The sequence below is a fragment of the Meriones unguiculatus genome, assembly GCF_030254825.1.
Source record: "Meriones unguiculatus strain TT.TT164.6M chromosome 13 unlocalized genomic scaffold, Bangor_MerUng_6.1 Chr13_unordered_Scaffold_40, whole genome shotgun sequence".
Classification (NCBI taxonomy): Eukaryota; Metazoa; Chordata; class Mammalia; order Rodentia; family Muridae; genus Meriones; species Meriones unguiculatus.
Genome location: NW_026843649.1, coordinates 4203179 through 4729373, shown reverse-complemented (window position 1 = coordinate 4729373; position 526195 = coordinate 4203179). Strand labels below are relative to the sequence as shown.

Sequence of the window (526195 nt, the reverse complement as noted above, 5' to 3'; positions counted from 1 at the left end):
AATCTCTCATAACTTAGGCAGATAGTATTGAAGATACATAGATATCATTCTCTTGTATATCTCAGAGCATACCTCTTTGACATGATAACTGTGTTTCTTTGGGGTAATGGTATTGACTATTTCTAACAGGAGTAGTTGTCATGAAGGAACTGTTAAGAATTAGTTCACATGTTCTAGAGAAATCAAGACTGAACACTTCTCGAAACCACTAGTCTATCAAGAGAATAATAACAGTCATTTAAAAATACCTTCACAGTGGAGCCTGGAATAGAGAAACTCTCATTGAGCATGAAATTATTTTTTTCTTTGCTGGTGCTAACCAAAAATGGCTACAGCAGTCTGTATACAAACCACTGAAGTGTAAACATTCTGTAGTAGTCAGAGGGAGAAACCACAGTGATGTCAACATTCCAAGGCTTAGGCCATAACAGACAAAGTGACACATGCATTTCATTTCCTTCAAACTTTTGACTTTAAATCACTCTTTTGGATCAATTTTTGAAACATATTTATGGAAGAAATAACATTTTCACAACCTTGTGTGTGTGTGTATAATAGATATATGATATAGATGATAAATGGATGATAGATGTTAGAGAGAAGGATAGCTTACTGTAAAAATATGTGTGCAACAATAGGAGGAATACTTGTATAAAACATCGTGAAAGGCTAGGGTCAAATAGAAGGGGAGTAGGACATTGCCTATCAGAAGACTAGGGGAGGGGCTTAGGGGCAGAAGAGGGAAGGAGGGTGTGATCGGATAGATATGAGGGATGGGGACACAGACACAGTACAATTTGAATAAATTGTAATACATGATAATAAACAATAATGTAAAAAAAGCATAGTGAAATTTATATTCATCTCCAAAGATTATGAATTCCTAATTCTTTTAAACTGTTAAAGGTCCATGTGAAAATAAAAGAACAACAAGGCAAGAATTCTAGAAAAACCAGAGTGTGTAATCTTGACTGCTTAGAAGGACAGAAATGCCCCAGGTGAGGCTTACTTCTCAACCATTATTAACTACTCATACAATGCCTTTGAGTCCTTTAACAATGCCTTCAAAAGCTTCAAAGCTCATTATCACAAGTAAACAGTGAACAGGTCATACAACTTGCTAAGAAAGAAAGAGAGGAGACTAGGCCACCAGTCTGCAATTAACTTTTTTTTCCAGTAAAGCCGCATTTTCCCAAGGTGTTACCTGATTAGTACATGTAGCTGAAAAGGAATGACAAGGATTTGAAAGTCTTTAGCAGTGATTCCCTAGACTTCAACACTAAAACACAGTGTTTACAGCTTTCTGAAAGCTAATTCTGGCGGACATGATACCTATTTCTACTAATTTTACTTACAGAATACAGAGAAAAATTATTCCATTTTTTGGAAATACTGAATATTAGATTAAGTTCTGTGCTTTCCTTCCCTAAGGTAGAATGTAAACCTCATGAAACTAAAACCTGCTTTACTTATGGAACTTTATTCCCTGTTTTTCTATGGTTTAACCATTGTCCTGGTTTGTTTCTCTGTTGCTGTGATAAACACTGATCAGAGCAACTTTGGAAAGGGTTTATCTGGTTTATAATCCATCGAGGGAAGACATGGCAAAAACTCAAAGCAGGGACTGAGGCAGAAACCATGAAGGAACAATACTCATTGGCTTGCTCAATTACCTTTTTTATACAGCCCAGGCCCACCTGCAGGAATGGTACCATCCACCTGCAGGTGGTACTTCCACAATGGACTGTGCCCTCCTACATCAATTAGCAATTGCCCCCATGGCAATCTGATGGAAGCCAAATTTTATTTAAGGTTCTTTCCTCTCACGTGAGTCAACCCGACAGTTTGAGTTAGCCATTATAACAGTCTTTGGCTATAGAAAAAAAAAAAAACAAGGCTGGGCATGTAGCTCAGTCTGGTAGGGAAGTAAGAGGGGGGAAGGAAAGAGAGGGAGCAAGAGAAGGAGCGGAAAGAGAGAAAAAATTGCGTTTTCAAGGTACAGTCCCTAGTACAGGGAAAAAAGAAGGGAAGAAGGGAGGAAAAGAAGAAAGAAAAGTAAATAACAAGGCAAACCAAGGCCTCCTAATACTCCCCAACACCCAGGATTGAGAATTGAACCTGGGGCCTCACTAGGCAGCTGCTTCACTATACTGAGCTTTGACCACAGACATTTTTCTACATTTTATTTTTTGTTTGAGATTAAGTTTCCCATTCAGGCCTTGAACTCATTCTGTAACTCACAAAAGCCTTGGACTTGGTATCTTCCAGCATCTGTCCCCCAAATAGCTGGGATTATAGACATGTACCACCAGGCTGAACAAAGAAATTGTTTTTATAAAAAAATGAAAAATATTTAAACAAAGAAAACCACATGAAGAGAGGACAAAATTAGAATTATGGTGCCATAAATGGTAGAACAATGGGGACCACCAGAAACTAGAAGAGATGAATATTCTTCCCTAGAAGCCCTCAAAGGCAGTTACCTCCTGACAAGTAAATTTCAGAGAAACCCCCCAAAATTATGCAAGAATAACCACCTGTTGTCTTAAGCCTCCACATTTGTGATACTTTGTTATAGCAGCCCCTATGCTGGAAAACTAACTTTTAACTAGTATGTAAAATATCATTAAGAAACAGATTTAATCCTGATGGTGATGGCCAACACCTCTAGTTCCAGAATTTGAGAGGCAGAAGCCAGCAGATCTGAGTTATGGGAAAACCAAGACTACACAGAGAAACCCTATTTCAAAAATTTAAAATATAAAAAGTGAAAATAAAATAAACTGAGAGAGGAAGATAAAATGTTTTTAAAAAATAAAGATTTGAAGTTGGGCATCTTGGCACCTATAATTCCAGCAACTCAGGGAGGCAGAGGCGGGTGGATCTTTATAATTTCCAAGCCATCCTGGTCTACAAAATGAGTCCAGCATATCCAAGCTACAAAGACCAACCCTGTCTCAAAAAATATGTCCTTTGTATTTTCCTCTTAAAATGTAATGTTTGCAAGTACTGGTGGCAACTTCCTATTGAGTTAAAGGTAAGACTAGGCTGCGGAAATTCTGTCTCAAAAGTAAAAAGGAAGGAAGGAAGGAAGGAAGGAAGGAAGGAAGGAAGGAAGGAAAGAAAGAAGGAAGGAAGGAAAGTAGGAAGGTTGAAAGGAAGGAAGAAAGGAAGGAAGGTAAAAAGCCAGACCATACTAGTACATGCAGCTGGTCTTTTTAAGTTTTAATAAAACACATTCAAAGTTTTCCAAACATATGTTCATACCTATCACAATGAGATTTCTCACATGGGGGGTGTTTAAGCAGCTAACCTCAATTCTTATCATTCCTTCTACCAATATTCTGCAATTTGGTTAGTAAAAACAGGAATCAAATAAGAAAAGTCAGAGTTAAAAATGATCCTTTATGCCAAGCAGTGATGGCACACACCTTTAATCCTGGCCGTGCTCTGGAGGCAGAGACAGGCAGATCTCTGGGTTTGAGAACATTCTTGATTTACAGAGGAAGTTCCAGGATAGTCAGAGCTACGTGGAGAAACCCTATCTTGGGAAAACAAACAAACAAACAAACAAACAACAACCAAAAACTGAAAGAAAAAAAGGAAAAAAAACCTGTATAAATTCTCAGAAGAGTACATAATTCATTAGAGTGAACTTGAAGTTCATGATTTGCTGTTCAATGATGGAGTTAAATACTCACAAGTAAAAATGGGAGACCACAGGAAGGAGGGAGACTTTACAGTCTTCTCTTATCTGTGCATTGCATATAAGTAGATCATCTGTACATTCAACCACAAAGTTCTTCAATAACTGCTTCTCTCAATGATGCCCTCAATTAGTTGCACATGACACTGAAAAACATTCCTTCACTATCTATGTCCCTGGATCCTGATAACCTATCCTGTCACCTTATACCTTTTTTGCCAGCATGAAACTGAAAACTCAGATTTACAGTGCTTTAAACATATAATGTTATTATTTATCATGTTAAAAATAAAGAAAAACAAAACACAGAGCAGCTATCTAGATCTGCTATGCCAACCCTACTGTCAGTCATTAGTTATCCAGGTTCTTTCTAGCTCTTTGCTCTGTTACTCTTACCCAAGATGGCTGCTACATCTCCAGTCCATTGCTTGCTTGCTTGGATTGGGTTTCTCTGTGTAGGTTTCATGGCTGTCCTGGAACTACTTCTATAGACCAGGATGGCCATTAATGCAGAGATCCAAATGCCTCTGCCTTGCCTCCCAAATTCTGGGATTAAAGATAAGCCACCACCTCCCAGCCAATCTCCAGTCTCAGCTAAAGAAAGGCTAGGAGGGAATACACACCATTATCTCCTTAAAACACTTTTGAAACATTATATTCATCATTCTATTTATATTCAACTAATGTAGACATAGTCACATGATTATATCTATTAAAAATTTAAAAAGCACTGGAGTTGACTCAGTGATTAAGAGTACTGACTGCTTATCAAGTGGTGCAAGTCTTTAATCCCAGTGCTTTTGAGGCAAAGGCAGGTGGATCTCTGTGAGTCTGAGGAAGAGTTCCAGAACAGCCTGGACTACACACCCAGAGTCCATGTCTTGATGACTCCTTCTCTCCCCCACAAAAAAAAGGAAAAAAGAAATATAAAGAATTTGTTTTAATTTGAAAACAATCTCTTCTATACAGCCATGTAACTAGACAAGTATTATGGCTCATCTCATCTAAAAGAAAAATAATATCTATTAGGGAGAGCTGAATATCTCTTCCAAGTTCACAAAATGCATTTGCTGATCCTCTTCTTTCACCCCTAAGCAATGGAGTACCCTAAAGCCTGGGCCTTCATCATTTATTCATATCTTTGCTATGCTTGTAGACAGGAGACCAGCATAACTGTCATCTGAGAGGCTTCATCCAGGAAATAATGGAAACAGTTTCACAGACCCCCAGTCAAACAAACATTGGGCAGAACTCTGGGAATCTTGTGGAAGAGATAGAGGAAGGATTGAGAGAGCTGGAGAGGCAGGAAACCACAAGAAGACCTACATAGCCAGCTCACATGGGACCATGGGGCCTCATAGAAACTGAACCACCAACAAAAGAACATGCCTGGACTAGCCCTAGGCCTCTTACACATATGAAACTGATGGGCTGCTTGTCCTCAAGACAGTCCCCTAGCAGCTAGAGCAGGAGCTGTCTTCGACTTGGACTCTGTTGCCTCCCTTTGGATCCCATTTCCCTAGCAGGGCTGCCTTGTCTTGCCACAGTGAAAGAGGAGGTACTTAATCCTGATATAACTTGATGTGCCTGGGTGGGTTGGTTGGGGGAGGTACAGGGAAAGTGTTTGGGAGGTTGGGACTGGCAAGAGATGAGGGAGAAGGGTTGTGAGTGGGCTGTAAAATGAACAAATTAATAAATTAAGGAAGAAAGAAAAAATATAACTGACCCATAGTCATCAAAGTAACAAGATCATGAAAAAGATGAGGGAACTGTTCCATATTGAAAGACTAAAGAGATAAAAAACAATGCAACACTTAAATATACCAACTTCTTTCAACATTTCTGTGAGTAATAACATAGTAAAAAAAACCCAAATTAATTGGAATACTATATCAGCATGAATTTCCTTTTAATAACTGCACTGTCATTATGTAGGACAACGTTCTTGTTTGTATAAAATTGACACTAAACCACTCAGAGTGACAGGGCATAAGGTCAGCAGCTTCCTCTCAAAAATATCGAAAGTAAAACAGCAATTAACTGTACATACTTGGAACTTTTTTCAAGTTTGTTATTGTTTCAAAATTGTTGTGGGGAAAGCTGGGCATGGTCTTTAACACCAGCACTTGGGAAGCCAAGGAAGGCAGATCTCTGTAGGTTCAAGGCCAGCCTGATCTACATAGGGAATTTCAGTACAGCCAGGACTCTATAGAGGGAATATGTCTGACAAAAAAAAAGAAAGAAAAAGAAAACAAAACAAAATTAAATAAAATTGTTGTAGGATGAAGAAAAATGTAACTGAAAACTGAACAAGATTAAAAACAAAACTGATTCTCCACACTAGCAGTCTGGGTAAGTCTATGTCTGTAAGAGACTGACATAGGTCATTTCGGTGAAATGACATGACATTTTGGAGCAGCAAGATTTTCTAAATACAGCACAATGTCAATGTCTTTTTTAGTGTGTGTGTGTGTGTGTGTGTGTTTATGATGCAGGTGAAGCATAGGGAACACGTAGGAAGGTTAGAAGACAACTCTGTGCACTCATTTCTTGCCTTCCACCTTTTCATAAATTCAGGGATCGAACTCAGGTCTCCAGGCTTGCCCAGCAAGAGCCTTTATCTGCTGAGCCATCTCACCGACCTGCAAGCAATTCTCTTAAGTGACCTCAATTAGGCAGTAGTGAGAAAAAAATGTGAAGGATCCCTTCTCTTAAACAAATACTTAGGGATGAATAAATAATAAAAAGTGATGAGAAAAACATTAGTACCCTAGTGCTACCAATGGCTAACAATCAGCAAAACACAACCTAAGCACCTCCGGAAACAAGGGGCTGCAGGGCTGGTAGCTAAAATTCCTTGCAAGTGTAAAACTGGATTAAACCTGAAATGAAAGAGCTTTCCCAGCTCTACAAACAGCAATGTATATACCAAACTATGCCATAAGAAGAATTCTCTGATGAAATAAAGATAATAATCAAATCACTTGAAAGCTAAGTGAGAGAGAGCACCAGCAGTGGTTGGATGTCTGTCTTTTATTTAAGAAGCATCATTTCATTCTGGAACGCCGGCACATACATTCTGAAACAATGTTGCGAGAAATGTGCAAGGCTCCTGTCGCCTTTTCCAGTACATTCATTAGACTGGGATGTCCAAGCTCCCCCACCCCACCCCACCCCACGCAGCACTGGACTCTCTGCATGTCCTTTCCTGGCGAACTGGCCCCAGCGTTACTCTTCAGTGTGCTCCTTCCCTCCCAACCCCAGCGGCAAGAGGGCGCGGTCCCGGGTAACAGCAGCCTCCACAGAAGCTCTTCGCAGAACACCCGCAGGCTCTCCCGACCCGCCCAGCCCGCCAGCCCCTGGATGCAAAGCTGAAGCCTCGCCCCGTGACCGCCATCCCGCGGGTCCCTCACAGACGGCCACCGCCAGGCAAGCTCAACTGTTGGGCGATGGCGGACACCCGTGGACCCGCCGCTTCTCCACCGCGGGACCCAACCCTCTTGCCTCCCCGCCTCCCAGTCACGACGCCCCGCTCCGCAGAGGCTACTGGATGGCAGAGGCGGATCACGGGAAGAACGGAGGCGGAGCCCTGGACGGAGACGGGGGAGGAGCCCGGGAACAACGGGAGGCGGAGCCCTTGCTGGTAAAGGCGGAGCCCGGGGAAGGACGGAGACATAGCCCGGGGTCGGGGACGGAACCGAGGAGGGCAGAGGCGGAGCCTGGTAGGGCGGGGGCGGAGCCCGGGAGACAGAGGCGGAGCCCAGGGCGGGGTGGGGGTAGAGCCCTGGGATGGAGGGAGGAGCCCAGGGCGGAGGCGGAGCCTGAGGTGGAGGCGGAGCCCAGGCGGCGCCCGCCCCACACCCTTACCTGGCTTCTCCAGGTCTCAGCCTACCACATTGAAGTCGTCCACTAGCAAAGCCCGGACCGCCGCCACCGCGCCTGGGAAGAGGGTTCCCGTCGCCGCCCTCGCCGCCGCCGCCCACCAGGCCTGGGAGGAGCTCAGCGTTTTCCTTCAGCGTCTGTAGCAACGGCGCTTCCGTCACGCTTGACAATGGAAGCGCGCACTGCGCCTGCCCTGCGCCTGCCCTGCGCCTCGCGCCCGCCCCTCCCCCGCCCCACCCGAGAGGGCTCGGCCTTCAGGTTCCTCCGTGGCCACTGGGACCCGAGGCTTGGGAAGTGGGCGGCCGGGCGCATTCTTGCCACCAAGGCCGAGCTCTTAGAAGCCGGGCCTCTGCTTCAACGCCCTCCTTCCCTATTCTTTATTTTCTTGTATCAGGGGTCTTTCCTTCCGCCTTCTCTCTCCCTTTTGCAGTGGGGGGAGAAGGGCATGGAGGGGTGCGGGGTCACTGGAAAGTTTGCTCTTTTCTGCTGCCTGCTTGCCACTGGCAGCAGGGAGGAGATTCTCTCGCCCTCGGCTGGAAGCTTGGAATTTGCATCGCCCAGACTTTCTGGCTGCACGTTTTTTGTTTATGTTGTGCAGATGGGAATTTTAGAAACAAGCCACCGAGCTGGCGGGGGAGGAAAAGACTTGTGCAATCTTCAGAGGCACATATGGTTTCTGGGATACCTGGGCTGGGGGCGGTTAGCTTGGGCTTTCCTCTGAGTGCCCAAGAGAGTTGGGTTCCACCTAAGAACAGGGCATCCCAGGGATCCTCCTGAAATGGTCCTGTCGCTCCCCAGGGAACCCTGCCCACCTGAATTTCACTGCTTTTTTGTTTCAAAGCTCTGGTAGCTGAAACAGGTATTAACTTCCAAGTTGCTCTATTGCAAAAGTGCAATCAGATAAATTCATGGGGCTCTTTGTCCAGTCTAGAGATTATCCTAGTCGATTGAGTTTATTTTTTATTTCTTTTTTTATTTTTTAAATTTTCATTAGTTACAATTTATTCACTTTGTATCCCCCCTGTAGCTCCCTCCCTCCTCCTCTCCCAATCCCACTCACCCTCTCCCTTCTCCACCCATGCCCCTCTGCCAGTCCACTGATAGGGGTGGTTTTCCTCCCCTTCATTCTGATCCTAGTCTATCAGGTCTCATAAGGACTGGCTGCACTGTCTTCCTCAGTGGCCTGGTAAGGCTGCTCCCTAAAGGGGAGGTGATCAAAGCAGGCCAGTCAGTTCATGTCAGAGACATGCAAAATCCATACACATAAAATAAACAATCTTTTTATACTTGGAATAAATTTATATATCATAAAAGTAGATATACACTCCATTGGCATTTAATATATCTCACCATTGGACAATGAATACAGCTGTCTTGTTTCAAACCATTTTCATCACCCACCCAAAATCCATTAAATATACACTACCATTTCTCTCTCTAGGCCCTGGCCATAACCACTCACTTTCTGATTCTATGGGTTTGCCTGTTTCCTATAACTTGAATTAATCTTGTCTGGAATATTGTTTCCTAGGTTTTGGGTTTTTGCTTTTGGGTTGGTTGGTTGGTTGATATTTTGAGCGAGGGTTTCTCTGTGTAGCCTTGGATGTCCTGGAACTCTCTTTGTAGACAAGGCTGGCCTTGAACTCACAAAGATCTGCCTACCTCAACCCCCTGAGTGCTGGGATTAAATGTGTGAGCCATCACACCACCACCTGGCTTTTTTCCTAGTTTTATCCATGCTCTATCATTAGTGCTGCCTTGTACTATATCAGAGCATCAGTACTGCATTCTCCCTTACTGTTGAATAACCCTCTTCTCTATGTACAAATCAGGCCTTGCTTATCCACTGGTGATTTAGAGCATAGAGCATTGTTTCTGTCTAGCGCCATGACCATGTATAGAAAATATGTGAGTGGGGCTAAAGAGATATCTCAGTGGTTAAGAGTACTGGTTGCTCATTCAGAGGTCCTGAGTTCAATTCCCAGCACCCACATGGTAGCTCATAACCATCTGTACTGAGATCTGATGCCCTCTTCTGCCATGCAAGTGTACATACAGATAGAGCACTCACATACATAAAATGAATAAATCTTAAAAGAAAAAAAAAGTGCCTGAGTACCAGTTTGCAATTCTCTTGGTATATCCTTGAGAGTAGCACTAATGGACAGTAGTAAATTACATATGGTAATGATTTTACCTACCAACACTGAACAAGAATTCTAACTTTAGTTCTATCTTTATATCTTTGTCAACAGTTGTTTCCTTGGTTGTTTTTCTAAAATATTATAGATATCTTAAGAGGTATAGATTACTTTTTGTTTGTTTGGGGTTTTGTTGTTTTGCTTTACTTTTTAGCTTGTTTTAAAAAAAGGGGGGTTTTCTCTGTGTAGCCCTGGCTGTCCTAAAACTCACTCTGTAGACAAGGCTGGCCTCATACTCAGAGATCTATCTGCCTTGTACTCCTGAGTGAGTGCTGGGATTAAGAGTGTGCCACCACTGCCTGGCCCAATAAGTGTGAATTATTAATTTATGCTGTTGCTCTTAAGACAGGGTCTCACTAGAGACCCAACTAACCTGTGACCTAGTTTACTCTTGTACTCTGGATCCTCCAGCCTAATTTTTACCCCCAATACTGAGGTTAACAGCATGGAATTAACCACCAGGCCTAGCTGAGTAGATGTCTTACTGTCCTCCTGATTTGTATTTCTTTAATGACTCATGGTGTTCAGCATATTTTCCTCTGTATGACTGCCATTTCTAAATCTTCCTTGAAGAAATATCTATTCTAGTCCTCTGCCTAACTACACCTTTACCACACCCTGCTGAGGTGTCTAACCCTTGGCTTCCCCCATGCTAGGGAAGCTCTGTTCTACTGAGCCATACCCCTAGCCCAGCCCTGTTTGTTTTTGTTATTCTAAAAACTAGACTTCTGTCAAATAAAAACTCTGCAGACTTTCTTTCTGTAGACTGTCATGTTATCTTCTTGATATTACCCTTTGGTTCAAAAAAGTATTTTACTTTGATGAAGTCCAAAGTTTTATTGGTTTTCTATGATTTTTGTGTCATATTTAAAAATTAATTATTGAATTTAACATCATGAAAGTTCACTACTATGTAACCTTTGCACACTTATAGCTCTTATATTTTGGCCTTTGATCCATTTTGGGTTGACTTTGTAATGATAGGGTTCTCATTTTATCTTTTTTAAAAGATCTATGTTTATTTTGTGTGTGTATAACTCTTTGTGTGTGCATATGTATGTGTGTGCATGTGATGACCAAAAGACAGTGTCAGAGACCCCAGATCTAGAGGGAGAGACAACTGTGAGCATCCAGCATGGATGCTAGGAACTGAACTTAGTTCTTTGGATGAGAATCAAGTTCTCTTAACCACTAAGCCATCTCCCCAGCCCCCATTTACTCTTTAAATGCATATTGTTTAAATTCTCTTTGAAAATATTGACATTAACCTGAGGTAATCATTGTTCATCCTACTAATACTGAACTACATTCCCAACTTGCAAGTTTATTTTAATTTCTTTCTTTTTCTTTATCGAAGTTGTTTTCCAACCCTAGAATTGAGCACTACCTTCTTGACTATGTTTATTCTATTAAGGTGTTAGATAGACTAGTGGACATTTAAATGGCTGTTTTGTAAATGAAGTTTTCCCATGACATAAGGTAAAGGCCTAAAAGTACTGTGTGTTTCTATCTATGCATGAACACATTAACATCCACTGAAGATATACTTTGGTTTCTCACCTAACAACTGCCAGGCTGCTGAAACTGATAAGCCTGGACAGGACAGCCTGATTGATGAGGCTGGCTAAAGGCCATCCCACCCCCTAAGTACCATCCCACCCCCTAAGTACCATCATCTTTCACTAACAAGGGAGAGAACAATCCAAGTCCAGATTTGTTTTGCTGAGGGTTGGGAGCCTCAAGTGATGAAGCTATGCAAGAGAGAAGACAGCCTTTCTTGCCTTACAAGACAAGATGAAGCTGATTCCTAGTGTGTTGGGGATTTCTCACCCTGATACTCCCCGAGTGGACTGTGGTGGGGTAAGTGGTTTCATTGTACAGTCATTGCCAATGCTTGCTGGGGTTAGCCACTACAGTTTTGGCAGGCAGTCTGAGAGTTGGATTTGATCATATTTCCTGCAGCCACAACCAGGGCTCCTTCAGATTTCTTCTCCCAACCCGTAACTTAGGAGACTGAGAGATGTGGAAATTTCCCTGATGACTGCCATATCTGAAAACACGCAGTTGCCTAAGCAAAAATCTCAATGACTGCTACCCTCGATACTGGCCTTTCACTCAAGCCCACATTCGTCTTTCAGTCCTGTTGCTCCTACTTCCCACATGTCCATTTCACACTCACATCATTGTCATTTCCCATCTTGATAGTTTATAATACCTTCCTTACACTTTTCCCTCTTCATTGGTTCCATGAAAAAATGGCATTTTATAAATGTAAAAAAAAAATGGTATTTTATATGTAAAACTTATTTTTTTAAAATCAGGTTTTACTTATCTCAGGCTAGCCTCAAATATTCCAAGCACATTAAGATGATGTTGAACTTCTGATGCCCCTGACTGCACCTCCTTATTGGGATTACAGGTGTGTACAAAACATGAGGTTTCATGGATGCAAGGCAAGCACTTTAACAACTGATCTATGTTCCAAGTCCTTATATAGAAAACCTAAAGACAAAAAGCAAGATATTGACCCAGTCTTAAAATTAAGTCTGTAAGCCTGGAGCAGTGGCACACATCTGTGAGCCCACACTCAGAGAAGCAGAGGCAGGTGGGTGGCAGTGAGTTCAGGGCCAGCCTGGTCGACACAGAAAAGCCCTATTTTGAGAAAAAAAAAAGTTAGTGTACCAAGCACACATTTTCAGTTTGAACTATGTTTGGAGTGCAGGAAAGAGAAATCCAGAGATGGCTGACAGACTGTGTCTTAGGCCATGGTGTCTTGACATTTTTTTTTCGAAGTATCTGGGACTGCAGTGGTCACAGTGGTACTGAGAGGCTTTGCAGGCTGTTCTTATATAGATTGAATATTTGGTACACAGGCCTTGGCTACATAATTTGCAGAGTCCAGTGCAAAACAAAAGTGAAGGATCCCTTGTTCAAAAGTTAAAGATTTCAAAAGCTTTAGCAGAGCATTAGAACAAAGGTGGGCTCCTCTGAGTGCAGATCCCTAGTACCTGAATAGGGTGTGTTTCCACAAAGCTGACTCTGTTGGTGCAGTCTGTGTGCATGCTGGAGTAGAGAGGGGGTGTGGTTGCTGGGAATTGAGCTCAGGACCTTTAGAAAAGTAGCTAGTGTTTTTAACCTCTGAGCCATCTCTTCGGCCAATTTTTTTTTCTTTTTTTGATTTTGATTTTTATGTCTATGAGTTCTCTACATGCATATACACCTGCATGCCAGAAGAGGGCATTAGATCCCTGTATAGGTGGTTATGAACCACAATGTGGTTGCCAGGAATTGAACTCAGGTCCTCTGGAAGGACAGCCAGTTCTATTAGCCTCCAAGTCATCTCTCCAGCCCCAATATTCTGCTTTGGTTGTTTGGTATTTTGGAGATAACAACGAAACCTAGAACCACCTTGTGCATGCTTAGCACATGATTTACCACTGAGCTATATACCCCAGCCTCAAAACAATCTCTAGTTGTTCTAGTCTTGTCATTATTGTTGAGATGATCTCACTACATAGCCCAAGTTCACCATCCTTCTGCCCCAACCTCCTGAAAGCCAGGATTACAGAAGTGTACCATTACACCTAACACTCAAAACTATTGTTTCTAAAATGTGTGTGTGTGTGTGTGTGTGTGTGTGTGCATATTTTCAGCTTTTAGGAACTTTATTTTCCTTCTACCTTTTCTGTTTGCACAGGTTTCTGCAGAGGAACTCAGGACCACTCAGGGGTTGGCTCCAACCCAATCAGTGGCCTATGCTGTGGGAGCTGTTCAACAGTCCTCAGTGTCTGGCTGGACACTCCAGTCTTCAGTAGGGAACTTCAGGATGGGTACAGAGGGCACCTGCATACCCTCAGACCAGTCTGCCACCTCGGGATGAGCGACAGTGAACTCAGGAGCTGGCACAGTCCATTCACCCTGGAATTCCTCCTTGGTCACGGCCTTCTCAGCAGCAGCCTGCTATTCTTTCTCAGTCTCCTCTGGGTATATGTAGAAGTAAAGATCAAGCATAACCTCCCATGACTGCTCACAGGAGATAGTGCCATGCATGAGGAGTACTTCCTCGGCCAGCATCCACCACTGAGTGAACTTCCTTGTTACGTGGATGGCAATGTCCACATAGTGCAGAGAATCTGTCTTGCACTGAGCAATGGTAGGCAGGTTGACCTAAGCAGCCTCTGGGGAGGGCTGCTTTCAGCCCTGAGATCAGTTACCACTAGAAGCCATGGCTCCCTGAAGCTGCTTGCATCTGGTTAGTGAAGATCCCAGGTGTGAAGGGGGCAGCAATTGGAGTGGCTACAGTGGCAGCTGCAAACTTCAGCACAGCTTGCTCACCAGTGTTCCTGGAGGCGATGACACTGACATCAGCAAGGTTCTCAATGGCAACAGTAGTCTGAGCTGCAAGCAACAGGTCCTCTTCAGATTTATGATGTAGATACCATCACTCTTCCTTTTGTAGATGCATTGCTCCATCTGAAAGTCAAGGTTGGTGCCACATAACTGGGTTCCTATGGCAAGGAATTTGAGGACATCCTCCTCCTTCATCTGCAGGACATCAAGGGCTCAGAACATTGTGTAAGTTTCCCCTTTAAGTTATGCTGGGAATTGAGAACAAGACCACATGGACCCATCCCCAGGCAGTGCATAAAAGTGTGTGTATGTTTAAATTTTTTTAATCTCACTATTAATTTTATAGAACAAAAAGATCCTTGAGATAAGTGTACACCAAATCAATTCTATCCTATTTTCAAACCACTTGTCTTAGTTATTTTTCTATCACTATGCTAAGATATCATGACCAAAGCAGTTTATAGAAGAAACAGTTGTTTGGGTACTTAGAGTTTCAGATGGTAAGTCCATGAATATCATGGCAGAGACCATGGTGGCAGAAAGTAATGGCAGGCAGAGCACCAGGGCAAACAGTGATTAAGAGCTTACATCCTGATCTATAAGTATGAGGCAAAGAGCTAATTGAGAATGGTGTGGGATTTTAAAACTTCAAAGCCCACCCACAGTGACACAACTCTTCAACCAGATCACACTTACTAATGTTTCCAAAATTGTTCCACCAACGGGGGACCAGATTTTCAAACATATGAGATAGTAGGGGTCATTTTCATTCAAAGAACTACACTCCTCAATAGCTTCCTATGGAGACAGGAATTAAGATAAAAATTTTAATGTCCCAAAGCATCTCAGGCACTCAGATTCTTGTATTGTTTTGTTGTTGCTGCTGCTGTTTTGTTTTTGAGACTGAGTTTCATATAGTCCAGGTTGACCTTCATTCCTGACCTTCCTGATGCTCCATTTACAGGCATGTGTCACCACACTTGTTTTATGATCGTTTTTGTTTTGTTTTGTTTTGTTTGTTTGTTTGGTTGGTTGGTTGGTTGTCATTTTGCTTTGCTTTTCAAGACAGGATTTCCCTATGTAGCTTTGCCTGACTGGACTAGCTCTGTTGACCAGGGTGGCCTCAAAATCACTGAGATCCAGTGTGTGCCACCACACCTGCTGACCTCTTTTTTTTGAGAGGGTATTTTTATGTAGATGAGTGATAAGATTATTTTACTTGTATGTATAGAAGTGTACCACATGTGTGTCTTATTTCCCAGGAGGCCATATGGCATCAAATTCCCTGTAACAGGAGCTACTGAAGATTGTGAACCACCATGGACATGCTAGGAACTCTGCAAAAAAAAAGTAGAGAATGTTTTGCTTTGTTCTAAGATTTATTATGTATATAATGTTGTGTTTTCATATACACCTGCATGCCAGAAGAGGGCAACAATTTTCATTATAGATGGTTGTGAGCCACCATGTGATTGTTGGGAATTGAACTCATGACAAAAAGCAGCCAGTCCTCTTAACATCTGAGCCATCCCTCCAGCCCCCACAGAAAGTATTTTTCATCACTAAACCATCTCCTCAGCTTCCTCTTTAGTCTTTGTTATTTCTTGTTGGGAACTGCTGTTTTACCAGCTGCTTTGATATTTAAGTCTCAGCAGAAAGACTGCTTTTTCCAGGCCTTCACTGGAGTTAGTGAAGAATTTCCAAGTCTAGCTTCTTTTCTTTGAGACAGCATGTAGGATACCTTGTCAAAATCACACCTCTTGTTTCACCTACTTGTGAATTTAACTCATTACACTAAAGTGCTTTTACTCTGTCTTAAGAGGAGTCTGATATAAAGCAAGGCATCTAGCTTCCACTAGAGCCTCTCGGAAAGGTTCCATGTGTTGTCTGTTGGTTTATCAATTTCAGTCCTCACTCCAGACTCAAGAACAATTCAACTCTACTGGCGGGCTCTGGCAATTACTATTATTATTATTGTTGTTAATATTATTTTTACTTTCTTCCCATTTATATTCCAAACAAATTCACTTTCTTTCATTTCCCCTATGGAACTAAAATATTCTCAACTCTGGACCTTTGAATACGTATGTTCTTTATCCCTTCTGGGGTGTTAGATCCCTCTTGCTTTTCTTTAGGTTTCATAGTGGATTTTATAGTGATGTATACATTTCTTTGCATGGTCTATAGGTTTGTTTATGGTGGATTACCCCACAAGGGTGTAAGCTTTTAGAGAAAGAATGGTGCTTTCATGAATCATTTTCTGTGTGTTCAGGACTTAGCACAGTACTGGGTACCTAATTCACAAACAATAACTCTCTGTAGAAGGACAAATAACCTTTTAAGTAGTAAATGCCTTGAACAAAGTTTTCGTAATCTGATAGTAATACAGAATTCCCACCTAAAGGATGGGAGCATGTAGCATTTTATTTATTAATGCCAGCCATTGTGCCGACTGTAATAAACTTCTCCTGAAGTCTTTTTATCTTGTTCTGTTACTGCTGTTACTAAGACATCCTCCTCTATGCCTGTTGCCTTCTCTGTGTTCTCTTTCATTTGTCCCATAACAAGTTACTTCCTTTAAGCTTTAGTGAGATTTAGCATCTGGCTTTATCGTATGCAAAGACTATCTGTATCTACTTGTTTTGCACAGAAGCTAGGAATGCAGCTCAGAGAGAGAACATTTGCTTCACATATACAAGGTAAAGAAGGAGGAAGAAGAGGAGGAGAAAGAAAAGGAACAGGAGATGCAAAGCATTGCTTCTCTTTATGCAGATGCTCTGCCTTAAATACAGGGATTAACTGTCTTCTTGTATCTGCCTTCCAAACAAGATAGAAATTCCAGATACAGCAATAGTGCTACTTATTTGGTGTTAGTTTTTAACCTGGTCCCTCTCCTGACATTCACTGAATACCTGCTTTATACATAGTTGGTTTTATAAACATATTCATTTTCTGGGAAGAATGTATGTTTTCATTAGGTTTTATAAGAAAATGTCCAGGCTTTTGCATCCTGCCATACTTATCCCCAGAAGACCATATCTATAAAGCTGATTGTGTCCTCTCTAAATCATTTGATGTTATGACTTCAGGATGCATTTTGAACCTTGTTTTCAAGAGCATGCTGTAAACCAGCCCTAAGCTTTAGAGGCATTAAAAAAAATTTTCATCATAAAATGTCCTGTCTGAAAAGAGCATCTGAGATCATTGTACAATGAACTCAGTAACTTTCATTTTAGTCACTAACATTATTAGTACTGTTTGTTGTTTATCATTACTTTTCTAGAGACCCAAGTATGATGACCCTGGTGTAAGGGACTGTGCACACACTGTTAACTAAGAAAATAAAACCACACATTCAAAACAAGCAAAACCTTCAAATATTAACAAGAATTAGGTTTATATTTAGGGCCCAAAAATAATTCAGTTGAAATGTGAGGAAGACATTGAAACACCATTATTCAGCAAGGTTTTAAAGTATATATATGATGAAAGGATGTACATATAAACACAACTTAAGAATTCTTGGGCATACACACAAAATGTCGAACTTAATTAAGCAGGGTTATTTTCCTTTCTGTTTTCATGCCAGGAAATTTTTGAACATGTTCCTCCCCTCCCCTCCTGACAGCAGGGGTCCCTTTGGCAATGCTTTCACATAATTGCATCTTTTCAAGAGCAATGTTTGTAAATTCACACTGAGCAAGGAAGAAAGTTGTCAAGAGGCAGAGCATAAGGATCAGGAATTCAAGGTCATCTTATAGCTGTTTAGTTTCAGGCCAGGCTGGGCTACAGGGGATCCTAACCAAATAACAATAACAGTAATAACCACAATATGTTTTGGCTAAGAGCATATTTGACGATTATTGTTCCAAGTCAGAGCTAACCTCAGGTCACCAACTTTCCTCAGAGAGGAAGCAAGGAAACAACGAGGTCCAGCTCAACAGGATTTTCTGCATACATACCCCTCTCCAACCAAGCCTTCTGACCCAAGCATGTGGAAATGTGTGCTCCCACTAGAGACCAGAGTTGCCTCAGCTTGTAGTTCTGGGTGTGTGGGGCAGGCAAAGTCACCGTGGAGCACAACTGTTTGGTCACTGGCCCACTGAGACCATCACAAGCAAACAAAACCACAAAAGAACAACACAAGAAAATATGTACTGGGTACAATGCACACAAAGAGAATGGAAGAAGAAGAAAATACCAAAACTCAGAACAGTGGCCTGTCTCTCTATGGGCCCTCTATCCTGTTCCATTCGTGGTGGCCTGCCCTGAAATCAGGATCCACCCAACTACACCAGAGTTTGGAATGGCAAGCATTCAGCCAGACCAGAGACTGGAGTAGCAACTCCAGTATCTGTTGATCTTTACCAGATCTGAGACCCAGAGCAGTAGCCAAGCTATGCCAGACCAGAGACCAGAGACCAGTGGCAGAGGTGCCAAGCCTGGGGCTCTGCATACCACATACATCCCTTGGCACCTCCTTACCACTGTCACTTAGCCTTTGGAGCATGGCTCAAGGCTCCTTGAAATGGGAAATAATAGAATTTAGGGAGATTCTGTCCCATGTCCTCAGTCAGGCCCAATAACAAAACCAGGCAGTGACAGACAAGACAGTCAAACAAAAAGACAAAACAGCCAGATCCCACTGCTTGTGCAGTAGAAAAATAAACAGAGCCACACAATAGATCCCACCACTCCTGCAGTGGAAAAACTGAAAGTAGGAAATCAGCAAATCTGTGCTGCAGGAGCTAGCTGCCTTGTCCTTATCCAATGATCCAGAGATCACAGAAAACTGAGTTCTCTACCACCCTTTACAGATAGGGGCACATTCATGCCCTCTGAGATCCAGAGATCACAGAAAACTGGGTGTTCAACTCTCCTTACAGATGCACCCCTTCAAGGGGGATCTGGACTGTCTTCCAGGCCCCGTGTGGCTCACAGCTCTCCAGAGCATCAGCTCTAACCTTTCTGACCACATAGATTACAGATTTTGCCTCAAGGCTTGAAAACAGAAACTACGGAAACACAGAGGCAGATGCAAACAGACATGGGCAGAGTGCTCAGTTAACAGGCTGGTGTTCAGCTTCATGTGCCAGTGGTGCTTGGGGCTCTTGGGAATCCTGTATGAGTACCCAAATGTTATGCCCAGATATTAGGGTCCCCAAAGATCATCAGGAGCTGGATGACATATGCAAGAGCAGAGAGCTTTATAGGGGCTTAAGCCCAGTCCCTCCATGATCACCAACACAGCAGACCAGAGAGGAAAGCCCTGAGCAGTTGCATGGCAGGGTTTTGATTGGAGTCTGAAGAAGGAACAGGAAGTTCCAGTTTAACAGTTACAGGATTGGGTGACCTTCAGTGAGGGCAAACTTTTTACAAAGTGATTGGCTAGCTAACATAACTAACACTGAGTGAGGTAGCTATAGGTCTCAGGAATGTTAGTTAATTTCTGTGCCATGGAATGTTCTAATACAAGGTTGGTGGGCTGCTCAGCACAAATATCCCAACTTGAGATAAGATACTTTCACATTCTTGTAGTTATCCTCAGACTGTTCCTTGGGTAGGGAATCTTATGACCTTATTTCTGGAATTGGTGACCCATCACCTAGTTCGTGGTGACCTTGTGGAGGGGCCACTAGTTTGGTGACCTTTAGGTAACCAGTTTTATTCCTAATTCATGGTTACCTTTGGAGGTGTCAGGTCTGGTTCTCTCAATTCTAATGATGCATTTGAATTTTGTGGGGGTTGTAAATGGTATGTCCTGTGTCAGAGAGCACTCCAATATTAAGCTGTGATATAGAAGATTAGAACTGATGATGTAAAGTATTTACTATTGCTTAGAAATGAGTGACACCAGTTAGAATTTAGATGAGGGAAGACTGCCTGTAAAACACTCCACAGATAAGTAGTATGCTAACCAGGCCTGTTAGAGATTAGGATCCCGGGATACATGTTCGCTCACCAGGATTATCTAGAAATGTGGCAGGATGAGGTTTTTAATTTGTAATTTTCCAACGTGTATTTATTAATTCATGAATGTGAATGAAAACATACCAGATTGGTGGGTGTACAATTTGGGTCAGGTAGCTTGATCCAGTGAATATTGAATTTCAAATTAAGGGACTGTCCTATGCCTGTATGTACAATCCTCATTGACATAGATCTGTCAGTTCAAATTTGAGACACAGGCTAGTGGATAAAGCTGTGTCTGTCAGGTTACCGGTCTCAGCAGCTAATATTGGACACAGGGGAAACATTAAACAGTATCTTATTAATGGCTTTCCCTCTACCACAGAATGGCCTGTGTTTTTCAAAGTCTGTATGCCTATGTGTTTTTTTCAACTAAGAGCTTAAGAGCACTGGCTGCTCTTCCAGAAGTCATGAGTTCAATTCCCACCAAGCACATGGTGGCTCACAACCATCTATAATGAGATATGGTGCCCTCTTTTGGTGTACAGGTGTGCATGCATGCAGAACATTGTATACATAATAATAAATAAATAAATACTTAGAACAGTCAGTTGGTTGGTATTATTAAATTTTTTGTTGATGCATCATTTTCCTAGTCTCTTATTAGTTAATATTCTCTGATAATCCCCAGTCATTAAAAATTTCATTCCTTTTTCTCTAGTACTTTGATATTTGTTTTTGTTTAAAGCAATGTATCCTGTAGATCACTTGTTATATAGTTTACAGTTTATTTCAACACTGAATGCTACCTCTACTGCCCAGTGCCTAGAACACAGTCTTGCAAGTCTTTTCAGGTGGGCCCTGACTTGTCTCTGTGAAGTAAAAGAGACCAGTGAATGAGTGTCCACTGACAGCCCTGGTTTTCCTGGTTTTTTTGTTTGTTTGGGTTTTTTTTTGTTTTTTTTTTTTGAAGATGGGACTTGTGTGAGAATTGAGTTCACTGACCTACTTTGAAGCTGGTTACAACACAAAAAGGAGGGAAGATGGTAATGAGTCAGGTAATCAATTTCAGACAGTCAGTAAAAGTGAAAACTGGATGTTTGAGGGGATTCATACACAATGAAATCAAGAATATGTATTAAGAGCTGAGATTGTTTTTGGAAAGCAAATTTTGATAGTTGAACTAGTTAAAACAATACAGAAGATCTGGAGAAACTGCTGTGGTACTGCCTAACAGGAATGTTTCCCCCATTTGAAATTGCAAAACCAGAGAGAAAAGGTGAGTAACAATTGATGTGCACTAATATATACCTGAAGTCCTCAAAGAATATTGGACCATAACGCCATTTTCAACTTTTAAAAATAATTTTTAAGATTATAATGAAATTGTTTCAACCTACTCATTCCTCTCTACTCTTAGGTCTCAAATGCTGAGATGAATGGTTGAGGAGCCTACTTACCAAATCAAAGCAGACCTTGCTGTCAGGTCCTCCCAGCATCCCTCAGTCCTTACCTGTTACAAGGTATGGGTGTCAAACACAGATCTCTAGCCCAGGAGTGGAGCTGCCCTCCTCCCAGCTGTCCTTCCTTATGTATTCTAATTGTTTTAGTTACCTGGTCATTTTCATTTATCATTTATCCTTCTAGACCTTTGTTCTGGCTCTCCACTTCCCTCTCTCCTCTCGTCTCACATAGCTCAGGGTCATGACAACTCTAAACTGTCCCAGATTTTCCTGTGTCTGACTATGTTCTCTTGTCTATCTATAATAAACTCTCTACTCCAACATTTCTAGGTACAGCCATATCCTTTTTGTTTTATTTCTCATTTTCATTGAGCTCCCATTAACCACTCCTTGCTCTCAAATTCATGGCCATTTGTTTCTTTAATGGTTGTTACTCTTTGGCTTTGACTGAAGTTTCGATGAAGGACTTCCCAACTATGAGGTAGAGGTGATTGCACTGGACACTGAGTGTGTAATGGAATGTGCAACATAAATGGCTTGTATCTGGGAGGATGAGCAGGTGCCCTGGTACAGTGGAAGATTGTATTTTAAAACATTTCGAAGATGAGGATGTTGCAGGATAATTGATCCCAGGGTGATACCTGAGATTGTGAACTGTAAAAACCCGTGCTTTGTTTGGTGTGGGTGAGCCCTAACACAAACCTTAATTCCAAGAACTTACAATTTATTTTAAACAGGTGATTATGGTATGGTTCCATCAGCCCTAGAACATGCCTTTAATTCAAAAGCTCTCTGTGCACAGGATTTAATAATGTTAATTCTAGGTCAAGAGGCAAAGCAAGAAACCAGCTGACAGGTATTAAAGAGTAAATGGAACTTTCAGCTGAAATCTACTTAAGACAGAGTGTAAAAGTGGAAGGAGTTTTAGCTTTGTAGATTTTGGGCTTTTTGAGCTTTGAGCTAGAAGCCTTTGGCCTTGGGTTCCTTTCGCCTATCGCCCCCAGAGCTGTCATCTGAACTGGTGAGCTTTTGGAGCTTTTTCCTCTTAGAGGTGAGGTGAGTAGCAGAATCAGATGGGTGCTTTCTTTGCCTTTTCTGCGCTAGCAGGTTTTAAAATCGAATAATTGGGATTTTCATTCTTTTAGAACAAAGCTAGGGCTCTGTGTACCCATAGGGGTTAGGGCAAAGCTAGAATGCCTCTGTTATCTGCATCATTTGATCTTTGATCCACTGGTAGAGGGGCTACTACTTTCCTGAGACTCAGCTTTATTGTTCAAGCTAATGAGGGACTCTGGGCAGGCATAGCAGTCAGGGGCAATAGTGGGAGGTAGTTGATGGGTTTGTTCTGGGATTTTCCTCTGATGTAACTCTAAAGAGCTGTGAGTGAGACCAGAGGCCATGTCATGCTGAGTGTGGGGCCATTGTCCCCAGGCCAGGAAGACAAGGCTGCTGAGCTCTCACAGCCTGATCTGCTTTGAAAGAGATGGACTGTGGTTCAGACTGTGGTTCAGGCTGTGGTTCTGTTGGTCTCCATGTGGTGATCTCGGCAGAGACCCTTGGCCTTCAACCCTTGCTGAGTGTTTATTGACCAGAGAAGTAAGGATTTTGTGACCTGAGCAGTAGAAAGTTGTGGTGCTTATAATTTGACTACCTAGTGTGCACACACAGGCATTGGTATTGCAGTGGACAAATTGGAAAACTGAAGGTCTCATTTCTAGAAATAATGAACGTTGTATTCCACATACAGTTTTGTGTAACAAATTTTACAAATCATTTGAAACTGGAAGAAAAGAGGTGGTGGTGGTCATCTTTCAGCAATACTTGATTACGTTTTGTTGTTGTTGTTGTTGTTTTTTATCTTTCAACTACCACTAGTCACAATGGTGTAATTTAGGGAAATTCAATTCGAGGGTACAAAAGGAATTTCTGAGATGCAGAATTTTGTCAGGTGTGCCTGGTTTTAAATAAATGGATAGGGCAGATTCCACTTGTGACCTAATTCATGCAGCAGGAAACAGATACTAAATTATTCTCCAACATTTTCTTTTTGTGTGTGAGTGTCCAAAAGGGCTGGGCTGTGCCTGAACCCACAAGGGGACATGAGGGACTGCAAGCCATAGCCCATCTTTATGATCACCTTCATTATCCAAAAGACTTCCAGAGCAAAAGGACTCTCTGTAAAGGAGGTTATTAGTAGCTGGAGGGTCAGAAATATAAGAGTTTAGGTATCACTTTGTGTTTGTGTTATAACAGTTGGGAAATCTGTGTTTATTTAATTTGTATTAATTAGAAAATCAAAGGTATCTCTGGTCCAGTGCACATTTTTCATGTTAGATTTTCCTTACATCTTTTCATGTAAACTTGAATATATTTTAGGCTTATGTTTTTGGTTTTTTCTCCCACCCCCTCATTCTTTCACAAACACTGTACACATTCTTGATTATTGAAGTTTGTGGTAAGAACAGAAGTCACATCATGCCAGAAAATTATGAGATTCATGACAATAGACTCATCCTTTATTTTTCTGTTTTCCTCTGTTTCTTACCAGGTGGCTTTTCTGATATGAGATAGAGATTTTGGATTGTCCTTTAGCAATCACATAAAGACAATTTGCAGTTATGTCTGTAGAAGGCAGAAGAGATAACATGAAGGTGAGTGATACCAGTTGGCCAGTTTACTCCTTCTCTTTTGACATATTCTTTGGGTGATCTGTCATTTTCTTCAGAAATTTCATGTGTCCAATGGTCTCCATATTCTTTAGTTGGATGATTTTATTCTCCTGAAAAGATTAAATCAAAACCCTGCCCCATCCCTAATTCTGGGGTGAGGGTTGTGCCTTTTTAGGGATGTTATATCTTTTATATGGCAAAATGTTATTTTGGAAATAGAAAAAGTATAATATCTCAATTAAAGTTAAAAAAATCTTTGAAAGTTTGCAAATATACCTTAAAGTGTATTTATTTCTAGATAATAACGGGCATTCACTTTGATTTTCAGCCTGCCTTTTACAAGCAGCTTTTAAATAAAATCACTGTAAATCCTATGTACCTGCCTCTGCCTCCCAGGCCATATGTAAAAGGCATGTGCCTCCCAAATGCTGGGATTAAGGCTGTAAACCACCAACACCCTGTCATTGTAACTCCTGAATTTAGAAAACTACCAATTAATAGATAACTGCTTGTCTCTGCTGGGATTAAATGCATGGTCTATCACCACGCTGCTCAAATATGTTATATTCACTCCAAATTATTCCAACTCAAACAAGTTTATACCTTTCAATTTACTTAAAACATTTTAAACCTCTTACCTGTTTTTAATATGAAACAACAAAAGTATCCTTTTTTATTTAAGAAAAAAAAAACTTTAGTCTTTATTAAGTTAGTTTGGACTGAATGACCACACTGTCTGATGAACAGTTACCTCTGCTTAGTCAGGAGATCTCTACTATTCAAATCTAATCATTATCAATTTTGATAGGATCTACCATTTTTTTTTCCTGTGGAAACATTCAGTTTTACCAGTGAAGACACCGTTCAATAGTTTTTCAGTGTCTACTCCTTTTGGTTATGCTTACTTTCTTTGTTCTAGAGTATTTATGTGCGGTGTTAAGTTGCTAGTAAGAGATCTCTGATTTTTTTTTTCAGAATGTAAAAAATAGTGCTATGGCCTGTCTTCTGGTCAACACTTCCATTGTACTGTGAGTTTTGATATGTTGTGTATTCATTTCATTGACTTCTAGAAAGTCTTTAATTTCTTTATATCAGTCTTGATCCATTTTTTTATTCAGTAGAGAGTTGTTCAATTCCCATGAGTTTGTAAGCTTTCTACTGTTTTTATTATCGATGATGTGCTGCTTTAAACCATAGTGGTCTGATAGGATGCAGGAGGTTATTTCTAGTTTCTTATATCTTTTGATACTTCCACTGTTCAAGTATTTCATCAATTTTGGAGAACAGTATATGAGTTTCTGAGAAGAGGGAATAATCTTTTTGTTTGGGTGGAATGTTCTGTAAACATTATTTGGGTATATTTAGTTTTTGATGTTAGTTAGCTGGAATATTTCTCTGTTCAGTTTGGGCTGGAGGACCTGTCTTTTGTGTGAGTGGTGTACTGAAGTCTTCCCCTATCCGTTTATCAGGGCCAGGATGTGATGCAAGCTGCAGAAGTTTTTCTTTTATAAATTGGGTGCTCTTATGTTTGGGGCATAGATGTTAAGTATTGAAATGTTATCTTGCTGGATATCTTTGAATATGTATTGTACTTTGCCATCTTTTGATTAGTTTTTGTTTGAAGTCTGTTTTGTTAGATATTAAAATTGTTATACCAGCTTGATACTTCAGTCCATTAATTTGGAATATCTTTTTCCAACCCTTTACCTTCAGATACTGTCTATGATTGATGTGAAGCTGTTTTGGTTGTATTTAGAAGAAGGATGAATTCTGTTTTATTATCCATTTTGTGAGCCTGTGTCTTCTTATTGGTGAATTTTGGTTAAAGGTATTAAGAGATATCAACAAACAGTGATTGTAAATCCTGGTATTTTGGTAGTGGTGTTAGTTGATTTAGCACCCTGTGTTGGGCTACATTTACAGATACATGTTTAAATTTGACCTTATCATGAAGCATCTTATTTTCTCCATTTGCTGTTGAAAGTCTCTCGGCATGCTTAATAATTTGTGTTGGCTTCTGTAATTTATTAAGAGTCAGAAGCACACTGTCTAAGCCCTTCACCTTCTAGTATCTTTACTGAGAATACAAGATTAATTTTAAAGATCTGCCTTTATTTATTTCTTGGTTGTTTTTTGTTTGTCTATTTGATTGGTTGGTTAGTGTGGTCTGTTTTATTTTATTTTATTTTCTGTTGAAGCTTTTCCTATTCTTTCCTTGTGTTGTGTGTATAGAGTTTTGATTATTCTGTGGTAAGAGGAATTTCTTTTCTGGTCCAGTCTCTTTGGTGTTTTGTATGCTTCTTTTGCCTTGATAGACATTTAGGTTAAGAAATTTTTTCTTGTATGATTTTGTTGAAAATATCGTGTGGACCTTTGATCTCATCCTTCTTCTGCTAATCTGATCATTAGCATGTTTTATCTTTTCATAATGTCCCAAAGTTCCTGGATGTTTTGTGGTAGGAAACTTTTAGATTTAACATTTTCTTTGACACACGTAGCTATTTCATCTTTCTTTCTGTTTGTTTGTTTTTTTGTTTTGTTTTGTTTTGTTTTTTACTATTGTTTTATTTTCTTTTCAGACAGGTTTGCTTTTTATAGGCTTTGCCTATGCTAAGCTCCCAAAATGATGGACTATGATCTGACAGTACAAAACTAATTCATGAGCTGACATGCTTTTGTTTAGGGGATTTAGTCCCAGCAACAAAGTGACAAATTAGAACAAAAAAAAATATATGCAAAGACTGACTTCACTGCTGGACTGAACCTTGGAATGTTCTCTTTTTATGGAAAACATCATGATTTAAGATGTCAAAAGCATTAGGAAGGTGTATACAGAGCTTCATCAGCTATTCTGGTAGGACCTAGAAAATCAGAGTGTTGAGAATTATGCAGACAGAGGAAGTCCATATCATAGGATCTCAGTGAACAATAGACTCCATGGAAAATTAAGCTAGAAGTCACTTGTGTGATATTTTAGCTGCAAATCATACTTACTCTGTGCATGCCTTGAGAAATTGAGTAAGGCAGAATACAAAAATAATGGGTTAGATTTCTTACTTGGAATACTAAATCCGTTGAATGGTGATTTTTAGTGAGACATTCAGGACCACAGTGAAAGAAAGAGACAAGTGGAGCAGAAATAAATGTAAAGTTTTGGTTTGTTGAGAAAAGTATCACTAGGTAGTTTCAAATGGCAGTCACGTGCTGTAACAGAGACAGTAATTTTCAAGATTATCAACATCAAAGAAAAGGTCCTAGCTCTGGATTTGAAGCCTAAGATGGTGTCCATACAGTAATACTCCCAACTGCTAATTCTTCTGTTAATGGAGGAAGTAGACAAAGTGCTTCCCAGTGCCAGGAAGAAACTTCTTATAAAACCTGCTCCAAAAGTGGTCCAAGTGTGGCATGGTCTATCCCTATTTGCCCATCCCAACTTAGTATCCAACTTGACAGGCTCACCCACGTTGTGCTGGTTCTAGAAACAAGAAAGATGCAAAATTTAAGGTAATATATTCTTTCTTTGTAGCTTTAGTTCAGCACTGTGCCAGCCATCTGTGTTTGACATAGTCAGATCCCCAGTAAAGATATTGTAAAAGTTCATTGCATGAAGTTGTGAGGGTGAATCCTCAGTTGCATCTTGACACTACAAGATGTTGAGATATCTAAGTTATGAGACACCTCCCATAGAATGCTGCCTTTTGGGAGTGGAAGTAACCAAACTTGGAGATGTAAGAGATTTTGCAGGGATAGGACCATCTAAGCCTTTTGAATCAGCAACAGGATTTGATGTTTTCCTTACTGATCTTCTTTCCTTGGTCCAGTCTCCCCTCACTATATACACATCCCTCCATACTGGAATGAAAATGGGTATTCTGTGCATCTATGTTGGAATGATGTAACTTGTTTCTGATGTTACAAGATGTGTCACTGAAGAGATTTTCTTCTGTGTCACAGAGACTTTGCACATTTGAACAGTATATGAGCTATTGCAGAATTTTAGGATCATTGAAGTTAGACTACATTTTCATCATGGGATGACAATAAGCCCATAGTGAATTTGGTCATAACTTATTTGATTGAATCAAACAAGCTCCCAGAGAAGATAATGTTTCTGTTTTTGACATTGAAGAAAAAGTTTCTATGTAGCTGTGGCTGTCCTGAAAGTTGGTATGTAGACCAGGCAGGTTTTGAACTTACAAGTCTAACTTCAGTCGAGTGTTGGGCTTAAATTTAGTCCAACATGCCTGGCATGAACATCATCATCATTGGCCGCTGATCCTGGAATGTAGGGTCAGGTGTATGACATCTTTCCTACTTGTTCTGTTTTTTAACTTTATTTATTTATTTATTTATTCACATTTAATTCATTTTTAATTTAAAATTGTTTCTTAATAATTTATTCTGACATGTACTTGGCTTAATGATCACCTCCTCCCCGAGGGTGCAGCCTTGTGAGGCCAAAGAGAAAGGTGATGCAGCCATCCTTGATGAGATGTGATAAGCTAGTATCAGACAGAAGGGGAAGAGTTTCTCCCCTATCAGAAGACTAAGGAAAGGGCATGGGGAGGGGAGAAGGAGGGTGGATGGGATAGGGAGGATATGAGGTAGGGAGCTACAGAAGGGATACAAAGTGAATAAATTATAATAAATAAATAAATAGCATTTAAAAATAATTTATCCACTTAACATCCCAGTTGCAACTCCTTCCTTGTCTCTTCCTGGTCTCACCCTTCTTTCCTCTTCCCCCCTTATCTCATTTCCTATTTCTCCGATGGTAGGAGCCCTCCTATCAATTCTCACTAGGACTGCCTGTATCCCCTTCCTTTGTGGCATGCAATGACCCTCCACCATAGGGAAGTGATCAAAGAGCAGGCAACAGAGTCCATGTGAGAGACAAATGATCCCACATGGAGACTGAGCTGCCTATAAGCTACATCTGAGCAGGAGTCTGGGTCCTCTTCATGAATGGTCTTTGGTTGGTGCATCAGTCTCTGCAGATCCCCTGGGCCCAGATTCATTTGCCTTGTTGGTCTTCTATGGACCTCCTGTCATCTTTGGGTCTTTCTATCCCCCCCGCTCTTTCCTATGACTCCCTGTGCTCTGCCCAAAGTTTGGCTGTGAGTGTGAGCATCTGCTTCAATCCTCTGCTGGGTAGAATCTTTCAGAGGACATGTATGTTAGGCTCTCATCCTGTTCTCGCTCCTCAGTCACTTCTGGTGTCGATTCTATTTGCCCTTTTAAATGAGAAATGAGCATCATCCATAGGGTCCTTTTTTTATTTAGATTCTTTAGGTCTGGATTGTCGTATGTTTATCCTGTATTATGGCTATTATCTACTTATAAATGAGTATATACCATGCATGTCTTTCTTCTTCTGGGTTATGTCACTTACCATGATCATTTCTAGTTCCATCCACTTGCCTGAAAATTTCATGGTTTCCTTTAAAAAAAAATACCTGAGTAGCATTCCATTGTGTAAATGTACCACAATTTCTGTAACCATTGTTTTATTGAGAGACATGTATTCTGGATATAATGAATATAGAGGTTATGAACATAGTCGAAAAAATATCTTTGTTGAATGGTGGAGCATCTTTTTGATATATGCCCAGGAATGGTAGAGCTGGGTCTTGAAGTAACACTATTTCCAATTGTATGAGAAAGCATCAGATTGATTTCTAAAGTTGTTGTATAAGTTTGCACTCCTACCAGCAATAGAGAAGTGTTCCTCTTTCTCCACATTCTCACTAGCACGTGCTGTCACTTCAAGTTTTGATCTTAGCCATTATGGGTTTAAGATGGAAAGTCAGAATCATTTTGATTTGCATTTCCATGATGACTACAGATATTGAGCATTTATTTAAGTGTTTTTCCATCATTTGATATTCCTCTGTGGAGAATTATCTGTTTAGTTCTGTACCCCAGTTATAAAGTGGATTATTTGGATTGTTGGAGTTTAATTTCTTGAGCTCTTTATATATTTTGTTTATTAGCCCTCTCTGTTGTATGTACGGTTGGTGAAGATCTTTTCTCAGACTGTAGGCTGTTGTTTTGTTCTGTTGACAGAGTTCTTTGCTTCATAGAAGCTTTTTGTTTCATGAGATCCTATTCATTAATTCTTGATCTTAGAGCAAGTTTTCTTGGTGTTCTGTTGAGGAAGTTACCTTCTATGCCAATGAGATCGAGAATCTTTCCCACTTTTTTTTTCTAACAGATTTAGTGTATCTGGTTTTATGTTGAGGTCTTTGAAAAACTTGGACTGCAGTTTAGTGCAGGGTGATAAATATGGATCTATTTTCATTTTTCCACATGTAAACTTCAGGTTAGACCAGCACTGTTTGTTGAAGATGCTGTCCTTTTTCCATTGCATGGTTTTGGCTTCTTTGTCAAAAATCAAGTGGCCATTGGTGTGTGGGTTTATTTATGGGTCTTCATTTCAATTCCATTGATCCACTGATTGTTTTTATTACAGTACTATGCAATTTTTATTACTATTGATTTATAATAGAGCTTGAGATGAAGAATGGTGATACCTACTGAAGATCTCCTATTGTACAGGATTGTTTTAGCTATTCTGGCTTTTTTATTTTTCCATATGAAGCTGAGGATTGTTCTTTCAAGTTCTTTAATGAATTGTGTTGATATTTTGATGGGATTATCATTGAATCTGTAGATTGTTTTTGTTACGATGGCAATTTTTACTATGTTGATCCTACTGATCCATGAGCATGAGAGATATTTCTATGTTTATTAGCCCTCTCTGTTGTATGTACGGTTGGTGAAGATCTTTTCTCAGACTGTAGGCTGTTGTTTTGTTCTGTTGACAGAGTTCTTTGCTTCATAGAAGCTTTTTCAATTTCTGGTATCTTTTTCAATTTCTTTCTTCAGAGGCTTGAAGTTTTTGTTTTTTTTTTTTGTTGTTGTTGTTGTTGTTCATATAGGTTTTTTACTGGCTTGTTGAAGATAACACCAAAATACATTATGTTTTGTTTTTTGTTTTTTGTTTTTTGTTTTACTGGCTATTGTGAAGTGTGTTATTTTCCTAATTTTTTTCAGTCCATTTGTCTTTTGCATACAGGAGTGTATTTTTTTGAGTTTTCTTTTTCTTTTTTAGTTAACTTTATATCCAGCCACTTTGCTGAAGTGTTTTTCAACTGTAGGAGTTCCCTACAGTAGAATTTTGGGGATCATTTTTGTTTACTGTCATATCATCTGTGAATCAAGGTAGTTTGACTTCTTCCTTATCAATTTGTATCCCCTTAATCTCCTTTCGTTGTCTTATTGCCCTAGATAGGACTTCGAGTACTGTATTGAAGAGATTTGGAGAGAGTGTGTAGCCTTGTCTTGTCCCCAAGTCCAGTGGAATTGACTCAACATTCTTTTCATTTAGTTTGGCATTAGCTATATACTATTATGTATATATTTTGTATATTCTGTATATATTCTGTATACTATCTTCACTATTTTTAGATATGTGCCTTTGTCCCTGGTCTCTCCAAGACTTTAAACAAGAATAACTGTTGTATATTGTCAAATGCTTTTTCAGCATCTAAGAAAATGGTCCTTTTTTTCAATTTGTTTTTATGGTGGATTACATTGGTGGATTCCATATACTTAACCACCCCTGCATGCCTGGGATGAAGCCTACTTGGTCATGGTGGATGATATCTTTAATATGTTCTTGGAATTTGTTTGCAAGTATTTTATTGAGTATTTTTACATCATTGTTCATAAAAGAGATTGGTCTGAAGTTCTCTTTCTTTTTGGGGATATTTGAGGATTTATCATTGTGACTGTGGTCTCACAAAAGGAATTTGGTCATGTTGCTTCCATTTCTATTTTGTGAAATAATTTGGAGAATATCAGTATTTGCTCTTCTTTGAAGGTCTTGTAGAATTCTGCTCTGAAATCATCTGGCCCTTGGCTATTTTTGGTTGGGAGTATTTTGGTGGCTGCCTCTATTGCCTTAGGCACTATAAGATTATTTAATATCTTTACCTGATGTTGATTCAACTGTGGTAAGTGGAATCTAAAGAGAATTGTATATTTCATTTAGATTTTCAAATTTTGGGGCATATAGGCTTTTGACATAAAAGTTAATGGTTCTTTGGATTTCCTCAGTGTCTGTTATATCTTTTTCTTTCAGACTTTGTTGATTTGGATAGTGTCTTTCTGCCATTTACTTAGTTTGGCTAAGAATTTGTCTATGTTTTTTATTTTCTCAAAGAACTAGCTCTTGGTTTCGTTGATTCCTTGAATTATTATCTTTTTTTCTCATTTATTGATATCAGCCCTGAGTTTGGTTTTTCCTAGGGGTCTAGTCTTGATGGGTGTGTCTGCTTCTTTTTTTCTAGTTCTTTCAGGTATACCATTAAGTTGCTTGTATGGGATGTCTCCAATAGCTTATGATGGCCTTTGTTGCTATTCAAACTCCTCTTTGGACTGCTTTCATTGCATCCCATATGAAGTTGAGAAATCTTCTATCGAGGTTTGTAAAGTATTCTGTTGGTATTTTGATGGAAATTGCATTGAATCTGTAGATTGCTTTTGGTAAGATGTCCATTTTTACTATGTTAACGCTGCCAAGCCATGAGTATCGGAGATAGATCCATATTCTGATATCTTCTTCTAATTCTTTCTTCAGAGACTTGAAGTTTGTTTTTTTTTTCATACAAGTCTTTGACTTGCTTGGATATGGTCACACCAAGGTACTTTATGTCCTTTGTGGCTATTATGAAGGGTGTTGTTTCCCTAATTTCTTTCTTAGCCCTATTATCTTTCAAATACAGGGAGGCTATTGATTTTTTTTAGTTAATTTTGTATCCAGCCACTTTGCTGATGGTGTTTATCATCTGTAGGAGTTCCCTGGTAGAAGTTTTGGAGTTACTCAGGTATATTATCCTATCATCTGCAAATAGTGATACTTTGTCTTCTTCCTTTCCAATTTGTATCCTTTTGCTCTCCTTTAATTTTCTTCTTGTTCTAGCAAGGACTTCAAGAACTATGTTGAAGAGATATGGAGAGAGTGGGCAGCCTTGCCTTGTCCCTGAATTCAGTGGGATTGTTTTAAGTTTCTCTCCATTTAGCTTGATGTTGGCTACAGGCTTGCTGTATATTACTTTTACTATGTTTAGGTATGTGCCTTGTATCCCTGATCTCTCCAATAGTTCAAACATGAATGGATGCTGGATTTTTTCAAATGCTTTTTCAGCATCTAGGGAGATTATCATGTGTTTTTATTTCTTTCAGTTTTTTAATATTGTGGATCACATTGATGGATTTTTGTATAGAGAACCACCCCTGCTTACCTGGCATTAAGCCTAAATGGTCATAGTTGATGATATATTTGATGTGTTCTTTTATTGGGTTTGCAAAGTATTTTGTTGAGTATTTTTGCATCAATGTTCATAAGGGAGATAGGCCTGAAATTCTCTTTCTTTGTTGGGTCTTTATGAGGTTTAGGTTACAAGGTGACTGTGGCTTCAATGAATGAGTTTCGTAGTGTTCCTTCTGTTCCTATTTTGTGGAATAAATTGAAGATAGCTGTAGTTACCTCTTCTTTGAAGGTGTGGTAGAATTCTGCACTGAAACCATCTGGTCCTGAGCTTTTTGTGGATTGGAGTCTTCAGGAATGCTATTTCCTTAGTGGATAAAGGACTATTTTATTGATTTACCTGCTCTTGATTCAGCTTTGGTAAGTGTAATTGATTAAGAAAATTGTCCATTTCATTTAGATTTTCAAATTTTGTGGCATATAGACTTTTGAAGTAAGTCCTAACGATTGTTTGGATTTCCTTAATGTCTTTTGTTTTGTCCCATTTTCATTTCTGATTTTTTTAATTTGGATAATCTCTCTCTGCCTTTTAGTTAGTTTGGCTAAGGGTTTGTCTATCTTGTTAATTTTCTCAAATAACCAGCTCTTAGTTTCATTGATTCTTTGAAATTTTTTATTTGTTTCTAATTTATTGATTACAGTCCTGAGTTTGATTATTTCCAGTTGTCTATTCTTTTTTGGTGTGTCTGCTTCTTTTTTTCTAGGGCCTTTAGATGAGCTATTAAGTTGATTGTGTGTGATGTTACAAATTTATTCTTGAAGGCACTTAGTGCTATGAACTTTCCTCTTAGCACTGCTTTCATTGTCTCCCATAAGTTTGGTTTTGTTGTGTCTTCATTTCCATTGAATTCTAGGAAGACTTTAATTTCTTTCTTTATTTCTTCCCAGACCCAGCTGTCATTTCATAGTGAGTTGTTCAGTTTCCATGTGAGTGTAGGCTTTTTGCTATTTCTGTTGTTGTTGAGGTCCAGCTTTAGTCCATGGTAATTAGATATGTTGCAAGGCATTATTTCAATCTTATATCTGTTGAGACTCACTTTGTGACCAATGATATGGTCTATTTTGGAGAAGGTTCCATGAGGTGCTGAGAAGAAGGTAAATTCTTTTGTCTTTGAGTGTAAGATTCTCTAGATATCTGTTAGGTCCATTTGATACATGACCTCTATTAGAGATATTGTTTCTTTGTTTAATTTCTGTTGTTTAGCTGTCCTTTGTTGAGAGTGGGGTGATGAATTCTCCCAGTAGTAATGTATGGGGATTTGTGTACAGTTTAGGGTTTACTAATGTTTCTTTTACAAAAGTGGGTACCTTTGTATTGGGGGCATAGATGTTCAGAATTTTTATTTCTTCTTGGTGGAATTTTCCTTTGATGAGTATGGAATTATCTTCCTCATGTCTTTTGATTAATTTTGGTTGAAAAGCTATTTTATTAGATATTAGAATGGCTACTCCAGCATGTTTCTTGGGTGGGTCCATTTGCTTGGACCCTCCTTCCAGCTTTTTACTCTCAGGTAATGTCTATCTTTGTGACTTAGATGTGTTTCTTGTATGCAACAGATTGTTGGGTCTTGTTTAAGTATCCATTCTGTTAGTCTGTGTCTTTATTGGAGAGATAAGTCCATTGATGTTGAGGGAAATTAATGACCAGTGGCTGTTAATTCCTTTTATTTTGATGTTGCTTTTGGTAGTGTGTTTGTGTGCTTGGTTACTTTTATTTTTGCTGTAATGACATTATTTCTTTCCTGTGTTTTCCTGAATGTAGTTAGCTTTCCTGGGTTGTAGGTTTCCTTCTAGGAGCTTTTGTACCTCTGGATTTGTGGGTAGGTATTGTTTAAATTTGTTTTTGTCATTAAATATCTTGTTTGCTCCATCTACGATGACTGAGACTTTTGGGGGGTATAGTAGCCTGGGTGGACATCTATGTTCTTTTAGGGTCTGCATGACATCTGTTCAGGCCCTTCTGGATTTCATAGTTTCTGTTGATTCTGATGGGTTTGCCATTATATGTTACTTGGCCTTTTTCCCTTGCAGCTTTTACTATTTTTTTTTTTGTTCTGTATACTTACTGTTTATTATATGGTGGGAGAATTTTCTTTTCTGATCCAATTTATTGGGTGTTCTGTAGGCCTCTTGTATTCGTATAGACCTCTCTTTTAAATTGGTAAAATTTCTTCTATGATTTTGCTGAAAATATTTTCTGGGCCTTGGAGGAAGGAAACTCTTTTTCCTCTATTCCTATTATTCTTAGGTTTTGCCTTTTCATGTTGTCTTGGATTTCTTGGATGGTCAGGAATTTTGTAGATTTAACATTTTCTTTGATGGATACATTGATTTCTTCCATTGTGTCTTCTACACCTGAGATTCTTTCTTCCATCTCTCATATTCTATTGGCTATGCTTACCTGTGTAGTTCCTGTTTTCTTCCCTAAGTTCTTTCTCTCCACAATTTCCTCAATTTGTGTTTTCTTTAATTTTTCCAATTCTATTATCAGATCTTGAACCATTTTATTGATTTCCTTCACCTGTCTGACTATATTTTCCTTCAATTCCTTCAGCTGTTTGAAAAATCCTCTGTTTCTTTAATTTCTTTCAGTCATTTAAGTATTTCCTCTCTAAAGAAAGGCCACAATTTGTTTGGCTGCAACTTCCTGTATTTCTTTAAGGATGGCCATAATCTGTTTGACTTTGTCTTCTTCTATTTTTTTGCAGATGGCAATAATCTGTTTGAATTTATCTTCATCTAGGTCTTTACGCAGTTTATTTTTTCCTCTATTTTCCTGTTCATAAGCACAGATGGAAGGTCATCTTCTTGAATTTAATTTATGCTGGGGTATCCATGGCTGCTTGCTCCTGGATAACTGGGTTCTAGGGTTGCCATATTGCTCTGTCTTTTGTTGGTTGAGCTTTTATGCTGTCCTCTACCCACTGGGCTATCTTAGGTGTTGGGTGTTAGTTTCTGGTACTTTCTGGAATCCTGTAGTGTGTCAAATCCCCTTGGTAAGAATATGATTTTTCCCAAAGGAGGCCTCCTCAGCTTTCTGGGTACTGTCACTGAATGGCAGGTGTTTTTCAGGAATTGCCACATCTCACCTCAGGCATACAGACCTGAGTGGTAATTGTGGTCTTTGTTAATAAAGGGGGCTGTCCTCTCACCCAGAGAATTCCTGGAGACAGCTGCCCTGCTTCTGGGTTTCTTGCTGTAAATTTAGTGGGCTGCTGCTGTAAATTGGGTGCCCCATGGTTTGTTCAGTTTAGTTAGGGATAACTGGTTTTCCCTTGGAGCAGTATCTGGGGGTTGATCTCAGGGAACCCAGGCTTCTGTAGGTCTAAGTTTGGAGCTCTGTGCCCCAGTACCCAAGTGGTAATCAGTGTGGCAGGTGTGCACCACTCTCATGATCAGGAGGCTAGAGTCTGGAGCCTGTGTATAACCAGGAACTTTTCTAGAGCTAGGTGTCCTGAGGTAGGGCCAGATATTTCCTCCACCTTTGGATTTTCTCTCAACAGAAAGACCCAGTCTGTACTGTTGGGGAGGGGGCGTGTGGAGTGAGTAGGCACTTGCTTGCGAGTGGTGGCTCCAAGCTGGTGACTGGACAGGAACCTGAGAACTTTTTCTGAGAACATTCTCATATGTGTGATGTTAGTGGTGGGGGGATTCAGCTGAGTACTCTAAGCTTGGACCTGCTGTTTCCCTCCCTGTGGGGTTTTCTCCCAAAAGGGAAACTGAGCCTCTAGTGTCCTGGGGCACACAGTTCTGTCTGTGATGGAGAGTTAGTTGTAGAGTTGGCGGTTGAAGCCCCACTCAGGGCTGGCTGCTTTGTGCCTGCAAATCTGCAGGACCTTTTTCAGGGATAGACTGGTTGACCTGAGGTCAGCCCTACTTGCTTCCTTCCCTGTGGGGTTTTCTCAAGACTGGGACTTCCAGTTTCTTGTGCCCTGGGGTGCACAGTTCAGCCTGGGAAGGTGATCAGGACATGCAAGAGTGTGCTTCTGGTCTAATGACCCAGTGACTGTGTGACCTGGGGTTTCTTCTGGGTTCTTGCTGGATAACCTGAGAATAGACCCCACTTATTCCCACTACGTGGAGTTTCCTCTCACCTGGGAAACACAATTGCTGTTGTTTTAGGGTCCAGAGTTCAGCCTCTTAGTCACTGTACCAACATTGCTGCCCTGCTCCTCAGACAGTGTCATCCCAGCACCACCATCTTGGATTACCCCCTTTCTCATCTCTTTCAATTAATTTTTGTTGAAAGTCTGTTTTATTAGATATTAGAATGGTTACTCCTGCTTGCTTCTTGGGTCTATTTGCTTGAAATCCTTATTCCTGCCACAACAGCCCAGGAAATTTTCAGGATTTAGCTGGGCACTCTGAGGTTGAACCCAAATGTTTTTTTCTCATAATTGTGTTTCTTATCACCTGGTAAACATGGGCAGTGGTGTTTGGGGGCCAACAGTTCCAACTATTTGTCACTGTGTAGTCTCTGCTACCCCACTGATCAGACACAGTGTGCAATCAGTCCTGCCATCTGGGATCTGTTTTTAATTTTTACTGAATATGAGTATTCTGATTGTATGCATGAATATGAACCTCTTGTGTGCCTGATCCTCACAGTAGTACGAAGATGTGTTCAGAACTCATGAACTTATAGCAATTGGTAGTAGTGGGTCCCAGTTAAACACTGACAATTGAGCCCAATTATTTGCAAGAGCAGCAAGAGCTCCTCACTGCTGAGTCATCTCTCCTGCCTTATGTTGCTTACTTATGATCATCATTTACATTGCTAATATTTTCATTTTTCTATTTTTAGCTGTTTAAGCATGCATTCCCTTTTAGCAAGATCTTATTAAAGTTGCAGTTTAAGCTAGGGCAGTGCAGATTTCTGGAAAATGAATACAACTGGAGTGAATGTATAATTCCTTGTAGAAGCTTCTGGAAAGACCTCTCAGTTCTTTCAATCTTTTGTGTTTGTTTGATTGACTTTTAGGGGAGTCTCTGACTTACTATATAGGTCTGGCTGTCCTGGAACTCTTTGCATAGATCATGCTGGCATCCAATTCAATAAGATACACCTGCCTCTACCTCCTGAGTGATGGAATTTAAGGCATGACAGAATACACCCAGCTTGTCCATCATTTTTTGTCGTTAGTAACTGTTCATAAATTTCTCTGATGTGTACTTAGTACTGTCCATCTCTTAATTTCTCTCTGTGTGTCTCAGTCTCTCTCTTTCTATTTCACTCTCTTCTCTGTTTGTCTTTGTCCACATTAATTGGCATGTCTACTCCAAAGCTATATCCTATTCAAAAAGTTCAGATATGACACAGTTAAACCTCGTTATTCAGTTTTCTTCTAAAGTGACTTAGTGATAACATTAACACTTCTTTTTTAATAGAAAAGTTTTATTATTTATTTTTTTTAAACTGTAGACTGTACATGATTTAGAAGGGAGAATATACAAAACAATGATCAAAGAATAATCATGCTTCTATGCCTTTTCTTTTGTCTGGTCACTCAGAAATATGATGTTATCAGGTATGATTATTGTTGCTTGCCACTCACATTATTTTTATCCATCTATTCACTATAGTCCACTTTCCCTTCCACGAATATATGAGCCCCCATTTTCATATACTGATATGCCACATCTCTGATCACTGGTCAGAACATGATATTCAGTGCCATGTTGTCTTTTGACTGACGTCACCTATCTGTTCACCGTACCCTGATAGCCACATCTCATTTGTTGTTAGATAAAATATCATGAATGTGTTTTTTCCTACCCCCTGTCTCATGACAGGGTCCTGACCTACTCGCCCAAGTAACTGAAGATGATTCATAGATCACTCAAGAACCCAACTAATGTCTATTACATATTCATGCCTTATAAACTAATGAAAATCCTTTAACACAGGTTTCCAAAGCACACCTTTGGTTTTCCTTACAATCTAACCTTTAGGCTTTTTCTTTTCTCCTCCTTCACTTTTTGCACAGCACCCAACTGTCTAACACTAGCACTTCAGTGTCAGAAAATAAATAGAAGAAGCACTAGAATTATATGATTATATTTTCAATGAACCATAAATTTATATTGTTGCCACTCTTTCTTTTGTACAAATGTATGGCATATTTTAGAATTCGGTAACCTTCAATGATGTGTATGTGAAATTCAGCCAAGAAGAGTGGGCTTTGCTGGAACCTTCCCAGAAGCAACTCTACAAAGATGTGATGCTAGAGACCTGTGAAAACCTCACTGCTATAGGTAAGACTGCAATTTTTCTTTCACTTTTAAAATAAAGAGACAAATCTTACTTTGTTATTGATCCTCTTCTGTAATTCCAATTGAGAATGAGGAGGAATGCGGTGAATAAATCAGGCATGGTTCTAAGGGTCACAGAAGATAGTGATTTAAGTTTACCTTAATAATAACATGATATTTCCAATAATATATATTTTCTCGTACTATATTTTAGGCTACAATTGGGATGACCATAATATTGAAGAACATTTTCAAAGTTCTACAAGTAATAAAAGGTAACTTTATGTGCATGTTGATACAGATATAAATCTTAAATTTTAATGTGTCCTGGAAGTTTGGTGTTTTTTGTTTGTTTGTTTATTGGCTGCTTTTTATTTTCTGTTTTTGAAAAAGATTTTTTTTCTGGGTATCTGTGAATTTCTTAGACTTGCTTGTTAGACCAGCCTGACCTCAAAATCACACAGATCTGCCTGCTTCTACCTCCACAAGTGCTGGGATTGAAGGCATGTACCAGCACACATGGCTGTGTCCTGGAAGTTTTAAAGAAAAGCAACAGTGTAAAAACAGCACTGCTTTACGTGTACTGATGATCATTAAAATCTCATAATTCCATGTACTTCAATGTCAGGTATCTGATTTGTGTTTACAAGGCACTCCCCTAAGATAGAAGAAAAAAAATAATATTGTAACAAAAATACCATTTGAATCATATGGACATTACAGCTACTGACTTGAACTGCCAATCTGTTTAGTCTCATTCTATCTACTCAGATATTGTAAGAGGTATACACACTGAATTGGTGATCAGTATGTGTCCAAAACCTTCTAATAAGCAAAAAAATTATAGTAGAACCAGTGTTACTCATTTTCGTGCAGTAACATTGTAAAGTTTAGTGAAAAGAGCAGCTTATGAGAATCAAGAATTTTGTTGTGGAGAAACCTTAATCCCTATATGACATGTCTATGATGAACAAAAAACAAACTGTGTTAATTCAATGTGGGAATCTTTATTATTTTTGTAAATTAAACTGGTATATCATATGTCAAAATTATTCTAAGACACATGAGCATAGGGATATTGAAAGAAGCAGTGTCCCTGTCTTTCTCCAAGAACAATTGATTTGGTAGTAGTCCCCACTGTGAGTAAATTTTCTGAATGTGATAAATGGTTACTGTTAATTGGTTTTGCAACTTCACTGAGAATTTATCAGCAAACTCATATTGCTGAAAATACCTATGAATAAGAGGAATTTGGAACTTCTGCTTGTCCTGGCTCACTTTGTAAATGAAGTATCATTCATACAGTACAAACATTTGTGAATGGGATTGCTGTGGTAAAACTCTGAATTCTTATAATACTCTTCATATATAGGAGAAAACCTCTTATAGAAAAATGATGCTATAAAAGTGATCCACATAACAAATTCTCTTACCATCACAGGAATCTTCAAAAATACCCGTAATGAAGGAGAATACCGTGAATGTAAATAAAGTGATAAAACTTTAAAATTTGATTCTTCTTTACCATTAGACAAAATTATGAAATTAATTCATATAGATAAATATATTTATTAGTGTAATGAAATGACAGTTGTAAATCTTTTACATGTGCCAATTTTCTTTGCAGGCATGAAAGCAGTCATACTGGAGAGAAACCCTTTAAATGCACTCTATGTGGGAAAACCTTCCCCTATATCACTGTTCTTATATGGCATAAACGAACACACACTGGAGAGAAGCCTTACAAATGTAATCAATGTGGTAAAGCCTTTGCAAAAAGCAGTCAGCTCATACGGCATAAAAGAACACATACTGGAGAGAAACCTTATGAATGTAACCAGTGTGGTAAAGCCTTTGCACAAAACAGTCATCTCATAAGCCATAAAAGAACACACACTGGAGAAAAACCTTATGAATGTAATGAGTGTGGCAAAGCCTTTGCAGAAAACAGTACTCTCTTAAGCCATAAAAGAACACACACTGGAGAGAAACCTTATGAATGTAATGAGTGTGGCAAAGCCTTTGCAGAAAACAGTACTCTCTTAAACCATAAAAGAACACACACTGGAGAGAAACCATACGAATGTAACCAGTGTGGTAAAGCCTTTGCACAAAACAGTCATCTCATAAGACATAAAAGAACACACATTGGAGAGAAACCTTATGAATGTAACCAGTGTGGTAAAGCCTTTGCACAAAACAGTACTCTCTTAAGCCATAAAAGAACACACACTGGAGAGAAACCTTATGAATGTAACCAGTGTGGTAAAGCCTTTGCAAAAAACAGTCATCTCATAAGCCATAAAAGAACACACACTGGAGAGAAACCTTATGAATGTAACCAGTGTGGTAAAGCCTTTGCACAAAACAGTGCTCTCATAAGCCATAAAAGAACACACACTGGAGAGAAACCTTATGAATGTAACCACTGTGGTAAAGCCTTTGCACAAAACAGTACTCTCTTAAGCCATAAAAGAAGACACACTGGAGAGAAACCTTTTGAATGTAACCAGTGTGGTAAAGCCTTTGTAGAAAATAGTTAACTCATACGGCATAAAAGAACACATACTGGAAAGAAACCTTATACGTATACTCAACATGATAAAGCCCTTGCACAGCAGAGTAGTCTCCAAAAACATGAAAAAACACACAGTGGAGAGAAGCCTGATGAGGGCAATTAGTGTGATAAAGCCTTTGTATGTAACAGTCATCTCCTAAGACAACGATACATTCAAGAGGGAAACCATATGAATACAACTATGTGGTAAAGCCATTGCACATAACTAATACATAAAAGAACACATACTGGAAAGATGTCTGACTGTAACCAATGAGAAAAAAAAAACTTTTGGACTTCAGAATAATCTCCACACTCATGAAAGAAATCCTAATGGACAGAAAGCCTGTGAGTGTTTTTAACATGGTGAAACCATTCCACATTTGTATAAACTTCATCATCATGAAAGGATTCATAATGGAGGAAAAACTTATGAATGTGTTAAAATGGTGAGCCCTTGCACAAATCTAGAGTCGTCATTATCATAAAAGTATCCTTACTGGAGAGGAATTCTGTGAGTAGAAGCAATGTGGAAAAGCCTTTGTGTACTTTGGTCCACTGAGATCCAACAAAACTGTAAAACTAGCTCAATGGAAATGACCTCAATTTTCTGAAGGGGAAAGGGAATAAGGGCAATAGGAATGGAGGGTAGTCATGGGGCAGAGAAGGGAGGGGGATTACAATTGGAATTTAAAGTAAATAAACTTATTTTTAAAAAGAATACAATGAACGGTGAATATCAATTACATGCAACAGTATTATATAATAAGATGTTTAGGGAAGACTTATTGATAATCCTGATTCTCAACATTTACTGTTTTCAATTGCCTTACTTTACACAAGAAACTTTTATTCCAGTGGATGAATATGTAGGGAATGGTGAACTAACACCAGCTAGGAAGTTCTCTGAGAGTATCACAATTGTGGTAGCCTGTAGCAGTTTCTTTGTGTACACATACCTATTGTTCCAGGGGTTCTATTGAAAACCATCACAACCCAGACTGAATTTTGAGATGTGAGGGAGGAGGCTTTCTCTTCTATGTATGACCCTGCTGCTGGCCTAGTTGTATAACTATGGCAAGGGTGAGTTTTCTCTGCCTGACATCATCTGGAGACTGTCTTTAGACATAGATGCCACCCACCAAATTTGATACATGGCCTTTGACACAGATCCCTGAAAACTCTCCCCTCCCTTCAAATATAGGATAATTAGGTTCCATGTTCTTGTTCATATTATAGGAATGTGCTTTTTAGTGCAAATCAAGCATCCTTGAAGTGCCCAGTTTTAAACAATTATCTACACCTATCCTTAGAGTATCCCAGTCACTCCCCAAGGGGTACATACCCTCTGTTTTCTAGAATTAAAGTTAAACTTACTTTCTGATGTGGTTCCCAGAGTGTTCTGATCACTGTTATGCTTGTGGGTCTTCCAAGCCTTATACCTCATCTTCTGCCCCTCATGCCTTTCTGGGTTGGTGGGAAACAGCCATCCAGACAGCAAGAGAATCATATTCTCTGAAATGCTTGTGATAAAATGTTTCAGACTTCATATCATTTCAAATTTCACGTTTCTGGATGTGAGATGGTAAATCAAAGAGTGTCTTGGGGTCGGATTCTTTAAAATGAATTATACCTAGTGTTTATTTCACAGTAAGGTTGAAGGCAATCGTCATGGTATAAAATCTTCTGAGGTGAGTACAGTGGCTAATGGAGAAGAAATAAGAGCAGAAATTTTATTTCCCTGTTTTTAAAGGGATGGGTGGATAAGGTATGTGTGGATGACAAAGGAGGGGAACTCCATTTTTCAATGGACTAGGGAAAGTGGTTGGGGAGAAGAAGGAGGGAGGATGGGACCAATAGGAGTTGAGGGAGTAAGCTTCAATCAGCATATATAATGAATAAATTTTGAAAAATAAAAACAATTAATAAAATAAAAAATAGTAAGAAAAACAAAACAAGAGAGCAAAAATTTGAGTCAGTTTGAGTAACCACCCTCCCTCAAAGAAATAAAAGAAGATATATGGAAAGAAAAGAAAAACAGAATCTTTGTCTTTGCCACCTTTCTTCCCTGTGGGCTCACTTGATAATCATTATCCAATGGAGACCATGCTTCTCTCTCTGAAGTTTATGTTACCATAGAAGTAGGATTCAAACCTGGAAGTAATGGCAGAGGTTCCTAGTTAACATACCAAATCAAACCTACCTGCCATTTGCTCCCAGTAATCCTTCAGTCCTTCCATGTTATCTGGTCCTCCAGGCTAGTACAGCCCATGCAATACCCTGAATTCTCCTTCCCAAGGCCTGAGCTAACCTCATCTCCCCCCTTATCCATCTATAGGCAAACTATTTTGGCTACCTGTCCCTGTCAAGAGCCATGCAGGAGCAACAGCAAAACAGCTGTAGAACTCATGGAATGTGGCTCCCCTGTTAGGATAGTCACAATGAGTTTGTCGTGGAGAAGCATAATCCCAAGAACTGATTTTCCTGAGGACTTTGTGTTCTTATGTAGCATGTCTCTGCTCATTGCCCTTATGATGCCCATATTCCTCATAACATGAGTTGTATGACAACTCTAAGGAGGCTTCTAGCCCATCACTCGGCAATATCACTGGCATTTAAAATTAACAATTCTTGATCTCTTTTCACATGTTTACTGGAGCAGATTAATGAATTAACCAGTGCCCTTGAAAGGAGTCATAGATATAGATTGTTAGCAATGACTATTATAATTAGAAAGAATTTGGAAAAATAGATTGTTTAACAAGGACAGGGAAGATGTTTTTGCTAATGGCTCTGATGTAAAAAATCTTAGAGAACAATTTAAAGTTAAGAAAAGTACACTGTTAATAGGAAAGCCAGGGATATTTTAAGGTTGATGAGCAGAAACAATAGCCCAAGGCAGCATTGGCTGTCTGAGCACCCTAAAGCTGGGTCTGAAACTGAGATACCATGTGATTCACCTATACTTGTATTTTTTCCCATCAGCTTATTGATATAATTTAATAAAAATGATTAATGAGTAGATGCACAGCCCTTTAAGATTTAAAGTACAGGTGTCAGTTCCATGCCATTTTTTATTACTGTTGCGCTTTAGTACTACTTGAGATCTCGGATGAAGATACCTCCATAAAATCTTTTATTGTACAGGCATTTTTTTAAATAAATTCTAGGTTTTTTGTTTTTCCATATGAATCTGAGAATTGTTCTTTCAAATTCTGTAATGAGTTGTGCTGGTATTTTGATTGGAATTGCATTGACTCTTTAGATTTCTTTTGGTAGAGTGGCCATTTTTACTATGTTAATCATACCAATCCTGGAGAATGGGAGATCTTCTGATGTCTTTCTTGAAGTTCTTTTTTTTTTTTTCATACAAGTCATTCACTTGCTTGATTAGAATCACACCAAGATACTTTATGTTATTTGTGCCTTTTGTGAAAGGGTTTTGTTTCCCTAACTTCCTTCTGAGCCCATTTGTCTTCTGTATGCAGGAGGGCTTCACTTTTTTTTTTAATTTAATTTTGTATCCAGTCATTTTGCTGAAGTTGTTTATCAGCTGTAGGAGTACCCTGGTTGAATTTTTGGTGTTATTCATGTCTACTATCACATCATCTACAACACAAGCTGGACTGGATGTGGAGAAAAATGAACCCTCCTCCATTGCTGGTGGGAATATAAACTTGTACAACCACTATGGAAATCAATCTGGTGCTTTCTCAGAAAATTATGAACAGTGCTCCTAGAATATTCAGTTATACCAACCCTGGGCATATATTCAGAAGATTATCAACCATACAACAAGGACATTTACTCAACTATACTCATAACAGCTTTATTGACAATAGCCAGAATCTGGAAACAACTTAGATGTCCCCAAACAGACGAATAGACACAGAAATTGTGGCACATTTATACAATGCAATAGTATTCAGCAATTAAAAACAAGGAAATCGGCAGGCAAATGGATGCAACTAGAAAAGACCACTCTCTCTGAGTGAGGTATCCAGAAGCAGAAAGACACTTATGGTATATACTCACTTATATGTGCATATTAGTCATATAATATAGGATTAAAATACTAAAATCTATAGTCATAAAGGATATAAACAACAGGAAGAACCCTTGGGAAGATGCTTAATCCTAATTTAGAAGGGAAAACAGGATAGACATCAGTAATGGGAGGAGACAGGGAACAGGGCAGGAACCTACCACAGAGAACCTCTGAAAGAATCTACCTAGCAGGGTATTGAAGCAGATGGTTAGACTCATAGCCAAACTTTGGGCAGAGAGCACGGAATAATATGGAAGATTCAGGAGATAGAAAGACCTGGATGGGAGAGGCCCTCCACAAGGAGGCCAATTGAGCCAAAAAATATGGGCCCTGGGAGTCCTGTTCCAACCAAGGACCATGCATGAAGAACATCTAGAACCCCTGCTCAGATGTAGCTCATAAGTATCTCAGTTTTTATGTGAGTTCCCTATTAAGGGTAACAGCAGCTGTCTCTGACATGAACTCAGGGACAGGCTCCTTGATAAGCTACTCCTGGAAGGTGCAGCCTTGCCAGGCCACAGAGGAAGATGCAGCCATTCTTGGTAAGACTTGATAAGATAGGCTAGGATAAGATAGTAGGAAAGGAGGACTTCCCTTGTCAGTGGACTAGGAGAGGGGCATAGGGGTAGAAGAGGGAGGTTTGTTGTAACTGGTGGAAGATCATGGAGGGGCTTACAGCCAGAAAACAAAGTGAATAAATTGTAATAATCAATAAAAAAGAAAAAAAATGAGTTTTTTTTCCTGAAATGGTTGGACTTAGGCAACTGTCTCTTAAAAACAAATAGAAAGAATAGTACTTCATCGCTTCACATTTTCCTTTTTCCTGTAATACTATATAAAATAAATACCCTTGATAAAATTCAGTGGTTTTTGTTATATATTCCTAGTATTATAATATTGTAAAATATTTTACAAATCAAATTTTGGATGTTAAGTGTGTAAAAATAGTTTATGAAAAAGTGGCTTGAAATTTCAAAAGAGCAAAGAATGATTACTCAAAACTCAGGAGGGTGAAAATGGAAGGAAAATTGATGGAAGATTAAATGATATATAAATAAATTAATATCTCTTACACATTAATTATAACATTTTGGTTATTGAGATTTAAAGATAGACACAGAATATTTCTCAAGTAAACAATGTAAGCTATTATTAATAGCTCTTATGCATGCACCCTGAAGTATTTCTTTATATTATTCTTTTTGTCACTGAAATGTGTCCTTTGAGAAGTCATGCCACTACATCCTGATGTTCAGGCTCTAATACTGACCATTCAATTCTTATCTCAGGGTACTGACTGCCTATAGCCCAATTAGGAGTGAAGTCAGACAATGTTTGATTTCTGTGTTTAGCTCAAGTCATAACTTTTGATGATACATTTTGAGTTCATCCACAATTTCAAAGTAAAATGATTGACTTTCTTGAAATATTAAATGTTCTCTCTCGCTCTCTCTCACACACACATACACACACGCACACACATGCATGATACATGTAATAGCAGTTATTGGCACCCCAAGACTTGAAATTGAAAAAGCCAAAAGAGGTATATATTAGAGATTTTGTAGGGAGGACAGAGAAACGAGAAATAATGTGATTACATTAAAAAATCTCAAAAAACAAAAGTACAAGTTTTCCACGAATAAAAAAAATTGAATAATATTATATTTTGCACTCGTGATTCAGGACAATCATTTCCATTCTATCTTAGCACATGGTAAGCTTTGCTTCAGTAAACATGAGTGTAGATGTGTGCTGGACCAGCCCAAGTCATCTGTTTCATATGGATAATGGTGGAACTCCTCATTCAGTGTGTACAGTAATACTCCCTTTTAAATTGACTCAAGAATTTTAGGTATTTTTTGTGCGTGAACTGTATAAAATAAAGTTCCCCTAAACTTCTTTTTTGGTCCACTTTCTTCTCCTGTCTCCTTTCATCCTTTTACACAGAGATGCTGTCCAACCTGGATGATAAAGAGTGTTCCATAGATGCAGAAGAATGGACATTGTTGTATAGTCCATTCTGTTAGTTCCTGTCTTTCTATTGGAGAATTGAACACCCAAGTTGAGAGTTTTCAATTAGCAATGTTTATTATTTCCATTTATTTTGTAGTTATGGTGTGAGGTTTTTGCCTCCTGATTTGATGCTTGGGATTATTCATTCTTTGTGTTGTCTTGGGTGTGGTTAACACTTTAGATTGGAGTGTTCCATTGATTGGCTTCTGTAGTGAAGTTTTACAGAGATACTGCTCATATTTGGTTTTATTATGCAATATATCTTTATTCATCATTTATTATTGAAAGTTTACTGGATGTAGGAATAAGGGTTCCTTAAAGATTCTATATAATGTGTCTCAGCCATTCTAGGTTTAGAATCTCTCTTGAGAGATTAGGAGTTACTCTAAAGAGCCTGAATTTATATGCAACTTAGTATTTTCAACTTGCAACTTTTAATATCCCTTCTTTGTTTAATATACTTTTCTTTACATTTAATGTTTTGATTTTATGTACTGAGCACAATTTATTTTCTGGTAAACTTTAATTGTTGTTCTATATACTTTTTGTACTTTCATAGGCTACTCCTTCTTCATTAGGTTAAGGATACATTCTTCTATTATTTTCCTGAAAATATTTTCTAGAATTTTGATGTGAGTTTTGTCTTCTTTTTATATTTTTATTATTCATAAATTACTTTTTTGCACTTTTTAGAATTGCTGGATCTTTTGTGCATAGCTATTTAACCTTTCTTTTGACACTCTTTTTCTTCTTATTTTTCTTCTTCTTCTTCATCTTCATCTTCTCATCCTTCTCCTCCTCCTGCTTCTCTTCTTTCTCAAACTCCTCCTTCTTTTTTTTTTCTTTCTCTTCATCGTCCTCCTTCTCCTCCTCCTTTTTTTTCTTTTAAAAATAGTCATTTTACTTATATATTCATCCGGATTAAAGTCTTCTGTTCCTGTAATCATGGCAACTCTTTCCCATCTCCCCTTCTATCCTGTCTAAATTCACCCTCATATTAAAAAAGGAGGGATATAATGTATAACAAGAAAATAAAATAGCAAAAAGACAAAAGCAAACACATCTGAGTAGGAAAAAAAAAAGAAAAAGAGCCCAAGATGGGAAATGATGTAGACTTGCTCAAACATGCAGGAATCTCACAAAATATTAAACTTGAAACAATGGTATACACACAGAGGACATGTAGCTTTAAAAATAGAAAAGATCTTCAGCAAATTAAAATGAGAACTATGATAAAAATTTTTAAATGAATGTCAGAATTCTAGGACATGAGAATCCAAACTTGCCAGTGAGGGAAATTTTTGGCCATCTACCTATTAGAATGTACTCTTAAAAATACAATTAAGAATAGTCCCTTGGATACAATGAGTATACCTTGGAGAAAACTACATTTTCATTTGCAAGCACTTATCAATTAGAGATAGGGCTAGGGACAGAACACTAAAGGCCTTGTGCATGCTGCCTCAGTCTCTCACAGTTCATCTATTCTTCAGTCGTCTTAATTTATGGTGATTTGTTCTTTGATATCCTCTTTCTTTTCTGGCTCTTACACTCTTCTGGCTGAATTACTAAAGAGCCTGAAGGGCATATTCTGAGATCTCTCACTGACTGTCTATTTTCTCTATGGGTCTCTGCATTTGTCTCCATCAGATTCAGGATGACACTTTTTTGATGATGGCTGAACAAGATACTGGTCTATGAGTATAGCAGAATGGTGTCAATGGTCATTTTATTACTTTTAGTAGAATGTAGTATTTGCTTTTCCCCAGATCCTTGGGGTGTGTAATTTCTTTTTCTTGATCAATAAACCAGTGTCAGGTGTGGATTGCATCATGTGAAGTGGGCCTTAAGTCAAACTATAGATTAGTATTTACTCCTACAACTCTTGCACTAATATGTCTTACAGGTAGAGCATTGTTATAGTTCAAAAATTTGGTAGCTGGGTTAGTGTTTATATTTCTCCTCTTGTAGTTGCAGAGCACATCACATATTAAAGTTGCTAGAATGTAAGTGTGAAGGTTCTATGTAAGCACAAGCTCTACCTATCAATGTTCCATGTAAGTGTAAGTGTTGTCTCCAGCAAGAGGGCATTGCAGTCAATTTGTGAAGAGCAGCCTATAGTCTTGGCAAAAGCCTGTATAGTTTTGGCATTACAATCACACTACTTTAGCCAATACCTCAGTTAAATATTACCAGTACTGGATGCTTTACTTAGTGACAAGGGATTTCCAATCCCCATCCGGAAAGGCAAAGAGGATGGACATCAGAAGAAGAAAACAGGAAACAACCTAGGAACCTACCACAGAGGGCCTCTGAAAGCCTCTGCCCTTCAGACTATCAAAGCAGATGCTGAGCCTGATGGGCAACTGTTGGGCAGAGGGAATGGAATTTTAGGTAAGAACTGGGAAATAGTAAGAGCTGGAGAGGACAGAGTCTCCACAAGGAGAGCAACAGAACAAGAAAATTTGAACACAGGGAACTTCCCAGAGACTCATACTCCAACCAAGGACTATTCATGGAGATAACCCAGAACCCCTGCACAGATGTAGCCCAGGGCAGTTCAGAGTCCAATTGGGTTACATAGTAATGGGAAGAGGGACTGCCTCTGACATAATCTGATTGGCCTGCTCTTTTATCACCTCCCTCTGGGGGGGAGCAGCCTTACCAGGCCATAGTAGAGGACAATGCAGCCACTTTTGATGTGAACTGACAGACTAAGATCAGAAAGGAGAGGAGAACCTCCCCTATTAGTGGACTTGGGGAGTGGCATGCAAGCAGAGGGAGGAGGGAGGGTGGGATTGGGAGGGGAGGAGGGAGGGGCTTATGGGGGGATGCAGAATGAATAAAGTGTAATTGATGAAAAAACAAAAAAAAAGAGATTTCCAGTTGGGACTTTCTTCTTGTGTGGTAATTTCATTTATGTTGGCTTCTTATATGTATATATTTTAGAACACTTCAATTGCATTAGGTTTCCACTGTACCAAACAAATGACCCTTAATTTTACCTGTCTTTCCTCATGTTACCTTTTCATTGCCCTCTTCCTTTCCCAATCCCTGAAATTCTATCTTTTTAGCTCACCTTCCATTTGTACCAAGTATTTTATTTCCCTTTCCTATGGAGAAATCTCTGCCTCCCCTACCCTCCAGTTCTTAATCTGTATGATCCCCTGCAGTATTATGTTAGTTGTTTGCATATCATACATCTTGAAACTAATATATATGTAAAGCAAATACATACCCTATTTCTCTTTTGGGGTCTGGGTTCTCTCACTCTCAGTTACCTGCAAATGTGTTTACCTTTATGTTTCATGATAGTCTTGCAAAATCTACCCCTGTGCTTCCTCAAGAAGAAAATCAGAACAACATACTCTTAAAAAGGCAAACAAAGTTTGTAGTGCTGGGAGAGTTTATAGCATTTAAGATTAAATACCTCATACTTCCGTATCCTCAGGTGATTACTTGGCATATAAGATTAGGAGTTACATATGATATGCCCCCCAATGACTAGATGGAGCTGTAAATGAATGGCTGGAGACATCTTCACCTTAAACTAGGAACTATAATGATGGACAAAGAATGTTTTGTAAAAACGATTTTAAAAGTGAGGTATTATGACCTCCTTTTCCTAGAAATATCAGCAATCACAGTATCAGTGTGGTGTTGTATGACCAAAATAATGAAAGAATACTTAGATTCAGCACATAAATAAATTCTATGAAGATATGACGTATAGACATTGCATTAAGCCAGAAATTTAATAATAACTGTTGCTGCTTTGGTCTAAATTGTTTTTCTTGAGGCAGTCCATTAAAATTTTATAATATACTTCTTGGGACAAAGCAATATGTCCAAGCCTGCTTAAAGATTTTTTATCTATTGCCATTGAATCTGAGAATGCTTCCAACCTGAGAATGGGCTTCCAGGCTGTAGCAAACATGCCTCCAGATTCTCAAAAGTGTCAGGTTATGGGATTGATGAAGAAAAATGATAGTAAAAGATAAGGTTTATCAATGATGACTAAATTTATGACCAAGAGACAGTTAAAACACCTGTCTGGGGACAAAAAGGATATCATCTATGTTTTAGAACAATGTAAATTTACCTTTTATTATTGAAATCTGTCTAAATAAAGAAGTACTCTGACTGCCAGTCAGTCAAGACTCTAAGTTTCTTTGGACAACCATATGTGACTTATTTCTGCCCCACCTTATCCTTCCCTTCCTATCAACTGCTGGGGTTTGTCCCCAGTCTTTCACCACACTCGTTCTTTTCTTTCACAGTAGGGTGAATACTCACAACTGAAGATCTAGAGCTATATGCTTCAGAGTAGATAGGACATGTGATATCTGTTTTCTGGATCTGAGTTACCTAAATCAATATCGTTATTTACATTTCTATCTACTTATGTGCATACCATTTCACTTATCTATATCAGGCGAAGGATATTTAGTTGTTCTCATATTGTACCTATTGTGAACAGAATAGCAATGAGTATGGTTGAGAACATATTTTTGAAGGAATATGTTGAGTCCATTATGCATGTGTCAAGGAGAGTTATAAGTGGTCCATACAGTAGATTTATTTTCATCATTTTGAGAATTCTGCACACTGATTTCCACTGTGGTTGTACAATTTTGCAAGCTCCCTTTGCCAGAGATCCAGGTTTTGCCTTTCCAACAGAAGATGTCAACTGTCAACTTAATTACTGTTTCCTCCAGAAAAAATAAAATAAGGGAAAAATATATAGTACCTGTATTATTTATCACAATTATTACTATGTAATTAAAATTTGAATATTTATATTGAACACAAATTAAAAAGTAACATACATAACTTACTAAAATGTGTTTTCAGAAGTAGTTTCTACTCTGAAATAGAGTGTATCTATATGGCATTGCTTAAATAAAGAGCTCTTTTAGTTATGGTTAGATATACAGCTTATATAAAATTGCTAAAAGTAGGGGTAAGAAATTTCATTTGAAGAATAAAGGGATTTTATTATAGACCAGGTATTGGATTTAATGATGCGTGAGTCATGTTGCTCCAAAAAGATCCCCAAAACGACAGCTGTGCTGAAAGATAAGCACAGAGCCATGCAGGCCAGGGCCAAGCCCAGAGGATTCTCAAAGGACAGGAAGGTCACTGCCATGGGCAGGCAGTGTTTTCTCTCAAGGTTTGGGTACTCTTGAATTCAGCAAGGGATACATTCCTGCTAATCTGTGGGGAGAAAGTAAATCAACATCTCATCTCCTACAAGTCACTCCATGTTCAGTTCATGGAAAGATTTCCAATGATATTGTATGCATCCTATCACATTCTCTTTTACTATAGTGCCAAGAAGGACACTAAACATACATTATTTGTCTTTGTCATTTGAGGTATTGATTGCCTAAGTTTTTTTTCTAGCTAGATCTATGATTAAAGATGGTGAGTATTTTTTGTGTGTGTTTCTCAATAAATTGTGTCTTATTTATGCTTCATTCTGTCACCCATGTTTATCATTAATTTTTACAATATATTCGCCTTGTATCCCAATTGTAGCCCCCTCCCTCATCTACTCTATGTCCCACTATTCCTCCCCCCTCCTCCCCTATCCTTCTCCTGTAGTCCTCTGATAGGGAAGGTCCTATCAGTCCCTAGCCTATCAGTTTCCATTAAGACTCCCTGCATCCTCTTCATCTGTGGGCTTACTAGTTGTCCACACCAGTGAGAAGTGATCAGGAAGCAGGCAACTGAGTTCAGAGACCATCTCTTCTCCCCTTACTAGGAATCCCATATGGAGACTGAAGTGTTTATGGGCTACATCTGAGCAGGAGTTCTAAGTCCTCTCATGCTCTTTGGTTGATGCATCAGTCTCTGCAGGGCCCCAGGACCCAGATTATTTTGTCTTTGTTGGTCTCCTTGAGTAACTCCTGTCCCCTTTAGGTCCTTCTATCTCCCACTTCTTCAATAAGACATTTTGTGCTCTATACAAAATTTTGCTGTGGGTCTCTGCATCTGCTTCAATCACCTCTTGAGTGGAGTCACTTAGTGTTCATCCATGGAAGGCTCCTATCCTGTTCTCTCTTTTCTATGGTTTCTGGCATCTATCCTGTTTTCTTTTCTGAATGAGAATTAAGCATCTTCCCTATGTTTCTCCCTGTACTTTAGCTTTTTAAAGTCTGTAGATTTTAGTACGTGAAATCTATATTGTATGGGTAATATCCACTTGTAAGTGAATATATACCATACATGTATTTCTGCTTCTGGGATACATCACTCAGGGTGATCTTTTTTAGGTCCATCCATTTGCCTGCAAATTTCATGATTTTCTTGTTTTTAATACCTCAGTATTATTTTCTTGTGTAAATCTACCTCAATTTCTGTATCCATTCCCCCATTGAGGGACATCTAGTTTGATTCCAGCTACTGGCTATTATGAATAAAGCTGTTATAGTCATAGTTGAGCAAATGCCCTTGTTGTATGTTTGAGCATCTTTCTGATATATGTCTAGGAGGTGTTTAGCTGGGTCTTGGGGTAGCAGTATTCCCAGTTTTCTGAGAAAGTGCCAGACTGATTTCCAAAGTGGTTATACAAGTTTACATTCTACCAGCAATGGAGGAGGGTTCTCCTTTCTGCACATCTTCTCCAGCATGAGTTGTCCCTTGAGATTTTTATCTTAGTCATTCTGATGGGTGAGAGGTGGAGTCTCAGAGTTGTTTTGATTTTCATTTCTCAGATTTTTAAGGATGTTGAGCATTTTACAGTGTTTCTACACCATTCAGTATTTCTCTGTTGAGAATTTCTGTTTAGCCTTGAACCATATTTTAAATTGGATTATTTGATTTGTTGGGTTATTTATATATTCTGGATATTAGCCTTCTGTCAGATGTAGAGTTGGTGAAGATCCTTTCCCAGTCTGTAAGCCATCCTTTTGTTCTGCTGACAGTGTCCTTTGCTTTACGGAAGATTTTCAGTTTCATGAGGTCCCATTTATTGATTGTTGATCTTTGAGCCTGTGCTGCTGGTGTTCTGTTCAAGAAGTTGTCTCCTGTGCAAATGTGTTCAAGCCTCTTCCTCAATTTTTTTTAATAACAGATTAAGAATGTTAGTTTTATGTTGAGGTATCTGATCCACAAGGAATTTACTTTTGTGCAGGGTGATAAGTATGGATCTATTTGTATGTGTGGATATCCAGTTAGACAAGCACCATTGGTTGAAGATGTTCTTTTTTCCATTGAATGGTTTTGGCTTCTTTGTAAAAAATCAGGCGTTGTAGGTGTGTGGGTTTATTTCTGGGTCTTTGATTCAATTCCACAGATCCACCAGTATGTTTCTATGCCAATACCACATCGTTTTTACTGTTTTTCTGTAGTACAGCTTGAGATCCAGGATGGAGATACCTCCAGAAGTTTTTTATTGTACTGAATTCTTTTAACTATTCTGGCTTTTTTTGTGTTTTTTATGTAATGTTGAGAATTGTTCTTTCAAGGTCTGTAAAGAATTGTGTTGGTATTTTGATGGGAATTGCATTGAATCTCTACATTTCTTTTGGTAGAATGGCCATTTTGCTGTTTTTTTCTTACTGGTCAATGAGTATGGGAGATCATTCCATCTTATGATATCTTCTTCAATTTCTTTCTTCAAAGACTTGAAGTTTTTTTATACAGATTTTGCACTTGCTTGGTTAGTCACACCAGTGCACTTTATGCTATTTGTAGCTATTGCAAGGTTGTTTTTTCCCTAATTTCTTTCTCAGCCCTCTTGTCTTTTCTATACAAGAGGGCTTCAGATATTTTTTAGCATCTTTGTATACAGCCACTTTGCTGAAGGTGTTTATCAGCTGTAGTAGTTCTCTGGTAGAATTTTTAGGGTCACTCATGTATACTGTCATATCATTTGTGAATAGTGATACTTTGACTTTTTCCTTTCTGCTTTGTATCCCCTTGATTTCCTTTAGTTGTTTTACTGCTCTAGCTAGAACTTCCAGTACTATGTTGAAGAGAAAGGAGAGAGTGAGCAAAGTTGACTTGTCTCTGATTTCAGTGGGATTGATTTAAATTGCTTTCCATTTAGTTTGCTATAGGCTTGTTGTATATTATCTTTGCTGTGTTTAGGCATGTGCCTTTTATCTCTGATATCTCCAAAACTTTAAATATTAATGGAACTTGGATTTTATTAAATGCCTTTCAGCATCTATTGAGATGATTTTGTGGTTTTTGTTTCTCAGTTTGTTTAAGTGGTGGATTACACTGATGGATTTCTGTATATTGTACCTCCCCTGCATGCCTAGAATGAAGCCTACTTGGTCAGGATAGGTGAGATATTTGATGTTTTCTTGGATTCATTTTGCGAGTATTTTATTGAGTATTTTTGTTTCAATATTCATAAGAGAGATTGGTTTGAAATTATCTTTTTTAGTGTATCCCCGCCTTTTAGTTAGCCTTTGTGAGGTTTAGGTATCAAGGTGAATGTGGCCTCATAGAATGAGTTTGGTAATGTTCCTTATTTTTCTGTTTTGTGAAATAGTTTGAAGAGTATTGGTGTTACCTCTTCTTTGAAGGTCTAGTAAAATTCTTCGCTGAAACCATCAAGCTCTGGGCTTTGTTTGGCAGGGAGAATTTGATGATTGCTTCTATTTCATTAGGGCATATAGGTCTATTAATTTAGTTACCTGATCCAGATTCAATTTTGATAAGTGGAATCTAGCAAGAAAATATTCCATTTCATTTAGATTTTCAAATTTTGTGGCATATAGACTTTTAAGGTAAAACCTAATGATTTTTGAATTTCCTCAGTGTCTGTAATTATACCTCCTTTTATTTTCTGATTTTGCTGATTTGTATAGTGTCCCCCTGTGTTTTAGTTAGTTATGCTAAAGGTTTCTCTATCTTTGTCATTTTCTCCAAGAACCAGCTCTTGCTTTTGTTTATTTTTTGAATTGCTTTCTTTGTTTCTAATTTATTGATTTCTGCCCTAAGTTTGATTATTTCTAGCCATATACTCCTCTTGTGTATGTCTGCTTCCTTTTGACTAGGTCTTTCAAGTGTGCTGTTTTGTTGATTTGAGATGCTTCAGATTTCTTTATGAAGTCACTTAGTTCTATGAACTTTCCTCTTAGAATTACTTTCATTATGTCTCATTAGTTTGGGTGAGTTGTGCCTTCATTTTTGTTAAATTCTAGAAAGTCTAATTAGTTTATTTCTTCATAATCCAGCTGTCATTGATTAGAGTTCAGTTTCTGCCACCGACCGGCCCGGGAGGTCAGGGCAGATTCCGACTCAGGGTCCTTGGAAGATCTCAGGAGGGAAGGATTCGGCACGACAGACAACACAGACTCAGTGAGTTCTTATGCTGCTGCAAAACTTTACTGTTTCAGTAGTCAATTTATACAGTCAGAAAAAAACATTAAGAGGAATTTGTAAGAGTGCCAAGATAGGTGGCCACGTAGTACTGATAGTCATCAAACGTAACTTCTAAGAAAAAGACCATAAAAAGATCAAAAATTCAACTAAAAAAGGCTGACATTATCATAACAAGCGTGATCAATCAACCTTGCTTAACCCCTGATTAGGACCACAGCGGGACAAGTTCCAGAGCGTTAGGCTCAGTATAGACATTCTTATGCTAATCTTGCCTTTGATTCCGAACGTTCTCAAAATGTTCTTTTCAGGCTTCATAACTTTTATAAACATCTGCCTCTGCTTTCCATCCCCTGTTCCTTTTACGCCATGTACTATCATAAGGTTCACTAACTGCATCAGCTACTTGGAACAGAGTACGTTCCTATCCTGGGAAGATAAAGCAAAGCTAAATTTAGTGATAAACTAGAATTATTTTGCAACTGATTACTTGAAAATATTATCAGAATTGTTACATATAGCATTTCTAAGAGTTGATTCAAACCCAGTCTCAATGAATTGAATTTCCTCTATTGAGACATAATTTCTGGGAAAGCAGGGCTTTCAAAGATGCCCCCATTTCTTCCCAAGAAGTGTGTGCAATCGCTATGAGACAAAGCAGAAATTCAAAAGTGAAACCAAGCCATCCGAGTTACCCCAGCCATTTCCTCATCCCAGGAGGCCCGAGTCTTCGCCTAAACAAATGTCCAGGCTTCAGAGCCTTATCCATCCCCTTGGAGAACTTCATGCTCCTACAGGTTTCACCAAGCTGTCACAGGGCTGTTGCAGCCTGCGCAGCTGGCGAGACGGACGTGGCAAGTTTCCATGCATATGCAGGCTATTTACTATTTTTTTGTTATTATTGAGGTCTAGTTTTAGACCATGTTGTTTTAATATGATACAAGATATTATATTGTTATAATATTCTTTTGTTGGAATGTATACAATTTACCCTTGCTCATTCAAAAGCTTGTTTTTCTCCTCCATTGTCTGGTTTAAATCCAGATACTGCATTGTGATGCTTTTTATAAGCATCACCTGTCTCAACTTTGCATAAACATGCCACCATTTGTTCTTTATATTGTCAATCAAAACAACCAGCCCCAATACTGAGTAATGGAGAGGATAAGGTGAGACATTATGATCCAGAGTTGGAGGAAGAAGAAGGAGACAGGAGAGGAAAGGAGGAGAATCTGCAGAGGGCTTGGCACCTCATGCAGAAATTAACTGGAACTAAAATATCACAAAAAGCAAGTATGATGGGTGAATCTGAATTGTAGGAAACTCTGCAGACTTGGAGGTTTAGAATGGAGAAATTTTGGCCAGCATTGTGCTCTAGGTTAATTAAATAAATCCTAGTCTCTGTGTGGTGATTTGGTTATACAGCTGTTTAGGAATAACCACTGCTTAACTAAAAGATTTATCAATAGTAAATATTAATCTACAATAAATGGCATCCAACTAATCTAGTATCCACACACTTTAAATCCTACTTTAATATAATTTGGTGGGGGAGAGGAATAACCTCTCAGCGATACAACCCAAACTTTAAACCTAAAAACTCCCAGATAAATTACTGGCTCTTTAAGAGAGACTCTTAAACATGCCTCAGAGCAAAAGACAGCCTACTTTGGGCAGAACTGAGACTGAACAAAACTGGCTGCCACTATATTCTAACAGGATGAGAGAAACATTAATACAGACTTCTTTGAGCTTGGCAGATAATCTCTTCTATGGTTTTAAGACAGAAATAAAGGAAAGTTTAGAAATTATGACTATGGTTACATTCATATTCCTCAATTTAACTTTAATAATTGATTTAGCCTTTTATGTCTTCTCAAAGGCAAAGGCATTAGAAAAGATACTGGAACAACACAAAGAACATGTAGAACAATGTGAAGAAAAAAATGAAGGTTGGAAACAGGACATAAAACAAGAGACATAAAAACTTATAGAACATGATAAATAACAGGAAAAGATGGCAGAGGATTTAGAAAAGATACTGGAAAACACAAACAATTAGAACACTACAAAGAAAAATTAAAAGTTAGAAGGGAGGCATAAAACAAGAGATTGAAGAGATTATTAAACAAAACAAACAACAGAGAGATAGGTGTGAAATATGGGTACAGACTTTAAAAAAAGAGTTTAGAATACTAAGTAAAGAAAATACTCAGGCAGAGGCAAATATAATAATAAAGAAAGCCAAACAAAGGTGGTTAGAAAACAAACGTTAGCTTATCCAGTCAGTGTACAACAGAGACCAGCAGATGATGATCACCCACAGAATTACCATGAGGCTGAATGGCACCCTGTGAAGTAAGAAAATTTAAAGAAAGTGTCACCAATTTTGGAATGCATTCACCATTTGTAAAACAAATGCTGACTTCCTGGCCAATCAGTAGAGTAATCCCAAAGGATTGGGAGGATATGGCAAAGGCAATAAAAGAACCTGAGCCATATTTATAATCACTATCATGGTGAAGAGAAGAGGCTAGAGAGATAGCATACAAAAATAGAGCCAGGGCTGTTTGTGTTTCTAAGCAACAGCTGCTTGGTGATGGCCAATAGGCTGACACAGAGATACAAGCTGTATATAATGAAGAAACCATAGAATTATGTCACCTAGCCGCCTTAAATACCTGGGACAAGGTTGAGGAATCAGGAAAAAGGCTTGAGCCATTTTCTCGGGTCATACAAGCTCAAAGTGAAGCATTCATTAATGTTTTGCAAAGATTGACTTCAGCTGGGGATACGAATATATCAGACCCACTAGCTAGAAAAGCTTTTGAAAATGCAAATATTTTGAATGCAAAGAAGTAATACAGCCATTAAAAGCAGAGTGTGCACAAATAGATGAATGGGTTATAAATAGGATTGACATCAGACCTCAATCACCAAATTTGGCCTTGATAGGAGAAGCTACCCCTAAAGACATTGGGAAATGTCTTAATTTTGATGGGCAAGGTTGCTGCAAATGGAATTACCAGGAAAAACAAAATAATTCAAAAAGGGAGCCTATACGTCCTAGAATATGCAGAAGATGTGGCAAGGGTTGACATCGGATAAGTGAATATAGAGCACAGATAAATGGGGTAATTCTTTATCAAAAAATGCCTGAAGGGGCCTTTCTCAGGCCCCAATATAGGACAGGGATACTCCTCCACAAGAAAGATAAACACCACTGCTCTGGGAATAAACATTAAAAACTTCAACAGTGAGGTCAGGGTAGGTTTTATAGGTAAATAAAAAAAAAAAACAGGAAGGGAAGGGAACAAAAAAGCAAATATATTGGCAAACCTCTATAAATGATCATAGGGCAAAGTTAAAGATAATTTTAAATAGTATTGAAATTGAAGGTGTGGTGGATACTGGGACTGATGTCACAATTATTACTTGTAAATCCTGGCCTCCAAATTGGCCACTTCAGGAGGTGGATATTCAATTCCAAGGAGTTGGGACTTTATGTAAAGTGAAACAAAGTGTTAGATGGTTTAAATGTACAGAACCAGAAGGTCAAATAAGAAAACTAAGACCATATGTGGCTGAGATAGCCATAAACTTATGGAGAAGAGATGTGTTACAACAATGGAAGACCCAGATTAACATCCCCCCACGTTATGAGACAAAAAACAGGTAATACTCCTGATAAAGAAGCTAAAATTATTTTAAAATGCCATCAAAAACAGTTTCAGACTGTCCAGGCTGTCCATAAACAAAATACAGCAGAGGCCATTTTTTCAACTGCCTGTTGGAAAGCCACTGCTGATAAAATTCCCACAGCCTTACCACTAAGGTGGTTGGAAAACCAACCTATTTGGATTGAACAATGATCTATGAGTAAAGAAAAATTACTGGCACTAGAACAGCTAGTCCTGGAACAACTGGAGGCTCAACATATAGAGGAGTCCAACAGCCCTTGTAATTCTCCGGTATTTGTCATAAAAAAGAAATCTGACAAATGGAGGATGTTAACAGATCTCAGAGCCATTAACAAATTATTCCGGCAATGGGGTCATTACAATTGGGAATCCCATTGCCTTCCGTGTTACCTAAACAATGGCCTATTATAGTGATTGATTTAAAGGATTGCTTTTTCACAATTTCTTTACATGAACATGATAGGGAAAGGTTTGCTTTCTCAGCACCCACTTTTAATAGAAGCTGTCCAATAAAGAGATATCACTCGAGGGTCTTACCACAGGGGATGTTGAACAGTCCTACTTTGTGCCAATATTTTGTACAACAGCTGTTAGAGATAATTCATAAGCAGTTTCCCCAATCCATAATTTACCACTATATGGATGATATCTTATTAGCTGATTCAGATAGAAAAACATTAGAAAACATTTTTGATGAAATAAATAGAACTTTGCCTTGTTGGGGTTTAGAGATTGCTCCCAAAAAAGTACAAAGAGGAGATTCTATTAATTACCAAGGATACAAAATAGGTCTATAGAAAACTCAACCACAAAAAGTACAAATTAGAAGAACCCAATTAAAAACTCTCAATGATTTTCAAAAATTGCTGTGAGATATTAACTGGCTATAGTCTACATTTGATTTAATTACTCAAGAGCTAAATAACTTATTTCAAAATTTACAGGATGATAAGGACTTTAAAAGTCCAAGAACATTATCAAATGAAGATGAAAGTGAATTGGCTCTGGTAGAAAGGAAATTACAAGATGCATATATAGATCATATTGATCCAAAAAGGGCCTGTATTTTGGTTATCTTTTTTTCCACTCATTCACCCACAGGAATTCTTATGCAGAAGGAGGACGGTCTTAGAATGGATATTTTTGGCACACAAACAAAATAAAAACTTAAAAACTGAATCTTTATGATTCAGTTCAAAAATCAAAATTATACACAATTCTCTTGGTGTTATCAAATTTTCAAGAATTTCTTAATATAGTCACTGACTCACAATATGCAGAAAGAGTTTTTCTCCATGTAGAAACTGATGATCTAATTCAGGATAATTTGGATTTAACGTCACTGTTTCTTCAATTACAACGAGTAATCAGAAATAGAAATAATACACTGTATATAACATAGATCAGATCTGATATGGGTCCACAAGGCCCTCTAGCATAAGACAATGATGAAATTGATCAACTATTGATAGGAAGCGTGTTAGAGGCCTCAGAATTTCATTAAAACACCATGTTAACAGCAAAGGTTTCAAAAGAGAGTTTTCTATCACTTGGCAACAAGCCAAAGAAATTGTGTGAAAATGTCCCACTTGTTCATTATATAACTAAACTTCACTAACTGCAGGAAGTAACCCTATTGGTAAATAAAGAAATGAAATTTGGCAAATCACGTGTTTTATTTTATAGAGTTTGGTAAACTGAAATATGTGCACCATACTATAGACACATGCTCAGGGTTCTAATGAGCAAAAGCCATAAGTTCTGAGAAGGTTGATTCAATTATTATGTATTTATTAGAGGTGATGGAAGTCATGGTTATTCCTACACAAATTAAGACTGATAATAATACATTATATGTCTCTAATAAAATGGAAAGTTTTTTTTTTTTACATATTTTAAGATAAAACATGTAACAGGTATACCTCACAATTCTGCCAGTCAAGCACTCATTGAAAACTCGAATCGTACTTTAAGGGACATGCTTAACAGAGAAGGTTATTACCCGCCCCTGGAGATAGATTACATAATGATTTATTGACCTTAAATATCTTAAATGTTAATGAACAGCAATCATCAGCTGCACAGAGACACTGGGTTATAGAAAAAAACTGCTGAATTATTTCAGCCTATATATTTCAAAGATACCCTAACTTCACAATGGACAGTAGGGAATGTGTTACACTGGGGAAGAGGTTTTGCATATGTTCATAGAGGAGAAGAGAAATTATAGGTTCCTTCAAAACTAATAAAAATGAGATATCACAGAGGAAGACCACCTGAAGACCTTGGCCACACACAAGAAGAGAGAAATCAAGAAGACCAAACAGAACAGGTAATATAATTTCATAATCCCTTCACATGGGAACAACTCGAAAACTGACTGAGACATAAAAAAAAAGTCTCTAACCAGAACTTCAGCAGTACATGGCCAATAAATCCTTGGCTATAATATCCTTAAAATCTATTATGCCATTCTTTTAATTGACATTGATGAAATTGGTTCACAGTTTAATTTTATTCTGAACATCTCATACATTTATAATTTTATTACTGTGTAATGCTTGTGAGAAATTATATGTTTTCAGAACAAAAGGAGTGAATACTGGAGATGCTGGACCAAACCTGACAGAATCCTCCTTCCAGCATGCTGAGACATTGACACATCTGTTTCAGTATCTTGCATGTTCCAGAATTCTGCTTGTTCCTGCCTCAACTGCTTCAATTACTGTTTCTCATCATGACCTGTTCCCAAGAGAGCTTTGAAGAAAGCTGCAAATCTTAATTGGTCCCACATTTTAGACTGTTCTAAACAGGACTTTTATTAACTCTTATTATTTTCTCAACATTTAAAGACTGGACCACAAATATTGCTTGCTTAATTAAACATTTTTCCAATTTTCTTTGGGTCCCCAACAGGATTTTTGCATGTCCAAAATGTCATCTAGAAGAAATCAATGAGAATGATGTCCTATTTTCCTTAAGGGGGATTGGGTGTTGTTTTTTTTTTTTTTCTTTTCTTTTCTTTTTTTTTCCTGTGGCTACAAGTGTTTATTGTCATTGGGAGATGTTTATAAATTACTAATGTTCTTATTCAGAGTAAAACTGTTATGCCCAGTTTGGGAACCCCAAAAGACCAGGGATACACTCTGCTGTAAATATATGAGGTTTTTAAAATTGTATATGTGTTCGGACATGGGACACAAACTTCCTGTGGACACAGGAAAGTAATGTAGCCCTGAGATATAGGGATGCAATGTTTTTATGGGGCAAAACTGCAAGCAGGGACTTACGTGCTTTGGCATTATGTGATTGGGTAAGGGAAATTGACTTTTGAAATGATTGGTCCACTTTAGGCACCAAGACTACACACAGTTCTGGCCTGGTCCTATGGGCCAGTTTCCTAGCAACTGTATAATTAGTGGGCAGGAAAGAAGGCAGTAAGGCTAATTTGTCCCCTCAGGGCATTAAGGCTAGTTCTTCCCCGAAGGAGCTGGACATGTTTCCAACTAACTAGCCTTTATTCATGCTTCTTCTTTAAACTTTAAAACAATACCCACTGATTTTTAAGTCTTTGGTCTCTCCAATCCACTAAGAATTCATGTAATTGAGATTTTAAAAATGAAATAAAATAAAATTTCAAATCTTTCTTCTACCTGCTATTTTTCCCATAAACTCCACTTCCATGTGAAAGAAACCTGCCTATGTGCCAGCAGGCCTGGCTCTGATTTTTTTTATTTCAATCTTATTATTATTAACATTATTAGTATTAATTTGGGTTTTTGAGACAGGTTTTCTCTGTGTAGCCCTGGCTGTCCAGGCCTCTTTGTATACCAGGGTGGCCTCAAACTCACAGTCATACTCACAGACATCTACCTGCCTCTGCCTCCCAAGTGCTGGGATTAAAGTTGTGTGCACTGTGCTTGACAGGACTTTCTTATAGCCTGGTTGAAGTCATACTTTATGACTTAGGACATGTCTAGACAAGTGAGTGTGAAGAGCTGGCAGGGGTGCAAAACCTTGCTTTTGGAGAGAAGGTTTCTCTTGTGGCCTTGCATGTCCTGAACTCATGTTGCAAACCCAGCAGCCTCTGCTTGCCCCACTGAGGGTCACAGGCATGTGACACCACACCTGGTTTTTTGTTATATTCCTTAAAAATGATTTATAATCTCTGTCTACTTTCCCGAGGCAAGGCCTGTTTTGAGTTGGAGAGTCAGGACTCACTAAAAGAAAGGGTACCAAGGACCCCAGAATTCCTTTTTCATTGAGGAGGGACTGGCTGGGCCCTGGCTGAACAGGAGAATTAAACTGGACACATTTAAACTGTGATTATGTAAATTTATAGCTGGGGCTGTGTGTGCAATAAACTAGTTTTACTTACTAATGGAAGGGTGTGCTTCCCCCCCATCTTAGGAAGTGTAATTCTCATCTGATTGTTTTTATATGTATGAGTGTTTTGTCTGCATGGGTAGGTGTGCCTGTGTATCAGATGGAGGTGAAGGTGTGTGAAGAGGGCAGAAGAGGAAGCTAAATTCCCTGGAACTGGACTTACAGATGGGGGTAGACACCAGGTGCAAAACAGATCTGGTCCTTGGCAAGAACAAGTACTCTTAACCCCTGAATCATCTCTGTAGCCCCTGAACTATAAAAGGCATCCATGAACTCATCCTCAGTGTTGTGGCATATTGGTAGAAATCCTCTCACAATATTGACCATAAGTCTAGAAGGAGGTCACTGAAATTTCTGGGATCCTGCGATGCTCTTCAAGCAGCATGATCTTGCCCCCGGTGGTATGGTGGTTAGTAAGGAAAGTGGCCAACACACTGCAGAACACCACCATGCTGGGTGTCAGAAGCCTGGCTTCTGTAAATATGTAAAGCTCTAGCCAGTAAAGTGATAGTGGACACTCCTCAGTGATGGGGCAGCTGGGTATCCCAGGATACAGTAGAAAGCAGGAGTTGTGTCCTTGTTGAATATGACAATTGCCATGGCCCGAGAGCATAGATTTGGGTCACTTCAAATTCCATGTTCCAATGTGGAGGGAGTCCCATGAAATATTTATAATATCAGAACAGCCATAAATGCTCTTCAGTTAGACCTTAGAAAAGTTGGTTATGGCAAAGCATAGAAAACTCAGCTATGAGACTCCAATGCCATCAGGTGAAATTCTTAACTTGGGCTTGCCAGACCCTTGTGTTCTAGTTAGCACCACCCTACAGGTATTCATCAGTCCTAGGATACTAGGTCCAATAAAGAGGCTGGCAAGGAATGGCTAATCGGGGCCGAAGAGGGCCAAGACAAATTGTTATTAGGCTCTGGACACACCGTCTCCACCTCACTCCAGTTCTGATTGGTCGGTCAGATCTGTCCACATGTTTCCTCTGTGGGAATTCTCATTCCTATGATGAGGTAGGTGTTCAGGTTCAGGGTTTGCAAATCTGTCAACGTGGGAGAGACATTCCCACCGAACTCCACAGGCAACAAGTCAAATCCAAGAGCAAATGAGAAGGACAGACAGGCGACTGATACCAGAAACCGCCTCAGTGTTCCTGAATTATAGGAATATCCACACACACACACATAGCAATATTCGCAGTCTGTCTCTATCTTTCTGTCTACCTTTCTTTCTCTCTCAAACATATACACCCCAAATGAATCATTAACAGAGCCTCAGAGTGGATTGCTGGGTGATACAGATGACTGTGCTGTGGTGGCCAATAAAGAATAAATAGTAGAGGAAGCAGTAGCAGCAGATAATGAAGGGATGGCTTAGAATTCTGGGATTGCCCTTGACAATGGCCAGGAAAGGCTTAGTACTTCACAAATTTATTTAAACTACAGCAGTGATAGCAAAGAAGCACAGAGATGCGCCAAACCCTAGACCAGAAAACCCTAAATGGCAGGCCATATCATTAGTTTGGGGAGGTGGATTTATGTTACGGCACACACTTTCGTATTTCATAAAGAGGAAATTGTCAGGCTCCAATCTTCCAGAAATCAATAAAATGGTTGAAGTGCCTAATGTTATTAATAAAAAGAGCAAAGAAAAAACATGAGGGAAACATGGGTGCAGAGATACAGATATTCACTCACACAGAAATACCATGAAAGCATGAAACCAGAAGCCACAGGCATACAAAAGAAGTGAATACATATTGTAGCCTTGACAACCCACAAACATGCCCTTGAATATTTCTGTTGCCATCTGTTGCCGCTCATGGGGCTAACCGATTAGTCTGTTTTTTTGGCCCTTTGGAGAAAACTATCTTTAAAATTTATTATTATTATTATTATTATTATTATTATTATTATTATTATTTAAAGAGGTAGTGAGTGTTATTTTTGGAGGGAGGGGATTTTTTTTGAAAATATATTATTTGTAGAGTATTCTGCCTGCATACCAGAAAAAAGGTGCCAGATCTCTCTATAGATGGTTGTGAGCAACCACATGGGTGCTGGAAATAGAACTCAGGACCTTTGGAAGAGAGGCCTGTGCTCTTAAGCTCTGTGACATCTCTCCAGTCCCCTCATTTATTATTATTTTATTATTTAATATTTATTGATTCATTTTACATCCCTGTCATAGACCCTTCCCTCCTCTCCTCCTGGTTCTACTCTCCCTGTTTCCCCTATCACCCCTCACCTGGCTCCTCAGAGAAGGGGATCATCCCCCTCCCCTGTGTCCACCCACCCATGCCACAAAATCAAGTCGCATCAGGACTCAGTGCATCCTCCTCCCCTGTGGCATCGCAAAGTAGCCCCGACAGGAGAATGTGATAGAAAAGCTAGCTTGTGGGTCAGGGTGCATTCATATGTGTGTTGGTCCTGCTGTGTTTACAAGACCTTGTTACCCTCATGCCCTTCACCCCCTCTGTCACTTACACTCTGCACACAGAGTTCCTTGAGCCCTTAGGGGAATTGCTGGAGACATCTCATTTAGGGTGAAATGGTCTAAGGCCCCTCACTGTCTGCAAATCAACTGGATATGGGTCTCTGTATTTGTTCCCATCTGCTGCAGGAAGAAGTTTTCTATGATGGCTGAGCAAGGCACCGATCTCTGAGTACGGGTGCTCCTTTAGCACAACTATAGCATTTACATTTCTCTGATGTCCCTGGCCTGTGTAGACTCAGGCTCCTGGCCACCCAAGCCAGGTTGGATCAAGGTTCCTTTTCATGGAGTGGGCCTCCTGAAGTTCAACCAGATATTAATTGGTCACTTGCATGAAATTTGTGTCACAAGCACATCATCAAATCTTGTAGGCAGGTTACCATTGGAGACTGAAGGGTATATGGCTGGGTTGGTATGTACTTTCCTCTTTTGGTGGCCTGTGGTGAATGCTAAGGGTAACACGAGCACCCGCAAGCATGCATGTCATGTCTTCAATGTCTTATGTATTGTTGAAAAAGCAGGCACTTGAGAATAACTATAAAGTTATGCTCCAAGAATCTGACACTTGGTGGAAATTAAACTTTCAGGAGTTAGCATGGCTCCTCTTCATTTTCCTAGTTCCTCCTGTATCATATTATTTTCAGGTATTTGAGACCGAACAAAAAACATCTTTTCAGGCTGGAAATGGACTGTAGTTTTTAGGTTAGATAGCAGTAGCATAAAATTTGGTCAGTGGTGAACTATACTTATCTGTGTGCATTATTGAAAATATCTAGATGCAACATGTTTATATTCATGAATGGACTTACATGTATTATAGGGATTTTATGTAGATAATTCACAGTATGATTGCTTAAAACTCTTTCAAAAATTTACTGTTATTTCACCCACTTCCTTTTTTTATATTTATCCTCCTTCATAATTAGAGTACCTCCACTGGTTTATTTCAATCGGATCAAATGTATCTGCCATTGTATTGCTTACCCACCATGCCTTCTTGTTTCTATATTCCATGATGAATACTCACAAATCAACATTTGGAGCTAGATGCCCCAGAGTAGAGAATGAAATATATTTGTCTTCTGGATACGGGTTACTTAAATTATGTTTTTTTTTTTTACTTACATCTATTTATATGTATGATATTTATCATGATAAACATATTTATGAGTTTCCATTTCTACCTATTGTGAACAGAATAGCAATGAAGGTGACTGAACAAGTATTTGTAGAGTGGGATGTCGAGTCATTTTTACGTATGTCAAGGAAAAGAGAGCAGAGTCAGGCAGCAGATTTATAATTTCTGTTTGGAAAATTCTCTACTCTGATTTCTGGAATGGCTCAACTGTTTAAAAGACACACCACCAACCCCTTTCCAGAAATTGATTTTCATGCTTGGTCTATAAAAGAATCTCAGATATCACCCAAAGCCCTGTATACTCTCTAAAATAACAAAGAAAACAAGTATTTGTTCATGTACTGTTTATCTCAATTACTTTCATGTAACTACATTTTGAATATGTATATTTTCCAAAAATTAATAAATAACATGCATAACTTACTAAAATGTGTTTTCAGCAGCAGCTTTTATTCTAAAATAGAATGTGACTGTTCGACAAAGTGAGGGGCTCTTATGTTTGTTTAAATATACATTTAAGAAAAAGTTACTTAAAAGTGGGTAAATAATTTAATTTTAGTATACTAATGGGTTTTATTAGAAAAAAGAAAACTAATACATCAAAATGATCATTTTTTATTTGCTATTTTTTGTTTTTAATAAATCTCAAAGAGTTTTTATCAGGTCTTAAGATAATAATGTAGCACTTAGGGAAGAAGATGCACCCCAGCAGCCCTGCACTAGAGGCCAATATGGAGAAGACCTCCACAGCCACGACGGCTTTGCCCTTGGTGCTCTGGTAGACAGGGATGAAGATGACCCAGACACTGAGGAAGACCAGCATGCTGAATGTCAGGAACTTGGCCTCATTGAATGTGTCAGGCAGGTTCCTTACCAGGAAAGCCACAGTGAAGCTGCCTAAAGCCAGGGTCCCTAAGTAAGCCAGCACACAATAGAAAGCAGTAACTGAGCCCTTGTTGCATAAAATGATGACATGAGCATGTTCAGAGTGTTCATCTGAGTCAATGTAGGGAGGCGAGATTCCCAGCCAGACTCCAGAAAGAATAAGTTGGATCAGGACACAGATGGGAATGACAGTATTATAGGCGCCTGAGACAAACAACCTTCTCATTGTTCTTCCTGGCTTCATGACCCTAAAAGCCAGAATTACAGTAATAGTTTTTGCCAAAACAGTGGAAAGAGCCAAGGTGAACACAAGTGCAAATGTTATTTGTTGCAGTATGCAGGAGACTGTGTTTGGGCGTCCAATGAAGAAAAAGGAGCAGAAGAAGCAGAGGAGGATGGAGGTGAGCAGGATGTAGCTGAGAGTCCGATTATTGGCCTTAACAATGGCTGATTCTTGGTGTTTGAGAAAGATCCCAAGAACTGCAATTGTGCTGATAGAGAAGCACAGAGCTGTGCAGGCCAGAGCAATGCCCAGAGGATCCTCAAAGGAAAGGAAGGTCACTGCCTTGGGCAGGCAGTGGTTTCTCTCAGGGTTTGGGTACTCTTGACTTGGGCAAGGGATGCACTCCTGCTGATCTGTGTGGAGAAATTGGATCAACATTTCACCTTATATAAATATCTATTCATTGCACATTTAATTCATTAAAGTGCTTTCGAATGATGTGTGTACCCTGGTATATTCTGCATCCTGTTTACTGCCAAGGACACGAACTCTTTACAATTTGCATTTCTATTGTTTATCTTGTTTAATTAACAATAAGATTTCTGCTCAACAGCTTATCACTGTTTCTTTGGGGCACTGAAAACTATTTTATTTATATTCAGATAAAGTAATACTGTTAAGTATGCCTTCAAATGATTTTTTTACACTTTGAGTTTCTAAATACGTGTACTTTGTGTTTTGATGACATCAATGTATAAAAATGCACTTCCTTGTTTCCATCATCATGGGTTCTTCTCATTTTTCTTGTTATTCACTGTTTCAGTGGATATTTGTTATCCCACTCCTATAATTTTTCTAAGGTAACATGGGAATAATTTAGGTCCCACCTCCATGACCTATGGAACAGTTTCTGATTTGGCAATAAATATACAACACTTGCATCAACAAACTCCCGATATAATCTCAGACCAATCTTTACCTATCTCAGCTGTGGAAGTTGCAAATAAATTTCTATAGTCTTTGATATCCTTTGATTCAGGAGAGGACTCTTTGATTTTCATTATTAAGTCCAGAATAATCCTGGGAATTGTTCTAATTTTCACTCTTGTTCTTACAGTAATATTCTTAAGACTAAAAAATGACCTACATGTCATAAATACCATAAATCTACAAAATGTTAAATCAGAAAGGGAGAATGACAAAGCCATATTCACTGAAATTGTTGAGAGTCATGAAGCCGGTACAGTTATTGGTGCTATTCCAGCAAAGCTGAGCAGATTGTTACAATCATTGTTCTTCTATTTTTAACTTCTGTTTTTTTTTTGTGTGTGTGTGTGTGTTTGTGTGTTTTGCATTACTGGGGTATTTCTGCACTAAGATTCAATTTCTGTTTTTTTTTCTACAGAGAAATTATGTCTGAGTCATTTTTTAAATTAGGCATTTTAAATTAATTATAGTTTCTTCACTTTGTATCTTAGCTGTAGCACCCTTGCTCATTCCCTCCACACCTTCCCATGCTCATCTCCTCCCATGCCCCTCTCCAAGTCTTCTGATAGGGAGGTCCTCCTCCCCTTCCCACTGACCCTAGCCTATCAGTTCTCATCAGGACTGGCTGCAGTGTAAGGGGACCAGGGACTCCCTATGACATAAACTCAGTGGCTGGCTCTTTGATCACCTCCCCTTAACAGGGAGCAGCCTTACCAGGCCATAGAGGAAGACAGTGCAGCCAGCCCTAATGAGACCTGAGCCTTATGATAATACTAAACTTACCTTTATCTATCCACTGTTTTAAAATCTTTGTGACCTGGAGATTGTTAAGCAGAGTTAAGCAGAGAGAGAGTTGAGGCCATTATTTCAGGAGTTTTTTGGGGTATATGCCCCTAAACAGTATATTGGTGCAGGGTAAACAGAGGCAATGTGACTACCCTGAGAGGCCTGGAGATTCATGTATAGGTTTAAGATCCTTTATTATAAGCTTAGAGCTCCTGGAAAATGTAGTTTAAAGATGGAAGGTCACAGAGGGTACACTCCTGACAGAATAAAACTTAGTAAATAAGATAGTTTGACTTAAATAAACTTTTTCTAGTTTGTAGCATAGATGGTGATACATATAGTAAAGGGAGCTATTTATTTGTATTTGCTGTGCCTAAAAAGACCAGTTAAAGTATTTTCTGTTTCTCTGGACTGCACTCATACTGCAAACAATCCCAGCCTAAAAGCACACTTTCACATATTAAATGTGTTTTCTTTGAAGGAGACATTCTTTAGATTATTTAAAGAGTTATAGGGCTAATAATGATAATCAAATATGTTCTGTGTGTACTTTTTAAATTGTAACTGAGCTTTTATTCCTGCATAATAAAAAAAATCAAACACCCATTCTATACCACTTGTATAATCATTAATCTGTGTTCGCACTGTGAAACTTGTATAAACAAGAAGAGTCTTGTCAACAATAAGTCAGAGACAAAGAAAGGTCTGAATTTTAGACGTCAGCTGCTAGATTACCCTGACCACTTGAGCTGACTAACTTCCTCTCATCGCTGACCCCTCATCTGCTCTCTGGAGCACCCTGTAGGCAAAGACCTCTCTTTTCCATGCTCAGAATTGCCCCACAGAAACGCTCCTGGCACAAGCTCACAGAGAATGAACTCCCAACAATAGAGCATGCATGGGACAGATATGGGATCTCTGCACATACATAACAGTTGTGAAGCTTGGTCCTTATGGGGACACATAACAGAAAGACCAAAGCTGTCTCTGACTCTTTTTCTCCTAATTTTACTGCCTTGTGTAGTCTCAATAACAGAAGTTCTGCTGAATCTTATTTCAACTTTATATGCCAAGGCTGATTGATATCCATAGGGGACTTCTTTTTTTTTTAAAAAAAAAAGGGAAGAGGGTTCCACATTAGGTTGGTAGGTGAGGTGAGAGGGAGGGTCTGAGAGGTGTGAGCAGATGCTGTGATAGTACACAAATTAATTAATAATATAATAAAAAGAAATAATAACATTGTAATGGAAATGAGTGAAACAGAAACAAAGAAAACAATACATACAATTAACCAAAGGAAGAGCTGTCTCTTTCTGAAGATAAAGAAAATTGACAAACCTATATATCAAGTGAATTAAGGAAAAAATTGAGTACTTAAATTAAAGGAAATTACAGAAAAAAAACATTACTACAGAATTCAATGAAATTCAGACTATTCTAAGGAAATATTTTTAAAACATACTATATTCTAGTCAGCTTAAAAATGGTCATGAGATGGATGTTTTAGATTTAGTCAAGCAACCATTATTCAAAGATATATTCAACAATAATTCAGCAACCTAAATAGAACTAAACAGACCCAAGTGTAAATTCAAAAGATCAGAAAAGGCTCCCACCCAAAAAAGAAAATGATGAAAGATCAAAACAAGGAGACTCCAATATGGTGGAGACCAGTGTGCACCATATCTGAGGGGCAGAGATTCAGAGATTCTGAGACCAGTGTATGGACAGGTGGCTAGATCCAGAGCATCAAATTTGCTGCTTCCTTTTCTAGACAGGTCGTCCAGAAAATGGAGTTGATCTGATCCAGGCTCTCTGTGGCCATCTCACGGAGTCAGGAGTAGCAAAATTTGGGCCACCTGCCCCTTCACATATTCCAGTGAGTTTGGATCCCCATATCCAGGGACAGTTTGCTCTAGCAGCCAGAATTCAGATTCCTCCTGCTCCCTGTAGAGCAGCTTCAGGATTTCTTGGAGAGCATCCAAGCCACCAAGCCACTGTACTACTGGTCATCCTGTGGACATGAGGTGAGCAATAAAATTACAGGGATCCCAGATCCAAGAAGAAAAATCTCAGAGGAATCTGAGTACAGGGAGCACCATTTGGGGCAGGCCTGCAAGTGGCAGCCCAGCTTTATTCTGAGGAATCCAGGGATGCCACTTGAGGCACCTGCACCTTGATAATGATGAGCACCAGTACCTGCACCCCAAAATTCATGGTTCCATTGCATGCACACACTTGTCTTCAATTCACCAGTCCCTACATGTTTATGTGTCCATATGCTGCCATGTGCTTTGCCCTTCAAGGTGCTGGCATCTGAACTGCCAGTATCCATTCTTGAGCCACTGCATATTTGACATCTTCCTGAATACTACTCTAAACTCCAAAGACAGGAAGATCCAGTCTTTGCTGCAGTTTCCAAGAAGAAACAGGTAAGGCTACAGACAACCAGATGGCTAAAGGCCAGCATAGAAATGCAGTCAACAAAAACTGGGACATCCTGGCTCCACCAGAACCCACCCCCAAGAGCAATGAATATTCTAATACAGCTGAAACACAGAAAAAGCACATTAAATATATGTTTATGCAGTTATTAGAGACATATAAAAAGGAAAAGAACAAATGTTTCAAAGAAATACAGGGCAAACAAAGAGAGGCCATCAAAGACAAGAAACCACAATTAAACAGGTGAAGGAAATTATTAAAATTATTCAATTCTTGAAAACAGAATTTGAATCAATAAGGAAACAAACAAAAACCCTGGAGATGGACTATGTAGAGAATAGATCAAGTACCACAGAGATAAGCATCATCCACAAAATATAAGAAATGAAGGAGAGAATCTCAGGCATTGAAGATACAATTGAAGAAACTGATCTATCTCTCAAAGAAAACATACAATCAGAAAAGTTCAAGGACTCCATGAAAATGTGAAACCTAAGAAAAATAGGAATAGACTAAATAGATGATTCCAGGCTCCAAGGTACAGAATATATTTTTAATAAAATCGTAGAAAAAAATTTCTCCAACCTTAAGAAAGAGATAACCTTAAACATACAAGAGGCTTACAGTACACTAAATAGACTAGAACAGAAAATTTTCTTGCCATAAAATAATCAAAGCAATTAATCTACACAACGAAGAAAAGTATGTCAAAAGCACGAACGAAAAAGATCAAGTGACATATAAAGGCAGACTTATCAGAATCACACCTGACTTTCCAACAGAGGCTATGAAACTCAGAAGGGCCTGGGGGATGTCATGTAGATGCGAAGAGACCACAGATGCCAGAGCAGGCTACTGTACTCAGCAAAATTACAATCAACAGAGATGGAGGAATCAAGATATTCCATGACAAAACTAAATTAAACCAATGTCTGCACTATCCCTGACCTTGAGAAGCTACTAGAAGGAAAACTCCAACCCAATGAGATCAACTACACCCACAAAACACATGATATAGATAACTTCAGAACAAAAATAAAAAGAAAACAAACACACTATCAACAATAACACCACAATAAATGGAGCTCATATTCATTGGTGACTAGTATCTCTCAACATCAATGGAATCAGCAATCTAATAAAAAGACACATGCTAACAGAATAGTTATGGAAACAAGATCCAACATTCTGCTGCATACAATAAACACACTTCAGCCCAAAAGATAGACGCTACCTTGGAGTAAAGTGCTAGAAAAAGGTTTTCCAATCAAATGGACCCAAGGAGCAAGTGGCAGTATAATCTTAATATCTAATAAAAAGTCTTCCTACCAAAATTAATCAAAAGAGAAGTGAAGGATACTTCATTCTCATTACAGAAAAATCCACCATGAGGACAACAATATCTTGAACAACTATGCCCCAAATAGAAGGGCACCTGAATTTTGTAAAAGAACCATTATTAAAACTTCAACCACACATCAGTCACAACACAGTAATAATGGTAAAGTTCATTACCTCACTCTCACCAAGTGACAGATCATTGTCACAGAAGCTAAAGAGTGAAGTAATGAAGCTTACATAGGTCATGAATCAAATACCTAATAAAAGTCCTCAAATATTTTCACCCAGGCACTAATATGCCTTCTTCTCTGCAAATCAAGGAACTTTCTCCAAAATTGAACATAAATTCAGGCAAAAAGCAAGTCTTAACGCATACAATAAGACTGAAATAATCCCTTGGATCCAATTACACAACCATGTTCTAAATTTGTACTTCAACAATGACAGAAAAAGCAAAATGCCTACTCATACACATGGGACCTAAACAACTCTACTCAATGACAGGTGTCATGGAAGAAATAAAGAAAGTATTTAAAGATTTCCTAGAATTCAATAAAAATTAAAGCACAACATGCCCAAACTTATGGGACACAATGAAAGCAGTGCTAAGAGAAAAATTCATAGCACTAAGTGCCTTCGTATAGGAATTTGAGACATCTCTTACAAGCAATCTAATGACACAACTGAAAGACCTAGAATAAAACAAGATGTAGACAGGGCCAAGAGGAGTAGAGGTCTGGAAATAATAAAAATCAGTGCTGAAATCAACATACTATAAATGAAATGATTCAATGAATCAACAAAACCAAGAGCTGGTTCTTTGAGAATATCAAACAAAGAGACAACCTCTTAGCCAAAGTAACTAAAAGGCAGAAAGACACTATCCAAATGAACAAAATAAAAAAGGAAAAGAATGATAGAAGTACAGAAATCGAAGGAATCATTAGGTCTTACTTCAAAAGTGTATACATCGCAAAAATTTAATATCTATATAAAATGGACAATTTTTGTGATAGATTCTACTTACCAAAGTTAAACCAAGATCAGGTAAATAAAACATCCTATCTTCCATAAGGAAAGAAAGGAAGTCATCAAAAGTCCCCATCCAAAATACCCAGGGCCAAATGGTTTCAGCTCAGAATTTGATCAGACCTTCAAATAAGAGTAAATACCAATACTCTTCAAACTATCCCACAAAAAGAAACAGAAGGAACATTAACAAATTGATTCTATGAAGATGCAGTCACATCACAGTCAAGACCCAAGAAAGACATGAACTTTAGACCAATTTCCCAAATGAACACTGACACAAAAACCTCAGTAAAATACTTGCAAACTAAGTACAAGAACACATAAAAGATATCATCCACCACTGTCCCATAAGCTTTATCCCAGGTATGCAGGAGTGGTCCAGTCTATAGAAATCCATCAATTTAATCCACCACATAAACAAACAGAAGGGTAAGAATTCCATGATCATGTCCATAGAAGCCAAAAATCCAACACCTGTTCATGTATAAAATTTTGGAGAGATCAGGGACACAGATCACATACCTAAACATAGTAAAGTCAATATACAGCAACCCTACAGAAAACATTAACCTAAACAGAGAGAAACTCAAATCAATCCCAATTGAGGACTTCTATTAGGTATTTGATTCATGACCTATGTAAGCTTCATTATTTCACTGAAATCAGGGACAAGGTAAGGCTGCCTGCTCACTCCATATCTTTTTAACATAGGGATTGAAGTCATGTGTCACTCTGCAAGGAATTTAACCCATGATAGCTTTAGAACTTAGAATTAATTTTCATCATTTGATCATTTGCAATAATACATAAAAAATTCTGCTTGTATTATGGTTGTCTAAGGATTGGCCTTTTTAATATAATAAATAGTTGATTCTCGTCATTATATTAATGTATTTTCCTTCTGACTTTTTATTTTCTTGTAAAAATTTTCATTTTAAAAATAATATAATTACCTCACTATGCTTCTTCTTTTTCATTTCTCTAAATGTTCTCCTGGACCCACCTTATATTTATTCACTCTCAAATACATAGCCTCTTTTCTTATTAAATATGTTTGTGTCTTTGTGTGTGTGTTTGTATATAACAATGCAACCTGCTCATTCCATATGATGTTACTTATATACGTTATCACACAGTTGACCACAACACTAAACAGGCAGCCATGTTTTCATTTACAAAGACTTGCTTTTTTTCTATTGTTGATACTGAAAATGACAACTGTGTTGTAAATGCAGTTCAGTTTCTTGTACATTCAGAAACAATCAGACGTAGTTTTCCTGGAGTTACTTTGAGGCAAGAATCATTAGGCTTGTTAAACACAGAAATACAAATAGATCCTGGACAACTGGAGATCTCATATTTAATGGGGAACACTGCAAGAGCTGGTACACTGCAAGAGCTAAGATGGCACTTCCATGCACCAAAAGGCAGGTTTTTAAAAGTAGCGAGCATATGCCACATTAGCATGAGAATTGCTACTCTAAACTTCACACATTATGTGGCTTCCGCAATGATTAATAATGGATTAAGGGATGAATGTTAGAGACATAGGGAACAGCACTACATTATGACACCAAAGTCACTTCTTAACTTTCCCCCTCTGCATTCCCAAACATTTTGAGTAAAAGTATTATTTTTCTACCTGTCTGGTTGGAAATGTGCTGCTCTGGACAAAATGCACAAGAAAAACAGCAGACCGGTCTGTCTTTTTGTAGAACTTTCCAGAATCCTGGACCACAGCTCTGTGTACATACAGATTGAGGAGTCTGAAAGCAACACAGAAAAACTGGTCATGATATTGAACATCAGTTTAAAATAGTTTAGGCTAAATACACATAACCTATGAAAATTGTATTTGTTTATGAGGAACTCTGAGGTTTTAATGTGGGAATGTAGAATGGAGATTTAAACTTACTATGCTTTTCAATACTAAATGTTCAACATCCCTTTATATGACCAAACCATGACTCACTACTGCCTAGCCTGTGTGAAATGTATAGAGCATCATCATATTCTCTTCTGTGATGCAGCCAGCCAGAACTCATTTTATTGTATGAATTTTGGAACAGTTGGTTTTTAAGACAAGAATCCAATCACACTTGCCTGCAGGCACATTTGTTTCTACCTTTATATTTCCAGTCTTGTAGTAACACCCATGCACTCTGATTCAGTTGCAAAAGGAAGTTTAATTTTCTCATGAAAATGGTTTTGCCATTGGTGAATTATAATCTGTTACTGTGACTTTTACCCTTGACTCCCAATGTTAGTGATTGTTCTTTGCCTTTCTTTTCAAACGTTAGTGTAGTCATCAAATGGGATTTCAGCAGTTGCATTCTTAGATAATCACATAACTAATAAAATTCTAATGCAATTTTAGTTTGTTATATATTAGAAATTTTGTAGGACAGGAAATATTTCTATCTTAGACCTCTTTTCTGCCTTGGTTTGGATTCAGTTTCTGTCTAATATGTACATATTAACAGAAATGTGTTTCTGGATAACTGGATCAGCTGTTAAGAGTGCATACAACTCTTGCACTGAAATATGAGTTCAGTAACTGACACACATTTTGGGCAGCTCATATGCATTGTTTACAGAAATGTCTTGTGTCCAAATCCATAATTTATTGTTTATGCTACCTCACAACATTGTGGAATTATTGATATGCTTGAACATAAGTTGTGTGAATGGAAGAATGCTTGAGCATCAGCTAACCTGTATAATTAACATATGTGAAAATTTCATAAGTTTGTGTGCATGTGTATGTTTACATATAGAAACACTCATACATGCCACTATATCACCATGATCTCTCAATTATTCATTCACTGCATTATGAACAAACACAAACATTCAATTCATCTAATTCTAGCTAAGGAATTAACTGACCTTATGTGTGCATTTGTATGTGTATTTATGTATACATACATATATGTAATTCTGAAATATTGGTTCATTTCTGATTTAAAGTAATCAAACAGAACTAAAGAGATGTTTTAGTATTTAACATGCTTGCCACATAAGCAGAAAAATGTGAATTTGATCATGATGAAAGGATGGAAGACAAGATGGGTGCAGAAAAATGGGCCTGTAATCCAAACTTTATGATCATGAAGACAGAGAGAGAACCTAGGTAATGCTGGCCACTGAGTTCAGCAAAATCCAAAAGTAAGGGTTTCACACGGATAAAAATAAAGTTGACATTAACTGAAGAAGATAACCACAGTTTACTGTGGACTTAAGAAGCACATGTGCTCGGGTGTATGAACACCCACAAACAAGCTCACAGTCACAATAGAGCTAAGAATTAAAATTTCACAATTATTTTAAAAGTTCAAAGAATCATTATACAATCATTTTTTATAATTCTTTACAAATAATTCCCTTCATATTAAATATTGAAAAATTTTCAGACCTGTTTATAGTTGCTTGGCCATTGAATCAGAACTTCATTGATGAAAAAGCCTTGATCTTGTGCACTCTTGAAGACAAACTCTCCCACTTTAAGTAATAGTGCATTTTGAAAACTATATGCAATAAAGTTTTGTATATCATACATTTCCCTAATATTCTTGTTCTCTTCAAAGCTTATTTCATCTCCAGCAGGATTTATAAATTTAATTTTCCTCAGAAATGGATGAAGCTGAAGAGAGACATCATATGACATGAGTGGCCCACACAGATTACTGGCTGACTTTAAAGAAAATTTCATTTTTCCTCTCTCTAACATGGCTTTCTTTTTGAAAGTGCTTAGTTTGCTTATTTGTCTTCCCAGTTGTTTAGTGACATTAAAATCATTCCCCATAGAAATAGCGCAAGAGATACTGAATACCAGCAGAACTATTTTCTATGAGATGCAAGATAGTATAGTGTGTATCATGTCCTTAGTTGAAAAAAGGTCCTGTGTCTTTCTCCAGGACCAGAAAATAATATTTCCATTTAGAAGATGTAGGTTTGAAGAGGATCCAAAATGGCGGCACCCAGTGGACATGGTTACTAAGGATGTGACTGTAGTGACTTCACAGCAAGTGAAAGGTCGTGCTGTGGACTTGAAAATGCCAGTGTCTATGCTTCACATCTGTATAGAAGATACTAGAAGAAAAACCTCAACCAAAGGAAATAAACAACACCCAGAGAAACACAGAAAATATGTAACACCGCTGCTGCAAAACCAAAAGAACAGAAACACAAAAACTTGCTGCAATCATAAAAATCAAAATAACAGGCACTAGCAATCATTAATCATTAGTATCACTCAACATCTATGGACACGGTTTCTCATTTAAAAAAAAAACACAGACTAATACAGTGGATGCATAAACAGGACTTATCAATCTGTTGCATACAAAAATCTTAAAAACAAAGGAGGACATTACCTCAGAAGGAAGGGATGTAAATAGGTTTTTCAAGGAAACTGACCCAAGGAGCAAGTTGAAAGAAGCCATCCTAATATCTAATAAAATGATCTTTTAACTGGATGTATTCAAAACAGATATGAGAGGACACATATCATAGCAAAAGGACACATATGATAGAAAAAAATCCACCAAGATGATGTCTCAATTTTGAATATTTTGCTCCAAATACAAGGGCACCTACATTTGTAAAAGTAACATTACTGAAGCTTAAATTATACAGTAATACAGCCAGAGTAATAGAGGGAGACTTCAAAACCCTACATCCACCAAAGGACAGGTCATGAAGACAGAAAATAGAGAAACAATTAAACTAACATATGCATGGATCAAATAGATTTAACAGACATCTACAGAATTTTCACCCAGACAAAAAGAATATACCTTCTTTTCAGCACCTTACAGAAGCTTCTCCAAAATTGCCCATTGACTTTGACAGAGAGTGAGCCTCAAAAAGTACAATAAAGTTGAAATAACCTTTTTGTCATATCAGACCACCATGGATTAAAGCTAGATATCAATAACAATGGAAACAAGAGAAAACCTAAAAAAAATCTCATGGAAACTGAACAACTCAGTGACCACTGAGTTAGGGAAGAAATAAATTAAAGATTTTTGGGAATTCAATGAAAATGAAGGGGCAACATGTCTAAACTTCTGGGACACAATGAAAGCAGTGCTAAAGAGAATTTTCATAACATTAAGTGCCTTCCTAAAAATAATTAAGGAATTCTCACAGTAGCAACTTAAAAATATCTGTAAAAGCTCTAGGACAGAAGTAAACACACCCAAGATGAATTGACAGCATGAAATAATCAAACTCATGGATGAAATCAGTATCATAGTAAAAATGGAAACAATATAAAGAATCAGAGAAACCAAGAGCTGTTTCTCTTGAGAACATCAACAAGATAGACATACCTCTAAACAAACTAACAAAAAGTCAGAGAGACTGCATCCAAATAAACAAAATCAGAAATGAAAAGGGGGAATAACTCCAAAGAATCATTAGATATTATTTCAAAAGCCTGATTTCTGAAAGTTTCAAAAATTTAAAGGAAATGGAAAAATTTCCTGATAGGTTTCACTTACCAAAGTTAAATCAAGATCAGGTAAGCAGATTAAAGAGTCCTATAAACCCTAAGAAAATAGAAGCAGTTATCAGAAGTCTACCAACCAACCAAAAAAAAATCCCAGAACCAGATGGTTTTAGCATGGAATACTACCAGACTTTCAAAGAGGAGCTCACACCAATACTTCAGAAACTATTGTACAAAATGAAACAGAAGGAACATTGCCAAACACTTCCTATGAATCTACAGTCACACTGGTACCTAAACCACACAAGGACCCAACAAAGAAAGAAAAGTTCAAACCCATTTCCTGTATGGACTTTAATGCAAAAATACTCAAAAAGTTACTGGTAAAACCAGTCCAAGACCACATAAAATACATCATCCACTATGATCAAAAAAGCATCATCGCAGGGATGCAGGGATGGTTCAACATATTTAAATCCATCACTGTAATTCACTGAAAGAAAAAAATTAAATAAACATGTTCATCTCATTAGATGCAAAAAAAAAAAAGCCTTTGATAAAATCGTGCACCACTTCATGATAAAAGCCCTGTAAAGATCAGGAATACAAGGCCCTACATAAACATAATAAAGGTAATATACAACAAGCTGATAGCCAAAATAAAATTAAAGGGGAGAAACTCAAAGCAATTACACTAAAGTCAAGGAAAATACAAAGCTGCCCGCTCTCTTCATAGCTTTTCAGTGTAGTACTTTAAGTTCCAGCTAGAGCAATAAGACAACTAAAAAAGATCAAGGGGTCCAAACTGGAAAGGAAGAAGTCAAAATATCCCTATTCACAGAAGATACACTAGTATAATATATAAGTGACCCACAAAATTTTACCAGAGATATTCTAAAGTTGATAAACCCCTTCAGTAAACTGGATGCTATAAAATTAACTCATAAACTCAGTATTCTGCTTGACTATAAATGATAAATTGGCTGATAACAAAATTATGGAAACAACATCTTTCACAAAAGCCAGAAATAATATAATATATCTTGGTATAACTGCCCAAGCAGCAGAAAGACCTCTATGACAAGAAGTTCACATCTCTGAAAAAAGAAACTGAAAAAGATATCAGAATATGGAAAGATTGCCCATACTCATGGACCAGTAGAATTAACATAGTAAAAATGGCCATCCTATTACAATCAATCTACAGATTCAATGCAATTACTACCAAAATACCAACCAAAATATTCACAGTCCTTGAAAGAACAATTCTCAATTTCATATTGAACACCAAAAGAAAAACAGAAACGACAACAACAAAAACACAATTGCTAAAACTTTTTTGTATAATAAAAGAACTTCTGGAGGTATTTCTATCCTGATCAAGTTGTACTACAGAGCAATAGTAAAAAAAAAAATCTTATGGGACAAAATGAAAACAGTGCTAAGAGGAAGTTCATAGAACAAAGTGCTGCCAGAAAGAAGTTTGAGACATCTCATACAACTTAATGACACATATAAAATCCCTTGGGAAAAAAAAAGCAGACATACCCAAGAGGAGTAGATGATTAGAAGTAATCAAATTCAGAGCTATAATTAATGAATTAGAAACAAAGAAAACAATTCAAAGAATCAATGAGACCCAGAGCTGGTTCTTTGAGAAAATCAACAAGATAGACAAACCCTTAGGCAAACTAACTAAAAGGCAAAGAGAAACAATCCAAATCAGCAAAATCAGAAATGATAAAGGGGACATAATGACAGGTACTGAGGAAATCCAAACAATCATTATGTCTATTCCAAAAGCCTATATGCCAAATTATTTGAAAATCTAAATGAAATAGTCAATTTTCTTGATAGATTCCATTTACCAAAATTAAATCAAGATTGTGTAAATAAATTAAATAGTCCTATATGCCCCAAAGAAATAGAAGCAGTGCCAAAAGTATCCCTTACAAAAAAGCCCAGGGCCAGAGGGTTTCGGTGCAGAATTTTACATACCTTAAAAAGAGCTAACTCTAGTTTTGTGCAGGGTGATAAGTATGGATCTATTTTAATTTTTCTACATTTAGATATCCAGTTAGACCAGCACCATTTGTTGAAGATGCTATATTTTTCTCATTGTATGGTTTTGGCATCTTTGTCAAAGATCAGGTGGCCATAAGTGGGTGGGTTTATTTCTGCATCTTCTATTCGGTTCCATTGATCCACCACTCTGTTATAATGGCAGTACCATGCAGTTTTTATTACTGTTGCTCTATAGTACAGCTTGAGATCAGAGATGGAGATACCTCCAGAAGATCTTTTATTGTAGAGGATTGTTTTAGCAATTCTGGGTTTCTCGATAGAGGAATATCGAATGGCAGAGAAACACTTAAAGAAATGCTCAACCTCATTAGCCATCAGGGAAATGCAAATTAAAAGGATGATAAGATTTCACCTTACAACCAACAGAATGGCTAAGATCAAAAACTCAAGAGACAACACATGCTGGAGAGGTTGTGGAGAAAGGGGAACCCTCCTCCAATGCTGGTGGGAATGTAAACTTGTACAACGACTCTGGAAAGCAATCTGGCGCTTTCTCAAACAACTAGGAATAGTGCTTCCTCAAGATCCATCTATACTACTCCTAAGCATATACCCAAAAGTGTCTAAAGTACACAATAAGGACATATGCTCAACCATGTTTGTAGCAGCCTTATTTGTAATAGCCAGAATCTGGAAACAGCCCAATTGCCCCTCAGTGGAGGAATGTATGCACAAATTGTGGTATATCTACACAATGGAATATTAATCAACAATAAAAAAAGCAAGGAAATCATGAAATTTGCAGGTAAACAGTGGGATCTGGAAAAGATCATCCTGAGTGAGCTATCCCAGAAGCAGAAAGATGCACACAGTATATACTCACTCATATAGACATATAATATAGGATAAACCTACTAAAATCTGTACACCTATAGAAACTAATCAAGAGGCAGGAAGCTTGCTAAAAAGCTCAATCCCTATCCAGAAAAGCAAAGAGGATGGACATCAGAAGAAGGAGAAAACAGGGAACAAGTCAGGAGCCTGACACAGAGGACCTCTGAAAGGCTCTGCCCTGCAGACTATCATTGTAGATGAGATTTATGGGCAACCTTTGGGCAGAGTGCAGGGAATCTTATGAAAGAAGTGGAGAACAGTAAGATCTGGAGAGGACAGAAACTCCACAAAGAGAGCACAGAACCAAAAATTCTCAACTCAGGGATCTTTCCTGAGACTGATACTCCAACCAAGGACTATGCATGGAGATAACCTAAGAACCCTGCACAGATGTAGCCCATGACAGTTCAGTATCCAAGTGGGTTCCATTGTAATAGGAAGAGGGACTTTCTCTGACATGAACTGATTGGCCTGCTCTTTAATTACCTCTCCCTGAGTGGGAAGCAGCATTAACAGGCCACAGAAGAAGATAATGCAGCCACTCCTGATGAGACCTAATTGACTACGATCAGAAGGAAAGAAAAGAACACCTCTCCTATCAGTGGACTTGGGGAGGGGCATGCATGGAAAAGAAAGAGGAAGGGAAAGTTTGGGAGAGGAGGAGGTGGGAACTACAGGGGGGATACAAAGTAAATAAAGTGTAATTAATAAAAAAATAAAAAAATTAGTAAAAAAGAGCTAACTCCGATTCTCTTCAAAGCATTCCACAAAATAGAATCAGAATGAACATTACCAAACTCATTCTAAGCCACAGTCACCTTTACACCTAAACCTCACAAAGACCCAACAAAAAAGAGTTCAGACCTATCTCTCTTATGAACATGATCATCTTCTTAGATGCCAAAAAAGCATTTGACAAAATCCAGTACTCATTCATGTTTAACTAAGTCTTGGAGAAATCAGGGATACAAGGCCCATCCCTAAACATAGTAAAGACAAAATACAGCAAGCCTATAGCCAACATCAAACTAAATGTAGAGAAACATAAACCCTTTTCCATTTTAACTTATATTTTTAATTATAAGATGAAATGTTTTATTGACGACCACAGCAAATTACTTACTAATAATGTAAGATTCTAAGCTTCCCCTGCTTATGAGTGAGGCTTACCTGCCATGATAGAAGCCAGTCTGTGTTTCTGTCTTCTTTAGATCCTGTTTCAGTTTTGCTCAATAGCATTTTATGGAGGGCATGGGCCACTGCAGATACTGCACTCCATATGGAATAGCTTGGCTCAGAAATAGTCATCATATCATTTATTTTATCCTTAGTCTTTAGGGAAATATTCACTGGACAGGGTTTATAATTTCCACATTGCGAAGTAGGTGAACAATTAAAACTGTCAATCCAGAATTTAGAGAAGTAAATATCTCCTGGGAAATGGGAGGGTGTAAGGGCCTCAAGAAAGTGCTTGAAGCCAGGGATAGTTCTCTTCTTTAAAAATGAGAAGCTTCCGCTGAATAAGTTTATCATAATATGCTTTCCATTTATTATAGACTCTAAGTATGTCGAGTGTGGCTTTGCCAAGATCCACGCCTTCTTTCTGGTTACAAAGATACTAACGTCTACACAGAAGAACAGCAAGTCATCGATATCACCATAGAATAAATTCACATTTACTCGAGCATGTTGTTTCAAATTTTGCAAACCATAATCAGAATTTCCATTTTCATTCAAATTATCTGGGAGTTTTACTGTAAAAGCCACACAGATATCTTCTTTTACCATCTTTACTTTCAGGTCAGAGAGAAACTCCCTTCCTCTCTGATCATCAGAAACAATGATCCCCACCCACTTCCAGCCAAAGTGGAGCAATAAAGAGATCAGCCCTTGGGCTAGACCTCTGTCTTCAGTAGACATTTGATAAAGGGATGTGAACGTATCTTTGTCACTAAGCATGGAATCAAATGGTCCATATGTGACCTGAAGAAGCAAAAAAAAAAAATGTGATTCTGAGTTTCAGGTATTTGGAATCATCACCCTTAGGAGGAAGTGACTTCATAATTCAAATATGAGGGTTAAAGGACTGAATTTTTTTAAGGAGGATGTCTTCTGTGAGATTACATTGTCCCTAAATGTGGCTGAAGCAGCCAAGAAGAAAGTAATAAGCTGTTTACTGGCTTTGAAAGACATGATAGATCTCTCTTGTTGCAATAACAATGCAAAAGAGTATCTGATATAGAGAAAACTGCATAAAGCATTAACAGTTACTTTCTAGTCACATAACACCATATTTCAGAGAACCTTCACCTTTAGGAAAGCAAATATGGAAAGAGACTACAAAGTTTTTAGAAATTCAGTTTCCTAAGTTAAAATGATTCAAGTTGTGATGACCTGGGGCCTCATTGCCAGGGTTTATTGTATCATCCCTCTTGATAGATTTGATAGAGACAAAACTCAGAAATGTAAATTATTGTCTTTATTTTTTATTGCATTAGGTTAAAATACACTTATGAATTGTTTAACTGAGTGATAACAATGAACATTACCATGTGGGTTTTTTAATCTTGATTATTGCTGATTCTTGTGCTCACCAAGTATTTTCTGTTTGTAGTAATACCTGCTGATAGATGCATTTCTTCAGTGTAGCCTGGCAATAGTCAATTGTGATGATATAGCTAAGTGGATGGTATCTGTGGGTGCTATTCTTAGATCCACTTTCCTGAATAAGATAATTAATTCCTTGAAAGATTTTCATATTTGATGGCATTAAACATTGTTCCAAACTCAGTTACATGTCCTGGACTTTCTTTTTCCATACGTCAGGTATTGACAACCATAGGAATTTTGAGATGTTTATATGCTAGATTGGGGAGTTAGGTACATTTGCTATAGAATTTGACTTATTATCAAATGCAGACTGAGCATCCACAGTACATCATCCATTGTTTGGAGATAGAATCATGGATACTACTAAGTGATCTTCTCAGAAACTCCCAGAATTTACTGTTCATGCTTTTTACCAAACACTGCCATCTGTTAACTATTAACATATCAAAGTAATTCGTCCACTGCTCTTAGAAATCTGCCTACACTAAACATAATCCACTTCTCTGTTTTCTTTTGTTTGTTCTGTTATTGTTCTTTTGTTGGTTTGTTTGTTTCGGTCAGATCTAAGATGTGATTGTGCATAAAATATGTTTCTAACTTACTTGTGGGACATTGTAGAGCTCTGAAAGTGTTGCAATTGAAGCAGAAAATTCTGGCTTGTTTCCTGAAATGATTCCTAGAGCTTTGTGTTGAGTGTTGCACTTGTAGTTAGGGATATAATCATTCCTTCCAGACAGCCACATCAGAAGGCCCTCCAAGGTTATTTTGTTAGAAATAAAAGCATTATAGATGTGGAAACCCAAGATTATATTGGGAAGCAGGTTTGAGTCCTTATTGATCTCTTCGATGGCAAAGTATAAGGTCAGCAAATATTGATAGTTTCTCCATTTCGATCTAAACCAGAGGAACAGAATGATGGGTATTGTCAGTACATTTTTCTCAAAAAGTCTATCAAATACAGGAACCTAGAGGCCATAGCCTTTGCTTTTCTTTCTTTTTTTGATTTAATGACTTTATTAATTTGAAAATCAGTATTCTAAAGGGGAGGAGGGCAGGACTACAATCTAAGTAAGAAGCCAGAGGATCATAATTCTAGATGTTGAGTCTATAAAGAATAACAGTGCATAATAAACTGGGACACACACACACACACACACACACAATGTAAACTAAGCCCCCCAAAGGTTCACAGAAATACAGGCTATGACAAAAATTATATGCTACTGAGAAACAGAAACATTAAAGACAAACACTAGAGAGGGTCAGCCTTTCAGAATATGCTAGGTTATGTTGCAAAAACAGCTTCTCAAGTTGCAGAGGCTTAAAGCAATGGTAGGTTGGAACTGATAGAGGAGGCTGTTCCTCCTCCCTCTCCTCCTTCCTTCCTTCCTTCCTTTTCTCTCCCCTCTTTCTTTTCTTTTGATAGTGAATCACTATCTACCACAGGCTGTTTTTGATTTCTCCATCCTTCAGCCTCTGCTTCCTAAGTGTTAAGATTACAACATGTGGGCCACAAAACCTGGCTTTGCAGGTTTTGACTTTTCTTGTGACATGTAAATCTTGTGTGCATAAGCTCATGACAACCCAGGAACATCATCGAACGGCTCCTAAACTCTCAGAAGTTTAATTGTTTCTAATATTTTTTGGTGTACATTGTGTACATAAAATATCACTTGTTTGTATCCTATGAGTACTGTATTCATAGGTGCTTATGATGTTTCAGCTCATGGAAGCACTAAAGGAATATTAGTAAGAGCTTCATAACCTTTTCTTTTGTAATGATTCAATTTCATACTCACTTATTAAAAATTCTAACAAGTTTATATGCATTCCTAGTGTTAAAGTGTCTCTGTGAGGTATAGACAGATGCCCGGCCATCTATCTATAGATACACCACTTTCAAAAAAAGCTAGCATCAGTTCTCAGTGCCCACAGGGTGGCCTTGAAAACATATTTAGCTCCAGTTCATAAGATTCCTTCTGGCATCTCTGGGCACCAGGGATACCTGTGGTATTCACATATATATAAGAAAGTGAGCTCTTGAGTACATGAAATAATATTAAATAAGCATGTGCAAAATAGTGTTCTTGGGTTTGAAAAATGATTGATATGTTATGACTAGTTGTTGCTATTTTGGAGGACCCTGGTTCAAGTCACAGTAGCCAGCTTTAGGTTCCAATAGTGTGGAACACCAGTTCTAGGGGATCCATGTCCTCCACTGTCCTCTGAAGGGACCATGCACACAAGTGGTACACACACAAACATGTAGGCAAAACACTCATAAACATAATGTAAATTTTAATAAATCTTTACAAAAATTCAAAAAAGTAGTATAAAAGTAGTAAAGGAAATGTGTTTCTCTAGGCTTGCAGATTAAATGAATTAGTAGAGTTTCCTACTCAGTGAGGAAATATGTATTGAAGTTTGAAGAAGGTACCTTTCAGCAAAGGACCATCCTAATCCCAAAATTGATGTTCAAATGAACATATGTACCAATTATGGCATCAAGTGAAAAACAGGAATATGAAAAAGCCTAATGAATCTTGCACAGTATCATAAATAACCAGCAACCTAACTCAGAGTTTCTCAGAGAGATCAAGTGGTAGATGAATACTTCAGAAAGTAAAGAGACAAACAACAGAAAAGAAGACAGAGCCAAGCATTGACTTCAACTGGTCATTGAGACAAGAATCAGCAGTCTCCATCAGAACTTGGATGAGGGATAGAATAAACAGCTGTACACAAAAAAAGACTGAGTGCCATAAAAGACAAATCATAAGACAAAATTGAGATTGTGAGGAGGAGAAAGACAGATAGAAAGGTTGCTAGTTAAAATCATAAAACCTCCAATCAAATCAAAGAACACTGAGTTTTCAGCAGAGCTAACTAAACAGAGGACAGAATATGGGCATGAATGACATGAATTTCAGAACACTCCATTACAATATCAGTGATAAATAAAAAGTTATAAGTATGACCACAGTGTCTAAAGTCTGAGGTACTTTAAAGATACTAAAGCCAGAACATGTGAAACCGGAGATTCTAACATTCGTACCGAGGACATAGGCATATTCAAGTTCACTTTAACAGAAACTCTCCAAGTCTCTGGAAAGAAACAGATATTCAAACATAAGACATTTAGATGGCCAGATAGACCTGAGAAGAATGGAAACTTAACTTGACATATTACAGCCAGTGTGTTAAAAATATGTAAGTCTCACCATGGAATCACACTATGGAGCAGACACAAAAGTTTTTCTTTTTTCTATCCCTGATGTCTTTCTGACCTGGTACACAACAAAGAGAAGTGGAGATGTTTGCAGAGGCACAATGAAGGAGAAAAAAATGTGAATCTGTTTTTCACCTTGTTCTGTATCTAGTTCATTATTCTCAATGGAATTACATGTGTTAAGCAGGTCATATACTATCTTTTAACCAGAACGACCAAGTACTCACAGGTCAAACTTCCATAGTAGAGTTGGTTTTCTGTCAAAAAGGATCTGGAGGTATTGGGATAGATCAAGTGGGATGGAAATGGGGATAAATGTAGCGAGGTTAACATCTGCCTCCATGTAGGTGTTGGTCTCTCCTTTATAACCACAAGTGAACAGAGGCAACTCCATTGATGTATACACAGGTTGCAGGAGGAGGCTGAGGCAAAGCAAAGGAAGGGACATGTCAGGCTCTTCACTACACAGAGACAGACCCCTGCATCAAGGTGGATCAGGCTCAGACTTAACAATGTCAGAGAAGACTTTGAATGCTACAGCTTCTTCCTACTGTTGCTTCAGGCTCTCAGTCTGTGCACACCCAATGGTTCTCATGATGGGCCAGCACACACACTGCAGCAAAGTCCAGACATCTGAGGGTCACAGTACTGAGATATTCCTGTCACTGTAGCCAGACTTGCTCTGAATTTGCTGTCTTTTTATTGTTCTATTTTCCTCTCATCCATGTACTCTTGGAATCCTGTAGCCCTGGGGCTCTGCACCTGGTTTTTCTATGTGGGTGAAAAACATGTTTGGTTCTTTCTTTCTTCCACAAGCTGTATGATTTCATCATGGTCCACAGTGACTTTGGAGAACACCATAGTCTGAGACAAAATTGTAAGTCATCAAAAAACAGCTTGTTTGTTTTGGATTGCTACTGTGAGAGGTAGTTTGAACATTTGAATTCTCCTAGTAAAGAAAGCAGGGGCAGTCAGGCTTTGATCATATTGCTGGCTCTTTGATCACTTTCACCAGTCAAGGTGGCAAAACTAGGCTACATCGAAAGTGGATCCAGTTTCAATGAGACCTGATAGGCTACAGTAAGATAGTAGTAGAGGAGTGGATTAGATAGATTAGATCCATCTATCAGTGGATTAGAGGAAGGACATGGGGTGGGAGGAGCTGGAGAGGGAGAGATTCCAATTATACTTGTGAACATGAAAGTAAAAATTGGTGACCCAGCCTTATGCAGGACACCAAGGTTCAGGGTTCTCAACTCAGCTTTTGCATTCAGATCTCCTCCTGGACATCTGGCACCAAATTCAGAATTATACAAGACCAAAAGAGGGGGCAAGCTGCTCATAGTCAATTTAAGTCATAACAGGTAACACATTTATGACTTGTGTACTTAGTTTAGATTACCAGCCACTTTCCTCTTTACGTTCTTTCCTGATTAAAAGACAAACATGAACCACCTGAAGAATCAGGATATTAGTAAGTTTTGGAGCCTGTGAATATGAACTCAGTTTTGAACCTGGCAGAAGGCTTGAGATGGCTGGACTCAGTCAACTGTCCTATAACAACAATCAAAAAGAAAAATATTTCATCTCTGTACTTTTTTCTAATTTACTGTAATACTATTTATCATAATTACTATTGATATTCTTTCATGGTATTATTAGATATTATTGTTATAATATGATATAAACAATATAATGCAAATCAAATTGTTATATCTACCTTAGGTAAAATTCATTCATTAAAACACTGCCATGAAATGTCAAAAGAGCTAAAACTGCAAGAGGCATTGAAGGTAGGAAAGTGAAAAAAATGATGTAATGTTAATTCTTATATATAAACAAACAAACAAAATAACTAATGTCTCCTATGTATAATCTTACAAAATTTTGGTTACTGACATTTTTAAAATATATATACAGATTACACACACACAAACACACAAACCTATCTGTCTATCTATCTATCTATCTAGATATCTATAAATATACCTATATAGTGAAATTTCTATGTAGGCACCAGCTTAATTTCTCTGTTTTCAGTGAGTTGTATAAGTGCTGTATTCAGCGATAGAGACTTCCAGTTAATTTATGGAAAGAAAATTATAATTTTGACAAAAGTGTGCCTTCTTTGGGCATTCAAATAAGACTCCTTTGGCCACCACCTCAAGTAAATATAGCCCAGTCTTCATTTAATGACAAGTGACATCCTGTTGGGACTCTCTCATATCATTTCATTTGGATCACCTTCAAATATGTATATATTTTTGGAAGCTTCTACTGTATTACGTTACTACAGTAACATTCAAATGACATTTCATTTTCGCTGTTTTTCTTCATATTACTTTACTTAATGTCCTCTTTCTTCCCCACTTCCAACCGATTCTCCTTTATAAGTCCATCTTCCATCAATAAATAACTATTTTATTGCCCTATCCTAGGGAGATCTAGTTACTTGTTCTCAAACACTCATCATTTACTTTGTGTGTATCCTACTTGGTTTTATATACTGTAGGTTGCTTATCATTCACTTTACAAGTAATATTAACATGTAAGTAGATACATGCCATATTTGTATTTTTGACCTGTGTTACTATACTCAGACTGACTTTTTTCTAGTTTACCTGTAGATATGCATTTACTTTCAAATTTCATAATTTACTTTATAAAATGACTGAGTAATATCTTGTTGTGTAAATATCTACACTTTATTTATCTATTCTTCTGTTGATGGACATCTGGGTTATATCAAATTTCTGGAAATGTTGGTTATACATGTTTACACAAATATCTCCATTTTAAGATGAAACATTCTTGGGATATATGTCCAGGAATGATAGAGCTGGTTCTTGAGGCAGAGAAATTCCCATCTTGCTGAGGAACAGCCATAAGAATGTCCTTAATAGTTAAACATGTTTGTACTCCTACTAGCAATGTCTGAATATTCTTAGCCATTGTGACTCTCTTTAGACTATATCTCAAACCAATTTTGGTTTCTATTTCCCTGATGACTATGGATCTTGAACATATTTTTAAATGTTTCTCAGCCATTTGAATTTCTTTTTTTAAAGAATTCTCTATTTAGAACTGTATATCTGTATTCTTTTGATTATATAGTTTCTTGATATTTAATTTTTTTACTTATTAATACATTTGAGAATTAGCTTTATTTCAGTGTGTAGTTGGTAAAAGTATTTTAGCTTTCTGTATGCAGCTACATTGTCAGAATGATGGTGTCCTTTGTCATATAGAAAACTTTCAGTTTTCTGCTGTATTTTTGAGGATTGTTTATCTTTATGTCTGGGCAAGGGCTAGGAAGATCTCCACTGCTCATAGATAACTAGGATTAATAGACTAAATCTCTCCATCCTAAGAAAGACAATCAACACATTCAGTGTAATTCCTATCAAAATTTCAGACAATTCTTGTCAGATGATGAAATGACAATTTTTAGCTTCAAACAAACCATGACAGCTAAAACAACCCTAAATAAGAACTGGGAGAGGGATCACCCATCCAAAGATTAAATTGAACTGCAAAACTACAGTAGTTTATAACAACAAGGTATTGGCATAGTTAACAAACACTTTGGTCAATGATGACATCGAACATCCAGGCAGAAATCCACGTACCTATGAACACCCAAAATTTTTAAATTAATAAATCTTAAAATAAACACTGAGAAAATGAAAGCATATTCAAAATATTGTGGTGCTAAACCTGTATGTATGCATGTAAAATAATTCAAGTAGATCCCTATTTATCACTCTGCACAAAACTCAAAATTAGATTGAAGACCTCAGTAAAATTAAGAGTACCTGATGGATGAGAAGTTAAGGAATAGCCTTGAACTCACTTGCTGAGAAAAAAAAAGACTTGCTAAACACAGGTGCATTTGTTCTAATCCTGATAGAGTAGTTTTCATGTTTTAGACTGTGTTGGTGAGGCTTATTATTTGAATTTTTGCTTGACCTTTTCAGTTTGTTTTTAATTTCTAGGTCTATCTCAGTTTTTTATTTTATTAATTTTCTAATACGATGTCTTCAACTGCCTTCAGCATTTTATTTCACTGTTTGTGTTCATAGCCATCATTGAGAATTAATCCATATCCTCTGTAAGATCCTTGATTTATTTATGTTTTGAGGTCATTGTGTTGGTATGTGGCTATATTGAATTTCTCATGGTCTGCTCTGGTAGGGTTGTTGTGATTTGGTGTCTTGATTGTTAATGATTTTGGTTTCTTACTGGTGTCTAGGTATCTGGGTTTGAGATGATTGTGATTCTAGCTTTTGCTCTCTGGACTTGTTAATTTTAGGTTTGTGATGTTGAATTTCTTCACTTCTGTTCCCCTCTCTGGATCTTAGGAAACTGTGCTGGCTGTGTATTGTCTTGTAGAGAGTATTTTTGATTATGTGTCTTGATAGGTCATTAGGGATACTAGACAAAGACTGTTTTTAGGTGTTGATGATTACACTAAAAATAATGTTGAATAATGATAGACATTACCTCAGACTAAAGGGCTGGAAAAAGTTTTCCAATCAAACAAACCCAAGAAGCAAGATGGAGTGGCCATTTTGTATCTCATAAAACAGACTTTCAAACAAAAGTAATTAAAAGAGGACACTTCATACTCATCAAAGGAAAAATCCACTCCAACAACCACTCAATTATGAACATCTATGACCCAAATGCAAGGTCATCCTCATTCATAAAATAAATATTACAAAAGCTTAGATCACACATTGAATCCTGCATATGAATAGCAAGAAAATTCAATACCCACTTTCTCCAAGAGACAGTTTATCAAGACAGAGACTAAATAAGGAGATAAAGAAACTAACAGACATTTTGAATCAAATGGGCCTAACAGATATCTACAGAACACTTCTCTGCAGCTCATGGAACCGTCTCCAAAACTGACCATATATTTAGTCATAAAGCAAGCCTCAGCAGATATAAGAAAATCAAAATAACCCCCTAAATCTTATCAGACAACCGTGGATCAAAGTTGGATTTCAACAACAAGAAAAAGAACAGAATGTCTAAAAACTCTTGGAAACTGAACAACCACTGGGTCCACCACTGGGTCAGGGAAGAAACAAAAAAGAAACTAAATACTTTCTAGTTGTCAATGAAAATGAAGGTGCAACATCCCCCAACTTATAGGACACAAAGAAAGTGATGCTAAGAGAAAAGCTCTTAGTATTTTTAGAAAATAAAGTGCTTACCTAAAACAATTGGAGAGATCCCATACTAGTAATTTAGCAGCACACTTGAAAGGTCTCAAACAGAAGGAAGCAAACACAGAAATTAGGAGTAGATGACAGGAAATATTCAAACTCAGGGCTGAAATTACTAAATTGGAAACAAAGAGACTGATACAAAGAATCCACAAAACCAACAACTGGTTCTTGAAGAAAATCAACAAGATAGACAAACACTTATCCAAACTAACTGCAAAGCAACGGAATACTACCCAGCCATTAAAAATAAAGCAATTATGAAATTTGCAGGGAAATGGATGGAACTGGAAAAGATCATCTTGCATAAGGAAATGCAAACCCAGAATGACACACATGGTGTGTAGTCACTTACATGTGGATTTTAGCCACATCATACAGGATAAGTATACTGAGGCACAGACCCATTGGAGATAAGCAACATAGAGGATCCAAGGGAGGCTATATAAATCTCACTTGGTTGTAGAATCAGCATGGACACAAGCAGTGGTTGAAGAGAGGGAACAAAGCAAGAGAGGGGGTGTAGAGAGTTAAGAAAGTAGAGATCAAAAATGGGGAGAGAGGACAGAAGGCTTTTAGAGAAATGGCCTGATCGTGTGGTATCTCTGTGACAAGCTGGAGATCTAACTCAGAGCAAACTCCTATGAGGATATGAGGTAAATTCAAGCAGAGACTCCTAAAAGCAGAGGCCATAGAGACTGAAGAGCACACCCTCTAACTAGAGTAGTCTCCTAGCACAGGGAGGGAAATCAACACACCCTCAATAAATTCAATCCCAAATTTACCCTGCCTTCAAGATGTGTAGGGAAAATGATAGAGCAGTTAGATCTGAGAGTGAAGGAATACCCAACCAATGCCTGACCCAAATAAATACCCACACTATGGGATAGGGCCCACCTCCGTTACTATAAATGATACTCTGCTAAGGTTCCTGACAGGAGCCTGTGAGATGTCCTCTGAGAGACTCTATGTAGTAGTGTCTCAAAACATATCTTGAAACTCATAGGTCAACATATGACAATGAGTAGGAAGTCTTGTGGAAAAGTGATAAAAAGTCTTGTGGAGGAAAGAGATAAGGACCTGGAGGTGACAGGAGCTCCACAGGAAGACCAACAGAGCCAACCAACCATGCCCCAGGGATGCTAGCTGAGACTGATGCATCAGCCAAGATCCATGCAGCAACTGCACCTAGGCTCCTACTAAGATGTAGCAGATAGGAAGTTTAGGAATTTTGTGAGTCCTCTAGTAAGGAAAGTGAGGTCTGCATTGAACGCTGACTAACTTGACAGCGTTTTGATCACTTTCCTCTGGTGGGACTTCCTTGCCAGACTAAAGTGAAGAGGACAAGGTATTTCCTAATACAAATTGATGAACTGGGTTGTATGGGAAAGGGGGTTTCCCTTTACTGAGGAACAAGCAATGGTAGAAGTATCGGGGAGAAAGGTAGGAAAGGTGAGACTGAGAGGGGAGGAGGGATGGGGCTACAATCATGATGTAAAGTTAATGAAAAATAAACTTAAAAACAGAAGGAATATAGGAACAATAGGAAAAATGGTAGATTATTGAATCTATTCTTATAGATGTTTGGATACTGACACCAAAATTAAGCTCATAATTGGTTACATTGTTATATATCATTTGTATAATGATACAAAATTAAGGTTATGTTTTGAGCTTTCTGTGAACAGCATTTGACAAAGTTAACCATAGGTCAAGAGGCAGGCCTAAAACAAGCTGACAGAGATTAAAGAGCAGGAGGGATTTTTAGTTGAGGTGTATTAAAGACAGTTTGGAGAAGAAGAAAGGGGTTATCTTAAACTCTGGCTTTAGCTTTAGCTTATGTTTCAGCCCTTAGCTCCCTGGTTTTGGGGACTTTGACCTAGCAAGCCTTCAGCCTCTAGTTTTTTGGCCTTTTCGTCCTGGGTGTTTGTTGACCTAGTGAACCTATTGGGATTTTTTTTTTCCATCTGGACCTGAGCTGAGAAGTAATGTCAGCTGGGTGCTTTCTCTTCTTCTCTGAGTTAGAATGTTTTCACTACAGCATATGGTCCCTGACTCTTTATTGGTAAAATTGAATGTTTGGGATTTTCATTTTTGTTTATAACATTTGCCATTCAAAACATTCACCCAACATTCTACCTGAACTGTTACAACATAAAAAATTCATCCGATCATGGTAATTCTGGGAGAAAAAAAAGGTTTATATTTAAAAGATAATGTCATGTTCACCTGCTATGACTAGATCATGAGATGCCCCCCCCCCCAAGAGACCACCAGGAATACAAGTGTGATGCAAACACACAAGGGTTTTTATTCAAGCTTGAGATTAAGCCATCAATCATCTCTGACACAGTAATTCAGAAAGAGAGTCCAGAGCCTAGAGAGGGTAGAGTTTTTAAGGAAAACCATAAGCAGGGAATTCCAAGCCTTGGCATTACACAGTTGGGTAAGAAGTTTGTAGGTAGACTGAGGTAGATTGACCTTTAAGCTGATTGTTTTCGGCCAGTTGGCCAATCCTTAAGGAGGAAACAGGTGATTGAAAAAGGAATTTTGACCTGGCAATGCCCTGAACTATGTTTGTACTTTTTTTTCACTGGTTGGCTCCAGGTGCGGGGGCCTAATTATTCTTGCCAAGTTCATCCTGTGGGCCTACTTGCTGTTCCCAAGTTTCCCCTGGCATTTTTCACTTGCCAGTTTCCTTCTGTAAGTATTTTTATTTGCTAAGATCTTTGTGGGAGAACTTGGGTAACCTAAAGGTCAGGGACATTCAAAATGGTTTCTGAAAAACAAGATAGTGTTAGTTCTGCCCTTGCTCTCTCACCTATTGTATTTCAGTTGGTGTAGACATTTAAAGATTTGTGTAGTTGTGTTAAAGGAGGGTCTCTTGTAGCCAGGTTGAAGTCAGAGTATAGAATTGAGGCTAACCTTGAATCTCTGATCTTCTGGCCTCTGCCTCTCAGATACTGAGATCACAGGAAGGGACCAACATACATAGTATATGTGGTGCTAGAGATGAAAACCAGGGCTTTCTATATGCCAGACAAATCCTATACTAACTTAAATTCATCCGCAGGCCTACAACATGTTGTTTAAAGAACACAGTTAAGTCCATAAGAGAGCTTTCAGGCTGTTTCCTGGGGAATGGGTTTCCAGCTTGAGTCAGTTTAGTGGGAGTCACATGTCTCCACAGGGAAAATGCAAAGTTTTTTCTCCCTTGAGTGAGTGACCAGAAGTGCTGTGAGAACAAAAACAAAAATATAAAAGAAAGGAACCTGATAGGTACAGGTATGGAGGAGAAGAAAGTTATTGTAGATGTGGGGAAGAATGCAGACAGAGCAGGGCAGGGACACCTGGAAGAATTCAAAGTGAACGTGACCCTGGGCCATGTGAATAAAAATAAAAAATAAAAATAAAAAATAAAGGAATGACTGGGGTAGTTTTCCAGTTCAGCAGGCCTCTGTCCTCAGCTCCATCCACAGCCCCCAGAAATGATTAAAGCAGTGGCCTTCCGTTATTAGAAGTTATTTGTTTACATACCAGGGTGCTATTTTTTGAGACAGATTCTCGGAATGGACTTGACTTACCTGACATACTTTCTAGAAAAGGCAGGCCTTGACCTCACATAGATCAACCTCCTACTTCTAGATAGAGTACTCGTATTACAGGCATGTGTCAACCTGCTAGGCTCTGATTTTTTGTTTTAATTTAATTTAATTTAAGTTAAGTTAAGTTAATGTGTGTGGGAGGTTGTTTTGTTTTGTTTTGTTTTTTGAGACGTGGTGTCTCTGTGCATCATTGCCAATCCAGGAATATCACTGTAAATCACGCTAACCTTGAATTTATAGAGATTCACCTTCATCAGCCTCTCAAGTGCTGAGAATAAGGATCTGTGCTACCATGCCTGACATGACTTTCTAATAGCTTAGTTGAAGTCACAGTATGTGATTTCAGACATATCTAGACATGTGGGTATGAAAGCCCTTGTTTTATTCAGCAAGGTTTCTCTCTGTAGTCTTGCATACCCTGGACTTGCTTTATAGACCAGGGTGATGTTTAACTCACACAAAACAGCATAGTTGTGCCTCCTGGAGATCTGGGATTATAGACATGTACAACCGTGCCTGGCTCAGATTTTATATATGTATGATTAAAACAGTATTTATTAAATATATATTAATTACATTATGTATTTATTAAATATTTTATATAAATATATTAAAATATAGATTGAATAAATATATATTTACATACAGGTTAAACTATATTTATATACATTAATGATTTGGTATTTTTGAGACAGTGTTTCTCCTTTTACCCGTCGCTGTCTTAGACAAGATGTGTAGAATAACCTGATCTTGTACTGACAGACACTGGCCTGCTGCTGCCTGCCAGAGTGCTGGTCCTAAAGGCCTGTGCCACCAAACCTGGCTCAGATTTTTGTTTGAATCTTATTTTTTGTTTTGCTTTGTTTTGAATAGCGGGTTTCTCTGTGTAGGCCTGTCTGTCCTGGACTCTCTTTGTCAACCAGGCTGACATTGAACTCACAGAGATCAGCCTGTGTCTGATTCTCATGTGCCTGGATTAAAGGCTTGTGCAATCACGTCTGGCAAGACCTTAGACTGTTATGAATTTTTGGAGGAGCGTTCCTTATATACCAAACTTTTTATAAGATTTATGAGTGGGTGAATGAGGGGACCTCTGATTATATTACCTGTGTGTGCATGTGTGTTTGTGCATGCACAGACATTAAATCAGACATCGCTGACATCCTCACAGTCCTTTTTGATCAGGGCTTTTGGTCTCCTTATTAAATTTTATTTTATTTTTTTAGAAAAGTATCTCTTAGCCTTCTTGTGTGTAAGAGGGAGTCAGATGCACTGGAACTGGATTCACAGACAGTGGTAGGTGTTGTGGATTGAACCTAGGTCCATTTGGAGCAGCAGGCACCGCCTTAACGACTGAGCGATCACTCCAGCAGTTCATCATGTAATTTTAAAAATGGAGCATTAATCAATGTCACACAAAATCGCTACAATTCATCTGATAGTGGGATTTTGGGGTGAAAAAAGCTCAGAGACCACTTGCCACTGCCTGCAGGAATGCTAAGACGACGGGGTGTGCCACCACACCCAGCTCTTTAAAAATACATTTAAAAGAGATTTATTACCTGTGTCTGACTCCCAATGACATAATCAAAGGGGCAGAGACCCAAAGACCCTTCATAAGCTACTGGCACTGAAATTAGCAGCAACCCCTTCTCCAGCTCCCAGGGACTGGACATTTTTTACTGTAGCAGGAGCAGGAGCAGCTCCTGTGTGTGGAGTTCTGGGTCAGGGGGCGGGGCAATGACGTCACAAAGCTCCTGGACAACCGTGATCCCACAAACACTATGGCTTGTCTGGGAGATTCGCAGACACCGGGACCACAGGACAGGCTGTATGGGCTCTGAGGACGACGATGTGCCACAGACCAGCAAAGGTGTGAGGAGTCAACAGGTGCCTACTTCCGGACTCCTCGTTAGTGAACGCTGGCACGTGGTGCTGGGAACCGTACAAGGGGAATTCTGGGATTTGTAGGCGGGACCCGAGCCATAAGTCATGCTGTAGCCAAGGAGAGACGTAGAGGCGTGACTGTAAGCAATCAGTATGCCACCTGGACACCTTTTTTGTAGTTCTCAGGTATAATCCCAGAAGTCCTTGCTCGGAAGCCATGTTTGTAGTTCTTAGGCAGGTGGCCCTCTGCCACAATGCATCTTGGGACTGTAGGTACTTTGCTGAGTTGGGAGCGCTCCAATTTCAGAAACAAAGGGATAAAAGTCCCCCGTGACTAGAAGCTTTGTGTTTAAATTTCAGTAGTGGGGGCCAGGGAGATGGCTGGAAGTGGGAGGTGGGGAAGGAGGGTGACCCCAAGCCTCCACGCCCGGAAGTCTTCGCTCTCTTCAGGGCGGATATGGAATCGAAGCCAGAAGGGGCGGGACTTCCGTGATAGGTGCGCCAATATCGCGAACCGCATTCCCAGGTTAGCATCCTTCCTCTCCCAAACTGTTTGAAAGAGTTGGACATCACGAGCCTGCTGTCCATTCGCCAGCTTGTGCCTGGGGCAGAACTGTAGGCAGGGGAATGGCGGGAAGAGAGGGGCACAGCTCTCCCGCTCCCATCATGCCTGCATGCATCTTGGGGGAAATGGGTGTACGCCGCCCTTCCCCACGTCCCCCCTCTCCCGCCAAACTCGGGGTCAGGTTGTGCACGACCTAGTATAGGATGTTCTGGCGCCCTCTGCTAGCCTCTGGATGCATGATCAGGCAGGAAACTATAAATAATGTTTAGGGTGCTGGGGGCTGAGTAGGTAAGGTGCTCTGTGTTTAGTGGTTATAGTGTTGGGGACTTAGTTCATAAGGCTCTAGCCACATCTGCTGGCCTGAAGGCATACACGCATGGGCAAATAGAAAAAGCAAGAAGTGGAGGAGGAAGAAGAGGAAAGGAAGGAAGGAAAGAAAGATATCTGATGTTTGTTGTTGTTGTTGTTTTTATAGAAAAACACCCAGCTAATTAAAACGTGGTACTATTTGGTGTTTATTTGTTGAACTTAAACCAACATACACAGGTAAATGTTCATGTATTCTGTAGTGATATAAATAATTTTTCTGCATGGTGAATAGAATATTTTCAGCTAGAAGTTGTGGAACATGGCAAAGCAATACATTATATTTACACATTGTATCAAATAAGAATGATTTGATGAACTTGTTCAGAGGAAGCTTCTCATATTCAAAACAAGAACCATCCCTCTCTTAAAGCATTTTCTCAAGGCACTAACACCCTCCCAGTACACAGGATATTCTTCCATAAATTCTGGATTGACAATTTTGATTGCTCACTTTGTGCTTTCCTATGTGGAAATCATATACCATACCCAGTAAAAGGGAACAAGAAGGAAAATGGAAGGGAAAGAAAGTGAAGGAAAGGGAAAGGGAAGGGATAGGAAAAGGGAAAATGAATGGAAGGGAATGGGGAAGGCAAAGGGAAGGAAAGGGAAAGGAAAGAAAAGGGAAAGGGAAGAGAATGGGAATGGAAAGGATGGGAAAGAGAAGGGAAGAAAAAAGGAAAATGATGGGAAAAGGAAGGGAAGAAAAAGAAAAAGGAAGGGAAGGGAAAAAGGAATGGAAGGGATGGGAAAGTGGAAGGAAGGGAAGTGAAAGAGAAGGGGAAGGGGAATGGAAAGCATGGGAAGGGGAAGGAAGGGAAGGGAAAGTGGAACAGAAGGGATTGGAAAGGGAAGGAATGGAAGGGGAGGGAAGGGATGGTAAAGGAAAGAGAAGAGAAATGGAAGGGAAAAGAAATGGAAGGGAAGGAAAGAGAAAGGGAAGGGAGGGGAAGGGATCGGAATGGGAAAGGAAAAGGAAGGAAAAAGAAAAAAAGGAAATGAGGGGAAGGGAGAGGAAAATGGATGGGATGGAAAAGGGAAGTGAAAGGTATGGGAAAGGGAAGGGGAGGGGAGGGGAGGGGTGGGAAAGGAAAGGGAAGGAAAGGAACAGCAATGATTATAGCTCTGTGGTAGTGTACATGCTTAGCATGGGTGAGGCACTCAGTTCAATAATCAACACTGAAGGGAAAAGGGAGCAATGCAAGGGTAAAATTATACAACATGGGTTAATCTCAGTGTATGAATCAAAGTGGGAAATAAGCCAAACATTTTTTTAAATATCTGATTCTATTTATATGCCACTCTACAAACAACAAAATCATACAGACAGAAGGCAGATCTTCAACCAGGAGAACACAAGGACAGAACAGACTGCAAAAGAGCATAAGAGGACTTTTGTTTTGTTTTGTTTTGTTTTGTTTTTCAAGACAGAACTTCTCTGTGTATCCTTGGTTATCTTGGGATCTCTTTTTAGACCAGCCTGGCCTAGAACTCACAAAGATTTGACTGCAGATGCCTCTCTGAGTGCTGGGATTACAGGCATGAACCACCATGCCCTGCTTTATAAGAGTACTTTTTATAGGGAAGAAAATGTACAGTATCTTGGTTCTGGCAGTGATTATACTAGTGCATATAATTGCTTAAAACCACTGAACTGTTTGCCTAATTTTTCTCACAAAGATTATGCTTGAATAAACCACATAAATTACACAAAATATAACAGTAAATAGTAAACATTTCACACTTTAGATTATAATTTATGCAACAGTCTGAGTTTCATTTAAAAAACAAAAGGAAAGAAAGAAATCTTCCCTTTGTTCATGTGGTCAGAGAATTGCCAAAGCCAAACACATTGTATCAGAAACTGTGGGTCAAAGTTGAAGGAACAAAGTGGCCTTGAGCATTAAGATGGAAAGGGAGTGAGGGTGAAGATGCCTAAGTGCGAGGTCAGAGCATGAGCAGAAAGATAAGTGGTGTCCACAGAATCCATCATAAGCACAAGCACATCAGAGCACAATCAAGTTGGGCAGACCCTGTGTGGTGGCATCCTAACATGGGCTTTTAGATCCAACAGGGCTGGAAATGAGGGAGCAGGATGTGAAAAGAAGAAATAGCCTCAGTAGGGAGAGAAAACAATTCACTATAAACAACAGCAAAATATAAATGAGGTGTGTGTGTGTGTGTGTGTGTGTGTGCAAAGCCTGAATTCTAACTGAGAAGACCATTACAACATGGAATATGCAAATGCTAGATTTCTAGGCTGAAGCAGAAGTACTGAATTAGTTCACAGTTTTCAATGTACAGAAATAGAAATTTAAATATATGTGAAAATATGGATAAATATATCCTCTAGGTCCATTCATGAAGAATACTTGTAACTCAATATTGTAAATCAACAGTAATAAAGATGCTAGCTGGGAGAAATTAGCCTCCACTGAGAGAAAACATGTGTTCCCTAGAGGCATAGTTGATTACAGGGCCACATTTGCTTATTCTGTAAGGATCCCCATGTCAGGCTCTCTACAAAGGAGAAGAAATGTGTGTGTATATGTATGCCAGAAATACCTTAGGTTGAAAAGTAGTGCTACCTCAAGATCCACCTATACCACTTCTAGGCATATATCCAAAAGGTGCTCAAGTATACAACAAGGACATTTGTTCAATCATGTTTGTAGCAGCTTTATTTATAATAGCCAGAAGCTGGAAACAACCCAGATGGCCCTCAATGGAGGAATGGATAAGAAACTGAGGTATATTTACACAAAGGGATATTACTTAGCAATTAAAACAAGAAAATCATGAAATTTGTGGGCAAATGGTGGGGACTGGAAAAGATCATCCTGAGTGAGGTATCCCAGAAGCAGAAAGATATACAGGGTATATACTCACTCATAAGTGGATATTAGACATATAATATAAGATAAATATACTAAAATCTGCACAACTAAATAAACATATGAAGGAGGAGGCCTCTGGCTAAGATGCTGAATCCTCATTCAGAAAGGCAAAGAGATGAACATCAGAAGAGGGAGAAAACAGGGAACAGGTCAGAAGCCTACCACAGAAGGAATCTGAAAGGCTCTACCCTGCAGGTTATCAGAGAAGATGTTGAGTCTTATACCCAAATTTTGGGCAGAGTGCAGGAAACTTCATGAAACAAGTAGGAAATAATAAGACCTGGGGAGGACAGGAGCTCCACAAGGAGAAAAACAGAACAAAAAAATCTGGGCACAGGGGTCTTTTCTGAGACTGATACTCCAACCAAGGACCCATGATGGAGATAAACTTGAACCCCTACACAGATGTTGCCCATGGCAGTTCAGTGTCCAAGTGTTTTCCATTGTAACAGGAACAGGACTGTCTCTGACATGAACAGATTGGCCTACTCTTTGATCATTTCCCCCGGAGGGGGAAGCAACCTTACTAGGCCATAGAGGAAGACAGTGAAGCTATTCCTGATGAGACCTGATAGACTATGATCATAGGGAGGGAGAGGAGGACATCACCTATCAGTGGACTTGGGGAGGGATATGTGTGGAAAAGAGGGAGGGAGGATGGGAGTGGGAGAGGAGGACGGAGGGGCCATGGGGGGATACAAAGTGAATAAAGTGTAATTAATAAAAATTAAGAGAAGAAAATTGAAAGAAAAAAAAGACACAGAATCCAGATATATAAGCTCTCATTGGTCAAATGACAAAACAATTTAAACATCAAAATGATCTGCATATCTATATCTTCCCAAAATTTCTATGTTGAAGTTCTAAGACCCAAAGAAACAGTGCTGCATGAGATCTTTGGGAGGTACTCAGGTCTTGGAGGTGAAGTCCTTCTAAGTAGGCTCATTACCTTATTGAAGAGATACTATTAAATCATGTGACCCTTTAGAACACTGAGTTTAAACTGAGAAAAGGACTGTAGACAAGCATGCCCACAACTAGACCATATAATTCAAATTTAGACTTTCCAGAGTTCAAAAATATGAAAAGTAAAGCCTTTGTTTATAAATCATTTGTCACTTAGCTCCAGCAGACTAAAACAAACAATAACAGTGTAGTCCACTACGGAAGGCACATAAATCATGAATCCATACTGATGTAAGTGTATGGCAAATGCATTAACATTCTGATGAGGACCAAGACACAGAGTGTCAAGATACTCATGGGGGTGCAGGGAGTGCAGAGTGTGTAGTAGAAAAGCCTGGAAAACACTGATTACAAGTAATTAAAGTAAAATATGTACCACCTGATAGGACACAGTGTGTGCCACTGTTGTGATACCCTTGTCCAAGTTTATGCATTGATTCATGAGAACACAGAGAGCTTAGAGAGAGTCCACAAAAATAACCAACCTGAGATATTATCCATATAGTACAGGATAACCATGGTACAACCCACAGACCTAAATAAACTAAGTAACATGGAGGGTAGAAGAGAGGATACTTGAATCCCACTAAGAAGGGGACAGACATGGGAAGTGGAGGGAGAGGAAGTGGGTTGGAGAGGGGGTGAAGAGAGGAACAGGACAGGGGATCAGGTGTGCGGAAAGTGAGGATGGGGGTGAGAGGGCTAGGGAGAAGGGAAATTGGTGTTGGGACATCTCTGAGACAAGATGAAGACTTGGAACTTTGGAGGTAACTGGTAAGATATGGGGGTGACCCCAGCAGAGACTCCTAGCAGCAGGGATATTGAGACTGAAGTGGACACATCTTGTAGCCAGTGGAGGGAGGGGGGCATCAACCAAATCACAAAACCCTCAACCCAAATTTGTCACCTACAAGACATGCAGGAATAAAAGATGGAACAGAGATTAAGGAAATGGCCAACCAATGACTGGCACAACTTGAGACCCAAACCATGGGAAAGACTCAACTTCTGACACTATTAATAATACTATGATATGCTTGTAGACAAAGGTACTAGCATAACTATCATCTGAGAGGCTTCATCCAACAGATAATGGAAACAGTTGCAAAGACCCACCGCCAAACAAACATTAGGCAGAATTTGGAGAGTCTTGTGGAAGAGTTAGAGGAAAGATTTAGGGAGCTGGGAAGGGGGTAGTACACCATAAGACTTACATAGCCAGCTCACCTGGGACCATGGGGCCTCATAGAGACTGAACCATCAACAAAAGAACATGCCTGGACTATTCCTAGGACCCCTCCACATATGAAATTGATGGGCTGTTTGTCCTCAAGTGGGTCCCCTAACAACTTAATCAGGGGCTGTCTCTGACTTGGGCTCCTATCTCTGCGGCCTCCCTCTGGATCCCATTTTCCTAGCAGGGCTGCCTTGTCTTGCCTCAGTAAAAGAGGAGGTACTTAATACTGATGTAACTTGATGTGTCAGGGTGGGTTGGTTGGGGGCTATCTGGGGAAAATGGGTGAGTGAGATGAGGGCGGGACTGGGAGGAGAGGAGGGAGTGGGGTTGTGAGTGGGATATAAAATGAACAAATAAATAAATTAATGAAGAAAAATATAATTGACCCACAGTCATAAAAAGTGACAGGATCATGAAAAAGATGATGGAACTATTCCATATTGAAAGAGACTAAAGAGATAAGGAAACAATGCAACACTTAAATGTACCAACTTCCTCGACGATTATGTGAGTAATAACATAGTCAACACAACCCAAATTAAATGTAATACTGTGTCAGCGTGAATTACCAAATTTGATAAGTGCACTGTCATTATGTAAGACAAAGTTTTTGTTTGTATAAAATCAACACTAAACCATTCTGAGTGACAGGGCATAAGTTCAGCAGCTTCCTCTCAAAATATGCAAAGTAAAACATCAATTAGCTGTACATACTTGGAATTATCTTCAAGTTTGTTATTGTTTCAAAATTGTTGTGGGGAAGCTGCGGTTAGTCTTTAACTCCAGCACTTGGAAGGCAGAGGAAGGCAGATCTCTGTAGGTTCAAGGCCAGCCTGGTCTACATAGGGAAGCCCAGGACAACCAGGTCTCTGTAGAGAAAATTTGTTTCAAAAAACTAAACTAAATAAAATTGTTGTAAGGAGAACAATGTAACTGAAAACTGAACAAGACTTAAAACAAAGTTGATTCTCCACACTGTCAATCTGGGTAAGACTGTGTCTGTAAGAGACTAAAAAGTGAAATGACATGACATTTTGGAGCAGCAAGAAGATTCTCTAAATACAGCCCACAGTCTTCTTTTTTTATTGTGTGTGTGGGGGGGAGTGTTCATGATGTGGGTAAAGGATGAATACTAGTGAACACAGGGGAAGGTCAGATGACAACTCTTTGCAATCATTTTTGCCTTCCACCTTTTCAGGAATTCAGGGTTCAAACTCAGGTCTCCAGGCTTGCCCAGCAAGAGCCTTTATCTGCTGAGCCATCTCACCAACCTGCAAGCGATTCTCTTGAGTGACCTCAATTAGGCAGTAGTGAGAAAAAATGTGAATGATTCCTTCTCTTAAACAAATTCGTAGGGATAAATAAACAATAAAAAGAGATGAGTAGAACATCAGTACTCTAGTGCTACCAACAACCAACAATCAGCAAAACAACCTAAGCACCTCCTGAGACAAGGGGCTACAGGGCTGGTAGCTAAAATTCCTTGCAAGTGTAAAACTGGAATTACCATGAAATAAAAGAGCTTTCCCAGCTCTACAGTAACCTTGTTATTACATCCTGATTATCTACACATAGCACCCCAAAGAAATACAAGTAGGAAAATAAGCCCGCATGAACCCTGTATACTCCTGGTTGAGCAAGTCCATCAAAGTATAAACAGCAGTGTATCTGCCAAACTGTGCCTTAAGATGAATTCTCTGATCAAATCACGTGAAAGCTAAGTGAGATAGACCACCTGCAGTGGTAGGCTGGCTGTCTTTACTTAAGAAGAGTCATTCCATTCTGGAATGCTGGCACATATGTCCTAAAACAATAGTCCTAGAAATGTTTCAAGGTGCAAGGATCCTGTGGCCTTTCCAAGCAGCAAGTGTTCATTCCACTGGGATGTCCAAACTACCCCACCTCACCCGCCCCAGGCCAGGCAGGAGGCAACACGGGACTCTCTGCACTTCCTTTCCGGGAGGACTGGCCCCAGTATCACTCTTCCTCAGGATGTAGGGCACATGTGCATCCCTAGGAACTCCACACAGTGTGCTCCCGCCTTCCCAACTCCTGCGGCCTGAGGGCGCAGTCCCAGGTACCAGCAGCCTCCACAGAAGCTCTTGGCAGAACCTGGGCAGGCTCTCCCAACCAGCCCAACCCGCCAGCCTCCAATTGCACAGCCCCAGCATCACCCCGCGACTGCCATCCTGCGGGTCCCTCACACACGCCCACAGCCAGCCAGGAACAACCGCTCCACGATGGCCAACACCCGTGGACCTGCCCCTCCTCCATCGCGGGAGCCAACGCTCTCCCCTCCCCAACTCCCAGCCTCAATGCCTACCCCAGCACCACCTAGCCCACTGGATGGCTGCTGGGGGCGGAGGCGGAGCCCAGAGGCAGAGGCGGGGGAGGAGCCCAGCCGGGGGGCGGAGCCCGGGGGCGGAGGCGGAGCCCAGGCTGCGCCCGCCCCACACACGCTTACCTGGCTTCTCCTGGTCTCAGCCTACCACAATGAGCTGTGTCATGACCGCCGCCACCGCGCCCGGGAAGCAGGTTCCCGTCCCGCCCTCTACGAGCTCAGCGTCTGTAGCCATAGCAATGGCGCTTGCATCATTCTTGACAATGGAGGCGCGCAGTGCGCCTGCGCCGCGCCTCGGGCAAGCCCCTCCCCGCCCCACCCAAGTAGGTTCTGCATTCTTGGTTGGGGTGCTTTGAGGCCTGAATTTTACTATTAATTTTACGGGACAAAAGGATCTTTGAGATAAGTGTACCTCCAAGCATATCTCTCCTGTTTTCAAACCCCTTGCCTTAGTTACTTTTCTATCACTGTGCTAAGATATCATGACCAAGGCTGCTTACCTAAAGTACCTACAATTGGTTGGGTACCTAGAGTTTCAGAGGGTAAGTCCATGACCATCATGGAAAGGACCATAGTGGCAAAGAAAAATGGCAGGCAGAGAACCAGAGAGAACAGTGGCTGTGAGCCTACATCCTGATCTATAAGTATGAGGCAAAGAGCTGAGAATGGTGTGGGATTTTAAAACCTCAAAGGCCACCCACAGTGACACACCTCTTCAACAAGAGCATACTTGCTAATTTTTCTAAAACAGTTCCATCAACTGGGGACCATATTTTCAAACATATCATTCAAACAACTACACTCCTCAATAGCGTCCTATGTAGCCAGGAATTAAGATAAAAAATTTCAATGTCCAAAAGCATCCCAGACACTCAGATTCTTGTGCTCTTTTGTTGTTGCTGCTGCTGTTTTGTTTTTGAGACAGAGTTTCTTATAGTCCAGGTTGACCTTCATTCCTGACCTTCCTGATGCTCCATTTACAGGCATGTGTCAACACACTTGCTTTATGATCTTGTTTATTTTTGTATTGTTTTGCTTTGTTTTGTTGTTGTTGTTGTTGTTTTGCTTTTCAAGACAGTTTTTTCCTGTGTAGCTTTAGTTCATCTGGACTCGCTCTGTAGACAAGGATGGCCTCAAACACACAGAGATCCAGTGTGTGCCACTAAGCCAGCTGACCTGTTTTTTTTTTTGATGGGGTATTTTTCTCTTTTGCATAGATAAGTGGTAAGAGTATTTTCCTTGTATGAACATAAGTGTATCACATGTGTGCCGTATATCCCAGGAGGTCATATGACATCAAATTCCCTAAAACAGGAACTACAGAAGATTGACAGCCACCATGGACATGCTAGGAACTCAGAAAAAAAAGCAGAGAATGTTTTGTTTTGTTTTAAGATTTATTATTTATTATGTATACAATGTTGTGTTTGCATATATACCTGCATGCCAGAAGAGGGTACTATATTTCATTATAGATGGTTGTGATCCACCATGTGATTGCTGGGAATTGAACTCAGGACCACTGGAAGAGCAGCCAGTGCTCTTAACCTCTGAACCATCTCTGCAGCCCCACAGAAAGTATTTTTCATCACTAGGCCATCCCTTCAGCCCCTCTGGCTTCCTCCTTAATCATCATCATTATTATTGTTCTTTTCTTCTTCCCTAGTATAGTCCAAACAAATTCACCTTCTTTCATTTCCCCTACTGAACTATAATGTTCTCACCATTAGGCCTTTGAATATGTATATGCTTTATCCCTTTGGGGGTGTTAGGTACCTATTGCTTTTCTTTAGGTTTAATAGTGTAATTTATAGTGATATACACATTTCTATGCATGGTCTATAGGTTTGTTTATGGTGAATTACCCCACCAGAATCTAAGCTTATAGAGAAAGAATGATGTTTCCATGAATCATTTTTGTGGGTTCAGGACTTAGGACAGCATTGGGTACCTAATTCACTAATTATCTCAGGAAGGAAAAATGTCCTTTTACAGAGTAAATGCCTTGAACAAAGTCTTCATAATCTGATAATACTACAGAATTCCCACCTAGAGGATGGGAGCATATAGCATTTTATTTCTTAATGCCAGCCATTGTGCTGCCTGTAATAAACTTCTCCTGAAGTCTTTTTATCCTGTTCTGTTACTGCTGTTAATAGGATAGCCTCTTCCATGCCTGTTGCCTTCTCTTTCATTTATCCCATAACAAGTTACTTCCGTTAAGCTTTAGTGAGGTTTAGCAACTGGCTTTATTATATCTAAGACTACCTGTATCTTCCAGTTTTGTACAGAAGCTAAGAATACAGCTCAGAGGTAGAACATTTGCTTCACATATAGGAGGTAAGGAAGGAGGAGGAAGGGGAGGAGAAAAAAAGGAACAGGAGAAGCAAAGCATTGCTTTTCTCTATACAGATGCCCTGCCTTAAATACAGGGATTAACAGTCTTCCTGTTTCTGATTTCTAAACAAGATAGAAATTTCAGATACAGCAACAGTGCCACTTATTTGGTGTTAGTTTTTAACCTCGTCACTCTCCTGACATTCACTCTGTAAGTGCTTTACATGTAGTTGGTTTTATGTACATGTTCATTTTCTGGGAAGAATCTATATTTTCATTAGGTTTTTTGAGAGATCAGGTCCTCAGAAAATGTCCTGGGCTTTGCATCCTACCATACTTATCCCTAGAAGACCATATCTGGAAAGCTGATTATGTCCTCTTTGTACATCATTTAAAAATAATTCAGTTGAAATGTGAGGAAGACATTGAAACACCATTATTCAGCAAGCTTTTAGAGTATATACGTGTGTGTGTGTGTGTGTGTGTGTGTGTGTGTGTGTGTGTGTAAATAAGATGAAAGGATGCATGCATAAACACAACTTAAAGAATTCTTGGGCACACACACAAAAGTTGGAACATCATTAAGCAGGATTTTTTCCTTTCTGTTTTCTTGTCAGGGAGATTTTGAATATGTTCCTTCCCTCCCCTCCCCTTCATTTCCTATTTCCTTCCTTGTTCAATGTGAATTTACAAACATTGCACTTGAATGGATGCAATTCTGTGAAACCATTGCCCAAAGGCCCCCTGCTGCCTCACTTCTAGACCTTGAACACAAAATGCATTCTAGCTTTTTTTTTTTTCTTGCCCTGGTGATTTTTCTGGAGGGGTGAAGGATAGACACCCAGACATGGTGAATTTCTCATCTATCCCTCCCTCCTACCCAGGTTTATTTCCTTTAGCACTTTGGGGAGCACACTGACAGAGGTTCCACACCCATGCAAACCACAATCATACCTGTGCTTTCTAAGATTTTCTAACAAAATTCTTCTAGTTACCAGACTGAGACCTTGCCTAAAAGAGAGTTGGCTTGGTTCTCAAGCAACAATCTCATAAGTGCAGCCAGGCTAATAAGTCATGTGCCAAGGTGCTCAGGTGGGTAATCTTGACACAGTGCCAGTACATTGGCACAGATTCAGGAGCTCAGTGGAGCCAAGCCTTCTCCTTTTGGGTTCAGTCCACTTCCTAGTTGAAGACACCTATGGCTCAAAAAGAAGTTTAAAGGATTAAGCATGTAGCTCAGTTGATAAGTGGTAGAGCAGAAAGATCAGAAATTCAAGGTCATCTTATAGCTGTTGAGTTTCTGGCCAGGATGGGCTACAGGGGACCCTAACCAAATAATAATAGTAATAACCACAATAGATTTCTGCTAAGAGCATATTTGGCATTCATTGTTCCAAGCCAGAGCTAACCACAGGTCACCGACTTTCCTCAGAGAAGAAGCAGGAGGCAATAAGTTCCAGCCCAGCAGGATTTGCTGCACACAGAACCCTCTGCAACTGAGGCTTTCCAGGCAAGTGGAAATGTGTGCTCCTACTGCTGACCAGAGGTGCCCCAGCTTGTAGCACTAGGAGCATGGGGAAGGCAAAATCACCATGGAGCACTGAGACCATCAAATCAAACAAAACCACAAAAGAACAACACAAGAAAAAATGTACTGGGTACAATGCATGCAAAGAGAATGGAAGAAGAAGAAAATACCAAAACTCAGAACAGTGGCCTGTCTCTCTATGGGCCCTCTATCCTTCTCCATTATTGGTGGCCTACCAAGAAATCAGGATCCACCCAACTACACCAGAGTTTGGAACAGTGACCTTCATTTAGCCAGACCAGAGAATGGAGCAGCAACATATCTGTTGATCTCTACCAGACCAGAGACCAAAGCACCAGCCAAACTCTGCCAGACCAGAGACCACAGCAGCAACAAATCTCTGCAAGATCAGAGTCCAGAGCAGGGGACACGCTCTGCCAGACCTAAGGCCAGAGTAGTGGCTAAGCTCTGCCAGACCAGAGACCAGAGAACATTGGCAGAGGTGCCAAGCCTGGGGCTCCACATACTGTATCCATCCTTTGGCACCTCCTTGCCACTCTCATGGGAGCCTGTGGAGCATAGCTCAAGCTTCCCTGAAATGGGAAAGAATCAAGTCTAGAGGGATAGAAGGATTCTGTCCCATGTCCTCAGTCAGTCTCAGAGACAAAAAATGGCAACAAGGGACAAAACAGTTAAACAAGACACAAACAGCTAGATCCCATTGCTTGTGCAGCAGAAAAATACACAGAGCTAGACAGCAGATTCCACCATTCCTGCAGTGGAAAAAAATGAAAGTAGGATATCAGAGAATCTCTGCTACAGGAGATACCTGCATTGTCCTTGTCCAACGATCCAGAGATCACAGAAAACTGGGTACTCTACCACCCTTTACAGATAGGGGCACATTCATCCTCTCTGAGGTCCAGAGATCACAGAAAACTCAGTACTCAATTACCTTTACAAATTTGCCTCTCTGAGGGGGGTCTGGAAAGTCTTCCAGGCCCCCTCTGCCCCACAGCTGTCCAAAGCATCAGCTCTAACCTTTCTGACCACACAGATTACACATTTTGCCTCGAGTCTTGAAAAAAGAAACTACAGAAACACAGAGCCAGACACAGAGAGATACTGACAGAGTGCTCACTTACTGGCTGTTGTTCAGCTCCATGTGCTGGGGGTGCTTGGGAGACTTGGGAATCCAATATGAGAACCCATATGTTATGGCCAGCACTTAGGGTCACCAAAGATCATCAGGAGCTGGACCATATATGCAAGAGCAAAGAGTTTTATTTGGGCTTAAGCTGGGTCTCTCCATCATTACCAACACAATGGATCAGAGAGGAGAGCCCTGAGCAGCTGCATGGCAGGGTTTTGATTGGGGTCTGAGGAAGGACCAGGAAGTTGTAGTTTAACAGTTAAAGGATTGGGTGACATTCAGCAAGGGCAAGCTTTTTATCAAGTGATTGGCTAGCTAACATAACTCTAGGCCTCAGGAATGTTAGGTATTTTCTGTGTCATTGAATCTTCTACAAGGTTGGTAGGGTGCTCAGCACAATTGTTCCACTTTAAGATACTTTTCCATCCTTGTGGTTATCCTCAGACTGTTCCTTGGGTAGGGAATCTTATGACATGGCCCAATTCCTGGTGATCTTGGGGTAGAGTCACTAGTCTGGTGACCTTTAGGTGACCTTTTTTAGTCCTAGTTCCTGGTGATCTTTGGGGGTGTCAGGTAGGTTCTCTAAGTTCTAAAAGATCCATTTGGATTTTGTGGGGGTTGTAAATGATATGTCCTGTGTCAGAAAGCACTCCAATATCAAGCTATGATATAGAAGAGTAGAACTGATGATGTAAAGGATTTACTATTGCTGAGAAACTAGAATTTAGCCGAGGGAAAACTGCCTGTAAAACACTACACAAATAAGTAGTATGATAACCAGGCCTGTTAGAGATTAGGATCGGAGGATGCACATGTTTGCTGACCAGGATTATCTAGAAATGTGGCAGGATGAGTTCTTTTAATTTGTAATTTTCCAACGTGTATTTATTAATTCATGAATGTGAATGAAAACAGACCAGATTGGTGGGTGTACAATTTGGGTCAGGTAGCTTGATCCAGTGAATATTGAATTTCAAATTAATGGACTTTCCTATGCCCATATGTACAATCCTCATTGAAATAGTTCTGTCAGTTCAAATTTGAGCCACAGGCTAGTGGATAAAGCTGTGTCTGTCAGGTTACAGGTCTCAGCAGCTAATATTGTACACAGGGACAACATTAAACAGTATCTTATTAATGGCTTTCACTCTACAAGAGATTGACCTGTGTTTTTCAAAGTCAGTATGCTATGTGTATTTTTCAACTAAGAGGTTAAGATCACTGGCTGCTCTTTCAGAGATCACAAGTTTAATTCCCAACAACCACATGGTGGCTCACAACATCTATATGAAATCTGGTGCTCTCTTCTGGCGTGCAAGTGTACATGCATGCAGAACACTGTATACATAATAAATAAATAAATAAATAAATAAATAAATAAATAAGTCAGTTGTTGGTATTACTAAATTTTATTTTGTTGATGAATCACTGCTCTAGTCTATTAGTTAATATTCTCTGATAATCCCCAGTCATTAAGAATTTCATTCCTTTTTCTTTAGTGCTTTGATTTTTGTTTTTGTTTAAAGCAATGTCTCCTGTAGATCAGCCTTTCACATGTTATGTAGTTTACACTTTATTTGAACACTGAATGCTACCTCTACAGCCCAGTGCCTAGAATATAATCCTCCAACTCTTTTCAGGTGGGCCCTGACTGGTTAGTGTGAAGTAAAAGAGATCAGTGAATGAGTGTCCACTGACTTCCCTGGGTTTTGTTTGTTTGTTTGTTTGGAGCTGGGTGATTACAAATAAAGCGAGACCTGTGTAAGAATTGAGCTCACTGAGCTACTTTGAAGCTGGTGTTGTCACAACACAGAAAGGGAGGGGAAGAGGGAAGATGGCAATGATAATGGTAATCAATTTTAGATGGTCAGTAAATGTGAAAAGTGTATACTTAGGGCTGGGAGTTATACACAAAGAGAATCAAGAATATGGATTAGTTGCTGAACTTGTTTCTGGAAAGCAAATTTTTACAGTTACACTAGTTCAAACACACAGAAGATCTGGACAAAGTGGGGTGGTAGTGCCTAGCAGGAATGCTTTCCCCTCCCCCCATTTGAAAATGCACAACCTGAGAGAGAAAAGGTGTGAGTAATATTTTGTGTGCTCTAATACATACTTGAATTCCCTGAAGAATATTGGACCATAAAGCCATTTTCAACTTTTAAAAATAATTTTTAAGATTATAATGAAATCGTTTCAACTTTCTCATTCCTCTCTACTCTTACATCTCAAAAGATGGGATAAATCCTTAAAGTGGCTACTTAACAATCAAAGCAGATTTGGCTGTCAGGTTCTCCCAGCATCCCTCAGTCCTTACCTGTTACAAGGTATGGGTGTCAAACAGAGTTCTCTAGCCCAGGAGTTAAGCTGCCCTCCTCCCAGCTGTCCTCCCTTATGTATTCTAACCGTTTTGGTTACCTGGTCTTTTTCATTTATCATTTATCCTCCTGGCCCTTTGTTCTGGCTCTCTACTTCCCTCTGTCCTCTCTTCTCACATAGCTCAGGGTCATGTCAACTCTAGACTGTCCCACATTTCCCTGTGTCTATCTATAATAAACTTTCTACTCCAACATACCTAGGAACAGCCACATCCTTTTTGTTTTATATCTCATTTTCGATGAGCTTAACTACTCCTTGATTCGAATTCATGGTCGTTTGTTTCTTTAATGGTTGTTACTGTTTGTCTTTGACTGAAGTTTCGATGAAGGACTTCCCAACTATGAGGTAGAGATGAATGCACTGGACACTGAGTGTGTAACATAAATTACCTGTATCATGGAAAATGAACAGGTGCCCTGGGAGAGTGGAAGACTGTATTTTAAATTATTTCCAAAATGAGGGTGTTGCAGGATTTGATCCCAGTGTGATTCCTTAGATTGTGAACTGTAAAAACCTGGGCTTTGTTTGGTATGGTTGAGCCCTAACACAAATCTTAATTCCAAGAACTTTCCATTTATTCTAAACAGGTGATTATGGTATGAATCCGTCAGCCCTGGAACATACCTTTAATTCAAAAGCTCCCTGTGCATAGGATTAAATAATGTTAACCCTAGGTCAAGAGGCAAAGCAAGAAGCCAGCTGACAGGGATTAAAGAGTAAGTGGAAATTTCAGCTGAAATGTATTTAAGACAGAGTGTAAAAGTGGAAGGAGTTTTAGCTTGGTAGCTATGGGGCTTTTTGAGCTTTGAGCTAGAACGCCTTTGGTGTTGGATTAGTTTGGCCTATCCCCCCTGAGCTGTCATCTGAACTGGTGAGCTTTTGGAGCTTTTTCCTCTTAGATGTGAGGTGAGTAGCAGGGTCAGATGGATGCTTTATCTGACTTTCTGAACTACCAGGTTTTCTCCCCAGTACCTAGCTCCTGGGTCTGTATTGGTAAACTCAAACAATTGGGATTTTCATTTTTTTATAACAACACTAGGGTTCTGTGAGCCCCTAGGGGTTGGGGCAAAGCTAGAATACCTCTGCTATCTGCATCAGTTGATCTTTTATACACTGGTAGAAGAGCTACTACTGTCCTGAGACTCAGCTGTATTGTCCAAGCTAATGAGAGAGTCTGCATGGGACTAGCAGTAAGGACCAACAGTGGGAGGTAGCTTATGGGTTTGTTCTGGGATTGTACTCTGATGTAGCTGTAGGGAGCTGTGAATGAGACCAGAGCCCATGCCATGGTGAGTGAGGGGCCATTGTTCCCAGGCCAGGCAGAGCAGGTCTGCTAAGCTATCACGGCCTATTCTGCTTTGACCGAGATGGGCTGTGTTTCAGACTCTGATTCTGTTGTTTTCCATGTGGTGACTTCAGCAGAGATCCTTGTCCTCTTACCCTTCTTGAGTGTTGACTGTTCAAGGAGGAGGGGACCCTGTGGCTTGGGCAGTAGAAAGTTGTGGTGCTTATAGTATCACTATCTAGTGTGCACACCCAGGCATTGCTTTTGCTGTGCATTAGATAGATAGATTGGAAAACTGAAAGTCTCATTTCTAGAAATGCCTCATGTTATATTCCACACATGGTTTTGTGTAACAAATTTTATAAATAGTTTTGAAAGTGGTAAAAAAAAAAGTGGTGGTGGTCATCTTAAGCAATACTTGCTTATTTTTTTTTAAATTTATTTTTTACCTTTCAACTATCAATGAACACACTGGTGTAATTCAGGAAAATTGAATTCTTGGGTTCAAAAGGATTTTCTGAGGTGCAAAATTTTGTCCGTGTCAGGTGTGCCTGGTTTTAGATAAGTGAATAGGGCAGATTCCACATCTTGTGACATAATCCACACAGCAGGAAACATTAAATTATTCTCCAACTTTGTTTTGGGTGTGAGTGTTGGCAAGGGCAGAGATGTGCCTGAACCCACAAGGCGACATGAGGGACTGAAAGCCATAGCTCATCTTTTTTATCACCTCCACTTTCTAAGAGACATCCAGAACAAAAGGACTCTCTGGAAAGGACATTAGGAGTAGCTGCAAAGTCAAAAATATAACAGTTTTGGTGTACTTTGAGTTTGTCTTGTAGGAGTTGTGAAATCTGTGTTTATTTAATTTGTATTAAATTTAAAAAAATCAAAGGTATCTCTGATCCAGTGTACATTTTTCATGTTAGAGTTTCTTTAGGTTTTTTCATGTAAAATTGGCTATATTTTAGGCTTATGTTTTTGGCTTTTTTCTCCCACAAATACTGAACATATTCTTGATTGTTGAAGTTTGTGGGGAGTACAGAAGTCACATCATGCCAGAAGATTTATGAGATTAGTGGCAATAGAGTCTTCATTTATTTTTCTGTTTTCCTCTATTTCTTACCAGGTGGCTTTTCTGATATTAGAGTTAGAGATTTTGGATTGTCCTTTAGCAAGCACATAAAGACAATTTGCACTTATGTCTGTAAAAGGCCGAAGAGACAACATTAAGGTGAGTGATACCACTTGACCAGTTACTCCTTTTCTTTGGGCATATTCTTTTGGTGACATATTCTGTCCTTTTTCTTCAGAAGTTTCATGTGGTGGTCCAGTGGTATCCATATTATTTAGTTGGATGTTTTTATTCTCCTGAAAAGATTACATCAAAACCCTGCCCCATACCCATTTTTTATTTAAGAAGAAATCACTAGTCTTTATAAGTTTGTTTGGACTCAATGACCAAGGTCTCTGATGAAGAGTTACCTCTGCTTATTCAGAAGATCTCTACTATTCAAATCTTATCATTATCAATTTTGATAGGATCCACCTTTCTTTTCCTGTTAAAACATTCGGTTTTACCAGTGAAGACACAGTTCAGTAGTTTCTCACTGTCTACTCCTTTTAGTTATGTTTACTTCTTTTTTTCTAGAGTATTTAGGTGTGCTGTTAAGTTGCTACTAAGAGATCTTTCTGATTATTTTTTTCTGAATGTACTTAGTGCTATGAACTGTCTTCTGTTCAACATTTACATTGTGTACTATAAGTTTTGATATGCTGTGTATTCATTTCATTTACTTCTAGAAAGTCTTTAATTTCTTTATTTCAGTTTTGATCCATTTTTTTATTCAGTAGAGAGTTGTTGAATTTCTATGAGTTCGTAAGCTTTCTATTGTTTTTGTTATTGGTGATGTGCTGCTTTAAACCTTAGTGGTCTGATAGGATGCAGGAGGTTATTGCAAATTTCTTATATTTTTTGAGACTTCCACTGTTCAAGTATATCATCAATTTTGGAGAGCAATATATGATTTGCTGAGAAGAAGGAACAATCTTTTGTGCTTGGGTAGATGTTCTGTAAATATTATTTGGGTATATTTAGATTTTTGATGTTAGCTGGAGCATTTCTCTGTTCAGTTTGGTCAGGAGGAACTGTCCATTGGTGAGAGTGATATATTGAAGTCTTTCCCTATCAGTTTATGAGGGCCAGGATGTGATGCAAGCACTGCAGAAGTGTTTCTTTTATAACTTAGGTGCTCTTAGGTTGGGAGCATACATGTTAAGTATTGAAATGTTATATTGCTGGATTTTTTTAATACATCATGTCCTTTGCCATCTTTTGATTAGGTTTTTGAAAGCTGTTTCATTGGATATTAAAATTGATATACAAGCTTGATACTCCAGTCCACTTATTTAGAATATCTTTTTCCAAACCTTTACCTTGAGATAATGTCTATCTTGATGTGAAGCTGTGTTTTTTTGTATTTAGAAAAAGGGTGGATTCTATTTTATCATCCATTTTGTGAGTCTGTGTTTTTTTATTGGTGAATTTGGGTTAATGTTATTAAGAGATATCATTGAACAGTGATTGTTATTTTGGTGGTGGTGGTGGTTTTAGCACCTTGAGTGGGGCTGTATTTATAGATACATATTATTTAAAATTGACCTTTTTATGGAACATCTTATTTTCCCCATTTGGTGATTGAAAGTTTCTGGGCATAGTTAGTAATTTGTGTTGGCTTCTGTAGTTTTTTAGAGTCAGAAGCACTGTGTCTAAGCCCTTCAACTTCTAGCATTTTTACTGAGAATACAGGATTAATTCCAATAGATCTGCCTTTTTTTTGGTTGGTTTTTGTTTGTTTTGGTTTGTCTGATTGGTTGGTTAGTTTGGTTTCTTTGTTTGTTTTTAGTTGCAGCTTTTCATATTCTTTCTTCATTCTGTATATTTAGAGTTTTGATTATTCTCTGGTAAGAGGACTTTCTTTTCTGGTCCAGTGTCTTTGATATTTTGTATGCTTCGTGTGCCTTGATAGACATCTTCTTCTTTAGGTTAAGAAATTTTTCTTGTATGATTTTGTTGAAAATGTCTTCTGGACCTTTGATCTCATCCTTTTTCTAATCTGATTATCAGCATGTTGTGTGTTGTCATACTGTCCCGTAAATCCTGAATGTTCCCTGAAAGTTTGTATGTAGACAGGCTGGTTTTGAACTTACAGCTCTAACTCCACTCAAGTGTTGGGCTTAAATGTAGGCCAACATGCCTGGCATCAACATCACCATCATTGGCTGCTGAGCATGGAATATACGGATTTAGGTATTTATTTTGTTTTGTTTTGTATATGTAAGCATAGGTTATTGTGTTGATCTTCATCAACATCTTGCATTTGAAATATTGGCAGGGAGTATATTTAATTTCTTAGGATGGCATTTATTCATTGACACTAACACTATCTGAGCTTTCTGAGACATTGAATTGTGGGTTTGTGACGCTCTTCTTACCTGTTGTATTTTTTTATTTTATTCGTTTGTTTTATTCACATTTAATTTATTTTTAATTTAAATTTGTTTTTTTTAATTTATTCTCTGACATGAACTTGAGCCTTTGATTACCTCCTCCTAAGTGTTGCAGCCTTGCAATGCCACAGAGGAAGATGATGCAGCTATCCTTGATGAGACCTGATAAGCTAAAAGGGAAGGAGTTCCTCCTCAATTAGAAGACTAGAGAAAGGGAATAGGGGCAGAAGAAGGAGGGTGGGTGGGACTGAGAGGATATGAGGGAGGGGCTACAGCAAGGATACAAAGTGAACACATTGTAATAAATAAATAAATTAAATTAAAAATAATTTATTCACTTAACATCCCAATTGTAATCCTCTCTCTCGTCTCTTCCTAGTCTCACCCTCCATTCTTCTTTCTCCTTTATGCCATTTCCAATATCTCAGATACAGGGAGCCCTCCTCTCCTACCATCTGAACCCAGCCTATCAAGTCTCACTAGGATTGCCTGCATCCTCATCCTCAGTGGCATAGCAATGCCCCCTCCACCAAGGGGAAGTGATCAAATAGCAGACAACAGAGTCCATGTCAGAGCAGGCACCTTCTCCCCTTACTACGGATAGAACATGGAGACTGAGCTTCCTATCAGCTACATCTGAGCAGCGGTCTAGGTCCTCTTCATGAATGGTCTTTGGTGGGTGCATCAATCTCTCCAAGTCCCCATGGGCCCAGATTTGTTGTCCTTGTTGGTCTTCTTATGGAGGTCCTGCCAGCTCTGGGTCTTTCTATATTCTATCCTCCCACTCTTTCCTATGATTCCCTGTGCTCTACCCAAAGTTTGGCTGTGAATCTTAGCATCTGCTTCGATCCCCTCCTGGGCAGAGTCTTTCGGAGGATATGTTTGTTAGGCTCTCATTCTCTTCCCTCTCCTCAGTCACTTCTGGTGTCGATTCTATTTGCCCTTTTGAATAAGACTTGACCATCTTCCATAGGGTACTCCTTTTTATTTAGCTCCTTTAGGTCTGTAGATTGTAGTATGTTTATCCTATATTATGGCCATTACCATTTACAAGTGAGTATATACCATGCATGTCTTTCTGGTTTTGGAATAACTCACTTAGGATGATCATTTTTAGTTCCATCTACTTGCCTGAAAATTTTATAATTTCCTTGTTTTTTTAAAATACCCGAGGTGCATTCCATTGTGTGAATGTACCACAATTTCTGTAAAACAATGGTTTGGTTGAGAGATGTGTAGTTTGTTTCTCTGTTATTGCCATTATGAATATAGATGCTATGAACACAGTTGAGCAAATATTTTTGTTGAATGGTGGAGCATCTTTTTGATATATTCCCAGGAATGGTAGAGCTGGGTCTTGAAGTAACACTATTTTCAATGTCTGAGAAAGCATCAGATTCATTTCTAAAGTGGTTGTATAAGTTTGCACTCCCACCAGCAATGGAGGAGTATTCTTCTTTCTCCACATTCTCATTAGCTTGCTGTCACTTCACGTTTTGACCTTAGCCATGATGGGTTTAAGATGGAATGTCATTTGCATTTCCATGATGACTACAGATATTGAGCATTTAATGTCCACCATTTGATATTCCTCTGTGGAGAAATCTCTGTATAGTTCTGTACCCCAGTTTTAAATTGGATTATTTGGATTGTTGGAGTTTAATTTCTTGAGCTCTTTATAAATATTGTTTATTAGCTCTTCCTGTTGTATGTAGGGTTGGTGGAGATCTTTTGTCAGGCTGTAGGCAGTCATCTTGTTCTACTGACAGAGTTCTTTGCTTCATAAAAGCTTTTTTCTTTCATGAGATCCTATTTGTTAATTCTTCATCTTCGAGCCAGTGTTCTTGGTGTTCTGTTAAGGAAGTTACCTTCTATGCCAATGAGATCAAGCTCTTTCCCAATTTTTCTTCTAACAGATTTAGTGTATCTGGTTTTATGTTGAGGTCTTTAGAACAACTTGGACTGTAGTTTGATGCAGGGTGATAAATATGGATCTATTTTCATTTTTCTACATGTAGACATCCAGTTAGACCAGCACCATTTGTTGAAGATGCTGTCATTTTTCCATTGCATGCTTTTGGCTTCTTTGTCAAAAATCAAGTGGCCATAGGTGTGTGGGTTCACTTATGGGTCTTCACTTCAATTCCATTCATCCACCATTCTGTTTTTATCACAGTACTGTGCAGTTTTTATTACTATTGTTTTATAGTAGAGCTTGAGATCAGGGAAGGTGATACCTAATGAAGATCTGTCTTTGAACATGATTGTTTTAGCTATTCTGGCTTTTTATTTTTCCATATGAAGCTGGGAATAATTTTTTCAAATTCCTTAAGAATTATATTGATATTTTGATGGGAATATCATTGAATCTGTAGATTGTTTTTGTTACGATGACAATTTTTACTATGTTGATCCTACTGATCCTTAAGCATGAGAGATATTTCTATCTTCTGGTATCTTTTTCAATTTCTTTTTTGGGTTTTTTGTTGTTGTTGTTGTTCATATAGGTTTTTTACTGGCTTGTTGAAGATAACACCAAAATACATTATGGTTTTTTTTTTTTTTTTTTTTTTTTTTTTTTTTTTTTTTTTTTTTTACTGGCTATTGTGAAGTGTGTTATTTTCCTAATTTTTTTCAGTCCATTTGTCCTTTGCATACAGGAGTGTATTTTTTTGAGTTTTCTTTTTCGTTTTTAGTTAACTTTATATCCAGCCACTTTGCTGAAGTGTTTTTCAACTGTAGGAGTTCCCTACAGTAGAATATTGGGGGTCATTTTTGTTTACTGTCATATCATCTGTGAATCAAGATACTTTGACTTCTTTCTTATCAATTTGTATCCCCTTAATCTCCTTTAGTTGTCTTATTGCCCTAGATAGGACTTCGAGTACTGTATTGAAGAGATTTGGAGAGAGTGTGTAGCCTTGTCTTGTCCCCAAGTCCAGTGGAATTGACTTAACATTTTTTTCATTTAGTTTGATGTTAGCTATATACTATTCTGTATATTCTGTATATATTCTGTATACTATCTTTACTATTTTTAGATATGTGCCTTTGTCCCTGGTCTCTCTAAGACTTTAAACAAGAATAACTGTTGGATATTGTCAAATGCTTTTTCAGCATCTAAGAAAATGGTCTTTTTTTTTCAATTTGTTTATACAGTGGATTACATTGATGGATTCCATATACTTAACCACCCTTGCTTGCCTGGGATGAAGCCTACTTGGTCATGGTGGATGACATCTTTGATATGTACTTGGATTTGGTTTGCAAGTATTTTATAGAGTATTTTTACATCATTGTTCATAAAAGAGATTGGTCTGAAGTTCTCTTTCTTTTTGGGGATCTTTGAGGATTTATCAAGGTGACTGTGGTCTCACCAAAGGAATTTGGTCATGTTGCATCTATTTCTATTTTGTGAAATAATTTGGAGAATATCAGTATTCGCTCTTCTTTGAAGGTCTTGTAGAATTCTGCTCTGAAATCATCTGACCCTTGGATTTTTTTTGGTTGGGAGTATTTTGATGGCTGCCTCTATTGCCTTATTCACTATAAGGCTATTTAATATCTTTACCTGATGTTGATTCAACTTTGCTAAGTGGATTTTAAAGAGAATTGTATATTTCATTTAGATTTTCAAATTTTGGAGCATATAGGCTTTTGACATAAAAGGTAATGGTTCTTTGGATTTTCTCAGTGTATATTATATCTTTTTCTTTCAGACTTTGTTGATTTGGATAGTGTCTTTCCGCCATTTACTTAGTTTGGCTAAGAATTTGTCTGTGTTTTTTATTTTCTCAAAGAACTAGCTCTTGGTTTCGTTGATTCTTTGAATTATTATCTTTGTTTCTAATTTATTGATATCAGGCCTGAGTTTGTTTTTTCCTAGTGGTCTACTCTTGCTGGGTGTGTCTGCTTCTTTTTTCTTAGGTCTTTCAGGTATGCCATTAAGTTGCTTGTATGGGATGCCTCCATTAGCTTATGATGGCCTTTGTTGGTATTCAAACTCCTCTTCGGACTGCTTTCATTGCATCCCATATGAAGTTGAGAAATCTTCTATCAAGGTTTGTAAAATATTCTGTTGGTATTTTGATGGAAATTTCATTGAATCTGTACATTACTTTTGGTAAGATGTCCATTTTTACTATGTTAACCCTGCCAAGCCATGAGTATCGGAGATAGTTCCATATTCTGATATCTTCTTCTAATTCTTTCTTCAGAGACTTGAAGTTTTTTTTATACAAGTCTTTGACTTGCTTGGATATGGTCACACCAAGGTACTTTATGTCCTTTGTGGCTATTGTGAACGGTGTTGTTTCACAAATTTCTTTCTCAGCCCTTTTATCTTTTGTATACAGGAGGGCTACTGATTTTTTTTTTTGAGATAATTTTGTATCCAGCCACTTTGCTGATGGTGTTTATCATCTGTAGGAGTTCCCTGGTAGAAGTTTTGGAGTTACTCAAGTATACTATCATATAATCTGCAAATAGTGATACTTTGACTTCTTCCTTACCAATTTGTATCCTTTTGGTCTCCTTTAATTTTCTTCTTGTTCTAGCAAGGACTTCAAGAACTATGTTGAAGAGATATGGAGAGAGTGGGCAGCCTTGCCTTGTCCCTGAATTCAGTGGGATTGCTTTAAGTTTCTTTCTGTTTACTTGATGTTGGCTACAGGCTTGCTGTATATGTTTAGGTATGTGCCTTGTATCCCTGATCTCTCCAATAGTTTAAACATGAATGGATGCTGGATTTTTTCAAATGCTTTTTCAGCATCTAAGGAGATTATCATGTTTTTTTCTTTCAATTTTTTAATATTGTGGATCACATTAATGGATTTCCGTTTGTTGAACCACCCCTGCATACCTGGCATGAAGCCTACATCGTCATAGTGGATGATATATTTGATGTGTTCTTGTATTGGGTTTGCAAAGTATTTTGTTGTGTATTTTTGCATCAATGTTCATAAGGGAGATTGGCCTGAAATTCTCTTTCTTTGTTGCGTCTTTGTGAGGTTTAGGTTACAAAGTGACTGTGGCTTCAATGAATGAGTTTCGTAGTGTTCCTTCTGTTCCTATTTTGTGGAATAAATTGAAGATAGCTGGAGTTACCTCTTCTTTGAAGGTGTGGTAGAATTCTGCACTGAAACCATCTGGTCCTGAGCTTTTTGTGGATTGGAGTCTTTTGAGGAATGCTATTTCCTTAGTGGATAAAGGACTATTTTATTGATTCAGCTTTGGTAAGTGTAATTGATTAAGAAAATTGTCTATTTCATTTAGATTTTCAAATTTTATGGCATATAGACTTTTGAAGTAAGTCCTAACGATTGTTTGGATTTCCTTAGTGTCTTTTGTTTTGTCCCATTTTCATTTCTGATTTTGTTAATTTGGACAATCTCTCTCTGCCTTTTAGTTAGTTTAGCTAAGGGTTTGTCTATCTTGTTAATTTTCTCAAAGAACCAGGTCTTGGTTTCATTGATTCTTTGAAATGTTTTATTTATTTCTAATTTATTGATTTCAGTCCTGAGTTTGATTATTTCCAGGTGTCTCTTCTTTTTCGGTGTGTCTGCTTCTTTTTTTCTAGGGCCATTAGATGGGCTATTAGGTTGATTGTGTGAGATGTTACAAATTTCTTCTTGAAGGCACTTAGTGCTATGAACTTTCCTCTTAGCACTGCTTTCATTGTCTCCCATAAGTTTGGTTGTGTTGTGTCTTCGAATTCTAGGAAGACTTTAAGTTCTTTCTTTATTTCTTCCCTGACCCAGCTGTCATTTAGTAGTGAGTTGTTTAGTTTCCATGTGAGTGTAGGCTTTTTGCTATTTCTGTTGTTGTTGAGGTCCATCTTTAGTCCATGGTAATTAGATAGGATACAAGGCATTATTTCAATCTTCTTATATCTGTTGAGATTCACTTTGTGACCAACGACATGGTCTATTTTGGAGAAGGTTCCATGAGGTGCTGAGAAGAAGGTAAATTCTTTTGTCTTTGAGTGTAAGATTCTGTAGATATCTGTTAGGTCCATTTGATACATGACCTCTATTAGAGATATTGTTTCTTTGTTTAATTTCTGTTGTTTACTTGTCCTTTGTTGAGAGTGGGGTGTTGAAGTTTCCCAGTAGTAATGTATGGGGATTTGTGTGCGGTTTAGGTTTTATTGATCTTTCTTTTACAAACGTGGGTATCTTTGTATTTGGAGCATAGATGTTCAGAATTATGATTTCTTCTTGGCGGAATTTTCCTTTGATGAGTAGGAAATGACCTTCCTCATGTCTTTTGATTAATTTTGGTTGAAAATCTACTTTATTAGATATTAAAATGGCTACTCCTGCATGTTTCTTGGCTCCATTTGCTTGGAACCTTCCACCTTTCTATTTTGTGACTTAGATGTGTTTCTTGTATGCAACAGATTGTTGGGTCTTGTTTACATATCCATTCTGTAAGTCTGTGTCTTTATTGGAGTGTTAAGTCCATTGATGTTGAGGGAAATTAATGACCAGTGGCTGTTAGTTCCTTTTATTTTGATGTTGCTTGTGGTAGTGTGTTTGTGTGCTTGGTTACTTTTAGTTTTGCTCTAGTGACATTATTTCTTTCCTGTGTTTTCCTGAATGTAGTTAGCTTTCCTGGGTTGTAGTTTTCCTTCTAGGAGCTTCTGTACCCCTGGATTTGTGGGTAGGTGTTGTTTAAATTTGTTTTTGTCATTAAATATCTTGTTTGCTCCATCTATGATGACTGAGATTTTGCTGGGTATAGTAGCCTGGGTGGTCATCTGTGTTCTCTTAGGGTCTTCATGATATCTGTTCAGGCCCTTCTGGCTTTCATAGTCTCTGATGAAAAGTCAGGTGTGATTCTTATGGGTTTGCCATTATATGTTAAGTTGGCCTTTTTCCTTTGCAGCTTTTAGTATTTTTTCTTTGTTCTGTATACTTACTGTTTATTATGTGGTGGGAGGATTTTCTATTCTGGTCTAATTTATTGGGTGTTCTGTAGACCTCTTGTATTCTTATAGACCTCTCTTTTAAGTTGGGGAAATTTTCTTCTATGATTTTGTTGAAAATATTTTGTGGGCCTTGGAGGAGGGAATCTTCTTTTTCCTCTATTCCTATTATTTTTAGGTTTTGCTTTTCATGTTGTCTTGGATTTCTTGGATGGTCTGTGTCAGGAATTTTTTAGATTTAACATTTTCTTTGATAGCTACATCTATTTCTTCCATTGTGTCTTCCACACCTAAGATTCTTTCTTCCATCTCTTGTAGTCTATTTCTTATGCTTACCTCTGTAGTTCCTCTTTTCCTCTCTAAGTTCTTTCTCTCCACAGTTTCCTCCACTTGTGTTTTCTTTATTTTTTTTCCAATTCTCTTATCAGATCTTGAGCCATTTTATTGATTTCCTTCACTTCTCTGACTGTATTTTCCTTCAATTCTGTCAGCTGTTTGTTCGAACAATCCTCTGTTTCATTAATATCTTTTCGTGATTTAAGTATTTCCTCTCTAAAGGCCACAAATTGTTTGGCTGCAACTTCCTGTATTTCTTTAAGGATGGCCATAATCTGTTTGACTTTATCTTCCTCCATTTCTTTGCAAATGGCAATAATCTGTTTGACTTTATCTTCATCTAGGTCTTTACGCAGTTTATTTTTTTTCCTCTATTATCCTGTTCATAAGCACAGATGTAAGGTCATCTTCTTGAATTTCATTTACCCTGGTGTGTCCAGGGCTGCTTGCCCCGAATAACTGGGTTCTGGAGATGCCATATTGCTTTGTCTTTTTGAGCTTTTACACTTGCCTCTACCCTTTTGGCTATCTTAGGTGTTGGGTGTTAGTTTCTGGTGCTTCCTGGAATCCTGTGGTGGGGATAATCCCCTTGGCAGGAAGATGATTTTTCCTGAAGGAGGCCTCCTCAGCTTTTGGGATACAGTCACTGAATAGCAGGTATTTTTCAGGAATTGCCAAAACTCACCACAGGCATAGAGACCTGAGCGGTAATTGTGGTCTTTGTTAGTCAAGGGGGCTCTCCTCTCAGCCAGAGAAGTCCTGGAGACAGCTGTCCTGCTTCTGGCTTTCTTGCTGTAAAGTTAGTAAGCTGCAGCTGCAACCTGGGCACCCCATGGTTTGGTCTGCTTAGTTAGGGATAACTGGTCGTCCCTTGGAGCAGTATCTGGGGTTGATCTTGGGGATCCCAGGCTTCTGTATGTCTGAGGTTAGAGCTCTGTGCCCCAGTACCCAAGCAGTAATCCATGGCAGCTTGGCACTGCTCTCCCATGTGCAGCAGGAGGCTAGAGTCTGGAGCCTGTGAATAACCAGAAACTTTTCCAGAGCTAGGTGTCCTGAGGTAGGGCCAGATGTTTTCCCCACCTTTGGGTTTTCTCCCAACATGAAGACCTAATCTGTGGTTTTTGACATGGTGTGTAGAATGGGTAGGCACTTGCCAGATGGCTACCAAGCTGGTGACTGGGAAAGAACCTGCGAACATTTCCAAGAATGTTCCCATTTGTGGTGGTGGTAGTGTGTGTGGGGGGGGAGTTGGCTGAGTGCTCTAAGCTGGGACCTGCTTTTTCCCTGTCTGTGGGTTTTTCTCCAGACAGGGAAACCTATCCTCTAGTGTCCTGGGGCACACAGTTCTGTCTGTGATGGAGAATAGGGCATGCCGGTCTAGTGACTGGAGGCCCACTCAAGGCTGGCAGCTGTGCACCCACCAGTCTGCAGGATCTTTTCCAGGGATAGACTGGGTGACCTGAGGTCAGTCCCACTTTCTTCTTCCCTGTTTTTTTTTTTTTTTTTGACACTTGGCTCCCAGTCTCTGGTGCCCTGGAGCACACAGTTTGGCCTGGGAAGGTGATCAGGACACACAAGTGTATCCTGAGCCTGGAATATTTTCCGGGTTCTCACTGAGTGACCTGAGAGTGGAACTGAGTGATCCCCACACCATGGAGTTTCCTCTCACCTGGGAAACACGATTGCTGTTGTTTTAGGGCCCAGAATTCAGTCTTTTAGTTGCTGTACCAATATTGCTGTCCTGTTCCTGTCCTGTTCCTGTTCTGTTCCTGTCCTGTTCCTCCTGGCAATGCCATCTTGGATTCCCTCTTTATCATCCCTTTCAATTAATTTTGGTTGAAAGTCTGTTTTATTAGATATTAGAATAGCTACTCCTGCTTGCTTCATGGGTCCATTTGCTTGAAAACCTTATTCCTGCTGCAACATCCAAGAAATTTTCCCAGAGATTAGTGGGGTTCTCTGAGGTTGGACCCAATTGTTTCCCTCATCATTGGTTTTCTTCTTACCTAGGAAACACAGTCAGTGGTGTTTGGGGGCCCACAGATCCAACTATTGGTCACTGTGCAGTCTCTGCTACCCATCTTATCAGAACAGTGTGAAATCAGTCCAGCCATCTGGGATCTATTTTTAGTTTTTACTGAATATAAGTATTTTGATTGTATGCATGAATATGCATCTCTTCTGTGCCTAATCCTCACAGTAGTCTGAAGATGTCTTCAGAACTCATGAACTTATAGCAATTGAAAGTAGCGGGTCCCAGGTAAACACTAACAATTGAGCCCAATTATTTGCAAGAGCAGTAAGAGCTCCTTACTGCTGAGCCATCTCTCCTATCTTATGTGGCTCTTTTATGATCATCATTTACACTGCTAATATTTTTGTCTTCTATTTTTACCTGTTTAAACATGCATTCCCTTTTAGTAAGATATCATTGCAGTTGCAGTTTAAGCTGGGGCAGTACAGATTTCTGGAAAATAAATATACAATAGGAGTGAATGTATAACTCCTTGTAGAAGCTTCAGTAAAGACCTCTGAGTTCTTTCAATATTTTGTGTTTGTTTGATTGACTTTTAGGGGAGGCTCTGTCTTAATATATAGGTCTGGCTGTCCTAGAACTCTTTGAATAGATAATGCTGACATCCAGTTCAATAAGATACACCTGCATCTGCCTCCTGAGTGATGGAATTGAAGGCATGACAGAATACACCCAGCTTGTCCACCATTTTTTGTAGTTAGTAACTGTTAATAAATTTCTCTGATTTGTACTTAGTATTGTTCATCTGTTAATTTCTCTCTCTGTGTGTCTCTCTCTCTATGTCTCTGTCTCTCTATTTCACACTCTTCTCTCTGTTTGTCTTTGTCCACATTAATTGCCATGTCTATTCCAAAGCTATATCCTCTTCAAAAAGTTTAGATATGATACAGTTAAAACTTGTTATTCTGTTTTCTTCTAAAATGACTTAGTGATAACATTAACACTTCTTTTTTAATAGAAAAGTTTTAATCTTTATTTTTAATCTATAGACTACATTATTTAGTAAGGAGGATATACAAAACAATGATCAAAGAATAATCACGTGTTCTATTCCTTTTCTTTTGTCTGGTCACTCAGAAATATGATGTTATTGGCTATGATTGTTGTTGCTTGCCACTCACATTATTTTTATCCATGTATTCACTGTAGTCCACTTTCCCTTCCACAATTATATGAGCCCCCTCTTCACATACTGATATGCCACATCCCTGAGCCCTGGTCAAAACATAATATTCAGTACCATGTTGTCTTTTGACTGATGTTACCCATCTGTTCAGTTTCCCCTGATCAATACATCTCATTTATTGCTATATAAAATATCATGACTGTGTTTTGTCCTTCCACTTGTCTCATGACAGAGTCCTGACCTACTCACCCAAGTAACTGAAGATGATTCATAGATTGCTCAAGAACCCAACTAATGGCTACTTTATATTAATGTCTTACCAACTGATGAAACACAGGTTTTTGAAGCATGCCTTTTTTTTCAATCTAACCCTTAGGCTTTTTCATCTCCCCTACTGCACATCACGCACAGCACCCAACTATATAACAGTCACACTTCTGTGTCAGAAAATAAATTGAAGAAGCAGTAGAATTATATGATTATATTGACAATGAAGTAAAAATTTATATTGTTGCCACTGTTTCTGTTGTACAAATGTATGGCATATTTTAGAATTCAGTGACCTTCAATGATGTGCATGTGAAATTCAGCCAAGAAGAGTGGGCCTTGCTGGAACCTTCCCAGAAGCAACTCTACAAAGATGTGATGCTAGAGACCTGTGAAAACCTCACTGCTATAGGTAAGACTGCAATTTTTCTTTCACTTTTAAAATAAAGAGACAACTCTTACTTTGTTATTGATCCTCTTCTGTTATTCCAATTGAGAATGAGGAGGAATGAGGTAAATAAATCAGGCATGGTTCTAAGGATCACAGATCATAGTGATTTAAGTTTTGCCTTAATAATAACATGATATTTCCAATAATATATATTTTCTCATACTATATTTTAGGCTACAATTGGGATGACCATGATATTGAAGAACATTTTCAAAGTTCTACAAGTAATAAAAGGTAACTTTATGTGCATGTTGACACAGATGTAAATCTTAAATTTTAATGTGTCCTGGAAGTTTGGTGTTTTTTGTTTGTTTGTTTGTTTGTTTGTTTATTGGCTGCTTTTTATTTTCTGTTTTTGAAATATAATTTTTTCTGGGTATCTGTGATTTTCTTAGACTTACTTGTTAGACCAGCCTGACCTCAAAATCACAGAGATATGCCTGCTTCTGCCTCCACAAGTGCTGGGATTGAAGGCATGTTCCAGCACACATGGCTGTGTCCTGGAAGTTTTAAAGAAAAGCAACAGTGTAAAAACAGCACTACTTTAAGTGTACTGATGATCATTAAAATCTCATAATTCCATGTACTTCAATGTCAGGTATCTGATTTGTGTTTACAAGGCACTCCCCTAAGATAGAAGAAAATAAAATAATGTTGTAACAAAAATAACATTTGAATCATATGGACATTACAGCTACTGACTTGAACTGCCAATCTGTTTAGTCTCATTCTGTCTATTCAGATATTGTAAGAGGTATACACACTGAATTGGTGATCAGTATGTGTCCAAAACCTTCTAATAAGCAAAAGTTTCATAGTAGACCCAGTGCTACTCATTTTCGTGCAGTAACATTGTAAAGTTTAGTGAAAGGAGCAGCTTATGAGAATCAAGAATATTGTTGTGGAGAAATCTTAATCCCTATATGACATGTCTATGATGAACAAAAAACAAAATGTTTTAATTCAATGTGGGAATCTTTATTATTTTTGTAAATTAAACTGGTATATCATATGTCAAAATGATTCTAAGACACAGGAACATAGGGTTATTGAAAGAAGCAGTGTCCCTGTCTTTCTCCAAGAACAATTGATTTGGTAGTAGTCCCCACTGTGAGTAAATTTTCTGAATGTGATAAATGGTTACTGTTAATTGGTTTTGCAACTTCACTGAGAATTCATTAGCAAACACATATTGCTGAAAATATCTATGAATACTAGGAATTTGGAACTTCTGCTTGTCTTGGCTCACATTGTAAATGAAGTATCATTCATACAGTACAAAAATTTGTGAATGGGATTGCTGTGGTAAAACTCTGAATTCTTACAATACTCTTCATATATAGGAGAAAACCTCATATAGAAAAAATGATGCTATAAAAGTGATCCACATAACAAATGCTCTTACCATCACAGGGATCTTCAAAAATACCCATAATGAAGGTGAATACCGTGAAAGTAAATAAAGTGATAAAACTTTAAAATTTGATTCTTCTTTACCATTAGACCAAATTAGGATATTAATTCATATAGATAAATATATTTATTAGTGTAATGAAATCACTGTGGTAAATCTTTCACATGTGTCAATTTTCTTTGCAGGCATGAATATAGTCATACTGGAGAGAAACCCTTTAAATGCACTGTATGTCGTAAAGCCTTCCCGTATACAACTTTTCTCATACGGCATAAAAGAACACACACTGGAGAGAAACCTTACGAATGTAACCAGTGTGGTAAAGCCTTTGCAGAAAAGAATAATCTCATACGGCATAAAAGAACACACACTGGAGAGAAACCTTATGAATGTAACCAGTGTGGTAAAACCTTTGCAGAAAAGAATAATCTCATATGGCATAAAAGAACACACACTGGAGAGAAACCTTATGAATGTAACCAGTGTGGTAAAGCCTTTGCAGAAAACAGTACTCTATTAAGCCACAAAAGAACACACAGTGGAGAGAAACCTTATGAATGTAACCAGTGCGGTAAAGCCTTTGCACAAAACAGTGCTCTCATAAGCCATAAAAGAACACACACTGGAGAGAAACCTTATGAATGTAACCAGTGTGGTAAAGCCTTTGCACAAAACAGTGCTCTCATAAGCCATAAAAGAACACACACTGGAGAGAAACCTTATGAATGTAACCAGTGTGGTAAAGCCTTTGCACAAACCAGTACTCTCTTAAGCCATAAAAGAAAACACACTGGAAAGAAACCTTATACGTATACTCAACATGATAAAGCCCTTGCACAACAGAGTAGTCTCCAAAAACATGAAAAAACACACAGTGGAGAGAAGCCTGGTGAGGGTAATTAGTGTGATAAATTCTTTGCATGTAACAATCATCTCCTAAGACAACAACACATTCTGGAGGGAAACCATATGAATATAATTATGTGGCAAAGCCTTTGCATATAACATCTCTTAATACATAAAAGAACACATACTGGAAAGAAGCTGTCTCACTGCATCCAATGTGAATAAACTTTTGCACTTCAGAATCATCTTCAAACTCATGAAAGATATCCTAATGGACAGAAAGCCTATGAGTCCTTTTAACATGGTGAAACCATTCTATATTTGTACAATCTTCATCATCATGAAAGGATTCATACTTGAGAGAACTTATGAATATGTTAAAATAGTGAGGCCTTGCACAAATCTAGAGTCGTCATCATCATCATAAAATTATCCTTACTGGAGAGGAATTCTGTGACTATAAGCAAGGTGGAAAGCCCTTTGTGTACTTTGGTCCACTGAGATGCAACAGAAGTGTAAAACTAGCTCATTGGAAATGACCTCACTTTTCTGAAGGGGAAAGGGAATAGAGGCAATAAGAATGGAGGGTAGTAATGGGGGAGTGAAAGGGGGGAGACTTAAATTGGAATGTAAAGTAAATAAACTCATTTTTTAAAAGAATACAATGGATAGTGAATATGAATTACACGCAACAGTATTATATGATAAGGTGTTTATGGAAGACTTATTGATAATCCTGATTCTCAACATTTAGTGTTTTCTTTTTTTTTCCTACTCCATCATTTATTTTTCCATAATATGTAAGAACAAAGCATCGAGAGCATGATAAAGTGGGGAGCAGAGAGTGTTTTAATCATCACCTCTTGAAGGATGGAGTACATTTAGATAGTTTCAAGGTTGAGGGCCATTACCTCCCTACACAGATGTGAAGGGGTTGCTCGACTCCCTACCCTTCCCTCTTTTTCAGCACCCCTGGGGCAAGCTGTGAAACTCATGGTGTTCCCCTGAGAAAGGTATTGCATGCCTTCTTCTGCCATTGTGCAATCACAAAGGACAGGACACAGAACTTATCATACTATAGCATATCTTAGGGAACAAAAATACATTACAAGGAACAAAAATCAGACTTAATTGCCGCACTTTACACAAGAAACTGTTAGTTCAGTGGATGAATATGTAGGAAATGAACTTTCACCAGCCAGGAAGTTCTCTGAGAGTATCACAAGATTGGTAGCCTGTAGAAGTTTCTTTGTGCACATCTACCTATTGTTCCAGGGGTACTATTGAAAAAAATCACTTTTTTTTCTATGTATGACTGCTTCTGGCCTAGATGGGTAACCATGTCAAGGGTGTGTTTTCTCTGCCTGACTTCATCTGGAGAGTATCTTTAGACATGGAAACCACCAATCAAATTTGATAGATGGCCTTTGACACAGATCCCTGATAACTCTCCCCTCCCTTCAAATATAGGATAATTTGGTTCTGTGTTCTTGTTCTTCTTATTCATATAATAGGAATGTGCTGTTTAATGCAAATCTAGCATTCTTGAATTTCCTAGTATTAAACAATTATCTACACCTATGCTTGGAACATCCCTGGTACTCCCCAAGGGATACAAGCCACTGTGTTCTGTTTTCTGGAATTAAAGTTGAACTTACTTTCTGAAGTGGTTCCCAGAGTGGCTAACCAATGTTATGCTTGTGAGCTTTCCAAGCTTTATACTACTCATCTTCTGCCCCTCATGCCTTCCTGGGCTGGTGGGAAACAGCCATCCAGGTAGCAAGAGAATCACATTCTCTGAAATGCCTGTGATAAAATATTTCAGACTGCATAGCATTTCAAATTTCACATGTTTCTGGATTTGAGATGGTCAATCAAACAGTATCTTGGGGTGGGACTCATTAAAATGAGTTATACTTAGTGTTTAGTTCAAGGTAAGGTTGCAGGCAAGCTTCATGGTATGAAATCTTCTAAGGTGAGTACAGTGGCCCATGGAAAATAAATACAAGCAGAAATTTTATTTTTCTGTTTTTAATAGCTGAGTATTGTTCTGATAATGTAAGGGTGAATGGCAGGCGAGAGGAACTCTCCTTTTGAGTAGTCTATGGGAAGGGGATGGGGGAAGGTGGAGGGAGGGACCAGTAGGAGTTGAGGAAGTGACCTTCAATCAGCATATATAATGAATAAATTGTGAATAAATTGTGAAAAATAAAAACAATTGATAAAATAAAATATAGTAAAGAAAACAAAGCAAAACAGCAAAAATTTGAGTCTAGTTTGGGTAACTGCCCTCCCTCAAAGAAAAGAAAGAAGATATATAGAAAGAAAAGAAAAACAGAATCTTTGTCTTTGTCACCTTTCTTCTCTATGAGCTCAGTTGAAGATCATTATGCAATGGAGACCATGATTCTCTCTCTGAAGTTTATGTTACCATAGAAGTAGGATTCAAACCTGAAACTAATGGCAGAGTTTCCTAGTTAACATATCAAATCAAACCCACCTGCCATTTTCTCTCAGAAATCCTTCAGTCCTTCCATGTTATCTGGCCATCCAGGCTAGTACAGCCCATGCATTACCCTGAATTCTCCTTCCCAGGTCCTGAGATAACCTTACCCCCCCACACACATATAGGCAAACTATTTTGGCTACCTGGTTCTGTCAAGCGCCATGCAGGAGCAACAGCAGAACAGCTGTAGAACTCATGGAATGTGGCTCCCCTGTTAGCATAATCATGATGAGTTTGTCTTGGAGAAGCATAATCCCAAAAACTGATTTTCCAGATGAATTTGTGTTCTTATGTAGCATATCTCTGCTTGTTGCCCTTATGATGTCCATAATCCTTATAACATGAGTTGTATGAAAACTTTAAGAAGGCTTCTAGCTCTTCACTGGGAAATATCACTGACATTTAAAATTAACAATGCTTGATCTCTTTTCACATGTTAACTGGAGCAGATTAATGAATTAACCACTGTCCTTGAAATGAGCCATAGATATAGATTGTTAGCAATGACCATTATACTTAGAAACAATTTGGAAAAATAGATTGTTTCACAAGGTCAGGGAAGATGTTTGGCTCTGATGTAAAAAATCTTAGAGAACAATTTAAAGTTAAGAAAAGTACACTATTAATAGTAAATCCAGGGATATTTTAAGGTTGATGAGCTGAAACAATAGCCCAAGGTAGCATTGGCCGTCTGGGCACCCGCAAACTAGGTCTAAACCTGAGACAGCAGTTGATTCCCTTATATTTGTTTTTCCCCTCAGCTTCTTGATATGATTTAATAAAAATGATTAATGAGTAGATGCACACCCCTTTAAGATTTAAAGTACAGGTGCCAGTACCATGCCATTTTTTATTACTGTTGCCCTATAGTACTACTTGAGATTGTGGATGAAGATACCTCCAGAAAATATTTATTGTGCAGGCATTTTTTTTTAAATCAATTCTGGGTTTTTTGTTTTTCCATATGAAACTGAGAATTGTTCTTTGGAGGTCTGTAATGAGTTGTGCTGGTGTTTTGATTGGAATTGCATTGAGTCTTTTGATTTCTTTTGGTAGAGTGGCCATTTTTACTATGTTAATCCTACCAATTCTGGAGTATGGGAGATTTTCTGATATCTTCCTTGAAGTTCTTTTTTTTCATACAAGTCGTTCACTGGCTTGATTAGAGTCACACCAATGTACTTTATATTATCTCTGGCTTCTGTAAAGGGGTTTTGTTTCCCTAATTTCTTTCTGAGCTCATTTGTCTTCTGTATACAGGAGGGCTTCAGATTTTTTTAAATTTAATTTTGTATCCAGTCATTTTGCTAAAGTTGTTTATCAGCTGTAGGAGTTCCCTGGTTGAATTTTTAGGGTTATTCATGTATACTATCACATTATCTGCAACACAAGCTGGACTGGATATGGAGAAAAGGGAACGCTTCTCCATTGCTGGTGGGAATGTAAACTTGTACAACCACTTTGGAAATCAATCTGGTGCTTTCTCAGAAAACTATGAATAGTACTACTAGAATATTCAGTTATACCAACTCTGGGCATATATTCAGAAGATTATCAAACAAACAACAGGGACATTTGTTCAACTGTACTCATAACAGCTTTACTGATAATAGCCAGAATCTGGAAACAACTTAGATGTCCCCAAACCGAGGAATAGACATAGAAATTGTGGCACATTTATACAATGCAATACTATTTAGCAATTAAAAACAAGGAAATCAGCAGGCAAATGGATTGAACTAGAAAAGATCACTCTGAGTGAGGTATCCAGAAGCAGAAAGACACTCATGGTATATCCTCACTTATATGTGGGAATTAGTCAAATAATGTAGGATTAAAATACTAAAATTTATAGTCCTAAAGCAACAGGAAGAACCCTAGGGAAGATGATTAATCCTCGTTTAGAAAGGCAAATGGGATAGACATCAGTAATGGGAGAAGACAGGGAACAGGGCACGAACCAACCACAGAGGGCCTCTGAAAGAATCTACCTAGCAGGGTACTGAAGCAGATGGTTAGCCACAAAGCCAAACTTTGGGCAGAGAGCATGGAATAATATGGAAGATTCAGGAGATAGAAAGACCTGGATGAGAGAGGCCCTCCACAAGGAGGCCAATTGAGCCAAAAAATATGGGCCCAGGGGGTCCTTTTCCAACCAAGGACCATGCATGAAGAACACCTAGAACCCCTGCTCAGATGTAGCTCATAAGTATCTCGGTTTCCATGTGAGTTCCCTATTAAGGGTAACAGCAGCTGTCTCTGACATGAACTCAGTGGCAGGCTCCTTGATAACCTACTCCTGGAAGGTGCAGCCTTGCCAGGCCACAGAGGAAGATGCAGCCATTCTTGGTAAGACTTGATAAGATAGGCTAGGATAAGACGGTAGGGAAGTAGGACTTCCCCTATCAGTGGACTAGGAGAGGGGCATAGGGGTAGAAGAGGGAGGTAGGTTGTAATTGATGGAAGATGAGGGAAGGTCTTACAGCCAGAAAACAAAGTGAATAAATTGTAATAATCAATAAAAAAGAAAAAAATAAGTTTTTTTTTCCTGAAATGGCTGCACTCAGGCAACTGTCTCTTAAAAACAACTAGAAAGAATAGTATTTCACCTCTTCACATTTTCCTTTTTCCTGTATATAATAAATACCCTTGATAAAATTCAGTGGTTTGTTATATATTCCTAGTATTATAATATTATAAAATATTTTACAAATCAAATTTTGATATATTAAGTGTGTAAAAATAGTTTATGAAAAAGTGGCTTGAATTTTCAAAAGAGCAAAGAATGTTTACTCAAAACTCAGGAGGGTGAAAATGGAAGGAAAATTGATGGAAGAATAAATAATATATAAATAAATATTTCTTACACAGTAATTATAACATTTTGATTATTGAGATTTAAAAAAATATATACAGAATATTTCTCAAGTAAACAATGTAAGGTATTAGTAATAGCTCTTATGCATGTACCCTGAGATATTTCTTTAAATTATTCCTCTTGTCACTTAAATGTGTTCTTTGACAAGTCATGCCACTACACCCTGATGTTCAGGCTCTAATACTGACTTTTCAGTTCTTATTTCAGTGTACTGACTTCTTTTAGCCCAATTAGGACTGAAGTCATACAATGTTTGATTTCTGCGTCTAGCTAAGGTCACAATTTTTGATGATACATTTTTAGTTCATCCACAATTTCAAAGTAAAATGATTGCCTTTCTTAAAATGTTAAATGTTCTCTCTCACACACATGCACACACACACACATAATGCATGATACATGTAATAGTAGTTATTGGAAACACAAGACTTGAAATTGAAAGAACCAAAAGAGGGCTGTATGGGAGATTTTGTATGTGGGGAACAGAGAAATGAGAAAAAAAAATGTGATTATATTAAAATCTCGAAAAACAAATGTACATGTTTTCTATGAATAAAAAAATTGAATAATATAATATTTTGCACTGATGTGATTCAGGACAATCAGGTGTATTCTATCTTAGCACACAGTCAGCTGTGTTTCAGTAAACATGAGTATATATGTGTGCTGGACCTGCCCAAGTCATCTGTTGTTTTTATGTGGATAATGGTAGAACTCCTCATTCAGTGTGTACAGTATATATTCTCTTTTAAATTGACTCAAGAATTTTAGGTATTTTGTGTGTGTGAACTGTATAAAATAAAGCGCCCCTAAACTTCTTTCTTGGTCCACTTTCTTCTACAGTCTCCTTCCATCCTTTTACACAAAAATGCTATCTAATGTGGATGGTACAGAGTGTTCCGTAGATGCAGCAGAAGAATGGACATTTTTTGTCTAGTCCATTCTGTTAGTTCCTGTCTTTCTATTGGAGAATTGAACATTCAAGTTGAGAGTTTTCAATGAACAATGTTTATTATTTCCCTTTATTTTGTAGTTATGGTGTGGGGAGTTTACTTCTTTATATTTGATGCTTGGGATTATTCACTTTTTGTCTGTTATTGGGTGTGGTTAACATTTTTAGATAGGAGTTTTGCTTTGATTGGCTTCTGTAGTGAAGGAGTTTTACAGAGATATTGCTCATATTTGGTTTAATTGTGCAATATATTTTTATTCACCATTTATTATTGAAAGTATACTGGATATAGTAATAAGGATCCCTTAAAGATTATATACAATTTGTCTCAGCCATTCTAGGTTTAGAATTTTTCTTGAGAGATCAGGAGTTACTCTAATGAGCCTGAATTTATATGCAACTTAGTCTTTTCAACTTGCAACTTGTAATATACCTTCTTTGTTTAATATAATTTTCTTTACATTTAGGGTTTTGATTTTATATGCTGAGCACAATTTCTTTTCTGGTATGCTTTGTTGTTTTCTATACTTTTTGTACTTTTATAGGCTACCCCGTCTTCATTAGGTTAAGGATATATTCTATTATTTTGCTGAAAATATTTCAGGGATTTTGATGTGAGTTTTGTCTTCTTCCTCTATTTCTATTATTCATAAATTATTTTTTTGCACTTTTTAGATATTCTGGATCTTTTGTGCATGGCTATTTAACATTTCTTTTGATGCAATTATCCAGTTGTTGTTGTTTCTTTATTCTTGTTGTTCATAATCATCTTCAACTTCATCTCTTCGTCCTCCTCCTGCTTTTCTTCTTGCTCCTCCTCCTCCTTTTTTTCTTTTCAAAATAGTCACTTTACTCATATATTCACCCTGATTAAAGTTTTCCCTTCCTCTAATCCTGGCAATTCTTTCCCATCTCCCCTTCTATCCTGTTTAAATTTACCCTCATATAAAACAAGAAGGGCTATAATGTATAATAAGAAAGTAAAATAGAGAAAATACAAAAACAATCACATCTTATTATAAAAGACCAACAAAAGAAAAAGAGCTCAAGGGGGGAAAATATGTAGACTTGTTCACACATGCAGAAATTTCATAAAATATTAAACATGAAACAGTAGTACACACAGAGGGTCCATGTAGCTTTAAAACTAGGAAAAAACTCTTCAGCAAATTAAAATGAGAAATGTGATAAAATTTTTAAAATGCATACCAGAATTACAGGACATGGAAATCCAAACGTGCCAGTGAGTGAAATTTTTGGCCATCTACCTTTTGGAATGTATGCTTAAAAGTACAATTAAGTGTAGTTCATTGGATAAAATGAGTGCACCTTGGAGAAAACTACATTTTCATTTGCAAGCACTTATCAATTAGAGATAGGGCTAGGGATAACATTAAATTCCTTTTGCATGCTGCCTCAGTCTCTCACAGCTTATATATTCTTCAGTCCTCTTAATTTATAATGCTTTCTTCTTTGATATCCTCTATCCTTTCTGGCTCTTATACTCTTCTGGCTGAATTACTGAAGAGTCTGAAGGGCATATTCTGAGGTCTCTCACTGACTGTCTATTTTCTCTATGGGTCTCTGAATTTGTCTCCATCAGATGCAGGATGACTTTTTTTTTATGATGGCTGAACAAGATACTGGTCTATGAGTATAGCAGAATGGTGTCAATGGTCATTTTATTACTTTTAGTAGAATGCAGTATTTGCTTTTCCCCCAGAACCATGGTCTGTGTAATTTCTTTTTCTTGATCAATAAACCAGTGTCAGGTATGGATTCCATCATGTGAAGTGGGCCTTAAGTCAAACTATAGATTGGTTATTTACTCCTACAACTCTTGCACTAATATGTCTTACAGGTAGGAAACTGTCATAGTTCAAAAGTTTGGTAGCTGGCTTAGTGTTTGTATTTCTCCTCTTGTAGTTGCAGTGTACTTCTCATATCAAAGTTGCTAGAATGTAAGTGTGAAGGTTCTATGTAAGCACAAGCTCTATTTATCTATGTTCCATGTAAGTGTAAGTGTTATCTCCAGCAAAAGGGCACTGCAGTCAATTTGTGGAGAGCAGCCTATAGTCTTGGCAAAAGCCTATATTGTTTTGGCATTACAATCACACTACTTTGGCCAATACCTCAGTTAAATATAGACTATTACCAGTACTGGATGCTTTACTTAGTGACAAGAGATTTCCAGTTGGGACTTTCTTCTCTGGTGATTTCATTTATATTGGCTCTTAATATGAACATGATTTAAAATGTTTCTATTGCATTAGGTTTCCACTGTACCAAACAAATGACCCTTAATTTTACCTGTCTTTCCTCATGTTACCTTTTCATTGCCCTCTTCCTTTCCCAATATCCTTCAATTCTATCTTTTTAGCCCACCTTCCATTTGTTCCAAGTATTTTATTTCCCTTTCCTATGGAGAAATCTCTGCCTCCCCTAACCTCCAGTTTTTAATTTGTATGTATCCCCTGTGGTATTATGTCCAGTTGCTTGCATATCATACATCTTGCAACTAATATATATGTAAAAGCAAATACATACCCTATTTGTCTTTGGGGGTCTAGGTTCTCTCACTCTCAGTTACCTGCAAAGGTGCATTTACCTTCATGTTTCATGATTTGATTTTTTAAATGTCTGAGTAATGTTTTATTATGTAAATGCACTAGTACTATAACAAAAATAGTACTATGACAGAAAAACAGTTAAAATCTTCACAAATGATGCTGACCAAACTAGATGTCTATATGTAGAAACATGGAAATTGATGCTTATTTTCACTCAAAAGTCACCTCCAAGTGGATTAAAACCTCACAAAAGTTTATATACACTTAAAGTCTTGAAGTCAGCACAGATATTTGACAAAGATCAAGCATATCTGAGTTGCATGTTACAATAGCCTTCATACTATCTTTCAGCCTTGGTCTTGATCTCCACTTGCTACATGCTTAGAGGGCTTTCAATACATGTACAACCTGGGGCCATTGGAGCAATGGGAATTTTTTTCATGAATCATTTATGCCTTCACCCTGGAGTACTGCTTCTTAGCTTCTCCAGAAAAATCCTGAGCATACTGCTCCTCTCATATTTAGGGGAAATATCAATTATCTGGCCCTACATAAATGTCTTTCTCATAAAAATGTCAGAAAACTCCTTATGAGACTTTAGCTTCAAGATAGTCTTGCAAAATCTACCCCTGTGTTTCCTCAAAAAGAAAATAATCAGAACATACTCTTAAAAAGGCAAACAAAGTTTCTAGAGCCAGGAGAGTTGATAGTATTTGAGATTAAATACCTTGTACTGCTGTATCCTCAGATGAATACTTGGCATATAAGATTAGGAGTTACATATGGTATGCCCTCAATGATTAGATAAAGATGTAAATGAATGACTGGAGACATCTTCACCTTACACTAGGGTCTGTAATGATGGACAAAGAATGTTTTATAAAAATGATTTTTAAAGTGAGGTATTAGGACCTCCTTTTCCTAGAAATATCAGCTTTTACATTATCACTGTGATGTTGTATGACCAAAATAATGAAAGAATACTTAGATTTAGCACATAAGTAAATTCTACAAAGATATGAGATATAGACAATGCATTATGCCAGGAATTTAATAACAACTGTTGCTGCTTTGGCTTAAATTGTTTTTCTTGAGGCTGTCCATTAAAATATGATAATATACTAATTGGGACAAAGCAATATGCCCAGGCTGGCTTGAAGATTTTCTACCTATTGCCATTGAATCTGAGAATGCGTCCAACCTGAGAATGGGGTTTCAGGCTGTGGCAAATATGCCTCCATATTCTCAAAAATGTCAGGTTATGGCATTGATGAAGAAAAATGATAGTAAAAAGATAAGGTTTATCAATGATGACTAAATTTATGACAGATAAAACACCTGTCTGGAGACAAAAAGGATATAATCTATGTTTTAGAAGAATGTGAATCTATCTTTTATTATTGAAATCTGTCTAAATAAAGAAGTACTCTGACTGCCAGTCCATCAAGACTTTAAGTTTCTTTGGACAACCATGTCTGACTCGTTTCTGCACCAACTTATTCTTCTCTCCCTCAACTGCTGGGGCTGATCCCCAGTCTTTTGCCACACTCTTTCTATTCTTTCACAGTAGGGTGAATAATCACAACTGAAGATCTAGAACTATATTCTTCAGAGTAGATAGGACATGTGATATCTGTTTTCTGGATTTGAGTTACCTAAATCAATATCGTCATTTATATTTCTATCTACTAATGTGCATACCATTTCACTTATCTATATCAGTTGAAGGATATTTAAGTGTTCTCATTTTGTACCTATTGTGAACAGAATAGCAATGAGTATGGTTGAGAAAATATTTTTGAAGGAGTATATTGAGTCCATTGTGCATAAGTCAATGAAAGTCATAAGTGGTTCATATGGTAGATTTATTTTCATCATTTTGAGAATTCTGAACACTGATTTCTGCTATGGATGTACAATTTTGCAAGCTCCCTTTGCCATAGGTCCAGGTTTTTGTCTGTCCAACAGAAGATGTTAACTGTCAACCTAATTCCTGTTTTCTCCAGAAAAAAAAAATACTAAGGAAAAATATATAGTACCTGTGTTATTTATCACAATTACTATTATGTAATTAAAATTTGAATACTTATATTGTCCACAAATTAAAAAGTAACATGTATAACTTACTAAAATGTGTTTTCAGAAGTAGTTTATATTCTGAAATAGAGTGTATCTATATAACATTGCTTAAATGAAGGGCTCTTTTAGTTATGGTTAGATATACATTTTATATAAACTTACTAAAATTAAGGGTAAATAATTTCATTTGAAGACACTAAGGTATTTTATTATAGTCCAGTTATTGGACTTAATGATGGGTAGGTCATGGTGCTTGAGAAAGATCCCCAAAACTATAGCTGTGCTGACAGATAAACACAAAGCCATGCAGGCCAGGACCAAACCCAGAGGATCCTCAAATGACAGGAAGGTCACTGCCATGGGCAGGCACTTGTTTCTCTCAAGGTTTGGGTACTCTTGAATTCAGCAAGGGATACACTCCTGCTGATCTGTGGGGAGAAAGTAAATCAACATCTCAACTCCTACAAGTCACTCCATGTTCAGTGCATGAAGAAAGATTTCCAATGATACTGTGTGCATCCTATCACATTCTCTTTTACTATAGTACCAAGAAGGACACTAAACATACATTATTTGTCATTTGAGGTAATGGTTGCCTAAGGTTTTTTTTCTAGCTAGATCTATGATTAAAGATGTGAGTATTTTTTGTGTTTTTCTCAGTCAATTGTGTTATTTATGCTTTATTCTGTCACCCTTGTTTATCATTAATTTTTACAATTTATTCACTTTGTATCCCAATTGTAGCCCCCTCTCTCTTCTCCTCTAGGTCCCAGCATCCCTCCCTACTTCTCTCCTATCCTTCTCCTGTAGTCCTCTGATAGGGAAGGTCCTATCAGACCCTGTCCTATCAGGTTCCTTTAAGACTCCCTGTATCCTATTCATCTGTAGGTTGACTAGGTGGTCCCACCAGGGAGAAGTGATCAAGAAGCAGGCAGCCAAGTTCAGAGACTGTCTCTTCTCCCCTTACTAGGGATCCCATAGGGACACTGAGCTGTCTATGTGCTACATCTGAGCAGGGGGTCTAATTCCTCTCATGCTCTTTGGTTGATGCATGAGTCTATGCAGGGCCCCAGGACCCAGATTTTTTTTTTGTCGGTCTCCTTGCGTGACTCCTGTCCCCTTTAGGTCCTTCTATCTCCCACTTCTTCAATAAGACATTTTGTGCTCTATACAAAATTTTGCTGTGGGTCTCTGTATCTGCTTCAATCACCTCTTGAGTGGAGTCACTTAGTGTTCATCTGTGAAAGGCTCCTATCCTGTTCTCTCTCTTCTATGCGTTCTGGCATCTATCCTGTTTTCTTTTCTGAATGAGAATTAAGCATCTTCCCTATGTTTCTCTGTTTCTCCTTGTACTTTAGGTTTTTAAGGTCTGTAGAATTTAGTATGTCCAATCTATATTGTATGGGTAATAATCACTTGTAAATGAATATATACCATACATGTATTTCTGCTTCTGAGATATATCACTCAGGGTGATTTTTTTTAGTTCCATCCATTTGCCTGCAAATTTCATGATTTTCTTGTTTTTAATATCTGAGTAGTATTTCCTTGTGTAAATGTACCACAATTTCTGTATCCATTCCCCCATTGAGGGACATCTAGTTTGATTCCAGATTCTGGCTATTATGAATAAAGCTGTTATTGTCATAGTTGAGCAAATGTCCTTGTTGTATGGTTGAGCATCTTTCTGATATATGCCTAGGAGTTTTTTAGCTGAGTCTTGGGGTTAGCAGTATTCCCAGTTTTCTGAAAAAGCACCAGACTGATTTCCGAAGCAGCTGTACAAGTTTAGATTTTCACCAGCAATGGAGGAGGGTTCTCCTTTCTGCACATCTTCTCCAGCATGAGTTGTCCCTTGAGTTTTTTCTCTTAGTCATTCTGTTGGGTGAGAGGTGGAGTCTCAGAGTCGTTTTGATTTTCATTTCTCAGATTTTTAAGGATGTTGAGCATTTTAAGTGTTTCTACACCATTCAATATTTCTCTGTTGAGAATTTCTGTTTAGCCTTGAATCATATTTTAAATTGGATTATTTGATTTGTTGGGTTATTTATATATTCTGGATATTAGCCTTCTGTCAGATGTAGAGTTGGTAAAGATCCTTTCCCAGTCTGTAAGCCATCCTTTTGTTCTGCTGACAGTGTCCTTTGCTTTAGGGAAGATTTTCAGTTTCATGAGATCCCATTTATTGATTGTTGATCTTTGAGCCTGTGCTGCTGGTGTTCTGTTCAAGAAGTTGTCTCCTGTGCAAATATGTTCAAGCCTCTTCCTCAATTTTTTTAATAACAGATTAAGAATGTTAGTTTTATGTTGAGGTATCTGATCCACAAGGAATTTACTTTTGTGCAGGGTGATAAGTATGGATCTATTTGTATGTGTGGACATCCAGTTAGACAAGCACCATTGGTTGAAGATGTTCTTTTTTCCATTGAATGGTTTTGGCTTCTTTGTCAAAAATCAGGCATTGTAGGTGTGTGGGTTTATTTCTGGGTCTTTGATTCAATTCCACAGATCCACCAGTATGTTTCTATGCCAGTACCACACCGTTTTTACTGTTTTTCTGTAGTACAGCTTGAGATCCAGGATGGAGATACCTCCAGAAGTTTTTTATTGTACTGAATTCTTTTAACTATTCTGGATTTTTTGTGTTTTTTATGTAATGTTGAGAATTGTTATTTCAAGGTCTGTAAAGAATTGTGTTGGTATTTTGATGGGAATTGCATTGAATCTCTACATTTCTTTTGGTAGAATGGCCATTTTGCTGTTTTTTCTTACTGGTCAATGAGTATGGGAGATCATTCCATCTTATGATATCTTCTTCAATTTCTTTCTTCAAAGACTTGAAGTTTTTTTATACAGATTTTGCACTTGCTTGGTTAGAGTGACACCAGTGCACTTTATGCTATTTGTAGCTATTGCAAGGTTGTTTTTTTTCCCTAATTTCTTTCTCAGCCCTCTTGTCTTTTCTATACAAGAGGGCTTCAGATATTTTTTAGCATCTTTGTATACAGCCACTTTGCTGAAGGTGTTTATCAGCTGTAGTACTTCTCTGGTAGAATTTTTAGGGTCACTCATGTATACTGTCATATCATTTGTGAATAGTGATACTTTGACTTTTTCCCTTCTGCTTTGTATCCCCTTGATTTCCTTTAGTTGTTTTACTGCTCTAGCTAGAACTTCCAGTACTATGTTGAAGAGAAAGGAGAGAGTGAGCAAAGTTGGCTTGTCTCTGATTTCAGTGGGATTGATTTAAATTGCTTTCCATTTAGTTTGCTATAGGCTTGTTGTATATTATCTTTGCTGTGTTTAGGCATGTGCCTTTTATCTCTGATATCTCCAAAACTTTAAATATTAATGGAACTTGGATTTTATTAAATGCCTTTCAGCATCTATTGAGATGATTTTGTGGTTTTTGTTTCTCAGTTTGTTTAAGTCGTGGATTACACTGATGGATTTCTGTAGATTGTACCTCCCCTGCATGCCTAGAATGAAGCCTACTTGGTCAGGATAGGTGAGATATTTGATGTTTTCTTGGATTCATTTTGCGAGTATTTTATTGAGTATTTTTGTTTCAATATTCATAAGAGAGATTGGTTTGAAATTATCTTTTTTAGTGTATCCCTGCCTTTTAGTTAGCCTTTGTGAGGTTTAGGTATCAAGGTGAATGTGGCCTCATAGAATGAGTTTGGTAATGTTCCTTATTTTTCTGTTTTGTGAAATAGTTTGAAGAGTATTGGTGTTACCTCTTCTTTGAAGGTCTAGTAAAATTCTGCGCTGAAACCATCAGGCTCTGGGCTTTGTTTGGCAGGGAGAATTTGATGATTGCTTCTATTTCATTAGGGCATATAGGTCTATTAATTTAGTTACCTGATCCAGATTCAACTTTGATAAGTGGAATCTAGCAAGAAAATATTCCATTTCATTTAGATTTTCAAATTTTGTGGCATATAGACTTTTAAGGTAAAACCTAATGATTTTTGAATTTCCTCAGTGTCTGTAATTATACCTCCTTTTATTTTCTGATTTTGCTGATTTGTATAGTGTCCCCCTGTGTTTTAGTTAGTTATGCTAAAGGTTTCTCTATCTTTGTCATTTTCTCCAAGAACAAGCTCTTGCTTTTGTTTATTTTTTGAATTGCTTTCTTTGTTTCTAATTTATTGATTTCTGCCCTAAGTTTGATTATTTCTAGCCATATACTCCTCTTGTGTATGTCTGCTTCCTTTTGACTAGGTCTTTCAAGTGTGCTGTTATGTTGATTTGAGATGCTTCAGATTTCTTTATGAAGTCACTTAGTTCTATGAACTTTCCTCTTAGAATTACTTTCATTATGTCTCATTAGTTTGGGTGAGTTGTGCCTTCATTTTTGTTAAATTCTAGAAAGTCTAATTAGTTTATTTTTTCCATAATCCAGCTGTCATTGAGTAGAGTTCACTTTCCATGCATATGCAGGCTGTTTACTATTTTTGTTACTATTAAGGTCTATCTTTAGACCATGTTTTTCTAATATGATACAAGGGATTATATTGGTATAATGTTTTTTTTGGATGTATACAATTTACCCTTGTTCATTCAAATGCTGATTTCTCTATTCCACTGCCTGGTTTCAATGCAAATATTGCATTGTGATGCTTTTTCTAAGCATCGCCTGTCTCAAGTTTGCATAAACATGCCACCATTTGTTCTCTATATTGTCAATTAAAACAACCAGCCCCAATACTGAATAATGGAGAGGATAAGGTGAGACATCCTGGTCCAGAGTGGGAGGAAGAGAAAGGAGACAGGAGAGGAGAGGAGGAGAATCTGCAGGAGAGGGCTTGGCACCACATGCAGAAATTAACTGGAACTAAAATATCACAAAAAGCAAGTATGATGGGTGAATCTGAATCCTAGGAATCTCTGTGGGCTTGGAGGTTTAGGATGGAGTAACTGTTAGCCAACATTGTGCTCTAGGTTAATTAATTAAATCCTAGTCTCTGTGTGGTGATTTGGTTATACAGCTGTTTAGGAATAACCACTGCTTAACCAAAAGATTTATCTATAGTAAATATTAATAATCTACAACAAATGGCACTCAACTAATCTAAGTATCCACACCCTTTAAATCCTACTTTAATTTAATTTGGTGGGGGAGAGGAATAAGCTCTCAGTGATACAACCCAAACTTTAAACCTAAAAACTCCCAGATAAATTACTGGCTCTTTAAAAGAGACTCTTAAACATGCCTCAGAGCAAAAGACAGCCTACTGTGGGCAGACCTGAGACTGAACAAAACTGGTTGCAACTACAGTCTAACAGGATGAGAGATAAAACAGACTTCTTTGAGCTTGGCTGATAATCTCTTCTACAGTTTTAAGACAGAAATAAAGGAAAGTTTAGAAATTATGACCATGGTTACATTCATATTCCTCAATTTAACTTTAAAAATTGATTTAGCCTTTTATGTGTTCTCAAAGGCAAAGGCTTTCGAAAAGATACTGGAACAACACAAAGAACAAGTAGAACAATATGAAGAAAAAAATGAAGGTTGGAAACAGGACATAAAACGAGATACAAAAACTTACAGAACATGATAAACAACAGGAAAAGAGGGCAGAGGTTTTAGAAGATATACTGGAAAACACAAAGAACAAGTAGAACAATATAAAGAAAAAATTAAAAGTTAGAAGCAAGGCATAAAACAAGACATTCCAGAGATTATTGAACAAAACAAAAAATAGAGAGATGGGTGTAAAATATGGGTACAGACCTTAAAAAAAGAGTTTAGAATACTAAGTAATACTCAGGCAGACGCAAAAGATAATAATATAGAAAGCCAAACAAAGTTGGTTAGAAAACAAATGTTAGCTTATCCAGTCAGTGTACAACAGAGACCAGCAGATGATTACCCACAGGATTACCATGAGGCTGAATGGCACCCTGTGGAAGTGCTAGACCTGAGAAAGTTTAAAGAGAGTGTCACCAATTTTGGAATGCATTCACCATTTGTTAAACAAATGCTGACTTCCTGGCCAATCAGTATAGTAATCCCAAAGGACTGGGAGGATATGGCAAAGACAATAAAAGAACCTGAGCCATATTTACAATGGCTATCATGGTGAAGAGAAGAGGCTAGAGAGATAGCATACAAAATAGAGCCAGGGCTGTTGGTATTTTTAAGGAATGGCTGCTTGGTGATGGCCAATAGGCTCACACAGAGATACAAGCTGTATATAATGAAGAAACCTTAGTATTATGTCACCTAGCAGCCTTAAATACCTGGGACAAGGTTGAGGGATCAGGAAAAAGGCTTGAGCCATTCTCTCAGGTCATACAAGCTCCAAGTGAAACATTCACTAATGTTTTGCAAAGCTGGGGATACAAGTATATCAGATCCACTAGCTAGAAAAGCACTAATAGAACCTTTAGCTTTTGAAAATGCAAAGATTTTGATTGTAAAGAGGTAATACGGCCATTAAAAGCAAGGTGTGCACAAATAGACGAATGTGTTATAAATAGGATTGACATCAGACCTCAATTTGACCTTGATAGGAGAAGCTACCCCTAAAAACATTGGGAAATGTCTTAATTTTGATGAGCAAGGTTGCTGCAAATGGAGTTACCAGGAAAAACAAAATAATTCAAAAAGGGAGCCTATACGTCCTAGAATATGCAGAAGATGTGCAAGGGTTGACATCGGATAAGTGAATATAGAGCACAGATAAATGGGGTAATTCTTTATCAAAAAATGCCTGAAGGGGCCTGTCTCAAGCCCCAATACAGGACAGGGATACTCCTCCACAAGAAAGATAAACACCACTGCTCTGGGAATAAACATTAAAAATTTCAACAGTGAGGCCAGGGTAGGTTTTATAGGTAAATAAATAAAAAAAAAGGAAGGGAAGGGAACAAAAAAGCAAATATATTGGCAAACCTCTATAAATGATCATAGGGCAAAGTTAAAGATAATTTTAAATAGTATTGAAATTGAATGTGTGGTGGATACTGGGACTGATGTCACAATTATTACTTGTAAATCCTGGCCTCCAAATTGGCCACTTCAGGAGGTGGATATTCAATTCCAAGGAGTTGGGACTTTATCTAAAGTGAAACAAAGTGTTAGATGGTTTAAATGTACAGAACCAGAAGGTCAAATAAGAAAACTAAGACCATATGTGGCTGAGATAGCCATAAACTTATGGAGAAGAGATGTGTTACAATAATGGAAGACCCACATTAACATCCCCCCATGTTATGAGGCAAAAAACAGGTAATACTCCTGATAAAGAAGCTAAAATTATTTTAAAATGCCATCAAAAACAGTTTCAGACTGTCCAGGCTGTCCATAAACAAAATACAGCAGAGGCCATTTTTTCAACTGCCTGTTGGAAAGCCACTGCTGATAAAATTCCCACAGCCTTACCACTAAGGTGGTTGGAAAACCAACCTATTTGTATTGAACAATGGTCTATGAGTAAAGAAAAATTACTGGCACTAGAACAGCTAGTCCTGGAACAACTGGAGGCTCAGCATATAGAGGAGTCCAACAACCCTTGGAATTCTCTGGTATTTGTCATCAAGAAGAAATCTGGCAAATGGAAGATGTTAACAGATCTCAGAGCCATTAACAAAATTATTCCAGCAATGGGGTCATTACAATCCGGAATCCCATTGCCTTCCGTGTTACCTAAACAATGGCCTATTATAGTGATTGATATAAAGGATTGCTTTTTCACAATTCCTTTACATGAGTATGATAGGGAAAGGTTTGCTTTCTCAGGACCCACTTTGAATAGAAGCTGTCCAATAAAGAGATACCACTCGAGGGTCTTACCACAAGGGATGTTGAACAGTCCTACTTTGTGCCAATATTTTGTACAACAACTGTTGGAGGTAATTTGTAAGCAGTTTCCTCAATGAATAATTTACCACTATATGGATGATATCTTATTGGCTGATTCAGATAGAAAAACATTAGAAAATATATTTGATGAAATAAATAGAACTTTGCCTTGTTGGGGTTTAGAGATTGCGCCCGAAAAAGTACAAAGAGGAGATTCTATTAATTACCTAGGATACAAAATAGGTCTACAAAAAAACTCAACAACTTGGAAGAACCCAATTAAAAACTCTCAATGATTTTCAAAAAATTACTGTAAGATATTAACTGGCTATAGCCTACATTTTGTTTAGCTACTCAAAGCTAAATAACTTATTTTAAACCTTATATGATGATAAGGACTTTAAATGTCCAAGAACGTTATCAACTGAAGATGAAAATGAATTGGCTCTGGTAGAAAGGAAATTACAAGATGCATATATAGACCATATTGATCCAAAGACGGCCTATATTTTGGTTATCTTGCTTTTCACTCATTCTCCCACAGGAATTCTAATGCATAAGGTGGACTGTGTCTTAGAATGGGGTATTTTTGGTACACAAGCAAAATAAAAAAAATTAAAAATCGATATAGAAAAGTTCCTGAATTACTCTTAAAAGGAAAAATGAGACTTCATCAGTTGGCTGGAATAGATCCAGCTGGAATTGTGGTGACCTTTCCCAATGCTGAGATTGTATCATTGTGGGCAGTGAACGGATATTGGCAAAGAGCTTGTTGTGAGTTTTTCGGAGAAATCAGCAACAGATACCCCAAAATCAAGTCACTTCAGTTTATAAAAAGAAACAATTGGATTCTTCCTCATATAATAAAAGGAACTCCAATTTTTGGAGCTCCCATATTTTATACGGATGCCAATAAATCAAAAATGGCAGGTTCTAAGTCAGAAAATCTGAGTAAAGTGATGGAGAGTGCTTATGATTCAGTTCAAAAATCAGAATTATATGCAATTCTCTTGGTGTCATCAAATTTTCAAGAATTTCTTAGTATAGTCACTGACTCTCAATATGCAGAAATTATTGTTCTACATATAGAAACTTCTGATCTAATTCAGGCTTATTTGGACTTAACTTCACTGTTTCTTCAATTACACCGAGTAATAAGAAATAAAAATAATACATTGTATATAACATAGATCAGATCTGATATGCATCCACCAGGCACTCTAGCACAGGCAATGATGAAATTGATCAACTATTGACAGGAAGTTTGTTTGAGGCCTCAGAATTTCATTTTAAAAACAGTATGTTAACAGCAAAGGTTTAAAAAGAGAGTTTTCTATCACTTGGCAACAAGCCAAAGAAATTGTGCGAAAATGTCCCACTTGTTCTTTATATAATTAAACTCCACTACCTGCAGGAAGTAACCCAAATGGTAAACAAAGAAATGAAATTTAGCAAATCATGTGTTTTATTTTATAGAGTTTGGTAAACTGAAATATGTGCACCATACTATAGACACATATTCAGGGTTCCAATGAACAAAAGCCACAAGTTCTTTTTTCTTTTTTCAATGCAGTTTATTCAGGAACCTTGAACAATCATCTGACCCTGGGAAAAGCCAGCCCACAGGTTAAATATCCTCTGGGTAGCCAACCTCAGCATGCCACGTGGGCAATGAAGATAGGTTCACATACATGGAAGCAAGCCAGATCCTCAGCCTTAGCCAAATGCAGAGTTGTTTGTGACAGAGAGCACTCACCATCGGGAAGGTGGAAGGCGGAAACCAGCTCCATCTTTCAGGCGAAGCCACAAGTTCTAAGAAGGCTGATTTAGTTATTACAAATTTATTAGAAGTTCTGGAAGTTATGGTTATGCCTACACAAATCAAGTCTGATAATGTTACAGCATATGTCTTTAATAAAATGGAAAGATTTTCTTACATATTATAAGCTAAAACATGTAACAGGTATTCCGCAGAATCCTGCCAGTCAAGCAGTCATTGAAAAATTGAATCATACTTTAAGGGACATGCTTAACAAACAGAGAGGGGTTTTAACCCCCCCCCCCACGAGATAGATTACATAATGCTTTTTTGACCTTAAATTTCTTAAATGTTAATGAACAACAAACAACAGCTGCACAAAGACACTGGGTTATAGAAAAAAAATTGCTGAATTATTTCAGCCTATATATTTCAAAGATACCCTAACTTCACAATGAACAGTAGGGGATGTATTACATACTGGGGAAGAGGTTTTTCATATGTTCATACAGGAGAAGAGAAATTGTGGGTTCCTTCAAAACAAATAAAAATCAGATATCACAGAGGAAGACCACCCGAAAACCTTGGTCACACACAAGAAGAAAGAAATTAAGAATACCAAACAAAACAGGCAATATAAATTGATAATCGCTTCACATAATTCTAAAGCTGACTGAGACATAAAAAATGTCTCTAGCCAGAACTTCAGCAGTACATGACCAATAAATCCTTGGCTATAATATCCTCAATTTTTATTATGTCATTCTTTTAATTGGCATTGATAAAATTGGTTTACAGTTTAATTTCATTCTGAACATCTCATACATTTATAATTTTAGAACTGTATAATGCTTGTGAGAAATTATATGTTTGCAGAACAAAAGGAGTGAATACTGGAGATGCTGGACCAAACCTGACAGAATTTTTCTTCCAGCATGCTGAGATATTGACACATCTGTTTGTATCTTGCATGTTCCAGAATTGTGCTTGTTCCTGCCTCAACAACTTCAATTGCTGTTTCTCATCACTGCCTGCTCCCAAGAGAGCTTTGAAGAAAGCTACAAATCTTAATTGGTCCAGCATTTTAAACTGTTCTAAACAGGACTTTTATTATTTTCTCAACATTCAAAGACTGGACCACAAATATTGCTTACTTAATTAAACATTTTTCCAATTTTCTTTGGGCCCCCAACAGGATTTCTGCATGTCCAAAATGTCAGCTAGAAGAAATCAATGAGAATGATGTCATATTTTCCTTAAGGGGGATTGGGTAGGTTTTTGGTTGTTTTCTGTGGCTACAAGTGTTTATTGTCATTGGGAGATGTTTATAAATTACTAATGGTATTATTCAGAGTGAAACTGTTATGCCATTTTGGGAAACCCAAAAGACCTAGGATACACTCTGCTGTAAATACATGAGGTTTTTAAAATTGTATACGTGTTCAGACATGGGACACAAACTTCCTGTGGACACAGGACAGGAATGTAGCCCTGAGATCTAGGGAAGCAAGGTTTTTATGGGGCAAAACTGCAAGCAGGGACTTACATGCTTTGGCTTTACATGATTGTGTAATGGAAACTCAGTTTGAAATGATTGGTTACTTTGGGCATCAAGACCACAAACAGTTCTGGCCTGGTCCTATGGGCCAGTTTCCTAGCAACTGTATAATTAGTGGGCAGGAAAGAATGCAGTAAGGTTAATTTGTCCCCTTAAGGCTAGTTCTTCCCCAAAGGAGGCTGGACATGTTTCCAACTAACTAGGCTTTATTCATGCTTATGCTTTAAACTTTAAAACAATACCCACTGATTTTAAGTCTTTGCTCTCTCAAATCCACTAAGAATTAATGTAATTGAGATTTTAAAAATGAAATAAAATGAAGTTTCAAATCTTTCTTCCATCTGCTATTTTTCCCATAAACTCTACTGTGTGCCTTCCTTGGGAAAGGAACCTGTTTCTGACAATGTGCCAGCAGGCCTGGCTCTGATTTTTTTTTATTTCAATCTTATTATTATTATCATTATTATTATTAATTTGGGTTTTTGAGACAGGTTTTCTCTGTGTAGCCCTGGCTTTCCAGGCCTCATTGTATACCAGGCTGGCCTCGAACTCCCAGACATACTCACAGACATCTACCTGCCTCTGCCTCCCGAGTGTTGGGATTAAAGGTGTGTGCACTGTGCTTGGCAGGACTTTCTTATAGCCTGGTTGAAGTCATACTTTATGACTTAGGACATGTGAGTGTGAAGAGCTGGCAGGGGTGCAAACCCTTCCTTTTGGAGAGAGGGTTTCTCTTGTGGCCTTGCATGTCCTGAACTCGTTTTGCAAACCCAGATGGCCTGGAACTCACACCAGCCTCTGCTTGCCCCACTGACAGCCACAGGCATGCGACACCACACCTGGCTTCTTGTTATAGTCTTTAAGAATGATTTATAATCTCTGTCTGCCTTCCTGGGACCAGCTCTGTTTTGACTGGGAGAGTTTGCAATCACTAAAAGAAAGGGGGGCAGGGACCCCAGGATTCCTTCTGCAGTGAGCAGGGACTGGCTGGGCCCTGGCTGAGCAGGGAATTTAAACTGGACACATTTAAACTGGGAATACATAAATTTAAGCTGGGGCTGTGTGTGCAATAAACTAGCTTTACTTACTAATGGACCCTTGTGCTTTTTTCCCTTCTTCTAAGAAGTGTAAATCCCATCTATTTGTTTATTTTTACACGTATGACTGTTTTGCCTGCATGGATAGGTGTGCCTGTGTACCAGGTGGATGCCTGGTGCCTGAAGAGGCAGCATTGACAACCCACAAGTATACCTTTGAGTTTTTCTTTTGCCATCTATTGCTTCTCATGGGACCTACACATTAGTCTGGTTTGTTGCCTCAATGAGAGTCCCTTGGAGAAAAATAAGTTTTTCATTTATTATCATTGTTATTATTATTGTTATTATTATTATTAAATAGGGAATGAGTGTTCTTTTTGGAGGGATGGACACTTTATTTGTGATTCATAGTGTAGTTCTCTTTATTATGGAAGATTTTTTTATTATTTGTACACTATTCTGTCTGTATGCCAGAGGAGGGCACCAGGTCTCACGATAGATTGATATGACCATGTGGGTGCTGGGAATTGAGCTCAGAAACTCTGGAAGAGCAGCCTGTGATCTTAAACTCTGTGCTATCTCTCCTGCCCCCTTATTTCTTATTTTTATTTTTAAAATTTTTATTTATTCATTTTACATCCCTGTCTTAGACCTCCCCTTCTTCTCCTTCTCCTTCCAGTCATACCCTCCCTTTTTTTCCACTATCATCCCTCACCTGGCTCTTCAGAAAAGAGGATCACCCTGCCTCTCCTGTGCATACCCACCCACCCCAGCATATCAAGTGGCATCAGGACGGAACACATACTCTTTGCCTGTTGAGGCAACCCCAACAGGGGAAAGTGAAAGAAAAGATAGCTTGTGGGTCAGGGTGCATTCATATGTGTGTTGGTCCTGCTGTGTTTACAAGGCCTTGTTACCCTTGTGTCCTTCATCCACTCTGGCGCTTACACTCTGCACACAGAGTTTCTTGAGCCCTTAGGGGCTTAGGGTTTCTTGCAGACATCTCATTTAGGGTGGAATGGTCCAAGGCTTCTCACTGTTTGCATATCAACTGGATGTGGGTCTCTGTATTTATTCCCATCTCCTGCAGGAGAAATTTCCAATGATGGCCTAGCAAGGCACTAATCTGTGAGTATGGCTGTGCTCCTTTAGCACAACTGTAGCATTTAGATTTCTCTTATGTCCTTGGCCTCTGTAGACTCAGGTTCCTGGCCAATCAAGCAGTATTGGATCAAGGTTCCTTCTCATGGAGTGGGCCTCCTGAAACCCAACTAGATATTAGTTGGTCTCTTCTGTGACCTTTATACCACAAGTGCACCAGAAAATCTTGTAGGCAGGTCACTGTTGGAGAGTGAAGGGTGTATGGCTGGGTTGGTGTGTACTTTTCTCTTCTGGTGGCATGCAGCGTATGTTCCTGTATCGCAAACAGCAGTCTATAAGGGTGAAGGTTCTCGGTAGGGGCCAGCTGGGATTCGCTGTGTCCAATGACTTGTGAAGGTGTTGTCCTCAGCAACAGAATCTTACCATCAGGTTGGGGAGAGCACTGGAGGATGGACACAGGTGGGGGGCCCCAGGCCCTGCTTTGATCTAGCACAGAGACCTCCTGCGTACCGACTCCACAGGACTCTGGGAAGCCTGCTCTCAAGACACGCCCTTGTCTGTTCTTATTAAATTGAAATAAATACATAGTATTAAATGAAAACATCATATAGATAAAGCTAGTTATTAAGTGACACGTGTGCTCCACCAGAGGGCACCAGATTCCTTGACAGATGGTTGGAGCGCCACCGTGTGGTCCCTGGGATGGAACCTGGCACCTTGATAAGAGAGGGATTTTCTGTGTCTGATGGCTGTTGCGATGACAAAGGTCGGCTTTTTTTTTTTTAAGATTCATCCATCCATGTATTCATTCATCCATTCATTCATTCTGCTTGTGCACCAGAAGAGGGCACCAGATCCCATTACAGCTGGCTGTGAGCCACCATGTGGTTGCTGGGAATTGAACTCAGGAACTCTAGAAGAGCAGCCAGCGTTGTTAACCTCTGAGCCATCTCTCCTGCCTCCAGTTATTTTTTAATATTTAAAAGACATTTATTTTCCCTGTGAGCGCGTTTCTGCCTTCCCAAGACTAGTCCTCCTTTGACTGGGCGACTCAAAATTAATTTTAAAAAGGGGGAGGGACCTCAGGATCCCTTCTCCAGGGACCAGGGACCAGCTGGACTTCCTCTGATCAGGAGAATTCAAAGCGCTCATTTTTCCTGCACACAAGTGCAGCAGCCCTGTGTGTTTACTTCCGGTACCAGGGGGCGGGGCGATGGCATCACAAATTGGCTCCGAAAGGCTCCTGAACCTGAAGACTGCGAGGGCACAGGGCAAGGACATTGACAGAACACCAGGGACCAGGGAAAACACTGTGCGCTTTGTGACGACGGGGAAAGCGCTTCCGGGGGATACTTCTGGGTCCTGACAGAGCTCTAGGCTAAGTAGGGAGGAGGAGGATAGCTTGTGAGGGTGTAATGCGATAAATACAGCATTCTGGGAATTGTATTTTTGCGTCTGCAACTCGGCAAAGCGACGATATAGTGAGACCTGGCTATGTTACTACAAACAATCCCAGAAGTCCTTGCTCTGAGACAGTTCTCACTGAGGCTCCCAGCAGGCACAATGCACTCTGGGATTATTTGCAGTTCCCTGGCTATGGAGTGCTTGGCTTTAAGAATTTCCGTGTCTGGGACAATTCATCATGAATTCAGTAAGGATGTTCACAATCGTACAAGATAAAACAGATAATTTTTTTTTTTTTTGTCTATGAGACACCTATAATACAATGTGAGTGGCTGGAAGTGGAGCTGAAATGCGGTAGATAGATTTAAGATTGATTTAAAGCCTGGACAGCTCCTAAGAGGGTGGATGGGGTATTGGAGCTTTTGGACAGGACTGTGCTGGATGTTAAGTGGAACGCGAGCACCCACAAGCATACATGCCATGTCTTCAATGTGTTATGTACTGTTGAAAAAGCAGGCGCTTGAGGACAACTATAAGTTTATATTCCAAGAAGCTGGCAGTTGGCGTAAATTCAAAGTTCAAGAGTTAGCACAGCACCTCTTCATTTTCCTAGTTCCTCATTCTGCATCCTGTTATTTTCAGGTATTTCAGACCGAACAAACAGCATCTTTTCAGGCTGAAAATGGACTGTAGTTTTCAGTTCAGATAGGTAGTAGCATATGATTCTTGAGGATTCTCTTAGAAAACCCTTCCCAGTAACTCAAAAGTTGACTTCTCATGCCTGGTGTTGGAGTTTTTGTTAGATGGAGGGACAATTGTCATCACAGATGGCAAAATTTCATTTAAACTAAATTTTAGTTTTATACAATAGCTTACATGGATTATACATATCTTAGATAGTTACTAATATTATTCCATATTACTTTTTTCAGACATCCTTACCTTACCATCTTCCCTTTTGTATTTCTTTCTGTCTTACCTCCGAAATTATTATACCCCCTTCAAGTTTTTCCCATTTCCTCTTTCAAATCTCTATACCTTTCTACTTCCTTCTGCCCCCACACACTTCCATTCTCACCTTGGAAATGGTCACTATTTCATTCTTGGTTTTTTAATTACTGCCGGATATAGACTCACATATGAGTACACACATATTCCGTTTAAAGCTGGGAAACTTAGAAGAGAGAATATGTGGAATTTGTCTTTCTGTGTTTGGATTACCTCATATAACATGATTTTTTTTTCTAGTTCCATCTATCTACCTGCAAGTTTTATGTTTGCATACTACTCAATAGTGATACATTTTAAAATCATGACCTAAAGAGCTTATATTTAATTCATTTTTAAGGTTATTTAATAATTACATCATTTTGTGCCTTCTCTTTTCTTCCCTCCAAACCTTCCCACAGACCTCTCCTATTTCTCTTTCAAATTCATCTTCTTTTTTCAAATTTGTATTATGCTCTTAATATAAGTTGCTCAGTTTAATAATGTTACTTCCATGCATGTTTTCAGGGTTGATTGCTTGGTATTGGATAACTAAATGATTTTATGCTCTTTCCTGGAAAGATTTTTTTTCTCATACTCTCAGCATTTATTAGTTCCCTGCAGATTTTTGTGTAGGATTAAGGACAATGGTTTCTTCCTAGACCACTTTTGCATGTCTATTAGCATTTTCAATTTTTAGTTCGTTTTTATACAGGTGTATTGGTAAGCCTTTTTTTCTTTATTTTTTTTTTATATTGGTCCATCTTATGGGTGTAGCTTCTGGTATTATTAGGAGACACATTACCAGACCATACTCTGATCCTCTGCCATATATATATATATATATATATATATATATATATATATATATATATTTACCTCCTGTTATGCATGATCACTGAGTCTTAGATCTGGGAATTGTTTTGTAGATGTATCAGATGTGACTGTTCTCCAGAATTCTGCCTTGTGATTGGTTGTGGTTTTCAGTCATGATTGTGGTTCAAGGAAAAGCTTCCTTGGTCAGTGGTGAACTATACTTATCTATGTGCATTATTAAAAGCATTTAGGTTGCTACATGTTTATATTCATGCACGTACTTACATGTATTATAAGGATTTATGTAGATAATTCACAGTATGATTGCTTAAAACTCTTTAAAAAATTTACTGTTATTTTACCTACTTCCTTCTTTTATATTTATCCTGTAAAAGACCTGGGGTCTTACAGCTCAGGAGTTCAAGATCGCACTCTTCTCAGGAATTCCCACAGACCACAACTCAATGCAAAAGCAAGAGCATTTTTTTTTTATTTCAATCACGATAGGGTCACCCCTCAAAAGGCAGGAGATGGCCCCAAGCATGCAAAGCACCGGGTTTTTATACTTAAAAATCTGGCCACTTTTGCTCTATACATTGATTGGTCAGCAAGAATAGCATGAAGATAGTTTACGCCTAGTTGTTTGCAGTTTTTGGCCATTTGTGAGTTTTCTCAAAACAACTCACCCTGCCCTTCAAGAGCTACCTGCCTTTGGCTTCAATTCAAGGCTATCTCAGAGCAGTTCATCCTGCCATTTGAGACCTATGTGCCTCTGGCTTTAATTCAAGAATGGGAATGGTCACAGCTGTTTTTCTTTTACAGTTGTTTTCATTCTCGGGTGAGCTCTCATCCCCCTTTTCTTTGTGCTCCAATTTTAACCCTAAAATTGTGGATCAATCTCAGAGAGAGATCGATACTGCCTCTGGAGCATCAGGACCTGAACCACACTTACACATTCCCTGACAAAGGCCAGTAATTGGTTAACAATACAGGGTAATATTGTGACAAGGAGCAAAAGGGTAGCAAAAGGTCCCAGTAAGAGAAGCACATAGGGGAGCCTACCATTAAACCCATTCCAAAAAGGATATTCTATTAATTCTCATCTTCTGTTTTCAAGATCTTTTTTTTAATCTTTCCTTTAACAATGCCTGATTTATTAGTGTAAAAAACGGCATTTCTCCTGTGGGGCTAAGCAGATTCCTCCTTTTTCAACCGTAAGGAGGTCTAATCCCCTCTGGGTCTGGAGAACTACTTCTGCTAAGGAATTGAGCTGGTCTTGGAGGTCATTGATGGTGCTCGAAAGCAATTGTACATCATTAATTAACTATTGGGACAGTTTGTTGTATTTATATAATAAAACACCCAAGCCAGCTGACCCAGCGCCTATGGAAGCACTCAGCCCAGTTCCCACTAACAGAGGAATGAACTGAATGGCTCTCTTCATTCTTCCAGCCATTAAGTCAAAGGTGGTGACTAGGACTGGCTCATCCCCTGGAATGATGCTAAGATCAGGGAGTTGCCTGTACACAGGTCCCAGTCCAATCTGTGGGCAAGAATGTATAGGCTTTATTATTCCTGCATAAGAAAACAGTGTTATTGTCAGGGCAGAGAGCTGTGGAGATGTCAATTGCTGAATCACAAATGGCAAAGGTAGCATCCCCTACAGGTAGAGCTGAGCTATCATTTTTGTAGGGTTTTGTCAAACAAGTAACATTTTGCTTGAAGAGAGGCTGCACTCTCAGAGAGGGTGCTGAGTGTCAGGACCCCTCAGCAGTGGAATAAGTGGCGTTGGGGGGGAGCTCCAGAGGAACAGGCTGCCCTTGTCAGAGGCGGAGCCAGAAGTCACTTGCAAGCGAAGGGTTGGTGTCATTTAGGAGGCTATGAGTGGCAGTAATAACATCTACAGTCTGGGGGTCTAAAATAAAGTTTCCTCTACTATCAGGAAGAACCAGAGGGTGGTAATTGAGGGACGAGTATTCTTTTTTCTATTAACTCTTCAATGCATTGTTTAACCTGTTCTTGTCTGGCCTGATCCTGCACCCCTCCTCCATCTGAGAGGTGAATGGGAGGTACCTTTCTTCAGCGTACAGGCTTTCCTACCATCCCAGAACAAGGGGCTTGGAGTAATTAAGATCCATGGACTCCTGTTGGCATACTGTGGAAACAATCGTCTATCCTCATCTCCTCCCTGACTTGGTTCAATATGGCAGTGAAATAGGTGATGTTATCTTTTCCAGTACATTGTTGCACAACCCTATAGCAACTGCTATGCACAACCTGTTGATAGGTATCACAAGGGCAAGGCACGGGGCACCCATTTACATAAGGAATCATCTTAGGCTTAGTTACACAATGCCATTCTAAACTTGGGGTACTCCCTGAAGGTTGTAGGGCTCTATATGCCCATGTATCGCCAAACTCAACTTGAGCATAGGCCTTGTTGGGGCTCCAAATCTTACCAATAAGTAAGGCTCTGCCATTCATCACACCACCCTTGCAATCACAGGGTTTACCATACATTGCTTCCAGGGCCTTGTGAGCCTGGTGAGGATCACCAAAACTCCAATTGAGTAAAAACAGCACCACCCAGAGGTACCATTGTCTGTCCACTTTACTGGTCAAAGAGTTCATTGTCCCTGATGAGTTTCAGTTTTAACAGGTTGCTGGAGGCTTGGACTTTCCAGGTGTCAGAAGGTTTATGAAGAGCAGGCTTGACATATGACCCATGGATCCAAGCTGCAATGCTCTCTACTTTGACGGCTGTTGGGGTGTTGAGCAGGACACAATAAGGAACCTTCCAACGAGGTTCCAAATTCTGGCTGCGGTGTCATAACAAGTACACCATCTCTCCAACCTAGAACTAATGGGGGACCTCCAAGGACCTGGGCGCATATGCACTACCAACCTTGCTCCAAATCTCTTTCTGAATAAGTTGCAGTCCTTTTCACCTGGACAACAAGTCAGAGTTACCACTAATTATGTCAATGGGGTCCCCAAGAAGAGTCAGGGTAGCAGGAACCCCATATAGTAGTTCAAAGGGAGTTAAACCTAGTATGGAGGGAGTACTTCTGACTCTAAAGAGGGCCAAGGGAAGGATCACTGCCCAGTCACCATCAGTCTTCATGGTCAATTTAGTGAGAGTCTCTTTGAGAGTTCTATTCATTCTCTCTACCTGTCCTGAACTTTGAAGTCTATAAGCACAATGTAACTTCTAATCAAGTCCCAGAAACCTGACCACCTCCTGGTTTACCTGAACAACAAAGGTTGGCCCATTGTTTGACCCAATTACCTTTGGAATACCAAACCGAGGAAAAATGTCTTCCAGAATCTTTTTGGCCATGACCAGGGAGGTTTCTTTCTTTGTGGGAAAAGCTTCCACCCATCCTGAGAAAGTGTACACAAAAACCAGGAGATATTTATTGCCATCTCTAGATGGTCTACTTTCAGTGAAATCCACTTCCCAATGCATTCCAGGTCTAGTTCCTTGTCACTGGCCAGCAGTGACACCTGAATACCACCTGAGAGAGGGCTGGGAAAGAGAGAGAGAGACAGGGTGACACAGAGAAGGACACTGAGTCTACATGCTGATCCAAGTGTCAGTTTAATGGATGTCAGGTTAACACTTAAGTAGGCCAAAAAGTACAAGCAGTTTCTCCTGTAGGAGCTTTACATGGTCAAAACATAGGAGAGCTCACTCAAGGTTACACAGCGCCTGCTGTCTGGTTACTATGGTTGCACACAGTTTCGCAGGGTCAGAGCTGTTTGCTGTAGGACCACCAAGGTCAGTTTATAAGAAACTGGACTTTGGAAAATAGCCAAAGCCAAGAGGCCAGATTCCACTGTTCAGATGCCATTAACTCCAAATTTGCCATATACTCCAAAAAGGCTGCCACAGTTCCTCTCAGCTGCTTCCCTGGAAGCAGCTCTGGAAACTCTTACCTATGTTTACCTACTGGCAAGGTTCACATGCCCTAGTCACTGTCTCAGTCAGGGTGGTGAGGTTTAGTATTCAGTACTGGGATGGGTAGGCAATTTCAGCTAAATTCTTTGCCCGCAAGTGAGTCCACTTACGCATCTGAGTAATTAATCTCTCAGCGTCTTCCTGTGGTAGAATGATCTTACCTTTAGAGTCAATCCATGCCCCCACATAGGTGTCAAATATCCCCTGTGTTTTACCATATTAACTTTAAGTCACTTTCTGAGTAGTTTAGTCATTCTTCTCTGGGCAGTTCAGCAGTTAGTACCACTAGGACAGTTCCTCTAGCAGCTGCTTTAGCCTCCTGATCGGCCATGTTATTCCCCTTTCCTGCCTCAGAAATCCCCTTCTGATGTCCCAGACAATGAATAATGCTTACCTTTTCCAGCAGCAACAAGGCATTGAGCAAAGTCAGAATCTCATTTTTATTTTTTATCTCTACCAGCTGATGTTAGCAGAAATCTCTGCTGATAGATGGCCCCATGTACATGGGCTGTTGGTAAGGCGAACCAACTATCAGTGTAGATGTTTATCTTTTTAACCTTTTCCAGTGTTAATGCCTGGATTAAAGCAATCAATTCAGCTCGCTGAACAGATGTGCCCTCCGGCAACGCCTGGGCCCATATTACCTGATGTCCATCTACCACCACTGCCTCTGCCTTTCTCTTCCCGTTCTACAAAAAACTGCTCCCATCCTTATAGTGTGTCACCTCAGCATCAGGAAGAGGTTGATCTTTCAAGGCCTTTAGCCATCCCTGTTCCTCTGCTAGAACCTGTAAGCAATCATGCTCCAGGGGCTGGATTTCTGGATCTGGCAATCAGGTGGCAGGGTTTAGCCCTGTAGCCGGGGCAAAGGTGACTCTATCATTATTCAAGAGCAAGGCCTGGTAATGTGTCTTGCTGGCATTCATGAGCCAGAAATCAGGTGGCTGCCTTAAGACACTCTCAAGGGCATGAGGAGCACAGATGATGAGGTCCTGTCCCAGAGTCAGTTTGTCTGCATGTTTTACTAGTGCCGCCACTGCTGCTATTATTTACAGGCAGGTTGGCCATCTTGCCACTACTCAATCAAGTGTTTTGGATAGATAGGCTACTGGTCTCTTCCAGGGTCCAATTTTCTGTGTTAGCATCCCATTGGCCATTCCCTGATTCTCATACACATAGAGATGGAAGGGTTTGGTTACATCAGGGAGTCCCAATGCTGGGGCCAATATTAAGGCTTGTTTGTTATTACCAAATGCAGCTTGTTCATCCTTTCCCCAGATGAAAGAGTCACTACCCTTTGTAAGGGCATGCAGAAGGGCTGCCATGTTGGCAAATCCCGGGATCCACAGCCGGCAAAACCCCGCTGTACCTAAAATTTCCCTCAGTTGTTCAGTAGTCTGTAGAGGGGGAATATGAAATACAGTCTTTTTTCTAGCCTCCGACGGCCATCTCTTTCCCTCTTTTAATATATATCCCAGATAACTGACCTGTTTCCTGCAGAGATGGGTCTTTTTCTCTGTAGCTGAGCTTACCCATCTCTTGCAACAGCTGGTCGGTGGCCTCAAAACAGGTTTCTTTACAATTTGCAGCTAATAGAATGTCATCCACATATTGGAGAAGAGTAACCTGTGGATTGGTGGCCCGGAGGTGTGCCAGGTCCCAAAGAAGGGTTTCATCTTCCTTTTGGGACAATTCTTGATCCAGTGTCCTTTCTCCTTGCAATAGGCACACTGATCCTTAGACAGAGGGCCCTCTGATTTCCAGGATCTCTCTCCCTATCATTATGACTACACTGCGGTGGCCAGGATCTTAGTCAACTTTCTGTCTTGCCTCTTATCCTTTCTCTTTCTCTTGCTTCCTGCTCTTTCTGCTTTCTTTCCTCTTTCTCTTCTTCCATCTCCCAGCTGTAGAAAACCTTTTCTGCTACCTGCACTAAATCCTTAAAGAACTTGTCCTGTAAACCCTCTATTTTCTGGAGTTTTCTACAAATATCTCTGGCTGACTGGTCTATAAAGGTAATAGTCACCATTGGTTTATGCTCATCTATGATAGGGTCATAGGGCGTAAACTGACAGTATGCCTCTATCAGCCATTCCAGAAAGGCTGCAGGAGATTCATGCAGCCCCTGAACCATCTCTCTTACCTTCATCAAATCAGTGGGATTTCAAGCAGCCCCATGGAAACCCGCAATTAGAGTCTGACGGTAGACCTCCAGTCATTCCCTACCTCCAGATGTGTTGTAATTCCCGTTCAGTGGGTGAGGGGAAAGCCATCATCAATCTCATTAGGGAGGATAGAAGGCCTCCTGTCCATTCCAGGCACAGTCTTTCTCTTCCCAAGGAGGACCCGTCTCGTTCCTCAGTAGTTAAGAGGGCCTGCAAGTGTTTCTGGCAATCATCCCAAGTGGGCTGGTGAATAGGACAGATTCAAACAAATATGTGCCTTTTATCTCACCTCCAAGAAATGATAGTCACCGCCTGTCCCATAATAAAGTCGTCCATCAAGAAAGTCAAAGAAGCAACAATGATAGAGACAAAGAAAACAAGAAAGGCAGTTACACAAGGACACCCTTACGGGTGGTACTACAGAATTCTGATTGAGAGGCTGCCTCATGGCGGCTGTCTCTGAAGAGAAACAGATGGGAGGAAAACCATCCCGGAACTAGCCTCCCAAATGGAATCTGGAAGGTCCTCCAGTTCCCAGGCAACCGATATTCTGACAAGTTTGTCTATCGCAGGGAATGAGCAGATGACCAAAAATGTCTAGATAGGTGACTAAAGAGAAACAGTGGTATACCAAAAATCAGACTAACCTGTTCTGAGCTCACTTCTGAGCCCAGCCAGCTGAGTGTTAAGGAAGGGCACACTGTTTTCCGGGCAACGCACCAAAATGGAAGACCTAGAGTCTCACTTCTCAGGAGCTCAGGATCTCGCCCTTCACAGGAAAACTCACAGACCACAATTCAATGCAATAGCAAAAGGTTTTATTGCTGTTGAGATAGGGTCGCACCTACAAAGACAGGACATGACCCTGAACATACAAAACAGGATTTTTATGCATGAAAATCAGATCACTTTTGCTCTACACTTTACAGCTGGTTGTTCCTCAGAACAGTTCACCCTGCCCTTCAAGAGCTATCTGCACCTGGCTTCAATTCAAATAATAACAGTTGTTTTTCTCATTCCCAGGTGGTCCCTCATTTGTTCTGATGATGAAATCACTGAATAATGTCATGTTGCAGTGTTAAGGGTGCAGGGATCTGTTTAGGAGCCTGTGCAAAACAACAGCCTCATTCACTAAGGTAATTCAAGGCCCTGGAGAAGACTGTTCACCAACTTCATACAGAGATTGGATTCAGCTCTAAAGAGGGTAGTACCGGACTGACACCAGATAAGCACTGATGTCATTCTTGGCGCATGATACTGCAAATACCACATGTAGGAGAGCATTTAGAGCATGAAAAGGAGGAGCAGCCCCAAGAGAAGATTGATTAAGAGAGACAACTGCTATTGACTCTCAGGAACATCATGCCGACCTCACAGGACAAGCTACAGCTAGAGTTCCCAGTTCTCAAAACACCTGGTGTGCTATTTTGGGTGAATCCAGGAATTTACCAAAAGAACTGTGAGGTTAAAATCTCTAGAATGCAAAATAGGAGGTGTGTTAACACAGAGGCAAGTTGTGCCTTTACTCACAGAAGCAGATTTTGGCTCCAAGGGAATTCAAAGGTTCCCGGGGTTTCATGGCAGCTGTGGCAAGGGAAAGCACAGGTCTAGGGATTACTGCTCTGAGAGGGACAAACAGGCTAACCTCTTGCCATCAGGAAACCAACAGAGGGGCCTGTCAGGCTTAGGCCCCTCATGCAACAATACGAGCTGTCTCCCATCACGCAGCCATGAGGTACTAGGCAGGTAGGAAAATCTCAACTGAGCGCAGCTTTGCATCTGGCTGCATATAAACCTCTGACCCTAAGCACAAGGGTTCTATGTCACAAAGGAAATACAGCTGTTTATGGACCTGTGTATTCAGGGATGCTAAAGAGGATCTCTGGAAGAAGCAGAATAACTTCTACAGGATCTATTGTACACCCAGGTACTGTAGATGGGGACTGCAAGGAAGAAGTTAAAATCATGGTGCATGTAAAACACGAGATGCAAAAATAAGGCAGGGGTAGAATTGATCAGTTGTTACTGTTCTCCTCCATCTAGGGCAAAGCCGAACCCTTAGGAAGGATAGGCACATTTGGCAGTACGGGAAATTGTGTGTTCTGGAAAGCAGTGTCTAATGATCAGAGATCCAAATTAATGGCAGCAACAAGTGGTGTTCATTGAAATGCAGGAGATGACTTCAGTATCCTCTCCCAAAAGTCTTGGGATCCACAATGTGTGCTTCTGAAGGTTCATATACAGTTTCTAGGAATCTGTAAAATTTCTCCAGTAGGACAAAGTGTATGGGGGATTAAATAGGTGGAACCAGAGGGTCCAAGAGGGAAGTTGACACCTTCTGTAGCCTGCCACTGAAGGAGAAATTCAGAAATAATTCCAGGAGTCTTTCTGCAGGATAAGTCTCCTCTCTGCCCAAATGCTTATACTTGCAGTTTCCTAACCATATTTAGATTGTTGAAATCATACACCGGGAGACTGAAGCTGAAAGGAACTTAAGGCAGAAGCACACGCAGAATGCAAGATCTGTTCTAGCCACGTTCCTCCTTGAGCATCAGCCAGAGCTGAATGAATGACTTCGTTAAAGTAGGCAAAGACTGCTCCTGGCTTCTGCCCCTTCTCCTTGCCTGATCATCAGAAGCCGTGCCTTAGACTCTCCCCTCAAACTCCTTGTGGGCCAACACAGGTGCGTACTGTGAGCTAAGCAGTGGAATTTGGGTAGAACACAAGACCACCTGTATCTGGAAAGGGTGCTTTAGGGTGGGATATGGGAAAATTCGCAGGAGGAAGGAAGGGTTTCACAGTTTGGAAGCAGAAGGGCGTTCCACGGTTTAGCCTGTAATTGGAAGCCTCGAGGGAGTGGGTGGTGCCTAGGTCGGTATTTAAGGGTGAGCAGCGGACCCCTTTACGCATTTGCCATAGCCTGCACTGTCCTGGGTGTTGTTCTGAGTACACACTGGAGAGGAAGAACCCCTGTCAAAGTGTCCTCGGCAGGATGGAAGATCAGGCAGATGTGAGTGGCTGCAGTAAGACAAAGACATCCTTGCGTCTAAAAACTGTTTGGCAGGCTAAGCAGAAGGAGGTCTTGCTCTCAGTTTTCGCCAAGACACCTTAACCGAGCTTCAGGACCAGGCAGGAACTGGCCAGGGAATTTGGGGTTCCAGAGTCCTGCATCTGCATGTGGTTTCAAAACTGCAGAAATAAGACTGGCGTGTCGAGGAAGACCTCAAAACAGACCACCGCAGGCTCCAGCCTTGAAGCCTCCCAACAGCCTCCTGAAAAGCTTGTCGCCAGGGTACAACAAGCAAGAGGCCCGCCCTCAGAACGGAGAAGGCCTCGAACGCGGCTTAGTCCAGCGCAGATCAGCATGCTAGTGCAAGCTTTTGAGATCTCTCCATCCCCAGACTATGCCACGAGGGTGCAACTGGCCCTGAGCACAGGTTTGCCTGAGGACACCGTCCACATATGGTTCCAGAACAGAAAGGCCAGGCAGAAAGGCCGCGCTGGAGGCAGCACAGCTAAAGGTGAGGACCTGCCTGCCTCTCCTGGCCCGGAAAGGGCTCCTGGAGCATCGTGTTGCATTGAGCAGGAGGCTTCCCGCGACAGCTTGTTGACATCGGGTTCTGCAGGAGGCCAGTGTGCAGAAGCGTTGATGTCAAGACCCGAACTCACCTTCTCCACAGAGGCCTACCCAGAACCCAGCAACTCCTGCCCTGCACAGCTTTTCCTGGATCAACTGCTGAGTACAGCGGAAGTCAAGGAACAGGTACCAGCTGCTCTGGACCCAGATGACCCATGAGAGCAGATCGAACCAACACTTGAGGCTCCTCTCACGGAAGAAGAATATCAGTCTCTGTTGTATGATATTTGACCCCATTGGTAACCCCTAGAATTGGGACTGTAAAACTCTGTTGCTTGGACCCTCACCTGACCATTGTCTCAGAGACTCCAGCCAGAAATGAGCTTGGACAGATGCTCAGGCTTGCACCTATGAAAGGTGCAGAGCTCTAGCGATCCTGAGTAAGTGTTGGGAAAAAGATGGAAGGCCCTGGAGGTGCGAGGAACCTCACAAGAAGACCAACAGAAACAGGTGACCCAGACCCCAGGGGGCTTGCAGAAACTGAGCCATCAAATAAGGAGCATGCTTGGTCTGGACCTAAGGACCCTGCACACACGTAGCAGGTGGGAGGTGAATCTTTGGTCTTAATGTGGGTTGCCCTATGAGGGAGGTGTTGTGGAGTGGCACAGCGGCGGTGGAAAGTTGTTTCTAGCCTGGACTTTGTTGTTTCTAACCTGGACGGTTTTTGAAGGACAGTTATATCATGTTAGCTTCAATTATGATGAGTATAAATATGTAATTTGTCTGTTATTGTACTCTGCATCATTAAATTACTTTTAGGCATTACTATGACCTGGTTATTGTTTTCATTTGGAAGTTAATGTAAAGAGGAGATATGATTATCTTTCAAGCTGAAAAGAGGTGTGACCATGAGTCTTGGTTTTTAACTTGACTGCATGTGGAATTAAGCAAAACACCTAAATTAAGGACACAATTGTGAAGTACTCTTCCTTATTTGAAGTAGTCTTCTCTACTTCTCTTCTGGATCTATAAGGCTGAAAAACACACCTTTAATCCATATCTTCATACTGCAAAACCAACCACTCACCTTTGCCTCATCTTCTACTGGAAACCTATACAAGGACATGGAAGAAGGAATGTTTTACTCTTTGCCTGTTCTTTTTCGCTTTGGTAGCAAGTCTATTTCTTCATTGACTATAGAACCTTCTTCTTGAGGATTTCAGTGTATTTGAAGGTGAGTTGCACCAACCAGCCTCATGGACCAAGCCACTGATAGATTCCTTGATTTTCCATTTTTAGCCATCCACTGTTGAATTAATTGACTCACAGATTGTAAATCATTCTCATAAATCCTTTCCTATAAAGAGAGAGTTAGAGGGAAAATAAACTATGCGTATAATTATCTTTCACATAGAACTACCAAATTTTCTGCTTTTAATAATGTTATGTAATTCATTCAGGAATCACTTAAACAACAGTAATTTTCATATGAGGAGTTATAGAAAAAATATTCATCACCATGCAAAATCAAAATGCTACATAACTTTTTGGGTATATTGATGGACTAGGAATTAATTTTTTTGATGCAGTTATATTCTAAAATATCGTAATTGAATTACAAGTATTTTAATTTTTTGCAGCATTTATATATAGTTTATTTTTACCTCAAATTAGTCCCTTCTTTGTCTTAATTCCCTCAACACACATTAAAGTGTGTTCATTTTTCATTTTCATAGGTTACAGAGATTCTATTTTATATGGGGATGACATCATGAAAATTAACTGTTCTATGCATGACACTGCTAATACCAAAACATCATTCAAATAATAAGTAGACCTATCAGAATCACACTAGAATTCTCAGCAGAGATTATGAAAGCCAGAAGGGCTTGGATGGATATCATGCAGACACTAAGAGACCACTGATGCCAACCCAGACTACTATACCCAGTATATATGCAGCCATCCAGCCCTACAGAAGATACTAGAAGGAAAACCCCAACCCATTAATATTAAATACACTCCAGAAAACACATTGTGGCCCACACCATGAGGGGAAGTCCATGCCTGACACTGCCTGGATGACCATGAACCAGAGTCAAGATAACCTAGAGACACACGATATCTGTAAACATGACAGGCAAAAAAATGTCAATGAAAGATACTCCGCTATAATCATATATGAGTGCCTAGCCCAGTTGTCATCAGAGAGACATCACCCGGCATCTGATGGGAGCAGATGCAGAGAACCACAGCCAAACACAATTATGTATCTAGGGGAACGCCACAAATGATGGACTATGTATTGTAGGAATCAGAGATATCAAGGACAGAACAAGAACATGGCTCACTAAGTCAACTGGGCTCATAGGGGATCACAGAGACTGAAAGAAAAAGGCAAACATTCTATGAGTCTTGTGAGCTAGGTTGTCTGCATACATCTTTGATGTTGCTGAGGGACTTCCAACAATGAGTGTGTGTGTGTGTGTCCGTGGGTGACTCTGACTCTTTTTCCTGCTCTAGCTACACTTTCCTCATGTATTGCTTTGACCAACTCTGATGTGAGGGATTGTTCCTAGTCTTATTGTAACTTGTTATGCCAACAGAATTTTTTTCATTGAAAATAAAGAAGCAGTGGATCTGAAGGAGAGGTGAGTTGGGCAGAGTAGAGGTGGATAGATTGTGGGTAGGAGGAATGGAGGAACAGGAAACTGCAGTTGGGATGTAGTGCATGAAGGAAGAACAAAAAATAAAATGCTAAAACAAAATAAACTATCAGCAGCTAGGGCTGTTGGTGAGTACCTGCAGTGCTAGCACTCAGGAAGTTAAAGGTAGGTGGGTCTCTGTGAGCACAGAGAGCACAGGCTGTTCTACAAACAGAGTCCAGGACAGCCAAAATTATTCAGAAAAATCCTGTCTTCAAACAAACAAAAAACTGTCAGCATTTTGTGTTTCATCTTTAGGAACTTTGTTTTATGTCCTACTTTTTTTAATTTTTTATTTTTTAATATGAGATACAGTTTCTTAACTTTGTATCCTAGCTGTAGCCCAGTCCCTCATTTCGTCCCTTTCCCACCCACCCTCTCATCTCCTCCCTACCCCTTTCCAAGTCCACTGATAGGGAAGGGCCTCCTCCTGTTCCAACTGACCATAGCTTATCAGGTATCATCAGGACTGGCTGTAATGTCCTCCTCTGTGGCCTAGCAAGTCTCATCCTCCCTTGGGAGGGGGGAGGTCAAAGAGCCAGCCATTGAGTTCATGTCCAAAATAGTCCCTGTTGCACTTAGTATGGTACCCACTTAGATACAGAGCTGACATGGATATATTTGAGCAGGGGTGCTAGGTTACATGCATACATGGTCCTTGGGTAGAGATACAGTCTCATAGAAGACCCCTGTGCCCTGATATATTTGGTTCTTGTGGAGTTCCTTTCCTTTCCAGGTCACACAAACAACCCCTTCTTTCATATGATTCTCTGTGCTCTGCCCAAGGTTTGGTTATGAGTCTCAGCATCTGCTTTGATACACTGCTAGGTAGAGTCTTTCACAGGGCCTCTGTGGTAGGCTTCTGTCCTGTTTCTTGTTTTCTCCTATGTCCATCCCATTTGTTTTTTTAAGTGAGGATTGATCATCTTAACCCAGGTCCTCTTTCTTGTTTGTCATCTTTAGGTGTACAGATTTTAGTATGTTTTTCCTATGTTATAGGTCTAGCATCCACTTAAAAGTGAGTGTATACCATGTATGTCTTTCTGCTTCTGGGATACCTTACTCAGGATGATCTTTTCTAGATTTTTTTTTGTTTCTTTATGTTTATATCTCATGATTTCTTTGAATGGACTAGATAAAAACCTGTCTGTTGCACAGCTGGTAAATAGGTTTCCCATTTTATAAGCTGCTTCACCACCTAAAGAATGGATAGCAAAAGCATTTTAGTCTCCTGTTGTTAGACCTGGAGTCTCACTGCTCAGGAGCTCAGGATTGTGCACTTCCCAGGAACACTCAGAGACCACAACTCAATGCAAAATCAAGAGTTTTATTCCAATTGTGATAGGGTCGCCCCTCCAAAGACAGGAGATGACCCTGAACATGCAAAGCACAGGGTTTTTATACCTGAAATTCAAACCACTTTTGCTGTATCCATTGATTGGTCAGCAAGAATAGTATGATAGTGTACAGCTGATTGTAGATAGTGTACAGCTGGTTGTAGGTCGTGTACAGCTGGTTGTAGATAGTTTTTCTCAGAACAGTTGACCCTTCCCTTCAAGAGTTATCTACACATGACTTTTCAATTCAAATAATCACAGTTGTTTTTCTCATGCTGAGGTTGTCCCTCACCCCCCCTTTTTTCCTCAATTGTAACCCTAAAATTGTGGATCAACGTCAGGGAGAGGTTGATACTATCTCTGGAGCATCAGGAACTGAACTGCACTTATAAGTTCCCTGACAAAGGCGAGTTCTGGTCGGAGAGTTTATTGTCCTTGATGAGTTTCAGTTTTAGCAGGTTGTTGGAGGCTTGGACTTTCCAGGTGTTGCAGGTTGATGAAGGGCAGGCTTTACATGTCACAGGTGGACCTGAGCTGTGATGCCCTCTACTTTGACATCAGTTGGGGTGTTGAGCAGGAGGTAATAAGGACCCTTCCACCCAGGTTCCAGATTTTGGCTGCAGTGTCATGACACATATACCAGATCTCCAACCTGGGATTGATGGGGCACCTCCAAGGACTCAGGTGCATATGCACTGCCATCCTTGCTTCAAATCTCTTTCTGAATAATTTGCAGTCCTTTTAGCATGGACAATAAGTCAGAGTAACCACTACTGATGTCAAGGGGGTCCCCAAGAAGAGTCAGGGGAGCAGGAACCCCATATCATAGTTTGAATGGAGTCAGGCCTTGTACAGAGGGAGTATTTCTGACTCTAAAGAGGGCCAAGGGAAGGAGCACCACCCAGTCACTGCCAGTCATCACTGTCAATTTGGTGAGATTCTCTTTTAACAGTCTATTCATTCTCTCTACCTGTCCTGAACTTTGGGGTCTATAAGCACAATGTAACTTAGAGTCAAGCCCCAGAAACCTGGCCACCTCCTGGCTTACCTGAGCAACGAAGGCTGGCCCATTGTCTGACACAATTACTTTTAGAATACCTTACTGTGGAAAAAATGTCTTCCAGAATCTTTTTGGCCATGACCAGGGTTGTTTCTTTCTTTGTGGAAAAAGCTTCTTTCCATCTTGAGAAAGTGTCCACAAAAACCAGGAGATATTTATTGTCGTACCTGGCTGGTTTAATTTCACTGAAATCCACTTCCCAATGCATTCTGGGTCTAGTTCCTCTCAGCTGCTTCCCTGGGCTCTGGAAATTCTTACCTATGTTTACCCTCTGGCAAGGTTCACATGCCCTAGTCACTCTCTCATTCAGGATGGTGAGTTTTAGTATTTGGTACTGGGATTCGTGGGCAACTTCAGCCAATTTCTTTGCCCTCAAGTGAGTCCATTTATACATCTGAGTTATTAATCTCTCAGTGTCTTCCTGGGGTAGAATAATCTTACCTTTGGAGTTAATCCATGCCCCCAAGTCAGTGTCAAATATCTCCTGTTGTTGCCATATTAACTTTAAGTCACTTTCTGAGTAGTTTAGTCATTCTTCTCTGGGCAGTTCAGCAGTTAGTACCACCAGGACAGAGTTTCCTCTAGCAGCTGTTTTAGCCTCTTGATCAGCCATGTTATTCCCCTTTGCTGCCCTGGAAGTTCCCTTCTGATGTCCAGGGAAATGAATAAAGCTTCGCTTGGCAGGCAGCAACAAGGCATTGAGCAAAGCCAGAATCTCGTTTTTATTTTTTATCTCTTTACCAGCTGATGTTAGCAGGCCTCTCTGATGATAGATGGTCCCTTGCACATGGGCTGTTGCGAAGGTGTACTGACTATCAGAGTAGATGTTTCTTTTTACCCTTTCCCAGAGTTAATGCCTGTGTTAAAGCAACCAATTCAGCTCGCTGAGCAGAAGTGCCCTTCAGTAACGCCTGGACCCATATTAACTTATGTCCATCTATTACTGCTGCCATTGCCTTTCTTTTCCCATTCTCCCAAAACTGCTCCCATCCATATAGTATGTCATCTCACAGTAGGGCAGAGGCTGATCTTTCATGTCCTTTCGCCATCCCTGTTCCTCTGCTAGAACCTGGATTTGTGGATCTGGCAATAAGGTGGCAGGGTTTAGCCCTGTAGCCGGGGCAAAGGTGACTCTATCATCATTCAAAAGCAAGGCTTGGTAATGTGTCATGCGGGCATTCATGAGCCAGCAATCAGGTGGCTGCCTTATGACACTCTCAAGGGCATGAGGAGCACAGATGGTGAGGTCCTGTCCCAGAGTCAGTTTGTCTGCATGTTATACTAGTGCCGCCACTGCTTCTATTATTTCCAGGCAGGTTGGCCATCTTGCCACTAGTGAATCAAGTGTTTTGGATAGATAGGCTACCGGTCTCTTCCAGGGTCCAATTTTCTGTGTTAGCACCCCATTGACCATTCCCTGATTCTCAGCCACATAGAGATGGAAGGGTTTGGTTACATCAGGGAGTCCCAATGCAGGAGCCAATATTAAGGCTTGTTTGATATTATCAAATGCAGCTTGTTCATCCTTTCCCCAGATGAAAGAGTCATTGCCCTTTGTAAGGGCATGCAGAAGGGCTACCATCTTGGCAAATCCCGGAATCCACAGCCAGCAAAACCCTGCTGTACCGAAAATTTCCCTCAGTTGTTCAGTAGTCCCTGGAGGGGGAATGTGAAATACAGTCTCTTTTCTAGCCTCCGAAGGCCATCTCTTTCCCGCTTTTAATATATATCCCAGGTAACTGACCTGCAGGATGGGAGTTTTTCGCTGTAGCTGAGCTCACCCATCTCTTGCAACAGCTGGTCGGTGGCGTCAAAACAACTTTCTTTACAATCTGCTGCTAATAGTATATCATCCACATATTGGAGATGAGTTACCTGGGGATTGGTAGCCTGGAGGTGCGCCAGGTTTAAGTGTAGGGCTTCATCTTCCATTTGGGACAATCCTGGATCCAATGTCCTTTCTCCTTGCAATAGGCACACTGATCCTTAGACAGAGGGCCCCTCCGATTTCCAGGAACTCTCTCCCTATCATTATGACTGCACTGTGGTGGCCAGGATCTTAGTCAACTTTCTGTCTTGCCTCTTATCCTTTCTCTTTCTCTCACTTCCTGCTCATTTTGCTTTCTTTCCTCTTTCTCTTCTTTCATCTCCCGGCTGTAAAAAACCTTTTCTGCTACCTGCACTAAATCCTTTAATGACTTTTCCTGTAAACACTCTATTTTCTGGAGTTTTCTACAAATATCTCTGGCTGACTGGTCTATAAAGATTATAGTCACCATTGCCTTATACTCATCTGAGGTAGGGTCATAAGGTGTATACCAGCTATATGCCTCCATCAGCCATTGAAGAAAGGCTGTGGGAGATTCATCTGGCTCCTGAACCATCTCTCTTACCTTCATCAAAATGGTGGGCTTTTGAGCGGCCCCATGGACACATGATAGTAGAGTCTGGCGGTAGACCTGCAGGTATTCCCTACATCTGGATACGTTGTAATCCCAGTTGGGGTGGGTGAGGGGAAAGCCATCATCAATCTCATTAGGGAGGATGGAAGGCCTCCTGTCCATTCCTGGCACAGTCTTTCTTGTCTAAAGGAGGACCCGTCTCCTTCCTCACTAGTCAAAAGGGCCTGCAAGAGTAGCTGGCAATCATCCCAAGTGGGCTGGTGTGAGAATAGCACATATTCAAAGAAATATGTGCCTTGTATCTCACCTCCAAGACATGATAGTCACAGCCTGTCCTATAATAAAGTCATCCATCAAGAAAGTCAAAGAAGCAACAATGATAGAGACAAAAAGAACAAGACGGGCAATTTGACAAGGACACCCTTTTGGGTGGTACCACAGAATTCTGATTGAGAGGCTGCCTCACGGCAGCTGTCTCTGAAGAGAAACAGATGGGAGGAAGACCATGCAGGACCTAGCCTCCCCAAATGGAATCCGGAATGTCCTCCAGTTCCCAGTCAATCGATATTCTGACAAATATGTCTATCGCAGTGACTGAGCAGACGACCAAAAAGGTCCAGTTAGGTGACTAAAGAGAAACAGTGGTATACCAGAAATCAGACTAACCTGTTCCGAGCTCGACCTCTGAGCCCAGTCTGTTGAGGGTTAAGGAAGGGCACGCTGTTTTCTGGGCAACGCACCAAAATGTAAGACCTGGAGTCTCACTGCTCAGGAGCTCAGGATTGCGCCCTTCACAGGAACAATCACAGACCACATCTCAATGCAATAGCAAAAGGTTTTATTGCTGTCGAGATAGGTCGCACCTCCAAAGACAGGACATGACCCTGAACATGCAAAGCACAGGGTTTTTATGCCTGAAAATCAGATCACTTTTGCTCTATACTTTACAGCTGGTTGTTTCTCAGAACAGTTCACCCTGCCCTTCAAGAGCTATCAGCACCTGGTTTCAATTCAAATTATCACAGTTGTTTTTTTTTTTTTTCATTCCCAGGTGGTCCCTCATTTGTTCTGATGATGAAGTCACTGAATAATGTCATGTTGCAGTGTTAAGGGTGCAGGGATCTGTTTAGGAGCCTGTGCAAAACAACTGCCTCATTCAGTAAGGTAATTCAAGGCCCTGGAGAAGACTGTTCACCAACTTCATACAGAGATTGGGTTCAGCTCTAAAGAAGGCAGTAACAGACTGACACCAGATAAACACTGATGCAATTATTGGCACATGATATTGCAAATACCACATGTAGGAGAGCATTTAGAGCATGAAAAGGAGGAGCGGCCCCAAGAGATGAATGATTAAGAGAGACAACTGCTATTGGCTCTCAGGAGCATCATGCCGACCTCACAGGACAAGCTACAGCTAGAGTTCCCAGTTCTCAAAACACCTGGTGTGCTATTTTGGGTGAATCCAGGCATTTACCAAAAAAAAAAACTGTGAGGTTAAAATCTCTAGAACCCAAAATAGGAGGTGTGTTAACACAGAGGCAAGTGGTCCCTTTACTCACAGAAGGGAACAAGCAGATTCTGGCTCCAAGGGAATGCAAAGGTTCCCGGGGTTTCATGGCAGCTGTGGCAAAGGAAAGCACTGTACTAGGGATCACTGCCCAAGAGGGACATACAGGCTAACCTCTTGCCATCAGGAAACCAACAGAGGGGCCTGTCAGGCTTAGGCCCCTCATGCAACAATACGAGCTGTCTCCCATCACGCAGCCATGAGGTACTAGGCAGGTAGGAAAATATCAACTGAGGATTTTAGACTTGATACACACCACTGCATGCAGCAGCACAGCTTTGCATCTGGCTGCAGATAAACCTCTAACCCTATCCACAAGGCTTCTATGTTACAAAGGAAATACAGCTGTTTATGGACCTGTGTATTCAGGGATGGTAAAGCGGATCTCTGGAAGAAGCAGAATAACTTCTACAGTATCTATTGTACACCCAGGTACTGTTGATGGGGACTGCAAGGAAAAAGTTAAAATTATGGCACATGTAAAACATGAGATGCAAAAATAAGGCAGGGTTAGAATTTCTCAGCTGTTACTGTTCTCCTCCATCTAGGGCAAAGCCGCACCCTTAGGAAGGACAGGCACATTTGGCAGTACCGGAAATTGTGTGTTCTGGAAAACAGTGCCTAATGATCAGAGATCCAAATTAATGGCAGCAACAAATGTTGTTCCTTGAAATGAAGGAAATGACTTCAGTATCCTCTCCCAAAAGTCTTGGGATCCACAATGTGTGCTTCTGAAGGTTCATACAGTTTCTAGGAATCTGTAAAATTTCTCCAGTAGGACAAAGTGTATGGTGGATTAAATAGGTGGAACCAGAGGAATTGCCACACCCACGCCAGTGTCGCCATAGTAGCATAAGCTACAGGGCGGGGGATATGATTTCCTCGGAAATAATGCCCCCTGCAAGGTCCCTGGCAAACTCATCCCACTTGGAAAAGAGACGTGTTCTGAGATTTCTACGCTTCTTCAGTTGTGGCTCTGGGGCTAAAATAATAAATTCTTTGATCTTTCCCTGTGATACCTGAAACAGCACAATTAACTTTATAAAGAAATTTATTATTAGTAGATTGTTAAAGGCTTTAATAAAAATAAGTTTAAGAAAAGTAATGAATTAAATTTAGTATTAATAGGCATTAAGGATAGTAAAATAATAATAGGCTCCTTCTTAAGAAATAGTAGCATGAGAGGTGCAGCTGGCGGGAGTTTCCCCCTCCCTTCAGTGCCTTGTTCCTAGAGAAGATCATAAATCTTGGGCAGGACATATGGGAGGAGGGTTAACAAAGATGTAGTTAGATTTTGATATAGAGAAGGAACTTTGGCAGGCATCTGATTTAGCTCCTGACTTTCCTCTTCATTGGTTAGCAATAATAAAACTATATTTGAGGTTTCTTTTCCTTTGTTTGCTCTGATCAAAAAGTTTCTAGGCCAAGATTATTTGTGGGTACTGCTTTATGTTTAATTGCATTTTGAGTTAAAATGTAAACTTTGTATTCTTGGTGAAAGTCTGAATGTTCTGGAAAATATGCCAATTTTAAGGTGCCTTTTGTGAAATCATTATAAAAATACTAGCTTGATTTCAGTAAAGTTGCAGCAGAGTCAAAACCATCAAGGTGTCTCTGTCAATTCTTTGCCGAAACCGTGTCTTCCTGTCTAAAGCCTTGTTCTCCCGCGGAAGACAGGAGCCCGACTGGGCCGGTCCGTGGCAGGGAACCAAGAGGGAACTTGACACCTTCTGTGGCCTGCCACTGAAAGAGAAATTCAGAAATAATTCCAGGAGTCTTTCTGCAGGATAAGTCTACTCTTTGCCCAAATGCTTAGACTTGCAGGGTCCTAACCATATTTAGATTGTTGAAATCATACACCGGGTGACTGGAGCTCAAAGGAACTTAAGGCAGACGGCACACGCAGAGTGCAAGATCTGTTCTAGCCACGTTCCTCCTTGAGCATCAGCCAGAGCTGAATGAATGACCTTGTGAAAGTAGGCAAAGACTGCTCCTGGCATATGCCTCTTCTCCTTGCCTGATCATCAGAAGCCGTGCCTTAGACTCTCCCCTCAAACTCCTTGTGGGCCAACACAGGTGCGTACTGTGAGCTAAGCAGTGGAATTTGGGTAGAACACAAGGCCAACTGTTTCTGGAAAGGCTGCTTTAGGGTGGGATATGGGAAAATTCGCAAGAGGAAGGAAAGGTTTCACAGTTTGGAAGCAGAAGAGCGTTCCACGGTTTGGCCTGTAATTGGAGGCCTCGAGGGAGTGGGTGGGGCTTCAGGTCGGTATTTAAGGGTGAGCAGCGGACTAATTTACGCATTTGCCATAGTCTGCACTTTCCTGGGTGTTGTTCTGAGTACACACTGGAGAGGAAGAACTCCTGTCAAAGTGTCTTCAGCAGGATGGAAGATCAGGCAGATGTGGGTGGCTGCAGCACGGCAAAGACATCCCGGCGTCAAAAGACTGTTTGGCAGGCCAAGCAGAAGGAGGTCTTGCTCTCAGTTTTCGCCAAGACACCTTACCCGAGCTTCAGGACCAGGCAGGAACTGGCCAGGGAATTCGGAGTTCCAGAGTCCTCCATCCGCGTGTGGTTTCAAAACCGCAGAAATAGAACTGGCATGTCGAGGAAGACCTCAAAGCAGACCACCGCAGGCTCCAGCCATGAAGCCTCCCAACAGCCTCCTGAAAAGCTTGTCGCCAGGGTACAACAAGCAAGAGGCCCGCCCTCAGAACGGAGAAGGCCTCGAACGCGGCTTAGTCCAGCGCAGATCAGCATGCTAGTGCAAGCTTTTGAGATCTCTCCATCCCCAGACTATGCCACGAGGGTGCAACTGGCCCTGAGCACAGGTTTGCCTGAGGACACCGTCCACATATGGTTCCAGAACAGAAAGGCCAGGCAGAAAGGCCGCGCTGGAGGCAGCACAGCTAAAGGTGAGGACCTGCCTGCCTCTCCTGGCCCGGAAAGGGCTCCTGGAGCATCGTGTTGCATTGAGCAGGAGGCTTCCCACGACAGCTTGTTGACATCGGGTTCTGCAGGAGGCCAGTGTGCAGAAGCGTTGATGTCAAGACCCCAACTCACCTTCTTCACAGAGGCCTACCCAGAATCCAGCAACTCCTGCCCTGTCCAGCTCTTCCTGGAGCAACTGGCGAGAACAGTGGAAGAGGAACAGGGACCAGCCGCTCTGGACCCAGATGTACCATGGGAGCAGATCGAACCAACACTCGAGGCTCCTCTCACAGAAGAAGAATATCAGGCTCTGTTGGACGATATTTGACCACATTGAGAACGCCCAGAATTGGGACTGTAAAACCCGGTTGCCTGGACCCTAACCTGACCATTGTCTCAGAGACTCCAGCCAGAAATAAGCTTGGACAGATGCTCAGACTTGCACCTAAGAAAGGTGCAGAGCTCTAGCGATCCTGAGTAAGTGTTGGGGAAAAGATGGAAGGCCCTGGAGGTGCGAGGAACCTCACAAGAAGACCAACAGAAACAGCTGCCCCAGCCCCCAGGGGGCTTGCAGAGACTGAGCCATCAAATAAGGAGCATGCTTGGTCTGGACCTAGGGACCCTATATACACATAGCAGGTGGGAGGTGAATCCTTGTGCTTAATGTGGGTTGCCCTATGAGGGAGGTGTTGTGGAGTGGCCCAGCGGCGGTGGAGAGTTGTTTCTAACCTGGACTTTGTTGTTTCTAACCTGGACGGTTTTGAAGGACAGTTATATAATGTTAGCTTCAGTTATTATCAAGATAAATATGTAATTTGTCTGCTGTTGTACTCTGCGTCATTAAATTATTTTTAGGCATTACTATGACCTGTTATTCTTTTCATTTGGAAGTTAATGTAAAGAGGAGATATGATTATCTTTCAAGCTGAAAAGAGGTGTGATCATGACTCTTGGTTTTTAACTTGACTGCATATGGAATTAAGCAAAACACCCAAATTAAGGACACAATTGTAAAGTACTCTTGCTTGTTTGAAATAGTCTTCTCTACTTCTCTTCTGGATCTATAAAGCTGAAAAATATAACTTTAATCCATATCTTCATACTGCAAAACCAACCACTCATCTTTGCCTCATCTTCTACTGGAAACCTATACAAGGACATGGAAGAAGGAATGTTTTACTCTTTGCCTGTTCTTTTTCGCTTTGGGAGCAAGTCTATTTCTTCATTGACTATAGAACCTTCTTCTTGAGGAGTTCTGTGTATATGAAGGTGAGTTGAGCCAACCAGCCTCATGGACTAAGCCACTGATAGATTCCTCGATTTTCCATTTTTAGGCATCCACTGTTGAATTAATTGACTCACAGATTGTAAATCATTTTCATAAATCCTTTCCTATAAAGAGAGAGTTAGAGGGAAACATAAACTATGCATATAATTATCTTTCACATAGAACTACCAAATTTTCTGCTTTTAATAATGTTATGTAATTCATTCAGAAATCACTTAAACAACAGTACTTTTCATATGAGGAGTTATAGAAAAATATTCATCATCATGCAAAGGCAAAATGCTACCTACATTTTTGAGTATATTGATGGCATAGGAATTAAATTTTTTGATGCAGTTATATTCTAAAATATCATAATTGAATTACAAGTATTTTAATTTTTTGCAGCATTTATATATAGTTTATTTTTACCTCAAATTAGTCCCTTCTTCGTCTTAATTCACTCAACACACATTATAGTGTGTTCATTTTTTATTTTCTCAGGTTACAGAGATTCTATTTTATATGGGGATGACACCATGAAAATTAACTGTTCTATGCATGACACTGCTAATACCAAAATAGCATTCAAATAATGAGTAGACCTATCCGAATCACACTAGAATTCTCAGCAGAGACTATGAAAGCCAGAAGGGCTTGGATGGATATCATGCAGACACGAAGAGACCACCGATGCCAACCCAGACTACTATACCCAGTATATATGCAGCCATCCAGCCCTACAGAAGATACTAGAAGGAAAACCCCAACCCAATAATGTGAAATACACTCCAGAAAACACATTGAGGCCCACACCATGAGGGGAAGTCCATGCCTGACACTGCCTGGATGACCATGAACCAGAGTCAAGATAACCTAGAGACACACGATATCTGTAAACATGACAGACAAAAAGTGACAATGAAAGATACTATGCTATAATCATTGATGAGTGCCTAGCCCAGTTGTCATCAGAGAGACATCACGAGGCATCTCATGGGAACAGATGCAGAGACCCTTATCCAAACACAATGATGTATCCAGGGGAACCCCACAAATGAGGGAATATGTATTGTAGGAACCAGAGATATTAAGGACACAACAAGCACATGGCCCACTGAGTCAACTGAGTTCATAGGGGATCAGAGACTGAAGGACAAAAACATAAACATTCTATGAGTCTTGTGAGCTAGGTTGTTGGCATACACCTTATGATTATTATCCTGATTTCGCTGAGGGACTTCCAACAGTGAGAATGGGGGTGTCTCTGACTCTTTTTCCTGCTTTAGCTACACTTTCTCTCCTCATGTATTGCTTTGACCAACTCTGATGTGAGGGATTGTTCCTAGTTTTATTATAACTTGCTATGCCATCACATTTTTTTTTCATTGAAAATAAAATAAATGGAAAAAAAGCAGTGGATGAAGGAGAGGTGAGCTGGGCAGAGTTGGGCAGAGTAGTGGTGGATAGATTGTGTCTGGGAGGAGTGGAGGAAGAGGAAACTGCAGTTCAGATGTAGTGCATGAAACAACAACAAAAATAAAATGCTAAAACTAAATAAACTGTCAGCAGCTAGCTGACAGTTGGTGAGCGCCTGCATTCCTAGCACTCAGGAAGTTAAAGGTAGGTGGATCTCTGTGCGTTCAAGCACAGGTTGTTCTATAAAGAGAGCCTGGGACAGGAAAATTGTTCAGAAAAAAATTCTGTTTTCAAAGAAACAAAAAACTGTCAGCATTTTGTGTTTCATCTTTAGGAACTTTGTTTTATGTTCCACTTTTTTACTTTTTATTTTTTTAATATTAGATACAGTTTATTAACTTTGTATCCAAGCTGTAGACCAGTCCCCTCATTCCCTCCCTTTCCTACCCTCCTTCCCTCATCTACTACCTACACCTTTCCAAGTCTACTGATAGGCGAGGGCTTCTGCCTGTTCCAACTGACCCTAGATTATCAGGCATCATCAGGTTTGCTGCAATGTCCTCCTCTGTGGCCTAGCAAATCTGATCCTGCCTTGTGAGGGGGGAAGTCAAAGAGCCAGCCATTGAGTTCATGTCTGTAATAGTCCCTGTTCCACTTAGTATGGTACCCACTTGGAGACAGAGCTAACATGGACTATATTTGAGCAGGGGTGCTAGGTTCTATGCGTACATTGTCCTTGGTTGGAGATACAGTCTCATAAAAGACCCCTGTGCCCTGATATATTTGGTCCTTGTGGAGTTCCTGCCCTCTCCAGGTCACACTAACTCCCCCTTTTTTTATATGATTCCCTGTGCTCTGCCCAAGGTTTGGTTATGAGTCTCAGCACCTGCTTTGATATACTACTAGGTAGAGTCTTTCCCAGGTCCTCTGTGGTAGGCTAGGGTCCTGTTTCTTGTTTTCTCCTATGTCCATCCCATTTGTCTTTCTACGTGAGGATTGATCATCTTAACCCAGGTCCTCTTTCTTGTTTATCTTTTTGTTTATCTTCTTATAGATTTTAGTATGTTTATCCTATATTATAGGTCTAGCCTCCACTTAAAATCGAGTATATACCGTGTATGTCTTTCTGCTTCTGAGATACCTCACTCAGGATGATCTTTTCTAGATTGTTTGTTTGTTTGTTTCTTCATGTTTACATTTTATGACTTCTTTGAATGGTCTAGATATAAACCTGTCTGTTGCATAGCTGGAACAGTGGTTTCCCATTTTATAAGCTGCTTCACCACCTAAAGAATGGATGGCAAAAGCGTTTTAGTTTCATGTTGTTAGACCTGGAGTCTCACTGCTCAGGAGCTCAGGATTGTGCACTTCCCAGGAACACTCATAGACCACAACTTGAGGCAAAAGCAAGAGTTTTATTCCAATTTCTATAGGGTCCCCCTACAAAGACAGGAGACAGCCCTAAATATGCAAAGGACAGGGTTTTATACCTGAAATTGAAACCACTTTTGCTCTATACATTGATTGTTCAGCAAGAATAGCATGAAGATAGTTTACACCTGGTTTTAGGTAGTATACAGCTGGTTATAGATAGTTTACAGGTGGTTGTAGATAGTTGTTCTCAGAACAGTTGACCCTTTCCTTCAAGAGTTATCTACACCTGACTTCAATTCAAATAATCACTGTTGTTTTTCTCATTCCCAGGTGGTCTCTCACCCCCCCCCTTTTTTGCCTCAATTTTAACCCTAAAATTGTGGATCAACCTCATGGAGAGGTTGATACTCTTTCTGGAGCATCAGGACCTGAACTGCACTTATACTTTCCCAGAAAAAGGGGAGTTCTTGTCTGAGAGTTTATTGTCCCTGATGAGTTTCAGTTTAAGTCGGTAGCTGGAGGCTTGGAGTTTCCAGGTGTTGCAGGTTGATGAAAAGCCGGCTTAACATGTGACACGTGGATTCAAGCTATGATGCCCTCTATTTTGACGGCAGTTGGCATGGTGAGGAAGATGTAATAAGGACCCTTCAACTGAGGTTCCAGATTCTGGCTGCCATGTCACTGCACATATACCAGATCTTCAACGTGGAACTGATGGGGCACCTAAAAGGACCCAGGCACATATGCACTGCCAACCTTGCTCCAAATTTCTTTCTGAATAAGCTGCAATTCTTTCAGCCTGTACAAGTCAGATTTACCACTAGTTTTATCAAGGGGGTACCCAAGAAGAGTCAGGGAACAGAAACCCATATAGTAGTTCGAAGGGTGTTAAACCTATATGGAGAGAGTATTTCTGACCCTAAAGAGGGCCAAGGGAAGGAGCACTGCCCTGTCACCGCCAGTCTCCATGTTCAACTTGGTGAGAATCTCTTTGAGAGTTCTATTCGTTCTCTCTAAATGTCCTGAACTTTGGGGTCTATAAGCACAATGTAACTTACAGTCAAGCCCCAGAAACCTGGCCACCTCCTGGCTTAACTGAGCAATGAAGGTTGACCCATTGTCTGACCCAATTACCTTTGGAATACCAAACCGAGGAAAAATGTCTTCCAGAATCTTTTTGGCCATGACCAGGGAGGTTTCTTTCTTTGTGGGAAAAGCTTCCACCCATCCTAAGAAAGTGTCTACAAAAACCAGGAGATATTTATTGCTGTACCTGCATGGTTTACTTTCAGTGAAATCCACTTCCCAATGCATTCCAGGTCTAGTTCCTTGTCACTGGCCAGCAGTGACAGCTGAATACCACCTGAGAGAGGGCTGGGAGAAAGAGAGAGACAGGGTGACACAGAGAAGGACACCAAGTCTACATGCTTATCCAGGTGTTGATTTAATGGACGTCAGGTTAACACTTAAGTAGGCAGAAAAGTACAAGCAGTTTCTCATGTAGGAGCTTTACTTGGTCAGAACATAGGAGAGCTCACTCAAGGTTACACAGAGCCTGCTGTCTGGTTACTATGGTTGCACACAGTTTCTCAGGGTCAGAGCAGTCTGCTGTAGGACCACCAAGGTCAGTTTATAAGAAACTGGACTTTGGAAAATAGCCAAAGCCAATAGGCAGCGTTCCACTGCTCAGAGGCCATTAACTCAAAATTTGCCATATACTCCAAAAAGGCTGCCACAGTTCCTCTCAGCCACTTCCCTGGGCTCTGGAAATTCTTACCTATGTTTACACTCTGGCAAGGTTCACACGCCCTAGTCTCTCACTCACTCAAGGGGGTGAGGTTTAGTATTAGGGACTGGGGTTGGTGGACAACTTAGGCAATTTCTTTGCCTTCAAGTGAATCCATTTATACATCTGAGTTATTAATCTCTCAGCATCTTCCTGGGGTAGAATGATCTTACCTTTGGAGTAAATCCATGCCCCCACGTCGGTGTCAAATATCCCCTTTTTTTTTTTTTGTTTTTTTTTTTGTTTTGTTTTGTTTTTTTTTTTGCCATATTAACTTTAAGTCACTTTCTGAGTAGTTTAGTCATTCTTCTCTGGGCAGTTCAGCAGTTAGTACCACCAGGACAGAGTTTCCTCTAGCAGCTGCTTTAGCCTCCCGATTGGCCATGTTATCCCCCTTTGCTGCCCTGGAAGTCCCCTTCTGCTGTCCCGGGAAATGAATAATGCTTACCTTGTCGGGCAGCAACAGGGCATTGACCAAAGCCAGAATCTCATTTTTTATTTTTTATCTCTTTACCGGCTGATGTTAGCAGGCCTCTCTGCTGATAGATGGCCCCATGTACATGGGCTGTTGGTAAGGTGAACCAACTATCAGTGTAGATGTTTGTCTTTTTACCCTTTTCCAGAGTTAATGCTTGGATTAAAACAATCGATTCAGCTCCCTGAACAGATGTGCCCTCCGGCAACGCCTGGGCCCAGAATACCTTATGTCCATTTACCACCACTGCCTCTGCCTTTCTCTTTCCGTTCTACAAAAAACTGCTCCCATCCATATAGTATGTCACCTCCGCATCAGGAATTGGTTGCTCTTTCAAGTCCTTTCGCCATCCCTGTTCCTTTGCTAGAACCTGCAAATCATGCTCCATGGTCTGGATTTCTGGATCCTACAATAAGGTGGCAGGGTTTAGCTCCATAGCCAGGGCAAGGGTGACTCTACCTTTATTCAATAGCAAAGCCTGGTATTATGTCATACAGGTGTTCGTGAGCCAGCGATCAGTTGGCTGCCTTATGACACTCTCAGGGGCAAGACGAGCATAGATGGTGAGGTCCTGTCCCACAGTCAGTTTGTCTGCATCGTTTACTAGTGCCGCCACTGCTGCTATTATTCACAGGCAGGTTGGCCATCCTGCCACTGCTGAATCAAGGTTTTTGGATAGATAGGCTACTAGTCTCTTCCAGGGTCCAATTTACTGTGTTAGCATCTGTTGGCCATTCCCTGATTCTCGGCCACATAGAGATGGAAGGTTTTGGTCACAATCTGAGTACCAAAGCTGGGGCAGACATTAAGGCTTGTTTGATATTATCAAATGCAGCTTGTTCATCCTTTCCCCAGATGCAAGAATCAATGCCCTTTGTAAGGGGATACAGAGGGGCTGCCATCTTGGCAAATACTTCTTTACTTAAAATTTCCCTCAGTTGTTCAGTAGTCCATGAAGGGGGAATATAAAATACAGTCTCTTTTCTAGCCTCCGATAGCCACCTCTTAACTGACCTGTTTCCTGCAGAGATGAGCATTTTTCGCCGACAGTCTATAGCCAAGGTCACCCAGCTCTTGCAACAGCTGATCTGTGGATTCAAGTAAGGTTTCTTTATAATCTGCAGCTAATAGTATATGATCCACATATCAGAAAAGAGTTACCTGGGGATTGGTGGCCCAGAAGTGTGCCAGGTCCCGGTGTAGGGCTTCAATTTTCTTTTGGGACAATTCTTGATCCAGTGTCCTTTCTCCTTGCAATAGGCATACTATTCCTTAGACAGAGGGCCCCTCTGATTTCCAGGAACTCTCTCCCTATCATTATGACTGCACTACAGTGGCCAGGATCTTAGTCAACTTTCTGTCTTGCCTCTTTTCCTTTCTCTTTCTCTCACTTCCTGCTCTTTCTGCTTTCTTTCCTCTTTCTCTTCTTCCATCTCCCAGCTGTCTAAAACCTTTTCTGCCACCTGCACTAAATCCTTCAACGACTTGTCCTGTAAACCCTTTATTTTCTGGAGCTTTCTACAAATATCTCTGGCTGACTGGTCTATAAAGATTATAGTCACCATTGGCTTACACTCATCTGAGGTAGGGTCATAGGTTGTAAACCAGCTGTATGCCTCCATCAGACATTCAAGAAAGGCTGTGGGAGATTGCCTTCTACACGCACAAAGTGTATGGTGGACTAAATAGGTGGAACCAGAGGGTCCAAGAGTGAAGTTGACACCTTCTGTAGTCTGCCACTGAAGGAGAAATTCAGAAATAATTCCAGGAGTCTTTCTGCAGGATAAGTCTACTCTTTGCCCAAATGCTTAGACTTGCAGGGTCCTAACCATATTTAGATTGTTGAAATCATACACCGGGTGACTGGAGCTCAAAGGAACTTAAGGCAGACGGCACACGCAGAGTGCAAGATCTGTTCTAGCCACTTTCCTCCTTGAGCATCAGCCAGAGCTGAATGAATGACCTTGTTAAAGTACGCAAAGACTGCTCCTGGCTTATGCCTCTTCTCCTTGCCTGATCATCAGAAGCCGAGCCTTAGACTCTCCCCTCAAACTCCTTGTGGGCCAACACAGGTGCGTACTGTGAGCTAAGCAGTGGAATTTGGGTAGAACACAAGGCCAACTGTTTCTGGAAAGGCTGCTTTAGGGTGGGATAAGGGAAAATTCGCAAGAGGAAGGAAGGGTTTCACAGTTTGGAAGCAGAAGAGCATTCCACGGTTTGGCCTGTAATTGGAGGCCTCGAGGGAGTGGGTGGGGCTTCAGGTCGGTATTTAAGGGTGAGCAGCGGACTAATTTACGCATTTGCCATAGTCTGCACTTTCCTGGGTGTTGTTCTGAGTACACACTGGAGAGGAAGAACTCCTGTCAAAGTGTCTTCAGCAGGATGGAAGATCAGGCAGATGTGGGTGGCTGCAGCACGGCAAAGACATCCCGGCGTCAAAAGACTGTTTGGCAGGCCAAGCAGAAGGAGGTCTTGCTCTCAGTTTTCGCCAAGACACCTTACCCGAGCTTCAGGACCAGGCAGGAACTGGCCAGGGAATTCGGAGTTCCAGAGTCCTCCATCCGCGTGTGGTTTCAAAACCGCAGAAATAGAACTGGCATGTCGAGGAAGACCTCAAAGCAGACCACCGCAGGCTCCAGCCATGAAGCCTCCCAACAGCCTCCTGAAAAGCTTGTCGCCAGGGTACAACAAGCAAGAGGCCCGCCCTCAGAACGGAGAAGGCCTCGAACGCGGCTTAGTCCAGCGCAGATCAGCATGCTAGTGCAAGCTTTTGAGATCTCTCCATCCCCAGACTATGCCACGAGGGTGCAACTGGCCCTGAGCACAGGTTTGCCTGAGGACACCGTCCACATATGGTTCCAGAACAGAAAGGCCAGGCAGAAAGGCCGCGCTGGAGGCAGCACAGCTAAAGGTGAGGACCTGCCTGCCTCTCCTGGCCCGGAAAGGGCTCCTGGAGCATCGTGTTGCATTGAGCAGGAGGCTTCCCGCGACAGCTTGTTGACATCGGGTTCTGCAGGAGGCCAGTGTGCAGAAGCGTTGATGTCAAGACCCGAACTCACCTTCTTCACAGAGGCCTACCCAGAATCCAGCAACTCCTGCCCTGTCCAGCTCTTCCTGGAGCAACTGGCGAGAACAGTGGAAGAGAAACAGGGACCAGCCGCTCTGGACCCAGATGTACCATGGGAGCAGATCGAACCAACACTCGAGGCTCCTCTCACAGAAGAAGAATATCAGGCTCTGTTGGACGATATTTGACCACATTGAGAACGCCCAGAATTGGGACTGTAAAACCCGGTTGCCTGGACCCTAACCTGACCATTGTCTCAGAGACTCCAGCCAGAAATAAGCTTGGACAGATGCTCAGACTTGCACCTAAGAAAGGTGCAGAGCTCTAGCGATCCTGAGTAAGTGTTGGGGAAAAGATGGAAGGCCCTGGAGGTGCGAGGAACCTCACAAGAAGACCAACAGAAACAGCTGCCCCAGCCCCCAGGGGGCTTGCAGAGACTGAGCCATCAAATAAGGAGCATGCTTGGTCTGGACCTAGGGACCCTATATACACATAGCAGGTGGGAGGTGAATCCTTGTGCTTAATGTGGGTTGCCCTATGAGGGAGGTGTTGTGGAGTGGCCCAGCGGCGGTGGAGAGTTGTTTCTAACCTGGACTTTGTTGTTTCTAACCTGGACGGTTTTGAAGGACAGTTATATAATGTTAGCTTCAGTTATTATCAAGATAAATATGTAATTTGTCTGCTGTTGTACTCTGCGTCATTAAATTATTTTTAGGCATTACTATGACCTGTTATTCTTTTCATTTGGAAGTTAATGTAAAGAGGAGATATGATTATCTTTCAAGCTGAAAAGAGGTGTGATCATGACTCTTGGTTTTTAACTTGACTGCATATGGAATTAAGCAAAACACCCAAATTAAGGACACAATTGTAAAGTACTCTTGCTTGTTTGAAATAGTCTTCTCTACTTCTCTTCTGGATCTATAAAGCTGAAAAATATAACTTTAATCCATATCTTCATACTGCAAAACCAACCACTCATCTTTGCCTCATCTTCTACTGGAAACCTATACAAGGACATGGAAGAAGGAATGTTTTACTCTTTGCCTGTTCTTTTTCGCTTTGGGAGCAAGTCTATTTCTTCATTGACTATAGAACCTTCTTCTTGAGGAGTTCTGTGTATATGAAGGTGAGTTGAGCCAACCAGCCTCATGGACTAAGCCACTGATAGATTCCTCGATTTTCCATTTTTAGGCATCCACTGTTGAATTAATTGACTCACAGATTGTAAATCATTTTCATAAATCCTTTCCTATAAAGAGAGAGTTAGAGGGAAACATAAACTATGCATATAATTATCTTTCACATAGAACTACCAAATTTTCTGCTTTTAATAATGTTATGTAATTCATTCAGAAATCACTTAAACAACAGTACTTTTCATATGAGGAGTTATAGAAAAATATTCATCATCATGCAAAGGCAAAATGCTACCTACATTTTTGGGTATATTGATGGCATAGGAATTAAATTTTTTGATGCAGTTATATTCTAAAATATCATAATTGAATTACAAGTATTTTAATTTTTTGCAGCATTTATATATAGTTTATTTTTACCTCAAATTAGTCCCTTCTTCGTCTTAATTCACTCAACACACATTATAGTGTGTTCATTTTTTATTTTCTCAGGTTACAGAGATTCTATTTTATATGGGGATGACACCATGAAAATTAACTGTTCTATGCATGACACTGCTAATACCAAAATAGCATTCAAATAATGAGTAGACCTATCCGAATCACACTAGAATTCTCAGCAGAGACTATGAAAGCCAGAAGGGCTTGGATGGATATCATGCAGACACGAAGAGACCACCGATGCCAACCCAGACTACTATACCCAGTATATATGCAGCCATCCAGCCCTACAGAAGATACTAGAAGGAAAACCCCAACCCAATAATGTGAAATACACTCCAGAAAACACATTGAGGCCCACACCATGAGGGGAAGTCCATGCCTGACACTGCCTGGATGACCATGAACCAGAGTCAAGATAACCTAGAGACACACGATATCTGTAAACATGACAGACAAAAAGTGACAATGAAAGATACTATGCTATAATCATTGATGAGTGCCTAGCCCAGTTGTCATCAGAGAGACATCACGAGGCATCTCATGGGAACAGATGCAGAGACCCTTATCCAAACACAATGATGTATCCAGGGGAACCCCACAAATGAGGGAATATGTATTGTAGGAACCAGAGATATTAAGGACACAACAAGCACATGGCCCACTGAGTCAACTGAGTTCATAGGGGATCAGAGACTGAAGGACAAAAACATAAACATTCTATGAGTCTTGTGAGCTAGGTTGTTGGCATACACCTTATGATTATTATCCTGATTTCGCTGAGGGACTTCCAACAGTGAGAATGGGGGTGTCTCTGACTCTTTTTCCTGCTTTAGCTACACTTTCTCTCCTCATGTATTGCTTTGACCAACTCTGATGTGAGGGATTGTTCCTAGTTTTATTATAACTTGCTATGCCATCACATTTTTTTTTCATTGAAAATAAAATAAATGGAAAAAAAGCAGTGGATGAAGGAGAGGTGAGCTGGGCAGAGTTGGGCAGAGTAGTGGTGGATAGATTGTGTCTGGGAGGAGTGGAGGAAGAGGAAACTGCAGTTCAGATGTAGTGCATGAAACAACAACAAAAATAAAATGCTAAAACTAAATAAACTGTCAGCAGCTAGGGCTGTTGGTGAGCGCCTGCATTCCTAGCACTCAGGAAGTTAAAGGTAGGTGGATCTCTGTGCGTTCAAGCACAGGTTGTTCTATAAAGAGAGCCTGGGACAGGAAAATTGTTCAGAAAAAAATTCTGTTTTCAAAGAAACAAAAAACTGTCAGCATTTTGTGTTTCATCTTTAGGAACTTTGTTTTATGTTCCACTTTTTTACTTTTTATTTTTTTAATATTAGATACAGTTTATTAACTTTGTATCCAAGCTGTAGACCAGTCCCCTCATTCCCTCCCTTTCCTACCCTCCTTCCCTCATCTACTACCTACACCTTTCCAAGTCTACTGATAGGCGAGGGCTTCTGCCTGTTCCAACTGACCCTAGATTATCAGGCATCATCAGGTTTGCTGCAATGTCCTCCTCTGTGGCCTAGCAAATCTGATCCTGCCTTGTGAGGGGGGAAGTCAAAGAGCCAGCCATTGAGTTCATGTCTGTAATAGTCCCTGTTCCACTTAGTATGGTACCCACTTGGAGACAGAGCTAACATGGACTATATTTGAGAAGGGGTGCTAGGTTCTATGCATACATTGTCCTTGGTTGGAGATACAGTCTCATAAAAGACCCCTGTGCCCTGATATATTTGGTCCTTGTGGAGTTCCTGCCCTCTCCAGGTCACACTAACTCCCCCTTTTTTTATATGATTCCCTGTGCTCTGCCCAAGGTTTGGTTATGAGTCTCAGCACCTGCTTTGATATACTACTAGGTAGAGTCTTTCCCAGGTCCTCTGTGGTAGGCTAGGGTCCTGTTTCTTGTTTTCTCCTATGTCCATCCCATTTGTCTTTCTACGTGAGGATTGATCATCTTAACCCAGGTCCTCTTTCTTGTTTATCTTTTTGTTTATCTTCTTATAGATTTTAGTATGTTTATCCTATATTATAGGTCTAGCCTCCACTTAAAATCGAGTATATACCGTGTATGTCTTTCTGCTTCTGAGATACCTCACTCAGGATGATCTTTTCTAGATTGTTTGTTTGTTTGTTTCTTCATGTTTACATTTTATGACTTCTTTGAATGGTCTAGATATAAACCTGTCTGTTGCATAGCTGGAACAGTGGTTTCCCATTTTATAAGCTGCTTCACCACCTAAAGAATGGATGGCAAAAGCGTTTTAGTTTCATGTTGTTAGACCTGGAGTCTCACTGCTCAGGAGCTCAGGATTGTGCACTTCCCAGGAACACTCATAGACCACAACTTGAGGCAAAAGCAAGAGTTTTATTCCAATTTCTATAGGGTCCCCCTACAAAGACAGGAGACAGCCCTAAATATGCAAAGGACAGGGTTTTATACCTGAAATTGAAACCACTTTTGCTCTATACATTGATTGTTCAGCAAGAATAGCATGAAGATAGTTTACACCTGGTTTTAGGTAGTATACAGCTTGTTGTAGATAGTTTACAGGTGGTTGTAGATAGTTGTTCTCAGAACAGTTGACCCTTTCCTTCAAGAGTTATCTACACCTGACTTCAATTCAAATAATCACTGTTGTTTTTCTCATTCCCAGGTGGTCTCTCACCCCCCCCCTTTTTTGCCTCAATTTTAACCCTAAAATTGTGGATCAACCTCATGGAGAGGTTGATACTCTTTCTGGAGCATCAGGACCTGAACTGCACTTATACTTTCCCAGAAAAAGGGGAGTTCTTGTCTGAGAGTTTATTGTCCCTGATGAGTTTCAGTTTCAGCCGGTAGCTGGAGGCTTGGAGTTTCCAGGTGTTGCAGGTTGATGAAAAGCCGGCTTAACATGTGACACGTGGATTCAAGCTATGATGCCCTCTATTTTGACGGCAGTTGGCGTGGTGAGGAAGATGTAATAAGGACCCTTCAACTGAGGTTCCAGATTCTGGCTGCCATGTCACTGCACATATACCAGATCTTCAACGTGGAACTGATGGGGCACCTAAAAGGACCCAGGCACATATGCACTGCCAACCTTGCTCCAAATTTCTTTCTGAATAAGCTGCAATTCTTTCAGCCTGTACAAGTCAGATTTACCACTAGTTTTATCAAGGGGGTACCCAAGAAGAGTCAGGGAACAGAAACCCATATAGTAGTTCGAAGGGTGTTAAACCTATATGGAGAGAGTATTTCTGACCCTAAAGAGGGCCAAGGGAAGGAGCACTGCCCTGTCACCGCCAGTCTCCATGTTCAACTTGGTGAGAATCTCTTTGAGAGTTCTATTCGTTCTCTCTAAATGTCCTGAACTTTGGGGTCTATAAGCACAATGTAACTTACAGTCAAGCCCCAGAAACCTGGCCACCTCCTGGCTTAACTGAGCAATGAAGGTTGACCCATTGTCTGACCCAATTACCTTTGGAATACCAAACCGAGGAAAAATGTCTTCCAGAATCTTTTTGGCCATGACCAGGGAGGTTTCTTTCTTTGTGGGAAAAGCTTCCACCCATCCTGAGAAAGTGTCTACAAAAACCAGGAGATATTTATTGCTGTACCTGGATGGTTTACTTTCAGTGAAATCCACTTCCCAATGCATTCCAGGTCTAGTTCCTTGTCACTGGCCAGCAGTGACAGCTGAATACCACCTGAGAGAGGGCTGGGAGAAAGAGAGAGACAGGGTGACACAGAGAAGGACACCAAGTCTACATGCTTATCCAGGTGTTGATTTAATGGACGTCAGGTTAACACTTAAGTAGGCAGAAAAGTACAAGCAGTTTCTCATGTAGGAGCTTTACTTGGTCAGAACATAGGAGAGCTCACTCAAGGTTACACAGAGCCTGCTGTCTGGTTACTATGGTTGCACACAGTTTCTCAGGGTCAGAGCAGTCTGCTGTAGGACCACCAAGGTCAGTTTATAAGAAACTGGACTTTGGAAAATAGCCAAAGCCAATAGGCAGCGTTCCACTGCTCAGAGGCCATTAACTCAAAATTTGCCATATACTCCAAAAAGGCTGCCACAGTTCCTCTCAGCCACTTCCCTGGGCTCTGGAAATTCTTACCTATGTTTACACTCTGGCAAGGTTCACACGCCCTAGTCACTCACTCACTCAAGGGGGTGAGGTTTAGTATTAGGGACTGGGATTGGCGGACAACTTAGGCAATTTCTTTGCCTTCAAGTGAATCCATTTATACATCTGAGTTATTAATCTCTCAGCATCTTCCTGGGGTAGAATGATCTTACCTTTGGAGTTAATCCATGCCCCCACGTCGGTGTAAAATATCCCCTTTTTTTTTTTTTTTTGTTTGTTTGTTTGTTTGTTTTTTTTTTTGCCATATTAACTTTAAGTCACTTTCTGAGTAGTTTAGTCATTCTTCTCTGGACAGTTCAGCAGTTAGTACCACCAGGACAGAGTTTCCTCTAGCAGCTGCTTTAGCCTCCCGATTGGCCATGTTATCCCCCTTTGCTGCCCTGGAAGTCCCCTTCTGCTGTCCCGGGAAATGAATAATGCTTACCTTGTCGGGCAGCAACAGGGCATTGACCAAAGCCAGAATCTCATTTTTTATTTTTTATCTCTTTACCGGCTGATGTTAGCAGGCCTCTCTGCTGATAGATGGCCCCATGTACATGGGCTGTTGGTAAGGTGAACCAACTATCAGTGTAGATGTTTGTCTTTTTACCCTTTTCCAGAGTTAATGCTTGGATTAAAACAATCAATTCAGCTCCCTGAACAGATGTGCCCTCCGGCAACGCCTGGGCCCAGAATACCTTATGTCCATTTACCACCACTGCCTCTGCCTTTCTCTTTCCGTTCTACAAAAAACTGCTCCCATCCATATAGTATGTCACCTCCGCATCAGGAATTGGTTGCTCTTTCAAGTCCTTTCGCCATCCCTGTTCCTTTGCTAGAACCTGCAAATCATGCTCCATGGTCTGGATTTCTGGATCCTACAATAAGGTGGCAGGGTTTAGCTCCATAGCCAGGGCAAGGGTGACTCTACCTTTATTCAATAGCAAAGCCTGGTATTATGTCATACAGGTGTTCGTGAGCCAGCGATCAGTTGGCTGCCTTATGACACTCTCAGGGGCAAGACGAGCATAGATGGTGAGGTCCTGTCCCACAGTCAGTTTGTCTGCATCGTTTACTAGTGCCGCCACTGCTGCTATTATTCACAGGCAGGTTGGCCATCCTGCCACTGCTGAATCAAGGTTTTTGGATAGATAGGCTACTAGTCTCTTCCAGGGTCCAATTTACTGTGTTAGCATCTGTTGGCCATTCCCTGATTCTCGGCCACATAGAGATGGAAGGTTTTGGTCACAATCTGAGTACCAAAGCTGGGGCAGACATTAAGGCTTGTTTGATATTATCAAATGCAGCTTGTTCATCCTTTCCCCAGATGCAAGAATCAATGCCCTTTGTAAGGGGATACAGAGGGGCTGCCATCTTGGCAAATACTTCTTTACTTAAAATTTCCCTCAGTTGTTCAGTAGTCCATGAAGGGGGAATATAAAATACAGTCTCTTTTCTAGCCTCCGATAGCCACCTCTTAACTGACCTGTTTCCTGCAGAGATGAGCATTTTTCGCCGACAGTCTATAGCCAAGGTCACCCAGCTCTTGCAACAGCTGATCTGTGGATTCAAGTAAGGTTTCTTTATAATCTGCAGCTAATAGTATATGATCCACATATCAGAAAAGAGTTACCTGGGGATTGGTGGCCCAGAAGTGTGCCAGGTCCCGGTGTAGGGCTTCAATTTTCTTTTGGGACAATTCTTGATCCAGTGTCCTTTCTCCTTGCAATAGGCATACTATTCCTTAGACAGAGGGCCCCTCTGATTTCCAGGAACTCTCTCCCTATCATTATGACTGCACTACAGTGGCCAGGATCTTAGTCAACTTTCTGTCTTGCCTCTTTTCCTTTCTCTTTCTCTCACTTCCTGCTCTTTCTGCTTTCTTTCCTCTTTCTCTTCTTCCATCTCCCAGCTGTCTAAAACCTTTTCTGCCACCTGCACTAAATCCTTCAACGACTTGTCCTGTAAACCCTTTATTTTCTGGAGCTTTCTACAAATATCTCTGGCTGACTGGTCTATAAAGATTATAGTCACCATTGGCTTACACTCATCTGAGGTAGGGTCATAGGTTGTAAACCAGCTGTATGCCTCCATCAGACATTCAAGAAAGGCTGTGGGAGATTGCCTTCTACACGCACAAAGTGTATGGTGGACTAAATAGGTGGAACCAGAGGGTCCAAGAGTGAAGTTGACACCTTCTGTAGTCTGCCACTGAAGGAGAAATTCAGAAATAATTCCAGGAGTCTTTCTGCAGGATAAGTCTACTCTTTGCCCAAATGCTTAGACTTGCAGGGTCCTAACCATATTTAGATTGTTGAAATCATACACCGGGTGACTGGAGCTCAAAGGAACTTAAGGCAGACGGCACACGCAGAGTGCAAGATCTGTTCTAGCCACTTTCCTCCTTGAGCATCAGCCAGAGCTGAATGAATGACCTTGTTAAAGTACGCAAAGACTGCTCCTGGCTTATGCCTCTTCTCCTTGCCTGATCATCAGAAGCCGAGCCTTAGACTCTCCCCTCAAACTCCTTGTGGGCCAACACAGGTGCGTACTGTGAGCTAAGCAGTGGAATTTGGGTAGAACACAAGGCCAACTGTTTCTGGAAAGGCTGCTTTAGGGTGGGATAAGGGAAAATTCGCAAGAGGAAGGAAGGGTTTCACAGTTTGGAAGCAGAAGAGCATTCCACGGTTTGGCCTGTAATTGGAGGCCTCGAGGGAGTGGGTGGGGCTTCAGGTCGGTATTTAAGGGTGAGCAGCGGACTAATTTACGCATTTGCCATAGTCTGCACTTTCCTGGGTGTTGTTCTGAGTACACACTGGAGAGGAAGAACTCCTGTCAAAGTGTCTTCAGCAGGATGGAAGATCAGGCAGATGTGGGTGGCTGCAGCACGGCAAAGACATCCCGGCGTCAAAAGACTGTTTGGCAGGCCAAGCAGAAGGAGGTCTTGCTCTCAGTTTTCGCCAAGACACCTTACCCGAGCTTCAGGACCAGGCAGGAACTGGCCAGGGAATTCGGAGTTCCAGAGTCCTCCATCCGCGTGTGGTTTCAAAACCGCAGAAATAGAACTGGCATGTCGAGGAAGACCTCAAAGCAGACCACCGCAGGCTCCAGCCATGAAGCCTCCCAACAGCCTCCTGAAAAGCTTGTCGCCAGGGTACAACAAGCAAGAGGCCCGCCCTCAGAACGGAGAAGGCCTCGAACGCGGCTTAGTCCAGCGCAGATCAGCATGCTAGTGCAAGCTTTTGAGATCTCTCCATCCCCAGACTATGCCACGAGGGTGCAACTGGCCCTGAGCACAGGTTTGCCTGAGGACACCGTCCACATATGGTTCCAGAACAGAAAGGCCAGGCAGAAAGGCCGCGCTGGAGGCAGCACAGCTAAAGGTGAGGACCTGCCTGCCTCTCCTGGCCCGGAAAGGGCTCCTGGAGCATCGTGTTGCATTGAGCAGGAGGCTTCCCGCGACAGCTTGTTGACATCGGGTTCTGCAGGAGGCCAGTGTGCAGAAGCGTTGATGTCAAGACCCGAACTCACCTTCTTCACAGAGGCCTACCCAGAATCCAGCAACTCCTGCCCTGTCCAGCTCTTCCTGGAGCAACTGGCGAGAACAGTGGAAGAGAAACAGGGACCAGCCGCTCTGGACCCAGATGTACCATGGGAGCAGATCGAACCAACACTCGAGGCTCCTCTCACAGAAGAAGAATATCAGGCTCTGTTGGACGATATTTGACCACATTGAGAACGCCCAGAATTGGGACTGTAAAACCCGGTTGCCTGGACCCTAACCTGACCATTGTCTCAGAGACTCCAGCCAGAAATAAGCTTGGACAGATGCTCAGACTTGCACCTAAGAAAGGTGCAGAGCTCTAGCGATCCTGAGTAAGTGTTGGGGAAAAGATGGAAGGCCCTGGAGGTGCGAGGAACCTCACAAGAAGACCAACAGAAACAGCTGCCCCAGCCCCCAGGGGGCTTGCAGAGACTGAGCCATCAAATAAGGAGCATGCTTGGTCTGGACCTAGGGACCCTATATACACATAGCAGGTGGGAGGTGAATCCTTGTGCTTAATGTGGGTTGCCCTATGAGGGAGGTGTTGTGGAGTGGCCCAGCGGCGGTGGAGAGTTGTTTCTAACCTGGACTTTGTTGTTTCTAACCTGGACGGTTTTGAAGGACAGTTATATAATGTTAGCTTCAGTTATTATCAAGATAAATATGTAATTTGTCTGCTGTTGTACTCTGCGTCATTAAATTATTTTTAGGCATTACTATGACCTGTTATTCTTTTCATTTGGAAGTTAATGTAAAGAGGAGATATGATTATCTTTCAAGCTGAAAAGAGGTGTGATCATGACTCTTGGTTTTTAACTTGACTGCATATGGAATTAAGCAAAACACCCAAATTAAGGACACAATTGTAAAGTACTCTTGCTTGTTTGAAATAGTCTTCTCTACTTCTCTTCTGGATCTATAAAGCTGAAAAATATAACTTTAATCCATATCTTCATACTGCAAAACCAACCACTCATCTTTGCCTCATCTTCTACTGGAAACCTATACAAGGACATGGAAGAAGGAATGTTTTACTCTTTGCCTGTTCTTTTTCGCTTTGGGAGCAAGTCTATTTCTTCATTGACTATAGAACCTTCTTCTTGAGGAGTTCTGTGTATATGAAGGTGAGTTGAGCCAACCAGCCTCATGGACTAAGCCACTGATAGATTCCTCGATTTTCCATTTTTAGGCATCCACTGTTGAATTAATTGACTCACAGATTGTAAATCATTTTCATAAATCCTTTCCTATAAAGAGAGAGTTAGAGGGAAACATAAACTATGCATATAATTATCTTTCACATAGAACTACCAAATTTTCTGCTTTTAATAATGTTATGTAATTCATTCAGAAATCACTTAAACAACAGTACTTTTCATATGAGGAGTTATAGAAAAATATTCATCATCATGCAAAGGCAAAATGCTACCTACATTTTTGGGTATATTGATGGCATAGGAATTAAATTTTTTGATGCAGTTATATTCTAAAATATCATAATTGAATTACAAGTATTTTAATTTTTTGCAGCATTTATATATAGTTTATTTTTACCTCAAATTAGTCCCTTCTTCGTCTTAATTCACTCAACACACATTATAGTGTGTTCATTTTTTATTTTCTCAGGTTACAGAGATTCTATTTTATATGGGGATGACACCATGAAAATTAACTGTTCTATGCATGACACTGCTAATACCAAAATAGCATTCAAATAATGAGTAGACCTATCCGAATCACACTAGAATTCTCAGCAGAGACTATGAAAGCCAGAAGGGCTTGGATGGATATCATGCAGACACGAAGAGACCACCGATGCCAACCCAGACTACTATACCCAGTATATATGCAGCCATCCAGCCCTACAGAAGATACTAGAAGGAAAACCCCAACCCAATAATGTGAAATACACTCCAGAAAACACATTGAGGCCCACACCATGAGGGGAAGTCCATGCCTGACACTGCCTGGATGACCATGAACCAGAGTCAAGATAACCTAGAGACACACGATATCTGTAAACATGACAGACAAAAAGTGACAATGAAAGATACTATGCTATAATCATTGATGAGTGCCTAGCCCAGTTGTCATCAGAGAGACATCACGAGGCATCTCATGGGAACAGATGCAGAGACCCTTATCCAAACACAATGATGTATCCAGGGGAACCCCACAAATGAGGGAATATGTATTGTAGGAACCAGAGATATTAAGGACACAACAAGCACATGGCCCACTGAGTCAACTGAGTTCATAGGGGATCAGAGACTGAAGGACAAAAACATAAACATTCTATGAGTCTTGTGAGCTAGGTTGTTGGCATACACCTTATGATTATTATCCTGATTTCGCTGAGGGACTTCCAACAGTGAGAATGGGGGTGTCTCTGACTCTTTTTCCTGCTTTAGCTACACTTTCTCTCCTCATGTATTGCTTTGACCAACTCTGATGTGAGGGATTGTTCCTAGTTTTATTATAACTTGCTATGCCATCACATTTTTTTTTCATTGAAAATAAAATAAATGGAAAAAAAGCAGTGGATGAAGGAGAGGTGAGCTGGGCAGAGTTGGGCAGAGTAGTGGTGGATAGATTGTGTCTGGGAGGAGTGGAGGAAGAGGAAACTGCAGTTCAGATGTAGTGCATGAAACAACAACAAAAATAAAATGCTAAAACTAAATAAACTGTCAGCAGCTAGGGCTGTTGGTGAGCGCCTGCATTCCTAGCACTCAGGAAGTTAAAGGTAGGTGGATCTCTGTGCGTTCAAGCACAGGTTGTTCTATAAAGAGAGCCTGGGACAGGAAAATTGTTCAGAAAAAAATTCTGTTTTCAAAGAAACAAAAAACTGTCAGCATTTTGTGTTTCATCTTTAGGAACTTTGTTTTATGTTCCACTTTTTTACTTTTTATTTTTTTAATATTAGATACAGTTTATTAACTTTGTATCCAAGCTGTAGACCAGTCCCCTCATTCCCTCCCTTTCCTACCCTCCTTCCCTCATCTACTACCTACACCTTTCCAAGTCTACTGATAGGCGAGGGCTTCTGCCTGTTCCAACTGACCCTAGATTATCAGGCATCATCAGGTTTGCTGCAATGTCCTCCTCTGTGGCCTAGCAAATCTGATCCTGCCTTGTGAGGGGGGAAGTCAAAGAGCCAGCCATTGAGTTCATGTCTGTAATAGTCCCTGTTCCACTTAGTATGGTACCCACTTGGAGACAGAGCTAACATGGACTATATTTGAGAAGGGGTGCTAGGTTCTATGCATACATTGTCCTTGGTTGGAGATACAGTCTCATAAAAGACCCCTGTGCCCTGATATATTTGGTCCTTGTGGAGTTCCTGCCCTCTCCAGGTCACACTAACTCCCCCTTTTTTTATATGATTCCCTGTGCTCTGCCCAAGGTTTGGTTATGAGTCTCAGCACCTGCTTTGATATACTACTAGGTAGAGTCTTTCCCAGGTCCTCTGTGGTAGGCTAGGGTCCTGTTTCTTGTTTTCTCCTATGTCCATCCCATTTGTCTTTCTACGTGAGGATTGATCATCTTAACCCAGGTCCTCTTTCTTGTTTATCTTTTTGTTTATCTTCTTATAGATTTTAGTATGTTTATCCTATATTATAGGTCTAGCCTCCACTTAAAATCGAGTATATACCGTGTATGTCTTTCTGCTTCTGAGATACCTCACTCAGGATGATCTTTTCTAGATTGTTTGTTTGTTTGTTTCTTCATGTTTACATTTTATGACTTCTTTGAATGGTCTAGATATAAACCTGTCTGTTGCATAGCTGGAACAGTGGTTTCCCATTTTATAAGCTGCTTCACCACCTAAAGAATGGATGGCAAAAGCGTTTTAGTTTCATGTTGTTAGACCTGGAGTCTCACTGCTCAGGAGCTCAGGATTGTGCACTTCCCAGGAACACTCATAGACCACAACTTGAGGCAAAAGCAAGAGTTTTATTCCAATTTCTATAGGGTCCCCCTACAAAGACAGGAGACAGCCCTAAATATGCAAAGGACAGGGTTTTATACCTGAAATTGAAACCACTTTTGCTCTATACATTGATTGTTCAGCAAGAATAGCATGAAGATAGTTTACACCTGGTTTTAGGTAGTATACAGCTTGTTGTAGATAGTTTACAGGTGGTTGTAGATAGTTGTTCTCAGAACAGTTGACCCTTTCCTTCAAGAGTTATCTACACCTGACTTCAATTCAAATAATCACTGTTGTTTTTCTCATTCCCAGGTGGTCTCTCACCCCCCCCCTTTTTTGCCTCAATTTTAACCCTAAAATTGTGGATCAACCTCATGGAGAGGTTGATACTCTTTCTGGAGCATCAGGACCTGAACTGCACTTATACTTTCCCAGAAAAAGGGGAGTTCTTGTCTGAGAGTTTATTGTCCCTGATGAGTTTCAGTTTCAGCCGGTAGCTGGAGGCTTGGAGTTTCCAGGTGTTGCAGGTTGATGAAAAGCCGGCTTAACATGTGACACGTGGATTCAAGCTATGATGCCCTCTATTTTGACGGCAGTTGGCGTGGTGAGGAAGATGTAATAAGGACCCTTCAACTGAGGTTCCAGATTCTGGCTGCCATGTCACTGCACATATACCAGATCTTCAACGTGGAACTGATGGGGCACCTAAAAGGACCCAGGCACATATGCACTGCCAACCTTGCTCCAAATTTCTTTCTGAATAAGCTGCAATTCTTTCAGCCTGTACAAGTCAGATTTACCACTAGTTTTATCAAGGGGGTACCCAAGAAGAGTCAGGGAACAGAAACCCATATAGTAGTTCGAAGGGTGTTAAACCTATATGGAGAGAGTATTTCTGACCCTAAAGAGGGCCAAGGGAAGGAGCACTGCCCTGTCACCGCCAGTCTCCATGTTCAACTTGGTGAGAATCTCTTTGAGAGTTCTATTCGTTCTCTCTAAATGTCCTGAACTTTGGGGTCTATAAGCACAATGTAACTTACAGTCAAGCCCCAGAAACCTGGCCACCTCCTGGCTTAACTGAGCAATGAAGGTTGACCCATTGTCTGACCCAATTACCTTTGGAATACCAAACCGAGGAAAAATGTCTTCCAGAATCTTTTTGGCCATGACCAGGGAGGTTTCTTTCTTTGTGGGAAAAGCTTCCACCCATCCTGAGAAAGTGTCTACAAAAACCAGGAGATATTTATTGCTGTACCTGGATGGTTTACTTTCAGTGAAATCCACTTCCCAATGCATTCCAGGTCTAGTTCCTTGTCACTGGCCAGCAGTGACAGCTGAATACCACCTGAGAGAGGGCTGGGAGAAAGAGAGAGACAGGGTGACACAGAGAAGGACACCAAGTCTACATGCTTATCCAGGTGTTGATTTAATGGACGTCAGGTTAACACTTAAGTAGGCAGAAAAGTACAAGCAGTTTCTCATGTAGGAGCTTTACTTGGTCAGAACATAGGAGAGCTCACTCAAGGTTACACAGAGCCTGCTGTCTGGTTACTATGGTTGCACACAGTTTCTCAGGGTCAGAGCAGTCTGCTGTAGGACCACCAAGGTCAGTTTATAAGAAACTGGACTTTGGAAAATAGCCAAAGCCAATAGGCAGCGTTCCACTGCTCAGAGGCCATTAACTCAAAATTTGCCATATACTCCAAAAAGGCTGCCACAGTTCCTCTCAGCCACTTCCCTGGGCTCTGGAAATTCTTACCTATGTTTACACTCTGGCAAGGTTCACACGCCCTAGTCACTCACTCACTCAAGGGGGTGAGGTTTAGTATTAGGGACTGGGATTGGCGGACAACTTAGGCAATTTCTTTGCCTTCAAGTGAATCCATTTATACATCTGAGTTATTAATCTCTCAGCATCTTCCTGGGGTAGAATGATCTTACCTTTGGAGTTAATCCATGCCCCCACGTCGGTGTAAAATATCCCCTTTTTTTTTTTTTTTGTTTGTTTGTTTGTTTGTTTTTTTTTTTGCCATATTAACTTTAAGTCACTTTCTGAGTAGTTTAGTCATTCTTCTCTGGACAGTTCAGCAGTTAGTACCACCAGGACAGAGTTTCCTCTAGCAGCTGCTTTAGCCTCCCGATTGGCCATGTTATCCCCCTTTGCTGCCCTGGAAGTCCCCTTCTGCTGTCCCGGGAAATGAATAATGCTTACCTTGTCGGGCAGCAACAGGGCATTGACCAAAGCCAGAATCTCATTTTTTATTTTTTATCTCTTTACCGGCTGATGTTAGCAGGCCTCTCTGCTGATAGATGGCCCCATGTACATGGGCTGTTGGTAAGGTGAACCAACTATCAGTGTAGATGTTTGTCTTTTTACCCTTTTCCAGAGTTAATGCTTGGATTAAAACAATCAATTCAGCTCCCTGAACAGATGTGCCCTCCGGCAACGCCTGGGCCCAGAATACCTTATGTCCATTTACCACCACTGCCTCTGCCTTTCTCTTTCCGTTCTACAAAAAACTGCTCCCATCCATATAGTATGTCACCTCCGCATCAGGAATTGGTTGCTCTTTCAAGTCCTTTCGCCATCCCTGTTCCTTTGCTAGAACCTGCAAATCATGCTCCATGGTCTGGATTTCTGGATCCTACAATAAGGTGGCAGGGTTTAGCTCCATAGCCAGGGCAAGGGTGACTCTACCTTTATTCAATAGCAAAGCCTGGTATTATGTCATACAGGTGTTCGTGAGCCAGCGATCAGTTGGCTGCCTTATGACACTCTCAGGGGCAAGACGAGCATAGATGGTGAGGTCCTGTCCCACAGTCAGTTTGTCTGCATCGTTTACTAGTGCCGCCACTGCTGCTATTATTCACAGGCAGGTTGGCCATCCTGCCACTGCTGAATCAAGGTTTTTGGATAGATAGGCTACTAGTCTCTTCCAGGGTCCAATTTACTGTGTTAGCATCTGTTGGCCATTCCCTGATTCTCGGCCACATAGAGATGGAAGGTTTTGGTCACAATCTGAGTACCAAAGCTGGGGCAGACATTAAGGCTTGTTTGATATTATCAAATGCAGCTTGTTCATCCTTTCCCCAGATGCAAGAATCAATGCCCTTTGTAAGGGGATACAGAGGGGCTGCCATCTTGGCAAATACTTCTTTACTTAAAATTTCCCTCAGTTGTTCAGTAGTCCATGAAGGGGGAATATAAAATACAGTCTCTTTTCTAGCCTCCGATAGCCACCTCTTAACTGACCTGTTTCCTGCAGAGATGAGCATTTTTCGCCGACAGTCTATAGCCAAGGTCACCCAGCTCTTGCAACAGCTGATCTGTGGATTCAAGTAAGGTTTCTTTATAATCTGCAGCTAATAGTATATGATCCACATATCAGAAAAGAGTTACCTGGGGATTGGTGGCCCAGAAGTGTGCCAGGTCCCGGTGTAGGGCTTCAATTTTCTTTTGGGACAATTCTTGATCCAGTGTCCTTTCTCCTTGCAATAGGCATACTATTCCTTAGACAGAGGGCCCCTCTGATTTCCAGGAACTCTCTCCCTATCATTATGACTGCACTACAGTGGCCAGGATCTTAGTCAACTTTCTGTCTTGCCTCTTTTCCTTTCTCTTTCTCTCACTTCCTGCTCTTTCTGCTTTCTTTCCTCTTTCTCTTCTTCCATCTCCCAGCTGTCTAAAACCTTTTCTGCCACCTGCACTAAATCCTTCAACGACTTGTCCTGTAAACCCTTTATTTTCTGGAGCTTTCTACAAATATCTCTGGCTGACTGGTCTATAAAGATTATAGTCACCATTGGCTTACACTCATCTGAGGTAGGGTCATAGGTTGTAAACCAGCTGTATGCCTCCATCAGACATTCAAGAAAGGCTGTGGGAGATTGCCTTCTACACGCACAAAGTGTATGGTGGACTAAATAGGTGGAACCAGAGGGTCCAAGAGTGAAGTTGACACCTTCTGTAGTCTGCCACTGAAGGAGAAATTCAGAAATAATTCCAGGAGTCTTTCTGCAGGATAAGTCTACTCTTTGCCCAAATGCTTAGACTTGCAGGGTCCTAACCATATTTAGATTGTTGAAATCATACACCGGGTGACTGGAGCTCAAAGGAACTTAAGGCAGACGGCACACGCAGAGTGCAAGATCTGTTCTAGCCACTTTCCTCCTTGAGCATCAGCCAGAGCTGAATGAATGACCTTGTTAAAGTACGCAAAGACTGCTCCTGGCTTATGCCTCTTCTCCTTGCCTGATCATCAGAAGCCGAGCCTTAGACTCTCCCCTCAAACTCCTTGTGGGCCAACACAGGTGCGTACTGTGAGCTAAGCAGTGGAATTTGGGTAGAACACAAGGCCAACTGTTTCTGGAAAGGCTGCTTTAGGGTGGGATAAGGGAAAATTCGCAAGAGGAAGGAAGGGTTTCACAGTTTGGAAGCAGAAGAGCATTCCACGGTTTGGCCTGTAATTGGAGGCCTCGAGGGAGTGGGTGGGGCTTCAGGTCGGTATTTAAGGGTGAGCAGCGGACTAATTTACGCATTTGCCATAGTCTGCACTTTCCTGGGTGTTGTTCTGAGTACACACTGGAGAGGAAGAACTCCTGTCAAAGTGTCTTCAGCAGGATGGAAGATCAGGCAGATGTGGGTGGCTGCAGCACGGCAAAGACATCCCGGCGTCAAAAGACTGTTTGGCAGGCCAAGCAGAAGGAGGTCTTGCTCTCAGTTTTCGCCAAGACACCTTACCCGAGCTTCAGGACCAGGCAGGAACTGGCCAGGGAATTCGGAGTTCCAGAGTCCTCCATCCGCGTGTGGTTTCAAAACCGCAGAAATAGAACTGGCATGTCGAGGAAGACCTCAAAGCAGACCACCGCAGGCTCCAGCCATGAAGCCTCCCAACAGCCTCCTGAAAAGCTTGTCGCCAGGGTACAACAAGCAAGAGGCCCGCCCTCAGAACGGAGAAGGCCTCGAACGCGGCTTAGTCCAGCGCAGATCAGCATGCTAGTGCAAGCTTTTGAGATCTCTCCATCCCCAGACTATGCCACGAGGGTGCAACTGGCCCTGAGCACAGGTTTGCCTGAGGACACCGTCCACATATGGTTCCAGAACAGAAAGGCCAGGCAGAAAGGCCGCGCTGGAGGCAGCACAGCTAAAGGTGAGGACCTGCCTGCCTCTCCTGGCCCGGAAAGGGCTCCTGGAGCATCGTGTTGCATTGAGCAGGAGGCTTCCCGCGACAGCTTGTTGACATCGGGTTCTGCAGGAGGCCAGTGTGCAGAAGCGTTGATGTCAAGACCCGAACTCACCTTCTTCACAGAGGCCTACCCAGAATCCAGCAACTCCTGCCCTGTCCAGCTCTTCCTGGAGCAACTGGCGAGAACAGTGGAAGAGGAACAGGGACCAGCCGCTCTGGACCCAGATGTACCATGGGAGCAGATCGAACCAACACTCGAGGCTCCTCTCACAGAAGAAGAATATCAGGCTCTGTTGGACGATATTTGACCACATTGAGAACGCCCAGAATTGGGACTGTAAAACCCGGTTGCCTGGACCCTAACCTGACCATTGTCTCAGAGACTCCAGCCAGAAATAAGCTTGGACAGATGCTCAGACTTGCACCTAAGAAAGGTGCAGAGCTCTAGCGATCCTGAGTAAGTGTTGGGGAAAAGATGGAAGGCCCTGGAGGTGCGAGGAACCTCACAAGAAGACCAACAGAAACAGCTGCCCCAGCCCCCAGGGGGATTGCAGAGACTGAGCCATCAAATAAGGAGCATGCTTGGTCTGTACCTAGGGACCCTATATACACATAGCAGGTGGGAGGTGAATCCTTGTGCTTAATGTGGGTTGCCCTATGAGGGAGGTGTTGTGGAGTGGCCCAGCGGTGGTGGAGAGTTGTTTCTAACCTGGACTTTGTTGTTTCTAACCTGGACGGTTTTGAAGGACAGTTATATAATGTTAGCTTCAGTTATTATCAAGATAAATATGTAATTTGTCTGCTGTTGTACTCTGCGTCATTAAATTATTTTTAGGCATTACTATGACCTGTTATTCTTTTCATTTGGAAGTTAATGTAAAGAGGAGATATGATTATCTTTCAAGCTGAAAAGAGGTGTGATCATGACTCTTGGTTTTTAACTTGACTGCATATGGAATTAAGCAAAACACCCAAATTAAGGACACAATTGTAAAGTACTCTTGCTTGTTTGAAATAGTCTTCTCTACTTCTCTTCTGGATCTATAAAGCTGAAAAATATAACTTTAATCCATATCTTTATACTGCAAAACCAACCACTCATCTTTGCCTCATCTTCTACTGGAAACCTATACAAGGACATGGAAGAAGGAATGTTTTACTCTTTGCCTGTTCTTTTTCGCTTTGGGAGCAAGTCTATTTCTTCATTGACTATAGAACCTTCTTCTTGAGGAGTTCTGTGTATATGAAGGTGAGTTGAGCCAACCAGCCTCATGGACTAAGCCACTGATAGATTCCTCGATTTTCCATTTTTAGGCATCCACTGTTGAATTAATTGACTCACAGATTGTAAATCATTTTCATAAATCCTTTCCTATAAAGAGAGAGTTAGAGGGAAACATAAACTATGCATATAATTATCTTTCACATAGAACTACCAAATTTTCTGCTTTTAATAATGTTATGTAATTCATTCAGAAATCACTTAAACAACAGTACTTTTCATATGAGGAGTTATAGAAAAATATTCATCATCATGCAAAGGCAAAATGCTACCTACATTTTTGGGTATATTGATGGCATAGGAATTAAATTTTTTGATGCAGTTATATTCTAAAATATCATAATTGAATTACAAGTATTTTAATTTTTTGCAGCATTTATATATAGTTTATTTTTACCTCAAATTAGTCCCATCTTCGTCTTAATTCACTCAACACACATTATAGTGTGTTCATTTTTTATTTTCTCAGGTTACAGAGATTCTATTTTATATGGGGATGACACCATGAAAATTAACTGTTCTATGCATGACACTGCTAATACCAAAATAGCATTCAAATAATGAGTAGACCTATCCGAATCACACTAGAATTCTCAGCAGAGACTATGAAAGCCAGAAGGGCTTGGATGGATATCATGCAGACACGAAGAGACCACCGATGCCAACCCAGACTACTATACCCAGTATATATGCAGCCATCCAGCCCTACAGAAGATACTAGAAGGAAAACCCCAACCCAATAATGTGAAATACACTCCAGAAAACACATTGAGGCCCACACCATGAGGGGAAGTCCATGCCTGACACTGCCTGGATGACCATGAACCAGAGTCAAGATAACCTAGAGACACACGATATCTGTAAACATGACAGACAAAAAGTGACAATGAAAGATACTATGCTATAATCATTGATGAGTGCCTAGCCCAGTTGTCATCAGAGAGACATCACGAGGCATCTCATGGGAACAGATGCAGAGACCCTTATCCAAACACAATGATGTATCCAGGGGAACCCCACAAATGAGGGAATATGTATTGTAGGAACCAGAGATATTAAGGACACAACAAGCACATGGCCTACTGAGTCAACTGAGTTCATAGGGGATCAGAGACTGAAGGACAAAAACATAAACATTCTATGAGTCTTGTGAGCTAGGTTGTTGGCATACACCTTATGATTATTATCCTGATTTCGCTGAGGGACTTCCAACAGTGAGAATGGGGGTGTCTCTGACTCTTTTTCCTGCTTTAGCTACACTTTCTCTCCTCATGTATTGCTTTGACCAACTCTGATGTGAGGGATTGTTCCTAGTTTTATTATAACTTGCTATGCCATCACATTTTTTTTTCATTGAAAATAAAATAAATGGAAAAAAAACAGTGGATGAAGGAGAGGTGAGCTGGGCAGAGTTGGGCAGAGTAGTGGTGGATAGATTGTGTCTGGGAGGAGTGGAGGAAGAGGAAACTGCAGTTCAGATGTAGTGCATGAAACAACAACAAAAATAAAATGCTAAAACTAAATAAACTGTCAGCACCTAGGGCTGTTGGTGAGCGCCTGCATTCCTAGCACTCAGGAAGTTAAAGGTAGGTGGATCTCTGTGCGTTCAAGCACAGGTTGTTCTATAAAGAGAGCCTGGGACAGGAAAATTGTTCAGAAAAAAAATTCTGTTTTCAAAGAAACAAAAAACTGTCAGCATTTTGTGTTTCATCTTTAGGAACTTTGTTTTATGTTCCACTTTTTTACTTTTTATTTTTTTTAATATTAGATACAGTTTATTAACTTTGTATCCAAGCTGTAGACCAGTCCCCTCATTCCCTCCCTTTCCTACCCTCCTTCCCTCATCTACTACCTACACCTTTCCAAGTCTACTGATAGGCGAGGGCTTCTGCCTGTTCCAACTGACCCTAGATTATCAGGCATCATCAGGTTTGCTGCAATGTCCTCCTCTGTGGCCTAGCAAATCTGATCCTGCCTTGTGAGGGGGGAAGTCAAAGAGCCAGCCATTGAGTTCATGTCTGTAATAGTCCCTGTTCCACTTAGTATGGTACCCACTTGGAGACAGAGCTAACATGGACTATATTTGAGCAGGGGTGCTAGGTTCTATGCGTACATTGTCCTTGGTTGGAGATACAGTCTCATAAAAGACCCCTGTGCCCTGATATATTTGGTCCTTGTGGAGTTCCTGCCCTCTCCAGGTCACACTAACTCCCCCTTTTTTTATATGATTCCCTGTGCTCTGCCCAAGGTTTGGTTATGAGTCTCAGCACCTGCTTTGATATACTACTAGGTAGAGTCTTTCCCAGGTCCTCTGTGGTAGGCTAGGGTCCTGTTTCTTGTTTTCTCCTATGTCCATCCCATTTGTCTTTCTACGTGAGGATTGATCATCTTATCCCAGGTCCTCTTTCTTGTTTATCTTTTTATAGATTTTAGTATGTTTATCCTATATTATAGGTCTAGCCTCCACTTAAAATCGAGTATATACCGTGTATGTCTTTCTGCTTCTGAGATACCTCACTCAGGATGATCTTTTCTAGATTGTTTGTTTGTTTGTTTCTTCATGTTTACATTTTATGACTTCTTTGAATGGTCTAGATATAAACCTGTCTGTTGCATAGCTGGAACAGTGGTTTCCCATTTTATAAGCTGCTTCACCACCTAAAGAATGGATGGCAAAAGCGTTTTAGTTTCATGTTGTTAGACCTGGAGTCTCACTGCTCAGGAGCTCAGGATTGTGCACTTCCCAGGAACACTCATAGACCACAACTTGAGGCAAAAGCAAGAGTTTTATTCCAATTTCTATAGGGTCCCCCTACAAAGACAGGAGACAGCCCTAAATATGCAAAGGACAGGGTTTTATACCTGAAATTGAAACCACTTTTGTTCTATACATTGATTGTTCAGCAAGAATAGCATGAAGATAGTTTACACCTGGTTTTAGGTAGTATACAGCTGGTTGTAGATAGTTTACAGGTGGTTGTAGATAGTTGTTCTCAGAACAGTTGACCCTTTCCTTCAAGAGTTATCTACACCTGACTTCAATTCAAATAATCACTGTTGTTTTTCTCATTCCCAGGTGGTCTCTCACCCCCCCCCTTTTTTGCCTCAATTTTAACCCTAAAATTGTGGATCCACCTCATGGAGAGGTTGATACTCTTTCTGGAGCATCAGGACCTGAACTGCACTTATACTTTCCCAGAAAAAGGGGAGTTCTTGTCTGAGAGTTTATTGTCCCTGATGAGTTTCAGTTTCAGCCGGTAGCTGGAGGCTTGGAGTTTCCAGGTGTTGCAGGTTGATGAAAAGCCGGCTTAACATGTGACACGTGGATTCAAGCTATGATGCCCTCTATTTTGACGGCAGTTGGCGTGGTGAGGAAGATGTAATAAGGACCCTTCAACTGAGGTTCCAGATTCTGGCTGCCATGTCACTGCACATATACCAGATCTTCAACGTGGAACTGATGGGGCACCTAAAAGGACCCAGGCACATATGCACTGCCAACCTTGCTCCAAATTTCTTTCTGAATAAGCTGCAATTCTTTCAGCCTGTACAAGTCAGATTTACCACTAGTTTTATCAAGGGGGTACCCAAGAAGAGTCAGGGAACAGAAACCCATATAGTAGTTCGAAGGGTGTTAAACCTATATGGAGAGAGTATTTCTGATCCTAAAGAGGGCCAAGGGAAGGAGCACTGCCCTGTCACCGCCAGTCTCCATGTTCAACTTGGTGAGAATCTCTTTGAGAGTTCTATTCGTTCTCTCTAAATGTCCTGAACTTTGGGGTCTATAAGCACAATGTAACTTACAGTCAAGCCCCAGAAACCTGGCCACCTCCTGGCTTAACTGAGCAATGAAGGTTGACCCATTGTCTGACTCAATTACCTTTGGAATACCAAACCGAGGAAAAATGTCTTCCAGAATCTTTTTGGCCATGACCAGGGAGGTTTCTTTCTTTGTGGGAAAAGCTTCCACCCATCCTGAGAAAGTGTCTACAAAAACCAGGAGATATTTATTGCTGTACCTGGGTGGTTTACTTTCAGTGAAATCCACTTCCCAATGCATTCCAGGTCTAGTTCCTTGTCACTGGCCAGCAGTGACAGCTGAATACCACCTGAGAGAGGGCTGGGAGAAAGAGAGAGACAGGGTGACACAGAGAAGGACACCAAGTCTACATGCTTATCCAGGTGTTGATTTAATGGACGTCAGGTTAACACTTAAGTAGGCAGAAAAGTACAAGCAGTTTCTCATGTAGGAGCTTTACTTGGTCAGAACATAGGAGAGCTCACTCAAGGTTACACAGAGCCTGCTGTCTGGTTACTATGGTTGCACACAGTTTCTCAGGGTCAGAGCAGTCTGCTGTAGGACCACCAAGGTCAGTTTATAAGAAACTGGACTTTGGAAAATAGCCAAAGCCAATAGGCAGCGTTCCACTGCTCAGAGGCCATTAACTCAAAATTTGCCATATACTCCAAAAAGGCTGCCACAGTTCCTCTCAGCCACTTCCCTGGGCTGTGGAAATTCTTACCTATGTTTACACTCTGGCAAGGTTCACACGCCCTAGTCACTCACTCACTCAAGGGGGTGAGGTTTAGTATTAGGGACTGGGGTTGGTGGACAACTTAGGCAATTTCTTTGCCTTCAAGTGAATCCATTTATACATCTGAGTTATTAATCTCTCAGCATCTTCCTGGGGTAGAATGATCTTACCTTTGGAGTAAATCCATGCCCCCACGTCGGTGTCAAATATCCCCTTTTTTTTTTTTTTTGTTTTTTTTTTGTTTTGTTTTGTTTTTTTTTTTGCCATATTAACTTTAAGTCACTTTCTGAGTAGTTTAGTCATTCTTCTCTGGGCAGTTCAGCAGTTAGTACCACTAGGACAGAGTTTCCTCTAGCAGCTGCTTTAGCCTCCCGATTGGCCATGTTATCCCCCTTTGCTGCCCTGGAAGTCCCCTTCTGCTGTCCCGGGAAATGAATAATGCTTACCTTGTCGGGCAGCAACAGGGCATTGACCAAAGCCAGAATCTCATTTTTTATTTTTTATCTCTTTACCGGCTGATGTTAGCAGGCCTCTCTGCTGATAGATGGCCCCATGTACATGGGCTGTTGGTAAGGTGAACCAACTATCAGTGTAGATGTTTGTCTTTTTACCCTTTTCCAGAGTTAATGCTTGGATTAAAACAATCGATTCAGCTCCCTGAACAGATGTGCCCTCCGGCAACGCCTGGGCCCAGAATACCTTATGTCCATTTACCACCACTGCCTCTGCCTTTCTCTTTCCGTTCTACAAAAAACTGCTCCCATCCATATAGTATGCCACCTCCGCATCAGGAATTGGTTGCTCTTTCAAGTCCTTTCGCCATCCCTGTTCCTTTGCTAGAACCTGCAAATCATGCTCCATGGTCTGGATTTCTGGATCCTACAATAAGGTGGCAGGGTTTAGCTCCATAGCCAGGGCAAGGGTGACTCTACCTTTATTCAATAGCAAAGCCTGGTATTATGTCATACAGGTGTTCTGAGCCAGCGATCAGTTGGCTGCCTTATGACACTCTCAGGGGCAAGACGAGCATAGATGGTGAGGTCCTGTCCCACAGTCAGTTTGTCTGCATCGTTTACTAGTGCCGCCACTGCTGCTATTATTCACAGGCAGGTTGGCCATCCTGCCACTGCTGAATCAAGGTTTTTGGATAGATAGGCTACTAGTCTCTTCCAGGGTCCAATTTACTGTGTTAGCATCTGTTGGCCATTCCCTGATTCTCGGCCACATAGAGATGGAAGGTTTTGGTCGCAATCTGAGTACCAAAGCTGGGGCAGACATTAAGGCTTGTTTGATATTATCAGATGCAGCTTGTTCATCCTTTCCCCAGATGCAAGAATCAATGCCCTTTGTAAGGGGATACAGAGGGGCTGCCATCTTGGCAAATACTTCTTTACTTAAAATTTCCCTCAGTTGTTCAGTAGTCCATGAAGGGGGAATATAAAATACAGTCTCTTTTCTAGCCTCCGATAGCCACCTCTTAACTGACCTGTTTCCTGCAGAGATGAGCATTTTTCGCCGACAGTCTATAGCCAAGGTCACCCAGCTCTTGCAACAGCTGATCTGTGGATTCAAGTAAGGTTTCTTTATAATCTGCAGCTAATAGTATATGATCCACATATCAGAAAAGAGTTACCTGGGGATTGGTGGCCCAGAAGTGTGCCAGGTCCCGGTGTAGGGCTTCAATTTTCTTTTGGGACAATTCTTGATCCAGTGTCCTTTCTCCTTGCAATAGGCATACTATTCCTTAGACAGAGGACCCCTCTGATTTCCAGGAACTCTCTCCCTATCATTATGACTGCACTACAGTGGCCAGGATCTTAGTCAACTTTCTGTCTTGCCTCTTTTCCTTTCTCTTTCTCTCACTTCCTGCTCTTTCTGCTTTCTTTCCTCTTTCTCTTCTTCCATCTCCCAGCTGTCTAAAACCTTTTCTGCCACCTGCACTAAATCCTTCAACGACTTGTCCTGTAAACCCTTTATTTTCTGGAGCTTTCTACAAATATCTCTGGCTGACTGGTCTATAAAGATTATAGTCACCATTGGCTTACACTCATCTGAGGTAGGGTCATAGGTTGTAAACCAGCTGTATGCCTCCATCAGACATTCAAGAAAGGCTGTGGGAGATTGCCTTCTACACGCACAAAGTGTATGGTGGACTAAATAGGTGGAACCAGAGGGTCCAAGAGTGAAGTTGACACCTTCTGTAGTCTGCCACTGAAGGAGAAATTCAGAAATAATTCCAGGAGTCTTTCTGCAGGATAAGTCTACTCTTTGCCCAAATGCTTAGACTTGCAGGGTCCTAACCATATTTAGATTGTTGAAATCATACACCGGGTGACTGGAGCTCAAAGGAACTTAAGGCAGACGGCACACGCAGAGTGCAAGATCTGTTCTAGCCACTTTCCTCCTTGAGCATCAGCCAGAGCTGAATGAATGACCTTGTTAAAGTACGCAAAGACTGCTCCTGGCTTATGCCTCTTCTCCTTGCCTGATCATCAGAAGCTGAGCCTTAGACTCTCCCCTCAAACTCCTTGTGGGCCAACACAGGTGCGTACTGTGAGCTAAGCAGTGGAATTTGGGTAGAACACAAGGCCAACTGTTTCTGGAAAGGCTGCTTTAGGGTGGGATATGGGAAAATTCGCAAGAGGAAGGAAGGGTTTCACAGTTTGGAAGCAGAAGAGCGTTCCACGGTTTGGCCTGTAATTGGAGGCCTCGAGGGAGTGGGTGGGGCTTCAGGTCGGTATTTAAGGGTGAGCAGCGGACTAATTTACGCATTTGCCATAGTCTGCACTTTCCTGGGTGTTGTTCTGAGTACACACTGGAGAGGAAGAACTCCTGTCAAAGTGTCTTCAGCAGGATGGAAGATCAGGCAGATGTGGGTGGCTGCAGCACGGCAAAGACATCCCGGCGTCAAAAGACTGTTTGGCAGGCCAAGCAGAAGGAGGTCTTGCTCTCAGTTTTCGCCAAGACACCTTACCCGAGCTTCAGGACCAGGCAGGAACTGGCCAGGGAATTCGGAGTTCCAGAGTCCTCCATCCGCGTGTGGTTTCAAAACCGCAGAAATAGAACTGGCATGTCGAGGAAGACCTCAAAGCAGACCACCGCAGGCTCCAGCCATGAAGCCTCCCAACAGCCTCCTGAAAAGCTTGTCGCCAGGGTACAACAAGCAAGAGGCCCGCCCTCAGAACGGAGAAGGCCTCGAACGCGGCTTAGTCCAGCGCAGATCAGCATGCTAGTGCAAGCTTTTGAGATCTCTCCATCCCCAGACTATGCCACGAGGGTGCAACTGGCCCTGAGCACAGGTTTGCCTGAGGACACCGTCCACATATGGTTCCAGAACAGAAAGGCCAGGCAGAAAGGCCGCGCTGGAGGCAGCACAGCTAAAGGTGAGGACCTGCCTGCCTCTCCTGGCCCGGAAAGGGCTCCTGGAGCATCGTGTTGCATTGAGCAGGAGGCTTCCCGCGACAGCTTGTTGACATCGGGTTCTGCAGGAGGCCAGTGTGCAGAAGCGTTGATGTCAAGACCCGAACTCACCTTCTTCACAGAGGCCTACCCAGAATCCAGCAACTCCTGCCCTGTCCAGCTCTTCCTGGAGCAACTGGCGAGAACAGTGGAAGAGGAACAGGGACCAGCCGCTCTGGACCCAGATGTACCATGGGAGCAGATCGAACCAACACTCGAGGCTCCTCTCACAGAAGAAGAATATCAGGCTCTGTTGGACGATATTTGACCACATTGAGAACGCCCAGAATTGGGACTGTAAAACCCGGTTGCCTGGACCCTAACCTGACCATTGTCTCAGAGACTCCAGCCAGAAATAAGCTTGGACAGATGCTCAGACTTGCACCTAAGAAAGGTGCAGAGCTCTAGCGATCCTGAGTAAGTGTTGGGGAAAAGATGGAAGGCCCTGGAGGTGCGAGGAACCTCACAAGAAGACCAACAGAAACAGCTGCCCCAGCCCCCAGGGGGCTTGCAGAGACTGAGCCATCAAATAAGGAGCATGCTTGGTCTGGACCTAGGGACCCTATATACACATAGCAGGTGGGAGGTGAATCCTTGTGCTTAATGTGGGTTGCCCTATGAGGGAGGTGTTGTGGAGTGGCCCAGCGGTGGTGGAGAGTTGTTTCTAACCTGGACTTTGTTGTTTCTAACCTGGACGGTTTTGAAGGACAGTTATATAATGTTAGCTTCAGTTATTATCAAGATAAATATGTAATTTGTCTGCTGTTGTACTCTGCGTCATTAAATTATTTTTAGGCATTACTATGACCTGTTATTCTTTTCATTTGGAAGTTAATGTAAAGAGGAGATATGATTATCTTTCAAGCTGAAAAGAGGTGTGATCATGACTCTTGGTTTTTAACTTGACTGCATATGGAATTAAGCAAAACACCCAAATTAAGGACACAATTGTAAAGTACTCTTGCTTGTTTGAAATAGTCTTCTCTACTTCTCTTCTGGATCTGTAAAGCTGAAAAATATAACTTTAATCCATATCTTCATACTGCAAAACCAACCACTCATCTTTGCCTCATCTTCTACTGGAAACCTATACAAGGACATGGAAGAAGGAATGTTTTACTCTTTGCCTGTTCTTTTTCGCTTTGGGAGCAAGTCTATTTCTTCATTGACTATAGAACCTTCTTCTTGAGGAGTTCTGTGTATATGAAGGTGAGTTGAGCCAACCAGCCTCATGGACTAAGCCACTGATAGATTCCTCGATTTTCCATTTTTAGGCATCCACTGTTGAATTAATTGACTCACAGATTGTAAATCATTTTCATAAATCCTTTCCTATAAAGAGAGAGTTAGAGGGAAACATAAACTATGCATATAATTATCTTTCACATAGAACTACCAAATTTTCTGCTTTTAATAATGTTATGTAATTCATTCAGAAATCACTTAAACAACAGTACTTTTCATATGAGGAGTTATAGAAAAATATTCATCATCATGCAAAGGCAAAATGCTACCTACATTTTTGGGTATATTGATGGCATAGGAATTAAATTTTTTGATGCAGTTATATTCTAAAATATCATAATTGAATTACAAGTATTTTAATTTTTTGCAGCATTTATATATAGTTTATTTTTACCTCAAATTAGTCCCTTCTTCGTCTTAATTCACTCAACACACATTATAGTGTGTTCATTTTTTATTTTCTCAGGTTACAGAGATTCTATTTTATATGGGGATGACACCATGAAAATTAACTGTTCTATGCATGACACTGCTAATACCAAAATAGCATTCAAATAATGAGTAGACCTATCTGAATCACACTAGAATTCTCAGCAGAGACTATGAAAGCCAGAAGGGCTTGGATGGATATCATGCAGACACGAAGAGACCACCGATGCCAACCCAGACTACTATACCCAGTATATATGCAGCCATCCAGCCCTACAGAAGATACTAGAAGGAAAACCCCAACCCAATAATGTGAAATACACTCCAGAAAACACATTGAGGCCCACACCATGAGGGGAAGTCCATGCCTGACACTGCCTGGATGACCATGAACCAGAGTCAAGATAACCTAGAGACACACGATATCTGTAAACATGACAGACAAAAAGTGACAATGAAAGATACTATGCTATAATCATTGATGAGTGCCTAGCCCAGTTGTCATCAGAGAGACATCACGAGGCATCTCATGGGAACAGATGCAGAGACCCTTATCCAAACACAATGATGTATCCAGGGGAACCCCACAAATGAGGGAATATGTATTGTAGGAACCAGAGATATTAAGGACACAACAAGCACATGGCCTACTGAGTCAACTGAGTTCATAGGGGATCAGAGACTGAAGGACAAAAACATAAACATTCTATGAGTCTTGTGAGCTAGGTTGTTGGCATACACCTTATGATTATTATCCTGATTTCGCTGAGGGACTTCCAACAGTGAGAATGGGGGTGTCTCTGACTCTTTTTCCTGCTTTAGCTACACTTTCTCTCCTCATGTATTGCTTTGACCAACTCTGATGTGAGGGATTGTTCCTAGTTTTATTATAACTTGCTATGCCATCACATTTTTTTTTTCATTGAAAATAAAATAAATGGAAAAAAAACAGTGGATGAAGGAGAGGTGAGCTGGGCAGAGTTGGGCAGAGTAGTGGTGGATAGATTGTGTCTGGGAGGAGTGGAGGAAGAGGAAACTGCAGTTCAGATGTAGTGCATGAAACAACAACAAAAATAAAATGCTAAAACTAAATAAACTGTCAGCACCTAGGGCTGTTGGTGAGCGCCTGCATTCCTAGCACTCAGGAAGTTAAAGGTAGGTGGATCTCTGTGCGTTCAAGCACAGGTTGTTCTATAAAGAGAGCCTGGGACAGGAAAATTGTTCAGAAAAAAAATTCTGTTTTCAAAGAAACAAAAAACTGTCAGCATTTTGTGTTTCATCTTTAGGAACTTTGTTTTATGTTCCACTTTTTTACTTTTTATTTTTTTTAATATTAGATACAGTTTATTAACTTTGTATCCAAGCTGTAGACCAGTCCCCTCATTCCCTCCCTTTCCTACCCTCCTTCCCTCATCTACTACCTACACCTTTCCAAGTCTACTGATAGGCGAGGGCTTCTGCCTGTTCCAACTGACCCTAGATTATCAGGCATCATCAGGTTTGCTGCAATGTCCTCCTCTGTGGCCTAGCAAATCTGATCCTGCCTTGTGAGGGGGGAAGTCAAAGAGCCAGCCATTGAGTTCATGTCTGTAATAGTCCCTGTTCCACTTAGTATGGTACCCACTTGGAGACAGAGCTAACATGGACTATATTTGAGCAGGGGTGCTAGGTTCTATGCGTACATTGTCCTTGGTTGGAGATACAGTCTCATAAAAGACCCCTGTGCCCTGATATATTTGGTCCTTGTGGAGTTCCTGCCCTCTCCAGGTCACACTAACTCCCCCTTTTTTTATATGATTCCCTGTGCTCTGCCCAAGGTTTGGTTATGAGTCTCAGCACCTGCTTTGATATACTACTAGGTAGAGTCTTTCCCAGGTCCTCTGTGGTAGGCTAGGGTCCTGTTTCTTGTTTTCTCCTATGTCCATCCCATTTGTCTTTCTACGTGAGGATTGATCATCTTATCCCAGGTCCTCTTTCTTGTTTATCTTTTTATAGATTTTAGTATGTTTATCCTATATTATAGGTCTAGCCTCCACTTAAAATCGAGTATATACCGTGTATGTCTTTCTGCTTCTGAGATACCTCACTCAGGATGATCTTTTCTAGATTGTTTGTTTGTTTGTTTCTTCATGTTTACATTTTATGACTTCTTTGAATGGTCTAGATATAAACCTGTCTGTTGCATAGCTGGAACAGTGGTTTCCCATTTTATAAGCTGCTTCACCACCTAAAGAATGGATGGCAAAAGCGTTTTAGTTTCATGTTGTTAGACCTGGAGTCTCACTGCTCAGGAGCTCAGGATTGTGCACTTCCCAGGAACACTCATAGACCACAACTTGAGGCAAAAGCAAGAGTTTTATTCCAATTTCTATAGGGTCCCCCTACAAAGACAGGAGACAGCCCTAAATATGCAAAGGACAGGGTTTTATACCTGAAATTGAAACCACTTTTGCTCTATACATTGATTGTTCAGCAAGAATAGCATGAAGATAGTTTACACCTGGTTTTAGGTAGTATACAGCTGGTTGTAGATAGTTTACAGGTGGTTGTAGATAGTTGTTCTCAGAACAGTTGACCCTGTCCTTCAAGAGTTATCTACACCTGACTTCAATTCAAATAATCACTGTTGTTTTTCTCATTCCCAGGTGGTCTCTCACCCCCCCCCTTTTTTGCCTCAATTTTAACCCTAAAATTGTGGATCAACCTCATGGAGAGGTTGATACTCTTTCTGGAGCATCAGGACCTGAACTGCACTTATACTTTCCCAGAAAAAGGGGAGTTCTTGTCTGAGAGTTTATTGTCCCTGATGAGTTTCAGTTTCAGCCGGTAGCTGGAGGCTTGGAGTTTCCAGGTGTTGCAGGTTGATGAAAAGCCGGCTTAACATGTGACACGTGGATTCAAGCTATGATGCCCTCTATTTTGACGGCAGTTGGCGTGGTGAGGAAGATGTAATAAGGACCCTTCAACTGAGGTTCCAGATTCTGGCTGCCATGTCACTGCACATATACCAGATCTTCAACGTGGAACTGATGGGGCACCTAAAAGGACCCAGGCACATATGCACTGCCAACCTTGCTCCAAATTTCTTTCTGAATAAGCTGCAATTCTTTCAGCCTGTACAAGTCAGATTTACCACTAGTTTTATCAAGGGGGTACCCAAGAAGAGTCAGGGAACAGAAACCCATATAGTAGTTCGAAGGGTGTTAAACCTATATGGAGAGAGTATTTCTGATCCTAAAGAGGGCCAAGGGAAGGAGCACTGCCCTGTCACCGCCAGTCTCCATGTTCAACTTGGTGAGAATCTCTTTGAGAGTTCTATTCGTTCTCTCTAAATGTCCTGAACTTTGGGGTCTATAAGCACAATGTAACTTACAGTCAAGCCCCAGAAACCTGGCCACCTCCTGGCTTAACTGAGCAATGAAGGTTGACCCATTGTCTGACTCAATTACCTTTGGAATACCAAACCGAGGAAAAATGTCTTCCAGAATCTTTTTGGCCATGACCAGGGAGGTTTCTTTCTTTGTGGGAAAAGCTTCCACCCATCCTGAGAAAGTGTCTACAAAAACCAGGAGATATTTATTGCTGTACCTGGGTGGTTTACTTTCAGTGAAATCCACTTCCCAATGCATTCCAGGTCTAGTTCCTTGTCACTGGCCAGCAGTGACAGCTGAATACCACCTGAGAGAGGGCTGGGAGAAAGAGAGAGACAGGGTGACACAGAGAAGGACACCAAGTCTACATGCTTATCCAGGTGTTGATTTAATGGACGTCAGGTTAACACTTAAGTAGGCAGAAAAGTACAAGCAGTTTCTCATGTAGGAGCTTTACTTGGTCAGAACATAGGAGAGCTCACTCAAGGTTACACAGAGCCTGCTGTCTGGTTACTATGGTTGCACACAGTTTCTCAGGGTCAGAGCAGTCTGCTGTAGGACCACCAAGGTCAGTTTATAAGAAACTGGACTTTGGAAAATAGCCAAAGCCAATAGGCAGCGTTCCACTGCTCAGAGGCCATTAACTCAAAATTTGCCATATACTCCAAAAAGGCTGCCACAGTTCCTCTCAGCCACTTCCCTGGGCTCTGGAAATTCTTACCTATGTTTACACTCTGGCAAGGTTCACACGCCCTAGTCACTCACTCACTCAAGGGGGTGAGGTTTAGTATTAGGGACTGGGGTTGGTGGACAACTTAGGCAATTTCTTTGCCTTCAAGTGAATCCATTTATACATCTGAGTTATTAATCTCTCAGCATCTTCCTGAGGTAGAATGATCTTACCTTTGGAGTAAATCCATGCCCCCACGTCGGTGTCAAATATCCCCTTTTGTTTTTTTTTTGTTTTTTTTTTGTTTTGTTTTGTTTTTTTTTTTTTTGCCATATTAACTTTAAGTCACTTTCTGAGTAGTTTAGTCATTCTTCTCTGGGCAGTTCAGCAGTTAGTACCACCAGGACAGAGTTTCCTCTAGCAGCTGCTTTAGCCTCCCGATTGGCCATGTTATCCCCCTTTGCTGCCCTGGAAGTCCCCTTCTGCTGTCCCGGGAAATGAATAATGCTTACCTTGTCGGGCAGCAACAGGGCATTGACCAAAGCCAGAATCTCATTTTTTATTTTTTATCTCTTTACCGGCTGATGTTAGCAGGCCTCTCTGCTGATAGATGGCCCCATGTACATGGGCTGTTGGTAAGGTGAACCAACTATCAGTGTAGATGTTTGTCTTTTTACCCTTTTCCAGAGTTAATGCTTGGATTAAAACAATCGATTCAGCTCCCTGAACAGATGTGCCCTCCGGCAACGCCTGGGCCCAGAATACCTTATGTCCATTTACCACCACTGCCTCTGCCTTTCTCTTTCCGTTCTACAAAAAACTGCTCCCATCCATATAGTATGCCACCTCCGCATCAGGAATTGGTTGCTCTTTCAAGTCCTTTCGCCATCCCTGTTCCTTTGCTAGAACCTGCAAATCATGCTCCATGGTCTGGATTTCTGGATCCTACAATAAGGTGGCAGGGTTTAGCTCCATAGCCAGGGCAAGGGTGACTCTACCTTTATTCAATAGCAAAGCCTGGTATTATGTCATACAGGTGTTCGTGAGCCAGCGATCAGTTGGCTGCCTTATGACACTCTCAGGGGCAAGACGAGCATAGATGGTGAGGTCCTGTCCCACAGTCAGTTTGTCTGCATCGTTTACTAGTGCCGCCACTGCTGCTATTATTCACAGGCAGGTTGGCCATCCTGCCACTGCTGAATCAAGGTTTTTGGATAGATAGGCTACTAGTCTCTTCCAGGGTCCAATTTACTGTGTTAGCATCTGTTGGCCATTCCCTGATTCTCGGCCACATAGAGATGGAAGGTTTTGGTCACAATCTGAGTACCAAAGCTGGGGCAGACATTAAGGCTTGTTTGATATTATCAAATGCAGCTTGTTCATCCTTTCCCCAGATGCAAGAATCAATGCCCTTTGTAAGGGGATACAGAGGGGCTGCCATCTTGGCAAATACTTCTTTACTTAAAATTTCCCTCAGTTGTTCAGTAGTCCATGAAGGGGGAATATAAAATACAGTCTCTTTTCTAGCCTCCGATAGCCACCTCTTAACTGACCTGTTTCCTGCAGAGATGAGCATTTTTCGCCGACAGTCTATAGCCAAGGTCACCCAGCTCTTGCAACAGCTGATCTGTGGATTCAAGTAAGGTTTCTTTATAATCTGCAGCTAATAGTATATGATCCACATATCAGAAAAGAGTTACCTGGGGATTGGTGGCCCAGAAGTGTGCCAGGTCCCGGTGTAGGGCTTCAATTTTCTTTTGGGACAATTCTTGATCCAGTGTCCTTTCTCCTTGCAATAGGCATACTATTCCTTAGACAGAGGGCCCCTCTGATTTCCAGGAACTCTCTCCCTATCATTATGACTGCACTACAGTGGCCAGGATCTTAGTCAACTTTCTGTCTTGCCTCTTTTCCTTTCTCTTTCTCTCACTTCCTGCTCTTTCTGCTTTCTTTCCTCTTTCTCTTCTTCCATCTCCCAGCTGTCTAAAACCTTTTCTGCCACCTGCACTAAATCCTTCAACGACTTGTCCTGTAAACCCTTTATTTTCTGGAGCTTTCTACAAATATCTCTGGCTGACTGGTCTATAAAGATTATAGTCACCATTGGCTTACACTCATCTGAGGTAGGGTCATAGGTTGTAAACCAGCTGTATGCCTCCATCAGACATTCAAGAAAGGCTGTGGGAGATTGCCTTCTACACGCACAAAGTGTATGGTGGACTAAATAGGTGGAACCAGAGGGTCCAAGAGTGAAGTTGACACCTTCTGTAGTCTGCCACTGAAGGAGAAATTCAGAAATAATTCCAGGAGTCTTTCTGCAGGATAAGTCTACTCTTTGCCCAAATGCTTAGACTTGCAGGGTCCTAACCATATTTAGATTGTTGAAATCATACACCGGGTGACTGGAGCTCAAAGGAACTTAAGGCAGACGGCACACGCAGAGTGCAAGATCTGTTCTAGCCACTTTCCTCCTTGAGCATCAGCCAGAGCTGAATGAATGACCTTGTTAAAGTACGCAAAGACTGCTCCTGGCTTATGCCTCTTCTCCTTGCCTGATCATCAGAAGCCGAGCCTTAGACTCTCCCCTCAAACTCCTTGTGGGCCAACACAGGTGCGTACTGTGAGCTAAGCAGTGGAATTTGGGTAGAACACAAGGCCAACTGTTTCTGGAAAGGCTGCTTTAGGGTGGGATATGGGAAAATTCGCAAGAGGAAGGAAGGGTTTCACAGTTTGGAAGCAGAAGAGCGTTCCACGGTTTGGCCTGTAATTGGAGGCCTCGAGGGAGTGGGTGGGGCTTCAGGTCGGTATTTAAGGGTGAGCAGCGGACTAATTTACGCATTTGCCATAGTCTGCACTTTCCTGGGTGTTGTTCTGAGTACACACTGGAGAGGAAGAACTCCTGTCAAAGTGTCTTCAGCAGGATGGAAGATCAGGCAGATGTGGGTGGCTGCAGCACGGCAAAGACATCCCGGCGTCAAAAGACTGTTTGGCAGGCCAAGCAGAAGGAGGTCTTGCTCTCAGTTTTCGCCAAGACACCTTACCCGAGCTTCAGGACCAGGCAGGAACTGGCCAGGGAATTCGGAGTTCCAGAGTCCTCCATCCGCGTGTGGTTTCAAAACCGCAGAAATAGAACTGGCATGTCGAGGAAGACCTCAAAGCAGACCACCGCAGGCTCCAGCCATGAAGCCTCCCAACAGCCTCCTGAAAAGCTTGTCGCCAGGGTACAACAAGCAAGAGGCCCGCCCTCAGAACGGAGAAGGCCTCGAACGCGGCTTAGTCCAGCGCAGATCAGCATGCTAGTGCAAGCTTTTGAGATCTCTCCATCCCCAGACTATGCCACGAGGGTGCAACTGGCCCTGAGCACAGGTTTGCCTGAGGACACCGTCCACATATGGTTCCAGAACAGAAAGGCCAGGCAGAAAGGCCGCGCTGGAGGCAGCACAGCTAAAGGTGAGGACCTGCCTGCCTCTCCTGGCCCGGAAAGGGCTCCTGGAGCATCGTGTTGCATTGAGCAGGAGGCTTCCCGCGACAGCTTGTTGACATCGGGTTCTGCAGGAGGCCAGTGTGCAGAAGCGTTGATGTCAAGACCCGAACTCACCTTCTTCACAGAGGCCTACCCAGAATCCAGCAACTCCTGCCCTGTCCAGCTCTTCCTGGAGCAACTGGCGAGAACAGTGGAAGAGGAACAGGGACCAGCCGCTCTGGACCCAGATGTACCATGGGAGCAGATCGAACCAACACTCGAGGCTCCTCTCACAGAAGAAGAATATCAGGCTCTGTTGGACGATATTTGACCACATTGAGAACGCCCAGAATTGGGACTGTAAAACCCGGTTGCCTGGACCCTAACCTGACCATTGTCTCAGAGACTCCAGCCAGAAATAAGCTTGGACAGATGCTCAGACTTGCACCTAAGAAAGGTGCAGAGCTCTAGCGATCCTGAGTAAGTGTTGGGGAAAAGATGGAAGGCCCTGGAGGTGCGAGGAACCTCACAAGAAGACCAACAGAAACAGCTGCCCCAGCCCCCAGGGGGCTTGCAGAGACTGAGCCATCAAATAAGGAGCATGCTTGGTCTGGACCTAGGGACCCTATATACACATAGCAGGTGGGAGGTGAATCCTTGTGCTTAATGTGGGTTGCCCTATGAGGGAGGTGTTGTGGAGTGGCCCAGCGGCGGTGGAGAGTTGTTTCTAACCTGGACTTTGTTGTTTCTAACCTGGACGGTTTTGAAGGACAGTTATATAATGTTAGCTTCAGTTATTATCAAGATAAATATGTAATTTGTCTGCTGTTGTACTCTGCGTCATTAAATTATTTTTAGGCATTACTATGACCTGTTATTCTTTTCATTTGGAAGTTAATGTAAAGAGGAGATATGATTATCTTTCAAGCTGAAAAGAGGTGTGATCATGACTCTTGGTTTTTAACTTGACTGCATATGGAATTAAGCAAAACACCCAAATTAAGGACACAATTGTAAAGTACTCTTGCTTGTTTGAAATAGTCTTCTCTACTTCTCTTCTGGATCTATAAAGCTGAAAAATATAACTTTAATCCATATCTTCATACTGCAAAACCAACCACTCATCTTTGCCTCATCTTCTACTGGAAACCTATACAAGGATATGGAAGAAGGAATGTTTTACTCTTTGCCTGTTCTTTTTCGCTTTGGGAGCAAGTCTATTTCTTCATTGACTATAGAACCTTCTTCTTGAGGAGTTCTGTGTATATGAAGGTGAGTTGAGCCAACCAGCCTCATGGACTAAGCCACTGATAGATTCCTCGATTTTCCATTTTTAGGCATCCACTGTTGAATTAATTGACTCACAGATTGTAAATCATTTTCATAAATCCTTTCCTATAAAGAGAGAGTTAGAGGGAAACATAAACTATGCATATAATTATCTTTCACATAGAACTACCAAATTTTCTGCTTTTAATAATGTTATGTAATTCATTCAGAAATCACTTAAACAACAGTACTTTTCATATGAGGAGTTATAGAAAAATATTCATCATCATGCAAAGGCAAAATGCTACCTACATTTTTGGGTATATTGATGGCATAGGAATTAAATTTTTTGATGCAGTTATATTCTAAAATATCATAATTGAATTACAAGTAATTTAATTTTTTGCAGCATTTATATATAGTTTATTTTTACCTCAAATTAGTCCCTTCTTCGTCTTAATTCACTCAACACACATTATAGTGTGTTCATTTTTTATTTTCTCAGGTTACAGAGATTCTATTTTATATGGGGATGACACCATGAAAATTAACTGTTCTATGCATGACACTGCTAATACCAAAATAGCATTCAAATAATGAGTAGACCTATCCGATTCACACTAGAATTCTCAGCAGAGACTATGAAAGCCAGAAGGGCTTGGATGGATATCATGCAGACACGAAGAGACCACCGATGCCAACCCAGACTACTATACCCAGTATATATGCAGCCATCCAGCCCTACAGAAGATACTAGAAGGAAAACCCCAACCCAATAATGTGAAATACACTCCAGAAAACACATTGAGGCCCACACCATGAGGGGAAGTCCATGCCTGACACTGCCTGGATGACCATGAACCAGAGTCAAGATAACCTAGAGACACACGATATCTGTAAACATGACAGACAAAAAGTGACAATGAAAGATACTATGCTATAATCATTGATGAGTGCCTAGCCCAGTTGTCATCAGAGAGACATCACGAGGCATCTCATGGGAACAGATGCAGAGACCCTTATCCAAACACAATGATGTATCCAGGGGAACCCCACAAATGAGGGAATATGTATTGTAGGAACCAGAGATATTAAGGACACAACAAGCACATGGCCCACTGAGTCAACTGAGTTCATAGGGGATCAGAGACTGAAGGACAAAAACATAAACATTCTATGAGTCTTGTGAGCTAGGTTGTTGGCATACACCTTATGATTATTATCCTGATTTCGCTGAGGGACTTCCAACAGTGAGAATGGGGGTGTCTCTGACTCTTTTTCCTGCTTTAGCTACACTTTCTCTCCTCATGTATTGCTTTGACCAACTCTGATGTGAGGGATTGTTCCTAGTTTTATTATAACTTGCTATGCCATCACATTTTTTTTTTCATTGAAAATAAAATAAATGGAAAAAAAACAGTGGATGAAGGAGAGGTGAGCTGGGCAGAGTTGGGCAGAGTAGTGGTGGATAGATTGTGTCTGGGAGGAGTGGAGGAAGAGGAAACTGCAGTTCAGATGTAGTGCATGAAACAACAACAAAAATAAAATGCTAAAACTAAATAAACTGTCAGCACCTAGGGCTGTTGGTGAGCGCCTGCATTCCTAGCACTCAGGAAGTTAAAGGTAGGTGGATCTCTGTGCGTTCAAGCACAGGTTGTTCTATAAAGAGAGCCTGGGACAGGAAAATTGTTCAGAAAAAAAATTCTGTTTTCAAAGAAACAAAAAACTGTCAGCATTTTGTGTTTCATCTTTAGGAACTTTGTTTTATGTTCCACTTTTTTACTTTTTATTTTTTTAATATTAGATACAGTTTATTAACTTTGTATCCAAGCTGTAGACCAGTCCCCTCATTCCCTCCCTTTCCTACCCTCCTTCCCTCATCTACTACCTACACCTTTCCAAGTCTACTGATAGGCGAGGGCTTCTGCCTGTTCCAACTGACCCTAGATTATCAGGCATCATCAGGTTTGCTGCAATGTCCTCCTCTGTGGCCTAGCAAATCTGATCCTGCCTTGTGAGGGGGGAAGTCAAAGAGCCAGCCATTGAGTTCATGTCTGTAATAGTCCCTGTTCCACTTAGTATGGTACCCACTTGGAGACAGAGCTAACATGGACTATATTTGAGCAGGGGTGCTAGGTTCTATGCGTACATTGTCCTTGGTTGGAGATACAGTCTCATAAAAGACCCCTGTGCCCTGATATATTTGGTCCTTGTGGAGTTCCTGCCCTCTCCAGGTCACACTAACTCCCCCTTTTTTTATATGATTCCCTGTGCTCTGCCCAAGGTTTGGTTATGAGTCTCAGCACCTGCTTTGATATACTACTAGGTAGAGTCTTTCCCAGGTCCTCTGTGGTAGGCTAGGGTCCTGTTTCTTGTTTTCTCCTATGTCCATCCCATTTGTCTTTCTACATGAGGATTGATCATCTTATCCCAGGTCCTCTTTCTTGTTTATCTTTTTGTTTATCTTCTTATAGATTTTAGTATGTTTATCCTATATTATAGGTCTAGCCTCCACTTAAAATCGAGTATATACCGTGTATGTCTTTCTGCTTCTGAGATACCTCACTCAGGATGATCTTTTCTAGATTGTTTGTTTGTTTGTTTCTTCATGTTTACATTTTATGACTTCTTTGAATGGTCTAGATATAAACCTGTCTGTTGCATAGCTGGAACAGTGGTTTCCCATTTTATAAGCTGCTTCACCACCTAAAGAATGGATGGCAAAAGCGTTTTAGTTTCATGTTGTTAGACCTGGAGTCTCACTGCTCAGGAGCTCAGGATTGTGCACTTCCCAGGAACACTCATAGACCACAACTTGAGGCAAAAGCAAGAGTTTTATTCCAATTTCTATAGGGTCCCTCTACAAAGACAGGAGACAGCCCTAAATATGCAAAGGACAGGGTTTTATACCTGAAATTGAAACCACTTTTGCTCTATACATTGATTGTTCAGCAAGAATAGCATGAAGATAGTTTACACCTGGTTTTAGGTAGTATACAGCTGGTTATAGATAGTTTACAGGTGGTTGTAGATAGTTGTTCTCAGAACAGTTGACCCTTTCCTTCAAGAGTTATCTACACCTGACTTCAATTCAAATAATCACTGTTGTTTTTCTCATTCCCAGGTGGTCTCTCACCCCCCCCCTCTTTTTTGCCTCAATTTTAACCCTAAAATTGTGGATCAACCTCATGGAGAGGTTGATACTCTTTCTGGAGCATCAGGACCTGAACTGCACTTATACTTTCCCAGAAAAAGGGGAGTTCTTGTCTGAGAGTTTATTGTCCCTGATGAGTTTCAGTTTCAGCCGGTAGCTGGAGGCTTGGAGTTTCCAGGTGTTGCAGGTTGATGAAAAGCCGGCTTAACATGTGACACGTGGATTCAAGCTATGATGCCCTCTATTTTGACGGCAGTTGGCGTGGTGAGGAAGATGTAATAAGGACCCTTCAACTGAGGTTCCAGATTCTGGCTGCCATGTCACTGCACATATACCAGATCTTCAACGTGGAACTGATGGGGCACCTAAAAGGACCCAGGCACATATGCACTGCCAACCTTGCTCCAAATTTCTTTCTGAATAAGCTGCAATTCTTTCAGCCTGTACAAGTCAGATTTACCACTAGTTTTATCAAGGGGGTACCCAAGAAGAGTCAGGGAACAGAAACCCATATAGTAGTTCGAAGGGTGTTAAACCTATATGGAGAGAGTATTTCTGACCCTAAAGAGGGCCAAGGGAAGGAGCACTGCCCTGTCACCGCCAGTCTCCATGTTCAACTTGGTGAGAATCTCTTTGAGAGTTCTATTCGTTTTCTCTAAATGTCCTGAACTTTGGGGTCTATAAGCACAATGTAACTTACAGTCAAGCCCCAGAAACCTGGCCACCTCCTGGCTTAACTGAGCAATGAAGGTTGACCCATTGTCTGACCCAATTACCTTTGGAATACCAAACCGAGGAAAAATGTCTTCCAGAATCTTTTTGGCCATGACCAGGGAGGTTTCTTTCTTTGTGGGAAAAGCTTCCACCCATCCTTAGAAAGTGTCTACAAAAACCAGGAGATATTTATTGCTGTACCTGGATGGTTTACTTTCAGTGAAATCCACTTCCCAATGCATTCCAGGTCTAGTTCCTTGTCACTGGCCAGCAGTGACAGCTGAATACCACCTGAGAGAGGGCTGGGAGAAAGAGAGAGACAGGGTGACACAGAGAAGGACACCAAGTCTACATGCTTATCCAGGTGTTGATTTAATGGACGTCAGGTTAACACTTAAGTAGGCAGAAAAGTACAAGCAGTTTCTCATGTAGGAGCTTTACTTGGTCAGAACATAGGAGAGCTCACTCAAGGTTACACAGAGCCTGCTGTCTGGTTACTATGGTTGCACACAGTTTCTCAGGGTCAGAGCAGTCTGCTGTAGGACCACCAAGGTCAGTTTATAAGAAACTGGACTTTGGAAAATAGCCAAAGCCAATAGGCAGCGTTCCACTGCTCAGAGGCCATTAACTCAAAATTTGCCATATACTCCAAAAAGGCTGCCACAGTTCCTCTCAGCCACTTCCCTGGGCTCTGGAAATTCTTACCTATGTTTACACTCTGGCAAGGTTCACACGCCCTAGTCACTCACTCACTCAAGGGGATGAGGTTTAGTATTAGGGACTGGGATGGGCGGACAACTTAGGCAATTTCTTTGCCTTCAAGTGAATCCATTTATACATCTGAGTTATTAATCTCTCAGCATCTTCCTGGGGTAGAATGATCTTACCTTTGGAGTTAATCCATGCCCCCACGTCGGTGTAAAATATCCCCTTTTGTTTTTTTTTTTTTTTGTTTGTTTGTTTTTTTTTTTTTTTGCCATATTAACTTTAAGTCACTTTCTGAGTAGTTTAGTCATTCTTCTCTGGGCAGTTCAGCAGTTAGTACCACCAGGACAGAGTTTCCTCTAGCAGCTGCTTTAGCCTCCCGATTGGCCATGTTATCCACCTTTGCTGCCCTGGAAGTCCCCTTCTGCTGTCCCGGGAAATGAATAATGCTTACCTTGTCGGGCAGCAACAGGGCATTGACCAAAGCCAGAATCTCATTTTTTATTTTTTATCTCTTTACCGGCTGATGTTAGCAGGCCTCTCTGCTGATAGATGGCCCCATGTACATGGGCTGTTGGTAAGGTGAACCAACTATCAGTGTAGATGTTTGTCTTTTTACCCTTTTCCAGAGTTAATGCTTGGATTAAAACAATCGATTCAGCTCCCTGAACAGATGTGCCCTCCGGCAACGCCTGGGCCCAGAATACCTTATGTCCATTTACCACCACTGCCTCTGCCTTTCTCTTTCCGTTCTACAAAAAACTGCTCCCATCCATATAGTATGCCACCTCCGCATCAGGAATTGGTTGCTCTTTCAAGTCCTTTCGCCATCCCTGTTCCTTTGCTAGAACCTGCAAATCATGCTCCATGGTCTGGATTTCTGGATCCTACAATAAGGTGGCAGGGTTTAGCTCCATAGCCAGGGCAAGGGTGACTCTACCTTTATTCAATAGCAAAGCCTGGTATTATGTCATACAGGTGTTCTGAGCCAGCGATCAGTTGGCTGCCTTATGACACTCTCAGGGGCAAGACGAGCATAGATGGTGAGGTCCTGTCCCACAGTCAGTTTGTCTGCATCGTTTACTAGTGCCGCCACTGCTGCTATTATTCACAGGCAGGTTGGCCATCCTGCCACTGCTGAATCAAGGTTTTTGGATAGATAGGCTACTAGTCTCTTCCAGGGTCCAATTTACTGTGTTAGCATCTGTTGGCCATTCCCTGATTCTCGGCCACATAGAGATGGAAGGTTTTGGTCACAATCTGAGTACCAAAGCTGGGGCAGACATTAAGGCTTGTTTGATATTATCAAATGCAGCTTGTTCATCCTTTCCCCAGATGCAAGAATCAATGCCCTTTGTAAGGGGATACAGAGGGGCTGCCATCTTGGCAAATACTTCTTTACTTAAAATTTCCCTCAGTTGTTCAGTAGTCCATGAAGGGGGAATATAAAATACAGTCTCTTTTCTAGCCTCCGATAGCCACCTCTTAACTGACCTGTTTCCTGCAGAGATGAGCATTTTTCGCCGACAGTCTATAGCCAAGGTCACCCAGCTCTTGCAACAGCTGATCTGTGGATTCAAGTAAGGTTTCTTTATAATCTGCAGCTAATAGTATATGGTCCACATATCAGAAAAGAGTTACCTGGGGATTGGTGGCCCAGAAGTGTGCCAGGTCCCGGTGTAGGGCTTCAATTTTCTTTTGGGACAATTCTTGATCCAGTGTCCTTTCTCCTTGCAATAGGCATACTATTCCTTAGACAGAGGGCCCCTCTGATTTCCAGGAACTCTCTCCCTATCATTATGACTGCACTACAGTGGCCAGGATCTTAGTCAACTTTCTGTCTTGCCTCTTTTCCTTTCTCTTTCTCTCACTTCCTGCTCTTTCTGCTTTCTTTCCTCTTTCTCTTCTTCCATCTCCCAGCTGTCTAAAACCTTTTCTGCCACCTGCACTAAATCCTTCAACGACTTGTCCTGTAAACCCTTTATTTTCTGGAGCTTTCTACAAATATCTCTGGCTGACTGGTCTATAAAGATTATAGTCACCATTGGCTTACACTCATCTGAGGTAGGGTCATAGGTTGTAAACCAGCTGTATGCCTCCATCAGACATTCAAGAAAGGCTGTGGGAGATTGCCTTCTACACGCACAAAGTGTATGGTGGACTAAATAGGTGGAACCAGAGGGTCCAAGAGTGAAGTTGACACCTTCTGTAGTCTGCCACTGAAGGAGAAATTCAGAAATAATTCCAGGAGTCTTTCTGCAGGATAAGTCTACTCTTTGCCCAAATGCTTAGACTTGCAGGGTCCTAACCATATTTAGATTGTTGAAATCATACACCGGGTGACTGGAGCTCAAAGGAACTTAAGGCAGACGGCACACGCAGAGTGCAAGATCTGTTCTAGCCACTTTCCTCCTTGAGCATCAGCCAGAGCTGAATGAATGACCTTGTTAAAGTACGCAAAGACTGCTCCTGGCTTATGCCTCTTCTCCTTGCCTGATCATCAGAAGCCGAGCCTTAGACTCTCCCCTCAAACTCCTTGTGGGCCAACACAGGTGCGTACTGTGAGCTAAGCAGTGGAATTTGGGTAGAACACAAGGCCAACTGTTTCTGGAAAGGCTGCTTTAGGGTGGGATATGGGAAAATTCGCAAGAGGAAGGAAGGGTTTCACAGTTTGGAAGCAGAAGAGCGTTCCACGGTTTGGCCTGTAATTGGAGGCCTCGAGGGAGTGGGTGGGGCTTCAGGTCGGTATTTAAGGGTGAGCAGCGGACTAATTTACGCATTTGCCATAGTCTGCACTTTCCTGGGTGTTGTTCTGAGTACACACTGGAGAGGAAGAACTCCTGTCAAAGTGTCTTCAGCAGGATGGAAGATCAGGCAGATGTGGGTGGCTGCAGCACGGCAAAGACATCCCGGCGTCAAAAGACTGTTTGGCAGGCCAAGCAGAAGGAGGTCTTGCTCTCAGTTTTCGCCAAGACACCTTACCCGAGCTTCAGGACCAGGCAGGAACTGGCCAGGGAATTCGGAGTTCCAGAGTCGTCCATCCGCGTGTGGTTTCAAAACCGCAGAAACAGAACTGGCATGTCGAGGAAGACCTCAAAGCAGACCACCGCAGGCTCCAGCCATGAAGCCTCCCAACAGCCTCCTGAAAAGCTTGTCGCCAGGGTACAACAAGCAAGAGGCCCGCCCTCAGAACGGAGAAGGCCTCGAACGCGGCTTAGTCCAGCGCAGATCAGCATGCTAGTGCAAGCTTTTGAGATCTCTCCATCCCCAGACTATGCCACGAGGGTGCAACTGGCCCTGAGCACAGGTTTGCCTGAGGACACCGTCCACATATGGTTCCAGAACAGAAAGGCCAGGCAGAAAGGCCGCGCTGGAGGCAGCACAGCTAAAGGTGAGGACCTGCCTGCCTCTCCTGGCCCGGAAAGGGCTCCTGGAGCATCGTGTTGCATTGAGCAGGAGGCTTCCCGCGACAGCTTGTTGACATCGGGTTCTGCAGGAGGCCAGTGTGCAGAAGCGTTGATGTCAAGACCCGAACTCACCTTCTTCACAGAGGCCTACCCAGAATCCAGCAACTCCTGCCCTGTCCAGCTCTTCCTGGAGCAACTGGCGAGAACAGTGGAAGAGGAACAGGGACCAGCCGCTCTGGACCCAGATGTACCATGGGAGCAGATCGAACCAACACTCGAGGCTCCTCTCACAGAAGAAGAATATCAGGCTCTGTTGGACGATATTTGACCACATTGAGAACGCCCAGAATTGGGACTGTAAAACCCGGTTGCCTGGACCCTAACCTGACCATTGTCTCAGAGACTCCAGCCAGAAATAAGCTTGGACAGATGCTCAGACTTGCACCTAAGAAAGGTGCAGAGCTCTAGCGATCCTGAGTAAGTGTTGGGGAAAAGATGGAAGGCCCTGGAGGTGCGAGGAACCTCACAAGAAGACCAACAGAAACAGCTGCCCCAGCCCCCAGGGGGCTTGCAGAGACTGAGCCATCAAATAAGGAGCATGCTTGGTCTGGACCTAGGGACCCTATATACACATAGCAGGTGGGAGGTGAATCCTTGTGCTTAATGTGGGTTGCCCTATGAGGGAGGTGTTGTGGAGTGGCCCAGCGGCGGTGGAGAGTTGTTTCTAACCTGGACTTTGTTGTTTCTAACCTGGACGGTTTTGAAGGACAGTTATATAATGTTAGCTTCAGTTATTATCAAGATAAATATGTAATTTGTCTGCTGTTGTACTCTGCGTCATTAAATTATTTTTAGGCATTACTATGACCTGTTATTCTTTTCATTTGGAAGTTAATGTAAAGAGGAGATATGATTATCTTTCAAGCTGAAAAGAGGTGTGATCATGACTCTTGGTTTTTAACTTGACTGCATATGGAATTAAGCAAAACACCCAAATTAAGGACACAATTGTAAAGTACTCTTGCTTGTTTGAAATAGTCTTCTCTACTTCTCTTCTGGATCTATAAAGCTGAAAAATATAACTTTAATCCATATCTTCATACTGCAAAACCAACCACTCATCTTTGCCTCATCTTCTACTGGAAACCTATACAAGGACATGGAAGAAGGAATGTTTTACTCTTTGCCTGTTCTTTTTCGCTTTGGGAGCAAGTCTACTTCTTCATTGACTATAGAACCTTCTTCTTGAGGAGTTCTGTGTATATGAAGGTGAGTTGAGCCAACCAGCCTCATGGACTAAGCCACTGATAGATTCCTCGATTTTCCATTTTTAGGCATCCACTGTTGAATTAATTGACTCACAGATTGTAAATCATTTTCATAAATCCTTTCCTATAAAGAGAGAGTTAGAGGGAAACATAAACTATGCATATAATTATCTTTCACATAGAACTACCAAATTTTCTGCTTTTAATAATGTTATGTAATTCATTCAGAAATCACTTAAACAACAGTACTTTTCATATGAGGAGTTATAGAAAAATATTCATCATCATGCAAAGGCAAAATGCTACCTACATTTTTGGGTATATTGATGGCATAGGAATTAAATTTTTTGATGCAGTTATATTCTAAAATATCATAATTGAATTACAAGTATTTTAATTTTTTGCAGCATTTATATATAGTTTATTTTTACCTCAAATTAGTCCTTTCTTCGTCTTAATTCACTCAACACACATTATAGTGTGTTCATTTTTTATTTTCTCAGGTTACAGAGATTCTATTTTATATGTGGATGACACCATGAAAATTAACTGTTCTATGCATGACACTGCTAATACCAAAATAGCATTCAAATAATGAGTAGACCTATCCGAATCACACTAGAATTCTCAGCAGAGACTATGAAAGCCAGAAGGGCTTGGATGGATATCATGCAGACACGAAGAGACCACCGATGCCAACCCAGACTACTATACCCAGTATATATGCAGCCATCCAGCCCTACAGAAGATACTAGAAGGAAAACCCCAACCCAATAATGTGAAATACACTCCAGAAAACACATTGAGGCCCACACCATGAGGGGAAGTCCATGCCTGACACTGCCTGGATGACCATGAACCAGAGTCAAGATAACCTAGAGACACACGATATCTGTAAACATGACAGACAAAAAGTGACAATGAAAGATACTATGCTATAATCATTGATGAGTGCCTAGCCCAGTTGTCATCAGAGAGACATCACGAGGCATCTCATGGGAACAGATGCAGAGACCCTTATCCAAACACAATGATGTATCCAGGGGAACCCCACAAATGAGGGAATATGTATTGTAGGAACCAGAGATATTAAGGACACAACAAGCACATGGCCCACTGAGTCAACTGAGTTCATAGGGGATCAGAGACTGAAGGACAAAAACATAAACATTCTATGAGTCTTGTGAGCTAGGTTGTTGGCATACACCTTATGATTATTATCCTGATTTCGCTGAGGGACTTCCAACAGTGAGAATGGGGGTGTCTCTGACTCTTTTTCCTGCTTTAGCTACACTTTCTCTCCTCATGTATTGCTTTGACCAACTCTGATGTGAGGGATTGTTCCTAGTTTTATTATAACTTGCTATGCCATCACATTTTTTTTTCATTGAAAATAAAATAAATGGAAAAAAAGCAGTGGATGAAGGAGAGGTGAGCTGGGCAGAGTTGGGCAGAGTAGTGGTGGATAGATTGTGTCTGGGAGGAGTGGAGGAAGAGGAAACTGCAGTTCAGATGTAGTGCATGAAACAACAACAAAAATAAAATGCTAAAACTAAATAAACTGTCAGCACCTAGGGCTGTTGGTGAGCGCCTGCATTCCTAGCACTCAGGAAGTTAAAGGTAGGTGGATCTCTGTGCGTTCAAGCACAGGTTGTTCTATAAAGAGAGCCTGGGACAGGAAAATTGTTCAGAAAAAAAATTCTGTTTTCAAAGAAACAAAAAATTGTCAGCATTTTGTGTTTCATCTTTAGGAACTTTGTTTTATGTTCCACTTTTTTACTTTTTATTTTTTTAATATTAGATACAGTTTATTAACTTTGTATCCAAGCTGTAGACCAGTCCCCTCATTCCCTCCCTTTCCTACCCTCCTTCCCTCATCTACTACCTACACCTTTCCAAGTCTACTGATAGGCGAGGGCTTCTGCCTGTTCCAACTGACCCTAGATTATCAGGCATCATCAGGTTTGCTGCAATGTCCTCCTCTGTGGCCTAGCAAATCTGATCCTGCCTTGTGAGGGGGGAAGTCAAAGAGCCAGCCATTGAGTTCATGTCTGTAATAGTCCCTGTTCCACTTAGTATGGTACCCACTTGGAGACAGAGCTAACATGGACTATATTTGAGCAGGGGTGCTAGGTTCTATGCGTACATTGTCCTTGGTTGGAGATACAGTCTCATAAAAGACCCCTGTGCCCTGATATATTTGGTCCTTGTGGAGTTCCTGCCCTCTCCAGGTCACACTAACTCCCCCTTTTTTTATATGATTCCCTGTGCTCTGCCCAAGGTTTGGTTATGAGTCTCAGCACCTGCTTTGATATACTACTAGGTAGAGTCTTTCCCAGGTCCTCTGTGGTAGGCTAGGGTCCTGTTTCTTGTTTTCTCCTATGTCCATCCCATTTGTCTTTCTACATGAGGATTGATCATCTTATCCCAGGTCCTCTTTCTTGTTTATCTTTTTGTTTATCTTCTTATAGATTTTAGTATGTTTATCCTATATTATAGGTCTAGCCTCCACTTAAAATCGAGTATATACCGTGTATGTCTTTCTGCTTCTGAGATACCTCACTCAGGATGATCTTTTCTAGATTGTTTGTTTGTTTGTTTCTTCATGTTTACATTTTATGACTTCTTTGAATGGTCTAGATATAAACCTGTCTGTTGCATAGCTGGAACAGTGGTTTCCCATTTTATAAGCTGCTTCACCACCTAAAGAATGGATGGCAAAAGCGTTTTAGTTTCATGTTGTTAGACCTGGAGTCTCACTGCTCAGGAGCTCAGGATTGTGCACTTCCCAGGAACACTCATAGACCACAACTTGAGGCAAAAGCAAGAGTTTTATTCCAATTTCTATAGGGTCCCTCTACAAAGACAGGAGACAGCCCTAAATATGCAAAGGACAGGGTTTTATACCTGAAATTGAAACCACTTTTGCTCTATACATTGATTGTTCAGCAAGAATAGCATGAAGATAGTTTACACCTGGTTTTAGGTAGTATACAGCTGGTTATAGATAATTTACAGGTGGTTGTAGATAGTTGTTCTCAGAGCAGTTGACCCTTTCCTTCAAGAGTTATCTACACCTGACTTCAATTCAAATAATCACTGTTGTTTTTCTCATTCCCAGGTGGTCTCTCACCCCCCCCTTTTTTGCCTCAATTTTAACCCTAAAATTGTGGATCAACCTCATGGAGAGGTTGATACTCTTTCTGGAGCATCAGGACCTGAACTGCACTTATACTTTCCCAGAAAAAGGGGAGTTCTTGTCTGAGAGTTTATTGTCCCTGATGAGTTTCAGTTTCAGCCGGTAGCTGGAGGCTTGGAGTTTCCAGGTGTTGCAGGTTGATGAAAAGCCGGCTTAACATGTGACAGGTGGATTCAAGCTATGATGCCCTCTATTTTGACGGCAGTTGGCGTGGTGAGGAAGATGTAATAAGGACCCTTCAACTGAGGTTCCAGATTCTGGCTGCCATGTCACTGCACATATACCAGATCTTCAACGTGGAACTGATGGGGCACCTAAAAGGACCCAGGCACATATGCACTGCCAACCTTGCTCCAAATTTCTTTCTGAATAAGCTGCAATTCTTTCAGCCTGTACAAGTCAGATTTACCACTAGTTTTATCAAGGGGGTACCCAAGAAGAGTCAGGGAACAGAAACCCATATAGTAGTTCGAAGGGTGTTAAACCTATATGGAGAGAGTATTTCTGACCCTAAAGAGGGCCAAGGGAAGGAGCACCGCCTTGTCGCCGCCAGTCTCCATGTTCAACTTGGTGAGAATCTCTTTGAGAGTTCTATTCGTTCTCTCTAAATGTCCTGAACTTTGGGGTCTATAAGCACAATGTAACTTACAGTCAAGCCCCAGAAACCTGGCCACCTCCTGGCTTAACTGAGCAATGAAGGTTGACCCATTGTCTGACCCAATTACCTTTGGAATACCAAACCGAGGAAAAATGTCTTCCAGAATCTTTTTGGCCATGACCAGGGAGGTTTCTTTCTTTGTGGGAAAAGCTTCCACCCATCCTGAGAAAGTGTCTACAAAAACCAGGAGATATTTATTGCTGTACCTGGGTGGTTTACTTTCAGTGAAATCCACTTCCCAATGCATTCCAGGTCTAGTTCCTTGTCACTGGCCAGCAGTGACAGCTGAATACCACCTGAGAGAGGGCTGGGAGAAAGAGAGAGACAGGGTGACACAGAGAAGGACACCAAGTCTACATGCTTATCCAGGTGTTGATTTAATGGACGTCAGGTTAACACTTAAGTAGGCAGAAAAGTACAAGCAGTTTCTCATGTAGGAGCTTTACTTGGTCAGAACATAGGAGAGCTCACTCAAGGTTACACAGAGCCTGCTGTCTGGTTACTATGGTTGCACACAGTTTCTCAGGGTCAGAGCAGTCTGCTGTAGGACCACCAAGGTCAGTTTATAAGAAACTGGACTTTGGAAAATAGCCAAAGCCAATAGGCAGCGTTCCACTGCTCAGAGGCCATTAACTCAAAATTTGCCATATACTCCAAAAAGGCTGCCACAGTTCCTCTCAGCCACTTCCCTGGGCTCTGGAAATTCTTACCTATGTTTACACTCTGGCAAGGTTCACACGCCCTAGTCACTCACTCACTCAAGGGGGTGAGGTTTAGTATTAGGGACTGGGATTGGCGGACAACTTCAGCCAATTTCTTTGCCTTCAAGTGAATCCATTTATACATCTGAGTTATTAATCTCTCAGCATCTTCCTGGGGTAGAATGATCTTACCTTTGGAGTTAATCCATGCCCCCACGTCGGTGTCAAATATCCCCTTTTGTTTTTTTTTTTTTTTTTTTTTTTTTTTGCCATATTAACTTTAAGTCACTTTCTGAGTAGTTTAGTCATTCTTCTCTGGGCAGTTCAGCAGTTAGTACCACCAGGACAGAGTTTCCTCTAGCAGCTGCTTTAGCCTCCCGATTGGCCATGTTATCCCCCTTTGCTGCCCTGGAAGTCCCCTTCTGCTGTCCCGGGAAATGAATAATGCTTACCTTGTCGGGCAGCAACAGGGCATTGACCAAAGCCAGAATCTCATTTTTTATTTTTTATCTCTTTACCGGCTGATGTTAGCAGGCCTCTCTGCTGATAGATGGCCCCATGTACATGGGCTGTTGGTAAGTGAACCAACTATCAGTGTAGATGTTTGTCTTTTTACCCTTTTCCAGAGTTAATGCTTGGATTAAAACAATCGATTCAGCTCCCTGAACAGATGTGCCCTCCGGCAACGCCTGGGCCCAGAATACCTTATGTCCATTTACCACCACTGCCTCTGCCTTTCTCTTTCCGTTCTACAAAAAACTGCTCCCATCCATATAGTATGTCACCTCCGCATGAGGAATTGGTTGCTCTTTCAAGTCCTTTCGCCATCTCTGTTCCTTTGCTAGAACCTGCAAATCATGCTCCATGGTCTGGATTTCTGGATCCTACAATAAGGTGGCAGGGTTTAGCTCCATAGCCAGGGCAAGGGTGACTCTACCTTTATTAAATAGCAAAGCCTGGTATTATGTCATACAGGTGTTCGTGAGCCAGCGATCAGTTGGCTGCCTTATGACACTCTCAGGGGCAAGACGAGCATAGATGGTGAGGTCCTGTCCCACAGTCAGTTTGTCTGCATCGTTTACTAGTGCCGCCACTGCTGCTATTATTCACAGGCAGGTTGGCCATCCTGCCGCTGCTGAATCAAGGTTTTTGGATAGATAGGCTACTAGTCTCTTCCAGGGTCCAATTTACTGTGTTAGCATCTGTTGGCCATTCCCTGATTCTCGGCCACATAGAGATGGAAGGTTTTGGTCACAATCTGAGTACCAAAGCTGGGGCAGACATTAAGGCTTGTTTGATATTATCAAATGCAGCTTGTTCATCCTTTCCCCAGATGCAAGAATCAATGCCCTTTGTAAGGGGATACAGAGGGGCTGCCATCTTGGCAAATACTTCTTTACTTAAAATTTCCCTCAGTTGTTCAGTAGTCCATGAAGGGGGAATATAAAATACAGTCTCTTTTCTAGCCTCCGATAGCCACCTCTTAACTGACCTGTTTCCTGCAGAGATGAGCATTTTTCGCCGACAGTCTATAGCCAAGGTCACCCAGCTCTTGCAACAGCTGATCTGTGGATTCAAGTAAGGTTTCTTTATAATCTGCAGCTAATAGTATATGATCCACATATCAGAAAAGAGTTACCTGGGGGTTGGTGGCCCAGAAGTGTGCCAGGTCCCGGTGTAGGGCTTCAATTTTCTTTTGGGACAATTCTTGATCCAGTGTCCTTTCTCCTTGCAATAGGCATACTATTCCTTAGACAGAGGGCCCCTCTGATTTCCAGGAACTCTCTCCCTATCATTATGACTGCACTACAGTGGCCAGGATCTTAGTCAACTTTCTGTCTTGCCTCTTTTCCTTTCTCTTTCTCTCTCTTCCTGCTCTTTCTGCTTTCTTTCCTCTTTCTCTTCTTCCATATCCCAGCTGTCTAAAACCTTTTCTGCCACCTGCACTAAATCCTTCAACGACTTGTCCTGTAAACCCTTTATTTTCTGGAGCTTTCTACAAATATCTCTGTCTGACTGGTCTATAAAGATTATAGTCACCATTGGCTTACACTCATCTGAGGTAGGGTCATAGGTTGTAAACCAGCTGTATGCCTCCATCAGACATTCAAGAAAGGCTGTGGGAGATTGCCTTCTACACGCACAAAGTGTATGGTGGATTAAATAGGTGGAACCAGAGGGTCCAAGAGTGAAGTTGACACCTTCTGTAGTCTGCCACTGAAGGAGAAATTCAGAAATAATTCCAGGAGTCTTTCTGCAGGATAAGTCTACTCTTTGCCCAAATGCTTAGACTTGCAGGGTCCTAACCATATTTAGATTGTTGAAATCATACACCGGGTGACTGGAGCTCAAAGGAACTTAAGGCAGATGGCACACGCAGAGTGCAAGATCTGTTCTAGCCACGTTCCTCCTTGAGCATCAGCCAGAGCTGAATGAATGACCTTGTTAAAGTACGCAAAGACTGCTCCTGGCTTATGCCTCTTCTCCTTGCCTGATCATCAGAAGCCGTGCCTTAGACTCTCCCCTCAAACTCCTTGTGGGCCAACACAGGTGCGTACTGTGAGCTAAGCAGTGGAATTTGGGTAGAACACAAGGCCAACTGTTTCTGGAAAGGCTGCTTTAGGGTGGGATATGGGAAAATTCGCAAGAGGAAGGAAGGGTTTCACAGTTTGGAAGCAGAAGAGCGTTCCACGGTTTGGCCTGTAATTGGAGGCCTCGAGGGAGTGGGTGGGGCTTCAGGTCGGTATTTAAGGGTGAGCAGCGGACTAATTTACGCATTTGCCATAGTCTGCACTTTCCTGGGTGTTGTTCTGAGTACACACTGGAGAGGAAGAACTCCTGTCAAAGTGTCTTCAGCAGGATGGAAGATCAGGCAGATGTGGGTGGCTGCAGCACGGCAAAGACATCCCGGCGTCAAAAGACTGTTTGGCAGGCCAAGCAGAAGGAGGTCTTGCTCTCAGTTTTCGCCAAGACACCTTACCCGAGCTTCAGGACCAGGCAGGAACTGGCCAGGGAATTCGGAGTTCCAGAGTCCTCCATCCGCGTGTGGTTTCAAAACCGCAGAAATAGAACTGGCATGTCGAGGAAGACCTCAAAGCAGACCACCGCAGGCTCCAGCCATGAAGCCTCCCAACAGCCTCCTGAAAAGCTTGTCGCCAGGGTACAACAAGCAAGAGGCCCGCCCTCAGAACGGAGAAGGCCTCGAACGCGGCTTAGTCCAGCGCAGATCAGCATGCTAGTGCAAGCTTTTGAGATCTCTCCATCCCCAGACTATGCCACGAGGGTGCAACTGGCCCTGAGCACAGGTTTGCCTGAGGACACCGTCCACATATGGTTCCAGAACAGAAAGGCCAGGCAGAAAGGCCGCGCTGGAGGCAGCACAGCTAAAGGTGAGGACCTGCCTGCCTCTCCTGGCCCGGAAAGGGCTCCTGGAGCATCGTGTTGCATTGAGCAGGAGGCTTCCCGCGACAGCTTGTTGACATCGGGTTCTGCAGGAGGCCAGTGTGCAGAAGCGTTGATGTCAAGACCCGAACTCACCTTCTTCACAGAGGCCTACCCAGAATCCAGCAACTCCTGCCCTGTCCAGCTCTTCCTGGAGCAACTGGCGAGAACAGTGGAAGAGGAACAGGGACCAGCCGCTCTGGACCCAGATGTACCATGGGAGCAGATCGAACCAACACTCGAGGCTCCTCTCACAGAAGAAGAATATCAGGCTCTGTTGGACGATATTTGACCACATTGAGAACGCCCAGAATTGGGACTGTAAAACCCGGTTGCCTGGACCCTAACCTGACCATTGTCTCAGAGACTCCAGCCAGAAATAAGCTTGGACAGATGCTCAGACTTGCACCTAAGAAAGGTGCAGAGCTCTAGCGATCCTGAGTAAGTGTTGGGGAAAAGATGGAAGGCCCTGGAGGTGCGAGGAACCTCACAAGAAGACCAACAGAAACAGCTGCCCCAGCCCCCAGGGGGATTGCAGAGACTGAGCCATCAAATAAGGAGCATGCTTGGTCTGTACCTAGGGACCCTATATACACATAGCAGGTGGGAGGTGAATCCTTGTGCTTAATGTGGGTTGCCCTATGAGGGAGGTGTTGTGGAGTGGCCCAGCGGTGGTGGAGAGTTGTTTCTAACCTGGACTTTGTTGTTTCTAACCTGGACGGTTTTGAAGGACAGTTATATAATGTTAGCTTCAGTTATTATCAAGATAAATATGTAATTTGTCTGCTGTTGTACTCTGCGTCATTAAATTATTTTTAGGCATTACTATGACCTGTTATTCTTTTCATTTGGAAGTTAATGTAAAGAGGAGATATGATTATCTTTCAAGCTGAAAAGAGGTGTGATCATGACTCTTGGTTTTTAACTTGACTGCATATGGAATTAAGCAAAACACCCAAATTAAGGACACAATTGTAAAGTACTCTTGCTTGTTTGAAATAGTCTTCTCTACTTCTCTTCTGGATCTATAAAGCTGAAAAATATAACTTTAATCCATATCTTCATACTGCAAAACCAACCACTCATCTTTGCCTCATCTTCTACTGGAAACCTATACAAGGACATGGAAGAAGGAATGTTTTACTCTTTGCCTGTTCTTTTTCGCTTTGGGAGCAAGTCTATTTCTTCATTCACTATAGAACCTTCTTCTTGAGGAGTTCTGTGTATATGAAGGTGAGTTGAGCCAACCAGCCTCATGGACTAAGCCACTGATAGATTCCTCGATTTTCCATTTTTAGGCATCCACTGTTGAATTAATTGACTCACAGATTGTAAATCATTTTCATAAATCCTTTCCTATAAAGAGAGAGTTAGAGGGAAACATAAACTATGCATATAATTATCTTTCACATAGAACTACCAAATTTTCTGCTTTTAATAATGTTATGTAATTCATTCAGAAATCACTTAAACAACAGTACTTTTCATATGAGGAGTTATAGAAAAATATTCATCATCATGCAAAGGCAAAATGCTACCTACATTTTTGGGTATATTGATGGCATAGGAATTAAATTTTTTGATGCAGTTATATTCTAAAATATCATAATTGAATTACAAGTATTTTAATTTTTTGCAGCATTTATATATAGTTTATTTTTACCTCAAATTAGTCCCTTCTTCGTCTTAATTCACTCAACACACATTATAGTGTGTTCATTTTTTATTTTCTCAGGTTACAGAGATTCTATTTTATATGGGGATGACACCATGAAAATTAACTGTTCTATGCATGACACTGCTAATACCAAAATAGCATTCAAATAATGAGTAGACCTATCCGAATCACACTAGAATTCTCAGCAGAGACTATGAAAGCCAGAAGGGCTTGGATGGATATCATGCAGACACGAAGAGACCACCGATGCCAACCCAGACTACTATACCCAGTATATATGCAGCCATCCAGCCCTACAGAAGATACTAGAAGGAAAACCCCAACCCAATAATGTGAAATACACTCCAGAAAACACATTGAGGCCCACACCATGAGGGGAAGTCCATGCCTGACACTGCCTGGATGACCATGAACCAGAGTCAAGATAACCTAGAGACACACGATATCTGTAAACATGACAGACAAAAAGTGACAATGAAAGATACTATGCTATAATCATTGATGAGTGCCTAGCCCAGTTGTCATCAGAGAGACATCACGAGGCATCTCATGGGAACAGATGCAGAGACCCTTATCCAAACACAATGATGTATCCAGGGGAACCCCACAAATGAGGGAATATGTATTGTAGGAACCAGAGATATTAAGGACACAACAAGCACATGGCCCACTGAGTCAACTGAGTTCATAGGGGATCAGAGACTGAAGGACAAAAACATAAACATTCTATGAGTCTTGTGAGCTAGGTTGTTGGCATACACCTTATGATTATTATCCTGATTTCGCTGAGGGACTTCCAACAGTGAGAATGGGGGTGTCTCTGACTCTTTTTCCTGCTTTAGCTACACTTTCTCTCCTCATGTATTGCTTTGACCAACTCTGATGTGAGGGATTGTTCCTAGTTTTATTATAACTTGCTATGCCATCACATTTTTTTTTCATTGAAAATAAAATAAATGGAAAAAAAGCAGTGGATGAAGGAGAGGTGAGCTGGGCAGAGTTGGGCAGAGTAGTGGTGGATAGATTGTGTCTGGGAGGAGTGGAGGAAGAGGAAACTGCAGTTCAGATGTAGTGCATGAAACAACAACAAAAATAAAATGCTAAAACTAAATAAACTGTCAGCACCTAGGGCTGTTGGTGAGCGCCTGCATTCCTAGCACTCAGGAAGTTAAAGGTAGGTGGATCTCTGTGCGTTCAAGCACAGGTTGTTCTATAAAGAGAGCCTGGGACAGGAAAATTGTTCAGAAAAAAAATTCTGTTTTCAAAGAAACAAAAAACTGTCAGCATTTTGTGTTTCATCTTTAGGAACTTTGTTTTATGTTCCACTTTTTTACTTTTTATTTTTTTAATATTAGATACAGTTTATTAACTTTGTATCCAAGCTGTAGACCAGTCCCCTCATTCCCTCCCTTTCCTACCCTCCTTCCCTCATCTACTACCTACACCTTTCCAAGTCTACTGATAGGCGAGGGCTTCTGCCTGTTCCAACTGACCCTAGATTATCAGGCATCATCAGGTTTGCTGCAATGTCCTCCTCTGTGACCTAGCAAATCTGATCCTGCCTTGTGAGGGGGGAAGTCAAAGAGCCAGCCATTGAGTTCATGTCTGTAATAGTCCCTGTTCCACTTAGTATGGTACCCACTTGGAGACAGAGCTAACATGGACTATATTTGAGCAGGGGTGCTAGGTTCTATGCGTACATTGTCCTTGGTTGGAGATACAGTCTCATAAAAGACCCCTGTGCCCTGATATATTTGGTCCTTGTGGAGTTCCTGCCCTCTCCAGGTCACACTAACTCCCCCTTTTTTTATATGATTCCCTGTGCTCTGCCCAAGGTTTGGTTATGAGTCTCAGCACCTGCTTTGATATACTACTAGGTAGAGTCTTTCCCAGGTCCTCTGTGGTAGGCTAGGGTCCTGTTTCTTGTTTTCTCCTATGTCCATCCCATTTGTCTTTCTACGTGAGGATTGATCATCTTAACCCAGGTCCTCTTTCTTGTTTATCTTTTTATAGATTTTAGTATGTTTATCCTATATTATAGGTCTAGCCTCCACTTAAAATCGAGTATATACCGTGTATGTCTTTCTGCTTCTGAGATACCTCACTCAGGATGATCTTTTCTAGATTGTTTGTTTGTTTGTTTCTTCATGTTTACATTTTATGACTTCTTTGAATGGTCTAGATATAAACCTGTCTGTTGCATAGCTGGAACAGTGGTTTCCCATTTTATAAGCTGCTTCACCACCTAAAGAATGGATGGCAAAAGCGTTTTAGTTTCATGTTGTTAGACCTGGAGTCTCACTGCTCAGGAGCTCAGGATTGTGCACTTCCCAGGAACACTCATAGACCACAACTTGAGGCAAAAGCAAGAGTTTTATTCCAATTTCTATAGGGTCCCCCTACAAAGACAGGAGACAACCCTAAATATGCAAAGGACAGGGTTTTATACCTGAAATTGAAACCACTTTTGCTCTATACATTGATTGTTCAGCAAGAATAGCATGAAGATAGTTTACACCTGGTTTTAGGTAGTATACAGCTGGTTGTAGATAGTTTACAGGTGGTTGTAGATAGTTGTTCTCAGAACAGTTGACCCTTTCCTTCAAGAGTTATCTACACCTGACTTCAATTCAAATAATCACTGTTGTTTTTCTCATTCCCAGGTAGTCTCTCACCCCCCCTTTTTTGCCTCAATTTTAACCCTAAAATTGTGGATCAACCTCATGGAGAGGTTGATACTCTTTCTGGAGCATCAGGACCTGAACTGCACTTATACTTTCCCAGAAAAGGGGGAGTTCTTGTCTGAGAGTTTATTGTCTCTGATGAGTTTCAGTTTCAGCCGGTAGCTGGAGGCTTGGAGTTTCCAGGTGTTGCAGGTTGATGAAAAGCCAGCTTAACATGTGACACGTGGATTCAAGCTATGATGCCCTCTATTTTGATGGCAGTTGGCGTGGTGAGGAAGATGTAATAAGGACCCTTCAACTGAGGTTCCAGATTCTGGCTGCCATGTCAAGGCACATATACCAGATCTTCAACGTGGAACTGACGGGGCACCTAAAAGGACCCAGGAACATATGCACTGCCAACCTTGCTCCAAATTTCTTTCTGAATAAGCTGCAATTCTTTCAGCCTGTACAAGTCAGATTTACCACTAGTTTTATCAAGGGGGTACCCAAGAAGAGTCAGGGAACAGAAACCCATATAGTAGTTCGAAGGGTGTTAAACCTATATGGAGAGAGTATTTCTGACCCTAAAGAGGGCCAAGGGAAGGAGCACCGCCTTGTCACCGCCAGTCTCCATGTTCAATTTGGTGAGAATCTCTTTGAGAGTTCTATTCATTCTCTCTAAATGTCCTGAACTTTGGGGTCTATAAGCACAATGTAACTTACAGTCAAGCCCCAGAAACCTGGCCACCTCCTGGCTTAACTGAGCAATGAAGGTTGACCCATTGTCTGACCAATTACCTTTGGATTATCAAACCGAGGAAAAATGTCTTCCAGAATCTTTTTGGCCATGACCAGGGAGGTTTCTTTCTTTGTGAGAAAAGCTTCCACCCATCCTGAGAAAGTGTCTACAAAAACCAGGAGATATTTATTGCTGTACCTGGATGGTTTACTTTCAGTGAAATCCACTTCCCAATGCATTCCAGGTCTAGTTCCTTGTCACTGGCCAGCAGTGACAGCTGAATACCACCTGAGAGAGGGCTGGGAGAAAGAGAGAGACAGGGTGACACAGAGAAGGACACCAAGTCTACATGCTTATCCAGGTGTTGATTTAATGGACGTCAGGTTAACACTTAAGTAGGCAGAAAAGTACAAGCAGTTTCTCATGTAGGAGCTTTACTTGGTCAGAACATAGGAGAGCTCACTCAAGGTTACACAGAGCCTGCTGTCTGGTTACTATGGTTGCACAGTTTCTCAGGGTCAGAGCAGTCTGCTGTAGGACCACCAAGGTCAGTTTATAAGAAACTGGACTTTGGAAAATAGCCAAAGCCAATAGGCAGCGTTCCACTGCTCAGAGGCCATTAACTCAAAATTTGCCATATACTCCAAAAAGGCTGCCACAGTTCCTCTCAGCCACTTCCCTGGGCTCTGGAAATTCTTACCTATGTTTACACTCTGGCAAGGTTCACACGCCCTAGTCACTCACTCACTCAAGGGTGTGAGGTTTAATATTAGGGACTGGGATTGGCGGACAACTTCAGCCAATTTCTTTGCCTTCAAGTGAATCCATTTATACATCTGAGTTATTAATCTCTCAGCATCTTCCTGGGGTAGAATGATCTTACTTTTGGAGTTAATCCATGCCCCCACGTCGGTGTCAAATATCCCCCCTTTTTTTTTTTTGCCATATTAACTTTAAGTCACTTTCTGAGTAGTTTAGTCATTCTTCTCTGGGCAGTTCAGCAGTTAGTACCACCAGGACAGAGTTTCCTCTAGCAGCTGCTTTAGCCTCCCGATTGGCCATGTTATCCCCCTTTGCTGCCCTGGAAGTCCCCTTCTGCTGTCCCGGGAAATGAATAATGCTTACCTTGTCGGGCAGCAACAGGGCATTGACCAAAGCCAGAATCTCATTTTTTATTTTTTATCTCTTTACCGGCTGATGTTAGCAGGCCTCTCTGCTGATAGATGGCCCCATGTACATGGGCTATTGTTAAGGTGAACCAACTATCAGTGTAGATGTTTGTCTTTTTACCCTTTTCCAGAGTTAATGCTTGGATTAAAACAATCAATTCAGCTCCCTGAACAAATGTGCCCTCCGGCAACGCCTGGGCCCAGAATACCTTATGTCCATTTACCACCACTGCCTCTGCCTTTCTCTTTCCGTTCTACAAAAAACTGCTCCCATCCATATAGTATGTCACCTCCGCATCAGGAATTGGTTGCTCTTTCAAGTCCTTTCTCCATCCCTGTTCCTTTGCTAGAACCTGCAAATCATGCTCCATGGTCTGGATTTCTGGATCCTACAATAAGGTGGCAGGGTTTAGCTCCATAGCCAGGGCAAGGGTGACTCTACCTTTATTCAATAGCAAAGCCTGGTATTATGTCATACAGGTGTTCGTGAGCCAGCGATCAGTTGGCTGCCTTATGACACTCTCAGGGGCAAGACGAGCATAGATGGTGAGGTCCTGTCCCACAGTCAGTTTGTCTGCATCGTTTATTAGTGCCGCCACTGCTGCTATTATTCACAGGCAGGTTGGCCATCCTGCCGCTGCTGAATCAAGCTTTTTGGATAGATAGGCTACTAGTCTCTTCCAGGGTCCAATTTACTGTGTTAGCATCTGTTGGCCATTCCCTGATTCTCGGCCACATAGAGATGGAAGGTTTTGGTCACAATCTGAGTACCAAAGCTGGGGCAGACATTAAGGCTTGTTTGATATTATCAAATGCAGCTTGTTCATCCTTTCCCCAGATGCAAGAATCAATGCCCTTTGTAAGGGGATACAGAGGGGCTGCCATCTTGGCAAATACTTCTTTACTTAAAATTTCCCTCAGTTGTTCAGTAGTCCATGAAGGGGGAATATAAAATACAGTCTCTTTTCTAGCCTCGGATAGCCACCTCTTAACTGACCTGTTTCCTGCAGAGATGAGCATTTTTCGCCGACAGTCTATAGCCAAGGTCACCCAGCTCTTGCAACAGCTGATCTGTGGCTTCAAGTAAGGTTTCTTTATAATCTGCAGCTAATAGTATATGATCCACATATCAGAAAAGAGTTACCTGGGGATTGGTGGCCCAGAAGTGTGCCAGGTCCCGGTGTAGGGCTTCAATTTTCTTTTGGGACAATTCTTGATCCAGTGTCCTTTCTCCTTGCAATAGGCATACTATTCCTTAGACAGAGGGCCCCTCTGATTTCCAGGAACTCTCTCCCTGTCATTATGACTGCACTACAGTGGCCAGGATCTTAGTCAACTTTCTGTCTTGCCTCTTTTCCTTTCTCTTTCTCTCACTTCCTGCTCTTTCTGCTTTCTTTCCTCTTTCTCTTCTTCCATATCCCAGCTGTCTAAAACCTTTTCTGCCACCTGCACTAAATCCTTCAACGACTTGTCCTGTAAACCCTTTATTTTCTGGAGCTTTCTACAAATATCTCTGGCTGACTGGTCTATAAAGATTATAGTCACCATTGGCTTACACTCATCTGAGGTAGGGTCATAGGTTGTAAACCAGCTGTATGCCTCCATCAGACATTCAAGAAAGGCTGTGGGAGATTGCCTTCTACACGCACAAAGTGTATGGTGGATTAAATAGGTGGAACCAGAGGGTCCAAGAGTGAAGTTGACACCTTCTGTAGTCTGCCACTGAAGGAGAAATTCAGAAATAATTCCAGGAGTCTTTCTGCAGGATAAGTCTACTCTTTGCCCAAATGCTTAGACTTGCAGGGTCCTAACCATATTTAGATTGTTGAAATCATACACCGGGTGACTGGAGCTCAAAGGAACTTAAGGCAGACGGCACACGCAGAGTGCAAGATCTGTTCTAGCCACGTTCCTCCTTGAGCATCAGCCAGAGCTGAATGAATGACCTTGTTAAAGTAGGCAAAGACTGCTCCTGGCTTATGCCTCTTCTCCTTGCCTGATCATCAGAAGCCGTGCCTTAGACTCTCCCCTCAAACTCCTTGTGGGCCAACACAGGTGCGTACTGTGAGCTAAGCAGTGGAATTTGGGTAGAACACAAGGCCAACTGTTTCTGGAAAGGCTGCTTTAGGGTGGGATATGGGAAAATTCGCAAGAGGAAGGAAGGGTTTCACAGTTTGGAAGCAGAAGAGCGTTCCACGGTTTGGCCTGTAATTGGAGGCCTCGAGGGAGTGGGTGGGGCTTCAGGTCGGTATTTAAGGGTGAGCAGCGGACTAATTTACGCATTTGCCATAGTCTGCACTTTCCTGGGTGTTGTTCTGAGTACACACTGGAGAGGAAGAACTCCTGTCAAAGTGTCTTCAGCAGGATGGAAGATCAGGCAGATGTGGGTGGCTGCAGCACGGCAAAGACATCCCGGCGTCAAAAGACTGTTTGGCAGGCCAAGCAGAAGGAGGTCTTGCTCTCAGTTTTCGCCAAGACACCTTACCCGAGCTTCAGGACCAGGCAGGAACTGGCCAGGGAATTCGGAGTTCCAGAGTCGTCCATCCGCGTGTGGTTTCAAAACCGCAGAAACAGAACTGGCATGTCGAGGAAGACCTCAAAGCAGACCACCGCAGGCTCCAGCCATGAAGCCTCCCAACAGCCTCCTGAAAAGCTTGTCGCCAGGGTACAACAAGCAAGAGGCCCGCCCTCAGAACGGAGAAGGCCTCGAACGCGGCTTAGTCCAGCGCAGATCAGCATGCTAGTGCAAGCTTTTGAGATCTCTCCATCCCCAGACTATGCCACGAGGGTGCAACTGGCCCTGAGCACAGGTTTGCCTGAGGACACCGTCCACATATGGTTCCAGAACAGAAAGGCCAGGCAGAAAGGCCGCGCTGGAGGCAGCACAGCTAAAGGTGAGGACCTGCCTGCCTCTCCTGGCCCGGAAAGGGCTCCTGGAGCATCGTGTTGCATTGAGCAGGAGGCTTCCCGCGACAGCTTGTTGACATCGGGTTCTGCAGGAGGCCAGTGTGCAGAAGCGTTGATGTCAAGACCCGAACTCACCTTCTTCACAGAGGCCTACCCAGAATCCAGCAACTCCTGCCCTGTCCAGCTCTTCCTGGAGCAACTGGCGAGAACAGTGGAAGAGGAACAGGGACCAGCCGCTCTGGACCCAGATGTACCATGGGAGCAGATCGAACCAACACTCGAGGCTCCTCTCACAGAAGAAGAATATCAGGCTCTGTTGGACGATATTTGACCACATTGAGAACGCCCAGAATTGGGACTGTAAAACCCGGTTGCCTGGACCCTAACCTGACCATTGTCTCAGAGACTCCAGCCAGAAATAAGCTTGGACAGATGCTCAGACTTGCACCTAAGAAAGGTGCAGAGCTCTAGCGATCCTGAGTAAGTGTTGGGGAAAAGATGGAAGGCCCTGGAGGTGCGAGGAACCTCACAAGAAGACCAACAGAAACAGCTGCCCCAGCCCCCAGGGGGCTTGCAGAGACTGAGCCATCAAATAAGGAGCATGCTTGGTCTGGACCTAGGGACCCTACATACACCTAGCAGGTGGGAGGTGAATCCTTGTGCTTAATGTGGGTTGCCCTATGAGGGAGGTGTTGTGGAGTGGCCCAGCGGCGGTGGAGAGTTGTTTCTAACCTGGACTTTGTTGTTTCTAACCTGGACGGTTTTGAAGGACAGTTATATAATGTTAGCTTCAGTTATTATCAAGATAAATATGTAATTTGTCTGCTGTTGTACTCTGCGTCATTAAATTATTTTTAGGCATTACTATGACCTGTTATTCTTTTCATTTGGAAGTTAATGTAAAGAGGAGATATGATTATCTTTCAAGCTGAAAAGAGGTGTGATCATGACTCTTGGTTTTTAACTTGACTGCATATGGAATTAAGCAAAACACCCAAATTAAGGACACAATTGTAAAGTACTCTTGCTTGTTTGAAATAGTCTTCTCTACTTCTCTTCTGGATCTATAAAGCTGAAAAATATAACTTTAATCCATATCTTCATACTGCAAAACCAACCACTCATCTTTGCCTCATCTTCTACTGGAAACCTATACAAGGACATGGAAGAAGGAATGTTTTACTCTTTGCCTGTTCTTTTTCGCTTTGGTAGCAAGTCTATTTCTTCATTGACTATAGAACCTTCTTCTTGAGGAGTTCTGTGTATATGAAGGTGAGTTGAGCCAACCAGTCTCATGGACTAAGCCACTGATAGATTCCTCGATTTTCCATTTTTAGGCATCCACTGTTGAATTAATTGACTCACAGATTGTAAATCATTTTCATAAATCCTTTCCTATAAAGAGAGAGTTAGAGGGAAACATAAACTATGCATATAATTATCTTTCACATAGAACTACCAAATTTTCTGCTTTTAATAATGTTATGTAATTCATTCAGAAATCACTTAAACAACAGTACTTTTCATATGAGGAGTTATAGAAAAATATTCATCATCATGCAAAGGCAAAATGCTACATACATTTTTGGGTATATTGATGGCATAGGAATTAAATTTTTGATGCAGTTATATTCTAAAATATCATAATTGAATTACAAGTATTTTAATTTTTTGCAGCATTTATATATAGTTTATTTTTACCTCAAATTAGTCCCTTCTTCGTCTTAATTCACTCAACACACATTATAGTGTGTTCATTTTTTATTTTCTCAGGTTACAGAGATTCTATTTTATATGGGGATGACACCATGAAAATTAACTGTTCTATGCATGACACTGCTAATACCAAAATTGCATTCAAATAAAGAGTAGACCTATCCGAATCACACTAGAATTCTCAGCAGAGACTACGAAAGCCAGAAGGGCTTGGATGGATATCATGCAGACACGAAGAGACCACCGATGCCAACCCAGACTACTAAACCCAGGATATGTGCAGCCATCCAGCCCTACAGAAGATACTTGAAGGAAAACCCCAACCCAATAATGTGAAATACACTCCAGAAAACACATTGAGGCCCACACCATGAGGGGAAGTCCATGCCTGACACTGCCTGGATGACCATGAACCAGAGTCAAGATAACCTAGAGACACACGATATCTGTAAACATGACAGACAAAAAATGACAATGAAAGATACTATGCTATAATCATTGATGAGTGCCTAGCCCAGTTGTCATCAGAGAGACATCACGAGGCATCTCATGGGAACAGATGCAGAGACCCTTATCCAAACACAATGATGTATCCAGGGGAACCCCACAAATGAGGGAATATGTATTGTAGGAACCAGAGATATTAAGGACGCAACAAGCACATGGCCCACTGAGTCAACTGAGTTCATAGGGGATCAGAGACTGAAGGACAAAAACATAAACATTCTATGAGTCTTGTGAGCTAGGTTGTTGGCATACACCTTATGATTATTATCCTGATTTCGCTGAGGGACTTCCAACAGTGAGAATGGGTGTGTCTCTGACTCTTTTTCCTGCTTTAGCTACACTTTCTCTCCTCATGTATTGCTTTGACCAACTCTGATGTGAGGGATTGTTCCTAGTTTTATTATAACTTGCTATGCCATCACATTTTTTTTTTCATTGAAAATAAAATAAATGGAAAAAAAGCAGTGGATGAAGGAGAGGTGAGCTGGGCAGAGTTGGGCAGAGTAGTGGTGGATAGATTGTGTCTGGGAGGAGTGGAGGAAGAGGAAACTGCAGTTCAGATGTAGTGCATGAAACAACAACAAAAATAAAATGCTAAAACTAAATAAACTGTCAGCACCTAGGGCTGTTGGTGAGCGCCTGCATTCCTAGCACTCAGGAAGTTAAAGGTAGGTGGATCTCTCTGCGTTCAAGCACAGGTTGTTCTATAAAGAGAGCCTGGGACAGGAAAATTGTTCAGAAAAAAAATTCTGTTTTCAAAGAAACAAAAAACTGTCAGCATTTTGTGTTTCATCTTTAGGAACTTTGTTTTATGTTCCACTTTTTTACTTTTTATTTTTTTAATATTAGATACAGTTTATTAACTTTGTATCCAAGCTGTAGACCAGTCCCCTCATTCCCTCCCTTTCCTACCCTCCTTCCCTCATCTACTACCTACACCTTTCCAAGTCTACTGATAGGTGAGGGCTTCTGCCTGTTCCAACTGACCCTAGATTATCAGGCATCATCAGGTTTGCTGCAATGTCCTCCTCTGTGACCTAGCAAATCTGATCCTGCCTTGTGAGGGGGGAAGTCAAAGAGCCAGCCATTGAGTTCATGTCTGTAATAGTCCCTGTTCCACTTAGTATGGTACCCACTTGGAGACAGAGCTAACATGGACTATATTTGAGCAGGGGTGCTAGGTTCTATGCGTACATTGTCCTTGGTTGGAGATACAGTCTCATAAAAGACCCCTGTGCCCTGATATATTTGGTCCTTGTGGAGTTCCTGCCCTCTCCAGGTCACACTAACTCCCCCTTTTTTTATATGATTCCCTGTGCTCTGCCCAAGGTTTGGTTATGAGTCTCAGCACCTGCTTTGATATACTACTAGGTAGAGTCTTTCCCAGGTCCTCTGTGGTAGGCTAGGGTCCTGTTTCTTGTTTTCTCCTATGTCCATCCCATTTGTCTTTCTAGGTGAGGATTGATCATCTTAACCCAGGTCCTCTTTCTTGTTTATCTTTTTATAGATTTTAGTATGTTTATCCTATATTATAGGTCTAGCCTCCACTTAAAATCGAGTATATACCGTGTATGTCTTTCTGCTTCTGAGATACCTCACTCAGGATGATCTTTTCTAGATTGTTTGTTTGTTTGTTTCTTCATGTTTACATTTTATGACTTCTTTGAATGGTCTAGATATAAACCTGTCTGTTGCATAGCTGGAACAGTGGTTTCCCATTTTATAAGCTGCTTCACCACCTAAAGAATGGATGGCAAAAGCGTTTTAGTTTCATGTTGTTAGACCTGGAGTCTCACTGCTCAGGAGCTCAGGATTGTGCACTTCCCAGGAACACTCATAGACCACAACTTGAGGCAAAAGCAAGAGTTTTATTCCAATTTCTATAGGGTCCCCCTACAAAGACAGGAGACAGCCCTAAATATGCAAAGGACAGGGTTTTATACCTGAAATTGAAACCACTTTTGCTCTATACATTGATTGTTCAGCAAGAATAGCATGAAGATAGTTTACACCTGGTTTTAGGTAGTATACAGCTGGTTGTAGATAGTTTACAGGTGGTTGTAGATAGTTGTTCTCAGAACAGTTGACCCTTTCCTTCAAGAGTTATCTACACCTGACTTCAATTCAAATAATCACTGTTGTTTTTCTCATTCCCAGGTGGTCTCTCACCCCCCCTTTTTTGCCTCAATTTTAACCCTAAAATTGTGGATCAACCTCATGGAGAGGTTGATACTCTTTCTGGAGCATCAGGACCTGAACTGCACTTATACTTTCCCAGAAAAAGGGGAGTTCTTGTCTGAGAGTTTATTGTCCCTGATGAGTTTCAGTTTCAGCCGGTAGCTGGAGGCTTGGAGTTTCCAGGTGTTGCAGGTTGATGAAAAGCCAGCTTAACATGTGACACGTGGATTCAAGCTATGATGCCCTCTATTTTGATGGCAGTTGGCGTGGTGAGGAAGATGTAATAAGGACCCTTCAACTGAGGTTCCAGATTCTGGCTGCCATGTCACTGCACATATACCAGATCTTCAACGTGGAACTGATGGGGCACCTAAAAGGACCCAGGAACATATGCACTGCCAACCTTGCTCCAAATTTTTTTCTGAATAAGCTGCAATTCTTTCAGCCTGTACAAGTCAGATTTACCACTAGTTTTATCAAGGGGGTACCCAAGAAGAGTCAGGGAACAGAAACCCATATAGTAGTTCGAAGGGTGTTAAACCTATATGGAGAGAGTATTTCTGACCCTAAAGAGGGCCAAGGGAAGGAGCACCGCCTTGTCACCGCCAGTCTCCATGTTCAATTTGGTGAGAATCTCTTTGAGAGTTCTATTCATTCTCTCTAAATGTCCTGAACTTTGGGGTCTATAAGCACAATGTAACTTACAGTCAAGCCCCAGAAACCTGGCCACCTCCTGGCTTAACTGAGCAATGAAGGTTGACCCATTGTCTGACCAATTACCTTTGGAATATCAAACCGAGGAAAAATGTCTTCCAGAATCTTTTTGGCCATGACCAGGGAGGTTTCTTTCTTTGTGAGAAAAGCTTCCACCCATCCTGAGAAAGTGTCTACAAAAACCAGGAGATATTTATTGCTGTACCTGGATGGTTTACTTTCAGTGAAATCCACTTCCCAATGCATTCCAGGTCTAGTTCCTTGTCACTGGCCAGCAGTGACAGCTGAATACCACCTGAGAGAGGGCTGGGAGAAAGAGAGAGACAGGGTGACACAGAGAAGGACACCAAGTCTACATGCTTATCCAGGTGTTGATTTAATGGACGTCAGGTTAACACTTAAGTAGGCAGAAAAGTACAAGCAGTTTCTCATGTAGGAGCTTTACTTGGTCAGAACATAGGAGAGCTCACTCAAGGTTACACAGAGCCTGCTGTCTGGTTACTATGGTTGCACACAGTTTCTCAGGGTCAGAGCAGTCTGCTGTAGGACCACCAAGGTCAGTTTATAAGAAACTGGACTTTGGAAAATAGCCAAAGCCAATAGGCAGCGTTCCACTGCTCAGAGGCCATTAACTCAAAATTTGCCATATACTCCAAAAAGGCTGCCACAGTTCCTCTCAGCCACTTCCCTGGGCTCTGGAAATTCTTACCTATGTTTACACTCTGGCAAGGTTCACACGCCCTAGTCACTCACTCACTCAAGGGGGTGAGGTTTAGTATTAGGGACTGGGATTGGCGGACAACTTCAGCCAATTTCTTTGCCTTCAAGTGAATCCATTTATACATCTGAGTTATTAATCTCTCAGCATCTTTCTGGGGTAGAATGATCTTACCTTTGGAGTTAATCCATGCCCCCACGTCGGTGTCAAATATCCCCTTTTTTTTTTTTTGCCATATTAACTTTAAGTCACTTTCTGAGTAGTTTAGTCATTCTTCTCTGGGCAGTTCAGCAGTTAGTACCACCAGGACAGAGTTTCCTCTAGCAGCTGCTTTAGCCTCCCGATTGGCCATGTTATCCCCCTTTGCTGCCCTGGAAGTCCCCTTCTGCTGTCCCGGGAAATGAATAATGCTTACCTTGTCGGGCAGCAACAGGGCATTGACCAAAGCCAGAATCTCATTTTTTATTTTTTATCTCTTTACCGGCTGATGTTAGCAGGCCTCTCTGCTGATAGATGGCCCCATGTACATGGGCTATTGGTAAGGTGAACCAACTATCAGTGTAGATGTTTGTCTTTTTACCCTTTTCCAGAGTTAATGCTTGGATTAAAACAATCAATTCAGCTCCCTGAACAGATGTGCCCTCCGGCAACGCCTGGGCCCAGAATACCTTATGTCCATTTACCACCACTGCCTCTGCCTTTCTCTTTCCGTTCTACAAAAAACTGCTCCCATTCATATAGTATGTCACCTCCGCATCAGGAATTGGTTGCTCTTTCAAGTCCTTTCGCCATCCCTGTTCCTTTGCTAGAACCTGCAAATCATGCTCCATGGTCTGGATTTCTGGATCCTACAATAAGGTGGCAGGGTTTAGCTCCATAGCCAGGGCAAGGGTGACTCTACCTTTATTCAATAGCAAAGCCTGGTATTATGTCATACAGGTGTTCGTGAGCCAGCGATCAGTTGGCTGCCTTATGACACTCTCAGGGGCAAGACGAGCATAGATGGTAAGGTCCTGTCCCACAGTCAGTTTGTCTGCATCGTTTACGAGTGCCGCCACTGCTGCTATTATTCACAGGCAGGTTGGCCATCCTGCCGCTGCTGAATCAAGCTTTTTGGATAGATAGGCTACTAGTCTCTTCCAGGTTCCAATTTACTGTGTTAGCATCTTTTGGCCATTCCCTGATTCTCGGCCACATAGAGATGGAAGGTTTTGGTCACAATCTGAGTACCAAAGCTGGGGCAGACATTAAGGCTTGTTTGATATTATCAAATGCAGCTTGTTCATCCTTTCCCCAGATGCAAGAATCAATGCCCTTTGTAAGGGGATACAGAGGGGCTGCCATCTTGGCAAATACTTCTTTACTTAAAATTTCCCTCAGTTGTTCAGTAGTCCATGAAGGGGGAATATAAAATACAGTCTCTTTTCTAGCCTCCGATAGCCACCTCTTAACTGACCTGTTTCCTGCAGAGATGAGCATTTTTTGCCGACAGTCTATAGCCAAGGTCACCCAGCTCTTGCAACAGCTGATCTGTGGATTCAAGTAAGGTTTCTTTATAATCTGCAGCTAATAGTATATGATCCACATATCAGAAAAGAGTTACCTGGGGATTGGTGGCCCAGAAGTGTGCCAGGTCCCGGTGTAGGGCTTCAATTTTCTTTTGGGACAATTCTTGATCCAGTGTCCTTTCTCCTTGCAATAGGCATACTATTCCTTAGACAGAGGGCCCCTCTGATTTCCAGGAACTCTCTCCCTATCATTATGACTGCACTACAGTGGCCAGGATCTTAGTCAACTTTCTGTCTTGCCTCTTTTCCTTTCTCTTTCTCTCACTTCCTGCTCTTTCTGCTTTCTTTCCTCTTTCTCTTCTTCCATATCCCAGCTGTCTAAAACCTTTTCTGCCACCTGCACTAAATCCTTCAACGACTTGTCCTGTAAACCCTTTATTTTCTGGAGCTTTCTACAAATATCTCTGGCTGACTGGTCTATAAAGATTATAGTCACCATTGGCTTACACTCATCTGAGGTAGGGTCATAGGTTGTAAACCAGCTGTATGCCTCCATCAGACATTCAAGAAAGGCTGTGGGAGATTGCCTTCTACACGCACAAAGTGTATGGTGGATTAAATAGGTGGAACCAGAGGGTCCAAGAGTGAAGTTGACACCTTCTGTAGTCTGCCACTGAAGGAGAAATTCAGAAATAATTCCAGGAGTCTTTCTGCAGGATAAGTCTACTCTTTGCCCAAATGCTTAGACTTGCAGGGTCCTAACCATATTTAGATTGTTGAAATCATACACCGGGTGACTGGAGCTCAAAGGAACTTAAGGCAGACGGCACACGCAGAGTGCAAGATCTGTTCTAGCCACGTTCCTCCTTGAGCATCAGCCAGAGCTGAATGAATGACCTTGTGAAAGTAGGCAAAGACTGCTCCTGGCTTATGCCTCTTCTCCTTGCCTGATCATCAGAAGCCGTGCCTTAGACTCTCCCCTCAAACTCCTTGTGGGCCAACACAGGTGCGTACTGTGAGCTAAGCAGTGGAATTTGGGTAGAACACAAGGCCAACTGTTTCTGGAAAGGCTGCTTTAGGGTGGGATATGGGAAAATTCGCAAGAGGAAGGAAGGGTTTCACAGTTTGGAAGCAGAAGAGCGTTCCACGGTTTGGCCTGTAATTGGAGGCCTCGAGGGAGTGGGTGGGGCTTCAGGTCGGTATTTAAGGGTGAGCAGCGGACACTTTACGCATTTGCCATAGTCTGCACTTTCCTGGGTGTTGTTCTGAGTACACACTGGAGAGGAAGAACTCCTGTCAAAGTGTCTTCAGCAGGATGGAAGATCAGGCAGATGTGGGTGGCTGCAGCACGGCAAAGACATCCTGGCGTCAAAAGACTGTTTGGCAGGCCAAGCAGAAGGAGGTCTTGCTCTCAGTTTTCGCCAAGACACCTTACCCGAGCTTCAGGACCAGGCAGGAACTGGCCAGGGAATTCGGAGTTCCAGAGTCCTCCATCCGCGTGTGGTTTCAAAACCGCAGAAACAGAACTGGCATGTCGAGGAAGACCTCAAAGCAGACCACCGCAGGCTCCAGCCATGAAGCCTCCCAACAGCCTCCTGAAAAGCTTGTCGCCAGGGTACAACAAGCAAGAGGCCCGCCCTCAGAACGGAGAAGGCCTCGAACGCGGCTTAGTCCAGCGCAGATCAGCATGCTAGTGCAAGGTTTTGAGATCTCTCCATCCCCAGACTATGCCACGAGGGTACAACTGGCCCTGAGCACAGGTTTGCCTGAGGACACCGTCCACATATGGTTCCAGAACAGAAAGGCCAGGCAGAAAGGCCGCGCTGGAGGCAGCACAGCTAAAGGTGAGGACCTGCCTGCCTCTCCTGGCCCGGAAAGGGCTCCTGGAGCATCGTGTTGCATTGAGCAGGAGGCTTCCCGCGACAGCTTGTTGACATCGGGTTCTGCAGGAGGCCAGTGTGCAGAAGCGTTGATGTCAAGACCCGAACTCACCTTCTTCACAGAGGCCTACCCAGAATCCAGCAACTCCTGCCCTGTCCAGCTCTTCCTGGAGCAACTGGCGAGAACAGTGGAAGAGGAACAGGGACCAGCCGCTCTGGACCCAGATGTACCATGGGAGCAGATCGAACCAACACTCGAGGCTCCTCTCACAGAAGAAGAATATCAGGCTCTGTTGGACGATATTTGACCACATTGAGAACGCCCAGAATTGGGACTGTAAAACCCGGTTGCCTGGACCCTAACCTGACCATTGTCTCAGAGACTCCAGCCAGAAATAAGCTTGGACAGATGCTCAGACTTGCACCTAAGAAAGGTGCAGAGCTCTAGCGATCCTGAGTAAGTGTTGGGGAAAAGATGGAAGGCCCTGGAGGTGCGAGGAACCTCACAAGAAGACCAACAGAAACAGCTGCCCCAGCCCCCAGGGGGCTTGCAGAGACTGAGCCATCAAATAAGGAGCATGCTTGGTCTGGACCTAGGGACCCTACATACACCTAGCAGGTTGGAGGTGAATCCTTGTGCTTAATGTGGGTTGCCCTATGAGGGAGGTGTTGTGGAGTGGCCCAGCGGCGGTGGAGAGTTGTTTCTAACCTGGACTTTGTTGTTTCTAACCTGGACGGTTTTGAAGGACAGTTATATAATGTTAGCTTCAGTTATTATCAAGATAAATATGTAATTTGTCTGCTGTTGTACTCTGCGTCATTAAATTATTTTTATGCATTACTATGACCTGTTATTCTTTTCATTTGGAAGTTAATGTAAAGAGGAGATATGATTATCTTTCAAGCTGAAAAGAGGTGTGATCATAACTCTTGGTTTTTAACTTGACTGCATATGGAATTAAGCAAAACACCCAAATTAAGGACACAATTGTAAAGTACTCTTGCTTGTTTGAAATAGTCTTCTCTACTTCTCTTCTGGATCTATAAAGCTGAAAAATATAACTTTAATCCATATCTTCATACTGCAAAACCAACCACTCATCTTTGCCTCATCTTCTACTGGAAACCTATACAAGGACATGGAAGAAGGAATGTTTTACTCTTTGCCTGTTCTTTTTTCGCTTTGGTAGCAAGTCTATTTCTTCATTGACTATAGAACCTTCTTCTTGAGGAGTTCTGTGTATATGAAGGTGAGTTGAGCCAACCAGTCTCATGGACTAAGCCACTGATAGATTCCTCGATTTTCCATTTTTAGGCATCCACTGTTGAATTAATTGACTCACAGATTGTAAATCATTTTCAGAAATCCTTTCCTATAAAGAGAGAGTTAGAGGGAAACATAAACTATGCATATAATTATCTTTCACATAGAACTACCAAATTTTCTGCTTTTAATAATGTTATGTAATTCATTCAGAAATCACTTAAACAACAGTACTTTTCATATGAGGAGTTATAGAAAAATATTCATCATCATGCAAAGGCAAAATGCTACCTACATTTTTGGGTATATTGATGGCATAGGAATTAAATTTTTTGATGCAGTTATATTCTAAAATATCATAATTGAATTACAAGTATTTTAATTTTTTGCAGCATTTATATATAGTTTATTTTTACCTCAAATTAGTCCCTTCTTCGTCTTAATTCACTCAACACACATTATAGTGTGTTCATTTTTTATTTTCTCAGGTTACAGAGATTCTATTTTATATGGGGATGACACCATGAAAATTAACTGTTCTATGCATGACACTGCTAATACCAAAATAGCATTCAAATAAAGAGTAGACCTATCCGAATCACACTAGAATTCTCAGCAGAGACTATGAAAGCCAGAAGGGCTTGGATGGATATCATGCAGACACGAAGAGACCACCGATGCCAACCCAGACTACTATACCCAGGATATGTGCAGCCATCCAGCCCTACAGAAGATACTTGAAGGAAAACCCCAACCCAATAATGTGAAATACACTCCAGAAAACACATTGAGGCCCAACCATGAGGGGAAGTCCATGCCTGACACTGCCTGGATGACCATGAACCAGAGTCAAGATAACCTAGAGATACACGATATCTGTAAACATGACAGACAAAAAATGACAATGAAAGATACTATGCTATAATCATTGATGAGTGCCTAGCCCAGTTGTCATCAGAGAGACATCACGAGGCATCTCATGGGAACAGATGCAGAGACCCTTATCCAAACACAATGATGTATCCAGGGGAACCCCACAAATGAGGGAATATGTATTGTAGGAACCAGAGATATTAAGGACACAACAAGCACATGGCCCACTGAGTCAACTGAGTTCATAGGGGATCAGAGACTGAAGGACAAAAACATAAACATTCTATGAGTCTTGTGAGCTAGGTTGTTGGCATACACCTTATGATTATTATCCTGATTTCGCTGAGGGACTTCCAACAGTGAGAATGGGGGTGTCTCTGACTCTTTTTCCTGCTTTAGCTACACTTTCTCTCCTCATGTATTGCTTTGACCAACTCTGATGTGAGGGATTGTTCCTAGTTTTATTATAACTTGCTATGTCATCACATTTTTTTTTCATTGAAAATAAAATAAATGGAAAAAAAGCAGTGGATGAAGGAGAGGTGAGCTGGGCAGAGTTGGGCAGAGTAGTGGTGGATAGATTGTGTCTGGGAGGAGTGGAGGAAGAGGAAACTGAAGTTCAGATGTAGTGCATGAAACAACAACAAAAATAAAATGCTAAAACTAAATAAACTGTCAGCACCTAGGGCTGTTGGTGAGCGCCTGCATTTCTAGCACTCAGGAAGTTAAAGGTAGGTGGATCTCTGTGCGTTCAAGCACAGGTTGTTCTATAAAGAGAGCCTGGGACAGGAAAATTGTTCAGAAAAAAAATTCTGTTTTCAAAGAAACAAAAAACTGTCAGCATTTTGTGTTTCATCTTTAGGAACTTTGTTTTATGTTCCACTTTTTTACTTTTTATTTTTTTAATATTAGATACAGTTTATTAACTTTGTATCCAAGCTGTAGACCAGTCCCCTCATTCCCTCCCTTTCCTACCCTCCTTCCCTCATCTACTACCTACACCTTTCCAAGTCTACTGATAGGCGAGGGCTTCTGCCTGTTCCAACTGACCCTAGATTATCAGGCATCATCAGGTTTGCTGCAATGTCCTCCTCTGTGGCCTAGCAAATCTAATCCTGCCTTGTGAGGGGGGAAGTCAAAGAGCCAGCCATTGAGTTCATGTCTGTAATAGTCCCTGTTCCACTTAGTATGGTACCCACTTGGAGACAGAGCTAACATGGACTATATTTGAGCAGGGGTGCTAGGTTCTATGCGTACATTGTCCTTGGTTGGAGATACAGTCTCATAAAAGACCCCTGTGCCCTGATATATTTGGTCCTTGTGGAGTTCCTGCCCTCTCCAGGTCACACTAACTCCCCCTTTTTTTATATGATTCCCTGTGCTCTGCCCAAGGTTTGGTTATGAGTCTCAGCACCTGCTTTGATATACTACTAGGTAGAGTCTTTCCCAGGTCCTCTGTGGTAGGCTAGGGTCCTGTTTCTTGTTTTCTCCTATGGCCATCCCATTTGTCTTTCTACGTGAGGATTGATCATCTTAACCCAGGTCCTCTTTCTTGTTTATCTTTTTGTTTATCTTCTTATAGATTTTAGTATGTTTATCCTATATTATAGGTCTAGCCTCCACTTAAAATCGAGTATATACCGTGTATGTCTTTCTGCTTCTGAGATACCTCACTCAGGATGATCTTTTCTAGATTGTTTGTTTGTTTGTTTCTTCATGTTTACATTTTATGACTTCTTTGAATGGTCTAGATATAAACCTGTCTGTTGCATAGCTGGAACAGTGGTTTCCCAATTTATAAGCTGCTTCACCACCTAAAGAATGGATGGCAAAAGCGTTTTAGTTTCATGTTGTTAGACCTGGAGTCTCACTGCTCAGGAGCTCAGGATTGTGCACTTCCCAGGAACACTCATAGACCACAACTTGAGGCAAAAGCAAGAGTTTTATTCCAATTTCTATAGGGTCCCCCTACAAAGACAGGAGACAGCCCTAAATATGCAAAGGACAGGGTTTTATACCTGAAATTGAAACCACTTTTGCTCTATACATTGATTGTTCAGCAAGAATAGCATGAAGATAGTTTACACCTGGTTTTAGGTAGTATACAGCTGGTTGTAGATAGTTTACAGGTGGTTGTAGATAGTTGTTCTCAGAACAGTTGACCCTTTCCTTCAAGAGTTATCTACACCTGACTTCAATTCAAATAATCACTGTTGTTTTTCTCATTCCCAGGTGGTCTCTCACCCCCCCTTTTTTGCCTCAATTTTAACCCTAAAATTGTGGATCAACCTCATGGAGAGGTTGATACTCTTTCTGGAGCATCAGGACCTGAACTGCACTTATACTTTCCCAGAAAAAGGGGAGTTCTTGTCTGAGAGTTTATTGTCCCTGATGAGTTTCAGTTTCAGCCGGTAGCTGGAGGCTTGGAGTTTCCAGGTGTTGCAGGTTGATGAAAAGCCGGCTTAACATGTGACACGTGGATTCAAGCTATGATGCCCTCTATTTTGACGGCAGTTGGCGTGGTGAGGAAGATGTAATAAGGACCCTTCAACTGAGGTTCCAGATTCTGGCTGCCATGTCACTGCACATATACCAGATCTTCAACGTGGAACTGATGGGGCACCTAAAAGGACCCAGGCACATATGCACTGCCAACCTTGCTCCAAATTTCTTTCTGAATAAGCTGCAATTCTTTCAGCCTGTACAAGTCAGATTTACCACTAGTTTTATCAAGGGGGTACCCAAGAAGAGTCAGGGAACAGAAACCCATATAGTAGTTCGAAGGGTGTTAAACCTATATGGAGAGAGTATTTCTGACCCTAAAGAGGGCCAAGGGAAGGAGCACCGCCTTGTCACCGCCAGTCTCCATGTTCAATTTGGTGAGAATCTCTTTGAGAGTTCTATTCATTCTCTCTAAATGTCCTGAACTTTGGGGTCTATAAGCACAATGTAACTTACAGTCAAGCCCCAGAAACCTGGCCACCTCCTGGCTTAACTGAGCAATGAAGGTTGACCCATTGTCTGACCCAATTACCTTTGGAATACCAAACCGAGGAAAAATGTCTTACAGAATCTTTTTGGCCATGACCAGGGAGGTTTCTTTCTTTGTGGGAAAAGCTTCCACCCATCCTGAGAAAGTGTCTACAAAAACCAGGAGATATTTATTGCTGTACCTGGATGGTTTACTTTCAGTGAAATCCACTTCCCAATGCATTCCAGGTCTAGTTTCTTGTCACTGGCCAGCAGTGACAGCTGAATACCACCTGAGAGAGGGCTGGGAGAAAGAGAGAGACAGGGTGACACAGAGAAGGACACCAAGTCTACATGCTTATCCAGGTGTTGATTTAATGGACGTCAGGTTAACACTTAAGTAGGCAGAAAAGTACAAGCAGTTTCTCATGTAGGAGCTTTACTTGGTCAGAACATAGGAGAGCTCACTCAAGGTTACACAGAGCCTGCTGTCTGGTTACTATGGTTGCACACTGTTTCTCAGGGTCAGAGCAGTCTGCTGTAGGACCACCAAGGTCAGTTTATAAGAACCTGGACTTTGGAAAATAGCCAAAGCCAATAGGCAGCGTTCCACTGCTCAGAGGCCATTAACTCAAAATTTGCCATATACTCTAAAAAGGCTGCCACAGTTCCTCTCAGCCACTTCCCTGGGCTCTGGAAATTCTTACCTATGTTTACACTCTGGCAAGGTTCACACGCCCTAGTCACTCACTCACTCAAGGGGGTGAGGTTTAGTATTAGGGACTGGGATTGGCGGACAACTTCAGCCAATTTCTTTGCCTTCAAGTGAATCCATTTATACATCTGAGTTATTAATCTCTCAGCATCTTCCTGGGGTAGAATGATCTTACCTTTGGAGTTAATCCATGCCCCCACGTCGGTGTCAAATATCCCCCTTTTTTTTTTTTTTTTTTTTTTTTTTTTTTTGCCATATTAACTTTAAGTCACTTTCTGAGTAGTTTAGTCATTCTTCTCTGGGCAGTTCAGCAGTTAGTACCACCAGGACAGAGTTTCCTCTAGCAGCTGCTTTAGCCTCCCGATTGGCCATGTTATCCCCCTTTGCTGCCCTGGAAGTCCCCTTCTCCTGTCCCGGGAAATGAATAATGCTTACCTTGTCGGGCAGCAACAGGGCATTGACCAAAGCCAGAATCTCATTTTTTATTTTTTATCTCTTTACCGGCTGATGTTAGCAGGCCTCTCTGCTGATAGATGGCCCCATGTACATGGGCTGTTGGTAAGGTGAACCAACTATCAGGGTAGATGTTTGTCTTTTTACCCTTTTCCAGAGTTAATGCTTGGATTAAAACAATCAATTCAGCTCCATGAACAGATGTGCCCTCCGGCAACGCCTGGGCCCAGAATACCTTATGTCCATTTACCACCACTGCCTCTGCCTTTCTCTTTCCGTTCTACAAAAAACTGCTCCCATCCATATAGTATGTCACCTCCGCATCAGGAATTGGTTGCTCTTTCAAGTCCTTTCGCCATCCCTGTTCCTTTGCTAGAACCTGCAAATCATGCTCCATGGTCTGGATTTCTGGATCCTACAATAAGGTGGCAGGGTTTAGCTCCATAGCCAGGGCAAGGGTGACTCTACCTTTATTCAATAGCAAAGCCTGGTATTATGTCATACAGGTGTTCGTGAGCCAGCGATCAGTTGGCTGCCTTATGACACTCTCAGGGGCAAGACGAGCATAGATGGTGAGGTCCTGTCCCACAGTCAGTTTGTCTGCATCGTTTACGAGTGCCGCCACTGCTGCTATTATTCACAGGCAGGATGGCCATCCTGCCGCTGCTGAATCAAGCTTTTTGGATAGATAGGCTACTAGTCTCTTCCAGGGTCCAATTTACTGTGTTAGCATCTGTTGGCCATTCCCTGATTCTCGGCCACATAGAGATGGAAGGTTTTGGTCACAATCTGAGTACCAAAGCTGGGGCAGACATTAAGGCTTGTTTGATATTATCAGATGCAGCTTGTTCATCCTTTCCCCAGATGCAAGAATCAATGCCCTTTGTAAGGGGATACAGAGGGGCTGCCATCTTGGCAAATACTTCTTTACTTAAAATTTCCCTCAGTTGTTCAGTAGTCCATGAAGGGGGAATATAAAATACAGTCTCTTTTCTAGCCTCCGATAGCCACCTCTTAACTGACCTGTTTCCTGCAGAGATGAGCATTTTTTGCCGACAGTCTACAGCCAAGGTCACCCAGCTCTTGCAACAGCTGATCTGTGGATTCAAGTAAGGTTTCTTTATAATCTGCAGCTAATAGTATATGATCCACATATCAGAAAAGAGTTACCTGGGGATTGGTGGCCCAGAAGTGTGCCAGGTCCCGGTGTAGGGCTTCAATTTTCTTTTGGGACAATTCTTGATCCAGTGTCCTTTCTCCTTGCAATAGGCATACTATTCCTTAGACAGAGGGCCCCTCTGATTTCCAGGAACTCTCTCCCTATCATTATGACTGCACTACAGTGGCCAGGATCTTAGTCAACTTTCTGTCTTGCCTCTTTTCCTTTCTCTTTCTCTCACTTCCTGCTCTTTCTGCTTTCTTTCCTCTTTCTCTTCTTCCATATCCCAGCTGTCTAAAACCTTTTCTGCCACCTGCACTAAATCCTTCAACGACTTGTCCTGTAAACCCTTTATTTTCTGGAGCTTTCTACAAATATCTCTGGCTGACTGGTCTATAAAGATTATAGTCACCATTGGCTTACACTCATCTGAGGTAGGGTCATAGGTTGTAAACCAGCTGTATGCCTCCATCAGACATTCAAGAAAGGCTGTGGGAGATTGCCTTCTACACGCACAAAGTGTATGGTGGATTAAATAGGTGGAACCAGAGGGTCCAAGAGTGAAGTTGACACCTTCTGTAGTCTGCCACTGAAGGAGAAATTCAGAAATAATTCCAGGAGTCTTTCTGCAGGATAAGTCTACTCTTTGCCCAAATGCTTAGACTTGCAGGGTCCTAACCATATTTAGATTGTTGAAATCATACACCGGGTGACTGGAGCTCAAAGGAACTTAAGGCAGACGGCACACGCAGAGTGCAAGATCTGTTCTAGCCACGTTCCTCCTTGAGCATCAGCCAGAGCTGAATGAATGACCTTGTGAAAGTAGGCAAAGACTGCTCCTGGCTTATGCCTCTTCTCCTTGCCTGATCATCAGAAGCCGTGCCTTAGACTCTCCCCTCAAACTCCTTGTGGGCCAACACAGGTGCGTACTGTGAGCTAAGCAGTGGAATTTGGGTAGAACACAAGGCCAACTGTTTCTGGAAAGGCTGCTTTAGGGTGGGATATGGGAAAATTCGCAAGAGGAAGGAAGGGTTTCACAGTTTGGAAGCAGAAGAGCGTTCCACGGTTTGGCCTGTAATTGGAGGCCTCGAGGGAGTGGGTGGGGCTTCAGGTCGGTATTTAAGGGTGAGCAGCGGACACTTTACGCATTTGCCATAGTCTGCACTTTCCTGGGTGTTGTTCTGAGTACACACTGGAGAGGAAGAACTCCTGTCAAAGTGTCTTCAGCAGGATGGAAGATCAGGCAGATGTGGGTGGCTGCAGCACGGCAAAGACATCCCGGCGTCAAAAGACTGTTTGGCAGGCCAAGCAGAAGGAGGTCTTGCTCTCAGTTTTCGCCAAGACACCTTACCCGAGCTTCAGGACCAGGCAGGAACTGGCCAGGGAATTCGGAGTTCCAGAGTCGTCCATCCGCGTGTGGTTTCAAAACCGCAGAAACAGAACTGGCATGTCGAGGAAGACCTCAAAGCAGACCACCGCAGGCTCCAGCCATGAAGCCTCCCAACAGCCTCCTGAAAAGCTTGTCGCCAGGGTACAACAAGCAAGAGGCCCGCCCTCAGAACGGAGAAGGCCTCGAACGCGGCTTAGTCCAGCGCAGATCAGCATGCTAGTGCAAGCTTTTGAGATCTCTCCATCCCCAGACTATGCCACGAGGGTGCAACTGGCCCTGAGCACAGGTTTGCCTGAGGACACCGTCCACATATGGTTCCAGAACAGAAAGGCCAGGCAGAAAGGCCGCGCTGGAGGCAGCACAGCTAAAGGTGAGGACCTGCCTGCCTCTCCTGGCCCGGAAAGGGCTCCTGGAGCATCGTGTTGCATTGAGCAGGAGGCTTCCCGCGACAGCTTGTTGACATCGGGTTCTGCAGGAGGCCAGTGTGCAGAAGCGTTGATGTCAAGACCCGAACTCACCTTCTTCACAGAGGCCTACCCAGAATCCAGCAACTCCTGCCCTGTCCAGCTCTTCCTGGAGCAACTGGCGAGAACAGTGGAAGAGGAACAGGGACCAGCCGCTCTGGACCCAGATGTACCATGGGAGCAGATCGAACCAACACTCGAGGCTCCTCTCACAGAAGAAGAATATCAGGCTCTGTTGGACGATATTTGACCACATTGAGAACGCCCAGAATTGGGACTGTAAAACCCGGTTGCCTGGACCCTAACCTGACCATTGTCTCAGAGACTCCAGCCAGAAATAAGCTTGGACAGATGCTCAGACTTGCACCTAAGAAAGGTGCAGAGCTCTAGCGATCCTGAGTAAGTGTTGGGGAAAAGATGGAAGGCCCTGGAGGTGCGAGGAACCTCACAAGAAGACCAACAGAAACAGCTGCCCCAGCCCCCAGGGGGCTTGCAGAGACTGAGCCATCAAATAAGGAGCATGCTCGGTCTGGACCTAGGGACCCTACATACACCTAGCAGGTGGGAGGTGAATCCTTGTGCTTAATGTGGGTTGCCCTATGAGGGAGGTGTTGTGGAGTGGCCCAGCGGCGGTGGAGAGTTGTTTCTAACCTGGACTTTGTTGTTTCTAACCTGGACGGTTTTGAAGGACAGTTATATAATGTTAGCTTCAGTTATTATCAAGATAAATATGTAATTTGTCTGCTGTTGTACTCTGCGTCATTAAATTATTTTTAGGCATTACTATGACCTGTTATTCTTTTCATTTGGAAGTTAATGTAAAGAGGAGATATGATTATCTTTCAAGCTGAAAAGAGGTGTGATCATGACTCTTGGTTTTTAACTTGACTGCATATGGAATTAAGCAAAACACCCAAATTAAGGACACAATTGTAAAGTACTCTTGCTTGTTTGAAATAGTCTTCTCTACTTCTCTTCTGGATCTATAAAGCTGAAAAATATAACTTTAATCCATATCTTCATACTGCAAAACCAACCACTCATCTTTGCCTCATCTTCTACTGGAAACCTATACAAGGACATGGAAGAAGGAATGTTTTACTCTTTGCCTGTTCTTTTTTCGCTTTGGTAGCAAGTCTATTTCTTCATTGACTATAGAACCTTCTTCTTGAGGAGTTCTGTGTATATGAAGGTGAGTTGAGCCAACCAGTCTCATGGACTAAGCCACTGATAGATTCCTCGATTTTCCATTTTTAGGCATCCACTGTTGAATTAATTGACTCACAGATTGTAAATCATTTTCATAAATCCTTTCCTATAAAGAGAGAGTTAGAGGGAAACATATACTATGCATATAATTATCTTTCACATAGAACTACCAAATTTTCTGCTTTTAATAATGTTATGTAATTCATTCAGAAATCACTTAAACAACAGTACTTTTCATATGAGGAGTTATAGAAAAATATTCATCATCATGCAAAGGCAAAATGCTACATACATTTTTGGGTATATTGATGGCATAGGAATTAAATTTTTTGATGCAGTTATATTCTAAAATATCATAATTGAATTACAAGTATTTTAATTTTTTCCAGCATTTATATATAGTTTATTTTTACCTCAAATTAGTCCCTTCTTCGTCTTAATTCACTCAACACACATTATAGTGTGTTCATTTTTTATTTTCTCAGGTTACAGAGATTCTATTTTATATGGGGATGACACCATGAAAATTAACTGTTCTATGCATGACACTGCTAATACCAAAATAGCATTCAAATAATGAGTAGACCTATCCGAATCACACTAGAATTCTCAGCAGAGACTATGAAAGCCAGAAGGGCTTGGATGGATATCATGCAGACACGAAGAGACCACCGATGCCAACCCAGACTACTATACCCAGTATATATGCAGCCATCCAGCCTACAGAAGATACTAGAAGGAAAACCCCAACCCAATAATGTGAAATACACTCCAGAAAACACATTGAGGCCCACACCATGAGGGGAAGTCCATGCCTGACACTGCCTGGATGACCATGAACCAGAGTCAAGATAACCTAGAGACACACGATATCTGTAAACATGACAGACAAAAAGTGACAATGAAAGATACTATGCTATAATCATTGATGAGTGCCTAGCCAAGTTGTCATCAGAGAGACATCACGAGGCATCTCATGGGAACAGATGCAGAGACCCTTATCCAAACACAATGATGTATCCAGGGGAACCCCACAAATGAGGGAATATGTATTGTAGGAACCAGAGATATTAAGGACACAACAAGCACATGGCCCACTGAGTCAACTGAGTTCATAGGGGATCAGAGACTGAAGGACAAAAACATAAACATTCTATGAGTCTTGTGAGCTAGGTTGTTGGCATACACCTTATGATTATTATCCTGATTTCCCTGAGGGACTTCCAACAGTGAGAATGGGGGTGTCTCTGACTCTTTTTCCTGCTTTAGCTACACTTTCTCTCCTCATGTATTGCTTTGACCAACTCTGATGTGAGGGATTGTTCCTAGTTTTATTATAACTTGCTATGCCATCACATTTTTTTTTCATTGAAAATAAAATAAATGGAAAAAAAGCAGTGGATGAAGGAGAGGTGAGCTGGGCAGAGTTGGGCAGAGTAGTGGTGGATAGATTGTGTCTGGGAGGAGTGGAGGAAGAGGAAACTGCAGTTCAGATGTAGTGCATGAAACAACAACAAAAATAAAATGCTAAAACTAAATAAACTGTCAGCACCTAGGGCTGTTGGTGAGCGCCTGCATTCCTAGCACTCAGGAAGTTAAAGGTAGGTGGATCTCTGTGCGTTCAAGCACAGGTTGTTCTATAAAGAGAGCCTGGGACAGGAAAATTGTTCAGAAAAAAAATTCTGTTTTCAAAGAAACAAAAAACTGTCAGCATTTTGTGTTTCATCTTTAGGAACTTTGTTTTATGTTCCACTTTTTTACTTTTTATTTTTTTAATATTAGATACAGTTTATTAACTTTGTATCCAAGCTGTAGACCAGTCCCCTCATTCCCTCCCTTTCCTACCCTCCTTCCCTCATCTACTACCTACACCTTTCCAAGTCTACTGATAGGCGAGGGCTTCTGTCTGTTCCAACTGACCCTAGATTATCAGGAATCATCAGGTTTGCTGCAATGTCCTCCTCTGTGGCCTAGCAAATCTGATCCTGCCTTGTGAGGGGGGAAGTCAAAGAGCCAGCCATTGAGTTCATGTCTGTAATAGTCCCTGTTCCACTTAGTATGGTACCCACTTGGAGACAGAGCTAACATGGACTATATTTGAGCAGGGGTGCTAGGTTCTATGCGTACATTGTCCTTGGTTGGAGATACAGTCTCATAAAAAACCCCTGTGCCCTGATATATTTGGTCCTTGTGGAGTTCCTGCCCTCTCCAGGTCACACTAACTCCCCCTTTTTTTATATGATTCCCTTTGCTCTGCCCAAGGTTTGGTTATGAGTCTCAGCACCTGCTTTGATATACTACTAGGTAGAGTCTTTCCCAGGTCCTCTGTGGTAGGCTAGGGTCCTGTTTCTTGTTTTCTCCTATGTCCATCCCATTTGTCTTTCTACGTGAGGATTGATCATCTTAACCCAGGTCCTCTTTCTTGTTTATCTTTTTGTTTATCTTCTTATAGATTTTAGAATGTTTATCCTATATTATAGGTCTAGCCTCCACTTAAAATCGAGTATATACCGTGTATGTCTTTCTGCTTCTGAGATACCTCACTCAGGATGATCTTTTCTAGATTGTTTGTTTGTTTGTTTCTTCATGTTTACATTTTATGACTTCTTTGAATGGTCTAGATATAAACCTGTCTGTTGCATAGCTGGAACAGTGGTTTCCCATTTTATAAGCTGCTTCACCACCTAAGGAATGGATGGCAAAAGCGTTTTAGTTTCATGTTGTTAGACCTGGAGTCTCACTGCTCAGGAGCTCAGGATTGTGCACTTCCCAGGAACACTCATAGACCACAACTTGAGGCAAAAGCAAGAGTTTTATTCCAATTTCTATAGGGTCCCCCTACAAAGACAGGAGACAGCCCTAAATATGCAAAGGACAGGGTTTTATACCTGAAATTGAAACCACTTTTGCTCTATACATTGATTGTTCAGCAAGAATAGCATGAAGATAGTTTACACCTGGTTTTAGGTAGTATACAGCTGGTTGTAGATAGTTTACAGGTGGTTGTAGATAGTTGTTCTCAGAACAGTTGACCCTTTCCTTCAAGAGTTATCTACACCTGACTTCAATTCAAATAATCACTGTTGTTTTTCTCATTCCCAGGTGGTCTCTCACCCCCCCTTTTTTGCCTCAATTTTAACCCTAAAATTGTGGATCAACCTCATGGAGAGGTTGATACTCTTTCTGGAGCATCAGGACCTGAACTGCACTTATACTTTCCCAGAAAAAGGGGAGTTCTTGTCTGAGAGTTTATTGTCCCTGATGAGTTTCAGTTTCAGCCGGTAGCTGGAGGCTTGGAGTTTCCAGGTGTTGCAGGTTGATGAAAAGCCGGCTTAACATGTGACACGTGGATTCAAGCTATGATGCCCTCTATTTTGACGGCAGTTGGCGTGGTGAGGAAGATGTAATAAGGACCCTTCAACTGAGGTTCCAGATTCTGGCTGCCATGTCACTGCACATATACCAGATCTTCAACGTGGAACTGATGGGGCACCTAAAAGGACCCAGGCACATATGCACTGCCAACCTTGCTCCAAATTTCTTTCTGAATAAGCTGCAATTCTTTCAGCCTGTACAAGTCAGATTTACCACTAGTTTTATCAAGGGGGTACCCAAGAAGAGTCAGGGAACAGAAACCCATATAGTAGTTCGAAGGGTGTTAAACCTATATGGAGAGAGTATTTCTGACCCTAAAGAGGGCCAAGGGAAGGAGCACCGCCTTGTCACTGCCAGTCTCCATGTTCAATTTGGTGAGAATCTCTTTGAGAGTTCTATTCATTCTCTCTAAATGTCCTGAACTTTGGGGTCTATAAGCACAATGTAACTTACAGTCAAGCCCCAGAAACCTGGCCACCTCCTGGCTTAACTGAGCAATGAAGGTTGACCCATTGTCTGACCCAATTACCTTTGGAATACCAAACCGAGGAAAAATGTCTTCCAGAATCTTTTTGGCCATGACCAGGGAGGTTTCTTTCTTTGTGGGAAAAGCTTCCACCCATCCTGAGAAAGTGTCTACAAAAACCAGGAGATATTTATTGCTGTACCTGGATGGTTTACTTTCAGTGAAATCCACTTCCCAATGCATTCCAGGTCTAGTTCCTTGTCACTGGCCAGCAGTGACAGCTGAATACCACCTGAGAGAGGGCTGGGAGAAAGAGAGAGACAGGGTGACACAGAGAAGGACACCAAGTCTACATGCTTATCCAGGTGTTGATTTAATGGACGTCAGGTTAACACTTAAGTAGGCAGAAAAGTACAAGCAGTTTCTCATGTAGGAGCTTTACTTGGTCAGAACATAGGAGAGCTCACTCAAGGTTACACAGAGCCTGCTGTCTGGTTACTATGGTTGCACACAGTTTCTCAGGGTCAGAGCAGTCTGCTGTAGGACCACCAAGGTCAGTTTATAAGAAACTGGACTTTGGAAAATAGCCAAAGCCAATAGGCAGCGTTCCACTGCTCAGAGGCCATTAACTCAAAATTTGCCATATACTCTAAAAAGGCTGCCACAGTTCCTCTCAGCCACTTCCCTGGGCTCTGGAAATTCTTACCTATGTTTACACTCTGGCAAGGTTCACACGCCCTAGTCACTCACTCACTCAAGGGGGTGAGGTTTAGTATTAGGGACTGGGATTGGCGGACAACTTCAGCCAATTTCTTTGCCTTCAAGTGAATCCATTTATACATCTGAGTTATTAATCTCTCGGCATCTTCCTGGGGTAGAATGATCTTACCTTTGGAGTTAATCCATGCCCCCACGTCGGTGTCAAATATCCCCCTTTTTTTTTTTTTTTTTGCCATATTAACTTTAAGTCACTTTCTGAGTAGTTTAGTCATTCTTCTCTGGGCAGTTCAGCAGTTAGTAACACCAGGACAGAGTTTCCTCTAGCAGCTGCTTTAGCCTCCCGATTGGCCATGTTATCCCCCTTTGCTGCCCTGGAAGTCCCCTTCTCCTGTCCCGGGAAATGAATAATGCTTACCTTGTCGGGCAGCAACAGGGCATTGACCAAAGCCAGAATCTCATTTTTTATTTTTTATCTCTTTACCGGCTGATGTTAGCAGGCCTCTCTGCTGATAGATGGCCCCATGTACATGGGCTGTTGGTAAGGTGAACCAACTATCAGGGTAGATGTTTGTCTTTTTACCCTTTTCCAGAGTTAATGCTTGGATTAAAACAATCAATTCAGCTCCCTGAACAGATGTGCCCTCCGGCAACGCCTGGGCCCAGAATACCTTATGTCCATTTACCACCACTGCCTCTGCCTTTCTCTTTCCGTTCTACAAAAAACTGCTCCCATCCATATAGTATGTCACCTCCGCATCAGGAATTGGTTGCTCTTTCAAGTCCTTTCGCCATCCCTGTTCCTTTGCTAGAACCTGCAAATCATGCTCCATGGTCTGGATTTCTGGATCCTACAATAAGGTGGCAGGGTTTAGCTCCATAGCCAGGGCAAGGGTGACTCTACCTTTATTCAATAGCAAAGCCTGGTATTATGTCATACAGGTGTTCGTGAGCCAGCGATCAGTTGGCTGCCTTATGACACTCTCAGGGGCAAGACGAGCATATATGGTGAGGTCCTGTCCCACAGTCAGTTTGTCTGCATCGTTTACTAGTGCCGCCACTGCTGCTATTATTCACAGGCAGGATGGCCATCCTGCCGCTGCTGAATCAAGCTTTTTGGATAGATAGGCTACTAGTCTCTTCCAGGGTCCAATTTACTGTGTTAGCATCTGTTGGCCATTCCCTGATTCTCGGCCACATAGAGATGGAAGGTTTTGGTCACAATCTGAGTACCAAAGCTGGGGCAGACATTAAGGCTTGTTTGATATTATCAGATGCAGCTTGTTCATCCTTTCCCCAGATGCAAGAATCAATGCCCTTTGTAAGGGGATACAGAGGGGCTGCCATCTTGGCAAATACTTCTTTACTTAAAATTTCCCTCAGTTGTTCAGTAGTCCATGAAGGGGGAATATAAAATACAGTCTCTTTTCTAGCCTCCGATAGCCACCTCTTAACTGACCTGTTTCCTGCAGAGATGAGCATTTTTCGCCGACAGTCTACAGCCAAGGTCACCCAGCTCTTGCAACAGCTGATCTGTGGATTCAAGTAAGGTTTCTTTATAATCTGCAGCTAATAGTATATGATCCACATATCAGAAAAGAGTTACCTGGGGATTGGTGGCCCAGAAGTGTGCCAGGTCCCGGTGTAGGGCTTCAATTTTCTTTTGGGACAATTCTTGATCCAGTGTCCTTTCTCCTTGCAATAGGCATACTATTCCTTAGACAGAGGGCCCCTCTGATTTCCAGGAACTCTCTCCCTATCATTATGACTGCACTACAGTGGCCAGGATCTTAGTCAACTTTCTGTCTTGCCTCTTTTCCTTTCTCTTTCTCTCACTTCCTGCTCTTTCTGCTTTCTTTCCTCTTTCTCTTCTTCCATATCCCAGCTGTCTAAAACCTTTTCTGCCACCTGCACTAAATCCTTCAACGACTTGTCCTGTAAACCCTTTATTTTCTGGAGCTTTCTACAAATATCTCTGGCTGACTGGTCTATAAAGATTATAGTCACCATTGGCTTACACTCATCTGAGGTAGGGTCATAGGTTGTAAACCAGCTGTATGCCTCCATCAGACATTCAAGAAAGGCTGTGGGAGATTGCCTTCTACACGCACAAAGTGTATGGTGGATTAAATAGGTGGAACCAGAGGGTCCAAGAGTGAAGTTGACACCTTCTGTAGTCTGCCACTGAAGGAGAAATTCAGAAATAATTCCAGGAGTCTTTCTGCAGGATAAGTCTACTCTTTGCCCAAATGCTTAGACTTGCAGGGTCCTAACCATATTTAGATTGTTGAAATCATACACCGGGTGACTGGAGCTCAAAGGAACTTAAGGCAGACGGCACACGCAGAGTGCAAGATCTGTTCTAGCCACGTTCCTCCTTGAGCATCAGCCAGAGCTGAATGAATGACCTTGTGAAAGTAGGCAAAGACTGCTCCTGGCTTATGCCTCTTCTCCTTGCCTGATCATCAGAAGCCGTGCCTTAGACTCTCCCCTCAAACTCCTTGTGGGCCAACACAGGTGCGTACTGTGAGCTAAGCAGTGGAATTTGGGTAGAACACAAGGCCAACTGTTTCTGGAAAGGCTGCTTTAGGGTGGGATATGGGAAAATTCGCAAGAGGAAGGAAGGGTTTCACAGTTTGGAAGCAGAAGAGCGTTCCACGGTTTGGCCTGTAATTGGAGGCCTCGAGGGAGTGGGTGGGGCTTCAGGTCGGTATTTAAGGGTGAGCAGCGGACACTTTACGCATTTGCCATAGTCTGCACTTTCCTGGGTGTTGTTCTGAGTACACACTGGAGAGGAAGAACTCCTGTCAAAGTGTCTTCAGCAGGATGGAAGATCAGGCAGATGTGGGTGGCTGCAGCACGGCAAAGACATCCCGGCGTCAAAAGACTGTTTGGCAGGCCAAGCAGAAGGAGGTCTTGCTCTCAGTTTTCGCCAAGACACCTTACCCGAGCTTCAGGACCAGGCAGGAACTGGCCAGGGAATTCGGAGTTCCAGAGTCCTCCATCCGCGTGTGGTTTCAAAACCGCAGAAACAGAACTGGCATGTCGAGGAAGACCTCAAAGCAGACCACCGCAGGCTCCAGCCATGAAGCCTCCCAACAGCCTCCTGAAAAGCTTGTCGCCAGGGTACAACAAGCAAGAGGCCCGTCCTCAGAACGGAGAAGGCCTCGAACGCGGCTTAGTCCAGCGCAGATCAGCGTGCTAGTGCAAGCTTTTGAGATCTCTCCATCCCCAGACTATGCCACGAGGGTGCAACTGGCCCTGAGCACAGGTTTGCCTGAGGACACCGTCCACATATGGTTCCAGAACAGAAAGGCCAGGCAGAAAGGCCGCGCTGGAGGCAGCACAGCTAAAGGTGAGGACCTGCCTGCCTCTCCTGGCCCGGAAAGGGCTCCTGGAGCATCGTGTTGCATTGAGCAGGAGGCTTCCCGCGACAGCTTGTTGACATCGGGTTCTGCAGGAGGCCAGTGTGCAGAAGCGTTGATGTCAAGACCCGAACTCACCTTCTTCACAGAGGCCTACCCAGAATCCAGCAACTCCTGCCCTGTCCAGCTCTTCCTGGAGCAACTGGCGAGAACAGTGGAAGAGGAACAGGGACCAGCCGCTCTGGACCCAGATGTACCATGGGAGCAGATCGAACCAACACTCGAGGCTCCTCTCACAGAAGAAGAATATCAGGCTCTGTTGGACGATATTTGACCACATTGAGAACGCCCAGAATTGGGACTGTAAAACCCGGTTGCCTGGACCCTAACCTGACCATTGTCTCAGAGACTCCAGCCAGAAATAAGCTTGGACAGATGCTCAGACTTGCACCTAAGAAAGGTGCAGAGCTCTAGCGATCCTGAGTAAGTGTTGGGGAAAAGATGGAAGGCCCTGGAGGTGCGAGGAACCTCACAAGAAGACCAACAGAAACAGCTGCCCCAGCCCCCAGGGGGCTTGCAGAGACTGAGCCATCAAATAAGGAGCATGCTCGGTCTGGACCTAGGGATCCTACATACACCTAGCAGGTGGGAGGTGAATCCTTGTGCTTAATGTGGGTTGCCCTATGAGGGAGGTGTTGTGGAGTGGCCCAGCGGCGGTGGAGAGTTGTTTCTAACCTGGACTTTGTTGTTTCTAACCTGGACGGTTTTGAAGGACAGTTATATAATGTTAGCTTCAGTTATTATCAAGATAAATATGTAATTTGTCTGCTGTTGTACTCTGCGTCATTAAATTATTTTTAGGCATTACTATGACCTGTTATTCTTTTCATTTGGAAGTTAATGTAAAGAGGAGATATGATTATCTTTCAAGATGAAAAGAGGTGTGATCATGACTCTTGGTTTTTAACTTGACTGCATATGGAATTAAGCAAAACACCCAAATTAAGGACACAATTGTAAAGTACTCTTGCTTGTTTGAAATAGTCTTCTCTACTTCTCTTCTGGATCTATAAAGCTGAAAAATATAACTTTAATCCATATCTTCATACTGCAAAACCAACCACTCATCTTTGCCTCATCTTCTACTGGAAACCTATACAAGGACATGGAAGAAGGAATGTTTTACTCTTTGCCTGTTCTTTTTCGCTTTGGGAGCAAGTCTATTTCTTCATTGACTATAGAACCTTCTTCTCGAGGAGTTCTGTGTATATGAAGGTGAGTTGAGCCAACCAGCCTCATGGACTAAGCCACTGATAGATTCCTCGATTTTCCATTTTTAGGCATCCACTGTTGAATTAATTGACTCACAGATTGTAAATCATTTTCATAAATCCTTTCCTATAAAGAGAGAGTTAGAGGGAACATAAACTATGCATATAATTATCTTTCACATAGAACTACCAAATTTTCTGCTTTTAATAATGTTATGTAATTCATTCAGAAATCACTTAAACAACAGTACTTTTCACATGAGGAGTTATAGAAAAATATTCATCATCATGCAAAGGCAAAATGCTACATACATTTTTGGGTATATTGATGGCATAGGAATTAAATTTTTTGATGCAGTTATATTCTAAAATATCATAATTGAATTACAAGTATTTTAATTTTTGGCAGCATTTATATATAGTTTATTTTTACCTCAAATTAGTCCCTTCTTCGTCTTAATTCACTCAACACACATTATAGTGTGTTCATTTTTTATTTTCTCAGGTTACAGAGATTCTATTTTATATGGGGATGACACCATGAAAATTAACTGTTCTATGCATGACACTGCTAATACCAAAATAGCATTCAAATAATGAGTAGACCTATCCGAATCACACTAGAATTCTCAGCAGAGACTATGAAAGCCAGAAGGGCTTGGATGGATATCATGCAGACACGAAGAGACCACCGATGCCAACCCAGACTACTATACCCAGTATATATGCAGCCATCCAGCCCTACAGAAGATACTAGAAGGAAAACCCCAACCCAATAATGTGAAATACACTCCAGAAAACACATTGAGGCCCACACCATGAGGGGAAGTCCATGCCTGACACTGCCTGGATGACTTTGAACCAGAGTCAAGATAACCTAGAGACACACGATATCTGTAAACATGACAGACAAAAAATGACAATGAAAGATACTATGCTATAATCATTGATGAGTGCCTAGCCCAGTTGTCATCAGAGAGACATCACGAGGCATCTCATGGGAACAGATGCAGAGACCCTTATCCAAACACAATGATGTATCCAGGGGAACCCCACAAATGAGGGAATATGTATTGTAGGAACCAAAGATATTAAGGACACAATAAGCACATGGCCCACTGAGTCAACTGAGTTCATAGGGGATCAGAGACTGAAGGACAAAAACATAAACATTCTATGAGTCTTGTGAGCTAGGTTGTTGGCATACACCTTATGATTATTATCCTGATTTCGCTGAGGGACTTCCAACAGTGAGAATGGGGGTGTCTCTGACTCTTTTTCCTGCTTTAGCTACACTTTCTCTCCTCATGTATTGCTTTGACCAACTCTGATGTGAGGGATTATTCCTAGTTTTATTATAACTTGCTATGCCATCACATTTTTTTTCATTGAAAATAAAATAAATGGAAAAGAAGCAGTGGATGAAGGAGAGGTGAGCTGGGCAGAGTTGGGCAGAGTAGTGGTGGATAGATTGTGTCTGGGAGGAGTGGAGGAAGAGGAAACTGCAGTTCAGATGTAGTGCATGAAACAACAACAAAAATAAAATACTAAAACTAAATAAACTGTCAGCACCTAGGGCTGTTGGTGAGCGCCTGCATTCCTAGCACTCAGGAAGTTAAAGGTAGGTGGATCTCTGTGCGTTCAAGCACAGGTTGTTCTATAAAGAGAGCCTGGGACAGGAAAATTGTTCAGAAAAAAAATTCTGTTTTCAAAGAAACAAAAAACTGTCAGCATTTTGTGTTTCATCTTTAGGAACTTTGTTTTATGTTCCACTTTTTTACTTTTTATTTTTTTAATATTAGATACAGTTTATTAACTTTGTATCCAAGCTGTAGACCAGTCCCCTCATTCCCTCCCTTTCCTACCCTCCTTCCCTCATCTACTACCTACACCTTTCCAAGTCTACTGATAGGCGAGGGCTTCTGCCTGTTCCAACTGACCCTAGATTATCAGGCATCATCAGGTTTGCTGCAATGTCCTCCTCTGTGACCTAGCAAATCTGATCCTGCCTTGTGAGGGGGGAAGTCAAAGAGCCAGCCATTGAGTTCATGTCTGTAATAGTCCCTGTTACACTTAGTATGGTACCCACTTGGAGACAGAGCTAACATGGACTATATTTGAGCAGGGGTGCTAGGTTCTATGCGTACATTGTCCTTGGTTGGAGATACAGTCTCATAAAAGACCCCTGTGCCCTGATATATTTGGTCCTTGTGGAGTTCCTGCCCTCTCCAGGTCACAGTAACTCCCCCTTTTTTTATATGATTCCCTTTGCTCTGCCCAAGGTTTGGTTATGAGTCTCAGCACCTGCTTTGATATACTACTAGGTAGAGTCTTTCCCAGGTCCTCTGTGGTAGGCTAGGGTCCTGTTTCTTGTTTTCTCCTATGTCCATCCCATTTGTCTTTCTACGTGAGGATTGATCATCTTAACCCAGGTCCTCTTTCTTGTTTATCTTTTTGTTTATCTTCTTATAGATTTTAGAATGTTTATCCTATATTATAGGTCTAGCCTCCACTTAAAATCGAGTATATACCGTGTATGTCTTTCTGCTTCTGAGATACCTCACTCAGGATGATCTTTTCTAGATTGTTTGTTTGTTTGTTTCTTCATGTTTACATTTTATGACTTCTTTGAATGGTCTAGATATAAACCTGTCTGTTGCATAGCTGGAACAGTGGTTTCCCATTTTATAAGCTGCTTCACCACCTAAGGAATGGATGGCAAAAGCGTTTTAGTTTCATGTTGTTAGACCTGGAGTCTCACTGCTCAGGAGCTCAGGATTGTGCACTTCCCAGGAACACTCATAGACCACAACTTGAGGCAAAAGCAAGAGTTTTATTCCAATTTCTATAGGGTCCCCCTACAAAGACAGGAGACAGCCCTAAATATGCAAAGGACAGGGTTTTATACCTGAAATTGAAGCCACTTTTGCTCTATACATTGATTGTTCAGCAAGAATAGCATGAAGATAGTTTACACCTGGTTTTAGGTAGTATACAGCTGGTTGTAGATAGTTTACAGGTGGTTGTAGATAGTTGTTCTCAGAACAGTTGACCCTTTCCTTCAAGAGTTATCTACACCTGACTTCAATTCAAATAATCACTGTTGTTTTTCTCATTCCCAGGTGGTCTCTCACCCCCCCTTTTTGCCTCAATTTTAACCCTAAAATTGTGGATCAACCTCATGGAGAGGTTGATACTCTTTCTGGAGCATCAGGACCTGAACTGCACTTATACTTTCCCAGAAAAAGGGGAGTTCTTGTCTGAGAGTTTATTGTCCCTGATGAGTTTCAGTTTCAGCCGGTAGCTGGAGGCTTGGAGTTTCCAGGTGTTGCAGGTTGATGAAAAGCCGGCTTAACATGTGACACGTGGATTCAAGCTATGATGCCCTCTATTTTGACGGCAGTTGGCGTGGTGAGGAAGATGTAATAAGGACCCTTCAACTGAGGTTCCAGATTCTGGCTGCCATGTCACTGCACATATACCAGATCTTCAACGTGGAACTGATGGGGCACCTAAAAGGACCCAGGAACATATGCACTGCCAACCTTGCTCCAAATTTCTTTCTGAATAAGCTGCAATTCTTTCAGCCTGTACAAGTCAGATTTACCACTAGTTTTATCAAGGGGGTACCCAAGAAGAGTCAGGGAACAGAAACCCATATAGTAGTTCGAAGGGTGTTAAACCTATATGGAGAGAGTATTTCTGACCCTAAAGAGGGCCAAGGGAAGGAGCACCGCCTTGTCACCGCCAGTCTCCATGTTCAATTTGGTGAGAATCTCTTTGAGAGTTCTATTCATTCTCTCTAAATGTCCTGAACTTTGGGGTCTATAAGCACAATGTAACTTACAGTCAAGCCCCAGAAACCTGGCCACCTCCTGGCTTAACTGAGCAATGAAGGTTGACCCATTGTCTGACCAATTACCTTTGGAATATCAAACCGAGGAAAAATGTCTTCCAGAATCTTTTTGGCCATGACCAGGGAGGTTTCTTTCTTTGTGGGAAAAGCTTCCACCCATCCTGAGAAAGTGTCTACAAAAACCAGGAGATATTTTTTGCTGTACCTGGATGGTTTACTTTCAGTGAAATCCACTTCCCAATGCATTCCAGGTCTAGTTCCTTGTCACTGGCCAGCAGTGACAGCTGAATACCACCTGAGAGAGGGCTGGGAGAAAGAGAGAGACAGGGTGACACAGAGAAGGACACCAAGTCTACATGCTTATCCAGGTGTTGATTTAATGGACGTCAGGTTAACACTTAAGTAGGCAGAAAAGTACAAGCAGTTTCTCATGTAGGAGCTTTACTTGGTCAGAACATAGGAGAGCTCACTCAAGGTTACACAGAGCCTGCTGTCTGGTTACTATGGTTGCACACAGTTTCTCAGGGTCAGAGCAGTCTGCTGTAGGACCACCAAGGTCAGTTTATAAGAAACTGGACTTTGGAAAATAGCCAAAGCCAATAGGCAGCGTTCCACTGCTCAGAGGCCATTAACTCAAAATTTGCCATATACTCTAAAAATTCTGCCACAGTTCCTCTCAGCCACTTCCCTGGGCTCTGGAAATTCTTACCTATGTTTACACTCTGGCAAGGTTCACACGCCCTAGTCACTCACTCACTCAAGGGGGTGAGGTTTAGTATTACGGACTGGGATTGGCGGACAACTTCAGCCAATTTCTTTGCCTTCAAGTGAATCCATTTATACATCTGAGTTATTAATCTCTCAGCATCTTCCTGGGGTAGAATGATCTTACCTTTGGAGTTAATCCATGCCCCCACGTCGGTGTCAAATATCCCCCTTTTTTTTTTTTTTTTGCCATATTAACTTTAAGTCACTTTCTGAGTAGTTTAGTCATTCTTCTCTGGGCAGTTCAGCAGTTAGTACCACCAGGACAGAGTTTCCTCTAGCAGCTGCTTTAGCCTCCCGATTGGCCATGTTATCCCCCTTTGCTACCCTGGAAGTCCCCTTCTCCTGTCCCGGGAAATGAATAATGCTTACCTTGTCGGGCAGCAACAGGGCATTGACCAAAGCCAGAATCTCATTTTTTATTTTTTATCTCTTTACCGGCTGATGTTAGCAGGCCTCTCTGCTGATAGATGGCCCCATGTACATGGGCTGTTGGTAAGGTGAACCAACTATCAGGGTAGATGTTTGTCTTTTTACCCTTTTCCAGAGTTAATGCTTGGATTAAAACAATCAATTCAGCTCCATGAACAGATGTGCCCTCCGGCAACGCCTGGGCCCAGAATACCTTATGTCCATTTACCACCACTGCCTCTGCCTTTCTCTTTCCGTTCTACAAAAAACTGCTCCCATCCATATAGTATGTCACCTCCGCATCAGGAATTGGTTGCTCTTTCAAGTCCTTTCGCCATCCCTGTTCCTTTGCTAGAACCTGCAAATCATGCTCCATGGTCTGGATTTCTGGATCCTACAATAAGGTGGCAGGGTTTAGCTCCATAGCCAGGGCAAGGGTGACTCTACCTTTATTCAATAGCAAAGCCTGGTATTATGTCATACAGGTGTTCGTGAGCCAGCGATCAGTTGGCTGCCTTATGACACTCTCAGGGGCAAGACGAGCATAGATGGTGAGGTCCTGTCCCACAGTCAGTTTGTCTGCATCGTTTACTAGTGCCGCCACTGCTGCTATTACTCACAGGCAGGTTGGCCATCCTGCCGCTGCTGAATCAAGCTTTTTGGATAGATAGGCTACTAGTCTCTTCCATGGTCCAATTTACTGTGTTAGCATCTGTTGGCCATTCCCTGATTCTCGGCCACATAGAGATGGAAGGTTTTGGTCACAATCTGAGTACCAAAGCTGGGGCAGACATTAAGGCTTGTTTGATATTATCAAATGCAGCTTGTTCATCCTTTCCCCAGATGCAAGAATCAATGCCCTTTGTAAGGGGATACAGAGGGGCTGCCATCTTGGCAAATACTTCTTTACTTAAAATTTCCCTCAGTTGTTCAGTAGTCCATGAAGGGGGAATATAAAATACAGTCTCTTTTCTAGCCTCCGATAGCCACCTCTTAACTGACCTGTTTCCTGCAGAGATGAGCATTTTTCGCCGACAGTCTATAGCCAAGGTCACCCAGCTCTTGCAACAGCTGATCTGTGGCTTCAAGTAAGGTTTCTTTATAATCTGCAGCTAATAGTATATGATCCACATATCAGAAAAGAGTTACCTGGGGATTGGTGGCCCAGAAGTGTGCCAGGTCCCGGTGTAGGGCTTCAATTTTCTTTTGGGACAATTCTTGATCCAGTGTCCTTTCTCCTTGCAATAGGCATACTATTCCTTAGACAGAGGGCCCCTCTGATTTCCAGGAACTCTCTCCCTATCATTATGACTGCACTACAGTGGCCAGGATCTTAGTCAACTTTCTGTCTTGCCTCTTTTCCTTTCTCTTTCTCTCACTTCCTGCTCTTTCTGCTTTCTTTCCTCTTTCTCTTCTTCCATATCCCAGCTGTCTAAAACCTTTTCTGCCACCTGCACTAAATCCTTCAACGACTTGTCCTGTAAACCCTTTATTTTCTGGAGCTTTCTACAAATATCTCTGGCTGACTGGTCTATAAAGATTATAGTCACCATTGGCTTACACTCATCTGAGGTAGGGTCATAGGTTGTAAACCAGCTGTATGCCTCCATCAGACATTCAAGAAAGGCTGTGGGAGATTGCCTTCTACACGCACAAAGTGTATGGTGGATTAAATAGGTGGAACCAGAGGGTCCAAGAGTGAAGTTGACACCTTCTGTAGTCTGCCACTGAAGGAGAAATTCAGAAATAATTCCAGGAGTCTTTCTGCAGGATAAGTCTACTCTTTGCCCAAATGCTTAGACTTGCAGGGTCCTAACCATATTTAGATTGTTGAAATCATACACCGGGTGACTGGAGCTCAAAGGAACTTAAGGCAGACGGCACACGCAGAGTGCAAGATCTGTTCTAGCCACGTTCCTCCTTGAGCATCAGCCAGAGCTGAATGAATGACCTTGTGAAAGTAGGCAAAGACTGCTCCTGGCTTATGCCTCTTCTCCTTGCCTGATCATCAGAAGCCGTGCCTTAGACTCTCCCCTCAAACTCCTTGTGGGCCAACACAGGTGCGTACTGTGAGCTAAGCAGTGGAATTTGGGTAGAACACAAGGCCAACTGTTTCTGGAAAGGCTGCTTTAGGGTGGGATATGGGAAAATTCGCAAGAGGAAGGAAGGGTTTCACAGTTTGGAAGCAGAAGAGCGTTCCACGGTTTGGCCTGTAATTGGAGGCCTCGAGGGAGTGGGTGGGGCTTCAGGTCGGTATTTAAGGGTGAGCAGCGGACACTTTACGCATTTGCCATAGTCTGCACTTTCCTGGGTGTTGTTCTGAGTACACACTGGAGAGGAAGAACTCCTGTCAAAGTGTCTTCAGCAGGATGGAAGATCAGGCAGATGTGGGTGGCTGCAGCACGGCAAAGACATCCCGGCGTCAAAAGACTGTTTGGCAGGCCAAGCAGAAGGAGGTCTTGCTCTCAGTTTTCGCCAAGACACCTTACCCGAGCTTCAGGACCAGGCAGGAACTGGCCAGGGAATTCGGAGTTCCAGAGTCCTCCATCCGCGTGTGGTTTCAAAACCGCAGAAACAGAACTGGCATGTCGAGGAAGACCTCAAAGCAGACCACCGCAGGCTCCAGCCATGAAGCCTCCCAACAGCCTCCTGAAAAGCTTGTCGCCAGGGTACAACAAGCAAGAGGCCCGCCCTCAGAACGGAGAAGGCCTCGAACGCGGCTTAGTCCAGCGCAGATCAGCATGCTAGTGCAAGCTTTTGAGATCTCTCCATCCCCAGACTATGCCACGAGGGTGCAACTGGCCCTGAGCACAGGTTTGCCTGAGGACACCGTCCACATATGGTTCCAGAACAGAAAGGCCAGGCAGAAAGGCCGCGCTGGAGGCAGCACAGCTAAAGGTGAGGACCTGCCTGCCTCTCCTGGCCCGGAAAGGGCTCCTGGAGCATCGTGTTGCATTGAGCAGGAGGCTTCCCGCGACAGCTTGTTGACATCGGGTTCTGCAGGAGGCCAGTGTGCAGAAGCGTTGATGTCAAGACCCGAACTCACCTTCTTCACAGAGGCCTACCCAGAATCCAGCAACTCCTGCCCTGTCCAGCTCTTCCTGGAGCAACTGGCGAGAACAGTGGAAGAGGAACAGGGACCAGCCGCTCTGGACCCAGATGTACCATGGGAGCAGATCGAACCAACACTCGAGGCTCCTCTCACAGAAGAAGAATATCAGGCTCTGTTGGACGATATTTGACCACATTGAGAACGCCCAGAATTGGGACTGTAAAACCCGGTTGCCTGGACCCTAACCTGACCATTGTCTCAGAGACTCCAGCCAGAAATAAGCTTGGACAGATGCTCAGACTTGCACCTAAGAAAGGTGCAGAGCTCTAGCGATCCTGAGTAAGTGTTGGGGAAAAGATGGAAGGCCCTGGAGGTGCGAGGAACCTCACAAGAAGACCAACAGAAACAGCTGCCCCAGCCCCCAGGGGGCTTGCAGAGACTGAGCCATCAAATAAGGAGCATGCTTGGTCTGGACCTAGGGACCCTACATACACCTAGCAGGTGGGAGGTGAATCCTTGTGCTTAATGTGGGTTGCCCTATGAGGGAGGTGTTGTGGAGTGGCCCAGCGGCGGTGGAGAGTTTTTTCTAACCTGGACTTTGTTGTTTCTAACCTGGACTTTTTTGAAGGACAGTAATATAATGTTAGCTTCAGTTATTATCAAGATAAATATGTAATTTGTCTGCTGTTGTACTCTGCGTCATTAAATTATTTTTAGGCATTACTATGACCTGTTATTCTTTTCATTTGGAAGTTAATGTAAAGAGGAGATATGATTATCTTTCAAGATGAAAAGAGGTGTGATCATGACTCTTGGTTTTTAACTTGACTGCATATGGAATTAAGCAAAACACCCAAATTAAGGACACAATTGTAAAGTACTCTTGCTTGTTTGAAATAGTCTTCTCTACTTCTCTTCTGGATCTATAAAGCTGAAAAATATAACTTTAATCCATATCTTCATACTGCAAAACCAACCACTCATCTTTGCCTCATCTTCTACTGGAAACCTATACAAGGACATGGAAGAAGGAATGTTTTACTCTTTGCCTGTTCTTTTTCGCTTTGGGAGCAAGTCTATTTCTTCATTGACTATAGAACCTTCTTCTTGAGGAGTTCTGTGTATATGAAGGTGAGTTGAGCCAACCAGCCTCATGGACTAAGCCACTGATAGATTCCTCGATTTTCCATTTTTAGGCATCCACTGTTGAATTAATTGACTCACAGATTGTAAATCATTTTCATAAATCCTTTCCTATAAAGAGAGAGTTAGAGGGAAACATAAACTATGCATATAATTATCTTTCACATAGAACTACCAAATTTTCTGCTTTTAATAATGTTATGTAATTCATTCAGAAATCACTTAAACAACAGTACTTTTCATATGAGGAGTTATAGAAAAATATTCATCATCATGCAAAGGCAAAATGCTACATACATTTTTGGGTATATTGATGGCATAGGAATTAAATTTTTTGATGCAGTTATATTCTAAAATATCATAATTGAATTACAAATATTTTAATTTTTTGCAGCATTTATATATAGTTTATTTTTACCTCAAATTAGTCCCTTCTTCGTCTTAATTCACTCAACACACATTATAGTGTGTTCATTTTTTATTTTCTCAGGTTACAGAGATTCTATTTTATATGGGGATGACACCATGAAAATTAACTGTTCTATGCATGACACTGCTAATACCAAAATAGCATTCAAATAATGAGTAGACCTATCCGAATCACACTAGAATTCTCAGCAGAGACTATGAAAGCCAGAAGGGCTTGGATGGATATCATGCAGACACGAAGAGACCACCGATGCCAACCCAGACTACTATACCCAGTATATATGCAGCCATCCAGCCCTACAGAAGATACTAGAAGGAAAACCCCAACCCAATAATGTGAAATACACTCCAGAAAACACATTGAGGCCCACACCATGAGGGGAAGTCCATGCCTGACACTGCCTGGATGACCATGAACCAGAGTCAAGATAACCTAGAGACACACGATATCTGTAAACATGACAGACAAAAAGTGACAATGAAAGATACTATGCTATAATCATTGATGAGTGCCTAGCCCAGTTGTCATCAGAGAGACATCACGAGGCATCTCATGGGAACAGATGCAGAGACCCTTATCCAAACACAATGATGTATCCAGGGGAACCCCACAAATGAGGGAATATGTATTGTAGGAACCAGAGATATTAAGGACACAACAAGCACATGGCCCACTGAGTCAACTGAGTTCATAGGGGATCAGAGACTGAAGGACAAAAACATAAACATTCTATGAGTCTTGTGAGCTAGGTTGTTGGCATACACCTTATGATTATTATCCTGATTTCGCTGAGGGACTTCCAACAGTGAGAATGGGGGTGTCTCTGACTCTTTTTCCTGCTTTAGCTACACTTTCTCTCCTCATGTATTGCTTTGACCAACTCTGATGTGAGGGATTGTTCCTAGTTTTATTATAACTTGCTATGCCATCACATTTTTTTTTTCATTGAAAATAAAATAAATGGAAAAAAGCAGTGGATGAAGGAGAGGTGAGCTGGGCAGAGTTGGGCAGAGTAGTGGTGGATAGATTGTGTCTGGGAGGAGTGGAGGAAGAGGAAACTGCAGTTCAGATGTAGTGCATGAAACAACAACAAAAATAAAATGCTAAAACTAAATAAACTGTCAGCAGCTAGGGCTGTTGGTGAGCGCCTGCATTCCTAGCACTCAGGAAGTTAAAGGTAGGTGGATCTCTGTGCGTTCAAGCACAGGTTGTTCTATAAAGAGAGCCTGGGACAGGAAAATTGTTCAGAAAAAAAATTCTGTTTTCAAAGAAACAAAAAACTGTCAGCATTTTGTGTTTCATCTTTAGGAACTTTGTTTTATGTTCCACTTTTTTACTTTTTATTTTTTTAATATTAGATACAGTTTATTAACTTTGTATCCAAACTGTAGACCAGGCCCCTCATTCCCTCCCTTTCCTACCCTCCTTCCCTCATCTACTACCTACACCTTTCCAAGTCTACTGATAGGCGAGGGCTTCTGCCTGTTCCAACTGACCCTAGATTATCAGGCATCATCAGGTTTGCTGCAATGTCCTCCTCTGTGACCTAGCCAATCTGATCCTGCCTTGTGAGGGGGGAAGTCAAAGAGCCAGCCATTGAGTTCATGTCTGTAATAGTCCCTGTTCCACTTAGTATGGTACCCACTTGGAGACAGAGCTAACATGGACTATATTTGAGCAGGGGTGCTAGGTTCTATGCGTACATTGTCCTTGGTTGGAGATACAGTCTCATAAAAGACCCCTGTGCCCTGATATATTTGGTCCTTGTGGAGTTCCTGCCCTCTCCAGGTCACACTAACTCCCCCTTTTTTTATATGATTCCCTGTGCTCTGCCCAAGGTTTGGTTATGAGTCTCAGCACCTGCTTTGATATACTACTAGGTAGAGTCTTTCCCAGGTCCTCTGTGGTAGGCTAGGGTCCTGTTTCTTGTTTTCTCCTATGTCCATCCCATTTGTCTTTCTACGTGAGGATTGATCATCTTAACCCAGGTCCTCTTTCTTGTTTATCTTTTTGTTTATCTTCTTATAGATTTTAGTATGTTTATCCTATATTATAGGTCTAGCCTCCACTTAAAATCGAGTATATACCGTGTATGTCTTTCTGCTTCTGAGATACCTCACTCAGGATGATCTTTTCTAGATTGTTTGTTTGTTTGTTTCTTCATGTTTACATTTTATGACTTCTTTGAATGGTCTAGATATAAACCTGTCTGTTGCATAGCTGGAACAGTGGTTTCCCATTTTATAAGCTGCTTCACCACCTAAAGAATGGATGGCAAAAGCGTTTTAGTTTCATGTTGTTAGACCTGGAGTCTCACTGCTCAGGAGCTCAGGATTGTGCACTTCCCAGGAACACTCATAGACCACAACTTGAGGCAAAAGCAAGAGTTTTATTCCAATTTCTATAGGGTCCCCCTACAAAGACAGGAGACAGCCCTAAATATGCAAAGGACAGGGTTTTATACCTGAAATTGAAACCACTTTTGCTCTATACATTGATTGTTCAGCAAGAATAGCATGAAGATAGTTTACACCTGGTTTTAGGTAGTATACAGCTGGTTGTAGATAGTTTACAGTTGGTTGTAGATAGTTGTTCTCAGAACAGTTGACCCTTTCCTTCAAGAGTTATCTACACCTGACTTCAATTCAAATAATCACTGTTGTTTTTCTCATTCCCAGGTGGTCTCTCACCCCCCCTTTTTTGCCTCAATTTTAACCCTAAAATTGTGGATCAACCTCATGGAGAGGTTGATACTCTTTCTGGAGCATCAGGACCTGAACTGCACTTATACTTTCCCAGAAAAAGGGGAGTTCTTGTCTGAGAGTTTATTGTCCCTGATGAGTTTCAGTTTCAGCCGGTAGCTGGAGGCTTGGAGTTTCCAGGTGTTGCAGGTTGATGAAAAGCCGGCTTAACATGTGGCACGTGGATTCAAGCTATGATGCCCTCTATTTTGATGGCAGTTGGCGTGGTGAGGAAGATGTAATAAGGACCCTTCAACTGAGGTTCCAGATTCTGGCTGCCATGTCACTGCACATATACCAGATCTTCAACGTGGAACTGATGGGGCACCTAAAAGGACCCAGGCACATATGCACTGCCAACCTTGCTCCAAATTTCTTTCTGAATAAGCTGCAATTCTTTCAGCCTGTACAAGCAGATTTACCACTAGTTTTATCAAGGGGGTACCCAAGAAGAGTCAGGGAACAGAATCCCATATAGTAGTTCGAAGGGTGTTAAACCTATATGGAGAGAGTATTTCTGACCCTAAAGAGGGCCAAGGGAAGGAGCACCGCCTTGTCACCGCCAGTCTCCATGTTCAATTTGGTGAGAATCTCTTTGAGAGTTCTATTCATTCTCTCTAAATGTCCTGAACTTTGGGGTCTATAAGCACAATGTAACTTACAGTCAAGCCCCAGAAACCTGGCCACCTCCTGGCTTAACTGAGCAATGAAGGTTGACCCATTGTCTGACCCAATTACCTTTGGAATACCAAACCGAGGAAAAATGTCTTCCAGAATCTTTTTGGCCATGACCAGGGAGGTTTCTTTCTTTGTGGGAAAAGCTTCCACCCATCCTGAGAAAGTGTCTACAAAAACCAGGAGATATTTATTGCTGTACCTGGATGGTTTACTTTCAGTGAAATCCACTTCCCAATGCATTCCAGGTCTAGTTCCTTGTCACTGGCCAGCAGTGACAGCTGAATACCACCTGAGAGAGGGCTGGGAGAAAGAGAGAGACAGGGTGACACAGAGAAGGACACCAAGTCTACATGCTTATCCAGGTGTTGATTTAATGGACGTCAGGTTAACACTTAAGTAGGCAGAAAAGTACAAGCAGTTTCTCATGTAGGAGCTTTACTTGGTCAGAACATAGGAGAGCTCACTCAAGGTTACACAGAGCCTGCTGTCTGGTTACTATGGTTGCACACAGTTTCTCAGGGTCAGAGCAGTCTGCTGTAGGACCACCAAGGTCAGTTTATAAGAAACTGGACTTTGGAAAATAGCCAAAGCCAATAGGCAGCGTTCCACTGCTCAGAGGCCATTAACTCAAAATTTGCCATATACTCCAAAAAGGCTGCCACAGTTCCTCTCAGCCACTTCCCTGGGCTCTGGAAATTCTTACCTATGTTTACACTCTGGCAAGGTTCACACGCCCTAGTCACTCACTCACTCAAGGGGGTGAGGTTTAGTATTACGGACTGGGATTGGCGGACAACTTCAGCCAATTTCTTTGCCTTCAAGTGAATCCATTTATACATCTGAGTTATTAATCTCTCAGCATCTTCCTGGGGTAGAATGATCTTACCTTTGGAGTTAATCCATGCCCCCACGTCGGTGTCAAATATCCCCCTTTTTTTTTTTTTGCCATATTAACTTTAAGTCACTTTCTGAGTAGTTTAGTCATTCTTCTCTGGGCAGTTCAGCAGTTAGTACCACCAGGACAGAGTTTCCTCTAGCAGCTGCTTTAGCCTCCCGATTGGCCATGTTATCCCCCTTTGCTGCCCTGGAAGTCCCCTTCTGCTGTCCCGGGAAATGAATAATGCTTACCTTGTCGGGCAGCAACAGGGCATTGACCAAAGCCAGAATCTCATTTTTTATTTTTTATCTCTTTACCGGCTGATGTTAGCAGGCCTCTCTGCTGATAGATGGCCCCATGTACATGGGCTGTTGGTAAGGTGAACCAACTATCAGTGTAGATGTTTGTCTTTTTACCCTTTTCCAGAGTTAATGCTTGGATTAAAACAATCAATTCAGCTCCCTGAACAGATGTGCCCTCCGGCAACGCCTGGGCCCAGAATACCTTATGTCCATTTACCACCACTGCCTCTGCCTTTCTCTTTCTGTTCTACAAAAAACTGCTCCCATCCATATAGTATGTCACCTCCGCATCAGGAATTGGTTGCTCTTTCAAGTCCTTTCGCCATCCCTGTTCCTTTGCTAGAACCTGCAAATCATGCTCCATGGTCTGGATTTCTGGATCCTACAATAAGGTGGCAGGGTTTAGCTCCATAGCCAGGGCAAGGGTGACTCTACCTTTATTCAATAGCAAAGCCTGGTATTATGTCATACAGGTGTTCGTGAGCCAGCGATCAGTTGGCTGCCTTATGACACTCTCAGGGGCAAGACGAGCATAGATGGTGAGGTCCTGTCCCACAGTCAGTTTGTCTGCATCGTTTACGAGTGCCGCCACTGCTGCTATTATTCACAGGCAGGTTGGCCATCCTGCCGCTGCTGAATCAAGCTTTTTGGATAGATAGGCTACTAGTCTCTTCCATGGTCCAATTTACTGTGTTAGCATCTGTTGGCCATTCCCTGATTCTCGGCCACATAGAGATGGAAGGTTTTGGTCACAATCTGAGTACCAAAGCTGGGGCAGACATTAAGGCTTGTTTGATATTATCAAATGCAGCTTGTTCATCCTTTCCCCAGATGCAAGAATCAATGCCCTTTGTAAGGGGATACAGAGGGGCTGCCATCTTGGCAAATACTTCTTTACTTAAAATTTCCCTCAGTTGTTCAGTAGTCCATGAAGGGGGAATATAAAATACAGTCTCTTTTCTAGCCTCCGATAGCCACCTCTTAACTGACCTGTTTCCTGCAGAGATGAGCATTTTTCGCCGACAGTCTATAGCCAAGGTCACCCAGCTCTTGCAACAGCTGATCTGTGGCTTCAAGTAAGGTTTCTTTATAATCTGCAGCTAATAGTATATGATCCACATATCAGAAAAGAGTTACCTGGGGATTGGTGGCCCAGAAGTGTGCCAGGTCCCGGTGTAGGGCTTCAATTTTCTTTTGGGACAATTCTTGATCCAGTGTCCTTTCTCCTTGCAATAGGCATACTATTCCTTAGACAGAGGGCCCCTCTGATTTCCAGGAACTCTCTCCCTATCATTATGACTGCACTACAGTGGCCAGGATCTTAGTCAACTTTCTGTCTTGCCTCTTTTCCTTTCTCTTTCTCTCACTTCCTGCTCTTTCTGCTTTCTTTCCTCTTTCTCTTCTTCCATATCCCAGCTGTCTAAAACCTTTTCTGCCACCTGCACTAAATCCTTCAACGACTTGTCCTGTAAACCCTTTATTTTCTGGAGCTTTCTACAAATATCTCTGGCTGACTGGTCTATAAAGATTATAGTCACCATTGGCTTACACTCATCTGAGGTAGGGTCATAGGTTGTAAACCAGCTGTATGCCTCCATCAGACATTCAAGAAAGGCTGTGGGAGATTGCCTTCTACACGCACAAAGTGTATGGTGGATTAAATAGGTGGAACCAGAGGGTCCAAGAGTGAAGTTGACACCTTCTGTAGTCTGCCACTGAAGGAGAAATTCAGAAATAATTCCAGGAGTCTTTCTGCAGGATAAGTCTACTCTTTGCCCAAATGCTTAGACTTGCAGGGTCCTAACCATATTTAGATTGTTGAAATCATACACCGGGTGACTGGAGCTCAAAGGAACTTAAGGCAGACGGCACACGCAGAGTGCAAGATCTGTTCTAGCCACGTTCCTCCTTGAGCATCAGCCAGAGCTGAATGAATGACCTTGTGAAAGTAGGCAAAGACTGCTCCTGGCTTATGCCTCTTCTCCTTGCCTGATCATCAGAAGCCGTGCCTTAGACTCTCCCCTCAAACTCCTTGTGGGCCAACACAGGTGCGTACTGTGAGCTAAGCAGTGGAATTTGGGTAGAACACAAGGCCAACTGTTTCTGGAAAGGCTGCTTTAGGGTGGGATATGGGAAAATTCGCAAGAGGAAGGAAGGGTTTCACAGTTTGGAAGCAGAAGAGCGTTCCACGGTTTGGCCTGTAATTGGAGGCCTCGAGGGAGTGGGTGGGGCTTCAGGTCGGTATTTAAGGGTGAGCAGCGGACACTTTACGCATTTGCCATAGTCTGCACTTTCCTGGGTGTTGTTCTGAGTACACACTGGAGAGGAAGAACTCCTGTCAAAGTGTCTTCAGCAGGATGGAAGATCAGGCAGATGTGGGTGGCTGCAGCACGGCAAAGACATCCCGGCGTCAAAAGACTGTTTGGCAGGCCAAGCAGAAGGAGGTCTTGCTCTCAGTTTTCGCCAAGACACCTTACCCGAGCTTCAGGACCAGGCAGGAACTGGCCAGGGAATTCGGAGTTCCAGAGTCCTCCATCCGCGTGTGGTTTCAAAACCGCAGAAACAGAACTGGCATGTCGAGGAAGACCTCAAAGCAGACCACCGCAGGCTCCAGCCATGAAGCCTCCCAACAGCCTCCTGAAAAGCTTGTCGCCAGGGTACAACAAGCAAGAGGCCCGTCCTCAGAACGGAGAAGGCCTCGAACGCGGCTTAGTCCAGCGCAGATCAGCATGCTAGTGCAAGCTTTTGAGATCTCTCCATCCCCAGACTATGCCACGAGGGTGCAACTGGCCCTGAGCACAGGTTTGCCTGAGGACACCGTCCACATATGGTTCCAGAACAGAAAGGCCAGGCAGAAAGGCCGCGCTGGAGGCAGCACAGCTAAAGGTGAGGACCTGCCTGCCTCTCCTGGCCCGGAAAGGGCTCCTGGAGCATCGTGTTGCATTGAGCAGGAGGCTTCCCGCGACAGCTTGTTGACATCGGGTTCTGCAGGAGGCCAGTGTGCAGAAGCGTTGATGTCAAGACCCGAACTCACCTTCTTCACAGAGGCCTACCCAGAATCCAGCAACTCCTGCCCTGTCCAGCTCTTCCTGGAGCAACTGGCGAGAACAGTGGAAGAGGAACAGGGACCAGCCGCTCTGGACCCAGATGTACCATGGGAGCAGATCGAACCAACACTCGAGGCTCCTCTCACAGAAGAAGAATATCAGGCTCTGTTGGACGATATTTGACCACATTGAGAACGCCCAGAATTGGGACTGTAAAACCCGGTTGCCTGGACCCTAACCTGACCATTGTCTCAGAGACTCCAGCCAGAAATAAGCTTGGACAGATGCTCAGACTTGCACCTAAGAAAGGTGCAGAGCTCTAGCGATCCTGAGTAAGTGTTGGGGAAAAGATGGAAGGTCCTGGAGGGGCGAGGAACCTCATAAGAATACCAACAGAAACAGCTGCCCCAGCCCCCAGGGGGCTTGCAGAGACTGAGCCATCAAATAAGGAGCATGCTTGGTCTGGACCTAGGGACCCTACATACACCTAGCAGGTGGGAGGTGAATCCTTGTGCTTAATGTGGGTTGCCCTATGAGGGAGGTGTTGTGGAGTGGCCCAGCGGCGGTGGAGAGTTGTTTCTAACCTGGACTTTGTTGTTTCTAACCTGGACGGTTTTGAAGGACAGTAATATAATGTTAGCTTCAGTTATTATCAAGATAAATATGTAATTTGTCTGCTGTTGTACTCTGCGTCATTAAATTATTTTTAGGCATTACTATGACCTGTTATTCTTTTCATTTGGAAGTTAATGTAAAGAGGAGATATGATTATCTTTCAAGATGAAAAGAGGTGTGATCATGACTCTTGGTTTTTAACTTGACTGCATATGGAATTAAGCAAAACACCCAAATTAAGGACACAATTGTAAAGTACTCTTGCTTGTTTGAAATAGTCTTCTCTACTTCTCTTCTGGATCTATAAAGCTGAAAAATATAACTTTAATCCATATCTTCATACTGCAAAACCAACCACTCATCTTTGCCTCATCTTCTACTGGAAACCTATACAAGGACATGGAAGAAGGAATGTTTTACTCTTTGCCTGTTCTTTTTCGCTTTGGGAGCAAGTCTATTTCTTCATTGACTATAGAACCTTCTTCTTGAGGAGTTCTGTGTATATGAAGGTGAGTTGAGCCAACCAGCCTCATGGACTAAGCCACTGATAGATTCCTCGATTTTCCATTTTTAGGCATCCAATGTTGAATTAATTGACTCACAGATTGTAAATCATTTTCATAAATCCTTTCCTATAAAGAGAGAGTTAGAGGGAACATAAACTATGCATATAATTATCTTTCACATAGAACTACCAAATTTTCTGCTTTTAATAATGTTATGTAATTCATTCAGAAATCACTTAAACAACAGTACTTTTCATATGAGGAGTTATAGAAAAATATTCATCATCATGCAAAGGCAAAATGCTACCTACATTTTTGGGTATATTGATGGCATAGGAATTAAATTTTTTGATGCAGTTATATTCTAAAATATCATAATTGAATTACAAGTATTTTAATTTTTTGCAGCATTTATATATAGTTTATTTTTACCTCAAATTAGTCCCTTCTTTGTCTTAATTCACTCAACACACATTATAGTGTGTTCATTTTTTATTTTCTCAGGTTACAGAGATTCTATTTTATATGGGGATGACACCATGAAAATTAACTGTTTTCTGCATGACACTGCTAATACCAAAATAGCATTCAAATGATGAGTAGACCTATCCGAATCACACTATAATTCTCAGCAGAGACTATGAAAGCCAGAAGGGCTTGGATGGATATCATGCAGACACGAAGAGACCACCGATGCCAACCCAGACTACTATACCCAGTATATATGTAGCCATCCAGCCCTACAGAAGACACTAGAAGGAAAACCCCAACCCAATAATGTGAAATACACTCCAGAAAACACATTGAGGCCCACACCATGAGGGGAAGTCCATGCCTGACACTGCCTGGATGACCATGAACCAGAGTCAAGATAACCTAGAGACACACGATATCTGTAAACATGACAGACAAAAAGTGACAATGAAAGATACTATGCTATAATCATTGATGAGTGCCTAGCCCAGTTGTCATCAGAGAGACATCACGAGGCATCTCATGGGAACAGATGCAGAGACCCTTATCCAAACACAATGATGTATCCAGGGGAACCCCACAAATGAGGGAATATGTATTGTAGGAACCAGAGATATTAAGGACACAACAAGCACATGGCCCACTGAGTCAACTGAGTTCATAGGGGATCAGAGACTGAAGGACAAAAACATAAACATTCTATGAGTCTTGTGAGCTAGGTTGTTGGCATACACCTTATGATTATTATCCTGATTTCGCTGAGGGACTTCCAACAGTGAGAATGGGGGTGTCTCTGACTCTTTTTCCTGCTTTAGCTACACTTTCTCTCCTCATGTATTGCTTTGACCAACTCTGATGTGAGGGATTGTTCCTAGTTTTATTATAACTTGCAATGCCATCACATTTTTTTTTCATTGAAAATAAAATAAATGGAAAAAAAGCAGTGGATGAAGGAGAGGTGAGCTGGGCAGAGTTGGGCAGAGTAGTGGTGGATAGATTGTGTCTGGGAGGAGTGGAGGAAGAGGAAACTGCAGTTCAGATGTAGTGCATGAAACAACAACAAAAATAAAATGCTAAAACTAAATAAACTGTCAGCACCTAGGGCTGTTGGTGAGCGCCTGCATTCCTAGCACTCAGGAAGTTAAAGGTAGGTGGATCTCTGTGCGTTCAAGCACAGGTTGTTCTATAAAGAGAGCCTGGGACAGGAAAATTGTTCAGAAAAAAAATTCTGTTTTCAAAGAAACAAAAAACTGTCAGCATTTTGTGTTTCATCTTTAGGAAATTTGTTATATGTCCCACTTTTTTATTTTTATTTTTTAATATTAGATACAGTTTATTAACTTTGTATCCCAGCTGTATCCCAGTCCCTCATTCCCTCCCTATCCTACCCTCCTTCCCTCATCTCTTTCCTACCCCTTTCTAAGTCCACTGATAGGGGAGGGCCTCCTCCTATTCCAACTGACCCTAGCTTATCAGGTATCATCAGGACTAGCTGAAATATCCTCCTCTGTGGCCTAGCAGTCTGATTCTCTCTTGGGAGGGGGGAGTTCAAAGAGTGAGCCACTGAATTCATGTCTAAAATAGTCCCTGTTCCACTTAGTATGGTACCCACTTGGATACAGAGCTCACATGGACTACATTTGAGCAGGGGTGGTAGGTTATATGCATACAAGGTCCTTGGTTGGAGAAACAGTCTCATAAAAGACCCCTGTGCTGATATATTTGGTCCTTGTATAGTTCCTGTCCTCTCCAGGTCACACTAACTCTCCCTTCTTTCATATGATTCCCTGTGCTCTGCCCAAGGTTTGGATATGAGTCTCAGCATCTGCTTTGATACACTGCTAGGTAGAGTCTTTCATTGGTCCTCTGGAGCAGGCTTCTGTCCTGTTTCTTGTTTTTGCCTATATCCATCCCATTGGTCTTTCTAAGTGAGGATTGATCATCTTACCTAGGTCCTCTTTCTCATTTATCTTCTTTAGGTGTACAGATTTTAGTTTGTTTATCCTATCTTATAGGTCTAGCATCCACTTGAAAGTGAGTGTATACCGTGTATATCTTTCTGCTTCTGGGACACCTCACTGAGGATTATCTTTCTGGATTGTTTTTTTTTTTTTTGTTCATGTTTACATTTTATGACTTCTTTGAATGGTCTAGAATTGAACCTGTCTGTTGTATAGCTTGTAAAGAGGTTTCCCATTTTATAAGCTGCTCCACCACCTAAAGAATGGATTGCAAAAGCATTTTAGTTTCATGTTGTAAGAACTGGAGTCTCACTGCTCAAGAGCTCAGGATTGTGCCCTTCCCAGGAACACTCATAGACCACAACTTGAGGCAAAAGCAAGCGTTTTATTTCAATTTCTATAGGGTCCCCCCTCCAAAGACAGGAGACAGCCCTAAATATGCAAAGGACAGGGTTTTATACCTGAAATTGAAACCACTTTTGCTCTATACATTGATTGTTCAGCAAGAATAGCATGAAGATAGTTTACACCTGGTTTTAGGTAGTATACAGCTGGTTGTAGATAGTTTACAGGTGGTTGTAGATAGTTTACAGGTGGTTGTAGATAGTTGTTCTCAAAACAGTTGACCCTTTCCTTCAAGAGTTATCTACACCTGACTTCAATTCAAATAATCACTGTTGTTTTTCTCATTCCCAGGTGGTCTCTCACACCCCCCCTTTTTGCCTCAATTTTAACCCTAAAATTGTAGATCAACCTCATGGAGAGGTTGATACTCTTTCTGGAGCATCAGGACCTGAACTTCACTTATACTTTCCCTGACAAAGGGGTGTTCTGGTCTGAGAGTTTATTGTCCCTGATGAGTTTCAGTTTTAGTGGGTTGCTGTAGGCTTGGACTTTCCAGGTGTTGCAGGTTGATGAAGAGCAGGCTTAACGTGTGACACATGGACCCAAGCTGTGATGCTCTCTACTTTGGCAGTTGGGGTGGTGAGCAGGATGTAATAAGGACCCTTCAACTGAGGTTCCAGATTCTGGCTGCCATGTCACTGCACATATACCAGATCTCCCACCTGGAACTGATGGGGCACCTCCAAGGACCTGGGCGCATATGCACTGTCAACCTTGCTCCATATTTCTTTCTGCATAAGCTGCAGTCCTTTTAGCCTGGACAAGTCAGAGTTACCACTAGTTATGTCAAGAGGGTCCCCAAGAAGAGTCAAGGTAGGAGAGCAGGAACCCCATATAGTAATTCAAAGGAAGTTAAGCCTAGTAGGGAGTGAGTATTTCTGACTCTAAAGAGGGCCAAGGGATGAAGCACCACCCAGTCACCCCCAGTCTCCATTGTCAATTTTGTGAGAGTCTCTTTTAGAGTTCTATTTATTCTCTCTACTTGTCCTGAGATTTGGGGTCTATAAGCATGATGTAACTTCCAATCAAGTCCCAGAAATCTGGCCACCTCCTGGTTCACCTGAGCAAGGAAGGCTGGCCCATTGTCTGACCCAATTAGCTTTGGAATACCTTACTGAGGAAAAATGTCTTCCAGAATCTTTTGGTCACGACCATTGTGGTTTCTTTCTTTGTGGGAAAATCTTCCACCCATCCTGAAAAAGTGTCCACAAAAACCAGGAGATATTTATTGTCATACCTGTCTGGTTTAATTTCAGTGAAATCCACCTCCCAATGCATTCTGGGTCTACTTCCTCTTAGCCGCTTTCCTGGGCTCTGGAAATTCTTACCTGTGTTTACTCTCTGGCAGGGTTCACATGTCCTAGTCACTCTCTCAGTTAGGATGGTGAGGTTTAGTATTCGGTACGCGTATTGGAGGGCAACTTCAGCCAATTTCTTTGCCCCCAAGTAAGTCCACTTATGCATCTGAGTTATCAATCTCTCAGCATCTTCCTGGGGTAGAATGATCTTACCTTTAAAGTCAATCCATGCCCCCACATTGGTGTTAAATATCCCATTTTTGCCATATTAACTTTAAGTCAGTTTCTGAGCAGTTTAGTCATTCTTCTCTGGGCAATTCAGCTGTTAATACCACTGGGGCAGAGTTTCCTCTAGCAGCTACTTTAGCCTCCTGATCGGCCATGTTATTCCCCTTTGGTGCCCTGGAAGTCTCGACCTTCTGCTGTCCTAGGAATTGAATAATGCTTACCTTGTTGGGCAGCAACAGTGCATTGAGCAAAGTCAGAATCTTGTTTTTATTTTTTATCTCTTTTTATTTTTTATCTCTTTACCAGCTGATGTTTGCAGGCCTCTCTGATGATAGATGGCCCCGTGCACATGGGCTGTTTATGAGGCGTACTGACTATCAGTGTAGATGTTTATCTTTTTACCCTTTTCCAGAGTTAAATCCTGGGTTAAAGCAATCAATTCAGCCTGCTGAACAGAAGTGCCCTCTGGCAATGCCTGGGCCCATATTACCTTATGTCCATCTACCACCACTGCCTCTGCCTTTCTCTTCCATTCTCAAAAAAAACTGCTCCTATCCATATAGTATGTCACCTCAGCTTTATGAAGAGGGTGATCTTTCAAGTCCTTGCACCATCCCTGTTCCTTTGCTAGAACGTGCAAACAATCATGCTCCAGGGGCTGGATTTCTAGATCCGTAAATAAGGTGGCAGGGTTTAGCTCCATAGCCAGTTCAAAGGTGACTCTATCATTATTCAAGTGCAAAGCCTGGTAAGGTGTCATGCAAGTGTTCGTGAGCCAGCAATCAGGTGGCTGCCTTATGACACTCTCAGGGGCATGAGGAGCATAGATGGTGAGGTCCTGTCATAGAGTCAGTTTGTCTGCATCTTTTACTAGTGCCACTACTACTGCTATTATTCGAAGGCAGGTTGGCCATCTTGCCACTACTGAATCAAGCGTTTTGGATAGATAGGCTACTGGTCTCTTCCAGGGTCCAATTATCTGTGTTAGCAACTCCTTGGCCATTCCCTGTTTCTCAGCCACATAAAGATGGAAAGGTTTGGTTACATCAGGGAGTCCCAATGCTAGGGCCGACATTAAGGCTTGTTTGATATTATCGAATGTGGCTTGTTCATCCTTTCCCCAGATGAAAGTCTTTGCCCTTTGTAAGGGCATACAAATGGGCTGCCATCTTGGCAAATCCTGCAATCCACAGCTGGCAAAACCCTGCTGTACCTAAAATTTCCCTCATTTGTTTAGTAGTCCGTGGAGGGGGAATATGAAATACAGTCTCTTTTCTAGCCTCTGATAGCCATTTCTTTTCCTCTCTTAATATATATCCCTGATAACTGACCTGTTTCCTGCAGAGCTGGGCCTTTATTGCTGATGCTCTATATCCAAGGTCACCCAGCTCTTGTAACAGCTAGTTGGTGGCTTTAAGGCAGGTTTCTTTACAATTTGCAGCTAATAGAATGTCATCCACATATTGGGGAAAAGTTACCTGGGGATTGGTGGCCCGGAAGTGTGCCAGGTCCAAGTGTAGGGCTTCATCAAATATAGTAGAAGAATTTTTAAACCTTGAGGAAGTTGAGTCCATGTAAGCTCACCTGAGTCCCCTGAGTCTGGGTCTTTCCATTCAAAAGCAAAAATGTCTTGCCTGGTAGGGCTGAGTTGGAGACAAAAAAAAAATAAAATGTGTCCTTAAGGTCCAGGACCATATACCAAACCCTGTCAGGGGGAGGGGAACTCAACAGGTTATATGTGTTGGGTGCGGTAGGGTGTAAGTCCATGACCTGTTTGTTAACTTCCCTCAAGTCCTGTAGGGGTCAATAGTCATTGCATCCAGGCTTCTGAATTGGCAGCAATAGAGTATTCCAGGCAGAATAGCCCCTTCTGAGAACCCCTAGATCAAGGAACCTCTGTTTGTGAGGGTGGATCCTCACGGGTTATCTTAGACATTGGATATTGTTACACCGTGATTGGGGTAGCCTGAGGCTTCAGCTCTATCAGAACTGGAGCTGTTTCTCTGCTTTTCCTAGGCCATCTGTTTCAGCCCATGCCTGGGGAATCTCTGTAGCCACCAGTCAATGTCTTTTTCTGGACTTACCACCTTTTCAGAAAGGCGGCATTCATCTTCCAGTTGAATTGTCAGTACATGAATGGGATCTCCTTTATTGTCTGTCAAATGTGGGCCATCTGGTCTAAAATGGATATGGGCTCCTATCTTAGTTAGAATATCTCGCCCTAACAGCGGGTATGGGCATTCAGGGAGAACTAAGAATGAGTGGTATACCCGGTCCACTCCAACGTCCACCATTCTTCGGGTAGTCCATGAGTATTGTTTACATCCAGTGGCTCCTTGGACCGATGATTTCTTCTTTTTTAGCTTCAAAATCTTGTAACAGAACAGAATGCTGGAAGCCAGTGTCCACCAAGAAGTCGACTGGCTTCCCGTCCATCTTAAGGGTTACCCTGGGCTCTGGGTAAGGGGTCAAACTCTTTACCCCCCTAATCACTGTCATCATCCAGGGTTAGGACCTGGGTCTCCAGGGCTTGGGCATTCGGTTTTTCTGGCTTTTTCGTCCTTTTAGGACAATCCTTGATCCAATGTCCTTTCTCCTTGCAATATGCACACTGATCCTTAGACAGAGGGCCTCCTGGAGTCTGGAGGGTCTTAATCTTGACAGCAAGGATTTTGTCAAGGTGAAGGGTGCCCTCGTGTGGCCATTCAACCTGAAAAGTAGGCCACTCTGAGGAACAGAAAGTTTGCCATTTTCCCTTTTTAACTTCAACTGAAATGTTATGTGCCCTATATCTCACCTCTGAGAAATGATCAAGGGTGAGGGATAAGGGTGTAGTCACAGTTTGTCCCATAATAAAGTCGTCTGTCAAGAAAGTCAAAGAGGAAACACAGATAGAGACAAAGAGAACGAGACAGACAATTAGACAAGGACGCCCTTGAGGGTGGTACCACAGAACTCTGATTGAAAGGCTGCCTGGCGGCAGCCATCTCTAACAGGAAATAGATGGGAGGAGGAGCGTCCCAATCCTAGCCTCCCAAACCGGAGCGTCCTCCAGTTCCCAGTCAAGTGATAGTCTGATACGTCTGTCTATCACAATGAATGATCAGATGACTAAAAAAAGGTCTAGATAGGCGCCTAAACAGAAACAGATTGGTAAGACAGAAACAAGCAAAGCAAAACAGAAATTAGACTAACCTGTTTTGAGCTCAACCTCCGAACTCAGTCTGATGAGGGTTGGGGAAGGGGCACGCCCTTTCCTGGTCAAACGCACCAAAAATGTAAGGCCTGGGGTCTCACAGCTCAGGAGTTCAAGATTGCGCCCTTCCCAGAAATCCCCACAGACCACGACTCCATGCAAAAGCAAGAGTTTTTTGTTTGTTTGTTTGTTTGTTTTTTGTTTTTCCAATCGTGATACGGTCACCCCTCCAAAGACAGGAGATGACCCCAAGCATGCAAAGCACAGGATTTTTATATTTAAAAATCTGGCCACTTTTGCTCTATACATTGATTGGTCAGCAAGAATAGCATGAAGATAGTTTACAGCTAGTTGTTTGCAGTTTTTGGCCATTTGTGAGTTTTCTCAAAACAATTCACCCTGCCGTTATTTTTTAAAACCTATCTCAGAGCAGTTCATCCTGCCTTTTGAGAGCTACGTGGCTCTGGCTTTAATTCAAAGATGGGAATAGTCACAGCTGTTTTTTATTTTACAGTTGTTTGCATTCTCAGGTGGTCTCTCAGATGGAGATGAAGAGAGAGAGAGAAGGAGACAGCAGGACATGATAGTGGAAGAGAGAGAAGGGGGCACCCCAACAGAGAAGGGGGAGAGCGCAAGAAGGCAATAGCAAGAAGGCGAGAGGCCAAGAGAGAGACAAAGTGGGCAGGCAGATCCTTTTAAGGAGCAAAGTAACCACACCTGCCCTCCCTGGCAGTCAACACGTAATGACATCACAGGTTGCTAGGAAAGCCAGAAACAGGTGCCTAAATACTAAGAGTTGGCATAGGCCTTTAATCCCAGTACTCTGCCAGGCAGAAGCAGGCCAGTCTCTGTGAGTTCAAGGTCAGGCTGGTCTACAGATCTAGTCCAAGATAGCCAAGGCTAAAAGGAGAAACCCTCTCTCAAAATACCAAAATATTCATATGTATAATTAATATATTCTCACTAAATATAGTAATATAAACCAATATATTTAATAAATATGTTATATATTAATATATACATTTTGTTTTAATCATATGTATATGTTTCAATTTATGTTTTAATCATATAGATATATTATTGAAATAAAAAATCTGAGCCAGGCTTTGTGGCACATATCTCTAATCCTGTCTCTCTAGGAGACACAAGCATGCTGCTGTGTAAGTTCAGTGTCACCCTGGTCTACAAAGCAAGTCCAGGACATGCATGGCTAGAGAGAAACATTGTCTAAAAAAACAGGCTAGATGTGTGGCTAGATATATCTGAAATCACATAGTGTGACAAGGCTATAAGAAAGTCTTACGAGGCATGGTGACACACATCCATAGTCCCAGCACTTGAGAGGCAGATGAAGGTAGGTCTCTGTGAGTTCAAGGTCAGCCTGGTTTACAAAGAGAGTCCTGGATTGACAATGATGCACTGAGATACCATGTCGCAAAAATAAAACATTAAATTAAATTAAAAAAATCAAAGCCTGGATTGTTGGCAAATGCCTCTAATACTAGCACTATGACTGGCAGAAGGAAATGGATCTGTGTTAGTTTAAGGCCTGCCTGGTCTAGAAAGTATGACAGGACAGTCAAGGCTATACAGAAAATCTCTTTCTCAAAAAACAATATCCTGGGATGTAAACAAAAAAACCTTCTAGTATCTGAAGGTTGTTTCTTTTTTTTAACTTTTAAAAAATTTATGTTTTTGTAAATTACAGTTTATTCACATTGTATCAATGCTGTGGCTCCATCCTTCATCCCCTCCTTTATTCAACCTCCTAACTTCCTCCTATTTCTGTCCTAAAGTCCACTGATATGGGAGGTCCTCCTCCACTTTCATCTGACCCTAGCCTATGAGATCTCATCAGAACTGGCTGCATTGTCCTCTACTGTGGCCTGCTCCCCCATCAAGGGGAGGTGACCAAAGAGCCAGACACTGAGTTCATATCAAAGACAGTTCCTGTTCCCATTACTAGGAAACTCACTTGGAGACTGAGCTGCCATGGAATATATCTGGGCAGGAGTTGAAGAGGTTCAAGGTTATCTCCATGCATGGTCTTTGGTTGGAGTATCAGTCCCAATGCTCTCCTTGTGGAACTCCTGCCCCCTCAAAAGTCTTCCTTAGTCATCAGGGAAATACAAATCAAAATGAACCCAGGATATCACATTACACCTATCCAAACAGAAAAGATCGAAAACTCAAGTGACAACACATGCTGGAGAGGATGTGTGAAAAGGGGAACACTCCTCCATGTCTGGTCGTGATGTAAACTTGTACAACCACTTTGGAAATCAATGTGGTAATTTCTCAGAAAATTAGGAATAGTGCTACCTCCAGATCCAGCTATACCACTCCTAGGTATATATCCAAAATTTGATCAAGTGTACAACAAGGACATTTGCTGGACCATGTTTGTAGCTGCTTTATTTGTAATAGCCAGAAGCTGGAAACAACCCAGGTCCCACTCCATTGAGGAATGGATATAGGAATTGTGGTACTTTTACACATGGGAATACTACTAAGCATTTAAAAATAAGGAAATCATGAAACTGGCAGGCAAATGGTGGGATCTAGAAAAGATCATCCTGAGTGAGGTATCCCAAAAGCAGAAAGACACACAGGGTATTTACTCACTCATAAGTGGGTATTAGACATATAATACAGGATAAACATACTAAAATCTGTACTCCCTAAGAATCTACTAAAAAAAAATTTTTAATCTGTTTTTCATCATAGCCTTGGAGGAAGTAAATTATTTACCATGTTCACTTATAACGTAAAGGAGGAAGTCACCAATTGTGGTTGTGTTCTATATTTTGAAACATTGGAGTAGGTATTGAAGTTTGATGTATGTGTATCAAATCCAATCACAGAAGTTTATTAGGTAAATCTGTTATTCTTTCTGTGGCTGCTGTTGATCTAATGCATTTCCACTTGCTGATAGGTATTTTTCTGCTGAAAAGTATAGAATGGGATTCCCATCATCTATGTGATCCATTGCTTATTTATACCATGTGGTATGTGATCATGCTTTTCAATGAAGGGCCTCTGAGAAAGCATGGTGCTTTTGTTTTTCATTTTCACAAATTCCTTTAAGATGTTTGTTTTCAAGCCTGATTTGGATGTCAGTAATTAGGCAAAGCTGCATTTGAAGTCTTGATTCTCATGTCAGCTTTCTGAGTACACGTCCAAGGGTGGAAGATGTTCCCCCAATGTGTTCTATTTTTACCAACATTAATGTTAAAATGCTTAATAGTGTATATGTATGTATGTATATATGCATAAATATATATGAATATATATATATATACACACATATATATGTTATTTGAAGTTCCATTCTTATGTTCCCATTAGTTACTACATGACACATAATGTTGAAGTACTGCCTTCTGAGAGAATTATCTAGAGGTGCTGAATAATGTAACAGCAATGATATTTATTTCAAAACAGCATGTTGTGTGTGTATGTGTAATCTGACTATGGGTTCTTAGGCCATGACAAATGTATGAAGACTTGGTGACAGCTTTGTGGGGTTTATTTTAGTCATTGTTATATGTTCAAAGTCATGTTGCCAGTTTTGCTTACCACAGACATTCCCCACTGAGTTCATTGATACTCAAATAAACTTAATTGAAATATTACATCAGTAAAACATTGTCTTCTATCCAGATTATAAACCTATTGTCCTATAAGGATGGAAGAACATGAAATAATAATAATAATAATAATAATAATAATAATAATAATAATAATAATAATAATAATAAATGCTATGTACAAAGTAAAATGATATAATGCTGTCATTTTTTTTGGAATGTGTTAGTTCATTCTTAGGAGTAAAGACTTATTCATAAAACTGTCTCAGATCTACAAGTGAATGTCAGAGAGTTGTCTCAGTGGGAATACTTGGTTGTTTCTAAGCCTGATGATTTGAGCTCAATTTCTGGGTAGCCAATATTACTCCTATATAATTTTTCTAATATTTCTATACTTGGGCCTTTGTATGTACAAATTCACACACCAGCACATACATAAATCATTTTTAAACCTAAATAAGGGCCAGTTCTTTCACTGGTCAAAAGACTCTTTGGGTTTCATGTTGAAAACTCATATATGGGATGTAAACAGATAGTAAACAGCAATAAGTTGTCCTCTCATGGCACATACATACTCAAACATTTTTCAATGGATGAAATTAAAGCAAAGGAGAAAACCCACTTACTGACATCAGAAATGATTTTGCAATTGTAAATAAATGTAGAATTTGAAGACTTATTACTGTTCATTAAAAGAAAAAAAATGTTACCTGTGTACATCTTATTTTATCCATTCATTCCTTGATTCAAGAATAAGTCATTAAAAATATCTTAGCTTTGCTCAGAGATGCATCCCTGTCATCGTAGACCTGGGAGTCCATGGAAACCTAATCTTTCTGAGATTATGGTCAGCTTGGTCCACACAATTAGCTCTCTTTTGTGTTTGTTCATTCATTTATTTGTTTGTTTTTTAGACAAAATTTCCTTGTGTAGTCTTGGCTGTCCTATATCTACTTTGTAGACCTGGCTGGCCTCAAATTCAAGTCTCTTCTTCCCTGAGTGCTGGGATTACAGGTGTGTGCCACCATGCCCAGCTCCAAAACTGAGTTCTAAAACAGGCATGGCTATGTAGAAATATCATGTATTTAAATGATCCCCCAAAATGTACTTTGTATCTCAAATTATAGGGTTTTTTTTCCCCTCAGGGATAGTGTCCACAGAGCTGGGTCCTGGTACTGTTCCTGGTCCTGGTCCTGGTCCTGGTCCTCAGAGCCTAGCTCTTGGCCCAGCTGTGGCCCCAAAATTCTGCTGTCAAGCACTGGCCCTGTTGGGCTTTTTTTTCTGGGGCTCAATCTATCCCAGTAGACCCCCTGCGCACCAACTACACACCTGGCAGCATCTTCTATAGATGGATGCACATGCCCAACTCGCAGGAAACTCTCAACAAAAACAGGCTCCATAACCCTTGGCTAAGCCACCCACTGTGGGCCGATGGGGAGGCCCCATCTCTGAATACATCACTTAAGTTGAGTAAGCAACACGTTTTAAATAATAATAATATGAAACCAACAACAATAACACAAGAGTGAAAAACAGCAATTTAAAAATATACAAAATTAAGGGAATCTTTTCTCTAAGGGGAGAAGGCGCTGGATGCAGCTCAGCCGGCAATTGTACGAACTATATGTCTACCTCGGGCAGCGGGGACAGGGGAATGGGTGCCCCCAAGTGCACTACAGTGGAGAGAAACAGTAGCTCATCCGCCAAGTCCACAAGGGCCTGTGTGTCCTCTGATGCTAAAGCCAGAGGTTGCACTGGTCCAGCTTCTGGCAAGACTGGGGATCCTGCAGCCATGGGATCCAGGATCTCAGCATCCTCTTTGGGCTTAGCATCTGCCTCCAAAACCAGGCTCCGTTTCTCCTGTACCACCAAGGTGTCTTGCATGGACAGCTCTGCAGTTGAGGCCCCAAGTAGCCCCGGATCTGGGCAAAGAAAGGGGTGAGCCGTCATCTGGGATAAGGGAGCAGCCTGAAGGCACGCAGAATGGGGTGAGCTAACCCAAGATGGCCTCTCCATGCCAGGGAAGGCACAGTCCCCTCTCCTACCCGCAGGACAGTCGATTTGACAGTCTTCCTCCTCTGCTTCCTTGGCCAGAGCTTCAGGACACTTCCCCTGTGGGACACGGGGTTGGAATCAGCTGCTACCTCACTAGGCGCCTCCCTCGGGTCCTCATCCTCCTCCTAATTCTCCTCCTCCTTCTCAGGCTTAAGCTTATCTAGGGCTTATCCATTGCCCGGAGGATCTCCCCAGATTGGCAGTCCGACTCTGCAGTGGGCACATGGATCCTTGCATAGTCCAGCAGCCGTCTCACGATGGCCAGGTCCGGGGGCCCAGAGAAATCCTGGGGGAATTTCTGCAGCCACTGGGACAAGAACGAGAAGATGGCACTGTGGGTGAGAGCAGGGCAAAGGGACACTGTGTCGGGAGTCTGGCCTCTCTTTGGAACTGCGGGGGGGCATTGGTATCCCCCAGGGCCTTTCCTTTTTTGTCTCTCCCTCTGCTGCTCAAAACCTAGGAGCCCAGTGGGAAACCTCTATCCTCTACCAGCAGGTTAGGTCGTGAGGACAGTCCCTAGGTAGAGAACCCCAAAGGTGAGGCTCCTGGCCAAAATTGGCCCTCCACCCTGGCCTTAAACGCCCCTTCCTGCTCACCTCCCCCTCCACCCCAAGCCTACTCATGTCTTTGTCTGCTTTTCCGCCTGAAGGATCTATACCTGTGACAGTTCATGGGGGTGATACCCCTACTGCCCCATGTCCCCAAGCCACCCAGACATCTAGAAGGAACTATTAGAATCTTCCCAGGGATGGGTGTGGGGGTGCTAGGGGCTCCATCCATAACAAACAGTGCAAATGGGGTCCAGAAACCTTTACACAAACGGGGAAAGGTCGCTCAGGGCATGAGAAATGGTGGTGTGTGAGATTCCCTGGGGAAGGTGAATGGCACCTGTGAGAGCCCCACCCTGCCACAATCACCCATGTTTGGCCATGTCACTTTAAGGGGTCTGGCCTGGGACTCAGGCTGCTGGGACTCACACGTCCGGTTCTGTGAGGGCACAGGGCACTGGCCCTGGGAAACAGCAGGAGAAGATCTGAGAGCTGGCTAGATCCCTGGTGGAACCACTCTCCTGCCTTTTCAGCATCAGGTCCAGAACCAACCAGATGGTGGCAATCTTTGGATAAAGGGCCAGAAGGTGGGCAAATAGGGAATCATCTGCTTCACATAGTCCATGTGATCATTGCTGAGCATGAGGATGCCATGAAGGAAGGCTCACTACCTTTCGCTATGAGGAAGGACCAGGGCAGGAGGGAGGCTTTAAGTGTGCAAACCCCGAGGGGCACCAATGACCAATTTCCCTACACCTAAGCGGGAAGCAGGCATGAAAAGCGTTCCTCAGTGTCCCAACAGGAACACTCTTCCAGGCTGCGATCGCGGTGGATGGGGGGTGGGGTGGACCAGAAAGCTTCCCTGCTGCAGGACGGCCCTGGTTACCTTGGTCTCCCAGTGGGGAACAGGCCAGAAATGTGTCAGGGAGCGCACCACATGTCTCCAGCAGCGGCACAGGCGACCACCGCTGTCTTCTCTGAGACCTGAGCCCGTGGAGGTCTGGAAGCAGAAGAGACTCATCTCTCCAGCTCCTCTGGACCGGCTGGTCTGTCCAGGCTGCTGTTGCTGCTGCTGGCCTCCCGTTACCTGGCAACCAGGGTTCCGAGTTCCATCCAGAACCGGGCTGAGGAAGCATGGTCACTTCCTGGAGTCACCCTGCCAGAGCCTCCAGTTCATGGGTTCTCCCTGGAGGCCACCAGCCCTGCAGGCTCTGCTGATTAAACAAACCATCAACAGTTCCAGAGAGAAATGATGGAGAAGTTGCCTCCCGTCACCACTAGAGGGCATAGAGTCACATGAGAGGGTGCAAGGATGAAAAAAACAGCAGCAGCAGAGAGGGATGGCTACCATCCTTCTTTAATCTTTTTATTATTATTATTATCATCATCATCATCATCATCATCATCATCATCATCATCATCATTCCATTCTTCTTCCCTAGTATACTGAAAACAAATTCACCTTCTTTCATTTCACCTACTGAACTAAAATGTTCTCATCTCTCAGCCTTTGAATATGTATGTTCTTTATCTTTTCTGGGGTGTTAGGTACCTCTTGCTTTCCTTTAGGTTTCATAGTGGAATTTATAGTGATGTATACATTTCTATGCATGGTCTATGGGTTTGTTTATGGTGGATTACCCCACAAGACTGTAAGCTTATAGAGAAAGTGGTGTTTACATCAATCATTTTTGTGTGTTCAGGACTTAGCAGAGTATTGGGTACCTAATTCACAATAACTCTCTGTGAAAGGACAAATAACCTTTTAAAAAGTAAATTCCTTTAACAAAGTCTTCATAATCTGATAGTAAAACAGAATTCTCACCTAAAGGATGGGAGCATGTAGCATTTTATTTGTTAATGCCAGCCATTGTGCCATCTGTAAAAAATTTTTCCTGGAGTCTTTTTATCTTGTTCTGTTACTGCTGTTACTAGGACACCCTACTCTATGCCTGTTGCCTTCTCTGTGTTCTCTTTAATTTATCCCATAACAAGTTACTTCCTTTAAGCTTTAGTGAGATTTAGCATCTGGCTTCATTATATCCAAAGATTATCTGTTTCTGCCTGTTTTGTACAGAAGGCAGGAATACAACTAAGAGGTAGAACATTTGCTTCATATATAGGAGGTAAGGAAGGAGGAGGAAGGGGAGAAGAAAAAAAGAACAGGAGAATTGAAACATTGCTTTTCTTTATGCAGATGCACTTCCTTCAATACAGGAGTTAACAGTCTTCTTGTCTCTGCATTCCAAATAAGGTAGAAATTCCAGATACAGCAACAGTGATACTTATTTGGTGTTAGTTTTTAACCTGGTCCTTCTCCTGACGTTTACCTGCTTTATATGTATTTGGTTTTATGTATATGTTCATTTTCTGGGATGAATCAATTTTTTCATTAGGTTTTATGAGAAGTCATATTCTCAGAAAGTGTCCTGAGCTTTGAATCCTACCATACTTATCCCTAGGAGCCCATATCTGCAAAGGTGATTATGTCCTCTCTGTACATCATTTGATGTTATGACTTCAGGATTCATCTTGAACCTTGTTTTCAAGAGAATGTTGTAAACAAGCCTTAAGCTTAGCAGGCATTTTGTGCCTCATGAAAAAAATTTCATCATAAAATGTCCTGTCTGAAAAGAGCATCTGAGATCATTGTACAATGCACTCAGTTATTTTCATTTTAGTCATTAACATTATTAGTACTATTTAATGTTTTTCATTACTTTGTTAGAGACACAAATATGATGATCCTGGTGTAAGGGACTGTGTACACACTGTTAACTAAGAAAATAAAACCACACATTCAAAACAAGTAAAACCTCCAAATATTGATAAGAATTAGGTTTAGATTTAGTGCCCAAAAATAATTCAGTTGAAATGTGGGAAAAACATTGAAACACCATTATTCAGCAAGCATTTAGAGTATATATGTAAATATGATGAAAGGAATGTACACATAAACACAACTTAAAAATTCTTGGCACATGGTATATACTCACTCATATAGACATATAATATAGGATAAACCTACTAAAATCTGTACATCTAAAGAAACTAATCAAGAGGGAGGATCCTGACTAAAACGCTCAATCCCTATTCTGTAAGGCAAAGAGGATGGACATCAGAAGAAGAAGAAAACAGGAAACAAGTTCGGAACCTGCCACAGAGGCCCTCTAAAAGGCTCTGCCCTGCAGACTATCAAAGCAGATGCTGAGACTTATGGCCAAGTGTTGGGCAGAGTACATGGAATCTTATGAAAGAAGTGGGAAATAGTAAGATCTGGAGAGGACAGAAACTCCACAAGGAGAGCAACAGAATGAGAAAATTTGAACACCAGGGTCTTTCCAGAGACTCATACTCCAACCAAGTACCATGCATGGAGATAACCTAGAACCCCTGCATAGATGTAGCCCATGACAGTTAGTGTCCAAGTGGGTTACATAGTAATGGGAAGAGGGACTGCCTGTAACATAAACTGATTGGCCTGCTCTTTGATCTCAGGCCACAGAGGAAGACAATGTAGCCACTCCTCATGAGACCTAACAGACTAAGATCAGAAGGAAGGAAAGGGAGACCTCCCCTATCAGTGGACTTGGGGAGGATCATTCATGAAGAAAGGGAAAAGTAGGTGGGGTTAGGAGGGGAGGAAGGAGGGGCTTATGGGGGGATACAAAGTGAATAAAGTGTAATTAATAAAAGTTTAAAAAATTAAAAAAATATTTAACACAAATAATTAAATAAATAATGATAAAAAAATTCTTGGGCACACATACAAAAAGTGGGACTTCATTAAGATTTTTTTTTCTTTTCGTTTTCTTGACAGGAAAAGTTTGAACATGTTTCTCCCCTGTCCTCCTTTTTATTCTCCTCCCTCCCCTTCCCTTCCCTGCCTTCCTTGCTCAGTGTGAATTTACAAACATTGCACTTGAATTGGATGTAGTTCTTCAAAAGCATTGCCAAAAGGACCCCTGCAGCCTCACTTCTAAACCTTGAACCTCAAATGCATTCTAGCTATTTTTTTTCTTGCATTGGTGATTAATTAAAGCAACTCATTTTCTGGGGGGTAGGGGTAGATACCCAGACATGGTGAATTCCTCATCTACTCCTCCCCATTCCCCATGCTTACAACCTTTAGCACTTTGGGGAGCACATTGACAGAGGTTCCCCACTTATTCAAACCACAATCATACATGTGCTTTCTAAGATTTTCTAATAAAATTCTTTTAGTTGCCAGTATGAGACCTTAACTAAAAAAGAATTGTTTTCATTCTCAGGTGACAATCTCATAAGTACAGCCATGATAATAAGTGACATATCAAGATGCTCAGGTGGGTATTCTGTGTACAGTGCCAGTACACAGGCTCAGACCCAGGAACTCAGTGGAGCCAAGCCTTCCCTATTTGAGTTTGGTTCACTTCCTTGTTGAAGCCACCTATGGCTAAAAAAAAGAAGTTTGTGGGATTGGGAGTGTACCTCACTTGATACGAGGTGGAGCAGAAGGATCAGAAATTCAAGGTCATCTTATAGCTGTTTAGTTTAAGGCCGGGCTGGGCTACAGGGGACCCTAACCAAATAATAATAATAGTAATAACTACAATACCTTTCAACTAAGAGCATTATTTGGTGGTCATTGTTCCAAGCTAGAGCTAACCTCAGGTCACCGAACTTCCTCATAGAGATAGCAAGGAGGCAACAAGGTCAAGCCCAGAAAGACTATCTGCACACAGACCCCTCTCCAACCGAGCCTTCCTAGCCAAATATGTGGAAATATGTGTTTCCACTGATGACCAGAGGTGCCCCAGCTTGTAGTGTTGGGAGCATGGGGAAGGCAAAGTCACATTGGAGCACAGCTGTTTGATCACCAGCCCACTGAGACCATCACAAGCAAACAAAATCACAAAAGTACAACAAAGGAAAAAAAATGTACTGGGTATAATGCACTCGAAGAGAATGGAAGAAAAAATACCAAAAACTCAGAACAGTGGCCTGTCTCTCTATGGGCCCTCTATCCTATTCCATTAGTGGTGACCTACCCCCAAATCAGGCTCCATCCAACTACACCCGAGTTTGGAATGATGACCTGCATTCAGCCAGACCAGAGAATGGAGCAGCAACATATTTGTTGATCTCTGTCTACCAGACCAGAGCCCAAAGCACCAGCCAAACTCTGCCAGACCAGAGACCACAGCAGCAGCAAATTTCTGCCAGATCAGAGGCCAGAGCAGGGGACACACTCTGCCAGACCCGAGGCCAGAGTAGTGGATAAGATCTGCCAGACCAGAGACCAGAGAATATTGGCAGAGGTGCCAATCCTGGGCTCCACATACTGTATCAATCCCTTGCCACATTCTTGCCACTCTCACTGGAGACTGTGAAGCATGGCTCAAGCCTCCTGAAATGGGAAAAAATCAGGTCTAGGGGGATAGAAGGATTTTGTCCCATGTCCTCAGTCAGTCCCAGAGACAAAAAATGACAGCGAGAGTCAAAACAGTTAAACAAGACACAGACTAGATCCCATTGCTTGTGCAGCAGAAAAATACACAGAGCCAGACAGCAGATCCCACCACTCCTGCAGTGGAAAAGGAAAGTAGGATATCAGTGAATCTCTGCTGCAGGAGCTACCTGCATTATCCTTGTCCAAAGATCCAGAGATCAAAGAAAACTCGGTGCTCAACTCCCTTTACAGATGTGCCCTTTTGGGGGGGGTCTGGAAGACTTTCCAGACCCCCTGTGGCCCACAGCTGTCCAGAGCATCAGCTCTAACCTTTCTGATGACACATATTACACATTTTGCCTTGTCCCCAAAAAACAAACTAGAGAAACACCGAGAAAGACACAGACAGATACAGACAGAGTGCTCATTTACTGGCTGTTGTTCAGCCCCATGTGCCTGGGGTGCTTGGGAGACTTGGGGATCCAATATAAGAACCCATATGTTATGGCCAGATCTTAGGGTGACCAAAGATCATCAGGAGCCAGACCACATATGCAAGAGCAAAGAGTTTTATTTGGGCTTATGCTGGGTCTCTCCATTTTTACACACACAGTGGATCAGAGAGAGCCCTGAGCAGGTGCATGGCAGGGTTTTGATTGGGGTTTTAGGAAGTACCAGGAAGTTCTGGTTTAATAGTTACAGGATTGGTTTACATTCAGCAAGGGCAAGCTTTCTACAAAGTGATTGGCTAGCTAACATAACTAACATTGAGGGAGCTATCTCTAGGCCTCAGGAATGTTGGGTATTTTCTTTGTCACTGAAGGTTCTACTACAAAGTTGGTAGACTGCTCAGCACAAATGCCCCACTTTGAGATAAGATACCTTCCCATTCTTGTTATCCTCAGGCTGTTCCTTGGGTAAGGAATCTTACGACCTTGTATTTGGAATTGGTGACCCATGGTCCAATTCCTGGTGGCTTTATAATAGAGTCACAATTCTGGTGAAATTTAAGTGCCCTTTTTTAGGCCTAGTTCCTGGTGACCTTTGAAGATGTCTCTCCATTCTAAAAGATCCATTTGGATTTTGTGGGGGTTATAAATTATATGTCCTGTGTCAGAGAGCACTCAAATATTAAGCTGTGATATAGAAGAGTAGAACTGATGATGTAAAGGATTTACTATCGCTGAGAAACTAGTGGTACCAGTTAGAATTTAGCTGAGGGAAGACTGCCTGTAAAACACTCCACAGATAAGCAGTATGCTAACCAGACCTGTTAGAGATTAGGATCCCGGGATACACATGTTTGCTCACCAGGATTGTGTAGAAATGTGTCAGGGTTATGTCTTTTTAATTTGTAAATTCCCAATGTGTATTTATTAATTCATGAATGCAAATGAAAGCAGACAAGATTGGTGGGTGTACAATTTGGGTCAGGTATCTTGCTCCAGTAAATATTGAATTTCAAATTAAGGGACTGTCCTATGCCCATATGTACAATCCTCATTGACACAGTTCTGTCAGTTCAAATTTGAGACACAGGCTATGGGCTTAAGCTGTGTCTGTCAGGTTACAGGTCTCAGCAGCTAATATTGTACACAGGGATAACATCAAACAGTATCTTATTAATGGCTTTCCCTCTACAAGAGAATGGCCTGTGTTTTTCAAAGTCAGTATGCTATGTGTTTTTTTTTTTCAACTCTGAGTTTAAGAGCACTGGCTGCTCTTCCAGAGGTCAGGAGTTCAATTCCCACCAACCACATGGTGGCTTACAACATCTATAATGAGATATGGTGCTCTTTTCTGGCATGCAAGTGTAGATGCATGCAGAACACTGTATCAATTATAAATAAATATATGAATAAATAAATAAATAAATAAGTCAGTTGTTGGTATTATTAAATTTTATTTTGTTGATGCATTACTGCTCTAGTCTCTTATTAGATAATATTCTTTGATAATCCAGTCATTAAGAATTTCATTCCTTTTCCCCTAGTGCTTTGATATTTGTTTTTGTTAAAGCAATGTCTCCTGTAGATCAGCCTTTCACATGCTATGTAGTTTACACTTTATTGGAACACTGAATGCTGCCCCTACTGCCTAGTGCCTAGAACATAGTCCTGCAGCTCTTTTTAGGTGGGCCCTGACTAGTGAGTGTGAAGTAAAATAGAACAGTGAATTAATGTCCCCTGAAGACCCTAAATTTTTAGAGGTGGGCAATTACAAATAAAGAGGGACCTGTGTAAGAATTGAGTTCACTAACCTACTTTGAAGCTGGTGTAGTCACAACACAGAAAGGGAGGGGGAGAAGGGAAGATGGTAATGAGTCATGTAATCAATTTTAGATGGTCAATAAAAGTGAAAACTGTACATTTGGGGGGAGTCATACACAAAGGGAATCAAGAATATGGATTAGTTGCTGAGCTTGTTTCTGGGAAGCAAATTTCTATAGTTGCATGAGTTCAAACAAAACAGAAGTTCTGGATAAACTGCTGTGGTAGTGACTAACAGGGATGTTTCCCCTCCCCACATTTGAAAGTGCACAACCTGAGAAAAAAAGTTGTGAGTAATACTTGGTGTTCTCTAATACATATTCAAAGTCTCTGAAGAATATTGGACCATAAGGCCATTTTCAACTTTTAAAAATAATTTTAAGTTTATAATGAAATCATTTCAACCTTTTCATTCCTCTCTGCTCTTACATCTCAAATGCTGGGATGAATCTTTAAAGAGGCTACTTAACAATCAAAGCAGACCTGGCTGTCAGGTTCTCCCAGCATCCCTCAATCTTTTCCTGTTACAAGGTATGGGTGTCATACACAGATCTCTACCTCAGAAGTTGAGCTGCCCTCCTCCCAGCTCTCATTCCTTATGTATTCCAACCATTTTGGTTACCTGGTCTTTTTCATTTATCATTTACCTTCCCACCCTTTTCATCTGGCTCTCGACTTCCATCTCTCTTCTCCTCTCACATGGCTCAAGTTCATGTCAATCCTAGACTGTCCCAGATGTTCCTGTGCCTGACTATGTTCTCTCATATATCTATAATAAACTTTCTATTCCAACATTCCTAGGTACAGCCATATCCTTTTTGTTTTATTTCTCATTTTCATTGAGCTCCCATTACCTACTCCTTTCTTTCAAATTCATGGCCATTTGTTTCTTTAATGGTTGTTACTATTTGGCTTTGACTAAAGTTTGGCTGAAGGACTTCCCAAATATGAGGTAGAGGTGACTGCGTTGGACACTGATCATGTAATGGAATGTGCAACATAAATGACCTGTATCTTGGAAGATGAGCAGGTGCCCTGGGAAAGTAGAAGATTGTATTTTAAAACATTTCCAAGATGAGGATGTTGCAGGATATTTGATCCCAGTGTGATCCCATAGATTGTGAACTGTAAAAACCTGTGCTTTTTTGGTATGGTTGAGCCCTAACACAAACCTTAATTCCAAGAACTTTCTGTTTATTCTAAACAGGTGATTATGGTATGGTTCCGTCAGCCCTGGAACATACCTTTAATTCAAAAGCTCTCTGTGCACAGGATTTAATAATGTTAACCCTAGATCAAGAGGCAAAGCAAGAAGCCAACTGACAGGGATTAAAGAGTAAGTGGAACTTTCAGCTGAAATGTATTTAAGAAAGAGTGTAAAAGTGGAAGGAGTTTTAGCATAGTAGATTTTGGGCTTTTTGAGCTTTGAGCTAGAAAGCCTTTGGCCTTGGGTTCCTTTGGCCTATCCACCCTGATGTGTCATCTGAACTGGTAAGCTTTTGGGGCTTTTTACTCTTGGAGTTGAGGTGAGTAGGATGGTCAGATGGGTGCTTTCTCTGCCTCTCTGCACTGGAAGGTTTTAAAATAGAATAATTGGGATTTTCATTCTTTTATAACAACATTAGCATTCTGTGTGCCCATAGGGGTTAGGGCAAAGCTAGAATGCCTCTGCTATCAGCATCATTTGATCTTTGATCCACTGGTAGAGGAGCTACTACTGTCCTAAGACTCAGCTGTATTGTTCAAGCTAATGAGGGATTCTGGGTAGGCCTAGCAGTCAGGAGCAATAGTGGGAGGTAATTTATGGGTTTGTTTTGGGATTTTCCTCTGATGTAGCTCTAAAGAGCTGTGAGTGAGACCAGAGGCCACGTCATGCTGAGTGTGGGGCCATTGTCCCCAGGCCAGGAATAGCAGGATCCTGAGCTATCACAGCCTGATCTGCTTTGAATGAGATGGACTGTGGTTCAGGCTGTGGTTCTGTTGGTCTCCATGTGGTGATCTTGACAGAGACCCTTGGCCTCTGACCCTTCCTGAGTGTTGATTGTCCAGAGAAGTGAGGACTTTGCCGCCTGGGCAGTAGAAAGTTGTGGTGCTTATAATATCACTATCTAGTGTACACACCCAAGCGTTGGTTTTGCAGTGGACAGATTGGAAAAATGAAGGTCTCATTTCTAGAAATGATTAATGTTGTATTCCACATAGAGATTTGCATAACAAATTTTACAACTCGTTTTGAAACTGGAAGAAAAGAAGGGGTGGTGGTCATCTTTCAGCAATACTTGATTACATTTTTTTTTTAACCTTTCAACTACCACCAGTCACAATGGCATGATTTAGGGAAATTCAATTCCAGGATACAAAAGGAATTTCTGAGATGCAGAATTTTGTCAGGTGTGCCTGGTTTTAAATAAGTGGATAGGAAAGATTCCACATATTGTGACATAAATCATGCAGCAGCAAACATAAACTAAATTATTCTCCATCATTTTTTGTGTGTGAGTGTCTGCAAGGGCTGGGCTGTGCCTGAACCCACAAGGGGACATGAGGGACTGCAAGCCATAGCCCAGCTTATGATCACCTCCATTTTTTAAGAGACTTCTAAAGCAAAAGGACTCTCTGTAAAGGAGGTTAGTAGTAGCTGGAGGGTCAGGAAAATAAAACTGTTTAGGTGTCACTTTGAGTTTGTCTTCTAGCAGTTGTGAAATCTGTTTATTTAATTTGTATTATTAGAAAATCAAAGGTATCTCTGGTCCTATGCAAATTTTTCATGCTAGAAGTTACTTATGTCTTTTCATGTTAGCTTGGCTATATTTTAGGCTTATTTTTTGGCTTTTTTTCTCACCCCCTTATTCTTTCACAAACACTGTACACATTCTTGATTATTGAAGTTTGTAGTAAGTACAAAAGTCACATCATGCCAGAAGATTATGAGATTCATGGCAATGGAATCATCCCTTATTTTTCTGTTTTCCTCTGTTTCTTACCAGGTGGCTTTTCTGATATGAGATAGAGATTTTGGATTGTTCTTTAGCAATCACATAAAGACAATTTGCACTTATGTCTGTAGAAGACAGAAGAGATAACATGAAGGTGAGTGATACCAGTTGGCCAGTTTACTCCTTCTCTTTTGACATTTTTTTTGTGATCTGTCATTTTCTTCAGAAGTTTCATGTGTCCAGTGGTCTCCATATTCTTTAGTTGGATGATTTTATTCTCCTGAAAAGATTAAATCAAAACCCTGCCCCATCCCTAATTCTGGGGTGAGGGTTGTAGCTTTTTAGGCATGTTATATCTTTTATAGAGCAAAATGTTTTTTTCGAAATAGAAAAAGTATAATATCTCAATTAAAGTTAAAAAAAATATTTGAAAGTTTCCAAATATACCTTAAAGTGTATTTATTTCTAGATAATAAAGTATATTCACTTTGATTTTCAGTCTGCCTTTTACAAGCAGCTTTTAAATAAAATCACTATAAATCCAATGTGCCTGCCTCTGCCTCCCAGGTGGTATGAAAAGGCACGTGCCTCCCAAATGCTGGGATTAAGGCTATGAACCACCAACACCCTGTCATTGTAACTCCTGAATTTAGAAAACAACTAATTAATATAGAACTGCTTGTCTCTTCTGGGATTAAATGCATGGTCTATCACCATGCTGCTCAGATATGTTATATTCACTCCAAATTATTCCAACTCAAAAAGTTTATACCTTAGAATTTACTTAAAACTTTTTAAAGCTCTTAACTGTTTTTAATATGAAACAACAAAAGTATCTTTTTGATTTAAAAAAAAAAAACTTCAGTCTTTATTAAGTTAGTTTGGAGTGAATGACCACACTGTCTGATGAAAAGTTACCTCTGCTTATTCAGGAGATCTCCACTATTAAAATCTAATCATTATCAATTTTGTTAGGATCCTCCTTTCTTTTCCTGTGGTAACATTCGTTTTTACCAGTGAAGACATAGTTCAGTAATTTCTCACTGTCTACTCCTTTTACTTTTGTTTACTTCATTTTTTTTCTAGAGTATTTAGGTGTGCTGTTAAGCTGCTACTAAGAGATCTTTCTGATTATTTTTTCTGAATGTACTTAGTGGTACTGAATGTACAGAACTGTCTTCTGGTCAACAATTCCATTGTGTACTATGACTTTTGATATCTTATGTATTCATTTCATCGACTTTTAGAAAGTCTTTAATTTCTTTCTTTATTTCAGTTTTGATCCAATTTTTATTTAATAGAGTGTTGTTCAATTTTTATGAGTTTGTAAGCTTTCTATTGTTTTTGTTATTGGTGATGTGCTGCTTTAAACCTTAGTGGTCTGATAGGATGCAGGAGGTTATTGAAAGTTTCTTATATCTTTTGAGACTTCCACAGTTCAAGTATATCATCAATTTTGGAGATATGTGTTGCTGAGAAGAGAGAACAATCTTTTTGTTTGGGTGGATGTTCTGTAAACATCATTTGGGTAGTGTTTTGATGTTGGTTATCTGGACCATTTCTCTGTTCAGTTTGGTCAGGAGGACCTGTCCATTGGTGAGAGTGATATATTGAAGTCTTCCCCTATCGGTTTATGAGGGCCAGGATGTGATGCCAGCTGCAGAAGTGTTTCTTTTATAACTTGGGTGCTATTAGGTTAGGGGCATTGATGTTAAGTATTGAAATGTTATATTGCTGGATGTTTTTTTAATATGTCATGTCTTTTGCCATCTTTTGATTAGTTGTTTTTGAAGTCTGTTTTGTTGGATATTAAAATTGCTTTACAAGCTTGATACTCTAATTCATTTATTTGGAATATCTTTTCCAACCCTTTACCTTGAGATAATGTCTATCTTGATGTGAAGCTGTGTTTGATGCATTTAGAAGAAGGGTGGATTCTGTTTTATCATCCATTTTGTGAGCCTGTGTCTTTTTATTGGTGAATTTGGGTCAATGGTATTAAGAGATATCAACAAACAGTGATTGTAAATCCTGGTATTTTGGTGGTGGTGGTGGTGGTGGTTTTAGCACCCTGTGTTGGGCTATATTTATAGATACATATTGTTTAAATTTGACCTTATCATGAAACATCTTATTTTTCTTCATTTGCTGATTGAAACTTTCTGGGCATGGTTAGTAATTTGTCTTGGCTTCTGTAGTTTTTTAGAGTCAGAAGCACTCTGTCTAAGCCGTTCAACTTCTAGCATTTTTACTGAGAATACAGGATTAATTCCAATAGATCTGCCTTTTTTTTTTTTTTGGTTGGTTTTTGTGGGTTTTTTTTTTTTTTTGGTTTGTCTGGTTGATTAGTTTGGTTTGTTTTTGTTTTTGTTTTCAGTTGCAGCTTTTCATATTCTTTCTTTGTTCTGCATGTTTTGTATTTTGATTATTCTGTGCTGAGAGGACTTTCTTTTCTGGTCCAGTCTCTTTGGTGTTTTGTATGCTTCTTGTGCCTTCATAGACATCTTCTTTAGGTTAAGAAATTTTTCTTGTATGATTTTGTTGAAAATATCTTCTGGAACTTTGATCTCATCCTTCTTCTTCTAATCTGATTATCAGCATGTTTTGTGTTATCATAATGTCCCAGAGTTCCTGGATGTTTCCTGAAAGTTTGTATGTAGACCAGGCTGGTTTTGAACTTAAAAGCTCTAACTCCAGTCAAGTGTTGGGCTTAAATCTAGGCCAAGATGCCTGGCATCAACATCACCATCATTGGCTACTGAGCATGGAATATAGAGTTTTAGGTATTTATTTTCTTTTGTTTTGTATATGTAAGCATAGGTTGTTGTGTTGATATTCATCAACATCTTGCATTTGAAATTTGGCAGGGAGTATATTTAATTTCTTAGGATGCCCTTTATTCATGACACTAACACTATCTGAGCTTTCCGAGTCATTGAATTGTAGGTGTGTGATGCTCTTCTTACCAGTTGTATTTTTTTTAATTTTGTTTGTTTTATTCACATTTAATTTATTTTTAATTTAAATTTATTTTTTGTTTTTATTTATTCTCTGACATGAACTTGAGTGTTTGATCACCTCCTCCTGGGTGGTGCAACCTTGCAAGGCCACAGAGGAAGATGATGCAGCCATCCTTGATGAGACCTGATAATCTAGAAGGGAAGGAATCCCTCCCCAATTAGGAGACTAGAGAAAGGGCATAGGAGCAGAAGGAGGGTGGGTGGGACTGGGAGGAGATGAGGGAGGGGGCTATGGCAAGGATACAAAGTGAACACATTGTAATAAATAAATTAATTAAATTAAAAAAATAATTTATCCACTTAACATCCCAATTGTAATCTTCTCCTTTGACTCTTCCTTGTCTCACCCTCCATTTATTTTTGTCCTTATCCCACTTCCTATATCTCAGATACAGGGAACCCTCCTCTCCGACCATCTGAACCCAGCCTATCAAGTCTCACTAGGACTTCCTGCATCCTCTTCCTCTGTGGCATAGCAATGCCCCTCCACCAAGGGGAAATGATCAAATAGCACACAACAGAGTCCATGTCAAAGCCAGCACCTTCTCCCCTTACTATGGATCAAACATGGAGACTGAGCTGCCTATCAGCTACATCTGAGCAGGGGTCTGTTTCCTCTTCATGAATGGTCTTTGGTGAGTCCATCAATCTCTGCAAGTCCCCATGGGCCCAGATTTGTTGTCCTTGTTGGTCTTCTTATGGAGGTCCTGCCAGCTCTGGGTCTTTCTACATTCTATCCTCTCACTCTTTCCTATGATTCCCTGTGCTCTACCCAAAGTTTGGCTGTGAATCTTAGTATCTGTTTTGAACCCCTGCTGGGCGTCTTTCGGAGGATATATATGTTAGGCTCTCATCCTCTTCCCTCTCCTCAGTCACTTCTGGTGTCGATTTTATTTGCACTTTTGCATAAGAATTAAGCATCCTCCATAGGGTCCTCCTTTTTATTTAGCTCCTTTATGTCTATAGATTGTAGTATGTTTATCCTATATTATGGCCATTATCCATTTACAAATGAGTATATACCATGCATGTCTTTCTGGTTTTGGAATAACTCACTTAGGATGATCATTTCTAGTTCCATCTACTTGCCTGAAAATTTTATAGTTTCCTTTTTTTTTTTTTTAATACCCGAGGTGCATTCCATTGTGTAAATGCACCACAATTTCTCTAAAACAATGGTTTGGTTGAGAGACATATAGTTTGTTTCCCTATTATGGCTATTATGAATATAGATGTTATGAACACAGTTGAGCAAATATCTTTGTTGAATGGTGGAGCATCTTTTTGATATATGCCCAGAAATGGTATAGCTGGGTCTTGAAGTAACACTATTTCTAATTGTCTGAGAAAGTATGAGATTCATTTCTAAAGCGGTTGTATAAGTTTTCACTCCCATAGCAATGGAGGAGTGTTCCTTTCTTCACATTCTCACTAACTTGCTGTCACTTCAGGTTTTGACCTTAGCTATGATGGGTTTAAGATGGAATGTCATTTGCATTTCCATGATGACTACACATATTGTGCATTTAATGTCCACCATTTGATATTCCTCTGTGGAGAAATCTTTGTATAGTTCTGTACCCCAGTTTTAAATTGGATTATTTGGATTATTTGAGTTTAATTTCTTCAGCTCTTTATATATATTGTTTATTAGCTCTTTCAGTGGTATGTAGGGTTGGTGAAGATCTTTTGCCAGGCTGTAGGCTGTCATTTTGTTCTATTGACAGAGTTCTTTGCTTCATAGAAGCTTTTTGTTTTATGAGATCCTATTCATTAATTCCTGATTTTAGAGCAAGTGTTTTTTTGTGTTCTGTTGAGGAAGTTACCTTCTATGCCAATGAGATTGAAGATCTTTCCCACTTTTTTATCTAACAGATTTAGTGTATCTGGTTTTATGTTGATGTCTTTGAACAACTTGGACTGCAGTTTAGTGCAGGGTGATCTATATGGATCTATTTTCATTTTTCCACATGTAAACTTCCAGTTAGACCAGTACCATTTGCATGATTTTGGTTTCTTTGTCAAAAATCAAGTGGCCATAGGTATGTGGGTTTATTTATCGGTCTTCACTTCAATTCCATTGATCCACTGATTGTTTTTAATTCAGTACCATGTAGTTTTTATTACTATTGATTTATAATAGAGCTTGAGATGAAGAATGGTGATACCTACTGAAGATCTAGTATTGTACAGGATTGTTTTAGCTATTCTGGCTTTTTTTATTTTTCCATATGAACCTGAGAATTTTTTTAAATTCCTTAAGGAATTATGTTCATATTTTGATGGGCATATCATTGAATCTGTAGATTGTTTTTTCGTACAATGGCAATTTTTACTATGTTGATCCTACTGATCCATGAGCATGAGAGATATTTCTATTTTCTGGTATCTTTTTCAATTTCTTTCTTCAGAGACTTGAAGTTTTTTTTTTTTTTTTTTCCATATAGGTTTTTCACTGGCTTGTTGAGGCTAACATAAAGATATATTATGTTATTTTTTTCCTGGCTATTGTGAAGGGTGTTATTTTCCTAATTCTTTCTCGGTCCAATTATCTTTTGTATACAGGAGTGCTACTAATTTTTTTTTTTTAGTTCACTTTATATCCAGCTACTTTGCTGAAGTGTTTTTCAACTGTAGGCATTTCCTACAGTAGAATTTTTGGGGTCATTTTTGTATACTGTCATATCATCTGTGAATAGTGATATTTGACTTCTTCCTTATCAATTTGTGTCCCCTAGATCTCTGTTAGTTGTCTTATTGCCCTAGATAGGACTTTGAGTACTGTATTGAAGAGATTTGGAGAGAGTGTGTAGCCTTGTCTTGTCCTTGAGTCCAGTAGAATTGATTTAACCTTCTTTTCATTTAGTTTGATGTTAGCTATAGGATTTCTGTATACTGTCTTTACTATTTTTAAATATGTGCCTTTGTCTCTGGTCTCTCCAGGACTGTAAACAAGAATAATTGTTGTATATTGTCAAATGCTTTTTCAGCATCTAAGAAACTGGTCCTGTGTTGTTCTGTTTTTTGTTTTGTTTTTTGTTTTTTTTTCAATTTGTTTATATGGTGGATTACATTGATGGATTCCATGTACTTAACTACCCCTGCATGCCTGGGACGAAGATTACTTGGTTATGGTGGATGATATCTTTGATATATTCTTGGATTTGATTTGCGAGTATTTTTACATCATTGCTCATAAAAGAGATTGGTCTGAAATTCTCTTTCTTTTTGGGGATCTTTGAGGATTTATCAAGGTGACTGTGGTCTTAAAAAAGGAATTTGTTCATATTGCATACGTTTCTATTTTGTGGAATAATTTGGAGAATATCAGTATTCACTCTTCTTTGAAGGTCTTGTAGAATTCTGCTCTGAAATGATCTGGCCCTTGGAATTTTTTGGTTGGGAGTATTTTAGTGGCTGCCTCTATTGTCTTAAGCACTATAAGACTATTTAATATTTTTACCTGATGTTGATTCAATTTTGGTAAGTGGACTCTAAAGAGAATTGTATATTTCATTTAGATTTTCAAATTTTGTGGCATACAGGCTTTTGACATAAGAGTTAATGGTTCTTTGGATTGTCTCAGTGTCTGTTAGATCTTTCTTTCAGACTTTGTGGATTTGGATAGCATCTTTCTGCCATTTACTTAATTTGGCTAAGAGTTTGTCTGTGTTTTTTATTTTCTCAAAGAACTACCTCTTGGTTTCTTCGATTCTTTGAATTATTATCTTTGTTTCTAATTCATTGATTTCAGTCCTGAGTTTGGTTTTTCCTAGTGATCTACTCCTGCTGGGTGTGCCTGCTTCTTTTTTCCTAGGGCTTTTAGGTGTGCCATTAAGTTGCTTGTATGGGATGTCTCTAATAGCTTACGAAGGCCTTTAGTGCTATTAAAACTCCTCTAAGGACTGCTTTCACTGCATCCCATATGAAGTTGAGAAATCTTCTATCAAGGTCTGCAAAGTATTCTGTTGGTATTTTGATGGAAATTGCATTGAATCTGTTGATTGCTTTTGGTAAGATGTCCAATTTTACTATGTTAATCCTGCCAAACTATGAACATGGAAGATAGTTCCATCTTCTGAAATCTTCTAATTCTTTCTTCAGAGACTTGAATTTTTTTTCATACAAGTCTTTGACTTGCTTGGTTATGGTCACACCAAGATACTTTATGTCCTTTGTGGCTATTGTGAAGGGTGTTGGTTCCCTAAATTCTTTCTCAGCCCTTTTGTCTTTTGTATACAGGAGGGCTACTGACTTTTTTGAGTTAATTTTGTATCCAGCCCCTTTGCCAAAGGTGTTTATCACCTGTAGGAGTTCTCTGGTAAAATTTTTGGAGTTACTCCAGTATACTATCATATCATCTGCAAATAGTGATACTTTGACTTCTTCCTTTCCAATTTGTATCCTTTTGATTTCCTTTAATTATCTTATTGCTCTAGCAAGGACTTCAAGAACTATGTTGAAGAGATATGGAGAGAATAGGCAGCCTTACCTTGTCCCTGATTTCAGTGGGATTGATTTACGTTTCTCTCCATTTAGCTTGATATTGGCTATAGGCTTGCTGTATATTGTCTTTACTATGTTTAGGTATGTGTCTTGTATCCCTGATCTCTCCAATAGTTTAAACATGAATGGATGCTGGATTTTTTCAAATGCTTTTTCAGCATCTAAGGAGATTATCATGTGTTTTTTTCTTTCAATTTTTTAATATGGTAGATCACATTGATGGATTTTTGTATATTGAACCACCCCGGCATACCTGGCATGAAGCCTATATGGTCATAGTGGATGATATATTTGATGTGTTCTTGTATTGGGTTTTCAAAGTATTTTGTTGAGTATTTTTGCATCAATGTTTATAAGGGAGATTGGCCTGAAATTATCTTTCATGGTTGTGTCTTTGTGAGGTTTAGGTTACAAGGTGACTGTGGCTTCAGTGAATGAGTTTGGTAGTGTTCCTTTTGTTTCTATTTTGTGGAATAGATTGAAGAGAGCTGGAGTTCCCTCTTCTTTGAAGGTCTGGTAGAATTATTCACTGAAACCATCTGGCCCTGAGCTTTTTGTGGATTGGAAACTTTTGATGAATGCTTCTATTTCCTTAGTGGATACAGAAATATTTTATTGATTTACCTGGTCTTGATTCAGCCTTGGTAAGTTGAATCAACCAAGAAAATTGTCCATTTCATTTAGATTTCCAAATTGTGTGGCATAAAGACTTTTGAAGTAAGTCCTAAGGATTGTTTGGATTTCCTTAGTGTCTTTTGTTTTATCCTCGTTTTCATTTCTGATTTTGTTAATTTGGATAATCTCTCTCTGCCTTTTAGTTTGTTTGGCTAAGGGTGTGTCTATCTTGTTGATTTTCTCAAAGAACCAGCTCTTGGTTTCATTGATTCTTTTAAATGTTTTATTTGTTTCTAATTTATTGATTTCAGCCCTGAGTTTGATTATTCTACTCCTTTTTGGTGTGTCTGCTTCTTTTTTCTAGGGATTTTAGGTGAGCCAATAAGTTGATTGTATGAGGTGTTATAAATTTCTTTTTGAAGGCACTTAGTGCTATGAACTTTCGTATTAGCACTGCTTTAATTGTGTCCCAGAAGTTTTGTTATGTTGTGTCTTCATTTCCATTGAATTCTAGGAAGACTTTAATTTCTTTATTTATTTCTTCCCTGACCCAGCTGTCATTTAGTAGTGAGTTCTTCACTTTCCATGTGTATGTAGGCTTTTTGCTATTTCTGTTGTTGTTGAGGTCCAGGTTTAGACCATGGTAATTAGATAGTATAGAAGGGATTATTTCAATCTTCTTGTATAGGTCGAGGCTCACTTTGTGACCAATGATATGGTCTATTTTGGAGAAGGTTCCATGAGGTGCAGAGGAGGTAAATTCTTTTGTGTTTGGGTGTAAGGTTCTGTAGATGTTTGTTAGGTATATTTGATTCATGACCTCTATTAGAGATATTGTTTTTTTTAATTTCTGTTTTCTTGACCTGTCCTTTGTTGAGAGTGTGGTGTTGACATCTCCCACTAGTAATGTATGGGGATCTGTGTGTGGTTTAGGTTTTATTAATGTTTCTTTTACAAACGTGGGTACCTTGTATATGGGGCATAGATGTTTAGAATTGCAAATTTTTCCTGGCACAATTTTCCTTTGATGAGTTTAAAATGACCTTCTTCATGTCCTTTGATTGATTTTGGTTGAAAATATATTTTATTAGATATTAGAATGGCTACTCCTGCATGTTTCTTAGGGTCCATTTGCTTGGACCCTTCTAGCTCTTTACTCTCAGGTAATGTCTATCTCTGTGATTTAGATGTGTTTCTTGTATGCAACAGATAGTTGGGTCTTGTTTATGTATCCATTCTGTTAGTCTGTGTCTTTATTGGAGAGTTAAGTCCATTGATGTTGAGGGAAATTAGTGACAAGTGGCTGTTAGTTCCTTTTATTTTAATGTTGCTTGTGGTAGTGTGTTTGTGTGCTTGGTTACATTTAGTTTTGTGGTAGTGACATTATTTATTTTCTGTGTTTTCCTGAATGTAGTTAACTTTCCTGGGTTGTAGTTTTCCTTCTAGGAGCTTCTGTACCTCTGGATTTATGGTTAGGTATTGTTTAAATTTGCTTTTGTCATTAAATATCTTGTTTGCTCCATCTATGATGACTGAGATTTTTGCTGGGTATTGTAGCCTGGGCAGACATCTATGTTCTCTTAGGGTCTGCATGATATCTGTTCAGGCCCTTCTGGCTTTCATAGTCTCTGTAGATAAGTCAGGTGTGATTCTGTTAGGTTTGCCATTATATGTTACTTGGCCTTTTTCCCTTGCAGTTTTTAGTAGATTTTCTTTGTTCTGTATACTTACTGTTTATTATATGGTGGGAGAATTTTCTTTTCTGGTCTAATTTATTTGGTATTCTGTAGGCTTCTTGTATTCTTATACACCTCTCTTTTTAGTTGGGGAAATTTTCTGCTATGATTTTCTTGTATTTTTTTAATTGTTTGTTATTATTAGTTACATTTTATTAATGCAGTATCCCAGCTGTATCCCACTACCTTATTCCCTCCCAATCCCACCCTTCCTCCCTCAACTTCTCCCTGCCCCTTTCCAAGTCCATGGATTGGGGAGGACCTCCTCCCATTTCATCTGTCCCTGTTTTTTTCTGGTATCTTCAGGGCTGGATGTGAAGTCTTCCTCTGTGGCCTAGCAGAACTGCTGCTCCCTTGTGGGGTGGGGAGTCAAAGAGCCTGCCATTGAGTTCCTGTCAGAGATAGTCCCTGTTCCTCTTACTATGGCAAACCAATTGGTTATTGAGCTACCACGAGCTTCGTCTGAGTAAAGGTTCTAGGTTATATCCATACATGGTATTTGGTTGGAGAAACAGTTTCAGAAAAAAAAAAACCCTGTGCCCAGATATATTTGGTCCTTGTGGGGCTCCTATCCTTTCCCTGTCATACTAACTCTCCTTTTGCTGAAGGTTTGGTTATGAGTCTTAGTATCTGTTTTGAAATGCTACTTGGTAGGGTCTTTCAGATGCCTTCTGCGGTAGACTCCTGCCATATGTCCAATGCACATCTCAGTTGTCTTTCTAAGTGAGGATTGATATCTTACCTCATGTCTGCTTTCTTGTTTATCTCCTTTAGGTGTATAGACGTCATTATGTTTATTATATCTTGTAGGTCTATATATGCGAGTATATACCATGTTTGTCTTTCTCCTTCTAGGGTACTTCACTCAGAATGATCTTTTCTAGATCCCACCATTTTCCTGCAAATTTCATAATTTCCTCATTTTTTATTGCTGAGTAGTATTCCATTGTGTAAAAATACCACAATTTCTGTATCCATTCCTTCGATGATGGACATCTGGGTTGTTTCCAGGTTCTGGCTATTACAAATGAAGCTGCTACAAACATGGTTGAGCAAATGTCCTTATTGTGTACTTGAGCAAAATTTTGGTATATACATAGCAGTGGTATAGCTGTGTCTTGAGGAAGCGTTATTCCTAATTGTCTGAGTAAGCGCCAGATTGACTTCCAAAGTGGTTGTCCCAGTTCACATTCCTACCAGCAGTGGAGGAGGGTTCCCTTTTCTCCACAACCTCTCCAGCATGTGTTGTCAATTGAGTTTTTCATCTTGGCCATTCTGATGGGTGTAAGGTGATATCTCAGGGTCATTTTGATTTGCATTTCCCTAATAGCTAATGAGGTTGAGTATTTCTTTAACTGTTTCTCTGCCATTTGATATTCCTCTATCAAGAATTCTCTGTTTAGCTCTGTTCCCCATTTTTCAATTGGATTATTTGTTTTGTTGCTTTTCAGCTTCTTTAGTTCTTTATATATACTGGATATTAGCCCTCTGTCAGATATAGGGTTGGTGATGATTCTTTCCAACCTGTAGGCAGTTGTTTTGTTTGGATGATGGTGTCCTTTGCTTTACAGAAGCTTTTCAGCTTCATGAGGTCCCATTTATTGATTGTTACTCTTAGAGCCTGTGCTGTTGGTGTTCTGTTCAGGAAGTTGTCTCCTGTATCAATGAGTTCTAGGCTGTTCCCCACTTTTTTTTCTAACAAATTTAGAGTATCTGGTTTAATGTTGAGGTCTTTGATCCACTTGGACCTTAGTTTTGTGCACAATGATAAATATGAATCCACTTTCATTTTCCTGCATGTAGACATCCAGTTGGACCAGCACCATTTGTTGAAGATGCTGTCTTTTTTCCATTGACTGGATTTGGCTGCTTTGTCAAAAATCAAGTATTCATAGGTGTGTGGGTTTATTTCTGGATCTTCTATTCAGTTACATTGATCCTCCTTTCTGTTTCTGTGCCAATACCATGCAATTTTTATTACTATTGCTCTGTAGTACAACTTGAGATAGGGGATGGAGATACCTCCAGATGATCTGTTGTTGTACAGGATCGTTTTGGAGATTTTGGGTTTTTTGTTTCTCCATATGAAGCTGAGAATCTTTTTTTCAAGGTCTGTAAAGAATTGAGTTGGTATTTTGATGGGAATTGCATTGAATCTGTAGATTGCTTTTGGCAGGATGGCCATTTTCACAATGTTTATCCTACCAATCCATGAGCATGGGAGATCTTTCCATTTTCTGACATCTTCAATTTCTTTCTTCAGAGACTTGAAGTTTTTCTCAAACAGGTCTTTCCCTTGTTTGGTTAGTGTAACCCCAAAGTATTTTATGTGGTTAGTAGCTATTGTGAAGGGTGTTGTTTCCCTTATTTCTTTATCAGCCCTTTTGTCTTTGGTATACAGGAGGGCTTCTGATTTTTTGAGTTGATTTTGCATCCTACCACTTTGCTGAAGGTGTTTATCAGCTGGAAGATTTCTCTGGTTGTTCTATGATTTTACTGAAAATATTTTCTGGCCCTTGGAGGAGGAAATCTTCTTTTTTCTCTATCCCTATTATTCTTAGGTTTTGCCTTTTCATATTGTCTTGGATTTCTTGGATGGTCTGTGTCAGGAATTTTTTAGATTTAACATTTTCTTTGATGGATACATCGATTTCTTCCATTGTGTCTTCCACACCTGAGATTCTTTCTTCCATCTCTCATAATCTATTGGTTATGCTTACCTCTGTAGTTCCTGTTTTCTTCCCTAAGTTCTTTCTTTCCACAGTTTCCTCCATTTGTGTTTTCTTTAATTTTTCCAATTGTATCTTCAGATCTTGAGCTGTTTTGTTGATTTCCTTCACCTGTCTGAATGTATTTTCCTTCAGTTCCTTCAGCTGTTTGTTTGAACAATCTTTTGTTTCTTTAATTTCTTTCACTGATTTAAGTATTTCTTCTGTAAAGGCCACAAATTGTTTGGATGCAACTTCCTGTATTTCTTTACGTTTGGCTGTAATCTGTTTGTCTTTATCTTCTTCCATTTCTTTGCAGATGGCCATAATCTGTTTGACTTTATCTTCCTCTAGTTCTTTACACATTTTATTTGTTTCCTCTATTATCCTCTTCTTAAGCATAGATATAAGGTCATCTTCTTCAATTTCATTTATGCTGGGGTATCCAGGGCTACTTCCCCATGGATAACTGGGTTCTGGAGACTCCATATTGCTCTGCCCTTTTTGAATTGAGCTTTTACACTTGCATCTACCCATTTGGCTATCTTAGATGTTGACTGTTAGTTTCTGGTGCTTCCTCAAATCTTGTGGTGGGGAGAATCCCCTTGGCAGGAAGATGATTTTTCCCAAAGGAGCCCTCCTTAGATTTTTAGGTATGGTCACTGAATGGCAGGTATTTTTCAGGAATTGCCACAGCTCATCTCAGGCATACACACCTGAGTAGTAATTGTGGCCTTTGTTAGTAAATGGGGCTATCCTCTCACCCAGAGAAGTTCTGGAGACAGCTGCCCTGCTGCTGGATTTCTTGATGTAAATTTAGTGAGGTGCTGCTGTAACCTGAGTGCCCCGTGGTTTGGTCAGTTTAGTTAGGGATAACTGATTGTCCCTTGGAGCAGTATCTGGGGGTTGATCTCAGGGAACCCATGCTTCTGGAGGTCTGATATTGGGGCTCTCTGCCCCAGTATCCAAGTGGTAATCAGTGGCACATGAGCACGACTCTCATGTGTGCAGCAGGAGGCTAGAGTCTGGAGCCTGTGGATAACCAGAAACTTTTCTGGAGCTAGGTGTCCTGAGGTAGGGCCAGATATTTCCCCAACTTTGGGTTTTCTCCCAACAGGAAGACTCAGTCTGTGGTGTTTGACGTGGCATGTAGAATGCATAGGCAATTGCCAATGATGGTCCAAGCAGGTGACTGGGAAAGGAGCTGAGAACTTTTCCAAGAATGTTTCAATGTATGGTAGTTGTAGTGTGTGTGTGGGGGGAGTTGGCTGAGTTCTCTAATCTTGGACCTGCTGTTTCCCTGCCTGTGGGGTTTTCTCCAGACAGGGAAACCCATCCTCTAGTGTCCTGGGGCACACAGTTCTGTGATGGAGAGTAGGGCATGCAGGGCTAGCAGCTGGAGGCACACTTAGACATGACAGCTGTGCACGCACTGGTCTGCAGGACCTTTCCAGAGATAGACTGGGTGACCTGAGGTCAGTCCTGCTTTCTTCTTCCCTGTTTCTTTTCTAGACTGGGGCTCCCAGTCTCTGGTGCCCTGGAGAACATAATTTACTCTGGAAAGGTTATCAGGACACAAAGGTGTATCCTGCAACCCGGGATATCTTCTGGGTTCTCGCTGAGTGACCTGAGAGTGGACCTGACTGACACCCACACCGTGGAGTTTCCTCTCACCTGGGAAACAGAATCACTGTTGCTTTAGGGCCCAGAGATCAGTCTTTTAGTTGCTGTACCAACATTGCTGTCCTACTCCTCAGACCCAATGTCCTCCTGGCACCGCCATCTTAAATTCCCCCCTTCTTCATCCCTTTCAATTAATTTTGGTTGAAAGTCTATTTTATTAGATATTAGAATATCTACTCCTGCTTGCTTCTTGGGTTCATTTGCTTGAAAACCTTATTCCTGCTGCAACATCCCAGGGACTTTCCCAGAGAATAGCTGGGTGCTCTGAGGTTGGACCCGATTGTTTCCCTCATCATTGGTTTTCTTACATTTGAAACACAGTCAGTTGGGACCCACAGATCCAACTATTGGACGCCATGCAGTCTCTGCTACCCAGCTTATCAGACACAGTATGCAATCAGCCCAACCATCTGGGATCTATATTTTTAATTTTTACTGAATATGAGTATTTTGATTGTATGCATGAATATGCACCTCTTGTGTGCCTAATCCTCACAGTAGTCTGAAGATGTCTTCAGAACTCATGAACTTATAGCAATTGATAGTAGTTGGTCCCAGGTAATCACTGACAATTGAGCCCAATTATTTGAAAGAGCAGCAAGAACTCCTCACTGCTGAGCCATCTGTCCTGTTTTATGTTGCTTATTTATGATCAGCATTTACATTGTTAATATTTTCATCTTTCTATTTTTAGCTGTTTAAACATGCATTCCCTTTTAGTAAGATATCATTGAAGTTACAGTTTAAGTTGGGACAGTGCAGATTTCTGGAGAATAAATATACAACAGGAGTGAATGTATAATTCCTTGTAGAAGTTTCAGTAAAGACCTCTGAGTTCTTTCAATATTTTGTGTTTGTTTGATTGACTTTAAGAGGAGGCTCTGTCTTACTATATAGGTCTGGCTGTTCTAGAACTCTTTGAATAGATAATGCTGACATCCAGTTCAATAAGATACACCTGTGTCTGCCTCCTGAGTGATGGAATTGAAGGCATGGCAGAATACACCCCGCTTGTCCACCATTTTTTGTAGTTAGTAACTGTTAATAAATTTCTCTGATCTGTACTTAGTATTGTTCATCTGTTAATTTCTCTCTCTCTGTGTCTCTGTCTCTATGTCTCTGTCTCTCTATTTCACACTCTTCTCTCTGTTTGTCTTTGTCCACATTAATTGCCATGTCTATTCCAAAGCTATATCCTCTTCAAAAAGTTCAGATATGATACAGTTAAAACTTGTTATTCCGTTTTCTTCTAAAATGACTTAGTGATAACATTAACACTTCTTTTTTAATAGAAAAGTTTTAATCTTTATTTTTAATCTATAGGCTACATTATTTAGTAAGGAGGATATACAAAACAATAATCAAAGAATAATCATGTGTTCTATTCCTTTTCTTTTGTCTGGTCACTCAGAAATATGGTGTTATTGGCTATGATTATTGTTGCTTGCCACTCACATTATTTTTATCCATGTATTCACTGTAGTCCACTTTCCCTTCCACAAATATATGAGCCCCCCTCTTCACATACTGATATGCCACATCCCTGAGAACTGGTCAAAACATAATATTCAGTACCATGTTGTCTTTTGACTGATGTTACCCATCTGTTCAGTGTCCCCTGATGAACACATCTCATTTGTTGCTATATAAAATATCATGACTGTGTTTTGTCCTTCCACTTGTATCATGACAGGGTCATGAAATACTCACGCAAGTAACTGAAGATGATTCATAGATTGCTCAAGATCCCAACTAATGGCTAATTTATATTCATGTCTTACAAACTGATGAAACACAGGTTTTTGAAGCACACCTTTGGTTTTTTTTTTCAATCTAACCTTTTGGCTTTTTCATCTCCCCTACTTCACATCACACACAGCACCCAACTGTATAACATTCGCACTTCTGTGTCAGAAAATAAATTGCAGAAGCAGTAGAATTATATGATTATATTGACAATGACGTATAAATTATATTGTTGCCACTGTTTCTGTTGTACAAATGTATGGCATATTTTAGAATTCGGTGACCTTCAATGATGTGCATGTGAAATTCAGCCAAGAAGAGTGGGCCTTGCTGGAACCTTCCCAGAAGCAACTCTACAAAGATGTGATGCTAGAGACCTGTGAAAACCTCACTGCTATAGGTAAAACTGCAATTTTTCTTTCACTTTTAAAATAAAGAGACGGCTTTTACTTTGTTATTGATCCTCTTCTGTAATTCCAATTGAGAATGAGGAGGAATGAGGTAAATAAATCAGGCATGGTTCTCAGGGTCACAGAAGATAGTGATTTAAGTTTTGCCTTAATAATAACATGATATTTCCAATAATATATATTTTCTCGTACTATATTTTAGGCTACAATTGGGATGACCATAATATTGAAGAACAGTTTCAAAGTTCTACAAGTAATAAAAGGTAACTTTATGTGCATGTTGACACAGATATAAATCTTAAATTTTAATGTCCTGGAAGTCTGGTGTTTTTTGTTTTTTTGTTTGTTTGTTTGTTTATTGGCTGCTTTTTATTTTCTGTTTTTGAAATAGATTTGTTTCTGGGTATCTGTGACTTTCTTAGACTTGCTTGTTAGACCAGCCTGACCTCAAAATCACACAGATCTGCCTGCTTCTGCCTCCACAAGTGCTGGAATTGAAGGCATGTACCAGCACACATGGCTGTGTCCTGGAAGTTTTAAAGAAAAGCAACAGTGTAAAAACAGCACTGCTTTAAGTGTACTGATGATCATTAAAATCTCATAATTCCATGTACTTCAATGTCAGGTATCTGATTTGTGTTTACAAGACACTCCCCTAAGATAGAAGAAAATAAAATAATATTGTAACAAAAATACCATTTGAATCGTATGGACATTACAGCTACTGACTTGAACTGCCAATCTGTTTATTCTCATTCTATCTACTCGGATATTGTAAGAGGTATAAACACTGAATTGGTGATCAGTATGTGTCCAAAACCTTCTAATAAGCAAAAAAAATCATAGTAGAACCAGTGTTACTCATTTTCATGCAGTAACATTGTAAAGTTTAGTGAAAGGAACAGCTTATGAGAATCAAGAATATTGTTGTGGAGAAACCTTAATCCCTATATGACATGTCTATGATGAACAAAAAAAAACAAACTGTGTTAATTCAATGTGGGAATCTTTATTATTTTTGTAAATTAAACTGGTATATCATATGTTTCTAAGACACATGAGCATAGGGATATTGAAAGAAACAGTGTCCCTCTCTTTCTCCAAGAACAATTGATTTGGTAGTAGTCCCCACTGTGAGTAATTTTTCTGAATGTGATAAATGGTTACTGTTAATTTGTTTTGCAACTTCACTGAGAATTCATCAGCAAACTCATATTGCTGAAAATTCCTATGAATACTAGGATTTTGGAAATTCTGCTTGTCTTAGCTTACTTTGTAAATGAAGTAGCATGCATACAGTACAAAAATTTGTGAATGGAATTGCTGTGGTAAAACTCTGAATACTTACAATATTCTTCATATATAGGAGAAAATCTCTTATAGAAAAATGATGCTATAAAAGTGATCCACATAACAAATGCTCTTACCACCACAGGGATCTTCAAAAATACCCATAATGAAGGGGAATACCATGAATGTAAATAAAGTGATAAAACTTTAAAATGTTATTCTTCTTTACCATTAGATCAAATTATGAAATTAACTCAATGACTGGCTCTTTGGTCTCCCTAACCCCGAAGGGAGGAGCAGTCCTGTTAGGCCACAGAGGAGGGCTTTGCAGCCAGTACTGAAGATACCTGATGAAACAGGATCAGATGAATGGGGAGGAGGTCACCCCTATCAGTGGACTTGGAAAGGGGCACGGTGGAGATGAGGGAGGGAGGGAGGGACTGGGAGGGAATGAGGGATCGGGACACGGCTGGGATACAGAGTTAATAAAATGTAACTGATAAAAAAAATAAAAAAAATAAAAAAAGAAACTCATGAAAAAAAAGAAATTAATTCATATAGATAAATATATTTATTAGTGTAATGAAATGACTGGGGTAAATCTTTCACATGTGCCAATTTTCTTTGCAGGCATGAAAGCAGTCATACTGGAGAGAAACCCTTTAAATGCACTCTATGTGGTAAAGCCTTCCCCTATATCACTGTTCTCCTATGGCATAAAAGAACACATACTGGAGAGAAACCTCATGAATGTAACCAGTGTGGTAAAGGCTTTGCAGAAAACAGTCATCTCTTAAGCCATAAAAGAACACACACTGGAGAGAAACCTTATGAATGTAACCAGTGTGGCAAAGCCTTTGCACAAAACAGTCATCTCATAAGCCATAAAAGAACACACACTGGAGAGAAACCTTATGAATGTAACCAGTGTAGTAAAGCCTTTGCACAAAACAGTACTCTGTTAAGCCATAAAAGAACACACACTGGAGAGAAACCTTATGAATGTAACCAGTGTGGTAAAGCCTTTGCACAAAACAGTACTCTCTTAAGCCATAAAAGAACACACACTGGAGAGAAACCTTATGAATGTAACCAGTGTGGTAAAGCCTTTGCAGAAAGCAGTCATCTCTTAAGCCATAAAAGAACACACACTGGAGAGAAACCTTATGAATGTAATGAGTGTGGCAAAGCCTTTGCAGGAAACAGTACTCTCTTACGCCATAAAAGAACACACACTGAAGTGAAACCTTATGAATGTAACCAGTGTGGCAAAGCCTATGCACGAAACAGTACTCTCTTAAGCCATAAAAGAACACACACTGGAGAGAAACCTTATGAATGTAACCAGTGTAGTAAAGCCTTTGCACAAAACAGTACTCTGTTAAGCCATAAAAGAACACACACTGGAGAGAAACCTTATGAATGTAACCAGTGTGGTAAAGCCTTTGCACAAAACAGTACTCTCTTAAGCCATAAAAGAACACACACTGGAGAGAAACCTTATGAATGTAACCAGTGTGGTAAAGCCTTTGCAGAAAACAGTCATCTCTTAAGCCATAAAAGAACACACACTGGAGAGAAACCTTATGAATGTAATGAGTGTGGCAAAGCCTTTGCAGGAAACAGTACTCTCTTACGCCATAAAAGAACACACACTGGAGAGAAACCTTATGAATGTAACCAGTGTGGTAAAGCCTTTGCACAAAACAGTAATCTCATAAGACATAAAAGAACGCATACTGGAAAGAAACTTTATGAATATACCCAACGTGATAAAGCCTTTGCACAGCAGAGTAGTCTCCGAAAACAGGAAAAGACACACAGTGAAGAGAAGCCTGGTGAGGGTAATTAGTGTGATAAAGCCTTTGCATGTAACAATCATCTCCTAAGACAACAACACATTCTGGAGGGAAACTATATGAATATAACTATGTGGCAAAGCCTTTGCACATAACATCTCCTAATACATAAAATAACACTTACTGGAAAAATGTCTGACTGTAACCAATGTGAAAAAACTTTTGGACTTCAGAATAATCTCCACACTCATGAAAGAAATCCTAATGGACCAAAAGCCTGTGAGTGCTTTTTACATGGTGAAACCATTCCACATTTGTATAATCTTCATCATCATGAAAGGATTCATAATGGAGGAAAACCTTATGAATATATTAAAATTGTGAGGCCTTGCACAAATCTAGAGTCATCATCATAATAAAAGTATCCTTACTGGAGAGGAATTCTGTGACTATAAGCAATGTGGAAATGCCTTTGTGTACTTTGGTCCACTGAGATCCAACAGAACTGTAAAACTAGCTCAATGGAAATGACCTCCCTTTTCTAAAGTGGAAAGGGAATAGGGTTGGAATAGGAATGGAGGGTAGTACTGGGGCAGAGAAGGGAGGGGGACTACGATTGGAATTTAAAGTAAATAAACTTATTTTTAAAAAGAATACAATGAATGGTGAATATCAATTACATGAAAAAGCATTATAAAATGTGTTTAGGGAAGACTTTTTGATAAAACTGATTCTCAACATTTACTATTTTCAATTGTCTCACTTTTGACAAGAAAAGTTTAGTCCAATGTGTGAATATGTAGGGAATGGTGAACTAACACTAGCTAGGAAGTTCTCTGAGAGTAACACAACAGTGGTAGCCTGTAGAAGTTTCTTTGTGTACACATACTTATTGTTCCAGGGGTTCTATTGAAAACCATCACAACCCAGACTGAATTTTGAGATGTGAGGGAGGAGGCTTTCTCTTCCATGTATGACCCTGCTGCTGGCCTAGTTGTGTAACCTTGGCAAGGATGAGTTTTCTGTGCCTGACTTCAACTGGGGAGTGTCTTTAGACATAGATGCAACTAGCCAAATTTGATAGATGGCCTTTGACACAGATCCCTGATAACTCTTCTCTCCCTTCAAATATAGGATAATTAGGTTCTGTGTTCTTGTTCATATGATAAGAATGTGCTGTTTAATGAAAATCAAACATCCTTGAAGTGCCTAGTTTTAAACAATTATCTACACCTATCCTTGGAGCATCCCAGTCACTACCCAAGGCGTAGATAGCCTCTGTTTTCTGGAATTAAAGTTGAACTTACTTTCTGAGGTCGTTCCCAGTGTGTCTGATCACTGTTATGCTTGTGGGTCTTCCAAGCTTTATACCTCATCTTCTGGCCCTCCTTCCTTCCTGGGCTGGTAGGAAACAGCCTCCAAGCAGGCTTTTCTCTGAAATGCTTGTGATAAAATGTTTCACACATCATAGCATTTCAAATTTCACATGTTTCTGGATATGAGATGCTAAAACACTGTCTTGGGGGTGGAACTCTTTAAAATGAGTTATACCTGGTGTTGATTTCACAGTAAGCTTGCAGGCAAGCTTCATGGTATGAATTCTTCTGAGGTGAGCACAGTGGCCTATGGAGAAGAAATAAGAGCAGAAATTTTATTTCCCTGTTTTTCATAGCTGAAAAGTGTTCCAATAAAGTATGGGAGGATTGCAGATCAGGGGAACTCCCATTTTGAATGGACTAGGGACAGGGATTGTGGGTAACACAGAGGGAGGATGGGACCAGTAAGAGTTGAGGGAGTGACCTTCAATCAGCATATATAATAAATAAATTGTGAAAAATAAAAACAATTAGCAAAATAAAAAAATAGTAAGTAAAACAAAACAAAAGAGCAAAAATTTGAGTTTAGTTTGGGTAACTGCCCTACCTCAAAGAGAATAAGGAAGATCTATAGATAGAAAAGAAAAACAGAATCTTTGTCTTTATCACCTTTCTTCCCTGTGGGCTCACTTGAAGATTACTATCCAATGGAGACCATGCTTCTCTCTCTGAAATTTATGTTACCATAGAAGTAGGATTCAAACCTGGAACTAATGGCAGAGGTTCCTAGTTAACATATCAAATCAAATCTACCTGCCATTTTCTCCCAGCAATCTTTAACTCCTTCCATATTATCTAGTCCTCCAGGCTAGTACAGCCCATGCAATATCCTGATTCTTCTTCCCATGGCCTGAGCTAACCACACTCCCCACTCAACCATATATAGGCAAACTATTTTGGCTACCTGGTCCTGTCAAAAGCCATGCAGGAGCAACAGCAGAACAGCTGTAGAATTCATGGAATGTGGCTCCCCTGTTAGCATAGTCATGATGAGTTTGTCTTGGCATAGCATAATCCCAAGAACTGCTTTTCCTGAGGACTTTGTGCTCTTATGTAGCATATCCCTTCTTGTTGCCCTTATGATGTCCACATACCTTATAACATGACTTGTATGAAAACTCTAAGAAGGCTTCTATCTCATCACTGGGCAATATGACTGGCATTTAAAATTAACAATGCTTGATCTCTTTTCACATGTTTACTGGAGCAGATTAATGAATTAACCACTGTCCTTGAAAGGATCCATAGATATAGATTGTTAGCAATGACCATTATACTTAGAAACAATTTGGAAAAATAGATCGTTTAACAAGGTCAGGGAAGATGTTTTTGCTAATGGTTCTGATGTAAAAAATCTTAGAGAACAATTTAAAGTTAAGAAAAGTACACTATTAATAGTAAAGCCGTGGATGTTTTAAGGTTGATGAGCTGAAACAATAGCCCAAGGTAGCATTGGCTGTCTGGACTCCATCAAACTGCATCTAAAACTGAGACAGCAGTTAATTCCCCTATATTGGTTTTTCCCCTCAGCTTCTTGATGTGATTTAATAAAAATGATTAGTGAGTAGATGCACACCCCTTTAAGATTTAAAGTACAGTTGCCAATACCATGCCATTTTTTATTACTGTTGCCCTATAGTACTACTTGAGATCTTGGATGAAGATACCTCCAGAAAATATTTATTGTGCAGGCATTTTTTTTAAATCAATTCTGGGTTTTTTGTTTTTCCATATGAAACTGAGAATTGTTCTTTCAAGGTCTGTAATGAGTTGTGCTGGTATTTTGATTGGAATTGCATTGAGTCTTTAGATTTCTTTTGGTAGAGTGGCCATTTTTACTATGTTAATCCTCCAATCCTGGAGTATGGGAGATCTTCTGATATCTTCCTTTTTTTCATACAAGTCATTCTCTTGCTTGATTAGAGTCACACCAAGGTACTTTATGTTATTTGTGGCTTTTGTAAAGGGGTTTTGTTTCCCTAATTTCTTTCTGATCCCATTTGTCTTTTGTATAAAGGAGGGCTTCAGAATTTTTAAATTTAATTCTGTATCCAGTCATTTTGCTGAAGTTGTTTATCAGCTGTAGGAGTTCCCTGGTTGAATTTTTTAGTGTTATATCACATCATCTGCAACACAAGCTGGACTGGATGTGGAGAAAAGGGAACCCTTCTCCATTGCTGGTGGGAATATAAACTTGTACAACCACTTTGGGAATCAATCTGGTGCTTTATCAGAAAATTATGAATAGTGCTACTAGAATATTCAGTTATACCAACTCTGGGCATATATTAAGAAGATTATCAACCATACAACAAGGACATTTGCTCAACTCTACTCATAACAGCTTTATTGACAATAGCCAGAATCTGGAAACAACTTAGATGTCCCCAAACCGAGGAATAGACACAGAAATTGTGGCACATTTATACAATGCAATATATTCAGCAATTAAAAACAAGGAAATTAGCAGGCAAATGGATGCAACTAGAAAAGACCACCCTCTCTGAGTGAGGTATCCAGAAGCAGAAAGACACTTATGGTATATACTCACTTATATGTGCATATTAGTCATATAATATAGGATTAAAATACTAAAATCTATAGTCGTAAAGGATATAAACAACAGGAAGAACCCTAGGGAAGATGCTTAATCCTCATTTAGAAGGGAAAACGGGATAGACATCAGTAATGAGAGGAGACATGGAACAGGGCAGGAACCTACCACAGAGGGCCTCTCAAAGAATCTACCTAGGAGGGTATTGAAGCAGATGGTTAGACTCATAGCCAAACTTTGGGCAGAGAGCATGGAATAATATGGAAGATTCAGGAGATAGAAAGACATGGATGGGAGAGGCCTTCCACAAGGAGTCCAATTGAGCCAAAAAATATGGGACCTGGGAGTCCTGTTCCAACCAAGGACCATGCATGAAGAACACCTAGAACCCCTGCTCAGATGTAGCTCATAAGTATCTCAGTTTCCATGTGAGTTCCCTATTAAGGGTAACAACATCTGTCTCTGACATGAACTCAGTGGCAGGCTACTTGATCAACTACTCCTGGAAGGTGCAGCCTTGCCAGGCCAGAGAGGAAGAAGGTGCAGCCATTCTTGGTAAGACTTGAGAAGATAGTAGGAAAGGAAGACTTCCCCTTTCATTGGACTAGGAGAGGGGTATAGGGGTAGAAGAGGGAGGTAGTTTGTAACTGGTGGAAGATGAAGGAGGGGCTTACAGCTAGAAAACAAAGTGAATAAACTGTAATAATAAAAAAGAAAAAAAATTAGGTGTTTTTTTTTTTTTTCCTGAGATGGCTGGACTCAGGCAACTGTCTCTTAAAAACAACTAGAAAGAATAGTATTTCATCTCTACTCATTTTCCTTTTTTCCTGTAATACTATATATAATAAATACCCTTGGTAAAATTCAGTGGTTTGTCATATATTCCTAGTATTATAATATTGTAAAATATTTTACAAATCAAATTTTGATGTTAAGTGTGTAAAAATAGTTTATGAAAAATTGGCTTTAATTTTCAAAGGAGCAAAGAATGATTACTCAAAACTCTGGAGGGTGAAAATGGAAGGAAAATCGATGGAAGAATAAATAATATATAAATAAATTAATATCTCTTACACAGTAATTATAACATTTAGGTTATTGAGATTTAAAAAAAACATACACAGAATATTTCTCAAGTAAACAATGTAAGCTATTATTAATAGCTGTTATGCATGCACCCTGAGGTATTTCTTTATATTATTCCTCTTGTCACTGAAATGTGTTCTTTGACAAGTCATGCCACTACACCCTGATGTTCAGGCTCTAATACTGACTATTCAATTCTTATTTTAGAGCACTGACTGCTTTTAGCCCAATTAGGACTGAAGTCAAACAATGTTTGATTTCTGTTTGTAGCTCAGGTCATAACTTTTGATGATACATTTTGAGTTCATCCACAATTTCAAAGTAAAATGATTGCCTTTCTTGAAATGTTAAATGTTTTCTCTTGCTCTTGCACACACACACACACACATGATACATGTAATAGCAGTTATTGGCAACACAAGACTTGAAATTGAAAGAGCCAAAAGAGGGCTATATGAGAGATTTTGTAGGGAAGACAGAAACAAGAAATAATGTGATTATGTTAAAAAGAGATTTCAATTATAAAGAAAGATGGAAAGTCTTAGAGTAACTCCCCATTCACTAATGAAAATAAAAGATAACAATTTTTAGGATATATAAGGATAATAGTAAGGGCTGTTGTTGGAGCACATAGCTAAAAGAACCATCTCATCATGTCACCTTGAAGCATGCAGCTTCTCAAATCCATTGGACATCCAAAGGAAGTAATGCTCATAACACCCTCAGAAATTATAGTTCAATTTTTGTAGCATTTATAACAGATCATTGTAGCATTTCCCTTGGAACTTCACCAACAATAAACTGTCCAAACTTTCAAAAAAAAACTCAAAAAACCAAAGTACATGTTTCCATGAATATAAAAAATATGAATAATATTATATATTTTGCACTCATGTGATTCAGGACAATCAAGTCCATTCTATCTTAGCACATGGTAAGCTGTGCTTCAGTAAACATGAGTGTAGATGTATGCTGAACCAGCCCAAGTCACCTGTTTCTTATGGATATCAGTGCAACTCTTCATTCAGTGTGTACAGTACATACTCTTTTAAATTGACTCAAGAATTTTAGGTATTTATGTGAACTCTATAAGATAAAGTTCCCCTAAACTTTTTTGGTCCACTTTCTTCTACTGTCTCCTTCCATCATTTACACAGAGATGCTGTCCAACCTGGATGATAAAGAGTGTTCAGTAGATGCAGCAGAAGAATGGATATTGTTGTCTAGTCCATTCTGTTAGTTCCTGTCTTTCTATTGGAGAATTGAACATCCAAGTTGAGAGATTTCAATGAGCAATGTTTATTATTTCCCTTTATTTTGTAGTTATGGTGTGGGGTTTTTGCCTCCTAATTTGATGCTTGAGATTATTCATTCTTTCTCTCTTGAGAGATCAGGAGTTATTCTAAAGAGCCTGAATTTATATGCAACCTAGTATTATCAACTTGAAACTTTTAATATCCCTTCTTTGTTTAATATAATTTCTTTACATTTAATGCTTTAATTTTATGTGCTGAACACAATTTCTTTTCTGGTACACTTTAATTGTTGTTCTATATACTTTTAATAGGCTACCCCTTCTTCATTAGGTTAAGGATACATTCTTCTATTATTTGGCTGAAAATATTTTCTAGGATTTTGATGTGAGTTTTTTCTTCTTTTTCTATTTCTATTATTCATAAATTACTTTTTCGCACTTTTCAGATTTTCTGGTTCTTTTGTGCATGGCTATTTAACATTTCTTTTGACACAATTGTTGTTCTTCTTTTACTTCTTCTTCTTCTTCATCATCATCTTCTCATCCTTCTCCTCTTACTGCTTCTCTTTTTTTTTCTCCAACTCCTCCTTCTTTATTCTTTCTCTTCATCCTCCTCCTTCTCCTTTTTTTTTTCTTTTAAAAATAGTCACTTTACTTACATATTCATCCGGATTAAAGTTTTCCCTTCCTTTAATCCTGGAAACTCTTTCCTATCTCCTCTCCTATCCTGTCTAAATTCTCCCTCATATTAAAAAGGGAGGGCTATAATGTATAATAAGAAAATAAAATAGCAAAAAGATAAAAGTAAGCACATCCGAGTAGGAAAAGAAAAAGAAAAAGAGCCTAAGTTGGGAAATGATGCAGACTTGTTCATACATGCAGGAATCTCATAGAATATTAAACTTGAAGCAATGGTATACACACAGAGGACATGTAGCTTTAAAAATAGAAAAAAAAATCTTCAGCAAATTAAAATGAGAACTATGATAAAAAAAATTTAAATGCATGCCAGAATTCTAGGACATGGTAATCTAAACTTGCCAGTGAGGGAAATTTTTGGCCATCTACCTATTGGAATGTACTCTTAAAAATACAATTAAGAGTAGTCCCTTGGATAAAATGAGTGTCCCTTGGAGAAAACTACATTTTCATTTGCAAGCATTTATCAATTAGAGATAGGGCTAGGGCAGAACACTAAAGGCCTAGTGCATGCTGCCTCAGTCTCTCACAGTTTATCTATTCTTCAGTCCTCTTAATTTATAGTGCTTTGTTCTTTGATATCCTCTTTCTTTTCTGGCTCTTACACTCTTCTGGCTGAATTACTTAAGAGCCTGATGGGCATATTCTGAGGTCTCTCACTGACTGTCTATTTTCTCTATGGGTCTCTGATTTTGTCTCCATCAGATGCAGGATGACATTTTTTTTGATGATGGCTGAACAAGATACTGGTCTATGAGTATAGCAAAATGGTGTATTTTTAGTAGAATGCAGTATTTGCTTTTCCCCCAGAACCATGGGCTGTGTAATTTCTATTTCTTGATCAATAAACCAGTGTCAGGTGTGGATTCCATCATGTGAAGTGGGCCTTAAGTCAAACTATAGATTGGTTTTTACTCCTACAACTCTTGCACTAATATGTCTTACACGTAAAAAATTGTTATAGTTCAAAAGTTTGGTAGCTGGGTTAGTGTTTATGTTTATCCTCTTGTAGTTGCAGAGTATTTCCCATATCAAAGTTGATAGAATGTAAGTGTGAAGATTCTATGTAGGCACAAGCTCTATTTATCTATGTTTCATGTAACTGTAAGTGTTGTCTCCAGCAATAGGGCATTGCAGTCAATTGTGGAAAGCTCCCTATAGTCTTGGCAAAAGCCTGTATTATTTTGGCATTACAATCACACTACTTTGGCCAATACCTCAGTTAAATATAAACCATTACCAGTACTGGATGCTTAATTTAGTGACAAGAGATTTCCAGTTGGTACTTTGTTCTTGTGTGGTGATTTCATTTATATTGGCTTCTTATATGTATATATTTTAGAAAGTTTCTATTGCATTAGGTTTCCACTGTGCCAAACAAATGACCCTTAATTTTACCTTTCTTTTCTCATGTTACCTTTTCATTGCCCTCTTCCTTTCCCAATCCCCCTCAATTCTATCTTTTTAGCCCACCTTCCACTTATACCAAGTATTTTATTTCCCTTTCCTATGGAGAAATCTCTGCCTCCCCTAAGCTCCAGTTCTTAATCTGTATGTATCCCCTACAGTATTATGTTCAGTTGCTTGCTTATCATACATCTTGCAACTGATATATATGTAAAACAAATACATACCCTATTTCTCTTTTGGGGTCTAGGTTCTCTCACTCTCAGTTACCTGAAAATGTGCATTTACCTTCATGTTTCATGATTTGATTTTTTAAATATGTGAATAATAGTTGATTACGTAAATGCACTAGTACTATAACAAAAAATAGAAATACACACTGGAAAGCTAGAAATACACACTGGAAAAACAGATAAAATCTTCATAAATGGTACTGACCAAACTAGATGTATATATGTAGAAACATAGAAATAGGAGCTTATTTTCACATAAAGTCACCTCAAATGGACTAAAACCTCACCAAAGTTCATATACAGTTAAAGCCATGAAGTCAGCACAGCTATTTGACAAAGATCCAGAACAGCTGAGCTGCATGTTACAATATGCAGCTCATGCTATCTTTCAGGCTTGGTCTTGATCTCCACTTGCTACATGCTTAGAGGGCTTTCAGTACTTGTACAGCCTGGGGAGAAATGGAAAAATTTTTAATGAATCATTTATGTCTTCACTCTGTTGTACTGCTTATAAGCTTCCCCACAAAAATCCTGAGCATACTGCCCCTCTCATTTTTAGGGGAAATATCAATTATCTGGCCCTACATGAATGTCTTTATGGATGAATATCAATAATCTAGCCCTGCATGAATGTGGAAGTTGTAACTCACATAAAAATGGCAGATAACTACTTATGAGACTTCAGCTCCAAGATAGTCTTGCAAAATCTACCCCTGTGCTTCCTCAAGAAGAAAATAATCAGAACATACTCTTAAAAAGGCAAACAAAGTTTGTAGTGCTAGGAGAGTTGATAGTATTTGAGATTAAATACCTAGTACTGCTGTATTCTCAGGTGATTACTTGGCATATAAGATTAGGAGCTACATATGGTATGCCCCTCAATGACTTTATGGAACTGTAAGTGAATGGCTGGAGACATCTTCACCTGAAACTAGGATCTATAATGAAGGACAAAGAATGTTTTGTAAAAATGATTTTAAAAGTGAGGTATTATGACCTCCTTTTCCTAGAAATAACAGCTTTCACAGTATCACTGTGGTGTTGTATGACCAAAATAATGAAAGAATATTTAGATTTAGCACATAAATAAATTATACAAAGATATGAGGTATGGACATTGCATTATGCCAGGAACTGAATAGTAACTGTTGCTGCTTTAGCCTAAATTGTTTTTCTTGAGGCTGTCCGTTAAAATTTGATAATATACTTCTCAGGACAAAGCAATATGTCCAAGCCTGCTTAAAGATTTTCTATCTTTTGCCATTGAATCTGAGAATGCTTCCAACCTGAGAATGGGCTTCCAGGCTGTGGCAAATATGCCTCCAGATTCTCAAAAATGTCAGATTAGGGGTTGATGAGGAAAAATGATAGCAAAAGATAAGGTTTATCAGTGATGACTAAATGTATGACCAAGAGACAGTTAAAACACTTGTTTGGGAACAAAAAAAAGATATGATCTATGTTTTAGAACAATCTGAAGCTATCTTTTATTATTAAGTTCTGTCTAAATAAAGAAGCACTCTGACTGCCAGTCAGACAAGACTCTCAGTTTCTTTGGACAACCATGTCTGACTCATTTCTGCCCTACCTTATCCTTCCCTCCTCTCTGGATACTATCAATTGCTGGGGCTGGTCCCCAGTCTTTCGCCACACTCTTTCTTTTCTTTCACACTAGGGTGAATACTCACAACTGAAGATCTAGAGCTATATGCTTCAGAGTAGATAGGACATGTGAAATCTGTTTTCTGGATTTGAGTTACCTAAATCAACATCGTCATTTATATTTCTATCTACTTATGTGTGTACCATTTCACTTATCTATATCAGTTGAAGGATATTTAGGTGTTCTCTTTTTGTACCTATTGTGAACAGAATAGCAATGAGTATAGTTGAGAAAATATTTTTGAAGGAGGATGTTGAGTCCATTGTGCATATGTCAAGGAAAGTTATAAGTGGTTCATATGGTAGATTTATTTTCATCATTTTGAGAATTCTGCACACTGATTTCCACTGTGGATGTACAATTTTGATATAGATATACACTTTATATAAACTTACTAAAAGTAGGGATAAATAATTTCACTAAGGTATTTTATTGTAGTCTGGTTATTGGACTTAATGATGGGTGAGTCATGGTGCTTGAGAAAGATCCCCAAAACTATAGCTGTGCCGAAAGATAAGCACAGAGCCATGCAGGCCAGGGCTGAGCACAGAGGATCCTCAAAGACAGGAAGGTCACTGCCATGGGCAGGTACTGCTTTCTCTCTAGGTTTGGGTACTCTCGAATTCAGCAAGGGATACATTCCTGCTAATCTGGGGGATAAAGTAAATCAACATCTCATCTCCTACAAGTCACTCCATGTTCAGTCCATGAAGAAAGATTTCCAATAATATTGTATACATGCTATCACATTCTCTTTTATTATAGTGCCAAGAAGGACACTAAACATACATTATTTGTCATTTGAGGTATTGGTTGCTGAAGTTTTTTTTTCTAGCTAGATCTATGATTAAAGATGGTGAGTATTTTTGTGTATTTCTCAGTAAATTGTGTCTTATTTATGCTTCATTCTGTCACCCATGTTTATCATTAATTTTTACAATATATTCACCTTGTATCCCAATTGTAGCCCCCTCCCTCATCTACTCTATGTCCCACTATTCCTCCCCCCTCTTCCCCTATCCTTCTACTGTTGTCCTCTGATAGGGAAGGTCCTATCAGTCCCTAGCCTATCAGTTTCCATTAAGACTCCCTGTATCCTCTTCACCTGTGGGCTTACTAGTTGTCCCCACCAGTGAGAAGTGATCAGGAAGCAAGCAACTGAGTTCAGAGACCGTCTCTTCTCCCCTTACTAGGATTCCCATATGGAGACAGAGCTGTCTATGGGCTATATCTGAGCAGGGGCTCTAAGTACTCTCATGCTCTTTGGTTGATGCATCAGTCTCTGCAGGGCCCCAGGACTCAGATTTTTTTTTTTTTTTTTTGCTTTGTTGATCTTCTTGTGTGACTCCTGACACCTTTAGGTCCTTCTATCTCCTACTTTTTCAATAAGACATTTTGTGCTTTATACAAAATTTTTCTGTGGGTCTCTCCATCTGCTTCAATCACCTGTTGAGTGGAGTCACTTAGTGTTCATCCGTGGAAGGCTCCTATCCTGTTCTCTCTCTTCTATGGGTTCTGGTGTCTATCCTGTTTTCTTTTCTGAATGAGAATTAAGCATCTTCCCTATGTTCCTCTTTGTACTTTAGCTTTTAAAAGTCTGTAGATTTTAGTATGTCCAATCTATATTGTATGGTTAATATCCACTTGTAAGTGAATATATACCATACATGTATTTCTGCTTCTGGGATACATCACTCAGGGTGATCTTTTTTAGTTCCATTCATTTGTCTTCAAATTTCATGATTTTCTTGTTTTTAATACCTGAGTAGTATTTCCTTGTGTAAATGTACCACAATTTCTGTATCCATTCCCCCATTGAGGGACATCTAGTTTGATTCCAGATTCTGGCTATTATGAATAAAGCTGTTATTGTCATATTTAAGCACATGCCCTTGTTGTATGGTTGAGCATCTTTCTGATATACGCCTAGGAGTTGTTTAGCTGAGTCTTGGGGTAGCAGTATTCCCAGTTTTCTGAGAAAGTGCCAGACTGATTTCTGAAGCAGCTGTACAAGTTTGGATTCTCACCAGCAATGGAGCAGGGTTCTCCTTTCTGCACATCTACTCCAGCATGTATTGTCCCTTGAGTTTTTGATCTTAGCCATTTTGATGGGTGTGAGGTGGAATCTCAGAGTCCTTTCTCAGATTTTTAAGGACGTTGAGCATTTTTAAAGTGTTTCTACACCGTTCAATATTCCTCTGTTGAGAATTTCTCTTTAGCTCTGTACCCAATTTTTAATTGGATTATTTGATTTCTTGGGTTATTTATATATTCTGGATATTAGCCTTCTGTCAGATGTAGAGTTGGTGAAGATCCTTTCCCAGTCTTTAAGCCATCATTTTGTTCTGCTGACAGTGTCCTTTGCTTTAGAGAAGCTTTTAAGCTTCATGAAATCCCATTTATTGATTGTTGATCTTAGAGCTTGTGCTTGAACTTGTCTTCTGTGCCAATGTGTTCAAGCCTCTTCCTCACTTTTTTAAATAACAGATTAAGAGTGTTAGTTTTATGTTGAGGTATTTGATCCACAAAGACTTTACTTTTGTGCAGGGTGATAAGTATGGATCTATTTCTCTCTTTCTATATGTGGACATCCAGTTAGACAAGCACCATTGGTTGAACCATTGGTTGTTCTTTTTTCCATTGAATGGTTTTGGCTTCTTTGTCAAAAATCGGGTGTTGTAAGTATGTGGGTTTATTTCTGGGTGTTTGATTCAATTCCACTGATCCACCAATATGTTTCTATGAAAGTACCACATCGTTTTTTTTTTTTTTTCAATGCAGTTTATTCAGGAACATTGAACAATCCTCGGACCCCGGGGAAAGCCAGCCCACAGCTTAAATAGCCTCTGGGTAGCCAACCCAGGCGTGCCACGGGGGCAATGCAGATAGGTCCACCTACATAGAAGCAAGCCAGATCCTCGGCCTTAGCCAAATGTGGAGTTGTTCGTGATAGAGAGCACTCACCATCGGGAAGGTGGAAGGCGGAAACCAGCTCCATCTTTAAGGCATAGCATTCCGCAGCTCTCTACAGTTCCCCCTTTTTGTTTTAGACGCATCAGGCAAGAGTAGAGGTCTGATCTCTGATATTAGAAATAAATTGGGACTTTGTACAGATGTTCATTTAGGTGTCATCCACCCAAAGAGCATCAGACCCGTCCGATACCTTTTTCTCAGAGGCGGGACCTGGGGCATCAACCCGCATGCAATCAGACATGCTCTTCTCTGGGTCCAAAGCGGCTGACCCTGAGTGCAGTGCTTAGCCTCGCATCCTGAGCGTATCATTTTAGCTTTTTATGGTATCCAACCATGCTTGGGGAGAATGTCCTGCTTCAATGGCTGTAAAGGCCTGAATGATCATGGCTGCATCACACTGTTGTGAGACTCTAATCTTGCATATATACCACAGGCAAACCAAGGAGACCAACACCAGAAGGCCTGCTAACACTCCCATGCATTAGCCAGATAGAGCCAAGTAATTGTGGTAATGATACTTGCTTTTTTGCCCAATGCTGGAATGCTAGTAAATTTAGGTATGCCCTGGTTACTCGCATGCCTCACTGGGTGCCTGTGCCCATTGATGCCCCTCACGCTATGACTCTCTTCAGACAGAAAAGGGATCTTGGAACTACAGCCACCATTGTTACTACCATCTCATTGACGGCTGTTGGAGCTACCACCAGGGCATTAGCCATGAGTCATACTGGGCAGACTGCTCAGACCCTGAATAATCATTTAGCCAATGTAGCTCATGCCTTAGTTGTACATAAAGGAATTAATGCTCAACTAAAAGGAAGCTTGATGGTGTTCAATCAGAGGATTGACCTCTTGCAGGAGCAAATTGATACCCTATGGCAAATCGCTCAACCTGGCTGTCAATGAAAGTATGCTGGACTTGGTGTCACTAGCATACAACATGAGAATTTTTCCTGTGCTGCAAATCTGTCTAAACAATTGTCGAGCTATATTTTAGGTAATTGGACTGGAGAATTCGATACTACAATGGAGCAGCTGAGAGTGTCCATTGTCACAGTAAATTCTACCAGAGTGGACGCAGGACTAGCCACAAGATTATCAACATGTACCACATCGTTTTTACTGTTTCTCTGTAGCACAGCTTGAGATCCAGGATGGAGATACCTCCAGAAGTTTTTTATTGTACTGGATTCTTTTAACTATTCTGGCTTTTTTGTGTTTTATGTGATGTTGACAATTGTTCTTTCAAGGTCTGTAAACAATTGTGTTGGTATTTTGATGGGAATTGCATTGAATCTCTACATTTCTTTTGATAGGATGGCCATTTTGCTGTTATTCCTACTGATCCATGAGTATGGGGGATCATTCCATTTTATGATATCTTCTTCAATTTCTTTCATCAAAGACTTGAAGTTTTTTTATACAGATTTCTCACTTCCTTGGTTAGAGTCACACCAGTGCACTTTATGTTATTTGTGGCTATTGCAAGGTTGTTGTTGTTTTTTTTTTCCTAATTTCTTTCTCAGCCCTCTTGTCTTTTATATACAAGAGGGTTTCAGATATTTTTTTAGTAACTTTAAAATGTATCCAGCCACTTTGCTGAAGGTGTTTATAAGCTGTAGTAATTATCTGGTAGAATTTTTAGGGTCACTCGTGTACTTATCATATCATCTGTGAATAGTGATACTTTGACTTCTTCCTTTCTGCTTTGTATCCCCTTCATTTCCTTTAGTTGTTTTACTCCTCTAGCTAGAACTTCCAGTACTATGTTGAAGAGAAAGGAGAGAGTGAGCAAACTTGACTTGTCTCTGATTTCAGTGGGACTGATTTAAATTGCTTTCCATTTAGTTTGATGTTTGCTATAGGCTTGTTGTATATTATCTTTACTGTGTTTAGGTATGTGCCTTTTATCTCTGATATCTCCAAGACTTTAACCATCAAGTCTTGGTTATGGTTATAAAGTCATAAATCCAACTGAGCTTGGATATATGAAATTGTTTCAGCATCTACTGAGATGATCATGTATTTTTTTTTCTTTTTCAGTTTGTTTATATATTTCTGTATATTGTACCTCCCCTGCATGCCTAGGATTGAAGCCTACTTTGTCATGGCAGATGAGATCTTTGATGTTTTCTTGGATTCATTCTGCGAGTATTTTATTGAGTGTTTTTGTTTCAATATTCATAAGAGAGAATGGTCTGAAATTATCTTTCTTGGTGTATCCCTGCCATTAATTAGCTTTTGTGAGGTTTAGGTATCAAGGTGAATGTGGCCTCATCGAATGAGTTTGGTAATGCTCCTTCTTCTTCTGTTTCGTGAAATAGTTTGAAGAGTATTGACATTACCTCTTCTTTGAAGGTCTGGTAGAATTCTGTGCTGAAACCATCAGGCTCTGGGCTTTGTTTGGCAGGAAGAATTTGATGACTGCTTATATTTCATTAGGGTATATAGGTCTATTAATTTAGTTACCTGATCCAGATTCAACTTTGATAAGTGTAATCTTGCAAGAAAATATTCCATTTCATTTAGATTTTCAAATTTTGTGGCATATAGACTTTTAAGGTAAAACCTAATGATTCTTCTTTGAATTTCTTCAGTGTCTGTAATTATACCACTTTTTATTTTCTGATTTTGCTGATTTGTATAGTGTCTCCCTTTGTTTTAGTTAGTTATGCTAAAGGTTTGTCTATCTTTGTCATTTTCTCCAAGAACCAGCTCTTGCTTTTGTTTATTCTTTGAATTGTTTTCTTTCTTTCTAATTTATTGATTTCTGCCTTAAGTTTGATTATTTCTAGCCATATACTCCTCTTGTATATGTCTGCTTCATTTTGACTAGGTCTTTCATGTGTGTTGTTATGGTGATTTGAGATGCCTCAGAATTCTTTATGAAGGCACTTAGTTCTATGAACTTTCCTCTTAAAATTACTTTCATTATGTCTCATTAGTTTGGGTAAGTTGTGCCTTCATTTTTGTTAAATTCTAGAAAGTCTATTAGTTTATTTCTTCCATAATCCAGCTGTCATTGAGTAGAGTTCAGTTTCCATTTTTATGTAGGCTGATTACTATTTTTTGTTATTATTGAGGTCTAGTTTTATACCATGTTGTTCTATTATGATACAAGAGATTATATTGGTATAATATTCTTTTATTTGGAATGTATACAATTTAACCTTCTTAATTCAAATGCTGATTTCTATCCTCCATTGTCTGGTTTCAATCCAGATACTGCATTGTGATACTTTTATAAGCATCACCTGTGTCAAGTTTGCATAAACATGCCACCATTTGTTCTCTAGATTGTCAGTTAAAACAACCAGCCAAATAATGAGCAATAGAGAGGATAGGGTGAGACATCCTGGTCCAGAGTAGGAGGAAGAGGTAGGAGGCAGGAGAGGAGAAGAGGAGAATCTGAAGGAGAGGTCTTGGCACCACATGTAGAAATGAACTGGAACTAAGATATCACTAAAAGCCATATGATGGGTGAATCTGAATGGTAGGAAACTCTGTGGGCTTAGAGGTTTAGGATGGAGTAACCTTTGGCCAGCATTGTGCTCTAGGTTAATTAAATGAATCCTAGTCTCTGTGTGGTGATTTGGCTATACAGCTGTTTAGGAATAACCACTGCTTAACTAAAAGATTAATCAACAGTAAATATTAATAATCTACAACAAATGGCACTCAACTAATCTAAGTATCCACACCCTTTAAATCCTACTTTAATTTAATTTGGTGGGGAAGAGGAATAAGCTCTCAGCGATACAACCCAAACTTTAAACCTAAAAGGTCCCAGATAAATTACTGGCTCTTTAAAAGAGACTCTTAAACATGCCTCAGAACAAAAGACAGCCTACTTTGGGCAGAACTGAGACTGAACAAAACTGGCTGCCACTACATTCTAACAGGATGAGAGAAACATTAAAACAGACTTCTCAGAGCTTGGCTGATAATCTCTTCTATGGTTTTAAGACAGAAATAAAGGAAAGTTTAGAAATTATGACTATGGTTACATTCATAGTCCTCAATTTAACTTTTATAATTGACTTAGCCTTTTATGTTTTCTCAAAGGCAAAGCCTTTAGAAGAGATAGTGGAACAACACAAAGAACAAGTAGAACAATATGAAGAAAAAATGAAGTTTGGAAACAGGACATAAAACGAGATACAAAAACTTACAGAATATGATAAACAACAGGAAAAGAGGGCAGAGGTTTTAGAAAAGATACTGGAAAACACAAAGAACAACTAGAACAATATAAATAAAAATAAAAGTTAGAAGAGAGGCATAAAACAAGACATTCAAGAGATTATTGAACAAAACAAACAACAGAGAGATAGGTGTGAAATATGGGTACAGACCTTAAAAGAAGATTTTAGAATACTAAGTAAAAAAAATACTCAGAATTTCAATTATGCTAGGGTGTCTAGGGCTATTTGCCCCTGGATAACTGGGTTCTGGAGATGCCATATTGCTCTGGCATCTACCCATTGGGCTATCTTAGTTGTTTGAAGTTAGTTTCTGGATATTCCTGGACTCTTGTAGTGGAGAGAATCCCTTTAGCAGAAAGATGGTTTTTCCTGAAGAAAGCCTTCTCAGCATTTTGGGTATAGTCACTGGATGGCCGGTGTTTTTCAGGAATATCAAATGGCAGAGAAGCACTTAAAGGAATGATCAACCTCATTAGCCATTAGGGAAATGCAAATAAAACAACCCTGAGATTTCACCTTACACCCATGAGAATGGCCAAGGTCAAAAACTCAAGTGACAACACATGCTGGAGAGGTTGTGGAGAAAGGGGAACCCTTCTGCACTGCTGGTGGGAATGTAAACTTGTACAACCACTCTGGAAATTCAGCTGGCGCTTTCTCAGACAACTAGGAATAGCGCTTCTCCAAGATCCAGCCATACCACCCCTAGGCATATATCCAAAAGAGGCTCAATTACACAAAAAGGACATTTGCTCAACCATGTTTGTAGCAGCTTTATTTGTAATAGCCAGAAGCTGGAAACAACCCAGATGCCCCTCAACTGAAGAATGGATGCAGAAATTGTGGTACATCTATACAATGGAATATTACTCAGCAATGAAAAATAAGGAAATCATGAAATTTGCAGGTAAATGGTGGGACCTGGAAAGGATCATCCTGAGTGAGTTGTCCCAGAAGCAAAAAGACACACACGGTATATACTCACTCATATAGACATACAACATAGGACAGACCCACTAAAACCTGTGCATCTAAAGAAACTAAGCAAGAGAGAGGACCCTAACTAAAACGTCCAATCCCTATCCAGAAAGGCAAAGAGGATGGACATCAGAAGAAGAAAACAGGAAACAACCTAGGAACCTACCACAGAGGGCCTCTGAAAGCCTCTGCCCTTCAGACTATCAAAGCAGATGCTGAGCCGGATGGGCAACTGTTGGGCAGATGAACGGAATTTTAGGTAAGAACTGGGAAATAGTAAGAGCTGGAGAGGACAGGGTCTCCACAAGGAGAGCAACAGAACAAGAAAATTTGAACATAGGGAACTTCCCAGAGACTCATACTCCAACCAAGGACTATTCATGGAGATAACCTAGAACCCCTGCACAGATGTAGCCCAGGGCAGTTCAGAGTCCAATTGGGTTACATAGTAATGTGAAGAGGGACTGCCTCTGACATAATCTGATTGGCCTGCTCTTTGATCACCTCCCTCTGGAGGGGGGGGAGCAGCCTTACCTGGCCACAGTAGAGGACAATACAGCCACTTTTGATGTGAACTGACAGACTAAGATCAGAAAGGAGAGGAGAACCTCCCCTATTAGTGGACTTGGGGAGTGGCATGCAAGCAGAGGGAGGAGGGAGGGTGGGATTGGGAGGAGAGGAGGGAGGGGCTTATGGGGGTATGCAGAATGAATAAAGTGTAATTGATGAAAAATTTAAGAAAAAAGGGAAAAAATAATTTAAGAACCTTAAATGAATTTCAAAATTGGAGGAAAACATGGAGTTAGTCAATTGGCATGGAGCACGTCTCGCCCCTGGGGGCAATGGTCTCCTGAACCTACTCAGACCTCGGACACCACCACTGCTAGTTCTAGAACTGACGCAGGATGTTCCAACGAGGGGTTAAGGCTTCTCATAATATTTCCTATAAGCCCGCAACTGTTTGTCTATATCCCCCATTTTTATTCATTATTAGCCAGATAGAGCCAAGTAATTGTGGTAATGATACTTGCTTTTTTGCCCAATGCTGGAATGCTAGTAAATTTAGGTATGCCCTGGTTACTTGCATGCCTCACTGGATGCCTGTGCCCATTGATGCCCCTCACGCTATGACTCTCTTCAGACAGAAAAATGGCTGGTTTTTATGTAAGTGAAAGATTGTGTTGACATGATTCTTTAGACACTCTTCAATTGTGGGTGACAGTATCTCTGAGCTGGATAAGAAAGCTAGCTGAGCATGAGATGATGAAGAAACAAGATCAAGGCAGGAAACAATATTTGCCATGTTTTTTTTTTTTGTTTGTTTGTTTTTTTTGCCTAAGTTTACTTGAAACTTGAGATTCTATCCTAGGATTCCAAATTGATGGAATCTGATCAGACAGGACCAAACAAGAATGGAAGATGTACCCACAGTGTGTTCTGTTTTATCAACATATTTTACCAATGTTAATATTAAAATGCTTAATGTATGTATGGTTTGAAGTTACATGCTTCTTTATGGTCTCATTTCTTACTACATGGCACATCATGCTGAAGTTCTGCCTTGTAAGCGAATTTTCTACAGGTTCTATATAATGCCACAACAATGAAATTTATTTCAAAAAAGCATGTTATATATGTATAATATGGCTGTGTTCTTAGACTATGACAGATATATGAAGATTTGATGACGGTTTTGGGGGTTTATTTTGACCATTTTAATTTGATGGTCAATGTCATGTTGCCAGTTTTCCCTCTGGATATTTCAGGGAATATATTAATATTATTCTTTTTTTCACTTTTATTTATTATGTTTATTTCATGTCCCACATACACCCCCTCCCTTATCCCCTCTCAATCCCACTGTTTCTCTTTGAGTGTATTAAATTTTTTAAAGAAATTAGTTTGTTTTTTGACTTTACATCCAAAGGGTGAACCCTCCTTCCTTTGCTCTCAGTCCACCCTCACCCTTCTATCTCCCCTCCCAGAAAAAAATGGAGCCCTGGTCTCCCTGTATCACTCCATTGCAGCACATCAAGTCACATCAGGACTGAGCATATCCTCATCCACTAAGGCCAGTCTAGGCATGCCTGATGGAGAGAGGATCTAAAAGCAGGCAGTAGAGTTCATATTAGAAACAATCCCCTCCACTTACCACGCAACCCACATGGACTAAGCCACCCATAGTACAGATAAGTTCAAGAGGCCCAGATCCAGAAAATGCATGCTCCTTAGTTGATGCCTCATTTTCTGTACCTCTCCCCACGGGTCTGGTTTACTTGTCTCTGTTAGTCTTCTTGTGGCTTCCTATCCCTTCCAGGTTCTTCTATCTTTCCCCCAGTACTTCCATAAGACCCCAGAGATCCACCCCATGCTTAGGTACAAGTTCCAGCATCTGTCTCCATTGGCTGCTGGGTGGAGCCTCTGAGAGAACAGGCATGTTTAGGCTATTTTCTACAAGCTCAGCAAAGCAACATTTACAATTTCTTTGGCTGGCTCTCTAGTGTAAGGTGGGTCTCAGGTTGGCCCAATTATTGGTTGGACTGTCCCTCAATCTTTGTTCCCTCATTATCCCTAAACTTCTTGCAAGCAGGGTAATTTTTGGATTGTGGGTTTTGTGGTCCAGTTGTTGTTCCCTCTCTCTACTAGTCCTGACAGGCTAGGAGGTAGTCACTTAATTTTCCATGTCTCTTTTCCCCTGCACCTCCATTAGAAGTCTCAGATAGAGTCACACCCAGGTCACACCCAGGTCCTCTCAGGAACCTTCCCTGTCAAATGACTCCAAAGAGAAACCACCTCAGTTTCCCTTCTTGTTCTCAGCCTTCTCTCCTCCTACTACAATTCTCCCCACATCTGATACCCACATTTGTTTCCCTCCACATTCCACCTTCTGCCCAGTTCCCTCTCTTCATCCACTCCTGTTGTTTGTTCTGTTTTCTATTCTGAGTGACACATTCTGGCAACCTCACATGGACCCTTCTTGTTACTTAGCTTCTTTGGGTGTGTGGATTCTGGTATGCTCATCCTGTACTATAGGTCTAATATTCACTTATAAGCAATGTGTTTCTTTCTGTGTCTGGGTTACCTCTCTCATGATGATGTTTTCTAGTTTGATTCATTTGCCCACAATTTCCATGATTTCTTATTTTTAATAACTGGGAGTATTCCATTGTGTAAATGTACTAGAAGTTCTTTATCCGTTTTTCACTTTCTGGCTGTTATGAATAAAACAGGTATGAACATAGTAGAACAAATGTCCTTGTTCTATAATGGAACATCTTTTGGATGTATTCCCTGGAGTGGTATAGAGGTATGGAGGTAGAACTATTCCCAATTTTCTTGAATGCAGCAGTTTGATTACCAGGGAAGTTGTGCAAGTTTTCACTCCCATCAGCCCTGGAGGAAAGTTCCCTTTTCTTCACATCATTACCAGAATGTGTTGTCACTTGAGTTTTTTATCTTAGCCATTTGCGCGGTGTAAGATGGAATCTTAGAGTCGTTTTGATTTCCATTTTTCTGATGGCTAAGGACTTTGATCATTTCTTTAAGTGTTTCTCAGCCATTTGAAATTCCTCTGTTATGACTTCTCAGTTTAGCTCTGAACCCCATTTTTAAATTGTTTTATTTGATTTGTCGGTGTTTAATTTCTTATGTTCTTTGTATATTTTGGATATTACCTTTCTGTCTGATGTAGGGTTGGTGTAGTTATTTTCCCAATCTGTTGACTGCTATTTTGTTGTATTGATAGTGTCCTTTGACTTATAGAAGCTTTTCAGTTTTTTGAGATCCCATTTATTAATTGTTGATCTCAGAGCCTGTGCTGTTGTTGGTTTCCTGTGTTAATGAGTTCCAGAATTTTCTCCACCTTGTCTTCTAAATGTTTTAGAGTGTCTGGTTTTATGTGAAGGTCTTTGAACCCCTTAGAATTGAGTTTTTGCAGGGTGATAAAAAAGGGTCTCTTTTCATTTTTCTACATGCAGACATCTAGTTAGACTCCCACCATTTGTTGAAGATGCTGTCTTTTTTCCATTGTATGATTGTCCTTCTTTGTTGAAAGTAAAGTTCAAGTCGGAGTGTGGTTTTATTTCTGTGTCTTATTCCAATTGTACAGGATTGTAATGCTATCAAGGGTATTTTATTTTTCCATTTGAAGTTAATGTTAGCTCTTTCAAGGTCTCTAAAGAACTATGTTGGAATGTTGTTGGGAAATGCATCGAACCTGTAGACTGTATTTTTAAGAATGCTGTTTTAGAGAAGGGGGATAAAGGGAACATTTGGCAGGGGAGTAGGAAGTTTGCTACAGGGGGGATACAAAGTGAATAAAGTGTAATCAATAAAAAATTAAAAAAGAATGCTGTTTTATTATGTTAATCCTTTATATCCATGAGTTTGAGAGATCTTTCCATCTTCTGATATTTTCTTCAGTTTCTTTCTTTAAAGACTTCAAATTTTAGTCATAGAGGTCTTTCACTTCATGTTGTTTGTAGATACTGTTCAGGGTGTTTTTTTTTTTTTTACAAATTTCATTCTCCAGCCATTTTTCATTTGTATACAGAAGGACTAATGAAATTTTTAGTTAGTTGTGTTCCCAGCCATTTTGTGGAAAGTGTATATCAACTGTATGAATTCTCTGGTAGAATTTCTTGGGTCACCTAGGTATACTACTAAATCATCTGCGAATAGTAATACTTTGAATTCTCCCTTAACAATTTGTATCTCCTTGATAACCTTCAGTTGTCTTATTGCTTTAGGTAGGACTTAAGGAGTATGTTGAAGAGATAAGGACAGGGGAAGCATCCTTTTCCTGTACCTCGTATGAGTGGAATTTCTTTAAGTTTCACTCCAAATGATTTGATGTTGGCCATCAGCTTGCTTTTTACTGCCTTTATTGTGTTTAGTATGTGCCTGGTTCCTTATATGCCTGATTTCTCCAAGTCTTTTAACATGAAGGTGTGTTGGATTTTGTCAAATGTTTTTTTCTCATCTAATGAGATGATCATGTGATCTTGGTCTTTCAGTTTGTTTATATGGTGGATTACATTGATGGATTTTTATATTTTGAACCATCCTTGTATCCCTGAGATGAAGCCAATTTCTTTATCGTGTGTATCTTTGATGCATTCTTGGATTTGTTTTGTGAGGTTTTTATTGAATATATTTGTGTCACAGATAGCTATTAGCTGTCATGTGGGTGCTGGAAATTTAGCTGAAAGAACAGACAGTGTTCTTAACCACTGAACCATACCACCATCCCCCATGTTGCCTATTTATGATCAACATTTAAATTGCTAATATTTTCATCTCTCCTTTTGTAATTGTTCAAACATACATTTCATTTTAAAAAGATCACATTAATATTACAGTTTAAAATGAGCCACTTCAGGTTTCTAGACACATATGCAAAACTGGAGTGAATATATAACTCTGTAGAAACTTGAGAAAGATCTTTAAGGTTTTTTTGTCTTGTTTGTTTGATTAATTTTTGCATGTTATTCAGGATCTTATTATGTACACCTGAGTGTCCTGGAACTTATTGCAAAGAGCAGTCTACCATCCAGCTGTATGAAATACACGAGCCTCTTTCCTGAGTTATTTTGGAATTAAAGTCATCAGAAAATATACCCAGCCTGCCCATTCTTATAAGAATCAGGCATTGTTTATACTATTTCTCTCATTTGGGCTCAATACTGTTGACCTGTTTATTCTCTCTCTCTCTCTCTCTCTCTCTCTCTCTCTCTCTCTCTCTCTCTCTTTATCTGTTACTTGACGTTTCACTTGCACTTGCAAGGCTATATCCTACTAAAATGATACAGAAATTAGAGAGGTGAACCTCACTATTGAGTTTACTCCTAGAAAGAGTTGATGAGTACATTACAACTTGTGTGTGAGAAAATAAGTAGAAGACACACCAGAATACATTGAAAATGTTGTAAATGAAGGATACATTTCCAGTATTCTAAGTATCATGCTTTCTGTTGTACATGTGCGTGGATATTTTAGACAGCATTGACCTACAATGATGTGCATGTGAATTTCACTCGAGAAGAGTGGGCTTTGCTGGATCCTTCCCAGAGGAATCTCTACAAAGATGTAATGCTGGAGACCTACAGGAACCTCACTGCTATAGGTAGGACAGTGAAATTTCTTTACTTTTTTAAAATATGGGGAAAACTCTTTATTCATTATTGAAGTGCTGCTGTAATTTCTCTTGAGGATGAGGAAGAATGAGGTGAATGGTTCTTTGATTGACCATAGAGCACGACTTAAATTTTGTCTTATTTCCAATAATAAATCATACATTTTCTGTTACTGTATTTTAGGCTACAATTGGGAAAGTCATAATATAGAAGAGCATTGTCAAAGTTCTAGAAGACATGCAAGGTAATTTTCATTGTAAGCTGATATGAATATGGTTCTGAGAAAATGTTAATATGTTCTGGAAGTTTGAAAGAGAAGGGAGAGTGTAAATGAACTGTTTTAAGTGTATTTATTGATGAGATGACTAACTTGTTACTAAACCATGTACCTCCATGTTAGTATTTGATGTGTGTTTGCAAGGCACTCTAAGAAAGAATGCAAAGAAATCATACTTACGCAAGATCAATGTTTAAATTATTTACTCATTAGCGCTATGAGGTAAAACTGCAATTTGTTTAATCTCCTACAACTAAGATATTGCCAAATGTATTCACAGTAAATAGGTGATGAAAGTATATCCAAAACATTATACTAATCAACTCGTCCATAGTAAAATGGGGTTACTCATATACTTGTAGTAATATGCCTAAGTTTTGTGAGAAGGGCAGTTTTTTAGAGTCAAGAATGTTGTGGAAAAACCATGATCTCTATAGCACATGTCTGTGATGAACAAAACTCAAATGTGTGAATGTATCATGAAATCATGTCATTTGTTATTATTCTTTTAATAGTTATATCATCATGTATCACATTGCGTTCAAGTCATTTTAATATATGTATATTGAAAGAAACAATGTACCACCCAGAACAACTAAAAGGTATAGTAGTCCCCATTGTGAATAGATGTTTAAAATTTTCTACCTAGTATCCTTTATATGGGCTATTCAGAGCTGCCAAAAGTACAAATTATAACAGAGCCTTTTTAATAGTTTCAGCTTAGGCAATTTAACTGAGCAGATTCTGAACCCTTTTTATCCCTATCACAAATAAACCTAGCACAGTGTCCCAGTGCATGGCCAACTCTACCTCTTTGCTCATGTTCATGTCCGTCTATAACCTCACTGGCCGGCTGGTGAACCGCCTGTCATTTGCTTTCTTCTTCCCAGCAACCCTCTCTCACTCAGAAGTTCTGTCCTCCATTTTGTGCCCCGCTACCAGTTGTTATCTCTTTCTTGTTTCCAATAGATAAGGAAGGACAAATGTTTACAAAATGTAGGACAGGTGATTGGCCATAGAACTAACAATACTATGATTTTTTCAGTACTTAGCTGATTGCTTGCTCATCATTCAGCATTGCCATATACTGTCACATTTTCACACAATATACACCAACATCAATTAGCTAGCTATTCACCAAAATTAGAAATTCTCACAAAAATCACATTAAAAAATATAAGTTTTAGGAATATACAAATTATTCTTTTTCTCACAGTTATCTTTACATATTTAGTTTGGCGCACATATAGGGAAAGTTATTAATGTAGTCACTGTGTTAAAGTTCTGAGGTATTGCAGTTTTCTACAAATATGTGGTAAAAATTGTATAGAAGAAAGTATATGATAAATGTGAGCCAGGTAACAAATATTTTTACCATCACAGGTACTTTCAAATATGCAAAACAACCCTTAGAGAAGGAGAACACCATGAATATAAAAATAAAGATGAAAACTCAAAATGTAATTCTTCTTTACCTTTAATTCAAATTGCAAAATTAAGGCATGTGGCAAAAACGTCCATTAGTGTAATGAATGTGGTAAAGCTGTCATATATGCCAATTATATTTGCAGGTATGGAAACAATCATAGTGGAGACAAACTCCCTGAAGATACTCAATATGAAGTCTTTGCACATCACAGTAGTCCCCACACATGTAAAAGTATGCATACTGGTGCAGATTACTACAAATGTAGCCAATATGGTAATGTCTTTGCACATAAAAGTCATATCTTAAGACATAAAAGGATACATATAGGAGAGAAACCTCATGACTGTAACCGATGTGGTAAAGCCTATGCATATAACAGTGATCTCCTAAGACATAAAGGAACTCACACTGGAGAAAAACATTATGAATGCAATCAATGTGGTAAAGCCTTTGTATGTAACAGTAGTCTCCTAGTACATAAAAGAACTCACACTGGAGAGAAACCTTATGAATGTAAGCAATGTGGTAAAGCCTTTGTATGTAACAGTCATCTAAGACATAAAAGAACTCACACTGGAGAGAAACCTTATGAATGTAACCAATGTGGAAAAACCTTTGCAGATAACAGTAGTCTCCAAAAACATAAAAGAACTCACACTGGAGAGAAACCTTATGAATGTAAACAATGTGGTAAAGCCTTTGTATGTAACAGTCATCTCCTAAGACATAAAAGAACTCACACTGGAGAGAAACCTTATTAATGTAACCAATGTGGTAAAGCCTTTGCAGATAACAGTAGTCTCCAAAAACATAAAAGAACTCACACTGGAGAGAAACCTTATGAATGTAACGAATGTGGTAAAGCCTTTATATGTACCAGTCAACTCCTAATACATAAAAGATCTCACACTGAAGAGAAACCTTATGAATGTAACCAATGTGGTAAATCCTTTGCACAGAAGAGTCATCTCCTAATACATAAAAGAACTCACACTGGAGAGAAACCTTATGAATGTAACCAATGTGGTAAAGCCTTTGCACATAACAGGAGTCTCGTAGTACATAAAAGAACTCACACTGGAGAGAGACCTTATGAATGTAACCAATGTAGTAAAACCTTTGCAGATAACAGTGTTCTCCTAAGACATAAAAATCTTTGGTGCAGAAAAGTCTTATGAATATAACTAATGTCATGAAGTCTTTTCATGTAACACTTATCTTGAACAAGAACATTTATTGTAGTGAAACCCTCTGAATATAACCAATTTGTCAAAAGCTTTGCATGCCATAATAATCTTCATGTACGTAGAAGAAACACAATGGTTAGGAACTTTATCAATGTAAGCAATGTGATAAACATTTTGACATAATAGTAATCTAAGACATAAGGAACACATACTATAGAAAAACCCTATGAATGTAACTAAGGTGGTTACATTGCATGTAACAGTAGTCTCCTAATACAAAAAAGAACTCACACTGCAGAGAACTCTTCTGGATGTAATCAATGTGTTAGTTAAAGCCTTTGCATGTAACAGTCATCTCCTAATACAAAAAAGACCTCATCCTTGAGAGAAACCTTAATAATGTAATCTATATGGTAAAGCCTTTTCACATAACAGTCATCTCCTAATAAAAATTTGCTCTTCACAATCATCTTCAACGTCATGAAAGAACAAAAGAGTATGAGTGTATTTACATGGTGAAGCTACTCCACGTTTGTATAATCTTCGTCATCATGAAAGAATTCATACAGAGAGAAAATTTATGAATGTGTTAAAATGGGAAACCTTTACACATATCTATATTCTACATCATCATAAAAGTTTCAAAATGGAGAGAAAAATCTGAGAATATAATCAATATGGTAAGCCTTTTGTGTTCTTTTGTCCACTGAATCCAATACAACTCAAACATGTCAATACAGATGAAAAAAAATATTGTCATCCAGTTTGATTAGGGACACATAATGTTGAACTGTGATGCCTACCCATCCAATGAGCCAGAAAATTACAGAGGTCCTGAGCTTGAAAATCGTCAACCTATTTACCGTTTTACAGCTGCATGATTTCCATCAGTCATGGTTTAGGGATATGGGATTTGTTTACATCATTGAGGAAGTCACCTGATGCAAAATGTAGGTTTTACAGTCAAAACAATCATATCCATTTGTTCTTTTGTGGTTAGGAAAAGGTATTATGTTTTAGGAAAGAGAATCTGTGGTTTTGGTCAATCGTTATGTTAGGGGACCAGAAATCATGGTATGGAACAGTCATGTTTTGGGCAACAAATGTTAAGTAATTAAAGCCGGTCAGCTACTGGGAAGTCTACAGCTTTCCTAGGAACTATGAACTTAAACTAATGTTCACCTTATAAATCAATGAAGGCTGGTAACTAAAAGGAAATACTTAGGACAAATTGCTTTTGCATCTTCCCACATACAATTTGCTTTTACGTTTTGTATATCAAAGTCATCTTCAAATATACAAATGAACAGATAGTAGATAGAAACTTTACACATGTATTCAATGTGATAGAGGTTTTTCTTAATACAGTTATCTCCAAATACATAAAAGAACACACACCGCAGTGAAACCCTCTGAACAAGCAATGTGGTAAATCCTTTTCACGGGGTTGTCTTTGAAATCATGAGAAAAAGTCATGCTGCAGAGAAACCCCATGAATGTAGTCAGTATGGTAAAGTTTTCTGCTTCATAGTACCATTATATAAGAATAAAAGCTTTAGTGTGTTGGCTATGTTCCAAAGCCTTTGCATATCACAGTAGTCTTTGAGAACCTAAAAGAACTCATTCGGAAGAACATCTATTAGAATAAAAAATTTTTTAAGATCTTTGACCCACCAGCTTGCATTCAATTACACGAGATTATTTTTGAGGAAAATTCTAACAAGTGTCAACAGTGTATGCATGCATTTATGACATCCATCCTTATTTTGTTTCCAATTGAAATCTCATAAGGACCAAAGATGAATGTAAACAATAAGATAATCCTTTTTTATTTCACAGTTCACTTCAATTACATGAAATAAATTATCCAGTTGTAAAATCTATGTGTGCATATTATTGCATTTTCTGTGACCATACACAATATCCAAGTCAACTTGCAAATGTTTTTACTTTGCCTTATGACCTGAGAGGTTATGGGATCACTATAAATCGGACACGACAAGTGTCATAGCGGCAGCTAAAGTAGGAAGCTTGGAGCTTACAAACACCACCTGCAGCATGAAGCAGAGAATGGGGACTACAGATGGTATGCAACTGAAAACTATGGAGCCCACCCCAAGTAACATACTTTCTCCAGCAGGGATACATTTTTTAAACATTCCCAAATGATACCACCGACTGAAAAGGATTCATTTCTCTGATTTCTAAACCTACATGTTTGATTTCTTTTGCATGAAGGAATTCATGATGAAGATATTTGTAGATAAGCCTGTAGATATCTCAACACCTGAATTCAGTAGTGAATGCTTATACAAGTAAACATTCATGAGTAAACATATATTTAAGAATTTGTTTTAATTTCCCTTATGTGATAACAGTTTTTCTTTGTGTGTTTATGTGCCTGTCCATTCTAGTTTCCAAGTAGACTAGACCCACTGATTTTCTCATACCAAGAATTATAGAAAGTTGTCCAAATCCTGAACTAGGTCCTGGGAATGAACTTGTCTTAACTGCAAATCCATGTATCTAGTACTGTAAATATTTTAAATCTTAATATATCATCTTGATGGCAGGAAGTAGAAAAATATTCATAGAAGAGAGAAATGTTATTTATGCAAAAGTGTTTATTACTTTGGACATAATAAATGTATTCATTTCCAAGAAAAGAAAATATTTTGAATCTGTTTTTATCAGAGCCACAGAGGAAGTAATTATTTATCATGTTCACTTCATTATAATGGAGGAGATCCCCAATTGTGGTTGTGGTCTGAATTTTGAAACATTAGAGTAGGTATTGAATTGGCTGTGTGTGTAGCAAATCCATTCACAGAAGTTTATTATGTTGTTCTGATATTCCTTCTGTGGTGGCTGTTCATGTTCTAATGCATTTCCACTTGGTTATAGGTATTTTTCTGCTGCAATGCATAGAATGGAATCCACATCCTCTATGTGGCCCATTGCTTATTTATATCAGAAAGTGTGAAATCATAGTTTTCAAGGAAGGGTCTATGAGAACTTGTACTTTTTTTATGTTTTCACAAATTCATTTAAGATGTTTGTTTTTAAGCCTTTCTTGGATATAAATAATTAATTGATGCTTAATAGTATGTGTACGTATGTATGTATATATTGTTTGAAGTTTCATGCTTCTACATGTTCCCATATTTACTATATGGCACATCATCTTGAAGTATTGCCTTCTTAGAGATTTATCTAGAAGTGATAGTTAATGTAACAGCAACAAGATTTATTTCAAAAAGACATGTTATGTGTGTGATGGACTATTCATTCTTAGGCTATGACAGATATATGAAGAGTGTGGGGTCTATATTCGTCATGGTTCTATGACCTTCAAGGTATGTTGTCTCTCTTGCATACCACAAACACTCCCCACTAAGCTCATTGAGACTCATAAACCTTACTTGAAAAATTTCATCAGTACAATATTGTCTTCTATTCTGATTATGAATATATTGTCATCTGAGGATGGGAAAAAATGAAATTATTCGAATAATAAATGCTACTTGCAAATGAAAATTATACACTCCTGTCTTGTTTTGGAATGTGTTAGTTCTTTCTTAGGAGTAAAGACTTATTCTTAAGAATTTCTCAAAACTGCAAGTGAAGGTCAAAAAATTGTCCCAGTGGGTAAATTTAGTTATTGCTAAGCCTGATGATTTGTGCTCAATCCCTGAGTAGTCCATATCACTGCTAGAGCTTTTTCTAATGTTTCCATAGTTGGGCTGCTGTGTATGCAAATTCACACACTAGCAGATACGCAAATATATTTTCACGCTAAATAAGGGCCAGTGTAGTCACGGGCCAAAAGACTCTTTGTGTTCCATGTGAAGAACTTATATATGAGATGTAGATAATAAATAGCAATAAGTTGTACTCTCACTAGTACATATACACAATAACATGTATGTATACACAAACACACTCCAGAATTTTTTAATTTATTTTTATTTTTATTCATTACAGTTTATTCACTTTGTATCCCTGCTATAGACCCCTCCTCATCTCCTTCCAATCCTACCCTCCCTCTTCTCCTATGCCCCTCCCCCAGTCCACTGATATGGGAGGTTCTTCTCTCCTTCCATCTGATCAAAGAGCCAGGCCCTGAGTTCATGTCAGAGACAGTCCTTGTTCCCATTACTAGGGTACCCTCTTAGACACTAAGCTGCAATGGGCTAAATCCTTCAGGTACTACATTATCTCCATTTGTGGTCCTTGTTTAGATTATGAATCTCCAAAAATCCCTGTGCCCAGATTTTTTCATTCTATTTCTCTCCTTGTGGCGCTCCTGTCCTCTCCAGGTCTTTCTATCTCCCCCTTCTTTCATTAGATTACCTGTACTCTGCTCAAAGGTTAGTTATGATTCTCAGCATATGTTTTGATACCCTTCTGGATAGTCTTTCAGAGGCCCTCTGTGGTAGGTTCCTGTACAGCTCCCTGCTTTCTCTGTCTTCTGATGTCCATCCCCTTTGCCTTTCTGAATGAAGATTGAGCATCTTACCCAGGGTCCTCCTTCTTGATTAGCTTCTTTAGCTGTACAGATTTTAGTATGATTATCCTATATTATATGTCTAATATCCAGTTATAAATGATGAAATTAACAAAGCAATGCAGCCACTTATAGATGACAGAAATTATTTGTAGAATTTGAAGACTTATTGTTGTTCATTAAAAGGAAAATATTTCCTCTGTATGTCTTATTTTATCCTTTAATTTATTGATTCAAAGATAAACCACTTAAAAATCATAGCTTGGCTCAGAAGTGCATCCCTGTCATCCTAAACCTAGGATTCAGTGGCAGGCTGATCTCTGAGACTGAGGCTAGATTGTTCCACAGAGTGTGTTCTCTGTTTGTTTGTTTTTGAGACACAATTTTCTTGTGTAACTTTGGCTGTTCTGGACTCACTTTGTAGACCCAGCCATCCTCAAAATCACATAAATCTGTCTCTTCCTCCTTGAGTGCTGGGATTACAGGTGTGTGCCACCATGCCCAGCTCCATGGACACTTCTAAAACAGGCATGGCTATGTAGGAATATGATGTATCAAAATGATTTCAAAATGCAAACTATCAAGTTATAGATTTTTTTTCCTGAGGGATAGTGTACACAGGGATGTTACAAGTTTTCTGAAATTGGGCTCTCTGTCCTTTCTGTAAGTGAGAACTGTAGTATTGTAATATCCCACTCATAGATCAGACATTATTACCAGATGGCATTGCTCTCTGAGCAATCTACTTTCATGGCCTCATTTACTTTATTTTCAGCTAAGAACTGTGGTCAAAAATAAATATTCCAGATGCATTTCTGTCCATAATTTTAAAAAAAATTACATCTATTTCTGCATGACTTTGAGCCAAGAGTGCCTTTTTATCTCATTTTTACATTATTATAACATTCAGAATAGGACTTAATTTAGAATGTCTCTGAGTAGACAAACCCATATTTGAAATTATCCATATGCCCTAAGGTAAATTCCGGTGCTTGCTTTGTTGAAGAAAACCATTGCTTTCGAAAGGACTCTTATGCTCTTCTTGCCTGTGTCAGGAAAATCTCTTTCTCAGGTCTTGTGTCTTCACTGATGTAACAAAACACGAAAAACACAGGCTTTAAGAGCAACTGTGCAATCAATAAATGGGACCTCATGGAACTGAAAAGCTTCTGCAAAGCAAAGAACCCTGTCTACAGATTGAGAAAGGATGTCCACTAACCCTATATCTGACAGAGGGTTAATATCCAGAATATATAGAGAACTCAAGTTAAACAGCAAAAAATCAAGTAATCCAATTTAAAAAAAGGGGGTACAGAGTTAAACAGAGAATTCTCAGTAGAGGACTATTGGATGGCAGAGAAACACTTAAAGAAATGCTCAATATCCTTAGTCATCAGGGAAATGCAAATCAAAACATCCCTGAGATCTCACCTTACACCCATCAGAATAGCTAAGATCTAAAGCTTAAGTGACAGTACATACTGAAAAGGATGTTGAGGAAGAGGAGCACTCCACTCCTGGTGGAAAAATAAACTTGTAAAATCACTTTCGAAATCAACCTGGCACTTTCTCAGACAATTAGGAATAGCACTTCCTCAAGATTCAGCTATACCACTCCTAAGCATATACCTAAAAGATGCTTAAGTATACAACAAGGACATTTGCTCAACCATGTTTGTAGCAGCTTTATTTGTAATAGTCAGAAGTTGGAAACAACCCAGATGCCCCTCAACTGAGGAATGGATACAGAAATTGTGGTACATATACATAATGGAATATTACTCAGCAATAAAAAAAAAACAAATCATGAAATTTGCAGGTAAATGGTAGAAACTGGAAAAGATCATCCTGAGTGAGGTATGTCTTTCCAAAAGCAGAAGGACACACAGGTGTATCTTTCCAGAAGCAGAAGGACACACAGGGTATCTACTCACTCATTTGGATATTAGACATATAATATAGGATAAACATGCAAAATATGTGCCCCTAAAGAAACTAATCAAGAAAGAGGATCTCGCTAATTTGCTCAATCCCCATTCAGAAAGGCAAAGAGGATGGACATCAGAAGAGGGAGAAAACAGGGAACAGGACAGGAGCCTACCACAGAGGGCCTCTGAAAGACTTTACCCTGCAGGGTAACAAAGGAAATGCTGAGACTTTTAGCCAAACTTTGGGCAGAGTTCAGGGAATCTTATGAAAGAAGTGGGAAATAGTAAGACATGGAGAGAACAGGAGCTCCACAAGGAGAGCAACAGAACCAAAAAATCTGGGCACAGATTTTCTGAGACTGATGCTCCAACCAAGGACCATTCCTGGAGATAATATAGAGCTACTGCACTGATGCAGCCCATAGCAGTTCAGTGTCCAAGTGGGTTCCATAGTAATGGGAACGAGGACTATCTCTTATCACCTGCTCTCTGATCACCTCCCCATGAGGGGGGAGGAACCTTACCAGGCCACAGAGGCAGACAATGCAGCCACTCCTGATGAGACCTGATAGACTAGGATCAGAAGGAAGGGGAGGAAGACCTCCCCTATCAGTGGACTTGGGGAGAGGCATGGGTGGATAAGGGAAAGGGAGGGTGGGATTAGGATGGGAAGAGGGAGGATGCTATAGGGGGATACAAACTGTATCCCACTGAATAAACTGTAATTAATAAAAATAATTTTAAAAAATAGGATCTTTTACTGTCATGCTAAACCATGAAATTTCTTCTGTAAATCACTGAAAATAAGAACCTGTGAAATTGATAAAGTTCAATTTATGCAGCAGAATATAATAGAATCTTCTGGATTTAAAAATTGAAATGATTTGTATGAAATTTAATGTTTTTTAAATCAAAGATGAATCAAATAAATACTGGAAACATGGTGACACATCTTCAACACCAGCACTTTGCATGCAAAGGAAAGCAGATATCCAGGAGCTTAGTCCACACTGCTCTATGCTCTACTTGTGAGGCTTCAAGCCCAAAAAATGAAACAGAGAAATTTTTTATAGTAATAGTGTAAAACATAATTTTCAAACATGAGATAAAAATAACTTCCAGTTCAAAAAGACATCAGTAAAATTAAATGAAGAATTTTGAGCCATCATACTCTCATAATATACCTGATTAAGAGATATGGAAAGGTGTGGCAGTGGTTTCAGTCATTGTATTTAATTTACTAGCATAGATCAACTTTAGTTTTTAACTAAAATTTAAGTGACTTCCTTCTTGAATGGGTTTTGTGCCTGATGTCAAGACAGGAGTTCTTACCAGGTCTTAACAAAATGATGTAGCACTTGGGGGCAAAGATCAAACAAAGCATAGCTGCACTGGAAGCCAAGATAGAAAAGACTTCCATAGCCACCTTGACCTTCCCCTTTGTGTTGTAGTAGACAGGGAGGAAAGTGACCCACACACAGAAGAACACATGCATGCTGAATCACAGGAACTTGGCTTCATTGAATGTGTCAGGCAAATTTCTGGAAAAGAAGGCCATGGTGTAGCTCCCAAGTGCCAAGGAGCAGAGGTATCCCAGGACACAGTGGAAGGCAGCTGCTGAACCTTTGCTGCACACAATGATTATATGGCCATGTTCAGCATGAGCATCATGATCAATGAAGAGTGGAGAGGTAAACACCCAGATTCCACAGAGAACATGTTGGATCATTGTACAGATGTGAATGATGAAGTTAGGGGCCCTTGATACCATTAACCACCTCACCAATCTAGCTGAAACAGTCACCTTGAATGCAATAACCACTGTGATAGCTTTAGCCAACACTGTGGGGAGAGCCACAGTGAACAAAATTACAAATGCTATCTGCTGCAAGATGCAGGTGGCTGTGTTGGGCTGGCCAATGAAGAGCAAGGGACTGAGGAAGCAGATGATAAGCTGAGAGTCCTATTATTGTCCTTGACAATGGGTGTGTCTTTGTGATTAACAAAGACAATAATAACCACTGCTGTGAGTGCAGAGAAGCACAGTGCTGTGGTGGTGAGAGCCATCCCCAAAGGGTCTTCATAGGATAAAAAGGTCACAGGTTTCTGGAGGCAGTGGTTCTTCTCTGAGCTTGCATAGTGACTTTCTGGGCACATCACATACTGGACCATATCTGTTGATAAGTGAAAGGAACTGTGAATGACTCCTCAGGTGTACCCTTTCCAGCTAAGTTATTCCTCAGCCCCAGGTCATTAAAATGCTTCCTGACTCACCTTCCTTTGTTGTTTCAGAAACAAATGTTAAGCAGTCTGTGAATCATTTCAAATCTATACAGCCATTTTTGCATAAGGTAACAAAAATAAAATAATCCCAAAGATTTTTCTTTGTATTTCTATGTTTAGCCTGAATTTGTGTCTCTGTTGCATCTATTTTATATGTCATAAATTTCCAGAAAATATTGCGTAGTCCTAATTTCATTCAGACATCATTTTATAAAATAATCACTAATTTCTGGGTATATATTTTGTCCAATATGTACAATAATCTTTGAAATTAATTTCTTATGTAGTATTCTAAGACTTGGAACCCATAGTTATTTATTTCCATAAAATCTCTAGGGTACACAAATTGGTTCATATTAATGAAAACCATTACATCCTTGTTGCTTAAATCCTTCACTAGTAATACATTGTTACTTTTAGCTCTAGCATTATTATTAACCTATAGGTAGAAAATTTTTGAAATATTTCCAGGTATTCAATAAGGTTTTGAATACTCTGCTCCTAATATTTGTGACTTTTGTCTCGAATTAAAAAAAACATAACCTAGACCCACCTTTGCAGAAATGAAGCACATAGACTGCTCAGTTTCTATGTGGGTACCCTAATATGGGGAACTGGGACTCTCTCTGACATGAAGCCAGTGGCCAACTACTCCTGGTGGGTGCAGCCATTCCAGGCCACAGAGGAAAATAATGCAGCCAGTCCTGATGAGATGTGATAGTCTACAGTCAGAAGCAACAGGAAGAGGACCTCCTCTATCAGTGAATTAGAAGAGGGACATGGGAGAAGATGAGGGAGCGTGCGTTTGGGAGGTTATGGTGGAGGTGGCTACAGCTGGGATACAAAGTGAATTAACTGTGATTAATAATAAATAAATAATTTTTTTAAAAAGAAAAAGAATATATATCAAAATACAATAAATCAACAAATATACAACCTTGATTCGTAATGAAATTATTCTATTACCTTAAACTTTTTTGTGTGTATTTCAAAATAAAAACTATCACCTCATCAAATTTCCTCTGTTTTACATTTGGAATTAAACATCAAGTTTATTGTCAGGAGAATCAAATTTCTATTTTTATATATTCTTTTTTTCTTTAGTGATCATGGAAATCTAATAATGTTTTTTCTCAAGATTCACCAGGTTCTTTGCAAATATATTTTAGCTATTAGCTTAGTATTTTTATAAGATTTCTGACTATGAGGATGAGTGTGTCTTTGACTCTTACTTCCTCTTGGAACACTTTAAATTTCTAATTAAGAAACAAGTCTTTTTCTTTAATTTTTTATTTAATTTTATTTTTTCTTATCAGTTACATTTTATTAACTCTGTATCCCAGCCATGTCCCACTTCCTCATTCCCTCCCAGTCCCTCCCTCCCTCCCTCATCTCCACCGTGCCCCTTTCCAAATCCACTGATAGAGGGGGATCTCCTCCCCATTCATCGATCCTGTTTTATCAGGTATCTTCAGGACTGGCTTCGAAGCCCTCCTCTGTGGCCTAACAGGACTGCTCCTCCCTTGGGGGGTGGGGAGGTCAAAGAGCCAGTCATTGAGTTCCTGTTAGAAATAGTCCTTGTTCCCCTCACTTTGGGAAACCAATTGGTTACTGAGCTACCAAGGCTACATCTGAGCAGAGGTTTTAGGTTATATCCATACATGGTCCTTGGTTGAATGTCAGTCTCAGAAAAGACCTTGTGCCCAGATATATTTGGTCCTTGTGGAGCTCCTATCCTTTCCCCATAATACTAACTCCCCTTCTTTCATATAATTCCCTGTACTCTGCCGAAGGTTTGGTCATGAGTTTTTGTATCTGCTTTGAAAACACTGCTAGTTAGAGATTTTCAGATGCGCTCAGTAGACCCCTGTCATACATTCAATGCACATCCCATCTGTTTTTCTAAATGAGGATTGATCATCTTACCCCATGACCGTTGTCTTGATTACCTTTTTTAGGTGTATAGATTTCATTATGTTTATCATATCTTATAGGTCTATATAAGTGAGTATATACCGTGTTTGTCTTTCTCCTTCTGGTATATTTCACTCAGAATGATCTTTTCTAGATCCCACCATTTGCCTGCAAATTTCATGATTTCCTCCTTTTTGATTGCTGAGTAGTATTCCATTGTGTAAAAATACCACAATTTCTGTACCCATTCCTCCGTTGATGGACATCTGGGTTGTTTCCAGGTTCTGGCTATTACAAATAAAGCTGCTATAAACATGGTTGAGCAAGTATCCCTTTTGGGTACTTGAGCAAAGTTTGGGTATATACCTAGCAGTGGTATAGCTGGGTCTTGAGGAAGCACTATTCCAATTCATTTTATGCAGTAACAGAAATGGCTGCAAATGTTTGCATATATGTCAACTGAGGGAACCACAAACTGATGGAGTCCTATGAAAGAGTGGAGGCTCTCTAAAATGTAGAAATATATGTATACATATATATATATACATACATATGTATACATATAGATATAGATATACATATGTGTATATAGATATACATATGTGTATATCTATATCTATATCTATATCTATATCTATATCTATATCTATATCTATATATATATAGTATCTATCTATAGTATCTTTGGTATTTATCATTCCCTGACATATCCTACAGTAGAATTTCTAGACCATCCATAGTAATTCTTATATGTAATTATTTTGTAATCATTGAAATAAATATTAAAACTGCTTGCTCTATAAACTCCATGGAATCTACCAGAGTCACCCTCACAAATTCTTCCATTAATGCCAGAGACAAAGCCTGCCTGAGCATACCATATTCTATACACAGTCATGTCCTTAAATGGAATGTCAGGATATCAACCAAGTAACAAAGATTTGAACTACCATTTTTCCTGTGTTCAGTGGGGTCTGCCAAGGGACCCTTGCAGGATCATCATCACAGATAAGAAAGACTTCAGTCTTTCAACAGATGGGAGAAGATGCAGATTTCCACAGGGAAACATGAGGCACAACTGTAGTGTCCTGTGTCAAGGGGGAGGGAGGAAGAACTTAAGGAAGCAGAAGTGTCAAAGATACTAGGAGAACACTGCCCACACATCAAGTTATTAGAACTTATGGAGGCTCTCAGAGTTCAGCGAGCCTATAAGGTTCTCACCTAGGAATTCTGCATATATTTTATTATTGTGTAGATTGGTGTTTCTGTGAGAATTTTAGTAGTGAGTGCTGAGGATGTTTCTGATTTTTTTCATCTAAAATTGTGAAAAATTTTCTCCTACTGGGTTTCCTTTTCCAGCCTTGATATTATGGTATGTGCTTTGTTTTATTGGAGCTTCTTATATCATGTTTGATGATGCCATTAAGAGACCTGATCTTTTCTGAGTTGAGGCACAGTGTTCAGTGATCAGGGAGTGTGAGGAGGTGATTGGGAAAAATTCAGAAGTGGGAAGTGGAGGAAGATTGCTATCAGGATGCAATATATGAGAGAATGATTAAAGTAATTATTTTATGCTATTGTACTTTATAAATAAGTTTGCTCTGGTGTAGGGTTTGACCTTCCACTGAGTATGCTGTTTTAAAGATTTTGTTCCATGTCTCCTGTGTCAGGTGGACCAATGAAATACATGATAGGGAGAGCAAAACAGAATAGCATAGGAAAACACAGAGTTTGTAAAATAGCAAAAAAGTAAACTATTCTCAATAAGGATATAACTGATAATCTGATACTCCTCTTCTCAGTCTTATTTTCCTCTCTAAATACTTCCTATCTTTATAGTTTTAAACCTTTGGCTTCCTGAGTTGTGTTGTTGGATCCCATTCCCTTAACTGGGCTGTATTGTCTGACCTCAGAGGCAGAGGATGTGTCTGGTCCTCTGGAGACTTAAAATGTCAGGGTTGGTGATTCCCATGGGGGAACTTCCCCTGCTGTGAGGAGGAGAGGGGAAAATTGGGGAAAGGGTGTATGAGGGGAGAGAATAATTATAGGGCTTCCATCAGAATGTAAAATGAATCAATATATACATTAATGGAGAAAAACTTTAGCTAATGTATAAAATGTATTTCAAGATTTCTATGACTATTTTGTATACTTTTTATATCTCAGGGATTGTAAATTCTTAGGTTTGGTTTCAACAACTGTACACTCTTCAAAAATATCAGATTAAAGGTTGTAAGAAAAATGGTTAACAGACAAAGTATCTACAGCATGCTTATGTGTAACTTTCATTCAACTCTTGTTTAGAGAAACATCTGTCAAAGCATAGCGTATATGTTACTTGGATACAATTACTGTTTCTGGAAAATGGAACTTAGAAACATCAAACATCTGACCATGGTTTATAAATTCCCAAGGTCATAAATGTTTATTCAGATTAATTAAAACTGACTTAGAAACATATGTCTAAGTTTTTAAGTGTCTGAAAACCCACATATATTTCTACTAACTGTGCTCAACATTAGGCTTCTTGAATCACCTAAGAAAGGAACAACATATGTTTAATGACTAAGGTATGTTTTATAAATAAGGTTTATAAGTTCCTATGATCTATCCAGGACACCAGAATTTTATTTGAAGATGTAAATATAGCCTCTTTGTCTTTGCTTAGTTTGGATAAACTGAGTCACCTTAAAAACTAATATTCTCTAAAGGTACAATATGAATGGATCCGGGAAAGTAATATTTCTAGTCGTTCTGTGAACTTTATTTATGTTTTAAGGTTTTCTTTTGTTGTAAAAGATCTTCAACTAAATCTTCGGTTCAAAAATTTGAGGCTCAAACTTAACATGGACAAAAGCACAAACTTGTTCCAAATGATAAAAGATAATTAGGGCATGCAAGTCAATGGTTAGTCACCTTACAAATGACCAAATTCTTTACCATGTTCAGAGTTAGGCTTATCATCATGCTCTGTACAAATATAATTCCCAGTCAGAGAAAAAAGCTTCTGTATACGCTATCAAGGTCAAACCTGAAAAAAGTAACAAAATATCAGTGACGTTTGTTTAAAATAAAATGTGTTTATTAAAGTAGATGCATTTCCCCAAACTCTTCACTGGGTTCCTCTGAATAAGGATTTAAGAAACTTGATGAAAAAAAAAATTCTCTGGTAGACAAAAATACCCACTACTACAGTCAGAAGCTAAGGCAATTCACAAACACCAGCAGAATAAACTATTTTCCTCTTGATCATATTGTAATAGTGATAATGCTGACAACAGAAGAAAGAACTGAAATATGCTTCACCCACCAATATATTGCTGCCCAACCTTTGGACACTGTTGAGTTAAATACTCTACTCTGCCTGGCCATCATAGGTTACTTTTTCCATGTTTCTCCTCCAGAAAAACATCTCTCAGACCTCACGGGTCTGGTATTTGAAAGCTAATGATGCTCTGCATGGCAACTGAAGCCTTAATGTTGCCTTGGGTGAATAGTCTGTCTATTTCTGCTCTCCGTGAGGTATTTGAGATAGCCCTTGAAGTCCCAGACTGGGTGCCCTGATATCCTTTAAGTCACTGTCATTTTGACTGATACAGAGGCCATTTGGATTATACTACTTATTCACATTTACCACTCTCAGATATCTGGTGGTGTTGACAGCAAGTTGTCACTATAGAAGTTTAGCCAGGAAACCTTAGGCAGCTCCTCAAAACAAGGCTGCAGCTGCATGGTCAGTACATATCATATATGAAAGTCAAGACTTGTTATTTTCTACAGCTAAAAGGTCACCTGGTGAAGGAGGCATTATTAGAGACAGGTTTACCTTGCTGACACACATCACAATTAACAACACAATCTCATAAAAATAGATACAAATGAGAATCAAACTAAGTCTATTAATATCTAACAATTTACTTGTTAGTATTCTTTTATTTAAAAGAACTTTCTTTTCTATCACTGCTCAGTTTATCAGCCACCTCTGTCTCCTGGTAAATGGGAGGATGGGGAAAAACAAATGGTTTAAACTTGATGTGTATTTTGAATATCTAAGAATGTTATTTAAGGAATGTAAAGCAACTATTAAATATCTGAGAAAGCGGTTTAAAGTACGTGAATATGATACTTGAAGATTTCAAAATTTCAGAGTTTTAAAATATTAATCAGTGTTTTTTTGATATGCTGTGGAAACCATCTTGAGAAAACACTGGCTTCTTTTAGTTACAGAATCAAACTTTTTAATATGCTTTCATTGCTGCTAAAGACATACTTCAGTTCTCATTGCGCTGAAATCTTATCTGTCATTTCATATACGGACAGAGAAAAGGCTGTTTATTTTTCATGATTTTAGCACAGAACCATCCTTTTTGGTCCCAAGGCTTTAGCTAGGCTGTAAAGCATGAGTCTAACCCAGATGTTTACAGACACTTGTTACCTGCTTTTCCTTCAGTGAAGATTGCAGTGTGTATTCCAAATGGTGATCATGTTAATATATTTAAAACATTCATATACCTTTGTAATTTTAAAACAATATACTTTAAGCTTCAAGGAATTGAGAATTAATCCAACTATTGGTGAAACACTCTAGATTAAGACTTCTGTCAATTAACAATTCAGTCTTTCTGCCTGTTGCCTACCTCTGATGATGGGCTCTTTTCTTTCTCTGATCATGCAACTTCTACCTCCTGCCGTAGGGTGCTACTGGACTATAGTTTCCCCATGTTGTGAAAGAATCCCTAAGAGTACTTAACTTGCAAAATTAATCAGGCATCTTGGTTAATTTTTTCTCTTCACGTAATCCATAAAACAATATCTACCAGGACTACAGGCTTCTATGTTTGTTTCCTGCTTATGGAGATTTGCATAGAATGATCCTTCCAGAAAGTATTTCTCAGTAAAGTACCATCCTAAGGCAAAGTTGTTGCTCAAGTGAACAATTATGCAAAGTATAGCATGAGTGGAAAAATAGGAAATGTGAAAAGTCAAAATGACTCCTCGACAATATCATGCATAAGCAACAAATAAACAAAAATAGACTAAGAGTGATAAATACTTCAGAAACACTTTTGAAAGCAAAGAGATGAATAACCCAAAGGAAGATGGAATAAAACAGTGAATTTTACTGGGCTTTACACATGAAGCAACAGTGCTCTGTATATCTTGGATGAGGGATCAAAAAGCAGCAGTACAAATAAAACACTCAGTACCAAAAAAAATGTAAACCTTAAGACAAAATTCAGATTCTGGAAGAGGAGAGGGACAAATGGAAATGTTGGAAATGGAAATCACTAAGACTCCAAGCACAACACAGGGCACTGTGTTTCCAGTAGAGCTAACTCTGCAGACGACAGAATATCTGGCATGAAGGATATGACTTGCAGAACATGGCATTATAATATCAGTGAGAAACAAATAAGTCATAAATATGACCACAATGTCCAAACCCTGAGACACTTTAAAGAGATTAAAGCATGTGGAACAGGAGATGATCAGATTTGTACTAAGGAAATGGGAATATTCAACTTCATTTTAGCAAAAATCTCCAAATGTGGGGAAAGAAACAGACATTCAAACAAAAGACATTTAGATGCCCAAACAGAGGTGAGCATCATGGAAAATTTTCTTGATATTAGAGTCAAAAATATAAAGCCTGACCATGGAATTACATCATTGAGCAGAAACAAATGTTTTCTCTCATATCTTCCTCAGTGGAGATGTAAGGAAGAGAAATGGAAATGTTTGTAGATGTATCATGAAGAAAGATATTTTTACCTTTCTCTGTATCTAGTTCAATATTATCAACGAAATTACATGTGCCAAAGAAATTACTTGTAGCCACAACACCCATAGCACATTCAAACAAGTACTCACAGAAATATTTCCCAGAGTATACTTGGTTCTGTGTAAAAAATATCCAGGACTTTGATGGGTGATTCTACCAAGAGGTAAATGGGGATAAATGCACCTAGGATTATGTCTGACTTCATGTTGGTGTTGGGCTTCCAGTACTCAAAACAGCCATTGTAAATCATCTCCATTGATGCAAATGCAGATTTCAGCAATAGGAAGTGACAAAGCAAAGGAAAGGACATGTCAAGGTCCTCCCTAAACAGAGATAGAGACAGTATTCTGCTTCTAGGTTGATCCAAGGAGATTATTGGCTTAGGTCATAGAAGAGGCATAGACATCAATAGCATCAGAGAAGACTTTGTATGCTACAGCTGCTTTTACTGTTGCTTCAGGTTCTCAGTCTGTACATACTCAATGGTTCTCATGACAGGCAAGCACACAGACTGAAGAAGGATAGTCCAGAGAACTGAGGATAGTTCACGGTGTTGAAATCTTTTCTGTAACTGTACCCAGAGTGGCTCTGAATGTTCTGGTTTTCATGGTTCTATTTCTCTCTCATGTGTGTGCTGTGGGAATCCCATAGCCCTGGGGCTCTGCACCTGCATCCACGATGAGGGTGAAAACATGTTTGGTTCTTTCTTTCTTCCATTACCTGTGTGATTTCATCATGGTCCATGGTGACTCTTTGAGAGCACAATAGCATGAGACATAGTTGTAGGTCATCAAAATCAGTTTGCTTGTTTTGGATGGCTGTTATGAAAAGTAGTTTGAACAGGTGATTTAAAAACATAACTTTAGGGGCTGGAGAGATGGCTCAGTGGCTAAGAGCACTGTCTGCCCTTCCAAAGGACCTGGGTTCAATTCCCAGCACCCACATGGCAGCTCACAACTGTTCATGACCCCAAATTCCAAGGGATCTAACATCTTCACAGTAATGCACATAAAATAAAAATTAAATTATAAAAAAACATAGTTGTATTTCACAAAACTTCACTTTAAATATTCTGTAGAGTACTTTTTTAATATGGGGAATTGTTGGTGTCAGTCTCTTGTGTCTGACATTCAGAAGCTTTGTATTTATCTTGACTCTCTGATCTGTTGTCTTCTCCTAGCAGATATAATTATAAAGTTGTAAAAAAAAGAGTAAAGATATTATAGTGAAGTATAGATAATCATTTCCTATATCACCCTTTCATAGTACTAAGATTCTCAAGCCTTAATCTAACAATCTGTGTTCTGCTAATAGCACACTCTTGTACCAGTGACTCCACAGTTACATTTTGTAATAAATCACATTGTTGGGGTCTGAACCACCAAAATAATCCAAAAAGTCAAAGCAGTTCTGGAAAGCAATATCCTTATTTGATTTAGGCACAAAAACCTGACCAGTCAGAGATAAAAGCAGATTTGGGAACTAACTGATTCTCTGAACATTCATCTTATTTAAGCAGATGACAAAATCCTAGTGCATTCAGGCTGCTATTAATCAATTAAGGTCTAAGAACAGACTTTGGAGCTTAACTGAAACACTGAAGTGAATTTTTACAGCGTTTTTATAAGATGGAACTCCAAAGGAAAGGGATCAGGTTGGGCCAAAGGATTTCCAATCAAACTTTAACACAGAAGCTTTGAGCAAGGAAGTAAACGGTGACTGAGCCTTATCCAGGATACATGGTTTCTGGGTTCTTGACTCAGGTTTTGCAGTCGCATCCCCTTCTGGAATGCTGACCACAAATTCAGAATTGTACAAGAACAAAAAGGGGTAAAACTGCTCATAGTCAATTTACGTCATGACAGGCAACACCTTTACAACTCTTGTGCTGCAGTATAGATGATCAGCATCTTCCCTCTTAACATTACTTACCCGTTAACAGACAAACATGAAACACCTGAAGAAGAAGGTTAGGAATTGGTTCTGGAGCCTGGTAACATGAACTCAGTTTTGCTCCTTTCATCAAGAAGGAGGTTGTTCCTTAGATGGCTTGACTCTGGCAAACATCTCCTAACAACTGAAAAAGATAATACTTTACCTCTATACTTTTTCCGGTTTTCTGTAATACTGTTTATCATAAATATACTTGATATCATTTCATGGTACTATAATGCATTACTATTACTATAATACAATATATATAGCATAATACAAAGAAAATTTTTGTATGTTACTTATGTAAAAAACAGTGTATAAAAAAAATGACCATGAGTGTTAAAAGAGCAAAAAGTGTTTTCTGGGCGGTTTGAAGGGAGAAAAGCTAAAGAAATAGGACATATTTATAATTTTAATATACAAATAAATAAATGAGTAAATAATTAATTGTCTTTTATGTGTAATCTTACAAAATATTGTTTATCAGAATTTTTAATATATTTAATATATTTATAGGATACACATGTGTATATATATATATATATATATATATATATATATATATATATACACACACACACACATGTATGATGAAGTCCCTCATCTTTTCTGGCTATTCATTCTGCTGGCTTAATTATTGAACAATTCCCTAAGCCTGGAGATGATGGCTGTAATGGCGACATCTATTTTTGCTTGAGTATTCTGAGCTCTCTCATTGTCTGCATATTGTCTCTGTGGGTCTCTGCATTTGTTCCCATCTGCTGTATGTGGAAGCATGTTTGATGATGGGTGAACAAGGCACAGTTCTATGATTATTGCAGAATGTCATTAGGTGTCATTTTATAGCTACATTCTTTTAGTATAAAAGTAGTATTTACCTTTTCCTTAGATCTTTTTGCTATCTAGTTTCAAGTTCTTGTCACCAAAACAGTAAGATGTATGAGTTCCATACAGAGAGACTTATTTCAAACCTGATATTGGCTGGTTAATCCCAAAACAATTGTACTAGCATATCTTGCAGGCAGGACACCATTAGAGTTCAATGTTATGTTTCTTCTTTGATTGACAGTGTGCAGAGTAGCATCCTGCATCAATGTTGCTAGCATGTAGATGTGAAGTTTCTATGTATGCACTGGATCGATTTCTCTATACTCAATGTGGCTGTTCCATTCATCATTAGGGCCTTCCAGTCAATTTTTGGAGAACAACCTATAGTCTTGACAAAATCCTGTATTGTTTGGGCCTTCCAATCACACTCCTTTGGCCCAATCCTCAAGTACATATAGCAGGCCGCAGTATTGGAATCTTTATTTGGTGACAATTGATGTTTTATTTGAACTCTCTCATATGATTTTATTTAGGTCATCTTCAGATATGTATATATTTTAGGAAGCTTCTATTGTCTTAGGTCACTACACTACCATTCAAATGGCATTTAATTTTTGATATCTCTCTGCATATTACCTTCCTTAATGTTCTCTTCCCTCCTTACTTCCAAATAAGTCTCCTTTTCTAACCCAACTTCCATCTATAACTACCTATTTTATTTCCCTTTCCTAAGGAGATCTATTTACCTCTTCTCAGAATTTATACCTTTATTCTGTTTCCATCCCTATGGATTTATGTACTGTAGCTTGCTTGTAATTTTTCAACTAACATTCACATGTTAGAAAATGCATGCCATAGTTCTAATTTTGAGTTTGGGTTACTATACTAAGAATGATTAATTTCAGTTTACTGGTAAATACTCATTTACTTGGAAATTCATAATTTCATTTTTTAGACAACTGAGGAATATTTCTTTGTATAACTCTACCACATTTTCTTTAATATTATGTGGATGGACATCTCTGTTGTTTTCAAGTTCTGGATGTGTTGATTAGAGCAGCCATAAACATATTTGAACAAATGTCTCCATGGTAGAATGAAGCATCCTTTGGATATATGTCCACAAAGTGTACAACTGAATTTTTGGCATAGAAAAATTCCCATATTGATGAGGAATAGGCACAAGGATGTTCTTCATTTGCACTTTGATTGACAATGTCTGAATGTTCCTCTTACTCTATATCTTTGCTGGCAAGAACTACAATTGTTATTATTTATCTTAACCATTCTGATTTTCTAGATATCTCAAAGTCCTCTTGATTTTCATTTCCATGATGACTAAGGATCTTGAGCATATCTTTACATGTTGCTCAGCCATTTGACTTTCTTCTGTTAAGAATTCACTATTTAAAATGGTATACATGTTTTACTTGGATTTTGTGTTTTCTTGATATTTAGTTTTTTCCTTTTCACATCTTAAAACATTTGGATATTAGCCCTTATTTTGATGTGTAGTTTCTAAAAACCTTTTACCTTTCTGTAGGCTCCACATTGTCACGGTGATGGTGTCCTTTGTTGTGCAGATTTTCATTTATATGCCTTATTTTAAAAATGTTTTCTTTATGCCTGTGCAAAAGTTGGAAAGATTTCCACTGCTCATGAGTAAGTAGGGTTAAGGTAGTAAAAACGACTCATCCTAAGAGAAGCAATCAATATATTCAGCGAAATCTCCATCAGAATCCAAACAATTCTTCCCTAACTTTGAAAGGACAATTTTCAGCTTACATAGAAGCATGAACAAAGCATGATAGTTAAACAATCCTAAATAACACTGCTTGAAGGATCACTTATCCACAGAATTAAACTGAACTCCCGGAGTATAGTAGGAAAAACAGCATGGTATTGGCAGAGTCACAGATGATTGGTCAATGATAAAATTGAAGACCCAGGCATAAATTAAAATTTACAGAGAAATGAATAATTTTAATAATAAGAAATCAAAAAATACACAATGGAAAAAAGATGCCATCTTTAACAAAGTGGATATATGCATGTAAAATAATGCAAATAGATCTCTACTCATCACACTGCACAAAACTCACCACCAAATTGGTTAAAGACCTCAGTAAAATCATGATACAGTGAATGTGATGATGTGAACATATATCAAAGAGCCTTGAAGTCACTCAATGAGAAAAAATAATATCTAAACACATTAGTATTTCTTCTAGTATTGAAATTCTCTTTTCCATGTCTTAGACTGAGTTGGTGAGGCTTATCTCTTGACTTTTTTTGACATCTTATATTTTTCTTTTCTAGGTTAATCTTAGTTTTCATTTATAGTGATTATTTTTCTACTATGATGCCTTGACCTGTTTTAAGCATTTTATTTCACTGGTTGTTTGTTTTCACAGACTTCATTGAGTTTTATCTATACCCTCAGAAATACCCTTGAAAAAACTTATGTTTTGAAGTCATTGTCTTGTGCTGTATCTATACTGAATTTCTCAGGGTCGCCTCAAAACAGGGTTGCTGTGATTTGGAGGAGTAATATTATCTTGTGTGTTAATAATCCTGGTTTCACACTGGTGTCAAGGTATCTGGGTTTGAAATGATTGTAATTCAAGCTGTTGATTATCTGATTTTGATGTTTCATTTCTTCCCCTGTTTCACTTTCTGGATCTTAGGAAACATTATAGGCTGTGTGTTGTTTTGTAGAAAATTCTTCTGAGTTCTTGCCTGTATAGGCCATTAGGGATCCTAGGTAGAACCCATTTCTAGGTATTGGTGATTACACTAAAAAATAAAGATGGGTAGAAGGGAAAGCTGAGAGCATGCTCAAGATAAAAAAAAAATTGGTTCCATCACAGATTTCAATTGTTTGGAGTAATAGTGGAGAACAAACCTCTGAAAGATGTGTGCTGTAGCACTGTCATTGAGACTGAAAAAGTTATAGTGGGGTAGGAACAAAGACTGTATGAGTCACTTGCCTGTACTCAGCTTTGATGTGAATACCAGTGTTCCCAAATAGAGCGTTTTTACTTATTTGTCATTGATACAAACAAATGGGAGTGGTCTAGAAGAGAGAACTGAGTAAGAGAAAATCTGGGGCCACTATAGGATTTGGCACAGTTATAGGGAATGGATGGAGGATCAGAGGACAGGTGCCTGCAAATGTTGTGTTAGAGGTTTGGAGATGAGACTGAGGAATTTGGAATTGAAGATAGAAAGTAGACTGAACCTTGCCTACCTGATATTTAGACTAGTATGGTCAGAGGATTCACAGCATGTCTTCAGAATGTAGAACATGTCTTCAGGTATGGTTGGCTGACACTAAGAAATGGGAACGGGCTAGAAGGAAGGCTGATAGAGGATAGGATAATGATATTATATTTGAAAAAAATGGAAGAAATAATAAAAATAATAAATTATCATCATTTATGTATTAAAATTTTTTGAAGGTAGCAAAAATTCTAATTGAAAATTTTATCTAATATTTTTTGCCACTTTGTTGTAGAATTGAATCTTTTCCTACTGAGGTTTTACTGAAAGATGTTCATACATTCTCTTTACTTTGTTTTGTGGTGTTTCCTTAGATTTAAAAATGATTAATATAGGATACCTTTTATTTGTATAGTTTACTATAATCACTTAGAACATTTAGAATAACAATTTCTTAGAGAATTGATATTCAGCCTCGGCAACATACATACAGGTAGTATTATACTAAACAAGCAGTTTATATTTCAGAATACATGTGTACATGATTCATGAAATAACAATTAGTGAAGAAAGAAACATAAGTTTTAAGGTGGGCAGGGGGAGCATGTGGGAAAGCTTGTGTGGAGAAAAAAGAAGAGAGAAATATTGTGATACAATTATAGCCTCAAAATAAATTAATCTCCAAGAGAAAAAACAAATAAAAATAAAAAATAAATTATGGGCTAAGAAAGCACTGCAAAGGGAGAACCCACTAAATTGTTCTTCCAGCTCCTCATTTTTACAAACAGGAACTGTTTTTTTTCCTTTCATTTCTTTGAATAATTCAGTATCATCAACTGCAAATATAAACAAAGAAATCGCTGTGAATTTTTGTTTCTGAGAAATGTTATGAACACAGTTTACTTGTTTAGGCATATCAACATTGAGATATGTCCAGGCATGTCTAGACCTCACTACCTAACATAACCATAGGCATTTTGTTTTTAAGTATCCATTTTGACCAGAAGGTAGAATAAAGTTCACATTCTCAGGTTCTGCCAGTCTGAGAGCTTGAATAGCCTTTTACTTACAATTCAGTACTTGTTAAACATTCTGCCTGAATTAATATATGCTCTACAAAAACAACAACAACAACAACAACAAAAACCCACAATACCCTTCTATCTTCTTTTCTCCCAGAATGATGGGGAATTGGAAAGTCCCCAAGCTTATATCCTAAATAATCAGCTTAAAATTCATTGTCTTACTAGATAGATACAATACACTTGGAACAAAATCAATTCTTCTATTTAGCTAGGAAAATGATGTAAATGCTACCCTTCCCTTGCTTCCCACCTGGTTATCTGGTTGTTTCCTGGTAAAAGTTTTTCTTATGATAGGCCCACCTTAGAAACAGACTGGTGTCACAATCTGGTTCCTGCATCCAGGCTGTGTCCTGACCAATCAGGTTTTGTTGATCATTCAATAAGCTACTTTGAGTTTGAGTCTGGCATTCAAGTGGTCAGGTTGTGGCTATTCCTGAACCCATAACATACTTCTAAAAATAAACTAACACATTAAAAAAATACAGCAATACATTCTCTTCTTTGCAAATGGGATTTATTATTCAAATTGTCCTTTTTTTTCTCCATCTTTAGATGACAATGATTACAACTTGAAAAGAAGACAATGTATTTACATTATAATGTTTCAACCAATGTTATTTGAGAATCAATGAGATGGCTCAGTGGGAAGTGTCCATGGTGTGCAAACCTGGCAACATGATCTTTGATCACCATGAAGACAGGCTAAAATTACAACACACAAAGTTCTTCCAGTCTTCACATATGTGCCATTTGATTATTACAAACTGTAATAATCAAATACATATATACACACATACACAAATACACAAGAATTTCTTAAGATACATCTTATTCCTGTTCCAACATCTATCATCACTACATAATTCCATTAACAAGAAGTACTTCAAGAGGAAGTGCCAAATGGATCTCTAATGAGAACATGATGACTTGTGGAATGCCACATAATATAGACACATCCATAGAACCTCAAAATATGATATGAAATATACAGAAGACTCATGATTATTTTACTTCATTATGTCTCTATCAGATAGATGAAAATGCAAAGGTTTCATTTACCATATTAAATATATTCACAGGGTTTCAGTGCAGTATGAATTCTTTCATGCTAATGAAGGCTATATAGATATATACAAAGGCTTAATCATTACAATCATTCATAGGGTTTCTCTCTAGTATTTGTATTTGATGTCTTTGGAGATGAGTGTTTTGTGAAAAGTCTTTATCATGTTGTTTACATTGATTGTGTTCCTCTTCAGTATGTGTTCATTTATGTATTTGAAGATAAGTATCTTCTGAAAAGCCTTTACCACACTGGTTACATTCTTAGGGTTTCTCTCTAGTATGTATCCTATTATGGTTTTGGAGGTGAAGGTGTCGTGAATACACTTTATCACATTGATTACATTTGTAGGGTTTCTCTCCAGTATGTGTTCTTCTATGGTTTTGGAGATGACAGTTTTGTGAAAAGACTTTACCACACTGGTTACATGTGTAGGGTTTCTCTCCAGTATGTGTTCTTTTATGTATTTGGAGACTACATTGATATGAAAAGGCTTTACCACAGTGGTTACATTCATAGGGTTTCTCTCCAGTATGTATTCTTTTATGTATTTGGAGATTACTGTGACGTGAAAAGAATTTACCACACTGGTTACATTCGTAGGTTTTTTTCTACAGTAGGTGTTCTTTTATCTCTTTGGATTTGACTCTTTCCTGAAATGGGTTTATTGCCTTGGTTACATGCATGGGGTTTCTCTCCAGTATGTGTTCTTTTGTGCATTTTGAGATGTCTAATTTCTGAAAAGGCTTTGCCACACTGGTTACATTCATAGGGTTTCTCTCCAGTATGGGTCCTTTCATGGTTTCGGAGCTGACTGCATCGTGAATAGGCTTTATCACAATGATTACATTTGTAGGGTTTCTCTCCAGTATGTTTTCTTTTATGGTTTTGGAGATGACAGTTTTGTGAAAACACTTTACCACACTGGTTACATGCATAAGGTTTCTCTCCAGTATGTGTTCTTTTATGTGTTTGTAGACTACTGTGATATAAGAAGTCTTTACCACAGTGGTTACATTTATAGGGTCTCTCTCCAGTATGTGTTCTTTTATGAATTTTCAGAATGCTGTGACGAGAAAAGACTTTGCCACACTGGTGACATTCATAGGGTTTCTCTCCAGTATGTGTTCTTTTATGTGTTTGGAGATTACCATGATGTGAAAAGGCTTTACTACACTGGTTACAGTCATAGGGTTTCTCTCCAGTATGTGTTCTTTTATGTATTCGGAGACTACTGTGAAAGGAAAAGGCTTTACCACATGTATTACATTCATAGGTCTTCTCTCCAGCATGTGTTCTTTTATGTCTTTGGAACTGACTGTCACCTGAAATGGCTTTACCACCTTGGTTATATTCAGAGGGTTTCTCTCCAGTATGTGTTTTTTCATGCCTGCAAAGACAATTGGTACATGTGTAAGCTTTTCCATATTCACTACATTAATAAAGCTTTTTGTCTGTATGAATTAATTTTATAATTTGATCTAATTGTAAAGAAAAACCAAAAATTATGGTTTTATCACTTTGTTCACATTCATAGTTTTCCCATTCATTATGATATTTTTTTGTGTCTCTGAAGATACTTGTGATGATAAGAGCATTAATTACATGGTTCATATTATAGCATACACTTTCTATGAGGTTTTTTTATATATTTGATCAAGAAGTACTCAGAGGTTTATTATAATGATTGCATTAATATATTTTCCATAGAGTGACTCACATTAGTAAAGCGAACCAGGACAAACTGAAGAAATTTCATATTCCTAGTACTTACAGGGATTTTCCACAGTGTAAAATTGCAGATGTATTCCAAATGAAGTTGGAAAATAATTAATTGTACTAGTTTAATGTATTAGTAGTCCCAGACTTAGAGTTGATTGTGTACATGTGACACAGTTTATAATGTATATATTAACAATGAATTAACTAAAAATGAAGTATAGATTCACAGTGTTATCATTGCCCATTTTCTGTTGTTTAGATGTACTGGATATTTTAGAATGCACTGACCTATGCTGATGTATGTATACGTGAACTTTACTTGGGAATAGTATGCTTTGCTGGATTTGCTCCAAAAGTCTCCACAAGCATGTGATGCTTGAGACCTAAAAGAACCTCTCTCCTATAGGTTGAACACTGATTTTTTTTCATTTTAATAACAATTTAATCATTATTAACTAATTAATAATTAATAATAAAGTAACTGTAATCTTGTATCACATATCAAAAGTGTATTCAAAGTGGGGACTGCTACATTTCTTCAGACTGTTCTCAGAGAGAAAAAATATGTTGCTTCTTTCAGTATCCCTATGCTCACATGGCTTGCAACTATTTTGACAAATAATTACCTATTAAAAGAAAAATAACAAGTCAAATATTACCACATTTATGCAGTTTGATATTTTGCACCTCATGGACATGTGGAATAGGGATTAAGGTTTCTCTACAACATCCTGACTTATAAAATGTCCCTATCACTAAATGAGTATATGAATGAGTAACACCAGCTTTAGTATGTACTATTGCTTATTAGAAGATTATTGGACATATACTATCACCTATTCAATACATATTCATTGCAATGTTCGTGTGGTATGAAAAGATACAGATTTGGAGTTCTACAGCATAGGTCTGATGTGCCTATGATTCAGATGGTTGAAATCTGTTAATGGATTATTTCCTTGTCTTTCTTAGAAGAATGCTTTACAAAGAAAAATCAGATACCTGACATTGAGGTATTTGGATTTGTGAGAATGTAATAATCATCAATAAACTTGAAATATTGCTTTTTTACACTGTTGCTTTTCATTAAAACTTCTGGGACACATTAACATTTCTTCAGAGGCACTCTGAAAACTCATATTCACATCAGCTTGCACATGAAAATTACCCTCTAAGGCTTCCAGAAAGTTGACAACATTCTGCAATAGTATGGTGTTCCCAATTGTAACCTAAAATGTGTACCAGAAAATAAATGATCAACTATTAGAAATTCCACAAATTTTAAGTTTCTATTTTCTATGAATTGTAGAATGATGCCTGATTTATTCAGCTTATTCTTCCTTCATTACACTTAAAATTACAGAACACCAATAACCACAATATCATCATCAGAAACAGTTGTCTCATTGTTTTAGAAAGTGAAAGTAAATTCATAGTCCTACCAATAACAAACAGGTTCCTGTAGGTCTCCAGCATCACATCTTTGTAGAGATTCTTCTGGGAAGGATCCAGCAAAGCCGACTCTTCCTGAGTGAAGTTCACATGCATATCATCATAGATCAATGCATCCTGAAATATTCCATACATGCAAACAACAGAAAGTACCATAGTGACATCACTTTAAATGTATAGTTTATGGAAAATATATTCATAAAATTCTGATGCTTCCCCTAATTATTTTCTTACATAAAAGTACTAATGTAATCTCTAAGTCATTTTAGAAGGAAACTGATTAATGAGGTCCACCTTTTAATTTTCTGCAGCCTCAGAATAGGATATTTCCTGGCAAGAGAAATGCTAATTCACAGAAAAAAGAGAGAGACACAATAAACAGAAAAAGAAGTACTGAGCAAACATCAAAGAAATTGTATGAACAATTAATAAATTTATGGGCATGCTGAGAGTGTTGTCTCATGCATTTAATCCTAGCACTCTAAAGGCAGAGACAGAGCTGGATTCCAGCCTGGTTGTGTTATGTGCTCTAGGACAGGTACACATACATTTTAAGGCCCTGTCTCCCCTGTAAAAATCACTGTAATAATAAAAAAAAACAACTAAAAAACTCAGAGCATTTGTCCCTATAAAGAATTATACATCCACTCCAGTTCTGTATTCATCTTCTAAAAACCTGAAGGGTCCCAGAATAAACCATAATATTAGTAACATCTTCCTAAAAGGAAATGCATGTTTAAACAGTTATGAATGGACAAATGAAATATTAGCAATGAAAGTGTTGATCATACAAAAGCAACAGAAGGCAAAACGAATAGGTCAGCAGTGAAGAGCTCCTGCTGTTCTTGCAAATAATTGAGCACAATTTCCAGTATTTACATGAAGCTTACAACTATCCATTTTATTTGAACTTCAGGAGCTCTGAAATTATCTTCTGAGTACTGTGAGGACTACTTCTAACTACTGTGAGGCACACATGAGATTATATATTCATGCATACAGGTAAAATACTCATATTCATTTAAAATCTTCAAAACAAACAGATAGGTTGGAAGAATGTCATGCACCTGGAATGTAATGATTCTGAAGACTCAGGAAGTATTAATGAGGTAAACATAGGCCATCCTAAGAAATAGAATATATTTTACCAAATTTAATAATTCAAATGTGGATGTGGATGGAAATCAAAACAGTGGCATATGCTTGACATGTACAGAAACCCACATTCCAGGATCATCAGCAAACAATGTTAAAACAAGAAAAAAAAAACATGCCTATTGTGACACATTTAATTGCTACACTCTGGAGCCAGAGTCAGGGGGAGCTTGAAGGTCAAGGTTAAGGTCAAGAAATAATTAAATTTATTTATTATGTATACAATGTTCTGTGTATATGTACACCTGAATGCTAGAGAAGGGTGCCAGATCTCATTATAGATGATTTTAAACCACCACGTGTGTTCTGGGAATAGAACTCAAAACGTCTGGAAGAGTAGCTTATCCTTTGAGCCATATCTACAGCCCTATTGATCGTTTTTGAGACACAGTCCCCATTCCCTAGAGCTTTCTCCATAAATGGAGGTCACCAGAAAGGTGGGTTATGGCACTGCAGTTCCTCATGCACCCCTTATGATTGCAGGCAAATCCAGAACCACTGAAGTCCATAATGAAAACAATGATAAATTCTATTTTTTTCTTTTTTTAATTTTTTAATATTTTAAAATTTATTACAATTTATTCACTTTTCATCCCATCTGTATCCCCCTCTCTTGTTCCCCTGCAATCTTGGCCTCCCTCCCTCTTCTCCTCATGCCCCTCCCCCAGTCCACTGATAGGAGAGATCCTCCTCCCCCTCCATCTGACCCTGAGTATCTTTTCTTTATGTTTTTAATTTTTTTTAATAAATTACAGTTCATTCACTTCGTATCACATCTGTAGACCCCTCCCTCATCTTCTCAGCAATTAAAAACAAGGAAATCATAAAATTTTAGACAAATGGTCGGAACTAGAAAAGATCATCCTGAGTGAGGTAGCTCAGAAGCAGAAAGACATACATGGTATATACTCATTTATAAATGGTTACTAGACTATAATATAGGATAAACATACTAAACTCTGTACAGTTAAAGAAGCTAAGGAAGAAGGAGGAACCTGGGTAGGATGGTCAATCCTCACTCAGAAAGACAAATGGGATGGACATTGCAATAGTGAGGAAAACAGGAGCCTATAACAGAAGGCCTTAGAAGGGCTCTACCCAACAAGGCATCAAAGCAGATGCTTAAATTCTGACTTCATGCACAAGATGTGAAATCTACCATATCTAATAGCATAATACCATGCACACTTGAGACACGTCTGCAGTTTAGAAACTCATTGTATATCCTGGGATTGATTTCTTTAAGGTACCTCATTGTGTCTGCTATTAGTGGAAAGGTTAAAGGATGCAAACCAACTGTTTTTAAAGTATGATCAACATTTCTTCCTTCACACCAGTTTCTAACATATGTGTAAAATTTATCAGGAAAAAAATATTTTAGAAAGCAATGTTGAAAACTTCTACAAATTTGACCTTTATTTTCTAACCCGTCTTCCCACTACACACAAAACTAGTACAATAGTGTGGACAATGATATTATAAGCATCAGAACTTCCTATGGCCAAAGTAGCAGAGCCTACCCCTCCAAAGGAATCCACAGCCAGGTATGTTCAAAGGCCAAGGGCCTCTGTTCTGGAAACTAGGTATGTGAAAAGACCCACAGTCTGGTTCATAGTCTATCCCAGTCACAAGAGGTTGAGCTCTGACAGCTCAGCAGACCTGCTCCTGCTGGTGTTGGCACAGGAAATCCATAATCCTCCAAGGCATGGCTGTGTCTAACCCACATCTTGCTAGAGGAAAAACCACAGCAAAATACTAGAAATATCCTATATTCTACCTCCCAATGATACTCTGTTCTGATTGTGAAGTCTTGTCAGGGTCCATCACTAGCTTGGAGCAGACATTTGAGCCTCAGGACTATAGCAGCTCTTCTACTGGATTATTAGAGATCAAATGGCTCAGAGGGATGGCACAGGCCTTCTCAGCACTGCCTTTCCATGGTAGGGGCAGACAGAGCCATAAACTGTTAAATTTTTATTTTTAGTAAAACCTTACACTGTCCTAGGGAACATGTTCACCTTATAAGGCACAGGGTCTTTATGTGCAAATTTCATTACACTCTCAATGTCAATTGAAGTCATTTCTACCTCACAGCTAAGGAATCCAGCAACAAACCTTCAGTCATATTCAAACATGAACAACAAATGAAGGCAAAATGTGATGACTATGAATTTAAAACTTTAAATAATGGTAAATGGGAGGTGAATGAAAAATAAAAATGGAAATACTTTTCCTAAGTATGATGGAGTAGAAATATTATTATATATAAAACAGAGAGCATACCCAGGCTGTCACATCAGGGAGAGTCTAGAGTTGACATGACCCTGAGCCATGTTAGGAAACAGAAGAGAGAAGTAGGGGGGAGCCAGAACAAGAGTCTAGGACAGTAAATGATAAATTTAAAAAAAACAAACAGGTAAGCAACATGGTTGAATTACATAGATAAGGGCAAATGGGAGAAAGACTGCACAAATCATTACCCTGCAACATGTAGGGAATGAGGGATTCTGGGAGAACCTGGTAGGCAGATCTGCTTTTTTTAAATAGTCACCTCAGCCTCAAAAACAAACAAACAAACAAAACAAAACAAAACTAGGGATTGAGATTTAACAGTGGGAAGAAATTAGAAGACTGAAATGATTTAACTATACTCTCAGAAATCACTTTTAAATGTTGAGAAAGGCTTTATGGCCCAGTATTATCCAGAGGTAGACATATGCACAAGAGTACACCAAGTGTGACAGACACATTTTCTCTCAGACTATACATTTTTAGACAGGAAAAAATAACATTCCTGTTAGGCACTGCCACACCACCTTTTCAAGATCTTCTGTGTTGGTTGAACGAATGCAACTACAATAATTTTATTTCTAGAGATAAGTTCAGGTCCATATCCAGATTCTTTATTTGCCTGGTGTTTGAACCCAAAACATGACCAGGTTAGACTTCAGTGATTATCTACAATTGATTTCCTGCTTACCCACTGCTAATGCCAGCTACCATCAAAGCAGAAAAGCTCTCACCTTCTTCCTCCTCCTCATCCATTCCTCATTGACCAGTCATGGCCCAGCCTGGACAGTTTCAAGACTCACTGGGCAGCAGAGGCAAGATTAGGAATTCAAAACAATTCTCAAATAAAAATCATGAGAGAAGCCTGAGCTACAGACTATATTGCTCTAAATAGAAATAATCAATGCACTATGTGTCATGTTAGCTACTGAGGTCTGTAACCTGAAACACTCAGCTACAGCCAATGGTGTGTGCCTTATATTCTTTATGTATCCTAATTATGTCAATAAGGATTGCTCATATCTCCAGTGTATTAAAGAACAGTCCCTTAATTGGAAATTCAGTATTCATTGGTTCAACCTAACCTCCCTAAATTGTATATACACTAATCTTGTCTGTCTTCATTTATATGCTTGAATTAATACATGCTGGATAATTCCAAAATCCCTCACCTTACCTCCATTAGGGTTTTCTTCACAATGGTGGTGACAGCCACTGAATCACTTAAACTTTTGTCTGTGAGCTAGCTACTGTCTACCCAGTTTCACTCTGCAGAATACACAGACAAATTAACCTCTTTTTCTACTCTGAAGGCCAAACCCAGGCTTTGCACACAAATCCTTTAAACTGTTACTACAATGTTACTACAACTGTTACTACAATTAAGTCACTAAATGACTTAAATGAGTAATTTAAAAACTCTAATGTGGTACAGCCTTTAACTTAAGAATTTAGGAAGTTTGATCGAGAGGAAGGGAAAGTCATTTTCTGTGGAACAAAACACTTCAATCAATGTGACCTGAGGGAACACAGCTTATCTCAGATATATTTTTTCAAAAGGCAGAAGGTGCAGTTATTTAAATGTAATATGCCTTCCCAGAGAGAAATCACTGCACACACAACTAAAATGTTAAGCAAGAAAATTCTCTATAATTGTAGCATGTACCCAGCTCCGATTAATGCTAAAAGAGAAAACATCTTAGGCTAGATTTTGAATTTGTTATGCAGTCATCCTTAAGTCTCTTTTAAATTCAGGCCCCAGGTTATATGTTAAACAATTTCAATATGGGCTAGAGTTTTCAAGTCTAGCCACTGAGGCAGATGGGAAATTTACACAGCAAAGATATTCCTAGAATTATTTAAGTACCACCCTTGCCTAATAAAAGCAAGCCAATCTTCACTGACAGGACCATAAGTGAATGGTCTCAGTGGTTTCAAATGACAGGAAAAGTAGAAGGTAGAAAGTATAAACCTGGGTGGGAAGGTCTTGAACAAGCTATGTCTTATCCTAACTAAGCTTCTTAGGAGGAATAACATCTTGTATCCTACTTCCAGGGGAGAAATGGAAGGAAACAGGAGACATCTATGAATTTATCAGAAACTCTCATAGACTAGGATAAAATCTTTAGGAGTCTAATAAAACAATGTTGCACAAGCAGAACATTATTTACCAAGACCAGAGTGGCCTTGGAACTGATACGTATAGCTACATGTGTTGGGAAGAGTTAGCTTCTCAGATCTGAAGCAACCCCTCCTCAAATGACCTGGACTGGCAACTCACCCAGGAATATACTTGGCTTTAGAAAAATGAGCTCTGTTTTATTATCAATACCTTAGAATCTTAGGAAAATCTCCCAAGGCCTAGGCCCTACGCTGTTCTGGCTCTGACAAGCATATTTAAGGAGTATGAGAAGCAGTTATGTCATTCTCCATACATAAGGACCTCAAGGAAAGCCTTGTTTGATTGGGCTAGACTACAACACAACAGTGTTTACCCTGTTCAAATGATTATCATAAGATGTCTTTCCCATGTGCCAGAACTATGTTTTTCTCAAGAAGTAAACTTCAACTTTATGGCACTTCTGGCTTTAATGTTGGCTGTACTTCTGTAATGGCCCATTAAGCAGCTTGTTAGACACCTTTCCTTTGACATGGAGATGGCCAATGGTTGCTATGAATCAGGGCTTGGTTATGTATTGGAAACAAACTGTTGACAATACTCGTGGAAAACATTTGTTTCCTAGCATCTTAATCTCTAGCAGATCTGGTTGGCAGGTCTGTTTTAAAAGATTCTTTAGATAAACTCTACTTGGTGTGACTTCCTGTCTCCTAAACACTAGTAAATCCCTTACATCAACAATTCTACCTGTTTACATCACAGCTTTACAGGGAAGTGCTACTCAACACATGTTATTTACAACCTCCACAGATTTACTCCAAATGAATCTTACATCTACATGTTAAATGCCACTGGCAGAACTTTTAGAAGATACTAAAGAAACTAGGCCTCTCCGAGTTTGCATCCTGCAAAGGACATTTCTTCCTTCAAATCTCTACTGCAAATGCTTTGTGAACATGCAGTTCCATGGTGTGTAAGGAGAGCACAGCCTCCTCCAAGCAACTCTTACATTTTGCTTCCCCATTTTGCTAGCAATGTCGAACTAGCTTCACATTCCCAAGCTTGAAGAGCCGTCTCCCACATGGTGCCTTAAACATTTTACTAAGTATCTGTTAATTCATTAAACTTACTGTTACCTTAACGGAGGTGCCTAAATAGTAAAAATATATTGCCTACAAAGACCTTACTAACAGAGGACCCAGTTCTTTGTTGCCTTATCATGTTGAGTTCTGGAGCAAATGTAAAGGGATATAAATTAAGGACCTTGGATTTTTAGAAAACAGTTAAAGGCCTTGATGCCAGGTGTCCTGGATGAGCACAGCTGCCAACAGAAGCACCATTGCTTAACCCACAATGTTAAAATTTGAGTCGATGACCCCAACACTCACCAAGGGCCCCTCACCCTGTAGATTTAACCCTTTAAATATACAATAACGCTTACCCTCGGGCACAGTTCAGATCCTGATCTGGCCGCTTCCCTGAGCTCAGAAAATAAAACTTTCATTTTAACTTCTGTGCCTGAGGTGAGATTTCTCGGCTTCACCCCTAACCCAATACAGGGCAGATATTCAGATGACCCCACTGTGTTCACGGCTAGGACAAGGGATCGCTCCTGTGGATGCTTCTGGCTGCCGGTTCTCACACAGCCCCAAAAAGGACCCTACATGTAGGTCCTGCTCTTAAGGCTCCTGCTCCACCAGGTTGGGGGCAGCGGCCTCACACTCACCATGTTATGACTTTGGAACTCCCCTAATATCCCCTCACTGCACACAGCAGTGATCCATTCAAGCCTGGTCAGCTACAGCACGAACAAGCACCATGGCGGCAGGAAGAACCCGCCTCTTCCTCTGACTGGTGGGATGGCCTCAGCGTCTTGATTAGCCAGTGAGTCTTGAGTGACATGAGCACCTCCCTTAGGGTGTGCTGAAAGGATAGGGCTTAGTGATTCCTAGCTCAGGCTTCCATTTCAGGACCAAACCATTTTCAAATCTGTAGAGATTTGTATTTCAGTATCATATGTGCCAGTTCTCCCGTAGAGTACCTTCTGTGTTCTAGCACAGAGTAGGCACTTCCACTTTTCCTCCTGGTATCAAGCTGGATAGCTGAACAACCTGCAGGGGAGTGGACAATCTGTCCTTCAGATGAAAGGTTGCCAAGAATATTAATAATTAAAGAGAAATTTTAGAAAATGCAATGAGATTTTTTTTCTATGACTTCAAGCTGGAATAAGGAAACTGCAGTAACTTTTCCCCAGGAAGTTCTGAGACAGCCCAGGGGGAGGGAGGTGGAAACACATGGCACATTGGAGCACTATTATCAGACACCACTTCTTTTTTAACTTTATTATTAGCATTTAATTCAATTTATTGAATTTGTATCCAAGCTGTGTTCCCCTCTCTGGTCTCCTCCCAAAATTTTATTTTTAACAATCCAGGAAAATGGGATGCCTCTTCATTTTCCAGTGTCTTTCTTGATTTCTTTAAGTGTTTGAAGTTCTCATTGTAGGTTTATTTTTTCTTTCATCTGTTTATTACTAGTTATTTTACTTTGCTTCAAACATTTCTGAATGGGAGTGTGTCCAAAATCTATTTTGAATGTTTGCTGTTGGTGCATACAAAAGGAAATAGATTTGTGCAAGTTGATTCTGTATCCTGTCACATAGCTGTATTTGTTAAGTATTTCATAAATTTTTGTGATAGAATTTTGAGGAATTCTAATGCATATTATTACATCATCTGCAAATAATGGTAGATTGAACTCTACTTTCCATTTTTATAATCCATTACTTATCTTTCTTTATTGCTTTAGTTAGTACTTTGTGCAAAATATTGGAAAAGAGTAGGGATAGTGCACACAGATGAGTAACTTCTGACTTGAGTAAACTTGACTAAACCTTTTCTCCATTAGGGATGATGTTGGATGCAGGTTTCTTATCTATAGCTTTTATTGTGTTGAGAGATGTACCCTCTAGCCTTACAACTTTTGAAACTTTTCTGATAAAAACATGTTGGATATTAAAAGATTTTTCACTATCATCATGTCAAGAAGTATGGTAGCATACAGGCAGGTATGGGGCTAGAAAGTTGCTGACAGGTCTAATCTGGATTCACAGGTGAAAAATAGAGAGAGGTTGGAGAAGGAAGGGGAGAGGATGGAGAACAGGGAGAGAAAGGCTCTGCCATGGGCTTATAAAACCAGAGAGTAGAACTCCAGTGACACACTTCTTTCAACAAGGTCACACCAGCTACAATAAGGCCACACTAACTACCCTTGTCAAGCAGGGCCTCTCCCTAGTGACATTGGAATGAATGAGCCTATAGATTATATTTTTCAAACCTTTGCTCTTGTTTTTTTTTTCTTTTTTCTTAATTTATTTATGGGTGATTATATACCCTGTGTGTCTTTCTGCTTCTGGGATACCTCATTCAGGATGATCTTTTCCAGTTCCAACCATTTACCTGCAAATTTCATGATTTCCTCATTTTAAATTGGTGAGTAGTATTCCACTGTGTAAATATACCACAGTTTTTGTATCCATTCCTCAACTGAGGGACATCTGTGTTGTTTCCAGCTTCTGACTATTACAAAAAAAAAGCTGCTACAAACATACTTGAGCAAATTTCCTTGTATACTTGACCATATTTTGGATATATGCTTAGGAGTGGTATAGTCAGATCTTGCAGTAACACTATTCCTAATAGTGTGAGAAAGCACCAGATTGATTTCCTGAGTGAGGTATCCCAGAAGCAGAAAGACACACAGGGTATATACTCACTTATAAGTTGATATTAGACATATAATATAGGATAAACATACTAAAATCTGTACACCTAAAGAAGCTAATAAAGAAGGAGGACTCTTGGTAAGATGCTCAATCCTCTTTCAGAAAGGCAAAAAGAATGGTCATCAGAAGAGGGAGAAAAAAGGGCTCAGGACAGGATCCTACCACAGAGGACCTCTGAAAGACTCCATCCTAGAGGATATCAAAGCAGATGCCAAGATGCATAGCCCAACTTTGAGCAGAGTGCAGGGAGTCTTATGAAAGAAAGGGGGGATAGAAATACCGTTGCACTTTTTGACATGTATTTGGTATTTAAAATAAAATTAAATGGCTCTGAGTGTGGTTTGATAGAAAAATATTATCATTTATATTTCTCTAAAAACTGGTATCAAACCAAAAAGCAACAAAATATAAAGAAGCGGTACATACATATCTTTCAGTAATAACTCACTATTAATGGACTTAATTCCACAACAAAGAGACAGAAAGCAAAACAATTAGAAATTATTATCTTCATGCAAGGGTCTCTAGAACCTCTTTGATTTTTGTCCATCGAGACCCCAGGTGTCAGGTCCAAAAGAACCTGATACAAATGGCTAACTTGTGCTACATATTAGCACATTTTCACTACCAATCTCTCTCAGAATTTCAAGCACCTATTACAAAGTGGTTCTTATGAGATCTTCTCACTCCTCCCCCTAACATAAATTTCTCCAGTTCATGGGCTTATCTTTACCCTCAGTTTCTCAATTCTATTTAGGCTTGCCATTTTGATTTTACACCTCATGGGTCTCTATTGGTCCTCTTAGCTCCCTCTCTCTTAGCCCTTTCTCCTGTTGCTTCTCACTCTCTCTTTCTCTCCTTGTCACATTTTCATCACCTGATAGAATTCAGCCTAATGATCTTGTTTAGTTCACTACATTCTCTCCCTGCTCTAAAATTTTCCAGATGCCTATGGCTTTACTCTTTTTCATATCTATAATAAAGATTTTCCTTTCAACACTACCTTGGAGTGTTCATCTTTACTTTTTACACAGAGAATCACTTGTAATTCTCTAGTTTCCTCTTCCCTGTTGACTATCAGACTCTCCTCTAGTCCATTTCCATTCCTCTGTGTCAACCACCAATATCTGGAGACACTCTCTACTTAGGAACCCTCTGACAACACCACTGAAGTATCAGCTAAGCCAGCTGCACTTTCCTTCATGGCCTTCACTGAAGATTCCTTAGTCTCATTTCCAAATCTGTAAAAGACAATTTCCATGGAAATGTCTACAACTCTATTCCCATTCTATAGACACTGTGCCAAATACTTCAGTGAATCCAGAGTTCCTCCCTTCTGAGGACATGTTCATTCCACTCTTCTAGTCCACTCCCATTCACTTGTGTCAAAGAGCAATAAATAAAAGAACTATCTACCTAGGATATGGGTAGACAAAATAAGGCTGGACATGGTGAGTTATTCTTACTGTCTTTTCTGTAGTCCAGTGCAATCTCTTTAATCTCATCCACAGCACTGCAGCACACCATTTTAATAGAGATTGTCTTGCACCCTACATCTAAACAATAAGAACTCTGCCATACCTTTTGGTAGACCCAGATTGTTCCTACCTGAGCATTTCCTTAACACCCTCCCCTTTAGCCAACTCCCATTCTTTAGTATCATCCCAAGTATCTAGAAACAAGTGCTTCCCAGTATCCACAGTGGCCACACTTGGCATGGTCTTAGAAGCACTCCTAAAAAGGCAACCTACAACCAACACACTTTCCTAAGATCCAAAGCAGGCAACAGAAATCAAGAAACAAAACACCACAAACTTACCAATGTCAACTCCAAATATGAACACCTAAAATCACAATGTTCCCAATCCATGATAATTAAACACGGTGCAAAACCAAAATTATTAACACTGAAGACAATATGACTCCAACAAATTCAGGAGCCCTACCTACTAGAATAGACCCTTCAAAATGCAATAGAGTCAAAGTAGAAGACAAAGATTTCAAAACATGAATATGCTCAAAGACATTACAGTGGATATGGAAAAAATCTTAATGATGCCTGTGAAAACACAAAGAGTGGAATACAATGATGAAAACAGTTCAAGATATCACAGTAGAAAAAGACACACTAAAATTGCAAACTAGATAAAAATAGAAATGAAAAAATGAGGAAGTTAAACAAAAGTTCCAGAGTTAAGCCTCACCTACAGAGTCTAAGACATAGAAAAGAATCTCAAGACAAGAAAAATGCTATTCTATTCAGAAAGTTTTTATATGAGTGAATGGGTTCAAGGCTATTATTGAGTTTCTCTTCAAATACCTTAACTGCACATGAACTTTGCTGAGGTTTTAACCCATTTAGAGGTGAGTTTTGAGTGAAAACAGGGCTCTGTTCCTATGTTTCTACATATAGACATCTAGTTTAGCTGGCACCATTTGTGAATATTATATCATTTTTTCAGTGTGTATTTCTAGCTTTGTTATAAAAGGAATATAGAGTACAAGTACATTTACATAATATTTACATAGTCAAATATTACTCAGACATTTAAAAAATCAAATCATGATACTTGAAGGTAAAGGCACCTTTGCAGGAAACTGAGAATGAGAGAACCTAGACCCCAAAAGTCATACATGGTATGAATTTGCTCATACATAAATATTAGTTTTAAGACATATGATATGCAAGCAATTAAATATAATGTCACAGGGGACAAATATAGATTAAGGACTGGGTATAAGAGGGAGGCAGAGATTTCTCCCTAGGAATGGGAAATAAAATAGGTAGTTACAAATTGAAGGTGGGCTAAAAGGATACAATTGAAGGGGATTGTGGAAGGAAAAGGGCAATGAAAAGGTAACACAAGAAGAGACAGGTAAAATTAAGGGTCCTTTGTTTGGTACTGTAGAAACCTAATGCAATAGAAACTTTCTAAAATATATACATGTAAGAAGCCAATATAAATGAAATCCCCACATAACAGGAAAGTCCCAACTGGAAATCTTTTCTCACTAAATAAAGTATGCAGTACTAGTAATCAGTTATATTTTACTGAGGTATTGGTCAAAGTAGTGTGATTGTAATGCCAAAACAAAACAGGCTTTTGTCAAGACTATAGGTTGCTCTCCACAAAATGACTGGAATGTCCTACTACTGAAGACGACATTTACACAAATCATTGAACATAAATAAATAGAGCTTGTGCCTACATAGATCCTTCACACTTCCATTCTAGCAACTTTGATATGGGAAGTATTCTGCAACTACAAGAGAAGAAATATAAATACTAACCCAGCTACCAAACATTTGAACTATAACAATGTCCTACCTGTAAGACAATATTAGTGCAACCGTTGTAGGAGTAAATAACCAATGTATAGTTTGATTTAAAATCCACACCTGACACTGATTAATTGATCAAGAAAAAGAAATTGCATAGTCCATGGTTCTAGGGAAAAAGCAAATACTACATTCTACTAAAAGTAACAAAATGATCCTTGCCACCATTCTGCTATACTCATAGACCAGCATCTTGTTCATCCATCATCATCCTACTGCAGCTGATGGAATCAAATTCAGAGACCCATAAAAAAATAGAGAAATCAGTGAGAGACCTCACACTATGCCCTCAAGGCGCTTCAATAATTCAGCCAGAAGAGTGTAAGAGCCAGAAAGGATAGAGGCTATCAAAGAACAAAACACTATAAATTAAAAGGACTGAAGAACTGTGAGAGACTGAGGCAGCATGCACAAGGCCTTTAATGTTGTCCCTAGCCCTATCTCTAATTAAAAAGTGATTGCAAATTAAAATATAGTTTTCTCCAAGGGACACTAATTTTATCCAAGGGACTACTCTTAATTGTATTTTTAAGAGTACATTCCAAAAGGTAGATGGCCAAAAATTTCCCTCACTGGCAAGTTTGGATTCTCATGTCCTAGAACTCTGGCATGCATTTAATTTTTTTATCATAGTTCTCACTTTAATTTGTTGAGGATTTTTTCTACTTTAAAGCTACATCTCCTCTGTGTGTATACCATTGTTTCAAGTTTAATATTTTATGAGATTCCTGCATGTATGAACAAGTCTGCATCATTTCCCAACTTGGGCTCTTTTTTTTTTTTGTTTTCCCTACTCACATGTGTTTGCTTTTGTCTTTTTGCTATTTTATTTTCTTATTATACATTATAATCCTCCTTGTTTTATATAATGGTGAATTTAGACAGGCTAGAAGGGAAGATGGAAAAGAGTTGCCAGGATTAGAGGAAGGGAAAACTTTAATCAGAGTGAATATATGACTAAATTGACTATTTTGAAAAGACAAAAAGGAGAAGGATAATGAGGAGAATGAAGAGAAAGAAAAAAAGGAGGAGGAGGAGGAGGAAGAAGAAAAGCAGGAGGAGAAGAAGGACGAGGAAATGAAGATGAAGATGATTATGAACTAGGAGAAGAAAAACAAAAACAACTGGATAATTTCATCAAAAGAAATGTTAAGTAGCCATACAAAAAGATCCAGCATATCTAAAAAGTGCAAAAAAGTAATTTATGAATAATAGAAATAGAGGAAGAAGCCGAAACTCACATCAAAATCCCAGAAATATTTTCAGGAAAATAATAGTATATGGGAGCTTGAGAGATGGCTCAGTGGTTAAGAGCACTGTCTCTACTTCCATTGGATCCAGGTTTAACTCCCAGCACCCACATAGCAGCTAACAACTGTCCATAAGCTGTCCAGGTGGTCTGACACCTTAACACCAATGCACATAAAATAAAATTAAATAAATTATTTAAAAAAAATAATAGAAGAAGGAGTTGGAGAAAGAAGAGAAGCAGGAGGAGGAGAAGGATGAGAAGAAGAAGAAGAAGAAGAAGAAGAAGAAGAAGAAGAAGAAGAAGAAGAAGAAGAAGAAACAACAAAAATGTCAAAAGAAATGTTAAATAGCCATGCACAAAAGATCCATAAAATCTAAAAAGTGCAAAAAAGTAACTTCTGAATAATAGAAATGGAAAAAGAAGACAAAACTCACATCAAAATCCTAGAAAATATTTTCAACAAAATAATAGAAGAATGTATCCTTAACCTAATGAAGAAGGGGTAGCCTATAAAAGTACAAAAAGTATATAGAACAACAAAGCATACCAGAAAAGAAATTGTGCTCAGCACATAAAATCAAAACCCTAAATGTAAAGAAAAGTATATTAAACAAAGAAAGTATATTAAAAGTTGCAAGTGAAAAGACTAAGTTGCATATAAATTCAGGCTTATTAAAGTAACTCCTAATCTCTCAAGAGAAATTCTAAACCTAGAATGGCTGAGACAGATTGTATATAATCTTTAAGGGATCCTTATTACTATATCCAGTAAACTTTCAATAATAAATGGTGAATAAAAATATATTGTACAATAAAACCAAATATGAGCAGTATTTCTGTAAAACTCCTTCACTACAGAAGTCAATCAAAGCAAAACTCTATCTAAAAATGTTAATCACATCCAATAAAAGACAAAAAAGTGAATAATCCCTAGCATCAAATAAAAAGAGGCAAAACCCCTACACCATAACTACAAAATAAAGGGAAATAATAAACATGGTTCATTGAAAATTCTGAACTTGGTTGTTCAATTCTCCAATAGAAAGATAGGAACTAACATAATGGACTAGACAAAAATGTCCATTCTTCTGCTGCATGTACTGAACACTCTTTACATTCCAGGTTAGATAGCATCTCTGTGTAAAAAGATGGAAGGAGACAGTAGAAGAAAGTGGATCAAGAAAGAAAATTAGGGGATCTTTATTTTATACAGTTCCCACACAAAAATACCTAAAATTCTTAGATCAATTTAAAAGAGAATATATACTGTACACTCTGAATGAGGAGTTCCACCATTATCCATATGAAAACAACAGACCACTTGGGCAGGTCCAGCACACATCTATCCTCATGTTTACTGAAACACAGCTAACTGTGTGCTAAGATAGAATAGACTTTATTGTCCTGAATCACATCAGTGCAAAATATTACATTATTCAATTTCTTTATTCATGGAAACATGTACTTCTTTTTAGATTTTAATATAATCACAATATTTCTCACATCTCTGTCCTCCCTACAAAACCTCCCATACAGCCCTCTTTTGGCTCTTTCAATTTCAAGTCTTCTGCTGCCAATAACTCCTATTACATGTATCATGCATTATGTATGCCTGTGTGTGTGCATGTGTGTGAGAGAGAACATTTAACATTTCAAGAAAGTCAATCATTTTACTTTGAAATTGTGGATGAACTAAAAATGTGTCATCAAAAATTGTGACCTTAGCTAGACACAGAAATCAAACATTGTCTGACTTCATTCCTAATTGGGCTCTAAGCAGTCAGTACCTTGAAATAAGAATTGAACGGTCAGTTTTAGAGCCTGAACATCAGGGTGTAGTGGCATGACTTGTCAAAGAACACATTTCAGTGACAAGAGGAATAACATAAAGTAATACTTCAGGGTGCATGCATAGGAGCTATTACTAATAGCTTACATTGTTTACTTGAGAAATATTCTGTGTATGTTTTTCAAATCTCAATAACCAAAATGTTATAACTACTGTGTAAGAGATATTAATTAATTTATATATTATTCTTCCATCAATTTTCCTTCCATTCTCACTCTCCAGAGTTTTGAGTAATCATTCCTTGCACTTTTGAAAATTCAAGCCACTTTTTCATAAACTATTTTTACACACTTAACATATATCAAAATTTGATTTGTAAAGTATTTTACGATATTATAATACTAGGAATATGTAACAAACCACTGAATTTTATCAAGGGTATTTATTGCATATAGTATTAAAGGAAAAGGAAAATGTGTAGAGATGAAATACTATTCTTCCTAGTTGTTTTTAAGAGATAGTTGCCTGAGTCCAGCCATCTCAGGAAAATTTAAAAAAAATCATTTTTTCTTTTTTATTGATTATTACATTTTATTCACTTTTGTTTTCTGGCTGTAAGCCCCTCCCTCATCTTTCACCAGTTACAACCTATCTTCCTCTTCTCCCGCTATGCCCCTCTCCTAGTCCACTGATAGGAGAAGTCCTCCTTCCCTACTATCTTAGCCTAACCTATCTTATCAAGTCTTACCAAGAATGGCTGCACCATCTTCCTCTGTGACCTGACAAGGCTGCACATTCCAGGAGTAGGTGATCAAGGAGCCTGTCACTGAGTTCATGTCAAAGACAGCCCTTGTTACACTTAATAGGGAATTCACATGGAAATTGAGATACTTATGAGCTACATCTGAGCAGGGGTTCTAGGTGTTCTTCATGCATGGTCCTTGGTTGGAATAGGACCCCCTGGGCCCATATTTTTTGGCTCAATTGGCCTCCTTGTGGAGGGCCTCTCACATCCATATCTTTCTACCTCCTGAATCTTCCATATTAATCCATGCTTTCTGCACCAAATTTGGCTATGAGTCTAACCATCTGCTTTAATACCCTGCTATGTAGATTCTTTCAGAGGCCCTCTGTGGTAGTTTCCTGCCCTGTTCCCTATTTTACCCCATTACCAATGTCTATCCCATTTGCCCTTCTGAATGAGGATTAAGCATCTTCACTAGGGTTCTTCCTGTTGTTTAGATCCTTTAGGAATATAGATTTTAGTATTTTTAATCCTATATTATATGACTAATATCCACATATAAGTGAGTATATACCATAAGTGTCTTTCTGCTTCTGGATACCTCACTCAGAGTGATCTTTTCTAGTTGCATGCATTTGCCTGCTGATTTCCTTGTTTTTAGTTGCTGAATAGTATTGCATAGTACAAATGTGGCACAGTTTCTGTGTCTATTCCTTGGTTTGGGGACATCTAATTTGTTTTCAGATTCTGGCTATTGTCAATAAAGCTGTTATGAGTATAGTTGAGCAAATGTCCTTGTTGTATGGTTGATAATCTTCTGAATATATGCCCAGGGTTGGTATAACTGAATATTCTAGTAGCACTATTCATAATTTTCTGAGAAAGCACCAGATTGATTTCTAAAGTGGTTGTACAAGTTTATATTCCCACCGGCAATGGAGGAGGATTCACTTTTCTCCACATCCAGTCCAGCTTGTGTTGCAGATGATGTGATAGTATACATGAATAACACTAAAAAATCAACCAGGGAACTCCTACAGCTGATAAATAACTTCAGCAAAATGACTGGATACAAAATTAAATTTAAAAAAAAATTGAAGCCCTCCTGTATACAGAAGACAAATGGGCTCAGAAGGAAATTACAGAAACAAAACCCCTTTACAAAAGCCACAAATAACATAAAGTACCTTGGTGTGACTCTAATCAAGCAAGTGAATGACTCGTATGAAAAAAAAAAAGAACTTCAAGGAAGATATCAGAAGATCTCCCATACTCTAGGATTGGAGGATTAACATAGTAAAAATGGCCAATCTACCAAAAGAAATCTAAAGACTAAATGCAATTCCAATCAAAATACCAGCATAAGTCAATACAGACCTTGAAAGAACAATTCTCAGTTTCATATGGAAAAACAAAAAACCCAGAATTGATTTAAAAAAAATGCCTGTACAATAAAAGCTTTTCTGGAGGTATCTTCATGTGAGATCTCAAGTAGTACTATAGCAAAACAGTAATAAAAAATGGTATGGTACTGGCACTTGTACTTTAAATCTTAAAGGGGTGTGCATCTACTCATTAATCATTTTTATTAAATCATATCAAGAAGCTGAGGGGAAAAACAAATATAGGGGAATCAACTGCTGTCTCAGTTTTAGACCCAGTTTGAGGGTGCCCAGACAGCCAACGCTGCCTTGGGCTATTTTTTCTGCTCATCAACCTTAAAGCGTCCCTGCTTTTCTATTAAGAGTGTACTTTTCTTAACTTTAAATTGTTCTCCAAGATTTTTTACATTAGCAAAAACATCTTCCCTGAATTTGTTAAATAATCTATTTTTCCAAATTCTTTCTAAGTGTAATGGCTATTGCTAACAATCTACATCTATGGCTCCTTTCAAGGGCAGTAGTTAATTCATTAAACTGCTCCAGTAAACATGTGAAAAGAGATCAAGCATTGTTAATTTTAAATGCCAGTGATATTGCCCAGTGATGAGATAGAAGCTTTCTTAGAGTTTTCATACAACTCATGTTATAATGAATATGGGCATCATAAGGGCAACAAGCAGAGATATGCTACATAAGAACACAAAGTCCTCCGGAAAATCAGTTCTTGGGATTATGCTTCTCCAAGACAAACTCATCATGATTATGCTAACAGGGGAGCCACATTCCATGAGTTCTACAGCTGTTCTGCTGTTGCTCCTGCATGGCGCTTGACAGAACCAGGTAGCCAAAATAGTTTGCCTATATGTGGGTGGGGGGGGGTAAGGTTATCTCAGGCCCTGGGAAGGAGAATTCAGGGTATTGCATGGGCTGTACTAGCCTGGACGGCCAGATAACATGGAAGGACTGAAGGATTTCTGAGAGAAAATGGCAGGTAGGTTTGATTTGATATGTTAACTAGGAAACTCTGCCATTAGTTTCAGGTTTGAATCCTACTTCTATGGTAACATAAACTTCAGAGAGAGAATCATGGTCTCCATTGCATAATGATCTTCAACTGAGCTCACAGGGAAGAAAGGTGACAAAGACAAAGATTCTGTTTTTCTTTTCTTTCTATATATCTTCTTTCTTTTCTTTGAGGGAGGGCAGTTAACCAAACTAGACTCAAAATTTTGCTGTTTTGTTTTTCTTACTATATTTTATTTTATTAATTGTTTTTATTTTTCACAACTTATTCACAATTTATTCATTATATATGCTGATTGAAGGTCACTCCCTCAACTCCTACTGGTCCCTCCCTCCACCTTCCCCATCCCCTTCCCATAGACTACTCAAAAGGAGAGTTCCTCTCCCCTGCCATTCACCCTTACATTATCAGAACAGTACTCAGCTATTAAAAACAGAAAAATAAAATTTCTGCTTTTATTTATTTTCCATGGGCCACTGTACTCATCTTACAAGATTTCATACCATGAAGCTTGCCTGCAACCTTACCTTGAACTAAACACTAAGTATAACTCATTTTAATGAGTCCCATCCCAAGATACTGTTTGATTGACCATCTCAAATCCAGAAACATGTGAAATTTGAAATGCTATGCAGTCTGAAATATTTTATCACAGGCATTTCAGAGAATGTGATTGTCTTGCTGCCTGGAGGGCTGTTTCCCACCAGCCCAGGAAGGCATGAGGGGCAGAAGATGAGTAGTATAAAGCTTGGAAAGCTCGCGAGCATAACAGTGGTTAGCCACTCTGGGAACCACCTCAGAAAGTAAGTTCAACTTTAATTCCAGAAAACAGAACACAGTGGCTTATATCCCTTGGGGAGTACCTGGGATGCTCCAAGCATAGGTATAGATAATTGTTTAATACTAGGAAATTCAAGAATGCTAGATTTGCATTAAACAGCACATTCCTATTATATGAATAAGAAGAACAAGAACACAGAACAAAATTATCCTATATTTGAAGGGAGGGGAGAGTTATCAGGGATCTGTGTCAAAGGCCATCTATCAAATTTGATTGGTGGTTTCCATGTCTAAAGATACTCTCCAGATGAAGTCAGGCAGAGAAAACGCACCCTTGACATGGTTACCCATCTAGGCCAGAAGGAGAGTCATACATGGAAAAGAAAGCCTCCTCCCTCATATCTCACAATTCAGTGTGGGTTGTGATTTTTTTCAATAGTACCCCTGGAACAATAGGTATGTGTACACAAAGAAACTTCTACAGGCTACCACTGTTGTGATACTCTCAGAGAACTTCCTGGCTGGGGAAAGTTCATTTCCTACATATTCATCCACTGAACTAAAAGTTTCTTGTGTAAAGTGAGGCAATTGAAAACACCTTATTATATAATAATTAATAATAATAATAATAATAATAATAATAAACACCTTATTATATAATACTGTTGCGTGTAATTGATATTCACTATTCATTGTATTCTTTAAAAAAATGAGTTTATTTACTTTACATTCCAATCTAAGTCTCCCCCCTTTCAATCCCCCATTACTACCCTCCATTCTTATTGCCTCTATTCCTTTTCCCATTCAGAAAAGTGAGGTCATTTCCATTGAGCTAGTTTTACAGTTCTGTTGCATCTCAGTGGACCAAAGTACACAAAGGGCTTTCCACCTTGCTTATAGTCACAGAATTCCTCTCCAGTAAGGATACTTTTGTGATGATGATGACGACTCTAGATTTGTGCAAGGCCTCACCATTTTAACACATTCATAAGTTCTCTCAAGTATGAATCCTTTCATGATGATAAATATTATACAAATATAGAATGGTTTCACCATGTTAAAAGCACTCATAGGCTTTCTGTCCATTAGGATTTCTTTCATGAGTTTGAAGATGATTCTGAAGTGCAAAAGTTTATTCACATTGGATGCAGTCAGACAGCTTCTTTCCAGTATGTGTTTTTTTATGTATTAAGAGATGTTATATGCAAAGGCATTGCCACATAATTATAATCATATGATTTCCCTCCAGAATGTGTTGTTGTCTTAGGAGATGACTGGTACATGCAAAGGTTATATCACACTAATTACCCTCACCAGGCTTCTCTTCACTGTGTGTTTTTTCATGTTTTTGGAGACTACTCTGTTGTGCAAGGGTTTATCATGTTGAGTATACGTATAAGGTTGCTTTCCAGTATGTGTTCTTTTATGGCTTATGAGAGCACTGTTTTGTGCAAAGGCTTTACCACACTGGTTACATTCATAAGGTTTCTCTCCACTGTGTGTTCTTTTATGGCTTATGAGAGCACTGTTTTGTGCAAAGGCTTTACCACACTGGTTACATTCATAAGGTTTCTCTCCACTGTGTGTTCTTTTATGGCTTATGAGAGCACTGTTTTGTGCAAAGGCTTTACCGCACTGGTTACATTCATAAGGTTTCTCTCCACTGTGTGTTCTTTTGTGGCTTAATAGAGTACTGTTTTCTGCAAAGGATTTACCACACTGGTTACATTCATAAGGTTTCTCTCCAGTGTGTGTTCTTTTATGGCTTACCAGATGACTGTTTTGTGCAAAGGCTTTACCACAGTGGTTACATTCATAAGGTTTCTCTCCAGTGTGTGTTCTTTTATGGCTTGAGAGAGTACTGTTTAGTGCAAAGGCTTTACCACACTCATTACATTCATATGGTTTCTCTCCAGTGTGTGTTCTTTTATGTCTTATGAGAGTACTGTTTTGTGCAAAGGTTTTACCACACTGGTTACATTCATGAGGTTTCTCTCCAGTGTGTGTTCTTTTATGGCTTATGAGATGACTGTTTTGTGCAAAGGCTTTTCCACATAGGTTACATTTATAAGGTTTCTCTCCAGTGTGTGTTCTTTTATGCCGTATGAGATCAGTGGTATAGGGGAAGACTTTACCACATAGAGTGCATTTAGAAGGTTTCTCTTCAGTATGACTGCTTTCATGCCTGCAAAGATAATTAGCACATGTGAAAGATTTACCACAGTCATTGCATTACACTAATAAAGATATTTATCTATATGAATTGATGTCATATTTTGGTCTAACGGTAAAGGAGAATCAAATTTTAAAGTTTTATCACTTTATTCACATTCATGGTTTTTCCCTTCATTATGGGTATTTTTGAAGATCCCTGTGATGGTAAAATTATTTGTTACGTGGTTCACTTTTATACCATCATTTTTCTATAAGAGGTTTTTGTTTTGTATATATGAAGAGTTTTGTAAGAATTCAGAGCTTTACCACAACAATCCCATTCACAAATTTTCGTATGGTATGAATTACACGTCATTTAAAAAATGAGCAGGACATGCAGAAGACGTTCCAAATTCCTAGTATTCATAGGTTTTTTCAGCAGTATGAGTTTGCTGATGAATTCTCAGTGAAGTTGCAAAACCAATTAACAGTATCCATTTATCACATTCAGCAAATCTACTCAAAGTGGGGAGTACTACAAAATCAGTTTTTCTTGGAGAAAGACGGACACTGCTTCTTTCAATATCCCTATGCTCATGTGTCTTACAAACATTGTGACATATGATATATCAGTTTAATTTACAATAATAATAAAAGATTCCCACACTGAATTAACAGAGTTTGTTTTTTGTTCATCATAGACATGTCATATAGGGATTAAGGTTTCTCCACAACAATAATTTTGACTCTCATAAGCTGCTCCTTTCAGTAAACTTTACAATATTACTGTATGAATATGAACAACACTGGTTGTACTATGACATATATGCTTATTAAAAGGTTTTGGACACATACTGATCACCTATTCAATGTATATGTCTTTTACAATATCTGAGTAGATAGAATGAGACTAAACAAATTGCCAGTTCAACTCAGTAGCTGTAATGTCTATATGATTCAAATGGTATTTTCTGTTACAACATTATTTTGTTTCCTTCTATCTTAGGGGAGTACCTTGCAAACACAAATCAGATACCTGACATTGAAGTACAAGAAATTGTGAGATTTTAATGATTATCAGTATACTTAAAGCAGTGCTGTTTATACACTGTTGCTTTTCTTTAAAACTTCCAGGACACAGCCAGGTATGCTGGTACATGCCGTTAATCCCAGCACTTGTGGAGGCAGAAGCAGGCATATCTCTGTGATTTTGAGGTCAGGCTGGTCTAACAAGCAAGTCTAAGTCAAGCCACAGCTACACAGAAAAATAAACTATTTCAAAAACAGAAAATTAAAAGCAACTAACAAACAAACAGACAAACAAAGGTCCAGGACACATTAAAGTTTGTTAAGATTCATATTTGCATCAGCGTGCACATAAAGTTACCTTTTATTACTTGTAGAACTTTGAAAATGTTCTTCAATATTATGGTCATCCCAATTGTAGCCTAAAATATGGTACCTGAAAATATATATTATTTGAAATATCACATTATTATTAAGGCAAAACTTAAATCACTATCTTCTGTGACCCTTAGAACCATGCCTGATCTATTCACCTCATTCATCCTCATTCTCAATTAGAATTATAGAAGATGATCAATAACAAAGTAAGAGTTGTCTCCTTATTTCAAAAGTGAAAGAAAATTTGGAGTATTACCTATAGCGGTGAGGTTTTTACAGGTCTCTAGCATCACATCTTTGTAGAGTTGCTTCTGGGAAGGTTCCAGAAAAGCCCACTCTTCTTGGCTGAATTTCACATGCACATCATCGAAGGTCACTGAATTCTAAAATATGCCATACATTTGTACAACAGAAAGAGTAGCAACAGTATAAATTTATACTTCATGTGTAATATAATCATATATTTCTTGTGTTTCTTTCATTTATTTTCTGACACAGAAGTGCTAGTGTTAGACAGTTGGGTTCTGTGCATCAGGTGAAGGAGGGAAGAAGAAAAAGCCTAAAGGTTAGATTGTAAGGAAAACCAAAGGTGTGATTTAAAAACCTGTGTTAAAGGAGTTTCATTAGTTTGTAAGACATGAGTATGAAGTAGCCATTAGTTGGATTCTATGAATCACCTTCAGTTACTACTCAGTGGGTGAGTAGGTCAGGACCCTGTCATAAGACAGGTGGAAGGAAAAAACACAATCATGACATTTTTATCTAGCAACAAATGAGATGGGGCTAGCAGGGGACAGTGAACAAGTGGGTGACATCAGTCAAAAGACAACATGGCACTGAATATCATGTTTTGACCAGGGATCAGAGATGTGGAATATCAGTATATGAAAAGGGGAGTTCATATATTTGTGGAAGGGAAAGTGGACTGCAGTGAATACATGGATAAAAATAATGTGAGTGGCAAGCAACAATAATCATAGCTGATAACATCAAATTTTGAGTGACCAGAGAAAAGAAAAGGAATAGAACACATGATTACTATTTGATCATTGTTTTGTATATTCTCCTTTCTAAGTCACGTATAGTCTATATTTAAAAATAAAGATTAAACCTTTTCTATTAAAAAACTAGTGTTAAGTTATCACTAAGTCATTTTAGAAGAAAACTGAATAACGAAGTTTAACTGTGTCATATTTGAACTTTTTGAATAGGATATAGCTTTGGAATAATTATGGTAATTAATGGGGACAAAGACAAACAGAGAGAAAAGAGCAAAATAGAAAGAGAGAGACAGAGACACACAGAGAGAAATTAAAAGTTGAACAGTGAACTCGGGGAGGGGCAAGATGGCGGCGCCGGGAGGACTCTCATTCTGAGCAGCAGCACAGCAGGATCAGCACAGTGAACAGCAATCAGAGCTCTCGGCCATAAAACACAGTCATTGTGTTTCCCAGGTGAGAGGATACCCCACGGTGGGGGATTCAATCAGCTTTTAACTCACCAGGCTAAACCGCGGAAGAGATCCCGGTTCCGCCAGACGCTTGGCTGCCGGCCGCCAGCCCCAGCCCCAGCCCAGAGCCACAAGCCAGTGTCTCTGGTCACGGTTCCAGACTGAACCTTGGGCACTACACTATCAGAGACTGGAATTTTCAGTCGAGAGATAACCCCAGGGTACAGGAAACGATTGGGACCGGCCTTAGGTCACCCAGACATCCCCTGGAAAAGACTCGGGCGGGTTCCACGGGCACCCCAGGAGCCAGCCCGGAGCCAGAGCCGGGGACCCAGGTTCCGGCACAGAGCCCTGCCTGCCTGCGCGCCTGATTCGCCGCCAGAGATAGAAACGGCGGGTCTGATCTCAGAGCACTCAGCTCACCCCCAACCTGAAAAGGTCCCCGGAAAATTACCCAGCTTAGGGAGCCACTCAGACTCCCAAAAGCCACAAAGGCAGACACAGGCAGTTTCTGCGCACCAGACAGCTGGCAGAGACTGAGCTGCCATCACACAGCTGTGCTCCAGGCACAGGCAAATTTCTGTGGCCAGCCAGCTGGCGGACACTGAGCAGTGTGCACCAGGGCAAAAAAAGACACTAGGAGTCCTTGTCTCCAGAGAATCCACGGGGAAGGAAGGAAACTGTACTGATCTAAATCACCCAATCCTTCCCTAGAAAAAGTCTAGCAGTCTAGTGGGGCCGAGGCGCCAGCACTCAGCTGTGCTCCAGACACAAGCACAAACAGTTGAGGTGCACCTGATGTCCAACTGGGTCACAGCAGCTGATCATTAAATTTGCAACAAGAAACCCAGAAACAGGGCAGCTGCCCTCAGGACTTCCCTGGGTGAGAGGAGAACCCTCTCGACTAACAAAGACCACAGTTACCACTCAGGTCTATATCCCTGAGGTGAGCAACTCCTGAAAAAACACCAGCCATCCAGGGACTATACCCAAAAAGCTGAGAAGACATCCTTCAGGAAAATCCAGCTTTCTGCAAAGGGGATTCTCTCCACCACAGGATCCCCAGGAACCACCAGAAAATAACCCCAAACTCCTAAGATAACACAATGGGTAGAGGCCAGCGTAAAAGCTCAAGCAACAAAAGACAGAGCAATATGGCATCTCCAGAACCCAGTTACCCAGGGGCAAGTAGCCCTGGACACCCCACCATAACTGAAATCCAAGAAGATGACCTAACAAGTATGCTCATGAAGATGATAACAGAGGAAACAAATAAGATTCGTAAAGACATAGAGGAAGATAAACTCAAACAGAATATTGCCATCCGTAAAGAAATAGAGGAAGCTGCAGCCAAACAGTTTATGGCCTTTAGAAAGGAAATGCTTAAAACACTGAATGAAATGAAAGAAACAGAGTTGAAGGAACTAAAAGAAAAACAGGAAAGTACAATCAGACAGGTGAAGGAAGTAAACAAAACAACTCAAGACCTGAAGATAGAATTGGAAAAATTAAAGAAAACACAAATGGAAGAAATAATGGAAAGGAAGAATCTAGGGAAGAAAACAGGAACTACAGAGGTAAGCATAACCAACAGACTACAAGAGATGGAAGAAAGAATCTCAGGTGTAGAAGATACAATGGAAGAAATCGATGTATCTGTCAAAGAAAATGTTAAATCTGAAAAATTCCTGACACAGACCATCCAAGAAATGCAAGACAATATGAAAAGACAAAACCTAAGAATAATAGGTATAGAGGAAAAAGAAGACTCCCTTCTCCAAGGCCCAGAAAATATTTTCAACAAAATCATTGAAGAAAATTTCCCCAAGCTAAAGGAGAGGCCAATTAGAATACATGAGGCCTACAGAACACCCAGCAAATTTGACCAGAAAAGAAAATCCTCCCGCCACATAATAATCAAAACAGTAAGTATACAGAACAAAGAAAAAATACTAAAAGCTGCAAGGGAAAAAGGCCAAGTAACATATAATGGCAAACCCATTAGAATCACACCTGACTTTTCAACAGAGACTATGAAAGCCAGAAGGGCCTGGACAGATATCATGCAGACCCTAAGAGAACACAGATGTCAGCCCAGGCTACTATACCCAGCAAAACTCTCAGTCCTCATAGATGGAGAAAACAAGATATTCAATGACAAAAACAAATTTCAACAATACCTACAAACAAATCAAGCATTACAGAAGACACTGGAAGGGAAAATACAACCCAAGAAAGCTAGCTACATTCAAGAAAACACAGGAAATAAATAACCTCACTTCAGTAAAACAAAAAGCAACCAAGCACACAACCTGATGACTACAGCCAACATCAAAATCAAGAGATCTAACAGCCACTGGTCATTAATCTCTCTCAACATCAATGGACTCAACTCTCCAATAAAAAGACACAGACTAACAGAATGGATACGTAAACAAAACCCAGCAATCTGTTGCATACAAGAAACACACCTAAGACACAAAGATAGACATTACCTGAGGGTAAAGGGTTGGAAGACGACTTTCCAAGCAAACGGACCCAAGAAGCAAGCAGGAGTAGCCATTCTAATATCTGATAAAATAGACTTTCAACCAAAATTAATCAAAAGAGATGGGGAAGGACACTTCATACTCATCAAGGGAAAATTCCACCAGGAAGACATCACAATCCTGAACATCTATGCCCCAAATACAAGGGCACCCACATTTGTGAAAGAAACATTGATAAAATTTAAAGCACATATAGATCCACACACATTAATAGTGGGAGACTTCAACACCCCACTCTCAACAAAGGACAGGTCAACCAAACAGAAATTAAACAAAGAAACAATGTCTCTGACAGAGGTCATGAATCAAATGGACCTAACAGACATTTACAGAACTTTACACCCAAACACAAAAGAATTTACCTTCTTCTCAGCACCTCATGGAACCTTCTCCAAAATAGACCACATAGTGGGTCACAAAGCAAGCCTCAACAAATACAAGAAGATTGAAATAATCCCATGTATCTTGTCTGATCACCATGGAATAAAGCTGGACCTCAACAATAACAGAAATAACAAAAAGCCTACACACACATGGAAACTGAACAACTTGTTACTAAATGACAGCTGGGTCAGGGAAGAAATAAAGAAAGAAATTAAAGTCTTTCTAGAAATCAATGAAAATGAAGACACAACATACCCGAACTTGTGGGACACAATGAAAGCAGTGCTAAGAGGAAAGTTCATAGCACTAAGTGCCTTCAAAAAGAAATTCGAGACAGCTCATTCAAGCACCTTAATGGCTCACTTAAAAACCCTAGAAAAAGAAGAAGCAGACACACCAAGAAGGAGTAGACGGCTGGAAATAATCAAACTCAGGGCTGAAATCAATCAATTGGAAACAAATAAAACAATTCAAAGAATCAATGAAACCAAGAGCTGGTTCTTTGAGAAAATCAACAAGATCGACAAACCCTTAGCCAGGCTAACTAAAAGGCAGAGAGACACCACCCAAAACAACAAAATCAGAAATGAAAAGGGGGATATAACTACAGACACTGAGGAAATCCAAACAATCATTAGGACTTACTTCAAAAGTCTATATGCCACAAAATTTGAAAATCTAAATGAAATGGACAATTTTCTTGATCGATTTGACTTACCAAAGCTGAACCAGGACCAGGTAAATCAACTAAATAGACCTATATCCCCCAAAGAAATAGAAGCGGTCATCAAAAGTCTCCCATCCAAAAAAAGCCCAGGACCAGATGGCTTCAGCGCAGAATTCTACCAGACCTTCAAAGAAGAGCTAACACCAATTCTCTTCAAACTATTCCACAAAATAGAAACAGAAGGAATATTACCAAATTCATTCTATGAAGCCACAGTCACCTTGGTACCTAAACCTCACAAAGACTCAACAAAGAAAGAGAATTTCCGGCCAATCTCCCTTATGAACATTGATGCAAAAATACTTAATAAAATACTTGCAAACCGAATCCAAGAACACATCAAAGATATTATCCACTATGAGCAAGTAGGCTTCATCCCAGGTATGCAGGGGTGGTTCAATATACGGAAATCCATCAATGTGATCCACCATATTAACAAACTGAAAGAAAAAAACCACATGATAATCTCCCTAGATGCTGAAAAAGCCTTTGACAAAATCCAACATCCATTCATGTTCAAAGTATTGGAGAGATCAGGGATACAAGGCACATATCTAAACATAGTAAAGGCGATATACAGCAAGCCTATAGCCAACATCAAACTGAATGGAGAGAAACTTAAAGCAATCCCACTGAAATCAGGGACAAGACAAGGCTGCCCATTCTCTCCATATCTCTTCAACATAGTGTTGGAAGTCCTTGCTAGAGCAATAAGACAGTTGAAGGAGATCAAGGGGATACAAATTGGAAAGGAAGAAGTCAAATTATCACTATTTGCAGATGATATGATAGTATACGTGAGTGACCCCAAAAACTCTACCAGGGAACTCCTACAGCTGATAAACACCTTCAGCAAAGTGGCCGGATACTAAATTAACTCAAAAAAATCAGTAGCCCTCCTGTATACAAAAGACAAAAGGGCTGAGAAAGAAATTAAGGAAACAACACCCTTCACAATAGCCACAAATGACATAAGGTACCTCGGAGTAACCCTAACCAAGGAAGTCAAAGACTTGTATGAAAAAAATTTCAAGTCTCTGAAGAAAGAATTAGAAGAAGATCTGAGAAGATGGAAAGATCTCCCATGCTCATGGCTTGGCAGGATTAACATAGTAAAAATGGCCATCTTACCAAAAGCAATTTACAGATTCAATGCAATTTCCATCAAATTACCAACATAATTCTTTACAGACCTGGAAAGAAAAATTCTCAACTTCATATGGAATAACAAGAAACCCAGAATTGCTAAAACAATCCTCTACAATAAAAGATCTTCTGGAGGCATCTCCATCCCTGATCTTATGTTGTACTATAGAGCAACAGTTTTAAAAACTGCAATGGTACTGGCATAGAAACAGAATGGTGAATCAATGTAACCGAACAGAGGACCCAGAAATAAACCCACACATTTATGGACACCTGATCTTTGACAAAGATGCCAAAACCATACAATGGAAAAAAGATAGCATCTTTAACAAATGGTGCTGGTCCAACTGGATGTCTACATGTAGAAAAATAAAAATGGATCCATACTTACTACCCTGCACAAAACTGAAGTCCAAGTGGATCAAAGACCTCAACATAAACCAGACACATTAAATCCGCTTGAAAAAAAAAAAGTGGGAAATACCCTAGAACTCATTGGTACAGGATAAAACTTCCTGAACAGAACACCAACAGCACAGACTCTAAGAGTAACAATCAATAAATGGGACCTCATGAAACTGAAAAGCTTCTGCAAAGCAAAGCACACCATCATCAAAACAAAGCGACTGCCTACAGATTGGGAAAGAATCTTCACCAACCCTTTATCTGATAGAGGACTCATATCCAGTATATATAAAGAACTAAAGAAGCTGAAAAGCAGCAAACCAAATAATCCACTTAAAAAATGGGGAACAGAGATAAACAGAGAATTCTCTGTAGAGGAATATCGAATGGCAGAGAAGCACTTAAAGAAATGCTCAGCCTCATTAGCCATTAGGGAAATGCAAATCAAAACAACCCTGAGATTTCACCTTACACCCATGAGAATGGCCAAGATCAAAAACTCAAGTGACAACACATGCTGGAGAGGTTGTGGAGAAAGGGGAACCCTTCTCCACTGCTGGTGGGAATGTAAACTTGTACAACCACTCTGGAAATCAATCTGGCACTTTCTCAGATAACTAGGAATAGCGTTTCCCCAAGATCCAGCCATACCACTCCTGGGCATATATCCAAAAGAGGCTCAAGTACACAAAAAGGACATTTGCTCAACCATGTTTGTAGCAGCTTTATTTCTAATAGTCAGAAGCTGGAAACAGTCCAGATACCCCTCAACTGAAGAATGGATGCAGAAACTGTGGTACATCTATACAATGGAGTATTACTCAGCAATGAAAGATAAGAAAATCATGAAGTTTGAAGGTAAATGGTGGGACCTGGAAAGGATCATCCTGAGTGAGTTGTCCCAGAAGCAAAAAGACACACATGGTATATACTCATTCAAATAGACATACAACATAGGACAAACCCACTAAAACCTGTGCATCTAAAGAAACTAAGCAAGAGAGAGGACCCTAACTAAAACGGTAAATCCCCATCCTGAAAGGCAAAGAGGATGGACATCAGAAGAAGAAGAAAACAGGACACAATCTAGGAACCTTCTACAGAGGGCTTCTGAAAGCCAGAAAAAGAAAACAGGAAACAAACTAGGAACCTACCACAGAGGGCCTCTGAAAGCCTCTGCCCTACAGACTATCAAAGCAGATGCTGAGCCTGATGGTCAACTATTGGGCAGAGTGAATGCAATTTTATGTAAGAAGTGGGAAATAATAAGAGCTGGAGAGGACAGGGTCTCCACAAGGAGAGCAACAGAACAAGAAAATTTGAACACAGGGAACTTCCCAGAGACTCATACTCCAACCAAGGACTATTCATGGAGATAACCTAGAACCCCTGCACAGATGTAGCCCATGGCAGTTCAGTGTCCAAGTAGGTTACATAATAATGGGAAGAGGGACTGCCTCTGACATAATCTGGTTGGCCTGCTCTTTGATCACCTCCACCTGAGGGGGGAGCAACCTTACCAGGCCACAATAGAGTACAATGCAGCCACTTTTGATGTGAACTGATAGACTAAGATCAGAAAGGAGAGGAGAACCTCCCCTATCACTGGACTTGGGGAGTGGCATGCATGCAGAAAGGGGAGGGAGGATGGGATTGGGAGAGGAGGAGGGAGGGGCTTATGGCGGGATACAAAATGAATAAAGTGTAATTAATAAAATAAAATAAAGAAATGTGAAAGATATTCCTGTAACATCACTGTACTGGTGGTGGTGTGAGCTGGGGGAAAGGGTGGATTAAACAGGAAACAACTATATATATATATAGACCCTATGTAGGGTCTAGATAGTGTCAGACATGTTGAAATATGACTTTTATCATATAGTAGCAGACAATAAAATAACATATATGTGTGTGTGTGTGTTTGTGTGTGTGTGTGTGTGTGTGTCTGTGTGTGTGTGTATTCAAGCTTGTAATTCAAGGGAGTAAAACTGAAAGGATAGGTCAATTTTCCAAAGTTTCAAAATTGCAACTTATCTATATAAATTAATCAGCCCTTAATCTAGATGCTTCTAGACTCAAACAATTTTTTAAATCTTCATCAACTAACTTAATGGGTATAGAATAATCATTATGTTTTCAGATTAAAATCAAAAGAAGAAATATTACATCAATTAAAATGTAAATTTGTTGTTTTATAAAGATTACTTTTCCCTTAAAAGTAGAAACTATGATGCTTGTTTAGCTGAATTATGATCTGGTCATGAAAGCTGTGAGCATGTTTTCAGATAACATCAAGGTTTTCTCAAAGTTGGGACAATGGGTGGCAAACAGGTACAAAACCAAAGATGACCCATCCTATTCCACTGTATTTATGAATCCCTTCTTGTGATGACTTTGTTATAGCCCAGTTAGTGTTGTTAAGAGTAGAGAAAGGGAGCTGGAGCTACAGCCCAGTGACAACGCTCTTGCCTGGTATGCAGAAGGCCCTGGGTTCAATCCCAAGTACTTCCAAAAAAAAAAAGAATAGGGAATGAAATATCTCCTCAGACTATTTCCACCATTAATCACCCAAAAATCAAACTCATTTTTGGCCAGAATATGAAATCCAGGAAAGGAACCTTAGAGAAACCTAACAATAATGGAATTATCTGCTGGCCCTTCTGTAGTGTCTAGATACTGTCTGACATGTTTAATATGACTTTTATCATATAGTAGCAGACAATAAAATAAGTCAGATAATATCCCTTTAAGAGACCACAGCCTGCAAAGGAGTAAGCAATACCTTACAAACTGTGCAAGTGACATAAAAGTTATTCTCTGGCTTTATCACCCTTTCATTTTCACCATTTAGAAAATCTTATTTCAGTGTTCCAGCCTTGCTTCAGCATTTCTCAGAAAGTAAAGAGAAGGTTATTTGGTTCAGGGAGACTTGGGCCAAAATATTAAAAATGTGTTATTCTAAGAGAGCATGAATAAATAAAACTGAAGCCCCGAGGTCAAGCCCCAAGGAGGGGCTTTCCTTACACTGTCAACTTTAGAGGACTGGACTTTCATGTTATTAAACTAGGAAGTGCCTGTACTGGTCCTTAGAAACAAATTTACTGTGACAAGCTCTAAAGAGATAGACAGCACACTTTAAGATTTTGCAAATACGTACTATTTCAATAAGACAGAAAAGAATTATAAATATGTAAGTGAACATGCACCAGGAATGCCCAAAAAACTACATAGTTGAGTTGAAACTAAGTAGAAAAGCAGAGTGAGCAGAGCTCAGTGGCACAGGACACCCTTAGTAAGAGAGGGAGATAAAACATTAAAAAAAATAAAGATCAGAAGCTGGGCATCTTGGTGCAAGCCTATAATTTTAGCAAATCAGTCAGGCCCACCTGAAGGAATGGTACATCCACAATAGACTGGGCCCTCCTATGTCAATTAGCAATTTTAAAAAATGCCTATACCCTCCCCAACTCCCATAAATCTGATGGAAGCAATTCTTTAGTAAGTTTAGATTCCTTCCTCTCAGGTGAGTCAACCTGAGTTAGCCATCATAACAGTGTACAGCTATTCAAAAAGACACAGGGCTGGGGATATAGCTCAGTGGGGTAGGAGGGTAAGGAGGGGGGAGAAAAAAGAGAGGGAGGGGAAAGAAAGAAAAAAATTATGTGTTTTCTAGGTACAATCCCTTGTACAGGAGGAAAAAAAGAAGGAAAGAAAGTAGGTAAAGAAGAAAGGAAAGGAAAGAATAGGGTAAAACAAGGCCTCCTAATCCTCCTCAATGTCCAGGACTGAGAATTGAACCTGAAGCCTCACTAGACAGGTGCTTCACTACTGAGCTATGGCCACAACCATTTTTCCATTTTTACTTTTTGTTTTGATATTAAGTTGCCCAGTCAGGCCTTGAACTCATTCTGGAATTCACAAAAACCTGGAACTTGCCATCTTCAGGCATCTGCCATCCAAAGAGCTGGGATTATAGACATGTACCATAAGGCTAAACAAAGAAATTATTTTTATGAAAGAAAGAAAAATATTCAAACAAAGAAAACCATATGAAGAGAGGACCAAATGACAGAACACTGTGGACCACCAGAAACTAGAAGAGATGAATATTCTTCCCAGAAACCTTCAAAGGAGGTTACTTCCTGACACCTGAATTTCAGAGCCACCCACCAAAATTATGCAAGAATAACCACCTGTTGTTTTAAGCCCTCAAATTTATGATGCTTTGTTATTGCAGCCCCAATGCTGAAAAACTAACTTGTAACTATTATGTAATACATTATTAAGAAATGGAATTAAGCCTGGTGATGATGGCCTTTAATTCCAGAATTCAAGAGGCAGAAGCCAGCAGATCTGAGTTCCAGGACAACCAGGATTAAACGGAGAAACTCTATCTCAAAAATCTGAAATACAAAAGGTGAAAATAAAATAAACTGAAAGAGAGGGAGATAAAACATTAAAAAAAATAAAGATCAGAAGCTGGGCATCTTGGTGCAAGCCTATAATTTTAGCAAATCAGGTAGGCAGAGGCAGGCAGATATCTGTGAGTTCCAGGCAAGCCTGGTCTACAAAGTGAGTCCAGGACATCCAAAGCTACACAGAGAAACCCTGTCTCAAAAAATTACTTCCTTTGTATTTTCCTCTTAAAATGTAAAGTTTGCAATTCCTGGTGGCACTACCTAGTGAGTTACAGGCCAGACTAGACTACAGAGATCTGTCTCAAAAGGAAAAAGGAAGGAAGGAAAGAAGGAAGGAAGGGAAGGAAGGAGGGAGGAAAGAAGGAAGAAAGGAAGCAATGAAGGAAGGAAAGAAAAAAGCCAGACCACACTAGTACATGGAGCTGGTCTTTTTAAGTTTTAATAAGATACTTTCATAGTTTTCCAAACATATATTCATACCTATCACAATAAGATTTCTCACATGGGGTGTGTTTAACCCCAATTCTTATCATTTCCAATATTCTGCAATTTGGTTAATAAAACAACAATCAACTAAGAAAATCCAGAGCTAAAAATGATACTATACGCCAGGCAGTGGTGGCACATGCCTTTAATCCGAGGCTCAAGAGGCAGAGACAGGCAGATCTTTGAGTTTGAGAGCAGTCTCGATTTACAGAGAAAGTTCCACCATAATCAGGGTTACAAGGAGTAACCCTGTCTTGATGAAACAAACAAACAAAACAACAACAAAAAAAAAAAACAGAAAAAAGGGAAAAACCCTGTATAAATTCTCAAAGAGTACATCATGCACTAGAGTAAACTTGCAGTTCATGATTTGCCATTCAATGATAGAGTTAAATACTCAGAAGAAAAAAAAAATAGGAGGTCACAGGGAGGAGGGAGACTTTACAGTCTCCTCCTTATCTGTACATTGCATATAAGTAGATCATCTGTACATTCAACCACAAAGTTCTTCAATAACTGCTTCTCTCAATTGCCCTCAATTGGTTACACATAACACTGAAAAAAAAAATTCCTTCACTATTTATGTCCCTGGATCCTGATAACCCATCCTGTCACCTTCTACCTGTTTTGCCAGCATGAAACTGAAAATTCAGATCTATAGTGCTTTAAACATGTAATGTTATTATTTATCATGTTAAAAACAAAGAAAAACAAAACACAAAGCAGCTATCTAGATCTGCTATGGTAACCCTACTGTCAGTCATTAGTTATCCAGGATCTTTCTAGCTCTTTGCTCTGTTACTCCTACCCAAGATGGCTGCTACATTTCCAGTCCTTTGCTTTCTTGCTTGCTTGCTTTCTTTGATTGGGTTTCTCTGTGGCAGTTTCCTGACTGTCCTGAAACTAGATCTATAGACCAGGCTGGCTTTTAATGCAGAGATCCAAATGCTACTGCCTCGCCTCCCAAACTCTGGGGTTAAAAGCCTGAGCAAGCACCACTCAGCTGTTCTCCAGTCTCAGCTAAAGAAAACTTGGGAATATACACCATTACCTCCTTAGAACACTTTTGAAACATTGTATTCAGACATAATCACATGATTATATCTGTTAAAAATTTAAAGAGAGCTGGAGATAGGTTAGGGATTAAGAGTACTGAAGGAGGGGAAGGGAGAGGTGGGGAAGGGAGGGGAGGGCATGGAAGGGAATGGAAGAGAAGGGACAGCAATTAGTATAGTTTAGTGGAAGAGTACATGCTTAGCATGAGTGAGTCCCTGAGTACAATACTCAGCAACAAAGGGAAAGGGGAACAGTGCATCAGTACAATTACACAAAATGAATAGGTCTCAGTGTATGAATCTAAGTGGAAAGTAAGCCAAACATTAAAAAAAAAACTGTCTGATTCGATTTATATGCCACTCTGCAAACAACAAAATCATACAGACAGAAAGCAGATCTGCAACCAGTGGCTAAGAAGAAAACAGATTGCAAAAGAGCATAAGAGGAGTTTTGTTTTTCAAGACAGGATTTCTCTGTGTAGCCTTGGCTATCATCTCTTTGAAAACCAGGCTGGCCCCGAATTCACAGAGATACAATTGCCTCTGCATCCCTGAATGCTGGGATTACAGGCATGCACTACCATGCCCAGCTTTATAAGAGGACTTTTTATAGAGAGGAAAATGTTCTTGACTGTGGTAGTAATCATGCTAGTGTATATAATTGCTTAAAACCACCGAACTGTTTGCCTATTTTTTTGCTCATAAATTATGCTTGCATAAACTACATAAATAACACAAAAATATAACAGAAAAAGTATACATTTCTTACTATAGATTATAATCTATGCAGCATTCTGAGTTTCATTTAAAAAAAAACAAAAGGAAAGAAAGAAATCTTCCCTTTGTTCAGTGTGGGAGAAGAATAGTCATAGTAGCCACAGGATAGAGATGAGATTTGCAAAATTTCAAGCAAGCTTGGGAAATGGAAGAATTCATGTGGTCAGAGAATGGCCAAAGCCAAACACAAACAGTGTATCAGAAACTGTGGATCAAAGCTGGAGGAACAAACTTGCCTGGAGCATTAAGATGCAAAGGGAGTCAGCGTGAAGATGTCTAAGTATGAGGGCAGAACATAAGCAGAACAAGAAGTGTGTCCACAGAATCCATCATAAGCACAAATACATCAGAGCACAAGCAAGTTGGGCAGACCCTGTGTGGTGGCATCCTAACATGGGCTTTTAGATCCAACAGGGCTGGAAATGAGGGATGAGGATATGAAATGAAGAAATAGCATTAGTAGGGAGAGATAAAACGAGTCACTATAAACAACAGCAAAAAAAAAAATAAAAAAGATGTGTGTGTGTGTGTGTGTGTGTGTGCGTGCATGTGTGCACAAAGCCTGACTTCTCACTGTTTGGGAAGACCATTACAACATGAAAAATGCAAATGCTAGATTTCTGGGCTGAAATCAGAAGTACTGACTTAGTTCACAGTTTTCAATGCACAGAGACAGAAATATAGATATATGGGAAAATATGGATAAATATATCCTCTAGCTCCACATGAAGAGAACTTGGGAATACTTGTAACTCAAAAATAATAATGATGCTAGCCATAAGAAATTAGCCTCTATGGGAGAAAGCAGGGATCCCAAGAGGGATAGTTGATTAGAGTCACACTTGGCCTATTGTGTAAGCGGCCCCATGTCAGAGGCTTAGCACCACAAAGGAGAAGAAATGGGTGTGCTTGGATGCCAGAAATACCTTAGGTCAAAAAGTAATGATGCTCAACGAATGATGGAAATGGGACATGTCAAAAAGACACAGAAGGGGCTAGAAAGATTGCTCTGAGGTTAAGAGCACTGTCTGCTCTTCCAAAGGTCCTGAGTTTAATTCCCAGCAATCACATGGTGGCTTATCACCATCTATAATGAGATCTGCTACCTTTTTCTGGCCTGCAAGCATGCAGGCAGGCAGAACCCTGTATAAATAATAAAAATTCCTTTTTAATAATTATTTTTATTAATTACAATTTATTCACATTGTATCCCCCCTGTAGATCACTCTTTCCTCCCTTCACAACCACACCCTCTCTCCCTCTTCCCCACCCATACTCCACTCTCAGTCTACTGATAAGGGACTGAGAGTCCACTCTCAGTCTACTGATAAGGGACTTCCTCCCCTTCCTTTCCCTCTGACCATAGTCTATCAATTCTCATCAGGAGTGGCTTCATTGTCTTCCTCTGTGGCCTGGGAAATCTTCTCCCCCCTCAGGAGGAGTTGATCAAAGCACAGGCAAATCAGTTCCTGTCAGAGACAGTCCCTGTCCCCATTACTATGTAACCCACTTGGACACTGAACTGCTATGGGCTACCTTTGTGCAGGGGTTTCAGGCCATCTCCATGAGTGGTCCTTGGCTGCAGTATCATTTTCAGAAAAGACCCCTCTTCCCAGACTTTTTGAATCTGTTGCTCTCCTTGTGGAGCTCCTGTTCTCTCCAGGTCTTACTATTCCCACTTCTTTCATAAGATTCCCTGCACTCTGCCCAAAGTTTGGCTATGAGTCTCAGCATCTGCCTTGATACCCTATAGTGTAGAGCCTTTCAGAGGCCCTCTGTGGTCGGCTCCTGTCCTGTTGCCTGTTTTCTCCCTCCTCCAATATCCATCCTCCTTACCTTTCTGAATAGAGATTGAACATTTTAGCCAGAGTCCTTCTTGATTAGCTTCCTTAGGTATACAGATTTTAATATGTTTATCCTATATTATATGACTAATATCCACTCATGAGTGAGTATATACCCTGTGTGTCTTTCTGCTTCTGAGAAACCTCACTGAGTATGATCTTCTTCAGTAGACACAGAAGCTGGATATTTGAGCTCTTGGTCAAATGACAAAACAATTTAAACATCAAAATGAATGGTTAGAATATCTATGTCCTCCCCAAATTCCTATGTTGAAGTCCTAAGACACAAAGTAACAAAACTGCATGAGATCTCTGGGAGGTACTCAGGTCTTGGGGGTGAAGTCCTTATAAATAGATAAATAGGTTCATAACCTTATTAAAGAGATCCTATAACATCATGTGGCCCTTTAGGCCACTGAGATTAAAGTGAGAACAGGACTGTAGACAAGCATGCCCCCAACTAGACTTCATATTTTAACATTAGACTTTCCAGAGTTGACAACTGTGAAAAATAAAGTCTTTGTTTATAAATCATTTGTCATAGAAACCCCCACAGACTAAAACAAAACAATAACAGTACAGTCCACTACAGAAGGCACATAAATCATAAATCCATATTGATGTAAGTGTATGGCAAATGCATTAACATTCTGATGAAGACCAAGACACAGTGTCATGGTATTCATGGGGTTCCAGGGTATTAACTCTGTAGTAGAAAAGCCTGACAGACACTGATTACAAGTAATTAAAGTTAAAGTATGTACCACCTGACAGGACAGTATGTTACACTGGTGTGATAACCTTGTCCAAGTTTATATATTCATCCATGAGAACACAGAGAGCTGAGAGAGAGTCTACAAAAAGAAAGACATAAAGAAACAATGCAACACTTACATGTACCATCTTCCTTCGACATATGTTTGAGTAATAACATAGTCAACAAAATCCAAATTAAATGGAATGCCGTGTCAGCATGAACTTCCTATTTTGATAACTGCACTGTCATTATTTAGGACAATGTTCTTGTTTGTAAAAAGTTGACACTAAACCATTCTGAGTGACAGCGCATCAGGTCAGCAGCTTCCTCTCAAAAAGTCCAAAGTAAAACAGCAATTAACTGTGTGCCATACTTGGAACTTTTTAAAGTTTGTTATTGTTTTAAAATTGTTGTGGGGGAAGCTGGGCATGGTCTTTAACCCCAGCACTTGGGAGGCAGAGGAAGGTGGATCTGTGTAGGTTCAAGGCCAGCCTGTTCTACATAAGGAATCCCAGGAGAGCCAGGGCTCTGTAGAGCAAATTTGTCTCAAAACAAACAAAGAAACTAAATAAATAAAATTGTTGTAAGGGAAAGAAAAATGTAACTAAAAACTGAACAAAATTAAAAACAAAACTGATTCTCCACACTAGCAGTCTGGGTAAGACTATGTCTGTAAGAGACTGACAAGTGAAATCACATGACATTTTGGAGCAGCAAGAAGATTCTCTAAATACAGCACAATGTCTTCTTTTTTAGTGTGTGTGTGTGTGTGTGTGTGTGTGTGTGTGCGTGTGTTTTCATGCTGCCGGTGAAGCATGCATACTAGGGAACACATAGGAAGGTTAAAAGACAACTCTGTGCAATCACTTCTTGCCTTCCACCTTTTCATGAATTCAGGGATCGAATTCAGGTCTCCCCGCTTGCCCAGCAAAAGCCTTTATCTGCTGAGCCATCTCACCGGCCTGCAAGCTATTCTCTTAAGTGATCTCAATTAGGCATTAGTGAGAGAAAAATGTGAACGATCCCTTCTCTTAAACAAATTCTTAGGGATAAATAAACAATAAAAATAGATGAGTAGAACAGTGGTACTCTAGTGCTACCAATGACTAACAATCAGGAAAACACAGCCCAAGCCCCTCCTTAAACAGGGAGCTTCAAGCCTGGCAGCTAAAATTCCTTACAAGTGTAAAACTGGAATTACCCTGAAGTAAAAGAGTTTTCCCAGCACTACAGTAACCTTGTTATTACATCACGCTTATCTATACATAGAAACACAAAGAGATACAAATAGGAAAGTAAGCCTGCGTGAACCCTGTATACTCTTGGTTGTGCAAGTCCATCAAAGTATAAACAGGAATGTATCTACCAAACTGTTCCTTATGAAGAATTCTCTGACGAATAAAGAGAACAATCAAAACACATGAAAGTTAACTGAGAGAGAGCACCCGCAGTGGCTGTCTTTACTTAAGAAGAGTCACTTCATTCTGGAATGCTGGCACGTACGTCTGGAAACAATGTCCCTAGATATGTGCATGGATCCTATGGCCTTTCCAAGTACCCAGCATTCTTTGGACATGGATGTCCAAGCTCCTCCACTCCACCGCACCCCCAGGGCAGGCGGGAGGCAGCACCGGACTCTCTGTACTTCCTTTCCAGGAAAACTACCCCCAGCATCACTCTTCCTCAGGATGCAGGGCACAAGTGTATTCCTAGGAACTCGGCACAGAGTGCTCCCAACCCCAGCTTCCCAAGGGCGCGGTCCCGGGTACCAACAGGCCCCACAGATTCTCTTGGCAGAACTCACTCGGGCAGGCTCTTCCGGCCCGCCCAGCCTGCCAGCCCCAAATGCACAGCCCTGGCCTTGCCCGGCGACCGCCATCCTGCGGGTCCCTCACACATGCCCACAGCCAGCCAGGCTGGGCTGCTCCGCGATGGCTGACACTCGTGGACCTGCTGCTCCTCCACCACGGGACCCAACCCTCTTGCCTCCCCGCCTGCCAGCCCCGACGCCTGCCCCAAAGAGCCCACTGCATGGCTGCTGGAGGGGGAGGCGGAGCCCGGGGAGGGCGGAGGCGGAGCCCAAGCAGCGCCTGCCCCACACCCTTACCTGGCTTCTCCTGGTCTCAGCCATGACTACAGCCACCGAGCCCTGGAAGTGGGTTCCCTTCGCCTCCCTCGCCACCGCCGCCCACCAGGCCCGGAAGGAGCTCAGTGTTTTCCCTTTAGAGTGTAGTCATAGCAATGGCACTTCCGTCAAGCATGACAATGGAGGTGTGCACTGCGCCTGAGCTACGCCTCGCGCAGGCCCTTCCCCTGCCCCACCGGAGTAGGTTCTGCCTTCTGGGTCGGGGGGCTGTGAGGCCTGAATCTTACTATTAATTTTACAGGACAAAAGGATCTTTGAGATAAGTGTACATCAAAGCATTTCTCTCCTGTTTTCAAAGCCCTTGCCTTAGCTGCTTTTCTATCACTGTGCTAAGATATCATGACTAAGACAGCTTATAGAAAAAAACAGTTGGTTGGGTACCTAGAGTTTCAGAGGGTAAGTCCATGACCATCGTGGCAGGGACCATGGTGGCAGACAGGAATGGCAGGCAGAGCACCAGACAGAACAGTGGCTGAAAGCTTACCTCCTGATCTACTAGTATGAGGCAAAGGGCTGAGAATCTTGTGGGATTTTAAAACCTCAAATCCCACCCACAGGAACACCCCTCTTCAACAAGATCACACCTACAAATTTTTCCAAACAGTTCCATCAATGGGGGACCAGATTTTCAAATATATGAGACTGTAGGAGTCATTTTCATTCAAACAACGACATTCCTCAATAGCTTCCTATGTAGCCAAGAATTAAGAAAAAAAATGTCAATGTCCCAAATCATCTGAGACACTCAGCTTCTTGTGTGGTTTTGTTGTTGCTGCTGTTTTGTTTTTGAGAGAGTGTCATATAATACAAGTTGACTTTCATTCCTGACCTTCCTAATGCTCCATTTACAGGCATGTGTCACCACACTTGCTTTATGATCTTGTTTGTTTATTTTTGTTTTGTTGTTGTTTTGTTTTGCTTTTCAAGACAAGTTGTGTAGCTTTGCCTGGAATGGACTCTCTCTGTAGACCAGAATGGCCTCAAACACACAGAGATCCGGTGTGTGCCACTATGCCCACTGATTTATTTTTATTTTTTGAGGGGGGCATATTTTTATCTTTTGTGTAGATGAGTGATAAGAGTATTTTACATGTATGTATATAAGTGTACTACATATGTACCTTATATCCAGGAGGCCTATGGCATCAAATTCCCTGTAACATGAGCTACAGTAGATTAAGATTTATTATTTATTACCTCCTATATGTGAAACACATGTTCTACCTCTTAGTTGTATTCCTAGCTTCTGTACAAAACAGGCAGATACAGATAGTCTTTGGATATAATAAAGCTTCACTAAAGCTTAAAGAAAGTAACTTGCTATGGGATAAACAAAAGAGAACACAGAGAAGGCAACGGGCATAGAGGGTGTCCTATTAACAGAAGTAACAAAACAAAGATAAAAAAGACTTCAGGAGAACTTTATTACAGATGGCACAATGGCTGGCATTAACAAATAAAATGCTACATGCTCCCATACTCTAAGTGGGAATTCTGTATTACTATCAGATGTATGAATACTTTGTTAAAAGGCATTTCCTCTTTAAAAGGTTATTTGTCCTTCCCCAGATAATCACTATTTGTGAATTAGGCACCAAATACTGTGCTAAGTCCTGAACACTCAAAAATTATTCCTGCAAACATCATTTTTTCTCTATAAGCTTGTAGTCTTGTGGGGTAATCCACCATAAGCAGACCTATAGACCATCCATAGAAATGTATACATCACCATAAATTACAGTATGAAACTTAAAGAAAAGCAAGAGGTACCTAATACCCCAGAAGGGATGAAGAACATAAGTATTCAAAGGCCCAGAGTTGAGAACATTTTAATGCAGTAGAGGAAATGATAAAAAGTGAATTTGTTTGGAATATAATAGGGAAGAAAGGAATGATAATAACAATAACAATAACAAAGATTAAAGAGGAAGCCAGAAGGACTGAAGAAATGGCTTAATGATGAAAAATACTTTCTGTAGGGCTGGAGAGATGGTTCAGAGATTAAGAGCACAGGCTGCTTTTCATCATGAGTTCAATTCCCAGCAACCACATGGTGGCTCACCATATATAATGAAATCGGTCTTCCTCTTCTTGCATGCAGGTGTACATCCAAACACAACATTGTATACATAGTAAATCTTAAAACAAATCTAAACATTCTCTGCTTTTTTTTTTTTTTTGCACACTTCCTAGCATGTCCATGGTGGTTGACAATCTTCTGCAGCTCCTGTTTCAGGGAATTTGATGCCATATGACCTCCTGGGATATAAGGTACACACGTGGTACACTTATATACGTACAAGTAAAATACTCTTTTCACTAGTTCTATGCAAAAGATAATAATATCCCCCTCAGTAAACAAGGGCAGCTGGTGTGGTGGCACACACCAGATCTCAGCAAGTTCAAGGCCATCCTGGTCAACAGAGTTAGACCAGTCCAGGCAAAGCTACATAGGGAAACCCTGTCTTGAAAAGTGAAAGAAAACAAAACAAAAACAAATAAATAAAAAAGGATCATAAAGCAAGTGTGGTGACACATGTCTGTAAATGGAGCATCAGGAAGGTCAGGAATGAAGATCAACCTGGGCTATATGAAACTCTGTCTCAAAAACAAAACAGACATCAGAAGATGAAGAAAATAGGAAACAACCTAGGAACCTGACACAGAGGTCCTCTGAAAGGCTCTGTCCTGCAGACTATCAAAGCAGACACTGAGACTTATGGCCAAATGTTGGGCAGAGTGCATGGAATCTTATGTAAGAAGTGGGAAATAGTAAGATCTGGAGAGGACAGGAACCCCACAAGGAGAGCAACAGAACCAGAAAATTTGAACACAGGGGTCTTCACAGAGACTCATACTCCAACCCAGTACGAAGCATGGAGATAATTTAGAACCCCTGCACAGATGTAGTCTATGGCAGTTTAATGTACAAGTGGGTTACAATGGGAAGAGAGACTGCCTCTGACATAATCTGATTTACCTGCTCTTTGATCACCTCCCCTTGATGGGAAAGTAGCCTTACTAGGCCACAGAAGATGACAATGCAGCCACTCTTGATGTGATCTGATAGGCTAAGATCAGAAGGAAGGAGAGGAGGATCTCCCCTATCAATGGACTTGGGGAAAGGTATTCGTGAAGAAGGAGGGAGGGTGGGACTGGGAGGAGAGAAGAGAGGGGCTTATGGGGGGATACAAAGTGAAGTGAATAAAGGGTAATTAGTAAAATAAAATAAAAAAAAGAACAAAACAGGAGCGAGCAACAACAACAAAACCGCACAAGAATCTGAGTGCCTGGGATGCTTTCAGACATTCAAATTTTTTATCTTAATTCTTGGCTACATAGGAAGCTATTGAGGAGTGTAGTTGTTTGAATGAAAATGACCATACAGTCTCATCTGCTTGAAAATATGGTCCCCCATTGGTGGAACTGTTTTGAAAAAATTAGGAAGTGTGATATTGTTGAAGAGGTGTGTCACTGGGGGTGGGCTTTGAGGTTTTTAAATCCCACACCATTCTCAGTTAGCTCTTTGCATCATACTTGTAGATCAGATGTAAGCTCTCAGCCACTGTTTTCTCTGGTTCTCTGCCTGCCATACCTGTCTGCCAACATGGTCCCTTCCATAATGGTCATGGACTTACCCTCTGAAACTCTAGATACCCAAACAACTGTTTCTTCTATAATCAGCCGTGGTTATGATATCTTAGCACAGTGATGGAAAAGTAACTAAGGCAAGGGGTTTGAAAACAGGAGAGAAATGCTTGGAAGTACCCTTATCTCAAAGATCCTTTTGTCCTGTAAAATTAATAGTAAGATTTCAGAAATTTCAGGCTTCAGAGCACTCAGACCCAGAATGCAGAACCTACTCGGGTGGGGTGGGGGAGGGGCTTGCGCGCAGTGCGCGCCTCCATTGTCAAGCATGATACAAACGCCCTTGCTATGGCTACAGACGCTGAGCTCGTCCCGGGCCTGGTGGGCGACAGCGGCGAGGGCGGCGACGGGAACCCGCTTCCCGGGCGCCGTGGCGGCAGTCGTGTCACAGCTTCATTGTGGTAAGCTGAGACTGGGAGAAGCCAGGTAAGGGTGTGGGGCAGGCGCCGCCTGGGCTCTGCCTCCGCCCCCGGGCTCCGCCTCCGCCCCCCAGGCTGCGCCTCCGCCCGCGGGCTCCTCCCCCGTCTCCGCCTCTGCCCCCAGCAGCCATCCACTGGGCTAGGAGGGGCGGGGCCTGGCTTCGCAGCTGGGAGGCGGGGAGGAGAGAGGGCTGGGTCCTGCGGAGGAGGAGCACCAGGTCCACAGGTGTTGTCCATTGCCGCGCGACTGAGCCTGGCTGGCTGTGGGCGTGTGTGAGGGATCTGCAGGACTTTGGTCGCGGGGCTAGGCCGCTTCGTTGCATCTGGTGGGCTGGCCTGGCCGGGAGAACCTGCCCAGGTTCTGCCAAGAGGTTCTGTAGAGGCTGTTGCTACCCGGAGCCACGCCCTCAGGCCACCTGGGTTGGGAGGGCAGGACCAGACTGTGTGGCGTTCCTAGGGATACACTTGTGCCCTGCATTGTGCAGAAGAGTGATGCTGGGACCAGTCCTCCCAGAAAGGAATTGCAGCGAGTCGGGTGCTGCCTCCCGCCTGCCCTCCAGCTCGTGTGGTGGGGGAGCTTGGACATGCGGGTCGAAAGAAAGCAGGGTATTTGGAAATGCTACAAATCCGTGCACATTTTTAGGAACATTTTTTTTTTTTCAGGACGTATATGCCGGCATTCCGGAATGAAATGATTCTTCTTAAGTAAAGATAGCCAGCCTCTTGGGTAAAGAGAGCCAGTGTTCTCTCTCACTCGGCTTTCACGTGTTTTGATTGTTCCCTTTATTTGTCAGAGAATTCTTCAGAAGGAACAGTTTGGCAGATACACTGCTGTTTATACTTTGATGGACTTGCACAACCAGGAGTTGTAGAGGGTTCACGCAGGCTTATTTTCTTATTTGTATTGCTAGGAAAATGGGATCCAGAGGGAGGCAACAGAGATAGGAGCCCAAGTCAGAGAGAGCCCCTGATCTAGTTGTTAGGAGACCCACTTGAGGACAAACAGCCCTTCAATTTCATATGTGGAGGGGTCCTAGGACTAGTCCCGGTGTGTTCTTTTGTTGGTGGTTCAGTCTCTATGAGGCTCCATGGTCCCAGGTGAGCGGGTTATGTAAGTCTTGTGGTGTACTACCCCCCTCCCAGCTCCCTAAATCTTTCCTCTAACTCTCCAAATTCTGCCTAATGTTTATTTGACTGTGGGCCTCTGCAACTGTTTCCATTATCTGTTGGATGAAGTCTCTCAGATGATAGTTATGCTAATCCCCTATCTACAAGCATAGCAGAGTTTTATTAATAGTGTCAGAAGTTGAGTCTTTCCATGGGTTGGGTCTCAAGTTGTGCCAGTCATTGGTTGGCCATTTCCTCAATCTTTGTTCCATCTTTTATTCCTGCATGTCTGTAGGTGACAAATTTGGGTCAAGGGTTTTGTGTGTTGGTTGGTGTCCCCCTCCCTCCACTGGCTACGAGATGTGTCCACTTCAGTCTCAATATCCCTGCTGCTAGGCATCTCAACCAGGCTCCCAACCCCATATTTTCCCAGGTACCTCCAGAATTCCAGGTCTTCATCTTATCTCAGAGATGCTGCAACACCAATTTCCCTTTTTTCCTAGCTCTCTCACCCCCATGTGCACTTTCCCATACCTGATCTCCTGTCCTGTCCCTCTCTTCACCCCCTCTCCCACCCACCTCCTCTCTCCCTCCACTTCCCATCTCTGTCCCCTTCTTAGTGGGATTCAAGTATCCTCTCTTCTACCTTCCATGTTACTTAGTTTATGTAGGTCTGTGGGTTGTACCATGGTTATCCTGTACTATATGGCTAATATCCCATGTTAGTTATTTTAATAGACTCTCTATAAGCTCTCTGTGTTCTCATTGATCAATAAATAAACTGGGACAAGGGTATCACGACAGTGGCACACACTCTATCCTGTCAGGTGGTACATACTTTCACTTTGATTACTTGTAATCAGTGTTTTCCAGGCTTTTCTACTACACAGTTAATATGCTGCACCCCCATGAGTACCTTGACATTCTGTGTCTTAGTCCTCATCAGAATGTTAATGCATTTGCCATACACTTACATCAATATGGATTCATGATTTATGTGCCTTCTGTAATGGACTGGACTGATACTGTTTGTTTTACTCTGCTGGGGCTAAGTGACAAATGATTTATAAACAAAAGCTTTACTTTTCACAGTCGTGAACTCTGGAAAGTCTAAAGTTAAATTATAAGGTCTAGTTGGGGGCATGCTTGTTTACAGTCCTGTTCTCACTTTAAACTCAGTGTTCTAAAGGGCCACATGATTTTATAAGGTCTCTTCAATCAGGTTATGAACCTATTTATAAGGGCTTCAACTCCCAGACCTGAATACCTCCCAAAGATCTCATGCAGTTCTATAATTTTGGGTCTCAAGACTTCAACATAGGAATTTTGGGAGGACATAGATATGCAGATCATTTTGATGTTTAAATTGTTTTGTCATTTGACCAATGAGAACTTATAAATCTGGCTTCTGTGTCTTTATTTTCTTTCCATTTTTTAATCTTAATTTTTATTAATAACACTTTATTCACTTTGAATACCTCTGTGCTCCCTCCCTCCTCCTCTCCCAATATCATCCTCCCTCCCCCTTCTCCACACCTGTGCCTCCCCAAGTCCACTGATAGGGGAAGTCCTCCTTTCCCTCCCTCTGATCATTGTTTATCAGGGCTCATCACAAATAGCTTCACTGTCTTCCTCTGTGGCCTGGTAATGTTGCTTCGCCCTCAGGGGAAGGTGATCAAAGAGCAGGCTATTCAGTTCATGTCAGAGACACTCCCTATTCCCATTACAAGGAAACCCACTTGGACACTGAACTGCCATGGGCAACATCTGTGCATGGTTCTAGGTTATCTCCATCAGTGTTCCTTGGTTGAATTATCAGTCTCAGAAAAGACCCCTGTGCCCAGATTTTTTTGGTTCTGTTGCTCTCCTTGTGGAGCACGTGTCCTCTCTATGTCTCATTATTTCCTACTTCTTTCTTGAATTTCTCTGCACTCTGCCCAAAATTTGGCTACATGTCTCAGCATCTTCTCTGATATCCTGCAGGGTAGAGCCTTTCAGATTCCCTCTGTGGTAGGCTCCAGTCCTGTTCCCTGTTTTCTCCCTCTTCTGATGTCCATCCTCTTTGCCTTTCTGAATGAGGATTCAGCATCTTAGCCAGAGTCCTCCTCGTTCATAAATTTCTTTAGTTGTACAGATTTTAGAATGTTTATCCTATATTATATGTCTAATATCCACTTATGAGTAGTATAAACCTTGTGTGTCTTTCTGCTTCTGGGATACCTCACTCAGGATGATGTTTTCCAGTTCCCACCATTTGCCTGCAATTTTCATGATTTCCTTGTTTTTTATTGCTGAGTAATATTCCATTAAGTAGATGTACCACAATTTCTGTGCCCTTTCCTCAGTTGAGGGGCATCTGGGTTGTTTCCAACTTCTGACTATTACAAATAAAGCTGCTACAAACATGGTTGAGCAAATGTCCTTGTATACTTGAGCATCTTTTGGATATATGCTTAGGAGTGGTATAGCTGAATCTTGAGGAAGCACTATTCCTAATTGTCTGAGAAAGTGCCAGATTGATTTCCAATGTGATGTACAAGTTTACATTCCCACCAGGAGTGGAGGGTTCCTCTTTCTCAACATCCTCGTCTGCATGTATTGTCACTTGAACTTTAGATCTTAGCTCTTCTGATGGGTGTAAGGTGAAATCTCAGGGTTGTTTTGATTTGCATTTCCCTGATGACTAAGGGCATTGAGCATTTAAGTGTTTCTCTGCCATTACTCTATTGAAAATTCTGTTTAGCTCTGTACTCCATTTTTTTTTAAATTGGATTACTTGATTTATTGCTGTTTAACTTCTTCAGTTCTCTATATATTCTGGATATTAGCCCTCTGTCAAATACAGGGTTAGTGAACATCCTTTCCCAATCTGTAGACAGTATCCTTTGCTTTACAGAAGCTTTTCAGTTTCATGAGGTCCCATTTATTGATTGATGCTCTTAGAGCCTGTGCTGTTGGTGTTTTGTTACACCAGCAAAGACACCAGACCTGAGAAAGATATTTTCCTGGCACAGGCAAGAAGAGCATAAGAGTCCTTTCCAAACCAATGGTTTTCTTCAACATAGCAAGCACCAGGATTTAACTTAGGGCATATGGATATGTTCAAATGTGGGTTCCCTACTCAGTCATGCTAAATTAAGTCCTATTCTGAATGTGATCATAACGTAAAATCAGAGATAAAAAGGCACTCTTGGCTCAAGTCATGTGGAAATATATGTAAAATTTTTAAAATGGACAGAAATGCCCCGGAGATGTTTAATTGTGACCACAAGTTCTTAACTGAAAATGAAGTAAATGAGGCCATGAAACTAGATTGCTCAGGAGGCAATGCCATCTGGTAATCATAATGTCTGATCTATGAGATGTTTCAATGCTACAGTTCTCACTTACACAAAGGACAGAGAACACAAATTCAGAAAACTTCTAACATCCCTGTGTACACTATCTCTCAGGAAAAAAAATCTATAACTTGAAATATAGTCTGCATTTTGAAATCATTTTGATACACGATATTTCTACATAGCCATGGCTGTTTTAGAACTATTTGTGGAGTTGCACATGGTGGCAGGCACCTGTAATCCCAGAACTCAAGGAAGAAGAGGCAAACAGATTTATGTGATTTTGAGGATGGCTGGGTCTACAAAGTAAGTCCAGGACAGCCAAAGCTGCACAAGAAAATTGTGTCTCAAAAACAAAGAAACAGAGAACACACTCTGTGGAACAATCTGGCCTCAGTCTCAGAGAGATTAGCCTGCCACTGAATCCTAGGTTTAGGATGACAGGGATGCACTTCTTAGCCAAGCTATGATTTTTTAAATGGTCTATTCTTGAATCAATGAATTAAAGGATAAAATAAGATGTACAAAGGAACCATCTTCCTTTTAATGAGCAGCAATAAGTCTTCAAATTCTACAAATAATTTCTGTCTTCTACATGTGGCTGCATTGCTTTTTTAATTTCATAATTTATAACTGGATATTAGACATATAATATAGGATAATCATACTAAAATCTGTACAGCTAAAGAAGCTAATTAAGAAGGCAGAGCCTGGGTAAGATGCTCAGTCTTCATTCAGAAAGGCAAACGGGATGGACATCAGAAAATGGAGAAAACAGAGAACTGGACAGGAGCCTACTACAGAGGGCCTCTGTAAAGACTGTCCAGCAGGGTATTAAAACAGATGCTGAAACTCATAACCAACCTTTGTGCAGAGTGCAGGTAATCGTATGAAGGAAGGGGGAGATAGAAAGACCTGAGGGGACAGGACCTCCACAATTAGAGTAATAGAACCAAAATCTATGGGCACAGGGATTTTTGGAGACCCGTATTCCAAACAAGGACCACGAATGGAGATAATGTAGTACCCCTGAAAGATTTAGCCCATTGCAGCTCAGTGTCCAAAAGGGTACCCTAGTAATGGGAACAAGGACTGTCTCTGACATGAACTCAGTGCCTGGCTCTTTGATCACATCTGCCTGTGGGGGGAACCAGTCCACAGAGGAAGACAATGAAGACAGTCCGGATGAGACCTGATAGACTAGGTTCAGATGGAAGGAGAGAAGTACCTCCCCTATCAGTGGACTGGGGGAGGAGCATAGAAGAGGGAGAGAGGATAGGATTGGGAGGGGATGAGGAAGGGTCTATAGCAGGGATACAAAGTGAATAAACTGTAATCAATAAAAATAAAACATTTTAAAAATGCTGGAGTGTGTTTGTGTGTACATACATGTTATGGTGTATACATGCTAGTGAGAGTACAACTTACTGCTATTTATTCTCTACATCCCATATTTAAGTTCTTGACATGGAACACAAAGAATCTTTTGGCCAGTGACCACACTGGCCCTTATTTAGGCTGAAAAATTAGTTACGTATCTGCTGGTATGTGAGTTTGCATATACAGCAGCCAGACTATAGAAACATTAGAAAAATCTGTAGTAGTAATATGGACTACTCAGGGATTGAGCTCAAATCATCAGGCTTAGAAATAACTAAATTTACCCACAGAGACAATTCTCTGACATTCACTTGCAATTTTGAAGAATTCTTAAGAACAAGTCTTTATTCCTAAGAAAGAACTAACACATCCCAAAACAAGACAGGAATGTATAATTTTCATTTGCAAGTAGCATTTATTATTCAAATCATTTCATTTTCTTCCATCCTCAAATGACAATATATTCATAATCAGAATAGAAGACAATATTGTACTGATGTAATTTTTCAAGTAAGCTTTATGAGTCTCAATGAGCTTAGTGGGGAGTGTTTGTGGTATGCAAAAGAGACAACATAAACTTGAATATCATATAACCATGACCAAAATAGTCAACATAGAGTATCACACACTTTTCATGTATCTGTCATAGCCTAAGAATGAATATTCCATTACACACACAACATGGTTTTTGAAATAAATCTCATTGCTGTTACATTAACTATCACCTCTAGATAAATCTCTAAGAAGGCAATATTTCAAGATGATGTGCCATATAGTAAATATGGGAACATTTAGAAGCATGAAACTTGAAACAATATATACATACATATGCACACACATATTACTAAGCATCACTTAATTGTTGATATCCAAGCAAGGCTTAAAAACAAACATCTTAAATGAATTTGTGAAAACATAAAAAAGTACAAGTTCTCATAGACCCTTCCTTGAAAAGTATGATCTCACATGGCCTGATATAAATAAGCAATGGACCACATAGATGATTGGGATTCCATTCTATACACTGCAGCAGAAAAATAACTCTCACCAAGTGGAAATGCATTAGAATATGAACAGCTGCCACAGAAGGAATATGAGAACAACCTAATAAACTTCTGTGAATGGATATGCTACACACACAACAAATTCAATACCTACTCCAATGTTTCAAAATTCAGACCACAACCATAATTGGTGATCGCCTCCATTACAATGAAGTGAACATGGTAAATAATTACTAACTCTGAGGCTATGATAAAAACAGATTCAAAATAGTTTCTTTTCTTGGAAATGAATACATTTATTATGTCCAAAGTAATAAACTCTTTTGCATAAATAAGATTGCTCTCTTCTATGAATGCTTTTCTACTTCCTGACATCAAGATGATATATTAAGACTTAAGATATTTACAGTACTAGATAAATGGTTTTGCAGTTAAGACAAGTTCATTCCCAGGACCTAGGTCAGGTTTTTGACAACTTTCTATAATTCCTGGTATGAGAAAATCAGTGGGTCTAGTCTACTTGGAAACTAGAATGGACAGGCGCATAAACACACAAAGAAAAACTCTTATCACATATGGGAAATTAAAACAAATTCTTAAATATATGTTTACTCATGAATGTTTTACTTGTATAAGCATTCATTACTGAATTCACTTGTTGAGGCAACTACAGGCTTATCTACAAATGTTTTCTTCATCATGAATTCCTTCATGTAACAGAAATCAAACATGTAGGTTTGAAATCAAGAGAAATGAATCCTTTTCAGTTGGTGGTATCATTTGGGAATGTTTAAAAAATGTATTCCTGATGGAGAAAGTATGTTATTTGGGGTGGGCTTGATAGTTTTCAGCTGCATACCATCTGTAGTTCAGATAGTTTTCAGCTGCATACTCACTGCTTCATGCTGCAGGTGGTGGTTGTGAGCTCCAAGCTTCCGACTTTAGCTGACATGTAAGACACTTGTGTTGCCCAATTTATATTGATTCCATATCCTCTCAGGTCATAAGGAAAAGTAAACACATTTGGACGTTGCCTTAGACATTGTGTTTGGTCACAGAAAATGCACTAATACGCACACATAAATTTTACAACTGGACGATTTATTTCATGTAATTGAACTGAATTGTGGAATAAAAAAGGATTATCTTATTGTTTAAATTCATAAGCCTTTGGTCCATATGCGATTTCAATTGGAAACAAAATAAGGATGGATGTCATAAATGCATTCATACAATATTGACACTTGTTAGAATTTTCCTCCAAAATAATCTAGTGTAATTGAATGCAAGTTGGTGGGTCAAAGACCTTAACAAATCTTTTATTCTAATAGATGTTCTACAGAATGAATTCTTTTAGGTTCTCAAAGACTACTGTGATATGCAAAGGCTTTAAGATGTAGCCCACACAGTAAAGCTTTTACTCTTATATAATGGTAGCATGAAGCAGAAAACTTTACCATACTGACTACATTCATGGGGTTTCTCTGCAGCATGACTTTTTCTCATGATTTCAAAGACAACCCCATGAAAAGGATTTACCACATTGCTTATTCAGAGGGTTTCACTGCAGTGTGTTTTCTTTTATGTATTTGGAGATAACTGTATTAAGAAAGGCTTTATCACATTGAATACATGTGAAAGGTTTCTCTCTACTATCTGTTCATTTGTATACTTGAAGATGATTTTGATGTGCAAAACATGTAAAAGCAAATTATGTGGGATCATGCAAAAGCAATTTGCCTTAAGTATTGCCTTTTAGATTCCAGCCTCCATTGATTTATAGGGTGAACATAAGTTTAAGTTCATAGTCCCTAGGAAAGCTGTAGTCTTCATAAAAGCTGACCAGCTTTAAATACCCAAATACTTTTGTTGCCCAAAACATGACTGTTCATGGTTTCTGGTAACCTAACATAATGACTGACCCAAACCACAGATTCTCTTTACTAAAACATAATATCTTTTCCTAACCACAAAAGAACAAATGGATATGACTGTTTTCACGGTTAAACCTACATTTTGCATCAGTTGACTTCTTCAATGACATAAACAAATCCCATAGCCGTAAACCATGACTGATGGAAACAATTCAGTTGTAAAACTCTAAAGATGTTTAAGATTTTCAAGCTCAGAACCTTTGTAACTTTCTGGCACATTGGATGAGGCATCACAGTTCAGCTCCCAAGAAGATTATGTGGCCCTAATCAACAATAGAGCCTGGATGACAATAAAATTTTGTCATCTGTATTGACCTAGTATTTGAGTTGTATTGGATTCAGTGGACGAAAGAACACAAAAGCCTTACCATATTGATTATATTCTCAGATTTCCTCTCCATTTTGAAACTTTGATGATGACATAGAATATAGATATGTGCAAAGACCTCACATTTTAAAACACTCATAAAGTTTCTCTCTGTATGAATTCTTTCAAGATGATGATGATTATACAAATGTGAAATAGCTTTACTCTGCAAATACACTCATAGTCTTTCCTTCCAGTATGAATCCTTTCATTACGATGAAGATGATTGTGAAGAGCAAGTTTTTATTAGATGTCTGTTATGTGCAAAGGCTTTATCACGTGAGTTACATTAATAAGGTTTCTCTCGAGTGTGAGGTTTTTATGTATTAGGAGATGACTGTTATATGGAAAGGCTTTACCACATTTACTACATCCATAAGATTTCTCTCCAGTGTGGGTTCTTTTATGTATTAGTAGAATACGGTTATATCCTATTGCTTTACCACATTGGTTATATTTATAAGGTTTCTCTCCTGTATGACTTCTTTGTCATAGGAGATTACTATTATATCAAAATGCTTTATCACATTCGTTACATTCATAAAGTTTCTATCCAGTGTATATTATTCTATGTACATTGCAAATATTATGGCATGCAAAGGTTTTGACACATTGGTTACATTCATAGGGTTTCACTACAGTAAGTGTTCTTGTTCAAGATGACTCTTACATGAAAAGACTTTTTGATATTGGTTATATTCATAAGGATTTTCTGCAACAAGAATTTTTATGTATTAGGAAAAGATGTTGTAAAAAAGGTGTTCCACACTGCTTACATTCATAAGGTTTTTCTCCAGGATGTGTTCGTTTTGTTTTCAGAGACTACTCTGAAATGCATAGGCTTTATCACATTGGGTGCATTCAAAGGATCTCTCTCCCGTGGGAATTCTTTCATGTCTTAGGAGATGACTGTTCTGTGCAAAGCCTTTACTATACTGGTTGCATTCATAAGGTTTCTCTCCAGTGTGAGTTCTTTTATGTCTTAGGAGATGACTATTACATACAAAGGCTTTACCACATTGGTTACATTCATAAGGTTTCTCTCCAGTGTGTGTTCTTTTGTGTAGCACGAGTTTTCTGTTACATGCAAAGGCGTTACCACATTGGTTACATTCATAAAGTTTCTATCTAGGATGAGTTCTTTCATGTATTAGGAGAAGACTCTTATATCTAAAGGCTTTACCACATTGGTTACATTCATAAGGTTTCTCTCCAGTGTGAGTTCTTTTATGTACTCGGAGATTACTGCTATGTGCAAAGGCTTTACCACATTGGTTACATTCATATGGTTTCTCTCCAGTATGAGTTCTTTTATGTAGCAGGAGACTTCTGTTACATGAAAAGGCTTTACTACATTGGTTACATTCATAAGGTTTCTCTCCAGTGTGAGTTCTTTTATGTACTAGGAGATTACTGCTATGTGCAAAGGCTTTACTACATTGGTTACATACATATGGTTTCTCTCCAGTATGAGTTCTTTTATGTAGGAGGAGACTTCTGTTACATGCAAAGGGTTTACGACATTTGTTACATTCATAAGGTTTCTCTCCAGTGTGAGTTCTTTTATGTGATAGGAGATTACTGCTCTGTGCAAAGGCTTTACCACATTGGTTACATTTAAAAGGTGTCTCTCCAGTGTGAGTTCTTTCATGTATTAGGAGATGACTGTTATGTCTAAAGGCTTTACCGCATTGGGTACATTCATAAGGTTTTTCTCCAGTGTGAGTTCTTTTATGTCTTAGGAGATTACTATTACATACAAAAGCTTCACCACATTGATTACATTCATAAGATTTCTCTCCAGCGTGAGTTCCTTTATGTCTTAGGAGATTACTGTTAGATGCAAAGGCTTTACCACATTGGTTACATTTATGAGGTTTCCCTCCTATGTGAGTCCATTTATGTCTTAAGACATGACTGTTATGTGCAAAGGCATTGCCATATTCATTACATTCATAGTGATCCTCAGCAATATGCATACTTTTATATGTGTGGGGACTCCTGTGATGTGCAAAGACTCTGTCATATTGAGTATCTTCAGGGGGGTTGTCTCCCGTATGACTGTTTTCATACCTGCAAAGATAATTGGCACATATGAAAGCTTTACCACATTCATTACACTAAAGAATCTTTTTGTTTATGTGACTTAATTTTTCAATTTGGTGTGAAGGTAAAGAGGAATTATATCTTGAATTTTCATCATTATTTTTACATTCACGGTGTTCTTCTCTAAGGGTTGTTTTGCATATTTCAAAATAAATGTGATGGTAAAAATATTTGTTACCTGCCTCACATTTATATTATGCTTTCTTCTATAAGATGTTTTACCACAGATCTGTAGAAAACTGAAAGACCTCAGAGCTTTAACACACTGACTGGATTAATAAATTTCCTTATACTGAGCACCATACTAAATATGCAAAGATAACTGTGACCAACTGAATAATTTCTTTATATTCCTAAAACTTACATTTTCTACAGTGTGATTTTGTGAGAATTCCTAATCAAGTTGCATAACCAGTTAATTGATATTGGTGTAGAGTGTGTGAAAGTGTGTGAATGCTGATTGCTGAGTCAGCAGAGAGCTAAGGGCTGAGGATATCATAGAATTGTTAGTTCTATGGCTCATAACCTGTCCTATATTTTGCAAACATTTGTCCTTCCTTACTTATCTATTGGAAATAATAAAGAGCGAACAACTGATAGCAGGGCACAAAATGGAGGACAGAACTTTTGAGTGAGAAAGGGTTGCTGGGAAGAAGAAAGCAAATGACAGGCGGATCACCAGCAGGCCAGTGATGTTATAGACGGACATCAAAATGAGCAAAGAGGTAGAGCTGGCCATGCATTGGGACACTGTGCTAGGTTCATTTGTGTTAGGGATAAAAGGTTTCAGAATCTGCCCAGTTAAATTGCCTAAGCTGAAAATATTAAAAAGGCTCTGTTATAATTTGTACTTCTGGCAGCTCTGAATAGCCCATATAAAGCATACTAAGTAGAAATTTTTAAACATGTACTCAAAATGGGGACTAGTATACCTTTTACTTGTTCTGGGTGGTACATTGTTTCTTTCAATATACATAAACTAACATGACTTTTATTCATTGTTATATATGATGTAACTATTAATATAATAATTATAAATGACATGATTTCACGATGTATTCACAAATTTGATTTTTGTTTATCACAGACATGTGCTATAGGGATTATGGTTTTTCCACAACAACATTCTTGATTCTAAAAAACTGCCCTTCTCACAAAACTCAGCACCATTACAACAAGTATATGAGTAACCCCATTTTACTATGGACTAGTTGATTAGTATAATGTTTTGGATATACATTCATCACCTATTTACTGTGAATAAATTTGGCAATATCTTAGTTGTAGGAGGCTAAACAAATTGAAGTTCTACCTCTAATGCTAATGAAGCTATGATTTAAACATTGATCTTGTGTAAGGTATGATTTCCTTGCATTCTTTCTTAGAGGAGTGCCTTGCAAACAAACATCAAATAACTAACATGGAGGGACATGGTTTAGTAACAAGATATTCATCATCAATAAATACACTTAAAGTAGTACATTTACACTGTCCCTTCTCTTTCAAACTTCCAGAACATATCAAAATTTTCTCAGGACCATATTCATATCAGCTTACAATGAAAATTACCTTGCATGTTTTTTAGAACTTTGACAATGCTCTTCTATATTATGATTTTCCCAATTGCAGCCTAAAATACAGATATAGAAAATGTATGATTTATTATTGGAAATAAGACAAAATTTAAGTCATGATCTCTGGTCAATCAAAGAACCATTCACCTCATTCTTCCTCATCCTCAAGAGAAATTACCGAAGCACTTCAATAATGAATAATGAGTTTTCCCCATATTTTAAAAAGTAAGGAAAACTCACTGTCCTACCTATAGCGGTAAGGTTACTGTAGATCTCCAGCATTACATCTTTGTAGAGATTCCTCTGAGAAGGATCCAGCAAAGCCCACTCTTCTCGGGTGAAGTTCACATGCACATCATTGTAGGACAATGCAGTCTAAAATATCCACACACATGTACAACAGAAAGCATGATACTTAGAATAATGGAAATGTATCCTTCATTTGCAATATTTTCAAAGTATTCTGGTGTTTCTACTTATTTTGTGACACACAAGTTTTAATGTAATAACTAACTCTTTTTAGGAGGAAGATGAATAGTGAAGTTCACCTCTATTTTTTTTCATCCTTTAACTAGGATATAGACTTGCAAGGGAAATGTCAATCAACAGATAAAGAGAGAGAGTCACAGAGAGTAAACAGATCAACAGTACTGAGCCCACATGAGAGAAATAGTATAAACAATTCCTGAGTCTTATAAGAATGGGCAGGCTGGGTGTATTTTCTGATGACTTTAATTCCGAAATCACTTAGGAAACAGAGGCTGGTGTATCTCATAGAGCTGGATGGTAGCCTGCTCTATGTAATAAGTTCAAGGACACTCAGAGGTACATAATAAGATCCTGAATAATACACAAAAATTAATCAAACAAGATAAAAAAAAACTTAAAGATATTTCTCAAGTTTCTACAAAGTGTTACACATTCACTCCAGTTCTGCATACATGTCTAGAAAGCTGAAGTGCCTCATTTTAAACTGTAATATTAAGGTGATCTTTTTAAAATGAAATGTATGTTGGAACAATTACAAAATGAGAGGTGAAAATATTAGCAATTTAAATGTTGATCATCAATAGGCAATACGGGAAATGGAGGTATGGCTCAGTGGTTAAGATCAGTGTCTGTTCTTCCAGGGCACCTGGGTTAAATTCCAACACCCAAATGACAGCTAACAGCTGACTTAACACAAATATATTCAATAAAGTACTCGCAAAACAAATCCAAGAACACATCAAAGAAACACATGGTTCAACATATGAAAATCCATAAATGTAATCCACCATATAAACAAACTGAAAGACCTAGATCACATGATCATTTCATTAGGTGAGAAAAAGACTGACAAAATCCAACCCTCCTTCATGTTAAAAGACTTGGAGAAATCAGTCATAGAAGGAATCAAACACATACTTAACATAATAAAGACTGTAAAAAGCAAGCTGATAGCCAACATCAAATCATTTGGAGAGAAACTTAAAGAAATTTCACTCATGTGAGGTACAGGACAAGGATGCCTCCCCTCTCCATATCTCTTCAATATACTCCTTCAGTCCTAGCTAAAGCAATAATACAACTGAAGGTTATCAAGGAGATACAAATTGGAATGGAAGAATTCAAAGTATCACTATTCACAGACGATTTACTAGTATTCCTAGGTGACCAAAGAAATTATACCAGAGAATTCCTACAATTGATATATACTTTCCACAAAGTGGCTGGGAACAAAATTAATTAAAAATTTCATTAGTCTTCCATACACACACAAAAAAAGTGCTGAGAATGAAATTTGGGAAACAGCCTAAACAGTATCCACAAACAACATGAAGTCAAAGAACTCTATGGCTAGAATTTGAAGTCTTTAAAGAAAGAAACTGAAGCAAATATCAGAAGATGGAAACATCACCCGAACTCATGGATATATAGGATTAACCTAGTAAAACAGCATTCAATTTTTATTTTCTTTTATTAATTACCGATTATTAAATTGTATCCCCCCCTATAGCGCACTTCCTCCTCCCCTCCCAAATGCTCCCTTCATCCCCTTCTCTAAAAAAGCATTCTTAAAAAAATGCAGTCTACGGATTCAATCCATTTCCTAACAACATTCCAACGTAATTCTTTACAGACCTTGAAAGAGAAAACATTAACTTCAAATGGAAAAATAAAATACCCTTGATAGAAGAACAATCCTGTACAATTGGAATAAAGACACAGAAATAAACCCACACTCCTATTGGAACTTTACTTTCAACAAAGAAGCCAAAATGGTACAATGGAAAAAAGACAGCAATTGGTGGTAGTCTAACTAAATGTCTGCATGTAGAAAAATGAAAATAGGCTCTTTGTATCACCCTGAGAAACTCAAGTCCAAGGGGATCAAATAAATTCACATAAAACCAGAGCTCTAAATCATTTAGAAGACAAGGTGGAGAAAAGTCTGGAATTCATTAACACAGGAGAACCACAACAATCTGAGATCAATAATTATTAAATGGGATCTCAAGAAACTGAAAAGAACACTATCAATAGAACAAAACAGCAGTCAATAGATTGGGAAAATTTCTACACCAACCCTATATCAGAAAGAAAGGTAATATCCAAAATATACAAAGAACTTAAGAAATTAAACACCAACAAATCAAATAATCCAATTTAAAAATGGGGTTCAGAGCTAAACTGAGAAGCCACCAGAGAGGAATCTCAAAAGGCATAGAAGCACTTAAAGAAATGATCAAAGCCCTTGGACATCAGACAAATGGAAATCAAAACAACTCTAAGATTCCATCTTATACCACTCAAACTCAAGTGACAACACATTCTGGTGTGGATGTGGAGAAAAGGGAATTTTCTTCCACTGCTGATGGGAGTGTAAATTTGTACAACTTCTCTAAAATCAATCTGGTGTATTCTCAGAAAACTGGGAAGAGTTCTACCTCAATACCAAGCTATACCACTACAGGGAATATATCCAAAAGATGGTCCATTATAGAATAAGGATATTTATTCTACTATGTTCATACCTGTTTTATTCATAACAGCCAGAAACTGAGGAATGGATAAAGAACTTCTAGTACATTCACACAATGGAATACTCCTCAGTTATTAAAAATAAGAAATCATTAAATTGCATGCAAAAGGATTGAACTAGAAAAGATCATCCTGAGAGAAGTAACCCAGACACAGAAAAAAAAAAACATATTGCTTATAAGCAGATATTAGACCTATAGTACATGATAAGTATACTATAATCCACACACCCAAAAAAGCTAAGTAACAAGTAGGGTCCATGGGAGATTGGCAGAATGTTACTCATAATAAAAAAACAGGACAGCAGAAGTGGATGAACAGAGGGAACTGGGGAGAAGTTGGAATGGGGAGGGAAACAAATGTGGGTATCACATGTGGGTAGAATTATAGTAGGAGGTGAGAGGGCTGGGAACAAGAAGGGAAACTGAGGGGGTTTCTCTTTGGAGTCATTTGACAGGGAAGGTTCCTGAGAGGACCTGGGTGTGACTCTAGCTGAGACTCCTAATGGAGGGTCAGGGGAAAAGAGTCATAGAAAATGAAATGACCACCTCCTAGCCAAACAGGACTAGTGTAGAGAGGGAACAACAACTGAACCACAAAACCCATGATCCAAAAATTACCCTGCCTACTACAAGTTTAGCTATAATGAGGGAACAAAGATTGAGAGAAAGTCCAAACAGTAATTGAGCCAACCTGAGACCCACCTTACACTAGACAGCCAACCAATGAAACTGTAAATGTTGCTTTGCTGTACTTGTAGAAAAGAGCCTAAACATACCTCTCAGAGGCTCCAACTAGCAGCCAATGGAGACTTATGCTGGAACTTGCAAGTTAGCATGGGCTGGATCTCTGGGGTTCTAATGGAAGTACTGGGGGAAAAATGGAAGAACCTGAAGGGGATAGGAAGCCGCAAGAAGACCAACAGAGACAAGTAACTGAGATTCAGGGTAGGGTTTACAGAAAATGAGACATTAACTAAGGAGCATGATGCATGTTCAAGGCATAGGTCTCTTGAAATTATCTGTACAATGGGCAGCTTGGTCAATGTGGGTTGAGTGGTAAGTGGAGGGCACTGTTTCTAATAGGAACTCTACTGCCCACTTTTAGATAATCTCCCTGTCAGGCGTACCTTGCCTGGCCTTAGTGAATGAAGATATGCTCAGTCCTGATGTGACTTGATGTGATGCAATAGGGTGACACAGGGAGAGTAGGGCTCCATTTTTCTTGGGGGGGGGGAGGAAGGAAGAAGGGTGAGGGTGGATTGAGAGTAGGGGAAGGAGAGATAGCCTTTGGATGTAAAGCCAAAAAACAAAATAATTTCTTTAAAAAAATTAAAATACTCAGAAAGAGAGAGAGACAGTGGGCTAGAGAGGGGATAAGGGAGGAGGCTGTAGCTGGGATACAAAACAAATATAATAAATAAAAGTAAAAAAAAAGAATAATATTAATACATTATCTGAAAAATCCAGAGTGAAAACTGGCAACAGGACCTTGACCATCAAATTAGAATGGTCAAAATAAACCCCCAAAAGTGTCATCAAGTCTTCATATATCTGTCATAGCCTAAGAACACAGTTATATTACACACATATAACATGCTTTTATAAAATAAATCTCATTGTTGTGGCATTACCTATCACCTCTAGAATATTCTCTTACAAGGCAGAACTTCAGCATGATGTGCCATATAGTAACAAATGAGAACATAAAGAAGCATGTAAGTTTAAACAATATATACATACACACATACATTCTATTAAGCATTTTAACATTAACATTGGTAAAATATGTTGACAAAACAGAACACATTGGGGATACATCTTCCATCTTTGCACATCAGAAAGCTGACACATGAGAATCAAGAATTCAAATGTAGCCTTGACTAATTACTTAACATTCAATCCAGGTATGAAAACGAACATCACCATCTAAGAAATCAGTCCCCAATTTTACCTCTACGTTAATTAATTTTTTAGATCATGATCAGTATGAGAAATATTTGAGGCCAAATTACCACACAAATGACCTCTAGCTTACTTTTTCATGGAGCCTATTTTCCACTGAAATCCTATGACCTCCACTTCCTCTATATGTACTACACTCAACATTCTGAACTTCCAGGTCCTATAGGAAGAGCCAATTAAGCTTTGGCTTTTGCCATCTCAAGTCCTGATATTTTACACATTCCTAAAAAAGAGAACATTCTGAGGTCTGTCAGGAGCAAAGTCACTTTGGCATAACTTTTTTTTTTCCTCCTAAAATGCTACTGTGCTACTGTGATTGAATCCCCTAACCACAAACATCTCAGGTCATGAATTGGTTTGCTTGTTTGGTCAAGTCAGATCAAACTCCATCATTTTTTAAGCCTAGGAAACTCAAATTTCATGAAAACTTAGGCAAAAACCATGGCAATTATTGTTTCCTGCCTTGATCTCTTGTTTCTTCATCATTTTGTGCTTAGCTAGCTTTTTTATCCAACCCTGGGCCGCTTGCTCAGGGATACTGCCACCCTCAATTTAAGAGCCTTCTACAGAAATCATCAGTCAACACAATCTCTCACCTACATAGAAAACAGCCATTTTCTCAGTACTTTATTTATTTATTTATTTATTTATTTATTTATTTTTAGTTTATATCCTGCTTGCAGCTCTGTACATCCTCTTTTCCTGGTATCATCCTCCCACCCTCTTCCCCTCCTCCTCCTCCTCTTCTTCTCAGGCAAAGGGAGCCTCCCCATACCATCTCTTCTCAACACATCAAGTTATGTATGAACTAAGTGCATCCTTCCCTGAGGTCAGACAATGAAGTCCAGCTAGGGCAAAGTAATTCATAAACAAGCAGCTGTGTCCATGTCACTAGTTAGCCCCCATTTCAAAGGCTAGGTGACTAACATGAAGACATGTTGGATATGTGTAGGGTGCCTAAGTCCAGCATCAGCCATTTTATAATGGAATGCTACCAGCTGAATTTACCATGGAAAAAAATAACTCAGAATTTTAAGAAGGATTATGAAGAAGTATTACACATAGAGACAAATATGACTTCTGTACTTACTTTACAACACAACAATGAAAATTGTGCACAATTTTTTGTGAAAGAACACAGCAAAAATTCCAAGAACATAAGCCCCAAAATATAGTCAAGATTTCTTCAAGACACCTAAGGAAACTCAACCCAGAAAAATTTGAAGTAGACATATGTTACCTCTGATTGTATACATATAGAAATTAAATAAACAGAAATGTAATGACTCCCACGAAAATAACCCAAATTAACCCCTACACTATTCTAGATACAACTGATAATTTCTTTTAAAGTCCCCATGCTCTAGACCTCTCTCTGTAAATGGAGGTCACCAGAAAGGTGGGCTATTGGGCTGTAGGTCATTCCCCCTAGTGATATCAGGCAAACCCAGTCCTACTGATTCCCATAAACAAAGCAATGTTAAACAGTAATTTTATGTCTTGTTATTGCCATATGTATTCCAGCATAAAATGTGAAATCTGTCCTATGTAACTGCATAACACCATATACACTTGAGACACCTCTGCAGCTCAGAAACGCCTTTTAACCCTGGAAGTGAGTTCCTTAAACCACAACATTGTGGCTGCTGTTATTGGAAAGATAAAAGGATGCTAATCAAATACTCACGAAGTTTCATCCACATTTCTTCCTTGACATCATTTTGTAACCTATTTGTAAAACTGAAATATTTTTCACACAAAAAATTAATTAGAAAACAATGTTTAAAACTTCCAGAAATCTGACCTTCAATTTTTCCAAACTGTCTTCCTACTGTACACACAAAAGATAGCTCATTATATGTCTCAAATGGGTAATTTTTAAAACTCTGCTGTGTACCGACTTTAACTTAAGAATTTAGAAATTTTAACCAAGAGAAAGGCAAAGTCATGCATCTGGGGAGCCATAGACTGGGATCAATGTGACCTGAGCCAACAAAGCTTGTCTCAGAAATATTTTTCCAAAAGGCTGAAAATGCAGCCATTACAGAATTAATATCCACAACCAGGAAGAAAGAATGCCACACACAATTAAATGGTTAATTAAAAGAGTTCTCTTTAATAGTAGCATGTGTCCAGTTCTAGTTAATGGTATATGAGAAGTCAGCCTAAAGCTGATTTTGTACTCCATACATGCAGTCTTCCTTAAGTCTCTTTTAGGATCCAGGTTATATATTAAACAGTTTCAATATGGGCTAGAGAGTTCAAGTCTAGCCACTGAGTCAATTGGAAGATTTACACAGCAAAAATATTCTTAGAATGATTTCTGTAATCCACTCCTCTACTACAGTAGGTCATTATTCAGTGACATGGTATAAGTAAGAGGTCTCAGAGGTTTAAAATATTAGGAAAAGTAAAAGGTAGAAAATGCAAAAGCTAGGGTGGGAAGGTTTTGCATGAGCTATATCTTATACTAAGTAAGCTTCTTAAGAATAGCACCTTGTACACTACTTCCTGGGGAGAAATGGAAGGAAACAGGAGACATCTATGAATTGATCAGACACTGTCATAAAATGGGATAAAATCAGGGGTATGATAAAACAACACTGTGCAAGGGGAACATAGGATCTCAACAACATTATTTACCAAGACCACAGTGACTTTGGAACTGATGAGGGTATCTCCATGTGTTGGAAAGAGGTGGGTTTTGAGAATCTGAAGGAAACCCTCCTCAAATGTCCCAACCCTGCAGCTCACCATATTTCTGGTTTTAGAAAAGAAGAGGAACACTGCTTTATTTTAAATACCTCAGAATTTTGGGGAAATCTCTCAAAGTGCAGACCACAGGTTCTATTAGCTCTGCCAAGCATATTTGAGGAGTGTGAGAAGAAGTTAGGTGATTCTACATACATGAAACTTGTTTGATTAGAGCAGCCCTCAACACAACAGTGTTTTCCCTGTTCAATTGGTTTTAACCAGATGTCTTCTCCATGTGACAGAGCTAGGCTTTTCTCAAGAAGAAAACTGCAACTTTATAACATACCAGTCTTTAATCTTGGCTGTGAGTCTGTAATGGCAATTAAGCAGCTTGTTAGATGTGTCTTCTTTAACATGGAGATGGGCCAATGGTTGCTATGAATCAGGGCTGTCTCTCTGGTTATGACTGGAGACAAATTTGTTGACTAACCTCTTGAGCAAACATGTATTTCCTAGCATCCTAATCTCGAACAGGCCTGCTTGGAATGCCACTTATCTACTTAGCCCTTAGCTAAATTCTACTTGATGTGACTTCCTTTCACCAAGTATTGGTAAATCCCTTACATGAACAATTCTACCCTTTTACATCACAGGTTTACAATGAAGCGCTACTCAACACGTACATTATTTTCAACCTCCACAAAATTTACTCCAAATGAATCTTATACCTGAATGTTAAATGCCAAGGTCAGAACTTGGAAAAGATCCTAGATACTAGGCCTCTCTGATTTTGCATCCTACCAAAGACATTTCTATGTTCAAGCCCCTGCTGCAAATACTTTGTGAACATGCAGTCCCACTGTGTGTAAGGAGGCGGACTCAAGAGCCCAGCCTTCTCCAAGCGGCTCTTCTATTTTGCTCTTCCATTTTACTAGCAAGATTAAGCTGACTTCACATCCCCAAGCATGCAGTGCAATTTCCTACTCAACCCCTTGAAACATTTTTCTGATTATCAGTTAACTGGTTAAAATTGCTTTTATCTTAACCAAAATGCCTAAATCATAAAGATATATCACTCACCAAGCCCTACCTTACTATGGACAGAGGACACACTTCATTGCTCACTTTTCACTTTGAGCTCTGGACCAAATGTCAAGAGATATAAATTAAGGGCCTTGGATTCCAGACTAAAGTTCTTGGAAAATGGTTAAAGACCTTGAGCCCACTATCCTAGAACAGCAGAGCACTAACAGAAACGCCCTTGCTTAATCCACAATGCTAAAATTTGATTGGATGATCCCAACACATGCCAAGGGGCCCCTGACTTGTGCAGTTAACCCTTTAAATATATAATAAAGCTTACCATGGGGCACCATTCAGATCTGGAACTGGCCACCTCCCTGAACTCAGAAAATACAGCTTTCATTTTAACCTTCTGTGTCTTGGCTTCCAACTGGAACCCATTATAGTAAAGATATTCAGATGAACGAGCTGTGGTCACAGCTTGGACAGGTATCATTAAGTTGGCTGATTCTGGCTGCCAGTTCTTATCCAGCTCCAGGAAGGACCCTACAAGGCAACTCCTTATGTTCAGCCTCCTGCTCCAAAAGGTAAAAAAAAAAAAAAAAATCAGGTAATTTTCTAATGTTATGTGGAATTATAGGGGTCTCTGCTCACTTAATTCCAAAAGAGTACTCTTTCTTCTCTACAATAAAACTAAAGTTTGGAGCTGGAGAGGTGGCTCAGCAGACACGAAAACTCTCTTTTCCTTCAGAGGTCCTGAGTTCAACCACATGGCGGCTCACAACCATCTATATTGAGATCTGTTGCCCTCTTCTGGCATGCAGGTGCACATGCAGACAGAACATTAATAAAATAAATAAAATCTTTAAAAAAAAAACAACAAAAAATAAAGTTTGAATAATATTCACAATAGAAATAAATACGTAATGTTATGCACTATTTATACATTAACTATATAATACATTAAGTATATAAAAACTGATATTTTAAAATGTTAAGTGTTTAAACATGTTTTCCCAATAAAAATAAAAGTGTTACCATCTAAGGCAGGTTAGCTGATCAGAACAAAACTAAGAAAAGTGTCACTGGTCTAAGACTATTACATTTTTATTCAACTGTAATTTATTATCATCATTTCAATTCAATCAAAACAAGTCAGTATGTTTCTTAACTCATTTTCACCTCATGCAGTATGACTCATTAGCAGAAAGCTCTCATACTGTCAAAATAAACCAACTTTTTCCATTTTTATAGTATACTATAAAAGCATATTTGCTTTTTATTTCTATAACAACTCTTGCGCTAAAAAGCCTGATATTTTATTTTTCCTTCTCCACATATCAAATAAAACTATGTTACAAAAATTCTTTGAAAGTGATTGCTTCACCTAGGTTGTGCTGTTTCTGCCCTTCATTTTCTTTTGCGAACTATAAGGTAGACAAGATGACTGAAGCTCTCCTACCCAATGGACAAATGGGAATGTAGCAAGATTGAAATCAGAGAGAGAGAGAAGTTTGTTGATTTGACACTGCCATACTGATTTGACTACCATACTGTCCTCCTGGCCTCAACAAATGAGGAATTAGATTATTTTAAAAGTCATGCCACCACAAATACAAATGCAATAAGCATGAGAATTCAGATAATTCTTTAAAAATCAAAATACATGAAAATGTACTGAGAAGACTCTTGGGATCAATCACAACTCTGTCATTTTATGAGAGCTCTGTGCAATGCAGGCACACATAACATGGATACTAGGAGAATGTGTGAAAACATGGTATATTGTGTTGTTTTGGAAATGAGGGGGTGTGGGTGTAGGTAATATCTGCATATACATCAGAATACATACACTAAATACTTGCAGTTTTACATTGACTATAACAACACAACTTGATGTTACCTAATTTTAGTTTGTATGCATGGGAAGTCCCCAATTCAAGAGTTTATTTTGTATGCTAATAGAAGATCCCATATCACATTCAAATTTATTGTTCAATTATGGACCATGTTTTATTTACACTTTTTGTCTTCTTAAATTATACTTGGTGGGATAGCTTTTCTGATAACAATGTATTTTGTGCCAGTAAACTCTATACTGAAGTCTTCTTTCTATAGCTGTGTAAATTATTTCATATCACTTTCAATTTTATATACTAACTGTAGGTTGCTAAACAAATTATTATGTAGGATAATATCTGTGGCAAGCCGTGGCTATTAGGCTATTAAGTTGCCGCGCCTAAAAGATGGCGCCTGCCGGATGTACTGACTGCTGATAAACAAGTCCATATTTGGTCAAGGCAAGCGTGGCACTGGCCCATTGGCTGCCTGCTGCAGGTCTGATGAGTGAGCGTGGTTGGCTGTGATTGGCTGATGTGGTTGCCTATATAATTGGGAAGGGCCTGGGGTATGGGGGGAGAAGAAGCTTACAAAGGCCTGAATAAACTGCTTGAGGAAGAGCTGGTGGTTGTGTCTTCCTTGCTGAACGAGACAGGTGCGACAAATATCTACACTTTTATACTGTAATAAACAACACCAATGGAATGATGTATTTAAAAAACAAAGAAGTTGGTTATTTTCTATTCCAATATGAATTCAACAGAATATAAAGAAAATTTCTATGAATTTCTAAGAGGAAAGCTGATTCCAAAGCTATATCCCATGAAAAACAAAACAGAATTCCAAATACAATAATGAAGTAAGATTACACACATGGGCAACTGTGACCTCAAAACGTATCTCAGAGCTACAACTATCAAGAATGTGTACAACAGTTGTGACAAAATTAGGAGATGAAGAGAAAAAGCCAAAATCATAAGTAAGCCCAAACATATATTCAAATTTTCCTCAAAAGACCAAGGAAACTCTGCCAGGAAAAATGTGTACTTGACCATATGTACTTTTGGTTATATGTGTACAGAAATTAAATACACACAGACTTCAAAACTCTTACAAAAGCAACTCAAACTGACTGCTAATGTACATTTCTGACCCACTAGCTACTGTAGATGGATCTTCTAAAAGGAGAGACCACATGCTCCTTTGACCACCTAGCTGGGCTTCAGGACAGTAGCAGCTCCTCTACTGGAGGATCAGATCAAATGACTCAGACAGCTGAGACCTTCCCAGCTGGGCCCTTCTACCTTAGGGGCAGACAGAGCCCTACTCTAAGAAATCTGTATTTTATTACAACTTTCCAGTCTCCAAGACACAAGAAGACAGTTCCTCTTCCAAGTCACAGGTTCCTTTGTGTGCACGTTCCAACACACAATCAATGTTCAGTGCAGCTATCTCTACCTCATAGCTGAGAAATCCCAAAGCCAAACAAGTCAAAGTCAAACACTAACAACAATTATAGCAAAAAGTGCCCATGAATTTGAAAGTAAGGAGTGGTAAATGGGAAATGAATGAAAAAAAAGATAAAAAAAAAAGGTAAGGACATGGATGATTTTAGGTATGGTATGGTATGGTAGAAAGTTTATTATACATAAAAGGGACAGAATAGACAGAATGGACAGAGACATCTGGGAGAGTCCAGAGGGGACATGACTGTGAGCCTTATGAGGAAAGGGAGGAGAGGAGAGGGGAAAGCCAGACCAAGAGGCTAGGATATTAAATAATAGATGAAAAAGATCAGGTAAGCAAAATGCTTGTGTTACATAAGGAAGACCATTCAGGGGAAGGGGAACTCAGCCCCTGTGCTAGAAGGCTGGACATGTCAACCATTACCCTACGACAAGTAAAAACAGAAGGATGCTGGGAGAACCAGCAGCTGGGCCAGCTTTGATTTGTTAAATGGGTATCTCAGCCACTTGTCCCAGCATTTGAGACTTAATAGTAGGGAAGAATGAGGCAATTGAAATGATTCAACTATAATCTCTAAAACTGTTTTAAAAATTTGAAACAGATTTCATACCCAATAGTTTTCTGGAACTAGACATGCATAGCAGAGCTGACCAATTATTATGCACTCCTTTTCTCTTGGGGTGAGCCATTCTTAGAATAATAATTTAATTCATGTTAGGCTTGGCCACTCCAGTTTGTTCAGGTCTTCTGTGTTTGTTGAACCAGTGTAACTACAGAAATTTGGTTTCTAGAAATAAGTATAGGTCCTCTTCCAGAATCTTGATTGCCTTGGTCTGTGAACTCCAAGTAGTGCCAGTCTTGACTTTTCCTAATCATCTAAAATTGAATAACTGACACTTCTATCCAAGCAGGAAAGCACTCACCATCCTTCTTCTCCACCCCTTGCTGTGCAATGAAGACACAATCTTCAAAGTTGGTGAGTGAACTCAATTCATACACAGGTGCCTCTTTATTTGTAATTACCCACCCTACAAAAGCCAGGGATGTTTGAGAAACCTCATTCACTGGTCTCTTTTCCATTTCACTAACCAGGTTAAGGTCCAGCCTGAAATGAGTTGCAAGACACTGGGCCACAGAGGCATGATAAGGTGTTCAAAGAAAGTCTTAAATATACAGCATGAAAAAAGGCTGAGTTTTGGGAGACATTGCTCTAAACAGAAACTAATCAGAAATCCCTTTTTAAATAGGAATAAAATTATTTTTAAAAAAATTATTTACTTTAATTTTATTTTCAATGCATTAGTGGGAAGGTGTCAGATCTCTTGGAATTGGCATTGCAGACAGTTGTGAGCTGCCATGTGGGTGCTAGGAATTAAATCTGGGTCTTTTAGAAGAGAAGACAGTGCTCTTAACCACTGAGCCATCTCTCTAATCCCAGGAATGAAATTCTTAATGACTGGGAAATGTTGGAGAAGAGAAACAAATAAGAGATTAGAGCAGTGATGCATAAAGAAAATAAAACTTAGTAAGTAATACCAACAATTGGCATTTTTAGAAAGATAAATATAATTAAAAAGAAATGTAGATATACTGACTTTGAACAAAAGCAGGCCCTTCTATGGTAGAGCTAATGGCTTGGTCAGATACTTTTTGACCTTGATTCTACCTGCAGTGTTAGCTGCTGAGATTGGTAACCTGACATACAAAGCTCCCACCAACAGCAGAGTCTCAAATTTTGAGCAGACATAGACCTGTCTAGGAAGACTGTAAATAAATGCATAGGATAGACCTATTATAAATTCAATATTCACTGGCTCCATCTACCATACCCAAATTGAACACTCACCAATCTGGTTTCACTCACATCCAATAGTTAATACATGCTAGAAATTTAAAAATCACCAAACCTGTGGGAATCATGTCCTTCTTCATAGGGTGACCCCTGCAGCTGACTGCCTTAAACTTTTGTCTTTGATCTAGCTATTGCTACCCTGTTTCACCCAGCAATTATACATAATAAATTGCTCTTCCTGTTCTCAACAGAAGGCAGAAACCATGCTCCACATGAAAATCATTTCACTGTAACTACAATAGACAATATTACACTCCCAAACATGTTCCTGGCTTTTAAGAAGGAAATCTATTTTATTCTCAATACATGGATAACTTAGTGAAAGCTCACAAGGCCTAGGCCCCCTGTCTGTTACAGGCTATGCCAAGAATGTTAATGGATTTGAGAAAGAACTATGCCATTCCCCTTATGAAGGCTTCATGGAATGCCTTCATTATTCAGGTCAGCCATGAACACAAGTTTTGTTTTGTTTTTCCTTTTCAAAGCATTGTCAACCAGTATAGACTTGCCCCTGTGAAAAAAGAAAAAAACTATTCTTTTCTCAAAAAGAACTGGACCTTTAGGTAAATGAATTTTAATTCAGAACATGGCTGCTCTGGCAAGAAATCACATCCAAAGACTTTCTAGGTCTGTATGATCTGGTTGGAATACAGACACACTTTAATCCCAGGAGAAAGAGATAAGCAGATCTTTGTGGTCAAAACTAGTCAGGTATAGAGCAAGCTTCAGGAAAAGAAAAGCTTAGGTCTGGGTGTGGTGGTACAAACCTTTAATCCTAGTCCTCAGGAAACAGAGGCATGAAGATGACTGAGTTCTAGCCATTTCTTCTCAGGCTGTTCAGCTGAGTCAGTGAGTTGAGAGGCAATGCAGTCAAGTTGAGCTTCCAGAATTCAGAAAAAGATTTACTGGGAGCCTTTTACAGACACAAGCTGAAGAGAGAAACTAGACACAGGTGAAGACAGACAAAGCCACAGATTTAGAAGCATCCAAAAGATTATAACATATTGCCAAAGTTAGTATGAGGTCAAGCGGAGCAATTCAGTCATAAACTATGAAAAGCCAGATTGATTCTGTCACCTTGGAGGGGAGTCTGAGCCAGAACAGCTGAGTTGAACAGGCCAGCAGGAGTTCAGAAAGAACTAGAAAGGGTGAGCTTATTCAGCACTAAGTCTCATAGGATGAAAACACTCTAGGCCCAGACTGGATTGTATGGAGGCTAGAAGCTTGCAGCTCTAGGCCTAGGTTAGCAGATGAAGGCACTAGTCTCCTGGAGGACGATTACATCAGGGGAATAAAACTTACTTTAATACCTTTATGTCACCACAGGCTGTAATGTGGGTTGTGACCCTGTAAGACCCCCTTGAACGGCTTCGTAGAGGCCTGTTCTTTGATAAGAGCATCGGCCTGGTAGCTGGTTGTAAATCACAGTTGTCTCTCTCCTTTGCTAGGGTTGGGGCCAAATTTCTGGACAAGCCCGGTCAACATGTATATGCTAGTATGCTAATCTCTAACAGGCCTGGTTAGCATACTATTTACCTGTGGGGTGATTTAGAGTCAGCCCTCCCTTGGCTAAATTCTGTTTAGTGTCACCTACTATTTCCCACACACTGGAAATCCTTTACATCATCAATTCTACTCTTCCTCATCACAGCTTAATATTTGAGTGCTATTCAACACACGAGATGCCGTTTACAACCCCCACAAAACTACCTCCGAATGGATCTCACACCTAAAGGTTAAATGCTAAGAGCAAAACTTGTAGAAGACATGAGAGAAACTGGAATAGCGAAGACAAACTGATGTACTCCGACTTTGGCATCCAGCCACAAGGGTGATTCTGCCCACAAACCCCTGCTGCAAATGCTCTGCGCAGATGCGGCTCCCGCACTGGAGTGACTCAGTTGCAACCACTGGGTCCAGCGAGTATCGAGGACCACAAGGTCCCTCCCCAGGGGCCGCCATTGACCAACCAGTCTTGGAAGAGACCCCAAACACCAGCTCCCACCGATCAGCCACCTTCTCCTCCCCGAACTCACCATGCCGCGATTTCGGAGCTGAAACAGCAGAAAAGCTTTCTGGAAAGACACGCCCCATCTCATTACTGGCGGGTCCGGCCGGAGGCCCTGATTGGACAGAGAGACTTGAGTGACAGGAGCCCCTTCCTTATGGTTAGGATGTCTCCCTTAGGGTTAGAATGTGCAGAAGGTACACAGCCCAGTAGTCCCTGACCCCGGCTTCCAGTCCAGGACTGAGTCTTCGCCAGATCTGCAGATTCACATTTCAGCAGCGCTAATGCATGTCCTCCTATAGTCTACACATCTGCCTGCACACCCAGCCTCAGAACAGCCTTGGGACCGCCTAGCCTTCCCACCCTGGCCACTCAGCCACTACTTGCTCCCCTCTGTGGGAGGAAACCCTAGGCTCCCCAACTCAAGCTCTCAGGGCCTGCCTGAGCTCCCCCACAGCACTCAGTAGGTGGTTCTGCTTCTTCCTCCTGGAGAATCAGGCTTCTATAGCCCATTACTCAACTGCAGTGGAGATACCCATCTGTCCGACAAATGGAAGGGGTCCTAGAATAATTAACAGGTAAGGAGAACGTTTTTAATTATTCATACATTTTATAATTAAGGAACAAAATACAAATCAAGGTGACTTCTCTATTAAATTGCCATGGTGTTTAAAAGCTTTGGCGGTAATATACATATATATAATATATATATATATATATACATATATACATGTGTACATATATAATATACATATATACACATATATACCTATGTATATATTTATATATGTGTATATATATGTATATATGTATATTACTACCAAAGCTTTTAAACCTAAAATATAAAAGGTAGGAATCACATACTCCAAGAACCCCATTCTTGTGAGATGATTAACATATCTAGAGAACATATTCAGTACAATTAAAAAATTCTGACAAAATGATTGCAGTATTCTTAAGTTGTGTTAAATCATATTCATCTTTGGTGGAATGTCTAGTTTATAGTGATTTACAAGTACTACAAAGGAATTTATTAGATCTTATAAATGACTCTCACAGGAGTTATATAGTCTTCTCAGAGAACAATATGAATTGTGTTTTGTAATAAATGCAAAATGCACGCTTGGCAAAAAGTATAAAAGCTGATAGCAGAATTTTGGTTGGGACTGTGTGTTCCTTATATATTTCATTTCTTAATGTAAAGAATATATTTATTTTTTATATTAATTAAAGTTTATTCACTTAGTATCCCAGCTGTAGCCCCCTCACTCAATCCCTCCCAGTCTCATCATCCTTCCCTCATTTCCATCCATGCCCCACTCCATCTGTCTTTTCTGAGACTGATTCTCCAACCAAGGACCGTGCATGGAGATAACCCAGAACTTCATCACAGATGTAGCCCATGGTAGCTCAGTATCCATGTGGGATCCATAGTAATGGGAACAGGGACTGTCTCTGACATGACCCAGTGGCTAGCTCTTTGATCACCTCCTCCTAAATGGGGAGCAGGCCATAGAGGAAGACAATACAGCCAGATCTGATGATAGGCTAGGGTCAGATGAAAGGGGAGGAGGACCTTCCCTATCAGAGAAATTTCAAGAAACAAGATTTGTGTTTTGTGGCTTCATACTGGGCTCAGATAACTGCACCTACATTTCACCTGGTACCTGTGAACACCCTGAGAGAAAAACAGTTAACAGATGACAAACTTTGTGGAGCAGGGTTTTTAGCAGCCATAGGCAAATGGGAAGGGAAACAAAACAAAACATCTGTATTAGTAAAGATTCTCTAGCTGAACAGAACAAATGGAATGAATGTACATATGTAGAAAGTGGGTTTTTTACAATGGCTAACAGGCTGTGTTCCAACTGGTCCAACAATGCCTGTATACCAATGGGAAGTTGAAGAACCCATGTTACAGGATTATTTAGTTATACTGTGAACCCTGAGATGGTATCCTGGAAAAATCTGTCTCTAGTTGTAGTGGTTTAGTGTAAGCATATACCTTTAATCCACAAGCTCTCTGTTGAAACAGGCTTAGATAAACTCAACCATAGGTCAACAGGCCAAGCAAGCATCCAGTTGGGAAAGATTCACATGAAATAGAATGTAGGGACATTCAGTTTGAGAGGATTTTTAAAAAGCATGGAAGGAGAAGTAGTTTTTGTTTTGTTTTGTTTTCTGAGCCTTTGGCTGAGTAGGAAGGTAGGCTGGGTACTTTCTCTGCCTCCCTGGGATAGTAAGTTTTCACCCAGGTATCTGACTCCAGCATCTTTATTGGTGACATCATGTTTTGGATTTTGCTTAAAAACAAAACAAAACAAAAATACAGTAATGGTTCAGCCAATGTAGCTGGATGTCTCAGATGGTCTTCAGTATATACCATAATTCTTAAGAAATAAGCTTTAAAGCCAGGTTTAAAAAAATGAGCTTGCTAGACAGAGGTAGGGCCAGGAGACAAAGAAAAAGAGCTGCCATCTCCAATATTATATGTATGTATTGTGAGTGTGTGTGTATATGTATGTATGTTACCATCAGAGACTGTGGATGAGATTAAAGGTGGGTTTTATCACATCAAAAATCTAGATCTAGATTGAAGAGTTTTTCCACTTCCCAACAGTTTGGGTTTTAGTTAATTCCAGACATATAGTCAATTTGGCTGCCTAGAATAGCCATCATAACAGTGAAAACAGAAGAGCTGAGAAAGATTTTTTTTTCCTGTGGCAGGAAAGGAGAGCATGGGAGTCTTTTCCAAAGCATGATTTTCTTTAATAAAGGAAGCTTTGATGTTTTACTTAGGGAATCTGGAAAAGTTCAATTATAGGTTTGCCTGTGTTAAAGCATGCTAAGTTAAATCATTTTCTTAACATGGTGGTAGTGTATAAGGAGATATATTTAAATGCATCTTAGCTCAAAGTCATGCAGAAACATATGTAAATTATAAAAGTGGACAGAAATGCCTCTGGAATATTCATCTTGTACCACAAGGTCTTAGATGAAAATAAGGGACAGTAGAAATCATTTGCATGAGGCCAGCGCTACCTGTCAATCATGTTGTATGATTTCACAGATAGAAGTATCAAGGCCATTTTCTCACACATACAAAGACAGAGAATACAGATTCAGAAAATATTAAGGAAGTCACCTATCAGCACCATGGACACTATTCTTAGAGGAGCAGCTTTGCTGAGCTAGTCTAACTTCACAATGAGCCTGTTTTTGCCTATGAGATGGCTGGTTCAGAGGAATGCTGCAGCTACTTTCATACAGAAGTAGAAAGAGTTCGTTTTAACTAGCCCTGGCTGCTGTCTGTCTCACTGCTGTGATATCTCTGTAGAGATTACTACAATTTTAAGCTTTATTTTTATTTTATATACATGGGTGTTTTTCTGCGTGTGTCTATGTTCAGTAACAACAGAAGCCAGAAGATGGCAGGAGATGACATTGTCTGGAATTAGAGCAAATGGCTAGCTACCATGTGGTTTCTGGAGATGGAACCTCTATCTTCTGTACCAATATCCATTGTTTTTTAACTGCTAAACTATCTCTTTAGCCATGTTCTAATTTAAAATGTATTTTTATATATTTTAATTAAAATATATTACATTGCTTTACTCATTTCTTGTCCTCTCTCTATCCCTTCTTATTCTTCCCAGGCGAGTTCTTCCATGCTAAGTATGGGTGAATAAGTATGCTCAAATATTTGAATAAAACTTGCTGAGTCCCTTTCTGTTGATTGTGTATATATGGTTTCAGGACTGACCATATTGTATTGGAAAAGCAATTAGGGAGCTCATCCTTGTTTGATGCTAATTATCCTACTTTCAGGAAAACTCCACTTTGAACAACAGGATGTTGAACCACAAAGGTCCTTGTACCCACAGATCACTAGGGAAACCAGGAATGTTAAACATGCAAAGGCCTCTTCTCAGTGCAGAAGATAAACTATCTGCATTCAATCCAAAAGGCTGGGAGTGGAATTTGTTAATGACCTCTTTACTAGCTGTGGGGGCAGACCTCACCTACCTCTTGCTACAGAGGCAGACTTTACCAAAATTTTCCAGAATGATTATCTCGGACTATTTCTTTCCTAGACAGTTACCTATCTGAGTGACCAAAGATGTGCCCCTATATGTAAAGGGTGACAGAATACCCAGTTTTCTATGATCTTTGGATCTTGGAGGGGACAGATGCACCCCTATCTGTAAAGGGTGGGAGGGTACCCAGTTTTCTATGAGGACAAGGTAGGTATGTTGTGCCCGATCTGAGAGATACCAAAAGACCACTAGGAGTCCAGTCCATTGAAAATCACAGAAGGATCTTTATTCAAGCTAAATCTCAGGCCGCCAATCTTCCCCAACATAGCAGGTTAGAAAGTGAGGCTCTGAATCTCAGGGAGGCAGACTTTTTAAAGGAAAAAATGGCAAGCGGGGGATTCCAAGCCTTAGAGCTACAGAGAAGAATAAGTTTTGGGTAGGAGGTTCAGCAACCTTTTGGTTAATTGTTCCAAGCCACCTGGCCAAACCTACAGATAGCAATCTCTATGATAGCCAGCTGGGTGGAGTGGAGGATCCACTAACACATTCTGTGGCATTTATGATAACATGTGGGGTAGAGGCCTGGTTATAATTATCTATTTACACATTTTGTGGTATCCACAAAACCTGCAGGGGTGGAGGGCCATGTGGCCCTTTTTGGAACCCAAAGGTGGTGACCAAATCATTCCAAGGTCATTCAACTTAAGATAGAGTCTGAGAAACAAAATGGAGCCACCCCTGCCATCCTCAGTTCCTTCAATACAAACAAACTGCATCTGAAAAGGCCAGAATGAACCTGAGTTCTGTGTTATTTGTATACCACTAGCTTAAGACAGTCACACTGTGAATCCCAAATCTGTCTATAGATTAAGAAATTCTGTTGCCCTGGAACTCAGTATGAGTGGTGAAATTGCCATCCTGACTCACAGGGACCCATAGCCCTGCTAATGCATTCTCTAGTCCATGTCTCCTCACAAGTGTCAGTGGATGTTCCCCTGAACTGTAAAAGACTGAAGAGCTAGCAAAGAGGGAAGCTCAGGCAGCAGGTCTCTATGAGTTTGAGGCCAGAAGGGTCTATGCAATGAATGCAGGTGTCCTCAGACTCCCAAAGAAGGCCTTTTGCACAACAGGAGCACTGCAGACACAATGGATTGTCACAGGACACCGCATAGATACATGCAAATTTTTAAATGCTCATGGTGTGTACTGTTCGGCTTTAAATTGAATGAGTGCAGATGAGAAATTGGGTAGGTGATGCATTTTCCATTGTCAATGGTTTTTAAACTATGAGAATATTCACTCCGAGGCATTCCTGAGACATAAACAAAAAGCTGGGAAGATGACTCAGCAGTTAGGACATTGGCTCGGTCGCCTCCCCACTATCTCCCGGGCCACCACGTTTCTGAACTGTAAACACAAAGCGGCAAAGCACAGGAGCCATTTACCCCTTTTGTTGATCAATACAGGGCTCACCAAAGTCAGGGAACTACAAACAATCCCAGAGTGCATTGTGCCCACAGCAAGCTTCTGTGAGAACTACAAGCATGTCTCCTCAATGAGAACTACAAACATGGCGGGCTGCAGAGCAAAGACTTCTGGGATTGTTTGCAGTCATCTCAGCTTATGGCCAAGCTGTAACATGATGCAGGCGCAGAAATACAATTGGCAACCTGGACAGGAAGTCGCCCCGTTTTCCACCGCTGCAGAGGCCCCTGACTGGGAAGTTACCGGCCGACCAGGGCACACAGCATTTAATAATCAAGACCTTTCTAGGAGCATCTCCGAGACGTCATCACCCCGCCCACTGGTAATGGAAGTAAACACCAGCTGCTGGAAGTCGCTGGTGTAGAGGAAGAATGTGCAGTTTGAATTCTCCTGCTCAGAGGCCGTCCAGCTGGTCTATGGAAAAGGAATCCTGGGTTCTCGGCCCCCCTTTTTTGGAATTGCGGCCCTCCCAGTCAAAGAAACGCTGCTCTCTCGGGAAGGCAGAAATGGGCTCACCCTGATGCGTATTTTTAAAGATTAAAAAACAACATCAACAACAAAAGGCGGCGCAGTGACATACACCTGGGATCCCAGCACTGGGGAGGCAGGGGCAGGCGGGTCTCAGTGTGTTCCAGACCAGCGTGCTCCAGAAAGCGAGTCCAGGACAGACAGGGACACAGAATCCCTATTTCTTTCCCAGGTGCCAGGTTGGATCCCCAGGGACAACAGGGTGGTGCACAAATGTCTGATTCCCTCTGGTGATGCGCACGTGTCCATGAAGACAGAGCGCTCCTGCACCTAATAGCTAGATTTATATATGTGATAATTTTAATACTATATATTTTAATTTAGTAAAGACAGAACTGTCTTGAGTACCCACATCCTCTAGTCCTGTGGCATCGCTGGATGAACCACTGAACGATAATGGCCTTATTCCGCCCTAAGCATGGAGGGACCCTGTGCCAGAATTAAGCTCAACGGAGTGGAGGGGAGGGGGATGCTAAGGTGTTTACCTGGGCCCCTGCACCTGTATTCAACCTCTAAAAGTTGTTGCTGCAGGCTATGGAAGACACAGGTTTTCCCTTAATTTAGAAAAAAAAAAAAAAAGCCTGAGAGAATTTGTTCCAAATTTTAGTACAAACAAGCAATTGACCTGTATTATACATGCACAACAATTTCAGTTCCTCTCCTCTGGTCACACACAAAAAAAGCAAATAGTATACATGACGCTACTTCACTCTTGGAGGAAAACATGGCTGTGCTTTGGGCTGGTTTTGTGTTTCTGAGTTTTCTGCAGTGCTGTGGCAGTTATGATCCCACAGGTGATAACACATAGGGTGATCAGGTGTACCCACCCAGGTACATAAAGGGGCAAGGTGCAGCAACTTTGATACAAAGGATAAAGACCAAACAAGCCATTCCCGGATGTGTAAATGGACAAACACACACACACACACACACACACACACACACACACACACACTTGAGGACCACTTCATTCCTTCTCAAATAACAAGGGTTCCAAGTCCAGATGTAGTTTTGAACAAGTTTTGTTTCATTTTCATTTTAATGGCCCATATACAGATAAAAAATTGGCCAAGGATTTGGTTCTGGCTCCTGATTGGTATCAAATGAGACCAAATTCCCACTGATCTCCATTTCTTGAGGAATATCTGAGGATGCATATGTCTTCAGTCATGGCCTCTTAAAAGACTATCATATTATTTAGTGTAGTTTAAATAGCAAATGATGATGTTATTCCTATTACTCAATTTCATCTCTGGTGAAAATTCATATTCTGAGGAACATGTGGAAGGTTTTCTAAAAGGACTCTCCCCTACATGCACCACTTTCACACACTCAAAAAAATACAGCATTATTCTTTTCCCATGTCTGACAAAATCATAATTTCTGAAGAGCCTACACTGCCAAAAACTCACTAGCTAGCACCCAGAACACATGCACCTATCATGAAGTATAAGAACCTTTGATACAATGACCATCATCATGTACCAAATTGGCCAGTATGAACCAGACCATCAGTGAGGCTGCCCACTGACCAGTGTTATAGTGGAATTCAAATAAAATTATAGTCTTTAGCCCAATAATCACTCTGCATGGTAGACTGTCCAGGTGAGTCAGTGAGGGTGACTTGTGCTTGTGAGAGTAGCATCACTCTCAGCAGCCACAGAAGTAGACATGCAGCTCAGCTCTTCCTGCCAATCTTCACATTCTCCCAAACTGTGCTCAGCCTAAACCCAGAATACCATCAGTACCCCTACCTTCCAGCTAGCTCCAAATGATAGTGAAGCATCTCCAACTGTTCCAAGAACATGAACACTTCCTGATGTGTGCTTGACATCACTGAACCAGCCAGGAAAATGTCTGTTATTATCCTGGAAGTAGGAACTGCTTGGCTTTCACCACGATCATACAAAATGTTTAAATAATGTGACATCTTCCAAAATACACAACAGAAAGCATCAATGTAACTTGGTATTGTTGCTTTTTTCCCCCTCTCATTCATCACAGCAAATTCTCAGTGTAGCTATGATTTTCTAGGTCCCAAAGTTCCTTTCTTACAATCCCAGTATCTTCTCAAACCAAAATGAATGTTATAACCCAGCAGCTATTTGTTTCCTACTGAGGAAACGTAGTTATCAAAATGGAATTGGTGAATTCCTTTTTGATGGGTCACCCAAGCTGGTGCACCTCTCCAAAGAAGATGGAAAAGAGTAAATTCTCCAGGATGGTGTCCTAAAGTGAATCAAGTATGGCAAAGCATGATAACAGGAGCCATGTTGGACCTGCCTTGATTTCCAGAGTCTTCAATATTTCACAAGGACAAACAGTGAGGTCAACCAAATCTCAGCATACGGTTCCTATATTATCATTTAAGATATGCTCAGGAAAACAATAGGTTTTTTTATTAGGATTTCCCCCAAATACCTTCACATTGGCTGTTTTTGCACGAGGTGCCCACAAATACCCAAAGTCTCATGGGTCTGAAAAAGGTAAGAAATAATGGTCAGAGAACCAAAAAACACCCTTGAGAGAAGACAAATCCTGTACAATTGGAATAAGGACACAGAAATAAACCCACACTCCTACTAAAACTTTACTTTCATCAAAGACAAAGCCATACAATGGAAAAATGACAGCATCTTCAACAAATAGTGGTGGTCTAACTAGATGTCTGCCTGTAGAAAAATGCAAATTGACCCCTTTGTATCACCATGCAGAAACTCAAGTCCAAGTGGATCAAAGACCTCAACATAAAACCAGAGACTCTAAATCATTTAGAAGACAAGGTAGAAAAAAGTCTGGAACTCATTAACATGGGAGACAATAGAACAAATCAGCACAGGCTCTGAGATCAACGATTAATAAATGGGATCTCAAGAAACTGAAAAGCTTCTGTAAGTCAAAGGACATGATCAAAAGAACAAAATGGCAGCCAACAAATTGGGAAAATAGCAACACCAATCCTACAGACAGAGCATTAAAAATTAAAAATATACAAAGAACTTAAGAAATTAAACACCAACAAATCAACTAATCCAATTTAAAAATGAGGTTCAGAGCTAAACTGAGAATTCACCACAGAGGAATCTCGAATAGCTGAGAAGCACTAAAGGAAATCATCAACGTCCTTAGTCATCAGACAAACAGAAATCAAAATGACTCAAGGATTCCATCTTACACCACTCGATTGGCTAAGATAAAAAACTCAAGTGACAAAATATGCTGGTGAGGATGTGGTAAAAAGGGAACATTCCTCCACTGCTGATGGGAGTGCAAACTTGTACAAGTTCTCTGGAAATCAATCTGGTGCATTCGCATAAAATTGGGAATAGTTCTACCTCCAGACCCACCTATATCACTCCAGGGAATATATCTAAAAGATGTTCCATTATAGAACAAGAACATTTGTTCTGCTATGTTCATAGCTTTTTATTCATAACAGCTAGAAACTGGAAACAACCTAGGTGTCCCTCAAATCTAGAAGAATGGATAAAGTACTTCTGGTACATTTACACAATGGAATACTAATCAGTTATTAAAAATAATAATTCATGGAAACTGCAGGCAAATGGATTGAACTAGAAAAAATCATCCTGAGTGAGGTAGCACAGACACAGACAGAAACACAGAGTATATACTCACTTATGAGCAGATATTAGACCTATAATACAGGATAACCGTACTACAATCCACAGACCCAAAGAAGCTAAATAACAAGGAGGGTCCACAGGAGGGTGCCAGAATGTCGCCCAGAATAAAAAACAGAATAGACAGCAGAAGTGGATGAAGAAAGGGAACTGAGCAGAATTTTTTTTTCTGACTCTAAGACAGGCTATTTATTGTCCACAAAAGAATCTTTTTATGTTTTTTTTTTGCCATAAATATAGATTCTATTTTATGTGAAATGGTTGCTTTGGATACAGTCCTCTCGTATATATATCTTATGGCACTGGACATATTCCATGAAATCATAAAAATTTTGGTTATTGAACTTGCCATATTTTTACATATTTACACATATATCTTACAGAATTTCATCTCACACTAGGAAAGCATTTGTTGAAAGGCATTCAAATTAAATGTCTTCAAATGAGTGCTTTCAGTCTCCAAATCATTTAAGATACAGATATATACACATACACGTTGTCAGAACCTTTTTCTATTTTAATTTGTACTTTCAACTATAAGGTGAAAATGTTTTATTGGCTTGATAACAGTGAATTACTACCAATAATATAAGATCCTGAGGCTACCCTTGCTTACCAGTGAGGCTTACCTGGCATGGAAGAAGCCGGTCCATGTTTCTGTATGCTTTAGGTCCCATTTCAATTTTGCTCAACAGAGTTCTATGGAGGGCACGGGCCACTACATAAACTGCATACCATATGGAATAGCTGGGCTCAGAAACGGTCACCACATCATTTTCTTCTGGTTTAATCTCTACAGAAATTGGGTATGGGTCATGATTTTCACATAGCAAAGCAGGAGGTGAGCAATTAAACCTGTCAATCCAGAATTTATGGAAGTAAAAATCTCCTGGGTACTGGGAGGCTGTAGAAGACAGAAAGTTCATTAAGCCAGTGATAGCTCTTGTTTTCGAATATGAGAAGCTTCCTCTGAAAAGGTTCATCAAGTCATTCCTATCTGATAGGGACTCAAAATAAAATGTGTTGGTTTGCCATGTTCTACACCTTCCTTCTGGTTGAAAATAATTTATTTACCATGTGAAAAAACTTCAGTTTCTTATATGACTACAGAATACCTGCACTTTTACCTGTGTATGTTGGTTCAAATTCAGCAAATCAACAGCAAATAGTACCCAAGTTTCAATTAGCTGGCTGTTTTTCTGCACAACCACACAGATCTTTCTTTTCTTCCTTTCTCCCTTTCTTTCTTCCTTCCTTCCTTCCTTCCTTCCTTCTTTCCTTCCTTCCTTCCTCCCTCCCTCCCTCTCTCTCTCTCCGTCTCTCTCTCCTTCCTTCCTTCCCTTTTCTTCCTCCTCCATCTCTTACTTTTTCTCTTTGCCCATATGTATATGCCTTTAGAACAGCAGAGGTGGCCAGATCCTTCTGCATTGAGTCCCCAGCATCCTAACAAGTAAGCCTAGTGCACCTTACCTACTCAACCCCCAGCCCCCTAAACATTATTTATAGGGTCGTCCCTGCTCGTGCACCTGCGGGCCAAAAGAGGGCGCCAGAACAACCAATACAGGGTCGTGCACAGCCTCACCCAGGACCGGGTGCACCCATCTCCCCCAGGAAGCATGCAGGCCTGGAGGGAGCGGACGACTGTGCGTCTTCTTGTCCCGCCATCCCACTGCCTACAGTTCTGCCCCCGCACCAGCAGCTCGGGGACTCCAGGCAGATGGATGGAAGGCGAGGAGTGGAGAGGGGAGGGAGGCGGGGAACCCCCAAATCCCTCCTACTCCCCTTCCTCCCCGCCACCACCCCACGTGTGAGCAGGACTATGATTTCATAACTGCTTGGGATAAGAAGATTGCTGACCTGGGAAAACCGTTCCGGGTAGCAGCGCGTCTCTGGCGGAAGTCCCGCTCCTTAGGGCTTCGCTTCCAGATCCGCCCTGCAGACTTTCTGGCTTGGAGGCACAGAGGCCTCCCTGCCATCTCCCTGGCCCACGGGGCTGTAAACACAAACCCTCTACTCACAGACAGACCTTTATCCCTTCGTTTCTCACTTCGGAGCTCTTGCTGGTCACGGAAGTCCCAAGAGTCCCAAGATGAATCGCGGCAGAGACTCAGAGGCGCGAGAACTACAAACATGGCTTCGGAGCAAGGACTTCTGGGATTGTATACTAGAACTACAAAAATGGCGTCCAGGCGGCGCCATGCATACTGGGATTGTTTGTAGTCACGAGCCTGCTTCTCTCCCTCTCTGTTGCCTGGACCGTGGCCCCAGAGTCGCCTACAAATCCCAGAATCCGCTGCGTGCCGTTGCCAGCATCATTTGCATGTGTTCCTTAGGATTACCACCATTTGGCTTGGCGAGGAGCGTGGAAGTAGGCGCGGGAAACCTCTTTGTCCTCAGACCCCACACAGCCTTTCCCCTGCTCTCCGTGTCTGTAAATCTCTCTGCCACGCCATACCGTCATAGGGAGCAGGAGCTTTGTGACGTCATTGCCCCGCCCCTTGTCCACGAAGTCAACACACTTAAGCTGCTCCTGCTACTACAGTAAAAAGTCCTGTCCCTGGTAGCTTGTCCTTGGGTCTCTGCACCTTTGATTATGTCCCTGGGAGTGAGACACAGACAATATTTTTTTTTTACATGAATACCACTCTGCCTTCTTTTGGAGGGGGACTTTTTTTAAATTTTTTTATTAATTACACTATTCATTTTGTATCCCCCATGTAGCTCTCTCCGCCCTCCCTTCCCAATTCCTCCCTTCCTCTCCCCTTCTCCACACATGCCCCTCCCCAAGTCCACTGATAAGGGAGGTCTTCTTTTCCTTCCTTCTGATTCTAGTCTATTAGGTCTCATCAGGAGTGGCTGCATTGTCTCCCTCTGTGGCTTCTCCTTTCAAAATGGAGTCACCCAAGCTAACTTAAACTCTTCAATCACATAAGTAGAAAAGTAACTAAGATACCATGCACACATGATATATACCCAAAGTTAAAACGTAAGATTTTGCTGGAGACATAAATGTATTCTACTGCCAATCTGTGACTAGTGTTTCCCTTCTGTATCGCTTGTTTTGACTGGAGTATGTTTTCACAAACTCCACAGGAAAATGAGTGTCACAAATTACAGGCTAAAAATCGGGACTGGAGGGATAGCTCAGCAGTTAAGAGGACTTCTTGCCCTGCCAGTGAATTGAATTTAGCTTCCAGCATTCATATTGGGCTACTCCCAATGGTCTGTAACACCAGATCCAAGTGATCTGACACCCTCTTCTGGCCTCCGTGAGGACCCACATTCCTCTGTAAACACACACACACACACACACACACACACACACACACACACACACAGAGAGAGAGAGAGAGAGAGGAAAGTGAGAGGGGGAAAGGATAGGTTTGTGTGTGTGTGTGTGTGACAGGATCTCCCATCTGTATTGTCTTTTAAAATCACATATAAACTAAAATGACCTTGATCCAATCATCTTGCCTCTAACTCCTGGGTGCTTGGATTCCAGGGGTGCAGCACCACACCTCAGTTCAAGCATTGGTGAAGATGGGACTCAGATTTTCTTGTGGTTGCTAAGCATTTGGTCAACAGAGGGATCCTGAGACCATAGGTACCATTTCTCTGTAAAACAACTTAAGTCTTTTCAAGGGAGAAAACTAGTTCAAGCTCAAGGCCTGTGCTCTAGGCCAGGCACATGGTCTCACTGTGGGAGATGGAAATGAGGTTTACAACAGGTGTTAGTTAGCTTTTTAAAATGAGGTTTTCGGTATTACACATCAGTGCCTGTGATTATGTGGAAGTGTTCCATCTCTTTGGATAAGCTGCTGTATTAAGATCAGTGGTGTGGGATTGCAGAAAAATCACAGGCCTGGCCAGGCTCAGGTCCAGCAAGCCAGGAGGCAGATACAGTAAGGTGCAGGCCTCTTGGACTGAAAGGCAGGTCTCAGCCCAGTAGGTGCTTCACCTGAGGTCAGGAGAGTTTGTGGATATACTGCACTATCCAGCCACCAGAGCTGGCGGCCAAGCCCTGGGAATTCAATGGCAAATCTCCAGAGAGGAGGGGAGTACTCCATCCCCCCAGGATAAATGACTGACAAATTTCAAGTAGCCATGGTGGAAAGCTGATTATATCATGAAACACAATTTTGTCATTTTGTCGTGTGATATCAAGGATTTATAAACCTTGGGCCATGAGAGGGGCTTAAAGGGTACATGTGTTTGATTGCCTGGGAATAGAGATACTAGGGATAGTTGATTTACATATTGTGGTACAGTACCTCATTTGCATGTAGTATCACAGTACTATTACAAGGAGAATATGTTAATTAATGATCCTATTCATGGGGGAACATCTCCAGGTAAGATCTCCTTACGATAGGGTGGAGTATTTTCAGGAATCCACAGGTGCTTGCTGAACAGGTTTCTTATCAGGAAAAGGACAGGCCTGTAATCTTCACTTAAGGCTATGTGATGCTCCTTATAGGATCTGAGGTTCCCCAGATCAGGCAAAGAGAGAATCCCACTGAGAAAGTGAGTCCACTGTTACACACCAAGCTCAGAGGCTATCTGGAATTGTCATACTACAAAATTATATTCAGAGTTCCCCAACTGAGGTTCTGCAACAACTCCTCAGTATCAACAGTTTGTTTAACAGTGCTCCTTATGCATTACCAGCCTGTCTGTTGGCTGTTCTGTGATGATGAGAATCAAGGCCAGGGCCTTCTGCCCCGGCAGGTCCTCTAGCTATCACCAACATCATTTTGTTTCCATTATCAGTGACAGCATCTTATATACTAATGGTTTTGCATTTCTGTGAAGATTTTTAAATTGTGCAAACATATATTTTAAATATATTATTATATCATAAAAGAAATCATGCCTTGTCAACACCAAGAAACACTTAAGAGCAGTCAAGGTCAGTATGTAAACTGTTACAAGACTGAAGGACACACTGGCTGCCTGAGTCAACAATCCTTAGAAACTTCTCTAGGTTGTAGAATTCAGTCAAAAATAGTTACAAGAATCAGATGATAGTGTCTTTAGTGGAGGAAAAGGAAAGTAAGAATGTCCAGATGAAAGAACACAGAAAATCGGAGAAAACTCACTCTTGCCATTTTTACACAACTAGGGTCTTACACAACAGGGTCTGACAAAACTTATGTACCTAAAATAAATCAATTTTAATTTCTAAAGAAAAAAATAACATATAGAAGAAGAAAACTTTAGGAAATTACATGTGCGTGTGTATTGTCACTATTTTCATTATCTTATCCTCTAGGATGCCAGAAGATTACATTCGATATCCTGGACTTGGAAACATACACTTCTGAGCCCTTGATGTAAGTGCTAGGAATTAAAATTGGCGTCAAAATGGAGTAGTACCACTAACTCTCTAGTTCCCAATGATGTCATTATAATGCAGAGGGTGAAGATGCTGCATTACCTCTTCTTTCTCCTAGCACTTAAAGGTGATGAAGACTCTGATAAATGGCTGCTGGATTTCTCTCCCTTTGTGAATGGACTTCCCATATTCTTATTGTCATTGCTACCACAGTTCTCTTGATATGAGTAAATGTAACAAAAGGCTTTGTTGAAACCAGTCAGATTATATTAGAAAAATATTCATTATTTGAGATATAGCCTAACTTTTTGGAATCAATCAGAGACAGGATATGTCTACATAGCCATGGCTGTTTCAGAACGCAATCTGTGGATCTCGGCATGGTGGCACACACTTGTAATTCCAGAACTCAGGGAAGAAGAGGTAAGCAGATCTCTGTGACTTTAAGGACAGCCTGGTCTAGAAAGTGAGTCCAACACATCCAAGGATACACAAGCAAATTTTCTCTCAAAAACAAACAAATTCCAGATACACCTGCCTCTGCCTCCTTCAGCAAATCCTACTGGCCTGCACCACCAGAACTGGAACTTGAAAGAAAAATTCTCAACTTCATATGAAAAAACAAATAAACTCAGAATTGCCAAAATGATCCTATACACCAACCTATTGTCTGGAGGTATATCCATCCCTGATCTCAACCTGTACTACAGAGCAATAGTAATAAAAACCACATGGTACTAGCATAGAAACAGAATGGTGGCTCAATGGACTCAAATTGAAGATCAAGAAATAAACCCATACACCTACAGTTACTTGATTTTTGACAAACCAGCCAAAACCACATAACGGAAAAAAGACAGCATCTTCAACAAATGGTGCTGGTCTAACTGGATGTCTACATGTAGAACAATGCAAATACATTCATATTTAGCGCCCTACACAAAACTAAAGTCCAAGTGGATCAAAGACCTCAATATAAAACCAGACACACTAAATTGGCTAGAAGAAAAAGTGGGGAAGAGCCTTGTCCTCATTGGCACAGGGGACAACTTCCTGAACAGAACACCAACAGCACAGGCTCTAAGAACAACAATCAATAAATGGGATCTCATGAAACTGAAAAGCTTCTGTAAAGCAAAGGACACTGTCATTAGAAGAAAAGGATAGCCTACACACTGGGAAAGGATCTTCACCAACCCTGTATCTCACAAAGAACGAATATCCAGAATGTATAAATATCTGAAGAAGTTAAAAAGCAACCAAGTAATCCAAATAAAAAAAAATGGTGTACAGAGTTAAACTGAGAATTCTCTGTAGAGGAATATAGAATGGCAAAGAAACACTTAACTAAATGTTCAATGTCCATATTCATCAGGGAAATCAAAACTACCCTGATATTTTACCTTACACCCATCAGAATAGCTAAGATCAAAACTCAAGGGATGACACATGCTAGAGATATTGTGGAGAAAGGAGAACCCTCATTGACGGTGGGAATGTACCTTTGTACAACCACTTTGGAAATCAATCCAGCACTTTCTCAGAAAATTACGACTAGTGCTACCTCAAGATCCAGCTCTACTACTCCTGAGCATATACCCAAAAGATGCTCAAATATAGAACAAGGACATATGTTTATAGCATTTTCTTAATAGCCAGAATATGGAAACAACCTAGATGGCCCTCAACAGAGGAATGGATATAGAAATTGTGGCATATTTATACAACGGAATACTACTCAGCAATTAAAAACAAGAAAATCATGAAATTTGTAGGCAAATAGATGAAACTAGAAAATATCATCATGAATGAGGTATCCCAGAAGCAGAAAAACACATATGTAATATACTCACATAAGTATATAGTAGCCATATAAGGTGAACATACTAAAATGTATAGTACTAAAGAAGCTAAAACAAGGAGGACCCTATGAGAGACTACAACCTTGATTAGAAGGACAAACAGGATAAGACTTTGGAAGTAGGGAACAGAACACAGGGAACAGGACAGGAGCTTCCACGGGGTCCACTGAAAGACTCTACCCATCAGGGTTTTGAAGGAGATACTGAGACTCATAGCCAAATTTTGAGCAGAGGGCAGAGATTATGGAAAAATGGGGAGATAAAAGGAGCTGGAAGGGACAGGTGCTTCACAAGGAGACTAACAGAGCCAAAAAACCTGGTCCCAGGGTGGCCTGCATAGACTGATACTCCAACCAACAACCATGGAGGGAGAGAACCTAGAAGCCCTGTACATAGGAAGCCCATAGGCTGCTCAATTTCCAAGTGGGTACCCTAGAAAGGGGTTCAGGGGATCTCTCTGAAATGGACTCAGTGGTCAGCCTTTCATAACCTCTCCCTGGGGATGGGGGATGCAGCCTTACCAAGCCACAGAGAAAGATGCCATCCCTGATGAGACCTGATAAGCTAGCTTCAGATAGAAGAAGAGGAGGTCCTCCCCAGTCAGTGAACTAGGTGAGGGGTATATGAAGAGTGAGTCAGACTGGGAGGAGACTGGGATGGGGGTGGAGGTGGGGGCTACAGCTGAGATACAAAGTGAATAAATTGTAATAAATAATAAAAAATAAAGCAAAATATTTGAAATAAAAATATTAAATAATAGCTTAAAATTTTTCCTGATTTATCTATAAATTATACTTTTACTATAAGCATAATTTTCACACCCCAAGAGGCCAAACTATAAAGAGAAAATCAAGAAAAACCATTAAAAAAGGGTGAAGGACATGGAAAAATTAAAATGGTGGAGAATAATAAAGTATTTAAAGTTTTAGAAGAATGTTCTATGTTCTGAGACTATTGCTTCAAGAACAAAAAAGAAATAAACTTTATCACATAAGGAAAAGCTGAAAGTGTGTATTTTTAATCATCTGCACTATACAAAAAGCTATCAAAAAATTGCTGCAGCCTTCAGCTTTCAGTATATCTGGAAGTAGTAACTATCACTAAATTTTTCAAGAAGCATTTCTTTGTAAATGTTCCCAGGCTGTTAGAGAATTCTAAGCCCAAAGGAGTGTGGACTCAATTTGCAAGTTTTGAACTAAATCACTGAGGTCTTTTTCCTTCAAAGTCTTAGTAAACTACAAAGAGAGCAAAGCTTAGATTTTTGGTAATCCTTACACAGTCAGAACGTTCTTGCATGCTGAATACACAGGCAAGGACAAAAAGAATGAATGCTCTTGACAGAATTCCTCTAACTGTGATGCTGTGGTGTATAGTAGAATTTCCAATCAACTGTGAACTGTCCACACACTTTTTCAAACATATATCATATCAAAACCTTTCCAGAATGTTAATTGTTCATGGAAGCTCCTAAAGCAAACATTATGACATAAAAAAATGGAATATTTTTATTAAAAAAATGTTGCAGGGTAAAATAGAAAACCAATAGGATCTTGTGTGAAAATCAGTAGAAATAATTATTTTAAAGGAACTGAGTTTATGTTACAATATTGTTTAAAGACATCAGTGAGATTGCTGATGTACAATTCTGAACATTTGCCACAGTTGAAATCAGTCAAGGAGAGGCAAGAGAGTATTCCTATACAGGAATATTTCTTTTTCTCTGCCTGAAGATAGACGTATCTGGTTCAGCAAAGCTGGTGAGAGTGTTCTCCAATTTATGTTACTGACTAGTACTTAACTTTATATTACACCTTTTTGTTTAATTATTGTTTTGTATAACCTAGACCTGGTATAAGAACATATCACTTTGGTGATCTAAAATTTCTTAATAATAAACACCTTTGTTATTCTAGGACAATTTCTACAGTGATATGTTAGAATATTGACTCTAAATGTGTTTTATAACCCATTGTGTTTATGAAAGTCAAAGACACGGTTATTCTTTCAGCTACATTTCATCCTGTTCTTAGGAAGGAATGCTCTGAATTCTACATAATAGTTAAACTGATGATCTGCACTGAATCCAATTGTGTAAAAAACAATATTAGAAGAATAGAAAATTATTTAATAGATAAGGGTGTAACTCATTGTGTAGTATGTATGAGGTCATGTGAGGTCATGAGCTCTATCTTAAGTACCATACAGTTAGTCTCTCTCGCTCTCTCTCACACACACAATCAAGTCTATAAAGGTGATTTTTAAGCAGAAGTTACATGAAAAGACATCCTTATGCCTAGGAGATTCACATAGATATATGGAAAAAAAGACAAGACTATATAGCTGGGCTTTAAAATAAGGTGCTAGAGTACACATTGAGAGAAAGAATACAGGCCATAATTAAAAATGTAAAACGTCACCAATCAGGTAAATATGAAGATCAAATGTTAATCCTTTGTAATATTTTGCTTAAAATTTGTTTATATTAATTTTCTATTAGAATTATTTATGATTAGACAAATTTATTTTACAATATAAGCAATAGTGGAAAAACACAGAAGTCTATATATAAGCAATAAGAACCAGGAGAAAACAGTTGAATTATGGTAGGAATGTTTGGATTGAAATTGTATGGGAGTGGATCATTTAACAGTAGTTTCTCTTTTTTGGCACTGTAACTAATGTGGAACAATCTTGCTTCATATTGCTTTCTACATATCATACTGTAAATACTTTTTTTTCTGTAAATACTTTTATGTGCATGGAATACACATACTGTTTCTATATACCACTGCCTAAATTCTCACTCTCTCTCCTCTACCCTATTCTTATATCCCCATATTTCATTATTCTACAAACTGTCTCTCTCCTAGTCATGAACATGTAATGAATGTCATTTTTGGTTTTATATTCACATACAGTGGCACAGTTTATGATGTCCTCAATGAACATCTTCAGTGGAAGGGGTTTCCTGTTTCCCTTATTGGCATCGTTAATGGATCTGCTCAAATGCAATAAAAAAATACAGTAAAGTGAATCTGTAAGTAGAGTATTACAAGCTAATCACTGTCAATATTTTATCAATATCATCTTAGCTTTAAACACATCTTCAGGACTATGCATTATTAGAATTGGGAATATTCAAAAATGTTTCAGAAAGAAAGACATGGTCATATAATAGCACATTGATCTAGCAAGAACAGCCAGTCTTCAAAATTTTTGTCTGTGAGGGAAGGGCAGAAACCTCCTTGACTTCAAAGCAGAAAGCATCAGATGATTTGAGCATACATGGGAGAGTAACATCTACCGAGTGGAAATTAAAATGACTCTGGAGAAAACTGCTCACTCCAATAGAAAGAGGAGATGATGAAGAGCATAGCATATAAAACTCCCTCATAATAAAGCAAAATATGCATTTGAACAAGAAAATTTAAAGCAGTAGCTAGGAAAGATCTAATCAACAGCACATTTGAAAACAGTCCATCAAATACATTTTTGTAAAAGAAATAGAGCACAGACTGCCATTCCTTTATCAATGAGGAATTAAAATGAGTAAAATACCTTTGGGGAAAAAAGTACCACCACTCTTTCTAGTCCATAAAACTATAATTTAAAAAGTGAAAAAAAATAGACTCTTGAAAAATGCTAAGGTATTTAATATTATTCCTCATTAAAAATAATATAAAGTCAATTTCCATCTATAAGCATGCAGGTGTAGCTGGCATTCTTCACATGATTGGGCTGCTGTTAGATCTGTTATTTCACTGGAAAACATACATGATAGGAATTAAACAATAGTGGTGATGCTGGTTGGAAATGTCTTGTTCACATAGAAAGGAATTATTATTTCATTATTCACACTAATGCAAACATAAAGAATGTGACCTTTGGTTAGAACACACACTTAAGCAGGGAAAACACCTTTTATGATAAAAATTTATCATTATTTTCTCATATGAATTTAGCACACTAAGATTTCATAAAGTGAAAAGTATTATATTGAATGAGTTAGACCACAGTTATATTGAATATATTCCAAGGGTCTTATCATTTTGTTGATGAACATTTTTTTTTATCCAAAGTACAACCCTTACCCATTTCTCTATTCTTTTCTACAATCTTTTTTAATTGATTTACTTTATTTATTATAATTTATTCACTTTGTATGCTTGTTGTAATTTCCTCCCTCTTTTCCTCCCAATCATGCCCTCCCTCCTCCTTCGCCTCCCCAGGAACTCCTGCCCTTCCATCTTACCCTAGCCCATCAGGTCTCATCGGGACTGGCTGCATTGTCTTCCTCTGTGGCTTCATAAGGCTGCCCACAACCCCTCATGGGGAAGTGATCAAAAAGCCAGCCACTGAGTTCATGTCAGAGACAGCACCTGTTCTATATAATAGGGAACCCCATTTGGACACTGAGATGCCATGGGCTACATCTGTACAGTGATTCTAGACTATCTTCATGTATGATCCTTCCTTGGAGAATCAGTCTCAGAAAAGACACCTGGGCCCAGATTTTTGGTTCTGTTGCTCTCCTTGTGGAGCTCCTGTCCCCTCCAGGTCTTTCTGTCTCCCCCTTCTTTCATAAGGTTCCATGCACTTTGCCCAAAGTTTGGCTATGAGTCTCAGCATCTCCTTCGCAAGATCCAGCTTTACAACTCCTAAGCATATATCCAAAATATCCTCAAATATATAACAAGGAAATTTACTCAACCATGTTCATAGCAGCTTTATTCATAATAGACAGAATCTGCAAAGAACCAAGATGTACCTCAAAGGAGGAATGGATACAGAAATTGTGGTACATTTACACAATGGAATATTACTCAGCAATAAAAACAAGGATATCATGAAATTTGTAAGCAAATAGTGGAAACTAGGAAAGATCATCCTGAGTAAGTTATCCCGGAAGGAGAAAGATACACATAGTATATACTCACTTATAAGTGGATATTAGACATAATATACAGGGTAAACATACTAAAATCTGTATACCAAAAGAAGCTAAGTAAGAAGGATGACCCTGGGTAAGATGATCAATGCTCATTCACAAATGCAAATGGGATAGACATTGGAAGAGGGAGAAAACAGGGAACAGGGAAGAATCCTACCACACAGGGCCTCTGAAAGACTCATTCCACTATTCTTAATTCTATTATTTTATAGCCCTATGCCAGGTACTGTTTTTCATTCATAAGCTAAAATGTGAGTTATTTCAGATTTCTGAAAATTGTGATCCTTGTTGCCAGGAACATTCAGATACATTTCACTTTTCTTTTGCCATAGTTCTACATCCATAAATGGAGCTGCACATTCATACTGAAATTCTCTGTGAATGATTCTTGACAAGAGACTCTCACCTTTCATGTTTCCACTATTAACTGCTTACCCACTTTATATTCTGCCTGAAACCACTCTTATCAGAAGGGTAGATTATGCTTGTGGCCCTCAATATGCAAGTGTAAAGAGATAATACATCTAATATCACCAAATTAAAATGTGACACAGAAACATCAAAGGAATTTGGTTATATGCATTATTGAAAATGCCTGGTGCGGGAGGAGGGGCAAGATGGCGGAGCCGGGAGGACTCTCATTCTGAGCAGCAGCACAGCAGGATCAGCACAGTGACCAGCAATCAGAACTCTCGGCCATAAAACACAGTCATTGTGTTTCCCAGGTGAGAGGATACCCCACGGTGGGGGATTCAATCAGCTTTTAACTCACCCGGCTAAACCGCGGAAGAGATCCCAGTTCCGCCAGACGCTTGGCTGCCGGCCGCCAGCCCCAGCCCCAGCCCAGAGCCACAAGCCAGTGTCTCTGGTCACGGTCCCAGACTGAACCTTGGGCACCACACTATCAGAGACTGGAATTTTCAGTCGAGAGATAACCCCAGGGTACAGGAAACGATTGGGACCGGCCTTAGGTCACCCAGACATCCCCTGGAAAAGACTCGGGCGGGTTCCACGGGCACCCCAGGAGCCAGCCCGGAGCCAGAGCCGGGGACCCAGGTTCCAGCACAGAGCCCTGCCTGCCTGCGCGCCTGATTCGCCGCCGGAGATAGAAACGGCGGGTCTGATCTCAGAGCACTCAGCTCACCCCCAACCTGAAAAGGTCCCCGGAAAATTACCCAGCTTAGGGAGCAACTCAGGCTCCCAAAAGCCGCAAAGGCAGACACAGGCAGTTTCTGCGCACCAGACAGCTGGCAGAGACTGAGCCGCCATCACACAGCTGTGCTCCAAGCACAGGCAATTTCTGCGGCCAGCCAGCTGGCAGACACTGAGCAGTGTGCACCAGCGCAAAAAAAGACACTAGGAGTCCGAGTCTCCAGAGAATCCACGGGGAAGGAAGGAAACTGTACTGATCTAAATCACCCAATCCTTCCCTAGAAAAAGTCTAGCAGTCTAGTGGGGCCGAGGCGCCAGCACTCAGCTGTGCTCCAGACACAAGCACAAACAGCTGAGGCGCGCCTGATGTCCAACTGGGTCACAGCAGCTGATCATTAAATTTGCAACAAGAAACCCAGAAACAGGGCAGTTGCCCTCAGGACTTCCTGGGTGAGAGGAGAACCCTCTCGACTAACAAAGACCACAGTTACCACTCAGGTCTATATCCCTGAGGTGAGCAACTCCTGAAAAAACACCAGCCATCCAGGGACTATACCCAAAAAGCTGAGAAGACATCCTTCAGGAAAAACCAGCTTTCTGCAAAGGGGATTCTCTCCACCACAGGATCCCCAGGAACCACCAGAAAATAACCCCAAACACCTAAGATAACACAATGGGTAGAGGCCAGCGTAAAAGCTCAAGCAACAAAAGACAGAGCAATATGGCATCTCCAGAACCCAGCTACCCAGGGGCAAGTAGCCCTGGACACCCCACCATAACTGAAATCCAAGAAGATGACCTAACAAGTATGCTCATGAAGATGATAACAGAGGAAACAAATAAGATTCGTAAAGACATAGAGGAAGATAAACTCAAACAGAATATTGCCATCCGTAAAGAAATAGAGGAAGCTGCAGCCAAACAGTTTATGGCCTTTAGAAAGGAGATGCTTAAAACACTGAATGAAATGATAGAAACAGAGTTGAAGGAACTAAAAGAAAAACAGGAAAGTACAATCAGACAGGTGAAGGAAGTAAACAAAACAACTCAAGACCTGAAGATAGAATTGGAAAAATTAAAGAAAACACAAATGGAAGAAATAATGGAAAGGAAGAATCTAGGGAAGAAAACAGGAACTACAGAAGTAAGCATAACCAACAGACTACAAGAGATGGAAGAAAGAATCTCAGGTGTAGAAGATACAATGGAAGAAATCGATGTATCTGTCAAAGAAAATGTTAAATCTGAAAAATTCCTGACACAGACCGTCCAAGAAATGCAAGACAATATGAAAAGACAAAACCTAAGAATAATAGGTATAGAGGAAAAAGAAGACTCCCTTCTCCAAGGCCCAGAAAATATTTTCAACAAAATCATTGAAGAAAATTTTCCCAAGCTAAAGGAGAGGCCAATTAGAATACATGAGGCCTACAGAACACCCAACAAATTTGACCAGAAAAGAAAATCCTCCCGCCACATAATAATCAAAACAGTAAGTATACAGAACAAAGAAAAAATACTAAAAGCTGCAAGGGAAAAAGGCCAAGTAACATATAATGGCAAACCCATTAGAATCACACCTGACTTTTCAACAGAGACTATGAAAGCCAGAAGGGCCTGGACGGATATCATGCAGACCCTAAGAGAACACAGATGTCAGCCCAGGCTACTATACCCAGCAAAACTCTCAGTCCTCATAGATGGAGAAAACAAGATATTCAATGACAAAAACAAATTTCAACAATACCTACAAACAAATCCAGCATTACAGAAGACACTGGAAGGGAAAATACAACCCAAGAAAGCTAGCTACATTCAAGAAAACACAGGAAATAAATAACCTCACTTCAGTAAAACAAAAAGCAACCAAGCACACAAACTGATGACCACAGCCAACATCAAAATCAAGAGATCTAACAGCCACTGGTCATTAATCTCTCTCAACATCAATGGACTCAACTCTCCAATAAAAAGACACAGATTAACAGAATGGATACATAAACAAAACCCAGCAATCTGTTGCATACAAGAAACACACCTAAGACACAAAGATAGACATTACCTGAGGGTAAAGGGTTGGAAGACGACTTTCCAAGCAAACGGACCCAAGAAGCAAGCAGGAGTAGCCATTCTAATATCTGATAAAATAGACTTTCAACCAAAATTAATCAAAAGAGATGGGGAAGGACACTTCATACTCATCAAGGGAAAATTCCACCAGGAAGACATCACAATCCTGAACATCTATGCCCCAAATACAAGGGCACCCACATTTGTGAAAGAAACATTGATAAAATTTAAAGCACATATAGATCCACACACATTAATAGTGGGAGACTTCAACACCCCACTCTCAACAAAGGACAGGTCAACAAAACAGAAATTAAACAAAGAAACAATGTCTCTGACAGAGGTCATGAATCAAATGGACCTAACAGACATTTACAGAACTTTACACCAAACACAAAAGAATTTACCTTCTTCTCAGCACCTCATGGAACCTTCTCCAAAATAGACCACATAGTGGGTCACAAAGCAAGCCTCAACAGATACAAGAAGATTGAAATAATCCCATGTATCTTGTCTGATCACCATGGAATAAAGCTGGACCTCAACAATAACAGAAATAACAAAAAGCCTACACACACATGGAAACTGAACAACTTGTTACTAAATGACAGCTGGGTCAGGGAAGAAATAAAGAAAGAAATTAAAGTCTTTCTAGAAATCAATGAAAATGAAGACACAACATACCCGAACTTGTTGGACACAATGAAAGCAGTGCTAAGAGGAAAGTTCATAGCACTAAGTGCCTTCAAGAAGAAATTCGAGACAGCTCATTCAAGCACCCTAATGGCTCACTTAAAAACCCTAGAAAAAGAAGAAGCAGACACACCAAGAAGGAGTAGACGGCTGGAAATAATCAAACTCAGGGCTGAAATCAATCAATTGGAAACAAATAAAACAATTCAAAGAATCAATGAAACCAAGAGCTGGTTCTTTGAGAAAATCAACAAGATTGACAAACCCTTAGCCAGGCTAACTAAAAGGCAGAGAGACACCACCCAAATCAACAAAATCAGAAATGAAAAGGGGGATATAACTACAGACACCGAGGAAATCCAAACAATCATTAGGACTTACTTCAAAAGTCTATATGCCACAAAATTTGAAAATCTAAATGAAATGGACAATTTTCTTGATCGATTTGACTTACCAAAGCTGAACCAGGACCAGGTAAATCAACTAAATAGACCTATATCCCCCAAAGAAATAGAAGCGGTCATCAAAAGTCTCCCATCCAAAAAAAGCCCAGGACCAGATGGCTTCAGCGCAGAATTCTACCAGACCTTCAAAGAAGAGCTAACACTAATTCTCTTCAAACTATTCCACAAAATAGAAACAGAAGGAATATTACCAAATTCATTCTATGAAGCCACAGTCACCTTGGTACCTAAACCTCACAAAGACTCAACAAAGAAAGAGAATTTCCGGCCAATCACCCTTATGAACATTGATGCAAAAATACTTAATAAAATACTTGCAAACCGAATCCAAGAACACATCAAAGATATTATCCACTATGACCAAGTAGGCTTCATCCCAGGTATGCAGGGGTGGTTCAATATACGGAAATCCATCAATGTGATCCACCATATTAACAAACTGAAAGAAAAAAAACACATGATAATCTGCCTAGATGCTGAAAAAGCCTTTGACAAAATCCAACATCCATTCATGTGTAAAGTATTGGAGAGATCAGGGATACAAGGCACATATCTAAGCATAGTAAAAGCGATATACAGCAAAACTATAGCCAACATCAAACTGAACGGAGAGAAACTTAAAGCAATCCCACTGAAATCAGGGACAAGACAAGGCTGCCCACTCTCTCCATATCTCTTCAACATAGTTCTGGAAGTTCTGATAGAGCAATAAGACAGTTGAAGGAGATCAAGGGGATACAAATTGGAAAGGAAGAAGTCAAATTATCACTATTTGCAGATGATATGATAGTATACGTGAGTGACCCCAAAAACTTTACCAGGGAACTCCTACAGCTGATAAACACCTTCAGCAAAGTGGCAGGATACAAAATTAACTCAAAAAAATCAGTAGCCCTCCTGTATACAAAAGACAAAAGGGCTGAGAAAGAAATTAAGGAAACAACACCCTTCACAATAGCCACAAATGACATAAGGTACCTCGGAGTAACCCTAACCAAGGAAGTCAAAGACTTGTATGAAAAAAATTTCAAGTCTCTGAAGAAAGAATTAGAAGAAGATCTGAGAAGATGGAAAGATCTCCCATGCTCATGGCTTGGCAGGATTAACATAGTAAAAATGGCCATCTTACCAAAAGCAATTTACAGATTCAATGCAATTTCCATCAAATTACCAACATAATTCTTTACAGACCTGGAAAGAAAAATTCTCAACTTCATATGGAATAACAAGAAACCCAGAATTGCTAAAACAATCCTCTACAATAAAAGATCTTCTGGAGGCATCTCCATCCCTGATCTTATGTTGTACTATAGAGCAACAGTTTTAAAAACTGCAATGGTACTGGCATAGAAACAGAATGGTGAATCAATGTAACCGAACAGAGGACCCAGAAATAAACCCACACATTTATGGACACCTGATCTTTGACAAAGATGCCAAAACCATACAATGGAAAAAAGATAGCATCTTTAACAAATGGTGCTGGTCCAACTGGATGTCTACATGTAGAAAAATAAAAATGGATCCATACTTACTACCCTGCACAAAACTGAAGTCCAAGTGGATCAAAGACCTCAACATAAACCAGACACATTAAATCCGCTTGAAAAAAAAAAAGTGGGAAATACCCTAGAACTCATTGGTACAGGATAAAACTTCCTGAACAGAACACCAACAGCACAGACTCTAAGAGTAACAATCAATAAATGGGACCTCATGAAACTGAAAAGCTTCTGCAAAGCAAAGCACACCATCATCAAAACAAAGCGACTGCCTACAGATTGGGAAAGAATCTTCACCAACCCTTTATCTGATAGAGGACTCATATCCAGTATATATAAAGAACTAAAGAAGCTGAAAAGCAGCAAACCAAATAATCCACTTAAAAAATGGGGAACAGAGATAAACAGAGAATTCTCTGTAGAGGAATATCGAATGGCAGAGAAGCACTTAAAGAAATGCTCAGCCTCATTAGCCATTAGGGAAATGCAAATCAAAACAACCCTGAGATTTCACCTTACACCCATGAGAATGGCCAAGATCAAAAACTCAAGTGACAACACATGCTGGAGAGGTTGTGGAGAAAGGGGAACCCTTCTCCACTGCTGGTGGGAATGTAAACTTGTACAACCACTCTGGAAATCAATCTGGCACTTTCTCAGATAACTAGGAATAGCGTTTCCCCAAGATCCAGCCATACCACTCCTGGGCATATATCCAAAAGAGGCTCAAGTACACAAAAAGGACATTTGCTCAACCATGTTTGTAGCAGCTTTATTTCTAATAGTCAGAAGCTGGAAACAGTCCAGATACCCCTCAACTGAAGAATGGATGCAGAAACTGTGGTACATCTATACAATGGAGTATTACTCAGCAATGAAAGATAAGAAAATCATGAAGTTTGAAGGTAAATGGTGGGACCTGGAAAGGATCATCCTGAGTGAGTTGTCCCAGAAGCAAAAAGACACACATGGTATATACTCATTCAAATAGACATACAACATAGGACAAACCCACTAAAACCTGTGCATCTAAAGAAACTAAGCAAGAGAGAGGACCCTAACTAAAACGGTAAATCCCCATCCTGAAAGGCAAAGAGGATGGACATCAGAAGAAGAAGAAAACAGGACACAATCTAGGAACCTTCTACAGAGGGCTTCTGAAAGCCAGAAAAAGAAAACAGGAAACAAACTAGGAACCTACCACAGAGGGCCTCTGAAAGCCTCTGCCCTACAGACTATCAAAGCAGATGCTGAGCCTGATGGTCAACTATTGGGCAGAGTGAATGCAATTTTATGTAAGAAGTGGGAAATAATAAGAGCTGGAGAGGACAGGGTCTCCACAAGGAGAGCAACAGAACAAGAAAATTTGAACACAGGGAACTTCCCAGAGACTCATACTCCAACCAAGGACTATTCATGGAGATAACCTAGAACCCCTGCACAGATGTAGCCCATGGCAGTTCAGTGTCCAAGTAGGTTACATAATAATGGGAAGAGGGACTGCCTCTGACATAATCTGGTTGGCCTGCTCTTTGATCACCTCCACCTGAGGGGGGAGCAACCTTACCAGGCCACAATAGAGTACAATGCAGCCACTTTTGATGTGAACTGATAGACTAAGATCAGAAAGGAGAGGAGAACCTCCCCTATCACTGGACTTGGGGAGTGGCATGCATGCAGAAAGGGGAGGGAGGATGGGATTGGGAGAGGAGGAGGGAGGGGCTTATGGCGGGATACAAAATGAATAAAGTGTAATTAATAAAATAAAATAAAGAAATGTGAAAGATATTCCTGTAACATCACTGTACTGGTGGTGGTGTGAGCTGGGGGAAAGGGTGGATTAAACAGGAAACAACTATATATATATATAGACCCTATGTAGGGTCTAGATAGTGTCAGACATGTTGAAATATGACTTTTATCATATAGTAGCAGACAATAAAATAACATATATGTGTGTGTGTGTGTTTGTGTGTGTGTGTGTGTGTGTGTCTGTGTGTGTGTGTATTCAAGCTTGTAATTCAAGGGAGTAAAACTGAAAGGATAGGTCAATTTTCCAAAGTTTCAAAATTGCAACTTATCTATATAAATTAATCAGCCCTTAATCTAGATGCTTCTAGACTCAAACAATTTTTTAAATCTTCATCAACTAACTTAATGGGTATAGAATAATCATTATGTTTTCAGATTAAAATCAAAAGAAGAAATATTACATCAATTAAAATGTAAATTTGTTGTTTTATAAAGATTACTTTTCCCTTAAAAGTAGAAACTATGATGCTTGTTTAGCTGAATTATGATCTGGTCATGAAAGCTGTGAGCATGTTTTCAGATAACATCAAGGTTTTCTCAAAGTTGGGACAATGGGTGGCAAACAGGTACAAAACCAAAGATGACCCATCCTATTCCACTGTATTTATGAATCCCTTCTTGTGATGACTTTGTTATAGCCCAGTTAGTGTTGTTAAGAGTAGAGAAAGGGAGCTGGAGCTACAGCCCAGTGACAACGCTCTTGCCTGGTATGCAGAAGGCCCTGGGTTCAATCCCAAGTACTTCCAAAAAAAAAAAAGAATAGGGAATGAAATATCTCCTCAGACTATTTCCACCATTAATCACCCAAAAATCAAACTCATTTTTGGCCAGAATATGAAATCCAGGAAAGGAACCTTAGAGAAACCTAACAATAATGGAATTATCTGCTGGCCCTTCTGTAGTGTCTAGATACTGTCTGACATGTTTAATATGACTTTTATCATATAGTAGCAGACAATAAAATAAGTCAGATAATATCCCTTTAAGAGACCACAGCCTGCAAAGGAGTAAGCAATACCTTACAAACTGTGCAAGTGACATAAAAGTTATTCTCTGGCTTTATCACCCTTTCATTTTCACCATTTAGAAAATCTTATTTCAGTGTTCCAGCCTTGCTTCAGCATTTCTCAGAAAGTAAAGAGAAGGTTATTTGGTTCAGGGAGACTTGGGCCAAAATATTAAAAATGTGTTATTCTAAGAGAGCATGAATAAATAAAACTGAAGCCCCGAGGTCAAGCCCCAAGGAGGGGCTTTCCTTACACTGTCAACTTTAGAGGACTGGACTTTCATGTTATTAAACTAGGAAGTGCCTGTACTGGTCCTTAGAAACAAATTTACTGTGACAAGCTCTAAAGAGATAGACAGCACACTTTAAGATTTTGCAAATACGTACTATTTCAATAAGACAGAAAAGAATTATAAATATGTAAGTGAACATGCACCAGGAATGCCCAAAAAACTACATAGTTGAGTTGAAACTAAGTAGAAAAGCAGAGTGAGCAGAGCTCAGTGGCACAGGACACCCTTAGTAAGAGAGGGAGATAAAACATTAAAAAAAATAAAGATCAGAAGCTGGGCATCTTGGTGCAAGCCTATAATTTTAGCAAATCAGTCAGGCCCACCTGAAGGAATGGTACATCCACAATAGACTGGGCCCTCCTATGTCAATTAGCAATTTTAAAAAATGCCTATACCCTCCCCAACTCCCATAAATCTGATGGAAGCAATTCTTTAGTAAGTTTAGATTCCTTCCTCTCAGGTGAGTCAACCTGAGTTAGCCATCATAACAGTGTACAGCTATTCAAAAAGACACAGGGCTGGGGATATAGCTCAGTGGGGTAGGAGGGTAAGGAGGGGGGAGAAAAAAGAGAGGGAGGGGAAAGAAAGAAAAAAATTATGTGTTTTCTAGGTACAATCCCTTGTACAGGAGGAAAAAAAGAAGGAAAGAAAGTAGGTAAAGAAGAAAGGAAAGGAAAGAATAGGGTAAAACAAGGCCTCCTAATCCTCCTCAATGTCCAGGACTGAGAATTGAACCTGAAGCCTCACTAGACAGGTGCTTCACTACTGAGCTATGGCCACAACCATTTTTCCATTTTTACTTTTTGTTTTGATATTAAGTTGCCCAGTCAGGCCTTGAACTCATTCTGGAATTCACAAAAACCTGGAACTTGCCATCTTCAGGCATCTGCCATCCAAAGAGCTGGGATTATAGACATGTACCATAAGGCTAAACAAAGAAATTATTTTTATGAAAGAAAGAAAAATATTCAAACAAAGAAAACCATATGAAGAGAGGACCAAATGACAGAACACTGTGGACCACCAGAAACTAGAAGAGATGAATATTCTTCCCAGAAACCTTCAAAGGAGGTTACTTCCTGACACCTGAATTTCAGAGCCACCCACCAAAATTATGCAAGAATAACCACCTGTTGTTTTAAGCCCTCAAATTTATGATGCTTTGTTATTGCAGCCCCAATGCTGAAAAACTAACTTGTAACTATTATGTAATACATTATTAAGAAATGGAATTAAGCCTGGTGATGATGGCCTTTAATTCCAGAATTCAAGAGGCAGAAGCCAGCAGATCTGAGTTCCAGGACAACCAGGATTAAACGGAGAAACTCTATCTCAAAAATCTGAAATACAAAAGGTGAAAATAAAATAAACTGAAAGAGAGGGAGATAAAACATTAAAAAAAATAAAGATCAGAAGCTGGGCATCTTGGTGCAAGCCTATAATTTTAGCAAATCAGGTAGGCAGAGGCAGGCAGATATCTGTGAGTTCCAGGCAAGCCTGGTCTACAAAGTGAGTCCAGGACATCCAAAGCTACACAGAGAAACCCTGTCTCAAAAAATTACTTCCTTTGTATTTTCCTCTTAAAATGTAAAGTTTGCAATTCCTGGTGGCACTACCTAGTGAGTTACAGGCCAGACTAGACTACAGAGATCTGTCTCAAAAGGAAAAAGGAAGGAAGGAAAGAAGGAAGGAAGGGAAGGAAGGAGGGAGGAAAGAAGGAAGAAAGGAAGCAATGAAGGAAGGAAAGAAAAAAGCCAGACCACACTAGTACATGGAGCTGGTCTTTTTAAGTTTTAATAAGATACTTTCATAGTTTTCCAAACATATATTCATACCTATCACAATAAGATTTCTCACATGGGGTGTGTTTAACCCCAATTCTTATCATTTCCAATATTCTGCAATTTGGTTAATAAAACAACAATCAACTAAGAAAATCCAGAGCTAAAAATGATACTATACGCCAGGCAGTGGTGGCACATGCCTTTAATCCGAGGCTCAAGAGGCAGAGACAGGCAGATCTTTGAGTTTGAGAGCAGTCTCGATTTACAGAGAAAGTTCCACCATAATCAGGGTTACAAGGAGTAACCCTGTCTTGATGAAACAAACAAACAAAACAACAACAAAAAAAAAAAAAAACAGAAAAAAGGGAAAAACCCTGTATAAATTCTCAAAGAGTACATCATGCACTAGAGTAAACTTGCAGTTCATGATTTGCCATTCAATGATAGAGTTAAATACTCAGAAGAAAAAAAAAATAGGAGGTCACAGGGAGGAGGGAGACTTTACAGTCTCCTCCTTATCTGTACATTGCATATAAGTAGATCATCTGTACATTCAACCACAAAGTTCTTCAATAACTGCTTCTCTCAATTGCCCTCAATTGGTTACACATAACACTGAAAAAAAAATTCCTTCACTATTTATGTCCCTGGATCCTGATAACCCATCCTGTCACCTTCTACCTGTTTTGCCAGCATGAAACTGAAAATTCAGATCTATAGTGCTTTAAACATGTAATGTTATTATTTATCATGTTAAAAACAAAGAAAAACAAAACACAAAGCAGCTATCTAGATCTGCTATGGTAACCCTACTGTCAGTCATTAGTTATCCAGGATCTTTCTAGCTCTTTGCTCTGTTACTCCTACCCAAGATGGCTGCTACATTTCCAGTCCTTTGCTTTCTTGCTTGCTTGCTTTCTTTGATTGGGTTTCTCTGTGGCAGTTTCCTGACTGTCCTGAAACTAGATCTATAGACCAGGCTGGCTTTTAATGCAGAGATCCAAATGCTACTGCCTCGCCTCCCAAACTCTGGGGTTAAAAGCCTGAGCAAGCACCACTCAGCTGTTCTCCAGTCTCAGCTAAAGAAAACTTGGGAATATACACCATTACCTCCTTAGAACACTTTTGAAACATTGTATTCAGACATAATCACATGATTATATCTGTTAAAAATTTAAAGAGAGCTGGAGATAGGTTAGGGATTAAGAGTACTGAAGGAGGGGAAGGGAGAGGTGGGGAAGGGAGGGGAGGGCATGGAAGGGAATGGAAGAGAAGGGACAGCAATTAGTATAGTTTAGTGGAAGAGTACATGCTTAGCATGAGTGAGTCCCTGAGTACAATACTCAGCAACAAAGGGAAAGGGGAACAGTGCATCAGTACAATTACACAAAATGAATAGGTCTCAGTGTATGAATCTAAGTGGAAAGTAAGCCAAACATTAAAAAAAAAACTGTCTGATTCGATTTATATGCCACTCTGCAAACAACAAAATCATACAGACAGAAAGCAGATCTGCAACCAGTGGCTAAGGAGAAAACAGATTGCAAAAGAGCATAAGAGGAGTTTTGTTTTTCAAGACAGGATTTCTCTGTGTAGCCTTGGCTATCATCTCTTTGAAAACCAGGCTGGCCCCGAATTCACAGAGATACAATTGCCTCTGCATCCCTGAATGCTGGGATTACAGGCATGCACTACCATGCCCAGCTTTATAAGAGGACTTTTTATAGAGAGGAAAATGTTCTTGACTGTGGTAGTAATCATGCTAGTGTATATAATTGCTTAAAACCACCGAACTGTTTGCCTATTTTTTTGCTCATAAATTATGCTTGCATAAACTACATAAATAACACAAAAATATAACAGAAAAAGTATACATTTCTTACTATAGATTATAATCTATGCAGCATTCTGAGTTTCATTTAAAAAAAAACAAAAGGAAAGAAAGAAATCTTCCCTTTGTTCAGTGTGGGAGAAGAATAGTCATAGTAGCCACAGGATAGAGATGAGATTTGCAAAATTTCAAGCAAGCTTGGGAAATGGAAGAATTCATGTGGTCAGAGAATGGCCAAAGCCAAACACAAACAGTGTATCAGAAACTGTGGATCAAAGCTGGAGGAACAAACTTGCCTGGAGCATTAAGATGCAAAGGGAGTCAGCGTGAAGATGTCTAAGTATGAGGGCAGAACATAAGCAGAACAAGAAGTGTGTCCACAGAATCCATCATAAGCACAAATACATCAGAGCACAAGCAAGTTGGGCAGACCCTGTGTGGTGGCATCCTAACATGGGCTTTTAGATCCAACAGGGCTGGAAATGAGGGATGAGGATATGAAATGAAGAAATAGCATTAGTAGGGAGAGATAAAACGAGTCACTATAAACAACAGCAAAAAAAAAATAAAAAAGATGTGTGTGTGTGTGTGTGTGTGTGTGCGTGCATGTGTGCACAAAGCCTGACTTCTCACTGTTTGGGAAGACCATTACAACATGAAAAATGCAAATGCTAGATTTCTGGGCTGAAATCAGAAGTACTGACTTAGTTCACAGTTTTCAATGCACAGAGACAGAAATATAGATATATGGGAAAATATGGATAAATATATCCTCTAGCTCCACATGAAGAGAACTTGGGAATACTTGTAACTCAAAAATAATAATGATGCTAGCCATAAGAAATTAGCCTCTATGGGAGAAAGCAGGGATCCCAAGAGGGATAGTTGATTAGAGTCACACTTGGCCTATTGTGTAAGCGGCCCCATGTCAGAGGCTTAGCACCACAAAGGAGAAGAAATGGGTGTGCTTGGATGCCAGAAATACCTTAGGTCAAAAAGTAATGATGCTCAACGAATGATGGAAATGGGACATGTCAAAAAGACACAGAAGGGGCTAGAAAGATTGCTCTGAGGTTAAGAGCACTGTCTGCTCTTCCAAAGGTCCTGAGTTTAATTCCCAGCAATCACATGGTGGCTTATCACCATCTATAATGAGATCTGCTACCTTTTTCTGGCCTGCAAGCATGCAGGCAGGCAGAACCCTGTATAAATAATAAAAATTCCTTTTTAATAATTATTTTTATTAATTACAATTTATTCACATTGTATCCCCCCTGTAGATCACTCTTTCCTCCCTTCACAACCACACCCTCTCTCCCTCTTCCCCACCCATACTCCACTCTCAGTCTACTGATAAGGGACTGAGAGTCCACTCTCAGTCTACTGATAAGGGACTTCCTCCCCTTCCTTTCCCTCTGACCATAGTCTATCAATTCTCATCAGGAGTGGCTTCATTGTCTTCCTCTGTGGCCTGGGAAATCTTCTCCCCCCTCAGGAGGAGTTGATCAAAGCACAGGCAAATCAGTTCCTGTCAGAGACAGTCCCTGTCCCCATTACTATGTAACCCACTTGGACACTGAACTGCTATGGGCTACCTTTGTGCAGGGGTTTCAGGCCATCTCCATGAGTGGTCCTTGGCTGCAGTATCATTTTCAGAAAAGACCCCTCTTCCCAGACTTTTTGAATCTGTTGCTCTCCTTGTGGAGCTCCTGTTCTCTCCAGGTCTTACTATTCCCACTTCTTTCATAAGATTCCCTGCACTCTGCCCAAAGTTTGGCTATGAGTCTCAGCATCTGCCTTGATACCCTATAGTGTAGAGCCTTTCAGAGGCCCTCTGTGGTCGGCTCCTGTCCTGTTGCCTGTTTTCTCCCTCCTCCAATATCCATCCTCCTTACCTTTCTGAATAGAGATTGAACATTTTAGCCAGAGTCCTTCTTGATTAGCTTCCTTAGGTATACAGATTTTAATATGTTTATCCTATATTATATGACTAATATCCACTCATGAGTGAGTATATACCCTGTGTGTCTTTCTGCTTCTGAGAAACCTCACTGAGTATGATCTTCTTCAGTAGACACAGAAGCTGGATATTTGAGCTCTTGGTCAAATGACAAAACAATTTAAACATCAAAATGAATGGTTAGAATATCTATGTCCTCCCCAAATTCCTATGTTGAAGTCCTAAGACACAAAGTAACAAAACTGCATGAGATCTCTGGGAGGTACTCAGGTCTTGGGGGTGAAGTCCTTATAAATAGATAAATAGGTTCATAACCTTATTAAAGAGATCCTATAACATCATGTGGCCCTTTAGGCCACTGAGATTAAAGTGAGAACAGGACTGTAGACAAGCATGCCCCCAACTAGACTTCATATTTTAACATTAGACTTTCCAGAGTTGACAACTGTGAAAAATAAAGTCTTTGTTTATAAATCATTTGTCATAGAAACCCCCACAGACTAAAACAAAACAATAACAGTACAGTCCACTACAGAAGGCACATAAATCATAAATCCATATTGATGTAAGTGTATGGCAAATGCATTAACATTCTGATGAAGACCAAGACACAGTGTCATGGTATTCATGGGGTTCCAGGGTATTAACTCTGTAGTAGAAAAGCCTGACAGACACTGATTACAAGTAATTAAAGTTAAAGTATGTACCACCTGACAGGACAGTATGTTACACTGGTGTGATAACCTTGTCCAAGTTTATATATTCATCCATGAGAACACAGAGAGCTGAGAGAGAGTCTACAAAAAGAAAGACATAAAGAAACAATGCAACACTTACATGTACCATCTTCCTTCGACATATGTTTGAGTAATAACATAGTCAACAAAATCCAAATTAAATGGAATGCCGTGTCAGCATGAACTTCCTATTTTGATAACTGCACTGTCATTATTTAGGACAATGTTCTTGTTTGTAAAAAGTTGACACTAAACCATTCTGAGTGACAGCGCATCAGGTCAGCAGCTTCCTCTCAAAAAGTCCAAAGTAAAACAGCAATTAACTGTGTGCCATACTTGGAACTTTTTAAAGTTTGTTATTGTTTTAAAATTGTTGTGGGGGAAGCTGGGCATGGTCTTTAACCCCAGCACTTGGGAGGCAGAGGAAGGTGGATCTGTGTAGGTTCAAGGCCAGCCTGTTCTACATAAGGAATCCCAGGAGAGCCAGGGCTCTGTAGAGCAAATTTGTCTCAAAACAAACAAAGAAACTAAATAAATAAAATTGTTGTAAGGGAAAGAAAAATGTAACTAAAAACTGAACAAAATTAAAAACAAAACTGATTCTCCACACTAGCAGTCTGGGTAAGACTATGTCTGTAAGAGACTGACAAGTGAAATCACATGACATTTTGGAGCAGCAAGAAGATTCTCTAAATACAGCACAATGTCTTCTTTTTTAGTGTGTGTGTGTGTGTGTGTGTGTGTGTGTGTGTGTGCGTGTGTTTTCATGCTGCCGGTGAAGCATGCATACTAGGGAACACATAGGAAGGTTAAAAGACAACTCTGTGCAATCACTTCTTGCCTTCCACCTTTTCATGAATTCAGGGATCGAATTCAGGTCTCCCCGCTTGCCCAGCAAAAGCCTTTATCTGCTGAGCCATCTCACCGGCCTGCAAGCTATTCTCTTAAGTGATCTCAATTAGGCATTAGTGAGAGAAAAATGTGAACGATCCCTTCTCTTAAACAAATTCTTAGGGATAAATAAACAATAAAAATAGATGAGTAGAACAGTGGTACTCTAGTGCTACCAATGACTAACAATCAGGAAAACACAGCCCAAGCCCCTCCTTAAACAGGGAGCTTCAAGCCTGGCAGCTAAAATTCCTTACAAGTGTAAAACTGGAATTACCCTGAAGTAAAAGAGTTTTCCCAGCACTACAGTAACCTTGTTATTACATCACGCTTATCTATACATAGAAACACAAAGAGATACAAATAGGAAAGTAAGCCTGCGTGAACCCTGTATACTCTTGGTTGTGCAAGTCCATCAAAGTATAAACAGGAATGTATCTACCAAACTGTTCCTTATGAAGAATTCTCTGACGAATAAAGAGAACAATCAAAACACATGAAAGTTAACTGAGAGAGAGCACCCGCAGTGGCTGTCTTTACTTAAGAAGAGTCACTTCATTCTGGAATGCTGGCACGTACGTCTGGAAACAATGTCCCTAGATATGTGCATGGATCCTATGGCCTTTCCAAGTACCCAGCATTCTTTGGACATGGATGTCCAAGCTCCTCCACTCCACCGCACCCCCAGGGCAGGCGGGAGGCAGCACCGGACTCTCTGTACTTCCTTTCCAGGAAAACTACCCCCAGCATCACTCTTCCTCAGGATGCAGGGCACAAGTGTATTCCTAGGAACTCGGCACAGAGTGCTCCCAACCCCAGCTTCCCAAGGGCGCGGTCCCGGGTACCAACAGGCCCCACAGATTCTCTTGGCAGAACTCACTCGGGCAGGCTCTTCCGGCCCGCCCAGCCTGCCAGCCCCAAATGCACAGCCCTGGCCTTGCCCGGCGACCGCCATCCTGCGGGTCCCTCACACATGCCCACAGCCAGCCAGGCTGGGCTGCTCCGCGATGGCTGACACTCGTGGACCTGCTGCTCCTCCACCACGGGACCCAACCCTCTTGCCTCCCCGCCTGCCAGCCCCGACGCCTGCCCCAAAGAGCCCACTGCATGGCTGCTGGAGGGGGAGGCGGAGCCCGGGGAGGGCGGAGGCGGAGCCCAAGCAGCGCCTGCCCCACACCCTTACCTGGCTTCTCCTGGTCTCAGCCATGACTACAGCCACCGAGCCCTGGAAGTGGGTTCCCTTCGCCTCCCTCGCCACCGCCGCCCACCAGGCCCGGAAGGAGCTCAGTGTTTTCCCTTTAGAGTGTAGTCATAGCAATGGCACTTCCGTCAAGCATGACAATGGAGGTGTGCACTGCGCCTGAGCTACGCCTCGCGCAGGCCCTTCCCCTGCCCCACCGGAGTAGGTTCTGCCTTCTGGGTCGGGGGGCTGTGAGGCCTGAATCTTACTATTAATTTTACAGGACAAAAGGATCTTTGAGATAAGTGTACATCAAAGCATTTCTCTCCTGTTTTCAAAGCCCTTGCCTTAGCTGCTTTTCTATCACTGTGCTAAGATATCATGACTAAGACAGCTTATAGAAAAAAACAGTTGGTTGGGTACCTAGAGTTTCAGAGGGTAAGTCCATGACCATCGTGGCAGGGACCATGGTGGCAGACAGGAATGGCAGGCAGAGCACCAGACAGAACAGTGGCTGAAAGCTTACCTCCTGATCTACTAGTATGAGGCAAAGGGCTGAGAATCTTGTGGGATTTTAAAACCTCAAATCCCACCCACAGGAACACCCCTCTTCAACAAGATCACACCTACAAATTTTTCCAAACAGTTCCATCAATGGGGGACCAGATTTTCAAATATATGAGACTGTAGGAGTCATTTTCATTCAAACAACGACATTCCTCAATAGCTTCCTATGTAGCCAAGAATTAAGAAAAAAAATGTCAATGTCCCAAATCATCTGAGACACTCAGCTTCTTGTGTGGTTTTGTTGTTGCTGCTGTTTTGTTTTTGAGAGAGTGTCATATAATACAAGTTGACTTTCATTCCTGACCTTCCTAATGCTCCATTTACAGGCATGTGTCACCACACTTGCTTTATGATCTTGTTTGTTTATTTTTGTTTTGTTGTTGTTTTGTTTTGCTTTTCAAGACAAGTTGTGTAGCTTTGCCTGGAATGGACTCTCTCTGTAGACCAGAATGGCCTCAAACACACAGAGATCCGGTGTGTGCCACTATGCCCACTGATTTATTTTTATTTTTTGAGGGGGGCATATTTTTATCTTTTGTGTAGATGAGTGATAAGAGTATTTTACATGTATGTATATAAGTGTACTACATATGTACCTTATATCCAGGAGGCCTATGGCATCAAATTCCCTGTAACATGAGCTACAGTAGATTAAGATTTATTATTTATTACCTCCTATATGTGAAACACATGTTCTACCTCTTAGTTGTATTCCTAGCTTCTGTACAAAACAGGCAGATACAGATAGTCTTTGGATATAATAAAGCTTCACTAAAGCTTAAAGAAAGTAACTTGCTATGGGATAAACAAAAGAGAACACAGAGAAGGCAACGGGCATAGAGGGTGTCCTATTAACAGAAGTAACAAAACAAAGATAAAAAAGACTTCAGGAGAACTTTATTACAGATGGCACAATGGCTGGCATTAACAAATAAAATGCTACATGCTCCCATACTCTAAGTGGGAATTCTGTATTACTATCAGATGTATGAATACTTTGTTAAAAGGCATTTCCTCTTTAAAAGGTTATTTGTCCTTCCCCAGATAATCACTATTTGTGAATTAGGCACCAAATACTGTGCTAAGTCCTGAACACTCAAAAATTATTCCTGCAAACATCATTTTTTCTCTATAAGCTTGTAGTCTTGTGGGGTAATCCACCATAAGCAGACCTATAGACCATCCATAGAAATGTATACATCACCATAAATTACAGTATGAAACTTAAAGAAAAGCAAGAGGTACCTAATACCCCAGAAGGGATGAAGAACATAAGTATTCAAAGGCCCAGAGTTGAGAACATTTTAATGCAGTAGAGGAAATGATAAAAAGTGAATTTGTTTGGAATATAATAGGGAAGAAAGGAATGATAATAACAATAACAATAACAAAGATTAAAGAGGAAGCCAGAAGGACTGAAGAAATGGCTTAATGATGAAAAATACTTTCTGTAGGGCTGGAGAGATGGTTCAGAGATTAAGAGCACAGGCTGCTTTTCATCATGAGTTCAATTCCCAGCAACCACATGGTGGCTCACCATATATAATGAAATCGGTCTTCCTCTTCTTGCATGCAGGTGTACATCCAAACACAACATTGTATACATAGTAAATCTTAAAACAAATCTAAACATTCTCTGCTTTTTTTTTTTTTTGCACACTTCCTAGCATGTCCATGGTGGTTGACAATCTTCTGCAGCTCCTGTTTCAGGGAATTTGATGCCATATGACCTCCTGGGATATAAGGTACACACGTGGTACACTTATATACGTACAAGTAAAATACTCTTTTCACTAGTTCTATGCAAAAGATAATAATATCCCCCTCAGTAAACAAGGGCAGCTGGTGTGGTGGCACACACCAGATCTCAGCAAGTTCAAGGCCATCCTGGTCAACAGAGTTAGACCAGTCCAGGCAAAGCTACATAGGGAAACCCTGTCTTGAAAAGTGAAAGAAAACAAAACAAAAACAAATAAATAAAAAAGGATCATAAAGCAAGTGTGGTGACACATGTCTGTAAATGGAGCATCAGGAAGGTCAGGAATGAAGATCAACCTGGGCTATATGAAACTCTGTCTCAAAAACAAAACAGACATCAGAAGATGAAGAAAATAGGAAACAACCTAGGAACCTGACACAGAGGTCCTCTGAAAGGCTCTGTCCTGCAGACTATCAAAGCAGACACTGAGACTTATGGCCAAATGTTGGGCAGAGTGCATGGAATCTTATGTAAGAAGTGGGAAATAGTAAGATCTGGAGAGGACAGGAACCCCACAAGGAGAGCAACAGAACCAGAAAATTTGAACACAGGGGTCTTCACAGAGACTCATACTCCAACCCAGTACGAAGCATGGAGATAATTTAGAACCCCTGCACAGATGTAGTCTATGGCAGTTTAATGTACAAGTGGGTTACAATGGGAAGAGAGACTGCCTCTGACATAATCTGATTTACCTGCTCTTTGATCACCTCCCCTTGATGGGAAAGTAGCCTTACTAGGCCACAGAAGATGACAATGCAGCCACTCTTGATGTGATCTGATAGGCTAAGATCAGAAGGAAGGAGAGGAGGATCTCCCCTATCAATGGACTTGGGGAAAGGTATTCGTGAAGAAGGAGGGAGGGTGGGACTGGGAGGAGAGAAGAGAGGGGCTTATGGGGGGATACAAAGTGAAGTGAATAAAGGGTAATTAGTAAAATAAAATAAAAAAAAGAACAAAACAGGAGCGAGCAACAACAACAAAACCGCACAAGAATCTGAGTGCCTGGGATGCTTTCAGACATTCAAATTTTTTATCTTAATTCTTGGCTACATAGGAAGCTATTGAGGAGTGTAGTTGTTTGAATGAAAATGACCATACAGTCTCATCTGCTTGAAAATATGGTCCCCCATTGGTGGAACTGTTTTGAAAAAATTAGGAAGTGTGATATTGTTGAAGAGGTGTGTCACTGGGGGTGGGCTTTGAGGTTTTTAAATCCCACACCATTCTCAGTTAGCTCTTTGCATCATACTTGTAGATCAGATGTAAGCTCTCAGCCACTGTTTTCTCTGGTTCTCTGCCTGCCATACCTGTCTGCCAACATGGTCCCTTCCATAATGGTCATGGACTTACCCTCTGAAACTCTAGATACCCAAACAACTGTTTCTTCTATAATCAGCCGTGGTTATGATATCTTAGCACAGTGATGGAAAAGTAACTAAGGCAAGGGGTTTGAAAACAGGAGAGAAATGCTTGGAAGTACCCTTATCTCAAAGATCCTTTTGTCCTGTAAAATTAATAGTAAGATTTCAGAAATTTCAGGCTTCAGAGCACTCAGACCCAGAATGCAGAACCTACTCGGGTGGGGTGGGGGAGGGGCTTGCGCGCAGTGCGCGCCTCCATTGTCAAGCATGATACAAACGCCCTTGCTATGGCTACAGACGCTGAGCTCGTCCCGGGCCTGGTGGGCGACAGCGGCGAGGGCGGCGACGGGAACCCGCTTCCCGGGCGCCGTGGCGGCAGTCGTGTCACAGCTTCATTGTGGTAAGCTGAGACTGGGAGAAGCCAGGTAAGGGTGTGGGGCAGGCGCCGCCTGGGCTCTGCCTCCGCCCCCGGGCTCCGCCTCCGCCCCCCAGGCTGCGCCTCCGCCCGCGGGCTCCTCCCCCGTCTCCGCCTCTGCCCCCAGCAGCCATCCACTGGGCTAGGAGGGGCGGGGCCTGGCTTCGCAGCTGGGAGGCGGGGAGGAGAGAGGGCTGGGTCCTGCGGAGGAGGAGCACCAGGTCCACAGGTGTTGTCCATTGCCGCGCGACTGAGCCTGGCTGGCTGTGGGCGTGTGTGAGGGATCTGCAGGACTTTGGTCGCGGGGCTAGGCCGCTTCGTTGCATCTGGTGGGCTGGCCTGGCCGGGAGAACCTGCCCAGGTTCTGCCAAGAGGTTCTGTAGAGGCTGTTGCTACCCGGAGCCACGCCCTCAGGCCACCTGGGTTGGGAGGGCAGGACCAGACTGTGTGGCGTTCCTAGGGATACACTTGTGCCCTGCATTGTGCAGAAGAGTGATGCTGGGACCAGTCCTCCCAGAAAGGAATTGCAGCGAGTCGGGTGCTGCCTCCCGCCTGCCCTCCAGCTCGTGTGGTGGGGGAGCTTGGACATGCGGGTCGAAAGAAAGCAGGGTATTTGGAAATGCTACAAATCCGTGCACATTTTTAGGAACATTTTTTTTTTTTCAGGACGTATATGCCGGCATTCCGGAATGAAATGATTCTTCTTAAGTAAAGATAGCCAGCCTCTTGGGTAAAGAGAGCCAGTGTTCTCTCTCACTCGGCTTTCACGTGTTTTGATTGTTCCCTTTATTTGTCAGAGAATTCTTCAGAAGGAACAGTTTGGCAGATACACTGCTGTTTATACTTTGATGGACTTGCACAACCAGGAGTTGTAGAGGGTTCACGCAGGCTTATTTTCTTATTTGTATTGCTAGGAAAATGGGATCCAGAGGGAGGCAACAGAGATAGGAGCCCAAGTCAGAGAGAGCCCCTGATCTAGTTGTTAGGAGACCCACTTGAGGACAAACAGCCCTTCAATTTCATATGTGGAGGGGTCCTAGGACTAGTCCCGGTGTGTTCTTTTGTTGGTGGTTCAGTCTCTATGAGGCTCCATGGTCCCAGGTGAGCGGGTTATGTAAGTCTTGTGGTGTACTACCCCCCTCCCAGCTCCCTAAATCTTTCCTCTAACTCTCCAAATTCTGCCTAATGTTTATTTGACTGTGGGCCTCTGCAACTGTTTCCATTATCTGTTGGATGAAGTCTCTCAGATGATAGTTATGCTAATCCCCTATCTACAAGCATAGCAGAGTTTTATTAATAGTGTCAGAAGTTGAGTCTTTCCATGGGTTGGGTCTCAAGTTGTGCCAGTCATTGGTTGGCCATTTCCTCAATCTTTGTTCCATCTTTTATTCCTGCATGTCTGTAGGTGACAAATTTGGGTCAAGGGTTTTGTGTGTTGGTTGGTGTCCCCCTCCCTCCACTGGCTACGAGATGTGTCCACTTCAGTCTCAATATCCCTGCTGCTAGGCATCTCAACCAGGCTCCCAACCCCATATTTTCCCAGGTACCTCCAGAATTCCAGGTCTTCATCTTATCTCAGAGATGCTGCAACACCAATTTCCCTTTTTTCCTAGCTCTCTCACCCCCATGTGCACTTTCCCATACCTGATCTCCTGTCCTGTCCCTCTCTTCACCCCCTCTCCCACCCACCTCCTCTCTCCCTCCACTTCCCATGTCTGTCCCCTTCTTAGTGGGATTCAAGTATCCTCTCTTCTACCTTCCATGTTACTTAGTTTATGTAGGTCTGTGGGTTGTACCATGGTTATCCTGTACTATATGGCTAATATCCCATGTTAGTTATTTTAATAGACTCTCTATAAGCTCTCTGTGTTCTCATTGATCAATAAATAAACTGGGACAAGGGTATCACGACAGTGGCACACACTCTATCCTGTCAGGTGGTACATACTTTCACTTTGATTACTTGTAATCAGTGTTTTCCAGGCTTTTCTACTACACAGTTAATATGCTGCACCCCCATGAGTACCTTGACATTCTGTGTCTTAGTCCTCATCAGAATGTTAATGCATTTGCCATACACTTACATCAATATGGATTCATGATTTATGTGCCTTCTGTAATGGACTGGACTGATACTGTTTGTTTTACTCTGCTGGGGCTAAGTGACAAATGATTTATAAACAAAAGCTTTACTTTTCACAGTCGTGAACTCTGGAAAGTCTAAAGTTAAATTATAAGGTCTAGTTGGGGGCATGCTTGTTTACAGTCCTGTTCTCACTTTAAACTCAGTGTTCTAAAGGGCCACATGATTTTATAAGGTCTCTTCAATCAGGTTATGAACCTATTTATAAGGGCTTCAACTCCCAGACCTGAATACCTCCCAAAGATCTCATGCAGTTCTATAATTTTGGGTCTCAAGACTTCAACATAGGAATTTTGGGAGGACATAGATATGCAGATCATTTTGATGTTTAAATTGTTTTGTCATTTGACCAATGAGAACTTATAAATCTGGCTTCTGTGTCTTTATTTTCTTTCCATTTTTTAATCTTAATTTTTATTAATAACACTTTATTCACTTTGAATACCTCTGTGCTCCCTCCCTCCTCCTCTCCCAATATCATCCTCCCTCCCCCTTCTCCACACCTGTGCCTCCCCAAGTCCACTGATAGGGGAAGTCCTCCTTTCCCTCCCTCTGATCATTGTTTATCAGGGCTCATCACAAATAGCTTCACTGTCTTCCTCTGTGGCCTGGTAATGTTGCTTCGCCCTCAGGGGAAGGTGATCAAAGAGCAGGCTATTCAGTTCATGTCAGAGACACTCCCTATTCCCATTACAAGGAAACCCACTTGGACACTGAACTGCCATGGGCAACATCTGTGCATGGTTCTAGGTTATCTCCATCAGTGTTCCTTGGTTGAATTATCAGTCTCAGAAAAGACCCCTGTGCCCAGATTTTTTTGGTTCTGTTGCTCTCCTTGTGGAGCACGTGTCCTCTCTATGTCTCATTATTTCCTACTTCTTTCTTGAATTTCTCTGCACTCTGCCCAAAATTTGGCTACATGTCTCAGCATCTTCTCTGATATCCTGCAGGGTAGAGCCTTTCAGATTCCCTCTGTGGTAGGCTCCAGTCCTGTTCCCTGTTTTCTCCCTCTTCTGATGTCCATCCTCTTTGCCTTTCTGAATGAGGATTCAGCATCTTAGCCAGAGTCCTCCTCGTTCATAAATTTC

The 526195-nt window shown here is 40.3% G+C and overlaps 3 protein-coding genes and 4 pseudogenes across 3 annotated transcripts; 2 read left to right on the top strand and 5 right to left on the bottom strand.

Annotated features, from left to right (window-relative positions):
- Positions 1 to 38996: 38996 nt before the first annotated feature.
- On the bottom strand, positions 38997 to 39429 carry LOC132651181 (single-stranded DNA-binding protein, mitochondrial-like; annotated as a pseudogene).
- A 200-nt stretch (positions 39430 to 39629) lies between these two features.
- On the top strand, positions 39630 to 350388 carry LOC132651130 (zinc finger protein 91-like; annotated as a pseudogene).
- LOC132651183 (single-stranded DNA-binding protein, mitochondrial-like) lies at positions 346493 to 346916 on the bottom strand (annotated as a pseudogene).
- A 24403-nt stretch (positions 350389 to 374791) lies between the features above and the next one.
- LOC132651182 (zinc finger protein 431-like) lies at positions 374792 to 377227 on the top strand (the record flags this gene model as incomplete). Its single annotated transcript, XM_060376442.1, has 3 exons — positions 374792 to 374909; positions 375103 to 375163; positions 377182 to 377227. Coding segments are annotated over 3 exons (225 nt in total), but the record flags the coding sequence as incomplete, so codon positions are not given.
- A 25999-nt stretch (positions 377228 to 403226) lies between these two features.
- Positions 403227 to 409733, bottom strand: LOC132651129 (zinc finger protein 120-like; the record flags this gene model as incomplete). Its single annotated transcript, XM_060376414.1, has 3 exons — positions 409669 to 409733; positions 408684 to 408782; positions 403227 to 403749 (listed from the first exon to the last, which is right to left on the bottom strand). Coding segments are annotated over exons 1-3 (687 nt in total), but the record flags the coding sequence as incomplete, so codon positions are not given.
- Positions 409734 to 426674: 16941 nt separating this feature from the next.
- LOC132651142 (zinc finger protein ZFP2-like) lies at positions 426675 to 427280 on the bottom strand (the record flags this gene model as incomplete). Its single annotated transcript, XM_060376423.1, has 1 exon — positions 426675 to 427280. A coding segment is annotated over one exon (606 nt), but the record flags the coding sequence as incomplete, so codon positions are not given.
- Positions 427281 to 460803: 33523 nt separating this feature from the next.
- LOC132651171 (zinc finger protein ZFP2-like) lies at positions 460804 to 461806 on the bottom strand (annotated as a pseudogene).
- Between the last annotated feature and the right edge of the window lie 64389 nt (positions 461807 to 526195).